The 576,716-nt window shown below is 38.2% G+C and overlaps 6 protein-coding genes and 1 long non-coding RNA gene across 15 annotated transcripts in view; 3 read left to right on the top strand and 4 right to left on the bottom strand.

The window, feature by feature from the left end:
- LOC129770624 (putative fatty acyl-CoA reductase CG5065) overlaps window positions 1–9,461 on the bottom strand; it is a 19,048-nt gene extending 9,587 nt beyond the window's left edge. Inside the window, exons 1-2 of one of the 2 annotated variants that reach the window (XM_055773577.1) lie at window positions 9,165–9,461; window positions 8,706–9,097 (exon numbers count right to left, since the gene is read on the bottom strand). In XM_055773577.1, coding sequence (XP_055629552.1) covers window positions 8,706–9,097; window positions 9,165–9,368 — 596 coding nt within the window. In that variant the 5' untranslated portion in view covers window positions 9,369–9,461. The remainder of the gene's footprint in view (window positions 1–8,705; window positions 9,098–9,164) is intronic. The other variant, XM_055773578.1, reaches the window with a different exon arrangement.
- A 24,726-nt stretch (window positions 9,462–34,187) lies between these two features.
- LOC129767853 (putative fatty acyl-CoA reductase CG5065) lies at window positions 34,188–49,847 on the top strand. The gene is made up of 6 exons (XM_055769092.1): window positions 34,188–34,658; window positions 34,722–35,027; window positions 48,629–48,714; window positions 48,780–49,334; window positions 49,407–49,532; window positions 49,592–49,847. Exons 1-6 carry the CDS (start codon window positions 34,437–34,439, stop codon window positions 49,839–49,841), a joined length of 1,545 nt encoding a protein of 514 aa, XP_055625067.1. The 5' UTR covers window positions 34,188–34,436; the 3' UTR covers window positions 49,842–49,847.
- A 24,055-nt stretch (window positions 49,848–73,902) lies between these two features.
- LOC129770291 (pyruvate dehydrogenase E1 component subunit alpha type II, mitochondrial-like) lies at window positions 73,903–75,967 on the bottom strand. 2 transcript variants are annotated; one of them, XM_055773027.1, is made up of 3 exons: window positions 75,794–75,967; window positions 75,327–75,389; window positions 73,903–75,257 (listed from the first exon to the last, which is right to left on the bottom strand). In XM_055773027.1, exons 1-3 carry the CDS (start codon window positions 75,845–75,847, stop codon window positions 74,178–74,180), a joined length of 1,197 nt encoding a protein of 398 aa, XP_055629002.1. In that variant the 5' UTR covers window positions 75,848–75,967; the 3' UTR covers window positions 73,903–74,177. The 2 variants fall into 2 exon arrangements, with proteins under 2 accessions (XP_055629002.1, XP_055629001.1); XM_055773026.1 differs by lacking the exon at window positions 75,794–75,967 and adding an exon at window positions 75,479–75,698.
- Window positions 75,968–91,610: 15,643 nt separating this feature from the next.
- Window positions 91,611–92,732, top strand: LOC129764209 (uncharacterized). The gene is made up of 3 exons (XR_008741081.1): window positions 91,611–91,744; window positions 91,808–92,122; window positions 92,203–92,732. It is a non-coding gene; the product is annotated as an uncharacterized LOC129764209 (long non-coding RNA).
- Window positions 92,733–107,263: 14,531 nt separating this feature from the next.
- LOC129765988 (uncharacterized) lies at window positions 107,264–112,154 on the bottom strand. The gene is made up of 4 exons (XM_055766450.1): window positions 112,081–112,154; window positions 108,388–108,539; window positions 107,621–108,342; window positions 107,264–107,338 (listed from the first exon to the last, which is right to left on the bottom strand). Exons 1-4 carry the CDS (start codon window positions 112,152–112,154, stop codon window positions 107,264–107,266), a joined length of 1,023 nt encoding a protein of 340 aa, XP_055622425.1.
- Window positions 112,155–120,418: 8,264 nt separating this feature from the next.
- Window positions 120,419–121,902, bottom strand: LOC129767991 (histone H3.3A-like). The gene has a single exon (XM_055769331.1). The coding sequence runs from the start codon at window positions 121,851–121,853 to the stop codon at window positions 121,443–121,445; it is 411 nt and encodes a 136-aa protein (XP_055625306.1). The 5' UTR covers window positions 121,854–121,902; the 3' UTR covers window positions 120,419–121,442.
- A 17,009-nt stretch (window positions 121,903–138,911) lies between these two features.
- Window positions 138,912–569,620, top strand: LOC129767479 (orexin/Hypocretin receptor type 1-like). Of its 7 annotated transcripts, XM_055768441.1 has the most exons (13): window positions 138,912–139,180; window positions 139,458–139,666; window positions 156,631–157,309; window positions 221,082–221,117; window positions 321,780–322,720; window positions 353,782–353,976; window positions 484,698–484,845; window positions 494,579–494,717; window positions 506,702–506,808; window positions 506,923–507,073; window positions 534,684–534,796; window positions 555,110–555,285; window positions 567,736–569,620. In XM_055768441.1, exons 5-13 carry the CDS (start codon window positions 321,824–321,826, stop codon window positions 567,910–567,912), a joined length of 2,103 nt encoding a protein of 700 aa, XP_055624416.1. In that variant the 5' UTR covers window positions 138,912–139,180; window positions 139,458–139,666; window positions 156,631–157,309; window positions 221,082–221,117; window positions 321,780–321,823; the 3' UTR covers window positions 567,913–569,620. The 7 variants fall into 7 exon arrangements, with proteins under 7 accessions (XP_055624416.1, XP_055624419.1, XP_055624417.1 ...); XM_055768444.1 differs by lacking the exon at window positions 139,458–139,666; XM_055768442.1 differs by having other exon boundaries at window positions 138,912–139,597.
- The last annotated feature ends 7,096 nt before the right edge of the window (window positions 569,621–576,716 follow it).

Below are 576,716 nucleotides of genomic sequence, written 5' to 3'. Positions count from 1 at the left end.
CTCCGGCAGGTGTTTTATCAGGATTAATGACAATAGTGTTATTGCCATTTTTTAACAGAGCAAGTGTGATTTGAAGTTTTTTTAATAATTGGTTGTGTTCATCCAAAGAATACTTCCAGCTCGCCGGCGATATACCTGGCTTCAGACGAAATGAGATTACCTGTGAATGTGTGGATGAAAGTTCGATGTAGGGGGTATAACACCAGCTGTCATTTAACAACATAAATAAATTCGCTCTGTTGGAAAAACGAACGACGGTTAACTTATTTGAATATTGTTTATACAAAAACATTTAAATCACGATAGAGTATGGGGGTTTAAATTTGTGGTTATATGAATTATTTAAAGTCAAATTTGAGGAAAAAAAATATTCAGATTTTTTCTCCGTGCATAGGGCCACTCTAATCGATATTAGAGCAGTGTTCTAGTATAGAAATTTGAAAAAAAATCAATTTTTTTCCTTCATATTTCTGTAGTTTAGGCATTCTTGAATATACCCTAGAAAGGGCTTATCGAAAATCCTATTATTTACCGAGTTAGAGCCGTTTTAGTGATGCGAAATCTAACCTGGTACGGTTAATACAATGAACTCTAAACGCGTTTTTCTCGTTCTTTCGCGTTCTGAGTCTCGAGGTTTTGGCGTATGCCTGCCACTAAAAGATCGCTTCAATTTACTATCTCTTCGGTTCCTCATCCGGTGTGAGGTGATCGGAAATTTTGAGCAGTTGATCCAGCTAAATTTTCATTCCGGCTTCATGAGCTCATATCATGAATTCATCTCCATGCAGGTTACTCCTTCTTCGTATATTCCCAGCCGTGTTTGTTTTCCTGACTACATCAATTCCTCTGGGCATTTTGATCTGTCCATGAAGCAAGATATCCATGGATTTTCAGATTATCAACGATCGAGGATCGCTCCAACGATCTTCGATGCAAAGTATGGGCGTATCAATTGTGATAATATGTACTTTACTGATGATCCTCTATAAACGAATCCACAGGATTTGGAGTGTTCAACGAATTTTTTAGCACCTCCCACAGTCTTCAGTATCCTTGCTCAGTGTATATTGCTGAATTGGCAGCAATACACTGGGCGCTGGACGACCCGTTGAACACTATTACATCGTAACGGATAGTCTTAGCTCTGTCGAAGCTATCCGTTCAGTGAGGCCGGAAAAGCACTCGCCGTACTTTCCTTGAGAGAATACGAGAAATTTTGAGCGCTTTAACCAGACGCTGTTATGTCATCACCTTTGTCTGGGTCCCTTCTCATTGCTCAATTCCGGGTAATGAGAGGGCTGACTCATTAGCAAAGGTGATTGCGATTGAAGGCGACATTTATCATCGTCAAATCGCCTTCAATGAATTTTATTCTTTAGTCCGTAAAAATACCATCGCTTACTGGCAACGCAAATGGAACGAAGATGAATTGTGCCGGTGGTTTCACTCAAATATCCCTAAGGTTAGCCTCAAACCGTGGTTCAAAAATCTGGACTTGAGTCGGGACTTTATTCGCACCTTCTCCCGACTCATGTCCAATCACTGTTCATTAGATGCGCTACTCTTTCGTTTCAATATGGCCAGCAACAATCGTTTGTGGTCAGGGTTATCATGACATCGAGCATGTTGTTTGGTTGTGCGAGGTGTATCTTGTTGCCAGAACGACTTTAGAAAACTTCCTTCGGGCCCGAGGAAGACAGTCCAATGTGCCGGTGAGAGATATAATGGCTCGGTTAGATCTTGATTACATGTCCCATATACACATGTTTTCCTTAAAGCTATCGATCTTCGTGTGTAATTGTGCTTATATATTATACCCCTCTTTTCTTCCCTTGCGAGTAATTCGTTCCGTTGCTATAAACAGTAGAATAAGTTGAAATGTAAATACACAATAGATATACGAATAGATTTGAGAATTGAGTGTTCGTCAACATTGTTACAATTTCCTTATATCCCATCCTTCTCCTAAAAAATATGTCACCCTTCTAAACTCGAGTACACCGCGAGTAACCGGTTTTCCTCCTTACTAACCACAGATGTAAGAAAATTGTTTATAGATATCTGGTTTAAAATTATATTTAAGAATTCGGCTCCCTTAAACTTATGTAAATGAGCCTGCAAAAATTAACGAATTATTAAAAAAACCCGCATTGTATTTTTCGAACGGCCGCCATTTTGTCAAAAAACATGTTTTTGACTTGTTCGAGGTCCATGCGATAGCGACATCTTTACTGGTTCAGAATCTGTTCGATTTTGTTTTGTTTCAGATAACCAACCATTGCCCGAACAGCGGGAACAAATTTTTAGGAATTTAAGGAAACATTCAAGAAGTTCTTAGATAAAATGTGCATTTCAATATTCAAACTCCCAACTGAAATTGTCAGAAATCAAGTAAGGGCTGAGAGACAAGTAGTGTAATTCGTGAGAAAAGACCATCAAGAACATAACGGCTCATTCGCTATCCAACTCTTGACGAGTAAAGTTCAGTGTCGGTATTGTGCGTTGCCACTTTTGCTATTGTGCTATTGGTACGAGTGAAGGTCATTGCTGTCCGCTTTCGACCTGACCTTTTGTGAAGTGGACGAAAGGAACAAAGGAAGCAGCGCTCTTGCAGCGAGCCGGATTGCGGCTGTTGAACTGATTCGGCATAACGGGATCGCCATCGCGTGACTGTCGCAAACGGGATTCATCATCACGTGGCTGCGTAAGCTATTCTTGCGCTATTGTGTTGTCTCCGTAGCGCGTAGCCTCTGTCTCTCCCTGATTAGGGCAGTAGAGCGCATTATTGGAACAACTTATATATTAAGGTACACATATTTATTATTAATATTATTATTCAATTCATTTGTTCATTGTTTGATATTATTATCATAATTTTTTTTTTGCTATTTTTTTTTAAGATTATTGTTAAAATCAATAATAATTTAGAAATAAGACAGAAATTTTTGTAAAATGGAGAATAGTGGAGGATCTCCAGAGATGGAGATCTCCGATAATGAATCTCATATAAGATCTGGGAAAAAACATAAACGAGTCCCTCATAAGGAAGATAATTCTTCTGGGGACGAATCCGCTCATCCTACCAAGCCCCCCTCTAAGAAAATTGCAAGCCTCCCTTCTCAACCCACTGTTACTTCCACTCCCCCTCTCCCATCATCGATTTCGCTTCCCCCTTCTGATGCTTCCGATCCAACCCAATCCTCGTCCTCGTCCTCATCCTCATCCTCGTCCTCGTCCTCGTCCTCGTCTTCCCCATCTGTTGTCTCCGCTCCACGTGTCAGAGTTTATCCAGAAGATGCACCTGGAACTGGCCCTTGGGTTGTTTTCCTCCGGCCAAAACCGAAAGGAAAAAACCTTAACGTGATTCAGATCATGAAAGATCTGGCCAGATACACTTCTGTATCTGAAATTCGCAGGGTTAGACCGAACAAATTGCGAGTTGTCGTGAATGAACGGAAACACGCAAACGAGATTGTTGCTGATCAACATTTCACTCTCGAATATCGAACATTTATACCCTCCCATAACGTAGAAATTGAGGGGGTGATAACTGAAACGGGTCTGACGAGCGAACAAATAAAAGCAGAAGGAAAAGGCAAGTTCAAGAAGCTCCCCTCAATGGAAGTGAAAATCTTGGACTGTCGCCAACTCGGGAAACTTTCCCATGATGGGGACCAAACTAAATTTACACCGTCCGACTCGTTTCGAGTCACCTTTGCTGGTGCCGCCCTCCCTGACTACGTTATGGTGGACAAATTGAGACTACCTGTGCGACTCTTCGTGCCAAAGCCCATGACTTGCAACAAATGCAAGTCAGTTGGTCACACTTCGGATTATTGTGCCAACAAGGAGCGCTGTGCCACTTGCGGAGAGCAACATGAGGGGAAATCCTGCAGTGCGACTGAGCATAAATGTCCATATTGCGGGGGATCCCCACACGAGCTCTCAGTTTGTGAAAATTACAAGAGTCGCTGGGAGTAACAGAAGCGCTCTTTGAAGGAACGCTCGAAACGCACTTTTGCGGATATTTTAAAGGGCGCTTCTCCACTGGCCCAACAACAACAACCAATCAACACACAAAATGTCTTCGCCACGTTGCCCGTTGACGAAATAGAAGCGGACACAGCTAACGGGGGCACACCGTTCATTTTCCAAGGGAATCCCCGGCGCAAAAATGTGACCACTCCCAAAGTTCAAGGACAAGCCCCTCCGGTGATACCCCCTGTTAGCATGCCTAAAAAATCGAGTGCAGCGGACAAGCAAAATCAGGTTCCTCCTGGTTTCCGTGGGAATAATTCACCTTCGAATGGCCCAGCACTCGAGGGGACATCAAAAACCCCAACTGTCCCTGTTATTCCGTCCAGTTCAACTTCCCAATCGGGATTTATAAAGTTGTCTGACCTTTTGGACCAAATCTTCAAGTGTTTTAATGTTTCTGACTCCATCAGAACCCTTGTCATCTCAATGCTTCCAGTATTAAAGACAATTTTGCAACAATTGATGCATACATGGCCCCTCCTTGCAATGATTATCTCTCTTGATGTCTAATTCAAATAGAGAGGTCGGAGATATCACTGTTTTACAGTGGAATTGTCGTAGTCTTACCCCTAAATTGGATACATTCAAAATTTTAATTCATAACTACAATTGTGATGTTTTTGCTCTGTCCGAAACTTGGCTTTCTTCGCGAGATGATATCTCTTTCTACGATTTTAATATTATACGCTTGGACCGTGATGATAGATACGGAGGGGTGCTTTTGGGGATCAATAAGTGCCACTCATTTTTTAGAATTGACCTTCCACCTATTGGAGGGATCGAAGCTGTTGCTTGTCATGCAAACATCAGAGGCAAAGACCTCTGTATTGTCAGCATGTATTGGCCTCCGAGAGCTGCGGTTAGCCGCAAACAACTTGATGACATGTGCTCACTCCTTCCTGAGCCACGATTGATCTTGGGAGACTTCAACTCTCACGGAACTGCCTGGGGGGAACAGTACGACGACAATCGTTCATTGTTGATATATGACCTTTGTAACAGCTTCAATATGACCGTTTTGAACACTGGGGAAACACGTGTACCTAAACCTCCTGCTAATCCAAGTGCTCTTGACCTCTCGCTTTGCTCGAATTCACTATCGTTAGATTGCAAGTGGAATGTAATCCAGAACCCCAACGGTAGTGATCACTTGCCAATCAAAATTTCCATCACCATTGGGTTGAATTCTTCTGAATCTATAAACATGGCATATGACCTCACAAGACACATTGACTGGAAAAAATATGCGGACGCGATTGCTCTAGCCATCAATTCCAGAGATGGTTTACCTCCATTGGAGGAGTATAACTTCCTTTCTCGTTTGATCTATGACAGCGCGGTTCGCGCTCAAACGAAACCCATCCCAGGTTCCATCATTTCCCGAAGGCCTCCCAATCTATGGTGGGATAGCCAATGTTCCAAGCTTTATGTAGAAAAATCGAATGCATTTAAAGCTTTTCGGAAACGTGGAACCCCTGAAAATTTTCAGACGTATTTGGACCTTGAAAATCAATTTAAAAACTTGATCAAAGGGAAAAAACGTGCTTATTGGCGAAATTTCGTGGGAGGTTTGTCACGAGAAACGTCAATGAAAAAATTATGGAAAGTGGCTCGAAACATGAGAAATCGCTCTTGAACGAATGAAAGCGAAGAATATTCACATCGATGGATTTTTAATTTTGCACGGAAGGTTTGTCCTGATTCCGCTCCTGTGCAAAACATTGTTCGAGATATACCACAAGGTAGGTGCGATCTTGATTCCGAGTTTTCGATGGTAGAATTCTCTCTTGCTCTGCTCTCATGTAACAATTCTGCTCCGGGATCGGATAGAATTAAGTTCAACTTGCTGAAAAACCTCCCTGATGTGGCGAAACATCGCTTGTTGAATTTATTCAATCGGTTTCTGGAGAATAATATTGTTCCAGATGATTGGAGACAAGTACGAGTTATAGCTATTCAAAAACCCGGAAAACCCGCGTCCGACTTCAATTCGTACCGCCCAATAGCAATGCTGTCTTGTATACGGAAATTGTTGGAGAAAATGATCTTGTTTCGCCTTGATCGATGGGTTGAAACGAATGGCCTACTCTCAGATACACAATATGGGTTCCGCAGGGGCAAGGGGACGAATGATTGTCTTGCGTTGCTTTCTTCAGAAATTCAAATGGCTTGCGCCGAAAAAAAACAAATGGCTTCAGTATTCTTGGACATAAAGGGGGCCTTCGATTCTGTTTCAATAGAGGTTTTGTCGGACAAATTACACTCTCGGGGTCTGCCGCCTCTATTGAATAATATGTTATATAACTTGCTTTGTGAGAAACATTTGAACTTTTCTCACGGAGATTCGGCAGTAAGTCGGGTCTCTTACATGGGCCTCCCCCAGGGCTCATGTTTAAGCCCCCTTTTGTACAACTTCTACGTAAGCGACATCGACAATTGCCTTACACAAAATTGCAGCCTAAGACAACTTGCAGATGATGGAGTGGTGTCTGTCGTAGGACCAAACGAATCCGACCTGCAAGGACCCTTACAAGATACTTTGAACAATTTTTCAACCTGGGCCATTGGGCTAGGGATCGAATTCTCCACGGAGAAAACAGAGATGGTGGTTTTTTCTAGGAAGCATAGACCAGCAAAACCAAAGCTTCAACTTTTGGGTAAACCGATCACTCATGCTATGTCATTCAAGTATCTTGGGGTCTGGTTCGACTCCAAATGTACTTGGGGGGCCCATATTAGGTATCTGAGTAAAAAATGCTAACAAAGAATAAACTTTCTCCGTACAATTACCGGCACCTGGTGGGGAGCCCACCCAGAAGATCTTATAATGTTGTATCGAACAACTATTCTCTCAGTGATGGAGTATGGCAGTTTCTGTTTTCAATCAGCTGCCAAAACACACCTCATTAAACTCGAGCGAATTCAGTATCTTTGTCTCCGTATCGCGTTGGGATGTATGCCCTCAACGCATACCATGAGTCTCGAGGTTTTGGCAGGCCTACTCCCACTAAAAGATCGCTTCAATTTATTATCTCTTCGGTTCTTCATCCGGTGTAAGGTCATGAACCCATTGGTGATCGGAAATTTTGAGCAGCTGATCGAGCTAAATTTTCACTCCGGGTTCATGAGTTCATATCATGAATTCATCTCCATGCAGGTTGATCCTTCTTCGTATATTCCCAACCGTGTTTGTTTCCCTGACTACATCAATTCCTCTGTGCATTTTGATCTGTCCATGAAGCAAGATATCCATGGATATTCAGATTACCAACGATCGAGGATCGCTCCAACGATCTTCGATGAAAAGTATGGGGGTATCAATTGCGATAATATGTACTTTACTGATGGGTCCACTATAAACGAGTCCACAGGATTTGGAGTGTTCAACGAATTTTTTAGCACCTCACACAGTCTTCAGAATCCTTGCTCAGTGTATATTGCTGAATTGGCAGCAATTCATTGGGCGCTGGACAGCGTCGCCTCACGACCTGTTGAACACTATTACATTGTAACGGATAGTCTTAGCTCTGTCGAAGCTATCCGTTCAGTGAGGCCGGAAAAGCACTCACCGTACTTCCTTGAGAGAATACGAGAAATTTTGAGTGCTTTATCCAGACGCTGTTATGTCATTACCTTTATCTGGGTCCCTTCACATTGCTCCATTCCGGGTAATGAGAGGGCTGACTCATTAGCAAAGGTAGGTGCAATTGAAGGCGATATTTATCAGCGTCAAATCGCCTCCAATGAATTTTATTCTTTAGTCCGCAAAAATACCATCGCTAACTGGCAACGCAAGTGGAATGAAGATGAATTGGGCCGGTGGTTTCACTCGATTATCCCTAAGGTTAGCCTCAAACCGTGGTTCAAAAGTCTAGACTTGAGTCGGGACTTTATTCGCACCTTCTCCCGACTCATGTCCAATCACTGTTCGTTAGATGCACTACTCTTCCGTTTCAATCTTGCCAGCAGCAATCTCTGCGTTTGTGGCCAAGGTTATCACGACATCGAGCACATTGTTTGGTCGTGCGAGGTGTATCTGGTCGCCAGATCGAATTTAAAAAACTCCCTTCGGGCCCGAGGAAGACAGCCCAATGTGCCGGTGAGAGATGTGTTGGCTCGGTTAGACCTTGATTACATGTCCCATATATATGTTTTCCTTAAAGCTATAGATCTTCGTGTGTGATTGTCCCTACATCCTAATACCCTCCTTTCCTTCCTTTGCGGGTAATTCGTCCCCTTGCTATAAATAGTAGAATAAGTTGAAATGTAAATAAACTATAGATATACGAATAGATTTAAGAATTGAGTGCTCATCAACATTGTTACAATTTCCTTATATCCCATCCTTCTCCTAAAAATATGTCACCCTCCTAAACTCGAGTACACCGCGAGTAATCGGTTTTCCACCTTACTAACCATAGATGTAAGAAAATTGTTTATATATATATAGTTTTAAAATTATATTTAAGAATTCGGCTCCTTTAAACTTAAGTAACTGAGCCTGTAAAAATAAACGAATTAAAAAAAAAAAACCATCAAGAACAGCAATCAGTGAATAAACCATTTGTAGAAAAAATATTCAGATAAAAAATCAAGTTTAACGAAATTCTACTAGACTATAAATATCAAAGATGGTTTCACATCTAATAACTAACCGTCACACTCACTTTTGCGACAATATCTCCAACGTTTCTGGGTCTACATTTTCAGCAATCTCAATCGCTTTTCGCCAATCCATTTTGGCCGGGTATATCCGTTCCTCGACATCGAATATTTCCGGATTACAGAAAGTCGTAGAAATATGTACGATGGCCTTCAGGTTTTTCAACGTCTCAGCCCACCGACAAACCTCTCGTGTTCCACGCGTATTCAGCAGGATGGCCTTCGCCAGGGGGTCATCAAATCTCACGCTGGCGGCAGCGTGGAAAACAAATTGTACATTCTCCAACCGTTTGAGACTCGTTTCGTCAAGATCCAGCTTCAGTACGGAACAGTCTCCACTGATTGGGATGATTTTCCGTAAATCCTCTGGACGCGTCTTTCGCAGCACATCGAATAGCTGGAAAATTCGAAGACGCATAGTACCGTAAAATACACTTTCTGATTGTTCGATGATAAGCTCTTACCGGAATTTGAACCAACTCATCAATTCGCTCCTCGGGAGTCTTCCCCTTTTTGGGGCGTATCAGCACAAACACTTGGTTGATTCCTGGGCATGATCTGAGCAGTTTCTCGATCAACACTTTACCCATGAAACCAGAACCACCGGTGATGAACACATCCGCACCGGCAAATGTTTCGGGTATGGTTTTCAGCGGAGCGGAACTCATCGCGTAGGGGTTTAAACTTGAATTAGAATATCGACCCAGACAGAAGCAAAACACAGATCAAACTCACTCCGCACTAAATCGTAGGAATCACTGTGAAACGGGAATCGCAAATAGGCTCATTTATAACCTTACGAGTGAATGAGTGCACTCTTTCTTGCATTGCGTCAATTTGTAATTCAATTTGTCGTCAATCGTACTCGCTCATTTCATTAAACATTCATGAGGACTGCTCGGTACCGCTGCCTGTGTGAAGTTGCTAGTCATGATCGGGATACTAGCTGCCTTATTTCCTTTAGGAAGTTCTATGAAGCGACCTCGTCAAAGCGATTATGAGCACCTTCTTTAACTTTTTTTTTAACGTTGGTTGGTTAAAAATACCGAAATTTATGGTTCTGAAATACATAATCGTGAGTGTGTTTTTGTGGTATTTTACACTCGTACACCATTCTACAGTTAAAAATTAGAAAAAAAATATGAGCAAATATGACAATATGTGCGAAGTAAAACTAGAATTACTAAAAACCCCAGCATATTCCTAGTAATTTTTGCAATGTGATGGAAAAAATTGAATAATTTCTTTATTGCCATTGAAGTTTGTACAGAGTTCATACAATTTACAAAAAAACTAATTATAACATACAATGGGAATGGGATGTTTGAAATAATGAATTTGTGAACGAGAGAAAAATGAGATAGTCATCGGTATCTCAAACTGCTGGAAGATTGAAGATTTGAAAATTAATTGAAGAAATAGGGAATATTATTTTCTTCGAATTTTTCCATATAACTACTCCACCACGCATAACGAATTGAATTGTTATCGTAGGTAACTATAACGATGTTTACCGGGAGAACTCAGATTTGCCAAAGTGCTGAAGGGTGCACTCAAATATAGATATTCCCACGAAATTGCCATCAGCTCCTCGGCACAGACAGCAATTCCTGGTAATCTAATAATACCGGCAAACATAACCATTCCATTTTCCAAGTACCACACATACCATTCGGTATCATCTGGGAATTATCATGACCAGTGTCGAATTATTGCCTTACTGCTGCTTTCATCCGAAAAAGTTTGCCCAATGCCTGGAAGGGATAGCAATTCGAGCAAAAAATGAGATTGTGCCGAAATAAGAAATTCAACTCTCGATTTTAGCATCATCAGCTAGAACAAGAAAAAGTGCAGTTCGAAAACTCCTTGAATGGCTGCCAAGATTCCGTGCGATGCTTTGAATTGAGACGCAAAATGTAAGATGGAACGTGACCATTTCACGTGTCACGACGGCTTCTCGTACTTTGGCAAACGCTCGAGGCATTGACCCAGTGAGAAATTTTTAATGCGATTTCCGTACCGATGACAGAGTCTCGGAAAAGCTTGGTAGTGTTTTAATGGTGGATTTAATGGTGCATTCACTGACATCACATACTGTATGGAATGAAGAACTTTTAATCTTAATGTTGAAAGTATTCTTCAGGCGAAAGTTTTCGCACAAATCAGATTGAGAAGGTTATATTTTCTCACAAGGGGTCAGCAATTATTTACTAACAATCCGTTGCCATTTTTTAGGTCAATTGATTGTGTTTCATGGGACACAGCTCAACCATTGGAGCTCTTATTTGGAGTGCGTTAATATACGCGGTCTGTTCAAAAAGTTTCAAAAAATTCTGAATTTCCACGGGGTAAATGTATTCGATTTTTAATTTCTTGTGGCGTTGTTTTGGTACTCATGTCTCTCACTTATGCCGGCAATTTCGGCCATTCTGTATAAACAGTTAATGTTTAACTGCGTGACATGTTGCTACCTTTCAGAAGCTGAAGTAGTATTGTCACACAGCTCTAAAGTGGATTAGGTGAGGGTTTCCGTCCCATCCTCTGTTTGCGGTTTCGATATCTTCTTTATATGCAATACATACCGCGAACAACTTTTTTGGATCGTGGTCCATATATTTTTTGGCGATGCAATAGGTAACAAAGCATCATAACAGAATAATCCAACAGAATGAGGTGCAGGCGGGGCTATTCGACTCCCGGAGACCGCTATTTTTTGAGTTTCCCCAATACGACGGGTTCGTTTTAGTTGATTCCTCCGCTTGTTTGTTTGATTTTAGGGTGGAACGTAAACGATTATTCTCTACACCCAAACTAGGGTTGGTAGAAAAAATATCATCTTCGGCAGAAAAAAATTATTTTTCGTGTGCTGAAGGGTGAAATGCAAATAAAAGGCAAAAATGCATCTCAAGCTGCCAATAAAATTTGTGCTGTTTATGGACCCGATACAGTTTCCATTTCCACCGCACAACGATGGTTTCAACGTTTTCGTTCTGGTGTAGAGGTCATCGAAGATGCGCCAGGCTCCGGAAGGCCTCGTCGAAAATTGCGACAAAACTGCTGAATTATCCGAGAAAGACCGGCATAGTAGCAGCCGTACCATCGGCCAAGAGCTGGGGATAAGTCATCAAACCGTTATTAACCATTTGAGGAAGCTTGGTTTCACAAAAAAGCTCGATGTATGGGTGCCACACACGTTGACGCAAAAAAACATCTTTGACCGTATCGACGCATGTGAATCGCTGCTGAATCGCAACAAAATCGACCCGTTTCTGAAGCGGATGGTGACTGGCGATGAAAAGTGGGTCACTTACGACAACGTGAAGCGCAAACGGTCGTGGTCGAAGCCCACTGAAGCGGCTCAGACGGTGGCCAAGCCCTCATTAACGGCCAGGAAGGTTCTGCTGTGTGTTTGGTGGGATTGTCAAGGAATAATCTATTGTGAGCTGCTTCCCTATGGCCAAACGCTCAATTCGGACGTTGTCGTAAGTGACCCACTTTTCATCGCCAGTCACCATCCGCTTCAGAAACGGGTCGATTTTGTTGCGATTCAGCAGCGATTCACATGCGTCGATACGGTCAAAGATGTTTTTTTGCGTCAACGTGTGTGGCACCCATACATCGAGCTTCTTTGTGAATCCAAGCTTCTTCAAATGGTTAATAACGGTTTGATGACTTATCCCCAGCTCTTGGCCGATGCTACGGCTGCTACTATGCCGGTCATTCTCGGCTAATTCAGCGATTTTGTCGCAATTTTCGACGACAGGCCTTCCGGAGCGTGGCGCATCTTCGACGACCTCTACACCAGAACGAAAACGTTGAAACCATCGTTGTGCGGTGGAAATGGAAACTGTATCGGGTCCATAAACAGCACAAATTTTATTGGCAGCTTGAGATGCATTTTTGCCTTTGTCATAGTAGTACTGTAAAATATGTCGGATTTTCTCTTTATTTTGCTCCATATTTGCGACACTATAACTCACGAACGACTTAACCAAACAAAACACTGTCAAGGACTATATTATAGCGTGCAAAAATACCTTTCCAACAAGCTATAGTATGACACGATACAATGAATACAACTAGAACTACGCGCTTACAACGACACCTCGCGGAAATACCGCAGGACTTTTTTGACAGCCTAATATATGCCATAACAAAATAAGAGCAATATGAGAGCCATGTGGTAAATGCGACCGACGAAAATTATGCAGCCATAGATAAGGACTCGGGTTGAGATAATAAAACGGCTACACGAAAGAAGGAACGAAAGGAAACAGAGATAGGCAAATAGGTTAGACTGTAAGCTAGCTTTGTACGTGAAAGATAAAATAAAATCAGTCTTGTCGTAACCTTAACAGGAGCAACATAGCTCACTAGCTCTTGTCGTAATTTTTTTCTAACCCGAAATCCTTTCGGTATTTAACTGGCGCAGGCGGTAGGATCGATTTTAGCTTAAAGTGTTCGCGAATCGAAAAGTGATAGTGCAACAGCGCGTTCGCGAGTCAATATCGTGAATTAGTTATCCTTATCGAGACCGGACACAGCCGAAGCCATCGTTCCAGATTAACGTATGTAACCTTAAAATTATTATTATAACATTATTTTTAACGGACGGATGCAAGTTTTTTGTAACTTCATCCCTCCACCAAACCATAAACCTTACTAATTAAGAGGGACAAGCCCGGACCAACCGTAAGCGACTCCTTGAATATTATAAAAGTGTAAAACTAACATAAAAAAAAAACGATAAACATCGAACTAAAACTCTAACTTAATTACTTAATTACCTAATTAATAAGTGCTGAGTGCTGATACATAATTTTTTAACGTTTATAAGTGCCTAATAAGAGTGTGAAAATGAACCCTGGAATGGCAGGTACAAATTTCACAAATCTTGTAGTGACTGCATTGCCCAAACGAACGAAATGTTCTGTAATGCAGTAAAAGTGCTGAAGGCAATGCAAACGCCTCGAGCCTACGGGTCAGTCCAAATCTCAACAGCAGACACGAGCTTGTGAGAAGACCGTATAAAAACACATAAGGAAAATGCGTTGCAAGTATTTCTAGCAGGGCTTAACGAACCAATAGGGGGCAATGTTAGAGTCCGTCAACCGTCAAAATTGAGAGAAGCATTTGACGCCTGCGTGGAAGAATGAAATTTTCAAAACAGGCCTGGATTAAACAAAACTGAATATTTTCGACCCGCTTTCCTCTGGCATCGCAACTTCCCCCGAAAACAAGATACGCAAATAATCATGTAAGGAATCCACGATTATTCACCACACGTTGCCACCAATCGCAATCAATTCAACATTTTCCACAGCAACAATATTACCCACAACAATTTCAACAATTTCCCCCCAGTTATTTCTCTCAAAATAACAATAATATCCCTCCGCAAAATGTCTTTGCACCTAAACCGATTCAAATGACGAATCCCATTCCCATGGAAGTTGATCCTTCTATAAGATCAAGCCAAGTTAATTCCATGAATAGGCCAAAACATCAATTTAATTATCCACAAGGACTCATAAATTACCACGAATCTATACCTAGCATATCTCGAGAACCAACACAAGTAATAATAAAAAATGACAAAGATGAAAATGACGAAATAAATTTTCATCTAATAGAGGAAAACGATAATGAAGGATTAGACAATTTCCTTCCATATATTTCAACGAGTAAAGGATCTTTGAAGTTTTTAATAGATACAGGTGCTAACAAAAACTACATTTGCCCAAAATATGTAAACCTAGACAAATGCCGCGTCACTCAAACAATAAATATTAAAAATATTCATGGTTCTCATTCCGAGAATAGATTTGCTAAATTTAATTTATTTCCAAACGAAAGAAATTCAATTAAACAAGTATAATGAAGTATAATAAAGATTTACAGAAAATATCCTGAAGACATAACCACACATATGAGTTCGAACAATACAAAATTTGTTCATCACACTATCGAGGAAAGCAAAGAAGACTTCTATTTAGGAAATTAAGTTCCAGTCTCAGCTTACGGCCTCCCCACTGTACATCAGCAAATAAATCATAACGACGCTGAAGGAAGTACTCCTCCTGAATCAAGCTATAAAATCCTCTCTTCTGACGATGCTACAATGCGCTCCGTTAACACTAACGATTCGGCATGTATTCCTCTCACGGAATCAGCGCTGAATAATTTCAGTAACCAAATAATTCTGAAAATAGGAACAGAAGAGAAGGAAACGCACGAGGAAATATTCCCACGTGTGTTCAGACGAACCATAACAAAATCAAATTTCGACGACCACTATCTCATCAAACTCTTCAATAAATTCTTAGATCTAAAACGATCAACCTGTATATTTTGCCCAGAGAACCTGATCCAAACAATCCGAACGTTATATAAGAACTACTTTAGTAGAGGCAAACCATTTAGAATCTTCATAATTCGAAAATGTTTGATAGATTTGAGAACAGCTGATGTTCAGAATGCAATAATAGAACAAACGCACGATAGTGAACACCGAGACGCATGGGAAACTTACACACAAATTTCAAATCGCTATTACTTTCCAAAAATGAAGCGTAAGATACAACAATTCATGAGGCTTTGTCGCATTTGCACTACAGACAATAGACATCCAGATTCTACATCAGATGCTACAAAGCCTCTAGACACTTAGATTAGTTTATCCACAACCCTAACATATTTTTATCTTTCTAGATATATTTTCGCGATATGCAACGATTATCCCAATTGATTCCATCAACAACGTGAGAAAGAGTTTAACTAAATGCTTTTGCACCTGCATTTAGGACCACTTATAACAGAACTCTCTTGGAAATTTTCAAAGTCGGGACCCATTCGACACCATAACTAACGATACAGAACTGCACAGCTCTAGGTGGAAGAATCGCATGCACCATGTTTAATAATAAAGTGCACTCTCCTCGCGAAATATTCTACAAATTGGAGATGGAGAGCAAAGGAAACTCGATATGAAAAAAATCTAGAGTACAGAACCAGATTCTATGTTATCCAGCATCCTTTCCGAAGATCCACAAAAATAAATTCGTCCGAAATCCCTCTCTCAATCTTTCCAGTATTACGTGAATACCAATCCAAACTTTCGTTTTCCTATCTTAATTCAGAAACGCATAAAACAATTTCTTATCAAATATCTTTACAAATTTGCGATCAGAGTAACAATAAAAACTTTGTAACATTGAGCTTGAAAAAAAATAAGAATAACGATAAAGTCAAACTAAATCTTCCATGCAATCAAATTAGATTCACTTATTACAAACTCCATATTTGATTTAGAAGAGGCTTAGATTTTATCAGTCTAAAAATACAATTCAAAACGCATATTATAAAAGCATTCTAAAAAGTTAAAAAATGTCCAATTTAACAAAGTTTATTCCTAGGAAGTATGAATAATAATAAGAAGAAAAGAGAAATTAAGAGAAAATCTTAATTATCTAGATCAATGATTTAGTCGAGATCAATAACTAGTTAGAAACATTATTAAAAACGAAGAAACAATTTTTAGAAAAAAACAACCAACAAACCAAAATTAATAATCAAATCGAAATCAAAACGAATAGGATAATATAAAAGTGAAGCTTAGGCTAACAAGAAATCATGAACCTAAACATTAGGTTTAGATTTATTAATAGGACAAGTACAAAATATTTCATAAAGCATCCAATTTGCGAAAACTAAAGTTATCCATTAAAATGTACTGACATCCGTAAACCTAATAGAAGCTACCAGAATTTAGGAAAACAGCAATATTATCAACTCATTCGACCGTGTACCTTGATGTATTAGTAATAAAATAAGACATGAAAATAACATTTGCGATTTCAACCCCGAATTTCAAATCATCAACACATATCCTCAAGGAAACGACCCCAAAGGAAGAACAATTCGGATACTACGAGTCAGCAGAGCACTCTCAAAGGAATTAGAAACATACCTCAGAATTAAACGATTGCTAAGAAATTTGAGAAGAAACCATATGCAGCAAAAACCAACTATAAGATGTTTCCCAGGACAACTGTTTCTCAAACATCCTCAGAGAAGTCCGTGGCAGGTGTAATTAATTATACAGTAGATAGAAGAAAATCAGCAACAGTCTACTACTCAGAAAAAATGCCACACTAAAGCAAACAGACAGGAAATACCTTCCAGATATATTTCCGGAACAATTATCATCTATTTTCACAACTGTACAGTCACTACGAACAGCACACAGTTTTTTTTTTCCAAAATATATATTTTATTAAGGCACAATATGTGGCATTAAGGCACAATATGTGGCGTTAGCCTGACGATGACGGGGAGTCCAATATTTTGACAATTTTTGTCTTACAACTATGTTAGTAATATGTAACCGATTACTCGCGGTTGGCTCGAGGTTAGAATTACAAGTGTTCTCATAATTGGTATGTTGCAACGCCACCTAGTCTGTACCCCATATCTAGCGTGGTGCGTCTTTCTCGACTCGAGGAATCCAGGATAGAATGGTCACTATCCGGCGCAATCATCAGCTCGTGTAGAGTTGTCATGAGCGGTACAACCTTTGGCTCTTGATGAATGATCAGTGGACTGCACAACCTTCGGCCCGTGCATCTGTAAAGAGTGTGTGTATGTATTGCCGCGACTAAGTAAAAGTTTATCGATCGGATAGGAGGGATATGAAACGGGGACACACCGAAGGAAATATCATTAAACGTTTTATTTAAGTCATTTATTTTTACAGGCTCAGTTACATAGGTTTAAAGGAGCCGAACTCTTAGCTATACTTTTAATAGTATATATAAACATGCTTCCTTAAATCTAGGGTTAATAAAGTAGGAAACCGATTACTCGCGGTCGACTCGAGATTAGAAGGGTGACATAGTTTCTCTTGGAAAAGGAGGGGATATAAGGATATTGTACAATGTTCACACTCGCATTCACACTCACGCTCATCATACTCAATTCTTAAATCTATTATTATATCTATTATGTATATACATTTCAGCTTATTCTATAGTTAGTCAGAAGGGAAACAGTCGCTCGCGAAGGAAAAAAAAGGAGAGGATAAGGGTGTACGGACAATCACACATGAAGATCGATAGTTTTAAGGAAAACATATATTAGGGACATGTAATCGAGGTCTAACCGAGCCAACACATCTCTCACCGGTACATTGGGCAGTCTACCTCGGGTCTGAAGGGAGTTTTCTAAATTCGATCTGGCAACAAGATACACCTCGCACGACCAAACAACGTGCTCGATGTCGTGGTAACCTTGGCCACAAACACAGAGATTGCTACTGGCAAGATTGAAACGAAAGAGTAGCGCATCTAACGAACAGTGATTGGACATGAGTCGGGAGAAGGTGCGAATAAAGTCCCGACTCAAGTCCAGACTTTTGAACCACGGTTTGAGGCTAACCTTAGGGGAAATTGAGTGAAACCACCGGCCCAATTCATCTTCATTCCATTTGCGTTGCCAGTTGGCGATGGTATTTTTGCGGACTAAAGAATAAAATTCATTGAAGGCGATTTGACGCTGATAAATATCGCCTTCAATTGCACCTACCTTTGCTAATGAGTCAGCCCTCTCATTACCCGGAATGGAGCAATGTGAAGGGACCCAGATAAAAGTAATGACATACTAGCGTCTGGATAAAGCACTCAAAATTTCTCGTATTCTCTCAAGGAAGTACGGCGAGTGCTTTTCCGGCCTCACTGAACGGATAGCTTCGACAGAGCTAAGACTATCCGTTACAATGTAATAGTGTTCAACAGGTCGTGAGGCGACGCTGTCCAGCGCCCAATGAATTGCTGCCAATTCAGCAATATACACTGAGCAAGGATTCTGAAGACTGTGTGAGGTGCTAAAAAATTCGTTGAACACTCCAAATCCTGTGGACTCGTTTATAGTGGACCCATCAGTAAAGTACATATTATCAAAATTGATACCCCCATACTTTTCATCGAAGATCGTTGGAGCGATCCTCGATCGTTGGTAATCTGAATATCCATGGATATCTTGCTTCATGGACAGATAAAAATGCACAGAGGAATTGATGTAGTCAGGGAAACAAACACGGTTGGGAATATACGAAGAAGGATCAACCTGCATGGAGATGAATTCATGATATGAACTCATGAATCCGGAGTGAAAATTTAGCTCGATCAGCTGCTCAAAATTTCCGATCACCAATGGGTTCATAACCTTACACCGGATGAAGAACCGAAGAGATAATAAATTGAAGCAATCTTTTAGTGGGAGTAGGCCTGCCAAAACCTCGAGACTCATGGTATGCGTTGAGGGCATACATCCCAACGCGATACGTAGACAAAGATACTGAATTCGTTCGAGTTTAATGAGGTGTGTTTTGGCAGCTGATTGAAAACAGAAACTGCCATACTCCATCACTGAGAGAATAGTTGTTCGATACAACATTATAAGATCTTCGGGATGGGCTCCCCACCAGGTGCCGGTAATTTTACGGAAAAAGTTTATTATTTGTTGGCATTTTTTACTCAGATACCTAATATGGGCCCCCAAGTACATTTGGAGTCGAACCAGACCCCAAGATACTTGAATGACATAGCATGAGTGATCGGTTTACCCAAAAGTTGAAGCTTTGGTTTTGCTGGTCTATGCTTCCTAGAAAAAACCACCATCTCTGTTTTCTCCGTGGAGAATTCGATCCCTAGCCCAATGGCCCAGTTTGAAAAATTGTTCAAAGTATCTTGTAAGGGTCCTTGCAGGTCGGATTCGTTAGATCCTACGACAGACACCACTCCATCATCTGCAAGTTGTCTTAGGCTGCAATTTTGTGTAAGGCAATTGTCGATGTCGCTTACATAGAAGTTGTACAAAAGGGGGCTTAAACATGAGCCCTGGGGGAGGCCCATGTAAGAGAACCGACTTACTGCCGAATCTCCGTGAGAAAAGTTCAAATGTTTCTCACAAAGCAAGTTATATAACATATTATTCAATAGAGGCGGCAGACCCCGAGAGTGTAATTTGTCTGACAAAACCTCTATTGAAACAGAATCAAAGGCCCCCTTTATGTCCAAGAATACTGAAGCCATTTGTTTTTTTTCGGCGTAAGCCAGTTGAATTTCTGAAGAAAGCAACGCAAGACAATCATTCGTCCCCTTGCCCCTGCGGAAAATGAACGGTGTGCCCTCTTCAGCTTCTACTCAGTGTCCGCTTCTACTTCGTCAACTGGCAACGTGGAGAAGACATTGTGTGTGGGGATTGGTTGTTCTTGTTGTTGTTCGGCCGGTGGAGAAGCGCCCTTTAAAATTTCCGCAAAAGTACGCTTCGAGCGTTCCTTTAAAGAGCGTTTCTGTTTCTCCCAGTGACTCTGTTTTTTTTCGGCGTAAGCCATTTGAATTTCTGAAGAAAGCAACGCAAGACAATCATTCGTCCCCTTGCCCCTGCGGAACCCATATTGTGTATCTGAGAGTAGGCCATTCGTTTCAACCCATCGATCAAGGCGAAACAAGATCATTTTCTCCAACAATTTCCGTATACAAGACAGCATTGCTATTGGGCGGTACGAATTGAAGTCGGACGCGGGTTTTCCGGGTTTTTGAATAGCTATAACTCGTACTTGTCTCCAATCATCTGGAACAATATTATGCTCCAGGAACCGATTGAATAAATTCAACAAGCGATGTTTCGCCACATCAGGGAGGTTTTTCAGCAAGTTGAACTTAATTCTATCCGATCCCGGAGCAGAATTGTTACATGAAAGGAGAGCAAGAGAGAATTCTACCATCGAAAACTCGGAATCAAGATCGCACCTATCTTGTGAAATATCTCGAACAATTTTTTGTACGGGAACGGAATCGGGACAAACCTTCCGTGCAAAATTCAAAATCCATCGATGTGAATATTCCTCGCTTTCATTCGTTGAAGAGCGATTACTCATGTTTCGAGCCACTTTCCATAATTTTTTCATTGACGTTTCTCGTGACAAACCTCCCACGAAATTTCGCCAATTAGCACGTTTTTTCCCTTTGATCAAATTTTTGAACTGATTCTCAAGGACTAAATACGTTTGAAAATTTTCAGGGGTTCCACGTTTTCGAAAACCTTTAAATGCATTTGATTTATCCTGATAAAGCTTGGAACATTTGCTATCCCACCATGGATTGGGAGGCCTTCGACGAATAGTGGAACCTGGGATGGGTTTCGTTTGAGCGCGAACCGCGCTGTCATATATCAAACGAGAAAGGAAGTTATACTCCTCCAATGGAGGTAAACCATCTCTGGAATTGATGGCTAGAGTAATCGCGTCCGCATATTTTTTCCAGTCAATGTGTCTTGTGAGGTCATATGCCATGTTTATAGATTCAGAAGAACTCGACCCAGTGGTGATGGAAATTTTGATTGGCAAATGATCACTACCGTTGGGGTCCTGGATTACATTCCACTTGCAATCTAACGATAGTGAATTCGAGCAAAGCGAGAGGTCAAGAGCACTTGGGTTAGCAGGAGGTTTAGGTACACGTGTTGTTTCCCCAGTATTCAAAACGGTCATATTGAAGCTGTTACAAAGGTCATAGATCAACGATGAACGATTGTCGTCGTACTGTTCCCCCCAGGCAGTTCCGTGAGAGTTGAAGTCTCCCAAGATCAAGCGTGGCTCAGGAAGGAGTGAGCACATGTCATCAAGTTGTTTGCGGCTAACCGCAGCTCTCGGAGGCCAATACAAGCTGACAATACAGAGGTCTTTGCCTTTAATGTTTACGTGACAAGCAACAGCTTCGATCCCTCCTATAGGTGGAAGGTCAATTCGAAAAAATGAGTGGCACTTACTGATCCCCAATAGCACCCCTCCGTATCTGTCATCACGGTCCAAGCGTATAATATTAAAATCGTGGAAAGAGAGATCATCTCGCAAAGAAAGCCAAGTTTCGGACGGAGCAAAAACATCACAATTGAACTTATGAATTAAAAATTTGAATGCATCCAATTTAGGGATAAGACTACGACAATTCCACTGTAAAACAGTGATATCTCCGACCTCTCTATTTGAATTAGACATCAAGAGAGATAATCATTGCAAGGAGGGGCCATGTTTGCATCAATTGCTGTAAAATTGTCTTTAATACTGGAAGCATTGAGATGACAAGGGTTCTGATGGAGTCGGAAACATAAAAACACGTGAAGATTTGATCCAACTTTATAAATCCCGATTGGGAAGTTGAGCTTGACGGCGAAACAGGGACAGTTGGGGTTTTTGATGTCCCCTCGAGTGCTGGGTCGTTCGAAGGTGAACTATTCCCACGGAAGCCAGGAGGAACCTGATTTTGCTTGTCCGCTGCACTCGATATTTTAGGCATGCTAACAGTGGGTATCACCGATGGAACTTGTCGTTGAAGTTTGGGGGTAGACACATTTTTGCGCCGGGGATTCCCTTGGAAAATGAACGGTGTGCCCTCTTCAGCTGTGTCCGCTTCTACTTCGTCAACTGGCAACGTGGAGAAGACATTGTGTGTGGGGATTGGTTGTTCTTGTTGTTGTTCGGCCGGTGGAGAAGCGCCCTTTAAAATTTCCGCAAAAGTACGCTTCGAGCGTTCCTTTAAAGAGCGTTTCTGTTTCTCCCAGTGACTCTTGTAAGTTTCACAAGCCGTGAGCACATGTGGAATTCCTCTGCAATATGGACACTTTTGCTCAGTCGCACTGCAAGATTTACCCACATGTTGCTCTTCGCAAGTGGCACAGCGCTCCTTGTTGGCACAATAAGCTGAAGTGTGACCAACTGACTTGCATTTTTGACAAGTCATGGGCTTTGGCACGAAGAGTCGCACTGGCAGCCTCAATTTGTCCACCATAACGTAGTCAGGGAGAGCGGAACCAGCAAAAGTTACTCGAAACGAGTCGGACGGCGTAAATTTAGAGTTTTCCCCTTCCTGTGAGACTTTGCCGAGTTGTCGGCATTCTAAGATTTTGATTTTCATCAAAGGTAGTTTTTTAAATCTACCATCTCCTTCTATAATTGATTCGCTCGTCAGACCCGTTTCGGTTATCACTCCCGAGATTTCTACGTCATGGGAAGGCACGTAGACACGATACTCTAGGGTAAATCTCTGGTCGACGACAATATCGTTTGCTTCTTTCCGATTATCCACGACAACACGCAGTTTGGTCGGTCTAACTTTTGAAATTTCTTTCACGGAGGAGTATCTTGTCGGATCTTTCATGATCTGAATAACATTAAGCGCTTTTCCGTTTGGCTTAGGCCTGAGGAAAACAACCCATGGACCAGTTCCAAGTGCATCTTCCGGATAGGCCTTGACACGTGGAGAGGTGATAACATGAGAAGGAGATGACGTGGATTGGGTGGGATCGGTGACAACAGGGAGGGGAGGTGGGATCGAAGGAAGGGCGGAAGTGCTAGGGGATGGAGAGGAGTGAGTGGCAGACTTTTTAGAGGGGGGCTTGGTGGAGTTAGCGTAAGAACACACTGGACGGCTTCCCCGCGCGGATTTTGCAATGACAGACCGCCGCGGGGCCTCGATAATGGAATGTGAATGAGATAAAACACACAAGGCGGAGCGGGTACGGCCGGTTCTAAAGTCACTGTTGTAAGGTTCCTCATTCTCTGCGGTGGCTCGATGGAGATGATGCGCCGCAACGGTTTTGTGATAGTATTAGTGTTTATGCGGTGCACATGAAGCAAGGTAATAGTTAATGTACTATCGGTGAGCCAATACGTGAAAATCACTCTGCGGTCATGTAGCTGCGGATTCTCGAATACTACCCAAATTATCGCGAAATGCAATATTTCAGACGTGTGCGATCAACTTCTTTCTCCCTCTCGCTCAGGTAAACATCCCTCTTCCGTTTTCCACCATTCTGTCTTTATATACCTCCCCTCTAATCCGCTTACTGTCCAAACAGTTGTACCTTGTACCATAGACTCGTCTTGCATCCGTCTATAAAAATATGATAATGGCCGCTAGTGAAGCCGTCGAAAGCCGCTGAATGTGTTTTTCATCGAGCTCCTGCTGCGACTTGTCATTGCGAGAATCGCGCGGGAGAGCCGTCTAGTGTGTTTCCACGCTTAGCTGACTCGTCCCCGGACGAAGCATCTCCTGTTAAAGTAACGCGTTTAAGTGTTTTCGCTGTTCCTTTTTTGTTATTTTTTACTAACATTGGGGAGTCATCGTCAGAGATCTCCATATTTGGAGACCCCCCTTCTGACATTCTACAATTTGTACTTATAATCTAATGTATTTAAAAATAATAATAAAAAAAATAAAATAGAAAAAAAGAATTAAATATATTAATTTTTATTCACCCAATTGTACACCAGTGCAGATAAACTGGCAACCGATGCTTGCTTCCCAATCGGTTGATCGCGCTCGGCACAATTGAATGTGTGTCGCACACTACCACACACAGTCGCCGGTCATTAAACGTTGACATCGGCGTTTCTGAGGAACAGGTATAGATGAAGCAGAAGATCAGGATCCCGGCTACCTAAGATATCCCGGACGATTGTCTGCCTTGCGCTCTCAGTGCTCTAGAGAGCTGAGAGCGAGCAGCATGGAATCGGATACACGACCAGACAACATGCTCGATGTCGTGGTAGCCATCGCCACAATCACAAAGATTGTTTGCTGCGAGCCCAATGCGATAGAGATGCGCGTTTAGGTTATAGTGATTGGACATTAGCCGAGATATCACGCGAATGAAATCACGACCTACATTCAACCCCTTGAACCATGCACTCGTCGAGACCTTAGGGATAATCGTGTGTAACCAACGACCGAACTCATCACCACTCCACATGCGCTGCCAACTTACGAGCGTATACTGACGAGGAATGTGGAAAAATTCATTATAAGCAATTTGCCTTTCAAAAAGTGTGCCTTCTAAAGCGCCCACCTTAGCTAGCGAGTCCGCTTCCTCATTCCCCGGAATCGAGCAATGAGAGGGAACCCATGCTAAGGTAATCTTGAATAATTTTTCATTTTGCACACAAGATTACAAATTACACAAAGCACACAGTTTGGTGATGTAGAGTATAATCATGAAGATCCCCCACTACTCATTCCGCTTTGAGGGATCCAAATATTCCCTAGAAGACTAGACGAAATCTAACTACAAACCAGGGAACATTTGCTACTATTAAACGACAACAAAAAGAAACAATTTGAGGAAAAACATTACAGATTCAAACTATTCTCTATCTTTACAGACTTATCATTAGTGCGTACATTGTACACTCCAAAATACACATACACGATCTAACTAACAACCCATTAGCCATCATTCCTTTGGGAAAAGCTAAAATAAAAATAGGACACATACGCATTATACATCCTACTGACTTAATTCAAATCTAATATTTATAATGACATCCAAAATAATCCTTCAAATTCCATCAAATTAATCCAGACCAAGAATTATAAATTATATGAAACTTTTATGAAAATAAAACCATTTGTAAGCAGAAGAAAAAGATGGGATACAATCGGAACAGTTTGGAAATGGATAGCCGGTAGCCCGGCTATCCATTTGGCCCAATCATTCCACGAAAGCACTAATAACCATGAACAACAAACAGTTACTCATCAACGAAGCCATCGACAGATGAATACAAGAAATAACGGACATAACCAATCAAGTCCTACACATCGAGAATGAAAGAACCAAAAACCATTCCCTCGAAATCAATTAATTGATAATTCTCTCCAACATAGGCTCATTACAGAATCAGGTAGAAACTTTAGAAGAAGCAATTCTTATGGCCAAACATGAAATCCCCAGTAACAAACCTTTCTACAAAATCACGATGTTCACATCACTTCTTTTGAAGAATTATTAACACAAGCTAACGCCCAGGTAATGCTGAATAATACCCACCTAATATATATGTTGAAAATTCCACAAGTATCAATTGAAACATTCGAATATGACTACATTGACTCAATAATCAAGTCAATGAAACGCATTTCACTGAACAAAAACTACATCATTAGAAATCAAACAAAAGTTTATGAATTAAACCAACCTTGCGAAGAGCAAGATGATTATTTCTCTTGTGACAATTCCCAACTGGAACATGCAAATTAATGCATACATAAACTTATTACGGGAAAACATTCAAATTGCACTTTCGAGAAAGTATACTCAAAAGGACTCGTGAAGCGAATCAACGAAGCAACAATTTTGATCAATGACGCTGTCGCAGAAGTCTCATCAAATTGTACCAATTCTACTCAACCCTTGTATGGATCATTTTTAATACAATTCAGCCAATGCAATATTCATATCAACGGCGAACAATACTACAATTTCGAAACAACTATTCCTGCGAAAACATATGACCCAACCACTGGACTCCGAGTCAACGAAATCCATATCATAGACGCACCACCTGTGGAATACCTTCAGAATTTAACCCCCGATCATCGTGAAAAATTAGAACTATTGAATTTGCAAAATCATTCCTTGAATTGGAAACTGGATATCTTCGGATCATTTGGACTATCAAAAATAATCTTAATAGCTAGTTCATTAGCAGTTCTTCGATTCCTTTCCAGACGTAAACAAAAGGCCAACATAACCGTCCACTTCGACAAAAATGCGGAGACCATCATAATAGATGAACCACCAAGAACAACGGAAAATAAACCTGACATCAACAATTCAGAGGAATTATCGGATGAGAGGAAAAAACAACTTCAAGCATTTCTCGATACACCAACACCATTTCGAACAATCCAACTTTAAGGACAAAGTCACTTAAGAGGGGAGGAGTTAGCGCAACAGCAGTCAGCCACTCGCAATAAACAAAATGCGGGGCATCAGAATATCAATCTGCGAAACATAAACATTCACACGTTGCATCAACGATCACGCCATCCGGATGGTTCCCGAGAATATAAACATAAACATCAGGCCACCCAGAGCGTTCCCACCAAATATGCTGAATTAGGATAAGTTCAAATATTGTAAACTATTTCATCCAATATGAAAGGCAGGGATAATCTTTGTGAAGAGTCAGTTCTAAGTTACAATTAAAATAGTGAATAAAAGAGCATCACTCCGAAATATTTTTTTTACAACTTAAGTCCGAAAAGTATTAACTGTAGTCCTACATCAAAACATTCCGTGGTTTTGAGGTTTTAGGTTGTGAAGGAGTATGTGTTTTTGTTGTTGTTTATGTACAATTTTTAGTTTCAATAAAGTGTTGTGCTAAAAATGGAATGTTTATTTAGCTTGATTTCTACCAGTCCTGGACGTAACAGGTGTACTCATCGAACAATTAGTTCAGTCACTCAAAACCCGATAATACTATTTAGAGAGTCTCATACTCCTTCGAGAAATTCACCTAATTTCCAATGCTTTGCATTGAAACACATATAGACCTAACCGTCGTTCATAATGGGTACTAATTTGTTTTCAATTAGTACCTGGCTGAAACAACTGGGCGTCCTTTACATTTAAAATGAGGCAGTTGGATGTTACGGCATATTTTCGATTTTAGTTCATGAGTGTTTATGAAACCGCGTGTATCTTAGGTTGCGATAATTTATTGGAGTACTTTTAAGCAAAAATGATACATATCATAACGAAACTGAGGGAGCGGTATTCTTTTAAGAGACCGACGAAGTCGATTCTTTGTTGAGTCTAAGTGACAGTGTGGCATGTGATTCGGCATATCTAAGACCTTCAATTTGCGTATCGATTTAAGTGGATCAAGTAACATACTTTGCATGCATTTGGTGTTACCTCATCGTTTGCTCGTGAAAATCCAATGTCGCATTATGAAGCGAAACGCTATCAAAGCATGAAGGATTTATGCATTTATTGTGTTGTACTATAGAGTGTTATAAATTATGAAGAAATCATTTGTTTGATTTTGTGGAATGTTTCTCGCGTTGTAATGTGTCCCGGAGTACACGATTACATCCATTCTGATTATCCAAAACAAAAAAAAACTAATGGATTCTTTATTAGTAAAGATGCTGCTATGGTATGAGCATCGGACAAGTAAGAAGAAATGTTTTCAGACAAAATGAAGGCCAATTGTGCTTTTGTGCTTTTTTAATGGTTAATGTGATAGAGAAATGTAGAAAATGTATTGATGTCAAATTTGAAATAAATCGGTTTAGTAGAACTTGATATATCGTGTCGATCAGCTTGAAAAAAAGTAGGTTCGAGAAAAAGCTTTTGAAGATAGCGAGCGTCATTAAAATGGCGATAACTCGGAAAATAATGGAAATCCCTTCCTTCGGAAAAATCCTTCCAAGGGCATGTTCTTGAATGTTTAAACTTCAGAAATATGATGAAAAAATCAATTTTTTTTCCAAATTTCTTTTTCAATTTTTTATTTTTTAAGAGAGAACCTGAACAAGTAGGGGAGGTGGAGGTAAAACGGACATGTTAGGAAGAACTTTAATCATATCTTTGGAAACTTATGTTTCCCAAAACTTTGATGCAGTTTCTTCTAATTCAATATGCTGTTTTTCTACCTAATTGACCAAATATTTTACAAAAAAAGTGTTTTTCAATGTTTTTACTGAAATTAAAACAGACCGTAAAATACAACAGTTTTTCGATGAGGGTAAGATGGGCATATAGATGGGGTAATATAGACAGATTTGTAATATATGAATCGTAGAGGTTTATCGATCGCGAGAGGAATAATTTTATTCAACCAAGGTCTGAACCCATCATGAATGTCAGTTGAATTATGAAAAAAATCGAGTTAATCCACCTAGAAGTGATATCGTGCTTTTCAGCAATATAAATGAACAGACCCTCAAACATGATTTTCGATTTTTGCTTCCCTTTTCCACTTTTGATTAGTATTCATTGCCATAGGGTGGCTTAAATATTGTAGAATAACATGTAGAAGATATTCTCATTAACAGAAATTTAAAATGCAAAATGTAACAAATCAACCACCTGTCCATATTACCCCCACTGTCCGTATTACCCGTGGTTCCCCTATAACTTTCTTCGGGTGAAGACCAGCTTTTCAGAAATCTAAATGGCTCATTCCGCTTACCCCAATATTTTTTTTAGCTTAACGTTGTTAACGCTTAAGGGGGTATTCTAGTGTAGAGACATGAATTTCGGACGATTTTTTGAACTTCGTAAAAATAAAACAAAGAATATTTTTACTATCCATTATATTATTATTTGTTCATCTACCTTTAACAATAAAACAAAAATTGAAAGGAGAAAAATATTCATAACTAGATTAGCTAAGAGCTGATGAAGTAAGGGAGTTCAAAAAAAAGTTGTGCCATTGCGTACACGATTATCTTTCAGGTTATCTGAAACCAAAAAATCGAACAGATTCTGAATCAGTAAAGATGCCGCTATCGCATGAACCCCGGACAAGTCAACAACATCTTTTTCGACAAAATGGCGACCGTTTTAAAAACAAAATGCGGCTTAAAAAGATTTGACGTAGAACTACGTTTTTCAGGAAGGGTGCCAAATCAGAAAACAGGTCACGTTTTTATGCAATAAAGTTAACGTTAATAACTATTTTCACAGCGAACAAATTCTGATACTTTGCACACCAATGGAATCGGAAATTCTCTAAGATTTGTTTGATTTACAGGGTTTTCCAACTTTAAATTCCGAAAGTAAATTAAAATAAAACACACTTAGAATTCGAATTTCGATGAAACTTTTATTTCAAATTAAAGTTTGATTTATGCCATTATGTGTGAAATACAACATCATTAAAATGTCCACCTAGGGCTTCCTCGCACACCTTGATCCGGAACAGGTAATTTTCGATGACTTTTCGGCACATATGGGGCGGTATCTCGGTCATGACTTCACGAATGTTGTCTTTCAAATGTTCAAGAGTTGACACGGTCTTTCGCATAACCCCACAAAAAAAAGTCTAGTGGATTCAAATCGCATGATCTGGACGGCCAATTGGCATCACCAAAACGCGAAATTATGCGTCCCTCATATTTCGTTCGCAATATGGCCATGTTCGGTCGTGTTGTGTGGCACGTGGCGCCGTCCTGCTGAAACCACATGTCATCCGTATCCATATCTTCAATTTGTGGCAAAAAAAATCGGTTAACATGCGGCCATAGCGCTCACCATTCACAGTTACCGTCTCGCCGTCCTCATTTTCAAAGAAATACGGCCCGATGACTCCACCAGACCATAATGCGCACCAAACAGTGACTTTTGGCGGATGCAATGACCTCTCAACAATCACGTGTGGATTTTCTGAGCCCCATATACGGAAATTTTGGGTGTTCACATAGCCACCGAGCTCGAAATGTGTCTCATCGCTGATGAAAATTTGATGCAAAAATTCAGCATTTTTCTGCTGTTGTTCGTTCACCCAATCGACCTATGCCGGACGTATTCCATGGTCACCACGCTCTAATTTTTGTACCAGTTGGACTTTATATGGATGTAGGTGCAAGTCCAAATGCAAAATTCGCCACAATGATGTGTTTGACAAGCCCAATTGTTGAGCACGCCGTGGAATCGAAACATTCGGGTCATCCTCCACACTGGCAGCAACAGCAGCAATATTTTCGGCCGAACGCACATTACGATGATGCACAGGTTTCACAATATCCGCTACGGATCCAGTTTGTTCGAATTTACGCACTACATTAGCGATTGTGTGCTCTGTAGGCCGTCCATGACGACCAAAATCCGTCCGTAATGCTCGAAAAACATTTGTCGGTTTTTCATCATTTTTATAGTATAATTTAACAAAATTAACACGTTGTGCGATGCTAAAACGATCCATATTGTAAAATGGCAAACATTCAACTAACGATATGACGCTTTGGTTGACAGCTATGTCAAACGGTTGTCAGCGCAGGGCTGTATACTTTCGGAAGCCCGAAATGGAAAACCCTGTACTATACGGTACAATCCACTAATGCCTAAATAGTTTAAATTAATGAAAACAGGAGGCATTCCCATTTTCCCATACATTTGTTCTGCCGATTTGTGTGCATTCCCGAACAGAGCTGTCAATAACGAGCAACTGATACATTCGTTTCTGCCCGTTTTCAACATATTTGGTTTAAATATGCCATCCGCGATTTGAAGCCATCGATTTGACAACATCGTTGCTGGACGAGCTGAACGGCGAGAGATCGAGTGCCTTTCTCAAGGCAATGAGGGTGGAGGTGTAGTGCAGTAGTAGAGTAGAGTTTTTCAAGGGTCTTTCTCAAGGCTAGAGACGAATCAACTGAAAAAGTCTGTATAATCAAAAACGGAACCGAACCTGAAGCCACACCACTTCTCGATTGGTGGTCATCCAAGCGACATGGTTGCCGGAGAGCGTCGAGCGGGAGAGGATTGTTTTCTTGTCGAGTGAAGGAGGAGTATGGAATAGAGTTTCTTTCCACAGGGCTAGAGGCGGAAACCAAAAATAGAATAGAATGAAAACACAGATGCGAGTGAGCTAGCATAACACAATGAGCGGATATCATTCATGCCTAATGCTGATTTCACACACATACACATACAGCTCAATACAAGGAGAGGAAACCCTCTGTACCGAGGTGTGCTACAACAAAGAAGAGCAGCATACGAGAATTTTCGTGCTAGTGCGGATATGGAAGAGTATCCAGAATTTTGGAATATAGATATACACTGCATTTATTATGATAAACGTATATTTCATGAAAATATGCTTTCAAATTCCAGCAGGGTAACCTTACTGTTGCATGTTGTGGGGTTCGATCACACCTCAAGCGGAATATGTGAGCATAGTTTGTGATCGATATCTGAGAGGGAAGGAGAAAGTCTGATGCGAGTTGAACCAAATGAACGAGAAGTGCTGATAGCTTTCGACTCTTTCGAGTCTACTGAAGTAATAAAAAATTAAATAGCTAAAAAGATATTACAAAAATTTCGATTCATTCTTAAATAATATACAAAGTAATAAAGTAAAGTAATAATATCCAAAGTAACAAGTGGATTGAATAATATAATTCCGTAGTTCTACGTCGAAAACTGCGGTCGTGTCCTAGATACAACCCATTAAATTTTTTCTCTTACGTTTCCTGATTTTTTCAAAATAGTAAAATTTAAAATATTTCATTTTTTAGAGGTTCATGTGATAGAGAGATGCATACAGATTGTATTCATATATATTCGACATGAATCGGTTCAGTAGAATTTGAGATATCGTGTACGCCAGTTTGAAAAAACTAGTTTCGAGAAAAACGCGTTTGAAGTTCATTGTTATGGCCGTACCAGGTTAGGTACCACATCACTAAAATGGCTCTAACTCGGTAAGTAATAGGATTTTTGATAAGTCCTTTCTAGGGTATATTCTTGAATGCCTAAACTACGGAAATACGAAGGAAAAAACTTTAGATTTTCTAAAATTTCTAGACTAGAATACTGCCTTAATCCCATTTTCATCACTCGTCATAATCCGCTTCAAAACTATTTTTCGGTCAAATTGTGCCCACCAAGTGGAGAATCTGCTATTTCATGTGTTCTGTATCAAAAATTATTCCTGACTAGCGTCTCGATTGAGTCATCATCAACGGAGCTACTAATTTTCTGGAATATCCAGTACATTCTGATAGCTTCGTTCAAAATTTTTCAAAAATACTGATTTCTCGAATTTTCTCTCATTGTTAATCCCTATTTCTTTAACCCAGTTGTGACTAGACTCAGAACACAACAGAAACATCGAGGAGCGATACGATTCTTTATGGGATAGAGATAAGCATCAATCATATTTGGGAAGGGTGTGATATATGATTTATGAATGAGCTTCTACTATGCAACACGAAAAAAATATGTAATATGTCTCGATATATTGTGCGAATCATTGGGAACAGAACAACTTTTAGGCTGACGCAAACGAAATGTCCCCCGCCTCGTGCCAAAGTTGCACACTTCACACATCCGATTATTGTCGCCGGAGCCACTTAAAACAGCATTTTCACTGCCGTTCCATTATGGGTTTCGCCTCGGGCATGACTAATATGACTGCAATTGCAGTTCTTTTGTCGATGGCCACATCAAGTCGGAGTATGTGACGATTATTATCACGCGTCTGTACATAAAGGGTGTGTCACATCAAATTGCATCACGGAAAAAACGCTGTAGAAATTTAATTTTTAGGAATTATATCTTCAGCTTTGGTTTTATAATCAAATAAGAGTGCATAGATCACGTTGGCCATGCTTCACTGTCATTTTTTCGTAAATTTGGAAAAATGTCGTCGAACGAAAAAGAGCGTCGTGAATTAATCCTGCGCACTCATTTCGAGAATCCGGAGTTGTCACATCGGGACATCGGTAAGATGCTGGGAATCGTCCAATCCACGGTCAGCAGAGTACTAAAACGATACTTCGGGAACCTAACCATCGACCGGAAGGTGAAGAACGGCAAAAATGGATGCTCAGTCAGTGAAAAAGATCACAAGCGCGTAGTTAAGCAGTTTAGACGTGATCCGAGTTGTTCGGTCCGGGATGTCGCCAATAAGCTGAATTTGTCAAGTTCATTCGTCCAGCGGACCAAGCAGCGGGAGGGCCTGCGTACATACAAGGTTCAGAAGGCTCCTAACCGCGACGAAAGGCAAAACATGGTGGGGAAGACGCGAGCCCGGAAGCTGTACACCGAAATGCTGACGAAGCCGCATTGCCTGGTAATGGACGACGAAACCTACGTCAAAGCGGACTTTCGTCAGCTGCCGGGCCTGTTGTTCTTCTCCGCAGAGGACAAATTCAGCGTTCCGGAGGAGATTCGCAAGCAGAAACTATCCAAGTTTGCCAAAAAGTACATGGTGTGGCAAGCCATCTGCTCTTGCGGAAAGCGGAGCGCTCCCTTCGTGATGACCGGCACGGTAAACGGGCAGGTTTACCTTAAGGAGTGCCTACAGAAGCGCTTACTACCACTATTGAAGCAGCACGAGGGCCCGACCATCTTCTGGCCGGATCTCGCTTCGTGCCACTATTCAAAGGACGTGTTGGAGTGGTACGAAGCCAACGGGGTCACCTTCGTGCCAAAGGAAATGAACCCGCCCAACGCGCCGGAGCTTCGCACAATAGAGAAATATTGGGCGATTATGAAGCAGGCCCTCCGGAAGAACCCAAAAGTTGTCAAATCGGAGGCGGACTTCAAGAGAAAATGGATTTCTGTTCATAAAAAACTACAACCTGACGTTGTACAGAACCTTATGGACGGGGTAAGGAGGAAGGTGCGAGCATACGGGCTTGGGCTCGAAGTATGATTAAAAAGAAAATGCCAAAAGTTGTTTAATAGTTTTTATTTTACTGTCTAAAATTTTCAAAGGGATCGGTCTACTGGGCGAATTTCTACAGCGTTTTTTCCGTGATGCAATTTGATGTGACACACCCTTTATTACATTACTCAACAGAACAAGTCGGCAACTTCGGCAGGCAAAAAAGTGAAAGTCCAAAGTGCTGAGAGGTGTACCTCTGGGTACGGTACCAGTTTGGACTGCAAGGTCTCGGTCGCATTGCACTGCAATTGTGAGTAGGACCAAAAAGTGCATTCGTGACCTTCCAAGATATGTACGTGGAATACCTTCCGAATGGTGCAAACAACAACAACAGTGGAGATGTGATGGAGCTGCTTCGGAATGGAAGACCTTAATCCAGTTGGGACTGGGCAGTGAAAGGAAATCTATAAATACGACAGGATCGGAATACTTCCGGGACTAGTTTGGAAGATACGGTGGTTGAAAGTGGAAGTGTTTTCAGAAAACCGTGATGTCCGACAGTGGGGACGTTAGTGAGGATGGATATGTGTCAGTGCCGAAGTTCTACACCGGAGCCGATGTGTTCATTACCGGTGGCACCGGGTTCATGGGCAAGGTGCTGATCGAGAAAATTCTCAGATCATGCCCGGAAGTGGGCCGAATTTTTGTGCTGCTACGTTGCAAGAGAGGCAAAACGACCGAAGAACGGGTGCACGAGCTGACCAACAATCCAGTGTGTGAATCTAGCTTTGGAATTAAGTGTTGAGTTGTGATAACTGATTCTGAAATATTACAGCTCTTCGAATCGCTGACCAAACGGAATCCAGCGTTTCTGGAGAAGATAGTGCCACTGAATGGCGACTGCATGCAGCTGCGGCTTGGAATGACCGAGGAAGATATTCAAAGGCTGCAAAGTGTGTCGGTGGTTTTCCATTTGGCGGCAAGCGTGAGATTCAATGATCCGCTCAAAGAGGCGATATTAATCAATGTACTGTCGACGAGGGAGATTTTCGAAATTTGCACGAAATTGCCCCAGCTGAGGGCGGTTGTTCATGTTTCGACTGCCTACAGCAATCCTGAGCAGAGACATGTGGAGGAGAAGGTGAGTAATACGATTATTCGGGTTTCTTGTGAATCATGAAAATGGCGAGAGTGTTGGATTTCCGGTGAATTTGGAGGATGTCAATTTGCGCATCTTTTGTCGAATGTTATGTTTTAATTACGAGTCAAGGTTAAAAATGTTAGGTTTATTAATTGGAGTATATTTTCACGAACATCGGTCGTGAAAATATTATGATAGAAAATTTCGTTGCAGGGCTCGCAAATTGTTAGTATAGAAAATAATACGTACATTGAAGAAATATATACGATGGTTTTCTAAACTTAAATTTACATCAATCGCTGTACGCCAGTATGAAAAAAATTAGTTTCGAGAAAAACGCTTTTGTAGTTAATATGTTATAGATATCGCATCTCTAAAATGGCTATAACTCGGTAAATAATGGGAATTTCGAAAAGTCCTTTTTCATAGATTTCAGCTCATCTTCGGCGGATAAAATGCTTTTTCGTGTACTGAAGGGTGAAAAGTACAAATAAAAGCACCTTTTTCAAGAGTTCTGAAATGTTTGTATTCTCTAAAACTGAATGTCAACTTGGAATTTTTCCCAAAATAAAAGTCTAAACGATGCCAAAAACAGTGAGCGATCCAAGGTCGGGCCGGCTGGAATGTAAGGCTGTTCTACACGACTACAACCTAAATTGATTTTTAGCTCATGTTTGGTCATCCCGATTTATTACAATAAAATAATAGAAAATGTCATGACTCTCAAATACTGGTAAACAGTATATTACTAGCTGACCGGGCAAGCTTCGTCCCGTCCAAAATTATTGTTTTGATATGAATTTTTCAGAACAGATTTCTAAACTTTTTCTCTCATAACATTGTTCTATGGGCAGAATACAGTATGTGCTATACAACAAAATTAAGACGGCTCAAAAGGGGCATTTCCTTCTTCGGATTTTGTGATTAGAAACACATTTGGCCTTTCTTTTTTATTTATATAGATAAGAATGTGTTATTCCGCTTGAAAATCCATTTCCACCTTCAAACAAAGATCCAATTCGTTAGCGCAAACATCGAATGGACTAACAACGCTTATCATGATGTAATTTTCGAACATATGGGTACTCTATTTAACGAATTTCCCGAGCTTCCTTCAGAGTATTCCGAAAATTTACCGATTTTTTTATCCGCTATATTGATCTATGGGCCAAGACAAATACAACAAAATTAAGACGACTCAAATAGGACCATTCTTCGGGGTTTGCGCTTAGCAACACATTTGGCCTTCCTTTTTTATTAATATGGATATAGAAGATAGAAGATATAGGAGTGCGTTATTTCACCTGAAAATCCATTTCCACTTTCAAACAACGATAAATTTCAATAACCTAACCTTTCAATAATTCCTTCCTTCAAAGTTTTCCGATTTTTCTCTCCATAATATTGAACTACGGGCAGAGACGAATACATCAAAATAAAGATGGCTCAAATCGAACGATTCCTTCTTGGGGTTTCGCACTTAGCAACACATTTGGCCTTACATTTTTATTTATACAGGGCTTTCCAACTTTAAATTCCGAAAGTAAATTGAAATAAAACACACTTAGAATTCGAATTTCGATGAAACTTTTATTTCAAATTAAAGTTTGGTTTATGCCATTATGTGTAATACAACATCATTCAAATGTCCACCTAGGGCTTCCTCGCACACCTTGATCCGGAATAGGTAATTTTCGATGACTTTTCAGCACATATGGGGCGGTATCTCGGTCATAACTTCACGAATGTTGTCTTTCAAATGTTCAAGAGTTTGCGGAGAGTTGGCATAGACACGGTCTTTCGTATAACCCCACAAATAAAGTCTAGCGAGTTCAAATCGCATGATCTGGACGGCCAATTGGCATCACCAAATCGCGAAATTATGCGTTCCTCAAATTTCGTTCGCAATATGGCCATGTTCGGTCGTGTTGTGTGGCACGTGGCGCCGTCCTGCTGAAACCACATGTCATCCGTATCCATATCTTCAATTTGTGGCAAAAAAAAATCGGTTAACATGCGGCCATAGCGCTCACCATTCACAGTTACCGTCTCGCCGTCCTCATTTTCAAAGAAATACGGCCCGATGACCCCACCAGACCATAATGCGCACCAAACAGTGACTTTTGGCGGATGAAATGGCCTCTCAACAATCACGTGTGGATTTTCTGAGCCCCATATACGGAAATTTTGGGTGTTCACATAGCCACCGAGCTCGAATTGTGCCTCATCGCTGAAGAAAATTTGATGCGAAAATTCAGCATTTTGCTGCTGTTGTTCGTTCACCCAATCGACCTATGCCGGACGCATTCCATGGTCACCACGCTCTAATTTTTGTACCAGTTGGACTTTATATGGATGTAGGTGCAAGTCCAAATGCAAAATTCGCCACAATGATGTGTTTGACAAGCCCAATTGCTGAGCACGCCGTGGAATCGAAACATTCGGGTCATCCTCCACACTGGCAGCAACAGCAGCAATATTTTCGGCCGAACGCACATTACGATGATGCACAGGTTTCACAATATCCGCTACGGATCCAGTTTGTTCGAATTTACGCACTACATTAGCGATTGTGTGCTCTGTAGGCCGTCCATGACGACCAAAATCCGTCCGTTATGCTTGAAAAACATTTGCCGGTTTTTCTTCATTTTTATAGTATAATTTAACAAAATTAACACGTTGTGCGATGCCAAAACGATTCATATTGTAAAATGGCAGACATTCAACTAACGATATGACGCTTTGGTTGACAGCTATGTCAAACGGTTGTCAGCGCAGGGCTGTATACTTTCGGAAGCCCGAAATGGAAAACCCTGTATAGCTATGGTACGGCAATATAAGATTAATACAAGCGAGCGAAACGAGAAACACGTTTCAAATAAGCACGCATTACTTTGCCACATATGTTCACGGCCCGACCGAGATGGATACAGATCTCCTTCGTCTCCTCCTTTTTACTCTTAGAAAACACTTTCCAACTTCATTTGGTAATGAGGTGTAATATTATCACGCATTTACGCAACAACATTATTAGCTATGTGGTCGTGTAAAACAGCCATGCTTTCCAGCCGGCCTTGGTTCGATCTCCGTTGACGTCGTTTGGACTTTTTTTTTGGATGCAATCCCAAAAAAGATGAAAAAATAAAAAAGAAAGAGATGTCTGCTTCCATACGTACAAACATTTTAAAGCGTTGGGGGACAGATGATTTTTTTGGATGTAGTCTTCTTCCGACAGATGAAGTCCTCCTGCTTCAGGGTTCTGTGAATGTAGGAATGAGAGTAGCGGAATTTTCGGCCGGCGTCACGCAAACTCGTACCGTTCTCGTTGTCGAACAGCTTTTTCAGGGACTCCTTCTTCCTCTCCGTCATGATCTTCGCCGGACAGCTACTATCGATCTTCCGTCGCCGCTTTTCCAAAATTTTTGTTTTTTCGTAGGCTAAGTACTTATCGAACTGCTCTTATACATAGGTTTTCTGAATCTAGATTGCATACTATCATTTCAGCCATTCCATGTGAAACCGATATAGTGATTCTCAGATTTTCGTCAAATGTGGTAATTTTGTTCTTTATCGCAAAACATTAGATCCGTATTTTTTAATTTTTTTATTAGGGTGCCCATTTCCATTTTAGGGTGGTCCGAAAATAAATTTTTTCCACTTTTTCCCAAAAATTTCATTTTGAAATTAATAACTTTTGAACCACTGAACCGATTCAGATGATAGACATATCAAATTGAAGCCAATAAGCTAGCCTTTTACTAAAAATATTGAACCTACAAGAACAATGGATTTTGTTTTCGTAATTATTGGTTGTAATAGTTTTTTATTGTTTTCATGGCTTTGGACTAGAGGGCACTATATTTTTTATACTTTTTCTGGAAAGCTGAGGATTTTTCACATAACATATCTCGATATCATCGATGCAATTTTTTTCGTTTTTCAGATATGATTCTCCAAAGTTAACCGGTAGTCCAAAAAATAATTTTTCCCCTTTTGTTCAAAAATTACTTTTTGCAAAAATTCTTAACATTTGGACTACTAAACCGATTTAGATGATCAGCATATTAAATTGAAGCCAATAAGCTAGCCTTCTTTGGAAAAATATCACACGTATGGGAAGACTGGATTCTAGTCGCATAGGTCTAGTCTAATCACATAGGAATATTGAACGAAGACTTAAAACATGTTAAATCTGAAAAATCATATCTCAAAAAACGAAAAAAATGGCATCTATTATATCAAGATATGTTATGCAAAAAGTCCTCAGCTATCAAATAAAAAATAAAAAAATAAAAAATATAGCGCTCTCTATCTTTAATCGAGAAAACTATGGAAAACTGACTTAATCAATCATTAAAAAACGAAAATCAAAATTTTTCCCAAAAGTAAGAAAACTAACTCATAAGCTTCAGTTTGATATGTTGATAATTTGAATCGGTCTAGCAAATCAGAAGTTATGATTTTTTTGTAATGGAAAAAAGGTGAAAAAAATGTTTTTTCGAACCATCGGTTAACTTTGGAGAATCATATCTTTAAAAAGAAATGAACAGCGTCTTGGATATCGAGATATGTTTCGTAACAAAGAAAAAATATTAAAAAATATAGCACCCTCTAGTCCCCAATTGCAAATATAAATATATTAGGCTGTCAGAAAAGTCCTGCGGTATTTCCGCGAGGTGTCGTTGTAAGCGCGTAGTTCTAGTTGTATTCATTGTATCGAGTCATACTATAGCTTGTTGGAAAGGTATTTTTGCGCGCTATAATATAGTCCTTGACAGTGTTTTGTTTGGTTAAGTCGTTCGTGAGTTATAATGTTGCAAATATGGAGCAAAATAAAAAGAAAATCCGACATATTTTACAGTACTACTATGACAAAGGCAAAAATGCATCTCAAGCTGCCAATAAAATTTGTGCAGTTTATGGACCCGATACAGTTTCAATTTCCACCGCACAACGATGGTTTCAACGTTTTCGTTCTGGTGTAGAGGTCGTCGAAGATGCGCCACGCTCCGGAAGGCCTGTCGTCGAAAATTGCGACAAAATCGCTGAATTAGCCGAGAAAGACCGGCATAGTAGCAGCCGTAGCATCGGCCAAGAGCTGGGGATAAGTCATCAAACCGTTATTAACCATTTGAAGAAGCTTGGATTAACAAAAAAGCTCGATGTATGGGTGCCACACACGTTGACGCAAAAAAACATCGTTGATCGTATCGACGCATGTGAATCGCTGCTGATTCGCAACAAAATCAACCCGTTTCTGAAGCGGATGGTGACTGGCGATGAAAAGTGGGTCACTTACGACAACGTGAAGCGCAAACGATCGTGGCCGAAGCCCGCTGAAGCGGCCTTTGATAAACAGAGGCCGCATTGTCTTCCATCAGGACAACGCCAGGCCACACACTTCTTTGGTGACGCGCCAGAAGCTCCGGGAGCTCGGATGGGAGATTCTTTTGCATCCGCCGTATAGTCCGGACCTTGCACCAAGTGACTACCACCTGTTTTTGTCCATGGCGAACGAGCTAGGTAGTCAGAAGCCACAAAAGAGGCCTGTGAAAATTGTCTATCCAAGTTTTTTGCCAATAAGGAAGCGAGCTTCTATAACAGGGGTATTATGAAGTTGGTATCTCGTTGGGAACAAGTCATCGAACAAAACGGCGCATATTTGACTTAAAACAGATGATTGTAACTAATTTTATGAACAAATGAAAATTCAAAAAAAATACCGCAGGACTTTTTTGACAGCCTAATATTAACACATCCAGTTGTTCAACCATAACTTATAATAAAGCAAAAGGTTATCACTAGAAAAAAATTCCAAAATGTTTTCTCCAGGCATATCATTTTCAAATGACCAATTGAAAAAACGCTAGAAACATCCTGCAGAGGATTTCGAAAATCAATAAAGACTATTTTTTGGAAAAAACTTCGCCTTTGAAGACTACGAATGCGAGTTTTAATAAAGTATTGTTTTTTTTTTTTTATTTTGAAACTATGATGAGTAATGCGAATTAATTGTGCAAATTTCTTTGAAGGAATATACTGACAATATTTCTTCAAAGAAATTTGCACAGAGTCATTAAAAATTTCTAAAACAAAGTATTGGGCCTAGTTATGTTATTCTAGTTGAACAGAATTTTGCTCGTTAGCTCTATTTTGCTGTTATAGATACAGTCGGGTGAAAACTTCGAGCTGTTTGGTTTGCTTGTTGCATTCCCGATGTTTTGCTTTGGGAGACATTTCTGCAACTTATCAAAATATCGAGAAGTTCGAGAAAGAACTCTATTCAACAGGTTCCATCGATTTCCAAAATACAAAAATTTGCTCGGTGTGACAGTTATAGGAATCGAATTGACCGTTCGATTCAATTTACCAATACGGCCAATAGGGGTGCTCCCGTGGCCGAGCGGTTAGCGTCAAACCCGACTTGATTAGGGGTGCTCCCGTGGCTGAGTGGGTGCTCCCGTGGCCGAGCGGTTAGGGTCAAACCTAACATGCCGGGGGTTCGGGTTCGATTCCCGTTCTGGTCGGGGAATTCCTCCGTCTTACACCTGTGGTAACGCGTATTCTAGAGCTTACGAGAATGCATTCAAGGCGTGTTATTTGGCATAGAAATCTCAACTAAGTAGGGGAAAGTCGGACATTGATAAATTACATCTTTATTTAAAATTTGAATGATGTACAAACTTACACAACAATACAGTGTATCAGTGTACCTTAGACACTTACTGTAAACACCTAGCTGATTTTCTGTTAAAATTGGTAATAAAAACAAAAAAGTAATCTACAAAGAACAGCGCGATGTGAATTTTCATCTGCAGGAAATAAGGTTCTCATTGTTATGGAGTAATTTTTGGGGGTGTTTTTCGTTACTTGAATGTTTTACCATCACTTCACTCTTCCAGTTTATCGAGTGGTGAGGTTTTCTCATTGTTACTCCAAAAATATTAACGAAAATAAACCACTAATCAAGTCGGGTAGGATGGACACTTCACCGAAATAAAAACAAATATTTGGTTTTAAAACAATTTGTTCATCTCCTCCTTTTATTAACAGATGCCCACTAACTACGTTTGCCAGTGCAACCACTTATCATGGACGAATCAGCAGAGCGGGTTTTAACACGTAATCCGAATTTGTCTTTCCGAATGCCGGAAGCTATTTTAGACATGAAAAAATGAGAAAAATTGTAAGCCCTTCTAGGTGATTTTAGTCCAGCTTTTTTGTTAGATTTTCTTTAGGTCACATTTGAAGAACTCCAAAACATATCGGGTACATAAACTTGAGTTTTCATCTTTCCCACCCCAAGTGTCCATCTTTCCCGTCAAGTGTCCGTCTTTCCCGACTGAATCCTATTTTTTTCAAAGATATAATTTAATCGTCGGTAGTTTTCCAAACAGAACAAATTTATTTGTGTTGTTGAATGATAGATGGCGCTAGATCGAACTTTTATCCACACATTCGCTAGTAACACTTCGTTTAATGCCAGGCGTATCTCCGGCGAGCAGGAATATTTTTGAATGAGCACAACGAATTATTGAAATACTTCAAATCACACTTGCTCGCTTTACAAAACGACAATCACGTTATTGTTACCAATTCTGGTAAAACATCTGCTGGAGAGCGCGTGTCTAGATTCAGTGCGCAAGCGTTACTAAAATCATAGAAGGTATCTGCACAATGACGCGAGAAATTGTGATTCGAAGAAAAAAGTTACAGGAGGGTTGTGCCCAGGACACGACCGCATAGTTGACGTAGGATTCCGTTAGGCTATCTGTTGATTTTGGATATGTTTGAAGAATCACATCGTTAAACTCTTTGATAATGATTTGGTGGCTCTGAAAAGGGCCTTTTTGTTTGGTTGTTGGGTATTGTTTATTCATTCCACCAATGTTTACCAAGTGATGATGACAGAAGGATGGTAAACAGTCGCAGATAGATGATACCGAAGTGGAACGAGATATGATGAAAACCGCCCTCTGTGATACTAGACGAGATGCCTCCTATGTTATGTATGGATGAATTAAAAAAAAACTCACCAATGTAATATAAGATAATTACCAATAGCGAACACAATTATCATTTTTTCTCATCAGTAAAAACATGTTACTTTAATATAGAGAAAACATATTTGAGATGAAATGGTAATTTTCATTTATAAATTTTACTTTCTGAGTGTTCATTCAACCCAATGAGAATTTTAATTGGACTAACAACAACTAATACTATATGTAGAGCATATGGTAAATCACTTTTTTTTATACCATTTATTTATTTATTTTAGGCTCATTAGCATTTTAGCTGTAACAGAGCCGAATTTAAATCGTGTACATGTCACATGGTTATCACATCTATAATTATAGCACATTACATTACACAGTTGCCATTCGCCAGTATTCCTTCTATACCATTGCATATGGTACATTTACACAGTAGCCATTTAGGCGTAAGAGTATTCTTTCTGTTCTTCCATTATCCAGTTAGATCACCGGACAGCGGAGACAGTTGATTGATCATTGTTGAGTTATTTATAGAACAGCAGCCCGATGTGTCTTGCAGAGCAGAGCAGTTGTATGGATGAATCGATCTAATTTCGACCGTGGATCGATCTCCATCGCTGATGATTGTTGCGTGGACGTAGCTATTCTGTAACAACACAAAGATGGTCAATGAGGGCCCTGAGTTTTGAACTCACGATCGATCGCTTACTAAGCGAACGCGCAACCAATGTGGCTACGGAGACCCCCTGGGTAATCACTTTGTCTAATATTTTTTCACTTTTCCAATTTTTCTCGCCGTAGAAACTTTCTTTGGGTGAAAATGAACACAACGAAACAAACAGCTTAAACCAAATGACCCGTTCTCGAGCGGGAACACACCTTGGTTCTTATTTATGAAAATTCAAATGAATCATTTCATATATCAAGTCATTTTTAACACAACTGTTACCATATACAATTTTACGCTTACACTCGTGCTAAATTTTTCACAATACACGATCAGTCATTGATATGAAATTTCACGAAGCAACCAACATTAAAGTTCCAAATTTAAATTTTATTTGCTAGAATTAATCGAATCACTTACCTTACCTGCAGTATAAAAATACCCCGTCTTGCAGATATTTGCAATGCCGATTTCCTCCGGGCACCTTGGTTTTGTTAGGGAATGCATTTCGGTAGGAACAAAAGCTCCCCCTAATTTTATTCTCCCGAGGCAGCTTGGTTTTGATGTCCCTTGGTTTTGATGTCTCTCGGTGTTGATGTCTCTGAACACATTTCGGTAGGAACAAAAGTTCCTCCTACTTTCATGTATTTGCAATGTCGATTTCCCCATGCAGCTTGGTTTTTATGTCTCTGCTAAGGAACACATTTCAGTGGCAGCAAAAGCTCCCCCTACTTTGTATTGGAAATGTCGAATCCCCCGAGTTAGCTTGGTTTTGATGTCTCTGTTAGGGACCCGCCGCATACGTCGTCAATTTCGACCAATCAGAAGTAGGTATTTCCGTTACGATAGGGGTTGAGATTTTTCAATTGTTCGATAGTTAGTTTCGTGACATATATTATTTTCTTTAGTATTAAAAATTGTTATGGAGTACCGAAATCGATTGACGCAACAATTTCATCAATCCATCATGGAATGACTGAGCAATAAGCGTTTGAAATTGGACAATTTTCACGATGTGCTCGATTTTCGATTTTCAATTTGTCCCCAATATGTTCCCGAAAGACGTAATCCTACGTCAAAACAATAATCTGGAATTCATCGTAAACGCACATCGTTCATACGACTCTCTTCATGTCCTTCTTCGATAGCACTAACGATCCCAACGTTCACCTTCTCATGGTAGTATTACTTGCATCATTTTTAGTAGTACTTAGTTGAGATTTCTATGCCAAACAACACGACTTGATTGTATTCTGAGTGGCAAGCTCTAGAATGTGTGTGACCACAATGCAAGTCAGAAGAAATATCTTTGACTAACAATGCCCGACCGTTCTGAAAGAATACGATGATTATTGCGCGAACATTAGACAACGTGATCCTGCCACAGACACTTCGTTCATTATGAACATCATCACTCCTTTTAAAATAATGTTTATGTTTATATCAGACTTAGGAAACGCTATCATGAGCAACACCGTAACAGTGTCAGAGTCAAAATTATCCGAACGGATTGTAATCTGGCATTCTGAAATCCGTTCGAATGAGGTCCAATCGAGTTGTGCAAATGTATCAACCTTGCAAAATGGATATTCGTGAGGAATAAATACCCATTCAAACCAAATTTTGCCAATGAAAGTAAATTCTACACATCGAAAATGTGTTCGATGTGAAAAAACAACACATTCTCTGCAATTGGGGGATAAATCTTGAACGAAAATTGTGTCGGACGATGATTCTATGATATGTATAAGGTTCTGATGGCAATGCAAGGAAATTTATAAACAAAAAGTTAAGCTAACGACATCGAGTGATTGTGAAATTCGATCCAGTTTCAAACCAATCGTATTCCGGTATATGAATAACTGTTCGAAACTGTTACCACAATTATAGTGTATGGTCCATGCGGTGATTCGAAACCTTCATCGCCTTACATGGTAGATGAAATATGTACAAAGCGTTTTCTTAGAGATTTCACCAATGACACGATCGCAATCGTAGGCGAATATCTAATATGTCAACGAATAAATACTGATAATGTCATTCACAAATATCAACAACGCAGACATTGGAATTGAAAATCGTTGAGTTGTACCATATTCGCCTCAGCTGAGCAAAGAGCAATCAATACATTTGTAAATTCGTGGAAAAAGGAAGTGGAAATATGGCTGTGATTCTAAATTAGAATACCGCTGTGAATACTCCTCGATTGATTGAAGAACGAAGTAATGCGGTTTCAAATAAGAACGATATATCAGCTCCATTATTGTCTGGCGTGTCGTTGGTATCCCAATTCATGAACGAGACCTAGCAGTTATAAATTTAGCCGTGCATATTGAAAAAGAGAAGCGCGTATTTTCCTCCAACAAGACAGCATTTGTACGATATGAATATTGATTTTCTTTATTTCATTTTTAAACTTTGCGAGAAAATCCTATTACTTTTTTTCTCTGTACATTTAACTTTTGAGAGATCAAACATATCAGTTACATTAATGAAATACATTGCATCATGAAACCTCATACCAACTTCCGTTGAAATCGTTTCAAAGTTTCAGCTCGATCGGACATGATTTAAGGGTGCCTCTAAGCGCTCGAAAATCTTCCATGGGGGGAGTAAAGAAAAATTGGAAAATCGAAATTTTTTTTTGATGCCAAATGACTTAAAAATGCATGAAACGTCGAGATCGAGGATGAAAAAATCAAAACTTTGAGTGCTTTGAGGCACCCCTAAATCATGTGCGATCGAGCTGAAACTTTGCACAGATCATTTTTTGGGTCAATAAACAACATGTACATGGTCGGTTTTTGAAATTTGACATGACCATTTTCGCATTTTCGCCACCCTAGCGTACAGTTTAAAAAATCTTGTAAATACAGAGCTGATCTCATTCAATTTTGACTAGATATATGAATGTTTTATTCAAAAAGACATTTAACGTGTCCACGTGGACATTATCTAAACCCCCTCTCTCCTCACCGTGGACAAGCGTGGACATTTTAGTAACCCCTACAGCCCCTAAAGTTGTTCACGTGATATGTGGACAGCCCCTAGATAAATGTGGGCAAAAACATCGATGAGACGGCCTTCAAGAACCTAAGAAGAGACATAGAGAAACAGGGTCGATCATTGGCTAAACTAACCGAAACCTAAATAATTTTTAATATTACTTGTTTGTTGTATTCCTAAAATTTTTTATCAGAAAAGAAAAATAAATATTATAGTTGAATAAAAGACTGTGTTTTAAGTGTGCTTATAATGAATAATACGGTCCTAAGATTTTTTCCACTCAACTATATAAACTAATTGAAAATATTATCTTTTATATGTTTGTTTTTTGGCTTCTGTATCCCGTTTTTCATCCTGAACTATTTTGTCATCCTAGTGAAGGCTAAATATCATATTAGTATAGCGAGTGGGATGGCACATTCTAGCCAATCTTAAGAAATATTGTCGGGTTGTCATAAAGACAGCAGGTTTAGTCCTAATGGAACAAGACGTCAATAATATTGACTGATCCTGAACGATCGCACTGGATGGCTGCCATCTGTTTTTTCAGTTGCGAGCCGTACTTGTTGGAATTTTTCGACAGGTTGATCACATCGCATCTATCACAATTAATAAAATGATATTTTACGTGAAATAAACAATTGAATAACTGTAAAATGTTAAGCGTTCTAAACGCCCCAACTGCCACGTTTTGATTGGCTCGATTTACGGTCTCCCCATCACAGGCTTCAAAGCCAAGCAGCCTGGAGGAATGTTTGTTCCCACAAGATGTGTTTCCTAACACAGATTTCAAAACCAAGCAGTCGGTGGAAATCGACATCGCAAACACATGCAAGTTATGCATATTTTTGGCATTTGCTCAAATTCTTCAAATTCATTTGAGATCGTCACTAATAAAAATTGATAACCAAGATTTGCATAGCCCATAGCGTACCGCAGCACGTGTTAGAAAATACATTTTAACAGTTCGGCTGAAAATTTCATAAGATTGACGTCTAGATGGCGCCTCTTGCAAAAATCTACTTGACTATCACAAAGCACCATCTTTCACTGGATACGCGTCAAAATTTGACAGCAATCGGTCGATTGGTTCGTGAGTTACAGCATTGAGAGTGAACCAACTTTTGTTATTGTGCTGTTTCATCAAGACAATGCACCGTGTCACAAATCAATGAAAACGATGGCAGAATTGCATGAATTGGGCTTCGAATTACTTCCGCATCCACTGTATTCTCCAGATCTGGCCCTAAGCGACTATTTTCTTTTCGCAGACCTGAAGAGAATGCTCGCTGGCAAGAAATCTAAGACTGGTGATGAAGTGATTACCAAAACTGAGGCCTATTTTAGGAAAAACCTAGAAAAATGGCATCGAAAAGTTGCAAGGTCGCTATAATTGCTGTATCGCCCTCGAAGCCAATTATGTTGAATAATAAAATTGAATTTAGCAAAAAAAAAAAAAGTTTTACTGTGTTACCTTATAAACTTTTCAGCCGAACTGTTAACATATTGTAGGTAAATTGGCCGTATAGTTCAAAAGATGAATGTTCCACCGGCTTTTAAAGGGCACATGCACTACTACCAACACCTTAATAAACAATATTTGAACCCCAAAATGTTTTAAATACACTTTCAATCATGCCCCAAACACGTCGCATGAGATTCAAACACTTCTCAAATCTTGAATGACAAGTGAAATCGTCAAAAATCTATGTTTGTTGGCCCTCCAGGTCGGGGTTTCTCGATTTCAAATCAACCTAGGTATCTAGAGAGTCTCCACTAGCCTAGTGAAAAATACGCACGAATGCGTGTGATTGTTGTATCCTTATGAGCTCGGAAATGTCTCATTTTCATTTGCCAAAACACCGACTGTGACTATGAAAAACAATTTATTTTAAACTATTAAAACTATTTATTTTATTAAACCATTCCAGATATACCCACCGAAGATGGACTGGAGAAAAATGCTGGATTGTGCCCTCCAATTTGACAACCATGTATTGGACATTCTAACAGAGAAGTTAGTATTAAAAATTATCTCTCAATTCGTTGGACACCCATTAAGTGAGTTGCCATTTTTTTCAGAATCACCAGTTTCGCACCCAACACGTACACATTTACCAAAGGACTAGCCGAGCAGATATGCCGGGACTATCGGAACCACCTACCGCTGGTCGTTTTCCGTCCCTCGGTTGTTGTGAACACAATCGATGAACCGCTCGTTGGCTGGATAGACAACCTGAACGGACCATCGGGAATGCTGGTTGGCGCTGGGACGGGTATCGTCCGCACCGATCTGATGCCGATGGAAAATCGTGTCAACACTATTCCTGCGGATATCTCAATCAAGGCACTGATACTGGCTGCCTGGCGGCGAGGAACTACGGAGAGCGATCTTCGGTTGGACTATCTTCCGGTGTATAACAGCGCAGTGGAGTACGAGCACTCGTGGCAGTATCAGAAGCTGCTGCAATGTGGTAAAGAAAACATGACCAAACTTTCCTTCAATCGTTTACTGTGGGTTCCGGGTGGTTCGGCGACCACCTGGAAGGTGAAGTATTACTTAATGGTGCTGTTGCTTCATATTCTGCCCGCCATTCTGGTGGACGGGCTCTGTGTGGCCACTCGCAAGCGACCCTTGTAAGGACTCCTTTGCATGTATGATGCGAACGTGCGAAAAATCTTTTTTTCTTCTTTCTTTCTTTTTTTTAGTTTAATGAAAATACAGCGGAAAGTGTTCCTGGCGCAAGCGGCATTGCGGTATTTTGTGTTCAACCAGTGGAATTTCGAGATCGAGCGATTCAACTCGCTGAGAGATAGTTTGCGTGGGGATGATGCGTGAGTATCGTTGTGTATTGTTGTTGGAAGCTTGAAAACATGACTCATTGTATTCGCAGCGTGTTCTTCAGTTGGCATATTTCGGAGGAACGGATTGAGCAGTTCTATTACGATTGCTGGCTTGGCGTTCGCCGATATCTGCTTAACGATCCGGACGAAACTCTGCCACAGGCTACCAAAAAAATGCGTCGTCTGATATTGATCGATCAAATACTGAAGATTTCACTGTTACTGCTAGTGCTGTACGCATTCTGGACGAGCACCATTTTTCGGAATTTGGAGACGAAATTAGTGAAATATAGTAGGTGAAAACAATTGTGTTGATTCTATTACTTATATCGAAAAATACAATATCGAGCATCCCTAATCGTGCCGCCGAACAGCTGTGTTTGTTTACGTGAGTGTCTATCGTTTAGAAGTATATAACAGTAATGGTCAAAACAGCTGTTCAATCTGCAGATCGTATGTCATTCTGCATTTCATAGAGCAATTCCACGCCGAATCAGCCGAAAAACAGCAAATTTTGACACGACCCACTTCGATTTTATTCTAATTTAATCCATATGATGGAAGCTGCCCAAAATCACAATTCTCATATCATATGACCAATTTAAATTACGATCAATTTTTTAAAAGGGCGTATTCAAAATCATTGATTTTTTTTTTCAAAAAGTCGTAACTCAAAGTCCAGATGTCTGATTAAAATATGATGTTTCATGAAATTGTTGGAAAATTGATGAACTATTCAGGAAAACAACATTTTGAATGCACTGTTAAAAAATCTCAATCAAAAATTGAATTTAATATTAGAAAACCTTTTATATTTCAAAACACCCCTCTTTCGATATTTTTTTTTGTATATTGTTATTGGTTTTTTAGCCTAACATATCCAAAAACGAAAAAAGTGTCTTCTTTCGTTTTTGAGTCACGAGTCCGCTCAGTCTGCTGCCGGTCCGTACTGAGAACCCCCTGTCTGACAATATAAAGATATCATGTATTTGTCGGCTCGTTGGCCGGTATGTGTATGATAAATAGTGTTATTGTTCTCTGTGTACAATATACTTCATAATAAGCCCATATTCCATTCAACAAATATCAATTTTTGCACAGAAGGTTTGCATTGCGCTGCGCGAGTAAAAATATTTCCTATTGATTGATGCAAATATCTCTGCCAACTATCAAGAAATCGCAGTAGTTCCTCTCTCCATTCCATTCATGTATCGAGCTGCATTAGGCATGAATAATGTCCGCTCGTTGTGTTGTGCTTTCTGGCTCGATCTCAACTGTGGTTTCATTCCATTCCATTTTTGTTTTTAACAGGCTTTAAACTTCTTCAGTTCATTCGCTTCTAGCCCTGAGAAGGGCCCTTGTGGAAAGAAACTCTACTCCATACTCCTTTTTCACCTGTCGACGCTCGCCGGCAACGATGTTGCTCCAATAACCACCAAACGAGGAGTGGTGTGGTTTCAAGGAAGGAAGGAAGGTATTGAATTAAAGAGACTTTAAACTCTGAGAGTTCATTCGTCTCTTGCCCTTGAGGGCGGGAAATTTAACTGAAAAGAAAACTACTGCAAAATTCATTATTCTCGCTCGACCTAGTAACCGCCATGGATGCAGCGTTGCCAATGTTCCAGTTTAAACTGGATTCTTCCAGTTTTTTTTCTCGATCCAGTCATCCAGTTGAACCCTAAAATCATCCAGTTTTTTGGAATATCGTCCAGTTTTATCCAGTTTTTTTTATATGTGTGGTTACCCATTTTATGTAAAATGAATTTACGATGATTAATATTATCTCTACCCCTACCTTCCTATTTTTGACATTTATCGTTCGATCAATTTCGTTCAATTCGTCGGTGTTTTGTTGAAAATGCCAAAACAAAGAGATTTTCCGAATGCTGGAAACTCAAAAAACTACTTCAAAAACAGGGTATTACTCAATTTTTGTCTTATTAAACAGCCTACCCAAGAATCAACGTGCAACACTGTGTTTCAATTTATAAAAATATCAGATTTCTAGGTCCTCCAAACCATTCTGAAGTTCAGACTATTTGATCTGCCATTTCATCCACGACTGGTACAATGCTCATAGCAAGAAAACTTACCCAAAATAGTTCATAGAGCCCGCGTGCTATGCTGGCTTTGAGTTTATATAAACATCAGATGATACAGATCTTTCAAATTATTCTAAAGTTCAGAAGGTCATAGAGTAAATGGTCTCAATTGACTTTAATTGATATGAGTATAAAATCCAATCTTTTACATTAAATGGATATTAGTTTCTCATGGTTACTCAAAGAAGTTTTAGTTCTAAATATCATTAATTTATTGCATAATTTAAACTCCGCTAAAGAGCTAATGCATACGTTGCATAAAATGCATATGAACCATAGTGTATATTTCGTAAAAAACATACTATGCGTATTTTTTCAAAAATACTTTCTCGAGCAAAAGGAAATATCTAAGGAAACCTCATCTTGATCTTGATACCGAAAATTGGTTTGGACACGCCTAATATAAGATGTAAATAAGCAATGAATAATACCAACAAAAATTGAGAGAAATAGCTTCTCAATTCCGAAATTTGATCATTTTTGGTATTTTGGTATTAGCAATACTTGAGCAGCGTTGTTTTGGCATTGTAGTATTGAAACAATAATGTGGAAAGTTGTTTATGGTATTTCCTCATGATTATATCTCATGCTAATCCGTACCGAGACTCCGAGACTCTTCAAGTTTTGCCCAAAGAAAACCATCCCTCAAATATTGTTTCACAGTAATTACAGTTACAGTTTTATGAGCTACATATAAATACTACGTGAAGCTTGAAAGAAAATTCTATTTCTCAAGCATTGGCATAGGAAAAAAAATCATTTTAGATAAATCACAGCCGATCATCTCAAGGGGGTAGTACACTATGGAAACTTGAATAAAATAAAAAAAAAGTTCTGGCTTAAAATGTTTTCTTAGATGTCTACTTTACTGTAGTTAAGTTACAAGCCAATTAGTGGACCTAAGTCTTTGCGTAAGGAGCGCGGATCCAAAATTTAGTGCCTATTTTTCTAGAAACTATGTTTTGCAAACTCCATCCGATTTTAATGAAATAGATTTTCCAAGATTCTCCACTAAATTTCCTGTCATCGTACGTAGGATTTTTTGATATTTTGAAAAATATAATTTTGGTGAATGTTTTTGTCTCGATTTTTGAGGCAAAAACGCAATTTTTTTTTAACAAAAAATGTTACCATTTCGTCAAAAATCAATATTTTGAAAAAATCCTACGTACGATAACAGAAAATATATTCAAGATTGCGTAAAAAAATCATTGGTTGAAATGGGTCCACTAGAAACATTTGTAGAACTCCCGCTATTTTACAAGGTTTTGGCCGGAAGGGTTCAACAAACCAGTTGCGGCTATTCAGGGGACAGTCCAATTGACACCATTTTATTTTTTGTTTGTTAAGTAATATATACCTATTAAAACTGTGAAAACTGTGATATCAAAAAATCGCGAAAATCACATACTTTTTATGATGTTCATAGTGTACTACCCCCTTAAAATAAAAAGGTTTTACAGGATCCAGGTTTCTTCCAGTTTTTTTAAGAGCAATCTTCCAGTTTTTTGAAAAGTATTATTGGCAACCCTGCATGGATGTATGTCGTACCGCCGCACCCTACACGGCCCTGGGGCCAAAAACACAACCAAACAATTGGAGCAGGGAAAAAGCCCCTTTTAGTGTGCTTGAGGAGCTCGCTTCTAAAAAGGGCGTAAAAATCTGCTCATCTTTTGCTGAAAGTAGAAGAGAAGACAAACAAAATTTTATCAGTATAGGTAAATATATATTTTTTTTATATAAATCGTTTATTTTTACAGGCTCAGTTACATTAGTTTAAAGGAGCCGAATTCTTAAGTATATGTTTTAAAACTATACATAAATAATTTTCCTAACACTATGGTTAGTAAGGTGGAAAACCGATTACTCGCGGTTTACTCGAGTTTAGAGGGTGACATATTCTTTCAGGAAAGGGATGGGATATAAGGGAATTGTTACAATGTTGATGATCACACTCGATTCTTAAATCTATTGTATATTTACATTTCAACTTATTTTACTGTTTATACCAAGGGGGCCAATCGCTCGCAATGGATGAAAAGGAGGGTATAAGGACATAGGTACAATCACACACGAAGATCGATAGCTTTAAGGAAAACATATATTTGGGTCATGTAATCAAGGTCTAACCGAGCCAACACATCTCTCACCGGCACATTGGGCTGTCTTCCTCGGGCCCGAAGGGAGTTTTCTAAATTCGATCTGGCGACAAGATACATCTCGCACGACCAAACAACATGCTCGATGTCGTGATAACCTTGACCACAGACGCAGAGATTGTTGCTGGAAAGATTGAAACGAAAGAGAAGCGCATCTAACGAACAGTGATTGGACATGAGTCGGGAGAAGGTGCGAATAAAGTCCCGACTCAAGTCCAGACTTTTGAACCACGGTTTGAGGCTAACCTTAGGGATAATCGAGTGAAACCACCGGCCCAATTCATCTTCGTTCCATTTGCGTTGCCAGTTAGCGATGGTATTTTTACGGACTAAAGAAAAAAATTCATTGAAGGCGATTTGACGCTGGTAAATGTCGCCTTCAATCGCACCTACCTTTGCTAATGAGTCAGCCCTCTCATTACCCGGAATTGAGCAATGTGAAGGGACCCAGACAAAGGTAATGACATAACAGCGTCTGGATAAAGCACTCAAAATTTCTCGTATTCTCTCAAGGAAGTACGGCGAGTACTTTTCCGGCCTCACTGAACGGATAGCTTCGACAGAGCTAAGACTATCCGTTACAATGTAATAGTGTTCAACAGGTCGTGAGGCGACGCTGTCCAGCGCCCAGTATATCGCTGCCAATTCAGCAATATACACTGAGCAAGGATTCTGAAGACTGTGGGAGGTGCTAAAAATTTCGTTGAACACTCCAAATCCTGTGGACTCATTCATAGAGGACCCATCAGTAAAGTACATATTATCACAATTGATACCCCCATACTTTGAATCGAAGATCGTTGGAGCGATCCTCGATCGTTGATAATCTGAATATCCATGGATATCCTGTTTCATGGACAGATCAAAATGCACAGAGGAATTGATGTAGTCAGGAAAACAAACACGGTTGGGAATATACGAAGAAGGATCAACCTGCATGGAGATGAATTCATGATATGAACTCATGAATCCGGAGTGAAAATTTAGCTCGATCAGCTGCTCAAAATTCCCGATCACCAATGGGTTCATAACCTTACACCGGATGAGGAACCGAAGAGATAATAAATTGAAGCGATCTTTTAGTGGGAGTAGGCCTGCCAAAACCTCGAGACTCATGGTATGCGTTGAGGGCATACATCCCAACGCAATACGTAGACAAAGATACTGAATTCGCTCGAGTTTAATGAGGTGTGTTTTGGCAGCTGATTGAAAACAGAAACTGCCATACTCCATCACTGAGAGAATAGTTGTTCGATACAACATTATAAGATCTTCGGGATGGGCTCCCCACCAGGTGCCGGTAATTTTACGGAGAAAGTTTATTCTTTGTTGACATTTTTTACTCAGATACCTAATATGGGCCCCCCAAGTACATTTGGAGTCGAACCAGACCCCAAGATACTTGAATGACATAGAATGAGTGATCGGTTTACCCAAAAGTTGAAGCTTTGGTTTTGCTGGTCTATGCTTCCTAGAAAAAACCACCATCTCTGTTTTCTCCGTGGAGAATTCGATCCCTAGCCCAATGGCCCAGGTTGAAAAATTGTTCAAAGTATCTTGTAAGGGTCCTTGCAGGTCGGATTCGTTTGGTCCTACGACAGACACCACTCCATCATCTGCAAGTTGTCTTAGGCTGCAATTTTGTGTAAGGCAATTGTCGATGTCGCTTACATAGAAGTTGTACAAAAGGGGGCTTAAACATGAGCCCTGGGGGAGGCCCATGTAAGAGAACCGACTTACTGCCGAATCTCCGTGAGAAAAGTTCAAATGTTTCTCACAAAGCAAGTTATATAACATATTATTCAATAGAGGCGGCAGACCCCGAGAGTGTAATTTGTCTGACAAAACCTCTATTGAAACAGAATCAAAGGCCCCCTTTATGTCCAAGAATACTGAAGCCATTTGTTTTTTTTCGGCGTAAGCCATTTGAATTTCTGAAGAAAGCAACGCAAGACAATCATTCGTCCCCTTGCCCCTGCGGAACCCATATTGTGTATCTGAGAGTAAGGCATTCGTTTCAACCCAACGATCAAGGCGAAACAAGATCATTTTCTCCAACAATTTCCGTATACAAGACAGCATTGCTATTGGGCGGTACGAATTGAAGTCGGACGCGGGTTTTCCGGGTTTTTGAATAGCTATAACTCGTACTTGTCTCCAATCATCCGGAACAACATTATGCTCCAGAAACTTATTGAATAAATTCAACAAGCGATGTTTGGCCACATCGGGGAGGTTTTTCAACAAGTTGAACTTAATTCTATCCGATCCTGGAGCCGAATTGTTACTTGAAAGGAGAGCAAGAGAGAATTCTACCATCGAAAACTCGGAATCAAGATCGCACCTATCTTGTGGTATATCTCGAACAATTCTTTGCACGGGAGCGAAATCGGGACAAACCTTTCGCGCAAAATTAAAAATCCATCGATGTGAATGTTCCTCGCTTTCATTCGATGAAGAGCGATTTCTCATGTTTCGAGCCACTTTCCATAATTTTTTCATTGACGTTTCTCGTGACAAACCTCCCACGAAATTTCGCCAATAAGCACGTTTTTTACCTTTGATCAAGTTTTTAAATTGATTTTCAAGGTCTAAATACGTTTGAAAATTGTCAATGGTTCCTCGTTTCCGAAAAGCTTTAAATGCATTCGATTTTTCTACATAAAGCTTTGAACATTGGCTATCCCACCATGGATTGGGAGGCCTTCGGTGAATGGTGGAACCTGGGATGGGTTTCGTTTGAGCGCGAACCGCGCTGTCATGGATCAAACGAGAAAGGAAGTTATACTCCTCCAATTGAGGTAAACCATCTCTGGAATTGATGGCTAGAGCAATCGCGTCCGCATATTTTTTCCAGTCAATGTGTCTTGTGAGGTCATATGCCATGTTTATAGATTCAGAAGAATTCGACCCAATGGTGATGGAAATTTTGATTGGCAAGTGATCACTACCGTTGGGATCCTGGATTACATTCCACTTGCAATCTAACGATAGTGAATTCGAGCAAAGCGAGAGGTCAAGAGCACTTGGGTTAGCAGGAGGTTTAGGCACACGTGTTGTTTCCCCAGTGTTCAAAACGGTCATATTGAAGCTGTTACAAAGGTCATATATCAACAATGAACGATTGTCGTCGTACTGTTCCCCCCAGGCAGTTCCGTGAGAGTTGAAGTCTCCCAAGATCAATCGTGGCTCAGGAAGGAGTGAGCACATGTCAACAAGTTGTTTGCGGCTAACCGCAGCTCTCGGAGGCCAATACAAGCTGACAATACAGAGGTCTTTGCCTTTAATGTTTGCATGACAAGCAACAGCTTCGATCCCTCCAATAGGTGGAAGGTCAATTCGGAAAAATGAGTGGCACTTATTGATCCCCAATAGCACCCCTCCGTATCTGTCATCACGGTCCAAGCGTATAATATTAAAATCGTGGAAAGAGAGATCATCTCGCGAAGAAAGCCAAGTTTCGGACAGAGCAAAAACATCACAATTGAACTTATGAATTAAAAATTTGAATGCATCCAATTTAGGGATAAGACTACGACAATTCCACTGTAAAACAGTGATATCTCCGACCTCTCTATTCAAATTAGACATCAAGAGAGATAATCATTGCAAGGAGGGGCCATGTTTGCATCAATTGTTGCAAAATTGTCTTTAGTACTGGAAGCATTGAGATGACAATGGTTCTGATGGAATCGGATACATTAAAACACGTGAAGATTTGATCCACAAGGTCAGTCAACTTTATAAATCCCGATTGGGAAGTTGAGCTGGACGCAAAAAAAGGGACAGTTAGGGTTTTTGATGTCCCCTCGAGTGCTGGGTCGTTCGAAGGTGAACTATTCCCACGGAAGCCAGGAGGAACCTGATTTTGCTTGTCCGCTGCACTCGATATTTTAGGCAAGCTAACATGGGGTACCACCGATGGGACTTGTCGTTGAACTTTGGGAGTGGACACATTTTTGCGCCGGGAATTCCCTTTGAAAATAAACGGTGTGCCCTCGTTAGCTGTATCCGCTTCCAATTCGTCAACTGGCAGTGAAGCAAAGACATTGTTTGTTGGTAATGGTTGTTGTTGAGCCAGTGGGCAAGCGCCCTTTAAGATATCCGCGAAAGTGCGTTTCGAGCGTTCCTTCAAAGAGCGCTTTTGTTTATCCCAGCGACTCTTGTAAGTTTCACAAGCTGAGAGCACGTGTGGGGATCCCCCGCAATATGGACACTTATGCTCAGTCGCACTGCAGGATTTCCCCTCATGTTGCTCTCCGCATGTGGCACAGCGCTCCTTGTTGGCGCAATAAGCTGCTGTATGACCAACTGACTTGCATTTGTTGCAAGTCATGGGCTTTGGCACGAAGAGTCGCACCGGCAGCCTCAATTTGTCCACCATAACGTAGTCAGGGAGGGCGGCACCAGCAAAAGTGACTCGAAACGAGTCGTACGGCGTAAATTTCTTTTCTACTCCTTCCTGGGTAACTTTTCCAAGTTGGCGACATTCCAAGATTTTGACTTCCATCGAAGGAAGCCTCTTGAACCTGCCAACTCCCATACTTTCTATAGTTTTGCACGTCAGACCCGTTTCAGATATAACGCCCCCAATTTCTACGTTATGGGAGGGAATAAAAACTCCATATTCGAGGATGAAATGCTTATCAGCAACAATATCGTTCGCGTCCTTTCGGTTAGTCACGACAACTCGCAGTTTGTTCGGTCTTACTTTGCAAATTTCCGAAACAGAGGTGTATCTTTTCAGATCTGTCATAATCTGTACGACCCTCAAGGCTTTACCATTAGGTTTGGGCCGGAAAAAAACAACCCAAGGACCAGCGTCAGGCGCATCGTCCGGATAAACCCTGACACGGGGAGCGGAAACAATAGGAGAGGAATTCGAGGACAAGGTTTGAGTGGGGACAGTAACATCAGAGGGGGGAAGGGATGTCGATGATTGGGTGGAAGTATTGGAGGAATCAGGGGAAAGGTTTGCAATCTTTTTTTTGGAGGGGGGCTTGGTAGTGTGAGTTGACTCGTCCCCAGAAGAAGAATCTTCGGGCATAGGAGTCCGTTTAAGGGACTTACTACACCCTGCTTGAGCAAGCGAGGGGGAGTCTGAAATGTCCATGTCTAGACCCCCACCCTCCTCCATTCTTAGAACGAACGATTATTATCTTTACAATTTTTTTATCTCACTTGTAAAAAAAAAAAAAACTTAAATAAAATAAAAATAATCACATAAATTTGTTGTTCCGATATGCGCTCTGTTACCCTATTAAGGGAGACACAAAAGTCACGCGCTACGGAGACAACACAATAGCAGAAGTTATTGTTGTACTCAACTGAGCGTCAACCACGTGTTGACGATGCCGTTATGGTTATTGATCCACTACAGACGCCGATCCAGACCACTGCAGAGGCGCTGCTTCCTCGGTTCTGGCTGCTTTGGGCACTTTGGGCACTAATTCACCACAGAACACACGAGAAAAAAAAACCAACTCGTTGGGGAGAAGAGAAAAAAAAACTTCGAGAACAATGCTTGAGGAGTGATGAATAGCACATCCAGCTCCATCAAGTTGTTAGCGAGGAATGATAGGTAAATATAGTAATTAAACATTAGATCTGGTCAAATAAACCTGTATCCTTTAGGAAATCGATGCTCCTTTTTTCCTCGACGGCGTCGTCCGATAGTGCTGTCCTTATGGTGTCTGCAACCTGAAACTTTATTCTTGAAGCATTAAGTTTAGGGCATGTGATTAATATGTGTTCCACCGTGAGTCTTACATTGCACGACTCACAAAGTGTTGGTTCCAATCTACGCATGATAAATTTGTGTGTTAAAAATGTATGCCCGATACGTAAACGTGTCAGACATACTTGAGTAGATCGGAGAATACTATCCTTCCAGGGAAGGGTAGTATTCTTGACCCTTCTTAAGAAGAGGTCGCGGGAAAAATACCAACTGTTCTCCCAGCTCAATCTGATGGATTGACTGACCCATCTGATGGTGTCTGTTGCTGGGGGGGAGGTGGTCCATAGTTCGGAGAGCCTACCTTCCTTGGCGAGACGATCAGCCTGTTCATTACCCTGGATTCCGCAGTGCCCTGGGACCCAGCAGAAAGTGATGTCATTCCCTGTAATTTTTTCCTCAATGCTTTGTATCCAAGGGTGTTTACTATCGTCACTTTGTAGCGCCCGTAATGCACTATAGGAATCTGAGAAGATCACCACTTTACTGTCGTTATCACAGAGTGATGTCGCGACAAGGAGAGCGGTAATTTCGGCGGAGTATATCGAACATATGGAAGGCGGTTGGAATTTTAGCTCCGTGTTATTAGCAAAAACTCCAAACCCTGGTAGGTTGCCATCAAAAGACCCATCTGTGAAGATTCTGTGGTGGTTGTGATACTTGTTATGGAGGTGGTTATTAAAACAGGCCGTAACAATGCTGCTGGCTTCCCCAGCCCTAACAGCATTTTTGATTGACCAGTCTATCTTTGGCGGATGTGCTTGCCATGGGCGTTGACCAACTCTGCTTAATGGGGCAATAGTCGGGAGGGTGACTTGGCTAATATCTTGCAGCCAAATGTTGGCTCTGGTGTAAATGGATAGAAGATCCGGGTATTTCTCGGACGTCCGGATGGCTTTAGTGGCTAGGATATTTGTGAGGAAGTGTTCGAAAGGAACTACGCCAGCCTCCACAAGCAGAGCGTTTATTGGGCTGGTCTGAAGAGCTCCTGATGAATGTCTAATCACACTATGGTAGACAGGCTTTATGTGATTCAAGTGAACCCAAGAGGCACGGCTGAAAAGTTGGATGCCGTACCGAATTCTAGAGAAGATAATGCTTTTGCCTATGTTGCACATGGTTTTACGAGAACTCAAGTGGCATCGGCCACCTAAAGCTTTCACCAGCCGCAGGCGGCACTTCATACTAGCTTTAGTATTTCTGAGGTGTTGTCCGAAAGATAGTTTACTGTCAACTAGCACTCCAACAATTCGGGTTGAGCTGACTCTTTTAATAGGCCTGCCATTGATTAGACATGTTCTAAGCCTTTTCTTATGAGATTTACATTTACAGCAGTGCATTATATTAGACTTCTCTGCCGAGAACTTAAACCCAATGGAATTTGCCCAGTTGCTAACAGCCGAGATTCCTTCCTGCAGTCTTCTGCGGGCCATTTCTGGGAAAGGATTTCTTGCCATCAGCAGTAGATCGTCTGCATAGGCCAGTACCTCGATGTTTTTAGGGATAACCTCTAGAACCGACTGCATAGCGACGAGGAAGAGGGAAACTGATAGAACCGAACCTTGTGTTACTCCGTTTTCTAGGCAACGGAGATCCGAAAGTGCTCCTCCGAAGTAGACATGAAAGCTTCGATTGGTGAGGAAACAGCGAAGAATGTTGAAGAAGAAGCCTTCAAAACCCCATTGGTGGAGTTGATCGATAATGTTATGGCGCCACTTGGTATCGTAGGCTTTGGCTAGGTCGAGTGAAGCAAGTTCGCTGTGGTGGCCCTTTTCGATAGTTTCTTGAAAGAAATGATCGAGTTGACTGAAGTAGGTGCCTGTACCTTTACCTCGGCGGAAACCATGCTGTCTGGGGTCTAATAGTTGGCATACTTCAAGGGCCGTTCTAAGTCTTCGATTGATCATTCTTTCGAAGACTTTCTCTAAGCAGTTGAGGAGGGTTATGGGACGGAAGTTATTCGCGGCCCGTTTACTCTTCTTTACTTTTGGGATAGGTATTACCAAGCCCGCTTTCCATGCATCTGGGAAATAGCTGTTAGCCCAACATTCGTTGTATATCTGAAGGAGTTGAGTTTTTGCATGAAGAGGTAGATGCTTGATCATCGGATATTCGATTCCATCTGGGCCAGCTGATTTGCTTTTGGATATTTTTATTGCCCATAACAACTCGTCCAAAGAGAACTTATCGTTGTATTTGTGGGACTGTTCCAAAGCAGGAGGAAAAACTTTAAGTTCCGCCTCCGCCTTAATAGCCTTGAATTCGTTAGTGTAGTTGGAGGTGGCTGAAATAGTGGCAAAGTGGTCGACTAAATAGATGGTCGGCTATGATGCCTGGATCTTCGGTGAAGATGCCATTAATCTCGAGGGAATAGCAGTTTGAAGCTTTCTTGCCACTAAGTGCGTTGACCATGTTCCAAAGTTCAGATGTAGAAGTATTAGGGTTGATGCCATCAAGAAATTCCATCCAACGGGTTTTCTTGGCTTCGGTTATTACCTTCCTGGCTAGAGCTCTAGCCGTTTGGAAGTTTGTTAGGGCAATCCTTTTGCAAGCGCTTTCATCAGGTAGGCGTCGTAGGATACGGAGGGATTTTCTTCTCCTTTCGATGGCCTGTGCAACTGCATTGTTCCATCATGGGACAGCCTTTCGGCCGGGTTTCCCACTGGTACGGTGGATATTTTGTTCAGCCGCTAAAAGAATGGCGTGGGTAAATTCTTCCACAGAGCAGCTTTCATGTTCAGAAAGTAAGCTGTTGATTGTGGATTCGAAGCCTTCCCAGTCAGCCGACTGGTATATCCATTTCCTGCGCAAACGAATGTTTGGATTTCTTGACAGGGTTCGGATGTGGATGGGGAAATGATCACTACCTCTGAGGTCACTATCAACGATCCAGCTCAACCTGGGGGCGAGGTCCCAGGAAGCAATCGTGATGTCAATGGCCGAAGATGATCCGCGATGGATATCTACCCTGCCCAGCAAACATTAAATCGTATAATTTTGGCACGTGCTAAGTCTTACAAGAAATCAGAATAAATCATAATCATTATCAATCAAAGTATGTATCGTGTATATTTGAAATCGCATAAAATGTAAAAACTCGATTTTATATATCATTATCAAATTAAGTCGCAATTCGGTATAATAAACATCAGTTTTATGATGTACATTGTCATAAAATAAATTTAGCATCATATGTGTATATTACGCTGATGCAGCTTGTGTGTCGTATAAGCGTATAATTTAAATCGATTCAGTACTGTAGTAAATTGTGTTGCATGCTGAAGAAAATCATGAAACAGTAAATCATATCAGATCCTAATAAAGAACATATTACATCATATTGAAATGTCAATGAAATGCTTCAACAATGACGAATAATTTACAAAAATGGACTTCTGTATATCAGCACTCGAAATTGCTGATGTTCGATGAAAATAACAACGGCAATCATCCCTTCTAATGAAACATCGAATTTGGCACATTGCATCTCATCGCTTTGCAAGATTGCCAGATTGATTCATTATATTCATTATAATAGTAATCACAATTTAGTTGGATATGATTGGGAAAACAAATTATATAGTGAAAATTGTAATAAAAATAATTGAAAATTGAGATAGTTTCATTGATATTCATTTATTTTTTATTATTCCAGTTCAATGATATTATATATTTGGTTTCTATAATAGGGAAATCAAAGATCCCTTTCTCAAATAATAAAATCGGCAATCAGGAATGACTGATCATACTGCATAGAATGTATTAGGTGATATATCATATATCATATCAAATCATATGTATGAGTTTTAACCGCTGTTGAATTAAATTTCAAATAGCCGTGCGAGATAGCTGATGGATGATAATCCAGACGACCGGAGTTCGAACCCACATCGGATCAGTTTTCACCAAACATCAATCTGTGCCATTTTAAACATTTATGTTCCACTCACAACACAAGTAAATTAAATAATTATTATTTCTACAAATATATATACTCATATATAAAAAAGGCGATTCGTGAGGCTATAATAAACATTTTACGAAAATATATCACGCCATTTGATTTTATTTCTATATCTGTAATAAATCGTATATGAGTATGGCAAAAGTCGTATTAGGTGCGTTGACAATTCATGAATATATTCATATTAGATCGCAATTCAATTCCAACATAATCGCTATTATAGCCGGTCAAAGTTGCATATTCATCCAAACTAATTCGGTAAACATTTGCCATGTATGTATATGGCCTCCACTTTTGCATGCATATGCCAGTTAGGCGCATTATATGCCAACCAAATTTTAGGGCATATGATGTTATATATACGCTTGTTATGCGATTTAATGTTTGCTGGGAAGTCACCCATCAGGACGAATGAGTGCGGTAACTGTTTGATGGCATCTGTAAGTTGCGTTTCAATGTCATTACTGTGCGATGGGGGAATATTAATGGGAGCAAGGGTTACCTGTAGAGGTCCCTTCAGTTGTATTATTTGTAATGATGATGCTATGGGGATGACGGTATGAGGAAGGTCACTCAGGACAGCGAGGCAGGCTCCACAAAGCCCCGAGGATAACCCTTCCTTGAAATGCCATGAAAATTTGCCGCTAAACGACCGCTCTAAGAGCGATACATTGATTTTTTTTAGCTTCTTGAAAAGCCAATGTCAGTGGGAGATGTTGTTCCTCAGCTAACATTAGATGGGATAAGGGTATGAGATTAGGAATGTGTAGATTTGCCGGATTTGTTCTTTAGTCTAGGGTCATTTTTGGAAACGTTGGCAATTGGTTTGTTGGCGAGTGGGGTGGGTTGTTTGAATGGTTGGATTGGTTGGAGGTTTTAGTTTGGGATGCGGTGGTTGGTTGGAATGAAGTGGATGGTTGGAGAGAAGTGGATGGTTTGGATGGTTGGGTTGAGTTGTATTTTTGGTTCTTAGATTTCTTCCTATTGGATTCTTTTCCTCGGAAAATTTCCTCTTCTGATAATTTGAATTCATCTGAGGTTGACCTTTTGTTAGTATTTTTCCTCTTGTTGGAGGGGGTTGTTTCAATTTCCATTGAAATGTCTGGATCGGATTCTGAATCTGAAGAGGAGGTGCTGAGTTCCGATTCCTGTGGATTACTGGACGGAGTTGGAACTGCTTTGACGGAAGAAGTTGGCTTAGCCTGAGTGCAGTTGCACTTGTATTGAGAACAGCCTGTATACTGAATTTTGTCTAGTCTTTCTTGCAGCTTACTAGCAAAGGAAGGACCATTTTTATTCTCAAAATTGGATTTAGCTTCCTTATATGAAACACCTTGGTCAATTCGGACTCTGGTGATGTTATCCTCTGCGATCCATGCTGGGCACTTCCTACTGGTAGAGGCGTGATTTCCCTTGCAGTTCACACAAGAGGCAGATGCATTGCACATAAAAAAATTTATTTTGTCTTAATCATTAGTATTTGTGTTAAGTTCAGGGTGGGCTACGCCGCAGATGCGACAAAGTTGCATTTTTTAGCGCACTTTTTGGAAGTGTGGCCAAAAGCGAAGCATCCGAAGCATTGCATCGGGTTCGGGTAGAAGTTTCTGGTTGGAGCACGGAGGAATCCGAAGGATAACTGTTTCGTTTATGGTAAGGATCATGGTTGAAGTAGGAACTCTTTCCTTCATGACTGGGTCAAATTTTTTAAACACCGATCACATTTTGGTCGGCTAGTTCAGTTAGGAGGACATCTTCGTTTAAAAACATTACGTCACGACAGGACACAACGCATTTGCGTTGGTTCAAGGTGGGATGGTATATAATTTCAATGGGTGTTTCGTCGATCAGCGACTTTGTACTCAGAAGCAATTGAACGAGTTTTTCATCTCGTAGATGTAGCGCATATTGAAGGCGATTTTTATCGTCGCGTTGGGGTTTAGCATCTTTGAATTTCTTACCTCCTTACCTCTTCACTCCTTGGATCGATTTGGAAACAGTAAAAGTATTAGATGGAAGAAGATTGCCTTCAGTGGCTCTCAGAAGTAAGATTTGTAAATTGCCACCAAAAAGGTCCGCCCATCTGGGCGAGGTACGAGTGGTGGGAACACCATTATAAATATTGGTTGGCCTTCCGGCGCCGGAGCTGCTGGAAGCCATGATCAGGGCCTGGCTATATCGAAGTACAGCCAGGTGCGGAAAAAATATTCAAATACCAAGGTAGAATATACGACGTGCGACGGGGGACGAAAACGGCGGAGGACAGTAACGGCGGGGGACAATGCCAACGCAGTTACAAAAACTAACATCGAAATCACTTGGCGGAAAAAGCACTTGCGGATAAATTCACTGGCTGAAAAACACTTGCTGAAAACCTTTTAAGTATCACTGAATAAATGTCACTTGAGAAATAAAAATCACTTATGGAAGTTTTGGGATAAGTTCTAGAAAGTGTCTAACCTATGCCCTCTGGGAGTCCTGTTCTTTCTAACTCCTGATATTGAAAGGATTTTTGTCACTCACCGATCGTATAGAAGAATTTTCTCCGAATTCACCACCTAATGGTAGTGGGGTAGCGGGGAAGGGACCGGATACCGCCGACGGCAGGGCAATCGCCGCAGCGGTTCGAAGCGACGAAGCGAAGAAGACCTTCTTTCACACCTCCTGAGTTGCTGATGGCTGAAGAGCAGAAATTGCGCCAAAATCGCGCGTCACTGGCAGGAAAACGATGTAGATGAGACGGGTGCAAACAGCGGGACACGCAAGGGGCAGTGAAAACTGCCGGTCAATGTGGCCAATCCGACCGGACCAACTTCCTAAATGGCCGTTGGGGGCTTCTCGGCTGCTTCCTCCTTTCCTGGTATCCGGACAACTGTTGCTGCAAAAAACGCTTTATTTAAGACCGAAATTAGCTTTGGAAAAAGTTTTGCATTCGGTAGTAGGAGAAAACCTTAATTCTTATTGTTCTCTTTTAGAATGGCGCTAAAAACATAACCGTTGCGGTCGAGTGTCAGTAGCACCTTGTGGTTTCAAATCGCAGATGACTTTTTTTATATGAAATATGTTGAAAACGGGCAGAAACGAATGTATTAGTTGCTCGTTATTGACGGTACGGGAAGGTAAGCATATAAATCGACGGAATAAATGTATGGAAAAATGGTAATGCTTCCACTTTACATTAATTCAAACTATTCAGGGATTAAGGAATTGCAATGTATATCATATTCAACAAATCTTAGAGAATTTCCGATTCAATTGGTATGCAAATCATCAGAATTCGTTCGTGTGAAAATAGTTATTAACATTAACTTTATTTCATAAAAACGTGGACTGTTTTCTGATTAGATACCCTTTATGAAAGACGTAGTTCTACGTCAGTTTGGTGTCAAAATACCAAACGAAACAAATTATCGGAGGTAATTTATTTGTAATTTCCAAATTATCCCGAATTTCCTTATTTTATTTTCTATTTGGGTGAATCTTCTCCACCGTGGAAAAAAATGAAATCTGATGGCTTCATTTGATTTCACCACACAACCAGCACGCTACACAACACTACGAATTAAGCAGTAACGACTACAGGATTCAAACCTTTCATCTGAACCCGCCGTCAATCAAACACCTTTCTGCATCTTCAAGTACGACAGGGCAAACGCAGTGAGCTATGTATGAAGCGATCACTACTATTAATGCGCCGCCTTGTGTAGAAATGACATTTGAGGTTTAACAGAACAGAACAACAACAACAACAACAGAACAACAGAACAAAGTTTTCAGCGGAACCTCTGGTGAAATTCAGAACTTTGATGCTGAAACTTGTTCTACAACCAGAGGTCTTCACGCATTCATGCTTAAGTTCAACACTGTCTTCTTGCTCAAACTATTTGTGAATACGGATGTTCTTTATCAAATTTTGTAAACAAAGGTATTATACGTAGTAGAACATGTGCGTAGCGTCAAGGCTTGTCTTGCTTCTATAGAGGAGCTCAAAGCAGATCATCATTTCGACAGTACGCTGAAAACAGGAAGTGGGTTATATCTATGGTATAACCGCAAGGGTGACGTAGGACTATCGTTGATTTAGAGATCATTTGTTTGAAGTTGAATCTGAATTCATTCTGAATGAATGAATATTTGGGGGACTTCGAAAACGAGAGCGTTACGTTGGAGGCACAAGGTTTTATGCATCCAATATTGGATACGGAAATATCCTACTGATGGGGAAGAATAATCTTCAGAAGCTATCCTGTTAATTGCGATTGATTGAAAAATCACAAAACCAAATGTATTTGGTCACAGTGTTACATGGATAGAAAACATTAAAATAAACTTTTTCACATGAATGTAATTTTAAATTCCCAGAGGAACTGGCAGATTATTTTCAGTAACGATTAGATGTTTCCACATTTTCCTCGATACTGGAAGCCCACCAGTGGTTAATGCTAACTCGATAACCATCTGTTAATAGCACCCAGAAGAACTGGCAGATTATTTTCCGGATCTTTCTCGATGCTGAATGGCATCCAAACGGAAAGAATTCCGCGCGTGTGTGTGTGTGTGTGTGTAGCGGCTGCTTCGAGATCTTCCCGGGGAACCGTTTGTGGCATCACTCTCCTCCTGATGGATTCCCTTCTGGCCTAAGGTGCACAAACAGGCTCTTGGTGACACCGTTCATTCGCGCTTTCATGATAAATGAAGAGCTTCATCACAATAGCGACAACATGCTCCAATCGCTGTTCAATTTGAACTGAGTGGATTTCCGAGCGGCGCTCGCTTATATACCGATTGGTGATTTCAATAGCCTGTTTTGAAAGCAATTTTAAGACTATTGATACAAGTTTTTGGATCAGAAAGTAACAAGTATAAAACGCGTAGACATTTTATCTTTCGAATGAAGTGTTTATCATACCATGTCGTTCAGTTGTTTAGGAGCTATTAACGCTTAAAATCTCGGTCTCCGGCGTAACGCTTTCGTTTTCGAAACTTTGATTTTACACCCCGGTATAGAAATGAAAGACGTAGTCCTACGTCAAAAATACAAACTATGAATGACAGTAACGTTATCAATTGGTGTCGTTAATATGACTCGTAGACTGACAAAATTAAAGCCGAAATGACAAAACGGTTGAAAGAACAAGATGCATACAAATTCATCGCTTTGTTGAATCACGAAAAAAATTGCCGATTTCAATACCGCATTCCGTACTGGGAATTTGAAAATGTTCATTTCGTACCATTCGAAATTCTACGAAGCGAAGCTTTGTGATGAGCTGACCATTCTTCACTCACGGGAATAGTTTAGGGGCAAAAGGATTAATTTCGATTATTGTTGGGCTACCCGAAATGGTTCTGCTGGCCAGAGTGATACAGACATTGCTTGAAACAACGGCATCCGTTGAAAGAACATTTTGTGTTCACCGACGGATCAAGAATTATTTGTGGTCGAAACCGGGCCAGAAACGGTTATTAGGAACTATGATGATGGCTGTGGAAAAAGATCTCCTTTATGAGATGATGTCGATTCCATTATTTAATGAGGAAATTATTGATAAGATTGTGCTCTTAGTTGACCGCAGGATTCCTTTGTTATATAGATAAATGTTAATAAAAATGTTCAAGCCTGTCATCACAATATTGCTGTTTTGATATTGCAAATGTTGTTTGAATAAGTAGCTCATTTGCCCACGCGTCGCCTCTGAGTTCAATCGGAAAGTTGTAGGAAATTCAACCGTGAATTTGAGGTGATTCTAACAGAAATATTGCAGTGAATTCAACCGGGAGGTGAGGTTGAAGAGAAGGTTGAATGTTGAATGACGAAAGACGTTGAAAGGTATTCAACCAAGAAGTTGAAGTGAATTCAATCAGGAGGTTGAAGAGAATGTTGAATGATCAATGACGAATGACGTTGAAAGGTCGAAGTGATCCGAACCGGGAAAATGGAATGAATCCAACCGGGGGCAGAAGTGAATTCAACTGGCGGATTGAATTAAATTCAATCGGGAGGATGGAGGTTGGAATGAATCCAGCCGAGAGATTGACATCAATCCCACCGGGAAATTAAAGTGAATCAAGCTGGGAGTTTGAAGTGACTTGGAAGGTAATCAGATAATGGAAAAAAAATCTATATCCGGGGGTTGGTAAATACAACCGAGAGTTTATCAAAACCCAATAAAAAGAATAAAAATGATATGGTAGATGAAAAATTTGATCGAATTATGAAAGTTAAGAAGTTAATATGTGTTTCTTTCAGAATATACATTTCAGGGAAGAAGTTCAGCCATTTGAAAAATATGGATGTTTGATCGAGCAGTATTCTCAGACAACTCAGTCTTTTTAATTAATGAATACAGAGTACACATGGTGGGCGTAGAGTTTAAGATCTCATTCAATTTGACTAGATATGAGAGTAGGCTGAACGTACCCCTCGTTAGATGAGTAGCTCAGTTAAGAAGTTGGCATCACATTACGAAATGAGCTATTATGAATACTGGAAACACATCATCGTGATTGTCAGAAACACCGTTGAATCGGCCTCTTTCTTTCAGCGACGGACCTTGAGGTAAGACGTCATCACTGAGCTCCCATCTCCATCAAGCTCCCATCTGCAAAGTGATTCCCATCCCTAGTACAGGCCTCACAAGATACATGAATGTTTTATTTAAAAGGACATTTTACGTGTCCACGTGGACATTTTAGTAACCCCTACATTTGAATAACTGTAAAATGTTAAGCGCTATCTAAAGTCCCTAACTGCCACGTTTTGATTGGCTCGATTTACGGTCTCCCTAACACAGACTTCAAAACCAAGCAGTCTGGGAAAATCGACATTGCAAACACATGAAGGTTAAGCGTATTTTCGGCATTTGTTTAAATGCTTCAAATTTATTTGAGATCGTCACTAATAAAAATTGAAAACAAAGATTCAAAAATTTGTAAAATAGTGGGTATTATTCTGCAAATTTTTGAATTTTGAAAACACGCTACGCTACGTGTTAGAAAATACATTTTAACGTATTGTAGGTGAATTGGCCGTACAGTTCTATTCCTAGCGCGAAGTGCGTAGCGTCCAACTTTTTGAAGTATGCAACTGCGTCACGAATTTCTTCAGTGTTATCGAATCGTTGACCGCCGAACGCCTGTTTCATCACCGTACTATTGTGAAGTTTTGCACCGATTAAGAACCGCGATTAATTTTTTATCTATTCATTTCGTCTTCGAATTTTTTCGCACAGACTACATCTTAACCGATATTCTTATGTCTAAGTTTAAAAACATCTTTATTTATATTGAATTCAAACACTGCACTAACATTATTAAAATCTCTCAAACATGCATAAAAAGGATTGTAGTATCCATACGTCGTTCTACTCGCAGGAAGCGAAAGAAAAAGCTGGTTACGTAGACGACGTTGAGGTACAATTATGTTGACATTTTGAAGAAGAGACGGGCAGTCTATGTTAACTGTCAAACACGTCAAAACGGTCAGGGTCAGGTCAAACACGAACAGTTGTCGCAGTTTAGTTCGTCTGGATGCAAGTGTTTCAAGGTCGATTAGTTTTCAGCGATCGGTATACTCCGGAAGTCTGGAACCGTCCCTCCACGGTAGCTGGTGTAGAGCGTAGCGCAGGAAACATTTTCGGACTTTTTCAATTTTCATACACATACACTGTACTGCATGGTACGGAGCCCACACCGGGACATCATATTCCAGTATGCTTCGCACAAGCGAACAGTACAAGGCCTTTAGAGCATACACATCGGTGAAGAACTGCGTACTACGTTTTAAAAATCCAAGAACTGTAAACGCTTTGGCCGTGGTCCGTGCTATGTGCTCGTTGTACTGCAGCTTGCTATCAATTATCACACCAAGATCACGAATAGAGTTTACACGCTCAAGGGAGACCGAGTTTGTACTATAGTCGAAGCGAATGAACGACTGTCTACGTGAGAAGGAGATTATTTTCGTCTTCGCAATATTTATCTCCATACCATTATTAGAACACCAGTGCAGCAGCTCATTGATATCGGCTTGGAGGGCGCAACAGTCGAGAGCTGAAGTGATGGTCCGGTATTTCTTCAGATCATCTGCAAACAGCAGCAATTTTGATCGCAATCGTAGACACAGGTCATTCACAAACAGAATAAAGAGAAGAGGTCCCTATATACTTCCCTGTGGCACACCGGAAGTAGTCGCAAATTCCTTAGAATGGGTCGAACCGAGCTTAACGTAAGCTCTACGATCAGTGAGATATGATCAGGTCCATTCAGTCACCCATTCGAGAAGTTAACATAAATGGAATCGACTTGGCCGCTTTTTTCTATGACTTTGTTCATATGTATAATTCATCAGGTTACATGTCGTGGAGCGCTTCTTGATAAATCCGTGCTGGTATTCGCTTATAAGAATCTGAGAATTTCTCAGCAGCACTCCATGGATAATCCTCTCCAAAATTTTCCCAATGCAGCACAAAATGGAAATACCGCGATAGTTCTCAACTTTGTTGATGCTCCCGGATTTGTGTATCGGAACTATAGCTGCAACTTTCCATGCATCAGGAAAAACGTTGCTCTGTAATGATCGGTTAAATAGCATGGCGATAGGGAAAGCTAAAATAGAGGCGAATGAACTGCAAAGTTTAAAGCCTCTTAAAAACAAAGAAAGAAGAAGAAAGCTAAAGAATCAGCACATTCTTTGAGGAAGGACGGCGGTAGACCGTCAGCACCAGCCCCTTTGCTAGCATCGAGATCTTTTAGCATGTCAAGTACGTCATGCCGAGTAACTGTCATTGGTGGCAAATGCATTTCAATGCATGGGATATCCCTGGTACTTTCAGGAGAGTTAACAGAATATTCCGAGGAATACACGTTTTGCAGAGACTCAGCTAATAGATCTGCTGCTTCGATAGCTGTATTTGCAGTGCAGTCGTTGTACTGAACATTTAACGGGATCGATCCCTCTTTCTTTCGATTTTTCATAAAAGACCAGAAACCCGACGGATTTTCTTTTAGGCTTGACTGAACACGATTTACGGAAGCATGAAATTTGACATTCTTCATAATGAGTTTCCATCTCAAGTAGGATGCTAGAGGCGAATGAACTGCAAAGTTTAAAGCCTCTTAAAAACAAAGAAGAAGAAGAAGAAGTAGGATGCTCTTGTTTTCGTCTGATTTGCAATTGAAGTATTTTTGCGAGCCTTTCGCAAACGGTTACGTAAATGGCGAAGCGGTAAACGTTACGGCGATTATGTAGAAAAATAGAAAATAAAACGTAGAATACGAAAATTACCTTGTTTTTTGTCCTAACTTTATTTTTCCGCGATTTCTGAGGCACTGAAACATATTTTTTGAACGACCCTCGTATATGCTATGCGTGGGTTTACGTGGGTATCATCAACTTCCTCTAATCAATAATAACCATGCCAATCAACTAATGCTAACATTATGCTTACAAATTGGACCTATGAACCTAATACAGATTTCAATACAGATTTTTTGAAAAAAAAGCTAAGACTTAAAACACAGATCCTGATTTCGTCATGGCTGTTAAACAAAAGCTTATTCCGTCTGTTATCGCAGAATGCTAGGGCACCTTGGTCATGCTGAAACATTTTAAAAAGATATCATTGCAGGCACTGTTCTTTGAACGCATTTTCTCATGGGCTCGTTTTCAAAAGGGTGAGTGAGCTGCCTGAATTCGAGATTATTCAGCTTCAAGAAATAATCAAGCCAGGTGTCAGTAATAATGTGGATGGAGAATCAGACGAGAACCTGTTTTACAAAGATATTTTCGATTTATCATTTTAATCAATTGAATCTTGATCCAATACCCGTTACTACAAACGCTTCAGGACGCAGTGCTTTCAATCGTTGAACGTCGGATAGCTCCTCTTCCCCGGGAGTTAATAGGTTCAATACTTCCTCATGATCATGAGGGATCTCAACTGGAAACGAAACATTTTAAGTATGCAGGGGAATCGTTAGCTGATATGTGGAATAATCTAGCGATCGACGCATATTCACTCAACGCAGAATATATTGAGTTCGCAAACTCCGAAATCGATGAAGCAGAATTAGTACCACATTAAGCCGAACGGTTTACTCGTCACGTAAGGACATCCCAGGGTCTTTTGCGAGTAGTGAAATCTACTTGGACAGGAACTGCTGCATTGAACTAAAGAGTAGTGTGAATCAACATCAATTTATATCAGTCCATGTTCCTCTCAGCTTAACGCCAGATGGTTTGAAAGCACCAACTCAACTGATGTGAGCATTAATTTTCCTTCTGTTTGTTTAAAATTCAATGAACTTGTCGAAAGTTCTCCGATGTCACTATTTGCATATAAGGAACTTCCGTAAGTGAACAACCTTACATTCGGCAGCTTCGGACTGTCGAAGACGAATGGAATTTTAGGTTCCATTTTGAATGAGATTTATTTGCATTATGGGGACAACAAATGAACGACAAAAAATTAAATGCCACAAATAACCCGTCTTGTGTTGCGTAAGAATGGTTTTTTTTGTCGATGTTGGCATGATTACATGTCCTGATGTCTTTCGTGTTTTTCGCTTTTAGTTAAATAAATGAAACAGTTCAGTTTTGCGTGAGATTTTAGGTATGACTTGTTTTTTCTTTATACTGTCCGATTGATTGGCAGTTGAGCTTCCTTAATGTCGCGGGTTTTACAGGTTGACAGCCTGACCGAGGCGCTTGTGGGTCAACTCGGCGTGAGGTATTGTGCTTCGGATGGCGCTCGTATTGTCCGGCTTAGCGTAAATGTCCGCGCACAGCTCATCGACCGAAATTTCCTTCTCCGCTTTGGCAGCTTTTGTGGCAGCATCAACCTCCGATCGGATCTTGGCTTCGATTGTTTTGAGTTCATCGATGTTAGCCAGTTCGGCAGTAATAATTTTCTCCCGGAATGAGGTAATCGGATCGCGAGTTTGACGAACCTCGGCAATTTCGTCTCGGGAGCGATAGCTTGTACCAGGATCGGACATGGAATGACCCGAGTAACGGTAGGTAGCAGTTTCCAGAACGATTGGGCCGTTTCCACTGTTGCAATGCTCAATGGCGAAACGGGTAGCTTCCCGGACTGCCAACACATCCATGCCATCGACCCAAATGCCAGGAACGGTGTCTCCTCTGGTGTAATAGTTTACATTGGCCGAAGCACGTTCCACACTGGTTCCCATGCCATAACCGTTATTCTCACACACGAATATACATGGCACCTTCCACAGCTTGGCCATGTTGTAAACTTCGAATATTTGACCCTGATTGGCAGCACCATCTCCATAGGCGGCAATGCAAACCCCGTTCGTTCCGTTGTACTTTGCAGCGAAAGCAATACCAACTCCCAGCGGGACCTGCGCACCGACTATGCCATTGCCCCCGTAGAAGTTCTTTGCGTACATATGCATACTGCCACCCTTTCCCCGAGCAGAGCCACTCTGCCTTCCGGTAAGTTCAGCGAGAACACCTTGGATGGAAACACCCATCAGATAGGTCCATCCGTGGCAGCGGTAGGCAGTGATGCAGGAATCCTCCGGACGCATAGCCGCACGCATACCAACGGCGCACGCCTCCTGGCCGGAATACAGATGACAGAATCCTCGGATGATTTTCTCCTTGTACAGATTGCCGGCGGCCGTTTCCATCCGACGGATTGTGTACATCTGGCCATAGTATTTCAACGCTTCATCGCGATTTACACAGACGGTGGTCGCCGGGCCGTTATCCAGGTGGTGCAACTTGTAGGCCTGTCATGGAGGGGAAAAACGAAATGGACTGAATATAGAGAAGAAAATAATGTTTTCGTGCGAACTCACCCTGGTCTCGAATGTTGCTTCGGTGGCATATCCACTGCTTTGCGGTTGAGCTGAAAGAACTCTCTGCAATAAAATAAATTTAGACAGACATTATATCAGAATTTATTATTCACAGCGCATCTTAACAAACAATAATTATAGACAATTTCCACCTTCACTGCCCCAGCGCCTTCAGCTGCTTTCGAAACAGGTTGAAAATTATTAGGTCGAAATAGCGCTTTGACCCACTTCATCAGTCCCATTGTGACACTATGAGAGCCTGGGAGCTCTCTATCTCTGACCTTTAGTGTACGACTACAAACAGCTGATAGTTTGCAACTAAACCGAGAACGAAAGTTTTGTTATGCAATCACTTTTGCATCGATTTTTTTTTTGTTCCGGACAGTGGAAACGTCACAGGAAAGTGCAAAAATGAATGATTGCACGAATGCTACTTGATAGTGGTGCAGGTGTTGACCTATACTTACCAGACACCCTAGCAATCCTCGCTGAGTGATGGATTTGACAGCGTTCGAGAGCATTTTCGATCGTTTCGGGAAGAAATTGGAAGATAGTGTTGAGCACTCCTCGATGGAAATTAGCTGCCGATTGGTAGTATCATAAGAAAAACAGTACTGCGAAGATGGGACCAAAGCGAACTGTCAAAGTTTGTTTTGATGTGCGTTGCACGATGTTCGATTTTCGAAAAGGAAGCGCCTAGAGTGGATGGACGGTGAGCACAGTAACTAACGTTTCACTTGCACCGTGTTATACACCCATACCTCGCTTTACGGCCTAGATTCGTTCCACGAAAGTTGGCCACAAAGCGAAAAGCCGTATAAGGGGAATCTATTATTCTAATACAAATTCATACAAATTCGTTCGGATCGGTACCAGATTATGGTAGCCATAATCGTTACGTAACAAAATTCAATTTTTATTCCCAAAAAATCTACGCATCCCTATATGCTTGAGCTGGGGGGTCTCCGTAACTACATTGGTTGCGCGTTCGCTTAAGGCTGATTTAGACGATGCCAGTCAGCGCTCTAGTTGAAGTATCCAGTGAATAGAGAACAGACACTCTGTTCAAGTTAGAGGCCAATTACTTGTTCGATACTGGTACAAGTAACTTGAACAGAGTGTCTGTTCTCTGTTCACTGGATACTTCAACTAGAGCGCTGACTGGCATCGTCTAAATCTGCCTTTAGTAAGCGATCGATCGTGAGTTCAAAACTCAGGGCCCTCATTGACCATCTTTGTGTTGTTACAGAATAACTACGTCCACGCAACAATCATCAGCGATGGAGATCGATCCACCGTCGAAATAAGATCGATTCATCCATACAACTGCTCTGCTCTGCAAGACACATCGGGCTGCTGTTCTATAAATAACTCAACAATGATCAATCAACTGTCTCCGCTGTCCGGTCTAACTGGATAATGGAAGAACGGAACGAAAACTCTTACGCCTATATGGCAACTGTGTAATGTGCTAATTATAGATATGATAAACATGTGACATGTACACGATTGAAATTCGGCTCTGTTACAGCTAAAATGCTAATGAGCCTAAAATAAACAAAAAGGGATAAAAAATATGCTTGAGCTGACTTCGATTCTGGGACCGAATAGGTGTGTTTTCTGGGCCAAGATATTGAAGCACGTTTTGTAATGGATTAAACAACAGCGAATGGGCAGGCTTATTAATGCATCTCGAATATCTCGTGAATATTCCGGATCATGATTTAATTGTGGCTGCTAAACATTTTCTTATTAAGGGCTGTCCACATACCACGTGGACAACTTCAGGGGTGAATAGTGGTTTCGAAAATGTCCACGCTTGTCCACGGTGAGGGGGGAGGGAGTTTTGATAATGTCCACGAGGACACGTTAAGTATTTTTTAAAGTAAAACATTCATGTTAATAGTCAAAATTGAATGAATGATCTGTTTTATATTACCCGCCCTGAGTACTCAGTATTCATCAATAAAAATATTGAACTGCCTGAGAGTGCTGCTCGGTCGAACATCCATATTTTTCCATATGACTGAACCTCTTTCTTGAAATGTATATTCTGAAGGTAACGCACATGAACTAGGATCCATCAATTTATTCCAATCGGTAATAGAGGGCCATAAATCCATCAGGATGAAAACATCCAATAACACAAAGAATGTTGGATTTTTTGTTGTTTTTTTGAGAACTCTCAAGGATTTCTGAACATTGAAACGAACAACAAATTCTTCCATGAGTGTACGGGCCGTATCTCTGGAGTTCTATTTCTTGCAATGATGTTGTTCTTCTTTGATATCTGGTAATTTTTGTAATACCCTTCTTTTGAGTTGTTAGGAAAGTCCATGCTGCTACTACTGATTGACACTCCTATACTCGCGCATTGGTCTGTCAAACTGAGAAATCAATAATTCGTTCATTTCTCAGAAAATATCAACACTACGACTTTGCGATTCTTTCTAGCTTTGTTATTCGTCGTTCGTCATCGTTTAGCGTATCGCATGTGATGGTACAAAGAGGACGTGTGCCACTTTTTTTAACACTTTCGGTCTGACACACCGACGCGTGTATAGGAGTAACTTTTTTGGACAAGTGCCTTTTTTCATATTCTAGAATATTGTTGAATGAAATGTATAAATTAATGTTAGTGGCGTGAAATATTTATTGCATATATCGCATAAGATCATTAACGGACTATTCTTATTTGATTTCAGTCCCTTTCGTAACTGGATTGAACGGATCCATATATTAACTATTCATACGTTCAAAAGCAAAATATAAATGTTTGACTTTCGCATAGTTATTCGCTAAATACAATGGTCATACATATACACACTTGTGAAAGAATTTCACTTGTGAAATAATTGTAAACAGTAAACTAAAAACTAATCGGTGGCTTATGGTAATTTTTAACAGTTACAGTTTCGGGGATATTTTTTTATAATGGACAATATCGACAAGAAAACAAGAAAAAGAAAAGCAAGTTCCTAGAAATCCTTTTATATCATCTTTTTATGTCCCATCTAAAAAAAGGCATTAATTTCTAGTTTACCAAGAATACAGAGACGAAGAATATCAGAAATATGCAAACTTTATATTCCAGAACCTTTATCATATGGTAATTATTTAGAAGGTCGTTATAATTCTTCTCTTTGATAAAAGACCCGAAAAATACGCAATAACTGCATGAAATGTAAAAAAATATGTCTGTTTCGAGCATGCAGTTATGCTATGTTCTGAATCTTACTCCAATGAAACCAAAATCGATTAATACGTTTTTATGTTGTTCTATAGCTCTTTATACTTCCATGAATTATATTCAGTTGCTTACTTTTAATTAATAACAATGAAAAATTCAAATTTCGTTTTTTGTGTTGGAGTATCAAAAATTACTCTTAAAAATTACTTTTGAGGAGGCTGAATTAGATGACTATTAAAACATAATAAAGATGAAAAAAATATACTTTTTGGAGTTTTTTCATTCAATCATACCCTCTTCTTCAAATAAATGCCAATAAAGCCTGAAAAATACACAATGGTAACATTACAGAGAAGTTCCATTTTCGGTCTGTGACACCGTGCGCGAGTATACGTGTTATGATTTTGCACGCGAGTACAGGAGGGTTAATTAAAAGAAAATATTAATCCTTGATGCACATGAATCAGTAGATTCGCTACAGATGTCGAACATCACCGTTCATGAGAAACGAAACATCACGAAAACATGCATGCAACATGCAAACATGCAACAACTGAACTTTTGCATTCTGCATTTCAAGGTTGCAACATTTGCACAATCCGATAGGATTAGACTCGATCAGATTAAGGGGGTAAGAGACATGAATTTCGTACGTTTCTTCGAGCTCCGAAAAAGTAATACAAAGAATATTTTTACCATTCATTATATCACTATTTGTTTATCTATCTTTCAACAAAAAAACAAAAATTGAACGGAAAAAAATATATCCATAATTAGAAGCTGATCAAGTGAGGGGGTTAAAAAAAAGCTGTGCCATGGCGTACACGATTCCAGCCCTTCTGGTTATCTGAAACAAACGAATCGAACAGATTCTGAATCAGTAAAGATGCCACTACCGCATGAACCTCAGACAAGTCAAAAACGTGTTTTTTGACAAAATGGCGGAAATTTGAAGAACAAAAATGCTGTTTAAACATTTTTTTCAAGGTTCTTGATTTTTTTTTAAATAGTAAAGTTACGAAATTATATTTTTTTATATGTTCATGCGATAGAGAGATGCATACAGATTGTATTCATAAAAACATAGATCGGATAAGTAGAACTTGAGATATCGTGTAAGTCAGTTTGAAAAACATGTTTCGAGAAAAACGCGTTTGAAGTTAATTGTTATGGTCGTACTAGATAAGATATCGCATCACTAAAATGGCTATAACTTGATAAATAATGAGATTTTCGAAAAGTCTCTTCTATGGTATATTCTTAAATGTCTGAATTAGAGAAATATGAAGAAAAAAATTTTTTTTTATAAATTTCTAGACTAGAATCCATCTTAAAGAACGCAACATTGTGCTAATTTCAAATCCGACCGGATTCCGGAATAAGGGTTTACTTTACCGAAAAACACTTAAAGGGACTTATCTCAATCTGCGATTCTTTCATAAACGTGACGAAAATACATATTTGTAACGAATTGTAAAGGGCAAATCATTCACAAGAATGTTGAGTTAAAAAAATCTTAGCAAGTGAATGGAACCCCAGAGCTGGTTTTCGCTCTAAGAAATTTATGGCTGGGTCTGATGGGACTGGAAAAAAATCTGTATCATGAGCTTCATTGTCCTGGAAAAAAGGTAATGAAGATGGTGGTTTTTTAAGCGACATAGCATGCGCTGCCATAACTATTTCTCAAATAGTGACGTCAGCCGTTGTGTTTATATTTGATTGCCTACCACATCCATGTGAAAATGCTATTTTCAAGAAGTATTTTATCTATTAAAAACGTACACTTTATTAGAGTTCCCGCTGAACATGAAGCTAATCTGACAGCGTGCAGTGAATATTTGTGAATTCACACCGAAAAAGACGGATAGAAGTGATATTTCCATGTGCCATATTCACTCCCCCACGTTCATAGAAACGAACGAAATTTCATTATTTTCACGTTACGAAGTTGATGTTTTGAAGGCTTTCAGTGTCGGTGTGTATGTTGTCAGAAAATAATCGGCAATTGATAAAAATTTCTCCGAATATGTTAATGCTTTCGAGAACTAAGCATACGACTGCTCTCTGGATGTTTTTACTACATGAATAATCGAAATAAGCCACGATATAATTGTCATCTGTTGAAAAACAACCAGTTGAATCATTTTATGAGAATTTCGGCTCAAATTATCATGCAACCGTGAGTACTTTGAACATTGTTTTGTTTTTTCCACATGCATTCCACATTGAATGCAAATAATTACGACACGATATTTTGCTTGCCAATACAGATATACTTCGCCTACTGCTCCAACTCAATATGTACCTCATTGCATGAGCTTCTACCAAGCAACTAGTTTCGATGAATTCCAACAAGTACTGCTAGCAGCTGAACGGCACGAATTTTTCAGGACAATATTTAGCATGATTTAACAATTAAGGGTTGTAGGTCAAAGGAATCATCGATCACGATGATACTGCAGATGTTTTGTTTTTACTAGGTTCATTATAGCCATCAGGCACTACCGAACCTGTAAAAGCGAAAGTCATTGATGTTTAGGCGATAAAATTCTATTTTCAAACAGAGTCATTGTCTGATTTTTTGAAAACTCAAACAGCCAGCCAGCTTTAATAAAAATACCCGAGAATATGCTCACAATCCATATTTTAAAATGGATATGGAGATAACGTAAATGGAATTCGGAAGAAAATAATGAGCTCCCGTACAATGTTGAAAAAAATCGAAGATTTCAAGACAAATCGTAACCATTGGTAAGGCTATAATTTTTTATCAATAAACATATGGAATAGAAAATAGAAAAACACTTGAAATGAAATTTAATTGAAAAAAATAGAATTTCTTCCTCAAACCCGGAGGAATGTCCACGTGGACAACAGGGGGAGGGATATAAGGAACCTCCACGCTTATTCACGGAGGGGGAGGGGGATGTCTAAAATCATGCTTTTTCTGTCCACGTGGTATGTGGACAGCCCCTTACATCTTTTATCGCAGGATGCAGACTAAAGCTAGGGCACATTGGTCATGCCGAAGCGATTGGATACAGTGGTCTACAGTCTTCAAACGCATTTTCTCATGGGCTCGATTTTAAAAGGGAGTGCGAGCTGCCTGTAATCGGTGAAATTATTCGGTAAAAGCAGACCCGGCAAACTACGTCCCGGTCACACTAGATGCTTTAATCCAAATTTTAGAAATTTAGAGAGAGGTGCTACTTTTCCGAGAATTTGATTGTACGGAATTTGTGTAGTAATTTCATAGGTTTAGGTTAGGGTTAGGTTAAGTAGGTAGTTTGTTTTAATAATTTAAAAAAATAATTTGAAATGTCCAACATTCAACATCGGAAAAAACACATCATAGAAAACATACATTTCATAATGCAATTTCTTTGTCTAGAATTAAGATGCAATGCATACGCTGTTCACTTAACACTTAACGCCCTGATTTAAAAGAGAGAATCAAAGCTAATTCCATCTCTAATTGAAATTTTTAAGGCAATTCTGATACTAGGGCACATTCCTTCCACATGGAGATTCGTTGTCTTCATTCCAAAAGCTGGGAAACGTGATACATCACTCCCAAAATTATTCAGACCAATTAGTTTATCATCAATACTATTTAAAATTATGAAGAATGTATTGATACACCCATACCTCGCTATACGGCCGCTCTTTATACGGCATTTTGCTATAACGACCCTCTTCAACTAAAGCACGTTTTTGATTTACGGCCCAAAATGTTTCGTTATAACTGCAAAAAAAAATTGAGGATTGGTTCAAATATCAATATAGTACAGAAGTGGAAAAACATTTGCGAGACTATAACTTAAGCAACAACAAAAAAATAGGTATGTATACATACACATATTTTATGTAACATGAATTTGTTTCATTTTTATTTATAGATAATTGTTGGTTTTTATGTATGTATGATGTATGTATTGTATGTTTTATATTCATGTTAAGGATGTATTTTTTTTAAATGAAATAATTTTAAATGAAAAGATAAAATGCATTTTAAATGATAAACCATGTTACATATTTGACAAATATGGAACCGAGCTGATTGAATTTGTATGAATTTGTATTAGAATAATTGATTCTTTATACGGTTTTCGCTTTGCGGCCCAAATTTCATGAAACCGATCTAGGCCGTAAACCGAGGTATGGGTTTAATATTATATAATAATATAATATGATTAATAATACATGAATACATGAAGTCTGTATTCCTGTCCGGTTAGTCCTTTATCTAAATATCAGTTTGCGTACCAATCAGGCAAATCCACAGTCACAGCCAGGGCTCGGCATAGTCATATTCAACTGAGTCAACTGGCTGTGAGGACCTTTATAGCATACCTAATAATTGTCTAAGTTCGTTGTGCCTGGGGGAATCCGCTTTGTCAAAACATGCAAGTCGGGGGTATTTTTTGGTGTTGAGTACTTTTGTATTCGCTTGTCGTTGTGCAGACCAGAATATGTTTCCCTAAAACGTACTTTTAAACTGAGAAAACTGCGAAAATCGCCATTTCAGATTGATCGTTTGACAATCCTTCCGTTCACATATTTTGGTAGTCCTAGGCATCATATCAAACGTAAATAGACGTTCATCAAATTTATTTGTAACGAAGGACATAATCTATTACAAAAATTTTGATGCATTCTAAAATATTATTCGAAGTGGTAAACAAGTGGATTGCATAATATAATTGCGTAGTTCTACGTCGAAAATATGCGATCGTATCCTAGATAAACTCTTTACAATTTTTTTTGCATCAGAAATCATGTTTTCGTTTCACTTTATATGGACGTAAAAATAGTATTGTGTACGCAGGTATGAAATTAGTGTCAGGGAGAACTGGAAGTGTGGATTGAAGTCAGTTGAATGAAGAGCAGATTTGTATTCATTAGTCGCGTCATTCAGAATAAGTATTGACTAGAATAATTCATCAGTCATCCTCGCTCTCAACGCTCGTCAATTCATTTTCTAGTCAATTCACTTTCTGTTAACGGCGACTGCCGAAGTAGTCCTAGTCGAAGCGAAGCTACTGATAGTAGAGTTAGTCTTCATTTTTCACCTTCGTAGATTTCGGGTCCTGGTCACAGCGTTACACACGCTTGTGTCAAAAATTGAAAAACCGTGCTTTCGCGTTTCGTGCTTTCGATTATACTTCTTATCTATCAATGGCATAGGCCATGAGAAGAAGATATTTCGATGCCTGAATAGTAGAATGGATCCAAAACATGCTCGCAAATAGGCAAATCACCTCGGAGCTGGGCGGGTTGTCGACATCTGTGATTGCAACGAAAGATTGCCCACAAGGAGGGGTTATATCACCTCTCCTTTGGTCACTACTGCTGGATCCCTCCTGGGAAGCTTAGAGGCAAAAGATTTCGAAATCGTGGGTTTTGCTGACGATCTAGTCATAATGGTACGTGACAAATTCGACGACGTGATATCGAACAGGATGCAGATGGCCTTAAACCTTACACACTCATGGTGTATCACAGAAGGTCTGGGTATGAATTCCTCAAAAGCAACGGTTGTTCCTTTCACCAAAAAGAAGAAACTGCACCTGCAGTCCTTTCATCTTGAAGGAGAGAAAATAAAATGCAGCGTTCCAGTGAAATATCTTGGCGTAATCCTAGATGCTAAATTGAACTGGAACGCACACTTAGATTCAATCTTTAGTAAGGCCAACATTGTCCTATGGACATGTTCTAAAATGATAGGAAGGACATGGGGCCTTAGACCAAAAATGATTGGGTCTACACTGTGATTGTGCGGCCTAGGATATCATATGCCTCATTAGTATGGTGACCAAAGACTAAGGAGATAATAGCTACTAAAAAGTTAGACAAACTCCAACGACTGGTATGCGTTGTTATAACTGGAGTAATGCGAAGCACACCCTCAAAGGAATTGGAAGCTATCCTTCTTCTGTTACCTTTGAACCAACATGTTCAGCTAGAGGCTGAGAAAAGCACTCTAAAGCTTAAAAGATTGGAAAAATACTAGACGTGGACAAAACTGGTCACTTGAGCATCCTGAATCTCTTATTCGTTAGATAATGAAGTTTGCGAACAAAACGGCGCATATTTGACTTAAATTGGATAATTTTAAGTATGTTAAATAAAGCGTCAAATTTCGAACAGAAATACGACATTTCTTTTTCCCCAACCCTATATAACGATATGAACTGCTGCGTTGAATCATGGAGTAGTTACTTTTGTGTAAATCGACGTCGATTTATACCTGAGACGATACATAAAAAGTGCCTTTACTTTTCTTTTTGATTTTTCTTCGACCAGGTGCGAAAACCCGGGATGCCGAACCACGTCAAGTTTCCAACTGAGATAAAGTTTCAGCAGATTATTTTTTTACGTCCGTACATATGTTTTTCGTATAATATATTCTGTAAATAGTTACTTTTGGATTATGTAAAGTAAAATTGTTGCATGTTTTCCAACAAATTGTAATTTTCTGTAATGCTTTATCATGAAAACTAGTTTGAGAGTATTTACCATGAGTACATTCTGTAGAAGGAATTTAAAATATTATTGGCAACCTTTTAGAATTGACCAATCAGCAGCTGGTCCGGAATCGACCTCTCTATTATCTAGTCTTGTCTCAGATTTACATCAGCTCCCAGCCAAATGATTCTTTATGATGATATTTTCAATACTTAACACGTTGAGCCTCGAATTGTTCTTGTTTCGTTTTCTATTCAGGGAGGGAGGGGTCCAAATCCCGCATTTTTAGCGTTAAGTAATTTGTGTACCACGCCTTTCGGAAATTGCACATAGAGAGATACAGTGATTCAAACACGAATTCGTACACCACCATGCAATTCTCTTTTCATAACTTTTGAAAGTCGGAAGCAAGCTGGAACGGATAAAGACGCCGGAACAACCAGAATGTGAGCGTTCATACCTCTTTGCCGGCTGTACGAAATGGTATGATAACCACTTCATTCGAAAGATAAAATGTCTACGCGTTATATGCTTGTTAATTGTCGACCCGAAAACTTCTTTCAATAGCTTCAAAATTTGCTATTGAAATCATAAAATCGCTCGAAAATTCATTTATTTGTGAATGCGAAGTGACGGGAAGATGGTCTCACTAGCTCGCCTAAACACTATGTTCTTCTCTCCCAATCCCATTTCATTTCTGCAGTCGGACCAAAAGGAATCTTTGGGGAAAAACGAATTTCACTGAAATCGCTTTTTACGCAGCTTTTTTCACGCGGTTTTTTACGCGGATTTCGGAATTCACGTGGTTTGGTTTTTTTGCGCGGATTTCGGAATCTACGCGTTTTTCATGCTGATTTTGGAATTTACGCGCCACGTATCCCCCGCGTAAAAAGCGATTCGAGTGTATCGATGACAATTCGAAGAAGGAAGAAGGAAGAAGGAAGAAGGAAGAAGGAAGAAGGAAGAAGGAAGAAGGAAGAAGGAAGAAGGAAGAAGGAAGAAGGAAGAAGGAAGAAGGAAGAAGGAAGAAGGAAGAAGGAAGAAGGAAGAAGGAAGAAGGAAGAAGGAAGAAGGAAGAAGGAAGAAGGAAGAAGGAAGAAGGAAGAAGGAAGAAGGAAGAAGGAAGAAGGAAGAAGGAAGAAGGAAGAAGGAAGAAGGAAGAAGGAAGAAGGAAGAAGGAAGAAGGAAGAAGGAAGAAGGAAGAAGGAAGAAGGAAGAAGGAAGAAGGAAGAAGGAAGAAGGAAGAAGGAAGAAGGAAGAAGGAAGAAGGAAGAAATCAGTTTTTCGGATAATTCGAGCATAAGCCGAATTGGTTCTTCTGCTCAATCCAGTACAGAGGGAATTCAATCATTGAGAATTATGAATATGAGTCATGAAGCTTATAAATATTTCATATCGTGATACGTCCTACTAAGGCCTCGCATGATAATCGCTGCTATCTTCCTAGTATTGATATTATTTTTCGCTGTATAATTTCCCATGTTGCCGCACCACAGAAATCATTCGTCACACAGTCATTCGCTAACTGATCTTATTCAACTGGACCTCTCTTTAACAGGGCGTGTGTTAACTGGGCCGCAAAGCAGTATGTATATCATCTTCAATTTGAAGTATTGCTTTTACTGTTTTGTAGCCCAATCGATGAGAAAAATTCGGTAATTGTGTTCATTTTTCGGCCCAATTAACGAACGATCACTTATCAAGCTTTCATCGTTGCTTTGATGACATAAATTTGATTGATGCATGAAATCTTGCATCTAATTACTTCAACATGTTTACGTCCGAAAAAGGTCTTGTTCGAACGGGTTCGTATATATTTCAGATAGTCGTGCGCGATAACTGCTACTTGATAATCTAAACAACCGAAGTTCAGTTTCCATCGGAGCAATTTTCTTAACCATGACCACCACTTATTTTAAGCATTTGTATTGCACTCCCACTACAAGCTAATTTAATCATTTTAATCAGCTAATTTAATCATATATATAATTGGCATTTAGTTTTTCTAACAAAAACTTTTTCGTGTTTTTTTCTCGAAAATTTTAATTTTTTTTAGAAATGGATATTTGGTGACCCTTGGATGCTAAAGTGCAGTTTTAGCTTTTTTGTTGTCAAATACAATATGTTTCAATTCAGAGAGCAACGACGGCTCTCAACCAATAGCCATCTGCCAAAAATCTCTTGATTGATCGATCGTTCGTATCGAACAGTTGTTGTAGATTTAGGTATCTATTAAGAGTCACTGTAGGTCACTGTAGATATGATAACAAAAAATGGATTGTATAGATACCTAAAGGATGAATAAAATGGCTCTGAAGTTGTTTGAAAATCACAAGTTGTGATCGGCAGCAAATGTAAAGTGATGGAGAATAAATAGCATTATTTTGTTTCTACGTAATCATCAGAATTCAACAAAGGAAAGGGTGACATAGTTTAGCAGCATGAGTCAAGCCGTGATCTCCAGGATTTGCAAGGATTACAAATGCAGTGCTGGTATTAACAACCCCAAGTGTAACCGAAATAAACTACGTCGGTTAACATCAACTGTATTCAAACTCAGGGCCCTCAATTGACCATCTTTGTGTTGTTATAGAATAACTACGTCCACGCAACCATCATCAGCGATGGAAATCGATCCACGGTCGAAATAAGATCGATTCATCCATACAACTGCTCTGCTTTGCGGCTGCTGTTCTATAAATGACTCAACAATGATCAATATCAACTGTCTCCGCTGTCCGGTCTGCTGAACAATGGATGAACAGTAAGAATACCCTTACGCTTAAATGGCTACTACTGTGTAATTTACCATAATGTAATGGAACAGAAAACTTAACGCCTAAATGGCTACTACTAACTACCGTGTAATTTACAATTTATAGAAACATAAACATATGTACATGTACACGATTAAAACCCGGCTCTGTTACAGCTAAAATGCTAATGAGCCTAATAAATAAATAAATGAGATAAAAAAAAATCAACTGTAATAGACAAAATACGTTTACTGGAATATACCCAAAGATGATACAATGCGAATTAGTGAATCTTGTTTGGCAGTGATTTGGCATGTTCCACAGAAAAAACGACGTATAGATGAGGATACCACTAAGCAAAATATTGAAGATTCACAGACCATTTTGAGGAAAAATAGAAAATTTTCGAGAAAAAACCTTAAAAAAGTTTTTTGTTAGAAAAACCTTATTTGCCTTAAATATGCACAAGTTACGATGTATGGAAGAGTTTTTGGGCAAATATTTACCTACCATTTATCTGTCATTTCATCAAAATCTTAGATGACCATTTTAAGGGGGTATTCTAGTGTAGAGACACGAATTTCGGACGTTTTTTCGAACTCCGTAAAAATAAAACAAAGAATATTTTTACTATCCATTATATCATTATTCGTTTATCTATCTTTCAACAATAAAACAAAAATAGGACGGAAAAAAAATATTCATAATTAGAATAGTTACATGCTGGTGAAGTGAGGGTGTTCAAAAAAAAGTTGTGCCATGGCGTACACGATTCCAGTCCTTCTGGTTATCTTAAACAAAAAAATCGAACAGATTCTGAATCAGTAAAGATGTCGCTATGGCATGAACCTCGCACAAGTCAAAAACATGGGTTTTAACAAAATGGCGGCCGTTTGAAAACAAAAATGCTGTTTAAAACGTTTTTTTTTGCGTTTACCGATTTTTTAAAAATAGTAAAATTAAAAAGTTATAATTTTTTATTGGTTCATGCGATAGAGAGATGTATGCAGATTATTTTCATATAAATTTGACATAAAATTTGAAATCGATTTTTTTTCAATGTAATTTTCAAAATTTTTTTCAGTTTTTTTTCTGAAAATTCAAAGATTTTCCTAAAATTCTTCCATAGAACACTTTTTTGTAGAACTTACCATTTCTAAGTAAAAAAAATATTTAAAAATTATTAAAAATATTTTTCCCTTCCCATATCTTAGTCTAGATCAATTTTCGGAAAACTAAGTGTGCCAAGTTGCTTAATTAATTAAAATCTTCACGCCCAGAAAGTTTAATTGAGTTCTGAGAGGGTCATTTCAACATCTGGTCCAGTTGGCGCGAAATCCGTCATTTACAACACACTTTACTAGGCTGCTCGTTTGAAAATTTTACCAACATGGGGACTGTTCATTTAATATATCGACGAATAAAAACACAACAACCGATTTACTTATACAACAAACTTGTTCCCCTGAGATCGCAAAAAGGGGAAAAAATGCTATTCAATGATGTAGAACATCACATTACTCGGATTCGATTATTGTAAGAGGTATTAGTTTTTGGAATGCATTACCACATGAGCTACAAACAATGACTTCAATTACGAGTTTTAAGAGAGGCTGTTCAGAGCATTTTTGTCAATGAATAAGGAGTGTCTGTTTGACGCATTTCATTTATTACCATATCGTTTCTTGAACATGAAAGAGAAAAGTCTTAAGTTTGTTTAATAATTCTTCGTCCTCGAACTTTTCCGGTTGAACCGGGTGCTTTTCGTCTTTAACACTAAAATTCCACTTTTCAAGCGTCCAAACCTAAATCTATTCGATGTTACAGAGTCACCATAAACTTCCACAAGCATCCAATGCGCATCAGCTGTACTTTTCCATAATTGGAAACAGAAAATCAAAACTTCCCGCAAATGGTGATTATTTGCAACGAAACCCGACATTTTCAAAATCAGCTGTCGTCTTCGAATATTTATAGCATTTTGAGACATGGATGGATGTTTTTCCCCAATAGAACTTCAAATATATGGACACTGTTCTATTATTTTTTTCTGACTATGAAGTTTTATGTCATACAGAATATGCGATTAATTTTGGAGATTCTCACGATAGACAAGTCCAAAAAACATCGCCAGTTTATCATGTACAACCGTTTAGATCAGGGATTCTCAAAGTGGTTCCTTGGTTTAGAGGCGAATGAACTGAAAAGTTTAAAGCCTCTTTAAAACAAAGAAAGAAAAAGAAAGGTTCCATGGGGTCGATATCTGTTTCCCAGGAATCGACATGAACGAAAACTGATTTTGATGGTCGACCTCTATTAATTAATAACACAAGTTCTTATTAGAAACTTTGAGGATACCATACGAGTTGTGTTACGTGAACCAACTTGAAAATATGTCAAGTTTACTCACTTAACCAACCGCAATGTTTTTGCATATTTTGCATGAATAAAAAAAAACAGATAAAATTTTTAAAGAATTTTGGCTATAGGGTGTCGATGGTACCACTTCATTCCGAGTATTGAGTATTTAGAATTGAGTATTCCTGGTTTAGATCAATAATAGGGATCTTATAGTTGATTTTAAGATTAAATCAAGTTCTTTATTTCGGAAATGACACAAGGAAGCAGAAAAAAAACGTGTCGCCTCGGTGATTGGGTCTCACCAAACGAACAAACTAATCAAAACACTCCCCCAATCCGTCGTGCATCTTTTCTTGGAAACTCTTCCCGTTTGGGATAGCAAATCAGTTCAATTCAGTTCAATTCGATTTACGGAGGGAAGCTTGCATCGGAAAGCAGAACAAGTTCTAACAAAACAACAAATTGCAACAGTTTTCCGATAAAACATTCATTTATTCCGGTTTTGTTTCACTCCCAAGCCCTCTCGAAAAGGCTACAAGGCCACGATCGAGACAAGAGGAACTTCAAAACCGAGGTGATACAAATTCCATTTCTATTGAGCAAGTCGAATCGAGAAGTTCATGTTTCTTCCCTGTTTTTTTTATCATAGCTTTGGATAAACGAACGGAAGTTTTTCCGAAGCTTGAGACAATGGATGAATATTGAATGATAAGTTTTCCCAGTTTTCTTGTTGTACGGTTTCCAAGTTTTTGCATAAATAATAGCAGAACCGATGTTGGTTGTGACAGAAGCCACAGTTAGGTCATGGCTTCGAAATTGATGGAAAATGTGGATTTGTTGTGATTTCACCCTGCTGCAATGTATAAATAAGATGCACTATTAGATTGGGGGAAAACAAGAAATCGATTTATGTAAACTTCGAGACTTTATTAGGACAATTAGAATCATGTGATTCGGAACAAATGTGCGCCTATTTTTTCGATAACTTGTAATTTTAAAGGTTGTTCCATAATGCCTTTCTCATTGAAATTCTGGTCCCTATCGGCATAAAACTTGAATGAGCGATTTTCAAAAACTTCTCTTTATCAGCACAATTATTTGCAGTAGACTGGAATTGGGGGAAATCACCTGGTGTCAAGTCTGGTGGCTCAATACCTGGATTACAATTCTACAAATATAGGCCGAAGCTGGTCGCTTTACTCTACCAAAAAAATAATGGATTTCTTATCGCCCGGCCTAGTGTATATTTCTGAAACGAGTTACCACTGAGTTACCATAAACAATAAAATATAATGAGTTATCATAAACAATGAATTATACTGAATAGCCTTGCTCTTTCGTGTGTTTCAAACAATGTGAACATAGGTTAGTTCAATTCGTTGTCTATAGTCGAACAGCTTAAAAAAAAGGTTGAATAATTATTACACACAACTGTTATTCAGACAGATACTGATATTATAATTTCAGTTCAGTTGTAAATTGACTACAGTGAATATATTTTTTTACTAAACTGTCATGCATAAACTCTCGCGTACCTATAATTATGTATCGGTACAGTTGTGTTCGAGAAATCGTGATCATTGAATCGAGAACTCAGATTAGAACAACATCAATTTTACTAATTTTAAGTTGTATATAAAATGGTAAATGATTGTAGATATTCTTATTGAATTTATTTATTAATTTGCCTTTCGTTTTACTTTGAGATTAAAAGTACAGTTCGTAACCAACAAATTTGGGAAATTGAATAATCTCTGATAACATTCTTCTTGTAAGCTGATGGAAAACAATCTGTCGCCTGAAATTCAACGCCCCGACAGTAATTTAACAAATTATCTGTAATTTATGATAGCCGAACCCGTCTGGATGAAGTTTCTATAGTTTAGCAGTCTAATTATCTTCAATTGTCTCGACCGAGGCAAACAATCGACCAGCGCCATCATTTTTACATTCACATTAGATGCAAATCAGTTATCGTCCTCGAAAAACGATACCTGCCGATAGGAAAGCTATGCCCGACGGTAAGTAGATAGCACCGTGATTCATACCGATAATCCATTCGCCAGCTAATTTGTCACCGAATTTTATGACTCATCCACAGCCTTGGGACTGAAATCCGAGAAAATTGTGACCCATCGTCGCCGGTCGCCAGTGCCATTGGCTGTGTGCGACCTTTGTGTGGAAGACCCCAATTCGGGTGGAAATATTTATGTTTGTCTGTTGCCTGCCGGGGCCATTGTTTTGTTTGGTGCGTTCCTGTTTTTTTTTTTGTTTTGCTCCTGTCTGCACAACAACACTACCTGGATGTTATGAAAACTGTGCACACGCGATCACGATCTCGGTTCTACCTGGGGGCCGCCGACTGACCCACATTCGGGTTCTGTTTAGCAGGACAGAAAATAATGGTCACGTATATAAAGTGCCCACCGGAAAGTGCTTAGCATGACAGTTCGCTGCTCGGATCGATCGGTGTGACAGCGCTTATGAGTTCATCGTTGCAAATTAAACAAGAAAAAAGTCCGAGAACTGAACTAGCAACAGTTCAACCTGGTGTCGTCGGCCCGGAAAGCACTGGAAGCAAAGTGCAGTTTAAGCAGAAAGTGCTGTCGGTTGTGTTGATAGGTTAGCAAATGCGTCCAAGTCCTGGGGCGATTGTCGGCTTAGTCGCTGTAGTTGACCACAGTTGTATTCTAGTGACTAGACCGAACACTCGTATCCAAGGACTCGCTGGGACACTATTCGTCATGACGGGGAAAAAAGTGAAGTGGAAACTGTGAAAAACTGTAGGATCGGTTCTCAACGTGGTTTCGAGATCAAGGGAGAGTCCCACTCTCAGGGATGGATGCTTGTGTTAAAGGAACTTCTACTGAGATATGAGTTGGAGTCATATCACAGTAGTTGTACTTTAATGTCGGTGTCCGGTTGGCAGCGCTCCGGGGGAAATCACTCTTGAGCTCGGAATCAGTTGAGTTTCGACCGGAGCCTGCGCGGATGTTATGCGACTAACCTCGTTCAGCTGGTGGTATCAGCTTGTCCTCATCACTGGGCGAAGTTTGTCGCATAAAGCAATTTAATTCAACATGATAACAACGTTCAGCGTGGGCTGTGAATGTGATAAAGAAAACTGAATATATTTGGAGCCATTTCTTGAATGATTTTAATTTGGACCATATATACAAATTAAGAACAAGTGTCAGTGAATAGTGAATACTTTAGTTACTAAAATTAATCCTCAAGTTGATAGGATTCACTCGTACTGAATGTGACAGGAAATTCGTCCTCTGGAAGGAATCGCCTCTCTCATTTGTTATTTACGGGAATTTCAGTGGACTTTGAAATTACTATCCATTCACACGGTTTCGCTCTGCTTATTCCTTCGAACCGTGGAAATTATTCCATGAACTTCATTCTATTATTATGACTCGCTTCATAAGCGTCTCTTTCATCTAAGAATATTGTTAAAAATTATAAAAAAACACTTCAACAGTTTTTTTGTCTGCGAAAACTGGCTGCATCTGTTTGAAATAAACGATCGGAAGCTCTGCATAACTTATAAACTTGATAAGTTTATGAACTTTAACTTGATGTTAGTAATTCATCTGTTTTCCCAGCCCATTTCCTATTAAATTCTTCCTGTGGTTCAAATATAGTCGCTTTTGCTGCCGAATTTGGTGTCTGTGCCTAATGTATGATGTATTAATTGCATTACCACAATTTTTATAAACAACATTTCTGATTGTGCATTGTGGTTCCAATTATTTCTCGGGTGAAACATCCAAATATCGTTTCATGAGTACAAATTTGAGGTTGAAAAGAGATATTTGTGTTCCAGAACGAACAGGATTCCTCACAAAATAGCATATTTCAGAGACATTATCTATTGAGATCTGTTTGAGATGCTTTTGACGCTGCGTCAGAATTGTATGAGTAATTGATGTCTTGCACACAGGACAGTTTGTCAAATTGAATGAACCAACTCTGTTTCGTTGGGGAAATGGTAAAAAATATTACACGATTTTTAGTTATCAATGCATTAATGATAAATAATAATTCTCACTCTGAGTTTATTCCACAGTATGTTTCATAATCGTTGTATTTGGTATTCGATATTCGATACCCTTTTACGTAGGCTGACCAAACGTACCATTTTATACAGATAAGTAAGTATACAGATAATTCTTACATTCCGTAATGTTCCACTATCATTTTTTTCAATCATTTTATTAGAATGAATATCTGATGAATGAATCAGGGTTTACATTGTTGTATTCGCAGAGATTTCACACGACTATCTTCAACATGCAATCGATTTTGGAAGCTCCGTTGCAAAAATTTATAAATATCATCATATTTACACGATTAGTGGAGAAAAATTGAATAATTTTTGTGATTTCGTTGGTAAACATGATGCTAAATTGTTTAAGCAGGGTAACACACGATTCCTTTCTCTTCGATCTTCTATAGAGAGGATTCTTATTACCGTTTTGTCTCATATTCCGAACAGTCTCAAATTCCGAACACTTAATTTTTAAATGTAAATTTACTAAACTTTTATGTTATAAATAATTGAATAATGAAACCACAGACATTCTTTAAGGTATAGGCTTAATTTTGACATCATTTACAGGTATCGATACAGCATAAAGTTTATAATATTAGACATTTTCAAGAAAGTGACAGTCAAAACCAATGATAAAATGTTTGCGTTAGCAAATTCGGTAAAAAACAAGCATCGTTAATTTTTCTGTTTTTGTTGTTTTTTCAACTATTTTGTTTGTTGTTTTCATGTTAAATGATAGAAATGGTAACAATCTACAATAAATTGATGAAATAAACTGATATTTCATGCAGAAATCTTCATTATTTGAATGTAAATGTACTGAACTTCAATATTATAAATAATTTAATATTGAAAACCCTGACATTCTTTGGGTTATAGACTTCATTTTAACATAATTTAGAGGTATCGATACCGATACCGAATTACAAAAGCACAATCCAATTTTTTGCGAGCATAACATTTTTCCAAAAAAGACTAGCTAATTGACTTTAATTTGATATATCGATCATATGAATCGGTCCAGTACTTTAAAAGTTATGATTTTTTTTTTAAATTGCATTTTTGCTGTTCGGAATTTGAGACAAAAGTACTTCATTTGGGACTTCATTCGCAACTTCTCCCGACGCCATTTCTCCAATCACTGTTAGCTAGACGCGCTGTTATTTCGTATCAATCTTGCCAGTAACAATCTGTGCGTTTGTGGTCAAGGGGTTATCACGACATTGAGCATGTTGTTTGGTCGCGCGAAGAGTATTTTGTAGTCAGATGAAATTTAGAAAACTCTATTCGGGCCCGAGGGAAACAAACCATTATGCCGGTGCGGGATGCGTTGGCTCGGTTAGACCAAATCTATCTTTTCCTCAAAACTAGCGATCTCCGTTCGCAATAATCAAAATTGTTCAAATCTTGTTATGTCCCCTCTTCTCTATATAAAAATATGTCACTCTGCTAATCTCGAGTCGTCCGCGTTCAATCGGCTCCCCATCCTATTAACTGTAGAATAAGAAAATTGTAAATATAGTTTAGAAATAAAAATGGATGTAGAATTTGGCTTCATCAAATTTATGTAACTGAGCCTGTATGAATAAACGATTTATGAGAAAATTGAATTCTTCAACATAAAAGGAAAGAAGTATTTTTGAGTAGCGAGGAGCAAAGTGGCCTTGAAAGTTTAGTTGATTCAAATGAAATATAATAAACGTAATCTATTTAAACTGTGGATCATTTTACGATACTGCGTTGGAGTATACACTGCGTTTCACAACTATAGAACCACTCATTTTTTCTGAGTTTCCAGAGATATGTAAGAAGTCGGAATTGAAGTATATAGTGTAGAATACAATAACTATCTTCATTTATGAGACTGGCCATTTCAACTTTATTGTTGTGTTCAGGCGCGAAATAAAATACAATAAGTTTCTATTTCGTAGGTCGTCTTTAGTTCTCAATCAGATCAAATATTCATTCAGGGTGGTTTTGACTAAGTTGCGCCATGTTGTAGTGTGTATCTCGTTCTATGCAGAAGATACTGATCGTTTAAACTCTTCAAATCACTCATACTTTTTGTAAACTGCATCTACTATTCGTCCGATCACTCCTCATATGTTCCTGACAGGGTTTTTATTTGGTAGACAAGCTGCCCAGTCCAGAATCTGAAGCCCTTATTCATTAAACCTTCCGGATTTTATGAATTGATGCCAAATTACCCAATTATCAAACTGTTTTTGATGCAAAAACAGCAGTAAATGATTCTGAAGTACTTCGTTGGTAGTGGGGTAAAATGAAAACTTAAACACAGAACAACACAGGAAAAAAATGAAAGACTTCAAATGCTTATAACTCGAACATTTCTTACTGAATCGGAATTATTTTTGCATCAATTGATAGAGAATATTTCTACGCTTCTATCGCAATTAATAAAATGTTATTTTTCATTAGATAAACAGTGGAAAAACTGTAAAATGTTAAGCGTTATTTAAACGCTCTAACTGCCTCGTTTTGATTGGCCCGATTTACGTTTTCCCTAACACAGCCATCTAAATCTAAAACGCTCTAACTGCCTCGTTTTGATTGGCCCGATTTACGTTTTCCCTAACACAGCCATCTAAATCAGCCTTGCCTTGGAGCCTTGGAGAAATCGGCATTGCAAATACATGAAAGTCGGGGGTATTTTTGTTCCAACTAAAATGTGTTTCCCTAACACAGACTTCATATCCATGGAGCTTAGGGAAATTGGCTTTGCAAATACATGCCGGTCGGGGGTATTTTTGTTTCGACCGAAATGTGTTTCCCCAACACAGACATCAGAACCAAGGTGTCTGAGGAAATTGGCATTGCAATTAAATGCAAACTGCGAGTACTTTTGTACTCGCTTGGCTTTGTGCAAACTAGAATATGTTTCCTTAACACGGTCTCCTAAACTTAGGAACGTGGAAAATCGTGCTGACACTAGAGGCGAATGAACTTTCAGGTTTACTATAGTATAAAAAGTAGAAGTTGAAGTTGTTGATTCATGCAAGCCGGAGGTACTTCTGCACCCGCATGTTTTTTTTTGCACTCCGAAAAGTGTTTTCCTAACACGGATTTCAAGAATGGGTACGAATATAACGCTTTGGCTCGGTTATTTAAGATTGCATTGAAGGATATGCCCTCATATCTTCTGCTCACTGAAATGATTGCTAAGCTAAGGTAGTCCCATGACAACCTTGCGGTTATATCATAGATATAACCCACACATTTTTTATCAGAGAAGTTCTTCTGAAATAGTGAAACCCGTAGGATTTGCTTCCACCTTAGGTTTTGGATTCGGAGGTCTGAAAATGGGATTTTTATGATTTGGGGAGAATTTTCTCAAAAAGGCCTGGTTTAGATAGCTTACCATAACACGAATGAATAGTCAGAATTGCAAAGAAGTACTTCAGAATTATTTGCTGCTGGTTTTGCATCAAAACCAATTTGATAATTAAGTAATTTGGCATCAATTCCTAAAATCCGGAAGGTCATGACATGGTTTAAAGAAAAGGGAATAAGGAATAGGGAAACCACCCCGAATGGATTATTTGAACTGATTGAGAACTAAATATGACCTACAAATTAGGAACTTGTCGTAATTCTTGTTAATTTGGCGTTAATTTTTTAAAGGAATGAGAGTTTTTCTATCTGGTTCTAAAGTAATGAAACACTGGAATATTAGGTGTTTGGAATTTTTCGCGCCTGAACACAACAATAAAGTTGAAATGGCCAGTCTTATAAATGAAGATGATTATTGTATTCTAGACTATATACTTCAAAACAACTGACTTCTTACATATCTCTGGAAACTCATAAAAAATTAGTGGTTCTATAGTTGTGAAACGCAGTGTATTAAAAAATGGCAAATGAAATGCGTTGGAATATTATTAAAAAAAGAAAAGTTAGTCTAGTAAACACACAACAGTATAAATTGATTTTATTAAAGTCTATTCCTAACTGACCATTCAAAGCGGCATTAGTGAAAATCTTCTGAATCACGTGTCCCGTTTTTAGTCCGGAACTATTTGGTCAGCCTACTTTTACGAGTAGTGGCCAATGGTTTTTTTTCCTGTTCGTTAACAATAAATTATCACTTCTAGCCTTATGTGGCAACTAGTTTTGATATCTAGCAACATGCTTGATTTTTTTGAGCGCGAAAAAATAAAAAAATGTTCATTATGAAGCCATTTTTGTGTAAACAACTATCAATTTAGAGAAGCAAGAGCAAATTTATCGAAGAGTCATTAGAAAACAGTCAATTTGTAGAAGTTTTCAATACATATGAACATAGGACCTGCTGAGTCTGATCATGAGTTTTTTTTAAGCTGTTTTTGACGTAGGACTACGTCTAACCGGAAGATATAGGGGGTGAAATGGAAATCTAGGCACTGAACAAGTAGGAAAAAATGCAAGATTTGGAACGCTTATAACTCGAGCATTTCTCAATAGATCGCAAAGGTTTTTGCATCAATTGATAGGAAATATATCTACGCATCTATCATAACGAATAACATTTCATTTTTCTTGAGATAAATAATTGAATAATTGTGAAATATCAAGCATTGTCCAAATACACTATGTGCCCATTTTTGATTGGTCCATTTTGTGCTCCTCAAATCGTACCGACCAAAACGGGCAACCAGAGCAGCAGCGAAATAGAATGAAGCACGATTGGAAAGGAAAAAGAAAAAAATGAGGGAAACATTGGTCGCAGTCTCACACATGCGTAATTCTCGAGCCAGCCAGTCAGCTTAAAAATCCCCTCTCCGCTGCCGTAACGATCATTCTCATCCGAACCGTACACCACATCGTTTCGCATCACCTCACATCAACAAACCAACACAAGCAGCCATGGTTGGATATGGCAAAGGAGGAAAAGTGAAGGGAAAGGCAAAATCCCGCTCGAACCTTGATCTGGAGTTCCCGCTCGTGTTGATCTGGAGTTCCCCGCAAGGGTAGCTAGGTAGCTAGGTGTACCAGTCCACCTAGCCGGCGTTATATAGCTTCGGCCGCCGAAGTGATCGAGTTAGCTGGCAAAGCTGCTCGCGACGATAAGAAAACCTGCATTCGGAACAGAACACATTCGGTTCGGCGGACATCAAGACAACAGGCAGTTGCAGCGAATGGCGAGTGGCAAACGCAATCGCAAAACGGCATCAGGTAGCAGAAGAAAAAAGTTTGTTCTTTATACAAACTGCTTTGGCGGCAAATCCAGAACAAGGCGGCATCGAGGGCGTTCGAAATGGTTTTTTTCAAAACCACGAGTACTAAGTTTTCTAAATTGGAACCATTCCATAAAACAAGGCGCTTTTCAGGGCCATTAAACCTTCCAAAAAAGAGTTTAGGAAATAAAGTTCAATGCTTTCTAAAACATTATCCAAAATAATAATAAAACACAAATTGATGTTTTCATAATTTGTTTGCCAGGATTTGATGAGTATGTGAATTTGGCAGTTGTTCTGAGCTTATTGATAGTTAGGGACTTTCCTGATTATTCAATTTTCACCAATTCTTAAATTGTTTCCAGATTTAAAGTACAGTAATCTATAATTAGTTCGACATTTAGCTAATTGGACGGACATGTAATGCGACTTATTTAGTTGGACATTTTTGTAAACATAGAGATCCAAATTATGACCCCACATTGAAAGTCGACACTGTACCACTGTCATCGCAAATGTTCAATTACAGGTTAAAATTACCTCCAATCCGGCACTGAGTGGTGGTAATGCGACGTGCCATTGAATGTAATTTACTGTAAAATATGTCACAAGCTGGATGGGAAAAAATTTTCCAACTGTGAAAGCTGTGGCGAGTGACAACAAATCGCTAAACAGGAAGGTTTAGCCGAACAAGATTGGGATATCGAGTGATAACAAAACAATAAACTCTTTAGACTTTTTGTGATCCTGAAAAGGACCCTTTTTAGTCTGTATGTTAATCCAACGAGCGAACAAATTGTAATGAATGTATTTTTTTGCCATCGCTCCCTTTTAACGCTCATTCGTTCGTCTCGTTGGACCCGCCCCTTTGGCTGAGTCTGCCGATTTGTCTCTATCCTGTGAGTGTGTACCGCTAGAGTATAAAACACGCGGAACCCAAAAAAATATCTTATTTTCTTTCAAACCGTAAACCCGTGTGGTTGTACGGCATCGGCATCGTGTACTCATCAAAGGAGGAAAAGAGAAGGGAAAGGCAAAATCCCGCTCGAACCGTGGTGGTCTGCAATTTCCCGTAGGTGTATCCGCCAATTGCACCGGAAAAGGTTGCTAGGTCGAGCGCGTTAGTACCTGTGTACCAGTCCACCTAGCCGGCGTTATATAGTTTCGGCCGCCGGAGTGATCGAGTTAGCTGGCTTAGGTGCTCGCGACGATAAGAAAACCTGCATTCGGAACAGAACACATTCGGTTCGGCGGACATCAAGACAACAGGCAGTTGCAGCGAATGGCGAGTGGCAAACGCAATCGCAAAACGGCATCAGGTAGCAGAAGAAAAAAGTTTGTTCTTTATACAAACTGCTTTGGCGGCAAATCCAGAACAAGGCGGCATCGAGGGCGTTCGAAATGGTTTTTTTCAAAACCACGAGTACTAAGTTTTCTAAATTGGAACCATTCCATAAAACAAGGCGCTTTTCAGGGCCATTAAACCTTCCAAAAAAGAGTTTAGGAAATAAAGTTCAATGCTTTCTAAAACATTATCCAAAATAATAATAAAACACAAATTGATGTTTTCATAATTTGTTTGCCAGGATTTGATGAGTATGTGAATTTGGCAGTTGTTCTGAGCTTATTGATAGTTAGGGACTTTCCTGATTATTCAATTTTCACCAATTCTTAAATTGTTTCCAGATTTAAAGTACAGTAATCTATAATTAGTTCGACATTTAGCTAATTGGACGGACATGTAATGCGACTTATTTAGTTGGACATTTTTGTAAACATAGAGATCCAAATTATGACCCCACATTGAAAGTCGACACTGTACCACTGTCATCGCAAATGTTCAATTACAGGTTAAAATTACCTCCAATCCGGCACTGAGTGGTGGTAATGCGACGTGCCATTGAATGTAATTTACTGTAAAATATGTCACAAGCTGGATGGGAAAAAATTTTCCAACTGTGAAAGCTGTGGCGAGTGACAACAAATCGCTAAACAGGAAGGTTTAGCCGAACAAGATTGGGATATCGAGTGATAACAAAACAATAAACTCTTTAGACTTTTTGTGATCCTGAAAAGGACCCTTTTTAGTCTGTATGTTAATCCAACGAGCGAACAAATTGTAATGAATGTATTTTTTTGCCATCGCTCCCTTTTAACGCTCATTCGTTCGTCTCGTTGGACCCGCCCCTTTGGCTGAGTCTGCCGATTTGTCTCTATCCTGTGAGTGTGTACCGCTAGAGTATAAAACACGCGGAACCCAAAAAAATATCTTATTTTCTTTCAAACCGTAAACCCGTGTGGTTGTACGGCATCGGCATCGTGTACTCATCAAAGGAGGAAAAGAGAAGGGAAAGGCAAAATCCCGCTCGAACCGTGGTGGTCTGCAATTTCCCGTAGGTGTATCCGCCAATTGCACCGGAAAAGGTTGCTAGGTCGAGCGCGTTAGTACCTGTGTACCAGTCCACCTAGCCGGCGTTATATAGTTTCGGCCGCCGGAGTGATCGAGTTAGCTGGCTTAGGTGCTCGCGACGATAAGAAAACCTGCATTCGGAACAGAACACATTCGGTTCGGCGGACATCAAGACAACAGGCAGTTGCAGCGAATGGCGAGTGGCAAACGCAATCGCAAAACGGCATCAGGTAGCAGAAGAAAAAAGTTTGTTCTTTATACAAACTGCTTTGGCGGCAAATCCAGAACAAGGCGGCATCGAGGGCGTTCGAAATGGTTTTTTTCAAAACCACGAGTACTAAGTTTTCTAAATTGGAACCATTCCATAAAACAAGGCGCTTTTCAGGGCCATTAAACCTTCCAAAAAAGAGTTTAGGAAATAAAGTTCAATGCTTTCTAAAACATTATCCAAAATAATAATAAAACACAAATTGATGTTTTCATAATTTGTTTGCCAGGATTTGATGAGTATGTGAATTTGGCAGTTGTTCTGAGCTTATTGATAGTTAGGGACTTTCCTGATTATTCAATTTTCACCAATTCTTAAATTGTTTCCAGATTTAAAGTACAGTAATCTATAATTAGTTCGACATTTAGCTAATTGGACGGACATGTAATGCGACTTATTTAGTTGGACATTTTTGTAAACATAGAGATCCAAATTATGACCCCACATTGAAAGTCGACACTGTACCACTGTCATCGCAAATGTTCAATTACAGGTTAAAATTACCTCCAATCCGGCACTGAGTGGTGGTAATGCGACGTGCCATTGAATGTAATTTACTGTAAAATATGTCACAAGCTGGATGGGAAAAAATTTTCCAACTGTGAAAGCTGTGGCGAGTGACAACAAATCGCTAAACAGGAAGGTTTAGCCGAACAAGATTGGGATATCGAGTGATAACAAAACAATAAACTCTTTAGACTTTTTGTGATCCTGAAAAGGACCCTTTTTAGTCTGTATGTTAATCCAACGAGCGAACAAATTGTAATGAATGTATTTTTCTTTCTTCTTTCTTTGTTTTTAAGAGGCTTTAAACTTTGCAGTTCATTCGCCTCTAGCCCAGTGAAGAGCCACAATAAGACCAGCCCAGAGGGGACTGGCGAAAGGGAAACCAAACAAAATCACTCATCAGATCCGTCCGCTCGACTCTCGGTTAAAGAAGAAGGTAGGAAGGGATCCTATGCTTCATAAGATATTTAATATATGCTGTAAAGAAAAGTAAAAATTTACTGATCCGAGGACCAAAGCAGCAACGAAGCACAAGTGACCTAGCGAAAGGCGTGTTCCAAAGCCAAAAAACAAAACGGCCCCTCTCAGGAGGATAGGAAGGAAAGGAGTGGAAAGGATTTGGGTGGGATTAGAGGAGTGGGAGGGGGTGGGAGTGGTATGGGAAGGAAAGAGGGGAGGAGTGGGTGTGGGGTGGGGTGAAATGAAATGAAATACAGTTTTAATGGATAATAAAATATAGTGGTTTTGAATTTAATGGTATATAGTAGAGCTGAAAAATGGAGAGGTTTATTTAATGAATTTATCCTCCTTGGTGAGTGTGGCTGTAGGAATAGGAAGTTGATTAAAGTATAATGTAATGGATAGAAGATAGATGTGGGTATGAAAGTATATATTATATTATTTGTTATTTAATATTATTGAATGCGTGTATATACATGTATGAATACCTTCCTTCCGACCCGTACATACATGTGTATACACACATAAACACGCATACATGACTGTGAAGTGGCGAACTTTAATAAGCAATTTCCAAGGTATTTAGTATTTCTGTTTAGATTTTACCAAAGAAGTCGGTTTCTTTCAGAAACGCAATTAAATTGGTTTCTTGGGTCTCGTCTCTACTGAGGATATCTCGGAGACTCTGACCTATGTTGTGTCGGGCTCGAGCATCTTTGGTATGTTGACATTCAAGTAAAAGATGGCTAACGGAAACCGGAGCTTCGTTGCAAGCACATTGGGGTTTTTCGGCTCTGCAGAACAAGTGTGAGTGGGTGAAGTTAGTGTGCCCAATTCGAAGACGGGTAAGGACTTGCCTTTCCCTACTATTGAGGCGGTCATCCCAAGGGAGAGTGGAATTTTTAATTTTATGAAGATGAGTGGGACGGCTGTTTATCCAGCCTATGTCCCAGCTTTCACGGACTTGCTGTTTTACCCAGCGGATAATGTCAGATGGAGGACAGGGCATGTCTGGGGGATCTATTTTGCTGCCCTTGCCGGCCAGTATGTCGGCGGCTGTGTTTCCCCGGATTCCTGAGTGACCAGGAACCCAGCAGAAGGAGATGTTTTTATTTGAAGCAGCCTCTTCTGTTTGCTTAATCCATGGGTGTTTGCTGTTTCCACTTAGAAGATCGTGGAGACAGCTAGCTGAGTCTGAGAATATTGTGGTAGGAAGAAACTCATGGGTACATTCTTGGGTAGCTATTAAAAGGGCGAAAGCTTCCGCACTGAAGATGGAGCATTGCGGTGGAAGAGAAAAGCTACCAGTGTATCTACTCTCAAAGACTCCACATCCAACTCCATCGGCACTGACTGAACCATCTGTGTATACCTGGTGGTTGATTTGAAAATTGGATGCAACGAGGTTATTGAAGCAGGCTTTGACTTTTGGAGAAGGGTCTCCCGCTCGAACTGTCTTGAGAAGTTCAAGGTTAATGTTCGGCGGTTTGACGTTCCAATTTCTTCCCGTCGCAGATGAACGTTCACATATATCGGGAAGATCTTTGTTCGTGAGATTTTTGAACCATGTTTTAGCTCTATGTATTAATGGGACATTGTGGTCGCTTTCGGGGAGTGACAAGTGACGGATGGCTTTATTGGTGATGGCTTTTGTTACCAGGTGGGTGAAGGGAAGTTGCCCACTTTCTGCCATTACAGCAAGAGTAGGACTGGTGGGAAAAGCGCCAATTGCGAGCCGAATTGCTTTATTGTAAATTGGTTGAATGGTGTTTAACACCCTGTCCCCTCCACGGCTGAAGGTGCCTATTCCGTAAAGGATTTGTGGGACCAACCAAACATTTACAACATTTAGCAACGTCTTTCTATGACCAGAGGCTAGGTTGCCTGCGATAGACTTGATGATGTTCAATTTCTTTCTGGTGGCTATTTTGGTCTTTTGGGAATGTGATAGGAAGTTGAGTTTCTTGTCGAAAGTAACCCCTAGTATTTTCAATGTCCTCATTGTAGGGATCGGGATTTTGTTGAGCTGAAGATAGGTTCTCCTTCTGAGAGCTTTTCCGATATGTATGTGTTTGGATTTCTCCGGGGAAATTTTAAAACCTGTTTTTAGAGCCCAGTTTTGGATGGAGTCTAAGGTTTTTTGAAGCCTCTTTCTCTGAATTAAGCCGAAGCAGCTCGTAGAGATAAGAGTGATGTCATCTGCATAGACTATGACCTTTATATGGTCCGGGATAATCTCGAATAGAGATTGCATGGCAATGTTGAAGAGGGTTGGTGAAAGTGCTGAGCCTTGTGGGAAGCCGTTTTCTGGGATTTTTAGAGAAGATTGGTGGTTGTTAATAACGGTTTTGAAAGACCGGTTTTCTAGAAAACTTTTAACGAAGAGACCTAATCTCCCACGAATCCCCGAGTCGAAAAGGCTTTTCAGCACTGGGTACCTCCATGCCCGATCGAAGGCCTTGGATAAATCCAGGGAAACAATATCAATGTGGTGTAATTTTTCAGTTGCGTCGTCTAGGATTTTTTCGATTGCTACAAGGCAATCTTCTGTACCTTTTCCCGCACGGAAGGCGAATTGTCTGGGATCAATCAGCTTATTTGACTCTAGAAAAGTCGTTAAGCGTCGATTGACCATTTTTTCCAAGACTTTCCCAACACAACTTAGGAGAGTGATGGGGCGGAAATTGTCAAGAAGATGGTTGTTCATGTCTGGTTTCGGGATACAGATCATTAAACCCTCTTTCCAGCAACTGGGGAGGGTTCCACTGTCCCAGACTTTGTTGAGGAGCTTCAGAAGTGCTTTTTTCCCGAGATGGGGTAGATTCTTAAGCATAGGGTAGCTGATGTCATCGGGTCCTGTGGATCCTTGTTTGACTTTGTTCAGTACCCAATCGAGCTCTTTGAGGGAGAGGTTTTTGTTGAAGTCAAATTCCACATCGGTATGAAAATCGATGGGAATTCTTTCGCATTCCGTTTTGTGGGTTAGAAAGGTTTGGTCGTAGTTTTGATTGGAGGAGGCGGAAGCAAAGAAATCTCCAAACGCCTCGGCGATGATTTTCCGGTCATTGGTGTATTGACCGTTAATTAGAAGATTATATTCTTTGCTTCTTTTCTTTCCATGAAGCCTGCCAATCTTACTCCATAAATCCTTTGTTGACGCGTTGGGATTAATTTCGCTGACGAATTTAACCCAACTGTTGTGCTTGGCTGTGTTGATAGCAGTCTTAGCTTCTTTGCGAGCCCTTTGGAACTCTGCAAGCAGAGTGGGTCTCAGTGGGCTGTCCGGATGGGCCTTTCTTAATTTGCGTAGGGCCTTACGTCGACCTTTGATCGCTGCCTTCAGCTCAGGTGACCACCATGGGACACATTTCCTGCCAGGGATGCCACTGGTTCTGGGGATGTGCACCATTGCAACTTCTAGGACAACTTTGGAGAATTCCTCGGCTGTCCAATCTCGTTTAGCGGAGAGGCGGTTTTCAATGTCAGACTGATAGCCAGCCCAGTCAGCGTATTCAAATTTCCATCTTGGCCTTGTTGAAAACTCTGGAGAAGTTTGGCCGAAGGAAGTGAAGATTGGAAAATGATCGCTTCCGCAAGTATCATCGTGGATGTTCCAAGAAAGTTTTGAAGATAGTTTGTCTGATACTATAGTGAGATCGATGGCTGAAGTAGTACCAGAATAATGGATTCTGGTGTGTTGGCCGTTGTTAAGAAGGAGAAGAGAATGGTCGGATATGAAATCCTCAATGATGGATCCTTTTCGATCGAGGTATGCACCTCCCCAGGCGTATGAGTGGGCGTTGAAATCACCCATAAGCATGATTGGGGCGGGAAGTTGGGCGAACAGATGGTCCAGTTGGCCGCGTAGAGTGTTCGGATCGGAATCATAAGTGATGTAGATGCTAACGACGGTGATTGGAAAGGGGTGTTTAATGCGCACTACCACTGCCTGAAGATCAGTGGTAATGGGAAGAAGATCATGTGGAGTGCCATCTTTGATTGCGATTGCAACTCCGTTTTTTGAGGGGTTGGGACCCTCTTTGAAGTATGTGATGAACTTTGGAATGAAATTTTTATCGAAGTTGTTTGGTGTCATAGTTTCCTGAAGGGCTATGACTGTAGGATTGGAGCTCGAAATAAGCATTTTCAATTCTAAAATATTTTGTCGGATACTTCTGATATTCCATTGTATCCCGAATTTCTGTATTGGAGTGAATGTGTTAGAGTGATTTAACTCTAATTCCTAAGTCTTAGTTGTGTTGTGTTTGGACTATCCAAAGAGGATTAGTTCGATTGTCCTTTACCCTTGGAAAGAGAAGCTTTCTTCGGGGTGTTGTTGTTCTTGTTTGGTGTGGAGGTCTTTGGGGTGTTTGTTGTGTGTGTGTTGTTGTTTTTTGATGTATGTACGTTGTTGTTGTTGTTTTTTGTTTGATGTGCGTTGTTGTTATTGTTGCTGTTTTTTGTTATGGTTGTGTTGTTGTTATTCGTTGGTGTTGTGGTTCTTGGTTCATTTTTTGTTCTTTTTCTTTCTTTATTGATTTGGGTTTCATCTTCAGATTTTTGTTCTGATTCTGAAGATGATTCTTTATTTATTTTCCTTTTGTTTTTTTTCGGGGCTTCGGATGTATCCATTGAAATTACCGATTCGCTATCTGATTCGGTTGTCGAACTTTCGGTAGACGATTCGGTCATGGTTGTGTCCATAACTGAGGGAGTGCTTTCGCGACTAGAAGTGGCCGAAGCGGCCGAGGCGCAGCTGCATTTGCACTTGCAGCCGGCCAATGGTGCCCGAATTTTGTTAATTCTATCTTGTAAAACGCTTGAAAAGGTTGGACCATTGTTTTGGGTGAGTAGATTCTTGGCTTCTCTGTAAGAGATTCCTCGATCTATTCTTGTCCTAGTTATTTCATTTTCTTCAAGCCATTTAGGACACTTCCTACTAGAAGAGGAGTGGTTTCCTTGGCAATTGATGCAAAGTGCTGGCGAGTTGCACATCTTAGAATCGAAGTCTTTGGGATGTTCTTTGCTGCAGTTTCTGCATAGCGGGTCCTCGCGCTTGCATCTTTTGCTGGTGTGCCCAAAATTAAAACATTTGAAGCACTGCATGGGGTTCGGATAGTAGTTCCGAGTCCCAGCGCGAATGAAGCCAAAATATATGAATTCGGGAACAACGGTTCCGCGAATTGTGAGGATTAGTGTTGGTGTAGGAATAATGGATTCTCCGTCTTTTCTGGTTATGCGCTTAACGTCGATCACTTTCTGATCGGAAAGCTCTTTCGCTAGTTCTTCGTTTTTAAAATCGATTACATCTCTACATGTTACAACGCATTTGCGTTGGTTCAAAGTTGGGTGGAAGATCACCTCTACAGGGGTGTTGTCTATTAGTTTAGTAATAGAAAGCAACTTACCGACAACATCCTCGTCCCTAGTTGTCAAGATGTATTGCAGTTTCTTCTTTTCATCGCGCTGTGGTTTTGCGCTGTTGAAATCTTTTGCAACTGCATTGATGGTTTTGCTCACGGTGAAGGGGTTCGTTGGAAGCACCTTATCTCCTGTCGCTCTGAGAAGCAGTATTTGAAGGTTGCCATTTGAGGGGTCCGCCCATAGTGGAGCGGTGGCTTCGGTAGGCCTGCCCTCGTAGAAGTTTGTAGCCCGGCCTCCCGGAGGCCCGGAGCTACTAGAAGCCATGCTTCTGCTTGACTATATCACTGATATAGTCAGCAGAAAAAAGTGTGATAATCACGAAAAAATTCCTTACTGAGGGATCTTCACTAGTGGGATATGTACCCGAAAGTTCACTTTGTTCCGGTAAAGCACTTTAAAACCACCAATTGACGCGAATCACTATAAAAATCACTTGTTGTGATAATTGTTTCAGCCACTTCACTGTTTGTATGCGTGTTTAAATTCTTTTTAAATATATTTTTTATTTTAGCAACACTACAGTTGAACTGCCAACACTGCCCGAAAAAGGGGCGTGGCGTCTATGACGCCGAAAAGCGCGCGCTTTTCCGGTTTGCCGGCAAGCGCCCGCTCTCCACAGTCGACGCGAGCTGTTGCTTTCTTCCACTCTTCTTCTGCTGCCACTTAAAAATAATTAAAATTAACTCCTTCGGAATCGCCAGGGGGAGACGTCCTAGTCCGCTGTCCAAAACGCCAAACTGCCGAGCTGAAAGAAAACGCGACCTTCTCGGTCGGAGGTTAAAATCAGTATGATGTATTTTTTTGCCATCGCTCCCTTTTAACGCTCATTCGTTCGTCTCGTTGGACCCGCCCCTTTGGCTGAGTCTGCCGATTTGTCTCTATCCTGTGAGTGTGTACCGCTAGAGTATAAAACACGCGGAACCCAAAAAAATATCTTATTTTCTTTCAAACCGTAAACCCGTGTGGTTGTACGGCATCGGCATCGTGTACTCATCAAAGGAGGAAAAGAGAAGGGAAAGGCAAAATCCCGCTCGAACCGTGGTGGTCTGCAATTTCCCGTAGGTGTATCCGCCAATTGCACCGGAAAAGGTTGCTAGGTCGAGCGCGTTAGTACCTGTGTACCAGTCCACCTAGCCGGCGTTATATAGTTTCGGCCGCCGGAGTGATCGAGTTAGCTGGCTTAGGTGCTCGCGACGATAAGAAAACCTGCATTCGGAACAGAACACATTCGGTTCGGCGGACATCAAGACAACAGGCAGTTGCAGCGAATGGCGAGTGGCAAACGCAATCGCAAAACGGCATCAGGTAGCAGAAGAAAAAAGTTTGTTCTTTATACAAACTGCTTTGGCGGCAAATCCAGAACAAGGCGGCATCGAGGGCGTTCGAAATGGTTTTTTTCAAAACCACGAGTACTAAGTTTTCTAAATTGGAACCATTCCATAAAACAAGGCGCTTTTCAGGGCCATTAAACCTTCCAAAAAAGAGTTTAGGAAATAAAGTTCAATGCTTTCTAAAACATTATCCAAAATAATAATAAAACACAAATTGATGTTTTCATAATTTGTTTGCCAGGATTTGATGAGTATGTGAATTTGGCAGTTGTTCTGAGCTTATTGATAGTTAGGGACTTTCCTGATTATTCAATTTTCACCAATTCCTAAATTGTTTCCAGATTTAAAGTACAGTAATCTATAATTAGTTCGACATTTAGCTAATTGGACGGACATGTAATGCGACTTATTTAGTTGGACATTTTTGTAAACATAGAGATCCAAATTATGACCCCACATTGAAAGTCGACACTGTACCACTGTCATCGCAAATGTTCAATTACAGGTTAAAATTACCTCCAATCCGGCACTGAGTGGTGGTAATGCGACGTGCCATTGAATGTAATTTACTGTAAAATATGTCACAAGCTGGATGGGAAGAAATTTTCCAACTGTGAAAGCTGTGGCGAGTGACAACAAATCGCTAAACAGGAAGTTTTAGCCGAACAAGATGGGGATATCGAGTGATAACAAAACAATAAACTCTTTAGACTTTTTGTGATCCTGAAAAGGACCCTTTTTAGTCTGTATGTGAATCCAACGAGCGAACAAATTGTAATGAATGTATTTTTTTGCCATCGCTCCCTTTTAACGCTCATTCGTTCGTCTCGTTGGACCCGCCCCTTTGGCTGAGTCTGCCGATTTGTCTCTATCCTGTGAGTGTGTACCGCTAGAGTATGAAAGCTGTCCCCTTTGTATAGTCCTACGTCACTCCGGTTATGTCCCCGACATTACCCACCCGTCTTTTTTTTTTTGTTGAAACTAACATCAAAAATTGAAATATAGAAAAATCATTTTTACTATCGAGTGTTTACTGTAGACGGGCACTATATTGCCACCATCATTTACACTAGCCCTTTTACGGGCAGGTAGCAGTTATATAGCCACCAAATTTCACGCTAGCCGGGCAGTGGTCACAATTTTTTCAATATTTTTTATTATTTTGCGTATTGAAAAAAAAAATGTTTTGTGCATTTTAGCATGTGAACATGTCGTTGTATTGTAATTATTATTATTTATTATCATATTATTGTAATAGGAGTATCGGTAAGTTTCTTCCTTTTTTTTCAAAAATTAATGCTATATTCTGCAAAAATGCTTACAAATTCAATATTCAAAGCATTGCCTAGCGCTAGTCATAACTTTATCCCATCTTTCAGGCAATTCAAATGTTGCATTGATCGAAAAGGGTTGTAATCGGAAGGAGCAATTTCTGGAGAATACGGCGGGTGGGATAGGACCTCCCATTTCAGCGTTTCAAAGTATCTTTTGAAAGGCTTCGTGACATGCGGCCGAGCATTGTCGTGCTGCAAAATAACTTTATCGTGTCTTTGTTCGTATTGTGGCCGTTTTTCCTTCGGTGCACGGCATCAATTGTCGTCGGTAGAGATCCCCCGTAATGGTTTCATTCGGTTTTAGCAGCTCATAGTACACCACACCCAGCTGGTCCCACCAAATAGACAGCATAACCTTTTGGCTGTGAATATTCCGTGCGGCCGTCGATGTTGATGCATGGCCGGGGTGGTTGTGTCCCAATCACCCGAATGTAACAAATACCCGAATGCAACATGTACCGGAATGGACATTTACCCGAATGCGACAAACACCCAAATGCAACGTTTACCAGAGTGTAACAAATACCTGAATGCAACATTTGCCCGAATGCAAAATTTACCCGAATGGAATGTTTACCCGAATGAAGAAGGAAAAATTCCGACAAATCAGATTATGAGTTTTGTCGAATCTGCTATTACGAAGTTACGAAGTACAATGAGAAATTGTAGTGAGGAAAGTCGAAAAAGATGTTGAAGACTTCGCTGTGTCATTTTTAGAAATTAATGTAGGCACAACTGGCATGCTCTCTTCTTTCCTTTCCGTATTGCTCTTCAAGGCCAAAAGAGCATTCAGGAATAAGCATGGGTTAGGGAATATTCCGAAAAATATGCAGGTAACATTAACATAAAAAATTTAAATGAAAATGTGAAAATAATAGATGAGAAATAAAATGGTACTTACGTATTTACCACCGCAGCAAAGTTTTTGTAATGAATTTATTATTTCGTGATGAAATTTATTCTAAGATCAAAGTAATGGGGGCGAAGTCCTCATTTAACGAGGATAAAGAACCGAGGCGACACCAAACCGTTCCACCGATTGCCCGTTTTGTTTGAAACGTTGGAAACATTGTACTTCAGTGCCATAATGCGTATGTACCAAAATTGGCGGTAAACGGGCTCCGTCATCCATATGAATGGATAAACTTTATAATACGTTATAAAACTGCATTCTTTCACTTTTCATTATTTTGAAAGGGATTTTATTCAACGTCACTATTTCTACCACGAAACTATCCACGAAAAATACTTTCTGAATGGAAATGAACGTACGAGACAAATATGATCTTTATATAACACTGATCAGAAATAAATATACAAATACTTCTTAATAATAAAATTTGCGTATTATTCGAATATATCCTTCTTTCGGGTAAGTGTTTCCATCAAAATGCGATGACTTTCCGCAGCTTTTTTCTTTATATTGAAGTAATGAAGTAACACTCCCCGCAAAAGCCCTCTCGTTGGTACGAAATTCGACATACTCGAAGTGACGAAAAAACTATGTTGTTTACGCTTCAATTTTTTGACACATACTGAAAAAGACGCGAAATGACAGTAGCTTTTCAACGAATGTCTGGAAATTTGATTCACTGGAATAATAATCAAGTTACGCCAACTGTTGCAAACCCGAATAAACTTTCCGATACACCTAATAATATTATATTATTATATTATTTTATTATTTTATTTCTTTTTGTTTACGTTCAGTCGTTCACTTTTTATTCCGTTGATGCTGCATCAGACGTTTTGAATTCAAGAAATATGTTTATCTTGTTTCGCCAGTAAGGGAAAATGCATGAAAAGCACCAATCGGGTGAAATTCGCTTTATGAATTTATTAGAAACCAACCAGATTATACACGCAAACTAATGAGCAATAATTACAAAGGGATCAAACTGTTTGACCAGAGGTCACACATTTGACAATTTTTGATGGATAAAATTTGGTGTAAATACTGCTTTGTTTGTTACTCCTTAACTAGTGGCAAACAATGTCAAACATTGAAAATGGAAGAAATTTTAAAAAAGCGTGCAAAATTTATTAACAGTCACTGAGAAAAATATCGCACTGTATTTGGGAACAATGATGATTTTATTCAATCAGAAGCGATAGCTGTTAGATGAACTCGTTGAATTGAGTGCTTAGTGTATTTCTTGGATGAATAATACGGCAAGAAAGGATGCATTTCGATTCAACCCAACTCCGGGGATTCGATATTCTCATGTGTGATCGGAATATCATTTTTTCTGCAGTGACGTTCTTCAAATTTTACATGAAGTTTAATGTACATTTCATGTAAAGCCTGGAAGAAACTTTGTGTTGTGCGAACAATCACATCAGTATGACGGTTTTATAAAAGTTTCTTAGCTTTATGCTCAATAATGCCTGAACTATTTGTCATCGAAATCTCTATATACAGCCATTCCATGTCGAACCGATATAGTAAATCTCAGATTTTTGTAACAACTGGTAGTTTTGCTCCTTATTACAAAATATTAGACCCGTATTTTTTTAGTTTTTCATTAGGGTGCCCATTTCTATTCTAGGGTGATCCTAAAAATATTTTTTTCCCCATTTTACCAGAAATGATTTTTTTTCTTTCAAAAAACCATAACTTTCTAACAACTAAACCGATTCAGATGATCGATATATCAAATTAAAGCCGATTAGTTAGGTTTAGCTTTTGATTTTGTGAAATTATTGCATTTGTGAAACATTTAGATTTTTTCGTAATTATTGATTGTATTTGTTTTTCATACTTTAAATGGTCTCGGGACCAAGGGCGCTATATATTTTTATACTTTTTCTTGAGAGCTAAGGATTTTTCTACACAACATATCCAAAAATCAGAGATGTGTTTTTTTATTTTGAGTTATAATGGTTCAAGTTAACCGATGGTCTGAAAATCATTGTCCCACCTTTTTTCAAATTGATTTTTTTCAAAAATTCAAAGCTTTCGAGCAACTGAATCGATACAGGTAATCGACATATTAAATTGAATTCAATGAGCTAGTTTTCTTTGAAAAAAAAAATCAATTGCGAAAAAAAATAGATTCTAGTTGCATAGATCTAGTCTAGTCCCACATGAATATTGAACGAAGACTGAAAACATGATAACTTTGGAAAGTCATAACTCAAAAACGAAAGAAAATACATTGTTGATTTTTTTGATATGTTATGTAAAAAAAACTTTTTTTCAGATTTCAGATTTTCAGATTTTCAGCAAAAATACAAAATTTACAGTTTTTTTAAAATTCAATTTAGAATATTCAATTTATTACAGCGCATATATATTAGGTGTACCGGTAAGTTTTTCGGTTTTACAACAGATGGCGTAACTTGATTATTATTCCAGTGAATCAAATTTCCAGACATTCGTTGGAAAGCTACTGTCATTTGACGTCTTTTTCAGTATATGTCAAAAAGTTGAATCGTAAACAACATAGTTTTCTGCCACTTTGAATATGTCGAATTTTGTACCAACGAGAGTGTTTTGGCGGGGAGTGTTATTTCATTACTTCAATAGAAAAAAGCTGCGGAAAGTAATCGCATTTTGACGAAAATTTATGGTGACCATGCTCCAACTGAGCGAACGTGTCAGACGGGGTTTGCACGGTTTAAAAGTGGTAATTTTGACTTGGAAGACGAAGAACGTTCCGGACCAATAAAAAAGTTTGAAGATGAAGAATTAGATGCTTTACTCGATCAAGATTCGTCACAAACGCAACAAGAACTTGCAGATACACTCGGAGTAGCTCAGCAAACCATATCCGATCGTTTAACACTCCTATACTCGCGCATTGGTCTGTCGGAATGAGAAATCAATAATTCGTTCATTTCTCAGAAAATATCAACACTATGACTTTGCGATTCTCTCTAGTTTCGTTATTCGTCGTTCGTCATCGTTTAGCGTATCGCATGTGTTGGTACAAAGGGAACGTGTGCCACTTTTTATCACTTTCGGTCTGACACACCGACGCGAGTATAGGAGTAACTTTTTTGGACAAGAGCCTTTTTCATATTCTAGAATATTGTTGAATGAAATTATAAATTAGTGTTAGTGGCGTGGAATATTTATTGAATATAATGCATAAGATCATTACCGGACTATTCTTATTTAATTTCAGTCCCTTTTGTAACTGGATAGAACGGATCAATATATTAACTATTCGTCGATATATTCGTTGTTAGATTCATACATTCAAAAGCAAAATATAAATGTTTGACTTTCGTATAGTTATTCGCTGAATATAATGGTCATACATATACAAACACTTGTGAAAGAATTTCACTTGTGGAGGAATTGTAAACAGTAAACTATAAACTAATCGGTAGCTTATGATAATTTTTAACAGTTACATTTTCGGGGATATTTTTCATAATGGACAATATCGACAAGAAAACAAGAAAAAGAAAAGGAAGTTCCTAGAAATCCTTTTATATCATTTTTTCATGCCCACTCTGAAAAAAGCAAAGCACTTAGATTATCAAGAAAACAGAGACAAAGAATATTAGAAATATGCAAACTTTGTATTCCAGAACCTTTATCATCTGGTAATTATCTAGAAGGTCGTTATACATTCTTCTCTTCGATAAAAGACCCGAAAAACATGCAACAACTGCATGAAATGTAAAAAATATGTTTGTTCCGAACATTCAGTTATGCTATGTTCTGATTCTTACTCCAATGAAACCACAATCGATTAATACGTTTTTATGTTATTTTATAGCTCTCAATACTTCCATGAATTATATTCAGTTGCATACTTTCAATTAATAACAGTGAAAAATTCGAATTTCGTTATTTGTGGTGGAGTATCAAAAAATACTCAAATTTAAAGGAGGCTGAATTAGATGACTATTAGAACATAATAAAGACGAGGAAAACATATTTTTTGGAGTTTTTTCATTCAATCGGTATGATTGAATGAAATCTGATCTTCTTCAAATAAATGCCAATAAAGCCTGAAAAATACACAATGGTAACATTACAGAGAAGTTCCATTTTGGTCTGTGACACCGTGCGCGAGTATACGTGTTATGATTTTGTACGCGAGTACAGGAGGGTTAAAAGCAATGGGAATGATCCGAAAGATAGGACATTGGGTGCCATAATGAATTGAAGCCACGAGACGTCGAACGCCGTTTTTTCACATGCGAACAACTGTTCCAACGGCATACGGTGCAACGATGTTTTGATATATAAAAGTTTTAAATATTCATTTTTGTAGTAAGGTTTTTTAACAGTGTATTTCAAACGTTATTTTTTCTATATAACTTAATTGATTTTTCTACAAATTTGCGAAGCATCATATTTTAATCAGACATCTGGATTTTCAGTTACGATTTTTTGAAAGAAAAATCAATTATTTTGAATACGCCTTTTTAAAAAATCAGTCGTAATATAAATTGGCCTTATTATAATGAAAATTGTGATTTTAGGTAGTTTTCATCATAAGTACAGGTCGGACTCGATTATACGGAGTATTGATTTTTTATCACTCCGAATAATCGAATCCTCCGGATAATTGAGTCATAAAAAAAACAATTTCCTCTCGGTAAGCGTATTATAATTATGATTTGCACTTATTTATTAAATGGTTTTATCTAGGTTGACCCGTTTGTATGTTTGTGACTTGTAACTTTGTATTTGTATTAATAGGAATTTAACCCCCTTCCTGCCGACCGATTGATCTGAAATTTGGAACACATCTTTATCTCTGGTGTCATTAAAAAACTGCGTATTCCATGGTCTTGAAAATCCAAGATGGCGGCCGCTACAAAATGGCGGATTACACATTTTTCTCAAAACCTCATCAATATGGGTATCAAATGAAAGGGCTTGACTAGTAGACTAGCAGTTATTTATGAAAAATGCAAATCCAATATAGCGGCCGCTACAAAATGGCGGATTACACATTTTCTCAGAACCCCATCAATATGTATATCAAATGAAAGGGATTGACTGTCTAGTAGAATACAGTAATTTATGAAAAATGCAAATCCAAAATGGCGCCATATTTTTTTTTCAAAACCTCTTCAATATGGGTATCAAAAGAAAGTTCTCGACTAGTAGAACATAGCAGATAATGAAAAATCCAATTCCAAGATGGCCGCAGTCCCCAAACAACTAATTACTTTTTAAATGGTTTCATTCAGCTTGACCTGTTTGTATGTATGTTTGAATGTTTGTAGGGTTGTCCCACATTAATAGAAAATTGAACCCGTTCCTGTTGACTGATTGATCTGAAATTTGGTAGAATCCTTTAATTCTACTGTCATTATCAAACTACGTATTCCATGATCTTGAAAAATTCAAAAAAAACGCTATAAAATGGCTGAATGACTTGACATGGAGAACACGAAACATAATAAACAACATAAATTCAAAAAGGTCGCTGCCACTAAATGGTCGACTATGTATTTTCGCAATTCCCTCAATTTCGGTATCAAGAATATTTCGATGATGTACTGTATTCTATTAGTCAAATCATTTCATTTGATACCAATATTGAGTGGATTGCAAAAAATACATAGTCGACCATTTTATGGCGGCGACCTTTTCGAATTTATGTTGTTCATAGTGTAGTGTATTCTCCAAGTCAACCCATTCAGCCATTTTGTAGCGGCGGCCAAATTTAATTTTTCTAGAACGTGGAATACGCAGTTTTATAATGACAGTAGAATTAAAAGTATGTTCCAAATTTTAGATCAATCAGTCAACAGGAACGGGGTCAATTTTCTATTAATGTGGGACAACCCTACAAACACTCAAACAAACATACAAACAGGGCAAGCTGAATGGATCCATTAAAAAGTAATTGTTTATTTGAGAACTGCGGTCATCTTGGATTGTGATTTCTCATGATCTACTGTGTTCTGCCAGTCGGGCACTTTCATTTGATACCCATATTGATGGGGCTTTGATAAAAATATGGCGTAGTTTTATGATGGCGGCCATCTTAGATTTGTATTTTTCATAAATAACTGTATTCTTCTAGTCAAGCCCTTTCATTTGATACCAATATTGATGGGGTGGTGAAAAAAATATATATCTTGTGGTGGCGGCCATTTTGGATTTGCATTTTTCATTAATAACTGTGTTCTACTAGTCAAGCTCTTTCATTTGATATCCATATTGATGAGTTTCTGAGAAAATATGAAATCCACCATTTTGTAGTGGCCGTCATTTTGAATTTGCATTAGTCATAAATAACTGTATTCTACTAGTCAAACCCTTTCATTTGACACCCATATTGATGGGGTTCTGAGAAAATATGAAATCCGCCATTTTGTATTGGCCGCCATCTTGGATTTTAATTTTTCATAAATAACTGTATTCTACTAGCCCTTTCATTTCACACACATATTGATGAGGTTCCGAGAAAATATGTTATCCGCCATTTTGTAGTGGCCGCCATCTTGGATTTGCATTTTTCATAATTAACTGAATTCTACTAGTGAATTCCTTTCATTTGGTACCCATACCAGCTATTCAATATGGAATTATTATACAAATTATTCAAAATTTCCGAAAATCAAAAACAAAATACTCCGGATAATCGAGTCCGACCTGTACCAAGTTTAAAAAAAAAAAATTGAAAGGGTCGGGTCAGCGACCGGACGATTTGGCGTGAAATTGCTCATTAATTATATGTCAATATCGTTCATCCCGGTTGACTGGATGCTGGACCTTAATCTATTATCGGCCCTGATTTTTAAAGAAAACCATTGGTGAAATTTTCAATCTTCAAACTTCTATTTGTTGGGAAATCACTGCTGAAAAAATCAAATAATGGCCGAAATCATTTTTCACTGTATGATGTTCGCTTGATCGGATTTTTTTACATGACATAAGGTGTATTCCTTTACCAAAGTAACGCTGTACAAAGATTCACATTTGACCTTTTGACATTTGAAAGCGGACTCGCTAGCTAAGGTGGGCGCTTCAGAAGGCACACTTTTCGAAAGGCAAATTGCTTATAATGAATTTTTTCACATTCCTCGTAAGCACACACTCGTAAGTTGGCAGCGCATGTGGAGTGAAGATGAGTTCGGTCGTTGGTTTCACACGATTATCCCTAAGGTCTCGGCGAGTGCATGGTTCAAGGGGTTGAATGTAGGTCGTGATTTCATTCGCGTGATATCTCGGCTTATGTGCAATCACTACAACCTAAACGCGCATCTCTATCGCATTGGGCTCGCAGAAAACAATCTTTGTGATTGTGGCGATGGCTACCACGACATCGAGCATGTTGTCTGTCCGTGTATCCGGTTCCATGCTGCCCGCTCTCAGCTCACCAGAGCATTGAGGGCACTAGGCAGACAATCGGTTATCCCCGTCCGGGATATCTTAGGTGGCCGCGATCCTGATCTTCTGCTTCATCTATACCTGTTCCTCAGAAACGCCGATGTCAACGTTTAATGATGTTTCCTCCGTTGTGTCCCCGTTTCATATCCCTCCTATCCGATCGATAAACTTTTACTTAGTCGCGGCAATACATACACATACTCTTTACAGATACACAGGTCGAAGGTTGTGCAGGCCACTGAACATTCAACAAGAACCAAAGGTTGTACCGCTCATGACAACTCTACACGAGCTGAAGATTGTACCGCCCAGTGACTATTCTACCCTGGATTCCTCGAGTCCAGAGATATGCACAACGATTGATATGAGGTACAGACTAGGGGGGCGTCGCTGATTAATGATCAGTTGTACCCCAATAGGAAGTATCCCATGTCGGCCACACATACATAGTACTGGAGACTGCAACATCCCAATTATGAGAATCTTTGTAATACTAACCTCGAGCCAACCGCGAGTAATCGGTTACATATTACTAACATAGTCGTAAGACAAAAATTGTCAAAATATTGAACTCCCGGCCCCGTCAAGCTAACGCCATATGTGCCTTAATAAAATATATATTTTGGAAAAAAAAAGATTCACATTTTTTATTTTATTTTATTAGGTTTTCTTACTGTAATTGCCCGAATTTACCGAATTTATTGTCCAATAAAGTTATACAAAATCAAAATTCATGATGATCAGTGGTAGCTAATAAATTAAACTATATTTTGGTGCAACAATTGTTTACGGAGAGAAACCTAATCATGAAGACGTTAAAACTTGAGTTCATTAAATAAAAAAAACTATAAAGAAATATCTATTTTTATGACATGACAACGTTTCACATTTGTTTTTGTGGTTAAACAAATGAGGAAACTGAATTTTATTTAATACTCCTTTTCTCTTTTTTTCAAAACTGGTTACATTCATCCATCAGAACTATTCCAAGACACATTTGTTTCCATTTCATCGGTGTCGAATTATCCCAAGGGAATCCGTCTTTTATCAAATGATTTCAAGATCGATAGGTAAAGCTTTTGAGATTAGTGTATTCACCAATTTTTCCCCCATCTCAGTTTTATCGTCATCAAGTTTTCGAATTTCATTTCCTTTTCAGGTGAAACGAGAATGATTCACTGCCTTCAGTTATGTTTCTAAACTAAACAACTTGTGAATAAACAGGTAAGAGTTTCGCCGATGTCGACTTCAATTGTTTTATTATCGATTTGCACTTAAAAACAATTCTGGAAGTGATTATACCCACTTTACATTTTCGCTCAGAGCTTCTCAGCATTTCCTACCCGAGGGTATAAGCACTCATATCAAATTTCTATTTCTATCCTATCCTAGCGAATCAGAGCAATATAGAATTTAAACTTATTTTAATGTTCAACTAACAAGCTCCTTTTTCTGCGGATAAATACTAGAATTTGAATAATTCCAAAATTCATTGCCATTAACACGCAGACCTAATTTAAGTCTAAAATATTCTTTATCTTACGACTAATATTTATCCCTTTCCTCTTTTTCAAACTCTGAAGTGTCTTTTTTTATGTAGCTATGTGAAACAGCGAATCAAAAGATGCATTCATCCATTTTAACGACCCTCGTCGGACTAAACTTCACATTATTACTCCCTTTCCATTAAAAGTTACCTATACATATGAAGACGCTACCCTATATATAACATGTCTTTGGTACATCGATATTAACTCGTTTTGGTTTGATTCAACATTCTGATTCTGATCCCTCAAAGCAATATATACTATACAAAAACGTTGAGAAGCATAAAGAATGGAATATTGGAAAATCGGTTGGTGTGCCTGAAACATTGCAGTATCTGAACTTTAACAAAAACACAAACGATGTTGTGATTAAATTGTTTGCACAAATTGTAGAAAGGGACAAACTCAGTGAAAAAGAACAGGAAAACTTCACAATAACTCTTTCGAAACACATCTGGTTGGTCCTGAAAAGGACCGTTTTTGTTTTTGGAACTCCACAAGCGAAACTCCCATTTAGGCTCGCTCTCCGCGAATACGGCGAGCCAGCTGGATATCCTTCGGCATGATGGTAACGCGCTTGGCGTGGATGGCGCACAGATTGGTGTCCTCGAACAATCCCACCAGGTACGCTTCACTGGCTTCCTGCAAAGCAGCGACAGCTGCACTCTGGAAGCGCAAATCGGTCTTGAAATCTTGAGCGATTTCACGCACCAGTCGCTGGAATGGCAGCTTGCGGATCAACAACTCCGTTGATTTCTGGTAGCGACGGATCTCACGCAGGGCAACGGTTCCAGGCCGATAACGATGGGGCTTCTTGACGCCTCCTGTCGAGGGGGCACTTTTACGAGCGGCTTTTGTGGCCAACTGTTTGCGGGGCGCCTTTCCTCCGGTGGATTTTCGAGCGGTCTGCTTGGTACGAGCCATTTTGTTTGACGATTTGTCCTTTTGGATGAATGTATGCTAACACGTTGAAATTCGAAACACAACTGATGCTAAACCAATTTCAGTATGAGTCTTTTATACCCTATTGAAATGGCGGGAAATGTCTCCCTCGGTATTTTTATGCTTCTTGTGCCCTCATCAAGGATACACCAATACACACATACCTATGTTTTTCTACCCTTCTTAATTATCTTATGTTGCGAAAGGACGCGTATGACTCGCCCTTCTTTTTTAAATAATTCAATTCTAGCGTTGGTTTGGAATATGAACATTTTCATTGCTTCATTCGTGATAACTGTACCATTTGACCTTGGGAAAATAGCTTGGGGTAGTCTGATGCTTGTAAGAAGTAACTGCACGGAAAAGTTTTCTGATACTGATACATAACGGCAAATAATAATAAATTATGGGTATCTGTTTCATAATTACTCCTTCAAAATTGTAGAAAAGTTGTATTCAGTAGCGCATCCGACCGAAAGGACATCCGGATGACTTGTTCAATTCGCGGAATCTTTTACGAAAGTGTGATTCCGGCAATAAACGGAGTCAAATATCAAAACTTAGGATAATTCAATATCATTAATAGTTTATCAATATATATCCATACTTTGGCGTAATACGATTCGTTATAATGATCGTAAATCAAACATGAATATCATGAGTTAATCTTGTAGAAACAAACGCGTACCGGATATGCGGTAACCTCATATATACATGGCTCTTTTAATGTTGCTTTTGAATACTAAATATACTTTTTGTCTTGAATATTGTCACTGCTGAATATTGTCACTGCTGAATATTGTCACTTACACGTTCTATTCGTTTGTATTTGGAAAAGAATAATATTGTTGAGTAACCAAAATTCGTATGTATAACATATTGCAAACATATACGATGGCAAATTTACGGGAATATTCTAATATCTATGAATTTGTTTGATTTTTACGGAAATGTGGATTCGTAGGGAACATCAACTGGATTTAGTACGGATTTTCATTCTAAATGTTAGCTGTTTCGCTGGGTTCCCCGCAATTTTTGTAAATTTTTGTCAATTGAGATAAATGTTTCTTCCAAACATAGAATAATCCGCCAAATAAGAACTTGAAATAAGAACAAAATTCAGGTAAATAAAACAGGTGATAATAAAGTCAGACGATTGTAGCAAGAAAAATATCGATATCATCAAAAGGATCAGCATGTTGAACAGCTGGTTGAATTTCAGCTTGTTATGGGAAATTATGCTAATTTTAGGTAACATTTCAATGAAACTTCAAGAGTCAACACGTTAAGTCCCATATCGTTATTTCTGCGCTTTCCATTTAGCCCGCATTGAAGGAAAGAGAGGGAACTTAACGGGGAACGCTCGTACAATATCAGGGTCATTATTTTTCCAAGTTTTTATCAGACTTTCGGCCAAATTAGATCAAATTTTCAATTAAGAGTTGCAAATTTTTCATGCAAGCTCTGCCAATTCACAACGCGTCCTGTAACAAATTTCAAACTAATAGTCCTAGAATAGAAACTATTATTGTGAATAGCAGCCATTTTAACCAAGCCGATTTGGTCGGTTTGATTATTTGCCCGAATACAGTGTTTTGATTTCAGTGGCAGTGATTTCTATTTTGTACAATGTATTGCGATGTCTACGGATTTGGACAGAAAACTCGACATCACATATACAATGGAATCGAAATGAAGTCTCAGAAAAGCTGCAGAAACATCCGTTATACATTTTTCTCCATTGAGAGCACAATTCATATCCAATATGAATAAGAGAACTGCTTCTAATTAGAATACGGCTCTTTAATAACCACATTGAAAATCTTCCTGCATGTGTACTGAAACAATTACAGTAGAACTCCGATTATCCGCGGAACGGTCTAGCAACATCACCTCGAGAGTGCTAAAACTGAAGTGCGAACGCGAAAAAAAAGTATTTCAGCATGTTCTATCAATACAGAAATCATTAAACTACCCATTTGCATGGTCGTGTATACCAGAGGACAGACAATGCGAAAGCCATGAACAAGACAAAAAAAAACAGCATACCACTCAGAGCAATTCCAAATATACAAAAACATTTATACAAAAACTATGAGTCGTACCGAAATAGTGTCTAATAAAGAGTTATAGAGTATTGATGTCCAAACGTGAAGTACTTTTTTCATTACAAAAAAAATAATTTTCAATATCTAAAATATATATTTTTATGTTTTTTAAAAATATTTTATATAAAATAGAAGTCATGTAAAAAATATGAAAAATGGGTACAAGATGGTAAAACTATTTTTGACGAACTTTGTTGAACATCGAATTTTTATGAATTTTCGAAACTTCGAATTTCTGTATATTAATAATCATTTTTAGCCACAAATTATGAATCTTGACGTGATTTAAAATAAAAAAAACTCTTCATCAATCTCCTGCTAAATGCAGTCATTCACGAGATATTTGAAAAAAAAAAACATTTCTAATTTGTTGTCTTTTTTTATAGTAGATATGCTCTTTTAATATGTTTGTCGTGTTATACCGCCATGTCCATGAAATTTTGAATGAATCTCTATATATATAAAAATCTCGTGTCACGATGTTCGTTGTCGAACTCCTCCGAAACGGCTCAACCGATTTTTATGAAATTATGCCCAAAAAACTTGCAAATAATATAAAGATCGTGTTAAACGAAGAAAAACTGCAAAAACAGGTACAGTGTTTTATGTTATAGAACAACGTAACTCCGAATTTAAATTGTGTTTTCAGCTTTGACTATTACCACTTCACGAGTAATAGAAACAGAATATAAGCTGCGAACACTGCGTATCCGAAAACATACACTTTGATACGAAACACGATAAAACTGAAAATTTTGAACTTTGCCCCCTTGCCCCTCCTTCTTTTGGTTTTTTGGTGGAGTTGAAAAATGAACTCAGCGTATCCGAAAACATACCACTTTGATACCAAACACGATAGCAACGGAAAATTTTAAACCTTACCCCCTGAAACTGAAAGAAAACCCCAGTCTACCAAAAATTGGACTTTTAGCTCAGAAATCTGAGTTTTGACCGCCTAAATTTTCTCAGGAACCACTGTATGTTGTTGAAAACATTGCTAGAGTCATGGTAAGCGACTGCACAGCGACGCGAGAAATTGAGATCCGAAGAAGAAACATTAATCTGGAGTTTATCGTTGATATACTCCGTTTAAACGATGCTCTCCATCCTCTTCTTCAATGGTACTAACGTTCCTAATGTTGTTAATGTTCACGTTCATCTCTACGTAGAATTAGTTGCGAACGATAGACAGGTAGAGAGCGAACGAGTGCGATTCTAGACAATCAGAAGCTGTGTGAGGAAAAATACACTCACTTACGAGACGCTATCATGAGCAACGCCGAAACAGCCTTCATTATTGCCAGGCCTAAACGCATGCAGTGCCATGGTATTACAGCACGTGTGTTTAAACAAAACAATGAATGAAATGAAGAATGAGCTCCATTACAACATTACACGTATTCGGTCCTACACCTTGCTGGATGTATTCGGTTGGATGGCAAAAGCGAGGATTAAAGGGCGAACACGAAATTATTGTGACACATTCAACAGGGCATAACTTTTTTTCCATTGGGTAAAAATCAACCAAATTTTGCACACTTTCTCATTGATGTGTATTGTCTACATGCTGTCAAACTCGAAGTCGTGTTTTTCGATTCAACGAAAATGGAGGTGAACCAACGCGGGTCGAGAGAACAAATTCTTTCCAAACACATGGATTTTCCTGACCTGTCGCACCGGCAGTTGGGAAAAATGTTGAACATTCACCATTCAACCGTCTCCAGAGTGTTGAAGCGGTTCCAGGAGCGGTTGACGTTGGACCACGGTAAAGGAGCTGGAAGAAAACCGGGACCGGAGAACAAAAAGACGGAGGGAAAGGTGAAGCGGATGATTAAAGCAAATCCCAACGTCTCAAGCCGTGATTTGGCTAAAAAGATCGGCATGTCGCAGAGCTACGTCCAGAATGCAAAGAAGAGAGCTGGACTACATACATGCAAGGTACAGAACTTCCCAAACCGCGATGAGCGGCAACAATCGTCGGCTAAAACCCGGGCACGGAAGCTCTACGAGAAGATGCTGACGAAATATGGCTGCTGTGTGATGGACGACGAAACGTATATAAAAGCCGATTTTAAGCAAATTCCGGGGTTGGAGTTTTTCACCGGCAAGAGCAAGTTCGATGAGGACGACAAATTTAAGAAGAAGAAAATGTCGAAGTTCGCCTCCAAATATCTCGTTTGGCAGGCCATCTGCTCTTGCGGACTGAGGAGTGAGCCTTTCGTGACAAAGAGCACAGTAAATGGCTAGATCTACAAATCTGAGTGTCTCGAGAAGCTCCTTTTGCCGATCTTGCAGCAGCACGACGAAGCTCCGCTATTTTGGCCAGATTTGGCATAATGCCACTATTCTAAAATTTTCCTGGAGTGGTATGAGGCCAATTCTGTCCATTTTGTTCCAAAGGACATGAATCCGCCAAACTGTCCGGAGCTGCGCCCTGTGGAGCAGTACTGGGAAATAATGAAGGGGGAACTTCGGAAGAGCAAGAAGACAGTCAAACACGAGAAGGACAAGTTAAGAAAATGTTAAAAAAACTGAGAAACTGGTACCGGATGACACTGTAAAGACTTTGATGGAGGGCATCAAGCGAAAATGCGTTCAATTTTACACTCAAAGCTCCATCGATTAACTTTTCTTTTGATTTTTGAAGTAAATATATGCATAAAACTACCCTAAAATTTTGGTTTGATTCTAAACATTTTAAGAAAATTGGCATGACATTTTCGGTGTCGCAATAATTTCGTGTTCGCCCTTTACCTCATATGCATATTTTTAATTTGGATAGTCGACAAAATACGCCCTGAGGAAATCGATAGTGTAATTTCCTCAAGAGTTCCAGATACGTCTATTGATCAACTACTCACAAAATTATTACAAAATTACCTGAATCGATTGCAATATCGCATTCTGTCATCCGTTCGAGGATTGTGCAAATGTGGCAACCTTGAAACGCAATGCGATATAGACGTCATTGAGCTTCGTGTTCCATTTATGTGAAGCGTAAATTGTTATGAATTTTCGAGTGAAATAAACACGCTTTTGAAACAAAAATTATAAATGAAATGTGGGTCTGTTATGTGTTCAAGAGAACATGTCAAATTCGTTAGTTCGTAAATTCGTTAAAGGAATGGTTTGTGTTTTTTTTTAAGTTTTGTCGGTAATAATCCCTCTATACCTCGGTATGTCAAACACAAGAGTAACGATCGTTTCACGTATGTGTAGATCGATAAAACATTTAAACACACTTACTATACATTAGTTATTTTTCAATCAACAACCAACATATTCACTACAAATAATGTTTATGGCAGAACAAAGTTTGCCGGATCAGCTAATTTGTTAATAATATTTAACAAATTTTCCAAATACATCATTATGGTTAAAAATATAAGTTTAGGAGCTACCCCGCTCTACGGGACAAATTGAAACAATGCATATGAAAGCTGAACATTTTAAAAATTGATATTTTTCGAAACAACCAGTGTTAATCTCTATTTTTTATCGAAAGTCATCTGTCATACCTTGTATATGCAGCAAATTTAGTGATTCAGTGATTTTTTAAGAAAACTTTCAAGTTGAACTTCGAGAAAACCGTTTCAAAATGCCCCGGTGTACCTTATATTAAAAAATTGATTGAAAAATATTTCGAAATTTTTCAGTGATAGTGAGCCAAATCTTATAAAGTGCTTCGTTGGTTCAGTCAGAGTGGACCATGTACGTATGGGAAGGCAAATAGCTGCCTGTTTTGAGCATGAGACTTGATGTTTTTTTGCAGTTATTGTACGAGGTCTGATTAAAAAGTATCGCGACTTTCGAATTTACGCGGGTTACGTATATTCGATGAATCAAAACACGTGTAAGAAAAACAGTTGTCAAAAATTAACTGAGCATTCAAAATTGCCCTACTTGTCAGCATAAGTAAGAGACATGAGTACCAACATAATGCCACAAAAAAAATCTTAAATCGTGAATTCGAATGTCGCGATACTTTTTGAACAGACCTCGTACGTCATAGTATTGCCAGAGAGTAGCTAACATTTAAATTAAATTTAATTTAAAAAAATTGAATTTAAAAATTAAAGCTTCCAAAATTGCAGAACACTGAACTTTGTGTTCGTTTTTCTCAAAATTATAAAAATGTGACATGGTGACATGGAAAAATAACAATGTCTGAAAATGTAAAATTGACTTCTAGCTAGAATTCTTCAGACTGTTCAACATTTGGAAAGTGTTCAATAATCAATGAAGTACCCTTGGGTTATACTAGTACTTAAATTGGTAAACAAAATATGGTATCACAATTGTTTGCAATCAATATTAAGTGTATATGGAAGAAATGTTGATTATACTCACAGTTTAATGATATTTTGAGCCAAAATGCTCATGTTATCATAAAACTGTTCGTTTTACAACAGATGATAATTGCATAGTGACTTAATTTTATTTTTTTTAATTTCTATTATTATTCTAAGCTCAGGTAGCAGTCGTAATGTTAGCCTTCGGAAGCAGTAGCTTTTTCTGTGAACTTTTAATTATTTGCTATTTTTGTACACCACACTGTGAGCTTTGAAAATATCATCTTGTTATCGCTAAAATTATAAAATTTCGTTTGTTTTTATGAAGACGAGGGAGTTAAAATTACACGCAAAATTGAAAAAAAAATTATGAGTCTGGACCTAGGGACACGAAGGGATCTTGACATAGGACTGTAATTGTGTGTAGTAATTGCATTTTAATTGAGGTTTTTTATTGTTCAAAATCTGTAATTTTTTCTCTTTCGTTACTTCAAATGGAAGCCCTGAAAAAAACCATTGCCTGTATTAGTTGTTGTTTACACAAGATATAAGCAGAGAAGACTCAGAATAAGATAGGTGCAATAATAGTATTGATACGTGGGGTATTAATAGGAAGTTAGCTAGGTTATTCAAGTTGGGTTAGACCTCGGCTATCATTGCGACGGCGATAGCTACGCCTGAATATCCCCGCCTGTGTATACCGTACCTGAACGTAAACGGAATGAGTGTAAATGAAAAATTGTAAAGCGCTATTTGAATCTCTCTCTTTACGCGCGCATTGATAAATAGGGCACGTGAGCGATGTTAGAGTTAGTAGTGCTAGAATTTCAGCCATTGGGAGCACTGGTCGGTCACCGAAAATCGGCCAACTTTAAATGTAATTTTTGTATAGTTTTAACAATAGTAGAATAGAAGAAAGCATTGCTTAAGTAAAATAAACCTTTTGTGTGTCTAATAAAATTGTGCTGTGGTATTGTCACTTTACGTGAACCGATAAAATAGGGCCTCAACTGACCCCTATTCAAATTGAAAAGAAAGTGCAGTTACTGCAGTTTGTGGAAAAGGGTACTGTCACAGATTCGGTAACCCTTCATCGGAAAACCTTTTGGAAAGGCGTGAATAGTGGTTACAATTCGCAACAGTTGTATCCTTCAAATGGGTTAGCTGAGATAAAGTGGTAGAATCCGGAACCACATTCTGTTTAAAAATGTACACAGAAATACCACTGAAGCAATTACTTCCCTTCTCTTCTGTTCATTCAATTATGTAGAAGAAGACAAGGAGTCATTATTTATCATTTTCGAACAAAGGTCTAAATAGTTGAGATCTACATAAATATAAGCCTAAGTCAAATAAATCTATGACTATAAAAATATATTATATACAAAAATAGCATTTTCTCCTTCGTTGCCACGTTGTCCGTAACATTGTCTGTAGAGGGTTGTAAGAAGCGATGTATATTGAGTATTCTATGACCATGAATTTTCTTTTGGGAGATTCTGGGTTGAATTTCGAATAATCCACCAAGTATCGCATAGATCGACGAGATATTGATACCGTATATTTACAACTTATTATTTCATTTTAACATGTGTAATCGGTCCGGCTGGCCGAGTAAGCCGATGACCGTCCTCATCGGGTGGAGAATTGGTGTGTGTGAAGATGCTGCGCCAGTGATAGATAACCAGCACGATTAAATGGTCGTGTCCGCCACCCTCTCTTGGGAAGTTCATGTAGTTGCTGTAGTGAACTGATTTCATTGGGCGCTAAGTTCCGCTTATGTATAGGAAAGGGAACGGAGAATGGGTAGTGCATTCGAGGAAGTGAAGTGGACTTCTAATTGGCGATCTAACGCAAAACGTAAACGATCGGTGAGACATTTGGATTTTGTTTTTGAACTAAGAAAATGATGATAAGGTAACCTAAAACTCAAAAACAAATCACGTGTATTTTACTTCCGGACATTCCAAGGTAGTTCTCACATGCATAAACCATGCATTTTTCAACTTGTTTTTGATTGTGCTTTCGAATTTCTTTTTTTGATTCAATCATTGTCAATATTTATACAGTTTTCACTGCTGAAAGAGGTAAGAAAAAAACATTTTATATATAAAATTGCGCAGAATTAAGTTTCTTCCAAACTCATCGCAATCAAATAATCTTTTATGATTATAACATTGTGATTTATGGAAAGAACTATAAACCTTCCATAAACTCACATGGCAAAATTTAAAACTTCACTTCACTCATCACTTTCATCGCAGCGCCGCCTAGGTGTAGATTTGTACGATAGATCGTCAATATTCCACTTCCGAGCTTCCCAAGGTAGTTCTCACCTAAGTGGTGCGAACTCAATCCACTTCATTTCCAAGCAAATTCATGCATGTTTTCAAGCGATTTCTTGCAATAAATTCTCAGACCACCAGAGATGCCAGATTTAACAATATGTTTGTAAATTTCTGTAAATATCTGTAAAACGAATTTTATTTTTGTTGTAGACTTTTTGGATATAACAATATTTCACAGGTTTTTGAAAAATAAGAAGTTCTATTCATCACATCAAAGATATTTGACTCACCATATGACATTTTCCATAGTTTTAATACAGAAAAGTTATTATATTTAGTTTACATCAATACACATGACGTTAGACCTGCGATACTCAACCTGCGTCCCGGCAGACTTTCTGATTGGCCCATCTGGTGTGTATGAAGTTTGGAACTCATACACATAAGTACTTTTGCCCTGACATCATTGCAAACGAAAGAGAGGATACGGTTATTCACAATTAATGAAAAATTGCATTCTCTGCAGGTAAGGAAAAACCTTGAACGAAAATTGTCTCTGATAATTATTTTCTGTTCTAGATAGGATTGTTTTGCTGAAATGCAAGGAGATTTATTGAAACATAGTTAAGTTAGGGTCAGGACTATGTCGTATTTAAACAACATCGAATAAAAATGTTAATTGTATTTTCAACAACTTACATTTGCTTTCGGGTCTGCTTATGATGAAATATGGGTTACTGTTCGATGTTGTTACCATAGACATGGTTCATGGCCGTGTGGTGATCTAAAACTTGTATAGCCTTGAATGGCGGATGGAAAATATGCACTGCATTTTCTTATAAGTTTCATCAACGACAAGACCGCCAACCTTGGTGGATGTCCAATATATCAACGAAGAAATACTGATTTTTATAAAAATTAACAACGCGTATGTATGTGTATGTATGAATGTGTAGATCGTTGAAACATTTAAACACACTTACAACACATAAGTTATTTAGTGGTCCGAAAAATATTTTTTTTTCACTTTTTCCCCCTTTGTCCAAAAATAACTTTCTGCAAAAAATCATAACATTCGAACTACTGTACCGATTTAGATGATCGATATATTAAAATGAAGCCAATAAGCAAAATTTGAAAAAAATATGACATTGCGGGAAGATTGGATTCTTGTAGCATAGGTCTAGTTTAGTCACATATAAATATTGATCGAAGACTTAAAACATGTTAAATTTACAAAATTATAACATAAAAACGACAATTATAGCATCTCTGATATCGATGTTAATCCTCAGCTTTCCATAAAAAAATATAAAAAAATATAGCGCTCCTATCTTTAACCGAGAAAACAATGAAAAACTAACTCAGTCAATAATTACAAAAACAAAAATTATTTTTTTTCGCAAAAGTCATATTTTTTCAAAGAAAAATAACTCGTAAGCTTCAATTTGATATGTCGATGATATGAATCGATCCACTAGTTCAAAAGTTATGACTTTTTGTAGTGGGAAAAATGGAGAAAAATTGTTTTTAGAACCATCGATTAGTTTTGAAAAATCATATTTCAAAAACGAAAAAAATAGCATCTCTGATATCGAGATATTTTATGTAAAAAATTCTCAGCTTTCAAGAAAAAATATAAAAAAATATTGCGCCCCCTAGTCCAAAGCCATGAAAACATTAAAAAACTACTACAATCAAATTACGAAAATAGGATCCATATTATCTGCAAGTTCAATATTTCTCAATTAAAGCTCATTGGCTTCAATTTGATATGTCGATCATCTATATCGGTTAAGTGGTTCGAAAGTTATAAATTTTTGAAAAAATGAAAAAATAAAAAAAATACGAGTCTAATGTTTTGCGATAAAGAACAAAATTACCACATTGACGAAGATCAGAGAACCACTATACTGGTTTGGCATGGAATGCCTGTATATATATACAAAATACAATCTTACGTGCATCGCGATGTACAAAGTATTAATAAATATGTGAAAATTAACGTTAAAAGACATTTCTATAGATCACAATTTTACAGACTTTTCCATATTTTTAACAGACATTCACATGTTTTTACAGACTTTTGTTAAAAATCATTTGGCATCTCTTCCTTCCACTTTTTATCGAATAATTTCAAATCGCAGGAGTAAAAATTTACGTGACTCTGACTTCGTTTGTTTTTATTTCGTTCGGAAAAACGTTATGTCGAAGAGAGGGGACATTAAGAATGCGTTGCTCAGTGGAAGGCTGAGATGCTCTTTTAGAGATGCAATGGTTAATTAAACAATTGACGGAAAAATGTAGTTCGTTCATTTTATAATTTTAATTAGTTTTGCCCTTGACAACAATACTTCTTTTATAGTGTTGATTATCATAAGAAAAATAACACTCCTGATCGTTGGATCTCTTTCGACATTTCAATTGGATCTTTTTTGACGGCCGTTTTGATTTAGTCCGCACTACCTAGGTTCTCACATGCAAGAACCATGCATTTTTCAACTTGTTTTTGATTGTGCTCTAGAATTTCCTTTGTTGATTCAACCATTGTCAATATTTAACAAAGTTTTCACTGCTGAAATAGGTAAGAAAATAACATGTTATGTATAAAATTGCGCAGAATGCAATTTCTTCCAAACTCATCGCAATCGAATAATCTTTTATGATTATGACATTGTAAATTATGGAATGAACTACAAACCTTCCATAAACTCACTTTACAAAATTTTAAACCATCATCGCTTTCACAACAGCGCCGCCTAGGTGTAGATTTGTACGTTAGATCGCCAATAAAGCCATATATGGGGTACATAATATTCAGATCGTGACTACTCAAACTATCATAATCTGATATGCGTGAATGTACCCTTTCGAGCTTCTAAATCAGCAGCCAGTTAAATTCATTATTTGCATTTCTAAATAACCAAACAACCTGCACGATATTATAACATCCTGGACCACAATTACACAAATTGTTAGTAGCAACACCTACACGATAAAAACGTGAATTGAGTCCAAATTGATTGAACTTCGGGGATAATAAAGTAAAACTATCTTCCAAGATCATTCCTCCACTTATAAATGCCTGTTTGTCCGAAAAATGGAGAATAACTCGTGATACGCATCAACTCACATTGTGAGTTAACGCCGATTGCTTGTTGTGTCGGGGCTTCTGGCAGGGAGTAAAACTGTTTAACTGAAAATGATTAATGAATATTAGTGTGACACATAACAGGCTGCAATGGTAGATTAAGTGTATGTAGATCGGTAAACAAAAAAAAAATTAATATGAAGGTGAATAAATTCACCGACAATATGAAAATATTCATTATATAAGTTCGCGCTAGTGTAAGCGATGGTGCGTTTTCTATAAATCTCATCATATTTCTTCATATGAATATATTACTAGTCTAAACCCACCGTAAGATGTTCGTCACTCCGTCATATACAGAAGTCATTTGCTAATTGGACTATCTTCAACCGGACTCATCTATAACAGAGCGTGCGTTAACTGGGCTGCAAAGGAGTTATGTATCAATAATAGATGTCATCTTCAATCTAATGTATTGCTTTTGCTGTTTTGCAGTCCAGTTAGCGAGTTAGATTCCATAATTGTATTGATTTTCCGGCTCAATAAACGAACGATCACTGTATGGGTGGCACTTTCCTCGTTGCTTTGATAAAATCTTGCATGAAAGGGCCTGGCCAGGTAAGGGAGTAAAAAGTGCCCAAACCAAATCTCCAGCAAGTTTTGTAAAGGATATTAAATAAGAAATTTTGGCGTTTTTTTGAACCCCTATGTGGTTTAACATAGGACCTATAGTGAAAAACGTACTTTTTCTTTTTTTTTCACGCTATCATCAAAAACTTCGAGATAAAAATTTGAATAAAAAAAAATACTGAATATGCATCTCACTACGGTGTATCAAGGAAAATTATCAAAAAAAAATTCATCAAAAATTGAGGTACTAAAAATATTGAAATTTTGTATTTTTTCCTTTGAGATATAGAGATTCACTACTACTCTGATTTATATTTAAATGTGTTCCTACGGCTTTTCTAGATACAGTCAAAGCTCTCTATAACGACAATCTTTATAGCAACAAGTCTCTCTATAACGACATGTTTAAAGGTCCCTTCAAAATCGCATAGAAATTCTTTTATATATTGCGACATTTCTCTATAACGACCTTCCCTATAACGACACATTATCGCTTCTATTTACTAAAACATAACATTCTCTATTGCGACAAATTTCAATTTCACTCCACTCACAGTGTGTGTGTCGAACGTAAATAGTCTATGTTGTGTATTATAAGGTTTAATCAACTGTGTTCACGCCCAACTGATTTAAATTTTCGGATACTCCCAAAGACAGAAATTCAAGCCATAAAAGATAGGGAAAGCTTATTGAAACAAATTAATCGATGAATTGTTGTACAAGAATCCCTTCCTAGAGCAAAAGAATAAATTGCATGTTGTTATAAATTTAAAAATGAATGTATTGTTTACGCAATTGTTCTATAGATAAAGCTTTTAATGTAGAAATCAAACAATAACTTAAAGTATCGTTTGAATCACTTCGAAAACATTCACTGCCCAAAATGAGTTGAAATACACGAAAATCTTCAAGAGAGGGTGGGTGGGTGAGAGTTTTCACTGTATGTGTATTTTTTTTCAGTGTTGCGCGGTACAAAAAATATATTTTTTTAGTTTCCAAAAGGTCTGGCTGGGTAAGGGAGTAAAAAGTGCCCCCAAACCAAATCACCAGCTGTATGGAAAATATTGTGTAAGGTACTAAATAAAAGATTTTGACAGTAGTACCATATAGTTGTGTCCTTATATGGTACACCATAGGATCTATGCTGAAAATGCACCTTTTCGTTTTTTATCACGCCATTCTCAATAGCTTTGAGACAAGAATATGAAAAAAAGTACTGAAAGTACATCTTACTAAGGTGTATCGATCAAAATTTTCATACAATTTTTCCATCAAAAAAAAAAAACAAATACTTTAAAGTTTTTAAAAATATTTTAATTTCCAATTAAATTTTATTTATTTTTTTGATTTTGAGATTCAGTACTACTCTAGTTTGTAATTAATTTTCTTCCCACGTCTGTGTTTTTTTAAAATTTTTAGATTGTGTTTTTCGGTACAAAAATATATATATACTAGTTGACCCGACAAACTTCGTCCCGCCCACAATTTGTTTTGGTTATCAATACCTTCAAACATTCACGTTTTCTTACTAAGCGCAAGTTCATGAGTCCAATCGCAGAACTGTTCATTGATTGATCTTCTAATCGACACCGTTGAATTTACCTTTTATCATTTATTGCACCCTAAAACCTCTACATGCCAAATTTCGTTTCATTTGCTTGATAGATTTTCGAGTAATGCAGAGATTTGTGTTTCATTTGTGTGGCAGCCCCCCCTTAGATTGGGGGGTGGAGTATCTAACCATCATAGAAATATTTATTGCATCCTAAAACCTCCACATGCCAAATTTCGTTTCATTTGCTTCATTAATTTTCGAGTAATGCAGAAATTTGTGTTACATTTGTATGGCAGAATTAGTTTATTTTGAATTTAGAGACCCAGTACTGCTCTAATATTTATTCAAATTTTGTTTTTTATATGTCTAAATTTTGACGGTATATTTAGAGCATTATGCTGCACAAAGATTTTATTCTCGTATCTTAATATATATGAGATTATCTTTACATTGGATTTAGATGGTTTACCAAATTCATAGGAGTTAGCAGTACGATAGACCTCTGTGAGAAAAAATAAAGTCTTTGTGGAAAGATCATTCGGATTAATGAGAAGAACACTTAAAAAAATTCAAATAATTATATTTTTTTATTTCAATTATTTTCTTACAATTGAAAACTACGAATACAATAAAATAATCGATTTCAATAAAATAAAAATAGTTATGCAGACGATGAAGAAAATTATTTTTGTGTCTCGCAATGCTCTTAAAAATCCAAGAAAAAATTACGCCACATGTAGAAAAAAAGACACATACGAACGCATTTAAATAAACAAACTTCAACATGTATACATACGAAAAAAGTCTTGCTAATTTGTTCGATAGAACGAATTATTGCACACAATTTTGTGTTGCATACAACATTCATGGGAACGAATACACCTTCGCATCCGCTCGCAAAACATACCTCTTCTATTTGTTAAATTGCTCCCTTGTTTTATTCTTTCCACTGTCCCAGGCGAAAAAGTTGCTGGATAAATTTGCTGTCTAATGGTATTTATTATAACATAAATCGTAAGAACGATTCTGCGTAATATGCATTTGAAAACTCTTGATAAACGTCAAAGTCAAAACTGTGTATCGTGCGCTCGTTCTGACGAACCGAATCAAATCAGCTTTTCTATTTCTCGGCATTTCAGGCTCCATTGATCGTTTGATCGGATTTGAGCGGCTCATGATGGATTAAAACCATTTTTATCCCACCAAATACCGAGCATTACTTTGGCACCGTGGACCTTCGACTTCGGCGTTGATGTTCCTGGTTGGCCGTGCTTTACATACGATCTTTTGCATTTAAGGTGGTCGTAGAGAATCCGTTTCACTTCCCCGGTAACGATTCGATGCAAAAAAGGCTTCTCTTTGTGCCGTTTCGGATGTATCCTGCGGTTGTTAACTTCCTGCAAATGGTACTGAAAAACTCGAGTAGTAAAAGTCGCAGTAAAAATTGAACTTGTTATGTAAAACTCAAAGACTTGTAAATAATATTTGGTTGACAGATGTCAACATATCACGGTTGTTCACGATTGTCGATTTATTGAGCCATCTTGTGGAAAAGGAAGGAATTACACCCAATATTAATGTAAACATCCGACGTGCGGTTGAATAACGATATGCCTACCAATAAAAAAATTGGGTTAGAAAACAAGTAACAGCTATTCGGATTGAAGGTGGAGTACATTCGTGGCCCCCAACGAGAGTAAAAATGCACTGATTACCCCTGAGGTGTCGACCAATAAGGTAACGATCACCACCGGTGCTCAACTTAACCAGCGATCAATGCATCAAGCTAGTAATTAGATCAACCAGTTCGAGAAATCTTGATTAGCTGTAACCTTAAGCTGACCTGTTATCCGATCTTCAAAAACACTGCTTTTAAAGTTCAATTCCTGTCTTATGTAGTGTTGATGGCGAGGACAGAATGCGATGTTATAGACTAGAGGGGTCTAATCATTGGAACACTTTGGGGGAAAAACGGTGGTATATCGACATAGAACGTGTTAAGTAATCATTGTAGAACGGTTTTCTAGTTTGAAATCGAAATATATGCTGCTAATAATTTATTAATATAAAGTTATTGTATCAGCAGAATAAACATATTTCTACTCGTAAATTGATTAGTTTATGAATAAGTTAATATAGTCTCAAAAGAGTTATTATCATTGTGGTCAATATCAGTGTGAAAAATTGTACATAACATTTTAATGTCGTTTAACAAGAAACATGACGTCGTATATATTCAAATCGTCAAATTATTTTGGTTGGATCGTCCGTCAGACCTCGAAATGGTAACAGAGCACAGATGCAACTACAAAATAAAATGTAGCTTTCATCAACCGGAATCACTTATCACTACACGAGTTCACAATCAAATGATGGTCTGGGTGGATTTGGATTTGGTAACAATTGGGAAAAAGAAGTCTGGCATGTGAATAATATGGAAAAAGTATTATTTACCAATTGCTATTGCAACCAGCATAAAACCACAAAACTATGCACCTCAACTATCCCCTAAAGCGTTTACATACCAAACCGTGAAATTGAATTACCTTCCTTCCTCAACTATGCCACGCAGTCACGAGGACACAAAAAATCACTTGCAATCGAATCATGCTGCTGCTATCAATTACTACTCCCAAGCGAAAACAAATTCTCATTCGAAACTGCACTTCAGTTCGCACTCCAATAGCATTCCATTACCGCAATCTAAATTATCGTCTAGTTTGATCCAGCTTCCATCGTGTGTCCGTTTTAATCCGATAAACCAGTGCATTTGTTGAGTTATGGAAGGTGGGAGGTTCAGAGAGGATCAACAAGTGTTCGTTCCTCTCGGGATGCTCGTTTTACGTTCCACGTGGTCCATTCATTCCATTCCATTCATAACCCGGCACCGGTCGAGCTCCACGAAACCGAGCACTTCCCCAACTGAGCAGCGGAGCGGGGATGGTAAGCATGCGCCCTTGATGCCGGCGACCGGCGGCTCCGGTGGCCGTGGTGTATGCCAAGTGTAGGAAATTCATACACTTTTGGGTTTTGGCGCGCTTCGAGCACGCGAGTCGCCAGTCGTTGCGTATGAAAGTCTCGGGACGGAAGCTTATTCCTGCCAGTCAGTCTTTCGGTCTGGATGCTGTTTCATTCGCGTGGCGTTGAACAATCTCCAGCAAATCGGCAAGAAATCTCCGACGGCTGAGATTCAGTCAGTCTTGGACGTGGCGCGACGCGGCTCAGACGTCGTTTCGTATCGATGGGTGCTAAATAGAGGCGTAGGTTACCGTCGAACCCCTATCTCAGCGAGTGGCGGCCGAGCGACTAATTGGATGATTGGTTGTGCTTTTGTGGTGATTTAAGGTTAATGTCAAGTTATGCGGAAGATGTGTGTGCCGTTGCGACAAGCCGAGATTGCACGATTCTCGAAAGGGAATTAGCCCTAATGTGATTTGTGTATAGGTTTTTCGGGCGTTTTATCAAAGTTACATCGTCCTAAGGGGCGTATGATAAGATGAATTTGTGCAAGTTTTGATATTAGACACAAATAATGAAGTGATCGTGACTTTGAGGTCAATGGCACCGCAAACAGAAAAAAAAATACAAATTATTCGAATTATCAGTATCGTTACATTTCCAGCCAGTTAAGTGGTCTGGAAACATATGAATTTGTTGTCAAAATAGAAACCAAAAATAATGTGAGGTTTAAAAAAATATCGATGGAAACATCCTACGTTGGCCACTTAGTGCACCACAGTGAATGGATGAATGAAAAATTATGTGAGTGATAGCCACCACAGAAGTGAATCTAGATGACATTTTATGAGCTGGCGCTTTGAAAATATCCTGGTAAATAGTAGTTCCCATTTTTATGTTGAATGCAATGGAAAAATAAAATTGGTGAAATCAATCCGTTTTTTGGGCAAATTTAAATTTCTTTGTTCGTTATATATATGCAATTTACAAGATTCATCGCATTCGCTTTTCGTAGTCAGTTCGAATACAAGAAAAATGTGATTTTTTATCCAAACATAGGGCATTCATAATAAGTGCGATAATATGAAGTGATAATCTGATGAATATGAAGATCGTTTCTAAGCATTCTGGAATCGAAACGTGATAAATAATATGTACAAATGCTTCAAGTCTATTTTATGATAATACTAGCTGACGCGGCAAACTTCGTTCCGCCCAAAATTTATTTTTTGTCATCAATACCTTCAAACTTTCACGTTTTCTTACTAGATGCACGATCATGGGTCCAATCGCAGAACTGTTCATTGATTGATCTTCTGATTTACCCTTTAAAATTGTCTTTTACTATAAAATTTCTGGTACTTCTACCAAAACTTGTCATTATAATATCAGATTATTTTAAGACACAATTCTCGTCCAAGATTTTTCCAATGTTTCTCCGTTACATGGAACAAATGTTTGATACAGAAAATATGATAGAATAAAGACAACGCTAAATCGAACAATTCATTCCTCGAGATTTGCTCTTATCCATTCCATTTTTATTTATATAGATAGAAGAAGATATAGGAGTGCGTTCAATAACATTCAAATCCATTTCCACTTTCGAACAAAGATCAATTTCGTTAGCGCAAACATCAAATGATGTAATTGTAGAACATATAAAAATCAAATTACCGAATTTTCCCATTTTCCTTCAGAGTTTTCCAAAAATTTTCAATGGTCGTGTTTGGTTGGAATATGTGTAATATTTTCATGGGACCCCCTCTCCATTCCAGAGGAGGGAGGGGTGTCATACTGTCACATAAACATTTCTAGTACCCAAAACCCTCACATCTCAAATTTGGCTCCAATTTACTTGATTAGTTCTCGAGTTATGGAGAAGTTATAGAAAGAAAACGTTAATTGATCCCTAAAACCCTTATATGCCAACTTTGATTCCATTTAGTTCATTATTTCTCGAGTTATTCAAACCCCCCCCCCCCTTCTTTAAGGGAAGGGGAGGAGTGTCAAACCACCATAGAAACAGTTATTGCTTTCTAAAACCTTCACATGTCAAATTTGGCTCTATTTGCTTGATTAGTTCTTGAGTTGTGCAGAAATATATGCTTCATTTGTATGGCACCCTTAGAGAGGGGGAGGGGTACCAAACCATCATAAGAACCTTCCCGGCCCAAAAAATCTCTACACACAAATTTTCACGTCGATTGGTTTAGTAATTCCCGAGTCCATAAGAATCACAAAGACAGACAGAAATCCATTTACAGCGCGGACTCGATTATATACAGTTTTTGATTTCTTTTCACTGTATATAATCGAATCCTGTATATAATCGAGTCAAAAAAAAATTGTTATTGGGTTTTTTTTGCATGTATTTTTCGTTTTTTTGAATATATAATAGGAATTTGACTTTTGATTCATCTCTTTAAAGCCAGAAAATACCTTTCTCACATGAAAAAAATAAGCTTATCCAGATTCTCTCAGAAGGTGATAGACAATCATATTTGATGAAAAAAATCCTCCTACGCATATGTTCGAATTTCAACAATGACAGAGTTATAGAACTTTTTGTTTTGTTTCGGATTCTGTTGCCCTAAACTGGCTATACATTACAAAGTACGCTACAGAAGATGATTATGTTGCTTTCATTTGAAAGATGAGAAAATTTAGTACAGGATATAGTAGTGGAATATCTAAATTAGTGGATTTTAATAACATTTTGGAAGTTAAAAACTTGAAAGTTACTAATTTTAAATGTGTTATTATCAATTTCATCCTGAAAATTCATATTCAACTAGATTGTTTCTATTAATTAAATTAAAGCTCTACAATTTGTTCTTTGACACCCAACTTTTATATTTTTTTAAATTGGCTGCACTATTCCTAGTGAAAATTTAAGCAAAATCTTCAAAAATAACGATTTTTCCCCCACTGTACATGTAATAGCCACTTAAAATAAACCTTAACGTTGAAAGGTTACATTTCTTCTTGATATAAGTCAAATTCGAAATATAAAAAAAAAATTCCAAACTGTATATAATCGAGTTCAAAATTGTATATAATCGAATCACATATAATCGAGTCCGACCTGTATTTATATACCCAGCCATTCCATGCCAAACCGATATAGTGGTTCTCAGATTTGTTCTTTATCGCAAATTATTAGACCCTTATTTTTTTATTGTATTGTTAGGGTGACCATTTCCATTTTAGGGTGGTCCGAAAAATCCATATTTTCGCATTTTTGCCAAAAATGACTTTTTTCAAAAATTGATAACTTTTGAACTACTGTACCGATTCAGATAATCGATATATCAAATTAAAGCCAATTAGCTGATCTTACTTGGAAAAATACCACAACTGCAGAAAATTTGGATCATGTTTTTTTTTTTTTTTTTTTTTTTTTTAATTCGTTTATTTTTACAGGCTCAGTTACTTAAGTTTAAAGGAGCCGAATTCTTAAATATAATTTTAAAACTATATATATAAACAATTTTCTTACATCTATGGTTAGTAAGGTGGAAAACCGATTACTCGCGGTGTACTCGAGTTTAGGAGGGTGACATATTTTTAGGAGAAGGATGGGATATAAGGAAATTGTAACAATGTTGATGAGCACTCAATTCTTAAATCTATTCGTATATCTATAGTTTATTTACATTTCAACTTATTCTACTATTTATAGCAAGGGGACGAATTACCCGCAAAGGAAGGAAAGGAGGGTATAAGGATGTAGGGACAATCACACACGAAGATCTATAGCTTTAAGGAAAACATATATATGGGACATGTAATCAAGGTCTAACCGAGCCAACACATCTCTCACCGGCACATTGGGCTGTCTTCCTCGGGCCCGAAGGGAGTTTTCTAAATTCGATCTGGCGACCAGATACACCTCGCACGACAAAACAACGTGCTCGATGTCGTGATAACCTTGGCCACAAACGCAGAGATTGCTGCTGGCAAGATTGAAACGGAAGAGTAGTGTATCTAACGAACAGTGATTGGACATGAGTCGGGAGAAGGTGCGAATAAAGTCCCGACTCAAGTCTAGACTTTTGAACCACGGTTTGAGGCTAACCTTAGGGATAAACGAGTGAAACCACCGGCCCAATTCATCTTCATTCCACTTGCGTTGCCAGTTAGCGATGGTATTTTTGCGGACTAAAGAATAAAATTCATTGAAGGCGATTTGACGCTGATAAATATCGCCTTCAATTGCACCTACCTTTGCTAATGAGTCAGCCCTCTCATTACCCGGAATGGAGCAATGTGAAGGGACCCAGATAAAGGTAATGACATAACAGCGTCTGGATAAAGCACTCAAAATTTCTCGTATTCTCTCAAGGAAGTACGGTGAGTGCTTTTCCGGCCTCACTGAACGGATAGCTTCGACAGAGCTAAGACTATCCGTTACAATGTAATAGTGTTCAACAGGTCGTGAGGCGACGCTGTCCAGCGCCCAATGAATTGCTGCCAATTCAGCAATATACACTGAGCAAGGATTCTGAAGACTGTGTGAGGTGCTAAAAAATTCGTTGAACACTCCAAATCCTGTGGACTCGTTTATAGTGGACCCATCAGTAAAGTACATATTATCACAATTGATACCCCCATACTTTTCATCGAAGATCGTTGGAGCGATCCTCGATCGTTGGTAATCTGAATATCCATGGATATCTTGCTTCATGGACAGATCAAAATGCACAGAGGAATTGATGTAGTCAGGGAAACAAACACGGTTGGGAATATACGAAGAAGGATCAACCTGCATGGAGATGAATTCATGATATGAACTCACGAATCCGGAGTGAAAATTTAGCTCGATCAGCTGCTCAAAATTTCCGATCACCAATGGGTTCATGACCTTACACCGGATGAAGATTCGAAGGGATAATAAATTGAAGCGATCTTTTAGTGGGAGTAGGCCTGCCAAAACCTCGAGACTCATGGTATGCGTTGAGGGCATACATCCCAACGCGATACGGAGACAAAGATACTGAATTCGCTCGAGTTTAATGAGGTGTGTTTTGGCAGCTGATTGAAAACAGAAACTGCCATACTCCATCACTGAGAGAATAGTTGTTCGATACAACATAATAAGATCTTCGGGATGGGCTCCCCACCAGGTGCCGGTAATTGTACGGAGAAAGTTTATTCTTTGTTGACATTTTTTACTCAGATACCTAATATGGGCCCCCCAAGTACATTTGGAGTCGAACCAGACCCCAAGATACTTGAATGACATAGAATGAGTGATCGGTTTACCCAAAAGTTGAAGCTTTGGTTTTGCTGGTCTATGCTTCCTAGAAAAAACCACCATCTCTGTTTTCTCCGTGGAGAATTCGATCCCTAGCCCAATGGCCCAGGTTGAAAAATTGTTCAAAGTATCTTGTAAGGGTCCTTGCAGGTCGGATTCGTTTGGTCCTACGACAGACACCACTCCATCATCTGCAAGTTGTCTTAGGCTGCAATTTTGTGTAAGGCAATTGTCGATGTCGCTTACATAGAAGTTGTACAAAAGGGGGCTTAAACATGAGCCCTGGGGGAGGCCCATGTAAGAGACCCGACTTACTGCCGAATCTCCGTGAGAAAAGTTCAAATGTTTCTCACAAAGCAAGTTATATAACATATTATTCAATAGAGGCGGCAGACCCCGAGAGTGTAATTTGTCCGACAAAACCTCTATTGAAACAGAATCAAAGGCCCTCTTTATGTCTAAGAATACTGAAGCCATTTGTTTTTTTTCGGCGTAATCCATTTGAATTTCTGAAGAAAGCAACGCAAGACAATCATTCGTCCCCTTGCCCCTGCGGAACCCATATTGTGTATCTGAGAGTAGGCCATTCGTTTCAACCCATCGATCAAGGCGAAACAAGATCATTTTCTCCAACAATTTCCGTATACAAGACAGCATTGCTATTGGGCGGTACGAATTGAAGTCGGACGCGGGTTTTCCGGGTTTTTGAATAGCTATAACTCGTACTTGTCTCCAATCATCTGGAACAATATTATTCTCCAGAAACCGATTGAATAAATTCAACAAGCGATGTTTCGCTACATCAGGGAGGTTTTTCAGCAAGTTGAACTTAATTCTATCCGATCCCGGAGCAGAATTGTTACATGAGAGCAGAGCAAGAGAGAATTCTACCATCGAAAACTCGGAATCAAGATCGCACCTACCTTGTGGTATATCTCGAACAATTTTTTGCACAGGAGCGGAATCAGGACAAACCTTCCGTGCAAAATTCAAAATCCATCGATGTGAATATTCTTCGCTTTCATTCGTTGAAGAGCGATTTCTCATGTTTCGAGCCACTTTCCATAATTTTTTCATTGACGTTTCTCGTGACAAACCTCCCACGAAATTTCGCCAATAAGCACGTTTTTTCCCTTTGATCAAATTTTTGAACTGATTCTCAAGGGCTAAATACATTTGAAAATTTTCAGGGGTTCCACGTTTCCGAAAAGCTTTAAATGCATTCGATTTTTCTACATAAAGCTTGGAACATTGGCTATCCCACCATAGATTGGGAGGCCTTCGGGAAATGGTGGAACCTGGGATGGGTTTCGTTTGAGCGCGAACCGCGCTGTCATAGATCAAACGAGAAAGGAAGTTATACTCCTCCAATGGAGGTAAACCATCTCTGGAATTGATGGCTAGAGCAATCGCGTCCGCATATTTTTTCCAGTCAATGTGTCTTGTGAGGTCATATGCCATGTTTATAGATTCAGAAGAATTCGACCCAATGGTGATGGAAATTTTGATTGGCAAGTGATCACTACCGTTGGGGTTCTGGATTACATTCCACTTGCAATCTAACGATAGTGAATTCGAGCAAAGCGAGAGGTCAAGAGCACTTGGGTTAGCAGGAGGTTTAGGTACACGTGTTGTTTCCCCAGTGTTCAAAACGGTCATATTGAAGCTGTTACAAAGGTCATATATAAACAATGAACGATTGTCGTCGTACTGTTCCCCCCAGGCAGTTCCGTGAGAGTTGAAGTCTCCCAAGATCAATCGTGGCTCAGGAAGGAGTGAGCACATGTCATCAAGTTGTTTGCGGCTAACCGTAGCTCTCGGAGGCCAATACAAGCTGACAATACAGAGGTCTTTGCCTCTGATGTTTGCATGACAAGCAACAGCTTCGATCCCTCCAATAGGTGGAAGGTCAATTCTAAAAAATGAGTGGCACTTATTGATCCCCAAAAGCACCTCTCCGTATCTATCATCACGGTCCAAGCGTATAATATTAAAATCGTGGAAAGAGATATCATCTCGCGAAGAAAGCCAAGTTTCGGACAGAGCAAAAACATCACAATTGTAGTTATGAATTAAAAATTTGAATGTATCCAATTTAGGGATAAGACTACGACAATTCCACTGTAAAACCGTGATATCTCCGACCTCTCTATTTGAATTAGACATCAAGAGAGATAATCATTGCAAGGAGGGGCCATGTTTGCATCAATTGTTGCAAAATTGTCTTTAATACTGGAAGCATTGAGATGACAAGGGTTCTGATGGAGTCGGAAACATTAAAACACTTGAAGATTTGGTCCAAAAGGTCAGACAACTTTATAAATCCCGATTGGGAAGTTGAACTGGACGGAATAACAGGGACAGTTGGGGTTTTTGATGTCCCCTCGAGTGCTGGGCCATTCGAAGGTGAATTATTCCCACGGAAACCAGGAGGAACCTGATTTTGCTTGTCCGCTGCACTCGATTTTTTAGGCATGCTAACAGGGGGTATCACCGGAGGGGCTTGTCCTTGAACTTTGGGAGTGGTCACATTTTTGCGCCGGGGATTCCCTTGGAAAATGAACGGTGTGCCCCCGTTAGCTGTGTCCGCTTCTATTTCGTCAACGGGCAACGTGGCGAAGACATTTTGTGTGTTGATTGGTTGTTGTTGTTGGGCCAGTGGCGAAGCGCCCTTTAAAATATCCGCAAAAGTGCGTTTCGAGCGTTCCTTCAAAGAGCGCTTCTGTTTCTCCCAGCGACTCTTGTAATTTTCACAAACTGAGAGCTCGTGTGGGGATCCCCCGCAATATGGACATTTATGCTCAGTCGCACTGCAGGATTTCCCCTCATGTTGCTCTCCGCAAGTGGCACAGCGCTCCTTGTTGGCACAATAATCCGAAGTGTGACCAACTGACTTGCATTTGTTGCAAGTCATGGGCTTTGGCACGAAGAGTCGCACAGGTAGTCTCAATTTGTCCACCATAACGTAGTCAGGGAGGGCGGCACCAGCAAAGGTGACTCGAAACGAGTCGGACGGCGTAAATTTCGTTTGGTCCCCATCATGGGAAAGTTTCCCGAGTTGGCGACAGTCCAAGATTTTCACTTCCATTGAGGGGAGCTTCTTGAACTTGCCTTTTCCTTCTGCTTTTATTTGCTCGCTCGTCAGACCCGTTTCAGTTATCACCCCCTCAATTTCTACGTTATGGGAGGGTATAAATGTTCGATATTCGAGAGTGAAATGTTGATCAGCAACAATCTCGTTTGCGTGTTTCCGTTCATTCACGACAACTCGCAATTTGTTCGGTCTAACCCTGCGAATTTCAGATACAGAAATGTATCTGGCCAGATCTTTCATGATCTGAATCACGTTAAGGTTTTTTCTTTTCGGTTTTGGCCGGAGGAAAACAACCCAAGGGCCAGTTCCAGGTGCATCTTCTGGATAAACTCTGACACGTGGAGCGGAGACAACAGAGGGGGAAGACGAGGACGAGGACGAGGACGAGGATGAGGATGAGGACGAGGACGAGGATTGGGTTGGATCGGAAGCATCAGAAGGGGGAAGCGAAATCGATGATGGGAGAGGGGGAGTGGAAGTAACAGTGGGTTGAGAAGGGAGGCTTGCAATTTTCTTAGAGGGGGGCTTGGTAGGATGAGCGGATTCGTCCCCAGAAGAATTATCTTCCTTATGAGGGACTCGTTTATGTTTTTTCCCAGATCTTGTATGAGATTCATTATCGCAGATCTCCATCTCTGGAGATCCTCCACTATTCTCCATTCAAAAAAATGTCTGTCTTATTTCTAAATTATTATTGATTTTAACAATAATCTTAAAAAAAATAGCAAAAAAAAAATTATGATAATAATATCAAACAATGAACAAATGAATTGAATAATAATATTAATAATAAATATGTGTACCTTAATATATAAGTTGTTCCAATAATGCGCTCTACTGCCCTAATCAGGGAGAGACAGAGGCTACGCGCTACGGAGACAACACAATAGCGCAAGAATAGCTTACGCAGCCACGTGATGATGAATCCCGTTTGCGACAGTCACGCGATGGCGATCCCGTTATGCCGAATCAGTTCAACAGCCGCAATCCGGCTCGCTGCAAGAGAGCTGCTTCCTTTGTTCCTTCGTTCCACTTCACAAATGGTCAGGTCGAAAGCGGACAGCAATGACCTTCACTCGTACCAATAGCACAATAGCAAAAGTGGCAACGCACAATACCGACACTGAACTTTACTCGTCAAGAGTTGGATAGCGAATGGATCATGTTTTTGTTATTATTCATTGTATTTTTTTATAGTTTTCATTGTTTCGGGACCAAAGGCGCAATCTTTTTTTATATTTTTTCTGGAAAGCTGAGAATTTTTCACATAACATATGTCGAAACCAGGGAGGCTTTTTTTTGTTTTTGAGTTATGATTTTTCAAAGTTAACCGATGGTCCGAAAAATATTTTTTTTCCCCATTTTCTCCACTACACAGTATTGTTTGAAAAACTATTACACTCTGAATTAAAATGGATTTTGTTTTCGTAATTATTGATTATGTTTGTTTTTTATAGCTTACATCGTTTCGGGACCAAGGGCGCCATATTTATTCACATTTTTTTCCTGAAAGCTGAGGTTTTTCAACATAATATATCCAAATACCAGAGAGGTGTTATTTTTCGTTTTTATGTTATGATTTTTCAAAGATGACATATTTCCAGTTTTCGTTCAATATTACTATGCGACTAGACTGGATGTATGTGACTATAATCCAATTAATTGGCAAGTGTGTTATTTTTTCAAAAAATTCTAGCTAGTAGGCTTTAATTTGATATATCGATCATTGAATTGGTCCTGTAGTTCAAAAGTAATAAATTTTTGAAAAAACTCATTTTTGGGAAAAAAGGAAAAAATGATTTTTTAGACCATCGGTTAACGTTGAAAAATCATAACTCAAAAACGAAAAAAATGCCTCCCTGGTTTCGACATATGTTATGTGAAAAATTCTCAGCTTTCAAAAAAAAAAAAAATATAAAAAAATATAGCACCTTTGGTCCCGAGACCCGAGACCATGAAAACTATAAAAAATAAATACAATCAATAATAACGAAAACATGATTTAAATTTTCTTCTTCTTCTTCTTCAATGGCACTAACGTTCCTAGAGGAACTTCGCCGTCTCAACGTAGTATTACTTGCGTCATTTTTATTAGTACTTAGTTGAGATTTCTATGCCAAATAACACGCCTTGAATGCATTCTAAGTGGCAAGCTCTAGAATACGCGTGATCACAGTGCAAGTCGGAGGAAATTTCTTTGACGAAAAATTCCCCCGACCAGAACGGGAATCGAACCCGAACACCCGGAATGTTAGTTATGACGCTAACCACTCGGCCACGGGAGCACAAATTTAAATTTTCTGCAACTGTAATATTTTTCCAAGGAAAACCAGCTAATTGGCTTTAATTTGATATGCCGAACATCTGAATTGGTCCAGTGGTTCAAATGTTATGAATTGAAGACATTTTAGGCAAAAATGCGAAAAAATGAATTTTTTATATATATATATATATATATATATATATATATATATAGATTTCCATGTGAGCAGCTGTTGTTACAAATCGGAAAAGATTTGTGCATATGGGATGTGCCGGTCCAAGAATATTTAAAAATTCAATTCAATTTCAAAACAATTCAGCTCGGATCTCGAATCATGAAATCAATTCCTGTTAGAATGTCAGAATGATTTTAGAATATGCGAAATTTCAATCGACCGTTTTTAATTACTTTTTAAAATTTATTTGACTTAGGAGACTAACTACTTTCCTCCAGTGGAAATCCTTTTTTGATCCAAGAGCAATTTTTTGAAAAAGTACATTCATATTAGAATGAACTTTTTACAAAAATGTAGCTTGGAAACTATTGATTGTATAAAAAACTGTCTAAGAATTACTTATTTTTACTTAAGTATCTCTTCGGTTAACCGATTCCATCCACCTGTAATTTGACTACGGGAGATGGAATGAAGAGAGAGAAGTAGGAAAGATGGCGATTTTTTTTTGTCTAAGAATTAGTTGTGAGTAACTCATACGGCTGTATAAAAAACACACATAGAAACACATTATTTTTAGGGAAATAATGAAGGTTACAATAAACTCTGGATTACTTAGAAGCATTCTTTTTCTTCTTCTTTTCTTCTTAGAGCGTTCTTTAGAGAGTGAAAACTCATTTCCGAAAACAAATTCTCTGGATGGAGACATTTTATGAAAAAAAATTGTATAAAGTCTATTTTGAATCTGTTTGTGTTTGAATCTCAACTATTTACTAGAAGAATGGGTAATATGATTCTAAAGGTTGTCTAAAATTGTGAAGATCATAATAATAAACACATTTTCGAGATATTTCAAATTTAAATTCAAATTAATTGAAAAAGTTACGAAAATACGCTTTTTTCATGAGTAATTCGTGTTTCTAATAAATTTTCACAACTCTCTTAGAAAAATATAGAATAAAATGATTTAGAAAACTCTTCTCATATTTTCATTTTTTGCTTTTTATGCTCTATATTTTTATATTATATACTTCTTTTCATGAGGATTAGTAAACAGAACTTTGTTTTTCCCTAACATATATGAAGAAGCAAAACTTCTATGCTGTTTCTGGAATCAGAACAAAAGAGTTACAGTTTTGTGTACCTGTATTTTTGTTAAATATTACCTAACGTGAATTTTTAGTATTTTCTACTCTCTCTTTTGTACACAACATGTAACAAATTATCATTTGCATAAAACTGTTAAGATTCATTTGGATTTATTTTTGAAACAGTTTTCATGAGGCATGCTCAGTTCCCTTATTGAAACATTTTATTGATCCCATTAGTGGCCGTTTTGAGTGGCTCTACATTGATAGGAAAGTGTCTGAAATAGTATTCTTGATTTGATTGTTTCGTATATTAATTACTAGTATGTAGTGTCCATTTTGCCCTTTTTCCAATAGTTTATGTATAGTTCCTTCAATTTATTTTTTTCATGAATCAGTCGTAGATAGTTTGAGAAGCAAAGACCGATCTTTAAACTCATGATAGATCAGCGTTTCGGAGTTTCGGAGCATCCAGTGTGAATCTAATTTTTTTAATTTAATCGTTTATTTTTACAAACTCAGTTACATAAGTTTAAAGGAGCCAAACTCCTAACTGTACTCTTACTAGTATATATCAATATTTTTCCTCGATTCTAATGTTAATAATCGTCGTGGAAACCGATAAAATCGTTGAAATCACCCAAGTAGACCGGCATGTGAGCACTCGTTCGATTGGCCAAGAACTGGGTATAGACCATAACACCGTTTGGAACCATTTGCAGAAGATTGGATTCCAAAAAAAGCTGGATGTATGGGTGCCACACGAGTTGGCGCAAAAAAATCTTTTAGACCGAATCAACCGCCTGCAATGCACTGCTGAAAAGGAACGACCTCGACCCATTTTTGAAGAAGATGGTGACTAGTGATGAAAAGTGGATCACGTACGACAACCTAAAGCGAAAAAAGTCGTGGTCGAAGCGCGGTGAGCCGGCCCAAACCATCGCCAAGCCCGAATTGACGGCCAGGAAGGTTTTGCTATGTGTTTGGTGGGATTGGAAGGGAATCATCCACTATGAGTTGCTCAACTATGGCCAGACCCTCAACTTGGTTCTCTACTGTGAGCAGCTTGACCGTTTGAAGCAGGCGATTGACCAGAAGCGGCCAGAAATGATCAATAGGAATGGTGTTGTTTTCCACCAGGACAACGCTCGGCCTCACATATCTTTGATGACCCGCCAGAAGTTACGGGAGCTCGGAGGGGATGTCCTGTTGCACCCATCGTATATCCCGGACCTGGCTCCAAGTGAATATCATCTCTTCCGGTCCATGCAAAACGTTCTTGGTGATACTAAGTTGGCCTCAAAAGAGGATTGCGAAAACTGGCTGTTTGAGTTTTTTGCAAATAAGGAGGGGGGTTTTATAAGGGGGGGATAATGAAGTTGCCTTCTAAATGCCAACATGTTTGCGAATAAAACGGCGCATATTTGACTTAAATTGGATAATTTTAATTATGTTAAATAAAGCGTCAAATTTCGATCAGAAAAACGACATTTCTTTTTCCCCAACCCATGCTCTATTGCTCTATAAAGGCGACAGCGATATCGTATTGCGTCGGTGTGCGAGATCAACAAAAATGTAATGGAAAACCCATTGGCGATCGTATTGTTTATTGCATGTTACTAGTTGCTAGTTGCTTATTACTCCGGTTTGCGAGCCCCTTTAGAAGGCAAATATTTTGGATAATGGGATTATATTGGAAATATAATATATATGTAATGAAGGTCTAGCCTAGCCTAGCCTACACATCTCTCACCGGCACATTGGGCTGCTTTCCTCTGGCCCGAAGACAGTTTTATAAATTCGAACTGGCGACAAGATTCACCTCGCATGACCAAATAATGTGTTCGATGTCGTGGTACCCTTGACATCAAACACAGATATTGTTGTCGGCAAGAATAATAGGAAAGCGTAGCGCATCTAACGAACAGTGATTCGACATGAGCCGAGAGAAAGTGCGAATAAAGTTCCGACTTTTGAACCACGGTTCGAGTGAAGCAACCGACCCAATTTATCTTCGTTCCACTTGCGTTGCCAGATTAGCTTCCTAGAAAAGACGACCATCTCTGTTTTATCCGTGGAGAACTCAACCCCTAGACCAATGGCTCAGGTTGAAAAATTGTTTAAAGTTTCTTGTAAGGGTCCTTGCAGGTCGGATTCGTTTGATCCTACAACAGACACCACTCCATCGTCTGCATGTTGTCTTAGGCAGCAATTTTGCGTAAGGCAATTGCCAATATTGCTTACGTAGAAGTTGTACCAAAGGTTAAGCCCCCTTGGGCCCTATTTTCTAAAAATCTTAACTCAAAAACTATAAGACCTACAAAATGTTGGTTAGACAATTAATTGTAGGAAATTATTAAGGTTTTTCATTGAAATATATCAAACAATTTAAAAAAAGGTAATTGAAAAAAAATATTTTGAAAATTAAAATACATTTTTCTCAAAAACATGTTTTTTTCAAATTCTGAATATATAAATATGAATAGCCCTTACACTTCCCAAAAAGTCACCCATACATCGGAGATGGGCACTTTTACAGGAAAAGAGTTTTTTCAACAACGACTTTTTCATGTTATTTTTGAAAAATTACTATTAATTTTTAACTTGTAACATTTTTATGCATAAATTATCGTGATTTACATGTTCTGCAATTTTTTTCTACTTAGAAACGTGTCAGTAACATGTCAAACGCGTAAATTTACACACAAAATGTTACTTTTTACTTTTTCAGGAGTCTCCATACTAAAATAAATGCAATGAAAACTTTAAAAGATACAAAGTTAATGTCTTAGACAACAGTTCATGTTTTGATAAGATCTAAAACTTTGTCCAGTTCACTATATCGCTATCTTGACTTTAAACTATATTAGGATTAGTAGTAATCTCTTGAAAGTAAACATGAAAAAGTTGTTAATAAAAAAAACTTCTTCCCTGTAAAAGTTCTCATCTTTCAATGTATGGGTGACTTGTTGGAAATCGTAAGGGCTATTCAAACTTTTTTGAGAGTTAAAATAAAATATCATACGTTCTTGTGTAAAATGAATTTCAAATTTTAAAATATTTTTTTCAATGTAATTTTTCATTAGAAAATGTTTGTTTTTTGAGTGATTTTTTTTTCTATATTTGCCTCCTTTGAGTAGAACTTTGTAGGAATTATAATTTTTGAGGCATGAATTTTTGTAAAAAATTTGGCCCTTTTTAAAAAGTAATCTTATTCTTTTTCGAAGATTTCAAGTATGCAAAATTATCTGAATGATGAATGTTTTACACCCACAACGTTTCACTGCTATCTGAGATGGTGCTGCCAACTCCTAAGACGAGTTGGTATGAAATCTGTCTATAGATGAATGTTAGGAAATAAAAAGGTTGAAATCTGTCATCATAACACTGTGTTTCACAGTTGTAAATGTTGATTGAACAGGTAGCTCACTTGGCCACGCATCGCCATGAAACTGTCTTCATGACAAAAACCTCAACATCAATGCAAGTCGCTTCCCGGAAGGAATCGCTTTTCGCATCATGTTTTAATCAACGGAGTAACCGAAAGGAAGTGATAATCGAAATCTTCAGACGCCATACGAACGAAGTTCTTAAATAACTTTGGAAATTCATTACGCAGCTGTCGCAGCAGATTCACGTAAAATTTCTCCGTTTCGCGCTTTATGACCCACTCACTGACCCAGATGCTACGGTTACGGGACCGTTTTTGTTTTTTTAGTCTATCCACAAATATTTTCTTCTTTTAAAATGACAACGGGCTCGAACAAAATAGTATCGGACTCGACAAACAGTTTACTGAGTGATAACCGTGTTTGTCATTCACTCTAAATAGCTGTATTTCACCGAACAGTGTTATGTTAAGCACCTTTGACAAAAACAAATAAGTGTAATTATGGCTGTAAAATATTTTTGTCAAACATGAAATTTGTACTAAATTTTAACCTAATTTTTTTTGGTCAAAAAGTGTGAAACAGTGTACAGCCACCTTGAGCAGCCCAACCACCCCAACTGGTAAGGTTTACTAGGATTTATCTCTCAGCTCCATGCAGTAGTGTTTAAAGCTGACGCTGGTCTCGTGTACAAATAAAAACATAATCGTTTGTCATCATCAACTGTTGAAAATTGATTATTTATAGATCATAATTTGCCAATGCAGGGTCCGAAATATTCGAAGATGAAAAATGAACAACACTTTACGCTATTTTATCTGTGTGAGTAATTTTCGTGTACGATACAAAAAAATCTAGCTCGCCTGTAGTAAACCACGATGAACTCAAAGAGAGAGAAATGAATTCATTTTGAGGGGAGTCACTTCAAAATGGTATGAAGTCCATGTAACGGGGAAGGATGGATTGAGATAGTAGAGTCGTAGAGCGAGATAGCAACTAAACGCTCCAATGACTGTTGAGTCATGTTGACGGAGAAACTGCAGGAAGAAGACAAAACTCATTTCCAATTGAATACGAAGGCGAATTTCTTCATACTGTCCTGATCATCCTCAGTTGAATATGCGAAACTTTGCGAAATTCTTGATGACACCATATCAGAACTTGTACCGAGGAAAAGAAGATGTAGTAATTTCATCTCCAAATGGTCGGGACTCTGCCAAAACGAACCAAGCGCCATTTATCCAAAATCGAGTTACTCACACTATTGGATGCAAAAAATTATAATCTATCGACTGTAAAATGAGCATGTTATTCGGATAATTGACAACAGTTCCAAAAAAAAAAAAAATTCTGTGTAGCAGACTGTAAAAAACGAAATTGCATTCAACCAAAGCGAGCCATATACCCACAATATGGCATCGGACGATAGTGATCATTTCTCCATGAAGGCAGATGCGAATCTTTAAGAGATTTTTCTGTTTCGGACAGCTCCTGGAATCAGATGTCGTCGGGATCTGGTAAGTAAGACAGTCTAAGGGCTGCCATGAAAAGTAGAAAGCTGATCTGCATATGTTTTGTGTTCAACCACAACAAACCAAGTGTAATGCCTCAATCAATCCTCAATCAATATATTTTCATTTATGAAAATATTATTTTATCAAAAACAGCAAAAGTGTATATATATATATATATATATATATATATATATATATAACATTCATGAAATTATTCTAGAGCCGCTACAAAATACTAATGTGTTGTGTAATGATATTATGTTAATAGCTAGCATGTACTTGGTTCGCTCTGGCTGCAAAGAGAACGAAGTTGTGCGTGTCTAGCAACAACATAATTTTGTTTTTTTCATATTTCTGTTACAGCGAAGTTATGTGCTTACAGCCTGAAAAGGGCTATTATGTTTGACATCCTGTTTGTAACACGTGAGCAGTAAAATGATAGATTTGATCCGACACAGTCAATTAGTGGGAGCTCAAACTTCAAAATGAAATATCTCAAAATAATGTTTTTGATGCTTGGTTCGTTTTGGCAGAACCCCGACCAAATATATCATTTGGCTCACCAAAAAAATAATTAAATTAATTAGCAAAGTGTTATTTTTTCTGAATTTATACCGAATAATTTTGGAAATAATGTGGGCTGATTGGTTCCAAGCTCTCCGAGATCCTGCGGAAGGTTATTCTTGATTAGCGTTTCGATTTTGTCATCGTCAATGGCGGCATGACTTTTCTGGGCAAGTCAATTGCAATGAATCGCTTTGTTAGCCTTTTGACATTCTCCGAGTTTTCGAAATGCTCTTCCAGGAGGAGTACAGAAGAGTGTTTCGGTGCAGAGTTAATTCATAGCCCAATTTATCCTATTTTGAAGTTTTTTTTAGGAATTTTTCAAATCCCAAATTTGTAAATATAATGAAATTTGTAACGTGAGATTTGAGAAACGTTCTCAACAATAAACTCCATACTATTCGTACTACATTATTTACGTATGAGTTCCAGGATTTTTCATTACCTGTAGTATTCTAATATACTAATAATATTTTTTTTCGTTTGATTTCAGCACCAAATGCACTTGTGAAAAAGCGTTGTAATAAACTGCTGATCGTTCAAGTGAAAAAAAATACTCCATACTGCGAATAGGTAGTAATTAGTGCAATTTGAAAAAGGTTATAGGAACATTCGTCGCTATAATTAAACGCACACGTAAATTATTGTTCAAATGAGACCCAACTGATTTTCGCATCATTTCCCCGCCTACGGAAAATGCATCAAACCAAACAATCGGTGTAAATTGATGGATTAAAAAAAAATCAGCGGTGAAAAAGGCAACAATCAATTGTACTTCCGTGATCGTAATTGCATATAAACGGATGAATGGTTTCTTTAAAAATGTATATCAATCCGGTGTTGTATGATAATAAATTGTAAGTGTTAATCGGCGCGATAAAACAATTTTACAAGGCTAACAGAAGTGAAATTGTGCAAGCGTGTCAGTGCCATAGTGTGAGTTTACCCACAAAAAAAAGAATAGCATTCTTTGTGAAATATAAAACGACTTTATCTCCAACGAAAACGCAGAGGACAGGAAGTGAGGCAAGCAAAAGGATACAAAGGAAGTGCGCTAGAAGAAAGTTTAAGTCGATTTTCCGAGGCGAACCAACGGAAAGCGTTTTTTCCCCCTTCTGTCGACAGTGCCAACGAAAAGAGGACATCCCATCCACGCAAGAAGTATTTCCCAAGTGAGTTAATTACGATTTCATTCCAAACTTTTTTTTTGTTACACAATGTATTGGAGTTTATTCGGACGGAACAAAAACTGATTGTATCACCTCTTGCAAATGGAAATATTCCCTTTTTTGTTCCATATTCCCAAATCGTTGAGCATAACAACTAAGTGCTTCACAGAAGTTTCTACGTTTCAAATGGGATCTAGCATACAAGAGCTTCGTCTCGAGACCATTGATAAGAGACAGTTTCGATTGCAATTTCGATGCTATTGGACTTGAGATGCATTTGAATGTTCTGTTCTTATTTCAACACAGAGCATATTGCATAAGGGATAATAAGAGATAGAGTAACCGATGAGACCATTGAGCCAATATGGTTTCAAGTTCCTCATCAATTCCCATTTTTACAACTGCATAGTGGATTGCAATATATGGTCTATTTTGTGGGCGCAAAAAAAGTGGTCTAAATTTAATGTTCTTCAGTCGTATTGGGCACTGGAAAAAAATGAATGGAACTAGTTTGCTGTCTTGTATGAATCGGTCGTCCTCACGTTCATTTTTTCTCCGTAAGCTGCGGTGGTCAATTCGATCATCTTTCTCAATCCGAAAGCTGAGCGGGATGGAAGCCACCATAATAGCCACTAGACTAAAATAAATTTTCTCTTTAACTTAACGGGAAATCTATATAAACTGACCCATTTCGACACATTTGATAGAAATCAATAACGCTTTTCAAGGGATTGCAGTGCAGCTACATTGAGTGAGGACCTTCTGGTTTAGAAAATCCAATAAAAATGAGTATTCCTAAAATAGGTTTATTATAGAGGAAACTCTATTAAGCATAACAGTGGACGTTTAGGTTTACATCGTGTTGAAGTCGACATCAGGCGGATGGTGTCCATAATTTTCGATTTATTACGTGTATTGATACAGTCACTTTAACATTATGTTACACCGAAGGCAATTCGATCGTGGTCTACCGCTTTCCTTTAGGGAAGATTCTGCGTATAAGGATACCCCTAAGATTTTCCACATGATTCAAGTCTGGAGAGCGAACCAGTCAGTCCAAAAAATTAAGTTTTTGGTTCTTAATCCATTGCTTAGTTTCCTTGCTGGTATGAACAGTAGCATTATTTTGCTGGAATGTGAATTTTTTGTGGCGATATTCACGCAAAAATGGTAGGAGTGATGATTCCAGAACTATGACAAAGGCAAAAATGCATCTCAAGCTGCCAATAAAATTTGTGCAGTTTATGGACCCGATACAGTTTCCATTTCCACCGCACAACGATGGTTTCAACGTTTTCGTTCTGGTGTAGAGGTCGTCGAAGATGCGCAAACGCTCCGGAAGGCCTGTCGTCGAAAATTGCGACAAAATCGCTGAATTGGCCGAGAAAGACCGGCATAGTAGCAGGGGATAAGTCATCAAACCGTTATTAACCATTTGAAGAAGCTTGGATTCACAAAGAAGCTCGATGTATGGGTGCCACACACGTTGACGCAAAAAAACATCTTTGACCGTATCGACGCATGTGAATCGCTGCTGAATCGCAACAAAATCGACCCGTTTCTGAAGCGGATGGTGACTGGCGATGAAAAGTGGGTCACTTACGACAACGTGAAGCGCAAACGGTCGTGGTCGAAGCCCGCTGAAGCGGCTCATACGGTGGCCAAGCCCTCATTAACGGCCAGGAAGGTTCTGCTGTGTGTTTGGTGGGATTGTCAAGGAATAATCTATTATGAGCTGCTTCCCTATGGCCAAACGCTCAATTCGGACCTGTACTGCCAACAACTGGACCGCTTGAAGGTAGCACTCATGAAGAAGAGGCCATCTTTGATAAACAGAGGCCGCATTGTCTTCCATCAGGACAACGCCAGGCCACACACTTCTTTGGTGACGCGCCAGAAGCTCCGGGAGCTCGGATGGGAGGTTCTTTTGCATCCGCCGTATAGTCCGGACCTTGCACCAAGTGACTACCACCTGTTTTTGTCCATGGCGAACGAGCTAGGTAGTCAGAAGTTAGTCACAAAAGAGGCCTGTGAAAATTGGCTGTACGAGTTTTTTGGCAATAAGGAAGCGAGCTTCTATAACAGGGGTATTATGAAGTTGGTATCTCGTTGGGAACAAGTCATCGAACAAAACGGCGCATATTTGACTTAAAACAGATGATTGTAACTAATTTTATGAACAAATGAAAATTCAAAAAAAATACCGCAGGACTTTTTTGACAGCCTAATGTATGCAATTTATATAAGTCGTACTTGTATGTTTGTGAATATACATCTCAAAATAAAATCATTACATTAAACCTTTTCCAAACAACTTATATAGTAACCAAATCACGCTATAAACATCAACAAATGGTGGGAATCTCTTATCAATCTTTGTTCAAATTTAAAGATATGTTTAACTCCAGTTTTGTTCATAACTTTTATGAATTCAATCAAATCGGACGATAACTCATATAGAAACATTAACATTCTCACCTTTCAAACGTCTCGTAGTAGAAATCTGTCAGTTATGCATACACTCCAGAGATGCCAGGTTTGAAGACATGTCTTCATTTTGAAGACATTTGATTTACTGTGAAGACATTTGATTTTGTGAAGACATTTTGACATGAAATATGTGAAGACAATTCAGTATTTTGTAGAGACTTTATTTCCATGAAATTACTATTGACCGAAAATATCGTCAAAAGAAGTAGGGCTTTTGTATCAGTGTCATTCGCTCGCTTTTCTCTTCAGTGTCACTCGTTTACTTTTGTTTTTAGTAATCAACGGAGACTTCTGTCTCGGTGTCATTCACTTGCTTTTTTCGAACTTTTCCAAGCCGAAAATCCACAAGCATATAGGATGAATTCAACAACAAAGCGATTTTTTTAAATTATGGCGAACTTCCAGCGGTCTGAATACATATTGTCATTCATAGATTGATATAGATCAGGGGTTCTCAAAGCGGTCGATATCGACCCCTTGGGGTCTGCCATACAAATTAAACACAAATTTCTGCATTACTCGGGAATTAATCAAGCAAATGGAACGGAATCTGGCATGTGGAGGTTTTAGGGCGTAATAAATGATTCTATGGTGGTTAGACTCTCCACCCCCTCTCTAAGGGGTGGCTGCCATACAAATGAAACACAAATTTCTGCATTACTCGAGAATTAATCAAGCAAATGAAACCACATTTGGCATGTGTAGGTTTTAGGGTGCAATAAACGTTTTTACGGTGGTTACATACTCCTCCTCCTTCTCTTAGGGGGGCTGCCATACAAATGAAACACAAATTTCTGCATTACACGAGAATTAATCAAGCAAGTGAAACCAAATTGGGCATATTGAGTTTTTAGGGTGCAATAAATGATTCTATGATGGTTAGAACCTCCACCCCCCTCTCTGAGGGGGGGCTGCCATACAAATGAAACACAAATTTCTGCATTACTCGAGAATTAATCAAACAAATGAAACCAAATTTGAAATGTGGAGGTTTTAGGGTGCAATAAATGTTTTTACCATCTCTTAGGTGGGGCTGCCATAAAAATGAAACACAAATTTCTGCATAGCTCGAGAATTAATCAAGCAAATGAAACCAAATTCGACATGTGGAGGTTTTGGTGCTCCCTTGGCCGAGTGGTTAGCGTCATAACTAACATGCCGGGTGTTCGGGTTCGATTCCCGTTCTGGTCGGGGGAATTTTTCGTCAAAGAAATTTCCTCCGACTTGCACTGTGATCACGCGTATTCTAGAGCTTGCCATTCAGAATGCATTCAAGGCGTGTTATTTGGCATAGAAATCTCAACTAAGTACTAATAAAAATGACGCAAGTAATACTACGTTGAGACGGCGAAGTTCCTCTAGGAACGTTAGTGCTATTGAAGAAGAAGAAGAAGGTTTTAGGGGGCAAGAAACATTTCTAAAGTGGTTCAACACTCCTCCAACTTTTCTGAGGGGGGGGGGGGGTCTGCCATAAAAATGAAAAACAAATTTCTGCATAGCTCGAGAACTAATCAAGCAAATGGAACTAAATATGGCATATTGAGGTTTTAGGGTACAATAAATGTTTCTATGGTGGTTAAACACTCCACCCTCCTCTCTGAGGGGGGGCTGCCATACAAATGAAACACAAATTACAGGGGGCTGCATAACTCGAGAACTAATCAAGCACAATTTGGGAAGCAAGGGTTTTTTGGTATGATAAATGTTTCTATGATGGTTTAGGGGTGTCATACCTCCTCTAGAATGGAGAGGGGGTCCCAGAAAAATATTACGCATATTTCAACCAAAATATTCCAACCAAACATGACAATTGAAAATTTTCGGAAAATTCTGAAGGAAAAAGGGAACATTCGGATAATTAAATTCCCATATGTTCTACAATTACATAGTGACAAGTGCTGTTAGTCCATTTGATGTTTGCGCTAGCGAAATTGATCTTTTTTCGAAACTGGAAATGGATTTCAATGTGATGAAACGCACTCCTATATCTTCTTCTATCTATACAAATAAAAGAGTATCGCCGAATGTGTTGACAGGAGGAACTCGAGGAAGAAATTGTCCGATTTAGGGCTGTCTTTATTCTATCATATTTTCTGTATAAAACATTTATTTCATGTAACGGAAAAACATGTTATTTGCAAGTGGTTGAAAACTCTTGAACGAGAATTGTGTCTGAAAATAATCTGATATTATAATGATGATTTTTGTTAAAAATACTAGGAATTTTATAGTAAAAGGTAAATTCAACGAGGTCGATTAGAAGATCAATCAATGATCAGTTCTGCGATTGGACCCATGAACTTGCTCATAGTAAGAAAACGTGAATGTTTGAAGGTATTGATAACAAAAACAAATGTTGGGCGGGACGAAGTTTGCCGGGTCAGCTAGTTCCTTATAAATATACTGGTTTCCATGCCAAAGTTTTCTGTCATGATAGTTCTCCGGTTCAAACTTGTATATATCTTACATTAAGTTAAATTATCTAGACGCATAACTTTTTTTATCTCTACCCTCAATTGTTTCGTGGTTTTCCAAAACAGTGCTAGAAAATTTTATGAAACCGGACTGTCTGACGAATTTATGGAATTACAACGAGATTAAGTTTGAGGAACAACATTGCTTTATTGAGGATAATTTGTATGTAGATGTATCCCAGAGTTATTAATGTAGGAATACGTTTCAGAGTGTAAAATTACTCAGGAGAAAATTTTTGAATCCACAGTCAATATAAAAACACTTTATATACAGTTTGTAGGTCTAGTTCAAAGTAGAATCAACTATAATGATGGGACTATGGTAAATATATCTATAACCGTACTAAATATAATAAAAATTAGGAAAAAATCAACATGTCTTCCACTATTGATATTTTTTCCATATTTGTTGATTAAAGATTCATTCCAAAGCATGGATGATGAATTCAGTGAAAATTTGAATATTGATTTCTCTGCATTGACTGTAGTGATGCTATAGATTTTTCGGAAAAAAAATATAAACGATCAAAAAGTCAGGCGAAACACTAGCATTTCCGCTTATGCGAGGATTTATACCATGCTTATTATTTGTTTTACTTATCCGGTCTTCGCCCGAAGGGAGATATACTCTTTTTCTGGTGGGATTTGGAAAGGATTCCGTATGATGAGCTACTACCAAGTAACCTGTTTCTCACATGTATGGCTCGCAGCAGTTTTCGAAAAGCAAAAAAAAAACATGTTCTGGGAGGATAGAATATTTAAGCTGTGTGAAAGATTGTGAAACAGAACTATGAATATGAAATTAAATTATAATGCTTTGATTGTGTTTTGTTGTCCCGAAAATCGACATTAACTTTTCGATCAACCAAAAATGAACTATCCTGATTTATTCTGATTTTTATTTTCATTTCTCCTGATTTTTTTTTTAAATTATAGTTGGCAACCCTGGCCGTGACCTAAAGTATAAGACGGCAGAACAATATCACTAATGTGTCGAAGTGGTTTTAACTTTTCAGGGTTTATTTCTTTTCGTCGGTGTCGTACAGTCAGATTTTCGGGAGAGCTCGGATCCACTGTTCGAGATATTTTGGATCGGGGAACATATGGTAATTTATTGTGCGATGACTGACGGAGGGAGATAGGCTATTTTATATACGTTTGATAAACAACGGGATATATTGCAGGTCCGATTATTTCTAGTAACCCCGGTCACCTTCTCACGTTTCCCAAAGTTAACTGAACTAACTTTGTTAATTAAGTCAACAAAATTAACTCGATAGATATTAGAATATGTAGTTGGTTCAAATAATTGTACAGGTTAACCTCCTAAGGTTACCTAAAGATAATCTCTCCCGTGTTTATTGACATATCAGATTTTCGGAATTTCGTTTCAACGAATGATCGATAGTTCGTGTTGACATAATCACATCTCTTATTTCAGTGAAACCTGACTCATACCTCTCCCCACTAACAATTATCCCCTCCATGAAATACGCTAGGGAACGATGCTATAGAGGCGATCCTTCTGGACTTGGGGCGGCGAATATCATACTAACATTCCTTCCCTTCCCTTGGTGACTGTAAGGACGTGGCCGGCGTCGTTATGGACTAATTGAAGTTCGAATCACCGAAACTTGCACCATCAGAATGGTTTGCTACTCCCAAGTACCATTCAGTGTGTTCTTTGTGCAATTTCGCTGGTTCAGGTCAATCACGGAGAGCAACTACGAAGTGTGGAGTCTACCCAAGCTCAAGCTCAAGCTCATATCACGTTTAACTTTTCAATAGGGTGTTTTGATCGATTCTGCTCATCGACATTCTCTTCCGTTGATAACATAGCTGTGAAAACATTTTCTGATGTGTTCGACGAGCTGGATTCTAGAAGAGAACCTCGTTTACCGTACTATCTGACAAAAATACCGCAAAATGGCACAAGGCAGTTGTTATCTTAAGAGGAAGTCAATAAAGAGATCGAAAGATCTTCGCGTTTTTCGAGCCGTTCAGGGTATGTCGAATACGATCACCACTCACTGCTGGATCCATCTATGGCAAACAGGGGGAACCTAATAGCGCACCCAATATCATACGCACCTCAATCACGCCTTCATTGTTCACATTAGCGAATCGAAGTACGATTTGTACCATCTAAAGTCATACGTTTTTTATTCTCGCTGTTTATTATCGCGGTAATCTGTATGATCACCAACTCTCGAACAATGAGATCAGATGCTCTTATTTGGAAGCAAGTTTTTTTTTGTCTAAACCGCCATATTGTTGTGGTAAATAATTATCCAGCACATTTCGAATCCTGCACCTTTTTAATTTTTTTTGGTGGATGGATATTTATTTTACTTCCATCATACTTTTCCACGAGGAAGAATATTACTAGCGCCAAAACAAGCTACCTTTTTGGGAAAATATTGGATGAAACAAACGAGATTATTTTCAGCAAAATGTAATTTACGTCCGCCCATCACATCTTTGATTAGTTTATCATAAACAAATCGTACAAAACCAATTTACGCAAATGAACTCTCTCTCTGGGGACATTCCGTCTTTCCGCTTCGACCCGGGGGCGCTGACGACTAAGTGCTATTTATAAACTACAGTTCAAAATTAATTGAGCAGATTGAGAGCCATTCACAAATGACGCTAATAGAGTGCCGCGAATGTTTACCCGAATTGAATTTCAATAACATAAACCGTGCGGGTATGCGGCTCCGGGTTTGGGGTAATTATTCTGGGGTAAATAAGTGTGGAAATGTTTCCGAATGCTTCCGCTTTTGCTGAGCTGCGACGTTGACGTCGCCATGGCGGGATTTATGACGGGAGAAGGGAGGGATTTGTAACCAACAACAGCCCGGAGAAAGTTTTCCCTCTGAGCACAAAAGTTCTGGGTGGATCGCGGTGAAATCTTTTCCTCGCATACACATGGGCATACCGGAACGGAAAATTTAAAATGTTCCGTCTAGTAGAGCAAAAGCAGGGGTGACTGGAGCTCGTTATTTCTGCGAAAAATTGGGCACTTTACTTTGGCAAAATATTCTTAATTCGATTCCGAAAGATGGGGAAGCTCGGTTATGACACCGTTGTTCAGCTGAAGTTTATAATTTCTTCATGGTACGAAACTTTCCCTTATTTGTTAATCTCGGGAATTATTAGCTTTTATGCTTTTGGTTTTTCACTCACCTGACTTTCCCAGTAATCTCAGTGATTTAAAATCTTTTCAACTGTGAGTGGGAACACCCGCGTCGGGTGGAGCGGCTCACCCACGTGAGAACAAGTTCAATAAATACTTGAGTATTAGCACCATTGTTCCTTGTTCTTCGTACTTGGCGCGGATCCAATATGTAGGCCACGGTTGACTCCACTTGCATGTTTACAACCGTATTCCAATTGTTCCGCAGGTGGAAGTGGAAGAATCGAGTACATAATCGAATGGCGTGTGCATTTTCATAAAAAGTCATAGTTTGTAGATAGGATCCAGTTCTTTTGTGCTCCTTCCAATGGAAAAGTGCTCCGGCAAGCTTCTAGTCCCGCCTAGTTGGGGGTTGATTTATAGTGCTGTGATTTTCACGCGCTTATGTATCCGTGGGCGGAAATTTCGTACATTTTCTTCTTCAATTCAGTCACTATGACGGGCCTGGCAGCGTAATATACTGTAGTCTATAGTCTAGCACTTTTGAACTGAGTGTAAGCTACACAAAAGCTTTATTGACCCTTTCGCTTCTACTTATTTGCAAAGTGCTTGTTTCATTGTGCAGAAACAGAAATTGACTTGCAATGCACCAGAATCCAAAAAACCGGCGACAATCGAGAAGGCATCTGGCTAAGCCCGCAGGCAAATAGCTCGCTTCGAAAGACAGTCAAAGCCAACGGATTATTTTATTTTCATCCGCCTCCCATCCCTTCGCTTTCGCTTCCGACGTTTATACCATAATCGAGCGTTACCGAGCGTTGATGGAGATTAACCTCGACGAGAAAGTATAACTCTCCCATATGGCCCATTTCACCTCACGCAGCGAGGTTGAGGTTATGCGGAATGCGGAATGCGGCCAGGATCAAGACACTCCCGCCTCTATTACTCGAGAACAATATCCACAGAATGGGAACCATCGTAACACTTTCGATGAAGGATGACCCGCAACGTTTATCTGTTCCGGCTGGCGCGTTGATTTTGATACTTTGGTGGGGATTCGCACACATACATATATCATGCGAACCCTCATGGGCGGAGGATAGGTTTTTTTCCGCCTCTCGGCAGGGAAGGTAGGCAGCATGCGGTGTTGTATCGCAATATTACAGACCCCAATCAGTTCAGGCTGCATGCGCTAAATTCACTGCAGCTAGGGTAAATGATCTTGGTTTGTCCAATTTGGGGTGTTTTTACGCAACTAGTAAATGCAAATCGATTTTTCTTCATGAAAATCACACATAATCGATACGAGTTTGGGTTTGTTGAAAAGCCCCAAGTCTCTAGTTGCTAATACTACCATAAGGTGTTGAAATTATTCAAATTTTTATGTTTTTTAACGATTTTCCTTAAAGAAGAATTATGATCATGGTTTGTCCACCTCTGATGATGGTTTGCCCAAAAAAATGATCATGATTTGTCCGGTTTTAGAAATCTCCATTTTTGAATGAAAACATTCGAATTCACAATTAGATGTTGCGTTTATCATTGCTTGAGTTTACTGTCATCATATTGATTCATTCATAATTTAGGCTTTCTTCAGAATATTGCCTTTTCTTGGGCATTTTAGAAGTGTTCACCTCAACACAATCAACACAGAAAAACCATACTTCTGCTATGCGCGAAGCACACATAAACAAACATAAACAAACTGCAGCGCGCCAAGCGGTTGCCAAAGACAAAACAACATTATTGAATTGGACAACTCATGATCAGAATTGAGTTCATCAAAATGCGTTAATTTAATGGTTTAGCTATGTAAATCCGATACAAATGGTGAGCAAGCATGATGTTTACAATATTTATAAGTATTGTAATCCAGAAAAGGTCTGAATACGTGCCAAATAATCATCTGGTGATCGATTAAAAGTTAGCTCGAATGAGGGGCGCATTGACACAAATAGAAGGTGTATTTTATAATCCTTTAAAACATGTGATTTCGTAAAAATATACTATCAAACTACTATAAATCATGTAAAAGGCAATTTCATTTATATGTTTCGAAACATTCGAAGGCCTTATTTGACACAGGAGCGCTGAATTAGAGCATTCAAAAAAGTGGGCAAACCATGATCATATTTTCGACTGGACAAACCAAGATCATTTACCCTACATCCAAACGAATCGGAAATTCCCTAAGATTTGTTTGATATGCTATACATTACAATCCCATAGTCTGTATATGGTTTAAATTATTGAAAATTGGAAGCATTCCTATTTTCTCATACATTTGTTCTGTCCATTTGTGTCCTTTCCCGAACGGAGCTGTCAATAACGAGCAACTTATCGACAAGCAACGAAGGGGAAATCGTTAGATGTAAAGTCTCCGTGTACAAAGGAAAAGAAGAAGAACGAAGGGGAATATTTGCCTAGAGTATAAACAGTGGGTCTCGCTGAGACAAACTTTCAATGTTTGTGAGGAAATCGACTGAACAACATAGGTGCTGGGCGAGCTGGACGGCGAGGGATCGAATGCCTTTCTCAAGGCAATGGGGGTGGAGGAGTAATATTATGGATAAAGTAAAGTTTTACAAGGGCATTTTTGAAGGGGACAGACGAATGAACTGAAGAAGTTTAAAGTATCAAGCAAGAAAGGAAAACAAACTTTCAGTATCGTTCTGTATCAAAGCAATGAATATCGTTTTTTCTTCCTTGTTCTGTGTCATCACATGTCTTCGTTCTGGATTGAGCTGTGGACGCGATCAAATTACTCACTCGCTGATGTCTCTGGCATTGCAATCATTGCATCAAACTGACGCCATTGCATTAAAGTTCTGAGCTGCACAGTTGTGTGGGTAATCATCAAGCTAGGCTATCGTCAGCTCACCAAGAATATAAATGTTCTGCAATTTTGTCAGTGATTTGGTTTCGCATGACGGTAGGAAAACTCTCTCCACAAAGGATAATAGCTAAGCTTATCTAGACTGGCAATATTAACAGAAAGGGCTTTCGTTGAGAAGGGCGCAAAACAGAGATAAGCGTGTGTATATTTAGTTGCTTCAAGTAATCGATATATGGATATTTGTATGCGTACGCACGTGGTTCATAACCCGTACGTAAAAATAGTGCATCTTCGCTACGCTGAAACCCGATTTGTATCTGCTCCCTTGTGCATTGGCCCTGTAACGATGCAACAATTTTTTTAAGACTTTTTTTTTGATTGATGATTGTTTGGTGTTGCAAATTATGCAGTCGTAATGATAAATATAAACAAGGAGGGTAGATAGCGGGAGATTAACAGATAGAGTTTATTTCGTTTATTTAGTCACCAAGAAAGTAAATGTTGTTCTGAAATAGTGTATGTGAGGGGCTTAGAATGCAAGGGGTGTAAGTGATTTGATCGATTTCTCTTCATCAACTTTTTCTTTCGTGAATAAGGCAAGGCGCAAATTGAGACGCATATAGCGCGAGTAACTTGGCGCGGTATAGCGCCTGTTTTTGTGGCTAATGAAAACAGATAGAACGGCGCAAATTGGCCAGATGACGCGAGATGGTGGAGCGCTCGTGAGACACGACTCGCGCGACGCTGTGGCTGAACCACAGTTTCTCGTGCTGGTCATGCCGGTTGTGGTAGTTGTGTTGGTGAACAATCATATAGCGCCGTGGGTTTGACACTGTATGGCTGTACTGGTCGGGTGATTGTGTTAGTAAATAAATAAATCGCGCAACTCTGTGTTAATCAGTGATTGTATGCGAGTGGCATGTTATTTACACCAAACTGCGACTCAATATGCGCTCCACCACGCTACTTTTGTGGCACGTATGAGTCGTGTTGGTAGTCTCGCGTTCGCTTACGAGCGCTATACGCTTCTCAATTTGCGCCTAGCCTAACTCAGCGCACAAAAACGTTCCAATTTGATTTTGCTATAGAAACCGATAATTGAGGTTCTGACCTATCGTCCACATTGTCAAATAAGCTGGGAATGTGTTTGCAGTTAAGTTATGATCAAAAGAGAAAGTCGATAAAGAGAAATCGATCAAGGCACCTACACTCCTTGCATTCTGAGCCCCTCACGTGATTTGGTTTCGCTTGCCAGTAGCAAAACTTTCTCCACTAAGGATGACAGCTGTGCTTATCTCGAGTATGTATTGTTCTGCGAGCACAAGAATGAATCATCAAACAATTATCGTCAAATGATGATAAAACACAATGAAAAAACATTTCAGGGCGACCAAACTGGTAGAATGGTTATTCCAAAATTTTCATAGCATTATAAAATAATATCCGCAGTTATAAACAAGCGACTTGAATTAAACTACAGCGTTGTTCTACGTCAACAATGCGGTCGTGTCTTGAACACAACCTCCTATAATATTTTTTTGCCATTATGTGTGAAATATAACATCATTCAAATGTCCACCTAGGGCTTCCTCGCACACCTTGATCCGGAACAGTTAATTTTCGATGACTTTTCGGCACATATGGGGCGGTATCTCGGTCATAACTTCACGAATGTTGTGTTTCAAATGTTCAAAAGTTTGCGGAGAGTTGGCATAGACACGGTCTTTCGCATAACCCCACAAAAAAAAGTCTAGCGGGTTCAAATCGCATGATCCCCAATTGGCATCACCAAAACGCGAAATTATGCGTCCCTCAAATTTCGTTCGCAATATGGCCATGTTCGGTTGTGTTGTGTGGCACGTGGCGCCGTCCTGCTGAAACCACATGTCATCCGTATCCATATCTTCAATTTGTGGCAAAAAAAAAATCGGTTAACATGCGGCCATAGCGCTCACCATTCACAGTTACCGTCTCGCCGTCCTCATTTTCAAAGAAATACGGCCCGATGACTCCACCAGACCATAATGCGCACCAAACAGTGACTTTTGGCGGATGCAATGACCTCTCAATCACGTGTGGATTTTCTGAGCCCCATATACGGAAATTTTGGGTGTTCACATAGCCACCTAGCTCGAAATGTGCCTCATCGCTGAAGAAAATTTGATGCAAAAATTCAGCATTTTGTACCTGTTGTTCATTCACCCAATCGACGTATGCCCAACGCATTCCATGGTCACCACGCTCTAATTTTTGTACCAGTTGGACTTTATATGGATATAGGTGCAAGTCCAAATGCAAAATTCGCCACAATGATGTGTTTGACAAGCCCAATTGCTGAGCACGCCGTGGAATCGAAACATTCGGGTCATCCTCCACACTGGCAGCAACAGCAGCAATATTTTCGGCCGAACGCACATTACGATGATGCACAGGTTTCACAATATCCGCTACGGATCCAGTTTGTTCGAATTTACGCACTACATTAGCGATTGTGTGCTCTGTAGGCCGTCCATGACGACCAAAATCCGTCCGTAATGCTCGAAAAACATTTGGTTTTTCAACATTTTTATAGTATAATTTAACAAAATTAACACGTTGTGCGATGCTAAAACGATCCATATTGTAAAATGACAGACATTCAACTAACGATATGACGCTTTGGTTGACAGCTACGTCAAACGGTTGTCAGCGCAGGGCTGTATACTTTCGGAAGCCCGAAATGGAAAACCCTGTAGTTGTAAGATCATTTATATATAGTGAAAATAGTAAAGGGCCTAGAAAGGAGCCCTGAGGCACACCAGATACTATATTCACAGAATTAGATTTTTCTTCATTTATCGGAACAATTTGAGATCTGTTAGATAAGTACGATTGTACAAGACGAACCGAATTACTTGAAAAACAGAACTGCTCGGACAATTTTATCAATAACTTGTTATGTGACACGCGGTCAAATGCTTTAGAAAAATCTACGAGTAAAAGAATTGCGACACCTTTATTATCAACTGTTCTACTGCTATCATCATGTACTTTGAGAAGAGCTGTAGTTGTACTATGGCCTGATCGGAAACCAGATTGAAATTCACTGAGTGAATTAGAAGAGTTTATGTACTCATGAATTTGATTTTTAAGAATTTTTTCCAATACCTTTGACAAACTACACAGAATGCTAATAGGACGCAAATTGTTCAGGTTTAGATTGTTTTGTTTCTTTTTTATCGGTATGATCTTAGCACATTTTCATGTTTGAGGAAACTTCGAAAATTTTACGCATAAATTCATTATGAAACAAATGTGTATGTTTGTGAATTTGTGTATGTTAACAATCATTTTAAGCAATAACTTATGAATCCTGATGTGATTTAAAAGCTCTTTATCAATCTCTTTCTAAATGCAGCCATTCTCGAGATATTTATAAAAAATATTTCTAATGTATTGTCTTTTTTATAGTAAACTAGCTGATCCGGCGAACGTTGTTCTGCCATATGAATTATTTCTAGAGAATAGTTGGGATGGTACAAAAATAACGAATATAGTTTAAGAGAGTTTGTATGTTATCGTTCAAATCTATAAAATTAATCTTTTTGATGATTTTAATTGCGAAACATATATGAGGGGCTTAGAATGAAAGGGGTGAAAGTGATTTGATCGATTTCTCTACATCGACTCTCTCTTTTGGTCATGACTTAGCTGCAAATACATTCCCAGCTGTATTTGACAATGTGGAAGATAGTTCAGAACCTCATCTACCGGATTATATAGCAAACTTAAATTGGATCTTTTTTGCAGTTGAGTTATTAAGTAAAGAAATAGTTGATGAAGAGAAATCGATCAAGTCACTTACACCCCTTGCATTCTAAGCCCCTCATATATTTGCAGTCAATTTCATCGATTTTTTAAAGTCATCTCAAATATTTTCTAAAGTATTCTATCATACTAATATGGGTGAAGACAAACTCAACGATATATAAATGACGCAAATCTGATTAGCCGCTCTCCTGTTATGATATTTTACACATACGTGGGAAAACCCTTTCTTTTATATATACATAATCTGACTAGACGTCGCGAATTTCAACAAAATGTCCCGCGTAAGATTACGTCCCGCATTTAGCAAAAGAAACGAAAATGTCCCGCGATATCAATATATTTCAATATTACAATTTGATCATGTTGATTTTATTAAATGGATGAACCACAAAAAAAAAACTATTATTTGACAGACTGTTCATGAGATCTTCCAATGCATTCAAAGATTAATACGTTGAGCTGGTTTCATCGCACCGACAGTGGACTTTTTGTTTAGAGAGTATCGAATGGTAACGACAGCAACAAAATTAGAAAATGTGTTTTCATAAAAGTCCCCTATTGATCCGCAGGGACCAACGTGAAGTTCATCTTTGGTCCCTCAGCTTGGTCAGGGCTTATCATGTTCAATAAGCCGGGATAACTAGTGTATACGGGACAGGAAGAGACGGGATTGTTTGAGGAAGTATCGTAAATGAAATGCTTGACGGCCTTACGGAAGTTGGCCGGAACCTCAACTATGGCCGATGTGAAGATGTATGTCAGCGTGTTCATGTTCGGAAGGTTGGCGGTTTATCTCCAGCCGATCCATCCTCCAGTGATCATTTAGCATAATAGGCTGATCCCAGATTCGACCACATCACCTTCGCAACTTCCGGCAAGCACTTCTTACTGTATATCTCCCAGTTTACCATATGACCCGAAAGAAGAGCGGCTTGGACATTTCCTTCTCGTTTGTCAGAGAATGACCTTCTTGGAGAACTTGATATGGGTGATATATTCGTCGTCATCACTTATCTGGGGAACGTAAAGTATCCGGTCCCTTGCGTTCGTTGAATTCTATCATCAAGTACGTTTTGTCTTTCATTATGAGTAGAAAAGAAGTTTTTCACTTCTTTAACCGGAATGAAGTTTTTCACCGCTACCTCAAGCTACTCTTTCTGGGTGATTGCCTGCTGCTCAGATACGGCCTGTCTCGTCTAACGCTTCCTTCATCATTCTCCTTCATCATTTGACCTTCATCATTTGACCGGTTCCTTCGATTTCCCGGCTTAAGGAGCGGCAGGAAGAGGATATTGTAAATACCAGATTGGCTATATCTGGCGGACACAAAGTGCCTCAGAATGTCCAACTCCTTCGCTGTGGGGTAGAACTGGCGGTATGAAAAACTCATCAAGTTGCTTGACAGTGCTGCTGCTGCTGCGAATCAACAGCCTTGAACCATTTTTGCTGTAGGTTTAATAAACCTAACATTTAAGGAAAAATTGTTCCATTGAATTATCTTTTGTAGTTTTTTTCATCGCCATCCGGAATCAGTCCATTTTTCAATGCATACGTTAACACCAAAATCGATGAGAAATGGATTGGAATTTTCGAGCATTCCATTCGATAATTGGAAGAAAATTGTAGAATTTCAATCATGCTTGCCAGACCTAAATGCTCTGACCGAAAGAGAGATTTTCAGGCGTAAACAAAATCTAAACCACCGGAAAAACACAACTGAGTGATTACAGGTCAGGTTTGATGGCTAGGACACATGTTAAGAGTTTCACGAAAAAATGAGACTCTCTAAACTATGGCTTATGTTCACATAACGTATATACATAACGTTTTGTTTTTTGTGTCCCGCGTTAGACCTCTGACCATCTGGTCACTTTATATATAAAGATATACCATTTTGATATGTTTGTCGTGTTATACCGTCATGTTCATGAACTTTTCCAAATTCATAATTATGGTAGAAATAGATGTTCAGGAGTTACCCTGGAAAACATTTGAAGACATGTGGATTAATACAAAACGTAGCGACGTTAAAAAGTCTTTTTTAATCTTAATACAAACTTTGAAAATATATTGTTCGTGTTGCACAATCAAAACACAAACAGTTTTTAAAGTAGAATTAGAAATAGAAATCCCAATAACACAAATACACCTCGTTGATTCAACCGAACGCTACAGGTACAAACATAATTAACTTGTTTACGTTATGCCTACCTATGTATCTGGAGTCAGGTATCTTTAAGGTACCTCTAGAATGTTTATATAGTTACTCAGATTCAAACATCGTTCATCAGTCGAACAATATTCCTTATAGAGTGAATAACAATATACCACAACGGAAGGCAGCAAAATTTTCTCGTGTTGTAGACCGTTTCCGGAAAACGGTAAGAAATGTTCATCTGAAGAACGTTTTTCAACCATGTCAAGAACACGAACCGTTGAACAAGAAATTGATTCATCACCGCCAGTAGACTGATACTAGATACATCTAGGAATGTGGTCGGCACTGAAACGTGTGAACTTCAATTAAATGCATCAATCAATTTGGAAATGAAAACCCATTAGCCTGTTATTGATTGATCATCAATATTAGTTTGTTTCATTTTTCTATCGCTGTTGTTCAAATATCAAACGCTTTGAGAAAAGCAGGATAATTCATCTGATAGTTAAAATATTATTACTTTGTAGCTGTTTTTTTCCATTGGTAGCCCATTTTACACCACTATTGAATTTCTTGGCACTTTTTTTTATTAGTCTTTCCTCATGTTTGCTTCATCTATTTACTTATAATTGATTTATCAATGTAGGTGCATGATAGTCTAGTCGCATAGAAATATTGAACGATGACAGAAAACATTTTGACTTTGAAAAATCATAACTCAAAAAGAAAAAGGAAACGCCTCTCTGAATTTTCGATATATTATGTAAGAAAATCTCAACTTTCGAAAAAAAAATATGAAAAAAATATAGTACCCTTTTTCCCATGAAACTATAAAAAACAAATCCAAACAATAATTTCGAAAACAAAATTCGTTTTTTTGCGAGTGTGATATTTTTTCAAAGAAGACTAGCTTGTCGCAAGTATTCGAGGATCTCATTTCATAACGCGGTGACGGGAATAAACCGAAGGAACCCTAGCTAGGGTGAGTGGGGGAGACTTCGACGTACGGCGTGATTTGGACGATTGTGTCACATTTACATTGTGAAACAAATACCCGAATGTAACATCAACCCGAATGCATAATTTGCCCGAAAGAAGGATATATTTGAATATTACGCAAATTTTATTATTAGGAAGTATTTGTATATTTAGTTCTGATTAGTGTTATATAAAGATCATATTTGTCTCGTACGTTCATTTCCATTCAAAAAGTATTTTTCGTGGGTAGCGCAATTTGAGAAATAGCGGCGTTGAATAAAATCCTTTTCAAAACAATGAAAAGTGAAAGAATGCAGTTTTATGTGGTATTATGAAGTTTATCCATTATTCTGTATGATGCAACCCGATGACTTAAAAGAAAGTTGACAATTTTGGCACATACGTATCATGGCACTGAAGTGCAATTTTGATTATGAATTTATTTTTCCACAATAAAATTTATTCTGAGATCCCTGTGATGGGGGCGAAAGCCCAATCTAGCGAGTATAAGGAACCGAGGCGGCCTAAAGGCGCCGAGGTAACGCAATTCTAGTCGCCTGCTGACCCGCCGTCGTAAGGGTTCCACCAATTGCCCGATTGGTTTGAAATACAGGAAACGATCCTCTAATTAGGTACGCGTCGGACGGCATACGTTTATCTGGTGCAGCACGTCTACAACCAGGCAATCAAAATTTCGTCAATAACGGATGCTTAAACGTCAATCTATTATTTTGTAAGTAATGGTTTGTGCTTTGATTCAGTTTCATTTATCATTTATACATTACACCTTTCTGATACCCAAGGGTAGTTGCATTGGAAGTTGCTGGGCAGAGATGTATGACCACATTGGAATCTTGAAATGCATATAACTAACGTTGTTCATGAATTATATTTTTTTGAATTCAAGCAGTCTTAAAAAGATGAAGTTACTAAAATAAAATATTTTGAAGAGTCTTCATTTTTAAACCACATATAAACCATAGCATCATTTAAATTTGTAGGTTTAGCAGCCAAATTCAAGTGTGAATATTTATACATACAGTTTACAGTTTCGTTTTTACTACGCCACATTTCATCAGAAACAATTCGACGCAACTCGTCATTCTTTGAGATAATCACACATTCGTTCCATAGTCATACGATACGAAAAGTGATCATCTTACAATGCCACCCATCTGCTGAGCACTCGATCTCTAATTACACTCTCATACCAACGCGAAATGGCTCAAAAATCTCTGCCAGCGACAGCAATTATCCACATGAGCGTATTCCACCCCCGTTGATGACCCTCCTTTACCAACCTCTTGTTTTTTGGTGAGCGGTACGCCACGCGTCTCATCGCACCCGGCAAATAATTAATGGGCGCGCGGTGGAATTGTTTACGACAGCTTGTAAACTAATTAAAAAGTTCTACTGCCGGTTAATTGCTCGTTTGCTGAACCCGAAATTTTTGGGCCAGCAATGGGACTCGGAAGCAAACTTGATTCCTTGAGTAATACTACCGAGTGAAATGCTGCTGATGGTGGTGGAGGTATGAAATGGATCCAGTTCCCCGGATACCTACAACCATTTGCTAATTATGCCGTGTAATCGTTTTGGTTACCACCTGGTTTCCTTATCACGCCAAAATGAGAACGTTTTTAGAAACACGTTACATTACTTTAAATAATATCATTAATTCCGCTTATTGACCGTAACGTCTCATTTGCCAAATTTCTAACAAGATTCAAATTTAAAGAATGTGATTGTGTTGGACAACTTGTCCAAACCTCATCAGGTTCTGTTTGTCACAACGCACAAACAAATTCATTAATCAACATCCAATCCACCACTGATTGTTACAGTACGGAAATTAAATCTTGCCGTGCCGTGGAGCCGATCTGGCGTGGAGGTAACATCCATACTTCTCACGCTCAAGATCACGAGTTCAATTCTCACTCCCGACATTCTTCCAAAATGGAAGGAAAAGTGACGAACCAGCCAGAAGCGTTGAAAGTCACTATAATACAGAAAAAAAAAAAAAAAAAAAAAAAATAAATAAATCTTGCCGTCTCAACATCCACATTAATTGCATCAAGTTTCGTGGAAAGCATTTATCAACTCTCCGGTACCACATTTCATTTCGCTTTATTTCCACCCATCGCAATACAAACTCTCATCCCGAACCGAGAACCCGTCATCCGTTCAATCAAATAAAATATCGTCGCGTTGACCCTATCTTTCCCCCCGGGCAAACGGAACTGCGGACAAAATGCCACATTACGCTTCCTGGGAAAGCGAAACTCATCACGCGGTCAACTGGGACCTTCCTTCCTTCCGTCTATCCGAGTTTTTTTCCCGCTCAATATCAAATCAAATACTCATGAAAACCGATTGAGAGGAGCGGTTCGGTCACATGCAAAAATTTGAATATTGTTGTCATCGTCATCGGATGGTCGACCAGGTATAATCTCCCTGAAGTAGGGCAGGAAGAAAAAAAAACATTTGGGTCACAACATAATGCCGAGTGTCTGCCCATGTTTACCGCATTTGTGACACGTGCTTAAGGAAGGTGTCGAATCACCAACGCAACCGCAACAACGAAACTGAACGAATACTTCGAGCCCCGAAATTGGCAATTCAATAAGAGTCAGTCCCTTTGCCGGGGTTATGAGTAAGCATAACCTTTAATGTGTTGAGAAAATTGTTGAATTATACCATTTGACTATACAAGTCGTTGTAATGTGGCCATCATAGAATGTGAAACAATGATGTCGATCGTCCAAATTTGTTATAAATATTTATTCTACAAACGACTCTTGAATTTTCTTTGTTGTATTTTATAATTTTTGGCAATATTAGTTTGAGAAATGAGAACAAATAGAATACAATAGAAGTGTTTATTAAAGGGTGTGTCACATCAAATTGCATCACGGAAAAAACGCTGTAGAAATTTAATTTTTAGGAATTATATCTTCAGCTTTCGCTTATAATCAGATAAGAGTGTATAGATCACGTTGGTTATGCTTCACTGTCAATTTTTCGTAAATTTGGAATAATGTCGTCGAACGAAAAAGAGCGTCGTGAATTAATCCTGTGCACTCATTTCGAGAATCCGGAGTTGTCACATCGGGACATCGGTAAGATGCTGGGAATCGTCCAATCCACGGTCAGCAGAGTACTAAAACGATATTTCGAGAACCTAACCATCGACCGGAAGGTGAAGAACGGCAAAAATGGATGCTCCGTCAGTGAAAAAGATCACAAGCGCGTAGTTAAGCAGTTTAGACGTGATCCGAGAAGTTCGGTCCGGGATGTCGCCAATAAGCTGAATTTGTCAAGTTCATTCGTCCAGCGGACCAAGCAGCGGGAGGGCCTGCGTACATACAAGGTTCAGAAGGCTCCTAACCGCGACGAAAGACAAAACATGGTGGGGAAGACGCGAGCCCGGAAGCTGTACACCGAAATGCTGACGAAGTCGCATTGCCTGGTAATGGACGACGAAACCTACGTCAAAGTGGACTTTCGTCAGCTGCCGGGCTTGTTGTTCTTCTCCGCAGAGGACAAATTCAGCGTTCCGGACGAGATTCGCAAGCAGAAACTATCCAAGTTTTCCAAAAAGTACATGGTGTGGCAAGCGATCTGCTCTTGCGGAAAGCGGAGCGCCCCCTTCGTGATGACCGGCACGGTAAACGGGAAGGTTTACCTTAAGGAGTGCCTACAGAAGCGCTTACTACCACTATTGAAGCAGCACGAGGGCCCGACCATCTTCTGGCCGGATCTCGCTTCGTGCCACTATTCAAAGGACGTGTTGGAGTGGTACGAAGCCAACGGGGTCACCTTCGTGCCAAAGGAAATGAACCCGCCCAACGCGCCGGAGCTTCGCCCAATAGAGAAATATTGGGCGATTATGAAGTAGGCCCTCCGGAAGAACCCAAAAGTTGCCAAATCGGCGGCGGACTTCAAGAGTAAATGGATTTCTGTTCAAAAAAAAACTACAACCTGACGTTGTACAGAACCTTATGGACGGGGTAAAGAGGAAGGTGCGAGCATACGGGCTTGAGCTCGAAGTATGAATAAAAAGAAAATGCCAAAAGTTGTTTAATAGTTTTTATTTTACTGTCTAAAATTTTCAAAAGAATCGGTCTACTGGGCGAATTTCTACAGCGTTTTTTCCGTGATGCAATTTGATGTGACACACCCTTTAAGTGTATAAGTTATTAATCGAACGAATACTGCACAACCAATAATCGAAACGAACGAATCATTTACGTCCAACCTAGAGAGAAAAAAAATATGGGAGGTTGTGTCCAAGACACGACCACTTTGTTGGCAGAGACTACGCTGTTATTTTGTTCAAGTCGCTTGTTAACCCTTTCCCGTACAACGTCGAGTCTCACTCGTGGTGTACTTGCATAACATAGGGCGCTAGAACGCTCAGCAGAGTAATTAAATCGCTTGATGAGTGACGTATTAAATGATACGGGAAGGGGTTAATAACTTCGGAAATTATTTCACACACACACTTATCTCCCCTTTGCGCTCTTCTCAACAGAAGCTCCTTCTATAAGTTTTCCGCTGTCATGTCTGGTGGAGATAGTTTTGTTACTGTCATGCGCAACCAACTCACACACAAAATTCCTGAACAATTATTTTCTTGGTGAGCCGATGATAGCCTAGTTTGATGATTCCCCACACAATTGTGTAGTTCAAAACCTTAATGGAAAGGCCAGATTGGTGCAATGATTGCAATGCCAGAGATATCAGCGAGTAAGTAATTTGGTCGCATCCACAGCTCAATCCGAAACGAAGACATGTGATAACGCAAAACAAGCAAGAACAAGCGATGTGCATTGCTTCGTATCTAGAACGATACTGAAAGTTTGCCTCAGCGAGATCCTATATTTATGCTTCAGACAAATATTCCTCTTCTTTCTTCTTCTTCTTATTTTCTTTTCAAAAAGTTCACGGTACCTTTTAAATCATTCCCCTTCGTTGATCGCTGATAAGTTGCTCGTTATTGACGACATAGGGAAGCTCACAAATGAGCAGAACAAATATATGGGAAAATGGAAATGCTTCTAGTTTTCATCAATTTAAACCGTTTACACATCAGGTGATTGTAATATATAGCATAAAAAATAAATCTTAGTGAATGTCCGATTCGTTTGGTATATAAATCGTCTAAATCCGTTCGCGACAAAAATAGTATTAACGTTAACTTTATTTCATACAAACGTGACCTGTTTTCTGATTTGGCACCCTTAATGAAAGACGTAGTTCTACGTCAAAAACGTTCGGCTGCTGCGATTTAATCCTGAAAATCAATCATTATCTTTGACGCTCCCCCAAGTTCGTATAAGAAGCTTAATGCCGCCAACACGAATTGAGCTTCATTTACGACTTTAGGGGAGCGTAAAAGATAATAATTGATTTTCGGCGGAATGAACACTTTTTTGATTCCAGATGGCTTTCTAGCAAATGAGAAATATTATTCTTTCTAATTATTTCTCTCGATGTGACGATTAATCGATTAATCGATTATTTGGGGCGATTAATCGTATCGAATAATAAACTGCTGAAAAGTATTCGATTAGCTGATGAACGATTAAGCTTGAGCTTGAGCTTGGGTAGACTGTACAATTCGTAGTTGCTCTCCGTGATTGACCTGAACCAACCAAATTGCACAAAGAACACACAGAATGACGCTTGGAACTAGCAAATCATTCTCGATGTGCAATTTTTGGTGACTCGAGCTTTAAATGGTCAACAACGACGCCGGCCACGTCCCTACAGTCACCAGGGGAAGGGAAGGAATGTTAGCATGATATTCGCCGCCCAAAGGCCAGAAGGGTCACCTCTATAGCGTGGTTCCCTAGCGTTTATCATGGAAGGTATAGTTGTTAGTGGGAATGGTTAAGAAAAATCAGGATTCACTGCGGTAAGTGATGTGATTATGTAAATGCGAACAATTGACCTCTCAACAAAACAAAAATCCGAAAATCTCATGTGTTACAACACGCGGCAGAGATTATCTCCAGGTATCCTAGAAGGAAAACCTGTAAAACTGATACATTCTATGTAATATATTATATTAATATATTCTAGTATTTAGCGCATGTACTTTTCATTCAATCGCGTTGGCGGAGATTCAATAGTGGGAAACCTGAGAAAACTCTTCCAAGGCCAACCGATCCGGCGATATGTTCCGTTTTTCATCACACCTACTCTGAGCCTGATCACGCACGCCAACTCACGGTGAAAACCAGATGAAGTGTACATAATCTTGCATACAAATCATCTCGCCTTCACCGCGAGGCGACACTCGTAATGAGGTCCTCTGTATTACACTTCAATCGCGACGACGGATAGTTATTTTGGGAAACCTGAGAAGGTCACCGAGAAAACCTCTCTAGTAACAATCGTCCCGGCGATATATTCTATTATTCACCGCCTGTACGCTTTTTCGCCGATCCTATTGGTTCCAGAGGAGCCCTCCCGCTCACTCCCCAGGCCTCCTGCAAAGACATCCCTCGCCGCCGTGGTTAGTAATCTAATTGCGACGTCGGAGAGCCTTCTGCGGGAAACCCGAGAATGCAACCGAGAGAAACTATCCAAACGATTTCAGGGATAATTTAGGAATCACACCTTCCGATTTTTTAAGTTTTTGATTTTTGAACTTATATTGTTGGATTTCAAATTCTTGAATGTTTAATTCATGGATTTTAAATGTTCGAATTTCACATGTTTTCCAATTTTAAATTTTTGGAATTTAGGTTGTAGTTTTTAGATTAAGTTTATATTGTTGATAGATAATGTGACTGGCACCTCACTTGCTTCGAGCTCTGTAGGTTGGTCGGCTCATTTGCAGTTTTCACCATGCGAGATAAAAATACGAAAAACTGAATCTAAAATCTTAGTTTCATGAAACCTTTGGATGAAATGTACAACTATCTCACAAAGTTTTTTTACAAATACAACAAATTACTAAGAAGAAGATAGAGCACTATTCAAGTTAGCTATAAAACATATAATAGAATCCATCGCTTGTAGATCCCTTATTAGACATCGATTAGCTGATGAACGATTAATTTTAAAAATCGGGGATCACTAGACACGCATATCAGAAAGGGTAGCCAAATTGAAGATCGATAGAGATCGGTCGAGTCTTGGAGTGCTGCATTCACTGAAAAAAGGAACTTCGTATGTTTTTTTTCCGAAACATTTAAAATGAATAAAGCAACAATTTTAGACACGTGCACGGAATGCAGTCGAATTTCATTCAGTTCAGAATTTAAAAACATCAACTTCAGCTTCAACGGCCCATTCATTAATTGAACCAATGAATGAAACCAAATTACGTGTGTTTGTCGCATACGTGATATATTTATTAGTTCGGCTATAAATCGAATTTTTTTTGCAAGTTTTTACAATCAATACATCAGCTAACATTTCATACATATACACTCACACAAACAGTACAAAATATTCGATGCAAATTAACGTAACTAAAAACCATTTCCTTATCCATCGTCTGGATGGAATTATTGTGTTAAATAGAATCACGTTTCCACAATTAGTCATGTAATGAATCACACACCCAACGCGACTTACACAATCCGTTGAGCCGGTGTATAGAATTTACCCCCCTTGATTTGCATTCGCAATAATGGGCATGGAGGGAACAGTTCTGTAGGGTGAAGTGGAACAGAACGCCTACTTACTAAAAAATCCATCTATATGAGGCATGTCATTTGACAAACAAAATGGTTTGTTCATTATTTCATCAAAATATATTTGAGGGGCTTAGAATGTAAGGGGTGTATGTGACTTGATTGATTTCTCTTAATCATTTTTTTCTTTCGTGAATAACGTGGATAACAAAAACGTTCCAATTTGATTTTGCTATACAGAAACCGATAATTGGTGTTCTGACCTATCGTCCAAATTGTCAAATACAGCTAAGAATTTGCTTGTAGAAGTTCTTCCAGTTTTCATGAATTTTAACCGTTCAGAGATCAGCGAATTGTAATGTATAGCATATCAAACAAATCATAGAGAAATTCCGATTTGATTAGTACGCAAATCATGAGAAAATTTCCACGTGGTATGTTTGACCATGAAACCCACTCATCTCCACCCATAAAACATCATACAGAACCCCCCCCCCCTCCCCCCTTCTCACCACTGGATGGTGCCTACACAATCTGGTAATGATACTTCTTCCACTGGTAACGATAAAGCATTTATTTCTGTTACAAGTCACCTCAGAAGTAAAATTCAATAAGTGCGCACTTTTGCCCCGTACGGTGCACACCTTTGTCCCCAATAAGTGGCAAAAGTACGCATTTGCCATTTTGTATTGAAATAGGTTTTTGTCAAACTAGAAACAAAATTCGAGAAAATCTTGTACTACGTTTCAGAGGTAATATATATGGTTACAATTTGGTAAGCAAATTGAATTTGATTTGCTTTTATTTCAAGAGTTATTGGACGACATCAGTTAGGTGCCCCGTACTACTCTATGGGTCTAATATTCTGCGATAAGGAACCAAACTACAAATTTTCACGAAAATCTGAAAATCGCTATATGGGTTTGGCATGGAATGGCTGAATTATGATGTCACGTCATATTGAAGAACATTAAGCACATCTGTAGTTAAAGAACTTGATATTTTTGTCGATTTCATGTCAGTCCAAACATATTTGCAAGATTTAGACTATTTATTTCCCTGCCAATTCGACTTCGCCGGGCCGTTTCGTACCGCTTCACCCTATTCGTAGAATGCTCTACATTGCAGTCGGGTAGTTCGCGGTTCAAGAAAACCGAGTTAATGAGCGGAGATCTAACGGAGCAAGTAATTCGAATTTGATTCCTGCTATGAGTCGCAGCTATGGCGGTTTTTTTTTCTGCTCTCTTCAATCCAGAGCAGAAAATATTTACATTGTTGCTTTTATTTCCATACACGCGTGTATTTACAAATACGGCAGTAAATTATGAGTACCGAGTTAATTTCCTGGAGTGTTTATTTTTCCGTTACAGACTGGAGTATAATGTTTTTCTTTTTTTGGCACAGAAATTTCCCTATTGTAGATAACCTGTTTCTGCAACAAGTAAAACAGATACGCTTTTAACGTACCTATGTCGATTTGAAGCAATTTCTGTTGACCTAAGTATTGGACTATTAAAGCTTTCAATTAAACTAGGTCGATCAATACGATCTAAATTAACCAGAAGAGTACCGATTCGACATTTAGAATTGTTACAAAAAAAAAATTAAAATGGTTTGGAATCTAAGCGCTTATTAGCGCTCATTTGGTAACTACCGTGAGAATCATTTGAGTCTTCAGTTCGTTGACTAAGAGCAACATGTGCAGTGCCAGGGCATTTTATTCAAAATGTTTGTATACAAAACAATCATATAGAGATACAGTTTACTTTACTTGGTTTTGTTCATGCGGGCATCGACGAACATAGTGAAACTTAGTTTTTTTGTTGTGTGTTTCGAATCGCTGACCTGCATGAATCAACGCCTCTCCGAGATTTTGACGAAGAATATTGCCGCCGAAATTCGCTATCATAATTCTATCGGTTTCCACAAGAGTCTCCACTGAAACCATCCTAACCATAACCTCGTTAAGATTTTATCGTGCCTTGAATAGATCGTTCTTTATTTTTGGTTTGGGCCACGGGCACGTATTTCAGCTAAACCTCTAGAACATGTGTTCTCAAACTGTTTTGAGCAAGAGAGCCCTTTTCCAGAATTAAGTCATACCTTAGACCCCCATAGTCAAATTTCTTTGAAAATCTCATCTTTAGTTTTTTTTTCTAATTGAATAATTATCAATTTGAAAACATTGCAGTTGGTTAAATGAATAAACATGACTTAATTTTTTCATGAAGGTGATCTGGCGTAGTGGTCATATCCGCAACTCTCACGCAAAAGGTCACAAGTTCAATTCACACTCCCGACATTCTTCCAAAAATGGGAGTAACGAGACAAACCAGCCAAAATTGTTGAAAGTTACTATAATACATAAAAAAAATATTTTCTCATCATATTCAACAACATAAATAGAGGTGAAATTTAGTAAATATCAAGCTTAATGAATAACTATTAATTCAAATTAACCACAAACATTCAAATCGCAAACCAATCTATCCACAAGTACCATAATATCAAAATACGGTTCTATATTGGTTAGTTAAAGCCTTAAATCTCTGCGTTCGTTGATTTTCAAATGGTTCCTTCGGTTTCGCGTTGTATGTAACAATAATGACAAATTATGATGATGGAAAAACGAGAAGATATTTTTCAGCAATGTCTCACATCGCAGGATACAGTTTTTCAATGTTTCGTTATAACGAGAACATATGACAACCTTGGATGTACTCCTGCCTCATCTGTACTGATGATAATCAACCCTACGTCATGGTGTTTTCTTTAGGCTCGATTTCCGGAATAGTTGGTATGGCCAACATGATCCGTTGGAATTTATGTCTACTCCATTCCATAGAATTTTTCACTTTTTTTACTTTTATCTTGCTAAAGCTGAAAATTTTATTATGCTAGATACTCTTGGAAATTTTTGTTACGCAATGCACATAGATTTACCGCATTTACAAGCATTTTGTAAATTCTTTTTCAATCACTTTATTCTAGTTCACTTTATTCAGCTATTAGGGATTGTTTGGTTTTACCGGTAATACCGGGTCATTTTTCATAACCGAATTACCGGTAATTTTACAATCAATAAACGGTAATTCCGGTAATTTTCATTTCTACACCATAAATAATAGATCGAAAAAACCAACTGGCAGTGTTATGCCGATTCTACGACCTCCGACCACAGATAGATCAGTCGTGCGAATAATCGACGAAAATTTTAGTAGACTCGATCATGATTTTAGATTGAAGAATACTAATATCGGAAACCGGAAATAGAGATAGAAAAAAAAAGAATTATTCTGGGAGATTCGAAAGGTTTCGCAATCGAAAAGAACTGAGAAATCGTTCTTTCCATTCTGAGCCGCCGAGCGAAACAGTTCAAAAAGTGAATTTTGTGAAGTGATTAGGAGTAGATTTTGCTAAAGTAAAAGAGATAATAATTTAAAGGTGTTCAGTATTTAAATTGTTTTTTTTTCAATACGTGATAGCACGAACCACCACCGCCGTTACACAGAATACCCAACCAATTAGTAGGGACACCACACTTTAACAGTAGGAAAACTACAGTTTAGATAACAGAGTGCCGTCACAATCGAAGAGTTGTTGAATATTAGGAGTTAGGTGTTTGACGAAAATCATAAACAAAACCGGAAGAGAATCTCTGGATGAAATTTGTTAAATTTTTTTTCCTCTTCTTCATTCATTAAAATTTTAACGGTTTAAATTTAAATTCGATTCAGTTAAATTATTTCGCTTGGATAGAAAAGATCGGTTTGTCGAAATTAAACTTCAGTTCAAAAATCGCTGCTCGATCTGAAAACGAGACACAGGATAACACGAGACAGGATCTTCAGAGATTGGTAGATGCTCTCAAACCATTTCTGGTTGCTGTTGAACTGCTATGCCGGAAGAACTGCTTCCTTTTTGAAGCTGGCGTATGAAAAGTCTCAACGTCCATAAGTAGATTGATGAAAACCATCAGACAAGAGTTTTCGCACAGATGGCACCAGGGGCAAATACATGGCAATGGTATTCGAAGCTCTTCGTACTATACACCTAACATCATTGGACTCTGAACATGCGTTTTCGTGTTCTGGAAATTTCGTTGATGAGATCTAGATTATTCATTCATAAACCTTGTAATCTCTTGAATTAAAGTAGAAATTGAGTACATCATCATTCAAGCTCCAACGTATTTCATGAACTTGCAACCTAAAGGCAAGCTTGTTATACAGTAAAATATCAGGAGCATGTTTGGACATGAATTTGATGATGACTTTCTTCGTGTTAAATCGCGTATGTTTAAAATACAGAAAAATGTTAAATATGCCTGAAGGTCTCGTATGCTCTAACACATTATCTTGCACGAACCTGTTCACGTTTTTTTATTTGCCTAATTTTTCATCTTGTATTTGTTGTACTTTTTTACTTTCATCTTGTGCACACTCATCGTCTTGTTGAGTTTCTAAAATGTACATCAATAATATTATGAGATATTAGTTAATCTCAGGGTTGCCACATATACAGAATATTCTGTTTTTTATAGATTTTTCGCCAAATTTCAGATACAGAAAATGTACACAGAATTACAGATTTTCTGCAAAGATACAGAATTTAAAGATATTTTTATTCAAATTTAAATGTCAAATTAATTACAGTTAGTTTTTTCTATCTACCTTCTTACTAATAAACTATGTCTTTTTTATCGTTGAGTCATGAAGATATGTACCTTGGTTTATAAAAATGTTGAACCATATGAAATGTCACCTCACCTCTCTACTCCGGCCAAGGTCGTTTGTGGGATGCTATTTGAAAATTCCACATTCATCAGCGTGTGTTGAGTGAATACTCTCGCTTCACAATGCCAACAAAACAAAGTTCTGAAATCGGTTGGCTTCCACAATGATGGACTCGATTTTGAAAGCAAAGAACTATGTGTTCGACCACACAGCGGAGGAGTGGGACAAAGTAACCGGGAATCGTGTACGGCCGGCCAACTTCAGTGTCCAAAAGTAGGCTCGCTTGATAGTCACTTGTTTTGTATGAAATTCTCTTTTTATTTCTAACTATACATTTATTTCTCTGAATTTAGTTTTATAATAAAGTACTACGGAGTAAACGAAAGACGCGTGTTGCTTTGTTCACGTTGTAAAATGGAGTGGAGAGTGAAAATTTTCCACCGAGCGATGAGACTAGCTGACAGATGACCGAACCAAATTTTCGATGATATGGTGTGGTGGTGTTTCCCTCTGAAGGTTGTCTCAACTTTGGATGGTTTCAAACTTCGACAGATAGGTGTCGCGAGGATAGAATTCGTATATACGAACACTATGTGTTGGCTCAAGAAGGAGCGTCAAGGATGAAATTGACGGAAAATTTAAGAAAAGCAAGGTTCAACAAAACCATGTATAAACATCATACAATTTATTATGAGAAGACTTTTTTATGATTTATTTTGTTGTATTGAGCAAACCATAAATAAGAACAATAAATTCAAAATGAAAATAAACCTTTATTTTAATTTTTTTCGTTATTTTTTTGATACAGATTTTTTTTTTTGCTAAAAATATAGATATAAAGATTTTTTTAGAAAATTTTACAGGATCAAATGTGGTAACCCTGGTCATTCTTATAGGGTGGTTCACGTAACACAACTTATGGAGCATCTTAAATATTTCAAATAAGAAATTGTGTTATTTTATAGGGGTCGATATTCATACCCCCTCGACCCCAAAATCAATTTTCGTTTCTGTCGACCCCCTGGGAAACCGAAATCGACCACAGGGGGTCGATATCGACCACTTTGAGAAACCCTGCCCTAGATTGATAAGAGAAATGGTGCCTATTTTTTAAAATAATTTTTAGTAAGTGCTTCTCATCATTATTATGTTTTCTTACAATAAAAATATTTCACGTAATTTTTAAGGAGAATGGTACCAATGGTCTATCTAAATGCTATCAAGTAAACTGAACATAATGACATCAAATTGACAAATTCTCAACGTTTTTGAGATTGCCACGTTCAATTCACCGCTTCTTCTCAGCCAACAGGAAGCTGCCAAATAATGTTAACGTGACAACGATAACGATTCCAATAATCATCATTAGCACGTGGAATAGCGTGATAACCACTAACCGCAATATGGTGAACCAGCGTGAATTGAGTGCTGGCGAATCTCTTACTCTTCCCTACCTTCTCTCAGGACGCCCAGAGCATCGGCGTCATTTATACAGTTCTGCGTCAGGGCTGGGCCGCCAGGGAGTGCAGACAGTGTATAATTTAATATAATAGCTTAATTATTAACACCATAGAGGGGGCACAATGACGCGCAAACGAGGGTCGTTCGTGTCGAGTAGGTGCGCTGAGCAGTCTTGGAAACGTGGGAATCTGTCAACGATTGCACATTTGCCGTGAAATATCCGAGGGTCTTTCGGGGAGGGGACAAGCATACGGAAATTGTCTGCAATAAACTCAGGTCATAATTATTATCAGAAATCACCGAAAGGCTTGAATTATTTTTTTCACTTAAAATTTTCACTTTCTGCGTTACGGATATAACTCATCAACTGGGACACTGAAAGCGGCGGTCATCGGGTAATTGATGAATCAGCGTTTTGCCCAGACCGGTCAGCACCCATTTCGTTTGATAAGCAAACATTTCAGCCCTAATAGGGGTTGATGGTTTTGAGAAATAATAAATGAAAACACCAGTAAGCCGCCCCAAAAGCGAAAGCACGAAACAGTAAAACAGCGTCTAATCTTAGCTTCGGCTTGTTTTTTTTGTCCAGCTGGACCTGATGATGCTTTCACGAAAAAAAAGAAGGTTTGGACTATCTTTTTTCTCCGAAGCGAGATTAAAATCCAACGCGTCTTCCATCCTTAGATGAGGGGAAAGCAGAATGCTTTGCGATCTATGGGCGAAGCAAACGTGATCTTCAAACGTTGTTTGTTGTTTTTCCGGGGGCTAGACTAATATTATTAAATTTAGTGCGAAAATCGCTTCTAATCTCGTCAAAGCCGAGGTGATTGCAGGTGTTGTGAAAAGATTTGTTTTTTTCTCTGTGCCATCTCGATGTGTCTTTGCTTTGAGCGTATTTACGATTTGTGTTTATCTGATTTTGTTGTTCAGTCGCGTAATGTATTAAGGGATGCGACAGAGAGTTCAGCATCTTGATTCATTAGACCAATATTATTGTTTTGGGCGAATCTAGGCTATTGTGAACTTTACTTCGATTTGCTCAAGAAGACCAGTAACTGCTGCCTGTCTCCGGTCTTCATAATGCCAAAGTCGAGGCAGAACTTGCGTAGTACTTATTTTTTGCGGTTTTCCTTTTTAAACGGTTTTATTATGTTAGCTTGCCCTGTGATCTGTTTGAATGTGTGTATGTTCGTATGTTTGTAACATGTTTGTCTGTAGCGCTGACCCACATTAATAGAAATTTGACTCCCTTTTTGTTGACCGATTGATCTAAAATTTGGAACACACCTTTATCTCTGTAGTCATTATAAAACTGTGTATTTCATGATCTTGAAAATCCAAGATGGCGGCCGCTACAAAATGGCGGATCACATATTTTCTCAAAACCCGATTAATATGGGTATTAAATGAAAGGGCTTGAGTAGCAGGTCATAGTAGATCATGCAAAAACCAAATCCAAGATGGCCGCAATCACAAAATGACTTTATTAAACGGTTTTATTTAGCTTGAACTGTTTGCATGTATGTTTGTATGTCTGTAGGGTTGTCCCATATTAATAGAAATTTGACAAATAGGAACTGACCGAATTTATAAAACACCTTTATTTCTGCTGTCATTTTAAAACTGCTTATCATGAAAAATCCAATTTGGCCGCCGCTACAAAATAGCTGATTCCATATCATCTCAAAAAAAGTTGATTGAGATATGTGTATCAAACGAACGAACTTGACTTGGAGAACATACTATGTATTTTTGGCAATCCACTCAATATCGGTATCAAATGAAATTATTTTACTGATAGAATACAGTACAATGATTTTATTGCAGAGAAATATTATAGATAATATAATAGATAATGTACTAGAAACTATAATATAAAATAAGTAAACAAATTTTTTAAGTTAAACGGTTTAATTGTGATTAAACATAATAATGTACTAAAAGCTAGAAAATAATTAGGCAAGTAGCAGTTAGCAGTTATCACACCTCTCCTTCATTAGTCTAGGGCATTGATAAGACTAAAATAAAATCGTGGGGCACGTTGGATTTCCATTATCCATAATTAGCGCCTTCATCATATGTCCCACGATTTTATTTTAGTCTTATCAATGCCCTAGACTAATGAAGGAGAGGTGTGATAACTGCTAACTGCTACTTGCCTAATTATTTTCTAGCTTTTAGTACATTATTATGTTTAATCACAATTAAACCATTTAACTTAAAAAGTTTTTTTTACTTATTTTATGAAAAACTCATATCTTCATTTTTAGGAGTTCGACACGGCACTACTATACCTCCAACTTCGTTAAATTGAAAGAATTTTTCAATGAATGTATTTTAAAAAAGGGTCGAAAGGGTCATGTTTTGTATTTAAAATTATATTTTTTTCTAAATATTTCATTGCTTTCTCAACAATTTTACTGTACATTATATTACAATCAGACTTCTGAATTTCGAATTTGCAAAAAAGGGTCGATGATTTTAGATGCGCCCTTAAAAAAAATTGTCATAATTAAAACTGATCATCTGATAATGAAAATTGTGATTTTAGGTAACTTCCACCATATGTTTAAAAAAAATCATAGAGGGTCGAGACAGGATTGCGAGGATTTATACCATGCTTATTTATTTTTTTTTACATATCCGGTCTTCGGCCGCAGGAAGATATACTATATTTCTGGTGGGATTTGGAATGGATTCTGTATTATGAACTACTACCAAGCAAACCTTTTTTTTTTGTCTTTATTTGAGAGACTTTGAGCCGTAGGCTGGTTCGTCTCTGTAAAACCAAGCAAACTGTTTCTCACATGTATGGCTCGCAGCAGTTTTCGACGAGGAAGCAAACGTGTTCTGGGAGGATAGAATATTTAAGCTGCGTGAAAGATGGTGAAAGATTGTGGAACAGAACTATAGATATAAAATTGAATTATAATGCTTTGATTGAAAATGATGTTTTTGTTTTCCCAAAAATCGACATTAACTTTTCGGACAGTCCAATATGAGCTATCCTGATTTATCCTGATTTTTATTTTCATTCTTCCTGATTTTTTTAAAATTATAGTTGGCAGCCCTGCCTGTGAGTAATTTTCGTGGGCGATTCAAAAAATCTAGCTCACCTGTAGTATATGTCATACCACGTTGAACTCAAACATCGATACTTTGTGGTGGATACCGACCTGAAACGCGAGATGTGCAGCCAGGGTACTTATATGGAAAGGTAGTCTGGACCAAGGCGCTTGTATAAATGTATAACAGGTGAAGCAACATCATCACTTCAATGAGAAGGGGATTACGGTTTGTGGAGCGGGGGTTGTTTGTTTTGTTATTGCTAGGATACGCCATTTTTTTACGAAATTCTACAAAATCACCCCGTCTTTTCCACATAAATTCGCGAAAACCGACGAATCGTTCGAATAAGCGTCGCAGCAGTTTGTAGAGAGCCGCCGGCAGCGTTCTGATGCTGTTTGTAAACAATACCGACAGCAATTCCAATATGGCTGAAAGTGCATTTCATATGATTGTTTCACCTGGTATATATAAAGGCGCCTTGGTCTGGACTGACTAGTGCATCAATAGTAGTGAGCCTGTGACGTGTTAGCTTTGCAAGTATCATGGAGCGATATAAAAAAATTGTCTAAATAAGTTTATATCTGTTGTATTTAGGCTTAATGTATATATTTATTCATTGCAGTGTAAAGATAATCTATTTGGATTCAAAACCTAATCAAAACATAGGGGAAACTGTGGTTCGGTAATTCGGATTTTAGCTTCCTGAAGCTCTCTGTAGCTCTTCTATACCTCCTGCCGCAGAACTTGAATCAAGCCATCAGAACCGGCCGAATCGCTAGGTTTATCATTCGAGATGTTGATGATGCTGCTCTCGATTTTCTTTGACGGAATATCCCTCTCGGGATAGTCTTGTTTAGTCCCATTAGAAAGCTGGGCCGATTCCGGGGATTTTACGAATGGTGTTACTGGATGTCAATCAAGACCTTTCAGCGAGCCGTCCGGTTTTGATTTCCCGAGGCATGAGAATCGTTGTCCTTTCTGACAGTAGGAACAGCTAAAAATAAACTGTTTTGTGTATTGATTGTATAATCTGGATTTGTTTAAATTTACTTGTTGATATCAGTTTTCGACGATATTGTTCTTCTGAGCCATCGGTATTCACGAACCAATCTTGACTGAAGTGAAGCGAGCAAATGTACATGTTTTTAGTATTGCTGTTTAGGTCCTGTCCGAAGAATCAAAACCATTTCATCCGAATGGTCACATCCCTCGGGAATGATAATTTGTGGGATAAGTTTTCATAAATTCGAGTTTGACTCGAGTCCGGGCGTCAATGACCGAACACTAACCCATCCGGGTGCCACACATCGATCCATAGAGTTGTCTGAAAATGGAAATATTTTATATATTAGGCTGTCAAAAAAGTCCTGCGGTATTTTTTTTGAATTTTCATTTGTTCATAAAATTAGTTACAATCATCTGTTTTAAGTCAAATATGCGCCGTTTTGTTCGATGACTTGTTCCCAACGAGATGCCAACTTCATAATACCCCTGTTATAGAAGCTCGCTTCCTTATTGGCAAAAAACTCGTACAGCCAATTTTCACAGGCCTCTTTTGTGGCTAACTTCTGACTACCTAGCTCGTTCGCCATGGACAAAAACATGTGGTAGTCACTTGGTGCAAGGTCCGAACTATATGGTGGATGCAAAAGAACCTCCCATCCGGACTCCCGGAGCTTCTGGCGCGTCACCAAAGTAGTGTGTGGCCTGGCGTTGTCCTGATGGAAGACAATGCGGCCTCTGTTTATCAAAGATGGCCTCTTCTTCATGAGTGCTACCTTCAAGCGGTCCAGTTGTTGGCAGTACAGGTCCGAATTGAGCGTTTGGCCATAGAGAAACAGCTCATAATAGATTATTCCTTGACAATCCCACCAAACACACAGCAGAATCTTCCTGGCCGTTAATGAGGGCTTGGCCACCGTCTGAGCCGCTTCAGCGGGCTTCGACCACGACCGTTTGCGCTTCACGTTATCGTAAGTGACCATCTTTTCATCGCCAGTCACCTTCCGCTTCAGAAACGGGTCGATTTTGTTGCGATTCAGCAGCGATTCACATGCGTCGATACGGTCAAAGATGTTTTTTTGCGTCAACGTGTGTGGCACCCATACATCGAGCTTCTTTGTGAATCTAAGCTTCTTCAAATGGTTAATAAAGGGTGTGTCACATCAAATTGCATCACGGAAAAAACGCTGTAGAAATTCGCCCAGTAGACCGATCCTTTTGAAAATTTTAGACAGTAAAATAAAAACTATTAAACAACTTTTGGCATTTTCTTTTTATTCATACTTCGAGCCCAAGCCCGTATGCTCGTACCTTCCTCTCTACCCCGTCCATAAGGTTCTGTACAACGTCAGGTTGTAGTTTTTTTTGAACAGAAATCCATTTTCTCTTGAAGTCCGCCTCCGATTTGACAACTTTTGGGTTCTTCCGGAGGGCCTGCTTCATAATCGCCCAATATTTCTCTATTGGGCGAAGCTCCGGCGCGTTGGGCGGGTTCATTTCCTTTGGCACGAAGGTGACCCCGTTGGCTTCGCACCACTCCAACACGTCCTTTGAATAGTGGCACGAAGCGAGATCCGGCCAGAAGATGGTCGGGCCCTCGTGCTGCTTCAATAGAGGTATTAAGCGCTTCTGTAGGCACTCCTTAAGGTAAACCTGCCCGTTTACCGTGCCGGTCATCACGAAGGGGGCGCTCCGCTTTCCGCAAGAGCAGATCGCTTGCCACACCATGTACTTTTTGGCAAACTTGGATAGTTTCTGCTTGCGAATCTCCTCCGGAACACTGAATTTGTCCTCTGCGGAGAAGAACAACAGGCCCGGCAGCTGACGAAAGTCCGCTTTGACGTAGGTTTCGTCGTCCATTACCAGGCAATGCGGCTTCGTCTGCATTTCGGTGTACAGCTTCCGGGCTCGCGTCTTCCCCACCATGTTTTGCCTTTCGTCGCGGTTAGGAGCCTTCTGAACCTTGCATGTACGCAGGCCCTCCCGCTGCTTGGTCCGCTGAACGAATGAACTTGACAAATTCAGCTTATTGGCGACATCCCGGACCGAACTTCTTGGATCACGTCTAAACTGCTTAACTACGCGCTTGTGATCTTTTTCACTGACGGAGCATCCATTTTTGCCGTTCTTCACCTTCCGGTCGATGGTTAGGTTCTCGAAGTATCGTTTTAGTACTCTGCTGACCGTGGATTGGACGATTCCCAGCATTTAACCGATGTCCCGATGTGACAACTCCGGATTCTCGAAATGAGTGTACAGGATTAATTCACGATGCTCTTTTTCGTTCGACGACATTTTTCCAAATTTACAAAAAATTTACAGTGAAGCATGGACAACGTGATCTATACACTCTTATCTGATTTTAAAGCGAAAGCTGAAGATATAATTCCTAAAAATTAAATTTCTACAGCGTATTTTCCGTGATGCAATTTGATGTGACACACCCTTTAACGTTTTGATGACTTATCCCCAGCTCTTGGCCGATGCTACGGCTGCTACTATGCCGGTCTTTCTCGGCTAATTCAGCGATTTTGTCGCAATTTTCGACGACAGCCCTTCCGGAGCGTGGCGCATCTTCGACGACCTCTACACCAGAACGAAAACGTTGAAACCATCGTTGTGCGGTGGAAATGGAAACTGTATCGGGTCCATAAACTGCACAAATTTTATTGGCAGCTTGAGATGCATTTTTGCCTTTGTCATAGTAGTTCTGTAAAATATGTCGGATTTTCTCTTTATTTTGCTCCATATTTGCGACACTATAACTCACGAACGACTTAACCAAACAAAACACTGTCAAAGGCTATATTATAGTGCGCAAAAATACCTTTCCAACAAGCTATAGTATGACTACAATGAATACAACTAGAACTACGCGCTTACAACGACACCTCGCGGAAATATCGCAGGACTTTTTTGACAGCCTAATATATTTCTTCGCAGTCGAGCCGCCGTATAAGACCGGTTTCTAAAAGCAGCAAAGAAACAACACATCCAGAGTACTAATTCCGGAAAGCCTTTAACGTTAATGGTTCACTAAATACTCTATCTCACGTATTGTTGAAGAATTTAAAAAAAAAAGTAGCAAAACACGTAAAATTCGCAACAACAAAAAAACACTTGTTATGAATTGCTTTTGCGGTCGCTATTTCTCGTCAAAGCTAAGATGTCATGATTGAGAGTGTATAAGTGAATCTTGTCCAACACACTTCGAGTCCAGGTTACCTTGTCATAAACGTACATAAAGTGCGATCGATAAATATAACAACCAAAGGAAAGCGCGATCAGTAAATGAACTAATCAAATCAGCATGAAGCGCGATAGCGACAGCAGCCTGGCGGGCGATAGCGATTATGCTAAGAACGAATGAAAATAAATAAACAGCATAAGACGCGGCCGTTAGATAACGAGTACGACTTATGCTGAAAATGAAATAAAATAAGTTAAAAAAACGGTTTAATTGTGATTAAACATAATAATGTAATAAAACCTAGAAAATAAAGGGTGTGTCACATCAAATTGCATCACGGAAAAAAACGCTGTAGAAATTTAATTTTTAGGAATTATATCTTCAGCTTTCGCTTATAATCAGATAAGAGTGTATAGATCACGTTGGCCATGCTTCACTGTAAATTTTTCGTAAATTTGGAAAAATGTAGTCGAACGAACAAGAGCGTCGTGAATTAATCCTGCGCACTCATTTCGAGAATCCGGAGTTGTCACATCGGGACATCGGTAAGATGCTGGGAATCGTTCATTCCACGGTCAGCAGAGTACTAAAACGATACTTCGAGAACCTAACCATCGACCGGAAGGTGAAGAACGGCAAAAATGGATGCTCCGTCAGTGAAAAAGATCACAAGCGCGTAGTTAAGCAGTTTAGACGTGATCCGAGATATTCGGTCCGGGATGTCGCCAATAAGCTGAATTTGTCAAGTTCATTCGTCCAGCGGACCAAGCAGCGGGAGGGCCTGCGTACTTACAAGGTTCAGAAGGCTCCTAACCGCGACGAAAGGCAAAACATGGTGGGGCAGACGCGAGCCCGGAAGCTGTACACCGAAATGCTGACGAAGCCGCATTGCCTGGTAATGGACGACGAAACCTACGTCAAAGCGGACTTTCGTCAGCTGCCGGGCCTGTTGTTCTTCTTCGCAGAGGACAAATTCAGCGTTCCGGAGGAGATTCGCAAGCAGAAACTATCCAAGTTTGCCAAAAAGTACATGGTGTGGCAAGCGATCTGCTCTTGCGGAAAGCGGAGCACCCCCTTCGTGATGACCGGCACGGTAAACGGGCAGGTTTACCTTAAGGAGTGCCTACAGAAGCGCTTACTACCACTATTGAAGCAGCACGAGGGCCCGACCATCTTCTGGCCGGATCTCGCTTCGTGCCACTATTCAAAGGACGTGTTGGAGTGGTACGAAGCCAACGGGGTCACCTTCGTGCCAAAGGAAATGAACCCGCCCAACGCGCCGGATGTTCGCCCAATAGAGAAATATTGGGTGATTATGAAGCAGGCCCTCCGGAAGAACCCAAAAGTTCAAATCGGAGGCGGACTTCAAGAGAAAATGGATTTCTGTTCAATAAAAACTACAACCTGACGTTGTACAGAAACTTATGGACGGGGTAAAGAGGAAGGTGCGAGCATACGGGCTTGGGCTCGAAGTATGAATAAAAAGAAAATGCCAAAAGTTGTTTAATAGTTTTTATTTTACTGTCTAAAATTTTCAAAAAGATCGGTCTACTGGGCGAATTTCTAAAGCGTTTTTTCCGTGATGCAATTTGATGTGACACACCCTTTAATTAGGCAAGTAGCAGTTAGCAGTTAGTCATACCTCTCCTTCATTAGTCTAGGGCATTGATAAGACTAAAATAAAATCGTGGGACATATGATGAGGTCACTAATTGTGGATAATGGAAATCCAACGTGCCCCACGATTTTATTTTAGTCTTATCAATGCACAATGGTCCAGAAGATGCATTTAAGTGGAAATTAACATATAGAGCTTGACAGTTATTCTCTAGACAAAAAATGTTTTAGACAAAGTTGTTACTCATGATAGAGCGCTCGTTCTTATGTTATCAAAAACAGGGTGACCAAAATTGTCGATGAAATGGAAAATCTAACTTTCTTATCTTTATAGATAGAGATAAACATAGTTCGACAATGTTGTAGCTCCAATTATTTGAGACATCTTTGTAGAACAAAGTTTTTTTTCTATCTCTTGAAATAACCGATATAGCGCCTTTTTTGAAAGTTACGTTAGGGTCACCATGAAAAAATACTGTTTTTTTATTTCATCGACAATTTTGGTCACCCTATTTTTGACAACATAAAAGCGCTCTATCATGAGTAACAACTTTGTCTAAGATAGTTTTTGTCTAGAGAATAACTGTCGAGCTCTAAATGCTAATTTCCACTTAAATGCATCTCCTGGACCATTGTGCAATGCCCTAGACTAATGAAGGAGAAATGTGATAACTGCTAACTGCTACTTGCCTAATTATTTTCTAGCTTTTAGTACATTATTATGTTTAATCACAATTAAACCGTTTAACTCATTTTTTTTTACTTATTTTATTTGTTCTGAGCTTGAGGATTGCACCATCACTTGACGAAAAATGTGGCATTAAAAATGTATGTACCACGAATTTTCAAATCGTTTCTGAGAGCACACTCATGAACGATTTAAACTGTACTTTTTTCGCTGTCCATCCAACTTTAACCATTTTCGTCAGTTTATGTGTACGAAAACGAAATAAGCTTTTCAAGGTTTATTGCGAAGCAGACAATAAATGAAAATTTGTTTCGCCTAACTGCAGATATTTCGTGCAGAGATGGCAAGCGCAACCCTGAGGAGATCTGCGGAGCGATATGAGAAAAAAAAACATAATTTTTATAATTGTATTTCACGAAAAACGTAGGCTTGGGACAAACTTCGCGCCTCTGCACATTGATACGGTATTAAAAGTCGAGCAGACGATTCCCCCAGAAGTCGTCGTCGTCGAGATTATAATCGTTTTACTGGAACAGAAGTCATCGACTCAAACAGTTGTTGAAAATTGGACTTTTTTCAATTTCCGTTCAACTGCGACTCGAAGGCTGAGAGACGATTCGAGGCCGGCCGGCCAGCCTTGATGGTCCCATTAGCTGGAACGATTGTAATTATTGTGTGATTGGAAGTTCGATACGGATTATTGCTCTATTGGGTGTGTTCCTCAATAGGTTCTGGCTGAACCAACGAACCATTTGTCTATTTTCTATACCCGACAATCAAATTTCGCCAAACCAACGGAAATAATGAACGCCCAGCCGTGAGAGCCGATAATCAATCAAACCTCCATTGACACCTGCTAACATTCCCTCTTGTGATTCTATTGCGACCAATTTGACCGAGCCCCGAATATGTATTTTCCCCAATAGCATTAATGATCCACTGTGTCTGTAGGTGTGTTTGTGTAGGGCCACTGCCCAGCCCCTTTGGAGACGTTAAATCTCTGTCACTGGCATCATATATTCAAGCTTTGGATCAATTGGATCATCCGTTTGATTTATCGGACGCAATCCCATGTGTTCGGTGTTATGATGGATAGAAGTGGACACTGACCGATCCCTTCATGTCAACATTCTGGAGTAGATACTAGACGAGATGACATTAAAGCATATCTGGCCTTGAGGCTCGTTTTGATTCGACGACGACGACGAGAAGGACGAAAACGTCGAGAGCCTCATTCAAATGGCTGCTTGAGCTTGAACTGTGTCTAAATATGATGATGCAAGCGAGCTTGTTGTGTGTTGATGCATTACGTCAAGAACATCTTCCGAGCGGGTGTAAAATGAACATGACGTGGGGAAACATGTACACACACAGTATCATGTGTGCATAAGTTGATTGGTGCAATGGCTAATGGGTACTGCTGATCAAGATAATTGTTACCGGGTTAGACATCGACACCAGTAGGGATAATTAGATTACTCTCACACAAGAGTCGTGGTATGTGAAATATGTATAAATTCCTAATAGAAGAAGTATAGAAAAGCTATTTTAAAATCGATGTTGTGTTGCTGAAATAAGAATAACAATTTGTTAACTCAAACGACTGGTGCTGTATCGCAAATGCTGTCCTAATCTGATCATCAATCCATTTATTCATTATACCATTCTTTAATGGAATTTGAATACAGGCAGTTCCGACTTATAAATTTCCTTGAATTCCAGCTAAAATTTCACCAGTAACTAGTTTCAGTGTCTTAGAATATCAACAAACATTCACGAGTAACGGATATGATTTTATTTCAGTGTAAATTACTTTTTTTCAGCTTGAAACACACTGCCCTCATTATATTGATGACAATAACAAACGAGTTTATTTTGTTCATATCGCTGATGCATGAACAAATTTGCTATAATGAGTGAATGCGGCATTGAGTGGGGTTTATAACTTCGCTGTTATTTATACTTTGAATACCAAAAGCAACAAATTGATATTCATCACATTCGAAACGATATTCGTTCGGGCATTGATTTTGAGTCAAAATTCAAAAATAAAAAAAATAGTCAGGCTGGACCATTTAGAGAACAAAAACGCCAGAGTTAGATGAAATGAACTTTGCAAGAAACGCGGAGGATTTTGTTTGGCAAGACGGTAAAAACGGCATAATTAAAAAATAAGTAAAAAAACTTTTTAAGTTAAACGGTTTAATTGTGATTAAACATAATGATGTACTAAAAGCTAGAAAATAATTAGGCAAGTAGCAGTTAGCAGTTATCACACCTCTTCTTCATTAGTCTAGGGCATTTATATGACTAAAATAAAATCGTGGTAAAATCTATTAATGTGGGACAACCCTACAGACATACAAACATACATACGAACAGTTCAAGCTAAATAAAACCGTTTGATAAAGAAATTTGCTATTTTGTGATTGCGGCCATCTTGAATTTGGATTTTTCATGATCTACTGTGAGGAAAAAAAAAGCGGGTTGGTAAGGCCTCCATGACCCGGGAGGCCTTCCCCGGGAGAGATATAGCGCTCTGACTCGCTTGCACCCCCTCACTTAGCCACTTTCGACACCCGTTCTCGGAGCCAAGATCAGGTGTGTGTTTCCAGTTCACGCCCGATCTAAAAATGTCATCATATGATCTTCGTGGAGGCGTGAGATAGGAACATTTGAGACCAACAGGCAGGCTCCTACCCTAGTGTTGATCCCCATTTGAGAACCAAAAAAAAATCTACTAGTCAAGCCCTTTCATTTGATACCCATAATAATAGGGTTTTGAGAAAATATGTAGTCCGCCATTTTGTAGTGGCAGCCATCTTGGATTTGTATTTTTCATCAATAACGGTGTTCTACTAGTCAAGCCCTTTCATTTGATACCCATATTAACGGGGTTTTGACATAATATGTAGTCCGCCATTTCGTAGTGGCAGCCATCTTGGATTTGCATTTTTCATAAATAACCGTGTTCTACTAGTCAAGCTCTTCCATTTGATACCCATATTAATAAAGTTTTGAGAAAATATGTAGTCGGCCATTTTGTAGTGGCAGCCGTCTTGGATTTGCATTTTTCATAAGTAATTGTGTTCTACTAGTCAAGCACATTCATTTGATACTTATATTAATGAGGTTTTGAGAATATATGTAGTTTACCATTTTGAAGTGGCAACCATCTTGGATTTGCATTTTTCATAAATAATTGTGTTTTACTTCCATTTGATACCCATTTTAATGAAGTTTTGAGAAAATATGTGGTCCGCCATTTTGTAGTGGCAGCCATCTTTATTTGTACTTTTCATAAATAACCGTGTTCTACTAGTCAAGCCATTTCATTTGATACCCATATTAATGAAGTTTTGAGAAAATATGTAGTCCGCCATTTTGTAGTGGCAGCCATCTTGGATTTGCATTTTTCATAAATAATTGTGTTCTACTAGTCAAGTCCTTTCAATTGATACTCATATTAATGAGGTTTTGAGAAAATATGTAGTCCGCCATTTTGTAGTGGCAGCCATCTTGATTTCACATTTATCATAAATAACCGTATTCTACTAGTCAAGTCCTTTCATTTGATACCCATATTAATGAAATTTTGAGAAAATATGTAGTCCGCCATTTTGTAGTGGCAGCCATGGATGCAACCTAGCGCGAAAATATATGCATTTAAGCGAAGCAAAGATGTTTTTTTCCAACACTGACTAGTATACAAATGAATAATTGCGTACTCCTATATCAATAATGCGGTTTTGTCTTGGACGCCACCCTCTATAATTTCCAATTATGTTTTGACGTAGAACAGTAAGGATTCTATCAAAAACCAGGACACGTTTTTATGGAAAAGATTCAACATTAACAATCAATTCATATTCAACTGAGGATAGCCAGGGTACTATAAAGAAATCCTCCTTCACATGTATTCATTTGTCTCGTCAATTAGAATAACCATTTTCTAGAATAGTTCATCAGTCATCCTCGTACTTAACGTTCGTCAATTCATTTTTACTCAATTCAAGTCATGTTGACGGCGAATGCCTAAGTAGTCCTAGTCGAAGCGACTGAGAGGAGAGTCCATTTTCATGTTTCATTTTCGAAAATGTTGGACCCTGTTAACAACTACTTTTGCTGCAAACGAATTTTACTGATTTACATAGCAATTGAATTGGAAATTTGCTAGAATACGTTTTTTTACGCTATATGTTTTAGTCTGAAAATAGTTAGAATTGATGAGAATCAAAAGCATTCTCTTTTTCCCATAAATTTGTTCTGCACGTTTGTGCACTTATCTACCCGTACCGTCGATAATGAGCAACTGCATCGGCGAAGGACTATTTTCCTTTTTTCACGATCCATCAGAGAAACCAGTTTTATGATCGGAGATTGTGGAGAGAGGAGACATTGCAATTGAAGCTCCGACCGATGGCATCTGTCAGGTAGGGGTTGGATAGTAAAAACAGAGCACTTGTGATTTCTATTACACCCATTTACTACTCAGCAGTCCTCCAGACTTTCTCTAAGCCGTACAGTATCCCGCTCCTGTCAGCGAGTTGCTAAGATAATATATTGTGTTGTGAATTAAATCGCGGGACGATTTTGTTCGTAACTTCAAATCTAAGGTGGAAAACAATAAAATGATACAAAGCGCCGACTGGTGGAGAGCGCTTGTGTATTTTTGCGTCGCACGCACACATTGTTGTTTTTTGCGTAGCCAAATGTAGATTGAAATGGATATATAATAATCTCTTGTGACCGTATGTCAATTGGAAAACCAAAAAGGAAAAGCTCTTTTTAGCACCACTAAAAAATTACTACTTTACTACTTTACTACTACTGCTATCTCCATCGCATGGCCCCGATGGTAAACTTTGGAGTGGCTTAATTTGGAAATTCAATTCACTGATGATTATTATTTGCGTGACCGGAATAAACCGCTGCAGTAAAAAACTGCAACAGAAACAACCGCTTAGAAAAAGCGTATTAGGCTAGAAATATTGTGGCACGTATGTGTATAAATGCCTGACATTTCTATTATAAAATAATTTTTTCGTTTTCGTTTTTCGAAAATTATTCAGAGGTCAATGTAATGGGAACGAAGTACCCACTTAACGAGGACAAGGATTCGAGGTGGCCCATGTCGCCAAGATGACGCGATCCGAGTCCACCGCCGACCCGCCGTTGGAAGCGGCGGTGTCTCGCACGCAAACCTGTGTTCGACTGATTGCCCGGTTAGTTTCAACCATAGGATACGATCCTTTACCAATGTCCGACCGAGCTCTAGCGAGCGTCGGACGGCATATATTTGCCTGGTGCATTACGTTTGGCCGGTTAATTTTTGTTTTGAAATACAATACCGCGCCACAATATTTTTAGCCTACTACATTTTTTTTGGGTGGTTGTTTCTGTTACAGTCGTTTTCTGTGACGATTTATTCCGGGAATCGTATTAGAGTAGTTAGATAGTTAACATTTTTTTAGATTAAAAACTAGAGTAAAATTCGCAGAATGTTTACATCGAAAAGCACACAAAAAATCTTTTAAATAAACAAAAACTGAAAAACTGTATGTTGATCAGCTACTTCTATAAAAACTGAAATATTACAAAAAATAATAGAAATTTATTGAAAGTGACATTCTAGACAGCGATCAACGAACCTCATATGTTGTTGTAGAGCTGATTTGGAAATTTTTCTGCATTGTGCAATAAATTATGCGTTTGTTGAATAGAATAAGGGTTAGTTATAAAGTATGCGTTTGTTTGAATTGCCAATTTGGAAAACTAAAACTAACTAAACCCTTAACTTGAGAGAAGCAATTTTCGAGGCGATGCCGCCTGGTCACTAGCTAGGTGATCGATGAATCGTGTCTGAATTTTGCGTTTCATCTTCTTATTTTTCTGTTCAAGGAGATTAATTTAGATTAACAACAGTTAACTTAAATTTTCTTTCAGGAACGCAATCAAGTTGGGTTCTTTTAATTCGTCTCTGCTGAGAAAGTCTCTTATGTTTGACCTATACTATACCGGAGTCGAGCATCTTTGATATGCAGAGAATCCAGCAAAAAACGACTTACGGATATGGGCTCATAAGGGTTATTCTGTTATGTAGATTACGAAAGAGTGAGTAAAGAAAATGTAAAAAAGTTGGAGACGGGTAAGAACCAGAACCAGTAAGGCTACCGAGGATGTCGTTTTTTCAGCAAGATTATGCATAGATCCACGTTTCCAAGCAATCGAAGACATGGTTTACCGAGAAGGATATTCCACTTCTTGAATGACGTGTTGGCAGTCGATTGCAATCTCATAGAGAACCTATGGAGAATCTTGGCCGAGATGGTCTATGCAAACGGATGACAATTTGACAACATTCCCAGTCTCAAGGCAGTAATTCAGGAATGTTGGGCTATAATCAATATGGCAACACTTTAAAATCTGTCTGACTCGTTGCCAAATCGAGTTTTCAAAGTGATCCGAAATGGAGGTGGACATACTAAATATAAGCTACCGATTGGACTCGAAATTTGCCGCACAAATTTTCGTTTATTGAAATTTTAGGATGCGGCTAAACGAATGTCCACCCTGATTCCACATATTTGAATTACTTAGAAAGCAAAAAATGTACAAAGAATTGACTTATTTTTAAAAATATTGAGAAAATATAGGGTGCGGATAAACGAATGTCTACCACTGTACCACCTTTTTCTCGTGTTGCAAAACTTCCTGAGTGATAAGAAATTGGGATCAAGAGAAGATTGTGAAAATCGATCACTATAGTTTTCTGCTAATAAGAACCAAGACTTCTATGAGAGAGACACTCAAAAATGATTCTCTTCAAGCCCCACCAAATACACAGTAAACCCTTCCTGACCGTTAGTCCTGGTTTGGCCACCGTTTGAGCTCCCTCACCATGCTTTGACCACGATCTTTTTCGCACAACATTGACGTATGTAACGGGTGTTAAATAAAAAATGGGATTTTTTTCAATCACATATAAAAAAAAATATTTTTTTTGACGTAGGATTACGTCTTTCGGGAACATATGGGGGTACAAATTGAAAAACTAAAATCGACCGCATCGTGAAAAATGTCCAATTTCAAATGCTTATTGTTCAGTCATTTCATGATGGATTGAGGAGATTTTTGCATCAAACGATTTCGGCACTCTATAACAATTTTTCATCTTGAATAAAATAATATACATCATGTAACTAACTATCGAATAATTGAAAAATCTCAACCCCTATCCTGACGGAAATACCTACTTCTGATTGGTCGAAACTGACGACACATGCGCGGGTCCCTAACAGAGACATCAAAACCAAGCTGCCAAGGGGAAATCGGCATTGAAAATACATAAAAGTAGGGGGAGCTTTTGCTCCTACCGAAATGTGTTCCCTAACAGAGACATCAAAATCAAGCTGTCTGGGGGAAATCGACATTGAAAATACATGAAAGTAGGGGGAACTTTTGTTCCTACCGAAATGTGTTCCCTAACAGAGACATTAAAACCAAGTTGCCTGGAGGAAATCGACATTGCAAATACATGAAAGTAGGGGGTGTTGCTCCCTTGGCCGAGTGGTTAGCGTCATAACTAACATGCCGGGTGTTCGGGTTCGATTCCCGTTCTGGTCGGGGGAATTTTTCGTCAAAGAAATTTCCTCCGACTTGCACTGTGATCACGCGTATTCTAGAGCTTGCCACTCAGAATGCATTCAAGGCGTGTTATTTGGCATAGAAATCTCAACTAAGTACAAATAAAAATGACGCAAGTAATACTACGTTGAGACGGCGAAGTTCCTCTAGGAACGTTAGTGCCATTGAAGAAGAAGAAGAAGAAGGGGGTGTTTTTGTTCTCGCCGAAAAGTGTTCCTTAAGGCGGCTCGCACACCGGAGCAACAAGCAACTAGCAAGCTGCAATACGAAATATGCAACAGGCAACATATTTTGTTGTTCTTCGCATACCAGAGCAATAATAACGCCTGACATTATGCAAACAATGTACTTAATGTATGAAACTTGTCAAATTATGAGCGATAAGTTGCTCATCAACCGACACGTCGTGTTGCTAGCGATATGTGTTGTTCTGTAAAGGCGATAGCGCTATCGTATTGCGTCGGTGTGCGAGATCACCAAAAATCAAAAGGAAAAATCCATTGGCGATAATATTGCTTATTGCATGTTTATAGTTGCTAGTTGCTTATTGCTCCGGTGTGCGAGCCGCCTAACAGAGACATGAAAACCAAGGTGCCCGAGGGAAATTGGCATTGCAAATATATGCAAGTCGGGGGCATTTTTATATTGCAAGTAAGGTAAGTGAAACGGTTAATTCTAGCAAATATTTTTTTTTTAAATTTGGAGCTTTAAAGTTGGTTACTTCGTGAAATTTCATATCAATGACCGATCGTGTATTGTGGAAAATTTAGCACAAGTATATGTGTAAAATTCTATATGGTAGCAGTTGTGAAATGACTTGATATGAAAAACGATTTATTTCAATTATCATAAATAAAAACCAAAGTGTGTTCCCGCTCGAGAACGGATCGTTCGGTTTAAGCAGTCTGTTTTGTTGTGTTCGTTTTCACACAAGAAAAGTTTATACGGCGAGAAAGATTGGAAAAGTGAAGAAATATTAGAGAAAGTGATTTCCCATATTCTCTACATATAGTATTAGGTGTTGTTAGTCCAATTAAAATTTGCATTTGGTTGAATAAACACTCAGAATGTAAAAATTATAAAAGAAAATTACCTTTACATTCCAAATATGTTTTCTCTACATTAACCCTTTCATTACGACAGTGTGCTCCGCCGAAGTGCTACCGCTGTACAGAGCACTGCGCCGAAAAGTATGCACATCTATGCACGCTGGTGTGATCGAAGAGCAGTATGAATTTCATGTCGCCTAAAGACGACGCTCGTCCACACAGCTCGTCGCGCGGATGTCATCTATAAACGACGCTCGTAACGAAAGGGTTAAAGTAACATGTTTTTACTGATGAGAAAAATTGATAATTGTGTTCGGTATCGGTAATTATCTTATATTACATTGGTGAGTTTTTTTTCTTTATTTCATCCATACATAACACAGGAGGCATCTCGTCTAGTATCACCTAGGGTGGTTTTAATCATATCTCGTTCCACTTCGGTATCTTTTATCTGATACGCACTATCCAACGACTGTTTACCATCCTTCTGTCATCATCACTCGGTAAACACTGGTGGAGTGAACAAACAATACCCAACAAACAAACAAAACGGCTCCTTTCAGGGCCACCGAATCATTATCAAAGAGTTTAACGATGCAATTCTTCAAACATATCCAACATCAACAGATAGCCTAACGGAATCCTACGTCAAACATGCGGTCGTGTCTCGGACACAACCCTCCTGTGACTTTTTCATTGATTTCAGTATTTTTTTTATTAATAACATAATGTATTTTCTTCAAAAAAATGTCAGTGAATGTTTGAGTAAGGGCCGTGGTCTGCTGTTCGACGCAACTTTGTCGCGATGCTCTCACAAGAACGTTGTACGGCACTTAAGTCCATTTTCCGGATACAATTCCGAATTCTTGTAGTCAGTTGCTTCGTGTCCTTGGCCCTCCAATTGTTTTTATACACTAGGGCACTGAGTGAGCCAAAGAAATTCTCTATTGGGCGGCACTGGGGCAAGCTTCGGCACGAACGGTATCTTTTTCTCCTCAAGATACGCCAGCGTCTTCTTGGCGTAATGGGAAGACGCCTTGTCCGGCCAGAAGACGAACTTCCCATCCGCGTGATGCTCGTTCAGGAACGGCAGCAGGATTTTATCGAGGCACTCTTCTCGATAGATTTGTTGGTTGATTGCCAGACCGCTTGGCTTAAACCAAGGCTTTGAAATGCCCCGGTCGGAAATGGCGATGTACAACATAACCTTTTTTTCAAACTTGTGCTTGAACTTGTACTTCACTTCAGGCGGTGTGGATGACTTGTCGCTGGAGTAGTAATTATCATTTCCTGGAATATGCGTTTTGGACAGCGGAAAATAGCGTTCGTCGTCCAGAACGAAAGACGTCCCGCGGTATTTTTTGGTCATCCACCGACACTGTGATTAACCGTCTCAATCGCTCCTCCGTGTACTCCGGCGACCTCGTCTTCTTCCTGCAGACAATTCCTTCCATCTTGAGGGTCCGATTGAAGCAGCCATATTTCCGACCGGCGTCATGCAGGCTGGTTGCGTTCTTGTTGTCAAACAGCTTTTTTAACGATGTCTTCCTCTGCTTCGTCATTATCGTCACCACTTCCGACCTTCCGCTCTACGTTCAGGGAACCCAGGATACGATATACCGTACTGACAGGTACATTTTCTTCCTTAAAATGTGCCTCCGTGAACTTTTTTCCCTGCTGGAAATGCGTTTCGTAGAACCGTACAATGCGTTCGCGGAGCACGTGCTGTTTCGACGCCATCTTTGCTTTGACTAAATTCAAACTAGCAAAACCAAACACGCCTACTGTTTCTAGGGAGCCCAAAGAGCAATTTTCTTGGAGAAAGAAAATTTTACGCTCTTTATTTGAGTTACTGAAAGGTATAGAAAAAATTCTCATTTTTTATTTTACACTCGTTAACTCATTTTTAATCCTCAGTCACTTTCCGTTTAAGAAATGGGTCGATTTCATTCCGTTTGGCCAAGGTTTCGCAGATGGAAATTCGATCTATCGTATTTTTTGGTATTAATTTGTGGGGCACCCAAACTTCTTTGCATCTTTGTGGATCCAGCTCTGCGCAAATGGTTTAAAACGGTTTTATGGTCGATATGTAGCTCCTGGGCGATGCTACGACTAATATCATGCCGGTCAACTTCTGTTTTTCTGTCGTTTCGTCGACAATTTCGATGCCAGGTCTGCCTGTGCAAAGTGCAAGGTGTGTGAACGTAATCGAAAAAACCAAAATTGCACGTAATTAGATGTTACAGTATCGGCACCATAAACACTATTCACAATATCAGTGGCTTGGCTTGCATTTACACCTTTATCAAAGAAAACCTGTAGAACGTATCGAATTTTCTCTTTGTTGACTTCCATTGCTAATACCCTACAACTCACAACTAAATGGAACAAACAATAAAACGGCAATAGATTTTTTTAGTGTGAAATGTCACCATGACAACGAGCATAGTCTTGAAATTGTTTGATCGATACTATGCGAGATATCGAACACTGCAGCCATCTACCGAGAAAATAACGGATTTATTTTTTCGCTAACTTCACTGTTAGGAGGCACTTTTCAAAAACTCAACAAGGCTCATCGACATTTGTTCATAAATTTATACAAGATTAGAAAACGGCAAGTATAAAAGCGTGAGCTAGTTCGTGCGAGAAAATGGTTTTGAGCGTACAAGTCCTTCAGGCACGTTTGGACTTGTGCTATATTTGATACATATACTCGATTTAATAGAAGGCAGTCATGATCAAATTCAAGTCCAAACATGCTCCTTAATTTTTACTGTACAACAAGCTTGCATTTAGGTCCCCAGTTCAGAAGAAAACATCACTTATAGACATTTTATCTTTCGAATGAAGTTATAATTATACCACTTTGTTCAGCCGGCACAGAGTTAGTAACGCTCAAAACCTTGCACCTCCGACGTAATCTACTGTTTTTGAAGCTGCGAAAGCAAGCTTAGTACTGTACAGTTTTCTTTGTGCATATTCTGAGAACGCTTTGTGAATCTTCATTGGAGCTTGAATGATAATACACTCATCTATTAATTTAATTCAAGAGATTAAAAAGTGGTTACATAGCTAAATTAAGGGAACTAATGTAAAGTGATTGAAAAAGAAATTTACAAAATGTTTAGTTACCTACGCGCGTAGTGTACCATACTTTTCTGCTGTTTATGAAAGAGTAACAGAGTAGATACCAAAACATGTTTTAATATCGTTCTATTTTTTTGGATAACTCCAGGAAACTTGTTACCGAAAAGTTATTCATGTTCGAGTTTTTTTGTTTTCTTTTTTCGCGACGTATTACACAAGGATTTTACTAAGATGATTGAGGATATCCTAAATTTACAAATTCCTCAATGACAATATCGACGATGCAAGAAGAGTTCATTACCTTCTGCACAGATGAGAAGCTTAAGCAGAAGCTCAACCAATGCTATCAGAAGTTCTGGTTTCAACGCAACATTTAACCCTTCTGTACTCGCGTGCAAAATCATAACACGTATACTCGCGCACGGTGTCACAGACCGAAAATTGAACTACTCTGCAATGTTGCCATTGTGTATTTTTCAGGCTTTATTGGCATTTATTTTAAGAAGAGGGTATGATTGAATGAAAAAACTCCAAAAACTATGTTTTCTTCGTCTTCATTATGTTCTAATAGTCATCTAATTCAGCCTCCTTTAAAGTCGAGTATTTTTTGATATTCCAACACAAATAACGAAATTCGAATTTTTCACTGTTATTAATTAAAAGTATGCAACTGAATATAATTCATGGAAGTATAAAGAACTATAAAATAACATTAAAACGTATTAATCGATTGTGGTTTTATTGGATTTAAGGGTTCAACTCACCAATAATTAACCGGATTTAGTTAGATTGGTAGAGAATCATCAGGTGCATACATCACACTGATTTTTTAGGTTTTATATCTTCACTTAGCGATTTTTAAAAAATTAATGCCTAATTAAGTATTTGCAAGCAATTTGTATTTTTTAGTAATTTGTATTAATGATTGTTGATTACACTTGATATTCAAAAATTCGGTCAAAATGTCTTCTATTTTGTTGAATTTCGTTGAGAAAACGATGTCAAGTCACTGAACCCTTTCTAAGGGAACTATATTGCCACCCACAAAACAATTTTTTTTTCGTCGCATTTGGTATATTATTTCGATATTTTGCTTAACCAAAGACTTCTAAAGATATCTGGCAATACTCCATTGTTTTAGGGCTGCTAAAAATTTACGATATTAATTTGCGAGTCATTTTTATGTAGAAAACATAAATTTTAGGGCGCCGGTAGCAAATTCTGTTTCAATTTATTCAAAATGCAGAAAGTTGATAAGTTTCTCTCTGTAACCGTTCTATTTAGGATCTACTGCTAACGGGCTAACGGGCAGTGGTAACTATATTGCCACCATTTTTTCAACTGTTTCAACAGTTATTTTTTATAAAAGGTTTATGTTCTCTGAAGTTTGATTCTATTCCTTGCCTAGTTTCCACGCCCTACTAAAACGGGCTAACGGGCAGTGGTAACTATATTGCCACCATTTTTTCAACTATTACAACAGTTATTTTTTATAATAGGTTTATGTTCTCTGAAGTTTGAGTCTATTCCTTGCCTAGTTTCCACGCCCGTTAATCAACAGCAAAGTTTTTGTTAGGTATTTCGTATGTTTGAAGAAGTTTGGCTATAGGGGTCTATGGTATCACTTCATTCTGGAAAAGGGGTCTTTTGCCCAAAATAGTTTGAGAATCCCTGCTCTAAATAAAGAGGAACCTTTAGATTCTAGAGGTTCGTCTTTACCTCCCTTGCCAGCCGGCTTGTGGGCAGCTGTGTTTCCGTGAATTACGGAATAACCAAGAACCCTATAGAAGATTTTTTTTCTGAAAAGAGAGGTAAAAATTATTTGACTCAGTGACTGTGATATTCCGTTTCACTTTAGACAGTGTTCAGCCAACGTCATATGCTGATGCTGATACTTCATATGAAAATTAGAATCTGTTTTCGAAGGCCACATTAAAGTTACAACAAAATCACTATCAGTGCCACCAAAGGTTCTAAAAAAGGGTTGATTATGAAATTTTTGAAACTTTTTATGTATCCTTCCTAGGTTAATACCGAATGTGATAATTGAATTGAAGGCGAAATGAATGCAATAAGATCGTAGTCCAACGTTAACAGAGCGATCATGTCTTGGACACCACCCTCTTATTTTTCTTCTACCAGATTTTATCTGTTACTTTGTCTTGGGGAAAGCTATAAATAATCCAATAGTAAACAAACGACGGTCGACGTATCATATGGCGTGATTTACAACTCTCCATTAATACAGTGTTGAAATCTCTTTATCTTTATGCGTTGTTCATTTTTTAGGTTTTCTAGTTTAATCTGATTTTTGTATACTGCAGTAAACAGTGGTGATCAATACCGGAACACAGAGGGGTTCACTCATTAAAACTTTGTTTTCGGCGTCTTTTTTATTTTTGAAATTTGGGCGGGAAAAGTAATAACATTCTCCCCAACTGGAAATGCAAATAGTTTGTAAACTGGGAAAATACCGAATCGACCTTGTCTATCACGACCCAAATGAAGAATGAAAATTGTTTATGTTTTCGTCATAATAAATATGCAAAAAAATATACTCTGTGGTGTTGATTACCGCGGTTTTTTCGATTTATTGGAGTTATTAATCCAGTACAATTTATTAGTGGGGTTAAAGATTATTCTACTGGTATTGTCTACTGTTGGGGAATCATGAAAACACGGAGTCTATAATAAATTATTTTTGTTGCTATTCTAAGTTAATTTTCTTTCTCTAAGATAAAAGAAAAAAAAATATTTTTACTTTAGAGCTATGCTCTACTTTTTACTTAAACTAAACTTAAACTTGAACTAACTAGAACTAGAACTAGAACTGACTCTACAATCATGGCCCTGCTCTATTTATATTGATTTGGTGATGCGTCGTTGTGAAATAGCATGATGAAATCATGCTATCGATTTCCTGGGAAAGTTCCGTTCTCGATAATCTGTCTGGTCAATGTTTATGTCTCGATCGCCCGCCTGTCCGCTGGGTGGCTAATTTATGATCTTCTGCACTTTGTCTGGGATGATGTTTATGGGTGGCTATGCTGACGCTGCGCGATAATGAAGTCATCTCGGTGTTAACTCTTCCCCTCTTGATCGCTTTGTCCTCAAAGTTGATTAACGGTCCGGAATGGTGATGGCATATTAATAAAATTCTCGATTTCTTTCTTCCGCTCGTCCGATAATTCGATCGTTGGTTCTGCTGACTTTAGCTCATTCAATGCGATGTTTTGTGTCGATTCTTCTGGAAGTTGAACTTGAATTTTCGTGGTTGATCTTCTGGAGAGAAAGAAAAATATCGCTATTGCGGTTATGATGAGGATTATTGTCGTAATTCCCAATGAACTGAATAAATTCAATGACCACTGTAATGACTCATTCTTTAATTTTAGAGTATCTAATGTATCTCTATGCTCGAGTGTTAAGTTTTGAAGATAATCATTTGAAGGTGAATCAATGATATGCGCTTCATGAACAATTAGACCTGTTATGGGATGATAAGGTCGTCCTGGAATGTTGACATCGAGATTGGCGTAAAGTTCTCCGTTGATATAGATGTTACAATCTTCAAATTGTAATAAAAAACTTCCTTCGAGTACTTGAGTTGAATTGCTGCAATTGGAGGTCACTTCAACCTTGGCGTCATTGATGAGAATAACTGCTTCGCTGATTCTTTTTACTAATCCTGTGGAGTAGACTTTTTCGAAAGTACAATTTGAATGTTCGCCTTGGATTAGTTTGTGAATACATTCTGATGTCGGTTTAAGAAAATAGCTTTCACAGAGATATAGATTTTCTGAATTTTCGCATGGTTTTTCTAATTCGTAAATATGAGTTCGATTTTGCAAAAGGTAATTTTGTTTTATCCAAATGCGTTTGCTATTTTTGATAGTGGAATCAATATAGTTGTACTCATACGTATTTGTTGATACTTGGGACACTTTCAACATGTATACTATATGTGTGTTGTTCAAGGTAACTTGAGGTGTTGACATTGAAAGTAATTCTTCATATGATGCGACATAAATATTGTGATTGTCCAGAAAAGTGGTAATTGTTTGAAAATCTCTCATCGATAATATTCTGCTGCTAGGAATGCCATGTTTTGCCATGAGTATGGCTTCTTCTAATGTTTCAACTTGATTTTGTAGTGAATCGAGGTTTGATAGGAGGACTAGCTGATTTATTTCCATGGAGTGGTTTTTGAGTCCTTCGCTTTCGACGGTTAATATTTGGTTAGCGACGTCTGTTATCTCTTGGATGCGTTTACTGATGGCTTCATTAATCATCACCTGCTTGTTGTTCTGGAGTATTAGGGCGTTCATCGAGCTGTTGATTATTCGTAGATCCTCTGCGTCGGGGCTTCCAGCTATCCATTTCCATACGGTTCCGATCGTGTTCCATCTTTTGGTCCTTCTTGTTTTGGGTCTTAATTTTAAATATGTTTCATACAATTTATAATTTTTTATCTGAATCAATTCATACAATGTGTTTGGATAAGGGTGATTCTGAATTTCTCTGTTCATGCCTGCTATTGTATTTTCTATTTCCAGTAAACTGATTGGGTGTATTATTCTGATGTAACCTATCTTGATTTTAGCTTCTCCTAACGGTATAATTGCTAGTGGGTTGTTTGTGAGGTCATGTACTTGCAGTATCGGTTTAACGATAGACACGCAGATGGCGAGTCTGAAAAGATGGAAAAGAATTTACAATTAGGGTTTTCTTAAATTTGCTTTGTGAATTTTCCTTCCATATATGTCTATTACATGTGTGTTATGATCTTCTTTGATTTTGATTATTTTGTACCTACTTTTTCGTTTAGATATATCATTTGATTTTTCATAAGCATATGTATCTGGTGTATAACTTGGATATGTGTTCTGTGGTAATTTTTCTTCTTTTTCTTTATAAAGTTTGATTATTCTTTCGTGTAATTTTTCTCTTTGTTTGTTAAATTCTTCTAATGGCAAATTATTTATATTTGTTCCCTGGTATATATTATGTGGAGTATCATTTGTGACTGAATGAACCGAATTGTTATATTTATGGGCTGCCTGTTGTATTAATTCGTTTATAGTTATTTCTGGATTTAGTGCTTTTATACACCTAGCTATTTCTCTTATTGTTGAATGGCATCTTTCTATTTGTCCATTTGTTTCAGATCTATGTACTGGTGTTTTAAATATTTCTATTCCTAATCTTTTAATCTGTTGTTCCATTACATTTGATACGAAAGCGCTTTCATTATCCATTACAATTTGTGCGGGTACATCCCAATCATATATTAATTGCATTAATACATCTTTGATATGTGCAATAGATTTTGATTTGATTGGTCTAATTTTTAGAAATTTGGAAAATTTGTCAATGGATGATATAAATAATGCATTTTGAATGTAAACGAAAATATCTATATGTATAATTTCTGCTGGATAATTTGGAATTGGAGTTTTAACTGGGATATACTTTTGTGGATTTCTATCATATTTTTCAGTTTTACAAATTTCACATGTTTTTACATAGTCTTGAGTTAATTTATTCATTTTTGGAAAATAGAAGTGCTTTATTAATTGTAGTACGTTTTCTTTTGCATTTCTGTGAGCGAAATGGACACTTTTTATTTCTTCTAATTGTTGTTCTTCTTCATTTATATCTGTAACCTGTGTTTGTGAATATCGTGCCTTTACAATTTGTGAATTGAAATTTACTTTGTATATTTCTTGTATTGTTGCCATTATCGGTTCATCTGTTAGAATTCCATTTATTATTCCTGGTATTAAAAATCTTTTTAATTTGTCTTTTAAAAATTCTACTGTAAAACGTGGTTCACAAAATATATGTCTCTTGAATTTTTCGAATGGAATATTCATTTCGTAACTAGATCTTGGATTGATTTTGAAAATTAATTGATTTCTGAATACGTTAATAGGTGTTTCTGTAGATGGGATATAGGAGCTGTCATCATTATCAGATGAATGCTGTGTAGCGGTTAATGAATTAATTTGGGTTCGAGATAATGCATCAGCTACAATGTTGGATTTTCCTGGTTTATAGTGTAACTCATAATCATGCTCTTCCAGATATGCTTTCCAACGTTTTAGCTTTGCATTACTATTTTTTGGGGATAACGTAAAAGTAAGTGGCATATGGTCAGTATAATTTGTCGAATTTGTCTGGTTGTATTTTGAAGTTTGCTTTTCGTAATGTTTCGAAGATTGTCTTAATGTTTTTTAGGTGTTCGCCAAAAGTCTTACCGAAGATTATTATGTCATCTATATAGACATAACAAATTTTACCAATGTGTTCACGTAAAACGTCATCCATTACTCTTTGGAATATTCTGGGAGCGTTTTTTAAACCAAATGGCATACGAACGAATTCGTATTTACCATTATTAACAGAAAAGGCTGTTTTTTCAATGTCTTTTTTTGCCATTCGGATTTGATGAAATCCGGATGCTAAATCCAAAGTTGTAAAATACTTGTTTGCACCTAAGTTTGCAAGAACTACAGATGTCTCTGGAATTGGGTAAGTGTCACTGATTGTTTTTGCGTTGAGTCGTCGATAGTCTATTACCATTCTATACTTTCTTTCTCCAGATGCGTCTATTTTTTTGGGTACTATCCATATTGGTGAGTTGTATGGGGACCGTGATTGCTTGATAATTCCATCCTTGAGAAGTTTGTCTATTTGTTTGCACACTTCGGATTTTAATGCCTGTGGATATGGATATGATTTGCTGTAGGTAGGATTCTCGTCTGTTGTTCTGATCTCAGCTTCAACTCTAGTGGTGAACGGTAGTTTTTCATCAGGTGGCTGAAATAAATCTTGAGATTGTCCTAAAAATATATCAAATTTTGATTTCTCTTCTGCTGTCAGGTGTTCATTCCTGATTTGAATTTTGTTTATTTCTTGACATTTATGCTGTAACAAAGGTATTTCATGATTTCCTGGAAGTATCAATTTCTCTTTGAAGGTATTGATTATAGCTTTGAGTTCCTTTAATGTATCATGTCCTATTACTGCATCAAATGTTTTTAACTCGTTCATATGGTAGAATTTAATCATTAGATTAGAATATGGTAAAAAGAACTTACCTTGTGAGTATTTGTTGATTAGAATGTCTCCTCCGACTGATGAAACTGTAAAGGGTTTTTTACGGTATGTGCAATTTGGGTAAAGCGATGGTGAATAAAGTTTTTATTTGATCCAGTATCGACTAAAATTTTCAAATGTTTGTTTGGATTACCATAATATAAGAAATATGGTAATGTTGACTTTAGCCTAAAAAATTGAATTCAACATTTTCTTCAATGAAATCTTCCGAATTTTCATTTTGTTCCCATTGTTGCATATAGCGTTCAAAAGTAGAATCATTAGACATCATTTCTTCGATTTGCTGTTCATGTTCCATTTCTTCGGGTATTTCTGTATTATGTTCTTCTATTATTTGTTCAAGTTCAGGTTGGTTCACAGAATTTATGTTATACATTCGGGGTCTTTTTAGTGGTGGTTTAAATTGGTTAGAAATTTGGGGTCTATTTTTGTAATTGACTTGTTTTGTTCTAATGGAAGGGTCTACTTCCATAGGTTCAGGTTTATTGACTTGATTGAAAGGATTTCTGGGGGGTTGAGGAGGTTGGTTGAAATTATTTCTTTGAGGTACCATTGGTTGATTATTAGGATATCGTTGAGGTCCTTGTGGATAATTGTTTTGGAAAGGTCTATTATATTGAAGCGGTCGCTGTGGAGGTATAAAGAGTAATCTGAAATTAGTAATTTCAGGTCTTCTTTTTGGAGGAATAGGAGGTGGTAATGGAATTTGGTTTCTTGGGACACTAGCGAATGTTGGAGTTCTATTTCTTGTTAATTGGTTTCTGAATTCTACATTTTGGAAAGATACACAGTAAGCATATGCGGCTGCTAATGAATCAGGTTTGTAATTTTTCAAGAATTTTCCTACATCTCCTTCTAGACCTCGTATGAAAGCATCGATAGCTTTATCATTATAATTCTCAATCATAGCACGAGAGGCTTCAGTATGTTGAAATCGAGGATCTGTTTTAATTTGGTTGGCCATAAGTGAGAGCAATCTATTGATCTTATCATAATATTGTTCAAGAGTTTGACCATGTTGAACTTATTAATTGATAATCGAGAGTACCGAGATCCCTCTTTTCTCCATAGTATGTTAAAAGTGTTTTCTTAATTAATAGCCAATTTATGTTAACGTTTGATGCTACTAAAGCATCATTCGCTTCACCTCGAATTTTCCTTCTTATGGCTTTACATACCATATGAAATTTATTTTTTTCATCAGTTGTACTTTGATGATGAGGCTTGTAAAGATTGATTAAACCTTCAGCGTCATTTATCCAGATGCTGACCTCATTTGGTTCGCCGTTAATTATCGGTAAATCTTTCACCAAATCAGATAGCTTCTCGATAGACTCTGGGTTAACGGGTGTTCCGTCTGCGTTTTGGAGAAAAAGTGGTGGATCACTGTAATCCAACTCTTGAAATGCGATTCCTGGTCTTGCATTTTCGAGTGCATTTACTCGATTGATCAGATCTTGAATTTGTTGTTGAGCCATATTAAGATGGAAATTTTGCAATAAGTCGGCAATGCTGTCAGGATCAATTTTGAAAGTTAAAAATTTTCCTTAAATATTAGTAAGTTTTTAAATAATCTTCTTCTTCAGTAAAAGAAGGTCGTTTTTTTTTTGTTTAAAATAATTCTTCCTCTTTATTTAAAGAGGGTCGTTATCTAATTCTATTTGTTTCGTATATTCGTATTCTTATTTAATTTTCTTATATTTTTTTATTTTAATTTTTGTGATGTTGTGTGGTATAATTTTATTTTGATAATTATTATTTTTCTTCGCTTTTTGCGGTATTTTTATATTTCACTTTGCTTTATGCGGTATTTTTATATTTCACTTCGCTTTATGCGGTATTTTTATAAAAAAAATAAAATTATTTGACTTACATGATTAGCCTGAACATCTCGAGGGTACTCCTTGAGACTGCGGGACAACGTACTTCTGGCCACCAATCCTTTATCAGTGGTGATCTCAGCAAGCTCCGGTACGCGTGTTCAGATGGTCCTTACCGATGTCCTATTACTACCTTTTATCTCAGCTTCGCCGGGTGCGAATGGAATCTGCTGAGCAGGAACCTGGAGTGTGTTGCTCACCTTCTCAGTACGTCGCGTTGGATCCCTTTCCTCAGGATAAACCAGCTACTCAGGAACGTTACGTACGGCTGCCTTGTTGCGATTGGGTTAAGCGGTTGATGATAGTCCGGATGTACAAATCCTTTAACAGTTGTACTATTCCGGTGCTTGTGATATGGACTACTTCACTTTAACGTTGTAATACTCATAACACTTGAATCCACACTATGACTATCACTGCACACTCTGGGTCCCTATTCGGGCGCCAGTTAATTTTCTTTCTCTAAGATAAAAGAAAAAAAAATATTTTTACTTTAGAGCTATGTTCTACTTTTTGCTTAAACTAAACTTAAACTTGAACTAACTAGAACTAGAACTAGAACTGACTCTACAATCATGGCCCTGCTCTATTTATATTGATTTGGTGATGCGTCGTTGTGAAATAGCATGATGAAATCATGCTATCGATTTCCTGGGAAAGTTCCGTTCTCGATAATCCGTCTGGTCAATGTTTATGTCTCGATCGCCCGCCTGTCCGCTGTCCGCTGGGTGGCTAATTTATGATCTTCTGCACTTTGTCTGGGATGATGTTTATGGGTGGCTATGCTGACGCTGCGCGATAATGAAGTCATCTCGGTGTTAACTTCTATCCGATCATTAGCATGATTGGTCGCCATCAGTTCTCCACAAATTAAAACACAATGAATTTGTATATTTCACAACCGCGCAGGACGATGATCCTGCCTAACATCGGTACAATTAATCCTAATCTCAATCCATCGTATCGCGAGTTTATCAAATCAAACATGACTAAACACAATTTTCTCCCCAACTGTTTCGCCACGTTTCATCATCGTGCCATAATATGGCTCCAGTATTTTGTCGCTCTGTGGCAACTGGTGTCAATTGAACGCTTATCGACAGGTTTTATTTCACCCGCCAATAAAAATGAACAGAGCAGAAAACACCAAATATGAATCAATTTATGACTTTCGCATATTCGAGCGAGGTTTGGATGCGTATGGCGCGAAAAGTCCGTTCGTTCTCGGTTAGGATCGGCATTGGTTCGAAATGTGTGATTTATGATCCATCCAGAGAGAGCGTTGGACGTGACGGGAGTTCCGTCGGACACACAGAAGGCTCGGTTTGGAGGAGCCCAAGTGCTGCGATGTGGTGGGATCGGAGGTTTCCACTTTGTTTGGTGGAATCGCACGTGCGAGTCTTTCGAGACGTCCTTTGAGGAGGTGGAGGCGGCGAAAATGTTTGGCGGGAACAGTTGGCGGGTGATAACGATTTTTACGACCATTGAATGCTGCTACAGTGACACGTAGCAGCGAATGCCGCCTCTTATTTAGTGTATTCAATTAAGTTCAATTTTCCTCGCTTGCCGCCGTTCACAGAGGGGTGCTAAATTTGATTGATTACGAGCTCGCGCTGAAGTTCGCGTTATTTAAAAGTGTAGAATTTTAGTCGTGTTTATTGAATTTTCATTTTATTTTATTTTTCAGATATGCCGAACTGGGAGACACATTGTAAATATTAGGGTGAGTATGATCAACCATCAATCAAGAGCAAATTGAAACCACGAGTTATCATGGTCGAATGATAATTCGTCGAATTGAAAATTCAAATATCATGGTCGAATGAAAATTCAAATTTTGAGCCATAAAAAAAATCAAACGTGGGAAGGGAAGACCGGTTAAAACGTTGCTCACGTGTATATTAACGGTAAGCAATGTTTACGCGACCGATGTTAGCTCAACTGGAAGCCGCCACGGAAAAAAGTGCGATGGTGTAATAGTTTCTCTTTGAAACTACGTTACTGCATGTCAAAATCAGTTTATGCAGAATAATTGTTTATGTCCGGCGGGACTTTCGCAGCGTATGTGAATCGGACGGTGTGTGTTTTTTATGTGTTTTTCATTTCAGCATTTAAACAATTCCACGCAGAACTGTTCATCCTCACCTTACTGAAATTATGTAGGAAATCAAAACGGAAATTCTTATGATAATTTCCATAATGTGCTGACGAATAGTTTTGCGTGAATTTTTATTTATTTATTTTTTATTCAAATCAATAATTATCCTTATTTTCAATATATATCCTTATTTTATTTTATTACTGGCTGACCCGGTAAACTTCGTTCCACCCAAAATGGATTTTATTTGTTATCAATACTTTCGACATTCACGTGGAGAATCACAATAAAAACATTTCTTGTCCCCTGAAACCTTCACATGTCAAATGTGGTTCTGTTTACTTACTTAGTTCTTGTGTTATGCAGAAATTTTTGTTTCATTTGTATGGCAGCCCTCATTCAAAGAGGGGGGGGGGGAAGGACTGTTTAATCACAATAAAGACATTCCTTGCCCCCTAAAATCTCCATATGCCTGGCTCCGTTTGCATGCTTAGTTCTCAAGTTATGCAGAAATTTATGTTTCATTTGTATGGCAGCCCTCTCCTCAGAGAGGGAGGGGAGGGAACCTTCCTCGGCCCCGAAAACACCTACATACAAATTTGTACAATGGAGTAAAAATCGTGGTTTTTGAAGATTCTAAATGAAGGCTCATCAGGAATTGTTTGAAATGATATTACAGCGGAATAAAAAAAATATAGGAGTTAGATGTCGAAGTTCAATTTAATTTAATATATTGAATTTAATTTATAGAAACAATCAAGTTTATTATGCACTTTTGGAATACAATCAATAAGACTTGAATAAGACTTGAAAACCCACTAACTTTTAGGTTTTGTACTCTGAAAAGAAAATCTACCGATTTTGATGTTTCATATGAAATATAAAATTAAATAAAAATTAAATTTCTCGGATCATCAGTTAATTTTTAAAAATCATAACTCAAAAACGATAAAAATCACGTTTTTGAATATATATCAAAAATATAGCGCCCTTGGACCATGTTAATTATAAAAAACAAATACAATCAATAATTACGAAAACAAAATACAATTTTTTTGCGAGTATAAAAAGCTAGCTAATTGGCTTTAATTTGATATATCGATCATCTGAATCAGTGTAGTAGTTCAACAGTTATGATTTTTTGAAATTGTATTTTTACTGTTCGAAATATGAGTCAGTGATAAAAATGGTGTTCGGAATTTCAGACAGTTGTAATTGAACATATTATTAGTTTTTCTCTATGAATATGTACAAGGGAACTTCGATATAACGTTCATTTCACTTTGAAACTTGTACGTTATATCGAAGCATGATAAAGAACATAGCTTATATTACTTCATTGTGTTGCTGTTTGAATGAGATTAGTAAATAATGATGAAATAGTTCAACTAGAAGATGAAGTCAACATTTTTTATGATAAAGTGTGTGTCACATCAAATTGCATCACGGAAAAAACGCTGTAGAAATTTAATTTTTAGGAATTATATCTTCAGCTTTCGCTTATAATCAGATAAGAGTGTAAAGATCACGTTGGCCATGCTTAACTGTCAATTTTTCGTAAATTTGGAAAAATGTCGTCGAACGAAAAAGAGCGTTGTGAATTAATCCTGTGCACTCATTTCGAGAATCCGGAGTTGTCACATCGGGACATCGGTAAGATGCTGGGAATCGTCCTATCCACGGTCAGCAGAGTACTAAAACGATACTTCGAGAACCTAACCATCGACCGGATGGTGAAGAACGGCAAAAATGGATGCTCCGTCAGTGAAAAAGATCACAAGCGCGTAGTTAAGCAGTTTAGACGTGATCCGAGAAGTTCGGTCCGGGATGTCGCCAATAAGCTGAATTTGTCAAGTTCATTCGTCCAGCGGACCAAGCAGCGGGAGGGCCTGCGTACATACAAGGTTCAGAAGGCTCCTAACCGCGACGAAAGGCAAAACATGGTGGGGAAGACGCGAGCCCGGAAGCTGTACACCGAAATGCTGACGAAGCCGCATTGCCTGGTAATGGACGACGAAACCTACGTCAAAGCGGACTTTCGTCAGCTGCCGGGCCTGTTGTTCTTCTCCGCAGAGGACAAATTCAGCGTTCCGGAGGAGATTCGCAAGCAGAAACTATCCAAGTTTGCCAAAAAGTACATGGTGTGGCAAGCGATCTGCTCTTGCGGAAAGCGGAGCGCCCCCTTCGTGATGACCGGCACGGTAAACGGGCAGGTTTACCTTAAGGAGTGCCTACAGAAGCGCTTACTACCACTATTGAAGCAGCACGAGGGCCCGACCATCTTCTGGCCGGATCTCGCTTCGTGCCACTATTCAAAGGACGTGTTGGAGTGGTACGAAGCCAACGGGGTCACCTTCGTGCCAAAGGAAATGAACCCGCCCAGCTTCGCACAATAGAGAAATATTGGGCGATTATGAAGCAGGCCCTCCGGAAGAACCCAAAAGTTGTCAAATCGGAGACGGACTTCAAGAGAAAATGGATTTCTGTTCATAAAGAACTACAACCTGACGTTGTACAGAACCTTATGGACGGGGTAAGGAGGAAGGTGCGAGCATACGGGCTTGGGCTCGAAGTATGAATAAAAAGAAAATGCCAAAAGTTGTTTAATAGTTTTTATTTTACTGTCTAAAATTTTCAAAAGGATCGGTCTACTGAGCGAATTTCTACAGCGTTTTTTCTGTGATGCAATTTGATGTGACACACCCTTTACTCGTACTTTGGGGCGAATGAAACAAACGTCGAAATAAATGCAAACAAGAAATCGGTTGTGCGTAGAGACGTCGGTTAATCGTTAGATTAAGTCAAATAATCGAATATCGGCAATTTTAACCTTCTTATACTCGCGCATAGGTCTAACAGACCGAGGAGGAATGATCAATTAAGGGGGACCCTGTTCTGGAAGATCGAAAAAGTCGAATTTTTGTTTATTGCATTTTTGGGAAGATTATGCCCTCAGAAATGTTGCCCTATAAAGATTTTTCGATATTTGATTTCGTTGGAAAATTACAGCCATATGACACAATGTAATGCTTTAGGTATTGTCCCAATCTATGAATCTATGTCCAGATTCAAAATATTCATTGGAATTCGTTCTGCAACACCCCATTGCTCAGAACCGATACCACCAGCAAGGTACCTATTGTTAGACAGCATCTACGCATCCAGCTGTCAACATAGTAATAATCATTATTCGTGTACTCGTTAAATACTCAGTGCAATGCGTGCATTGATATAAAGAAACAAATTGCTACATATGACCAATTTGTGTATTTTTCTCGCAAATGCAAGAAAGAATCGTTGCTTCTCGGAATGAGTCTACAAAACCACGCAAGCCATTAAACCTTTTCAGGGTCCCCTGAACTTTTTACTAAAGAGTTATTTATAAAATTTCGACGTATTCGTAAATAATATCCAAAATGATAAACCAACAAATTTAAAAAAAAAGATTGTGTAGTCCTGCGTCCTAAGCGGTCGTCTCTCGTATACAACCCCTCGAATTTTTTCTCAAGCTTTGGAATAAGTAAAAAAGGAAATTTTAACAAATCAACGCTGAACTTCTTAAAATAAAACGGTTTCACAAGATCCAGTTCTGTTCCAGTTTTTTGAGGAGCAATCCATCTTCCATTTTTTTTTAAATATTATTTGTAATTCTGCTCACAGGGGACTTCAACAGGGCGATGAAGTCTCCTGTCTGCTCTTCAACGTGGCGCTGGAAGGTGTTATGCAGAGAGCGGGCTTCAACATGCGGGGCATGATTTGCAACAAGTCTAATCACTTTGTCTGCTTCGCCGACGGCTTGGATATAATCGGAAGAACACATGCGGCGGTAGTGGATTTGTACACCCGGCTGAAACAGGGCTGATTGGGTTGGGGATCAATGCAAATAAGACTAAATATATGCTAGCAGGAGGGACTGACCATAACATAATTCTTCTTGACAGTAGTATTGTGATCGACGACGACGAACTCGAGGTGGTAGAGGAATTTGTCTACCCTGGCTTGTTGATAGAAACTGACAACAATGGGCACCGCAAATCCTTAAGGTCCAACAAACTTCGACCCCGTACGAAGTGTACCATGTACAAATACCTTAATCGACCAGTTGTTCTCTATGGGAAAGAAGCATGGACAATGTTCAAAGAGGACTCTCAAGCACTTGGTGTTTTCGAAGGCCGAGTGCTCAGAACAATATACGGTGCTGTACTGGAAAACGAAGCATGGAGAGAGAGAGAATGAACCACGAATAGGCGCAACTCTACGGCGAGCCCAGCATCCATAAAGTCGCCAAGGATGGACGAGTGCGATGGGTAGGGTATATTGAAAGATTGCCGGACAGCAGCCCTGCAAAGATGGTGTTCACATCGAATCCGGTAGGAACAAGAAGCAGAGGAGCCCAGCGAGCGAGATGGTTGGACCAGGTGGAGCAGGACTTGACAAAAATCAGTGTAGCCGGAAGTCTTCAATGGATGTAGTATCATTGTAAATAAAAATTTGTATCAAACTGTTATAAACTATTAAGATTGTTTTTAAATTTTGCATCTAAAATCTTGATGGTTTCCTAGGAATTCAATTTCAAATTCAATCTGGACAATAGATGGCTGAATACGAGGGATTGCTTTTAAATAAGATAGTTTTCCATTTCCCTACTCAGCTTTTTTTCGTCGCTATTAAATGTAGACAAAACAAGTGCTCTTGAAATCATTAATCGTCGAAGCGCTTCTTCGTGCGCTAGAGTTTGCGAAAATGATACGATACATAACCACAAAAATCCTAACATTGTTCCAAGCTGCTCATACAAAAAAAAAACCACCATCACCATCTTGCCCTGCCTGCCTTAGTTATATCAATAAGTGAACCCTCTTTTGCACGAACAGCTGGCTGTCCCGTACAACCTCATTAGAAAAGTTTTTCCCTCTGTGGTCTATCAACTCGGTCATTATGTAAGTTCTTTTCTCATCATTTCATTTCTTCCCCCTTGTGAGGAACGTCAGCACAGGAAACGGATATGCTACTATTATCAATGATGTTGGCCCTTCGGTATACGATAAAAAAAGAATACCATATTGTTTCCTTTCCCGTTCCAACTGTCATTTGAAATTGAAACAACAATGGATTACAAAAATAATGCAAAATGAAGAGCTGCTGAAAACTTAAATTGATTCTCGAAAAGCTCGCGGTTGACGTTCACAGAAGCAATTTGTGTAGAGCACAGAAATCCAATGAGGCAGAACGAACAACTTCAGTCTCAGAAGGAAACAAACAAGTAGGAAAAAAACCCAGTCCTAACGCACTCACAGTGGCCACCTAATTTATCATCCGATAGCGACTCCGTGTCGTTTCTTTGCTTACCCCGGGGCAAACGATAAAAAATGTTTGGAAATACTCTTGCTGATAGCAACCAATTCACTCGCTGTCTCATGGCGTTTTTTTCTCCTGTTTCCGCTGCCTGCCGCCAAATTGTTTGTTGAAAATTTTTCACGGGATCTGTAGCAATTTGTGGCGGAGGGAAAGAATCTTGAAAGTGATCCAACCTTCGTCGGGAAAGAATGGCAGACAGGGACTCGGTATTAATCCTGCTGATTAACCTCTATCAACATAGAGCTTTTTTTCTCCTTCACCGTTTCGTGATGGATGAGGCGTCTCCGCGGATGGAGTTTAAATTTGTAGCGTTTCTTGGAAAGTTTAAGGCAGTTTCTGACATTGACTTCTTCGGTCGGATGTGTGCTATATAAAATTAGTGCTGTTTCGGGCGTTTCCTGGACGGAATGGATTATTCCAATATGCTAAGAGTAACAAAATGTAATGTTTTTGGTTACGAAACTCAGCGAAACACCCATGAAGTAAGAAAATGGGGAGAATCATAGAAAAAACGATGAAATTTTGAGGAAAAAGATTGAAGAGCAACAACAAAAACCGAGCTCATTGGCTAGAAATGCACTCGGTTCGGATCAGAGGTTGTTGTTTAATATACGAATCTATCTAGTTTGAGTTTTAGGGTAATTCTGAAGATTTGGTTAGTTGTTCTGGAAGGTATATGTTCAGATTGAAAATAAAAACTCGTTGAGTAGAGGAGTAACATTCCCCAGTTATCTAACACCTGATGTTTTCTACAAGTATGCACGGTGGTATATTTTTATGCTCAAACGGAAACGTATCTAATAGTTGTTTCAAGTACCCATGTTGGTATATAAGACGCAACCAAGAGATAAACAAGTAACAAGCAAGCGTTCATCAAGTGAGAAGCAAGAGAGATAGAGAGAGAGAGAGAGAGAGAGAGAAGTACAAAATAAATACCTTTTACAAGGATTGTGTAAAGGTATTTTCGAATAAACCCACGCCAAATCGACCAAAAACAGCAATTTTAAACCCGACCCTCTCCGATCTTTTTAAAGCTTGGTACTCATGATAGAAGCTTGACCAATTGAAATTACACCTGATTTTTGAAATGGTGTGTCCAAAATCATTGATTTTTTTTTCATGAAATTGTAACCTGAAATCCAGATGTCTGATTAAAATATAATGTTCCAAAAACTTGATGGAAAATTAACGAACTATTAATAAAAAAAAATTACATTTCAAATGCACTGTCAAAAAATGTTACTCAAAAATTGAATTTAATATTCTAAGGTTTTATCAAAACTCAAAACATTCCCCCTTCAATTTTTTTGCATATTTTCGTTGGAAAACACTTCTAATTTAACACTCCTATACTCGCGCATTGGTCTGTCGGACCGAGAAATCAATAATTCGTTCATTTCTCAGAAAATATGGACAAGTGTTTTTTTTTCATATTCTAGAATATTGTTGAATGAAATGTATAAATTAATGTTAGTGGCGTGGAATATTTATTGAATATAATGCATAAGATCATTACCGGACTATTCTTATTTGATTCCAGTCCTTTATGTAACTGGATTGAACGGATCCATATATTAGGCTGTCAAAAAAGTCCTGTGGTATTTTTTTTTGAATTTTCATTTGTTCATAAAATTAGTTACAATCATCTGTTTTAAGTCAAATATGCGCCGTTTTGTTCGATGACTTGTTCCCAACGAGATGCCAACTTCATAATACCCCTGTTATAGAAGCTCGCTTCCTTATTGACAAAAAACTCGGATAGCCAATTTTCACAGGCCTCTTTTGTGGCTAACTTCTGACTACCTAGCTCGTTCGCCATGGACAAAAACAGGTGGTAGTCACTTGGTGCAAGGTACGGACTATACGGCGGATGCAAAAGAACCTCCCATCCGAGCTCCCGGAGCTTCCGGCGCGTCAGCTTGAGATGCATTTTTGCCTTTGTCATAGTAGTACTGTAAAATATGTCGGATTTTCTCTTTATTTTGCTCCATATTTGCGACACTATAACTCACGAACGACTTAACCAAACAAAACACTGTCAAGGACTATATTATAGCGCGCAAAAATACCTTTCCAACAAGCTATAGTATGACTCGATACAATGAACACAACTAGAACTACGCGCTTACAACGACCCCTCGCGGAAATACCGCAGGACTTTTGGACAGCCTAATATTAACTATTCGTCGATATATTCCTCATTAGATTCATACGTTCAAAAGCAAAATATAAATGTTTGACTTTCGTATAATTTCGTATAGAATGGTCATACATATACACACACACTTGTGAAACAATTCCACTTGTGGAAGGATTGTAAACAGTAAACTATAAACTAATCGGTGACTTATGGTAATTTGGGTAATTTTTAACAGTTACAGTTTCGGGGATATTTTTTACAACAAGAAAACAAGAGATAGAAAAGGAAGTTCCTACAAATCCTTTTATATCGTCTTTTTATGCCCTATCCATAAAAAGGCTTTAATTCTTAGTTTACAAAAAACACAGAGACAAAGAATATTAGAAATATGCAAATTTTATATTCCAGAACCTTTATCATCTGGTGATTATCTAGAAGGTCGGTATACATTCTTCTCTTCGATAAAAGATCTGAAAAACACGCAACAACTGCATTAAATGTAAAAAATATGTTTGTTTCGAGCATGCAGTTATGCTATGTTCTGATTCTTACTCCAATTAAACCACAATCGATTAATACGTTTTTATGTTATATTATTGCTCTTTATACTTCCATGAATTATATTCAGTTGCTTACTTTTAATTAATAAGAGTGAAAAATTCGAATTCCGTTATTTGTGTTGGAGTATCAAAAATTACTCTATTTTGAGGAGGCTGAATTAGATGACTATTAAAACATAATAAAGACGAAGAAAACGTATTTTTTTGAGTTTTTTCATTTAATCATACCCTCTTCTTAGAATAAATGCCAATAAAGCCTGAAAAATACACAATGGCAACATTACAGAGAAGTTCATTTTTCGGTCTGTGACACCGTGCGCGAGTATACGTGTTATGATTTTGCACGCGAGTACAGGAGGGTTAACAGAGTTTGACGTATAATGGAACCGTGTCGGACTCACCAAAATGGAGATGTGGTTTTTTGAAAATTTATGAAATTTTAATACAGGTCGGACTCTATTATCTGGAGACTCGAATCTCCGGGATTCGATTATCCGGAGTATTTTATTTTTAATTAGCGGAAATTTTGAATATTTTGTATAATAATTCTATATTGAATATCTAATATGGGTATCAAAAGAAAGGGATTGACTAGTAGAATCCATTTTTTTATGAAAAATGCAAATTCAAGATGGCGGCCACTACAAAATGGCGGATTACATATTTTCTCGGAACCCCATTGTTGCGTCCAACGTAATATGGGTGGAGTCAACAAGCCGAGATCAGCAGTATCACATCAAATCAGTTTGACAGTAGCAACCGCTACCCAACGAGTGATATAAATACGGGTACACTTGCCGCAAAATATTCATTTCCTTTCCAAACTCTGTATAAAACAGTCGAAATAAATAGTGAATTGTTATAGTGCCACGAGTCTTTCTCTGCAGTGTTGAGCCGACCCCGAACAAAAGCCTTTGTCAAGGCTCGAAGAGTTTCAGTAAAGTTTTCTACCGTTTCACCGCTTCACCGCTCACCGTTGCAGTCTGAGGTGCTGCCCCACCGTTCGGAATTCCCCGCCTCACACCAGCAAGTTGATACAGCATCAGTCGCTGTCCCACCACCGAGAATTCTCCCCCGATACCGTCGCTTCAAGACGAGGATCCGTGATCGGACAACGGAAGGTCCGTAACGGACACCCGTCAATATGGGTATCAAACGAAAAGGCTTGACTAGTAGAACACAGTTATTTATGAAAAATGCAAATCCAAGATGGCGGCCACTACAAAATGGCAGATTTTACATTTTCTCAGAACCCCATCAATATGGATATCAAATGAAAGGGCTTGGCTAGTAGAACACAGTTATTAATGCAAATCCAAAATGGCCGCCACCGCAAGATGGCGCCATATATATTTTTTTCACAGCCCCATCAATATGGGTATCAAATGAAAGGGCTTGACTATGTACAGGGTGCGGCAGCATAACTTCCCTTTTTCAGAACTCAATAAAAACTATTGTATGCATCGGAAAATATTTATTTTGAAGATCAAATTTGTTAGGTGACGTCCCCCATTGATTTGCGGCCTGGGACGGGAGCCAACGGGGCTAAATTAAAGCGATTCCGAAAAGCACGCTGTGTTGCAATAACCGAACATCCGCTTGAAAAGTAAACCTCAACGGCAAAGGCACGCTTCTCACTATTCCAACGCATGATGGCGACTGAACCGTATCGGGGCAAAACTTTACAGTATTCCCTCTTGAATGAGACCACTAGCGCTCCGCTATGACATCAACTAACTGAATGGCGCGCATTTTATAAAGGGAAGTTATGCTGCCGCACCCTGTATTTTTTGCAATCCCCTCAATATTGGTATCAAATGAAATAATTTGACTAATAGAATACAGTACAAGTCGGACTCGATTATATACAATTTTGGACTCGATTTATATTCATTTTGGATTTTTTTTTATATTTCAAATATGGCTTATTTCATGAAGAAATATAACCTTTCAACGTTAAGGCGAAGTTTAAGTGGCTATTACATGTACAGTGGAGTAAAAATCGTGATTTTTGAAGATTTTGCTTGAATTTTCACCAGGAATTGTTCATATCGATATTGCAGCCAAATTAAGAAAGATAGAAGTTGTGCGTCAAAGAACAAATTGTGGAGCGGTTAAAGGACTTCATTTTAATTGATAGAAACAATTTAGTTTAATATAAATTTTTAGGATAAAATTAATAATAACACATTAAAAATTATTAACTTTTAATTGTTTCACTTCCAAAATGTTATTAAAATTCACTAATTTAGTTGTTCCACTACCATATTCTGTACTAAATTTTCTCATCTTTCAAATGAAAGTATCAGAATCGTCTTCTGTAGCGTGCTTTTTAATGTAGAGGCAGTTTGATGCAACAGAGTCCGAAACAAAAAAAAGTTATGTAACTCTGTCATTGTTGAAATTCGATCATATGCGTAGGAGGATTTTTTCATTTAATATGATCGTCTATTACCTCCTGAGAGAATCTGGATAAATTATTTTTTTTCATGTGAGAAAGGTGTTTTCTGACTTTAAGGGGATGAATCAAAAATCAAATTCCTCTTTTATTTTCAAAAAACGAAATATACATGCAAAAAAAAAACAAATAAAGAAAAAAAATTGTTTTGACTCGATTATCCGGAGTGAAAAACAAATCAATACTCCGGATAATCGAATCCGACCTGTACTTTGTGAAATCGTAACCATTTTGGGAAAGCAATATGGAAAATAGAATCTATATGCGATTCAACATGAAAAACTATGTGTAAAGTTTTATCCTGGTATCAACCTCCAGTATATAATTGATAAATTTATTTGTAGAAGCTAAGCAAAGCTGCATTGGCTCATGCGACACAAAATTTATGATGTTTGTATTTCTACGCACTTAAAAGCGAGATTAGATCGTGATTATTAATATTAATTTCTATTTAAATTCATTTTAATCATTAAATGTCGTCAGTAAATAGTAAGAAAGTTAGATTTTTCTATATTTACAATGGTTTCAACACGCTATTTGACCAAATAATCTTCGAAATTTTTAAGTTTTATAATACATATAAGTTATCACAGAATCCCATCCAAACTATACAATTCTAACTATTGTGAACATTGGAAATAGTGGAACCAAAACGCTACACCACTGGTGGATACTGCCATCACCAATGTATATCAATAATGACGGCACTTCCAGTAGTTTCACTACAACCAAAGCGAAACATTTCCCTTTCCCAAACAAGAGCCAATCTATTTGCACAACCCGAGAATCAGCAGGTGTTGGTAGCCCAACGGGAAAATTAAATATGCACATCCACCATTCAGTCATTCTCCGCGGCTCTGACCGACAGCAGTTTGCAATATTCACGATCCAGCACGGTCACTTCCCAATCCCGAAATCGTAACGATGAAATTGGCGTTCGCTGTCGGACATCGATCTTGCTGGGAAATCAATCATCACTTCCGTTTCGGGTGGGCACTCACTCTGCTGGATAAACAATCATCGCTCTCACCGGGGCAGCTGGCCAAACGGACGACAGTTTAATTTGCACCAGACAAATCCGTTGTGGGTGTTATTTCGCCATTTCGTTTCCTGAATTCAATTATCGTTTGGTTTGGAAGCACGACTCATTGTTAATTGTTCTACCACAAGGATCTGCACGATTTGTTAGTAAAGAAAGGGCAAACAATGTCACTGTCCCCAGAGTACTATTTACCCGGAGTTCGTTTCAGTTTCAGTATCATTCACAGCGTTCTCAGGGTCTCCATCCGATTGGGAGGGAGATGACAACAAAGCTTACCCACCTACTTCAATGGATGTCTTGTTCCTCGAAACATGCGAACCAATAAGCCCTGATTGAAAGCACTTTCTGCGCTAATAGTCACGCACATTCGATATCATCATCTCACTTTATTGGGATTGATCGGAGATTTTTTTTATCGCATATTTAAGATTAGGTATAGTGGGAGCTGAAAGTCAATAATATATATGAATAGATGTTTTATTAGAGACGTGACGATAGCCAGATAGCCAGATACGAGATTTACTATTTATATTTTGAGCCTTGGCAACGAAAAATAAAATGTTCGCAAGAAAAATCATTAGGACATTCGATGCGACTTGCCATGGCAAAAGTATTGGGTTGGGGAATAAGTTCATAGCGTTTTCATATTTATTTTGTTTTACAACAATCTGTTTGCTGTTTTGCAAAGGGTAAGTGCTCGAAGTATTCGTGAGTTTGATAGAACTCTTTCTGCTCTACAAAATTATGTTAATACTATTTTTGAGTAACAAATAAAATACCCTGGAGGCCAAAACCAACATTTTCGACACCTGCTCTTCTTTGCTTTTCATCGAGGTCGAAAAGATGTCGAAGCAGCCCGAATACTTTCGACGTGTATGGAGAAGATCTAAGGTAAGGTAAGGTATTGTATTATAGAGACTTTAAACTTTTGCAGTTCATTCGTCTCTAGCCTTGAGAAAGGCCCTTTGAAAACTCTACTCTACTCAAGCGCTACCACCTCCACCCTCTTGCCTTGAGAAAGGCACTCGATTCCTCGCCGTCCAGCTCGTCCAGCAACGATGTTGTCCAGTCGGTGTCCACACAAAGAATGGCTGGAGAAGATCTACAGTATGGAAATGGTTTATAAAGTTAAAAAATGGCGACTTTGACGTCGATGACACGCCCATTCTGAATTCGATGAAGAACGTCTCAAATCACTTTTGAAAGAGAACGATCGCCAAACTAGTCGTGAAATGGCTAAAAAATGAACTGCCATCAGAAAACGATTCTCAATCACCTTCATTCAATGGGATTTACCGAAAAAATAGAGAGCCTGGGTGCCTCACGAGTTCAACGAAAACACAAAGGAAGTCGCCTTTAAATTGCTTGTCAGCACCTCGCCCGCCATCGAGCAACACGCAATCCAGAACAACCCTTATTGTACCGAATCGTAACGGGAGATGATAAATGAAACCTATACTTCAATATGAAGCAAAGAAATGAGTGGGTGACTCTAGGAGATACGCCAAAGTCGAGAGACAAGCCGGACATGATTAGAGACCTGTTCGTCATGATCAAACCATACTTCTCCACGACATCGCCAGGCCCCACGTTGCACAAGTCAAGCCGCACTCCAAGAGCTCGAATGGGAGGTCCATCCGCCGTATTCTCCGAACCTTGCACGAACCCCGCTTTCAAACCCTTTGCAGGGCATTACCTTCGATAACAAAGAGGTCATTAAAAACTGACTCAACAACTTCTTCAACCATCCACCTCATTTCCCCCATCTATCGCCATAGTTCCCACTCAACCCTCTAACTCGTCTTCCCCCTCAGTTGTCTCCTCTCCTCGTGTAAAGGTCTATCCAAACCCAACGGGAAATCGCTCAACGTCGTTCAGATCATGAAAGATCTGACAGAAAATTTTTCCTCCGTGGTCGAAATTAGCAAGGTTAGACCGAACAAACTGCGTGTTGTCGTGGCTGATCGGAAGCAAGCTAACGAGATTGTTGTCGACAAGCGGTTCATATTACAATATCGCGTGTACCTTCCCATAACGTAGAAATTTCGGGGGTGATTACAGACCCGCAGTGAATTAATAAAAAAGGGAGATGGCAGATTTAAATAGCTCCATTTGATGAAATTTTAAATTTTGTACTGCCATTAACTAGGAAAAGTGTCCCAGGAAGAGGGAACAACAAAATTCACGCCGTTCGACTCGTTTCGAGTCGAACTTAAGAGCCCATAAGATTTCTGAACAATTAAATCAATTACATTTAAAACAAACAACTGTTTTGAACAATCACAGTCCTACGTCAAACTTCCGTCCGTACCCTCTAGGCTCAGACCCTTCTACTTTTTTTTATATTTTCCAAGCATGAAAAAAGGTCCGAAATTCGTGCCCTTACACTAGAATACCTCCTTAAGTAACGTTCGTCTGACATTACATACGTGTATCATTTGTCCTCTAGAGAATGAAATACAATAGAAAACTTTCCTTGTTGAATATTTCATCCATGAGGTCGTCATTTGTTGGTTTACATTTCAGTTGAATTTTCCCCTAAAATTGTATAATCCGACAGACAAAGTGTCACTCAATTGATGTTCTAACTTCTTAACTGATTGTCATAATCCTACTGACTGTCCATCATCAACACCTAAATTGACCCCGTGTTAGCGTTAAAATTGTCTCAACTTTTCGCCCCCACAACAGCTTCTCATAAACGCACATCATAAACATAACACTCATTCAATGGGACATAAAACCGACAGAGGACACATCTGTTACCAGTGACAGAATAGAAACAAAAAACAAAACAGTAGCCACGATGAAAGATCATAAACAAGATAAATATCTCGCTCCAGGTCCCCGGTGGTTTTTTTTTCTCTTGCCACCAACAAACAAACAGAACGGAGTCGGGTTAAAAGCATCCCTGGTGGCTTTTGATGTCGTCCCGGTGCGCGATGCTGGAAAAACTTGACCGCGCACTGATGATGGCGGGCGACCACAATAAAGGCGAAAATGACGAGCAGCGAATTGGTTGCCTTCTGATCACAAGCCGGTTCGGCGGAAACTGGTTTCGCGTGTCTCTTTCGGTGTACTATACTCGTATATTGTTGAGGATCAGAAGAGATTTACCCGTGATTATTACTCCTGGTGCCGAGATGAGATGCAATGGCTAAAGCGAGAGCAAAACTTATCCATATCTAATGATGTTGGCTTGAAGATTTTTCACCAACTAGAATAGGGGAAACAGCGGTACCATTATGATGATACTTGATCGCTTTTATTCGCCCCACGGATGGCTGGGAAATGGGGAATGGCAGATAATAATGGAAAACTTTAGTAATAGCGAGTCTGGTTGGTTGGTAGTGCCGTCTGCAAGTGGGAGCAAACTTTTTTTTCCAATTTTCCCCCTCTTATCGATACTCGGGAGCATAATTATTTCACTGGGAATAATAAGACCGAACAGGCAGAGGCAAAGTTTGATGGATAGATGTTAGCTGTCTGCTTTTTTTATCAGACATTTGGCCACTCATGTCACGTTTGTTTGCTTCGAGGAAAGATTATTGGAAAGCATTCTGAAGTTTTTCAGCAGTGCTTAGGACGTTGTTTAATTAAGCCCACAGTTGAATTTAATTACGATCGAACGCAATAAGTACTAAAGTGGGGGAATTTGCCAGGAAATGGACCAAAAACTGCTTCCGGTCCTGAACATAAAAGTTCTATCTGCATCATCGAGCTACAGTTTAGGCATATCCTTGCTAAATTGCATTCGAGTGAGTATTTATTTAATCATGGTACTTTTTTACATTCGATTGCGTCCCGAAGCGAAGCAACTTTTTTTTTGCAGCTATTGAATATCCACAACTCGATGGCGAGCATATCCAGGTTAAGCCCAGTTGAACCCGATTTCATTGTAAAAACTTTTGCGAATAAATTTAGAATCAGACAGAAAAGAGTGTTTCCATCTCGTATATTTATTCTTCATTTTTCAAATATTCATCAAGCCACACACGTGCCCATTTTTATTGCGTTGGTAATAACTGAAAAATTATTAATTAAAAATTCCCCGGAACAACGCCAAGTGGCACGGGCATATTTGCTACCGTTGCCTTGTACATATACAGCCATTCCATGCCAAACCGATATAGTGGTTCTTGTGGCTTCGAACCATCGGTTAACTTTGAAAAATCATAACTCAAAAACGGAAAAAACGCCTCTCTGGGTTCGAGATATGTTATGTGAAAAATCATCAGCTTTCCAGAAAAAATATAAAAAAATATAGCGCCTTTGGTCCCGAGACTATGAAAACAATAAAAAAACGAATACAATCAATAATAACGAGAGCAGAAATCGAATTTTCTGCTGGTATAGCATTCGTTTTAAAAAAGACCAGGTGATTCACTTTAATTTAATATGTCGATCATCTGAATCGGGTTTGTAGTTCAAAAGTTCAAAAATTTTTAAAAAACGTCATTTTTGGAAAAAAGAGGAAAAAGTTGATTTTTCGGACAACCCTAAAATGGAAATGGTCACCCTAATAAATAAATAAAAAAATACGGGTCAAATGTTTTGCGATAAACAACAAAACTACCAATTTTTACGAAAATCTGATAACCACTATATCGGTTTGGCATGGAATGGCTGTATATGCATTTCGGAAACGGTATGAATCCGACTTCGAATATTTATTCTTCATTGTTCTGGGACCCGTGTGAAGCATTCACAAGTGATATAAGAGTAATTTATTGCATATTGAACACTTTGATTGCGGAGGTTCAGGAATTGAAATGTCATTAAGTCGATTATTGGATTGCATCCAGCGAAGCGATTGCGGAGGCACTTTACTCGAATATTACTTTTCCGTAATATTATAATCTGAACGCAACCGAAAAGTTGTAACTTTTGAAATGTTTCAGTCATGTACGAGATATTAAACAGAAACAAAGCTGATAGTCTGCGGTGAAAAAGACTCCAACGATTTTGAAATTATTTTAAAAACATCGAGGGGTTGTATCCGAGACACGATCGCTTAGGACGTAGGACTACGCAATCTTTTTTTGTTCAATTTGTTGGTTTATCATTTCGGATATTATTTGCGAATACGTCGAATTTCATAAATTTCATAAATAACTCTTTGGTAAAAAGTTCCGAGGAGCCTCAAAAGGTTTAATGGCTTGCGTGGTATTGTAGAATCATTTCGAGAAGCAACGATTCTTTCTTGCCTTTGCGAGAACAATACACTAATTGGTCATATGTCGCAATTTGTTTCTTCATATCAATGCACGCATTGCACTGAGTGTATAACGAGATCCATCTTACGTGCACCGCCATTCAACAAGCATCAAACATGCGTCTAACAGATGCACATAGTTGCAGCGATAAAAATGAAACATCGTGAGAATGACCGTTTATGGAAAATCGTTTCTTGACTTTCGGTCAAAGCAATCAACAAAGATTTGTTGCATCAGAACAGATCCGATGCACACGAAATATTCGCTAGCGTTCACAGCTCGAGGGGAAACATAAAACACAAAACGAGCAGACTAAGCGACCTTCGTTGTTTTGGGCACAGAAAGATTCTGAGAATTTTCCGTAGAGGAGATGTAATACTTATACACTAGCGACAGCTTACTTACTATGCAAGGGTGGAGTATTCTCTTTTCGCTATCCCCTTCGTTGTTTCTACTCTAGCGGCTGTATAAGTTGCCGTTATTGACAGCTCTGTTCGGGAAAGCACACAAATGGACAGAACAAATGTATGGAGAAATGGGAATACTTGCAATTTTCATCATTTTAAACCATATACAGACAGTGGGATTGTAATGTATAGCATATAAAGCAAATCTTAGAAAATTTACGATTCGATTGGTATGCAAATCATTAAAATCCGTTCGCATCAAAAATAGTTATTAACGTTAACTTTATATCATAAAAACGTGACCTGTTTCCTGATCTGGCACTCGTAATGTGAAACGTAGTTCTACGTCAAAATAACTTCTAAAATAAATGGCGTCGATCTAAGCGTGATGGATGATGGACAATGTATAGACGCAATGAGGTCGAGGTGAAGCAGTAGGCGAAGTATACATGTATTTGCATTCAAAATTTCGTGTCGTAATTATTTGCGTTCTCTAGGAAATGTATATGGAAGAAACAAAACAATGTTCAAAATACTCACAGTTTCATGCTGATTTGAGCCCAATTTCTCATGAAATCTTGCAACGGTTTGTTTTTTAGCAGATGACAATTGTATTGTTACTTATTTCCTTTATTTATATTCAGCGAGCAGTTGTATTCTTAGTCATCGGAAGCATTAACATTTTCGGTGAAATGCTGCTTAATTGAATACTATTTTTTCACATCACACAAACCGACACTGAGAGCCATAGTAATATATGTATATGGTACGGTAATACTAACCAAATCTCGTTCGTTTCTATGGCCGTGGGGGAGTGAAAATGTTGTACTGAAATATCACTTTTATTCGTCTTTTTTAACGTTATTTCACAAATATCCACTGCACGCTGTCACATTATATTCATAATCAGCGGGAACTTCAATCAAATGTTTGTTTTTCATTGATAAAACACATGCTGAAAATAGCATTTTCACATGGATGTGGTAGGCAATCGAATATAAACACAACAACTGACGTCACTATGTGAGAAATAGTTATGGCAGCGCATGCTATGTCGAAAAATCACCATCATCATTACCTTTTTTCCAGGACATTGCACAATGGTCCAAGAGATGCATTTAAGTGAGAATTAGCTTTTAGAGCTCGACAGTTATTCTCTAGACAAAAACTGTCTTACACAAAGTTGTTATTCATGATAGAGCGCTCGTTTTTATGTTGTCAAAAATAGGGTGACCAAAATTTTCGATGAAATAAAAAATCTATCTTTCTTATTTTCATAGATAGAGGTAAACATAGTTCGACAATGTTGTAGCTTTAATTATTTGAGACATCTTTGTAGAACAAAGGTTTTCTCTATCTCTTGAAATAACCGATATATCGCCATTTTTGTAAGTTACGATAGGGTAATCATGAAAAAACCGTTTTTTTTTGCACTAACTTTTATGTTTCGAATTTTACATGCAAACTGTCTTCGAAAGACTTTTAGAGTTTACTAATACAAACATTTTTCGATACAGAACTCGTCAATATCTCAACTTAACTCAATGTTATTGATATTTATTCCCAAAAAACATGCTCTTTTCATTTGTTTGTCATTCTCTCTGGGGCAAACATAAACAAAGTTTATTGGCGGCATTTGAAAGAGCATATTTTACTCTACATGATGTGTGATTTTCAAAACTATGTTATTTTTTGTGTTTGAGTAAATTAAAATTGAAATCATGAGTTTTTGGGTAAAGAACCATCAATAACTTTGAGTAGGATTAAGATTTAGACAAGTTCTGCATCGCAAAATATTGGTATCGATAAGCTCTAAAAGTCGTACGAAGACAGTTTTGATGTAGAAATTGAAATATAAAAGTCAAAGCAGAAAAAACACGTTTTTTCATGGTCACCCTAATGCAACTTAGAAAAAAGCATTAAATCGATTATTTTAAAAAAATTGAAAAAAGTTTTGTTCTACAAAGTTGTTTAAAATAACTGGGGCTACAACATTGTTGAGCTACGTTTATCTCTATCTATAAAGATAAGAAAGTTAGATTTTTTATTTCATCGACAATTTTGGTCACCCTATTTTTGATAACATAAAAATGAGTGCTCTATCATATGTAACAACTTTGTCTAAGAATGTTTTTGTCTAAACAATAAATATCTCACACAAAGTTGTTTTTAGCGCCTTCTATCTGAGTTGCATTACGGTAACTATGAAAAAACTGTTTTTTTACTCTAACTTTTACATTTAAAATTCTACATAAAAATGGTCCTCGTACGACTTTTAGAGCTTATCAATACCAACATTTTGCGATGCAGAACATGTCAATATCTTAATCCTGCTCAAAGTTATTGATGGGTTTTCTCAACCCATCAAACACAAAAAATAACATAGTTTTGAAAATCACATATTACATAGAGTGAAATCTGTTCTTTCAAATTCTGTCAACAAACATTTTTAATGTTTGCCCCAGAAAGAATGACACACAAATGAAAAAAGCATGTTTTTTGGGAAGAAATATCAATAACTTTGAGTAAAGTTGAGATATTGACATGTTCTGCATCGAAGAATGTTTGTTTTAGTAAGTTCTAAAAGTCTTACGAAGACAGTTTGCATGTAAAATTTGAAATATAAAAGTTAGATAAAAAAAAACAGTTTTTTTTCATAGTGACCCTAACGTAACTTAGAAAAAAGGCGCTATATCGGTTATTTCAAGAGATAGAGAAAAACTTTGTTCTACAAAGATGTCTCAAATAATTAAAGCTACAACATTGTCGAACTATGTTCACCTCTATCTATAAAGATAAGAAAGTTAGATTTTTTATTTCATCGAAAATTTTGGTCACCCTATTTTTGACAACATAAAAACGAGTGCTCTATCATGAATAACAACTTTGTCTAAGACAGTTTTTACCTAGAGAATAACTGTCAAGCTCTCAATGCTAATTTCCACTTAAGGTGAAGGTGGAAGCTAGCCACAAATGGCTGCCACAATGGCGCTCATTTCTTTCATCTCCCTCCCTCACCTCTCGAACGAAAATCAATAATTTTGCGAAACAGTGTGAAGAAAATGATCGTTTTCGCACACTTCCCATCAAGTAATATCAACCAAACTCTAATCACTCACAAGATATTAAATTTTCATCTGCTTTCGCACCGTATAGTGAAGAACGTCGGAAAACTCGAGCAAGTGCTCTGAAAGTTAAATTTTCGTTTTTCAATCTTCTGCAATGGTTTTGTTTGTATTGGTGGAAGCATCGTTATTTTTTCGACACTGATGCCAAACAACATCATCGAAACAGCTATAAAAACCACTCAATAAAATGTTATTCCGGAGTCATAGCGTCCCATGTCATGAAAATCAATAGAATAAAATTGTGTTGATATCAATACAATTATTATTTTTACGTTTAATGGGTCTATAATGTAAGTTTTAGCAACTTTAACATTGGGTAAGAAAATTGTATTGCAGAGCTCGGAACACTGCCACGGCTGCCTATGCTTTCAAAAACAGTAAACGGAAAAGTATTAAATTCAATCTAAATGCCTCGGCCAACGAAGAGAAGGGTTAAGGCTTTCCAACGTGAATATGTGAAAACAATACGATCAACGAAGGAAAATATTAAGAAATTATCAACATCGAGTTACTATGCGGAAGAACTTGTTAATACCAAAAGAGCCCCAATTCGCATATGTTATAAATTTGCTCATGTTACGCTCGCGTATAATCAGAATCATATGCAAATGCACCTTCTATATATATTTATATTTGCAATTGTTCATCGGAACATATCGTTCATACATTTTACTTTAGTATTGAATTGTTATTTGTTTTTTTTTCAAATGTATTCAAAGACTCGTGTCAATGAAGCGCCACACAGTCTGATAAGTGAATTGATCTATTTACGTGTGCTTTGCTCTTCTCTCACAAACACTATTACCCCATTTTTACATGAGGGTTTACCTATACTACTACAATGGCTAGCTTCCACCTTCACCTTAAATGTATCTCCTGGACCATTGTGCATTGGTATAGACGTAATGTATTTCTAGGTGAGACTAGGCAGTGTTGCTAGTCCTTACGATGAAAGGGATATCAAGCGATACGTTAGCTACCACTCCTTTATAACCACTGACAGAAAAGCTTGCTTTTTGGACCTAGGAATGGGTATGATGATCCCAACCTTCCACACCTAGAGGATGGTACCGACTATTCATACATGGTTGGAAGCCTGCAGAAGCATCAGTGAAATTTTAGCAGGATAATCGGCACAAATTTCACTATGAGAAGTACTTCCATTCAGCGAATTGATTCTTTTCCTTGCAATTTTGGCTGGGAGCTCCCAGTTGATCTTTCTTTATCTTCCAAACACAACTTCTAGATTATTGAACCGTAAGGGAAGAAGTTAAACCGAGCAACATTCTTTTCGATAGCATATATAGTATACACCAGGGATGGCCAAACGGTAGTCCGCGGTCTACCGGTCGCCCGCGTAGGTATTCCTAGGCGCCCGCCAGCTGGTCTAGGATAGCGTTATTTCCAAACGCAATGGATTAAATTTATAATCTCACATTTTGCCGTGAATATTTTATAAGGTGTTTATGTATAAAAACTAATTTTTTGGAGAAAAAATATCGCTTTTGAAAACTGCGAATGCGATCTTTAATGCAATATTGTTATTTTAATTTTAAAACTATGATAAGTGATGTGAATTAATTGTGCAGATTCCCTTCAAGAAGTATAGCCATGAATAAGTAAATGAGAAGTTCGAAATTTCTGAAATTAAATATTGGCTCCTATTATGTAATTCTAGGTGAACAGAACTTTGCTGTTTATCTTATTTTTGCTGTTATATAAACAGTTGGGTGAAAGTTGTCGGCAAAATTTTTCGAGATGTTTGGTTTGTTTGTTGGATTTCTGGTGTTTTGCTTTGGGAAATATTTCGGTAACGTTTCAAAATATGAAACTCGTCAACGATCAAGAAAGAACTCAATTCGATAAGATCCTATCGATTAACAAAACACGAAAATTTGTTCGGTCTTTATACCTCTAGGTAAATAAGGAATACAATAATCATCTTGAGTGAATTGTTATGGAAAATAAATGCTTTGTATGTTCATAAATCACAATTTCCTTAATAAAACCAACAATATTGATTGATGAGACCAGTCTTCCGACAAACACTTACACATGTCCACCCGATGTGAAAATTACATGTCTTTGTTTGAATTCAAACATGATTTTCGCTAGTGTTGAATGTCTATCCCAAACGCGAACAATGATACACAAACATAAACATTGTAAACAAACACGATGTTCATAATTCACGAACATCATGTACAAACATATCACCAGATGTCGCAGTATTCATTGCTTTCGTTTCGTTTCTTTTCACGCACGGAAAGAAATTATTCATCCTAAAATATTTCTTCGTAGAATACTTTTTTACAGAAACGAACTTGAAATTTAGTTCGCATTACAAAAATTACATGAACTAAGAGGCTATGAGTTCATGCACATTTTGCAAGTCTGATTATATAATCCTTGGTTTCGTGCAAAGAAAACATTCTCTGAATAGAAAGAAGTTTCTATGAGATTTTTTTGCGTGCATGTTGCCAATTGAAGTCTGGGGAAGCGACTGCACCATTGTCATGATAAATCCTTCCCTTCCCTTTTCATATCAACGCACCAACACACCGTGTGTTGAGTGGTGGTGGTGTGCTGTCTAATTCGCTTCTTTTACTCTACACACTGCTGTTGCTTGGGATGAAAATGCGAGAGAAACTGAACATCATGTTTGAACATCATGGGAAACAAACATGACACATTCTTAAACAACGGGTACAAAAAATAATGTTTGTCTGCAAACATAAAACTGCGTGAGTAGGGAGAACACTGTTCGTCTCGTACCCAGTGTTCAATGTGAAACACGGAAGACTGGATGAGACTTTACAGAAAATAAAGTATTACACTTCGATTATTTAGTAACCGATAATTATTTTTATTTTATTGAATTTTATTGAATATTTTTTAGTATGACCTAAGTTTTTTTCTAACGCGGGGTCGGTCCCTAGGGACCGACGTTGAGTCTTTTGTTAGGAAAACACTAACTGACTGGGATTGACAGTTACAACATAAGAAAATAAAAATACATACGGTTTGTTTTCGGATGTTTTACAAAATCTGACTACTCACTAGTCGAATTTCTGGCTATTTTCTAATCGTGCAATATGTATCTTTGAGAGCTGGGACTGCGACTTGGCTTCAATTTGATATGATATGTTTTATTACATTAACACTTTGACGGCCATGAGTACTGCACTCAAAAATGATTCCACTGGGGTCATGAGTGCATCACTGCACACGCGAAATTTTCCGAAGCTTCGAACGAATGCGCTACAGCACACGTTTTACGTTAAAACTTAAATCTAGTATAAAAATCAACCATTGGACGCTCCAGGTTTTTACGAACTTTTTGGCCAAAATACCATGGCCGTCAAGATGTTAAATTAATACAAGTAACGCCTAAAAATACATGATAGCAAAATTACAGAGACAAGCACAGTCTGTGATACCGTGCGCGAGTATACGGGTTATGATTTCACGCGCGAGTACAGGCGGGTTAAAACTTTGCATTTCATTTCATGTTTAAATTTGTTCGTTGATATAAGGAAAACATGTTTCAAGTTTAACTTGTTGTAAAAAGTTTTGATGCTGTACAATTTCCTTTTAAATGTCTTCTGTATTGTTTCGTCGTCTGTTCCATCATCATTCACTGACGAAGGTCTTTCAAACATTGCGAAGTTGTTCAATTGAACATCTCTAGTACTACATACATAGTACTACAAACGTAGTACTACATACATTTTTGATACAGTCAACGTTAGTAGACGCCGCCTAACATTTGAACAATTAGTCGCACGTAATGGTCAAAAGTTTGGCTACCGCTGGTATGTAGTATGAGCTTACAAGGTCGCTGTCTATATCGTCTTGATACTCAATCCAGTCAGCTCTATCAAACTTCGTTCTGATTACTAATCGATGGTTTATCAAGAGTGCTGAAGGCAGGGCTCGAAATCTTCGAAGATGAAAAATGAGAATCGACTCTTCTCTCAGTAGTTCAGCTTCAGTTAGTACTAATTCGACATTCACTGTCAGCATGACTTTTCTTTAGTTAATAACTCAACTGCAAAAACGTTCCAATTTGTGTTTGCTATATAATCTGATAGATGAGGTTCTGATCTATCTTCCCCATTGTCAAATACAGCTTGGAGTGTGTTGCAGCTAAGTTATGACCAAGAGAGAGAGAGAGTCGATGTAGATAAATCGATGATGTCACTTACATTTTGCGCCCCTCTTCTTCTTTTTCTTGGATGGCACATACGTTCCCAGTGAAACTTTGGCCTTCTGATCGTAGGTATTACTTGCTTCATTTTTATTAGAAGTACTTAGTTGAGATTTCTATGCCGGATAAAACGCCTGGAATGTATTCTGTAATGGCAAGTTCTAGAATACACGTGACCACAGTGCACAGTGCCGGAAGAAATTTATTTGACGAAAAATCCCCTGGCCAGAACGGGAATCGAACCCGAACCTCCGGCATGATAATGTGGGACGCTAACCACTCGACCACGGTAGCACTCTTGAGCCTCTGATATATAATTAAAAGAAAAAACTCCAAAAAATATTTTTTCTTCAACTTCATTCAGTTATAATAGTCATTCAATTAAGCCTCCTAAAAACAAGAACTCTACACAATTGATTCATTTATAAAGGTTTCAAAATAAAAATAACGATGCTTCATTAAAACTCGCTTCCGTTGTTTTAAAAGGCGAAGTCTTCTCCAAAACTTTAGTTTTCATTGATTTCCGAAACCTTATGACGGATGTTTCCAACATTTTCAATTACTCATTCAACAAATGATGTGCCTGGAGAAAACATTGCTGAAATTATTCCTAGTGATAATTTTTCGCTTTATTGCATGTTATGATCGAACAACTGGATGTGTAAAAATAAAATAACTAACAATCTGAAGGAAAATATTAAAACGGAAACTTCAATGAAGAATTATCTACAATGACAACTAATAAAGGGTCACCCATTAGCGAGTTGACAGTTTTGTGTCTCCATATGAATGAACCCTTAAAATATTTTAATGATCTGTCGATGTCAAAACAATGCCTCCCAAATCTTATTGTGGTACATCATTACAAGATCAAATTGACTCAAGAACTAAAGCCACTCGATCATATGAAGCGCCTGAAATTCTACGATTGGGCTTTGGCGAATCTTAATAAAAATTATGCTTTTCATCTCATTTCTGGCTAAATGACTTTGTCAACAAGCAAAATATGCGTTGTTGGTCAGATACAAACACATATGGGTGGTCACGTGCTTCAAGAAACACCATTGCATCCTAAAAAAAATAGTGTTTGGTGTGGTTTTCATGCCGGAGGAATTGGGTCGTATTTCTTTGTCGATGAGAGCGACCGTCATTTTATCATCAATGGAGAGCGCTATCACGACATGTTGGTAGACTATAACATCCAGAGATAACATCCAACGCGAAATTCACAATATTCCAGTCGAAAAGTGTGGCCAAGTAGTGGCAAAATTGGGTCCAACGGATCGATCGCTGTAAACGGTGGTCATATGACCGAAATTAAATTTTATTCTTAAAATATTAAGGTGAAATACAACCTGAATAAAATTGAACTCATTTTCTAAAAAAAAAAGTGTTTTATTGAAGTAATGACATGTCCTTCATAAAGGATCCGTGATGTTTTATTGAGTTTAGCGTAACACATTTTAAAATGATCACAGCAAAAGGTGAAATTGCGTTTGAAGGTGACACTATCCTAGTCCAGCTGGCAGGCGCCTAGGACCACCTACGCGGGCGACCGATAGATCGCGGATCTGGCCATCCATGATAGAGACTATCCAGCAATTCCAAATTAAATCGTCCTAAAAATGCAGATTTTAAAAACTTGTATTTTTGATTCCAATGAAAGTGTGTATTCCGTTTGGGTTGGAGGAAATATGAGTTTTTCACAGCAATTGGGAATTTTTTGACTCAAGCGTAACTTTTGAAAAAGGGCGTATCGATTTTAGTAAAAGAAATCTTTGATAATTTATATCTCAAAAACTATGAGTCGTACCGAAAAGGTGTCTTAGAAAGAGTTATAGAGTATTGATGGTTGAATATGAAAAAAATGTACACTGAGAAAAAAATAGTAATCTTTTTTTATTAACAAAATAAAAATTCAATTTGCAATATCATATAATGCATATTTTTTTATTATTTTTTTTTAAATTTTTTCATACATAATAGAAGAAGAAACTATTTTTGACGAACTTTGTGGAACATCGAATTTTTGTATGTTAACAATTATTTTTAGCCACAAATTATGAATCCTGATGTGATTTAAAACAAAAAAGGTTATTATCAATCTCCTTCTAAATGTAGCCATTCTCGAAATATTAAAAAAAAAATCTAATTTATTGTCTTTTTTATAGTAAATAATTCCTTTTAATATGTTTGTCGTGTTATACCATCATGTTCATGAAATTTTAAGAATTTGCTTATAATTTCCAATAACTTTTCCAAATACATCATCATGGTTCATTTTCTGACTCAAGCAAAACTTTTTAAAAGGGTGTATCGATTTGAGTAAGAGAAATCTTTGATAATTTATATCTCAAAAAATATGAGTCGTACCGAAATACTGTGTTAGAAAAAGTTATAGAGTATTGTTGGCTTAATTTGAAAAAGTATACACTGAGAAGAAAAATTAGTGCTCTTTTTTTTATTTACAAAATACAATTTTAATTTGCTATATCAAAAAATATGTATTTTTATATTTTTTTTTCAATTTTTTCATATAAAATAGAAGTCATGTAGAAAATTTAAAAAATGGGCCCATGATGGTAAAACTATTTTTGACGAACTTTGTGGAACATCGAATTTTTAGGAATTTTCGAAATTTCGAGTTTTTGTATGTTAGCAGTCATTTTTAATCACAAATTATGAATCCTGATGTGATTTACAACAAAAAAGGTAATTATCAATCTCCTTCTAAATGTAGCCATTCTCGAGATATTTAAAAAAATATTTGTAATTTATTGTGGATGGTTGCTAATGCTTACTATTATAAGAAATGCTCTCTGGGCTGGGTTAATAAAATTTTGGGTCGTCAAGAGAGCCGCCCTTTTGGTTGTTCGATATTTATTACAACTCAGTATGGTATAGGGTGCCAGTGAAAATGGTCATCTCGATTATTCATATGGAACTTCGTGCGAAATTTTAGCTCAATCGGACTTCAATTACTAGTGTTGCAGACGTTCAAATTTGAGTTTTTTGAAAGTCGAAGAATCACAATGCAGGAAATCGGGGTTTTAAAAAAAAATTTGATGCCAAATGTCACAAAATTGCACGAAACTTCGAGATTTACTGTTATCTCGATTTTTTTTTTTACTTTTTGGCACTTGGTTGTTTTGTCGTCTGAAAAGTCCCAGAGTGCCGATTTTTGACAAAAGAAGGAAACTTTTCAAATCATCATAGTTAAGTTTAATAAACAAACACATTTCAACGTTTTCAAAACGAATTCGGTTCTTAACGACCTTTACTGTAATTGAACAATGGCAAGATTCTGAATGAACACAAGTGCCACTGGTCACACAAAAAAAAGTACTCCAATATCCAACCTTCCAAGAAATCGCCCAAGAAGAGCCCACCAAAAATGTGTCCCGTAAATCAATTTCCTGCCAACATTAAACCATGTTTCCAAACAAATCATCCATCACCTCTCTCTCTGTTTTTGTTTCAAAAGCCGACCACCAGGACGCAAATCCTGTTGAAGAAAACACGACCCGGCAACAAACAAAAAAAAAGTCACTCAAAACATACATCCACCCACCCCAAGCGCACACGGATAATCTCATCTCAACGAAAGCTCATTTTAGCAACGACTCGTAAATCCATTTCTCAGCTTGGGCCGCAAAAAAAACCCGAAACGCTTCACTTCCCGTTCGAGCACCACCACGAGATTCTTTTTGACAATGTACACATTCCACCTCGTTTAGCAATTGGGCGTTTCGTCCAAATCCAAACTTTCAAAGCCCGGATAAGAGAGTGAGCAGCGACGAATACGACAACGGGGAAAAGGCTCCCACGGGGGGCGGAGATAGACAGTTCCCGACGATGATATGAATATAAATTATTAATGAAAAATATCACCGTTTCGGACGTTTTGGGAGTTGGTTTTTACAACGCGCTCCGTATTTAGCTGGGGCATTATAAGGATGACGATGATGCTGATGTTCCCTTCTGAAGTTGTTCTGGTGCTGCTTTGAATTTATGACCACCGCTGGCTGGCACTGCTGGGTTTGCCACTTGCCAGCGCTGCTGCACACATGTGTGCATAGAGAGCAGCTGGCGGATCTTCTAGCCAGCCGCCCAGACCAGTCGCTTGTAGTTGATATTCTGCGAGAACCACCAGCTCTAGTTTGTGGACTAATTTATGGCTGTGGCCGCAGATTGTTTTTGTCAGGCACAGAAAGCGAGAGAATTCTCCTAATATAAATTATGATATGTGTGTAAATGGGAAAGTTTTGTTTGATGTTTCGAATAATAGTCAGAGAAAGCGCAGAAGAAAAATTATTAAACGAAACTCGCTTCACCAATTCATATCGGTGAATAGATTTAAGCGCTTGGAAAAGTTTCATCCCTCTGATAGTCTACTAACTCCAAACACATACTGTTTGATTGGTGTTTTTCTCATGCAGCGGTATCGATCCTACAACGTGAACTATTGAAAACTAAAATTACGCAATTATTATTCGAGAATAGCACACTTCTTCATAAACCGTTATTCTATCTGACAATATGTACTAAGTCAAATATTCAGTTATTCATGAACTGGAAAGTCTGAATTTAATCATCAGATATAAAACAAAACAAACCAGAAGTTCTCTGACTGCATTGATCTCCTCGCCACACTTTAGTCGAGCGGAGCAGTAGCTTTGCTTTTTGTGCACAAACTTTTATTCCGATTCCGGCGTATTATTGCCAAAAATTCAAAGATGAAATCGAATGAAACAAAGCCATCCCCTGGAGCCAAATCCTTTTTGTTTGCTCAATGACCGAATGGAAGGGATTAGAAAGTTTCAATACGAATTGAAAATATTAAAATGCAAATAGGTCTGGGTAAGCCATTTACGACTCAACAAAAAAAAAGAAAAGATTACTGCCAAGTCAGGAACAATGTGCAAATGTTCTTTCGAATTTGTGAATAAAATTATTTGTTTATTGGGAGGATTGGGCATACCATTTCAAATGAATTTTTATGTAAATTCTTGGCACTAGGCTCTAGTACAAAACTCTCACTAACAAATGTGTTGGATAGTCTGGACTTGAGTCGGGACTTTATTCGCACCTTCTCCCGACTCATGTCCAATCACTGTTCGTTAGACGCGCTGCTTTTTCGTTTTAATCTTGCCGACAGCAATCTCTGCGGTTGTGGCCATGGTTACCACGACATCGAACACGTTGTTTGGTCGTGCGAGTTGTATCTTGTCGCCAGATCGAATTTAGAAAACTCCCTTCGGGCTGGAGGAAAGCAGTCCAATGTGCCGGTGAGAGATGTGTTGGCGCGGTTAGACCTTGATTACATGTCCCAAATATATGTTTTCCTTAAAGCTATCGATCTTCGAGTGTGATTGTTCATACATCCTTTTCCCCTCCTTTTCGTCCTTCGCGAGCTATCGGTTCCCTTCCTACTAACATTAGAATAAGTTAAATTGTAAACACATATTAAATGTAAGGATAGTTTTAAGAATTGAGTGTGAAGTGTCAGTGTGAATGACAATGTGAATGTGAATGTGAATGTGAGTGCGAGTGTAAACACACATCTCCTTACATCCCATCCTTTTCCTAATGAAAATGTGTCACCCTTCTAAACTCGAGTCGACCGCGAGTAATCGGTTTCCTATTTCATTAACCTTAGAATTAAGGAAACAACATGTTGATATATGCTAGTTGAAATATAATTAAGAGTTTGGCTCCATTAAAATTATGTAACTGAGCCTGTAAAAATAATCTGATTAATAAAAAAAAAGTGTTGTATAGATTTTTTGTTGTTAGATTTGTATAGGTAAAGACGGGAACCTTTTAAAGACGGAGACTGCTATTCGTATGCTTAGTTTATTTTGGATTATTTTCTCCGGATGTATACGAATTTGTATTCAATTTGTATTTAAAAGCCATGACCGAAACAAAAGATCCAAGCATACCGCTCACTTACAAATTTCGAAAAGCTCTTTAGAATTACTATAGATCTCGCTCCAGCGGATTATCCGGACCGCGGATAATCGGGGTTCTACTGTATACGAGTCGTGGAATTTTAACCACGCTTGAGAGAGGAATAACTCGATTCAACTAGGATATGAAATCATTTCGGATGATCGTTTAATGTTGAAAAGCTGAACTAAACCACCCAGTAATAATATCGTGCATTTCTTATACTGTAGAGCATGTTTATACCATGTATTCGAAACCTTACAAGTGATTTTTATATTTGGCGATTTGATTTTCGCTCATAATTTCGCAATATAATTTTTCACTTCAAAATCAATTTACCAGTTCGGTACATACAGTAAAACCTGTTTTTGTACGGTTTTTTTTGTGCGAATTTTTTTTGTGCGATTTTCTGTTCTTGTGCGGTGTATGAAGGGAAGCATATTTGACGAAGTTATTGTCCATTTATTTTTTTTTCGATAGTTTATACGCATTTCAGTGCGAAAAAAACATATTTGCGTTTCAATTATCCACTTCTGAAATCATTTCTCTTCTTTCATCAAATACTCTAAGTTTTTCTAAGTTTTTGCATGACATGATTTCTAACAGCAACACGTTTCGACATGCAACTAAAAGCACAAAACAGCCACGCGCAACCGAAAAGGCAAAGTGTCCCCTCGCAAAGCAGCGAAACAAAAGGAAATTGAACGGTAAATGGCGTGGATTTGAGTTATTTTCTTGGGGGAAACTTTTTTTATGCGGTCCCTATCTACCGCACAAAAAAGTTTTTTTCAAAATGTGTACCGAACACGATTTTTCAAAGCTACTGGTGAAGTTTCGCACGATTTTTTTTCATGCGACTTTTTTGTGCGGTCCCTATCCCCCGCACAAAAAAAAGGTTTGCCTGTACCTAACATCACCTCTTTGTTAACTCACATACTGAAATATAACAATCAGTGAATTTAATTTTGGAAATAAACCATTCAAAATGCTTAATATCGAGGTCGCAGAAATTACATCCGCACACAGAATCAATTATGATATCGAACGTGTTTACATTTTCTTATGCAATGGAAACAACATTTCATTCAGATTTATTGAGGTTTCTTTAATGTTTCTAGACTTTGTTGTGGTTGGTGGCATCTTATTCACGATTATTACAGTTTTCAAATCATCAAATCATGCAGCGTGCAGGCAAAAAATTCGTTGCATTTGAGATATTTCATTGATCGAAAAAACTTTTTGTACAACATAAAGAATAAATTTTTTTTCGAACAGACAACACGGCCATTTGATTATGTCAAATAGCATCCGTGATGACAGATGTACAGTGTTGACATCCGGAGACAACATTCGAGTTTGGAACCCAGATTATTTTTTGATGTAGAACTACGTCTTTCAGGGAGGGTGCCAAATCAGAAAACAGGCCACGTTTTTATGAAATAAAGTCAATGTTAATAACTATTTTCACTGTGAACGAATTCTCATGATTTGCACACCCATCGAATCGGAATTTCTCTAAGATTTGTTTGATATGCTATACATTACAATTCGCCAATCACTAAATGGTTTAAATTCACGAAAACTCCTGCCTCTGCTCTGCCGATTTGTGTGCTAACCCTACCCGTATTTCGATTGCTTATAACTCGAGCATTTCTTAACAAATCGGAAAGATGTTTGCATCAATTGGTAGGAAATATTTCTACGCGTCTATCACAATTGATAAAATATTTTTTTTCATAAGATGATCAATTGAATAATTGTAAAATATCAATGCGTTATTTAAAGCCCTAACTGCCAAGTTTTGATTGGCCCGATTTACGGTTTCCAGACTCCAAAATCGATGTACCTGTGAAAATCCGCTCTGCAAATATACATGCAAGTCGGAGGTATATTTGTTTTCATTGAACTGTGTTTCCCTAACACGAACTTCAAAAACAATGTGCCTGGGGGAATCCGCTTTGTCAAAACATGCAAGTCGACAGTATTTTTTTCCCACTGAGCCGTGTTTCCCCTAACATGGCCTTCAAAATTAATGTGCCTGGAGGAATCCGCTTTGCAAATACATGCAAGTCGGGGGTATTTTTTGGTGTTGAGTATTTTTGTACTCGCTTGTCGTTGTGCAGACCGGAATATGTTTCCCTGAAACGTACTTTTAAACTGAGAAATCTGGGAAAATCGTCATTTCAGATACTAGAGCTGAATGAACTTTCGCGATTCGAGAACTACGAAAACATGAAATGTGCAATATTTTCCAAGGGAAATGTAAAATACAATGATCGTTTGACAATTCTTCTGTTCACATATTTTGGTAGTCCTAGGCATCATATCAAACGTAAAAGGACGTTCACCAAATTTATTTGTAACGTAGAACATAATCTATTGCAAAAATCTCGGTGCATTCTAAAATAATATTCAAATTGGTGAACAAATGGATTGCATAATATAATTGCGTAGTTCTTCGTCGGAAATATGCGGTCGTGTCCTAGATACAACTCCTTACAATTTTTTAATAAATTGGATGACCCGGTAGTTTAAAAATGTGAAAATTTGCATGAAAAATTTTATATCATGTTATTTGGTTGCTCAAAACACTTTACTTCGACCCTCAATCAACCAATTTTCTATATATTTCCTTACATTTGTACAAAAACTCTCCAACTATGTATATAAAAATGGAAATCGGTCTATCTGTCTGTCTGTCTGATTCTAATGGATTTGGAAATTACTGAGCCGATCGGCGTGAAAATCGGCAAACGAAACAGAAATTTCTGCATAACTCGAGAACTAATCAAGCAAATGGAGCCAAACTTGGCATGTGAGGGTTTTTGGGTACGAGAAATGTTTCTCCGATGGTTTGACGTATCTCCCACCTCTGTATGGGGGTCCCATACATACAAAACACAACGTCTTGTATAACTCGAGAAATAATAGAGCAAATGGAACCAAAATTGGGATGTAAGGAGCGAAGAGTACAAGAAATGTTTCTATGATGGTTTGAACCCCCTTTCTCCTCTGGAAGGAGAAGGAGGAGAAAATATTTCACATATTTCAGCCAACTAAACCAACTAAACATGACAATTAAAAATTTTCAAAAACAAAGTGCAGCACTATCAAACCTTATAACAATGGAAACACATACAAAAAACTAGAAGTGGGTTATATCTGTGATACAAACGCAAGGTGGACGCAATCAATCAAGGCAATCAATAACTAACAAGCATATAATTTTTAGACATTCTATTTATCGTTACCATATTATTTAATAGGAAAAGAATTACTAACGCTCAAAGTAGAATCGATATACCCCTTCTCGACAATTAGAAACGACGATCGATTGCGGCACTCTTAAACATATGATATTGTAATTGCTGCTTTCATTAATGTGCGTTCATTGATATGTATAGAACGTCTCGTATTCTCTGCTATAAAATACAAAGTCTATGGCACCATTTGTAAGTAAACTATATCATCGATGACAATTATCATCGATACTTCGTTTCAACTGAATTCCCCGTTCAGTCCGGCTGCAGAAAAGAAATGCGATTAGGAGAGAAGAGCATAGTGTTCGGGAGAGCGATCAAGAACATTTCCGAGCGGGTATCGGCTTATATACAGATTAGTGTGGTTTCAATAAAGTGTTTCAAAAGCAACTGGATGAGTAATCAAAGTTTTCTTGCATATTTGTCTACCAGAAGCTTGAGGCATCTCAATTTAGCAATACACCGGTTTTCTATGGGACAGTAAACTATTGTCTAATGAAATGTGACAAGATACCTTCATTTGAATCAATCAAGCTTGATAACGGGCTTAAAATTCATGGTGGGGCAATTATGTCTAGAATATCAACATGAGACAATTGAACTTGATGTTGTTTTTTGAAATACTGGGGACAAACAATATTTTTTTTTGTGTTATCCGAAAGATTGCGCATATAAACATTGTTTTATGAAGAAGTTAGTGATCTGCAATACCTTTGCTGAATATAAATCTCATTGTTATTTGACATTCGCTAACAAGGTGTACACGTGTTCTGTTAAACTGTTTTTTATTTGTTTGAGAATTAGTTCGTTCTTCCAAACCAGAAAGGAGTGCAGGAGTGCAAAATGTAACGAAAAATTAAGAGTTTTTAAATGCATGTTACGCAGAATCGTTCTTACGATATATTTTAATATATATAGCATTAGACGGCGAATTTATCCAGCATTTTTTTCGCCTGAGACATGAAAACAGTGAAAATAGAAAATCAAGTGAGCAATTAGACGAATAAGAGAGGTATATTTTGCGAGTGAATGAAAAGGTAAATCATGTATTATGCATTCTTTCTTTCAACTTGGTTATCGTGAATGTTGTATGCATCACTAGATTTTGTGTAATAATTCGTTCTATCAAACAAACTGGATAGTCCATGTGCAGGAATAAGGGTGATGTAGATGGTGGAGTGGATTAGTAAGATGGCTGCAATTTCATACAAATTCATTGAGCCGTATTCCCGAATACACTTTACGGTGTATCCGCGACGACAACGGCACGGTGTCGACATCTGAATACGAAGTTATCAATATAATATAAAATTATCTTCAGATACAATTTTTGTAAGAAATTATTTTACCACATGGAAAAAACCAAGTTTTCCTTTCGCATTGTACAATAATTTGATACGGAGTTGTTGGTTTTCATTTATAATTTCTATTTGAAAGTTGTTCATTCTGCCTGATAACCCATTATAATCTTTGACGCTTCACTAACTCGTAATATAAACTGACCAGACGTCCCGCGTTACGCGGGACAGTCCCGCATTTCAACGAAATGTCCCGCGTAAGATTCCGTCCCGCGAAACGTCCCGCATTTGGCAAAAGGAACGAAAATGTCCCGCGATATCAATACATTTCAATATCACAATTTCACCATGTTGATTTTCTTAAATGGATGAAGCTCAAAAAAAACCTTTAATTGACAGACTTCGTCTCTAATGCATCCAAAAATCAATACTTAGAGCTGGTTCCATCGCACCGACATTGGGCTTTTTGTTTAGAGAGTGTCAACTGGAAGCGGCAGCAACAAAATTGGAAAATTATTTTTATAAAAGTCCCCTATTGATCCACAGGGACCAGACGTGAGTCAGACGAAAAGTTCATCTTTGGTCCCCTAACTCGGTCAGGGCTTAACGTTTTAAATAAGCCGGAAGAACTAGTGTATGCTCGAAATAAAGAGGTAAAATTGTTTTATGAAGTATCGCAAATGAAGCGCTGGGCGGTCTTACAGAAGTTGGCCGGAACCTGAAGCATGGCCGATGGAAAGATGTATATCAGCGTGTTATTTTACCTTTTCATGGCTTTGGTGGTCGTCTGTCTCTCTATTTTGGCCATTCGCCCAAAAGTTTTCTATCGGTGCAGCTGGGGAAGGTTGGTGGTCTTCGCGACAATATTTATCTTCACCCGATCCATCCTCCAGTGATCTTTTGGCATAATGGGTTTATCCCAGGGTCGGCATAAAGACCACGTCACCCTCCCAACTCCGGCAGCACTTCGTACTATATATCTCCCCGTTCATCATATGACTCGAAAGAAGAGCGGCTTGGACATTCCCTTCACGTCTGTCAGAGAAGGCCTTCTTCGAGAACTTGATGTGAATGATATATTTGACGTCATCGCTTACCTGGGGAACGTGAAGTACCCGGTCCCCTGCCATTCGTTGAGCATCAAGTACGTCAAGTACATCATTATGAGTACGAAAAGAATTTTTTCACTTCTTTCGCCGGAAAGAAGTTTTTCACCAGCACCTCAAGCTACTCCTTCTGGGTGATTGTCTGCTGCTCAGATACGGCCGGTCTCGTCTGACGCTTCCGCATAAAAATGTCCATTTTGGCCAGATTCTTCTCCACCGTTTGGCCGCTTGCTTCGATCTCCCGGCTTAAGGAGCGGCAAAGAGATGATATTGTAAATACCAGATCGGCTATATCTGGCGGACACAAAGTGCCTCAGGATGCCCAACTCCTTTGCTGTGGGGTGGAGCTTACAGTATGGAAAAATCATCAAGTTGCTTGACAGTGCTGCGAATCAACATCCTTGAATCATTTTTGTTGTACTTAATAAACTTAATAAAATTATCTTCCATCGCCATCCGAAATTAGTCCATTTTTTTAATGCATACGTTAACATTAAAATCGATGAAAAATGAACCGAAATTTTCGAGCATTCCATTCGGTAATTTGAAGAAAATTGTAGAATTTGAATCGTGCTTGCCAGGCTCTGATTGAACGAGTGATTTTCGGGCGTAAACAAAATCTAAACCACCGAAAAATCACAACTGAGTGCCGATACTCAGAAAAAAATAATACTGATCAGTTTAGATTCGCTAAACTATGGTTTATGTTCACATAACGTATATACATAACGTTTTGTTTTTTGTGTCCCGCGTTAGACCTCTGACCATCTGGTCACTTTATCGTAATACGTAGTTCAATGGCTTACCGTTCATTTCGTTTTCACCGTGAAGAAAGCGCATCAATTCAGAAAATCATTATTTCAGCGATACCAAGGTGGTATTGTCACGGCCAAAAGTGTCAGTGTTTGTGACGTGAAAAAATATGGTCTGCAAAAGAACATCATTTCACCGGAAAAGCTACACCTTCCGATGACTTACAATACCATAGCTGCCCGTTAAAAATGAATCAGCTGTATGATTTAATGTGTATTTTGCTTCAAAATTTCACAGTACGTATTTTCAACATTTCTTGTTTTTGCTTCATATTGAATGTGATCAATGACGATACAATTTTTTGTTTACCGATCCAAATATACTTCGTCCACCATTCCACCCTATTATGTGCCACACTGATATTCATTAATCATTTTCAGTTAGGAAGGGTAGGAAAGTTCATTTTTTTTGTTCGTGACAACTCGTTTGGCGCTTATGAGTACATATAATAAGCGGCCCTTTTCAGCCTTTTGGAGTTTCAAAAGAGTCAAAATAACAGATTTCTGAACAATGAAACGAATTACATAAAAAAACAATTATTCCGAGCAATCGCAGTCAAACTAATGTCAATGCCCCTAGGCTCTTCTACTTTTATTTCTCGAAGGTTTCAAAAATATCCGACTCAAAATGAATTTTTGGTGATCGTTTTTGTCTGTTGCACTTTACCACGTTTTGAGAACTCAAAACACCATTGACGAATTTACGTTGGATTTACAACCAGATGGCGCAGCGAGTGAAATGAGGATGTTTTGTTTTTTTGGTATGAAATTCGTTCAAATTTTCTAGACAAATCAGAATTTATCTTCAAATGTCCCGGTTTCATGTATTCTTTCCACGCTGAAAAGGTTAGAAAATCATCATTTTACAATGTGCTATGTGTATTACGAGGAATGGCTTGTTATAAGTATTGTAACTTTAATTTTTTTCAACTAAGTAAACGATGAATAGGGTGTTTTTAAGCAATTGACGAATTTACGCAAAGCTGAATCAGCTCATGCGACATCTACATTAGAGCTCAGAACCACAAAAGTGAGGGTGTTTGTTTATTTTACGCACTGAAAAGCAAGATTCGGTGGTGATTATTCATTTTATTTAAATTTAGATTCATTTCAGCCATTGAATGTCGTCAGTATTTGGTAAGAAAGTTGGAGTTTTGTATATTTACGATGGTTTCAACACGCGATTTGACCAAAGTCATAGATAATCTTCGAAAATTTTATGTTTGATGATGCATACCGGTTATTGATACTATGGATAACTGCGATGAAATCGATATCACATCAAATTGGCTGATATCATTGATCATGTAGGGGCCGATACGAGAAAGATTTGCAGTATTTTTAGCGCAAAACACGCTACTCTTGTTTACTTAGTTGAAAAATAATAAAGTTATGATACTTATACCAAGCCATTTTTCAAAATATACATATCACATTGTAAAATGGTGATTTTCTAACCTTTTTAGTGCAGAAAGAATACGTGAAACCGGGAAATTTGAAGATAAATTCTGATTTTTCTAGAAAATTTGAACGAATTTCATTTTACTCGCTGCGCCATCTGGTTGTAAATCCAACGTAAATTCGTCAATTAACGAAATGACAGTATCCCTGCCCTCTTCGCGTTGACGACATTGAGCTACGTACTTGGAATTTGGGAAGCGACAATGACAATTACGGATTTTCAGATAGACACTTTTCGAATGACAATTATGAATGAAAATTAACTTTTGCGAACCAAAAGAGTATTCTATGTAAACGGAAATCATATTTTTCAGCAAGTGGTGAAAAAACCCTATAAGGAAAATATGTTTGAACAATGGTAAGTTTTAGTGGGGATAACGAAAAATTTAGAGAAAATAGGTTAACTTAAGGTCAGGATCAGTGCTTCAAGATATTAAAGAATGTCAAGAAAAAGTTTTCATTCATGTGTTAGCAAATTGAAAATGCCTTCTGGCTCTAATCTGATAGACTCGAGTTCGGGTCCCAAACTTGAATGTCGTCACCAGACTGAACTGAACTGAACATTTGTCATCACGGATTCCATTAATGGTTTTCATGGTTTCATCATTCTAACTACACGATCTTTCTTAACGTGAACGATGTAAACTAGTGTCAACATGAATTTCTAGAGCCAATGCGAAAGTTCTGGCTCTACGGTTAAGAAACAGCGACATTTTGTTTTTTTAAATGTTCCGAGCAAAACAATAAAGTTCATTATGCAAGAATAATAACGAAGGTAGTAAATGCTTTCTACACTGTATACATTAAGGTGCCAATGAATGTCGAAAATCGACCTTGAAAAATCGATTTAATATCAGCTCAAACGGACTTAAGGGAGAGTGGCGCAAAGCGGTCAAAATTTGATTTTTTTTTAAAATCAAAAAAACACCAAAATTCGGGGTTTTCGAAAATGTGTTTGATGTCTTAAAAATGGCATCACACGCCGAGAATTACAGTTATCTAAAAAAACTTTTTTTTTGTCAAAAATAGACTTTTTAGACTGAAAAAGACCAAAAGTAAAAAAATTTTTTTTTCTCGAGATAAGAGTAAATCTCGACGTATCGTGCAATTTTAGGACATTTGGCATCAAACAAATTTTCGAAAACCCTGAATTTTGGTGATTTTTCGATTTAAAAAAAAACTTAAATTTTAACGTCTGCGATTCTTGTAAATGAAGTTCGAATGAGCTAATATTTTGCATTTTATATATAATCGTGCAAATCTACATTTCGCAGCAAGTTCCGGATGGAAAAAACAATAAAACTATTTTTATTTGCACCCAAAACCATATGTTTCGTCTCGTATTCTGAAATATTAAGTCCCAGAGTGTCGATTTTTGACAGTTTTTTGACGTGGGACTACGTCTAACCGGAGTATATGGGGGGTAAAATGAAAACCTATACACAGAACATGCAGGAAAAAATGCAAGATTTCGAATGCTTATAACTCAAACATTTCTCACTGGATCGGAAAGATGTTTGCATCAATCGATAGGGAATATTTCTACGCATCTATCGCAATTAATAAAATGCTATTATTCATTAGATAAACAATTGAATAATTGTAAAATGTTAAGCGTTATCTAAACGCCCTAACTGCCTCGTTTTGATTGGCCCGATTTACGGTTCCCCTAGCATAGCCATCAAAACCAAGCAGGCTTGGGGAAATCGGCATTGCAAATACATGGAAGTAGGGGGACTTTAGTTCTCACCGATATATATTCCCTAACACAGACTTCAAAACCAAGCAGCGTTGGAGAAATCGGCATTGCAAATACACGAAAGTAGGGGGTATTTTTGCTCCGACTGAAATGTGTTTCCCAAACACAGACTTCTATTCCATGGAGCGTGTGGAAATTGTCGTTGCAAATTCATGCAGGTCGGGGGTATTTTTGTTCCGTTTGAAATGTGTTTCCCTAACACAGACTTCAAATCCATGGAGCGTGTGGAAATTGGCAAGGTGTCTGAGGAAATCGGCTTTGCAAATAAATGCTAAATGCGAGCACTTTTATACTCGCTTGCCTTTGTACAGTCTAGAATATGTTTCCTTAACACGGTGTTAAGAACCTGGGAAAATCCTGCAGATACTAGAGGCGGATGAACATTCAAATTTGAAGCATATGTAATATAAAAAGTAGAAATTGAAGTTGTTGATTCATGCAAGCCGGGGATACTTCTGCACCCGCATGTTTTGTTTTGCACTCCAAAAAGCGTTCTCCTAACATGGATTACAAAAGCGGCTATGAACACAACGCTTTGGCTCGGTTATTCATTGCATTGGTTGCATTGAAGGATATGCCTTCATATCCTCTACTCACTGAATTTCTACGCACACCATTTGATGATTAGGCAAAATGTTGATAACCGTTTGCTGGGATAACGCCTATTGATTTAACAATATGCGTTCGACGTACATGTCAAAATCGAAACTGAGTGCCTGAAGCTCATCAAATCCAGCAAATTCGCGGTTCGAGAAGTACGTAAACTTGAGAGATGCAAACTTCAGAGGGAAATGTAAAATAAAATAATCGTTTGATAATTCTTCCGTTCATATTTTTTGTCCTAGGAATCATACCAAACGTAACAGGACTGTCATTAAATTTACTTGAAGCGGAGAACATAATCTATCACAATGTATGAATTGACCTTACATGGCATTTATTCAGTGTTTTTACTTACACAACAATTAAATTGAATTCAGTTGAATTCGGAAATTGTTTCATTCAATCAAAAACTCAATCAATACAAACAAATGATTGCTAAACTAAGGTAGTTCCACGTCAACCTTGCGGTTATATCATAGCTATAACCCACCCATTTTTTTTTTCGAGATGGCAGTAGAACTCGATGCAATGCAATTTTTAGACATTTGGCATGAACTTTTTTTTTTGATAACCCCGATTTTCTTTACTCCCTTGGGTGGTTTTTCGATTTTCAAATAACTCAAACTTTGACCGCTTTGCGCCACTCTCCTTTAAGTCCGATTAAGATGATATTTTGCATAGGATGTTTTATCGAGGTGGTGAACATTTTTCATGGAGTAATTTTTGGAAATTTGTGATAACCATTTTCATTGGCACTCCAGTATACATTTCAATCGAACTCTTACATGTCTCTGGAAATCCAAAAATGAATTTCTTCTATCGTCAACATAGTGTAGTGTATTGTTTGATTTGTCAAAAAGTTTCATTCAAATTTATTCAAATATGAGAGTGATTGAACCAAATGGAACCATCAATCGAAACTCGAACATCGAACTCTGTCTATCCCAAATCCATGTCATGCAGTTAATTACAAACGTCATTCACCGGCTTTCAATCCCAGCATCTATCGATTTCCGAAGTTTGTCTTTCGTCTCAACCCGATCCAAGGCCGCAGTCGTTAGACAGCAGAATGGACCGTTTTCCACCTCATCTAAACACTGTGATGAAAAATAATTGATTCAACCAAAAGCAAGCTCGAAACAGGAAGGCGTAAACAAATTCATGTTTTAATAAACGAGAGTGGTTATTTTTCTAAAATAAATATTGTTCTCGCTTTCTATGCGGCGCGTGTTCGCCATCGGCGAATATCCGAAATACGCACAGAGCACCTGGGGAATGTTTCCTCCTATCGTCGGATACTATCAGTGCGGAATCGATTTGATTTAAAACACCTCCTAATGAAAGTTGTGTCGAAAATCGTCTGCTGATCGACATTATGGATAAACATCTTCCTGGAGCGATAGACAGCCACTAGAGCACTTGAGTAGTGCTCAATTTGCTCTGGATTCGCTCGCACATGTTTGTTTTTCCAAGATATTTGTTTTGAAAAGTTAAATCAATGAATGTTACTTTTCGAGGCAATCCGTTGAAAGGGAAATGTAAATCGCACAGGTGCTGTGCGAAAATGCTTGTTCCCTAGGATTCGAAGCAGCGCTACTTTCGAACCGATTTATCCTTTTAGTTCGTCAAACGCAAACACAATTAGGGGAAGATGGAACATTCATTTCTCATCAATCCACTCTCATCTAGATTTTTGCGTGGGACATGATAGTGAGCTGATCGAATCAGAACAATGTTTACTCAAAGACTCACGATGGAATAATCTGTCTATTCGTTGTTTATAGAAAGCCTAATTGAGCTGTCAAAACACCACTGCGGAGGCGGTGGAGCAGGAGTTGTGTCTTCTACAGTTTTTGCAAATCCCCCACAAAAGTGATTGACGCAAAGTATCGCAAGAAAAAGGCAACTCATTATTTCCCAACAGCAGGTTCGATGCACAGCGCCTATTTTTAGCTCATTATTTTGAGAAAATCTTTCCCGCCGTCCAGAATTACGTTGGATGATTCATATCCCCGAAACATAACCGTGGCGCTGAAAATATGCAGTTAATAATGCTTACAAGGCGTGTTGGGTTGTGCTGTCTTGGTGGCTTGCTCGCTTTCGGCTTCATCAAATGTGGAAACGATTTCCTGAAAACAGTGATTTGTAGATTTTCCTGATGAACTAATCTCCTCTTTTGGTGGGTGGAATTGTTTCCGGAGGGCTTAGAAGCTTAGAAAGGGAACGCGAGTTACAGTGCGATGTAATTACGATCTGATAGAGTGACACTTCGAACGCGGCTCAGATCAGATTTTCCGGCGAATAATTACGGTAATGATAAACAACGCTGTAGACTGATTATGCGGTGATTCAGGCTCGAAATGTTCGGCAATTAACGTTCGGGGAAAAGTCCGAGCAAATCTGAATCTGTCTGAATTTTTCATACAGTGATACAAACGCCGTACGCCACCATGTGGATCTCTTTTCTCTTTTTTTGAATGTCGAAAACAATCTTTCTTTCTACTTAGATAAAGTCAATGAATCATATGAGAGTGAAAAGGTTTGCTATCTGTTTTCAGGATAATGGTTTTTATATCTTTAAGAATGGCAAATGTATGTGGAAATGTAATAAAATTGAATCAAACTCATATTCGCACGGTGGTTGCAATTTCGAATGCGAAAATCAATTCAGAATTCCATCTTAAGCACCCTATTGGAAGGAATCATTTATCAAATCTATATCTATAAAAATGGATTTCTGTCTGTCTGTCTGTCTGATTCTTATGAACTCGGAAATTGCTGAACCGATCGACATGAAAATTGGTATGTAGGGGTTTTTGGGGCCGGGGAAGGTTCTTATGATAGTTTGAGACCCCTCTCCCCTCTCTAAGGGGTGGCTGCCATACAAATGAAACACAAATTTCTGCATTACTCGAGAATTAATCAAGCAAATGAAACCAAATTAGGCATATGGAGGTTATAGGGTACCATAAATGTTTCTATGGTGGTGAGACACTCCACCCCCTTCTCTAACGAGGGGCTGCCATACAAACGAAACATAAATTTCTGCATTGCTCGAGAATTGATCAAGCAAATGAAACGAAATTTGGCATGTGGAGGTGTTAGGGTGCAATAAATGATTCTTGACCACCCCCTCCTCTCTAAGGGGGAACTGCCATACAAATGAAAGACCAATTTCTGCATAACTCGAGTACTAATCAAGCAAATGAAGCCAAATTTGGCATGCGAAGGTTTTAGGGAACACGAAACGTTTCTATGGTAAATAGACACTCCTCCCCTTTCTTTGAGGGGTTTGTACTCCTCCCCCTCTTTATGGAGGGCTACCATACAAATGAAGCATAAATGTGTGCATAACTCAAGAACTTATCAAGCAAACAGAACCAAATTTGCGTGTGGAGGTTTTAGGAGACAAGAAACATTTCTGGTTGGTCGAAACTCCTCCTCCTGATAACGAAAAATAAATTTTGGGCGGGACGAAGTTCGCCGGGTCAGCTAGTGGTTTATAAAATCGTTATTTTTTGGAATCTGATTGTTTTTAACTTTTCTACCTAGATTACTCTCATAGTTTTTTGCTGGAACTGTTTTTGGGAGTTTGTGGAGGAGTATCAATAATTTTTGAGCGATTGTAATGTAACCATGTGCGAGATTTATGTGCCTCGTGCTTTGTGTCGCTCTTTTACTTCCATTACCAAAAAGGTAGTTCCTCGAACCCACGTCAATCACAGTGCATTTCTGGGCCCTTGTCCCACTTCGTAAGCTGGTCTGCTACATTTAATCTCGCTGGATCATACTGTGCAGATACAACTGATCGGACCGAATCCACGACAGCCCCACGCTTGCGTCGATCCAGTATACCACTTTATTAACCTTAAGGCTATGACATTCTAGCGCCGTCTGTGACAACCAGGCTCCAAGGACAGTCGCAAGAAGCTTTAGACGCGGGATCAAAATTTTCTTCAGTGGAACCACCTTGGACCACTACCAGTGCGCACATCACCTCTCCACGAACAATAGCGCGAAAATATGCTACGCACCCGTCATTCGTGCGAAGCTCCAGTTGAATCATCTCGCCTGGCTTGGTATTCCCGAAATAACTCCAAGGCAGTCTGAACGATCCAATATTACGCATCTTCTGTATCCAGCATTGCCATCTCGCGAATGATATTTCATCGATTCTAGCATCCCAGCCACAATCTGTCCGCCAAAGATCTTTAACCAACATTTTTCCTCACACACATATTTCGATCATCTCAATCGGTTCAGTGGTTCAAATGTTATAATTTTCTTCACTCCATCTGTTTATTTTATAAGTCCCATTCACCAATTCAGCTGTAACAGAGCCGAATTTATTCGTGTACATTTTATCTTACGATAATTTCGTTGTATATTACACAGAAGCCACTTGGGCATAAAAGAATTCCTTTCTTATCGAAACACTTGTCGCCTTTTTTGGCGTAAATTCCTATATTCCTATAATTATTTCTATTGTTCGAATGTTCATAGTTGGACCATACACAGCGGGACTGTTGGTATAGGGCTTCCACTGTTGTATTATTAATAGTACCAATTACCGATGCAGCAGACCGTAATGTGAGCGGTAAGGGACTGGAATTACCGTCACAATGATGATTGTTCCGTGGTCGTAGTAGCTAGAATAACACACAAAGATGGTCAACTGAGGGCCCAGAGTTATGAGCTCATGACCGTTCGCTTAGTAGCGGACACGCAACCAATCATACTATGAAGATCACCTTTTGTAATGAAAATTTGTAATGAATTTTTGAAAAGTAATTTTTGAAAAAAGGGGAAACATGGATTTTTCGGACGGAAATGGACACCTAAATTGAAAATATTGAAAAGGGGTCCAATATTTAGCAATAAAGAACAAAACACCAACTTTCACGAAAATCTGAGAACCACTATATCGGTTTGGCATGACATGGCTGAGCAAGGGGACAGTTTATCGACCAACCCCTGCACAAGCATCGAGTTGTTGAGGTGTTCGTGAAGACGGGCTGTCTCGAGAACTACTTGACCGTAATCCCGAAATGGATTAAACTTGCCAACCGATCCTCCTTCGGAAATGGTGCGTTTCTCGCCTTTACCAAGCGTGTCTTAAGCAGCTTCTCTGGTTTATCAAAGAGATTACGAAGAGCTTCAATCACGTCCGGAACAAATCCAGCATCACTTCTTACCGCCTCTAGCGTGTCACCCATCAGGCAGTTCTGCAACCGTTTCCAGTTTTCCGAATTCGGAAAACTGCCTCTGTCGTGTACTCAAAACTACCAAATGATGAAACTCCAGCTCAAGCAGGCGAATTTCCCGTTCCTGTTTTACCTGATGCACGAAAAAAGCTTCCTTTCTAGCGAGTTGTATCTTAACTTGTATATCTTCGATTTTTGAACCGCACGCACTGTGAGCAGTACCAGTTAATTTAGTTTATAATCTGATAAACACCAGCACAGGAAAAACAGAGGCGAATGAACTGCAAAGTTTAAAGCCTCTTCAAAACAAAGAAGAAGAAGAACCACAGGAAAAATTAGTCCAGCGCTTGCACTCATGACACTAGACTCAATTGATATCAGCAGACTCATTCTCTGTTTTGCCGCAAAACATGCGTTTTTTTATCTTTCGCAGAGGGAGAATTCATTTTCTGCAGATTAGCCGAGGATAAAATTTTTGATTTTGTTCGGTTGAGTTATATGAAAAAGTTTTTTTGACGAGCAACAGACCAAAAACTTATTTGCCTTCCGAACAAGAATGTTTTCCTTTTGTTTCCCGAATATCAGTTGAGTGCTGTGGGTTCCATTAGTGATCTGACGTTCTAGCAGCCTTTCAAATTCAAATTTCATCTTAGCGAAATAGCAAACCTCTTCTTCCCAATCACACGGCCTTTCAAACTTTCCTCAAACTTCCTTCTAACATTCAGTACCTTAGACAACACTGTTCCTGTTACTTTTACTAGACTAAACTGTTTGAAAATAGCATCGCTCCGTCTTACCCCGTCATGGTCCTTTTTACCCCGCCAGCAAAATGAAAAGTATTTTTTTATCGTTTCAAAAATTAATGAAAAAACGCCAAAAAAGTTATATTAGGCTGTCAAAAAAGTCCTGTGGTATTTTTTTTGAATTTTCATTTGTTCATAAAATTAGTTACAATCATCTGTTTTAAGTCAAATATGCGCCGTTTTGTTCGATGACTTGTTCCCAACGAGATGCCAACTTCATAATACCCCTGTTATAGAAGCTCGCTTCCTTATTGACAAAAAACTCGGATAGCCAATTTTCACAGGCCTCTTTTGTGGCTAACTTCTGACTACCTAGCTCGTTCGCCATGGACAAAAACAGGTGGTAGTCACTTGGTGCAAGGTCCGGACTATACGGCGGATGCAAAAGAACCTCCCATCCGAGCTCCCGGAGCTTCTGGCGCGTCACCAAAGAAGTGTGTGGCCTGGCGTTGTCCTGATGGAAGACAATGCGGCCTCTGTTTATCAAAGATGGCTTCTTCTTCATGAGTGCTACCTTCAAGCGGTCCAGTTGTTGGCAGTACAGGTCCGAATTGAGCGTTTGGCCATAGGGAAGCAGCTCATAATAGATTATTCCTTGACAATCCCACCAAACACACAGCAGAACCTTCCTGGCCGTTAATGAGGTCTTGGCCACCGTCTGAGCCGCTTCAGCGGGCTTCGACCACGACCGTTTACGCTTTACGTTGTCGTAAGTGGCCCACTTTTCATCGCCAGTCACCATCCGCTTCAGAAACGGGTCGATTTTGTTGCGATTCAGCAGCGATTCACATGCGTCGATACGGTCAAAGATGTTTTTTTGCGTCAACGTGTGTGGCACCCATACATCGAGCTTCTTTGTGAATCCAAGCTTCTTCAAATGGTTAATAACGGTTTGATGACTTATCCCCAGCACTTGGCCGATGCTACGGCTGCTACTATGCCGGTCATTCTCGGCTAATTCAGCGATTTTGTCGCAATTTTCGACGACAGGCCATCCGGAGCGTGGCGCATCTTCGACGACCTCTACACCAGAACGAAAACGTTGAAACCATCGTTGTGCGGTGGAAATGGAAACTGTATCGGGTCCATAAACTGCACAAATTTTATTGGCAGCTTGAGATGCATTTTTGCCTTTGTCATAGTAGTACTGTAAAATATATCGGATTTTCTCTTTATTTTGCTCCATATTTGCGACACTATAACTCACGAACGACTCAACCAAAAAAAACACTGTCAAGGACTATATTATAGCGCGTTGGAAATACCTTTCCAACAAGCTATAGTATGACTCGATACAATGAATACAACTAGAACAACGCGCTTACAACGACACCTCGCGGAAATACCGCAGGACTTTTTTGACAGCCTAATACAATCATTAGTTACATTTTTTTAGTAGTAGATTATTATATACTCAATGATAAGCAGCACAATAAATAGGGGAAACCCCCCAACTGAAAATTGGTTCTAAGGGGGGCGGTCTTACCTCGTCTTCCCCGAGTGGATTCCGTTTGGCGGATACGAGAAGGATCTGCGCAACACATGCTACCCATTGTTTACTTAGTAAAAAAAATGTAAATTACAACACAAAAAAAAACTTCATATGTTATGAATGAAACAATGTAAAGTGATGATTTTCTAACCTTTTCAGCGTAGAAAAAATACTTCAAACCGGAAAGTTTGAAAAAAATCTTATTTTTCTCAGAAAAATTCAAACGAAATTCAAAATCATCATTTTACCCGCTGCGCCATATGGTTGTAAATCTAAACTAGATTCGTCAATTGACTAATTTACGCAAAGCTGAATCAGCTCATGCTACCGCTAAATTGAAGATCAGAACCACAAAAGTGATGATGTTTGTTTGTTCTACGCACATTAAAGCAATTCGGTCGTGATTATTAGGGTGCCAATGAAAATGGTCATCTCAAATTTCAAAAAGTTACCCCACAAAAAACGTTCACAACATCGAAAACACACTCTATGCAAAATAACTGCTCAATCGGACTTAAGGGAGAGTGGTGCAAAGCGGTCAAAGTTTGAGTTATTTGAAAATCGAAAAATCACGTATGATTAAGGGTGCCAATGAAAATGATCCTCTAGATTTTTCATATGATGCCAAAAGTCTTAAAATTGCACGAAACGTCGTCATTTACTGTTATCGCGAAATAAAAATTGTCAAAAAAATTTTTTTGTGGCACTGTGTTTTTTCATCTGAGAAGTCGATTTTTGACAATTTTTGACAAACAAAGATCTCGAAGTGTCATGCAATTTTAAAACAGTTGACATCAAAAAGAAATTTTGAATACCCTTTTTTTTATAAATTCGATTATTTTTACAGACTCAGTTACATAGGTTTAAAGGAGCCGATATCTTAAATATATTTTTAAAACTATATATATGAACAATTTTCTTAAATCTATGGTTAGTAATGTGGGAAACCGATTACTCGCGGTGGACTCGAGATTAGAAGGGTGACATATTTTTCTCCGGAAAAGGATGGGGTATAAGGAAATTAATACAATGTTGATAATCACACACACTCAATTCTTAAATTCCGATCAGCTGCCAGGATTCATATTCTCAAGCTGGAGAGAATACAATATCGTTGCTTGCGTATAGCCATGGGGTGTTTGCATTCGACACATACGATGAGTCTCGAAGTTTTGGCAGGAGTACCCCCGCTTACTCTTCGGTTCACAGAATTATCCTACAGATTTCTCATCCGTTGCAAGATCATGAATCCATTGGTGATTGATAACTTCGAAAATCTACTCCAACTGACTCCTCAGTCAAGTTTTATGTCTCTATACCATGAGTACCTTACCCATGAAGTGCACCCTTCACCGGGCATCTCCAACCAAGTTTGCTTTGCATACTTTTGCAATTCCTCTGTCTGTCAATTTTGATCTGTCCATGCGACAAAAGATCCATGGAATCCCAGATCATCTACGCTCCGATTACATTCCGGAGATATTTTCGGCAGAATATGGGAAAGTTAGATCTGATAAAATGTTCTTTACTGACGGTTCATGCATAAACGGGTCCACTGGCTTCGGCATCTTCAATGAAAATTCCAGTGCCTCTTTCAAACTCAAAGATCCTTGTTCCGTGTATGTCGCTGAACTGGGTGCGATATATTACGCATTAGGGATCATTGAAACATTGCCCATCGACCACTATTTTATTTTTTCAGACAGTCTCAGCTCAATAGAGGCAATCCGCTCAATGAAAGTTGATAAACGCTCATCTTATTTCCTAACAAGAATAAGACATCTATTGAGTGTTTTGGTCGAAAAATTATTCAAGATTACCTTAGCATGGGTTCCCTCTCATTGCTCGATTCCGGGGAATGAGAAAGCGGACTCGCTAGCTAAGGTGGGCGCTTCAGAAGGCACACTTTTTGAAAGGCAAATTACTTATAACGAATTTTTTCACATTCCTCGTCAGGACACACTCGTTAGTTGGCAGCGCATGTGGAGTGAAGATGAGTTCGGTCGTTGGTTACACACGATTATCCCTAAGGTTTCGACGAAAGCTTGGTTTAAGGGATTGAATGTCGGTCGTGATTTCATTCGCGTGATATCTCGGCTTATGTCCAATCACTACAACCTAAACGCGCATCTCTATCGAATTGGGCTCGCAGCAAACAATCTTTGTGATTGTGGCGATGGCTACCACGACATCGAGCATATTGTCTGGTCGTGTATCCGGTTCCATGCTGCTCGCTCTCAGCTCTCTAGAGCACTGAGAGCAAAAGGCAGACAATCGGATATCCCCGTCCGGGATATCTTAGGTAGCCGTGATCCTGATCTTCTGCTTCATCTATACCTGTTTCTCAGGAACGCCGATGTCAACGTTTAATGATTTTTCCTTCGTTGTGTCCCTGTTTCGTATCCCTCCTATTCGATCTATAAACTTTTACTTAGTCGCGGCAATACATACACACACTCTTTACAGATACACGGGCCAAAGGTTGTGCAGTCCACTGATGATTCAACAAAAGCCAAAGGTTGTACCGCTCATGACAACTCTACACGAGCTGATGATTGCGCCGGCTAGTGACCATTCTATCCTGGATTCCTCGTGAAGACGCACCACGCTAGATATGGGGTACAGACTAGGGGGGCGTTGCTGATTAATGGTCAGCTGCATCCCAATAGGAAGTATCCCGTGTCGGGCACAGGTACAGATCATTGAAGACAGCAACATCACAATTACGAAAACACTTGTAATACTAACCTCGAGCCAACCGCGAGTAATCGGTTACATATTACTAACATAGTTATAAGGCAAACATTGTCGAAATATTGAACTCCCGGCCCCGTCAGGTTGACGCCATATGAGCCTTAATAAAAATATATATTTTGGATAAAAAAAAAAAAAAAATTCTTAAATCTATTCGTACATCAGGACACAGTACATCAGGTACAGGACACACTCGTTAGTTGGCAGCGCATGTGGTGTGAAGATGAGTTCGGTCGTTGGTCACACACGATTATCCCTAAGGTCTCGACGAGTGCATGGTTCAAGGGATTGAATGTAGGTCGTGATTTCATTCGCGTGATATCTCGGCTTATGTCCAATGTCCAATTGTGGCATGGCTACCACGACATCGAGCATGTTGTCTGGTCGTGTATCCGGTTCCATGCTGCTCGCTCTCAGCTCTCTAGAGCACTGAGAGCAAAAGGCAGACAATCGGATATCCCCGTCCGGGATATCTTAGGTAGCCGGGATCCTGATCTTCTGCTTCATCTATACCTGTTCCTCAGAAACGCCGATGTCAACGTTTAATGATGTTTCCTTCGTTGTGTCCCCGTTTCATATCCCTCCTATCCGATCGATAAACTTTTACTTAAAGGGTGTGTCACATCAAATTGCATCACGGAAAAAACGCTGTAGAAATTTAATTTTTAGGAATTATATCTTCAGCTTTCGCTTTAAAATCAGATAAGAGTGTATAGATCACGTTGGCCATGCTTCACTATCAATTTTTCGTAAATTTGGAAAAATGTCGTCGAACGAAAAAGAGCGTCGTGAATTAATCCTGTGCACTCATTTCGAGAATCCGGAGTTGTCACATCGGGACATCGGTAAGATGCTGGGAATCGTCCAATCCACGGTCAGCAGAGTACTAAAACGATACTTCGAGAACCTAACCATCGAACGGAAGGTGAAGAACGGCAAAAATGGATGCTCCGTCAGTGAAAAAGATCACAAGCACGTAGTTAAGCAGTTTAGACGTGATCCGAGAAGTTCGGTCCGGGATGTCGCCAATAAGCTGAATTTGTCAAGTTCTTTCGTCCAGTGGACCAACAGCGGGAGGGCCTGCGTACATACAAGGTTCAGAAGGCTCCTAACCGCGACGAAAGGCAAAACATGGTGGGGAAGACGCGAGCCCGGAAGCTGTACACCGAAATGCTGACGAAGCCTCATTGCCTGGTAATGGACGACGAAACCTACGTCAAAGCGGACTTTCGTCAGCTGCCGGGCCTGTTGTTCTTCTCCGCAGAGGACAAATTCAGCGTTCCGGAGGAGATTCGCAAGCAGAAACTATCCAAGTTCGCCATAAAGTACATGGTGTGGCAAGCGATCTGCTCTTGCGGAAAGCGGAGCGCCCCCTTCGTGATGACCGGCACGGTAAACGGGCAGGTTTACCTTAAGGAGTGCCTACAGAAGCGCTTACTACCACTATTGAAGCAGCACGAGGGCCCGACCATCTTCTGGCCGGATCTCGCTTCGTGCCAATATTCAAAGGACGTGTTGGAGTGGTACGAAGCCAACGGGGTCACCTTCGTGCCAAAGGAAATGAACCCGCCCAACGCGCCGGAGCTTCGCCCAATAGAGAAATATTGGGCGATTATGAAGCAGGCCCTCCGGAAGAACCCAAAAGTTGTCAAATCGGAGGCGGACTTCAAGAGAAAATGGATTTCTGTTAAAAAGAAACTACAACCTGACGTTGTACAGAACCTTATGGACGGGGTAAAGAGGAAGGTGCGAGCATACGGGCTTGGGCTCGAAGTATGAATAAAAAGAAAATGCCAAAAGTTGTTTAATAGTTTTTATTTTACTGTCTAAAATTTTCAAAAGGATCGGTCTACTGGGCGAATTTCTACAGCGTTTTTTCCGTGATGCAATTTGATGTGACACACCCTTTAGTCGCGGCAATACATACACACACTCTTTACAGATGCACGGGCCAAAGGTTGTGCAGCCCACTGATCATTCAACAAGAGCCAAAGGTTGTACCGCTCATGACAACTCTACACGAACTGATAATTGCGCCGGCTAGTGACCATTCTATCCTGGATTCCTCGAGTCGAGAAAGACGCACCACGCTAGATATGGGGTACAGACTAGGGAGCGTTGCTGATTAATGGTCAGCTGCATCCCAATAGGAAGTAGCCCGTGTCGGTTACACGTATAGAGCATCGAAGACTGCAACATACCAATTATGAGAACACTTGTAATACTAACCTCGAGCCAACCGCGAGTAATCGGTTACATATTACTAACATAGTTGTAAGACAAAAATTGTCAAAATATTGGACTCTCAGCCCCGTCAGGCTAACGCCACATGTGCCTTAATAAAAAATATATTTTGGGAAAAAAAAAATCTATTGTGAATTTACATTTCATTCTCCTGTTTATAGCAAGCGGACCAATTACTCACAAAGGAAGAAATGGAGGGTATAAGGATATAAGGATAATCACACACGAACATCGATAGATTTAAGGAAAACATATATTTGGGACATGTAATCAAGGTCTAACCGAGCCAACACATCTCTCACCGGCACATTGGGATTTAAATACCCTTATTTCCAGTGATTTTTTTTTTGGAAACCCCGATTTCCTTCACTCCCCACCTGGATAATTTTTCGATTTTCAAAAAACTTAAACTTTGACCGCTTTGCGCCCCCCTCACTTATTACCGATTAAGCTGAAATTTAGTTAAGAAAGTTAGAGTTTTGGATATTTACGATGGTTTCAACACGCTGTTTGATCACAGTCATAGACAATATTCGAAAATTTTACGTTTGATAATGCATACAGGTTATGAATTTTGTGGATAATGGCAATGGCATCGATATAATATTAAGTTGGATGAGATAACGTGGTGGAATCCGGAACCACATTCTGTTCAAAAATGTACAGAAAGTACCATTAAAGCAATTACTAGCCTTTTCTAGCCTTCTGTTTATTCAATTATGCAGAAGAAGACAAATAGTCATCATGTATCATCTTTGAACACAAGTCTAATTAGTTAAGATCTATATAATAAGCCTAAGTCAGATAAATCTATGACAACAGAAACATATTATAGATAAAAATAGCCTTCTTTGCCACGTTGTCCGGAACATTGTAATAACTTTATAGCCCGTGGATGTATATGGGTCTTCGTGGCTCGTAAAATTTGATCGCTGACTATAATTTCAAAAAGTTTAGATGCTGCAGAGAGGCTGGTTATCACACGATAATTTTTAACCTTACGTCGACCACTACTTTTGTGCACAGGAGACATATAAGACGTTTTCCAACACACTGGAAACTCTCCTCTCTCGAATGAACGATTGAAAATATGAAAAATATGAAATTGCGCCGAATTAATTTTTTTCCAAACTCATTGCAATCAAATTTTGTTTTATGATTATAACATTGTAATTTGTGGAAAGGACTACAAACCTTCTATAAACTCACATTGCAAAATTTTAAGCCATCATCATTTTCACCGCAGTGCCACCTAAGTGTATATTTGTAGGTAGATCGCCAATAGGTTTCGTTTATTAAGCCTCGTTTTATTGTCTGACAAAGGTGAACATTTATTTTCCGGAAGCGACGGGAGTGGGATTTTATAGAAGAAGTGACATTTTTTGATCCCCAAAAGAACACTACCATATGAGTCTCGTCGTACCGGACGTGATTTCAATATCAATCAGGGAATTCATAGCTACATCTGGGGCAAGCCATGTCTCACGTTTCGTCACTATTCGGAAAACATAAATTTTAAACAAAATTCCATCAGAACTATTGGATACACTGAAACGCTATTAACAGTTGTTTCTCCCATTACTGTAACATGATGTGAACTGCAGACAGAAACCACGATTGACCTCAGACCGTTGTAGCACTTCAACATTCGTGATTGCGTCAGAACGGTGGAGTGCACTTTACTCTTTCTTCCTCAGCCCCGTTTAAGTTTCGGCGCCTAATTTGCTTCATCATGGCCGAATGAAAGCACTACTAAATTATTCCGCACCAGATGATGCAATATAAAAAACCACACCACGGAACAAATGAAACGGATGAATAAAAAGTTTCACTAGCGCGCGCGGAAGGAAATACGTGAGTGACGCGTAAAGTTGCCAGTCGCCCACATCATGAAAATATTTTTTCCACTTACCGCAAAATTTACGACTGAAAAACGATAAACAATGTTGGTGTGAAGCCGGGGAGAAAAAAATGTACGTGAAATGACATTCCGGCAAAGCTTGCGACGCCAAGTCAACGGGATTATACAGAGGTATGGTCGTTTGGGGAGTGGGTGGGGGTGTCCGGAGGCATGATTATAAAAACCGTATCGTAAAGTGATTTGTGTGAGTATGAAAATTGAAAAATTATATCACTCTCGCCTGTCGCATTTAACGGCACTCAGTGTCAACATTGCGGTGGGGGTGGAAAATGGTTCATTGGGGATAAAGTTAAAGCAAGACATTCATGACGGGATTATGAAGCAGTGTTTTTTTTTCAGAAAAGTTGGAAGAAAACGATTAAAAAATAAATGTATCCTAGATGACGGGAACAAAGGTTATCCATTTGAACTGATCCTGTGAACACGTGTTCCACCCGTGTGTTCACTTGCTTAGAAGAACAAACAGGAGTTACAACATAGCAAACAAATACAAACATGGAATGACCCTTTGTTCAGATGTCGAGGAAACTGTATTCCCTCGAATCGATCGATGGCTTTCTGAAGACTATCTCCACGTGTCCCTCAGGCAACTCGAGAGAAAAGAAACACAAACTGTGCATTGTTTTTGTACACTGTTGACAGTTCCTTTGTAGATGATTGCTAATATACAATTCTTTCGAACATAAAATAAGAGACATGTATGTTTCGCTCAAATATCTTCACAAGCAACAGCTTGTGGGGATGGTCGTTCAGTTGATAGATATATGATAAGAAATCAAAAGGATTGCAGGGAAAAGCAGAATGGCTCACGAGAAATCACAAGTCAATCGGAAAACATTCAAATGTATCCCAGTCAATCCCAATTTAGAAACAAAAGAAACTCATTCAGGAGAAAAATAAAATTTAATTTGCCAATACATGATTGAACATCCATTTCCACCATCCATTCGTAACAATGGAGTTACGAAACGATGAATGGTAACAATGTCGGGTCCAACCACGAGAAAAGTTGAAATAACAAGCAAACTTTCCATGAATGGATCGATTTTTTTTCATCCTGTCATTGCCTTCAATCGGATTGTGTTAATTGAAAGGGGGTTTCCTTCCTGCATATCCTTCTCTTGATAATTGTTTGCAGGTTCAGTAAACAATTTTGTTTTAAAATACAATTCGTTCCGCAGAGCAACGTTCGGTTAATAATTGTTAGATGGACCGAAATCCGCCGTTATCGTTCATCACAGGTTGTTCATGTTTATTTGATATATATGGGTTTGGCAATTGTTTAATCAAAACTGGGAATTTTGTACATATAATATAACAAACATGCGGATTCGCATTCAGTTAATAACTAATTAAAACATACATACAAGAAATGGACTAATTCCGGATGGAGATAAAATAAATAATTCAATGTCAATTAAATAATTAATGGAAAAAAGAACGTTTATTGAGACTTTTTCATCGTTTTTATCGAGACTAATGATTCGATTTTAGAAAAACGGTAATTCCTGAAACGTTTATTTTTTTTGCGTAGTACTATGTCTTTGATTTCTATATAGGGGGGTCACTTCACGAAAAATGTAACGATTTATTAAGTGTTTTCAAACGCATATTACTCAAAATCGTTATTGCGACCTATGTTGTGTTATATACCATTAGACAGGAAATTTATTCAGCTTTTTTTTTGCTTAAAACATGAACTGTAAATATAGTAGAAAAAGTTAACAATTTCACGATTAAAATGGGTATGTTTTCTTTCGATAGCACTAACCACTCGCTTTACCCCCCGACGTAACGAGCAATCTTTTTGCGTAAATTCGGGCGTTAGCTCACAATGTGAGTTGATACGTATAATGAATTATTCTCCGTTTACCGATAATATTCACTTGACTTTCTCGAATGCACATGCCCATTCTCCTTTCCCTTTTCTATACATAAGCAGAACGTAGCGTAGTATATTATCACCTATAATACATTTTTGTAGTCATAGATTTATTTGACTTAAGGTTATATTTATGAAGATCTGAATTCAGACTTGTGTTTAAAAATATACACTATCTTTGTCTTCTACTGCATAGTTGAATAAACAAAAGAAAATGGTAGTAATGGCTTTAATGGTATTTTTGTGCACATTTATGAACAGATTATGGTTCCGCATTCTATCACATTATCTCATCCAACCCGTTCAAAGGATACAAGGTCATACAAGAAACTGATTTTTCCAGGGCTTCCATTTGATGTATCTAACGAGAAAAAAATACAGATTTTGAACAATGAAAACACTCAATTGCAATTACTACACACAATCACAGTCCTATGTCAAGATCCCATCCATGCTCCTAGGCTCAGACCCATCAACTTTTCTAAATAGACTACACACCTGGCTACAAGTCGTCCACATATGACAACAAGTGAGCCCATGTAATGAAAATAAATCTTCTAACAATATCTTTTCACCTTCTTTACACTTGTCATCGATTAATAAGCAAGTGCTGAGAAGGTAAAAAGTAACTTCTAAACGGAAGTAAACAAAATATATAACTCATGAGTAACACAAAACACAAACACAAATGAGTTCCTAAACTAGAAAAATGTATTTTTAAATTTCTCAAAACGATCATTTCAGAAACAATTTCAATGGCTGAAAAATGAAACGCAATATACTTGGCCAAATATGCACCGTTTTGTTGTAAAATTTGTTGCTATTCTAAAGGTAGCTTCGTAATGTCTCTATGATAGAGGTCTTGGTCTTCATTGACGGATAGCTATAGCAATAGATTTTTACAATCTTCTCTCGATCGCAATTTCTTATCACTCTGGAAATTTTGCAACGCCAGAAAAAGGTGGTAATCGCTAGGTACCAGGTCCGGACTATATGTTGGATGCTTTGAAACACCTCAATCAAGCTCTCGGAATTGTGTAGCCTAGCGTTGTTCTGATTGCACAAAACTCCTCTTCTGTTAGTCATTTCTGGACGTTCGTGGTCAACCGCTAGCTTCGAATGGTCCATTTGTTGACAGAAGAGATCTTAATTTAGTGTATTGCACTAAAAGAAATTCAAAAATACAAAAAACAATTCAAAAATAAGAAAAAATTCAATTTTTTTTTAAAATAAATTCAAGTGCACGTATTTTACTGTTGCAGTATCGGCAAATACCATTTACAGTTTTAGCGGCCTAGCTTTCATTTTCGCATTTATAAAAAAAAAGTGTAAAATGTACTGAATTTTCTCTTTGTTGGCCTTCATTGTTAATACCCTGTAACTCCCAACTGAATGGCCCCAACCTAATATTTAAGGAAATAAAAAAAACTTAAAAAATAATTTTTCTTATTTGACATCGAAGAACAAGTTTTCAAATTACGATTTTTCGCAGGAAAATAATTATGGAGAACTAGCTGTACCCTGCCACGATTTGCTGTGGTACATTGTGATTGCATGATTGAGTTGCATTTTTCATTTTTTTAATGTTGTAACAACAATCCTAGATGTGTTTGGTTGTTTTGTATATTGTATCATAGTTTGAGCTCAGTCGGTTCCGTACTTTTCGAGTTTTTAACGCGCACACAAGCGAACAGAAAACTTTTATATATATAGAGATAGATGAGGGGAATCGATAAATTTTAAATCACTTCGAAACACAATTTCAGTTCATGATTTTGTCAAACACGTAGAAAAAAGATGTTTCCTTCACATAGAACACATATTTATTACTGAATAGTCGATTTTCATTAGAAGCTCAATTTCAGAAACGCACTCTGGTCATATATAAAATCATCTTTCTTCCAATTTTCCAATTTTTTATGCCGTAACAACACTCCTTGAAGTGGATTGTATATTGTGTACAACTTTGAGCTCAATTGGTTCCGTACATTTCGAGTTTTTGACGCGTACACAAACGAACAGAACATTTATATATATATATATATATATATATATATATATATATATATATATATATATATATATATATATATATATATATATATATATATATATATATATATATATATATATATATATAGAGATGGTGCCCAACACTCGAATGCTTAGTTGACGTAGAACTATGAAGTTATTATATTCAATATATAGGAATCTGCAAACGAATCTTCATACAAAAATGCCTTATATTCCAAAAACTATAAAAAATAGGAAGTTGACATCTTCGACAAAAGTTCATATTTTCATAAAATCTAAAACTTTGTCCAATACACTATATCGCTATCTTGAGTTTATACAACATTAGGATTAGTTGTAATATTTTCAAAGAAAACATGAAAAAGTTGTTATTAGAAAAAACTGTAAAAGTTTCCATCCTCCAATGTATGGACGACTTGTTGGAAATTGTAAAGGCTATTCATATTTTTCAAACAATTTAAAAAAACACGTATTCGGGAAAAAATAATTTTAATTTTAAATAATTTTTTTTCAGCGAAATTCGTTTTCAAAAAAAACTTTGGTGCTTTATTATCAAAATTGAAACAATTTCCTACATTTCATCCTTCGATCGGAATTTTAAGGTATCATAGTTTTTAAGTTACAAATGTTTGTAAAAAATAAGAAAAAATGTTTGGTTTTTTTTTCATAAATTAGTCTAATCCTTTTTCGAATATTTCAAGTAGCTTCCATACAAATGAAACACAAATTTCTACATTACTCGAGAATTATTCAAGCAAATGAAACGAATCTCTCTCTAAGGGAGGGCTGTTATACCAATGAAATACAAATTTCTGAATTACTCGAGAATTAATCAAGCTTCTTCTTCTTCTTCTTCTTTAATGGCACTAACGTTCCTAGAGGAACTTCGCCGTCTCAACGTAGTATTACTTGCGTCATTTTTATTAGTACTTAGTTGAGATTTCTATGCCAAATGACACGCCTTGCAATGCATTCTGAGTGGCAAGCTCTAGAATACGCGTGATCACAGTGCAAGTCGGAGGAAATTTCTTTGACGAAAAATTCCCCCAACCAGAACGGGAATCGAACCCGAACACCCGGCATGTTAGTTATGACGCTAACCACTCGGCCACGGGAGCACAATTAATCAAGCTAACGAAACCAAATTTGGCACGTGAAGATTTTAGGATTCAATAAATATTTCTATGGTGGTTAGACACTCCTCCCGCTCTCTAAGGGTGGGCTGTCAGGAAATGAAGAACAAATTTCTGCATAACTCGAAAACTAATCAAGCAAATGGAACCACATTTGGCATGTGAAGGTTTTACGGGGCACGAAACGTTTCTATGGTGAATACACTCCTCCCCTCTCTAAGGAGAGCTGCCATACAAACGAAACACAAACTTCTGCATAACTCGAGAATTAATCAAGCACAATTTGGGATGTGAGGGTTTTTGGATATGAGAAATGTTTCTTAATGGTATGACACCCCTCCCTCTTCTGGAATGGAGAGGTGGTCCCATAAAAATATTACACATATTTCAACCAAAAATATTCCAAAAAATTTCGGAAAACTCTGAAGGAAAAAGGGAAAATTCGGAAAATTAAATTCCCATATGTTCTACAATTACATAGTGACAAGTGCTGTTAGTCCATTTGATGTATGCGCTAGTGAAATTGATCTTTGTTCGAAACTGGAAATTTTATTTTTTTTATTGTGATGAAACGCACTCCTTCTATCTATACCAATAAAAGGAACGCCGGATGTGTTGATAAGAGCAGAACTCGAGGAAGGAATTATCCGATTTAGGGCTGTCTGTCTATTATATTTTCTGTATAAAACATTTATTCCATGTAACGAAGAAACAAGTTATTTGCAAGTGGTTGAAAAATCTTGAACGAGAATTGTGTCTGAAAATAATCTGATATTATAACGATGAGTTTTGTTAGAAATACTAGGAATTTTATAGTAAAAGGTAAATTCAACGGGGTCGAATAGAAGATCAATCAATGAACAGTTCTGCGATTGGACTCATGAACTTGCTCATAGTAAGAAAACGTGAATGACACACACATAACATAACAAAATAACAAATAACAAATTGTGGGCGGGACGAAGTTTGCCTGGTCAGCTAGTGATTAATATCGGAGCAGCAAAAATTACATTCACACGTGGAATCATGTTCGATTTTCGGAAATGTCCTGCGCGAATAATTTGAAATCCAATGACTCGAAAAATGGTTGCTTTTTATCAAAGATTGGTTGATGGCCTTTCGAACATTTATTGCCTTGTTGAAAAAGACGATGCGTTTGCCATTTTCTCTGCCATTTCTGGTGATTCCATTTGTGTTCTTAATAGTCTAGTTGATTCGAACTAAATACAGGAGGCTAAATTTATCAAAGCCTATGAAAAAGTTTTACGATACTGTGTTTGATTACATTGAAAAATGGATGGCTAACCTAGGAGAAACAGAATAGTATAAATGGGATGAATGAACAGAGATTGAAGGAGACATCCGTAAAAAAAACCTACAACTGAGATAGATAAAAACATGTTGTATGATCAGTGTGCTCCCGTGGCCGAGTGGTTAGCGTCATAACAAACATGCCGGGTGTTCGGGTTCGATTCCCGTTCTGGTCGGGGGAATTTTTCGTCAAAGAAATTTCCTCCGCTTGCACTGTGATCACGCGTATTCTAGAGCTTGCCACTCAGAATACATTCAATGCGTGTTATTTGGCATAGAAATCTCAACTAAGTACTAATAAAAATGACGCAAGTAATACTACGTTGAGACGGTGAAGTTCCTCTAGGAACGTTAGTGCCATTGAAAAAGAAGAAGAAGAAGAAGATGATTAGTGGACAATGATCAGAGGAATTATAATTAATTAGATAAAAAGTTGCAGCAAAGAATCTGTGCTAATTTGCAAATCGTGCAAATATTTACAGAAATGGAAAACAAATTCCTGGAGTGTAAGGAATTCGTGAAGCCGACAGCCATTCCATGCCAAACCGATATAGTGGTACCCAGATTTTCATCAAAAGTGGTAATTTTGTTCTTTACCGCAAAACATTAGATCCGCACTTTTCAATTTTTTCATTGGGGTGACCATTTCTATTCTAGGGTGGTTTTAAAAATTATTTTTTTCTACTTTTTCCCAAAAATAACTTTTTTCAAAAATTAATAACTTTTGAACCACTGAACCAACCTAGATGATCGACATATCAAATTAAAGCCAATCAGCTAGTATTTATTGAAAACAATCTAACTTTCATAGGATGTGAATTTTATTTCCGTAATGATTGATTGTAGTCGTTTTTTATTGTTTTCATGGCTTTGGACTAGAGGGCGCTATATTTTTTTATATTTTTTTATGAAAGCTGAGGAATTTTTACATAATATATCTCTGTATCAGAGATGTTATTTTCTCGTATTTTTTAATAAAAACTAGCTGATTGGCTTTAATTAGATACGTCGATCATCTAAATCGGTTCACTGGTTCAAAAGTTATGAATTTTTGAAAAAAGTAATAAAGATTTTTCGGACCACCCTAATATGGAAATGGGCACCCAAATAAAAAAAATGGATCTTATGTTTTGTGACAAACAACAAAATTATCACCTTTGACGAAAATCTGAGAACCATCATATCGGTTTTGCATGGAATGGCTGTATTATTAGGTTGGGGAAAAAGTAATCCATTATTTTCTCGGTCATACAATTTCAAGTTTAGGCTCGTTGTCAAGGTGACATTACACACTAAAAAAATCTTCCAGTGTTATTTGTTTGTTCCTTTCGGTTGTGAGTTACAGGATGTTAAAAATGGAAGTCAACAAAGAGAAAATTCGGTACATTTTACACTTTTTCTTTTATGAAGGCGAAAATGCAAGTCAGGCCGCTGAAATTGTGAATGGGGTTTATGGTGCTGATACTGCAACAGTAAAATATGTACAATTTAGTTTACTTTTTAAAAATTTTTTTTTTTGAATTTAAAAAATTTTTTTTTTTAGTGAAATGCACTAAATTCTGATCTTTACTGTCAATAAAAGGACCTTTTGAAGCTAGCGATTGACAAGAAACGTCCAGAATTGGCCAACAGAAGAGGTGTTGTGTTCCATCAGGATAACGCAAGGCCACACAATTCCGAGAGCTCGATAGGGATATTTTAATGCATCCACCATATAGTCCGGACCTGGCACCAAGCGACTCAATGTTGGATCCCTGATAGCTAAGATAATTGTGAAACATAACTTCGATATGGAATGTGACAATTTCTATGATAAAATTTCTAAAAATCCTGATCTGCTTCGTCTCTCCATCATCTGAATACGAACGAATAAAATTTGTTTTAGAGATCAAAGTAGGGTAAAAGATCTTAGTTTGTTCGATTTAGGGTGTTGTCACGCAACTAGTACATTTAAATCGATTTTTCTTCATGAAAATCACATGTAATCAATACGAGTTTGGGTTTATTGAAAAGCCGTTAAGGCGCTGACATTATAAAAATTTTTATGTTTTTTTTACGATTTTCCTCAAAGAGAAATTATGATCATGGTTTGTCCGGTTTTAGAAATCACCATTTTTAAATGAAAAAAAAATAATAGAATTTTCAAGTAGATGTTGAATTCCTCATTGCTTGAGTTTACTGTCATCATATTGATCCGTCCATAATTTAGGCTTCCTTCAGAATATTGCCTTTTCTAGGGCATTTTAGAAGTGCTCACCTCAACACACTCAATACAGAGAAACTTCATTTCTGCTATGCGCGAAGGATACCATAAACAAACTGCAGCGCGCCAAGTCATTTACACTGAAATAAAATCATATTCTTTACTCGTGAATATTTGTTGATATTCTAAGACACTGGCGGTTGCTGTAGAAATCATATGGACAAAACAACATTAGTGAATCGGACAACTCATGATCAGAATTGAGGTCATCGAAATGCGTTTATTGCATGGTTTAGCTATGTAAATCTGATACAAATGGTGTGCAAGCATGATGTTTACTAGTGATCCATCAGAAGTTGGCTCCAATGAATGGCTTGCATTGATACCAATAGAAGGTGGATTTTATAATCCTTGAAAACATGTGAGTCCGTAAAAATATACTATAAAACTACTGTAAATCATGAAAAAGACAATTTTATTTATATGTTTTGAAACATTTGAATACCTGATTTGACACAGGTACGCTGAATTAGAGCATTCAGAAAGGTGGACAAACTATGATCATGTTTTCGACTGGACAAACCAAAATTATTTACCTTAGGTGAATATAAGAATGTTTGGCTTTATTCCCGGTTTTATTTTTTTTTTGCTTGCGTGTCCCGTTTTATTCCCGGAGTATTCGGTCAGCCTACCGTTCATCATATTTTGATTGATGTTTTGAGCATGGTGAAGAAGGCATGCTTAAACGATCAAATTCTGTTTTCACGTTCATCCAACGCATCATTACTAGCGAAGGGACATGGGTTTGACATTTTCCTATTTCCGAAACCCAAATTACCGCTTCGGTGGCACCTGTTTTGATAACATTGAAGACATAAAAACGAATTCGTGGCGTGTTTTATTTACTTCAGCAGGGGTCTGTTTCGAAGATGATAAAATGCGCTCCGTATAGCCACTGTTCAGTATTTTTAAAACAATGGTAAAAGCTTATTCTCCGGTTTGTCGTTCAGATGATCAAATTTTGACTGCAAGTAAGAGAGTACGAACCAACGTTAAACAAGCCCACCTCTCTTCAACTTTCTTTGAGAGAATTTAGGCCATTATCATGTGTCATTAAATCACTCATACAAAAAGTCCAAGGCAACATTTATAAGTACTCCAACTTGTAATTATAAACTTGATACGAAAAGCCAGGATGGCAACAATTCGCTGAATGGGTTACAATGTTCATACAGACGAAGCACTCTCAACTGAAACAACAAGCAAGATTCATTTGTGTTTTTGTGCTGAGCTATGGTTTCACCACTCTGCATAACCCAACTTTCAATCCTCGGAACGTTTTATTTACACCGCATGCATTCAACCTAAGCGCCACCGACTTGTGGCTACGTGTGATACCGAGGAAATCTCTATTCATCTCTGCCACTCAACCAAACGATTATGTAGCGTCCCAAGAGGTGTGGGTGGTATCTTCCCACACCCACATATGAAGCAGTGATGTCTCTCGTGAAACTGATCTTCTCATCACACCACATCAAAGACATGGGTCACACAGACAAACGCGCGCTCGCTCATCCCCAACGAAAATAGGACGATGGAAATATGAGTCGCTCCATTCTCGCATCATGTATGGACGCGCCCCACTTCTTCGCATGATTTGATGGTCATTATAAAATAAGTGCTAACATGTGGGCGCAGCCGGAATACGAGCCCGCGTGTTCGGGAGAAGGCGGCGCATAGTTGATGTTAACTTAAACGGTCAATGATTCTACTGGGAAAGAGGGGGAGGGGAAAGCGGTTGCTGAAGATAATCTTAAAGCTAGATTTACACGTTAAGGGGTATTCAGTTTGGTAGCATTAGTAATTCTTGCTCTGGCCGGAATGGTTTTCTTTGCCGGAATTCGATGTAATACTTGCTTGGTATATTGTTGTAACGAAAATTGAAAGATTAAAACTTCCCTGTTGTTTGTTGCAGTTTACACAGGTAAAGTTTCTCTGGAATGTCTTTGTAGTAGAAAAGAAGATGTTGTTTACCTTGTATTTTATTTTGCTTTGTTATGTTGAAACATGAGTTCCTTGGAAAAGCTTGCATGAGCATACATTTCCTCTATTCTGCCTTCCCGATATAAAACGATTTGGTTATTTTTATAGGCCCATTTGCCCATTGTCCCAAAAAGAATTTACCCACAATTGACCACTTCTGCTCTCTCCGCAAGTGTAATAAACCCTGAAATAAATTCACGCCATATCATATCCCTTTAATCTATTGTTGCACGGAAACAATTCACAACCGGTTCCCTAGTTTATACATCCAAAATAAATCAGATTCCAATATGCCAATAAAATGCTAACATCGCAGACACAATATACCATTGCCTGGTTGCCTGATCCTTTTTTATGGTTATCAGAAGCGTGCGTCAATTGAGATTTTTCTCCGTTTCCGATGATATCAGCATCCCAAAGCGTGGAGGACCGTAACGACGGGAACCGGAACCATCCTTCTCCACCCGTTGTCTGGTAAATAAATTCAACCCCGTAGGATGTGAGTAAGGATTCACACCGACACACGCACCCAGACACTAGACAAAAATGATCACTTTGTGGCTGGCGGCGAGATAAGAGCGAATGTTGATGGCGCGTATCGGCAGAGAAGCTAATAAACGGCACACACATATTATGGGTAATCATAACTTGGCAGCGTCTGACACTTTATTAATGCAAAAATTGATGTGCAATTATTTTCCCCCTCTGGCGGGCGTGGCGCTGCTTCCAACCGGTTGTGCTGCTGGTCGGGAAAGGATCGATTTTTTCGCTGTCGAAGATTTACGAGTTTCGTGTGGTAAATGTGTTTAGAGCAAGAGTAGAACTGTCTTGAATTTTCGGAGTCTGCACAGCGAATATTTAAGATTTCTTTTTCTATTTATGTTTCTTTGATCTATTTTATGTTTCAACGTAGTTCATTGATATCCCTCAATTTCATGCATTTTCAAGCTTTTTGTTGATTTAATGTCACAAAGGGCCTGGCCGGGTAAGGGAGTAAAAAGCGTTCCCAACCAAATCACTAGCTGTATGGAAAATATTGTGGAGGATATCACCACTAGAACTACCGACGTTTGATATATACCTAGTTCTACCGCACCCGTCAAATTGACGGATTTCTGATTAGCGCTTTTGTTGTATTTTTGACTTAGTTTATGTTAATAAATAAATGTGATTTGACAAAAACAACATTTAATATAACGCTTAATATGTTTAAAAAAAATTAAACGAAAGCGGTTTATACTTACATTTCTATGTCTATGACTATGAGGTACATATATTACAAGAACATGTTATTCTGGATGAACACTTACCACAAACGTATTTGTTGTATGTCTCTCAAGTATACATCGCTCTGTTTTTGTTGCACAATTGTATTTGGCAAGATTTTCGTTCTTGAGATCATTTACTTGAGTTTCTGGATTGTACCATTGCTTTGTTTGGTTGTTTTTTGGAGGAAGATTGTTCTCTGCAGCACTTATATTCATTGGAAAGTTCTTCTGCCAATTGAAACAAGAATTGTTTCCTGGTTATGTTCTCATCACAAGTCTTTTTGTATAAAATCCCCGAGTTGATTGCTGCCAAGTCCAAAATATTGTAATTGTAATACTTGCAATGGCCATCTACGAGACCCTGCTTTTACGCTATATTTGCGTGCCATCTGGTCAACTACATCTACTCCAAACTTGGTTTCATTGTAACACGATACAATTTCAGTTATTTGGAATCTATTTTTACCGATCTATGAGCTAAGAAGCAGTACTTTTTTGTGAGGTTCACTCTTATAAATTGTCAGAATAATATTATCTGATTTGTAGAGTTTTTTAGAGTAAAGAGCCATGTTATCTTTCACCACTTCAACTGTTTTTGGCAATTCTCTTCTGTTTGATCGCACAGTTCCAACAAGACTTGTTTTGTTGGAACGTAGTTTTTTTGCGAGTTCCATATTCGAAAAAAAAAATCTATAGTGATATTTCATCCACAGTTAACATAATTGCTTGCTAGATTCAACACTACAAATTCGCTCAATGATACCCCTGATGGATTAAGTTTATCTTTACCTAAGTAGTGGGAGCCATTTATAAGACATTTACTCTTCACGTCTACAGCTAACCAAAATTTGATTCCGAACTAGTCCGGTTTTTTTAGCATATACTGCAGAAATCTGCATCTTGCCTTTGTAGGAAACAGATGCTCGTCTATTATTATATTTTGATCAGGTTTGTAACAAGCTTGGCTGTTCTCAATGAATGATTTCCACGTTTCAGAAACTAACCCAGATTTCTCACTTTGTAATCGAGCATTTCATTCGTTTTTTTTTGTCGAAACGAATGAATCTCATGATTTCTGAAAATAGATTTCTGCACATCTTCTCGTGAAAAAAAGAAAGTCCCCATTTTTTAGACCACAAATATATTAATTTAATGTTTTTCGCGGTTCCTTGAGCATACAAAATGGCTATGGAAGCGTATAGTTCGTCAATATCAATATTCCAGTCCTTCTGTAGAATTGTTCTGGCCTGTAGCTCAGTGCAAGCTTTTATGTGTTTCATCATTCGATTATCAATGATAAATCGAAACGCACTACTAACATTACCAAGCAAAATGTTTCGTTTCGCATAACCAGTTGAACCCGAAGTATCCTTGAATATAGTATGTGATGGCAATCTACCAACATAACCATTTCATAATTCTACCCATTCTGTACCGTCGATATCAATTTCCTTCTTAGGTTTATTTCCCGTATTTGCTTCGCCATCCGATTCAGTATTTGTATATACTCTCGCACGCTATCTGCGCTTTTGAGGAATTTTATCTTTACTCTCTGAATATTCACATTGATAATCTATCTTCTTCACTTTTTTCTATCCATTCTAATTCCATTTCATCTGAAGTATCTTCGGATTCTGAAAAAAATGGTTTATTCTCCGCATAAAATATGTACAAATCATTATTAAAGGGTGTGTCACATCAAATTGCATCACGGAAAAAACGCTGTAGAAATTCGCCCGGTAGACCAATCCTTTTGTGAATTTTAGACAGTAAAATAAAAACTATTAAACAACTTTTGTCATTTTCTTTTTATTCATACTTCGAGCCCAAGCCCGTATGCTCGCACCTTCCTCTTTACCCCGTCCATAAGGTTCTGTACAACGTCAGGTTGTAGTTTTTTTTTGAACAGAAATCCATTTTCTCTTGAAGTCCGCCTCCGATTTGACAACTTTTAGGTTCTTCCGGACGGCCTGCTTCATAATCGCCCAATATTTCTCTATTGGGCGAAGCTCCGGCGCGTTGGGCGGATTCATTTCCTTTGGCACGAAGGTGACCCCGTTGGCTTCGTACCACTCCAACACGTCCTTTGAATAGTTGCACGAAGCGAGATCCGGCCAGAAGATGGTCGGGCCCTCGTGCTTCTTCAATAGTGGTAGTTAGCGCTTCTGTAGGCACTCCTTAAGGTAAACCTGCCCGTTTACCGTGCCGGTCATCACGAAGGGGGCGCTCCGCTTTCCGCAAGAGCAGATCGCTTGCCACACCATGTACTTTTTGTCAAACTTGGATAGTTTCTGCTTGCGAATCTCCTCCGGAACGCTGAATTTGTCCTCTGCGGAGAAGAACAACAGGCCCGGCAGCTGACGAAAGTCCGCTTTGACGTAGGTTTCGTCGTCCATTACCAGGCAATGCGGTTTCGTCAGCATTTCGGTGTACAGCTTCCGGGCTCGCGTCTTCCCCACCATGTTTTGCCTTTCGTCGCGGTTAGGAGCCTTCTGAACCTTGTATGTACGCAGGCCCTCCCGCTGCTTGGTCCGCTGGACGAATGAACTTAACAAATTCAGCTTATTGGCGACATCCCGGACCGAACTTCTCGGACCACGTCTAAACTGCTTAACTACGAGCTTGTGATCTTTTTCACTGACGGAGCATCCATTTTTGCCGTTCTTCACCTTCCGGTCGATGGTTAGGTTCTCGAAGCATCGTTTTAGTACTCTGCTGACCGTGGATTGGACGATTCCCAGCATTCTCATTCTCGAAATGAGTGCGCAGGATTAATTCACGACGCTCTTTTTCGTTCGACGACATTTTTCCAAATTTACGAAAAATTGACAGTGAAGCATGGCCAACGTGATCTATACACTCTTATCTGATTGTAAGCGAAAGCTGAAGATATAATTCCTAAAAATTAAATTTCTACAGCGTTTTTTCCGTGATGCAATTTGATGTGACACACCCTTTACCTGAATTAGTGTCCGAACAGTCATCGTTTATATTTAAAGAATTCTTCGAATTCTTTGAATAATTTATTGTTTCCTCGAAATCTTTTCATTATTGTCTAGATATCGTAATCAGAATCTTCGAAGCACTAAAAACTCCACAGTCTAGAGAATGATCGACGATTTCAAGAATACACGAGAAGCCTTATTCACTCTCTTATAACAATTTTGTTAATATAGAGTGATCATACTTTCTCTATTGTTTACAGTCTAAACTGCCTAACTACACCAAACTCCAAACACATCGGACAACTATTGTGCGTATACTGCACGAAATTGCATGTCTGATTGAAAGAATACGTATTGATGTCCACCATTCCATGGATGATGCATAGATTGCTATAGACTTTGAAATTGCCAGATCCGTCAATTTGACGGGTCTCGGTAGAAATACGTATAGGTGGTACTGTTTATGGAAGTTGAAGCCGGTAAACAGAAATTGAATATGAATAATAAACTATCCATACATCTCATGAAGTCATCATAAAATTCTAGAACAATTCATAAAAATTATTTCAAATTTATGACCATGAAATTTGAAATCCGTCAAATTGACGGTTTCGGTAGTTCTAGTGTTAAATAAGAAATTTGGGCGGTTTTTTTTAATTCCTATGTGGATTGACATAGGATCTATAATAATAATCTAAAATATGGAAAAATACTGAAAGTACATCTTTCTAAGGTGTATTCATCAATATTTTCAAACAATTTTGTCAACAAAACATCAAATACTAAAAAAAAAAATTGAAATAAATTTTTATTTTTATTTTAAATTATTTTTTTTTTTATTTTGAGATTCAGTACTACTCTACTGGCCATGATTGCATAGGAGACGTAATCGACAACACCATTAGTGTTGGGAAAACGCATTTTTGTTGTTTTTTGGCCTACAAGCATAACCATGCAAATTTCCGATTCAATTATCTGTTTAGTTGAAGGATATTACCGGCAAAAAGCCTAGGTGATTTTTCGGATTCTAACATTTTTTTTCCATTTGGAAAACGCATGCGTCTATTTATGCGGACAATCAATCGTTTCAATGAACATTTGTCCGCATAGCTAGACGTAATCACCAGGTTGCTCTGTTTGTGGTGTTAATATTCACAATTCCGATAATAGTCAAAACGTCTCTGTCGGTATTTTCTGTTGTTATCGGATAAAAATTCATTTATTAGGAAACACTAAGTAATAAGACACTATTGTGACAGACAGGTTTGGACTCTACAAAAAATATGATTCAAATGTAGATTTAGCTAATAGCACAAACTGCCCATAACTGCATAGGAGACGTAATCACCAACACCATTAGTGTTGGGAAAACGCAATTTTGTTGTTTTATCGCCTACAAGCGTAACCATGCAAATTTCCAATGAAATAATCTGTCCAGTTGAAGGATATTTTCGGCAAAAAGATGGCCTAGGAGATTTTGCGGATTGAAATTTTTTTTTTCCATTTGGAAAAAGCTTACGTCTATTTATGCGGACAATCAATCGTTTCAATGAACATTTATTCATATAGCTAGACGTAATCACCAGGTTACTCTGTCTGTAGCGTAGCGTAGTTACGTTTCCGGTAGAAGTCAAAACGTCTCCGTCGGTAGTTTCAGTTGTTATCGGATAAAATCGAAAAGGTTTGGAAGAAATTTGGTGAAATTTCTGGTAGAGGTGCTCTGGATTTGTTGTGAGTCTAGAATAGTACTATTTTCCTCAATACTCTGGGATATGAGAAGAACAGCAGGTTCGTGTTTTTCAATTAATCCGAATCCGTAATGTTGGTAATTTGCAACATGATTTACCGATATCACGATGAGGAATTTGACACAATCGCCTAAAGGTGGTGGAGTGGCTTACACCAACGGTATGAGTAAATGCTGAGTATGTGGAATAATTCGATGTCGAATCCGAGGAGTTATAATGCTAAGAACCAATATTACTGATCTGATTGTTTCATTATCTACTTGAAGATTCATTGCTTCTTTTTGTTCATTGTTCAGTGCAGTGTACGAAAAATAGTAATTATATGAGCAGTGTTTCAATGTTTTTTTTTTACTCATCTATTAGGAAACACTAAGTAATGAAACACTATCGTGACAGGCATGTTTGAATTCTACAAAGAATGTGATTCAAATGTAGATTTAGCTTATAGCACAAAATACTCATAATTGTTGATTTTCGAACGATGTATGAAAGCTGTATGGAACTACGACTGTTATGCGGACAAACAGTGATTTTTCGGAAACGTTTTTTCAAAATTGTTCAAATGTTTTCGAACAAAAAATGTTTGTTTGCATGTTGAGCAAACGTATCACATTGTGTAGAAGGCGAAAAAAATTTCTTGAAGACCCACTTTTACTCTATTTTTTATTCAAATGCGTTCACATGTAGCGTAATTTTTTCTTGAATTTTTAAGAGAATTGCGCGAAAAAAATATTTCTTTGGCCTTTGCCATTTTTAATTTATTTTGATTTTAGAGACCCATTTATGTTTATTGAAATTTTGTTTTTCATATGTCTAAATTTTGTCGGTATATTTAGAGCATTGCGCTGAGCAAAGAAATTTTTTTTCTCATATCTTGAAATATATGAGATTATCTTCACATTGGTTTTAGATGGTTTACCAAATTCATAGGAGTCAGCAGTACGATAGAGCTCTGTGAGAAAAAATAAAGTCTTTGTGGAAAGATCATTCGGATCAATGAGAAGAATACTTTAAAAAAATCAATTCATTCTATTTTTTTTAATTTTAATCTTACAATTGAAAACCACGAATACCATATAATAATCGATTTCAAGAAAATAAAAAAAAGGCAGACGATGAAAAAAAATATGTTTGTGTCTCGCAATGCTCTTTAAAATTCAGTAAAAAAATACGCCACATGTAGAAAAAAGACACATACTGTACGCATTTAAATAAAATTAGAGCAGAAGTGGGTCTCAAAGTTATATTTTTTTTCAAAATTTCGAAATGCCAGATAACATATAATTTTTTTTTAATTGTTAGATTTTTTAATTTAAAAAAATGAATATATAATATTTATCGATACACCTTAGTGAGATGTACTTTTAGTATTTTTTTCTTATTTTTGTCTCAAAGCTACTGAGAATGGCGTGAAAAAAACGAAAAGTTGCATTTTTCACCATAGATCCTATGGTGTACCATATAAGGACTCAAATATATCATACTACTGCCAACATGTTTTATTTAGTACCCTATACAATATTTTCCATACAGCTGGTGATTTGGTTTGGGGCACTTTTTACTCCCTTACCCAGCCAGACTCTATGGAAATATAAAAAAAAATATTTTGTAGTACCGCGCACCACTGAAAAAAATCTGACAAAAATCACACAAATCTAAATAAGCCACATTTAAATATGAATTAGAGTAGTACTGAATCTCAAAATCCAAAAAAAAAATGTTTCAAAATTTCAATATATTTTTTAGTACTTAAATTTTTGATAATTTTTTTTATATAATTTTTCTTGATACACCGTAGTAAGATGCACATTCAGTATTTTTTTTTTTAATTTTTATCTCGAGGCTTTTGAGGATGGCGTGAAATATACGAAAAAGTACGTTTTTCACTATAGATCCTATGATAAATAACATAGGGGTTCAAAAAAAACCGATAAAATTTCTTATTTGATATCCTATACAATATTTGCCATACAGCTGGTGATTTGGTTTGGGGGCCCTTTTTTTTGGTTTGGGAGCCCGTATGAATATTGAACGAAGACTGAAAACATGTTAACTTAGCCAAATCAAATGTCACTGTGATTTTTGGATAGCTTAAGTAAAAAAAGCTTTCAAGAAAAAATATAAAAATATATAGCATCCTTTATCTTCAACCATGTAACTTATAAAAAACAAATACAATCAATAATTACGAAAACAAAATCCAATTTTGTCATATATTTTTATTGGGCTAGCTCATTGGCTGCAGTTTGATATGTAGTTCATCTGAATCGGTCCAGTAGTTCAAAAGGAATGAGTTTAAAAAAAAACAAAAGAGGACAAAGATTATTGTTCGGACCATCCTAAAGTGGTTAAGCTGGATTTCCCGGACCGTCTTTCACAAAAAGTGTCATATAAGGGCATGTCACCATTCCATGAGGTTATGCACCAAGGAACCAAATTTTAGGTCAAGTTTTAGGAGAAAATTTCTATCGGTGAATAAACACTAGTTATATCATTTTCATTTTGTTTCAAGCGAATTCAATTTTTATGCAACAACCTTTGAGAAGGGCGTGTTTGAAAAACTACATATTTATATTCAAAATAGTTTAAGTTTTCCATAAATTTACGTTTCTTGAGATATCTCTACATTTACTTAACCACACTTCAATGTATACACACAACTTCGCCTGCGGATGATGGATCTCTATAGTAGCATGTCCGAAAAAGTACCCGAAACTATTGAGATCCAGAGCAAAGGGTCCAAAGCCTCTAAAGAGGAAAGGATAAACTCCTAATCACATCACTCACCACAGTGGATACGGATTCTTACCTCCCCCCACTAACAACTATCCCTTCCTTGACAATCGCAAGGGAACCACGTTATAGAGGCGACCCTTCTGGCCTTCGGGTGGCATTTTAATAATCCTTCCCTTCCCCTGGTGACTGTAAGGACGTGGCCGACGTCGTTATTGACTATTCAAAGCTCGATTCACCAAAACTTGCACAATGAGAATGATTTGCTACTCCCAAATGTCATTCGGTGTGTTCTTTGTGCAATTCCGCTGGTTCAGGTCAATCACGGAGAACAACTACGAAGTGTACAGTATACCCAAGCTCAAGCTCAAGCTATTCGGATCACCCTAAAAAGGGAATGGGCACCTTAATGAAAAAAAATAAAAATGAACTAAACCACCATTTTCTGAGAACCGGTTTGGCATGGAATGGCTGTTTGTGGGTGTTAGGTCAATTTATTTTATAGTGGTAAGTTTTTTGATTTTCTAATGTTGATCCATACACGAGAACATCGAAACACTTGCTGGCGTTGTGCTAAGTCATGTAGAGGAATGCCACAAACGCGACGTTGCAGCAACGCGCAACGATCCACAACGTACAAGTAAAGTTTTAAACCATAGTTTATCATTTGTGGGGAGATTGAAAATACGCTTTTTCTCAGAATATCAAAAACGAAACTGATTGATTGAACACGTGGAAGTTGTGTCGCGGGATGATATTCTTAAAAGACTTATGGCGAGTTTACATTAGGGAGATCTATAGCTATAGATGGATTTATTCACGTGAAAATAGGTGTAAACGGGTGAGAATAAATATGATACACTTATTCGAGGTATATATAACTTGTAAACGCTTGTGAATTTCTCACTGGTGAGAAATCACTAAAGTTGGATACAGTTCTACTTCCGGTGAATAAATTCACCGAAAATATGAATATATTCAATACTATATATACTATATATAAACTATATATAAACGGTTGATGCGATTTCTATAAATCTCATAATATTTCTTCACATGAATATATCACTAGTTTAAACCCACCCTTAGCATGATTATTCGTCACAGACAATGTCTATTTTTAAATAGAAAAAGAAATGTCACAAAAATTCAAAGTATCAAAAGGGTATAATAGTTTCTCTGTTAAATAAGTAGGATGGAATGAAGAAAGACCAAGAGCATTTTCCATATTACAACTGACTGTGTTCAGTATTGTTAAATTTGTTCATGAACCAACAACCAGACAAAGGCGCCCAATTTACCTACATTCAGTTCATTTTCTTGGCAAATGACGAATAACACTGAGAACCCTGCATTACATATAGTCTCCCCAACGCTGTCTTCGTGCCAACCGAACACAAAACCTTTGTGTAATACTTTGGAAAGCTTAGACTTCTCCCCGGAAGTGTTCCACCGTAACAACCGGAACACAATGGAAGATAATCGCAGTTACTTTCTTTCTGGCCTGCCGTGTGTCACAATCTCCCAATCCGTTGGGTAAGCAATCTTAGTTACGTCTAATAACGCCGTGAGCAAAGGAGAAAAACGCAAACCATGATCCCCGGCACTGTCTTACATTTCTGGTTTTCCTCAGAAAAGAAAGGCAAGAAAAGACCATATCACCACAATGAACCGGATTCTAATTAACCGAGGTATAATTAAACGATTCTGTCTGCCGGCGGTTCCGCTGAAGAATGTTCGTCTCTCTCTGATGTGATCCACAATGATTTGTGTGTGGAGATAGTCTACTTCGAGCAGGATAAGTGTTGACAGCAGTTCACCCCACGCAATTGACGAAGAGTGATGAACATGGGTTTAGAAATTGACTCCTCGACTCGGCGAAGTCGAAAGCAGCCCCAACCGTGGGGGGGGGCTTGTTCAAGATAAATATCTATCGTTTGTTTTGACTTCCGTCGTCACGGGACATGGAATTGACATCGGTAGTCTGTTTCGGTATTAAGAGTTGAACTACTTTTGTGTGGGATAGTTACTTTCAATGAACTGCTTGCTGTGTTATAGCCATGTGCGGGTATGGAAAGCAGCCGGAGGGCTTTTAAAAGGTAAATTTTTCCTGTCAATGCTATCCCTTTCCGCGAAGGAAACACTATACAAGACTTTCACCATCTGCCTCATGCATATTCAAACGCGAACCATCCATTTCTTGTTGCTTCAACCGGGTCTAGGGTTATGTTGATTTTGAGTTTATCTGGGGGAAATTATTCAAAGACTCGACAAAGTGAATAAAACAAAGTGGCGAATCATTACTCGAAATATTAGCTATGATAGGGATTTTCTCCTTCCATTGGTACGTCACTAATTCAGTAGGGACATATTCATTTGCTCAATTCTTCTTGTTTATAGAGCTTTCTTAGACGATATGTAGCATCATTTGCCTGTATTGCTCTCAAACGATGCGAGGGAGCGCAACAGTGTTGCTTTATAAAATTCCGCAATGAGCATTGATAGAATATTTCAACGAAGCAATAAAACTGAAGAAGCACTATTTAGTGGAAATGGAACGCATCCACTTGTCTAGAAAAGGAACAAACCATTATATAAATTATGCTTCAGAGTGAGAGATGTGAGTACCAACATAACATCACAAAAAATCTAGAAACGATAAAGGTACCATGGGGCAAGTTGAAACGAATTTTTCCAAGTTCAACTTGAAAGTTATCTTAAAAAATCACTAAATCACCAAATTGAAATCTGTTTGCGATTGGTTAAGAATGATAGATCCCTGCTAAGAAAAAATTTTCAGTCTTTTTCTATAACCAGAGCAGCAAATATCGTTTGTTTTGCGACATCATAAGGTCTCCGTTGGTGCTTTTGACTCTACAAGAATTGAACTGACGCCATGGCATCAAACTTTGACGGTTGTGCGACAGTAGTAAGCAGGGATGTCAAAAAATCACATTCAACGATCAATGAATAAGTATATCCCCCTAGTCGGATGTTCTTAAATCACCCCCAGCAGGCGATGCTCTTTTATTATTCATATGTACACAGAGAGAATACTTGGAACGGTGAGTTTCCAAGCTCTCAAAAAAGCAATATGAAAGAGGAATCCCTACTGTATGCCCTCTCGAAGCATTACTTTTACTACTCAAGGTTTATCGTGAGTGCAAGCCACAAACGATTAATCCCATTCCATAGAGCGGATGATGAGTTTTTGATCGGAAAGTATACAAGATACGATCAATCTTACGACACTCGTCGAGGGATTTTTAATTCTCTATTGTACTGACCGCAGTGAGTGGCTGACTCAGTCTCGTGTTGATTTTATTTTGCTGTTGTTTCCCGTCCGACAGCCAGCAGATCGATGCAATTGATTAATTTTATTACCAGCAGATTTGGACGAATTTCATCCCGCCCAAAATCGTTTTTTAGATTCCAATAATTCTGAACATTCACATTTCTCTCCAGATAGTTTTTCCAATAGTAATTCAATTAGTGACTTTACGAAACACCTTTCGAACTCGATTGAATTTCAGACCCTTTCTTATTTTGTAGATAAAACGGATAACATATTTGATTAATTCAATTCTTCAAATTGGTCAAGGGGGGCAAAGTGGTCACCTGCTTGCTTGGTAGTATTACTATTGACTAATGACACCGTATTGATAGGCTTCTTATGTTTGAAGAATTTAATGAATTTGAGTCACCCTGTACTTCAGTAGAGCTGTCGCATGTCAAAATATAAATAAAAACAGAAATTTGCCTCTCGATAGACATTCGGCCATAGCTCTGTGCGCATGGTGTCTAAGGAATTTCTCGTGAAATATAGTTTATTCAATCTGATATATTGGACAAATCACCAGTTTGAACCACTGTTCAAATATTCTAGGAGAAGTGAACAGTTATTTTGTTTAATCTCAGCGATTAATTAGCATAGAAATAACTTTGATGTTTGGGGGCAAAGTGGTCATAGGCGAATAACGACTTACAATGTTCTGTTTACTAAAGCTGATATAGCGCATCACATTCTGCTCTTGAAGAAGATCCTTTTGTGGCTTTGGATGAATATGCCACGCCAACTAAACCAAGCCTCATTATGCTGAACGTTATATGTTTCTTACTACGTTTTTGTATGCATGAGAAAATTTAAATTGAGACTCTAGGTGAATAGGCCAAGCATATTTCATACATGTACCTATTATAACAAATATGATTTGAACAAATTTGGATGAAAAAACGCATAAATGTATCCCACTTAGCTTGATATTTGCGAGTGACCACTTTGCCCCTACTAGGTGACCACTTTACCTCCAAGCAAAAAAAAAGTTCGATTTTTCACCTTTTTTTCTAATGATGAAAAGTGTACTATTTTGAATTTTTATAATGAAAGCCGTTTGCTATCTTGAAGAACAATGAGTTGAACTATAATATTCTTCGGAAAACGGGATTTAAATCGGTATGTGGGAGCTGGAAATGGCCATATTCCTTAGGGTAACCACTATGCCCCCACTTCCCCTACTGCTTTGACCGCAGATTTGCTTGGTTGAATCTGAAATTTCAGGTATTCAGTCTTCATATTTTCGAATGCATTCTGTTGGAACAATCGGTATCGCAGCAAATGATTATCAACATCCTACCTAATCATCAAAAAGGTATGCGAAGAATTTCAGTGAACTGACGGTATTGGAATATATGCTTAGTGAGAAACACACAATTATTATTAGAACAGATAAACGTCCGACTGGAAGTCATGAACGTCAATTTAATGTCCCCAAGATAAATTTATCCATTGAAGATCATCAACCTTTCTGAAGATGATCAGATGGAATATAGTCGGGCTAGGTCACCGCGATTTTTCTTCATGAAAATCGCACATAATTGATACGAGTTTGTTGAAAAGTCCCAAGTCTCTAGTTGCTAATACTATCAAAAGGTGTTGAAATTATTGAAATTTTTATGTTTTTTAACGATTTTCCTTAAAGAGGAATTATGATCATGGTTTGACCACCTCTGATCATGGTTTGTCCAAAAAATGATCGTGGTTTGTCTGGTTCAAGAAATCACCATTTTTGAATGAAAACATTAGAATTCTCAAGTAGATGTTGCATTTATGATTGCTTGAGTTTACTGTCATTATATCGATCCATTCATAATTTAGGCTTTCTTCGAAATATTGCCTTTTCTTGGGCATTTTAAAGGTGTTTACCTCAACACACTCAACACAGAGAAACATTATTTCTGCTCTGCCAAAAAGACACCATGAACAAACTTCAGCGCGCCAAGCGGTTGCCATAGAAATCATGTGGACAAAACAACATTATTGAATTGGACAACTCATGATCAGAATTGAGGTCATCAAAATGCGTTAATTTAATGGTTAAGCTATGTAAATCTGATACAAATGGTGTGCAAGAATGATGTTTACAATATTTGTAAGTGTTGTAATCCAGAAAAGGTCTGAATACGTGCCAAATAGTCATCTGGTGATCGATTAAAAGTTATCTCGAATGAGGGGCGCATTGACACAAATAGAAAGTGTATTTTATAATCCTTTAAAACATGTGATTCCGTAGAAATATACTAAATAACTACTGTAAGTCATGAAAAAGACAATTTTATTTATATGTTTTGAAACATTCGAATGCCTGAATTGACAAAGGTGTGCTGAATTAGAGCATTCAAAAAAGTGGGCAAACCATGATCATATTTTCGACTGGACAAACCAAAATCATTTACCTTATAAACACGAAAAAAAATCTTTCAGCATGAAAACTATGTTTTATAAATACAGAAAGCATTGAACTATCCATCTGTGAGATACACCAATGTTCAGATAATGTAAAAGCCTTGACCAAAACAAAAGCGCAAGACTCTACCACTCAATGATAAATTTCGGAAAGGGCAATGGAATTACTAGGGAACTCGCTTTCGCGGATAATTGAGGTTCTACTGCATTCCAATGTCGTCTGGAATAACCAAACCAACACTTTATGATCGAGATGTTGTTTTTGCAACTTACTATTGTTTTGATGCTACATCACACTGCACCTTGTTTATTCACCGAAAATTAATAAAAAGATATCTTTGAATTTAGCGTACGGTTTAGTAGCAGTGCAATATGGGTGGGCCAGTCTCAGGATAAGAAAACATTTTAAAAACAAAGCATCTTGAACTTGAGCTTGAGCTTGGGTAGACTGTACAATTCGTAGTTGCTCTCCGTGATTGACCTGAACCAACCAAATTGCACAAAGAACACACAGAATGACGCTTGGGACTAGCAAATCATTCTCGTTGTGCAATTTTCGGTGATTCGAGCTTTAAATGGTCAATAACGACGCCGGCCACGTCCTTACAATCATCAGAGGAAGGGAAGGAATGTTAGTACGATATTCACCGCCCGAAGGCCAGAAGGGTCGCCTCTATAGCGTGGTTCCCTAGCGTTTATCATGGAAGGGATAGTTGTTAGTGGGGAGGACTAAGAATCAGGATTCACTGCGGTAAGTGATGTGATTTTTTTAAACGCGAATTTCGCGGGAAGGATAGTGGTTTATCGTGCTGCGAACAATTTCATTTTTACTTATTTGAATCTATAGACATCCTGAGAAGGATACCGGGAAAACATTTTATAATATAATATATCGTCAATGAATTGCGTGGGTTATCATGTCGCGAACTATTTTACTTTCAACATATTTGAGCACCTGACGGCGGAGAATATCCGTAGGCATCCTGAGAAGGACACCGAAAAAAAATCGGAAATATGACTACTCATCGATATACTTTGGAGTTTATTGTGTCGCGAACTATTTCATATTTGACATACATGGCCATGGATATTTATAGGCAACCTGAGAAGGATACCGGGAAAATTTCTTGATAGTATAATGAACTGTATTTTTGGCCTATCGCGTCGCGAGCTTTTTATTTTTATTTTAACATATACGCATACATAAACACACACCTAGCCAAATATTTACAGAAACATACAGTATTCACAAAAATATACACATGCAGAGCTACTAACGAATACAAAACACTTTTACATGTTTATTTTAATAAACACCAGACCTATTCAAAATTTTATAAATTTGAAAATTGGTCATGGTTGCTCAAAAAAAAAAAAAGATTGCAATTCTGAAATAAGAAACATTGTTGCTAAACCACGTACCTAGACATGACACAACTCACAACTGTTACTACAATATTTGGAACTTATATCGGAATTTATTGATTACGTCTATAATGGGGAAATGCGGAGCAGAATAACGGGCATCATAGATTAGACATGAATTCTAAGCGAGAAATAGACAATACATGGAGATACATTATATTTGTTCTACATACGTATGCACTTGTAACGAGGGAATAGAGAACAGAAATATATTCACCAACACTTATTTGCATAAGAAACTCATAACGTTCTATATTTCCACATTTGTACACAGCCGCAAAAATATGTTGTATATGCCGAGAGTACGTTGCCTTTTTTTTCAAATAACGACACATCAACAAAACAGTATTTGTAATGAGAGAAACAAAATATATGTTATATAGTACAGAAAAAAAATTAAGAAAAATAAACTTAGCGCATTAGTTTTATCGTGCCGCTCCTGTAGGCACTCATTTTAACGATCGGTAATATTCTAAGTACATACTCCCGCGCCTGAAATGAACAACAACATTGCACATACAGATGCATGTCTGAACATGGAGCTTCTTAACCTCACTTGTATACAGGGTTGCCAATAACATTAAAAAAAAAACTGGAAGATTGGTCTTAAAAAAACTGGATTCTGTAAAATCGTTTTATTTTAAAAAGATTGGCTTGGCTCATCAAAAATGCTTTCCAATGATTGGAAAATAGAATTTTTTGAAGTTTCGTGTAATATTTAAATGTAGTTCTTGAAAAGGCGAAATAAACCATTAATGATTCATACAATTCGAGCAGATCAAAATAACGTTTCCAACAACTCGAACATGACTCATTTTAAAAACAAAGCATCTTAAACTTTAAAAGCTTTGTGATAACAGATAATCATTATCCATTTGAGGCGTACGAGTATTCCCCCACAAATGGTGAATAGTCTATCTGCATACAAATTATGTGGAGTTCCACAATCCTACAATTTTATAAGTAAATACGAGTATTTACGTGCTCACGCGAAAACAACGCGATTGGTAGTGACATATTTGCGCTAATTTATGTTCTTGATTAATTTAAGCTAATCAAGGTCTTTTCTAGCCACCAGTTTTCTCGAGACCGAAAGGATCGATTTGAGTTGGCGGAAAAATATACTTCGCAAGACCACGTGCTCGATGTCGTAATAGTCTTGGCAATTAACGCGTTTAACTCATAAAATCAGTGATTTGAGGGGGATTATTGTCTGTAGTATGAAGACAATCACCAAAGATTCTCTTGTAGATGAATTTAAACACCATATGAGAAATCCTCTGTGGAAAATTAACCATTGAAGTCGTCCTTTCTGCTGTAGCGCATTTTTTTGATTCAGTTTCATCGAAGTAAGCGAGAGCGAGAATCGTAAAGCGTAGATAGAGATACTCCGAGATGAAAAATAGAAGGTGGGAAGATTCACGGGTTTTGCTTGTGTTAAACTCTGATTGTATTAGTAGCCAGGAAGATAAGAAATTCACATACCAGGCATAACAGTCAGTTACTCAAATGGTACAAAATTTAATGTGTCAACGAATAACGTTGAAAGAGGATATACAGAAAATAATTACATATTTCCAAAAAATATTTTTCGCGTTACATTCATCATTTGAAAAATAAACAGAACATGTCACGAACCAAAATGTTTCATTTTTGTTATTTCTTCTCATATCAGAATTAGTATTCTAATCTTTACTATGTTTGGATTTTAGAGCATCTTCATGGTAGTTTATCTCTTGTTAGCAATTGTAATTCCTTTTTCCACAATTAGGGTGCTGAACACTTCATTCGTCTAAAACTAGGACGGAAGCAGAAAACTTTTCGTCTCAATTTAAGTCATATGGAGTCTATTCAATTTATTTTTCAAGTGCATTTTACGCGAAAAAAAAACTTGCTACTTTTTTCTCATGCGCTGTAAAATGTTTTCCGCCAAAGGAAAAAACGATTTTGTAACTCTGACTTTGTTCATTTACGTTTTGGTCGATGTAACGAGAAGTAAAACAAGATTGAAATAAAGTTTAGAACACCTCAACAATACTGAAATTTCAGTTTCTGCTAAAATTTCAGTTGGGCCCCTATGATTTTGAACGCTAGCATTGATTTAAGAAAAAATACTAATGTGTTCATTTCATCTGCTTATTTTTACTTTTAATAACAACACTTTTCCTATGTTGTGGACTATTATAAGAAAAGTAACATACATAAACAAAATCTGTGACGTCACAGATTTAAAAATCTTCCCACCTTTCATTTTCCATCTCGGAGATACTCATTCCCATGGAGCAAATTCTTGTTACGAGATGTAAACAAAACGAGGAGGGAAAGTAACTCAATTATTCGAACAAGATTCAGTCTAGCAATGCTTTGGTCAACTTAGAGTTACCAAGAGAAAATCATTTTGTTATGATGGGAGAGGATTCATAGTTAGTCGTAGTTTGTACAGATCGCGATCTGTGGCAGCTTGCGATTAATCGTAAATCGCATCATGCTCCCTTGTTTTCCATCCTTGGTAGTAAGTGAAGTCAGAATAATCTAAAATTTTGCATAGGGTAGTTTTTCGTGGAAATCAACATTTTGAAGAAAGTCCCGTTCGGAAATATCACCATTTTCAGTTCGCGTTGTACGAACGATATCTAGAGGTGCGTATCCACTGAGGTAATACTAAATGACATGTAGCATTATATTTGATACTTACAAGTATTGGCACCCTCATGTCCAATCACTGTTCGTTATACGCGCTACTCTTTCGTTTAAATCTAACCAGCAACAATATCTGCGTTTGTGACCAAGGTTATCACGACATCGAGCACGTTGTTTGGTCGTGCGAGGTGTATCTGGTCGCCAGATCGAATTTTGAAAACCCCCTTCGGGTCCGAGGAAGACAATCCAATATGCCGGGGAGAGATGTGTTGGCTCGGTTAGACCTTGATTACATGTCCCACATATATGTTTTCCTTGAGACTATCGATCTTCGTGTGTGATTGTCCGCATATCCTTATACTCTTCTTTTCTTCCTTTGTGAGTAATTGGTCCCCTTGCTATGAACAGAAGAATAATTGAAATGTAAATACATACGAATAGATTTAAAAATTGAGTGTGATCATCAACATTGTAACAATTTCCTTTTATCCCATCCTTTCCCTGAAAAACAATGTGACACCCTTCTAAACCTGAGTCGACCGCGAGTACTCGGTTTTCCACCTTACTAACCTTACTTACTAATAGAGTTAAGAAAATTGTTGATAAACAGTTTTAATAATATATTTAAGAATTCGGCTGCTTAAAATTATGCAACTGAGCATGTAAAAATAAACGAATTTAAAAAAAAAGTATTATCATTGTTGTTGTTCCATGCTTCAATGATTTATCCTCTAATTGGACCATTACAATTTCCTTTCACTAGAAATTTTCTAGTAGGAAAAGACGGGGTAAGACGGCCACCCTAAGCATAGAGTACAATTGAACACTATGCATACAAAATTGAGGCATTTTATTATATCAGCATCGATCTTTAGGATGTTTTCCGCAATTACGTTGACTTCCAAAAGTTTTTCTTTTTAATAATTTTATGAAATGCTTTAAAAACACACCGTTTTCCATACAAACACACTTAACGGGCCTGTGTGTTCACTATTGTAACATTGGTTTTACAGGACAAATACACCACTAAAACACTAACACTTTCTTGCATGCAAAATAACAAATCGGTGCTCGTCGCCATCTGAAATGTTTATTTTTATTGTTTATTAAGACGTTTCACCTACACAAAAACACACACACACAAAAATGGGTATACATGATTGAGTGTAATGCAATACACAAAACTAATGTATTATAACTTTTTATTTTGATTTGTTGTGCAACGTAAGAACTTCACGACATTTGCTAATAATTTATTTATAAATTCATAAATTTATAAATAGTAAGAACAATAAGTGTTTGTCTTGTCTCGCGTCGCGTCTTAGTGAATGTAATGTATTATAATTGTCCAATAGTTGATTGGTTCAATAATCTAGAGAGTGGCCATCTTACCCCGGATAGCCGTCTTCCCCCGTCCTCCCCTACTTCTTCCAAAACTCGTCGTTATAATAAAAATTATGTTTCAGACATAGTTTTCGCTCAAGATTTTTAGATTCACTTGCAAACAACATGTTTCTCCGTTACATGGAATACATGTTTAATGCAGAAATGTATGTTTTCATTCATAATTTTTAATTTCGAAGCACGCTATTCCACCTGAGAATCCATTGCCATTTTCGCTTTACACCAACGGAATTCGAAACCCAATTTCGTAAACGCAAAATCCAATTGAACCAAGAATGATGTCATTCAAGAACATATAATTCCTTTCATTCAAACTTTACCTCAATGTTTAAAAAAAAAATCTACGGGCAGAGACAAATATAACAAAATAAAGCCGACTCAAATAGAACCATTCCATACTTGGGTTTTGCGCTTACCAACACATTTGGCTTTCTATTTTCATTTATATAGATAACTAGCTGACCCGGCATACTTCGTCCCGCCCAAAATTTGTTTTTTGTTATCAATACCTTCAAACATTCACGTTTTCTTACTATGAGCAAGTTCATGGGTTCAATCGCAGAAATGTTCATTGATTGATCTTTTAATCGACCCCGTTGAATTTACCTTTTAGTATAAAATTCCTAGTATTTCTAACAAAGCTCATCATTATAATATCAGATTATTTTCAGACACAATTCTCGTTCAGGATTTTTCAACCACTAGCAAATAACATGTTTCTCCATTACATGGAATAAATGTTTTATACAGAAAATATGATAGAATAAAGATAGCCCTAAATCGGACAATTCCTTCCTCGAGTTCTACTCTTATCAACACATCCGGCGATCCTTTTTTTGTATAGGTAGAAGAAGATATAGGTGTGCGTTTTATCATTAAAATCCATTTCCAGGTTCGAACAAAGATCAATTTCGCTAGCGCAAACATAAAATGGACATATGGGAATTTAATTTTCCGAATTTTCCCTTTTTCCTTCAGAGTTTTCCGAAAATGTTAAATTATCATGTTTGGAGGGGTCTCATACTATCATAGAAACATTTCTCATACCCATTCCAAATTGTGCTTGATTAGTTTTCGAGTTATGCAGAAATTTGTATTTCATTTGTATGACAGCCCAGCCTGAGAGAGCGGGGGTGGAGAGTCTAACCACCATAAAAACATTTATTGCACCCTAATACATCATTATGCCCAATTTGGTTCCATTTGCTTGAATAATTCTCGAGAAATACAGAAATTTGTGTTTCATTTGTATGGTAGCCCCTCCTTAGAGAGGAGGGTGGAGAGTCTAACCACCATAGAAACATTTATTGCATCCTAATACTTCAATATGCTCAATTTGGTTTCATTCGCTTGAATAATTCTCGAGTAATGCAGAAATTTGTGTTTCATTTGTATGGCAGCCCCCCCTTAGACAGGGGGGTGGAGATTCTAACCACCATAGAATCATTTATTGCACTCTAAAACCTTCATATGCCAAATTTCGTTTCATTTTCTTGAATAGTTCTCGAGTAATGTAGAAATTTGTGTTTAATTTGTATGGCAGCTCTCTCTTAGAGAGGGGGGAGGAGTCTCAAACTATCATGGAAACCTTCCCCGGCTCCAAAAACCCCTACATACCAATTTTCATGTTGATCGGTTCAGTAGTTTCCGAGTTCATAAGAATCAGACAGACAGAAATCCATTTTTATATATATAGATACTAACCTATAATGCAGACGTTGGCATAAGAATGTAGGACATCATGTTACATATAAATGTCGAAAACAGGTGATTCTCATTTCAACAGATTCGAAGGCTATATGAATAAAATGGGTGAGATGGGAAAAATTTCATAAACATCAAGCCCTAACTATTATTGGAAGTTATTTTGAAAAACCCGTATATCTTCTATACATATAAAAATGGATTTCTGTCTGTCTGTCTGACTGGCTGTCTGTATGATTTTATATGGACTCGGAAACTACTGAACCGATCGACATGAAAATTAGTATGTAGAGGTTTTTGGGGCCGGGGAAGGTTTTCATGATAGTTTGAGACCCCTCCCCCCTCTCTAAGGGGGGGTTGCCATACAAATGAAACACAAATTTCTATATTATTCGAGAATTAATCAAGCAAATGCAACCAAGTTAGGCATGAGGTGGTTTTAGGGTGCAATAAATGTTTTTACGGTGGTTAGATACTCCTCCCCCTCTCTTATGGGGGGGCTGCCATACAAATGAAACACAAATTTTTGCATTACTCGAGAACGAATCAAGCAAATGAAACCTAATTTGGCATGTGAAGATTTTAGAGTGCAATAAATGGTTTTACGGTGGTTAGACACTCCACCCCCTCTCTAAGGGGGGCTGCCATACAAATGAAACCCAAATTTCTGCATTACTCGAGAATTGATAAAGCAAACGAAACCAAATTTGGCATGTGAAGGTTTTAGAGTGCAATAAATGTTTTTACGGTGGTTAGATACTCCTCCCCCCCCCCCCTCTCTTAAACAAATGGAGCCGAATTGGGCATGTGGTGGTTTTAGGGGACAAGAAACATTTCTAAGGTGGTTCAACACTCCTCTCACCCCTCTAAGAGGGGGCTGCCATAGAAATGAAACATAAATTTCTGCATAACACGAGAACTAATCAAGCAAATGGAACCAAATTGGGCATATGGAGATTTTAGGGAGCAATAAATGTTTTATGGTGGTTTGAAACTCCTTTCTCCTCTCTAAAGAGGAGGAGGAGAGGGTGCTGAACAACTCGAGAACTAATCAAACAAATGGAATTTAACTTAGCATATAGAGGTTTTAGGGGTCGATAAACGTTTCTATGGTGGTTCGACACTTCTCCCTCCTCTTTAAGGGGGAGGCTACCATACAAATGAAATACAAGTTATTGCATAACTCGAAAACTAATCAATCAAATGGAACCAAATTTGGCATGTGATGGTTTTTGAATATGAGAAATGTTTCTATGATGGTATGACACCCCTCCCTCCTCTGAAATGAGAGGGGGTCCCGTAAAAATAGTATACATATTTCAACCAAACATTTTCCAACCAAACATGACAATTGAATTTTTTTTTATTTTTATATTTTATTCTATATAAATAAAAATGGATCACCGAATGTAATGATGAGAGCAAAACTCAGGAAAGGAATTGTCCGATTCAGGGCTGTTTTTAGTATATCATATTTTCTGTATCAAACATTTATTCCATGTAACGGAGAAACATGTTATTTGCAAGTGGTTGAAAAATCAATCAATGAACACTTCTGCGCTTGGACCTATGAACGTGCGCTTAGTAAAAAAACGTGAATGTGATAACAAAAAATAAATTTTGGGTGGGACGATGTTTGCCTGGTCAGCTAGTGCTGTATGAAACCCAAAAATTCCGTAATCTGTATCTACAGATTCTCGGTCTCAAAAAATGGAAAAAAATCTGTAGAAATACAGATTATTCTGTAGATATGGTAACCCTGCTCTGAATGCTTTTCCCGAACAGCTTCGAAAGGGCAGAGAGTAAGCAGATGGATCGATACCTCTCAGCGACAGAAGGATCTCTCTTCGGCTTCAGGGCTGAGATTATTTTAGCTAATTTCCACACTGAAGGGAAGCAGTTAGGCTCCTAGCTCCTAGCCTAGCTATTTAATATTTACGCTTTAAAAGCCATGGCTCAAGTGTTTGATCTCTGTTCTATAGGTGTTGTCAAAACCAGGGGTCTTCATGTTCTGGGAAGGCATGATAAGAGCCATCAGCTTTTCAGCTGTTCCTCCGGAATTAAGCTGTCCCATCATCCTCCGTGGGGGAATCCAAAGGCTGATCGAAGTTGATGCTGTTGATGATGGTGTCGAAAATCCTTTGGACGGCGAATCACAGCATCAGCTGCAGTACCTAATTTCAGCACCACTGGGTAATGGTCAGATAGCAGCTCCTCGTAAACCACTGGATCTTCTGATAGGGCACCGTTTGACCAAAAAATATCTAGGATCAGGTGGATTCCCTCACTGGAGATTCTGGTAGAACTGTCCGGTGCCAAAACGTTGTAGTGGTCGGCCTCGATGTCTTCTGCCTAGATGATGCCAAGATTCAGCCTGACAATTGCCAATATTTTTCGATTGGGCGGAACTGAGAGCAATTGGGAGGATTGAGGTCTATTTTATGTAATCGAATTTTCAAATTTAACATGCTTTAATTCTTTGTTCAATATTCCTATGTGACTAGACTAGACCTATGCGACCCGAATCCATTTTACCTGCAAGTGTGTTTTTTTTTTCAATGAAGTTTAGCTCATTGGCTTCAATTTTATATGTTGTTCATTTGAATCGGTTCAGTAGTTCAAAAGTTATGGATTTTCGAAAAACGTCATTTTTTGGATAAAAGGGGAAAAATTGTTTTTTTCGAATCATCGGTTAACTTCGAAAAAATATATCTTAAAAACGAAAAAAAACAGCACCTCGGATATCGAGATATGTTATATAAAAAATCCTCAGTTTTCATGAAAAAATATTTAAAAAATGTAGCGCCCTCTAGTCCAAAACCATGAAAACAATAAAAAACGGCTACAATCAATAATTACAAAAATAATATCCATTTTTTTCTGCTAATTCATTCTAAATTAGTTGATTTTTCGAGCCACCCTGGGCATTATAACAAAAAAAATAATAAGATACATGTCTAATGTTTTGCGGTAAAGAACAAAACTACCATTTTTAATGAAGATCTGAGAACCACTATATCGGTTTGGCATGGAATGGCTGTATATCAAATCGAAGCACTTTCTACAACCCTTTTTTACAAAATTTATACAAAAAATCTACAGGACGATTTCAGTTTACACAGTGATTAGAAAAACATTGTGCATTGAACAAATAAAGATATCACTCTTGTATCCATAGGATCTCTAGTTCGTTATAATACTTCCAAAGATGCTTTTTCACAAACGACGGAATATTTGTTCGGATGTCATCCCTTTACGGCACATCGAACTGCCAAAACGTAATACCAAAGTGACATTAATCATCGAGCATCAACAACCAGCTTCGAGGAAACCAGTTCGACAATTTACCGTACCTGATCCCTCGTGCAACAAAACTCGCCCACCGTAACAACAACGAACTTTCGCTGGGTTGTTGGAATTTGTTGAACGGCTTTGGTTCCATCATTATGGCGATGAGATTGGGACATAAAATGGTGAAAGTTGCTCCTGCCATCTCGCCTCAAAATTGGAAAACTTTGTAGTGCTTCCGTCGGCAACCACTTGGCGTTATTACTTGATGTTTTGAACGGTTCATTCCCGTTTTCCATCAATTACTTAGCAGCAGCCCTAACTAGGCTTTAGAGTTTGATTTTCGTTGTTATATTGTTTTCTGATTTCCACGTAAAACTCGTTCTAGTTTAATTGCACAGTTGTGGTTATACAATTGGTATACGAAAGTTTTGTGTTTCACAATTGCTCTCATGATTGTGAGCATCAATCTCATGGCTACGCGAGGCCACGTGTCGACACAAATATAACGCATGCTCTAACATTCCTTTCATCTTTTACCTTCCATCTCGATATCCCCGACGGAGTTTTCGTAATGCGAATTATTTACTTTTTACGTTCTCGCCGATTTGGGAGCGCCCTTCGCAACAAATATCAAACGAAATGGTGGAGAAAAAAGATTGTCAACCGATCTGCGGTTCATTTGTCACATAAAATAAGATTTTTCAGGTCCACAGTGCGTGACGCAAAAATGTATCAAAACAACCATCCATCTGGATTTCATTTTTCCTGGTTTTTCATCGTTCACCGGAATGGGAGCAGGGCACTCCCAGAAGAAAACTCAATTTCCATATTCATAGGTTGTTGTGGGTTTTTCTATGTGATAATAAATTCGGAATGATCCCCTCGGTATATCTCGGTTAGTGAGGCTAGCCAAAACACCTTGCGGAGCCTGTACCGAGTAACACAAAAAAAAAATCATACCAACAAGAATGTTGTTATCATCGAGTTACGGAGCGCTTCTGGCGAACGGCTTCCTTTTACACCCGCACTCGGGATACCGACAGTGGCGGTAGGCTTACTGACTCACCGCGTCCGCTCGCACCACAACTGGATCGCTTTTAATGAACCCCTTGTAAGAGGAAAAAAAAACGGACAACACAAACCGAAAAAAAATCATGTCTATTTCGAAACACTTTTTCATTTTGCGTTTCGAGCGGAATAACAATGGGTTGTGCTCCTTTTGGCCCTTGGTACCCAAGCGAGCGTTGATGATGGGTGCTATCTCGGGCTGAGGTCGTCTGCAAATGGCCTCTAATGCTGCCGGGCTGTCTAGGAACACAGTAAGTGATTCAAAGGAAATGGTGGAAACGTAATTGAGAATGAATTGGATTACAATCCGTGGCTCTGGGTTCATTCGGTGCAATCTCGCGACATATTTGATAGGCTATTACGTTGCTCACTCAACGTTCGGTTGATTTGGGTTGAGTTGAAAGTGGTCTTTAGTAGCCGTACCAGAAATCCTATTACTTGCATCAGTAATGTGTACCTTCTTTGCGAATTCGATATCTCATATCTTAGAAACAGTGGTTTGAACTAACAACCATCATCATAGCACTTTTAATATTATTTTTTAAGTGTAAGAATGTTTGTAATCTCTAATTTCTTCACCTGAGACCGTCTAAGATCAAAACTATTTTTCACGATTACCTTGCCTTTGGCACCATATATAACCTAAATATCCAGATATGTTCTTCAGTCTAATAACTTTCAATGATTGGAGATAAATTTCATTGAAATTATCCCTAATACACCTTAACTAGCGTTGGCAAAAAAAATCTTTTTCTTGTGCTGAAGGGTGAAATGCACAAATAAAAGCATATTTTTCAAGAGTGTCAAAAAGTTTGTTTGTATGAAGTAGACTTCTCATTCTCAGACGGAACGTCAGCTTGGAAATGTACCCAAAAAAAAGAGTCCAAACGACGCCAAGCAGGTATCGGACCAAGGCCGGCTATAATGTAAGGCTGTTTCAACACGACCTCGCTATCCACATATCCAGTGCTGCTGTTGCACAAATGTGTGAAAATATTACACCATATCATAAAACGAAGTTGGATCTTAAAAGTATACATGGAAAGCGTTTTCTAAGAGTTGAACGGAGAAATTAAACGTGAGCCTTTTCGCGACTAGGACCGTTTGAGTGACAAAGTATGCGTGAGGGGTTAATGCGTGCTTATTTGCAACGTGTCTCTTGCTTCATTCTCTCGTATTACTCTTACAATGCTACAATGCACATAGGGGAAGTGGGGGCATAGTGGTCACCCTAAGGAATATGCCCATTTCCAACGCCCACATACCGATTTAAATCTCGTTTTTCGAAGAATATTATAGTTCAACTCATTGTTCTTCAAGATAGCAAACGGCTTTTACTATAAAAATTCAAAATAGTACACTTTTCATCATTAGAAAAAAAGGTGAAAAATCGAACTTTTTTTTTTGTTTGGAGGTAAAGTGGTCATTTAGTGGGGGCAAACTGGTCACCCGCCCATATCAAAAGCGAAATGGGATAGATTTAGGCGTTTTTTTCGTCCAAATTTGTTCAAATCATATTTGTTCTAGTAGGTACATGCATGAAATAAGCTTGGCCTATTCACCTAGAGTCTCAATTTAAATTTTCTCTTGCATACAAAAGCGTAGTAAGAAATGCATAACGTTCCGCATAATGAGGGTTGGTTTAGTTGGAGTGTCATATTTATCCTGGGTCAAAGCCACAAAAGGATGTTCTTCAAGAGCAGAATGTGATGAGGTATATCAGCTTTAGTGAACAAAGCATTGTAAGTTGTTATTCACCTATGACCACTTTGCTCCCAAACATGTAAATAATTTCTATGCTAATTAATCACTGAGATTAACCAAAATATCTGTTCACCTCTCCTAGAATATGTGAACAGTCGTCCAAACTGATGATTTGTCCAACATATCAGATTGAATAATCTAAATTTCATGAGAAATTCCTTAGATACCATGTGCACAGAACTACGGCCGAATGGCTATCGACAGAGTAATTTCGGTTTTTTATTAATATTTTGACATGCGACAACTCTACTGAAGTACAGAGCGGCTCAAAAGTCGTTAAATTCTTCAAACATAAGGTGACTATCAATACGGCATCTTTAGTCAATAGTTATACTACCAAACAAGCAGGTGACCAATTTGCCCCCACTACCTCTATTCATACACAAACTCGCTTCTTGCTTGAGTAAATGTTGTACCAGTATGGAGGGTAGCAAATTTATTGTTATCTTTGATCTCATTTAATGTTATAAATAAGGATGTAAAAAGATGCGCAAGAAATAATTTTGAGTGTAGGAATACCCCGAATATAAGATCTATCCGATACCAGGATTTTCAAAGTTACGCATTAATTCGTTCGCTATTAATTGTAGCAATTCTTCCATATTTTATCCAAACCAAGAAAGAATCTGTTGCTACAGATTTCAGACTTTTTTGGTTTCACGGATTTGGCTTCGAAATCACAGTGCAATATTATTTTTGAATTAATGTTAATACCGTTTTGCCTCAAATTCCGAGCACTTAAGCTTTGATGGCCATTAAACAGTATCTCATTATTCAAAATGGTACTTTTTCGCGAAATTAATTTGATTTTTGGATACAATAGAGCCTTCTTTTCCATTTGACTTCAAAAAAATGTATTTACAAATATATTTTCATGGTGAAAAACTAAAAATTACATTAATCACATTTGTCTCAAATTCCGAACACCATTTATGTCACTGATTCATATTCCCAACATTTTTGTCTCAAATTCCGTACAGCAAAAATGCATTTGTTTAAAAAAATCATTACTTTTGAATTACTGGACCGATTCAGATGATCGATATATCAAATTAAAGCGAATTAGCTAGTCTTTTGTAGAAAAATATTTTACTCGCAAGAAAATGGGATTTGGTTTTCGTAATTATCGATTGTGTTCGTTTTTTCTAGTTTACATGGTTTCGGGGCCAAGGGCGCTATATATTTTTTATATTTTTTCTTGAAAGCTGTATCGTTTTTAAGTTATTATTTTTCAAAGTTAACATGATTTAGTCTTCGTCCGATATTCCTATGCGACTAGACAAGTTCTATTCGCAAATTCGGATTCCATTTTTTACTAATTCAATATTTTTTCAAAGAAGACTCATTTACTTTAATTTAATATGTCGATTATCCAAATCTGTTAGGTAGTTCAAAAGTTATGAATTTTTGAAAGACGTAATTTTTGAAAAAAAAAGGGAAAGATGATTTTTAAACCATCGATTAACTTTTAAAAATAAACACATTTCTGACTTTTGGAAATGTTATGTAAACAAAACCTCAGCTTTCAAGAAAAAATAGAAAAAGAATATAGCGCCCTTAGTCTCGAGACCATGAAAACTATGAAAAACAAATACGTATAATGAAAATAAAATAAAAATTTTTCAAATTTGCAGATGTATTATTTTCTTAAAACAGACCAGCTAACTGGTTTAATTTGATATGTTGATCATCTGAATTTTTGCACCACCCTAAAATGGAAATGATCACCCTAACATAGAAATAAAAAATAATGATATTTTACGATAAAGAACAAAACTACCACTTTTCACGGAAATCGGAGAACCACTATATCGAGTTGGCATGGAATGGCTGTATAATCGAATCAGTATATAAAGGGTGTGTCACATCAAATTGCATCACGGAAAAAACGCTGTAGAAATTCGCCCAGTAGACCGATCCTTTTGAAAATCTTAGACAGTAAAATAAAAACTATTAAACAACTTTTGGCATTTTCTTTTTGTTCATACTTCGAGCCCAAGCCCGTATGCTCGCACCTTCCTCTTTACCCCGTCCATAAGGTTCTGTACAACGTCAGGTTGTAGTTTTTTTTTAACAGAAATCCATTTTCTCTTGAAGTCCGCCTCCGATTTAACAACTTTTGGGTTCTTCCGGAGGGCCTGCTTCATAATCGCCCAATATTTCTCTATTGGGTGAAACTCCGGCGCGTTGGGCGGGTTCATTTCCTTTGGCACGAAGGTGACCCCGTTGGCTTCGTACCACTCCAACACGTCCTTTGAATAGTGGCACGAAGCGAGATCCGGCCAGAAGATGGTCGAGCCCTCGTGCTGCTTCAATAGTGGTAGTAAGCGCTTCTGTAGGCACTCCTTGTCTCCGATGTCCCGATGTGACAACTCCGGATTCTCGAAATGAGTGCACAGGATTAATTTACGACGCTCTTTTTCGTTCGACGACATTTTTCCAAATTTACGAAAAATTGACAGTGAAGCATGGCCAACGTGATCTATACACTTTTATCTGATAATAAGCGAAAGCTGAAGATATAATTCCTAAAAATTAAATTTCTACAGCGTTTTTTCCGTGATGCAATTTTATGTGACACACCCTTTAATCGAGTTCGACCTGTTACTTCAGGACCCCGGTTTCATTATTGTGGCTTTAGTTGAAAACCTGGCTAAGAAAATCAATGTTGCTCTCGTTGGTTTGCATCTGCGACCTGCGTTTTGCAAGGGAAGAGCTTGCAAACATTTGTTGAAAAATGTTTTTTTATATTGTTGCTCCAGAGTTGGATGTCCTTGTACCCTAATTTAATTCACAAATTCGCTGTATTTGCTGGAAAATAGTGTGTTCAAACATTTTCTTTCTGAATTCGGATCATGCGTCGTAACTTGATTCAAATTACGAACACTACTTTAACGCTAATTTTAATAAATATTTCTGTATAACTTTTTTTTAACAATTTATAGTAGATTCGTAACGAGATTCTTACCGAACGAACATATATGCAGCAATAAAATAGTTTTAACTACAAAAATTGAAAAATTCACGATGCCTGTTTTCTACGGAATTTGCTAATGAAAACATTTTATCACTGGTTTTCGATAGTCACTTTTTTTTGGAAATGTTTAGTATTATAAATTATAGGCAGCACGATACCTGTAAATGAATTTTAAAATGAAACCTATAAATCAAAGAATGTTAGGGTTTTCATTATGCAATTATTTATAACATTAAAGTTCGGTAATTTTTAATTCGAAAATAATGTGTTCGGGATTTGAATCACTTCCGAACTTTATTTCGATACTAATTTTAAAGAATATTTGTGCACAGAATAAATTTTTTTTTCATCCATTTATTATGGTCCCTTGCCTTTTCTAGCACCTAATATGATAAAAGTAAACAAAATAGTCGAGAAAACTACAAAAACTGAAAAATTAACGATGCTTGTCTTTTACGGAATTTGCTAACGCAAACATTTTATCATTGGTTTTGACTGTCACTTTCTTGCAAATGCCCAATATTATAAATTATAGGCTGTATCGATACCTGTAAATTATGTGAAAATGTAGCCCATAATCCAAAGAATGTCAAGGCTCTCATTATTTAACTATGTATAACATCAAAGTTCAGTAAATTTGCATTTGAAATTAAATGTTCGGAATTTGAATCCTACAAAGAACTTGATTCAAAATTCTGGCGTAGTGGTAACATCCATACCTCTCACGCAGAGATCACGAGTTCAATTCTCACTCCCGACATTCTTCCAAAAATGGAAGTAAAAGTGACGAACCAGCCGAAATGTGTTGAAAGTCACTATAATAAAGAAAAAAAAAATTGATTCAAATTCCGAACACTACTTCAATACTAATTTTAATGAATATTTCTGCATAGAATATAATTTTTCTCATTCATTTATTGTAGATTCTCACCTCTTTTAGCACTTAACATGAAAAAAAAGCAAACAAAAAAATTGAAAGAACTACAAAAACTGAAAAATTAACGATGCTTATTTTTTACGCAATTTGCTAACGCAAGCATTTTATGTTTGGTTTTGACTGTCACTTTTTTGCAAATGTTTAATATTTCAAATTATAGGCTATATCAATGCCTGTAAATGGTGTTAAAATGTAGCTTATACCTCAAAGAATGTCAGGGCTTTCATTGTTCAATTTTTTAATACATTAAAGTGTAGTAAATTTACATTTAAAAATGAAGTGTTCGGAATTTGAGACTGTTCGGAATATGAGACAAAACGGTACTACATTTCGTTTAATTTTTCCGCTGAGAGATGATGAGAGATGCATGCAGATGAGATGCAGAGCATTTACAATTTCTGCTACACTGTCTTACTCCTGCCAACTAGCAGTCAACATCAAATCGCGGAGTGATGTTGTTCGCGACTTCAATCCAAGGAAATGATACAAAACGTTGGAGACTTTTAATCGACCAATAGTTTGGTCAGATTGGCCTGCCAGGCCTGCATAAGACGACCCAACTGCATATCTCTCCGTACTGAACAAGTCGGCCGACCAAACTATCGGTCGCAAAGAAGTTTGCAGTGTACGGTGACTCTTAGGCAGTTTATTTTGTTTATTGGAATTGTGGAATTGTGGTGGGGACTGAACTAACATATAATCGCCTGTGACTGTGTTTATGTCAATTGGAAAAAATACTCACACCATAGCTGTTATACAATGTTGGACATAATGCATAATTCATTATCCCTAAAACACATTTAGGAATACGGTTACGTGGTTTCTAGATCACCAGCGTTGGTATACATGGAGAAAAAGTAGTGTTTTATGTTGGCCGAACAGTGTCCAAGACAAAATCTAAATAGGATTATCACAGTTAGTGTTGAGAATTCTGATACTCATCAAAGTGAAGATTGACGTTGACAAAATAAACAATACACTTTGATATTCATGCCTAGGAGTAATATTAGCTTTGTCAGTTTTAATATTTGGGGTAACTATTCTAGTTATGTATATTTTTTCTCCGTTCAATTTTTATTTTCTTGTTGAAAGCTAGCTGAACAAATAATGATATAATGGATCGTAAAAACACTCTTTGTTTTATTTTTAAGGAGCTCGAAAAAACGTCCGAAATTTGAGTCTCTACTAGAATACCCTCTTAAGCATAAATTATTAATTTTCTTCTTCTATTCTTATTATGGTTTCCAGGTGCGGATCCAGGGTTCGCTGATTGCGATGAGCATTTGAAATGTTCTTTAGTGTTGAGTGCATGATGTGTCTTAAAGATTCAGTGAATAAAGTTATTTTTGTGAGATGCTCAACGAATGTGTTTCTTTTTCCGATCCGACTTTCTTATCCGATTTTACGGGCCGGGCCGTAACACACCTCATCTTCGGATAATGAATCCTGAATTCTGGTTAGTGTTCAATTCATATTTAAAATTTTTAATTATCCATGAAAACAAGTCTTTGTGCTCAAAATTCGAAACGTTGCTTCTGATTCAGAAATGAGAATGCAAAGAAATGTATCTAACAGACTAAAGCAACCTTACTCGATTTTATTTTTAAACTGTTGCTAAATGTTCTACGAAACGATGATCGACACAATACGTTCATTCATATTTTATACCTTTGAACCTCGTCAAAATATGAAAAACGTTACACGCACATCCAGCCACACGACAAATAATCTAAGCCGGTATTTCCATGATAAGCGCACCCAGTGATTTCATCGAGCGGACACTATAAAGGATAGAAACGTCCTGCCTAACCAGCAACCTCCTACGCGACCAGGAAGCACAGGAAGCAAGACGGCAGAAATACCAAGAATAGCTTCACAAAACGTCTTCTTTTTTTTAGCTTCATTCCTACCCATAAAAAAAAAGCTAGCGCAATCACGCTTTCAACGTCAAACGCGCTGGCCCTCACCCATCATACGCGATTGGGTGCGTGTAGTGGGTTGGTGGGTGTCTTGCTGGTGAGTTGGTGAACCCTTGCGGAAGAATATGATATGCAGATAATCACCACTTTCGCGTGCTTCCGACTTGATACGCCAGAAGAAAATGGGAGCGTTCGGTGGCACAAATTACGTAACGCGTGAAGGTGAGAGAGGTGGTCAAGGTTACGTTACTTGTTACTTTTAAAGGATTTGTCCTGCGTTGATTTATCCGAAACAGTATTTTCGGCGTTACGTAATTTATGTATCGCGTCTATACTGAAGAATCCTAAAATGAAATTTAGTAACACAGTGCGGAGGAGTTAAACATTTGCCCGAAATTTATTATTAAACTCAACGCGAATGAATCTTCGAGTTAGGTAGCTTTTCAGCATCAGCAGCCAGGAAGTGGCGTTGAATGGCCTTCTCAAATACGACACACCTCAGTCACCCAAATTCGAGCGTGAAACGAGAGAATTATCTTCTCCACCGGAAGCCAATACGCAAATCGCTTTCGAACCCTGTTTTCGTGAAATTCGGCTCTTCAAACTTTCACAATACAATAGTCTTGTTCCTGATTTATAAGGATTCCACTTATCGTCGATATGGTATCTGATACAGCAGAGGTTGTCCGTGACGAGTAGAGGGAGCTACTTCCGGTAGCTTCCCTTAGCAGGTTCGATATTAATTGTAACCTATCGGAAGCGGTGCGAAGTGGGTATATCAATATGGTTCATCGAGGGGAGACAATAAAGAATCTAGATTCGAGCTACTGCGCCGTTATATAGAATGCTCGTTATTCAAAACAATTCACATCTCTTACAACGTAAATTAATAACATAAAACTAATCAAATATTATCTATTGTTTCAGATTCCCTCTCATCACGAACTTAAAAATACAGCAATAGTTTCAAAATGAAATTCCCCCCGTTTGTGCCAGCGCATTTACTATTCCTCACACTTTTAACGGTTCTCTGCCCTAATGGTGGGCAGGTTAGTGGCGCCGGTCCCCGCGGTGCCTGGAATGGATGGACCACACCCCACTCCCACCCCCAGCTGACTTCGTCCGGCGGCGGTGGCGATGACAATGGTTCAATAACGCGAGAAATTATTTATTCAAGAACAACAAACTCGGTCGTGAACAGGACGGTAAAAAACATATCAACTCCAGTGAAACGGGACGTAATTAAAGTGCAAGAATCTCCATTATCGTCCTCTGCGTCATTATCAGCGCCGTCAGCTTCGCGGATCATAGAGCCCGCGGATCCGCTCGTTACCGGTGCATCGGTGCTGTCGGCGCTGGATTCCGACGAGAGCAGCGCATCCTCCTCCTCTTCCTCCTCCTCCTCCTCCTCCTCCTCCTCTTCCTCCTCCTCCTCCTCCTCCTCCTCCTCCTCCTCCTCCTCCTCCTCCTCCTCCTCCTCCTCCTCCTCCTCCTCCTCCTCCTCCTCCTCCACGGGGCCAGCGTTGCATTTCAATGGTGCAATTTGTCGCCACGGAAGCAATCCGGCGGACCCGATGGCTACGGTTTGCACCAACGGCACCAAAGCCGGCGATAATCAAACGGCCACCCCGTACTACACCATCGTCAATCTGGACGACCATAATGACGTCGTGTGCGACGAGGAGTACGAAACGGAGGAGTACAACGAGAACTGCTTTATCAATCATAACGTGACCTGCGTTGGGGACCCTTTATTCTGCAATCTGACCTACGAGGAGTACCAGCAGCTGCTGATGGATTATATCTATCCTTCGACGGGCGAATGGATCCTCATCGCGTCGCACACGGTTGTGTTCATCATGGGGCTGGTGAGTGTATTGTGTGTGGGATAATTATTGTAATAACATTGAGAGAAGACGAACGAGAATCGATTCGAGTGCCGTCTAACTGAAAATAAATGACAATGCAAATCAGATGGAATTATATTGACCCATTGGCGACCTTTCTGCACGCAGTTGGAGTTGCACCGAGTGCACTCTTCGGTTTTTTTTATTTGGTCCTTGTGTCTTTATCAAGGACCGCATACATCCTTCAATTTTATACTACGCTTGAAGAAATATGAAATCTCGCACAATGCGGTTAAGGACTTTATGAGCATTATTTCTGTTTAGACCCAAATATATATTTTTCTCAGTTGCTGGTAAGAATGCTAAATAGATCGTGGAAATATGTACCCAAGGTCGCCAGTCGATGGAAATAATGTTCAGTAATCGTAGCAGAATCTTGATTTCATCATATTTCATCCTTCAGCAGTCTTGCTTCCTTGTTGGGAGGAACATATTCTACGAACGTGTTTATACAAGTGTTTATCTACAGAATAATCTGTATTTCTACAGATTTTTTCGACTTTTTGAGACCAATAATCTGTAGATACAGATTACAGATTTTTGGAGTTTCATACAGAATATACAGATTTTTTAAAGAACGTTTCAATAAAAGTTACGGCTTGATGTTAATAATACTTTCCCATCTCACCCATTCTATTCATATAGCCTTCGAATGTGTTCAAACGAGAACCATCTGTTTCCGAGATTCATATGTAGCATGATGTCCTACATTCTTATGCAAACGTCTGCGTTATTGGTTAGCGTTATCTATATAAATTCAAATGGAACGCCAAATGTGTGGATAAGCGCAAAACCCGAGTATGGAACAGGGTCACCATATCTACAGAATAATCTGTATTTATACAGATTTTTCAGACTTTTTGAAACCAAGAATCTGTAGATACAGATTACAGATTTTTTTGGTTTTCATACAGATTTACAGATTTTTCAAAATAACGATCCAATATTAGTTATGGGTTGATCTCTATAAAAATTTTCCCAACTCACAACTTTTATTCATATAGCATGTAAATTTTATTCATATATAGCGTGTGCTTTCTCAATTTCAATCTAAGGCAAAAGGGTGTAAAAGTCTGCGTCATCGGTTTGCTTTACAATAAATAAATAATACTATTTTCTTTTTTCTACTAAAGCACTGGTCGCAATTATTTTTGCATGAAAAAGTAGTGATGTATAACTTTGTGAGATAATGAAAGATGAATAAGATTCCTTTATTTTTTTGTAAACTTCTGATAATTAGTTACTAAACAATGTTTTAATGTTTATGTCTAAAATGTCTATGTCTAAAATATTTGCTACAATTCTTCTTCGTGTGATATATTTTGCAATATATCACAAAAATAATAAATGGAGTTTTCCATTAATTCTTTCTTCAAGCATGGATGACAGCTTTTGTTTATACAGATTACCGTTATCTATTATTCATAGTAGCACCGTTTTGGTTCGTGTATAAGTTCACAAGACATTAAAATTCGTTGGCTGTGGTGGCTGAAGGCGTACAAATGACCGCAAAGGGTTGATACAGATTTCAATACAGATTTTTTGAGAAAAAACTAAGATTTTTTCAGACAGATTTTATTATGGCAACCCTGCAACGTGATGGTAAAGGCTGATTTAGACGATGCCAGTCAGCGCTCTAGTTGAAGTATCCAGTGAACAGAGAACAGACACTCTGTTCAAGTTACTTGTACCAGTATCGAACATATAATTGGCCTCGAACTTGAACAGAGTGTCTGTTCTCTGTTCACTGGATACTTCAACTAGAGCGCTGACTGGCCTTAGCCTTAACACCCGTATCTCTCACGCCAATGGTCAAGCGTTTAATTCTCACTCCCGACATTCTTCCGAAAAGGAAGTAAGTTGACGAACCAGCCAAAAGTGTTGAAAGTCACCATAATACAGACAGATAAATAACTCTCAGACATTGAAAAAATTGTGCTTTTAAAGATGCATTCAAAGCGTTTTATACGCGGCCGTTATTCCAAGGGGTTGACACCTCAAACGAGAAATGATAACTGACGTCTTAGTCTACTTTTTGCGTTGAATTTGCAGTTCGTTCGCCTCTATCGAGAACAAAACAGCAGAACCACCCACGTTGTGGATCGCGTTTACAGCTGACCAAATAGTAGAGGATTAAAAACAGGTTACTTAAACCCAAAAAACCAAACAAATGTTTCTTTTGAAGAATTTTAGTGAGTCAAAGTTTGAGTTTTTTGAAAACCGAAAAATCCCCCAAGGGGGGGGGGGAGTAAAGGAAATCAGGGCTCTCGAAATCTTTTTTTTTCCGTGCCAAATGTTTTCAAATTACATGAAACGTGAAGATCTTCTGTCATCTCGAATTTTTTTGTCAAAAATTTTTCGGAATACGAGGCAAATCGTATGGTTTATACGTCATATCGTCATATCGATTATTTATACGGGATTCCCTGCGAAATGTTGATTTGCGCGATAACATACATAATATTAGCTTATTCGGACTTCATTTACTATTGTCGCAGATGTCAAAATTTAGGTTCACTGGAAACCAAAATATCGCCCAAGACAAAAAATGACCAAGTCTCAAAAAGTCAATTTTTGACCAAAAATTTTTTTTCGAGATAACAGTAAATCTCATGCAATTCTGACATTTGGCACCAAACTTTTTTTTTAAACCCCGATTTCCGGCGATTTCTCGGTTTTCAAAAAAAAAACTCAAATTTTAACGTCTGCGATACTAATAAATGAAGTTCGAATGAGCTAATGTTTTGCATAGAGTATATTTTCATGCAAATGAACATTTCGCAGCAAGTTTCGAATGAAAAACCGAGATAACTTTTTTTATTAGCACCCGAGATCATATGCTTCGTTTCGTAGTCCGAAAAAAACGAAAAAATAAGTTCCAGAGTGTCGATTTAAAAAAACAAATTCGAGATCACACTAGATCTCGACGTTTTATGCAATTTTAAGACATTTGGCATCAAACTTTTTTTTTCGAAAACAGCAATTCCAAATGAAATCGTCCTGAAAATTCAGATTTTAGAAACTTGTATTTTTGATTCCAATGAAAGTGTGTATTCCGTTTGGGTTGGAGGAAATATGAGTTTTTCACAGCAGTTGGGAATTTTTTGACTCAAGCGTAACTTTTGAAAAGGGCGTATCGATTTTAGTAAGAGAAATCTTTGATAATTTATATCTCAAAACCTATGAGTCGTATCGAAATAGTGTCTTAGAAAGAGTTATAGAGTATTGATGGTTGAATATGAAAAAAATGTACACTGAGAAAAAAATTAGTTCTCTTTTTTTTTATTTACAAAATAAATATTCAATTTGCAATATCCAAAATACATATTTTTTAATTTTCATACAAAATAGTAGTCATGCAGAAAATTTAAAAAATGGGCCCAAGATGGTAAAACTATTTTGGCGAACTTTGTGGAACATCGAATTTTTAGGAATTTTCGAAACTTCCAATTTTTGTATGTTAAAAATTATGTTTAGCCACAAATTATGAATCCTGATGTGATTTAAAACAAAATATAACCTAATAACCTTATCAATCTCCTTCTAAATGTAGCCATTCTGGAAATATTTAAAAAAATATTTCTAATTTATTGTCTTTTTTATAGTAAATAATTCCTTTTAATATGTTTGTCGTGTTATACCGTCATGTTCATGAAATTTTAAGAATTTGCTTATAATTTCCAACAACTTTTCCAAATACATCATCATGGTTCATTTTCTAACTCAAGCGTAACTTTTGAAAAGGGCGTATCGATTTGAGTAAGAGAAATCTTTGATAATTTTTATCTCAAAAAATATGAGTCGTACCGAAATAGTCTGTTAGAAAGAGTTATAGAGTATTGTTGGTTTAATTTGAAAAAAGAAGAAAAATTAGTACTCTTTTTTTATTTACAAAATAAAATTTTAATTTGTGTTATCAAAGAATATGTATTTTTTATATTTTTTTCATTTTTTTCATATAAAATAGAAGTCATGTAGAAAATTTAAAAAATGAGCCCAAGATGGTATAACTATTTTTGACAAACTTTGTGGAACATCGATTTTTTAGGAATTTTCAAAACTTCGAGTTTTATATTAGCAATCATTCTTAGCCACAAATTATGAATCCTGATGTGATTTAAAACAAAAAAGGTTATTATCAATCTCCTTCTGAATGTAGCCATTCTCGAGATATTCAAAAAAATATTTGTAATTTATTGTCTTTTTAATAGTAAATAGGCCCTTTAAATATGTTTGTCGTATTATGCCATGAAATTTTATGAATTCGCTTATAATTTCCAACAAATTTTCCAAATACATCGTTATGGTAAAGGCATATGTTTAGGAGTTACTTTACGAAACATTCGAAGACATGTGGGTTAATACAAAACGTAGCGAAACTAAAAAATCTTTTTTATCTTAATACAAACATCAATCAATCAAAAAAACTCTTGGAAATTATAAGAAAATTCAATAAATTTCATGAACATGACGGTATAACACGACAAACATATTAAAAGAGGTTATTTACTATAAAAAAGATTATAAATTAGAAATATTTTTTTAAATATCTCGAGAATGATTGCATTTATAAGGAGATTGATAGTAACCTTTTTTGTTTTAAATCACATCAGAATTCATAATTTGTGGCTAAGAATGATTTCTAACATACAAAAATTCGATGTTTCCAAAATTCCTAAAAATTCGATGTTCCACAAAGTCAAAAAATTCCCAATTGCTGTGGAAAACTCATATTTCCTCTAACCCAAACGGAATACACACTTCCATTCGATTAACTTCGATTGAGCTTAACTTCCTTAACTTCGATTGAGCTATTGTTTTGTATATGCTGTTTTTTCGAGGTGGTGAACGTTTTTTATTGGATAACTTTTTGAAATTCGAAATGACCATTTCCATTGGCACCCTAATGCCGCTATCGCTTATAGCCTCGGACAAGTGAAAAATCACTGGATGACTATAACTTGGTAAACGATGGAATTTACGAAAAATTCTTTCTGGGGTATACTATTGAATGTCTAAACTTCAGGAATATGAAGGAAAAAAAATAACTTTTTTTTTCAAATTTCTACACTACAACACATACTCCTTTGAATTTCGACAACGCTCCAAGCATGTCAGGAGAAATTCAGGTTTTGTAGGGAAAGCAAAACAAAAAAGCCGTATTGAAGGGTTTGTAAACCACTCTTCGAACTTATGAACACAACATGCTGGTAATTTTGCTTGTTGCAGAAAAGAGCATTGATCGTTTTCATTGAGCATTACAAGAACGATCAAAATCGCCAAATAAGTAGCCGTAATTCTAGCAAGATACATGTTAGCAGTATCTGACAACGAATTGAAAACGTTGTTTCCCAAATTTGCAAACTTTCACAACGATGTTTCGGAAAGCGGGTAGCTACTAGAGATTTCGGGATTCCGTGGACATTGGAAGGCCGCTGGAATTAACCTAGACGATGCCAATCATTAGTGTACATTGGAAGTGATACAGTTAATCATGAAATGGAACTTCCAAGAAACGCTTCCGAATCTTACAGTGAGTTTGAAGCCGCTACTAACGATTTGCGTTTTTATGGCAGAGGTGAAAGAGGCTTATCAAAGTTGAAATTATTTGAAAATTATTTGCGGTCAACGATGGGATCGGCATGCTGAAATGGATTGGCTTTGTTGTCAATCGAAAGTAAATTGACTAACTCTGTTGACTTTGACGATGTGTTCAGACAATTCGCTGCTGTTAAGTCGAGACGTGTAATGATTTTACGATTTGTTGTTCGTGTTTGTTTTCTGTTTAGTTTTTCAGCGCACTGATTTGGCAGATCACAAAAAGAATTCTAAAATATGCTTTATTTTCGTTTTTTTTAAATAAAAATCGGTTCGCTTTTGTTGAAGTTATTAAAATTTGTTGCGTGAGCGTTTAATCTGTACTGAAAATAAAATGAAGCAATCGGTTCGAAAAATCAAAATCTGCTTTAAATGAGCAAAACAGAAATGTACTTTTGTTTTTATTGGATTAAGCCTATCTCATGTAATCCAAACGGATTCTTCACGAAACATATTCCCTTCAATTAGCGTTGGTGGTTCTTCATTGAATGTAATCCCCTCATTTTAATTCATACCACACAAAAAAATCAAGCTAAAAAATAATCTCCGGTGGTTTATTTCTGCAAAGGAAATAGCTGAATCGCTTTGTTTTTTTCTTCTTCCTCAAAATACAAAAGGACTTCCGGAAGCTCGCTCATAATCGTCGGAAGGAAGAAGTTACATGCTGAATTGAGATAATTGCGAGCGCCAACCGGGGAAAGAACACTCCAAAAGTGGCGCCCACCATCTGCGCAACTTTTGGGATCTAATGATTTATGATGATTACGCTTTGCCGTGGACAATTTACGTTCGCTGGGAATTGTGCGCTACGCAGAGGTTATTATGCGCCGAAGGGCGTCGGGTCAGGAAAGTGATTAGCCATTCATGAATTGGACGTATAATTTGCAAAAGGTATCTTATTGGGAGAAAGCGAAAGTGCTGTTGCTAACATTCGGGGAATGGGTTAGAATTTATTATTCAAGGAGATACTGTTCATTTGTGCGTAGGTTTTCATTCAAAATAATCCACCGAATCGCGAAAAACTCAGAGCCTCATTCAATTCACTGCTAGTAGCTTCGTCAATCATCGAATCAGAAAGCAATTTCCTGCGAAATTGTGAAAGTACATCGGAAAACCTTCCTACTAATCCTTCCGGTTACGCGGTTGGTCATTTTCCGCCACGTGATGGTGTCACGCATAAGACCGCTTCATGGGTAGATAATCGACAGTGTCGGATGGCAAGAAGGGGTAGGGAAGACCAGGAATACTCATGTTTTATACCGTACCACATTATATGCCTGTTTGTGTCTGAGTTGTATGGTGGAGTGAACGACAAATTCAACCTTAATTGACTTTTTCACCAACCCCAAGTTAATTTTCGACGAAATGATCACTGCGAGAGCTATCGAAACTCATTAATGAGATTTCGATGTTTAATGCGAAAAGTTTGTTCGAACCCAGCGGCGTTAACATCCGCGGATTAGAAATAGAAATCAATTGCATCGACACTCTCTAACAGCAAAACAAACAGATGGCGGCGGCATCCTGTGGCGTTTGAGGGATTACGGATTTGTGCCCCGAGGGGGCACTCCAATAAATTAAAACTACGGAAGCTACTTGTAGTAGGGGAACCCAGGGCAAGAGTGCCCATCTGATTATTTTGCCTATTTCCATCTTTTACAAATGTTTAACTAGAGAACTTTGTTTTATACAGATACTGCATATATCTATCAGCCAGAACCTTAAATATTTTCTATTGGAAAACAGATAAATACTAACTGAGCTTCTTACAACTGCAATCTCTATAAGAACGCACAGGCGAAAATTAACGAAATACCCTCAGTATTCTATATATTTGCATGACTCGACCCATAAATACAAATAGGATAATCATTTTTCTTCAACTTACTGTATGAACTAATTTAAATTGTACGCATTTATTTCAATAAAAAATAAATTTGTTATCTCTCAACTTCCCGGGCAAAAGGAGCCATTATTACCGGGGTAAAAATGCCATAGTCGTAACCTCGAATTCGATCTGTCAAACGCAAATAGTGTAATCGTGGTTGTGTTTGTTGTGGTCATGGTTTGTAAATATGAACGGATTTCGTTCCGCAACCAGTGGCAGATGGAAACTATGGTTGTTGCCGTGCATTCTGTAAATCATGGAGACGAGCTGCGGAGGAATATAGTTTGCCCAGAAGAACATTGGCCAAATATGTGCAGAAGTTAGGCCGTTTTAAAACTGTGTTTTCTAAACAACAGTTTTAAAACGGCCTAACTCGTGAGTCACATCCTTAATATGCAGAAGTTATTTTATGGGCTGACAACACACGACATCCCGAACCTAGGGTATAAAATCGCAGAGTGAAACAATTTAGATCACTCTTTCGACAAAGCATCCAAATTGGCCGGAAAAGATTGGCTTGCCGGTTTTCGTGAACGCCACCAGAACTTGAGTTTGCGTTCTTTGGAACCACCGTGAATTTCACAGTGCTTCTTTCATCAAAAATTATATTTTTATAGATTGGCACTCTTGCCCCGTCGAGATAGCACTCTTGCCCCGTACTGGAAAAATACAAGCCAAAAACATCATTTTTGTAAATGAAACATTTTCATAGTAAACATAACTTTTGAACAATTTGATGCATAGCTACACTTAAATAGGAGTATAAATGAACAAACCAGCAAAAAAAAAATGGAAAAAGAGCATTCAAAAACGCGTTTTAGCTTAAGTTGGCACTATTGCCCCGGGTTCCCCTACACGTGATTCAATCGCTGTCAGCAGCATTTTTTGGTGATTGTTGTTTGCGACTGGTTCTTTGGGTGATGGACTGTATCCTCAATAATGTTTCTCCACAACCAAGGATTCCGGTGTTTGATTGAAAACATTCGTTTGATTGAACAACACTATATTTTTACAACACTACACTACGTTACAATATTTATTTCGCAATTTACAATAACATTTATTGGGCCCATACTTCACAATGTATAATTTTACAATACTGGCAAACTTTTGCCTTGGTGTTGGGAACATAACCATTATACAACAAGAAAGGGTTTTAGACTTCTGCAATACATATACATTCACATCATTCCACTTCGCTTTCGTGAGCCGATGCTTATCGTTAATTTTCCGGGTTGTTTACTCGAAGGTAGGCTCCTGCAGGATACCGAATTATCATCGAGGGGATCATCGATTCCTGATCACGACAATAACACATGCAAAGGTCACATTATGTGGGTTTCGCAAAAAACTGCAGTGCAAACCATCCGTACTATAAATTAATCAAAAGTATATTCTAAACATTATAATAATATGGTTATGATGTTATTATTTTTATTAGATGCCTATTCTTTAAAATTCGCTGCTGTTCACAGTATTGTGTTTGAGTACAAACATGATTTTTTCGTACCTATGTTAGAAAATGTGACATGTTTGTATTCGTGGTATGTTTGGACATACGATGTTTAATCCCAATGTTTCACATGATGATCACGACAATAACACATGCAAAGGTCACATTATGTGGGTTTCGCAAAAAACTGCAGTGCAAACCATCCGTACTATAAATTAATCAAAAGTATAGTCTAAACATTCTAATAATATGGTTATGATGTTATTATGCCTATTCTTTAAAATTCCTTTTGAAAATCCTATTCAATTTGAACGAGGAAAGTGTCACCCATATCTGGGTGACGGGACGACGAAAGTGTTAACACGTTCGGACCCCTATCGGTCTCAAGGAACTGACATTGAGCTTTTCGTTAGAAAAACGTTGATCACTTCGACTGACAGTTACAAAATAAAGAAATTAAATAGAACATGTTTTTTTCGGATGTTCTACAGGGAACGGTATAATTTTTACTTGTTGAATTTTGAGAATGGACCATTTTGTCATCTGAAGAAATGAAGTAACTATTTCGCCCTCGCCTTCAATTCTACGTCGGTCAAACGATTTTTCTTCATTACAATCGTTTTTCCTAAGAAAAATCTAAATTGGCAAGAATAAACTAATTGAAGAAAACAACTCGAGGGAATACCGTTCCAAAGTCAGGGATATCATCCCTGATATTTCATAAATTTGTTGCTGCTGTCAAGAATAAAATGAAAATTGGGTGAAAATGTTATTAACCTCCGCGCGATGTTCGTTCTACAATTTTCATCGTGGGCCAAAGAAATATAGTATAGCGAATCACTTTGTCTCGATGGGTTAGAGCTAGTCAAGCATTTATACGATCATTTCATTACTCGAACATGCTAAAACGATTCAGAGGAATGCTGATTCTAGTTGCCCACCTTAATCGAGCCTAAAACTGAGACAAAGAGTTGAATTAAAAGTGGCTTTATTATATGGATCCTTGGGTGAAGCGCTAGGAAAAACTGAAAAAACGGTGAAATATTACTTGAATCAAATGAGCAAACGAAAATCTGTTGTTAGAAAAAAAATTTCCCTGTAAAAGTGCCCATCTTCCAATGTATAGACGACTTGTTGAAAATTTTAAGGGTTATTCATAAATATATTTTTGGGAATTTTAAATAAATACGTTTTTGAGAAAAAATAATTTTAGTTTTTCAAATAACTTTTTTGTCCGTGAAATATCCTTCCAAAAATGTTTGGTATTTTTTGTGACACTTTAAACAATTTCCTACATTTCATCCTTTGACAAGAATTTTGTAAGTATCATAGTTTTTAAGTTATAAATTTTCGTAAAAAGTTAAGAAAAAAATTTGGCTTTTTCCAAAAGAAGTCTAATTCTTTTTCGAATATTTCAAGTATACAAAGTTATTTAAGCGACCCATGTCTTTACACTCACAACCAGTCTTCCATGTTTCACAAAAAAACACTGCGTCCGGAAAAAACATGTCCACGCTGCTATTCACAGTATTGTATTTGAGTACAAACATGATTTTTTCGTACCTATGTTAGAAAATGTGACATGTTTGTATTCGTGGTATGTTTGGACATACGATGTTTAATCCCAATGTTGCACATGATGTTCGAACATGGTGTACAGTTTCTCTTGCATTTTCACCCCAAGCACCGGCAGTGCGTAGAGTAGAAGAAGCGAATCGGACACCACACCACCACCATTCAACGCGTGGTGTGTTGGTATGTTGACATGGAAAAAAATGCTTTCCTATCATGACAATGGTTGATTCGTTTAAAATATTGGGCAAATAAAATAATCCTCTTTAGGGTAAATGATCTTGGTTTGTCCAATTTGGGGTGTTTTTACGCAACTAGTAAATGTAAATCGATTTTTCTTCATGAAAATCACACATAATCGATACGAGTTTGGGTTTGTTGAAAAGCCCCAAGTCTCTAGTTGCTAATACTACCATAAGGTGTTGAAATTATTCAAATTTTTATGTTTTTTAACGTTTTTCCTTAAAGAAGAATTATGATCATGGTTTGACCACCTCTGATCATGGTTTGTCCAAAAAAATGATCATGGTTTGTCCGGTTTTAGAAATCTCCATTTTTGAATGAAAACATTCGAATTCACAATTAGATGTTGCATTTATCATTGCTTGAGTTTACTGTCATCATATTGATTCATTCATAATTTAGGCTTTCTTCAGAATATTGCCTTTTCTTGGGCATTTTAGAATTATTCACCTCAACATAATCAACACAGAAAAACCATACTTCTGCTATGCGCGAAGCACACCATAAACAAACATAAACAAACTGCAGCGCGCCAAGCGGTTGCCATAGAAATCATGTGGACAAAACAACATTATTGAATTGGACAACTCATGATCAGAATTGAGTTCATCAAAATGCGTTAATTTAATGGTTTAGCTATATGCGTTATATCCGATACAAATGGTGAGCAAGCATGATGTTTACAATATTTATAAGTGTTGTAATCCAGAAAAGGTCTGAATACGTGCCAAATAATCATCTGGTGATCGATTAAAAGTTAGCTCGAATGAGGGGCGCATTGACACAAATAGAAGGTGTATTTTATAATCCTTTAAAACATGTGATTTCGTAAAAATATACTATCAAACTACTATAAATCATGTAAAAGGCAATTTCATTTATATGTTTCGAAACATTCGAAGGCCTTATTTGACACAGGAGCGCTGAATTAGAGCATTCAAAAAAGTGGGCAAACCATGATCATATTTTCGACTGGACAAACCAAGATCATTTACCCTATCTGTTCTGAACATAATAAACGTCGATTGATACAAGAGTTTTTTACAATTAATATCATTATTTAGTGCACGCATTTATTTTCATGTAACATTCGCTATTATTAGCTATTTGAACAAGTACTAAAATTGAATTATTCAGCAGTGACATGTTAGGCGTGACGCTAACCACTCGACCACGGGAGCAACAATTTTGGCTGGATCTTTGAATACAAATTGCCAATACTGCTTGTTCGCGACGATCGCGACCCGAACTATAAAACGAGCGGAGAAGAGGAGAAGAAAGGGTGATGCAATCGCATGCACACATAGCATATGTAGTGCAGTGTAAGAGTAGCTTTTAGTTTTTCCTTCATTCAATTTGTGATAACATCGAGAAATTAATGGTGTGTTTTAGCCGCTGAAATTTCTCTGCTGGTTCTGCTGTGTGCCGCTGTAGGTTGCATCTAAAACTAGTTTTTGGGTATTTATTTTTTTGGTCAGCATTTGTACGACGTCGCCCGCTATGCAGTCGGCTTCCCAGACTTTAATTGCCAACATGCACGCAAAAAAAAATAGAAAGCTTCTTTCTATTCAGAGAATGTTTTCTTTGAACGAAACCAAGGTTTATTTAATCAGACTTGCAAAATGTGCATGAACGATCTATAAACTTTTACTTAGTCGCGGCAATACATACACACACTCTTTACAGATACATGGGCCAAAGGTTGTGCAGTCCACTGATGATTCAACAAGAGCCAAAGGTTGTACCGCTCATGACAACTCTACACGAGCTGATGATTGCGCCGGCTAGTGACCATTCTATCCTGGATTCCTCGAGTCGAAAAAGACGCACCACGCTAGATATTGGGTGCAGACTAGGGGGGCGTTGCTGATTAACGGTCAGCTGCATCCCAATAGCAAGTATCCCATGTCGGGCACACGTACAGAGCACTGAAGACTGCAACATCCCAATTATGAGAACACTTGTAATACTAACCTCGAGCCAACCGCGAGTAATCGGTTACATATTACTAACATAGTTGAAAGCAAACATTGTCAAAATATTGAACACCCGGCCCCGTTAGGCTGACGCCATATGAGCCTTAAAAAAAATATATATTTTGGTGCATGAACTTATAGCCTCTTAGTTCGTGCAATTTTTGAAATGCGAACTAAATTTCAAGTTCGTTTCTGTGAAAAAGTATTCTACGAAGAAATGTTTTGGGATGAATAATTTCTTTCCGTGTATGAAAAGAAACGAAACGAAAGCAATGAATACTGCGACATCGGGTGATATTTTTGTACATGATGTTCTTGAATTATAAACATCGTGTTTGTTTTCACATGTCTATGTTTGTTCGTGTTCGTGTTGGGGATAGACACTCAACACTAGCGAGAATCATGTTCGAATTCAAACAAAATCATGGAATTTTCACATCGCGTGGACATGTGTAAGTGTTTTTCGGAAGACTGCCCACAACGTTTCAGTACTATCTGAGATGGTGCTGCCAACTCCTAAGCTAAGACGAGTTGACAAGAAATTCGTCGATTGTAGATTTTCGAACGATGTTATGCGTACAAACAGTGATTTTTCGAAAATTTCGATTTTTTTTTCAAAATTGCTCAAAGTTTTTCGAACAAAAAATGTTTGTTCGCATGTTGAGCATACGTATTGCATTGTGTAGAATGCGAAACAGCGAAAAAGTTGATTTTGTTCATTTGGTCGTTAACGTCTCCTATACAAACATGGGCAGTGTACTGAGGGATGTTGTAGAACTTTCACCGCTGTCAAGCAGAAATTGATTAATATTTTATAAACGTCAACAAATTACCACAGTTAAGTAGTGATAATATTTCCGTACGTTTTGTGATTCAACTTATGGTAAAGGCTTACGAGAATTGTAAGCCTTTACCATAAGTTGAATCACAAAACGTTTCTTGTAAAATTAGTCATTTTGAAACCAATGTTGAAAAGCCATTTACGCGTTGAAAACGAACCTGACGGGCTATAACCATGAAATCTAAATAGAAATTAAACCAAATGTTTCTTCATTAATGAGATACGACTTTTGTCCGTCTTTTCACAGTTTCCGTGTTTGCCTATTTTCCTCTGATACCTGAGCAGATTTCGTTTTGTTTCTTAATTGGTTGTTCGTAAAAAATGTTTTGCAACTCGCTGATCACAGCGGAATTGTCATCAATTCAGCAGTTCATTCGTTGTTTGAATGAAACATAAAAGGATTCAGTTGCCGAGGAGATGTATTTTCGAAAGCATAGCGTAAACACACCAGAGAAGCCAATTCTTAGTACAGGGAAACTTCGATATAACGTACCCTCGTTATAACGTATCCTCGATATAACGTTACTCGATATAACGTACAAAGTGTAAAGGAAATATGTTTTCAATATTTTTTTTCTGATAGAACAATGAATTATGTGTATTGTGATGCCAAAACAAGTTTTGTACCTTCAAACAATCCCGAAATACAGCTGGTTTTGGGATTCTGGATTCTAAATGAATCAAACTTTAATCAATAGTACGAAGGGAAACATCATGAGAAAGGCTGGCTTCGTCTTCTGATTGAAGTTATTCATTAACTGTACTAAAACAGCAACACAATAATGTATTATAGACTACGTTTGTGAGTACTTTATTATGCTTCGATACAACGTACAATTTTGAAAGTGAAATGTACGTTATATCGAAGTTTACCTGTATAACTTCGGTTAATTCGTATCGTTACTGCCGATCAGCACCCTTTTGTTGTGTGGTCACAACGAATCGAAATAATTAATCCCCGTACAGTTCACTCTTCACCCTCCATCAAACGCTCCTTGCAATAAATAAAACTGTGTCACGTCGTTGTCGTCGTCTTGGCAAATTCGAGTTTTCACTCGCTCCTCACCACCACAATCCTCTGTGCCACCCATTACCAATAAGGCAACACAAAATCCTGAACCACCCGAGTGATTGAGTTGGCCTTAATTCGATTTAACGATGGGAAATCGATCATTTCAACCAGTCCTTTTACCCACCGTTACTATCGTCACCAGTGCCCGAGGGGAGCGCGACGAACGAATGAAAGAAATGAATTACGTCACGGAGTGGTAACTACAACCTATCACACGTAACACCTAACACCACTTGTTACTAATGTGACTGGCGGCAGAAGTGCTGTTGAGCTCATTCGATAGTTGTTGAAGGGCTCTGAGGGCGCATCGTTGCATATTCATACACACATCCGCAACACAACCAACCAATGGATCTGGAAATCAACTAACAACGGTGGCATCCTGGCAAATAGTGACGACGACGATGTTGTGGCTGGAAATGGACATGTCACTGTTTAGCCACGGACATAAACAGCCACTTACTGCGGAGGGAAATGGATTTAATGTATACGTGTTTGTCATGTCAATAGCTCGGAGCGATTTATGGCACATGTTTAACCGGGTTGATGGAAGCGCAACAGAAAGTTTAATGTTTGTTGTACAGATTAATTCTATAGTGTGATATTACTTATCACAATATTAATTATTTCAACTATTTTATTTTTTTTTTATTTAAGTTGTTTGATTTATTCGAAGTTTTTTATTCATCAAGACCTTTCATTCAAATCAGCAAGCCAAATGAGACCGCAAATTAAAACGTTTTTTAAATCGTCGATGAATGTTCTTATGAGCGAACGAATACATCAAACAATATGTAGAGTCGTTTCAAATTTCTATGGTTGAAGTTCTATCTTGTTTACGAGAAGTGTTCTATCATATTTCTTAAGTATACTTATAACTTCGTTACCACTAGCTCATCCATACCTTTTTTTAATCTCGCTTTTCACTAAATTGAACCCCGTCCATAGTGCATCAAAACTATTCAAACGAACGGGAAGTTTCAGCATTCGCCTGATAATTGTTGGTGAATTCGTAGATGCATGCAAATGATGCTGATTTTCCGTACCGTATTTTGCTCCCACCGACACACACTGGACCCTGAGAAAATTTAGGCGGCCTAAATTTTTGAGCTAAAACCTCAATTTTTAGAAGACTGGGGTTTTTGGATACTCAACTCTGTTTCACCAAAAACCAAAAGGGGGAGGGAAGAAAGGGACAAAGGGACTACCGAAAATCAATACTAGAAATCAAAACATTATTTAAAATAGCGTAGTACAAATATTTGGCTTAGACACCTTGCAAACAGATCGGTCGAACTTATGTTTGATACGATATAGGTGTTCTTTTTAACATCCGTTTCTAGTGTGCATTTTTTTACGTAGAACTACGTCTTTCATTAAGGGTGCCAAATCAGAAAACAGGTCAAGTTGTTATGAAATAAAGTTAACGTTAATAACTATTTTTGCCGCGAACGGATTTTGGCGATTTACATACTAAACGAATCGGAAATTGCCTAAGATTTGTTTAATATGCTATAGATTAGAATCCCTTGGTTTGTAAATGGTTAAAATTCATGAAAACTTTAAGGTGAAGGTGGAAGCTAGCCATTGTAGTAGTATAGGTAAACCCTCGTGTAAAAATGGGGTAATAGTGTTTGTGAGAGAAGAGCAAAGCACACGAAAATAGATCAATTCACTTATCAGACTGTGTGGCGCTTCATTGACACGAGTCTTTGAATACATTTGAAAAAAAAAACAAATAACAATTCAATACTAAAGTAAAATGTATGAACGATATGTTCCGATGAACAATTGCAAATATAAATATATATAGAAGGTGGAGGCGATCTGGCGTAGTGGTAACATGCCTCTCACGCTAAAGGTCACGAGTTCAATTCTCACTCCCGACATTTTTCCAAAAATGGAAGTAAAAGTGACGAACCAGCCAAATGAGTTGAAAGTCACTATAATACAGATAAAAAAAATATATATATATAGAAGGTGCATTTGCATATGATTCTGATTATACGCGAGCGTAACATGAGCAAATTTATAACACATGCGAATTGGGGCACTTTTGGTATTAACAAGTTCTTCCGCATAGTAACTCGATGTTGATAATTCCTTAATATTTTCCTCCGTTGATCGTATTGTTTTCACATATTCACGTTGGAATGCCTTAACCCTTCTCTTCGTTGGCCGAGGCATTTAGATTGAATTTAATACTTTTCCGTTTACTGTTTTTGAAAGCATAGGCAGCCGTGGCAGTGTTCCGAGCTCTGCAATACAATTTTCTTACCCAATGTTAAAGTTGCTAAAACTTACATTATAGACCCATTAAACGTAAAAATAATTATTGTATTGATATCAACACAATTTTATTCTATTGATTTTCATGACATGGGACGCTATGACTCCGGAATAACATTTTATTGAGTGGTTTTTATAGCTGTTTCGATGATGTTGTTTGGCATCAGTGTCGAAAAAATAACGATGCTTCCACCAATACAAACAAAACCATTGCAGAAGATTGAAAAACGAAAATTTAACTTTCAGAGCACTTGCTCGAGTTTTCCGACGTTCTTCACTATACGGTGCGAAAGCAGATGAAAATTTAATCTTGTGCGTAATCGATTAGAGTTTGGTTGATATTACTTGATGGGAAGTGTGCGAAAACGATCATTTTCTTCACACTGTTTCGCAAAATTATTGATTTTCGGGCGAGAGGTGAGGGAGGGAGATGAAAGAAATGAGCGCCATTGTGGCAGCCATTTATGGCTAGCTTCCACCTTCACCTTAAGCGTTTCTATTTTCCCATACATTTGTTCAGTCCATTTGTGTGCTTTCCCGAACAGAGCTGTCAATAACGAGCAACTTATCGACGAGCAACGAAGGGGAAATCGTAGGATATAGTCACCGTGAACAAAGGAAAAGAAGAAGAATGAAGGGGAATACTTGCCTAGAGTATAAACAGTGAATCTCGCTGAGGCAAATATTAGAGGCGAATGAACTGCAAAGTTTAAAGCCTCTTAAAAACAAAGAAAGAAAGAAAGGCAAATTTTCATTCGGCATCGGGCTGTTGAGCAATCACAATCAGTTGAGAGTTCACTTTGCTTTCTCTGCGCTTCGATCTAAGATTGGACCCCACCAGTGGTAATTCAACTTGGATATCGTCGTGTGGTTTTTCCAGTTCGTTTTTCGCGTTATTCGTATCGTGTGTTTTTCTTTCCGCGTCATAAATTGGACGCTTCGCATAGTGTGTGATGAGCAAGAAGAAGGGGAAGGCTGGCTCGAGCCCTGCAAAAAACGAACGCATTGCCGGGGGCAATAAAATTTCGAGGCAAGCGTCATCTAATGATGCACGCGATGTTGGTGCAGTGAAAAGTGCTCACACTGAACCGAGCCTTCGCATCGAACAACAGCGAAGTAGGCGACTTCGGCGCGTCGGTCGAAAATGTAAACGCCGTTACCCAGGCAGCAACCAGCTCCCCCCGCTGGTGGTGAAGGCGATTGCTCTTGACAAACTCATCAGCGAATTCGCATCGATGGGTGTTACAGCAGAGTACAAGCTGTGTGGCATAATTCAGTCATTTTCCAAGCAGTGAACATTGTTTGTTTTCCGTCATAAGGGCTTCGATGGTGCTTTTGACATTGCATGAATGTATTAAATTGACGTAATGGCGAAGCAGGCGTTAAGTTTGTGCGCCAAAAAATCATTTGGGAAATACCAACCTCTTTAATGTCGTACTGGAATGTTATAAGTTATTTGGGTTCGCGTGCCAGTCGCAAAACTGTCTTCAACCAGGATTGCATTTGCACTAGTCTTGACCATGATGAAGCAATGCTACTGTTTTCGAGGTTGTTGATATTAAAAAAAGAGTATTTCGCTTGTTTAATCACCAAGAAAGTGAATGTCGTTCAGGAATTTTGCATGTGATTAGGTTTCGCTTGCCAGTAGCAAAACTTCCTCCACTAAGTATGAGAAAGTAATGCAACTTTTTTCGAGACCAGTAATATAAACAGAAGTGTTTCTTTTGAGAATAGCGCAAAATGATGAGAAGTGTTTATATTCCTAGTAGTTTCAAGCCACCAATGTATGGCTCTGTATGCATGCTATGGCGAACGCTTGTTTGGCGCTTGGCTTACGTTGTACGAACGATGTCTGGAGGTGCAATTCCACTGAGGAAATACTAAATAACATGTAGCATGATATTTGATGCTTGCAAGTGTTGTTATTGTTGTTGTTTCCTCGCGGTGCCAAAGATATATTGATATAATCGACTGTAACCGAGTCTATGTCAATTGCGAAAAAGGCCACCGGAATAGCGTTCGAGGTAAATTTTCAATGCATTGACATGAAATAAATTGCGACATACGATCAGCTAGTGTATTGTTCAGCGAAGGCAAGAATGAATCATCAGTCAATTATCGTGAACTGATTCTACAATGAAAAAAACAATTCAGAGATTGTTCTACTAAGCAGTTGTTTCTAAAATTTCACAGCATTATATAATAATATCCGAAGGTTTAAACAAGCGACTTTTATAATATAACAGCGTAGTTCTACGTCAACTTTGCGGTCGTATCTTGGACACAACCTCCTATAATTTTTCATCTGGTGCGCTACGAGCGAAGTAAAGCTCAAAAGTGGTGCGCAATCGAGACAATCCGGCAGCAAGTCACATCATCACACACGTTACACAGCAGTGGCAAGTAGAAGTTTATTATCCTCTTACTTCTTCCATCATTCTGTGTAGCTTCTGTTCAATAAATAAAAATAAAATAAAAAATTACTTTGTGTTTACCAAATCGGCAAGCGTTGGCATTAGGGGTGTTCATTTTTCTTACATCACCGTTGAACTTTTATTGGAACTTTTTTCATTTTCAAATTGCACATAGTAACAAAAATTGAAATAATTAAAAAAATCTGTTCATATCGAATAGTTGTCTACTTCTTCGTTTTTATTAATATGGCAGAGGGCGGGGGATCCAAGCTAAAGAATATATCTGATAACGAACCTCCTCCTGAAGAGCAGGAGGATGAAACAGAACTTGAGGAGGAAAATTTTGTATACGAAATAGAAAGCTCCGAAGATGAGGAAACTGACGAAAAGCAGGATTTTTGTCTAAAACAATACCCTGAGAGCGCCAAAGGCCTATTTATTGTACACTTTAGACGAAAATCCAAACCTCTTAACGTCATTCGCATCTCAAAAGAATTGACACAGAATTTTTCCGATGTTACCGAGATTACTCGGATGGGGCCAGACAAATTACGAGTTGTCGTCTCCAGCAGGACCCAAGCGAATAAAATAACGCGCTGTGATCTCTTTGCGATTGAGTATCGCTGTACGTACCCTGTTGTGACGTTGAAATAGACGGTGTTATACATGAAAAGGGTTTGACCCGAAAAGAGATACTCGATGGTGTTGGTCTCTTCAAGAACTCCTCACTCAAAACAGTGAAGATTCTTTCATGCGATCGACTGAAATCTGTGTCACATAAAAATGACAAAAGAGTTCTCAATCGGACAAACTCTTTCCGTGTGACATTTGAGGGTTCCGCCCTACAAAACTGCGTTGCAATAGGGGTACTTCGTTTAATGTAATAAATGTATGCAACTCGGTCACACGGTCGCGTATTGTTGCAATAAAAAACGTTGCGCAGATTGTGGAGAGAGCCATGATGAGAATCCTTGCGTGAAAGAGCATAAGTGTCTTCATTGCGGTGAATCTCCTCATGAACTTATTCAATGCCCGGTGTACATACAACGAGGGGAAAGAATCAAGCGTTCCTTAAAGGAATGTTCCAAGCGGACTTATGCAGAAATGCTTAAGAGTTCCGTTCCGATGATTCAGGACAATCCCTACTCCATTCTGCGGAACTACGAGCCTGTTGCTGACGCTCCCAATGCAGGAAGTTCCGGTACATCACAGGGTGCCACCAGGAAAAGAAAAATTAGGGGAAAAGGGGGGAATTTGGACCACCTAAGCAAATCGCCTAATATTTCCAAACCAACACGGTCTAAATCAAATTGCATCACGGAAAAAACGCTGTAGAAATTTAATTTTTAGGAATTATATCTTCAGCTTTCGCTTATAATCAGATAAGAGTGTATAGATCACGTTGGCCATGCTTCACTGTCAATTTTTCGTAAATTTGGAAAAATGTCGTCGAACGAAAAAGAGCGTCGTGAATTAATCCTGTGCACTCATTTCGAGAATCCGGAGTTGTCACATCGGGACATCGGTAGGATGCTGGGAATCGTCCAATCCACGATCAGCAGAGTACTAAAACTATACTTCGAGAACCTAACCATCGACCGGAAGGTGAAGAACGGCAAAAATGGATGCTCCGTCAGTGAAAAAGATCACAAGCGCGTAGTTGAGCAGTTTAGACGTGATCCGAGAAGTTCGGTCCGGGATGTCGCCAATAAGCTGAATTTGTCAAGTTCATTCGTCCAGCGGACCAAGCAGCGGGAGGGCCTGCGTACATACAAGGTTCAGAAGGCTCCTAACCGCGACGAAAGGCAAAACATGGTGGGGAAGACGCGAGCCCGGAAGCTGTACACCGAAATGCTGACGAAGCCGCATTGCCTGGTAATGAACGACGAAACCTACGTCAAAGCGGACTTTTGTCAGCTGCCGGGCCTGTTGTTCTTCTCCGCAGAGGACAAATTCAGCGTTCCGGAGGAGATTCGCAAGCAGAAACTATCCAAGTTTGCCAAAAAGTACATGGTGTGGCAAGCGATCTGCTCTTGCGGAAAGCGGAGCGCCCCCTTCGTGATGACCGGCACGGTAAACGGGCAGGTTTACCTTAAGGAGTGCCTACAGAAGCGCTTACTACCACTATTGAAGCAGCACGAGGGCCCGACCATCTTCTGGCCGGATCTCGCTTCGTGCCACTATTCAAAGGACGTGTTGGAGTGGTACGAAGCCAACGGGGTCACCTTCGTGCCAAAGGAAATGAACACGCCCAACGCGCCGGAGCTTCGCCCAATAGAGAAATATTGGGCGATTATGAAGCAGGCCCTCCGGAAGAACCCAAAAGTTGTCAAATCGGAGGCGGACTTCAAGAGAAAATGGATTTCTGTTAAAAAAAACTACAACCTGACGTTGTACAGAACCTTATGGACGGGGTAAAGAGGAAGGTGCGAGCATACGGGCTTGGGCTCGAAGTATGAATAAAAAGAAAATGCCAAAAGTTGTTTAATAGTTTTTATTTTACTGTCTAAAATTTTCAAAAGGATCGGTCAACTGGGCGAATTTCTACAGCGTTTTTTCCGTGATGCAATTTGATGTGACACACCCTTTAAAAAATATCACAATGTATACTGAGCTACACTTGTTTTCTCTCAATAAATAATGTTTAATCATTATATAAAGCTTAAATCTACCAAATATATCATAAAATAAAAGAGATGATTTTTGGACATTAAAATTTGATGTGGGGTGATTTGGTCCAGTATGTGTTTCGACAAAAAAAAACATACTTATGTTTATGTAAAGTATGTTGGGATAATGTTACAATCAGTAACAATGTTTTGGGGGTCTTCGTAGCCTAATTGGTTGCGTGTCCGCTACTAAGCGAACGATCATGAGCTAATAACTCAGGGCCCCTCAACTGACCATCTTTGTGTGTTATGCTAGTTACTACGTCCACGCAACAATCATCATGTGTCGGTAATCTCAGTCCCTTACCGCTCACATTACGATCTGCTGCATCGGTAATTGATGCTAATTCTAACACAGCAATGGAAGCCTCATATCAACAGTCCCGTTGTGAACAGTCCAACTGTGAACATTCGAACAATAGGAATATTCTAACGCTGAAAAAGGCGGCATGTGTTGTGTATCGATAGAATTGGAATACTCGGCATGTGTTGTGTATCGATAGAAATGGAATATTCTTAGGCCTAAACAGCTACTGTGTTATAGATAAAAAAAAAACAAATGTTTATCGATGGATAGGAGTCTTAAGCAAAAAAAAAAGGCTACTGTGTAATATACAACAATACTTATCTTAACATAAAAATGTATACGAATAAATTCGGCTCTGTGACAACTGAATTGCTAAATGAGCCTAATAAATGGATGGGATAAAAAAAACAATGTTTTGGGATCGATACCAGGTGTCTTGGCCAGATTCCAGACCAGAAAAGTTGGATGGAGACCATCTCGAATTCTGCATGAATCTTTTCACTGTTGGTCGAGCATTTTCAAACACTTTTGATGCTTGGTCAAAGAAAATCCGTTCTCGATGGCCTGCGTTGCTCTTTCAAGCCCCTCCTTCTTCCAACGTTGTCTGTGCATCCTCTTTTTGTAATTCAGCGGCATCTGGAATCAATTAGCCCAAAAAAGTCTCCAACCTGTAGGACCAATTCACCCCACAGAAACGTGTCCATGTCACCGCACACAACATGCAAAAAATAAAATGCAATTAATTTCATTTATTGTTATCAAACTTACAGTTTCGCTACATCAAATTGTTCCTCTTCTGTAGGCGAACAGAACTGTACTGCACAATACACGACAAGTTTGTTTAATTAGCAGGAAAAACCTTAAAACCACTATCAGAAAACTCACATTTTTGACGATCAAAGTGCTTGCTGTGTTTATGCTACCGTTTCCCTCTACTTGTGAAGTTTTACCAAAGTTATTTACTTTAGGTACATACGGTTCAACAATAGAAGGAAATGACATTATAAAAAATCCAAGTTGAGCCGTAATTTTTGAGATAAAGGGGTGGTCCAAATCACCCCGTGTTACCCTACTTCCTTTCCATCATTCCCCAGAAAGAAGACCGAAACAAGTTGGAATGAAAACTCGAATCGAACGTGCTGAGAATAATCCGAAGCAAGTACCTCCTGGTTTAAGCGGTTCTTCTACGCACCAGGGGTCCTCAGCGCTTCCCGGAGCAGCACCCAACACATCTGTTCCTTTTTCGCGGTCGAGGTAACAGCCACAACTTGCTTGCGCTTTCGAGCCTGGTGGACAACATTTTAAATGCTTTAAATATAAATGATAAAATCTTAAAAGCATAGTATTATGTTTGCTTTCGATTGTGAGAACATTTGTGATTTTTTTAGCAGCGTTCATTTACCTCAATGCCTGATTCAGTGCAAGAGGCCAAGGATTTGACCACTGTCATGCAGTGGAATTGCAGAAGCATCATCCCTAAACTAGATCAATTTAAATTTTTAGTTCATAGCTCTAACTGTGATGTATTTTCCCTCTGTGAAACATGGCTTTCTTCAGCCGACGAGCTGAATTTCCGCGATTTCAACATTATTCGCCTCGATCGAAATGACTCGTTTGGTGGCGTACTATTGGGGATTAAAAAATGTCACTACTACTATAGAGTCATTCTCCCGTCGATGACAGGCAATGAAGTTGTCGCTTGCCAGACACAAATCAATGGCAAAGATCTCTGCATTGCCTCGATATATATATATTCCTCCCAGAACGATATTAGGCCGCCATCAGTTTGTTGATATCATCGAGACATATGCCGGAGTCGCGGCTAATCTTAGGTGATTTCAACTCCCATGGAACAGCATGGGGTTCACTCTACGATGACAACCGTGCCACTTTGATTTATGATCTGTGCGACAACTTCAAATTGACAGTTTTGAATACTGGGGAAGTAACTAGAATAGCCAACCCTCTTGCACGGGCATGACATATCTCTGTGTTTTTCTTCCTGGATTGCATGTGGAAAGTAATCCAAGATCACCACGGTAGTGATCACCTACCAATAAGTTTATCAATCGCTAATGAATCAAGCTCTCGTGAGTCAGTCAATATTACGTATAACCTCACGAAGAATATTCACTGGAGAAAATTTGCGGAAATAATACCTGAAGCAATTATTTCAATGCATGAACTTCCTCCACTCGAAGAGTATAACTTTATATCAGGTTTGATCTACGAAAACGCACTTCAAGCTCAAAAGACACGTGTACCTGCCACCACTTTCCGACGTCGTCCTCCATCACTTTGGTGGGACAAGGAGTGTTCAAAGGTCTACATTGAAAAAACATCCGCTTTCAAAAAATTCAGGAAAACTGGATTAGTGGAATGGTTTCGAAAGTACCAAGCTCTAGAAGCCAAACTAAAAGGTTTGATTAAAGCAAAAAAGCTTGGATATTGGCGGAAGTTCGTCAATGGTTTGTCAAGGGAGACCGCTATGAGCACTCTTTGGAATACGGCTTGGGAAATGCGTGGCTGGAACCATACAAACGAAAGTGAGGAATACTCTGACCGTTGGATTTTTAACTTTGCAAGGAGGGTTTGCCCCGACTCCGTTCCTGTACAAAACGTCGTACGCGACATTCCACTTCAAAGCGATTATGAGAATTTTTCGATGGTGGAATTTTACAATTGCCCTTCTCTCATGTAACAATTCAGCTCCGGGGCCGGACAAGATAAAATTCAACTTGTTGAAGAATCTTCCCGACTTGGCAAAACAGCATTTGCTGAACTTGTTCAACAAGTTTCTGGAGCTGGATATTGTCCCGCATGACTGCCATACGAAAACCCAACAAGCCGGCTTGCGATCATAATTCGTATAAGCCGATTGCAATGTTGACCAGTATTCGTAAACTGTTAGAGAAAATGATTCTACTTCGTTTGGGCAAGTGGGTCGAAACGAACAACTTGCTGTCAAATACGCAGTTTGGCTTCCACCGAGATAAAGGGACAAACGATTGTATCGCGCTGCTATCTTCTGAAATCCAAATCGCATTTGCTCGCAAAGAACAAATGGCTTCCGTTTTCCTCGATATCAAAGGGGCATTTGATTCAGTTTCCATGGAAGTTCTCTCATAGAAACTTCATAATCGTGGACTTTCGCCAATTCTGAATAATTTCCTGTACAATTTACTGTCAGAAAAGCACATGTTTTTCAATCATGGCTGCTTGAAATCTACTCGATACATTTTTATGGGCCTACCACAAGGCTGCTGCCTAAGCCCCCTCTTGTATAGTTTTTACGTCCGTGATATGGATGATTGTCTAACTAGAGACTGCACACTGAGACAACTTGCATACGATGGAGTAATTTCCATCACGGGTACTAATCCTTGCGTATAGCCATTGGGTGTTTGCATTCGACACATACGATGAGTCTCGAAGTCTTGGCAGGAGTACCTTCGCTTACTCTTCGGTTCGCAGAATTATCATACAGATTTCTCATCCGTTGCAAGATCATGAATCCATTAGTGATTGATAACTTCGAAAATCTACTCCAACTTACTCCTCAGTCAAGTTTTATGGCTTTATACCATGAGTACCTTACCCATGAAGTGCACCCTTCACCGTGGCGATGGCTACCACGACATCGAGCATATTGTCTGGTCCCGTGATCCTAATCTTCTACTCCATCTATACCTGTTCCTCAGAAACGCCGATGTCAACGTTTAATGATGTTTCCTTCGTTGTATCCCTGTATTATATCCCTCCTATCCGATCGATAAACTTTTACTTAGTCGCGGCAATACATACACATACTCTTTACAGATACACGGGCCGAAGGTTGTGCATTCACCAAGAGCTGAGGATTGTTGCGCTCATGGTAACTCTACACGAGCTGATGATTCTGCCGGCTAGTGACCATTCTATCCTGGATTCCTCGAGTCGAGAAAGACGCACCACTTCGTCTTCGTCCTCAATCTGAATTTCTTCATCTTCTAACTGAACTTGGTCTTCAATCTGAACATCCTCTTCACCGGCATCATGAGAAGCTTGAATCTCTTCCTCGATGTTCAGTAAGTTCAGGACTTCTCCGCTTACAGCTGGCTTTCTCTTCGTTTGTTTCTTCCTCAATGTCGATATGTATGGGTTGATCAATAATCGATTCATTAGATCGGTATTGATCCTCAATCGGGATGTCTTTAACGTATAGCATTATTTTTATTTTAACGTATAACATTATTTGAAGCTTCGGCTGCTTCCACGGATAGTTGCCCTAGAACATTCAATTAATTGGCAAATGTGTTATTTTTTCAAAAAAGGCTAGCTAATTGGCTTTAATTTGATATATCGCTAATCTGAATCGTTCCAGTAGTTCAAAAGTAATAAACATTTGAAAAAAGTCATTTTTGGAAAGAAAGTGAAAAATGATTTTTTGGACCATCGGTTAAGTTTGAAAAATCATAACGCAAAAACGAAAAAAAACGCCTCTCTGGTTTCGACATATGGGGCCTGATTCAACAGAACAAGGGATATAAAATTAAATTATAATGCTTTGATTGAAAATGATGCATTTGATTTCCCAAAAATCGATATTAACATTTCGGACAACCCTGCTTGTAATTGTTGATTGTATTCGTTTTTTATTGTTTTCATAGTCTCGGAACCAAGGGCGCTATATTTTTTATATATTTTTTCTGAAAAACTGAGGATTTTTTACATAACATGGGTCTGATTCTCGAATACACTTAACGGTGGAAACGGAATGAAACGTATCCGCGATGACAACGGTACGGTGTCGACATCTGGATACGAGATTAGTTTCCCACTAAACTTATAATTATAATATCAAATTATCTTCAGATTAAATTTTTGTATGAGATTATTATATCACATGAAAAAAACAAAGTTTTCCACTCACATTGAATACCAGTTTGATACGAAGAAGTTTATTTTCATTAAAGATTTGTTATTTGAAAAGTGCTCATTCTGGATGAAAACTCAATATTATCTTCGACACTTTACTAACTCGTAAAACGTAGTTCAATGGCGTGCCGTTTATTCCGTTTCCACCGTGAAGTGTATTCGAGAATCAGACCCATGTTATGTTAAAAAATCCTCAGTTTTTCAGAAAAAATATATAAAAAATATAGCGCCCTTGGTTCCGAGACTATGAAAACAATAAAAAACGAATACAATCAACAATTACAAGCAGGGTTGTCCGAAATGTTAATATCGATTTTTGGGAAATCAAATGCATCATTTTCAATCAAAGCATTATAATTTAATTTTATATCCCTAGTTCTGTTTCACAATATTTCGCCATCTTTCACACAGCTTAAATATTATATCCTTGAGCACATGTTTGCTTCCTCGTCGAAAACTGCTACGAGCCTTCCTGCATGTGAAAAACAGATTTCTTGGTAGTAGCTCATGATACAGAATCCATTCCAAATCCCACCAGAAACAGAGTATTTATTTCTTCGGACGGAAACCGGATATGTAAAAGAATTAATGAGGTATAAATCCTCGCATGAACGGAAATGCTAGTATTTCGCCTGACCTTTTGATAGTTTATATTTTTTCCAAAAAATCTACAGCATCACTACAGTCAATTGCAGAGATATGAATATTCAACTTTTCGCTGAATCCATCGTCTATGCTTTGAAATGAATCTTTACTCGACAAATGTAAAAAGCATATCAGCTTGTTGATTTTTTCCTAATTTTTATGATATTTAGTACAGCTATAGATATATTTACCATAGTCCCATGTTTACAGTTGATTCTACTTTGAATCAGACGAACAAATTACATATAGAATCTTTTTATATTGACTGTAGATTCAATCATTTTCTCTTGAGTAATTTTACACTCTGAAATTCCTACATTAATAACTCTGGGGATACATCTACATACACATTATCCTCGATAAAGCAATGTTGTTCCTCAAACCTAATCTCGTTGTAATCTCATAAATTCGTCAGACAATCTGGTTTCATGAAATTTTCTAGCACTGTTTCCAAAAGCCACAAAACAACTGAGGGTAGAGGGTAGAGCTTTGCGTCTAGAGAATTTATCTTAATGTAAGATATATACAAGTGCGAACCGGAGAACTATAATGACAGAAAAATTTGGCATGGGAACCAGTATATTGATTACGAATAATGTAAAGAGTACAACAAGGAAAAATCAGGATCATTTTTTGAAAAATCAGGATAAATTGAGTGTTCGTCAGGATATCAGGGAGCGTGCTGAAAAGTCTGGGAAATCCTGAAAAATCAGGAAGGTTGGCATCTCTGATTACAAGAACAGATTTCAAATTTTCTGCAGGTGTAGTAAAAGACCAAGCGATTGGCTTTAATTTGATATGTCGATCATCTGAATCTAGTAGTTCAAAAGTTATGAATTTTTGAAAAAAATCATTTTTGGAAAAAAGAGAAAAAGGTTGTTTGAGGTTGAGAAACCCTAAAATAGAAATGGTCACCCTACTAAAAAAATTGAAAAACACGGATCTAATGTTTTGCGATAAAGAACAAAACTACCACTTTTCACGAAAATCTGAGAACCACCATATCGGTTTGGCATGGAATGGCAGATTTCGGGTAAATATTGAAAAAAAATCCAAAAGGGGGGATTCCGGATGAAAAACTCATGTGTTGAGTGATAAAAGACACTTTGAGGAACACTTTCATTGGAAAAATATGCGGGGAAATGCGAGGCAAGTTTTATAAGTCCATCTGAAGCAAAATTAAACTTCCGAAATAGTACTTACTTTGTGTGGAGTTAACACATACTAGAACCAAACAAATTTTGAAACTGACAACAAATAAAAATTCTCCGTTAAAAATGCGAGCCAAAAATTTTTTTTTCAAGAACTTCACCAAAACACATGTTATAAAAACAAACGCGAAATAGTGGCACCGGCGAGCATGCGCAACTGGCATCTTATCGCGTTGCTAGAGCAATGATTCGCGCTCTGAATGGGATGAAACATGTGATCCTAGATGACTTGAACATCCTAGAATAAGGGACTGTAGGAATTTTTTGTTTTTATGCAACTTCATTTTTTTGGATTTTGTCCGCCTAAATTTTCTCAGGGGCCACTGTGCGACATCGCGAAATGGGGGAAGACGAATCTTCAAGCATAGATGTGGGGCGAAACGAATAGGCGAGATACATGGAACGCTAAGTACCTTTTCAAGAAAGGGCTGTGAATATTTCATGTCAATATTTTCTTCTACGAATCTTGAAAATCATTGCATAGTTTGTTATGGTATAGTCCAAAATGCGATAATACTGATGTTTTATCACTATCCTATTTATAGTGATCTTGATGATAATCGATTGATTGTATTTCGCTGTGTATTCTAATAACTATTGATTACTGCGCCCAGAATTACTTTGATTGATTCAGACTAACAAACTATTTATAGAATTGTTAATCTCCTGGATTAAATTGTTCCGTACCATCTGCTGTTTGTAATTTATATAGTAATTCTTGAAAAGATATGAAAAGTACAGTAAAAAAGAGTGTCTGGCTGGTTCTCCGCTCGCTCGATAAATAAGAAAGATAAAGTGATACATTAATTTCTAGCACAGCACGAACAATCCTTTGTATCGCACTGACTCCCCGATACCACCTTAAACAAATTGATCGTAACTCTCGACTTTCGCTTCTTCATTTTCACAATTTACGAGGGTCGATTCACGAAAAATAATCCCACATTTCTTGCTTACCGATAAAATAACGTCCACCCGGACACGAGTCGATGCTTCGAAATAATTTGCTTCCTTCTGGTTTCGCTCTCACACCAAAATAACCCGGAAAAATAGTATCAAATTAATCACATCCTGCTGAAAATAATAACGTGCTAACTAAAATTGAGCTCCGAGCTGGGAGGGAACACAAGAAAACATCGAAAACCGGGCAAACAACTTGCAAAACACTAAAGATCCCATCCGCAGTGGGGTGGATAACAACTTACGGATTCAATTTCTTTTCTCACTCATCATAAATCTCACCCTGACCTATTTGTCTGCTGAGCCGGGTAGAATGAATAAGAAATCGAAACACGAGTGCGAAACACTTCCTGCGGACAGGATTCCCTTTGCGAAACCCAGAGGGAGCCTTTGGAGCAGATGAATATTCGGGTAGCGAGGCATACATTGTTGTTGATAAATGGGGATTTTGGCTGAAATTGGAATGCAAAAGACAGTGCGTCTCCACGGAATTCTACAGTGACGACGCAAACGCACTGTCTTTCAGGAAGCAAACAACCTTCGTGCTTCCGTTAGTACCAATGAATGCAATAAAACTGAAAGAACTATTCCTGATGAGAGGCATTCCCCAAACAAGCAAGGGTCCTCGAAACCAAATTAAATTAGTTTCAAGTGATGCGAAGCAAACCATTTATACCCGTTTTGTTTTGTGCATGTAGAAAAGATGAATTCACTAGAAACATAATACAGCACATTTCCCGTCCCGACTGGCCGGACGAAGCGTCGTTCCACACTGCAACGAAATTGAAATTCCTCATTGTCAGATAAAACGAAAATACATGAACCTAACCACCGCTCCTCGGTGTGTAATCACTCCGGCAAAAATGTATTCAACTCCTTGAATTTTTCCGCACAATTTAGACCACTCCAACGGTTCCCCATCTTATTTTCTTATTGTTGTTGTTTTTCGTATCTTCCCCTCCCGCAGGTTGGCAACGCCTTGGTTTGCATCGCTGTCTACACGAACCACACGATGCGCACCGTAACGAACATCTTCATCGTGAACCTCGCGGTGGCGGACTTTTTCGTGATTCTGTTCTGCCTGCCACCGACCGTGGTCTGGGACGTGACCGAGACGTGGTTCATGGGGAAAGTTCTCTGCAAAGTCGTCATCTACTTTCAGGTGAGTGCATTTAACTAGGTAAACGTTTTGCGGGGGGAGGAGACGCTGATTTGGGAGGAAGCCTCTGGTGATTTTCGGCAAAAGCATCTTCGAGAGCGGTTACCACAAAAAATATATTGAAATGAACCGAAATAACATTTAAATTTTATGTCCGTATACTTTTATTATATTTCGGGTTTTCACATTTTCTAATCAAGCAATAGCATCAAAATCACTAATAGTCAGAATCATTATTTTAAGAAATAATGATCGCATAGCAAAACGGCAGTTTTGAAAGCTTGTTCAAATTATGTAACGGATCTTTCCAGCCGTATGGCACCCGCCATGTTTTTGGTGCCAACATCTCACACGTCAGAAGTATTTGTTTTCTTCAAACAGCGATCCGCGTTGACGGCACTGAGCTTCGTTTACTAGTTTAGGGGAGCGTCAAAGAACAGCTGATTTTCAGTCGGAGTGGTCGTTTTCAAAATTAAAATTATGAATGAAAATTAGCTTTTCCATATTAAATTAGTAGGGTAAATGATCTTGGTTTGTCCAATTTGGGGTGTTTTTACGCAACTAGTAAATGCAAATCGATTTTTCTTCATGAAAATCACACATAATCGATACGAGTTTGGGTTTGTTGAAAAGCCCCAAGTCTCTAGTTGCTAATACTACCATAAGGTGTTGAAATTATTCAAATTTTTATGTTTTTTAACTATTTTCCTTAAAGAAGAATTATGATCATGGTTTGACCACCTCTGATCATGGTTTGCCCAAAAAAATGATCATGGTTTGTCCGGTTTTAGAAATCTCCATTTTTGAATGAAAACATTCGAATTCACAATTAGATGTTGCATTTATCATTGCTTGAGTTTACTGTCATCATATTGATTCATTCATAATTTAGGCTTTCTACAGAATATTGCCTTTTCTTGGGCATTTTAGAAGTGTTCACCTCAACACAATCAACACAGAAAAACCATACTTCTGCTATGCGCGAGGTGTGCTTCGCATAACATAAACAAACATAAACAAACTGCAGCGCGCCAAGCGGTTGCCATAGAAATCATGTGGACAAAACAACATTATTGAATTGGACAACTCATGATCGGAATTGAGTTCATCAAAATGCGTTAATTTAATGGTTTAGCTATGTAAATCCGATACTAATGGTGAGCAAGCATGATGTTTACAATATTTATAAGTGTTGTAATCCAGAAAAGGTCTGAATACGTGCCAAATAATCATCTGGTGATCGATTAAAAGTTAGCTCGAATGAGGGGCGCATTGTCACAAATAGAAGGTGTATTTTATAATCCTTTAAAACATGTGATTCCGTAAAAATATACTATCAAACTACTATTAATCATGTAAAAGGCAATTTCATTTATATGTTTCGAAACACTCGAAGGCCTTATTTGACACAGGAGCGCTGAATTAGAGCATTCAAAAAAGTGGGCAAACCATGATCATATTTTCGACTGGACAAACCAAGATCATTTACCCTATTCTGTTTAAAAAGAAAAACTTTTTTTTTTTGCCGGATCCGTGTCTTCTAATCTGGTAGAGATTACACTAACGATTTTGGGACCCAAATTATGGCTCTAACTTGAAGTCGCCACCAGACGTCGACGTCATCGCGAATTACCAATTTACCACCATCTGACATATCGTGATGTCGATGATGAACTTTTACAGCAGAGGGATAGTGAGATAGGCGGTGACGGTAGGTAGAGTGAGATAGCGATAATCGTGTCATACACCTGGATCTTTCATTTAGGACTTGTCAACCTTTCTTTTAATACAACGCAAATTTTTGAGATATTAAGTTCAAATTTATTCTGGTTATAGTTCAACTCTTACATTTTAAGAATGAAATTCGATTTCGGCCATATAACCCCCACTGGCCCGTGTATAGCGATCGATCCGTTGGACCCAATTTTCCATTACTCGGCCACACATTCCGACCAGAATGTTGTGAGTTTCGCGTTCGATGTTGTCTCTGAGCTCTTCTAAGGTTGCTGATTGTTGACATAGACTAGTGACCTGAGACAGCCCCATAAAAAGAAACCAAATGGCGTCAAATCGCATGAACGAGGTGGCCATTTGACATGTCCATTTCTCGAAATAACACGTTTACCAAACTCACTCGACGACCCTTTTGAAGAAGCGGTTTATTTAGATGTTTAAAGAATGGAAGATGTAAAGAATAAAGTTCCAAACAATGATTAGATTAATGCAGGGAATAGTAAAAACTTTACCTTACTGAAGGTTTTCTCTGATATATTTCCATCACAATAATCTTTATTGCATATTTTGATTTATAAATAATATCTTTTCAATGTTATCTGACGGAAGTCTACTACATCTTTCACTGCACACTTGTCTTGCTTTCGAAAAAAAAAGTTCACATGGTATTAAAGTCGCCGGGAAAACTTAATAGTTTCAGAACAAATTGTAAAGCCGCGGATAGATTTCATTTATTTCCACCAAAGGGACGCTTATTTTCAGCAATCTACCTCAGCTATTGTAGCAGCTTTTGGATCATGTGAGGCTTGAAGATTGCCATCCAATGCATCAAACTCCTCCCATACAAGTGAACGCGCTCCATCTCCGTTGGGTACCTAGCCACCTTCGAAAGCTCAGTTAATTTTCAGGGCCCAACATCACACGGAACTCTTTTCCCGTTCAACACAAATCCCGCCAGTAGAACTAATCAAAATCAACTGCGTTTACGCGGTGTCGACGGCAAGACAATTTACACAAATAACTCAACCAGCGGACAATTCCTCTTCGCGTTTATAATTGAAAACACAGGTGCTGGGACCACTACACATTTAATCTAATCACATTACATATACAGTAGGATGCCATTGAATGTATGGGAAAAAATCGAACCTTAAATTTCAAAATGTTACCGTATACAAAATGTTCGCCACCTCGAAAAACGCCCTATGTCAAATGGCCTGGCCGGGTAAGGGAGTGAAAAGTGCCCCCAAACCAAATCACCAGCTGTACGGCAAATATTGTAGAGGATATTAAATAAGAAATTTTGGCATTTTTTTTTAACCCCTTTGTGGTTGAACATAAGATCTACAGGGTTTTCCAACTTTAAATTCCGAAAGAAAATTGAAATAAAACACACTTAGAATTCGAATTTCGATGAAACTTTTATTTCAAATTAATGTTTGGTTTATGCCATTATGTGTGAAATACAACATCATTCAAATGTCCACCTAGGGCTTCCTCGCAAACGTTGATCCGGAACAGGTAATTTTCGATGACTTTTCGGCACATATGGGGCGGTATCTCGGTCATAACTTCACGAATGTTGTCTTTCAAATGTTCCAGAGTTTGCGGAGAGTTGGCATAGACACGGTCTATCGCATAACCCCACAAAAAAAAGTCTAGCGGGTTCAAATCGCATGATCTGGACGGCCAATTGGGATCACCAAAACGCGAAATTATGCGTCCCTCAAATTTCGTTCGCAATATGGCCATGTTCGGTCGTGTTGTGTGGCACGTGGCGCCGTCCTGCTGAAACCACATGTCATCCGTATCCATATCTTCAATTTGTGGCAAAAAAAAATCGGTTAACATGCGGCCATAGCGCTCACCATTCACAGTCTCGCCGCCCTCATTTTCAAAGAAATACGGCCCGATGACTCCACCAGACCATAATGCGCACCAAACAGTGACTTTTGGCGGATGCAATGGCCTCTCAACAATCACGTGTGGATTTTCTGAGCCCCATATACTTTGAAATTTTGGGTGTTCACATAGCCACCGAGCTCGAAATGTGCCTCATCGCTGAAGAAAATTTGATGCGAAAATTCAGCATTTTGCTGCTGTTGTTCGTTCACCCAATCGACGTCGTATGCCATGGTCACCACACTCTAATTTTTGTACCAGTTGGACTTTATATGAATTCGCCACAATGATGTGTTTGACAAGCCCAATTGCTGAGCACGCCGTGGAATCGAAACATTCGGGTCATCCTCCACACTGGCAGCAACAGCAGCAATATTTTCGGCCGAACGCACATTACGATGATGCACAGGTTTCACAATATCCGCTACGGATCCAGTTTGCTCGAATTTACGCACTACATTAGCGATTGTGTGCTCTGTAGGCCGTCCATGACGACCAAAATCCGTCCGTAATGCTCGAAAAACATTTGCCGGTTTTTCATCATTTTTATAGTATAATTTAACAAAATTAACACGTTGTGCGATGCTAAAACGATCCATATTGTAAAATGGCAGACATTCAACTAACGATATGGCGCATTGGTTGACAGCTATGTCAAACGGAAACGGTACTTTCGGAAGCCCGAAACGGAAAACCCTGTATAGTGAAAAACGTACTTTTTCGTTTCTTTCACGCCATCCTGAAAAGCTTCGAGATAAAAATTTGGAAAATAAAACAGAATGTGCATCTCACTACGGTGTATCAAGAAAAATTATCAAAAAAAATTTCATCAAAAATTGAAGTACTAAAAAAATCTTGAATTTTTTTTTTGGGATTTAGAGTTTCAGTATTACTTTAATTCATATTTAAATGTGTTCCTACGGCTTTTCTAGATATGTGTGATTTTTTTCAGATTTGTTTCATTGTTGCGCGGTACAAAAAAATATTTTTTTTATATATTTCCAAAGGGTGTGGCTGGGTAAGGGAGTAAAAAGTACCCCCAAACCAAATCATCAGCTGTATGAAAAATATTGTAGTGCACCCGTGGACGAGTGGTTAGCAAGACGAGTTATCTAAAAGATAATTTATTTATTTTTCTCAACATTGAAATCAGTTAAGCAAACATGAAAAACGAACTGATTTTATTTACAGATATAAGTTCAAAAAATTGCAATGTCCAAAAAAAAAACCAATACTCAGTCATGTCCGCCACAGAGCCGATACGGTCCCGACGAGGCCCTTGCAGCCAAGTGGTCCACCAGAGCACAAGTCCAACCGCCAGCCTTGTTTTAGATTGACTATGAATACCCTCATTCAGAGAAATCAAGAAAATTTCCTTTACGAAAAATTCCTAGACCGACACTTAAAAAACTTTCAATTTAATATATGATATGTGCCTCGCGCGACGCTCAAACTTTTGTAGACTACTTTTATTTTTTTTTAAACTAATACAACTATAAGAACGACAAAATAAAAATAAAAATAGTCCATCATCACCAAGATCATGACAGACATAATAGAGATCAATACAAATTTAAAAAAAGATAATTTAACAAAAATTAAATAATCTACATAATATAATCCGTTCAAAAAAAAAAAAACTTCGTCAGATTCATTAAAAATATTGGAAACAAACTGCAAAAAAATTGTCCACATTAAATTATCCGTTCGTATAAAACTTCGTCAGTAAAGATCTTCGTCATAAAAATAAACAAAAACTCGTTCAGCTGTTACGAAAACACAGCTTTTACATGTGAAATACAGTGCCTCTTTAATTCTTTTCTGTAAGTGTTGTTGGGCATTTAATATGTCTTGGCATCGAGTTGAACACATTTATTCCTTTGAAGTACAACGAATTTTGTGAAGCACATGACAAGAAATTAGGTGTTCTCAATTCATTCGCGTTTCTAGTGTTATAACTATGGAAGTCACTTCCTCTTTCAACTCGATCACACAAATACCGAGGCAGCAAACCATTAATTACTTTAAAAATGAACACCATAGTCAAATAAACAATTCTTTGCTTCACGGATAACCATTGCAGAGCATTCAACATTAAAGATGAGGAAGTGAATCTGTTACATTTTAGTATCAACCGCATTATTTTGTTTTGCAAGCGCTGTAATCTCGATATTTGTGTGTCATTGGCTAAAAATAAAATGGAAGAGCAAAAGTCTAAATGAGGAGAGATGATTGATTTGTATAGCTGTATTTTGCTGCAAATAGTTAAATCGTGTTTCAATCGACATAAGATTCCATACTTCTTGATGATATTGTCAATGTGAGTGTTGAACTTGAGTTTGTCATCAATAATCACGCCAAGATATTTAATGTCCCGAACTCGATCAATAGTCTCATTATCAATAACGATGGAGACGTTTTCATTTAAACGATTTCGCGAGATTACCATATATTTAGTTTTACTTATGTTCAATTTCAATAGTTTATACTTCAACCATCTACTTAAAGAATGTAAATCTCCATTCAAATGTAAAACGACCTGATCTAAATCATTAGCAGCAATGAATAACACAGTATCATCTGCAAAAAGATTGTATCACAAAATCGTAAAACTCTTCGCTTGTCATTAATATACATAATAAATAAAAGGGGCCCTAATATACTTCCCTGAGGTACTCCAAGATTATTCCCTAGCGGATTTGAAATTGTGTCATTAAAAATAGTCCGTTGAGTTCTGTCATTTAAATAGCTTTCAAAACATTTATATGCAGTACTCGTAAATCCAAAGCGCTTAATCGTGTACAACAACAAGGGCCTAGAAATTGTTTCGAAAGCGCGTTTTAGATCCAAAAAAACAGCAATGATATTCTCTTTGCACTCTAGTTTCTCTTTCCATTTTGCTAATACCAAGTTCAATGCGGTTTCACAGGAATGACCTTCCCGATATCCCGATTGTTCTGGTATGAGCAAAGCATTGCAATTTAAATATTCCAGCAGCTGGCCTTTAACGACTACTTCTAATATTTTCTCTAGCGTGTGCAACATATTGATGGAACGAAACTCTTCGGCTTTAATCGTTCCAGCAACCTTTTGAATTGGAACTATTAGAGATTCCTTCCACACCTTAGGCACATGCCCAGTTAGCAAAGATTTATTAATAAGGTCCAGCAAGATGTGATCGATGACATGAAAGCAATCTTGAATAATTCTAGCATTGACATTATGCACTCCAGCCGTTTTTTCCTAAAGAAAAGCAAATAGTTCTAAGTTCATTTAATGTAATTGGGTGAAAACTTTCAAATCAACAACTACTGTTAACCGGCTGTTTTATTTCATCAGTTTCATCAGCCATTTCAATGGACTGATTGATCAATGAAACACTATTGACAAAATAATCGTTAAACTTAGATGCTATAACCTATTCAGACGGTTCAAGTGTGCCATTAAGAGTTATGGATCGCGGTTTGCTAATACTAGGTTTTAATAAAGATTTCAAAATTTTCCCTAACTCCTTGCTGTTGCTTTGATGCAGATCAATCTTCCTCTGAATATATTCACAACGAGTTTTCTTAATCGATTGTGAATATCTATTGCTCATATTCCAATGATTTCCATCATTTGTTCTACAAAATTTTTTGTGCCATCTGTCTCTCTCATGTTTAAGGCGTAAAAGATCCAAATTGTACCAACTGTTCGAGTTTTTCATAGGAACAATTTTTTGCGTAACAAGCCGATTTGTACACTCTTTCAAGGTATTAGTTAGAACAGCTGATGATTCATCTAAATTACCGACCTCGAATGGAAAATCCAGGCTTCTCACTACGAGATTCGAAACAGCATGCTTCGAATATTTTCTCCAGCACTTTAGTTTCACAATATCTTCGTTTACCACGAGATTATCTACAATATTGATAATTAAAGTCTCATGATCGGTTATTTTCAAATTGGTATCCGTGACTGTGTAAATAGTATCAAAATTGGAATAAACATGATCAATTAAAGTTTTACTGTGCCTGGAAATGCGCGTAAATTCATGTACTGTTTGTTTCAAATTGAAGAAATGGATACACGCTTCAAATGGTTTGAATTGTAGTCATCACGCCAATTAATATTGAAATCACCAGCTAATATATTCAATTTGCTAGAGTCAAGGAACATTTCAAGCCAGTTTTCTATTATTTCAACAAAACGCAAGTCGCTTGAGCTGGGACTATGATACAAAACACCAAAATTACCCATCTTCATGCCATGTTCAACTGTAATGCCCATTATTATGCCGGGTGTTCGGGTTCGATTCCCGTTCTGGCCGGGGGAGTTTTCGTCAGAGAAATTTCCTTCGACTTGCACTGTGGTCACGCGTATTCTAGAGCTTGCCTCTCGGAATGAATGTATGCGTGTTATTTGTTAAGAAATCTCAACTAAGTATTAATAAATGACGCTAGTTGATGCATGCGTTGAGACGGCAAAAGTTCCACAGGGAACGTTACCGCCATTCAAGAAGTTCAAGATGGAAAATACTGTATAGGGTACTAAATAAAACATTTTGGCAATAGTACCATATATTTGAGACCATTTTTTTTTTTTATTAAATCGTTTATTTTTACAGGCTCAGTTACATAAGTTTAAAGGAGCCAAACTCCTATCTGTATAGTTACAAGTATACATAAACATTTTTTATTAATTCTAATGTTAATGAGGTAGAGAACCGATTACTCGCGGCTTGCTCGAGTTTAGAAGGGTGACATTTTGTTTCAGGAAAAGGATGGGATATAAGGATATGTTGACAATGTTCACACTCACATTCGCACTCACATTCATCATACTCAATTCTTAAGCCTATCTTATATCTAACATGTATTTACATTTCACCTTATTCTATTGTTAGTAAGAAGGGATTTGATTTCTCGCGAAGGAAAAGGAAAAGGAGAATATAAGGATATAAGGACAATCACACACGAAGATCGATAGCTTTTAGGAAGACATATATTTGGGACATGTAATCAAGGTCTAACCGAGCCAACACATCTCTCACCGGCACATTGGGCTGCCTTCCTCTAGCCCGAAGAAATTTTTCTAAATTCGATCTGGCAACAAGATACTCCTCGCACGACCAAACAACGTGTTCGATGTCGTGGTAACCTTGGCCACAAGCACAGATATTGCCATCGGCAAGATTAAAACGAAAGAGTAGCGCGTCTAACGAACAGTGATTGGACATGAGTCGAGAGAAGGTGCGAATAAAGTCCCGACTTAAGTCCAGACTTTTGAACCATGGTTTGAGGCTAACCTTAGGGATAATCGAGTGAAGCCACCGACCCAATTCATCTTCGTTCCACTTACGTTGCCAGTTAACGATGGTATTTTTACGGACTAAAGAATAAAATTCATTGAAGGCGATTTGACGCTGATAAATATCGCCTTCAATTGCACCTACCTTTGCCAATGAGTCAGCCCTCTCGTTACCCGGAATTGAGCAATGTGAAGGGACCCAGACAAAGGTAATGACATAACAGCGTCTGGTTAAAGCACTCAAATTTTCTCGTATTCTCTCAAGGAAGTACGGCGAGTGCTTTTCCGGCCTCACTGAACGGATAGCTTCGACAGAGCTAAGACTATCCGTTACAATGTAATAGTGTTCAACAGGTCGTGAGGCGACGCTGTCCAGCGCCCAATGTATTGCTGCCAATTCAGCAATATACACAGAGCAAGGATTCTGAAGACTGTGGGAGGTGCTAAAAATTTCGTTGAACACTCCAAATCCTGTGGACTCATTCATAGAGGACCCATCAGTAAAGTACATATTATCACAATTGACACGCCCATACTTTGCATTGAAGATCGTAGGAACGATCCCCGATCGATGATAATCTGGAATTCCATGGATTTTCTCCTTCATGAACAGATCAAAATGTACAGAGGAATTGATGTAGTCAGGAAAACAAACACGGTTGGGAGTATACGAAGAAGGATCAACCTGCATGGAGATGAATTCATGATATGAGCTCATGAATCCTGAATGAAAATTTAGCTCGATAAGCTGCTCAAAATTTCCGATCACCAATGGGTTCATAACCTTACACCGGATGAGGAACCGAAGCGATAATAAATTGAAGCGATCTTTGAGTGGGAGTAGGCCTGCCAAAACCTCGAGACTCATGGTATGCGTTGAGGGCATACATCCCAACGCAATACGGAGACAAAGATACTGAATTCGCTCGAGTTTAATGAGATGTGTTTTGGCAGCTGATTGAAAACAGAAACTGCCATACTCCATCACTGAGAGAATAGTTGTTCGATACAACATTATAAGATCTTCGGGATGGGCTCCCCACCAGGTGCCGGTAATTGTACGGAGAAAGTTTATTCTTTGTTGGCATTTTTTACTCAGATACCTAATATGGGCCCCCCAAGTACATTTGGAGTCGAACCAGACCCCAAGATACTTGAATGACATAGCATGAGTGATCGGTTTACCCAAAAGTTGAAGCTTTGGTTTTGCTGGTCTATGCTTCCTAGAAAAAACCACCATCTCTGTTTTCTCCGTGGAGAATTCGATCCCTAGCCCAATGGCCCAGGTTGAAAAATTGTTCAAAGTATCTTGTAAGGGTCCTTGCAGGTTGGATTCGTTTGATCCTACGACAGACACCACTCCGTCATCTGCAAGTTGTCTTAGGCTGCAATTTTGTGTAAGACAATTGTCGATGTCGCTTACATAGAAGTTGTACAAAAGGGGGCTTAAACATGAGCCCTGGGGGAGGCCCATGTAGGAGACCCGATTTACTGTCGAATCCCCGTGAGAAAAGTTCAACTTTTTCTCACAAAGCAAGTTATATAACATATTATTCAACAGAGGCGGCAGACCCCGAGAGTGTAATTTGTCTGACAAAACCTCTATTGAAACAGAATCAAAGGCCCCCTTTATGTCCAAGAATACTGAAGCCATTTGTTTTTTTTCGGCGTAAGCCATTTGAATTTCTGAAGAAAGCAACGCAAGACAATCATTCGTCCCCTTGCCCCTGCGGAACCCATATTGTGTATCTGAGAGTAGGCCATTCGTTTCGACCCATCGATCAAGGCGAAACAAGATCATTTTCTCCAACAATTTCCGTATACAAGACAGCATTGCTATTGGACGGTACGAATTGAAGTCGGATGCGGGTTTTCCGGGTTTTTGAATAGCTATAATTCGCACTTGTCTCCAATCATCTGGAACAATATTATGCTCCAGAAACCGATTGAATAAATTCAACAAGCGATGTTTCGCCACATCAGGGAGGTTTTTTAACAAGTTGAACTTAATTCTATCCGTTCCTGGAGCCGAATTGTTACAAGAAAGGAGAGCAAGAGAGAATTCTACCATCGAAAACTCGGAATCAAGATCGCACCTATCTTGTGGTATATCTCGAACAATTTTTTGCACAGGAACGGAATCGGGACAAACCTTCCGTGCAAAATTAAAAATCCATCGATGTGAATATTCTTCGCTTTCATTCGATGAAGAGCGATTTCTCATGTTTCGAGCCACTTTCCATAATTTTTTCATTGACGTTTCTCGTGACAAACCTCCCACGAAATTTCGCCAATAAGCACGTTTTTTCCCTTTGATCAAGTTTTTAAATTGATTTTCAAGGTCCAAATACGTTTGAAAATTCTCAATGGTTCCACGTTTCCGAAAAGCTTTAAATGCGTTCGATTTATCCTGATAAAGCTTGGAACATTGGCTATCCCACCATGGATTGGGAGGCCTTTGACGAAAAGTGGAGCCTGGGATGGGTTTCGTTTGAGCGCGAACCGCGCTGTCATATATCAAACGAGAAAGGAAGTTATACTCCTCCAATGGAGGCAAACCATCTCTGGAATTGATGGCTAGAGCAATCGCGTCCGCATATTTTTTCCAGTCAATGTGTCTTGTGAGGTCATATGCCATGTTTATAGATTCAGAAGAATTCGAACCAATGGTGATGGAAATTTTGATTGGCAAGTGATCACTACCGTTGGGGTCCTGGATTACATTCCACTTGCAATCTAACGATAGTGAATTCGAGCAAAGCGAGAGGTCAAGAGCACTTGGGTTAGCAGGAGGTTTAGGAACACGTGTTGTTTCCCCAGTATTCAAAACGGTCATATTGAAGCTGTTACAAAGGTCATATATCATCGATGAACGATTGTCGTCGTACTGTTCCCCCCAGGCAGTTCCGTGAGAGTTGAAGTCTCCCAAGATCAATCGTGGCTCAGGAAGGAGTGAGCACATGTCAACAAGTTGCTTGCGGCTAACCGCAGCTCTCGGAGGCCAATACAAGCTGACAATACAAAGGTCTTTGCCTCTGATGTTTGCATGACAAGCAACAGCTTCGATCCCCCCAATAGGTGGAAGGTCAATTCTAAAAAATGAGTGGCACTTATTGATCCCCAATAGCACCCCTCCGTATCTGTCAACACGGTCCAAGCGTATAATATTAAAATCGTGGAAAGAGATATCATCTCGCGAAGAAAGCCAAGTTTCGGACAGAGCAAAAACGTCACAATTGAAGTTATGAATTAAAAATTTGAATGTATCCAATTTAGGGATAAGACTACGACAATTCCACTGTAAAACAGTGATATCTCCGACCTCTCTATTTGAATTAGACATCAAGAGAGATAATCATTGCAAGGAGGGGCCATGTTTGCATCAATTGTTGCAAAATTGTCTTTAATACTGGAAGCATTGAAATGACAATGGTTCTGATGGAGTCGGAAACATTAAAACACTTGAAGATTTGGTCCAAAAGGTCAGACAACTTTATAAATCCCGATTGGGGAGTTGAGCTGGACGGAAAAATAGGGACATTTGGGGTTTTTGATGTCCCCTCGAGTGCTGGGTCGTTCGAAGGTGAACTATTCCCACGGAAGCCAGGAGGAACCTGATTTTGCTTGTCCGCTGCACTCGATTTTTTAGGCATGCTAACAGGAGGTATAACCGGAGGGGCTTGTCCTTGAACTTTGGGAGTGGTCACATTTTTGCGCCGGGGATTCCCTTGGAAAATGAACGGTGTGCCCCCGTTAGCTGTGTCCGCTTCCATTTCGTCAACGGGTAACGTGGCGAAGACATTTTGTGTGATGATTGGTTGTTGTTGTTGGGCCAGTGGAGAAGCGCCCTTTAAAATATCCGCAAAAGTGCGTTTCGAGCGTTCCTTCAAAGAGCGCTTCTGTTTCTCCCAGCGACTCTTGTAAGTTTCACAAACTGAGAGCTCGTGTGGGGATCCCCCGCAATATGGACATTTATGCTCAGTCGCACTGCAGGATTTCCCCTCATGTTGCTCTCCGCAAGTGGCACAGCGCTCCTTGTTGGCACAATAATCTGAAGTGTGACCAACTGACTTGCATTTTTGGCAAGTCATGGGCTTTGGCACGAAGAGTCGCACAGGCAGTCTTAATTTGCCCACCATGACGTAGTCAGGGAGAGCGGAACCAGCAAAAGTTACTCGAAACGAGTCTGACGGCGTGAATTTAGTTTTTCCCTTTTCTTGGGATACTTTCCCTAGTTGGCGGCTGTCCAAAATTTTAACGCCCACCAACGGGAGTCTTTTAAATTTACCAACTCCTTCCTTTATCATTTCACACGTCAGACCCGTTTCAGTTATCACCCCCGAGATTTCTACGTCATGGGAAGGCACGTAGACACGATACTCTAGGGAGAATCTCTCGTCGATCACAACTGCATTTGCGTGTTTCCGATCACTCACGACAACACGCAGTTTGTTCGGTCTAACCTTAGAGATTTCGACCACGGAGGAATAATATCTTGCCAGATCTTTCGAAACCTGAATGACATTGATGGATTTTCCGTTCGGTTTGGGCCGGAAAAAAACAACCCATGGGCCAGCTCCAGGTGAATCTTCTGGATAGACCTTGACACGAGGAGAGGAAGCAACTGAGGGGGAGGTCGAGGTCGATTGTTGAGCGGGGGCGGGATCAGTAGGGCTGGGAGGCAAGTTCGGGAGTTGAGCGGAAACGGGAGCGGGAGAATGAGGGGGTGAAGAGGAAAGGTTTGCAAATTTTCTTGAGGGAGGCTTGTTGAGGTGAGTTAACTCTTCCTGTAAAGAGACATCTTCTGAGGGGGGAACGCGTTTAAGCGACTTCCCAGCACCCGTAGCTGGGGAGGGGGAGACAGTGGATTCGATATCCATGTCAACGCTTTCTTCCCCTTCTGCCATTTAAAATGGCAGATGTACACTTTCTTATAATTTTTGCAATTTTTTTTTATAATTCCTTAACCTAATAACCTTAACCTATTAATTTGAGTATACTTATTATGCACACCAGTGCGGATTATTTATAACGGTGCTGCGTGTTGATCGTTCGGTACAGCTGAACCCGTGTATCGCACCACGCGGTGATGATGTCGAAGACGGTGCTACGGCGATAACACACCAGCACTCAGCGCTCGCGTGCAGCGTTTCTTCCTCTCGCTTGTTGTGTCTGCTCCAATGAATTCACAGGGAATCCCGTTAGTGTCCAACACTCACTTCACCAGCCACGAAAATAACGGTATCACTTCAACGATGGACGATAACGATATAAAACCGTCCGGCGGCTTCGAGCTTAGGAAGACGAATGATTGAGACCATTTGAGGCTGATGATTTGGTTTGGGGGCACTTTTTACTCCCTTATCCAGGCAGACCCTTTGGAAATATAAAAAAAAATTGTTTGTACCGCGCAACACTGAAAAAAATCGCACATATCTAGAAAAGCCGTAGGAACACATTTAAATATGAATTAGAGTAGTACTGAATTTCTAAATCTCAAAAAAAAAATTTCTAAATTTCAATATTTTTAGTACTTCAATTTTTGATGAAATTTTTTTTTGATAATTTTTCTGGATACACCGTAGAGAGATGCACATTCAGTATTTTTTTTTCAAATTTTTATCTCGAAGCTTTTCAGGATGGCGTGAAATAAACGAAAAAGTACGTTTTTCACTATAGGTGTTAAACCACAAAGGGGTTCAAAAAAACCGCCAAAATTTCTTATTTAATATCCTCTACAATATTTGCCATACGGCTGGTGATGTGGTTTGGGGGCACTTTTTACTCCCTTACCCGGCCAGGCCCTTTCAGCTCAATCGGACTTAAGGGAGAGTGACGCAAAGCGGTCAAAGTTTGAGTTTTTTTGGAAATCTAAAAATCACCCAAGGGGGGAGCAAAGGAAATCGGGGTTTGCGAAAAAAAATTGATGCCAAATGTCTTAAAATCTCATTAAAAATCGAGATTTAATGTAATTTTTGACAAAAAAAAATTACATTAAAAATTTTTGTCAAAAATCGGCACTCTACGAAACGAAAAGTACGGCTTGGATGCCAATAGAAATAGTTATCTCGATTTTTCATTCGGAGCTTGCTACGAAATGTTGATTTGCACGATAATGTACCCTATGCAAAATATTAGCTGGTGTCACTGGTGTTACTGGTGTCACAGACGTTAAAAGTTGAGTTTTTTTTGAAAACGGAAAAATCACCGGGATTCGGGGTTTTAAAAAAAATTTATGCCAAACGTCTTAAAATTGCATGACATCTCAAAAAACAACATCTCAAAAAAAAATTTTTTTTTGTCAAAAATCGATTTTTCAGGCAGAGAAACAAGCAAATGCCAAAAAAACGTTTTTTTTTTGACATAAAATTGTAAGGGGTTGTATCTAGGACACGACCGCATATTTTTGACGTAGAACTACGCAATTATATTCCACTTGTTAACCACTTCGAATATTATTTTAGAATGCATCGAAGTTTTTGTAAAAGATTATGTTCTTCGTTACAAATAAATTTGATACAAATGATGAAATTTGAATCAAGAAAATTTCCTTTACGAAAAATTCCTAGACCGACACTTAAAAAACTTTCAATTTAATATATGATATGTGCCTCGCGCGACGCTCAAACTTTTGTAGACTACTTTTATTTTTTTTTAAACTAATACAACTATAAGAACGACAAAATAAAAATAAAAATAGTCCATCATCACCAAGATCATGACAGAAATAATAGAGATCAATACAAATTTAAAAAAAGATAATTTAACAAAAATTAAATAATCTACATAATATAATCATAATATAATATAACCTTTTACGTTCGATATGATGCCTAGGACTACCAAAATATGTGAACGGAAGAATTGTCAAACGATCATTGTGTTTTACATTTCCCTCTGAAATTATTGCACATCTCCTGTTAACCCTTCCAATACGGCAGTGTGCTCCGCCGGAGTGCTACCGCTGTACGGAGCACTGCACCGAAAAGTATACACATCGCGCTGGTCTGATAGATGTGCAGTATCACTTTCGTGTTGTCTAAAGACGACGCTCGTACACACGGCTCATCGCGCGGATGTCGTCTAAAGACGACGCTCGTGGCGAAAGGGTTAACGTAGTTCTCGAACCGCGAAAGTTCATTCACCTCTAGTATCTGAAATGACGATTTTCCCAGGCTTCTCAGTTTAAAAGTACGTTTTAGGGAAACATATTCTGGTCTGCAAAACGACAAGCGAGTACAAAAGTACTCAACACCAAAAAATACCCCCGACTTGCATGTATTTGCAAAGCGGATTTTTGAAGTCCGTGTTAGGGAAATTTAATTTTGAAGTCCGTGTTAGGGAAACACAGCTCAGTGGGCAAAAATACCACCGACTTGTATGTTTTGACATAGCGGATTCCTCCAGGCACATTGATTTTGAAGTCCGTGTTAGGGAAACACCGCTCGGTAGGAACAAAAACACCCTAAACTTGCATGTATATTTGCAGAGCGGATTTCCACAGGTACATTTTGAAGTCTGTGTTGGGGAAGCCGTAAATCGGGCCAATCAAAACTTGCGTTTAGATAATGCTTGACATCTTACAGTTATTCAATTGTTCATCTCATGAAAAATAATATTTTATGAATTGTGATAAACGCGTAGAAATATTCCCTATCAACTGATGCAAGCATCTATCCGATTTGTTAATAAATGTTGGAGTTATAAGCATTCGAGATACGGGTAGGGTTGGCACACAAATCAGCAGGTGGAGCCGATCTGGCGTAGTTGTAACATCCATGCCTCTCACGCTAAAGGTCACGAGTTCAATTCTCACTCCCGACATTCTTCCAAAAATGGAAGTAAAAGTGACGAACCAGCCAAATGAGTTGAAAGTCATTATAATACAGATAAAAAAAAAAAAAAAAAAAAACAAATCAGCAGAACAAATGTATGGGTAAAAAGGAAGTTCTTCCAGTTTTCATGAATTTAAACCGTTCAGAGATGAGCGAATTGTGATGTATAGCATATCAAACAAATCTTATAGAATTTCCGATTCGAATGGTATGCAAATCATGAGAATTCGTTCACAGTGAAAATAGTAATTAACATTAATTTTATTTCACAAAAACGTGACCTTTTTCTGATTTGGCACCCTTCCTGAAAGACGTAGTTCTACGTCAAAAAAATTTTGTGGAGCATAAACGTTTCGCTTACCATGCAGATATTTTAGAGCATCTAACGTTACTAAACTATATTCTATAGATCAAACAAATTGATCTGATTCAATCGCAGATAATTTTCATACATTTACGGCACAAATCAAAACCTGGACAAAACATTATTTCTGATTTTTTTTCCGCATGACTCTGCGAGGTTACTGACCAAAAGCGAACTAGCTTAATTCGGATTTTGGAACAGAAGTTATTGTCAATTTCAGTTATATTCCGTGAACTACACCAAAAATGCTGCTTTATTCCAAAATTCGATTGTGGCTTGTTTCCCCTATGAAATAGAAAAAGTTTTGAATCAGTTTTCGTGCACAATGCCTTACCACCGAAATCGCCTTGCAAGATCCTTATACCAATCGTTCCTAGATGTCCCCGCGGGAGCTGAATTTCAACGCAAGTATCCACAAGCACTTAAGAAAGAAGAATATTTTTTTCACCTAAAGGTAATTCATACATGATATCTTTCCCGAGGCCATATTGACAAATTATCCTTTCTCATTAAGAATAATACTTTCCATAATATTCGAAGGGGGACCAAGCTTAAAAAGGTACCGTTCGTGACCACCAGCATCATCCTGACATCCCATTCAATTGAAACTGGTCACTGCAAAGTCGTTACCGGCTTCGTTAGTGACCATTCAAAGTTCGAATCTCCGAAACTTTTTTTTCCAGGCAAATCCCGGTGGAAACTAAAAACGCTACAGCGTGTTCAAGCTCTAGCTGGTGAGAATAATCTCAGAGGCTCATTATTTCTCATTTTACGCCAAGTTGATTATTCATGAAGTGGCAATAATTGTTCTCCTCTTTTTCATTTCCCTTGAATAACAATAAAGATAATGATTAAATATGAGCAACGCGAGATTCATGTTCACTCGAAATATGAAATTAAGTGGCCACTTAATATTGTGGATTGTTTTTATTGGATATCCACAGATTTTTCATTACGATGAGGAACAATATTATGAATATCTCCTTGGAGTGTGATGTCGTTTGTAATATAAACATATTTTCCCCCCAATAAGAGGCATTCCGTTCAAATGAACGGAATCTGAATTGCAATCATAATTACACATTCCCAGGAATGCTCGGATTGAATGGTTCTAAATCGAAATAATTGCTCAGAGGTGTGCATCAAATTATAGACAATGAACAGCAATTATTGTTAACAACTGAACTGGGAGAATGCTATTCATTAAGGTTGATGCGAATGATTCGTTTGTCCTTTCATAATGATAATCTATTATAAACAAACACATGAAGCAATCCATTACAAACACCTGCGGATAGCTGCTCCAACCACTGTTGTGTCATACTGCTAATAAAAATGTAAATGCTCCCATTACTATAATCGATTTCATTTTCAATTGATTACCAATAAATCCCACGTAACACCCGTAAATAATTCACGGTCTAATTTTCCCCGTATTGATACTCCCGTATGCGTACCGTAAACGTACGATGTGAATTATTCAAATAAGTCTCCCCTGCCTCTTTACTTTGACACATTAATTGACTCCCACACACTCGGTTTTCTCGGAACAGTTTGTCACACGCAAACACACACTTCAGGTGACAAATATCAAACAAGCAGTCGGAAGCAGATGGTTCTCCAGGGGGAGGTGGAAACATAATCAAATGAACTGTACTCCGTTAAACTTTGTTACGGAGGAAGTATATTTACACCACTCTTATGTGTGCCCCAGGATTGGCAGAATAGGAAACTAGAATTAATCCAGTAATTGAAACGCGCTCATTCGATTTCCTGACGCGGAGGATACATTACCAAGCGATATTTAAGTTATAGCACGGCGCTTAAGTTCTATAAAGGGAGGGAACAGACATTTCATGAAATGATATCCCATTTAGCAAGGCAGGAGGTGTCTCCTGCAACACCAAACTTGATTGTGTACACAATTTGATTCCATGAGCCTGAATATGTTATTACACTCAGTGAACTTCGGGCAAATTGATGAATAATTAAACCACTCCTAAGTGGAGACACAATCGTAGAGAGGTTAGGGAAAATACTGTATCCGACAACATGTGTCCCGATGTTTCGTATCACATGGGCAGAAATAGATCGACGAAATGAAGAGTTTAACGAAAACAAACTTCTAATTAAGACACTCTCCCAGAAAAGTAGAACACACACACACACATCACCGAATAAACAGAACCAACCAAAAATCCTGCAGGTCTCATTTGCGCGTGGGCAGGTGCCGAAGCGAGATAAGAAGAAAAACACGCAATTTCCGCCCTTTAGCGCTCTCGTGTTTACTGATCAAATATAGATTCTTTGATCTCAACGTTTTCCAGTACGCGTGTCGATGAAAAGCAGACAATCTCACCCCCGCAATAGTTCAATTCATGTCCCACTTCGGTTAGATGTAACCACCGTTCAATGGAATTTCGCACGCTCTCAGCTGTTGTTATTTTTTTTGCCAGATAACAACCGCAGCAGCAAGATGTTTGTTTGTGATTTCTCGGAACGTTTTTATTCATCTGTCTCTAAGCTTTTCTTATCTGCAATGAGGATAGAAAATCTTTCTCAGCTTCAGCGTCAAACATTGAACGACGACATAATTCCATTCTACGGCTGCTATCGCTTCATTAATTTCCGTTAAATTGAGAACGGCGACTGTTTTAATTCCGCTGAATTTTGAACACATCGACGCCAATATAATATTTATTTTATCGATCGGAGAAAGTGAAATCCATCGTAGACGAATGTCTGCCGGCGTAAATATTTGGAGAACAATTTGCCTTTCCCGCGTATCGAAATGATTCTTAGAATGGAACAGATGAAAAAATCGACCGGGGATTCAGACACATTGAGTGGATTTTCGGAAAACTTTTGGGGCAGAACTAATAGTTACCATCACATACACTCCCTCCGAATACGTTCTGCGCGAATCGTCACGAAGTCTACGCGAATTTGATAGGTCTTCAATGAACATAATCCGCTATAGCATCGAGGTTTTTCGTTAGTTTGTTAGTATCAATCGAAACTAATGCGATGGGGTTTGAATAATCGCAAAACTTTTCGAAACACTTTTCTTCTGAACAGCGACGATGTTTGACGATGTTTCATTCGAGCTAAGATTATCGAATATAAAAGTTATTCCGTTCCGATCAATGAATAGGTATATTTCTCTTATCAGATTTATTGACATCCCGACAAACGATTAATTGCAGAGTATAAAGCCTGCGATGAGAATTGGCTCCGACAATGACCTTTTGCATTACTTCTACATTGACCGGGTTAAGTGTCGTTGTATTGCTCGTCTCCCGCCCCGAAGGCAGTTTATCCGTGCAATTAAATTATTAAAAAATCAATCACAAATTGATAAAACAAACATTCAATCCGCCAAATTTTCATCGTATCTGTTATCCGGCCTATCCGACCAATATGTGTTATCCGACCGGTTACCGGATAGTGACTCACTATCCGGCCGGATAACGGAAGTTAGAAAAAATCAATAATATCTAACATAAGATAAATTATAACAAAATAGCTCATAAACATCATAGAACTATGGTGTAACATATCCGAAATGTTATTATAATTAAAGTATTATCAACTCATAACAGTGTTAGTATATTAACAGTATTCAAAATTAACCAGTGGTAAATTATGAGGATGAGTAATAATTTTACAGCAGTTCATGGTTATAATCGATTTCGCGATAAACGAGTAACTCGTTTCGAGAAAATTCAATCTCAAACCGAATTGGTTTTAGAGTAATTCCAAATGAAATCGACATATGACAAAACATGAGTATTTTTGATTCGAATGAAAGTGGATATTCCGTTTGGGTTAGAGAAAATATGAGTTTTCCACAGCAATTGGGAATTTTTTGACTCAAGCGTAACTTTTGAAAAGGGCGTATCGATTTGAGTAAGAGAAATCTTTGATAATTGATATCTCAAAAACTATGAGTCGTACCGAAATAGTGTCTTAGAAAGAGTTATAGAGTATTGATGGTTGAACATGAAAAAAAATGTACACTGAGAAAAAAAATTAGTGCTCTTTTTTTATTTACAAAATAAAAATTCAATTTGCAATATCCAAAATACATATTTTTTTAATTTTTTTTTAAATTTTTTCATACAAAATAGAAGTCATGCAGACAATTTAAAAAAGGGATCAAGATGGTAAAACTATTTTTGACAAACTTTGTGGAACATCGAAATTTTAGGAACTTTCGAAACTTCGAATTTTTGTATGTTAACAATCATCTTTAGCCACAAATTATGAATTCTGCTGTGATTTAAAACGAAAAAAGGTTATTATCAATCTCCTTCTAAATGTAGCCATTCTCGAAATATTAAAACAAATATTTCTAATTTATTGTCTTTTTTTATAGTATAATCCCTTTTAATATGTTTGTCGTGTTATACCGTCATGTTCATGAAATTTTATTAATTTGCTTATAATTTCCAACAACTTTTCCAAATACATCATCATGGTTCATTTTTTGACTCAAGCGTTACTTTTGAAAAGGACGTATCGATTTGAGTAAGAGAAATCTTTGATAATTTATATCTCAAAAAATATGAGTCGTACCGAAATAGTGTCTTAGAAAGAGTTATAGAGTATTGTTGGCTTAATTTGAAAAAAATATACACTAAGAAGAAAAATTAGTACTCTTTTTTTATTTACAAAATAATATTTTAATTTGCGATATCAAAAAATATGTATTTTTTAATATTTTTTTCAATTTTTTCATATAAAATAGAAGTCATGTAGAAAATTTAAAAAATGGGCCCAAGATGGTAAAACTATTTTTGACGAAATTTGTGGAACATCGAATTTTTAAGAATTTTCGAAACTTCGAATATTTGTATGTTAGCAATCATTCTTAGCCACAAATTATGAATTCTGATGTGATTTAAAACAAAAAAGGTTATTATTGATCTCCTTCTAAATGCAATCATTCTCGAGATATTTAAAAAAATATTTCTAATTTATAATCTTAGTAAATAATCTCTTTGAATATGTTTGAAATTTTATGAATTTTCGTATAATTTCCAACAATTTTTTGATTGGTTGAAGTTTGTATTTAGATAAAAAAGATTTTTGAGTTTCGCTACGTTTTGTATTAACCCACATGTCTTCGAATAACGTAACTCCTAAACATATGACTTTACCATAACGATGTATTTGGAAAAGTTGTTGGAAATTATAAGCGAATTCATAAAATCTCATGAAAATTATGGTATAACACGACAAACATATTTAAAGGGCCTATTTACTATTAAAAAGACAATAAATTACATAAATTAAAAAGACAATTAAATATCTCGAGAATGGCTTTCTAAATAGAAAGAGATTGATAATAACATTTTTTGTTTTAAATCACATCAGAATTCATAATTTGTGGCGTAAAATGATTGTTAACATTCAAAATTCGAAGTTTCAAAATATTCCTAAAAATTCGATGTTCCACAAAGTTCGTCAAAAATAGATTTACCATCTTGGTCCCTTTTTTTAAATTGTCTACATGACTTCTATTTTGTATGAAAAAATTAAAAAAAAAATTCAAAAATATGTATTTTGGATATTGCAAATTGAATTTTTATTTTGTAAATAAAACAAGAGTACTAATTTTTTTTCTCAGTGTACATTTTTTTTCATATTCAACCATCAATACTCTATAACTCTTTCTAAGACACTATTTCGGTACGACTCATATTTTTTGAGATATAAATTATCAAAGATTTCTCTTACTCAAATCGATACGCCCTTTTCAAAAGTTACGCTTGAGTCAAAAAATTCCCAATTGCTGTGGAAAACTCATATTTTCTCTAACCCAAACGGAATACATACTTTCATTCGAATAAAAAATACAAGTTTTTAAAATCTGCATTTTTAGGACGATTTCATTTGGAACTGCTGCATGGCAAGCAAACCATTTGTCATGACAATTGTCATGCGTAAATGCGAAAGCAATGTTACCCCAGGTCAGCGATGAGCTGAAGTATGTTCTGCTTAGACCAGGGGCTCGCAAAGTCTCAATGTCGGTTTCCCAGGGGTCGACATAAATGGAAAACTGATTTCCGGAGTCAATAATAAACATAAGTTCTGATCTGAATCTACTGTCTAAGTTGTATAAGTTGTGTTACGTGAACTAACAACTTATTATAAGAATGACTAATATTTTAGTAGAAAGTATTATTGTTGTAATTTGTATTAATAACTGTTAATACCACTTAACATCAACTGAATTTTATGTCTACTTATTGATGAGAAAATGATGCCTTGTTTATTCACAACCGCACAGTTTTTGAATTGGTAAGAGTATTTTGTATGAATAAGATAAAGAATAAAATTTGGCTGTGGGGGACGGTGGTTTCACTTCATTCTGGAAGAGCTGCCTCTAGGCCAAAATAGTTTGAGAATCCCTGGCTTATAGTAACCGCCAACTCTAAGGATCGTGATGGCGATCGATCAGGAATATTTTCACACAACAAAAAAAGCATAATACAGTGTTTCATCAAGCCTCACTTCTGTTGAGTCGTCAAATTAGTCAAATTAGTACCCTTACCCGTAATGGTTTCTATTTGTAGTGAAGAAAGTGTAGGAGGTACACTCAGATGTCTTAGACCATCCCTGATAGTATGAAAAATCGATCGTTCGCAGACGTATCGTAGGATTTTAGTAGGATGACATATTTTCGACATGAACAGGAGGGGATATAGCAATATTGGGACAATATTAACGATTAATCAATAGCATTGAAGGAAACAAATATTTTAAATATATTAACAAGATTATACCTAGCCAATATATCCCGCACTGGAATATTGGATTGTTCCCTCTGGCCCTAAGGGAGTTTTTAAAATTCGACTTCGACATCATTCGACATCAACTTTGCCGAAGAGTTCATCGTAAATAAATCCAAATATAGTATGAGAAATCACAAGTGGAAAATTGAACATTAATTCGCTTAACCCTATTCAAATCTTTATTACATTTGCAAATAAATATCTGCCGAAGTGTATATTGTTTTTATTCTTTCTGGTCAAAGTAAACGCACTCGGGGTTGAATATAAAATGTCTGGGCGAAAGAGCGAGAGTGCTCAAGTCGTAAAACATAGAGATACTCATTCTCGTGGAGTAAATCCCTGCTACGAGCAGGGTTGCCAATAATATTTTTAAAAAAACTGGAACATTGATCTTAAAAAAACTGGAAGAAAACTGAATCCTGTGAAATTATTTTATTTTAAGAATTCGAATAAAATAACGTTTACGGCCACTCGAACATTACTGTAAAACAATATTAGAGGATCTTTTCTTCTAAAACTTCTAGAAAAAAAATTTGGAAAGTCTCGTATTTGTTGCTCAACAATGTGATTAATTAATTGGGGGTCTCCGTAGCCACATTGGTTGCGCGTTCGCTTAGTAAGCGATCGATCGAGAGTTCAAAACTTATGGCCCTCATTGACCATCTTTGTGTTGTTACAGAATAGCTACGTCCACGCAACAATCATCAGCGATGGAGATCGATCCACGGTCGAAATAAGATCGATTCATCCATACAACTGCGCTGCTCAGCAAGACACATCGGGCTGCTGTTCTATAAATAACTCAACAATGATCAATCAACTGTCTCCGCTGTCCGGTGGTCCAACTGGATAATGGAAGAACAGAAAGAATACTCTTACGCCTAAATGGCTACTGTGTGAATGTACCATATGAAATGGTAAAGAAGGAATACTGGCGAACGGCAACTGTGTAATGTGCTAATTATAGATATGATAACCATGTGACATGTACACGATTAAAATTCGGCCCTGTTACAGCTGAAATGCTAACGAGCCTTAAATAAATAAATGGGATAAGATTTTTCCCAAAATATATTTTTTATTAAGGCACATGTGGCGTTAGCCTGACGGGGCCGGGATCCCAATATTTTGACAATTTTTGTCTTACAACTATGTTAGTAATATGTAACCGATTACTCGCGGTTGGCTCGAGGTTAGTATTACAAGTGTTCTCATAATTGGTATGTTGCAGTCTTCGATGCTCTGTACGTGTGCCCGACACAGGATACTTCCTATTAGGATGCAGCTGACCATTAATCAGCAACGCCCCCCTAGTCTGTACCCCATATCTAGCGTGGTGCGTCTTTCTCGACTCGGGGAATCCAGGATAGAATTGTCACTAGCCGGCGCAATCATCAGCTCGTGTAGAGTTGTCATGAGCGGTACAACCTTTGGCTCTTGTTGAACGATCAGTGGACTGCACAAACTTCGGCCCGTGCATCTGTAAAGAGTGTGTGTATGTATTGCCGCGACTAAGTAAAAGTTTATCGATCGGATAGGAGGGATATGAAACGGGGACACAACGAAGGAAACATCATTAAACGTTGACATCGGCGTTTCTGAGGAACAGGTATAGATGAAGCAGAAGATCAGGATCCCGGCTACCTAAGATATCCCGGACGGGGATATCCGATTGTCTGCCTTGTGCTCTCAGTGCTCTAGAGAGCTGAGAGCGAGCAGTATGGAACCGGATACACGACCAGACAATATGCTCGATGTCGTGGTAGCCATCGCCACAATCACAAAGATTGTTTGCTGCGAGCCCAATGCGATAGAGATGCGCGTTTAGGTTGTAGTGATTGGACATAAGCCGAGATATCACGCGAATGAAATCACGACCTACATTCAATCCCTTGAACCATGCACTCGTCGAGACCTTAGGGATAATCGTGTGTAACCAACGACCGAACTCATCACCACTCCACATGCGCTGCCAACTTACGAGCGTATACTGACGAGGAATGTGGAAAAATTCATTATAAGCAATTTGCCTTTCAAAAAGTGTGCCTTCTAAAGCGCCCACCTTAGCTAGCGAGTCCGCTTTCTCATTCCCCGGAATCGAGCAATGAGAGGGAACCCATGCTAAGGTAATCTTGAATAATTTTTCGACCAAAACACTCAATAGTTGTCTTATTCTTGTTAGGAAATAAGATGAGCGTTTATCAACTTTCATTGAGCGGATTGCCTCTATTGAGCTGAGACTGTCTGAAAAAATAAAATAATGGTCGATGGGCAGTGTTTCAATGATCCCTAGAGCATAGTATATCGCACCCATTTCTGCGACATACACGGAACAAGGATCTTTGAGTTTGAAAGAGGCACTGGAATTTTCATTGAAGATGCCGAAGCCAGTGGACCCGTTTATGCATGAACCGTCAGTAAAGAACATTTTATCAGATCCAACTTTCCCATATTTTTCCGAAAATATCGACGGAATAACATTGGAGCGTAGGTGATCTGGTATTCCATGGATTTTTTGTCGCATGGACAGATCAAAAATGGCAGAGGAATTGCAAAAGTATGGGAAGCAAACTTGGTTGGAGATGCCTGGTGAAGGGTGCACGTCGTGGGTAAGGTACTCATGGTATAATGACATAAAACTTGACTGAGGAATCAGTTGGAGTAGATTTTCGAAGTTATCAATCACCAATGGATTCATGATCTTGCAACGGATGAGAAATCTGTTGGATAATTCTGTGAACCGAAGAGTAAGCGGGGGTACTCCTGCCAAAACTTCGAGACTCATCGTATGTGTCGAATGCAAACACCCCATTGCTATACGCAAGCAACGATATTGTATTCTCTCCAGCTTGAGAATATGAATCCTGGCAGCTGATCGGAAGCAAAAACTGCCATATTCTAACACTGACAATATCGTTGTTTTGTACAACTGAATGAGGTCTCCTGGATGGGCACCCCACCATGTTCCGGTTATTGTTTGGAGAAAATTTATTCTTTGCTGGCATTTCTGTTTCAAATACGCAATGTGTCTCCCCCAGGTACACTTAGAATCAAAATATACACCCAGGTATTTGAAAAACATAGAGTGTTGGATCGTTTTGCCGGATAGGTGAAGCTGGAATTGGGCGGGTTCGTGCTTCCTAGAAAAAACGACCATTTCAGTTTTCTCCGTAGAGAATTCGATACCCAGCTTGAGGGCCCACGTGAACAGATTGTTCAGGGTATCTTGCAACGACTTTTGCAGAACGACGGGATTAGTACCCGTGATGGAAATAACTCCATCGTCTGCAAGTTGTCTCAACGTGCAGTCTCTAGTTAGACAATCATCCATATCATTGACGTAAAAACTGTACAAGAGGGGACTTAGGCAGGAGCCTTGCGGTAGGCCCATAAAACTGTAACGAGAAGATTTTGAGTTGCCATGAGAGAAATTCATGTGCTTTTCTGACAGTAAATTGTACAAGAAATTATTCAGAATTGGTGAAAGTCCACGATTATGAAGCTTCTCTGAGAGAATTTCCATGGAAACTGAATCAAATGCCCCTTTGATATCGAGAAAAACGGAAGCCATTTGTTCTTTGCGAGAAAATGCGATTTGGATTTCAGAAAATTGTTAACAAACAAAATTTGTCAAGGAAGAGGAAGAGTGAGAGAGGGATAATTTTCATGCTTCGCCTATTTATTTTACAAAAACTTGGCAAAATGAAGCAGCCATATAAAAAACTGGATCAAACTGGACAATATTTTTAGAAACTGGATTTAACTGTTTGACTGGATCGAAGAAAATAAACTGGAAGAATCCAGATTAAACAGGACTCTCACTTAAACTCTCTGGACTTAAACTCAATTATCCGATCTAGATTCAGTCTAGCAATGCATTGGTCAACTCAGAGTTACCTACAGAACTTAATTTTTTTTTGTCACGATGAGAGAGGATTCATAGTTAGTTGCAGTTTGTACAGACCGCGATCGGTGCAGTTCGCCATTAATCGTTAATCACATCATGCTCCCTTGTTTTCCATCCTTGGGTATCAAACTTCTACTAGGGCATAAAGGGTGTGTCACATCAAATTGCATCACGGAAAAAACGCTGTAGAAATTCGCCCAGTAGACCGATCCTTTTGAAAATTTTAGACAGTAAAATAAAAACTATTAAACAACTTTTGGCATTTTCTTTTTATTCATACTTCGAGCCCAAGCCCGTATGCTCGCACCTTCCTCTTTACTTCGTCCATAAGGTTCTGTACAACGTCAGGTTGTAGTTTTTTTGAACAGAAATCCATTTTCTCTTGAAGTCCGCCTCCGATTTGACAACTTTTGGGTTCTTCCGGAGGGCCTGCTTCATAATCGCCCAATATTTCTCTATTGGGCGAAGCTCCGGCGCGTTGGGCGGGTTCATTTCCTATGGCACGAAGGTGACCCCGTTGGCTTCGTACCACTCCAACACGTTCTTTGAATAGTGGCACGGAGCGAGATCCGGCCAGAAGATGATCGGGCCCTCGTGCTGCTTCAAAAGTGGTAGTAAGCGCTTCTGTAGGCACTCCTTAAGGTAAACCTGCCCGTTTACCGTGCCGGTCATCACGAAGGGGGCGCTCCGCTTTCCGCAAGAGCAGATCGCTTGCCACACCATGTACTTTTTGGCAAACTTAGAAAGTTTCTGCTTGCGAATCTCCTACGGAACGCTGAATTTGTCCTCTGCGGAGAAGAACAACAGGCCCGGCAGCTGACGAAAGTCCGCTTTGACGTAGGTTTCGTCGTCCATTACCAGGCAATGCGGCTTCGTCAGCATTTCGGTGTACAGCTTCCGGGTTCGCGTCTTCCCCACCATGTTTTGCCTTTCGTCGCGGTTAGGATCTTTCTGAACCTTGTATGTACGCAGGCCCTCCCGCTGCTTGGTCCGCTGGACGAATGAACTTGACAAATTCAGCTTATTGGCGACATCCCGGACCGAACTTCTCGGATCACGTCTAAACTGCTTAACTACGCGCTTGTGATCGTTTTCACTGACGGAGCATCCATTTTTGCCGTTCTTCACCTTCCGGTCGATGGTTAGGTTCTCGAAGTATCGTTTTAGTACTCTGCTGACCGTGGATTGGACAATTCCCAGCATCTTACCGATGTCCCGATGTGACAACTCCGGATTCTCGAAATGAGTGCACAGGATTAATTCACGACGCTCTTTTTCGTTCGACGACATTTTTCCAAATTTACGAAAAATTGACAGTGAAGCATGGCCAACGTGATCTATACACTCTTATCTGATTATAAGCGAAAGCTGAAGATATAATTCCTAAAAATTAAATTTCTACAGCGTTTTTTCCGTGATGCAATTTGATGTGACACACCCTTTATGATGTTGGTTTGTTCGATTTTGGATGTGTTCAAGCGACTAGTAAATGCAAATCGATTTTTTTCATGAAAATCACATGTAATCAAGCCCACTTTGGGTTTGTTGAAAAGCCTCAGTCTCTAATTCCAAATCATACCATAAAACCCTGAAATCTTGTTTTTGTTTTTGTTTTGTTTTTCAATAGATGATAATTGTATCGTGACTTACTTCCATCGTTTAAGGAACAAAGACGTCCAGAGAACAGTCGTATTCTTAGTCCTCTAAAAAACAGAATTTTCAATGAAATGTTGCTTGATTGTAAACTATTTTTCTCAAATCACAAACACCACTGGGAGCCTTCAAAATATCATCATATCATCGCGAAAATAACGAAAATTTGTTCGTTTCTATGAAGATGAGGGACTGAAAATGACACACAAAAAAAACCACCTTTATTCATCTTTTCCGACATTATTTCACAGATATCCACTGCACACTGTCACATTATACGCAAATTCAGTGGGAACTCCACGAAAAGACAATGTTCTGGAGAAAACCTAAATTATGAATGGATCAATATGATGACAGTAAATTCAAACAATGATAAATGCAACTTCTACTTGAAAATTCCTATTTTTTCATTCATAAATGGTGATTTCTGAAACCGGACAAACCATGATCATTTTTTTTTGGACAAACCATGATCATAGTTTCTCTTTGAGGAAAATCGTTGAAAAACATGAAAATATGAATAATTTCAACGCCTTATGGTAGTATTAGCAAATTGATTATATGTTATTTTCATGAAGAAAAATCCATTTGCATTTACTAGTTGTGTGAGAACACCCTAAATTGGACATACTAGGACCATTCACCCTACATGATTTAGATATATACGAGGGCAGTCTGATAAGTACTTAGCTATAAAAAAACTAAATTTTGAAAAAGTGGCGATTTATTTCTCAACATAGTCTCCAACTTCCAACTTCTTCAATCCATCGGAAAAATACGTTTTCTCGAGGACCTACTAATTCGACTCAAATTTCAGCCCTGCGAGTGACTTTTTCATGTTTGGAAACAAAAAAAAGTCGCACGGGGCCAAATCTGGAGAATACGGTGGATGGAGCAGCAATTCGTAGTGCAATATGATCAATTTGGCCGTGGCGACGGCGAAATTGCCATTTTTTCCATTTTTCTAAATTCGGGGAAAAGCCCAAAACTACGAGTCCGATTTGGCTGAAATTTTACCAGTAGTCGTTTACGAGAATGCACTACACGATAAGTAATCTCTCTTGCGATACTGACACCATCGGGCGATGAGGCTGACGGCTCATCTCCAAATTTCAATTTGGTTAGTAATCAGAATAATCAAAGAAAATGCAATTGCTATCACCAACTGCAGTGAAACTCTTGCAAAGCAAAATAACTCAAATTTCAGCTCTAATAGCAATTTTGAAACAGAAATTGATTTGTAGGATAATATTAGGTTGAGGAAAAAGTAATCCATTATTTTTGGGTGAAATTCAAAACCTTTTTAAAATTTGTTGCAATATTTATTGCCAATCTGAAGGTTACTTCATCATGCCTCTCTCATAAAAGTCTTGGTTCTTAATGAAGAAAAACTCTAACAAAAATCTATTGCAATCTTTTCTTGACCCCAATTTCTTATCACTTAGGAATTTTTACAACGCGAGAAAAAGGCGGTAATCGTCCGGTTCCAGGTTTGGACTATATGGTGGATGCACCAAAACATCCCAATCAAGCTCCCGGTGTGTGGCTTTGCGTTGTCCTGGTGGAACACAAAACCTCTTCTGTTGGTCAATTCTGGACGTTTCTGGTCAATCGCTAACTTCAAACGGTTCATTTGTTGACAGTAGAGATCTGAATTTAGTGTATTGCACTAAAATAAATTACAAAAGTGTAAAATGTATCGAATTTTCTGTTTGTTGGCTTCCATTGTTAACACCCTGTAACTCACATCTGAATGGAACAAACAAAAAACAGCAAAAGATTTTTTTTAGTGTGAAACGTCCCCTTTACAACGAATTGGGACTTGGAATTGTATGATCGATATTAGGCGAGATGTTGATCATTAAAGCCAACTGCCGAGAGCATTATGGATTACTTTTTCTCAAACCTGATATATTGTAAATATGCATCCAAAGTAGGTGAAGTATGAAGGAAACAGAGTAAAATATTAAGGGAAAATACCTGCAAAAATCAGCCTAAAAATGATGTTACCGAACATCCAGACTCAGAAAGTTTGTGTGTGCATACTCCGAACCATGACGAAATAAATGACGTTGAGTATTGGTTCCAAACATTCGTTTTTTTTTAATAATTTAGTTGATTAAAGAGATATATTTTTGTTTTGTTATCGCTGTAAATCGCAATGGTGTCATTAAAAACTGTTAGTGTCTTCAGCGAAGTTATGTATTTTAATATCACCTATACCTTTGTGGAAGATATTGAGTTGAAATTACATTATGTTTGGGTAGAACTTAAGGGGGTAGTACACTATGAACATCATACAAATTATCTGATTTGAGCGATTTTTTTCAACGAGATATAAATATATTACTATGATTAATCTGATATCACAGTTTTATTAGGTATATATTACATAACAAACACTTTGTAAAATGGTGGGAGTTCTACAAGTTTTTCTAGTGAACCGATTTCAACCGATGAATTTTTTTACGTAATCTTGGATACATTTCCTGGCATCGTACGTAGGATTTTCTCAAAATATTGATTTTTGACGAAATGGCGACATGTTTTGTAAAAAAAAGTGTTTTTGCCTCAAAAATCGAGACAAAAACATTGACCAAAATTTTATGTTTCTAAATATCAAAAAAATCCTACCTATGATGACAGGAAATTTGGTGGAGAATCTGGGATAAACTATTTCATCAAAATTGGATGGACCGTTCCGGAGGTAGAACTCCCACCAGTTTGCAAAACTTAGTTTCGAGAAAAACGCGTTTTAAATTTTGGATCCGCGCTTCTTATGCAAAGACTTAGGTCCACTAATTGGCTTGTTACTTTGGAACGGAGCATCGGACAAACCTAGGAAAAAAAACTACAGTAAACATCCCAGATACGTAGTATTACTTCCGTTATTTTTACTACTACTTAGTTGAGATTTCTATGCCAAATAACACGCCTTGAAGGCATTCTGAGTGGCAAGCTCCAGAAAACTCACACGTACCCCAATGTAAATCGGAGGAAATTTCATTGACGAAAAATCATCCCGACCAGAACGGGAATCGAGCCCGAACCCCAAAATGCACTTAATAACGTTTATAATGAAAAAGGATGCTCAGCAGGAGAGAGATGTTCCTGAAAGTTGCTAAAAGAGGTCAATTTGATACAACACATTTAGGCCGTCCGCACACGGGACAACTGAAAACCGACTTCAACTTGACGAAGGTTGAAAGCATGTGAAATCAAGTGGGAGTCTGCACACGGGGCAACCTGTTAACAAGGTTGACTCAACCTGTTTGAAGCAACCTAGCATGTCGAGTTTGCCGCTGTTTGAGGTTGACAACATTTTCGTTCAATTTTTGTTCGGATCATTTTTAGTGGTTCGTTAAAAGGATGCCAGATCATTTTTTGTAAATCTGTGTAAATTTGTTTTGTCAAATGAATGATGTGTTTACAAAAAATTAAATATGTTTCAAGGATTCATTATATGTAAAAGCAAATAGGAATTTGTGCTCGTTATGCATTTGACTTTTACTATATTTTTGTATTGATAACAATATGGGTATCAAATGAAAAGGCAGGGCTAGCGTTTATTTATGAAAGCTGAATGATGTTTGTTGATCTCTCTCGGGTATTGAGGTATAACTGAATTTTACTATAAATTAAGTGATAAATTAAGATGGAATTACTTTGAATTGTACTAAACCACACACATACACACATCCAAACCCAAAAATCAGAAATTTATAAATTAGTCCTGAATTGCAATCAACTGTTGTATGCATATCTCTTTGCGACGGGAAAGTAATATCAAGAATTAACGGTCAAGTGCGACTAAACATAGCAGGTATTAAATCTTCGAATATTATAGTATTAATAGTATTATACACATATTATTGAGTTCATGGTGAACAGTAGATCTTGTGGTATACTAAATGTAGGTAAATGCATTTGAAAAAAACTGCATATTCCATGATCTCCCAAAATGGCGGTCGCTACAAAATGGAGAACTCACTTTTTCTTCTAAAAACCCCAACACTATGGGTATCAAATGAAATGGCTTGACTTGCAGTTATTCATTTTAATCTAAATCTAATCTAAATCTTAAATGACCGTCACCGCAAAATGGCGATATATATATTTTTTAAATGGGCAATATGGGTATCAAATGGAAGGGCTTGAATAATAGAAAAAATCCAAATCGAAAATAGAGATATATATTTTTTTCATAACCCCATCATTATGTGTATCAAATGAAAGTGCTTGACTAGTAGAACACAATTATTATGAAAAATCTAAATTCAAGATGGCTACAGTCAAAATTGCTGATATCATAATTCCTAAAAAAATGTTGATTGGGAGATGTGTATCAAATGAATAGACTTTTGACTTGGAGAACACACTACATTACATTATGAACAACATAAATCCAAAAAGCTCGCTGCTACAAAATGGTAAGCCTGTATTATTATTACGTTTAACCACAAAGAACCGTTTAATTCAAATAGCTTTTGTTACATATTTTATTTGCCAACACATATTAGGGGGGTCTCCGTAGCCACATTGGTTGCGCGTTCGCTTAGTAAGCGATCGATCGTGAGTTCAAAACTCAGGACCCTCATTGACCATCTTTGTGTTCCTACAGAATAGCTACGTCCACGCAACAATCATCAGCGATGGAGATCGATCCACGGTCGAAATAAGATCGATTCATCCATACAACTGCGCTGCTCAGCAAGACACATCGGGCTGCTGTTCTATAAATAACTCAACAATGATCAATCAACTGTCTCCGCTGTCCGGTGGTCCAACTGGATAATGGAAGAACAGAAAGAATACTCTTACGCCTAAATGGCTACTGTGTGAATGTACCATATGTAATGGTATAGAAGGAATACTGGCGAACGGCAACTGTGTAATGTGCTAATTATAGATATGATAACCATGTGACATGTACACGATTAAAATTCGGCTCTGTTACAGCTAAAATGCTAATGAGCCTTAAATAAATAAATGGGATAAAAAAACACATATTAACCCTTTGCTGTCATAATAAATGTTCTAATGGGTGATGCAGTGAAGTATAACATGTAAGATTATGAAATATAAAGAAAATTATTTTTTTGTATACTTTAGATAAGTATTTAGGGAACAATCGGATGTTATAATAGTATAATTCACGAATGAGAATCCCAGCATCGTTACTATTATCTTATGTTTCCAGGTTTATAATCTTTATTTTGTACCTAATGCCGTTATCTTCTATTCATAAGAGCTCCGTATTGATTCGTGAACAGGTTCACGAGACATCAAGATTTGTTCAGAAAAAATGTAATAATATATGGTTGCATAAAATATAATGAGAGCCTACATACGACCGCAAATGGTTAATCGACTACTCATAGAACATATTTTATCTATTGTAAACACAACTTTTAATTGTTATAAAATTTTACACATTTTCATTATGAACAATTTACTTTGATGAATTTTTGGTCTGGTTCGGCTCCAATGATCAATTACCTAAAAACCTTTAGTAACCTATACAAGTGTTTTATAATTAAAATACTTTTAGTTTGGACTAAAGTTGAACACGTTAAGTCCCATTTTTTTCTTGCTGCCCTTTCCATTCAGCGCGCATCAAGAACGTTTGCACAATATCAGTGTCGATCTTCGCTTCCAAAGACACTTATTGTATAGATAGAAAATAATCACATTTTGTAAAACATCCGAAACAAACCGTATATATTTTTATTTTCTTATTTTGTAACTGTCAGTCCCAGTCAGTCAGCGCTTTCCTTCCAAAAAGCTCAACGTCGGCCCCTAGGAATCGACGCTGGGCTCAACGTTTTAATAACAGTTGAATAAATTCTATGAATATGAATTTCGACATAAATTCATATATTCAACCACATGAACATAATCATAATGTATAATGTATCATAATGTAACATGAACATGAAACAGACTCTGTTGCTGGGCAATACTATTTGTTTTAGGTAAAAGAAAACTGCGTAAATTCCAAAATCCGCGTAAAAAAAACCGCGTAAATTCCAAAATCCGCGTAAAATAAAACCGCGTAAGTTCCAAAATTCGCGTAAAATTAAACTGGGTGAATTTTAAATTCCGTACAAAAATATAACAAACAGTGAATTAGTTATTGAAAATGCAACTCATATTTTAACAATTGATTAAATGATTTTTTTTGTATGCTGCAATAATGATATCTGTATCTCTTATTATTTCTCAGCTACTTATCAGTGATACAATACAAACTTATTTCGTTAAAAGTCACATCAATTAGCACAATGAATTTGTACGCGGTTGATACGTGTTGCGTAAAAAACCGCGTGAATTCCGAAATCCGCGTAAAAAAAACCGCATAAATTCCGAAATCCGCGTAAATTCAAAAAACCGCATAAAAAGCTGCTCAAAAAGCAACTTCAGTGTACTTCTACCAAAACTCGACATTATAATATCAGATTATTTTCAGACACAATTCTCGTTCAAGATTTTTCAACCACTTCCAAATAACATGTTTCTCTGTTACGTTACATGCCAAATTTGGTTTTATTTGCTTGATTCATTCTCGAGTAATGCAAAAAATTGTGTTTCATTTGTATGGCAGTCCCCCCTAAGAGAGGAGCGGAGGGGTATCTAACCACCATAGAATCATTTATTGCACCCTAAAACCTCCACACGGCAAATTTCGTTTCATTACCTTGATTAATTCTTGAGAAATTTAGAAATTTCTGTTTCATTTGTATGATTAAAGATTACAGAAAATACTCAACGATACCTGTCAGTTTCGAGTTGCTTCGTGTGCGGATCGAAGTTGAGCTCAAGTTTGACAGCTGAGATGAAGACAAGTTGAGATCGAGCATCAGTTGACCCGCGTGCGGACGGCCTTAGTAGTATAATCATTTTTAAGGATTCTATTCTGCTGCGTGAAAAGATGCGTCTTCCAACCTACAATAATTACCTACAAGTAACGTAACACATACAAATCAAAATTGTACATTGTATCGAATTGTACGTTATGTCGAAGCAGAATAAAGAACTCACAAACGTAGCTTATAATACATTATAATGTTGCTGTTTTCGTGAAGCTAATGAATAAATTCAATTAGAGGACAAAGCCAGCCTATCTCATGATGTTTCCCTTCGTACTGTTAATTAAGGCTTGATTCATTTAGAATCAGGAATCACAAAACCAGCTGTATTTCTGGATTGATTAAAGGTACAAAACATGTTTTGGCATCACAATACAGATAATTCGTTGCTTTTTCAGAAAAAAATTCAAATGCGCGAGAAATTCCTAATGATCCTTCTTTTCCTTTACACTTTGGAAATGTGTACGTTATATCGAGGGTACGTTATATCGAAGTTCCCCTGTAGTAAGAAAGCGAAATATGCCTAAAGAGACGAATAACCTTACTATAGTTCAATGTCTCTATAATCCAAACCAACCAACCAACAATTTCACCGATAGTATTAAACAGTTGCACATTTGTGGAAAAATCTTTTCAGCTCAACTCGTATCACTCTCAGAAACCACTTAAGTACCTGCCACCCACACTGTATCATAACAGTTTCTGCACAATTTTCAATCACAGTACATGTATTTCCCAGCCTTTTATGAGCTCAACCCGTCGAAGGAACGCAGGTGGCGAAACGAATGACGTACAAAACCATTCTATGCGCTAAGATTGATACTGATGTTTATTCTATGAACCATTGAACGGAGAGAACCTTAGAGGAAGAGAACCATCCTTTTTCCAAACACACATTCACGAACACACACACACACACACATCACCTCCCCAATAGCTTAACGTGCTTTTTCCGTGATTCTGCATTGTTTGCTTCATCCTCCGTTGCGCTAGGTTTGCTCACCGAGGGAAACACGTTCAGATACGGTCACGTCGGTCGCACCATGTTAGAAGGATCGCAATTTACACGTTTTCCGCGAGCCAATCTCTATTACCAAAGACTAACAGGTGTTTCCTTCTTCGGGGATGGCGAAACAGGAAAAATGGATCGGGCCGCTGTAGTCACTGGCTTCGACGTAATGCTGTTCCATAACATGCCGACAGCATGATTACATTACTGTCTACCCGTGCTACGGATCGTCGTTAAGCCAACAGGTCTGGGAAGTCACGGAAGTCTGGGATGCATCTCGAGTATTCTATCGAAACCCTTCATCGTCGGGTGATGCGAGGTTGGGTAAATTATTGCTTCGCACAGCTTGAATCAGAAAAAAAGACAAAAAAAAGTGAATTCGCGGATACATCCTTGCGTAATCTGTAGAAGCTGATCGGTGCGGAGCGTATAGAAAGGAAAATGATTTGCATTCTGACTGCGAATTATTGCAAATTAGTTTCATCAGATTTCGAGATGAAACGAACAGTTTGCGAGAATCAAAGAGAAGAAAAATACGAACCAAGACCAAGGCCAAGATGCGCGAGAAAATCCTAATGATCCTTCTCGAAATTTGAAACAGAATTTATGTATTGCTGGCTTATTAGACTAATATTCATGCATGTTTAAATTTGCAACACACAGAAAAAGATAAATTTTATGATGATGGTATTCCGGGAAATATTTTGAGGCCCTGAATATTCAGTTGTTTACATCATCTGAGTTTGTTTTCTGGCTTTTGCGCGTCGAAATTAAATTTCTCCGCCGCCGTATTCGATTATTTGTATGTCGTGTAGCTGTAATCTGGATTGAATTTCTATTTTTCACCGATTCGTTACAACGATTGATTCGTGAAAAAAAATACTGTTACTATCGCATGCGCACCAACATTCGGCAAACGCCATCCATTCAGTGATGAAATCCATTCCTAGAAACAGAAAGCGGAGAGTAGAAATTGGTAATTACAAAATTCTACGACAAGGTTGCGGAAATGAAACAGACATTCCGTCGGTCAGAATTGTATTCTTCACAGGAAATGGCAATGAATTTTCTCGCTGCAGGGGAAAAATACTTCAGAACTTATACAGAACAAATCGAGCGAATCATTTCTGGTAATCTTTAACTTGAGTTTTCTTCGTATCCGTAATGAAGTGTATTAAATCTGGAATTATGCTTCATACTTCAGTGTCCTATTTCTCAGTTCTGTGAATTTGATTCCGCTGTTGCCATCAACAATATATTGATATTGAATGATATTTATGCACCGGAAGATGTATACAATTTTTTTATTGAGTTAAAGCTCGAAACAAATATATGGAGAAATTCACGGCATTGAAGCCGCCACTCAATATTTGCAGAAGATTATTATCTCAGTTTTAGAAGAACTTAGTGAGCGACTGCAAGCACAGATGATCCAGAAAAATGAGCTACTAGTGATGATCCAATAATCAAGTTATACGTTTTATTAGGACAAAAATTCATAACATTCATTAAGGAATGATAATATCGCACAAATGTATACCAATGATAGTTAAATTAGTCGATGGCGGCGGAGGATATCGGAGTGTAACGTGAGAAGTCAGCAGAGAGAACTCTTCTAGAATAAACCGCTCTAAAATTATGTACATCCCATCTCCATGCATTGATTTTCCACCTACTTCTTCTTCTTCTTCTTCAATGGCACTAACGTTCCTAGAGGAACTTCGCCGTCCAAACGTAGTATTACTTGCGTCATTTTTATTAGTACTTAGTTAAGATTTCTATGCCAAATAACACGCCTTGAATGCATTCTGAGTGACAAGCTCTAGAATACGCGTGATCACAGTGCAAGTCGGAGGAAATTTCTTTGACGAAAAATTCCCCCGACCAGAACGGGAATCGAACCCGAACACCCGGCATGTTAGTTATGACGCTAACCACTCGGCCACGGGTGCACACGGGTCCACCTACTTACAGCATTTCAAAAATCATCTAAAAATTTCGACTTCGCACTTCGCGACTTCTGTTCCTCTAATTGTTTTGTCGACAGTACTTTACATTTTTTTTCTAGATTTTGCTTCATTTAAACATTAATATGTTCTCATCCAAGTCGGAAAGAAGCCTCTTAAGTTCGTTCTTGAGCATATTCATTTCTTTTCTTTGGGCGTTCCATCGAGAGAATTCTTAGTATTTCTGATGAAATGAGCTCCTATTTGCTTTCCTAAAATTGTTTTGTTGTACTACGTGATTTTTTCATTCATTTATTAAAACTATGGCTGCTTCCTACCAGAGATCGTTTATTGACCATTCAAGCATGTATTGATTTTGTCAACTCTGTATAAGGCCGTGACAACTACACTCTGTCCAACTTCTATAATACCACCCTGATTCTAGTTCGTTGCAACTCAAACAGTTAGGATTTCAACAAGATACATTGATACATTGTTGAATGCTTAGAATAAAGTATATTTACCGTTTATTTCGTTCATACGAGTTGTTTGTTTATTTATTGTGATTAAATATTCATGAGTATTATCAATGAAAAACTCAAAACGATCGGCTGATTTACATGTCAATAATTGGAAACCTTGCCATTTCGGCTAATAACTTGGAAAATTCGTGTTGGAATACTATTTACCAAATGCTGCTGAACGAATTTCTCGATATTTTTCCATGTTTCCCAAATTGCGACCTTGAGCTCTTCAATCGTGGTGTACCGTTTTCCCTTGCTGTAGATTATGCGTACAAGGATTCACCTAAGATTTTCAACATGATTCAAATCTGAAGAGCGAGCCGACCAGTCCAAACAATTAAGTTTTTAGTCCTTAATCCATTGCTTAGTTTCCTTGCAGGTATGAATAGTAGCATTGTTTTGCTGGAATGTGAATTTTTTGTGACGAAATCCACGCAAAAACGGTAGGAGAGATGATTCCAGAACATGTATGTAATCCTTGAATGATGTGAAAGCTATCTTGAGCTTTCCGGTTGCACAGAATCCCGCCCAAACCATGCACGAGCCTCCACCGAAATTCCTGGCCTGTTCCTTCTTCCGTAAATCCTAATTGAACTGTTTTTCGTCAGTGAAGATAACCTATACATTGAAGAACTTTTCGTTATGGTATGTAGCAAAATATATTCTTTTGGAAACATTCTTTGTCACAATATACCATGTCCCACTGTCGGTTCATGTGAGCTTTGGCCATACTCAGACATCTTCCGATGTGAGATGGTGTAAGATGAGGAGCTTTAACCTTTTAAACCCTCTCTATGTGAGGACTTTTTACCAAAACTTGACGAATTATCACCTGAGTAACATTTAAATTAAAATATATTTTTATTCGTATAAGCGATTCTGAGGTATTCGACCTGTTCTAGTTATTTCCCGCTTATTCCGGTTAGAGAGCTTCGACTTACGTGGAGCTCTCTTCTTCTCATCGTATCCTTGAGGATTCGTCAAATAATTGAGCACTACTTGATGGGATCATTCCAGCAATCGTCAATCCGACGAGAAATTTCTCTGATACCAACATTTCCTCGGTGAAATGCATCGATTTCTCTTTCTTTTCTCTCCGTGAGCACTTTCCCCTTTGGCATTTTCCAGATTGTTTGATCAAAACAACTAAATCAACGGAAAAATGTAATTGGTCTTATAGAAACTTGACACTTGAAAAATACAAAACCTTCGATTTACACTCAGCGCTCGCACGCACACATATGAAAATCATGCAGTGTACGGTAGTCACCAACACCAATACACTAGAATATAAGTGCGAGCAATGGCACAAAGCAGCCAGATCATTACCTGGTCTTATAGAAGTTGGACAGAGTGTAGTACACCCTATAAATTATAATACCGAAAAAGTGACTGTCACAACCAGTGATAAAATTTTCACGTTAGCAAATTCCGTAAAAACAAGCATCGTTAATTTTTAAGTTTTTTTAGTTGTTTGAATTGTTTTGTTTGCTGTTTTCATGTTAAGTGCTAGAATTGGTGAGAGTGTGCTATGAATGAATGAACAAATGATCTTTTATGCCGAAATCTTCGTTCAAATTGGTATTGAAATAATGTTCGGAATTTGAGTCAGTGACAAAAAAGGTGTTCGGAACTTCGAACAAACGTAAGTGAACATGTTTTTTGTATGTTTTTACCATGAATATGTTTTTGTGAATCAATTTTATTGTAGTCAAGTGAAAAAAAGGATTGGTGAACGGAAATTTTGAGCAGCTTATCGAGCTAAATATTCATTCTGGATTCATGAGCTCATATCATGTATTCATCTCCATGCAGGTTGATCCCTCTTCGTATACTCCCAACCGTGTTCGTTTTCCTGACTACATCAATTCCTCTGTACATTTTGATCTGTTCATGAAGGTGGCAATCCATGGAATCCCAGATTATCATCGTTCGGGGATCGGGATCCTACGATCTTCAATGCAAAGTATGGGCGTGTCAATTGTGATAATATGTACACTACTGATGGGTCCTCTATGAATGAGTTCAACGAAAGGTGCTAAAACTCCCACAGTCTTCAGAATCCTTGCTCAGTGTATATTGCTTAATTGGCAGCAATACACTGGGCGCTGGACAGCGTCGCCTCACGACCTGTTGAACACGATTACATTGTAACGGATAGTCTTAGCTCTGTCGAAGCTATCCGTTCAGTGAGGCCGGAAAAGCACTCGCCGTACTTCCTTGAGCGAATATGAGAAATTTTGAGTGCTTTAACCAGACGCTGTTATGTCATTACCTTTGTCTGGGTCCCTTCACATTGCTCAATTCCGGGTAATGGGAGGGCTGACTCATTGGCAAAGGTAGGTGCAATTGGAGGCGATATTTATCAGCGTCAAATCGCCTTCAATGAATTTTATTCTTTGGTCCGTAAAATACCATCGCTAACTGGCAACGTAAGTGGAACGAAGATGAATTGGGTCGGTGGCTTCACTCGATTATCCCTAAGGTTAGCCTCAAACCATAGTTCAAAAGTCTGGACTTGAGTCGGGACTTTATTCGCTCCTTCTCTCGACTCATGTCCAATCACTATTCGTTAGACGCGCTACTCTTTCGTTTTAATCTTGCCGATGGCAATATCTGTGCTTGTGGCCAAGGTTACCACGACATCGAACACGTTGTTTGGTCGTGCGAGGAGTATCTTATTGCCAGATCGAATTTAGAAAACTCTCTTCGGGCTAGAGGAAGCAATATACCGGTGAGAGATGTGTGGGCTCGGTTAGACCTTGATTACATGTCCCAAATATATGTCTTCCTAAAGGCTATCGATCTTCGTGTGTGATTGTCCTTATATCCTTATATTCTCCTTTTCCTTTTCCTTCGCGAGAAATCAAATCCCTTCTTACTTACAATAGAATAAGGTGAAATGTAAATACATATTAGATATAAGATAGGCTTAAGAATTGAGTATGATGAATGTGAGTGCGAATGTGAGTGTGAACATTGTCAACATATCCTTATATCCCTTCCTTTTCCTGAACAAAAATGTTACTCTTCTAAACTCGAGCAAACCGCGAGTAATCGGTTCTCTACTTCATTAACATTAGAATTAATGAAAAATGTGTATATTACTTGTAACTATACAGATAGGAGTTTGGCTCCTTTAAACTTATGTAACTGAGCCTGTAAATAAACGAATTAATAAAAAAAAAAGTGAAAAAAAGGCTCTATTGTATCCAAAAATCAAATAAATTTCGCGAAACAGTGCCATATTGAGGAATAAGACACTGTTTAGTGACCAACAAAGCTGAAGGGTTTGGAATTTGAGGCAAAACGGTATCACAATTCAAAATATAGTAGTATAGTTGTGAAAAAGCTTTAAAGTGGAAAAGCACCAGTTGAAAGCGGAAGTTTGCTCAAATACACTGCGTTTCACAACTATAGATCCTGTCGATTTTTCTGAGTTTCCAGATATATGTAAGAAGTCGGTTGAATGGAAGTATACACTGTGTTTCACAACTATAGAACCACTCAATTTTCCTGAGTTCCCAGAGATATGTAAGAAGTCGGTTGAATTGGAGTATATAGAGTAGGATATAATAACTATTTTCATTCATGCTATTTGAACTTTATTGTCGTGTTCAGGCGCGAAAACATTCAAAAAACTAAAATTACAGTGTTTCATAACTATAGAACCAGATGGAAAAACTCTCATTTCTTCACAAAATTTATGTCAATTTCACATGAATTACAATAAGTTTCTAATTCGTAGGTAATCTTTAATTCTCAATCAGTTCAAATAACCCATTTTGGGTGGTTTTTACCAAGTTGCGCTATGTTGTAGTGTGTATCTCATTCTACGCAGAGGAAACTGCTCGTTTAAGCTCTTCAAATCACTCATACTGCTTGTAAGCTGCATCTACTATTCATATGATCACTCCTCATTAGTTCTTAATAGGGTTTTGATCTGGTAAACAAGTTGACCTCTTCAGAATCTGAAGCACTTATTCACAAACCATGTCATGACCTTCCGGATTTCATGAATTGATGCCAATTTACCCAATTGTCACATTGTTTTTTATGTAAAAACAGCAGTAAATGATTCTGAAGTACTTCGTTGCACTTCATACTGTTCATTCGTGTGGATGAAAAGCTATCTGAACCAGGCCCTTTTGAAAATATTTCCCTCAATAAAGTTCAATAAAGTTCAAATGGTCGGTCTTTTAAATTAAGATAGTTATTATATCCTACACTATATACTTCAATTCAACCAACTTCTTACATTTTTCTGGAAACTCAGAAAAAATGAGTTGTGAAACGCATAAAAACGTATATAAAAGTAATAAAATATTGTTGTCTTACTTAAATTAGAAATAGTCTGGGAATGGAAACAATGAAAAAAATATTAGCCAATAAGGATTGTGTAGAACTAAAGCAGGGTTTCTCAAAGTGGCCGATATATTTTCATTTTGAGTTTATTGTTCTTATTTATGGTTTGTTTGTGTAGTATCAATACAACAAAATAAATCACAAAAAAAGTTTTCTCATTAAAAATTTTATGATGTTCATACATGGTTTTGTTGAACATTGCTTTTCCTAAATTTTCCTTCAATTTCATTCTTGACGCTCCTCCTTGAGTCGATACAAAGTTCTTTGCTTTCAAAATAGAGTCCATTATTGTGTAAGCCAACCGATTTCAGAACTTTGTTTTGTTGGCATCTGAAGCGAAAATATTCACTCAACACACGGTGATGAATGTGGAATTATCAAGAAGTGCCCCAAAAACATCTTTAGCAGGAATGAGAAGTGAAGAAGAAGTGAGGTGACATTTCATATGGATCAACATTTTTATAAATCAAGGTACATATATTCATGACTCAACGACAAGAAAAAGGTTATTAGTAAGAAGGTAGACAGAGAAAATGAACTGTAATTAATTTAACATTTCAATTTGAATTTGAAAAAATATCATTAAATTCTGTATCTTTGCAGAAAATCTGTAATTCTGTATATACAGAAAAAAAATGCAAAATATTTTGTAGATGTGTCAACCCTGAGAATGACTAATATCTTAGTAGAAAATATTTTAAAAACTCAACAAGACGATGAGTGTGCACACGATGAATATAAAAAAGTACAAAAAGTACAAGATGAAAAATTCGGCAGGTAAAAAAGCGTGAACAGGTTCGTGCAAGATAATGTGTTTGAGCGTACGAATTATTCTGGCATGTTCAACTTTTCTCTGTATTTTAAACATATACGTGATTTAACACGAAGTGTGATCATCAAATTCATGTCCAAACATGCTGATATTCTATTGTATAACAAGCTTGCCCTTAGGTCGCAAGTTCATAAGCGTTCTGAAATACGTTGGATCTTGAATGATAATGTATTCAAATTTCAATTTAATTTTAGAGATTTCAAGGTAATTACATAGCTAAATGAAGTGAACTAGAATGAAGTGACTGAAGAAAGAATTTACAAAATGTTTGGTCATTTATGTGTATGGCGAAACAATTTTTTTTCGAAATTATTTCAGGAAACTAGAGATGGGTTGCGAAGAGGAAAAAATGTTATGTATTATAGACCAACAGATTTAACCTCCAGCTGAACGAGTCTGCAGAACCCAGCAATGAAGCTCAAAGATGAAAATATGTGCCAATAAATGATTTTTGCTATATATATGAAGACTGATACCAGAGGAGAATCGATCGGTGTTTTTAACGAAAAAGCTATTCCATGGAAGAACATTGAGGCTGATGGTGAACCATCTATGGTTGTTCGTTATCGTGGTTTTACAGCTCACTCAAAGGTGCAGCTGCGTGAGGTACTGGCCATTCACTGCGTGGTTCCCAGACAGCATTTAGTAGCAAAAAATATGAGCCCTAGATTGCAACAGTCTTTACTATATATTATGAGTGCTTTTAGAAAACCTTCGAAGCAAGCGAAGCAAAAATTTTAACCCTCGATTATTTGCTCAGCTATATGAGAACAATGACGAAATCTTTACTCCGTTACTTCTACACGCTGGAATTCGCTAACTACCAAGAGACCCTTGTATAGCAAGATTTTCAGCTTTTTGAATTTGTGTTTCAGTTGCAGGGTGACGATTTCAACTTGATTGAAACAATACCAATAATATTGGCCCTTCTGACAAAACTATCAAAACAAAATTCAAGCAGAAGAGAATATTCATAGTTTTTCGCATTTGTCAAAATTATCACAAAAGCTCCAATACCATGTTAGATTATCATATGTCACTCACTTAGACGCTTTACACAAGGATTTTAGTAAAATGTTTTTAAATCTTAAAAATTTTCAAATTCCTCAATGGATAATAAATCAGTACCACATACATGGAATGAGCCAAGGTGATAATGCAAGAAAAGTTGATTATCATCAGCACAGATAAGGCAGAAGTACAACCAAGATTGTCATATGTTCTAGTTATAACGAAACATTGAGAAACAGTATCCTGCGATGTGAGACATTGCTGAAAATTATCTTCTCGTTTTTCCATCATCATATTTTGACGAAAAAGGCTTCATTATGGTTACAAACAACGCGAAACCGAAGGAATTAACGGAATTAACGAACGCGGAGATTCAAGGCTTTAACTAACCAATATTTCACCGTATTATGATATTTTGGTAGTTGTGGATAGATTGGTTTGCGATTTGGATGTTTTTATAGTTTGCGAATAATTTGTATTAATAATTATTCATCACACTTAATATTTAATAAATTTTATTTCAATTTATTTTGTTGAATATGATTGAGAATTTTTTTTACTGTATCATAGTGACTTTCAGCACTTTTGGTTGTTTTTTTGACATTACTTCCATTTTTTGGAAGAATGTCGAGAGTGTGAATTGAACTCGTGATCTTCTGCGTGAGAAGTGCGGATGTTATTACTACGCCAGATTGCCTCCGTGAGAAAATAATGTCAAGTTTATTTTTTAACCAACTGCAATGTTTTCAAACTGATAATAATTCAGTATGAAAAAAAAACTAAAGATTTGATTTTCAAAGAAATTTTGGCTATGGGGGTCTAAGGTATGACTTAATTCTGGATTAATTTGGGTCTATTGCCCAAAACAGTTTGAGAACCCCTGAAAAATCGTAGCAGATGATGAAAATTGATCATTTTGAGTAGCAAAAAAAATTGTTCACGAGAAATAAACCACCATTGACGAATTTACGTTGGATTTACAACCAGATGGCGCAGCGAGTAAAATGAGGATGTTTTGTTTTTTTTTTGGTATGAAATTCGTTCAAATTTTCTAGAAAAATCAGAATTTATCTTCAAATTTCCCGGTTTCATGTATTCTTTCCACGCTGAAAAGGTTAGAAAATCATCATTTTACAATGTGCTATGTACATTTCGAGGAATGGCTTGTTATAAGTATTGTAACTTTAATTTTTTTCAACTAAGTAAACGATGAATGCGGCGTTTTGCGCTAAAAATACTGCAAATTCTTCTCGTATCGGCCCCTACATAATCAATGATATCAGCCAATTTGATGTGATATCGATTTCATCGCAGTTATCCATAGTATCAATAACCGGTATGCATCATCAAACATAAAATTTTCGAAGATTATCTATGACTTTGGTCAAATCGCGTGTTGAAACCATCGTAAATATACAAAACTCCAACTTTCTTACCATATACTGACGACATTCAATGACTGAAATGAATCTAAATTGAAATAAAATGAATAATCACTACCGAAACTTGCTTTTCGGTGCGTAAAATGAACAAACACCCTCATTTTTGTGGTTCTGAGTTCTAATGTAGATGTCGCATGAGCTGATTCAGCTTTTCGTAAATTCGTCAATTAGCTAACCCCAACACCGACATTCGCCCGATGAAAGTCAGAGGGCCTGATTCTCGAATACACTTCACGGTGGAAACGAAATGAAACGTATCCGCGATGACAACGGTACGGTGTCGACATCTGGATACGAGATTAGTTTCCCACTAAACTAATCATTATAATATCAAATTATCTTCAGATAAAATTCTTGTATGAGATTATTCTATCACATGAAGGAATCAAAGTTTTCCACTCACATTGAATACCAGTTTGATACGAAGAAGTTAATTTTCATTAATGATTTTTTAATTGAAAAGTGCTCATTCTGCCTGAAAACTCATTATTATCTTCGACACTTCACTAACTCGTAAAACGTAGTTCAATGGCGTGCCGTTTATTTCGTTTCCATCGTGAAGTGTATTCGAGAATCAGGCCCAGAGTGTCTGGTACGTTTGGAAAGTATTATTTTGTGTTATGAACTTCTACCAAATAAGCAGCCTATAAATTTCCACAAACACTGCTCGCATCTGGAAAATTAAAGTAGGCGATCCAGGATGAACTCGCTGTATAAGTCAATATGATAAGCACCACGTTTCATCAGGGCAACGCCAATGTTTTCGTGATTATTGATTGTATTTGTCTTTTAAAATTCACATGGTCTTGGGACCAAAGTAGTTCAAAAATTATGAATTTAAAAAAATGCCAGTTTTGGAAAAATTAGAGAAAAAGCACCATATAAAAAATATAGCACCATGAGAACTATAAAAAACCAATATAATCAATGAACATTAAAACCAAATCCATTTTTTTAGAAAGTGTACTATTTTTTTAAAATTGTAGCTAATTGGCTTTAATTTGATATGTCGATTATCCGAATCGGTTCAATAGTTGAAAAGTTATGAAATTTTTAAGAAAATCATTTTTGGAAAAAAAAGGACAATAAAGATTTTTCGGACCACCCTAAAATGGAAATGGTCACCCTTCTGAAAAAATAAGAAAAATACGGGCCTAATTTTTTGGGTTAAAGAACAAATTTACCACTTTTCACGAAAATCTGAAAACCACTCTATCGGTTTAACATGGAATGGCTGTTATAACGTAGCAAACTCCTTCGTCATTCAAGAATTGGTTGGAATTGGAACAAAAAAGCTTCTGTTCGAACTAATTTGGTTGCCAAACTCGCTGCACATTTGTGGCCAATTTCCAAAACACCACAACCTCCAAAGAGTGTATAGAGAATATCTACAAATGTCTCGCCTCGGGTCTTTATGGATCAGAAACTGTATAGCTGAAATATTTTCTCATACTCGAATCAAATTAAACCACGAATTACGTAGACTCGTTATTATCTCTTATTAGATCTAACGCCATGACTTTCTCGGTGAAAATTAGTTTAATGAGGTGTCACAGCAAAGTTATTTATCGTTCACACGAAAGCCGTAACTGAAAGGAAAATTGGTGTTGTATGAGGCCCGAAAGATGGGTCCCACGTATGAAGATTGGAAAGATTTTGATTAATTCGATTGGGATTGATTGAAACGCTTCGTTAAAGTTGGTTACACAAAGAGATAGATCTTGTGTCTAAAAAGAGATTGCCTTAACTTATTAAAACCATCGTTCCAACATTTTCATTTTTGAAATATTCCTTCCAGCATGCATACAAGGGAATATGTGCCAAGGAAGTGCACATTTTTACCACACCAAAAATTTCCAACGAAGCTTTTGTGAAAGTTCGCAGTACTGTTCCCCGAAGCGTTGACACGCGTTCCTCGTGGGGCGAGAGTCACGCTTTATCATTATGGTATAATGTGTTGGAAAATCTAATACAAAACCGAGTGAACTTATTTTCTCGGATCTACCACCAGTCCTCCGCTTTCCTCGAACCGACTGTTCTCCTTTACCCATGGGGCTGACTGTCGTCAAAGGCGAAGTTCGCACGTAGCACGTCGTCATCTTCTTCCGGAGAGGCATCCAGGGTGCGAGAGGGCGCTGAAGTACCGCCAACCGACAAACGAGATTAGCTTTGAACCGACAGCTACAGCAACAGCAGTCACATCTTTTTTCCCTCAAGTACCCTCCGGCGGGAAACGCACTAGTGGAATGGAAAATGGGAAAGCCACTGTTGCTTCCACCGACGAAAACTGATTCCATTCTGGTGGGTATGGCGCGTTCGAGATGTTCCACTTATTTCTTTTTGTTTTCGATTTGTTCATATGTTTCGGAATTTTTGCTGCTTGAACATACGTTACCGGAGGGTGAGGTCAGAGCAAAGCGTTAACAACCGTAGTTTCAACGAATTGAACTAAATACAGAAGAAGTATGATTTTGGGAAGGAATAACAAATTGAGGCGGACAGAACAAGAGTGGGCTGACAGAAATAAATCATAAATAGTAGAAAAAATGTTAATTGCAAAAATAAATAATGAGGGTTTTGCTACCTTGGCTCAATCTGCCCCATTTGTGCCCGTAGCTATGGTAAATTCAGCGAATTTACATTCGTACATGCTGGTGAGCATATATTACATACAAAGCACGCAAAATATGTTCTACTTCCTTGACATTATGTTTTGGAGCAGAGATTGGTCATAATTTTTGATAATTCCTTGCTTTGCTTAAGCTTTATGAAGCTCCTGAATTAAAGGAAAACACGGGAAGAAATATTTGTTCATATCCTAGGTAAACATGTTTCCATGTAAATATCGGAGATTATCAGAGATCAAATATTAGGCATCGTTTACAAATAATACAAACAGAAAGAAGTTAACATTTGTTTCTTGCTTCTGGAATTACGTGTCATTATCTACAAGTGAAAGCTATAGTTTCTAGTCCACCGCGGAAATGTTCACTCAGCGGTACACTGTAATGGCTCTGCAGCTCCGGTTATGTGACACTCTTCCTGCATTGTCCCCAGCCGACAGCCCAGCGGAAGCACGACCAAGAGCTTGTCATGTAATTCAGCTTCGCACATGTTGCAGGAAGTGAAGCTTTCCAGTCCGCAGTGGTGGATGTCACGATAGAGCAATTCCAAATGAAATCGACAAATGACAAATCATGATTATTTTTTGATTCGAATGAAAGTTTGTATTCCGTTTGGGTTGGAAGAAATATGAGTTTTCCACAGCATTTGGGAATTTTTTTACTCAAGTGTATTTTTGGAAAAGGGCGTATCGATTTTAGTAACAGAAATATTTGATAATTTATATCTCAAAAACTATGAGTCCTACCGAAATAGTGTCTAAGAAAGAGTTATAGAGCATTGAAGTCCAAACGTGAAAAAATATACACTGAGAAAAAAAATAGTACATTTTTTTATTTACAGAAAAAGCTTAAATTTGCAAAATCTGAAATACATATTTTTTATTTTATTTATTTTTTCATATGAAATAGAAGTCATGTAGAAAATTTAAAAAATGAGTCCAAGATGGTAAAACTGTTCCTGACAAACTTTGTGGAACATCGAATTTTTATGAATTTTCGAAACTTCGAATCTTTGTATGTTAACAATCTTTTTTAGCCACAAATCATGAATCCTGATGTGATTTAAAATAAAAAAGCTCTTTATCAATCTCCTTCTGAATGCAGCCATTCTCGAGATATTTGGTCCGGGTTCTTCCAATACGAACTAAGCGCCTAGAACATTATTTTGAGAGATTTAATTTGAAGTTTGGGCTCCCACTAATTTACCGTGGCTGGTCAAATATATTTTATACAAATATATTTTATCGCTCTGGTGTTACAAACAGGATGTTTCCAAAGCATTGAGGCTATGAATATCTATAAAATAACACATGGATATTGAAAAAAAAAACTTTCAGTTTTGATATGCATGTACTCAGTTCACTTTGGCAGAATGAATGTTAAAGAATATGGTTTTCAGTTCAGTGTGGTTGGATGTATTTTTAGTATCAATCATTATTACAATAATACTACAGGGTGGGCCATTTAAAGTGGAAGGATTTGTTTTTGCAATAGCAAAGTAAAGAAGTGGAATTTAAAAAAAAAAATTTGAAATTCATTTATTTTGGTCCAAGGAGATTTGTTCTAACTACTTTTTGATTATGATATCTCGTAAATGACCGCCTCTGGCCTTGACTGCAAAATGTGCCCTTTTTTCGACATTTTCCATTACTTTGCCCAATGTTTCGGCCGATATGGCAGCAATTTCTTGTCGGATATTGTCTTTCAGCGCAGCCAGGGTCCTTGGTTTACCAGTGTATACCTTGGATTTTAAATATCCCCATAAAAAAAGTCAGGAGGCGTCAAATCAGGTGATCTCGGTGGCCAGTCATAATCGCCGTTTTTCGATATTAATTTTCCGGGGAACATTTCGCGCAATAATTTGGTCGTGGCAGCCGCTGTATGGCATGTAGCGCCGTCCTGTTGGAACCAGTAATTGTCCAATTCATTTTCACGAACAAATGGCAATAAAAAATCGGTTATCATTGTCCGATGATGTCGATGGAGTCTCTGCAACACTGGCTCGAACGGCATCAATATTCTCGTCGAAACGTCTTGGTCGTTGTCTGGACAGATGACTGGCATTACCAACACTACCAGACGATATAAATTTGGCATATAATCGACGTCTAGTGTTGTCTCCAGGCTATGTTTTAACTTTATTTTTATTTTTCCACGCACGTTTAGTTAACACAATTGAGAAGTTATTTTGAATGTACAGCTGAACAATTTCAGCGCGTTGTTTAGGTGTGTATTGTTCCATGGTTAAAATTGAACTGAAATGACGCTTCCAACGCGGTATGACATTTGTTAATCTGACATCTCTGTCAAAAGTTATGGGGTTGCCAGATGCTTCCACTTTAAATGGCCCACCCTGTATTAAAATTGTAGAGAAAAAAGTATGATTCTTCGTCACTGATCAGGTCGTAATTGTTTCATTACGTTCTTGATCTAAAATGAGCAAGATAAATTGAATATGTTCTACCAAAGTGAACCAAGTCAAAATATGTCACCCAGAGTATTATTGCCTTTTAAATATCTGTTCTCCATAACCAAGTCTTTCTCAATATCACCCTCCCTTTCATGCTGTGAGCCCACATCTTCATTTATTTCGGATTCAACATCTTTGAAAAAACGGAAAACAAAATAATGTAGCTGCAAGACACGCAAAATTTTATTATTTATGCAGCCAGAGCGAACCAAGTACATGCAGAGTTTTTTGTAAAGGCTCTTGACTAGATTGATAAATAATATATATATCAACTCACTTTTTCTGTTTTTGACGAAATAATATCTCAATAAATGAAAATAAATTAATTTAAAAAAGCATTAAACTTGGTTCGTTATGGCTGAACTCAATTTTGAAAAATGCAGATCAGCACTCTTAAAACGGTATTAAAGGGTGTGTCACATCAAATTGCATCACGGAAAAAACGCTGTAGAAATTTAATTTTTAGGAATTATATCTTCAGCTTTCGCTTATAATCAGATAAGAGTGTATAGATCACGTTGGCCATGCTTCACTGTCAATTTTTTGTAAATTTGGAAAAATGTCGTCGAACGAAAAAGAGCGTCGTGAATTAATCCTGCGCACTCATTTCGAGAATCCGGAGTTGTCACATCGGGACATCGGTAAGATGCTGGGAATCGTCCAATCCACGGTCAGCAGAGTACTAAAACGATACTTCGAGAACCTAACCCTCGACCGGAAGGTGAAGAACGGCAAAAATGGATGCTCCGTCAGTGAAAAAGATCACAAGCGCGTAGTTAAGCAGTTTAGACGTGATCCGAGAAGTTCGGTCCGGGATGTCGCCAATAAGCTGAATTTGTCAAGTTCATTCATCCAGCGGACCAAGCAGCGGGAGGGCCTGCGTACATACAAGGTTCAGAAGGCTCCTAACCGCGACGAAATGCAAAACATGTTGGGGAAGACGCGAGCCCGGGAGCTGTACACCGAAATGCTGACGAAGCCGCATTGCCTGGTAATGGACGACGAAACCTACGTCAAAGCGGACTTTCGTCAGCTGCCGGGCCTGTTGTTCTTCTCCGCAGAGGACAAATTCAGCGTTCCGGAGGAGATTCGCAAGCAGAAACTATCCAAGTTTGCCAAAAAGTACATGGTGTGGCAAGCGATCTGCTCTTGCGGAAAGCGGAGCGCCCCCTTCGTGATGACCGGCACGGTAAACGGGCAGGTTTACCTTAAGGAGTGCCTATAGAAGCGCTTACTACCACTATTGAAGCAGCACGAGGGCCCGACCATCTTCTGGCCGGATCTCGCTTTGTGCCACTATTCAAAGGACGTGTTGGAGTGATACGAAGCCAACGGAGTCACCTTCGTGCCAAAGGAAATGAACCCGCCCAACGCGCCGGAGCTTCGCCTAATAGAGAAATATTGGGCGATTATGAAGCAGGCCCTCCGGAAGAACCCAAAAGTTGTCAAATCGGAGGCGGACTTCAAGAGAAAATGGATTTCTGTTAAAAAAAAACTACAACCTGACGTTGTACAGAACCTTATGGACGGGGTAAAGAGGAAGGTGCGAGCATACGGGCTTGGGCTCGAAGTATGAATAAAAAGAAAATGCCAAAAGTTGTTTAATAGTTTTTATTTTACTGTCTAAAATTTTCAAAAGGATCCGTCTACTGGGCGAATTTCTACAGCGTTTTTTCCGTGATGCAATTTGATGTGACACACCCTTTACACTTCAGGGCAACCCTTTGGCTGTCTTACTTATCAGATCCCGACGACAACGGTCAGCTGTCAGAAACAGAAAAATCTGGTAAAGATTCGGAAAAATAGGAAAAAATCTTCTGATGACATGTTGTTGGCTCATGGTTCGCTCTGGTTGAATGCAATTTTGTTTTTTTCGCAGTCTGCTACACAGAATTTATGTTTTGGAGTCGTTGTCAATTGGCCAAATGACACGATGATTTTTCAGTCGATGGGTTATCAAATTCTGCATCCAGTGGTGTATGTAACTCAATTTTGAAAAAATGGCACTTGATTCGTTTCGGCAGAACCCCGACTATTTAAAAAACTATTTCTATTGTCTTTTTTTATATTAAATAGGTTCTTCTAATATGTTTGTCGTGTTATACCGCCAACTAATGAAATTTTATGAATTTGCTTATAATTTTAAACAACTTTTCCAAATACATAATTATTTGAAAAACGTTGAAAAACGTTTGAAGACATGTGGGTTAATACAAAACGTAACGATAAGGATTTTCAACGTAACTCCTAAACATATAATTTTACCATAATGATGTATTTGACGAATTTCATGCCAACTCGACTGGCCGTTGGCAGCACCATCTCAGATAGCAGTGGAACGTTGTGGGTTAACTTAACTTAACTTAAAAACTATGATACCTACAAAATTCATGTCAAAGGATGAAATGTAGGAAATTATTTAAGTTTTTACTAAAAAATACCAAATTTTTTTTGGAAAAAAATTTCACTGACAAAACAGTTATATTAAAAATAAAAATTCATTTTTCTCAAAAACGTTTTTTGTTTGAATTCCCAAAAATATATATACAGGTAAACTTCGATATAACGTACATTTCACTTTCAAAATTGTACGTTGTATCGAATTGTACGTTATATCGAAGCATAATAAAGTACTCACAAACGTAGTCTATAATACATTATTGTGTTGCTGTTTTAGTAAAGTGAATGAATAAATTCAATCAGAAGACGAAGCCAGCCATTCTCATGATGTTTCCCTTCGTACTGTTGATTAAAGCATGATTCATTCAGAATCCGGAATTACAAAACCAGCTGTATTTCGGGATTGATTGAAGCATCACAATACAGATAATTCATTGTTCTATCAGAAAAAAAATATTGTAATTTTTTTTCCTCTACACTTTGGAAATGTGTACGTTATATCGAGTGACGTTATATCGAGGGTACGTTATAACGAGGGTACGTTATAACGAGGGTACGTTATATCGAAGTTTCCCTGTATATATGAATAGCCCTTACAATTTCCAACAAGTCGTCAATACATCGAAAGATGGGTACTTTCACAGGGAAGTAGTATTTCTAACAACAACTTTTTTATATTTTCTACAACTAATCCTAATTTAGTTTAAAGTCAAGATAGCGATATAGTGTATTCGACAAAGTTTTTGATCTTATTAAAATGTGAACTTTTGTCGAAGACGTCAACTTTCTATCTGTTATAGTTTTTGGACTAGAAGTCTTTTGTATGAAGACTCCTGAAAAAAATTATGTTTTGCTCGTAACATTTTTGTGCGTAAATTTTCACGTTTGACATGTTCTTGACATGTTTCCAAATAGAGTAAAGTCAGCAGGGCATGTAAATTGCGATAATTTATACATAAAAATGTTACAAATTAAACATTAATAGTATTTTTTTTCAAAGAAAATAATGAAAAAGTTGTTGTTCGAAAAACTTTTTCCATGTAAATGTGCCCATCGTCCAATGTACGGAAAACTTGTTGGAAATTCTAAGGGCTATTCATATCTGTTTTTTTTTAGAATTTTTAAAGGATATGTTTTCGAGAAAAATGAATTTTAATTTTAAAAAAATTTTTTTTCAGTGATTTTTTTTTCCAAAAATTTCTTTGATAATTTTTAATGAAAACCTAAGTAATTTCCAACATTTTATTCTATGACCATCTTTTTGTAGATGTTTTAGTATTTAAATTAAGATTTTCGGAAAAAAGTTGAAAAACTCAATATTTGAAAAAAACCTACAAAATAAAAAAAAACAATAAATTAGAAATATTTTTCTAAATATCTCGAGAATGGCTACATTTAGAAGGAGATTGATAAAGGCATTTTTTTTGTTTTAAATCACATCAGAGTTCATAATTTGTAGCTAAAAGTGATTGTTAACATACAAAATTTCGAATTTTCGAAAATTAATAGAAATTCGATGTTCCACAAAGTTCGTCAAAAATAGTTTTACCATCTTGTACTTTTTTTTTATTTTCTACATTACTTCTATTTTGAAAAATGTGTATTTTAATATTGCAAATTAATAAAAAAAAGAGTACTAAATTTTCTCAGTGTATATTTTTTCACGTTTTAACATCAATACTCTATAACTCTTTATTAGACACTATTTCGGTATGACTCATAGTTTTTGAGATATAAATTATCAAAATTTCTCTTATCAAAATCGTTACGCCCTTTTTAAAAGTTACACTTGAGTAAAAAAATTCTTAAATGCTATGGAAAACTCATATTTCTTCCAAGCCATACGAAATACAAACTTCCGTTCGAATCAAAAATACAAGTTTTCAAAATCTGCATGTTTAGTTCGAATACCTTGGGAATTGCACGATGGTAGAATCGAAATAGTGTCTTTGTTTGATAATATTATCAACGCACAAGGGACACAGAGTATCACACGGCCCATGAGATTTGGATAGTATTATAACAAGTTAATTTCTAGAATCATAAAATGATTTTCATTCCTCGCTAACAACTTGAAGGAGTTGGATGTGCTATTCATCACTCCTCAAGCATTGTTCTCGAAGTTTTTTTTTATCTTCTCCCCAACGAGTTGGTTTTTTTTCTCGTGTGTTCTGTGGTGAATTAGTGCCCAAAGTGCCCAAAGCGGCCGGAACCGAGGAAGCAGTGCCTCTGCAGTAGTCTGGATCGGCGTCTGTAGTGGATAACCATAACGGCATCGTCACGTGGTTGACGCTCAGTTGAGTACAACAATAATGTTATTCTTCTGCTATTGTGTTGTCTCCGTAGCGCGTGGCTTTTGTGTCTCCCTTAATAGGGTAACAGAGCGCATATCGGAACAACAAATTTATGTAATTATTTTTATTTTATTTAAGTTTTTTTAAATTTTTTTTTTAACAAGTGAGATAAATAAAAAAAAATATAAAGGTAATAATCGTTCGTTCTAAGAATGGAGGAGGGTGGGGGTCTAGACATGGACATTTCGGACTCCCCCTCGCTTGCTCAAGCAGGGTGTAGTAAGTCCCTTAAACGGACTCCTATGCCCGAAGATTCTTCTTCTAGGGACGAGTCTACTCACACTACCAAGCCCCCCTCCAAAAAAAAAGATTGCAAACCTTTCCCCTGATTCCTCTAATACTTCCACCCAATCATCGACATCACTTCCCCCCTCTGATATTACTGTCCCCACTCAAACCTTGTCCTCGAATTCCTCTCCTATTGTATCCGCTCCCCGTGTCAGGGTTTATCCGGACGATGCACCTGGCGCTGGTCCTTGGGTTGTTTTTTTTCGGCCCAAACCTAATGGTAAAGCATTGAGGGTCGTACAGATTATGACAGATCTGAAAAGATACACCTCTGTTTCCGAAATTTGCAAAGTAAGACCGAACAAACTGCGAGTTGTCGTGTCAAACCGAAAGGACGTGAACGATATTGTTGCTGATAAGCATTTCATCCTCGAATATCGAGTTTTTATTCCCTCCCATAACGTAGAAATTGAGGGCGTTATATCTGAAACGGGTCTGACGTGCAAAACTATAGAAAGTATGGGAGTTGGCAGGTTCAAGAGGCTTCCTTCGATGGAAGTCAAAATCTTGGAATGTCGCCAACTTGGAAAAGTTACCCAGGTTACGTTTATTTTCAAAGGGAATTCCCGGCGCAAAAATGTGTCCACTCCCAAAGTTCAACGACAAGTCCCATCGGTGGTACCCCATGTTAGCTTGCCTAAAATATCGAGTGCAGCGGACAAGCAAAATTAGGTTCCTCCTGGCTTCCGTGGGAATAGTTCACCTTCGAACGACCCAGCACTCGAGGGGACATAAAAAACCCCAACTGTCCCTTTTTCTGCGTCCAGCTCAATTTCCCAATCGGGATTTATAAAGTTGACTGACCTTGTGGATCAAATCTTCACGTGTTTCAATGTTTCCGATTCCATCAGAACCATTGTCATCTCAATGCTTCCAGTACTGAAGACAATTTTGCAACAATTGATGCAAACATGGCCCCTCCTTGCAATGATTATCTCTCTTGATGTCTAATTCAAATAGAGAGGTCGGAGATATCTCTGTTTTACAGTGGAATTGTCGTAGTCTTATCCCTAAATTGGATACATTCAAATTTTTAATTCATAACTTCAATTGTGATGTTTTTGCTCTGTCCGAAACTTGGCTTTCTTCGCGAGATGATCTCTTTTTCCACGATTTTAATATTATACGCTTGGACCGTGATGACAGATACGGAGGGGTGCTATTGGGGATAAATAAGTGCCACTCATTTTTTAGAATTGACCTTCCACCTATTGGAGGGATCGAAGCTGTTGCTTGTCATGCAAACATCAGAGGCAAAGACCTCATTTGTCAGATTGTCAGCTTGTATTGGCCTTCGAGAGCTACAGTTAGCCGCAAGCAACTTATTGACATGTGCTCACTCCTTCCTGAGCCACGATTGATCTTGGGAGACTTCAACTCTCATGGAACTGCCTGGGGGGAACCGTACGATGACAATCGTTCATTGTTGATATATGACCTTTGTAACAGCTTCAATATGACCGTTTTGAACACTGGGGAAACAACACGTGTTCCTAAACCTCCTGCTAATCCAAGTGCTCTTGACCTCTTGCTTTGCTCGAATTCACTATCGTTAGATTGCAAGTGGAATGTAATCCAGGACCCCAACGGTAGTGATCACTTGCCAATCAAATATTCCATCACCATTGGGTCGAATTCTTCTGAATCTATAAACATGGCATATGACCTCACAAGACACATTGACTGGAAAAAATATGCGGACGCGATTGCTCTAGCCATCAATTCCAGAGATGGTTTCCCTCCATTGGAGGAGTATAACATCCTTTCTCGTTTGATCTATGACAGCGCAGTTCGCGCTCAAACGAAACCCATTCCAGGTTCCACCATTTCCCGAAGGCCTCCCAATCTATGGTGGGATAGCCAATGTTCCAAGCTTTATGTAGAAAAATCGAATGTATTTAAAGCTTTTCGGAAACGTGGTACTCCTGAAAATTTTCAAACGTATTTAGACCTTGAGAATCAGTTCAAAAATTTGATCAAAGGGAAAAAACGTGCTTATTGGCGAAATTTCATGGGAGGTTTGTCACAAGAAACGTTAATGAAAAAATTATGGAAAGTGACTCGAAACATGAGAAATCGCTCTTCATCGAATGAAAGCGAGGAACATTCACATCGATGGATTTTTAATTTTGCACGAAAGGTTTGTCCCGATTTCACTCCCGTGCAAAGAATTGTTCGAGATATACCACAAGATAGGTGCGATCTTGATTCCGAGTTTTCGATGGTAGCATTCTCTCTTGCTCACCTTTCTTGTAACAATTCGGCTCTAGGATCGGATAGAATTAAGTTCAACTTGTTGAAAAACCTCCCCAATGTGGCCAAACATCGCTTGTTGAATTTATTCAATAAGTTTCTGGAGCATAATGTTGTTCCGGATGATTGGAGACAAGTACGAGTTATAGCTATTCAAAAACCCGGAAAACCCGCGTCCGACTTCAATTCGTACCGCCCAATAGCAATGCTGTCTTGTATACGGAAATTGTTGGAGAAAATGATCTTGTTTCGCCTTGATCGTTGGGTTGAAACGAATGGCTTACTCTCAGATACACAATATGGGTTCCGCAGGGGCAAGGGGACGAATGATTGTCTTGCGTTGCTTTCTTCAGAAATTCAAATGGCTTACGCCGAAAAAAAACAAATGGCTTCAGTATTCTTGGACATAAAAGGGGCCTTCGATTCTGTTTCAATAGAGGTTTTGTCGGACAAATTACACTCTCGGGGTCTGCCGCCTCTATTGAATAATATGTTATATAACTTGCTTTGTAAGAAACATTTGAACTTTTCTCACGGAGATTCGGCAGTAAGTCGGGTCTCTTACATGGGCCTCCCCCAGGGCTCATGTTTAAGCCCCCTTTTGTACAACTTCTATGTAAGCGACATCGACAATTGCCTTACACAAAATTGCAGCCTAAGACAACTTGCAGATGATGGAGTGGTGTCTGTCGTAGGATCAAACGAATCCGACCTGCAAGGACCCTTACAAGATACTTTGAACAATTTTGTAACCTGGGCCATTGGGCTAGGGATCGAATTCTCCACGGAGAAAACAGAGATGGTGATTTTTTCTAGGAAGCATAGACCAGCAAAACCAAAGCTTCAACTTTTGGGTAAACCGATCACTCATGCTATGTCATTCAAGTATCTTGGGGTCTGGTTCGACTCCAAATGTACTTGGGGGGCCCATATTAGGTATCTGAGTAAAAAATACCAACAAAGAATAAACTTTCTCCGTACAATTACCGGCACCTGGTGGGGAGCCCACCCAGAAGATCTTATAATGTTGTATCGAACAACTATTCTCTCAGTGATGGAGTATGGCAGTTTCTGTTTTCAATCAGCTGCCAAAACACACCTCATTAAACTCGAGCGAATTCAGTATCTTTGTCTCCGTATCGCGTTGGGATGTATGCCCTCAACGCATACCATGAGTCTCGAGGTTTTGGCAGGCGTACTCCCACTAAAAGATCGCTTCAATTTATTATCTCTTCGGTTCCTCATCCGGTGTAAGGTTATGAATCCATTGGTGATCGGAAACTTTGAGCAATTGATCGAGCTAAATTTTCATTCCGGATTCATGAGTTCATATCTTGAATTCACCTCCATGCAGGTTGTTCCTTCTTCGTATATTCCCAACCGTGTTTGTTTTCCTGACTACATCAATTCCTCTGTACATTTTGATCTGTTCATGAAGTAGAAAATCCATGAAAATCCAGATTTTCTTAGATCGGGGATCGTTCCTACGATCTTCAATGCAAAGTATGGGCGTATCAATTGTGATAATATGTATTTTACTGATGGGTCCTCTATGAATGAGTCCACAGGATTTGCAGTGTTCAACGAAATTTTCAGCACCTCCCACAGTCTTCAGTATCCTTGCTCAGTGTATATTGCTGAATTGGCAGCGATTCACTGGGCGCTGGACAGCGTCGCCTCACGACCAGTTAAACACTATTACATTGTAACGGATAGCCTTAGCTCTGTCGAAGCTATCCGTTCAGTGAGGCCGGAAAAGCACTCGCCGTACTTCCTTGAGAGAATACGAGAAATTTTGAGTGCTTTATCCAGACGCTGTTATGTCATTACCTTTATCCGGGTCCCTTCACATTGCTCCATTCCGGGTAATGAGAGGGCTGACTCATTAGCAAAGGTAGGTGCAATTGAAGGCGATATTTATCAGCGTCATATCGCCTTCAATGAATTTTATTCTTTAGTCCGCAAAAATACCATCGCTAACTGGCAACGCAAGTGGAATGAAGATGAATTGGGCCGGTGGTTTCACTCGATTATCCCTAAGGTTAGCCTCAATCCGTGGTTCAAAAGTCTGGACTTGAGTCGGGACTTTATTCGCACCTTCTCCCGACTCATGTCCAATCACTGTTCTTTAGATGCGCTACTCTTTCGTTTCAATCTTGCCAGCAACAATCTCTGCGTCTGTGGTCAAGGTTATCACGACATCGAGCATGTTGTTTGGTCGTGCGAGGTGTATCTTTTTTTTTTAGAAATCTCCCTTCGGGCCCGAGGAAGACAGCCCAATGTGCCGGTGGTGGCTCGGTTAGACCTTGATTACATGACCCAAATATATGTTTTCCTTAAAACTATCGATCTTCGTGTGTGATTGTCCCTATGTCTTCATACCCTCCTTTTCAACCATTGCGAGCGATTGCCCCCCTTGGTATAAACAATAAAATAAGTTGAAATGTAAATATACAATAGATATACGAATAGATTTAAGAATTGAGTGTGATCATCAACATTGTAACAATTCCCTTATATCCCATCCCTTTCCTGAAAGAATATGTCACCCTTCTAAACTCGAGTAAACCGCTAGTAATCGGTTTTCCACCTTACTGACCATAGTGTTAGGAAAATTGTATATGTATAGTTTGAAAAAATACATTTAAGAATTCGGTTCCTTTAAACTTATGTAACTGAGCCTGTAAAAATAAACGATTTATAAAAAAAATAAAATAAAATGATTTTATTCCAATATGCCATATGGTGTACATAAATACACGAAGTTTTCTTTCCGAAATCGAAGTTAATCTATACCGAGGATTATTTTTGATCAGCGACTTGAATCAGCGGTTAAGGTAACGAAAGTCTCTGCAAACCCTTATTATCATAAACCATCAGCAATTTCTCATATTGACTGCACCAAATTTGGAAGTGCCCAGAACGACCAAACGACTATGTTGGTCAGTACATTTGAACTCAAGAAAAAAAAACACCATCAGTTGTGATTTATGTTTTCTCGTCGCAAGGCAATCTTCTCCCCGGCGCAGACAGCACAGATCTCGAGATCTCTATTTGATGATTCGAGGATGTAAAACAAAAATATTGCTTCCAAAATTACGTTTGGATAGCGTCGCCCCACGGGGAAGACCCACGGACAAATACACACCAAAACGGTGGCCAAATGGAAAAAAATATTTCATTCGTCCTTGCCAGCAGCATCAGCAGCACCAGCAGCTGGAAGATTTACTTTGTTTCTGTCTTTCCAGTGAACGACGCAAGTGAGAGCATTCATAAAAATGGCAACAGCAAAAACAAAATCTTTCCCTTCAGCTTTCCACGAATGACTCTCATTACTGTGGATACGTAACATTTATTGAGATTGCGATGTCTTGCTTTCGTCGCTTGAAGCGAAACGTTGCCCGATGTGTTGCGGTAGATTCGATTACAAGTTGTTTCAGTTATCAACTGTACCCATAATTGATCGCACTCAAACTTTGTCCGGACTTGCTGTGAATTACGAGTCATACGTCACACTTGGAATCACCGTGTACAAGTGGTGGATGGCGATATGGCCAATCATATAAACCCTGATGAGAGATTCAAATTCCTCAAGAATGTTAGTACCATTGGAGGAGAAGGAAACGTTTTTCTCAAGAATGAATTATTTTGACGCATTGTGTTTCGCTTTTCAAATGGATGGTACCAACAATTTGTTCAAATGATGTTGCAGTAACAATCCATTGTAGTAGAACTGGGAATAAGGCGGATAGGTCAAAAAATAACAACGATTGTATCTTTGAAAACACATGTTCTCCGAAACTTAAATGCAGTTCTGACAGTGCAGATGACAGTTCGACATGCAAGAACGAATCGTAGAACAATTTGAGAATATGATTTTGGTTATCAAGACAATAATATTGGTTCATAATTTTTAGAGGAAAAAAATCGCAAAATCACTAACTTGAAAAACTTTAAAATCAGAAATAATAGTACATTTTAAAGACTGGGTGAAGTTTAGACACCACTTAGTGGAAAATTCTGTTAGTTTTTGAATGAATGTTTTATATTTGTGCTAAGTATTGTAGTTGAGAACGAATTCTTAGTAAGCATAGCTCAAAACGAAACACAAACGATAACTCTTGATGTTGAACTTTCATCGTATGCATACTGTTGGGAACACTGCAGATCTACTACCGCACGTTATTTGAAATGCCATAAGAGTAGATATGTTAGTAAACAAACAAGTTGACAGAGATAGAAGAGTGGTTGAGAATGAGAGATGGAGTCGCCAGGAGGAGACAATAAAGAAATACTACACAAGTGAAAAATTATTTTCGGTAGAAAGTCTATGAAATGAAAATTTTGTTTACAGCTGAATTAGATTAAAAACAATAGAATTGAGGAAATTACGCATTAAATTTTGTAAGCATAAATCTTAATCAAATTTACATGCTTTCAAATCAAAGGTATAACAGGTATAACAAATAGAAATTTCACATTCGCACGGAAAAATATTCGGAGAAAACATAGGTTTGTAGGTTTGTAGGGTTTGTAGGTGTTGCACCTACAAAGTAAATAAGAGAAGGAAGAACGAAAGAAACACTAATTGTAAGGCAAACAAATCACTACTGAAATGTGAATCTTATCAACGATATTAAAATAAATTACAGCTTTGATCGCCTGAAAATTTAGGTCGATTAAAAAGGAAGTTCCGTTGTTCGATCCAAACACATGCAAATACTTTTTTTCATCAAATTTTATTCTCGTTTAGCTCTAACATATTCCTTATAAGTATCCTTATAACCCTGTACAGGGTCTTTCAGACAACAAATTTTAATAACTTCTAGAAAAAGGGAACCGATTTTTATTTTTAAAACCCAAAATAAAGCTTATTTTAGGACATTTTCGATGTGACCACCCCTTTTTTTTCGAAAACGCGTTTTAAACGGTGAACAAAATTCTTCATACACAACTCTAACATTACGACTTCCATGCTGTTAAAAATCCGAGTTATTTCTTCTTTAAGTTCCTCCAAATTATTTGGCTTATTAACATAGCAAAGGTCCTTCACGTACCCCCAGAGGAAATAATCGACGACGAGAAATGTTGAAATGCTTACCATAAGAGGACAAAGTTGCTCGAGTAATACGATTTCACTGAAAATAAACGTTCTAGTAAATTGTACATCTTGGCACTAAAAACCATCCGATGAGACTGAACGAGCAGCCGAATATTATCGTGTCGAAGTGGAGAAAGCAGTGTTACCATCGACGGAGCGAAAAAAAATGTATAAAGAGCTGTTCGATTCTTTTGCGTGAATTAATCTGAAAGAGTCTGTATATAGTAGTAAAGTAATTGATGGCTTTGTAACAGAATAGTATTGTAAAAGGTTGACTTACGCACATGCATGTAAAACAAAATAGATAAGTTTGACAATTTTGGCGAATTAAAGGCAATGAATTGCTTGAAGGAATATTACACTTGCAATAAATGTGGATTTTGTTTTCATAATTATTGATTGTATTGTTTTTTATAGTTTACATGGTCTCAGGACCAACGACGCCATATTTTTTCTTGAAAGCTGAGTTTTTTTCTACCTAACGTATCGAAAATTCAGAGAAGTGTTCTTTTTCGTTTTTAAGTTATGATTGAAATGAAGACTAGTTCATTGCCATCAATTTGATATGTCGATCATTTCAATCGGCCCTGTAGTTCGAAAGATATGAATATGATTTTTCGGACCACCATAAAATGGAAATGGTTACCCTAATGAAAAAAATAAATTACCTCTTTTCACGAAAAAATGGCTGATTAATATATGCATGGCTAGCGCACACGTAGAATGCGATTCAAAACCAACCTTCTCTCTATATATTTTTATACTTTTCCTTAAAATTTAATTTTTTTTTACACAACATATCCAAAAATCAAATAGGCGTTTCTTTTTTTCCTCTTTTAAGTTATGATTTTTATGTTTCAAGAAATCATTTTTTTACTTTTTTTACTTTTTTTATTTTTTTCAAAAAATTATAACTTTAGTTCTACTGGACCGATTCAGATGATCAACATACCAAATATAAACCAATGAACTAGTCGTCTTTGAAAAAATATCACACTTGCAAAAAAATGGATTTCAGTAGCATAGATCTAGTCGCATAGGGATTTTGAACGAAAACTGAAAATATGTTAACTGTAAAATATGTAAAATCATAATTCAAAAACGAAATTTGGATTTATTATGTAATGTTAAAAAAACTCAACTTTCAAGAAAAAACATTTAAAAAATGTAGCGCCATCGCACCATGGTCCCGAAGATGCATTTAAGTGGAAATTAGCATTTGAAGCTTGACAGTTATTCTCTAGACAAAGTTGTCACTCATGATAGAGCGCTCATTTTTATGTTATCAAAAATAGGGTGACCAAAATTGTCGATGAAATAAAAAAAATCTAACTTTCTTATCCTTAAAGATAGAGGTAAACATAGTTCAGCAATATAGTAGCTCCAATTATTTGAGACATCTTTGTAGAACAAAGTTTTTCTCTATCTTTTGAAATAACCGATATAGCGCCTTTTTTCTAAGTAACGTTAGGGTCAACATGAAAAAAACTGTTTTTTTGCTCTTACTTTTATGTTTCAAATTTTACATGCAAACTGTCTCCAAAGATTTTTAGAAACATTTTTCGATGCAGAACTTGTCAATATTTCAACTTTACTCAAAGTTATTGATATTTCTTCCCAAAAAACACGCTCTTTTCATTTGTTCGTCATTCTTCCTGGGGCAAACATAAAAAATGTTTGTTGACGGAATTTGAAAGAATAGATTTCACTCTATGTAATATGTGATTTTCAAAACTTTGTTATTTTCTGTGTTTGAGTAAATTAAAATTAAAATCATGAGTTTTTGGATGGAAACCCATCAATAACTTTGAGCAGGATTAAGATATTGAAATGTTCCGCATCGCAAAATATTGGTATTGATAAGTTCCAAAAATCGTACGAAGACCATTTTGATGTAGAATTTTAAATATAAAAGTTAGAGTAAAAAACCCGTTTTTTCATAGTTACCCTAATGCAACTCAGATAGAAAGCGCTAAAAACAACTTTGTGGGAGATATTTATTGTTTAGACAAAAACTGTCTTAGACAAAGTTGTTACATATGATAGAGCGCTCATTTTTATGTTATCAAAAATAGGGTGACCAAAATTGTCGATGATATGAAAAATCTAACTTTCTTATCCTTGTAGATAGAGATAAACATAGTTTAACAATGTTGTAGCCCCAGTTATTTTAAACAACTTTGTAGAACAAAGCGCTTTTCTATCTTTTAAAATAATCGTTTCAGTGCTTTTTTCTAAGTTGCATTAGGGTGACCATGAATAAACGTGTTTTTTTCTGCTTTAACTTTTATATTTCAAATTCTACATCAAAACTGTCTTCGTACGACTTTCAGAGTTTATCGATACCAATTTTTTGCAATGCAAAACTTGTCAATATCTTAATCTTACTCAAAGTTATTGAAATAACATAGTTTTGAAAATCACACATCATGTAGAGTGAAATATGCTCTCTCAAATGCCGCCAATAAAATTTGTATACGTTTGCCCCAAAAAGAATGACAAACAATTGAAGAGAGCGTATTTTTTTGGTCATCCTATTTTTGATAACATAAAAATGAGCGCTCTATCATATGTAACAACTTTGTCTAAGACAGTTGTTGTCTAGAAAATAATTGTCGGGCTCTAAATGCTACTTTCCACTTAAATGCATCTCCTGGACCATTGTGCATTGGTCCCGAAATCATGTAAACTATAAAAAACAAATACAATCAATAATTACGAAAATGAAATCCTTTTTTTCCAAGAGTAATTTTTGACGTAGGACTACGTCTTTCATTTCTGTAACGGGGTGTAAGTTCAAAGTTTCGAAAACAAAAGCGTGACGCTTGGAGGTTTTGAGCGTTAATACTTCTTTGCCAGCTGAACGGAGTGGTATGATAATCATTTCATTCAAAAGATAAAAGGTCCAAGATGATATTGTCACGGCCCACTGTGTCAGTGATAGTGACGCGAAATATAGTCTGCAAACCAACACATTATTTCACTGAAAAAGCTACTTCTCCCGATGACTTACAATACCATAGCTATCCATTTAAAATAAGGCAGAAAATATTCACGAAATCGTAAGTATTTTCAACATTTATTGTTTCTTCTTCTTATCAATGTAATCAATGACGACATTTTTTTGTCCACGTATACTTCGTCTACCATTCTATTAAAAAGTTTCAAAAGAGTTCAAATAACGGATTTCTGAACAATGAAATAAATTACATTAAAAAAAAAACAATTGTTCCGAACAATCACAGTCCTACGTCAAACTACGTCTGTGCCCCTAGGCTCCAACCCTACTTTTTTCAAAAAAGATTAGATAATTGTATGTAATTTGATATGTCAATTATTAGAATCAGTCCAGTAGTTCAAAAGTGATGAACTAAGAAAAAGAATCATTTTTGGAAAGACAGTCATATTAGGTTGGAGAAAAAGTAATCCATTATTTTCTCGGTATCTGGCTTTAGCGATAAATATCTCGCGTAATATTGATCATGCAATTTCATGTACAGGTTCGTTGTAAAGGTGGCTTTACACACTAACAAAAATTCTATTGCTGTTTTTTGTTTGTTCCATTCAGTTGTGAGTTACAGGGTGGTAACAGTGGAAGTCACCAAAGAGAAAATTCGATACATTTTACAATTTTTTTCTTTTATGAAGGCGAAAATGCAAGCCAAGCCACTAAAAATTGTGAATGGTTTTTATGGTGCCGATACTGGAACAGTAAATACGTGCAAATGCGTTTTTCTTATTTTTTTTTCAAATGTATTTTTTAAATTTTTTTCTTAATGCAATACCACTAAATTCAGATCTCTATTGTCAAACAAATGTACCGTTTGAAGCTAACGATTGACCAGAAGCGTCCAGAATTGACCAGCAGAAGATGTGTTGTGTTCCATGAGGACAACGCAAGGCCACACAACTCCGGGAGCCTGATTTGGATGTTTTAATTCATCCACCATATAATCCGGAACTGGCTCCAAGCGATTACCACTTTTTTTTCGCATTGCGAAACTTCCTGAGTTATAAGAAATTTGGATCAAGACAGGATTGTAAAAATCTATTACCAGAGTTTTTTGTCAATAAAAACCAAGACTTCTATGAGGGAGGCATTATGAAGCCACAATTAGAATGGCAACTAATTTGACAGCAAGACGGCGCATATTTGACCCAAATCGGGCAATCCTGAGCATATTAAAAAAAGTAGAAATTCTTCTGTTCAGAACAATGGGGAAATGTAAAATGAAACAGTAATATATTAATCATTGCTGTTCCAACACTTCGAAATTCATTCCAAATCTTTGTTTGTTAAATATAGATGCTGTTGCACTAAAACCGTTAAAAAATTTCGACACATATCTTTCGGGTTTTAGTGCTGGAATGATTTTTTGTGTGTGTCGTGATATACCCCGATTCTCTTATGAATAAACTGAATATTCTAAATGTTGTTCTCAGAACACTAAATCATTGTTGCAGTAAACACAAAACCAAATTCTTATCCCAGGGATTTCAGAAACAAAAAATCTTATAAACCCCGAAAAAAATCCTCTTCGGGTTTGAGAGTAACTATCTAATGTGTCAGCGAGAGATATGTTGACTAGATTGGCTAGACCTTGATAACGTAGACTAGGTATACGTTGATCTTAAAATACACAAAATGCACAAGCTGGTGCAAAAACTTAAGAATAAAGGGAGCAGAAAAAATCACTATGTAACCAAATTGTCAGCTTTGTGACACTTTTGAAGATTCGATAGGCCATTCTTCAGATCCATGGAAGTCACCTCAGGACAGCCATTTTCGAATATGTCAAAAAAGATATTTCTGATTTGGCCTCTGTATTTCCCTTCTTTTTTTTCTTAACATATTAAGGACCGAACGTTTTGGGGCAAATTTGAACGCTTCATTTGTTCGGATTCCACGAATGAGATCGTTTCCTTCGGTGTGGATGAGACGAAGGCGAGCCATCCGTAGGTCTTGTTAGATTCTTGGCAAACCAAGAAGTACAGTTGTTTAAATTTTACTATTTTTAAAAAATCGTGAAACTTTAAAAAAAGCCTTTAAACCAGCATTTTTCTCTTTAAACGGCCGTCTTTTTTTTTTCAAAAAAACATGTTTTTGGTTTGTTCGAGGTTTATGCGATAGCGGCATCTTCACTGATTCAGGATCTGTTCGTTTTTTTGTTACAGATAACCAGAAGGGGTGGAATCGTGTACGCCATGGCACAACTTTTTTTTTAACCCTCTCACTTTATCAGCTCGTAACTATTGTAATTACGAATATTTATTTCCGTTTTATTGTTAACAGATAGACAAACAACTAATGATATATTCGATGATAAAAATATCCTTTGCTTTATTTTCTTCGGAGCTCGAAAAAACGTCCGAAATTCGTGCCTCTACACTAGAATACACCCTTAATGACAATGATTGCCCCACCACATTTCGTATAAAGGATTGAGCTGAGTTGAGATATGAGTTTTTTTATGATATATAAATCAAACCAGTGAACAAGTTGAAAGCAAAAAAACGGACAATTTGTACCACTAGAATAGATTTTCATTTGAAAGAACAAATAAAGGCATTATCTAAATGCTAGGTATTCCATAGCATGTCAAGAGAATGTCCAACCCGACAAAATCCTTGACCGATCGGAAATAGAACTCAATACCAATATCTGTAGCAATCGAGAATTTACAATGATTATCCCGGATAACGATTTGATGGTGCGATCGGTTTTTTGACGTAGGACTACGTCTAACCGGAAGATATAGGGGGTGAAATGGAAATCTAGGCACTGAACAAGTAGGAAAAAATGCAAGATTTGGAACGCTTATAACTCGAGCATTTCTCAATAGATCGCGAAGGTTTTTGCATCAATTGATAGGAAATATATCTACGCATCTATCATAACGAATAACATTTCATTTTTCTTGAGATAAATAATTGAATAATTGTGAAATATCAAGCATTGTCAAAATGCACTATGTGCCCATTTTTGATTGGTCCATTTTGTGCTCCTCAAATCGTACCGACCAAAACGGGCAACCAGAGCAGCAGCGAAATAGAATGAAGCACGATTGGAAAGGAAAAAGAAAAAAATGAACGAAACATTGGTCGCAGTCTCACACATGCGTAATTCTCGAGCGAGCCAGTCAGCTTAAAAATCCCCGCTCCGCGGCCGTAACGATCCTTATTCTTTGTGTGGACACCGACTGGACAACATCGTTGCTGGACGGGCTGGACGGCGAGGGATCGAGTGCCTTTCTCAAGGCAAGAGGGCGGAGGTGGTAGCGCTGGAGTAGAATAGAGTAGAGTTTTCAAAGGGCCTTTCTCAAGGCTAGAGACGAATGAACTGCAAAAGTTTAAAGTCTCTATAATACAATACCTACCTACCTACCGTAACGATCATTCTCATTCAAACCGTACACCACATCGGTTCGCATCACAACACATCAACAAACCAACCCAAGCAGCCATGTCTGGACATGGTAAAGGAGGAAAAGTGAAGGGGAAGGCAAAATCCCGCTCGAACCGTGTTGATCTGGAGTTCCCCGCAAGGGTAGCTAGGCCGAGCGCGTTAGTACCAGTGCAGCAGTCCACCTAGCCGGCGTTATATAGTTTCGGCCGCCGAAGTGATCGAGTTAGCTGGCAAAGCTGCTCGCGACGAAAAGAAAACCCGCATTCGGAACAGAACACATTCGGTTCGGCGGACATCAAGACAACAGGCAGTTGCAGCGAGTGGCAAACGCAGTCGCAAAACGGCGGCAGCAGGTAGCAGATGAAAAAAGTTTGTTCTTTATACAAACTGCTTTGGTGGCAAATCCAGAACAAGGCGGCATCGAAGGCGTTCGAAATGGTTTTTTTCACAACCACGACTACTAAGGTTTTTTAAATTGGAACTATTCCATAAAACAAGGCGCTTTTCAGGGGCATTAAACCTTCCAAAAAAGAGTTTAGGAAATACAGTTCAATGCTTTCTAAAACAATATCCAAAATAATATTAAACACAAATTGATTTTTTCATAATTTGTTTGCCAGGATATGATGAGTATGTGAATTTGGCAGTTGTTCTGAGCTTATTGATTTTCACCAATTCTTAAATTGCATCTAGATTGAAAGTACAGTAATTTACACTTATCTCGACATTTAGCTAATTAGACGGACCTGTAATGCGACATATTTAGTGGGACATTTTTGTAAACATAGAGTTCGGGGTCCAAATTATGACCCCACATTGAAAGTTGACACTGTACCACTGTCATCGCAAATGTTCAATTACAGGTTAAAATTACCTCCAATCCGATACTGAGTGGTGGTAATGCGACATGCCATTGAATGTAATTTACTGTAAAATATGTCACAAGCTGGATGGGAACAAAATTTCCAACTGTGAAAGCTGTGGCGAGTGGCAAATGCAATCGCTAAACAGAAAGGTTTAGCCGAACAAGATGGGGATATCGAGTGATAACAAAACAATAAACGAGTTGGCTTGCAAAGCTGCTCACGACAATCAGAAAACCCGCATCAAGAACAGAGCAGCTTCGGTTCGGCGCTCATCAAGGCAACAATTAGTTTCAGTGAGTGGCAAAGTGTTTCTCCGGCACGTCGCATTAAATGTAATTTACTGAACAACATGTCACAAGCTGGATGGGAAGAAATTTTCCAACTGTGAAAGCTGTGGCGAGTGGCAAACGCAATAGCTAAACAGGAAGGTTTAACCGAACAAGATGGGAATATCGAGTGATAACATAAACACAACACCAAAGGTTCTTTTCAGAACCATCAACATATTCATAAAGAGTAAACAGTAAACTAATCCATTTTTCAGGTAGATAGGTAGGTATTCACGTAGGAGAAGAAAAAATAAAACAATATATTTAAATTATATATTTAACAAAAGCTGTCCCCTTTGTATAGTCCTACGTCACTCCGGTTATTTCCCCGACATTACCCACCCGTCTTTTTTATTTATTTATTTATTTATTTCATCTTTATTTCATTTGACTATATATCGTCATATTGAAAAATTGGCGGGGAAAAGCCAAAATGGCGTAAAAACTCCACATCTTTACATCATACATTGAAAGGAGCACATAAAAACATATCATGGTCCAAATATAAACATTAATATAAACATAATCATTTAGCACAACTCATCGTTGGAAGCGTCTTCGTCCAGCATTCATTCTTGATTCAGTGGTCCATGTTGAATCCGGCAACGGAAAGCTTCGGCAGATTGGTTGAAGTCGAAGAATTCATAAAACACATTGAATCGTGCTGACATAAAGCGAATAGGGTCGTGTGAGCCGTAGTTCGCCAAACGTGGTCCAAGATGAAGGAAGCTTCTTGTGCGAAGGACTCTCTCAGGTGCATAGATGTATATCTCCGCAAGAATACCAGGACTATCAATTTCTCCCAAAAGCACTTTGGCTGCAAACAATGCCTGGTTTACCTTCCTTCTATTCTAGAGTGTCTCAAGTCCCAGTAATTGGCAGCGAGCCTCGTAGGGTGGGAGATTAGTTGGATCATTCCATGGAAGAGTACGTAGAGCATAACGGACGAATTTTCTTTGAATTGATTCGATTCTTTCCACCCACAATGTTTGATAGGGGCACCAGACCACCACACCGAATTCCAGAACCGATCGAACAAGCGTACAGAATAATGCTTTCAGGCAAGTGGGATCGCGAAATTGATCCAAAATTTTGAAGATGAATCCGAGAAGCTTATTGACCTTGGATATTATGTCCGAGTAGTGCGGCTTGAATTTAAAAGCTGAGTCAAGCGTAATTCCGAGACCACGTATTTTTTCTACACGTAGCAAAGGATGATGATCGATCATGTATGTAAACGTTATTGGCTTGAGTTTTCGATGAAATGTAATGACGTTGCATTTTTGAACATTTAGTGAAAGGAAGTTTTTTAAGCACCACTCATCGAAAGTGTTTAGCAGGTGCTGCAGTCGCAAGCAGTCAGCCGTTTCCCGAACTGTCATAAAAATTTTGACGTCATCCGTATAGATCGACTACCTATTGGGAGGATCAACCCAATCTCGTTCAAAAATATAGAAAACAGCATCGGTCCGAGGTTGCTGCCTTGAGGTACTCCTGAGCAATTGGTGAACTTTTCCGAGAGATCCGTACCAATTTTCACACACAGTTTTCGGTTCGTAAGATACGACTTGAACCAACGAGTGAGCCTTGGAGATACTCCAACCTTCTCAAGTTTGGCAAGCAGCAGCCTTGAGGTCGGTGTACACAACATCCACCTGCGCTCCAACTTCCATATTCCTGAGGCAAAGCGAAACGAAAGGAACAAGATTCGTTAAGACGGACCACTTAGGGTAGAAACCGTGTTGATCAGCAGAAATATAATTTTTGCAGCAAGAAAATAATGCGTCTCTGATTATGATTTCGAATATCTTAGAACAGGCGTTAAGCGATGTGATTCCTCGATAGTTTACGACGTTCTGCTTGTCTCCTTTCTTGTAAACCGGGAACATAAATGAATATTTCCAACGTGTTAGAAACACACCCTGCTGTATCGAGATATTGAACAGTTTCGACAGCGGTATTATAAATTCAGAAGAGCAATTCTTCAGTACGCAGGAAGGAATTCCGTCGGGACCAGCAGTGTTGGAGAATTACAGTTTTTTAATAGCAGATTCAACACAGGCTGATGAAATCGTAGCGATATCAAAATCAAAAATGTCTCTGGGAGTATCTCTTATCGCATCTCCAATCTGGATCGATGAAGCGGAGCGATCGTTAAAAACACTTCTGAAGTGCTCAGCCAGGAGCTTGCATTTTTCAAATGAGCTGCAGGCAATTCTGTTGCCCAAGTGAATTTCCAATGGTAGCCCATCCTCCTTCCGTTTTGTTTTCACAAACGACTAGAACTGTCTTGGATTACGCCGTAGATTGTCCTGAATGCGCCGTGTATACCTTTTGTAAAGGAAACGACTGTACGTTCGGTATTCCTTGCTGGCTACTGACAGCAAATATTTGGCAATAGAATTACTGGTGTTACAATACTTGCGAAGCGCTCTTGATCTCAATCGCTTCAAATGACGTAGTCGAGCATTGGACCAGGCAGGCTTCGGAGCAGGTCTGCTCAACGGTACACAGTCAGAAATTACTCGGCTCACGACTTCCTCAAAGTAGTTAACGGCTTCATCTATCGATGGACAGGAATCCAGGAACTGCCAATCTGCCTGGGCGAGTGAAAGCCTTAATGCAACAAAGTCGGTTCTTCGGAAGTCGAGCTCGCACACTTCAGTGGTATTGTCGAAGCGGACGGGTATCGACAGATTAAAATGAATTTCCAAAGCAAGATGGTAGTTGTCAAGACCGATTAAGGGTTCGAGAGCTTCTATAACAGAACATTCCGTGACTGCCGCTTCATTCACCAGCACAAAATCGAGGATCCGTGAGTTAATATTAGTAACTTTGTTGATTTGCATTAAATTATGCAGGCTGAAACCATCCAGGAGTGTACAGCAGGAAGCTGGGATGTTCGACCGAATAACATCAATGGTAGGATGATCATTAGCAGAAACGTTCCAAATCAGCCCAGATTGATTGTAATCACCAAGTACCAGAGCTAAGTAATTCTGTTCTAGTCGAGATAGTACATCACCAATCGAACTGATGTGATTGTTGATACTGTTAGAATCTGATTTCCGGTCTGGAGGAAGGTACTTCACACCGACACTTAATGATCTATGTGGTGTCGTAATTTTCACCCACAACTGCTCGAGAGATGTACAGACAGGAGTAGGATCGCGACAGCAACTAAGACGTTTTGAAACTGCTATCAAGACGCCACCTCCGCGCGATTTAGAACTGTTCAGATGATTACGGTCGTTGCGAAATACTGTATACATACTTCCAAACAACTGTAAGGAATTAATTCGTTCATCAAGCCAGGTTTCGGTGAGAACTATAACGTCATAGTTGGAATCAACTGCGGTCAGAAACAAGTCATCTATCTTTGTCCTAAGCCCGCGGACGTTCTGGTAGTACATCAAGAGACCGTCGATTGTTGTTCGCTCTGGTGAAACAATACGTGTCGATCGTGGGCAGCATGGTGTTACGCTGGATCTTTCCATGCAAGCAGTGAGTTCAATTTCAGGATAAATGCTGCAGTTTTGCTGAGCAACACTGAAAGTCGAAGAACTATCAGGCGATGGAAAACTATCAGAATGAACGTACTTGCCTGTATGAGAGACTCGAAAGACCCCGACACCTTCCTCGACCACAGGACCAGAACGACTAAGAAGGCATGTACGAGCTGCAGGCGCGACTGGGTCGGGAGGACTAGGGGCTTCCTTAGTGCTACAGGCATTGCGTTCTGGGACGATAACTGATGCACGAAGTAACTGGTTTTGGCGCTATTGGCCCCCACCTCCGGAAGGAGTTTGATCCGTAGGAATCCTAATGACTCGTTGGTTTTGCGGGTAGTTTATGAATTCGCGAAAGGACACGTTTTCCGGCCAAGTATCTTTCGACAAAGCAGCGTTTCTAATAGATTTGTTCACACCGACTTTGAAGGTAACAAAACTTAAGGTGACAGGATCTTTGTCTTTAGGGACCAACCTGATCACTTTTGGTTCTACATCGGCGCTCAAGTTCAAACAATCTTTAGTTAGTTTAACGATGTCATTCTCGGAAGTACTCGGTTCAAATGCGGATAAATAAATCCACAGCAATTCCGCCGGCGGAGGAACAGTTTTGACAACTTCGGTTTTTGAGTCCAGAGATGCCTAAGCCTAATTACAGTCGATACTTCAGGCTCTTCATTCAACCTAGGGTATAATTGTGTCGACGTGAATCTGAAATGAGATCCACAGCACAGAAAAATATCGTCGTACTCATCTGTTAAAAAGATAAATTCACAAGTATTCCGGTTGATCGATCCTTTCTGTTTTTTTTCCAGATTCCACTTGAAAACCTTTGAAATAACTTTATATTATTCATTTATATATTTATTATTTATTTATTTAAATCTTTATTTCATCTGACTATTTGTCATATTGAAAAATTGGTGGGGAAAAGCCAAAGTGGCGTAAAAACCTCACGTATTCACGTCATACATTGATAGAAACACATAAAAACACATTGTGGTCAAAATATAAAACAATATACAAAAATATAAACATTTATCACAACTCATAGTAGGAAGCGTCTTCGTCCAGTAATCATCCTTGATCCGGCGGTCCACGTTGAATCCGACCACGGAAAGCTTCAGCAGATAGATTGAAGTCGAACAATTCGTAATACATATTGAATCGGATTGGGTCGTGTGCCCCGTAGTTCGCCAAACGTGGTCCAAGATGAAGAAAGCTTCTAGACCGAGGGACTCTCTCAGGTGCATAGACGTTCATTTCAGCAAGAATACCAGCGCTATCTATTCCTCCCAAAAGCACTTTGGCTGCAAACATTGCCAGGCTTACCATTCTTCTTTTCTGAAGTGTCTCGAGACCCAGTAACTGGCAGCGGGGATCGTAGGGTGAAAGATTGATTGGATCATTGCATGGGAGATGACGTAAGGCATAACGGACGAATTTTCACTGAGTTGATTGTATCCTATCCACCCACAATGCTTGATAGGGGCACCAAATCACCACGCCGAATTCCAGAGCCGACCGAACAAGCGCGCAGAATAATGCTTTCAGGCAAATTCATCAGAAATTTTGAAGATGAATCCGAGAAGCTTATTAGCCTTGGAAATTATGTCCGAGTAATGCGGCTTGAATCTTAAAGCTGAGTCAAGCGTAATTCCGAGATCACGTATTTTCTCTACGCGTAGCAAAGGATAAAGATCGATCAAGTATGTAAATGTTATCGGCTTGAGTTTTCGGTGGAATGTAATGACGCTGCATTTTTGTACACTCAGTAATAGGAAATTTCTTGGGCACCACTCACTAAAACTGTTTAGCAGGTGCTGTAGTCGCAGGCAATCAGCCATTTCTCGAACAATCATAAAAAATTTAACGTCATCCGCATAGAACGATCGACTACCAATTGGGAGGATCAGCCCAATCTCGTTCAAGAATATAGAAAAAAGCAACGGTCCAAGGTTGCTGCCTTGAGGTACTCCGGAGCTGTTAGTGAAGTTTTCCGAGATATCCGTTCCAATTCTCGCACACAGTTTTCGATTGGTAAGGTACGACCTGAACCAACGAGTGAACCTTGGAGATACACCAAGTTTCTCGATTTGGCAAGCAGTATGTTGTGATCAACCCTATCGAAAGCAGCCTTGAGGTCGGTGTACACAGCATCCACCTGAGCCCCAATTTCCATATTCCTGAGGCAAATCGAAACGAAAGGAACAAGATTCGTTGAAACAGATCTCTTTGGATAGATATTCGCAAGAAAAACTTTTGGCATTACTCAATTTCTAATTTCCAAGCGCGCGATGGAAAACCCCTGAATATAAATCAATTAAAAAAATTACAAAAAATATTTAAAGAAATGTGTAAAAACAAATGAAATACCCATCATAGTCTGTATAAAAAAGCACAAAATAACGCTGTGTCCGTTATAATTTCGTCATCTTATATACTAATATTGATTATATTCTGGATCAAAAATCTAAATCGTGCTTTAAAGACTCTTCGCAAAACATACAGAACAGTTTAAGGCATGTTGCTTTAGTGATTTGTTTTAGTGATTACCTTTAATAAAAGACCTTCAAATCAAATTGAGTTTTGAGTAAACGATTTTCGGAAGTTCATGGTTTCAAGGTTACTTGCTTGTCTTGTATTATATCGACAACTCTTTCATGCGTTATGGTTACTCCTTGGATAATTTCTCTTCTATTACATCAAATGGTGAAAAACATGGTGAAAAAAAGTCTTACTATGCAATTCACCAAAAACCTATTATTTATGTCACCAAAATATTATCCTGGAATTTGTTCGAAAACGGCATAGCGTTACGTTTCATCATCCATAATGAAATCGTTTTTCATTAGCAAATTCCTGTTGTGGAACTTCTCTGAGCTTTTCTTCGCCTGAAGATTTTACTTCGCGCGTTCCCGAAATCGTATCAGGAAATCACAAAACGTAGATTTAAAATTATTCATCAGTTCATCAACCAACTCACGAGTCAATAGTACAGGATTTTCATTGCGAGCATGCAGGATCTATTTGGTTTTTATATGGTTTCAGGCCAAGACTGTTGATATTATTTTTAAAGATTCGAATTCTTCACGACATATGACGTAACATTTTCAACATTTCGAAACATTTTTCGTTCGCTAGGTATTTTTTCAAAAAAATATTAACAAAATTACCACGCATCTCTATCAGGTTAATGTAACTAAACGGAACCTATGGAGGCGCATCTTTGTTTTGAACAAAGGATTTAATAATTTGAAAAATAAAAAAAAAATATCAATATACCATGCACCCACTTAAGTTAATTGAAACAGGACTTGGTAGTTTGAGACAAGATATAAGAACAGACTTTTTCTTTCAATATTATATCTCGCAAGAAACCTATCAAAAATTTTAATATGGTCAATCGAGAAATCGGATCTTCAAAAATAATTGAGGGGCCCAAAATGAAAGGGGTGTAAGTGACAGCATCGATATATCTACATCGATTCTCTCTTTTGGTCAAAACTTAGCTGCAAACATATTTTCAGCTGTATTTGACAATCAAACTCAAATTGGAACATTTTAGCAGTTGAGTTATCAACTAAAGAAAAAATTGATGAAGAGAAATCGATCAAGTCACTTAAACCCTTTTCCTTATAAACCCCTCAATCAACTTCTTTATGGACATCTGGATATCATCATCATCATTAAAAATGGAAATTTTCAGAATTTTCGTCACCATACATGTTTTTTTTATTAAAGGTACTCTCAGCCATTAGCTGGTTCAACTCTAGCCTAGAAGTAGATTTTTGAGTGGCAGTTTGATATTATCCCTAGAAATTTCATCTAAATACTTTTCATTTGCTGTAAAAAAGATCGAAATTCGGTCGAGCGGTTCATGAGTTACAAATTATTGAAAACGAGTTTTTTTCGGGAAAATCGGTAAAAGAATCTTCTTAGGATGACGATACTCCATAAGAGCGAAATAAGGGAAAAAATTAATAATCTCCGATGTATATATATATATATAAATATACAAAGTTTCAGCACAATCGGAACGATAGATTGTTCACAGAATTTTCGTCGTGAAATTGTTCGTTAATAAGCAGATACTTTCATAAACTGCAATCTTGAAACGAGAAATATAAATGCTAAAAAAAATATTGCGACAGGCTGTTGAGCAAATAAGTACCGAAGAAAATTTTCATCTGAAAGAAGATAAATTCCGCATAATCTATAGTCATAAATATGGAACATAGAAGACTTTCTGTATGAGCTCCACACGAAGTAAAAAGCTTGGTTCTCGCACAACGAAACTTGAGATATAATGGATAATTTGTGATCCAAAAGTAGCGCATTAACCACTCGACTTCAGGGATGGCCTTTCTTCTATCATGGCACAGCATCCCGAGCACATCAGACGTATTAATGCGAAAAATAAATATTACTGAATCATTATGTCACTTCCGTCATACCATACGATACAGATTCAGAGTATTCCCCTATCTTGTGATTGTTACTAAGCGACACCCAAGTCTGGGCGCACCAAAAAAAAAACGAATCGTTGAGCACTAATGTGAATGTGCTTCACCAACCGAATGGCAACAGTTTGTTCACATTTATATATATCTGCCCGTATTTTCGGTCCCGAGCCCCCCACGACATTGTGGAAATTCGGCTGGAAAATTGGTAATTTCGTGTTGATTGACTAATCGAAAGTGTCCTTCGGAACGGATATAAATCATCATGACACTCTGTCTCAACTTTCGCTCGCTCGAAAGAGTCCATAGAAATTGGTGACAATAAATCGGCGGCCTGATAAGGCGCTAGTCTCCATGTGCGTGTGTGTGAGTGTGGATGTGGCGAATTAATGAAGTCAAGCTGAGATACGCTGTTGCGTATATCCTTCAGTCAAAACAGTTTGACGCAGCCCGGCCCCGATTGTGTATGATAATGACGCACTGAATTATTCATGCGAATGGTGAAATGCTAGAAGGGTAATCTTTTATCCACCCTCGTGGCTGGTTTTGGCTATATTACCATCCGTTTACTTTATAACAATGCGGATTCCAGCTGTGCTCTCCGACGACTGACTTCTGAAGTTTGTTTTTCCAGCCGTTATTATGTATCAACATTATCAGAAATTCCACGAACTTTTTTTTTCATGACGGAGCTCTCTTCGTTTCCACATAAGTTGCATCATTTCTATTCGCTAATCCAAAACGGAGCCCATCCTTCTATAATAAGCCACCATCGGAAATGAAACGTTATCATTGAACCTCATGAAATATTCCCACTTTATCGTCGCTCCCGTAAGCGGAAAACTTCTTTCCTCCTTCGGATCACCATCCATCCTTCATGGGAGCAAAAATCCAATCAACCTTCGCTGGCTTTACATCCCGGCAGTGAGTGAGTGAGTGCATCATCGTCATCATCGTTCGCTTGACTGAACTTTCAAATATATTGACGTAATGAAATCATTCCCGAAGTGTTTGCAAGTTTATACACACATTTTGACTGATCGACTTGAACGGAGTGGGAAGGCACCGGTGTTCTTCCATAAAGAAACGCTTGCAGGCAGACGAATACGGTCAAGGTGGGGAAAGGATTTAGGGTGCAGGATGAATGTTAGTGTGTAGAAACCTTCCCCACATCCATAAAAATATGATTCCTGTGTGTTGTAAAATACGTAAATATAAATCTATATAAATAAAAATGGAAGGCCAAATGTCCGATTTGAGCTGTCTTTATTTTGTTGTATTCGTCTTCGTCCACAGATCAATGTTATGTTATGGTCAAAATTTTGAAATAAAAAACAGCTGTATAAAAAAGGTTTGATAAAAGACAGGTGGATAATGTCGGGGACATAATTGGAGAGACGTAGAGCTACACCAAGGGCTGCCAATTGAAATAACTTTTCAAAAATCCGAGTAGTTTTTCGACACCTATTAGCAAAATTATATCTTCAACGATGCCACTTCTAACCATTGTTTCTGACACAAATTCGGAGAAATTCCATGATTGACCGGAATCGAATCACCAACCACCAATAAGCCCAAAAACTCTCCCAAACGCACACAAGCTTTCCCCAAGCTAACAAAAATAAGTTTTCTTTTTCTTTATTACTAGCTGACCCGGCAAACTTCGTCCCGCCCAAAATTTGATTTTCAAACAAACATTCAAACATTCAAGTTTTCTTACTAAGCGCAAGTTCAGTCCAAGTCCAATCGCAGAACTGTTCATTGATTGATCTTCCAATCGACCCCGTTGAATTTACCTTTTGCTAAAAAAATCCTAGTACTTCTACCAAAACTCATCATTATAATATGAGATTATTTTCAGACACAATTCTCGATCAAGATTTTTCAACCACTTGCAAATAACTTGTTTCTTCGTTACATGGAATAAATGTTTGATACATAAAATATGATAAAATAAAGACCGACCCCTCCCCTCTTCTTCCCTTAGAGAAGGGTGGGAGTGTCTATTCACCACAGAATCGTTTCGTGCCCCCTAAGATCTTCACATGCCAAATTTGGTTCCATTTTCTTGATTAATTTTCGAGTAATGCAGAAATTTGTGTTACATTTGGATGACAGCCCACCCTAAGAGAGGGGGGAGGAGTGTCTAACCACCATAGAATTATTTATTGCACCCTAAAATCTCCACATGCCAAATTTGGTTTCGTTTGCTTGATTAATTCTTGAATAATGCAGAAATTTGTGTTTCATTCGTATGGCAGCTCCCCCTCAGAGAGGAGGGGGTAGAGTTTCTAACCACCATAGAATCATTTATTGCATCCTAAACCTCCACATGCTTAATTTGGTTTCATTTGCTTGATTAATTCTCGAGTAATGCAGAAATTTGTGTTTCATTTGTATGGCAGCCCCCCCTTAGAGAGGGGGGTGGAGTGTCTAACCACCATAGAAACATTTATTGCCCTCTGAAACCTCCATATGCCTAACTTGGTTTAATTTGCTTGATTAATTCTCGTGTAAGGCAAAGATTTGTGTTTCATTTGCATGGCAGCCCCTCTTTGGAAAGGGGGAGGAGTGTCTAACTACCGTAGAAACATTTATTGCACCCTAAAACCTCCAGATGTCTAATTTGGTTGCATTTACTTGATTAGTTCTCGAGCAATGTAGAAATTTGTGTTTCATTTGTCTGGCAACCACCTCCCCCCCCCCCCTTAGAGAGGGGGATTAGTTTCAAACTATCATGAAAACCTTACCCGGCCCCAAAAACCGCTACATGCCAATTTTCATGTCGAACGGTTCAGTAGTTTCGGAGTCCATAACTTTGACATACTTTGAAATTTGTGTCCTTATTTCATCAATGCACTCTTCCAGACAAACTGATTGCAGCCACAGGCAATTTTGCATCAGTATCATCACTTACTCGAAATCGATGGGTGACGATTGTCCGTTGAATGGCAACGAAATTAGAACTTGTTAGCCGCTGCTACAGCCACCCGCTACTGTTAATGGTATTCGTGGTTATGTTGGAGCCTTCGCGTATGAGCTCTGTTCCTCGGATAGAGAATGAATGATGTTTTCGGAAAGCAACTGCCAAATTTATTTGATTAGACTGGCGATAGAATCGCAAGGGAAGGGGATTGCTATCCAATGCTTCACTTGTATTCAAATTATATTCTACTATTACTCTGGTTACTCCATTTGGTCGGAACCATTTGAGGAGTACAAATTAGACAAATCAAAACGTGGCACATAGTGCATTTGGTCAATACTTGGTAGCTAGATTTTCATTTTACCCCTCATATACTGCCGTTCTACGCATAGTTGTCCCATGTTACTTTTTGACAATTTTCACTTTTCTTCATAAATCGATGTTTTTATGCCTAATATTAAGAAAAAAACTCAAAAAAAAGTTTTTGTTTGTTCCCAGAGTTTGAAAAAAAACAACATCAAGCTCCACTGTCTCATGTTGATATGCCAAGCATAACTGTCCCACCGGTTGTGTCCTATTCACCCGAAACACATTTACCCGAAGCACATTTACCCAAATGTAACACATACCCGAATGACATTCACCCGAATGTAACAAATACCCGAATGCAACATACACTCGAAAGGACATATACCCGAAAGCGACAAATACCCGAATGAGCATTTACCCGAATGCGAAATTTACCCGAATGCAACATTTACCCGAATGAACATATACCCGAATGACCCCGAGGTAACTGAAATCAATGTATTGGGGCAAAGTCCCCATTCAATGAGGATAAGGTAACTGAGGCTGCACCAAGCAGCCGAGGCGATGCAATCCGAGTAGGCCGCCGACCCGCCGTCGGAAGCAGCGTAATTGTTGCATTCGGGTAAATGTCGCATGCGGGTAAGTGTCAGTTCGGGTAGTTGTTACATTCGGGTAACTGTCGTATTCGGGTATTTGTGAGTGTGATTCGGGTGAATGTCTTTCGGGCAACTGTCTTTCGGGCAACTGTCTTTCGGGTGAGTTGGTTTCGGAAATGTGACACAATCGTCCCACCATGTATTTATTTTTGTAGATCCATAATAAATGAATCGGTTCAAGTACAAGAATTTTATGTCACTCTTCCAGTAGGGCTAATATACTAATTTGCAAGAACGAAGTACTCCTCAAACAAATAAAAACAGTTTAACAGAACAAGCGTACACCTTGTTCGCGAATGCCTAATAACAATGAGATTTATATTCTTCAATGGTGTTGCAGATCACTCCCTTCTTCATAAAACGATGTTTTTTTATGTATGATCTTCCGAAAAAACACAAAAAAACTTGTTTGTTCCCAGTATTCTAAAAAAATAACATCAAGTTCAATTGTACCATGTTGATATTCTAGGCATCTCTAATCAAGCATGATTGATTCAGTGAGGGAAACTTTTCACATTTCATCAAACATTAACTTACAGCGTATAAAAAACCCGGTGTATTGCTAAATTAAAACGCTTAAAGCATCTGGTAGTCAATTGTGCTAGAAAACTTTGGCTGCGTTTTTCAGTTGCTGATTTTGATTTAGAAGGAGATTGATAATAACCTTTTTTGTTTCAAATAACATCAGGATTCATAATTTGTGATTAAAAATGACTGTTGACATACAAAAACTCGAAATTTCGAAAATTTTCTACATGACTTCTATTTTATATGAAAAAATTGAAAAAAATATGAAAAAATACATATTTTTTATATCGCAAATTAAAAATTTATTTTGTAAATAAAAAATAGTACTAATTTTTCTTCTCAGTGTATATTTTTTTCAAATTAAGCCAACAATACTCTATAACTCTTTCTAACACACTATTTCGGTACGACTCATATTGTTTAAGATATAAATTATCAAAGATTTCTCTTACTCAAATCGATACGCCCTTTTAAAAAGTTACGCTTGAGTCAAAAAATGAACCATGATGATGTATTTGGAAAAGTTGTTGGAAATTATAAGCAAATTCATAAAATTTCATGAACATGAAGGTATAACTCGACAAACAAATTAAAATGGATTATTCACTATGAAAAAGACAATAAATTAGAAATATTTTTTTAAATATTTCGAGAATGGCTACATTTAGAAGAGGATTGATTTGTGGCTTAAAATGATTGTTAACATACAAAAATTCGAAGTTTCGAAAATTCCTAAAAATTCGATGTTCCACAAAGTTCGTCAAAAATAGTTTCACCATCTTGGGCCCATTTTTTAAATTTTCTGCATGACTTCTATTTTGTATGAAAAATTTAAAAAAAAATTTAAAAATATGTATTTTGGATATTGCAAATTGAATTTTTATTTTGTAAATAATAAAAAGAGTACTAATTATTTTTCTCAGTGTACATTTTTTTCATATTCAACCATCAATACTCTATAACTCCTTCTAAGACACTATTTCGGTACGACTCATAGTGTTTTACTCAAATCGATACGCCCTATTCAAAAGTTACGCTTGAGTCAAAAAATTCCCAATTGCTGTGGAAAACTCATATTTCCTCTAACCCAAACGGAATACACACTTTCATTCGATTCAAAAAAAATTATGTTTTGTCATTTGTCGATTTCATTTGGAATTACTCTATTCATAAAGTTCCTCATTAACCGTCACCATCCCTAAGTCTCGACGTATGACACTTTTGCGGATGTACCATGGGGCGCCAGTAATTTGTCTTAGCAGTTTATTTTGTACTCTTTCGATGATTTCGATGTTACTTGCTGAAGCTGTTTGCCATAGTTGACAGCCGTAATGCCAAAGAGGTTTCAGCGTGGATTTGTATAGAAGTAGTTTAAACTCTAGTTTCATTTCGACTTCCTCTCGATTAGCCAATGTATTGGATTTGCACGCATCTTCAATGGCGTTTTCTTTGCTTCTGTGGGTTTCTTCCAGGTTAGACGGCGATCTAGGTGTACACCGATATATTTAATTTCATTCGATTGAGGTACTGCAGAACCAGAACCAGATTTGTGGGCATATGTTCCTATTAAGTGAGAACGTAACGTGGACACATTTTGTTTCGTTTACTTTGATTCTTCATTTTTGAAGCCACTTTTTCACTTACATGTTTCTGGAGATCTCGTCAAGCAATCGTTCTGTTTTTGTGACTGCTGAGAATAGCTGTGTCATCTGCGAATGTTGTGGTCATTAAGGCTGATGTCACATTAGGCGGATTCGCCGCAGCGGATTCCGCGAGTAAAACCGCAGCGGATGATCTACAGTGTATTGTGAATGAGCCATGCCACACAGAACGGGGCGGTTTTGAAAGCGAATTTATATCGAGAAAAAAACTGTCGCGGAATACGCGGCGGCGAATCCGCCTAATGTGACATCAGCCTAAGTTTCGCGCGGTCAGGAGATCAGCTGTGTAGATAAGATAGAGAATCGGCTTAAGAACACTGCCCTCTGGAACGCCAGAATAAATTTCTCGCTCTGGTGATAGAGCTTGGTTATTATACCGAACATGAAACTTTCTTCCCAGTAGGTAAGAACGCATAATTTCATATACTTGTGGTAGAATATTTTCAATATTATAGAGCAGTCCTTCGTGCCAGACTTTATCGAATCCTTGAGCTACATCAAGAAAAAGCGCTGAGCAATATCCGAGGTCTTCATATACTTTACGAATTTCTTCTACCAATCGGTGAACTTGTTCAATAGAGCCATGTTTCGCTCGGAATCCGAATTGATGATTCGGGATCAATCTTTCAATCTCGGGCGTTGATTTTATTAGGATAATTTTTTCGATCACTTTTGAGAAGATTAGAAGGATGCTGATAGTACTATAAGACTCCTCTTTCTGGACGTCTTTTCTTGGCTTAGGAATCATAATTTGTTTTCGTAATTATTAATTGTATTTGTTTTTATAGTTTACATGATTTCGGGACCAAGAACGCTATATTTTTCTAATTTTTTCTTGATAGCTGAGGTTTTTTATACAACACTAGCTGACCCGGCAAACTTCGTCTCGCCCAAAATTTGTTATTTGTTATGAATACATTCAAACATTCACGTTTTCTTACTAAGCGCAAGTTGATGAGTCCAATCGCAGAATTTTTCATTGATTGAGCTTCTAATCGACCCCGTTGAATTTACCTTTTACTATAAAATTTCTGGTACTTCTACCAAAACTCATCATTATAATATCAGATTATTTTCAGACACAATTCTCATTCAAGATTTTTCAACCACTTGCAAATAACATGTTTCTCCGTTACATGGAATAAATGTTTGATACCGAAAATATGATGAATAAAGACATACCCTTCCCCTCTTCTTCCCTTAGAGGAGTGTCTATTCACCATAGAAACGTTTCGTGCCCCCTAGAATCTTCACATGCCAAATTTGGCTCCATTTGCTTGAATATTTTTCGAGTTATGCAGAAATCTGTGTTTCATTTGTATGACAGCCCACCCTAAGAGAGAGGGAAGGAGTGTCAAACCACCATAGAAATAATTATTGCATCCTAAAACCTACATATACCTAATTTGGTTTCGTATACTTGATTAATTCTCGAGTAATGCAGAAATTTCTGTTTCATTTGTATGGAAGGCCAACCATACACACCCCACCCCCTAAGAGAGGGGGAGGAGTATCTAACCACCATAGAAACATTTATTGCACTCTAAACCCTCCACATGGCAAATTTGGTTTCGTATACTTGATTAATTCTCGAGTAATGCAGAGCTTTATGTTTCGTTTGTATGGCAGCCCCTCCTTAGAGAAGGGGGTGGAGTGTCTAACCACCATAGAAAAAATGAAAGACGTAGTCCTACGTCAACATCTATTGCACTCTAAAACCTCCATATGCCTAATTTGGTTCCATTTTCTTGGTTAATTATCGAGTAATGTTGAAATTTGTGTTTCATTTGTATGGCAAGAATATTCTGGACTAACACCATTTTTTTGCCAACCAACTCAACAGCAAATCCAATTAACTTTATCAACCAGCTTTTATTTGGTTTCAATAACGTTCCTATAGGACAATCCCACACAGAGATATTTCAGTTTGAATGAAAAAATACCCTCTCGTCTTTGATGATGAATAATTCAATAAACAACCATCGCACCGCAAATCGAATACTGTTTTTTGCACTTTTTTGAAGTCGATGCAAAAAATTGAAATAATTTTTTTTTTCGTCAAAGCAACAAATTATCCTTGTGCAGAATTTATTGGAATTTTTAAAACTGTCTCTCGATTTGCGGTGCGGTGATTGTTTGTTGAATTATTCATCATCAAAGACGAAAGGGTAATTTTTCATTCAAATTGAAATATCTCTGTGTGGGATGGTCCTATAGGAACGTTCTTGAAACCAAATAAAAGCTGGTTCACTTAGGTGAACGGTTAGCGACTGAGCCGTCCATCATAGTGAACTTCTTTGCCCATTTCTATTCATTGGTTTGGTTTCCTTATTCGCTCTTAAAATTTTTTTCATGACTGACGAGGTGAATCGATGCATACGAGGGTCACTATTTATATGTCGGGAATTGGCAACACTGATGTCATGTGAGTCCATCTGACGGTTCCATCGTAAAGTTTGACATTTTTGACGATATACGTACTCAGAACATTTTGTCATACGGACGCTATTTGTTTATTTTATATCTAGTTGAAAGTTTGGTCTCGGCAAAAAAATGGAACTGAATTGTGAACATTTTCGTGCGATGATTTTTTACGACTTTCGACGTGGATTATCACAACAAGAGTGCGTCAATCAACTTAATTTGACTTTTGGCGATGAAGCTCCATCAAAAACCTCTGTGTATCGCTGGTATAGTGAATTCAATCGTGGTCGTAGTTCGCTGTCCGACGAGTTTCTTGAAGGTCGTCCAAAATCGACTGTAGTGCCAGAAAACATCGATGCTGTGCACGAAATGATTAAGCAAGATCGTCATGTAACCTATTGTGAGATTGAGGCATCCCTAAGCATTAGTTCCACCAGCATATATGCGATTTTACATGAACACTTAGTTTTGCGAAAATTATGTTCACGTTGGATCCCACATAATTTGACAATCGCTCAAAAAAAAGGCTCGTGTCGATTGGAATAAATGCTTTGAAAATTGGTTTGAGCGCATGCGCATAAAGCAATATTTCAATTTAAATGTTACTCTGGTGACAATTTGTCACGTTTTGGTAAAAGATCCTCACATAAAGAGGGTTTAAAAGGTTAAAGCTCCTTATCTTACACCATCTCACATCGGAAGACATCTGTGTTTTGCCAAAGCTCACATGAACTGACAGCGGGACATGGTATGTTGTGACAAAGAATGTTTCCAACAGAATATATTTTGCTACATACCATAACGAAAAGTTCTTCAATGTATAGGTTATCTTCACTGACGAAAAACAGTTCAATTAGGATGGTCTTGATGGTTTCAACGGGTACTGGCGTGATTTACGGAAGAGGGAACAGGCCAGGAATTTCGGTGGAGGCTCGTGCATGGTTTGGGCGGGATTCTGTGCAACCGGAAGGCTCACATCACATCATTCAAGGATTACATACATGTTCTGGAATCCTCTCTCATACCGTTTTTGCGTGGATATCGACACGAAAAATTCACACTCCAGCAAAACAATGCTACTCTTCATACCAGCAAGGAAACTAAGCAATGGATTAAGGATGCGCAAAAGTGTATCGATTATCGTGGCGAGTACTTTGAAAAACAATAAAAATATATTCGCAGCTTAACTATTTGTTTTTGTTCCTATTCCCGAATTATAAATAGTGACCCTCGTATTAAGAATTATTCTACATTTGCCGACAGAAAGTACTTATTAGTCCCAGAGTTTCGACGAGAGTCTGGTTCAAAGGGTTGAACGTTGATGAAAGTTTTTAATAAAAAGGTTGTCTTCTAATCATATCGTGCTCAATGCACGTTTCTATCATGTGGGCTACGATGTTGTGAACGTTGGTAATATTAAAAATTTTGCAATGAAAGAACTAAACTGGCTGCCCATTAAGAGGTTTGGGTACACTAATGCATATCAGTTAGCCATACCTTACCAAGAGGTTTTAATGGTTTCATTTAGCCAGCAACACTTCCTTAAATCCATATGGCTATTTCCTGTTCCCTCCGCTATAAATAACCAGATGAGTTGGGATTAGTTACTACAGAATCCTCCCAAACTTCACAAGGGAGCACTACCATAAAATATCTAATCTGCCACACCTGGCGATATAATTATTACGACCCAATAGAAGGCAAACAAATAAACTCTAAAAAGGTGACAGAACGATTAAGATTTCTATCGGGATGGTGTTATTAATCAGGATTTTGATGTTCATCTATGAACATCCATACAAGAAGGGGGTCTCCGTAGCCACATTGGTTGCGCGTTCGCTTAGTAAGCGATCGATCGTGAGTTCAAAACTCAGGGCCCTCATTGACCATCTTTGTGTTGTTACAGAATAGCTACGTCCACGCAACAATCATCAGCGATTTAGATCGATCCACGGTCGAAATAAGATCGATTCATCCATACAACTGTTCTGCTCTGCCAGACACATCGGGCTACTGTTCTATAAATAACTCAACAATGATCAATTAAACTGTCTCCGCTGTCCGCTGGTCCAACTGGATAATGGAAGAACAGAAAGAATAACTCTTACGCCTAAATGGCTACTGTGTGAATGTACCATGTGTAATGGTATAGAAGGAATACTGGCGAATGGCAACTGTGTAATGTGCTAATTATAGATATGATAACCATGTGACATGTACACGATTAAAATTCGGCTCTGTTACAGCTAAAATGCTAATGAGCCTTAAATCAATAAATGGGATAAAAAAAAATCCATACAAGAAAACCAGAGAATGTGGAGTTTTTCGTGTTAACGTTAGAATATCTACCTTTTTTTTCAACAGTTTACTATAGAACATAAAACGTATTAATGATGAACAGTTTCGGAGGCTTTTTATCAGTACACTCTGTACAACTTCTATAAGACCACCCTGATCCTATTTCGTTGCAACACAAACAGTTAGAGTTTCAACAAGATACATTCATACATTGGAAAATGCTGAGAATGAAGTATATTTAACGTCAATTTCGTACAAAAGAGTTGTTTGTTTATTCATTGTACTTACATATGATAATTTCAGCTGTCCGGTTGTATAAGACCATTTCAAAATTGATAAGAATAATCAATGAAAAATTCAAAACTATCGGCTGATTTACATGTCAATAATTGGCAACCTTGCCAATTCGGCTAATAACTTGGAAAATTCGTATTGGAATACTATTTACCAAATGCTGCTGCACGAATTTCTCGATATTTTTCCATGTTTCCGAAATTGCGACCTTGAGCTCTTCAATCGTGGTGTACCGTTTTCCCTCAGTGTAGATTCTGCGTACAAGGATCCCCCTAAGATGTTAAACAGGATGCATTTCTGGAGAGTGAGCCGACCAGTTCAACAGATTAAGTTATTGGTCCTTAATCCATTGCTTAGTTTCCTTGCTGGTATGAAGAGTAGCATTGTTTTGCTGGAGTGTGAATTTTTCGTGTCGATGTCCACGCAAAAACGGTATGAGAGAGGATTCCAGAACATGTATGTAATCCTTGAATGATGTGATGTGAGCCTTCCGGTTGCACAGAATCCCGCCCAAACCATGCACGAGCCTCCACCGAAATTCCTGGCCTGTTCCTTCTTCCGTAAATCACGCCAGTACCCGTTGAAACCATCAAGACCATCCTAATTGAACTGTTTTTCGTCAGTGAAGATAACCTATACATTGAAGAACTTTTCGTTATGGTATGTAGCAAAATATATGCTGTTGGAAACATTCTTTGTCACAACATACCATGTCCCGCTGTCAGTTCATGTGAGCTTTGGCAAAACACAGATGTCTTCCGATGTGAGATGGTGTAAGATAAGGAGCTTTAACCTTTTAAACCCTCTTTATGTGAGGATCTTTTACCAAAACGTGACGAATTGTCACCAGAGTAACATTTAAATTGAAATATTGCTTTATTTGCATAAGCGATTTTGAGTTATTCGAAGCTGTTCTAGCTATTTCCCGCTTGTCCCGGTTAGAGAGCTTCGATTTACGTTGAACTCTCTCTTTCTTACAGTACCCTTGAGGACGCGTCAAATAATTGAGCACTACTTGATGGGATCGTCCAATCCGATGAGAAATTTCTCTGATACCAACATTTTCTTGGTGAAATGAATCGATTTGTCTTTCTTTTCTCACCGTGAGCACTTTTCCCTTCGGCATTTTCCAGATTTACTGATCAAAATAACTAAAACAACGGAAAAATATAATTGGTCTTATAGAAACTTGACACTTGTAAAATACAAAACCTTTGCACACACACATATGAAAATCATGCAGTGTATGGTAGTCGCCAATACCAACACACTAGAATATAAGTTGAAGCATTGTTTGTTTATAATGGCACAAAGCAGCAAGATCATAACCTGGTCTTATAGAAGTTGGACAGATTGTATAACTCTTACAACCTGTTTGAAGTTCAGTTCAGTTCATATAACAAACAGTATTTATAAAGCCACCATTTGGAGTATTGATCAAGTTAAATTCACGGATTTCGGTACAGTTACAAAAATTCAATTCAAAATTCCTTCGTCAAGTTTCCGTTCGTGCACATACCCTTCTAATTTTATCCAAAACATGAAGTCATCCCTCTGATTGGAATGGTTTCTGATTGTCTGTGTGCTTATCTGGCTCTAAGCATTCGTAGCAGTGATTTCCGAGTAAAAATCTAAATTCCTAAATGATGCCAGTCGGTACGGTTCGAATGATATTATTATCTTCCAGAACTTGTTTAACATTTCCTAAAGGATTTGGTGTACAAAAATCCATTTGGTGACAGCTTTATCAAGATTGTGTAGCGTTGTAGTGATGTTTTGATCTGTCTTGAGTTATTCATATTCCTGAGAATCTCTAGTTCATTCTGTTTTTCCCGAAATGACACATAAAACCCAGTTGACAAATGACTACCACTCAAGATCATCATTTCTGAGGTTGCAACAGTCCATAGCACACAAAATTACCTTTCCAAAAGAAGCGGCCGCGTCAAAGCGAGCATAACGCCGAAGCAAATATGCGCTTACACCACTGCATACCGACGCTGGCGCTTGCATGCATCACCGGAGAAAGCATCTTCAAGGAAAATTTCCCGGACCGATTTATCATCGTTGTTCACACCTGTATGCGTTTTCACTGCTTCACGCGCGGCATGACTCGTCTCTTCTCATCTCTCTTCATCCATGCTCATTTACGATTCGAGTGCGATGAGATGGGACGAATTCCGCAGCTTCCCCCCCCCCCCCCCCTTCGCGGAAGTCAACTGCGGGAGGGTCGGGACGTGATAAGTTGTTGCAGCTTCAGCCGTTGCTTCGAGCACGGAATATACCCGACGGGTAAAGTTTTGGTAAGCTCGAGAGCTGTGTTTGCGATGTTGGAAGTAATTTAATTAAATTCCACTTGCTTCCGCCGCTGCGACCAGAGAAGTGTAAAAATAGAGCCGCGGCTTTGGGGGAAATATTCCCAGTGAGTTTCACTGCATTCGCTTCCCGGGAAAAGTATTTGTTTCACTCAGTGTTTGTTCAAAGAAAACTCCGGTTAAAGTTAAATATTGTTCATTACACAAATTTGGTGGCAATAACACCAAGTTTAATATGTAGGTATTCATCCAACTGCGCGCCAGTGTCAATTTACAATATTTTTTTCCTTGTATGCGACACATAATCCGGCCATCCGGAGCACGTGTCCCTGATTTCACGGAAAAGAACCGGATTCCGGCTATGTCGGGCGCAGCGCCCAGAAAACATGTTTTCGTAGTTTTTCATGCTTACGTTTCAAAATCACGACACAGCAGATACACCTCAATCGGTGTGCACACGATGCTCTGGCATTCATCGTTTATCATCGTCAGCAGTCCTCATTAATTTTTATAGCACGTGATAGGTCTCATCATACCTTTTTTTTTTCGTGTATCTGTTGTGTTGCGATCCCTCCGAGTTCACGATTTTACACGGATTTTCACATGCTCCGTAGAATTTGCTCCTTTTAAGTCAGCTGTAATCTGTCATCCGAAGCGAATCCCTCCATCTCAGGAGGTTTATGGTTTCGGCTCATCTTGGAATATTTCATGCAAAGGCGTCCGCTCCCTTTTTCGGTCGTCTTGAATGATGCTCGTATTAAGCATTAAACATTTTCACTTGTTGTCAGCTATCACTTTGCTCCAGAAGAAGCCCCTTTTGGGAGTTCAACGAATCATGAATGGAATTCTGATTTAATTGTGCAACGAAGAAATGACACAAATCTTCGTTCAACTGAACAGCATTATCGTATGCATAGCACATGTCATTCCGATGCAGATATGCTATGCATACAATGATAGTATTCCGTTGAACACGAATTTCAATCGCATTAGGGGCTGTCCACATACCACGTGGACAGAAAAAGCATGATTTTAGACACCCCCCTCCCCCTCCGTGGACAAGAGTGGACATTCCATATACCCCTTCCCCTGTTGTCCACGTGGACATTCCTCCTGTTTGAGAAAGAAATCAACACCATTCTATTTTGTTCGCTTAAATTTCATTCCAAGTTTGTTTCTGTTTTCTTTTTCTATGTTTATGTTTTAAGTCTTTTTCTATGTTTTCATTGATAAAAATGATACCCTTATTAATGATTACGATTTGATTTTAATTTATTTTCAAAATTTTCTGGGAAGCTCATTATTTTCTTCCAAATTCCATTTACGTTATCTACATATCCATATCAAAATATCTCTTGTGGATCTACTCTCGAGTATTTTTATTGAACCAGGCTGGTTGTTCGAGATTTCAAAAAATCAGACAATGAAAACAAGCACTTTGTATGAAAACAGTTATTGGCATTCATCAAAGAAAAATTAATCCTGAAACGATACAATAAACAATAAAAAAACGATATTTATATCATCGCGCTGTTCAAATTGTAAAAATGTTGTAATGTATTGCTAGATTTGGATCGATCATTCCATGTCTAAAGTTTGTGGTAGCCAGACGTGATTGTTGCGACTCCGGATATTCGATTGGTCTCGTTAGCTACAAAACCGGACAAGTGTTTTTTTCTCCTTCTTTCGTTTGGGATTTTTTTCTCACGTCGCGCGTGGTTGTCACCGCGGAACATTGGACAGTGTACAAACCGGGAAATCTTTTCAGCAGAACTGGAAAAGTGATTGGTTTCTGCTGTATCCTCGCCATTGCTGGCATTATATCGCGCGTGTACACACCAATACCAGTGTGATTGCGCATACCGTGGATAGTGTGGTGAAGTGCCGTTGCCCGACTCATAACCGCAGCTATTCTTTGCGCGTGATCATCCGATTGAGGAGGAGCCGCCATCCTCGTCGCACTTACAACTCATTCGCATACAGTGCGATTCAACGACCACCGGTGACTGTGTGTGGTAGTGTGCGACACACATTCAATTGTGCCGAGCGCGATCAACCGATTGGGAAGCAAGCATCGGTTGCCAGTTCATCTGAACTGGTGTACATTTAGGTGAATAAAAATTAATATATTTAATTCTTTTTTTCTACTTAATTTTTTTTATTATTATTTTTAAATACATTAGATTATAAGTACAAATTGTAGAATGTCAGAAGGGGGGTCTCCAAATATGGAGATCTCTGACGATGACTGTTAGTTAGTAAATGTTAGTAAAAAATAACAAAAAAGGAACAGCGAAAACACTTAAACGTGTTACTTTAACAGGAGAACAGGAGATGCTTCGTCCGGGGACGAGTCAGCTAACTCCACAAAGCCCCCCTCTAAAAAGTCTGCTACTCACTCCTCTCCATCCCCTAGCACTTCCGCCCTTCCTTCGATCCCACCTCCCCTCCCTGTTGTCACCGATCCCACCCAATCCACGTTATCTCCTTCTCATGTTATCACCGATCCCCCTCAATCCACGTCATCTCGTTCTCATGTTATCACCTCTCCACGTGTCAAGGTCTATCCGGAAGATGCACTTGGAACTGGTCCATGGGTTGTTTTCCTCAGGCCTAAGCCAAACGGAAAAGCGCTTAATGTTATTCAGATCATGAAAGATCTGACAAGATACTCCTCCGTGAAAGAAATTTCAATAGTTAGACCGACCAAAGTGCGTGTTGTCGTGGATAATCGAAAAGAAGCAAACGATATTGTCGTCGACCAGAGATTTACCCTAGAGTATCGTGTCTACGTGCCTTCCCATGACGTAGAAATCTCGGGAGTGATAACCGAAACGGGTCTGACGAGCGAATCAATTATAAAAGGAGAAGGTAGATTTAAAAAACTACCTTTGATGAAAATCAAAATCTTAGAATGCCGACAACTCGGCAAAGTCTCAGACCCAAAGGAAAGGGAAAACTCTAAATTTACGCCGTCCGACTCGTTTCGAGTAATTTTTGCTGGTTCCGCTCTTCCTGACTACGTTATGGTGGACAAATTGAGGCTGCCAGTGCGACTCTTCGTGCCAAAGCCCATGACTTGTCAAAAATGCAAGTCAGTTGGTCACACTTCAGCTTATTGTGCCAACAAGGAGCGCTGTGCCACTTGCGAAGAGCAACATGTGGGTAAATCTTGCAGTGCGACTGAGCAAAAGTGTCCATATTGCAGAGGAATTCCACATGTGCTCTCGGCTTGTGAAACTTACAAGAGTCACTGGGAGAAACAGAAACGCTCTTTAAAGGAACGCTCGAAGCGTACTTTTGCGGAAATTTTAAAGGGCGCTTCTCCACCGGCCGAACAACAACAAGAACAACCAATCCCCACACACAATGTCTTCTCCACGTTGCCAGTTGACGAAGTAGAAGCGGACACAGCTGACGAGGGCACACCGTTCATTTTCCAAGGGAATCCCCGGCGCAAAAATGTGTCCACTCCCAAACTTCAACGACAAGTTCCATCGGTGATACCCCCTGTTAGCATGCCTAAAATATCGAGTGCAGCGGACAAGCAAAATCAGGTTCCTCCTGGCATCCGTGGGAATAGTTCACCTTCGAACGACCCAGCACTCGAGGGGACATCAAAAACCCCAACTGTCCCTGTTTCGCCGTCAAGCTTAACTTCCCAATCGGGATTTATAAAGTTGACTGACATTTTGGATCAAATCTTCACGTGTTTTAATGTTTCCGACTCCATCAGAACCCTTGTCATCTCAATGCTTCCAGTATTAAAGACAATTTTACAGCAATTGATGCAAACATGGCCCCTCCTTGCAATGATTATCTCTCTTGATGTCTAATTTAAATGGAGAGGTCGGAGATATCTCTGTTTTACAGTGGAATTGTCGTAGTCTTATCCCTAAATTGGATACATTCAAATTTTTAATTCATAACTTCAATTGTGATGTTTTTGCTCTGTCCGAAACTTGGATTTCTTCGCGAGATGATCTCTCTTTCCACGATTTTAATATTATACGCTTGGACCGTGATGACAGATACGGAGGGGTGCTATTGGGGATCAATAAGTGCCACTCATTTTTTCGAATTGACCTTCCACCTATTGGAGGGATCAAAGCTGTTGCTTGTCATGCAAACATTAAAGGCAAAGACCTCTGTATTGTCAGCTTGTATTGGCCTCCGAGAGCTGCGGTTTGCCGCAAACAACTTGATGACATGTGCTCACTCCTTCCTGAGCCACGATTGATCGTGGGAGACTTCAACTCTCACGGAACTGCCTGGGGGGAACAGTACGACGACAATCGTTCATTGTTGATATATGACCTTCGTAACAGCTTCAATATGACCGCTTGAAGCTGTTACAAACATGCTTTATCAGGATAAATCAAATGCATTTAAAGCTTTTCGGGAACGTGGAACCCCTGAAAATTTTCAAACGTATTTAGCCCTTGAGAATCAGTTCAAAATTTTGATCAAAGGGAAAAAACGTGCTAATTGGCGAAATTTCGTGGGAGGTTTGTCACGAGAAACGTCAATGAAAAAATTATGGAAAGTGGCTCGAAACATGAGAAATCGCTCTTCAACGAATGAAAGGAAGGAATATTGAATATTGAGGAATATTGAATGAATGAAAGGAAGGAATAGGCGAGGAATATTCACATCGATGGATTTTGAATTTTGCACGGAAGGTTTGTCCCGATTCCGTTCCCGTACAAAAAATTGTTCGAGATATTTCACAAGATAGGTGCGATCTTGATTCCGAGTTTTCGATGGTAGAATTCTCTCTTGCTCTCCTTTCATGTTACAATTCTGCTCCTGGATCGGATAGAATTAAGTTCAACTTGCTGAAAAACCTCTCTGATGTGGCGAAACATCGCTTGTTGAATTTATTCAATCGGTTCCTGGAGCATAATATTGTTCCAGATGATTGGTGAAGTACGAGTTATAGCTATTCAAAAACCCGGAAAACCCGCGTCCGACTTCAATTCGTACCGCCCAATAGCAATGCTGTCTTGTATACGGAAATTGTTGGAGAAAATGATCTTGTTTCGCCTTGATCGATGGGTTGAAACGAATGGCCTCCTCTCAGATACACAATATGGGTTCCGCAGGGGCAAGGGGACGAATGATTGTCTTGCGTTGCTTTCTTCAGAAATTCAAATGGCTTACGCCGAAAAAAAACAAATGGCTTCAGTATTCTTGGACATAAAGGGGGCCTTTGATTATGTTTCAATAGAGGTTTTGTCAGACAAATTACACTCTCGGGGTCTGCCGCCTCTATTGAATAATATGTTATATAACTTGCTTCGTGAGAAACATTTGAACTTTTCTCACGGAGATTCGGCAGTAAGTCGGTTCTCTTACATGGGCCTCCGCCAGGGCTCATGTTTAAGCCCCCTTTTGTACAACTTCTATGTAAGCGACATCGACAATTGCCTTACACAAAATTGCAGCCTAAGACAACTTGCAGATGATGGAGTGGTGTCTGTCGTAGGATCCAACGAATCCGACCTGCAAGGACCCTTACAAGATACTTTGAACAATTTTTCAACCTGGGCCATTGGGCTAGGGATCGAATTCTCCACGGAGAAAACAGAGATGGTGGTTTTTTCTAGGAAGCATAGACCAGCAAAACCAAAGCTTCAACTTTTGGGTAAACCGATCACTCATGCTATGTCATTCAAGTATCTTGGGGTCTGGTTCGACTCCAAATGTACTTGGGGGCCCATATTAGGTATCTGAGTAAAAAATGTCAACAAAGAATAAACTTTCTCCGTACAATTACCGGCACCTGGTGGGGAGCCCATCCCGAAGATCTTATAATGTTGTATCGAACAACTATTCTCTCAGTGATGGAGTATGGCAGTTTCTGTTTTCAATCAGCTGCCAAAACACACCTCATTAAACTCGAGCGAATTCAGTATCTTTTTCTCCGTATTGCGTTGGGATGTATGCCCTCAACGCATACCATGAGTCTCGAGGTTTTGGCAGGCGTACTCCCACTAAAAGATCGCTCCAATTTATTATCTCTTCGGTTCCTCATCCGGTGTAAGGTTATGAATCCATTGGTGATCGGAAACTTTGAGCAATTGATCGAGCTAAATTTTCATTCCGGATTCATGAGTTCATATCTTGAATTCACCTCCATGCAGGTTGTTCCTTCTTCGTATATTCCCAACCTTGTTTGTTTTCCTGACTACATCAATTCCTCTGTACATTTTGATCTGTTCATGAAGGAGAAAATCCATGAAAATCCAGATTTTCTTAGATCGGGGATCGTTCCTACGATCTTCAATGCAAAGTATGGGCGTATCAATTGTGATAATATGTATTTTACTGATGGGTCCTCTATGAATGAGTCCACAGGATTTGGAGTGTTCAACGAAATTTTCAGCACCTCCCACAGTCTTCAGTATCCTTGCTCAGTGTATATTGCTGAATTGGCAGCGATTCACTGGGCGCTGGACAGCGTCGCCTCACGACCAGTTGAACACTATTACATTGTAACGGATAGCCTTAGCTCTGTCGAAGCTATCCGTTCAGTGAGGCCGGAAAAGCACTCGCCGTACTTCCTTGAGAGAATACGAGAAATTTTGAGTGCTTTATCCAGACGCTGTTATGTCATTACCTTTGTCTGGCTCCCTTCACATTGCTCAATTCCGGGTAATGAGAGGGCTGACTCATTAGCAAAGGTAGGTGCGATTGAAGGCGATATTTATCAGTGTCAAATCGCCTTCAATGAATTTTATTCTTTAGTCCATAAAAATACCATCGCTAATTGGCAACGCAAATGGAATGAAGATGAATTGGACCGGTGGTTTCACTCAATTTCCCCTAAGGTTAGCCTCAAACCGTGGTTCAAAAGTCTGGACTTGAGTCGGGACTTTATTCGCACTTTCTCCCGACTCATGTCCAATCACTGTTCGTTAGATACACTACTCTTCCGTTTCAATCTTGCCAGCAGCAATCTCTGCGTTTGTGGCCAAGGTTATCACGACTTCGAGCACGTTGTTTGGTCGTGCGAGGTGTATCTTGTTGCCAGATCGAATTTAGAAAACTCCCTTCAGACCCGAGGTAGACAGCCCAATGTACCGGTGAGAGATGTGTTGGCTCGGTTAGACCTCGATTACATGTCCCTAATATATGTTTTCCTTAAAACTATCGATCTTCGTGTGTGATTGTCCGTACACCCTTATCCCCTCCTTTTTTTTTCCTTCGCGAGCGACTGTTTCCCTTCTGACAAACTATAGAATAAGCTGAAATGTAAATACATAATCGATTTAATAATAGATTTAAGAATTGAGTGTGATGAGCGTGAGTGTGAATGTGAGTGTGAACATTGTATAATATCCTTCTAACCCCTCCTTTTCCAAAAGAAACTATGTCACCCTTCTAATCTCGAGTCGACCGCGAGTAATCGGTTTCCTACTTTATTAATCCTAGATTTAAGGAAACATGTTGATATATACTAATAAAAGTATAGCTAAGAATTCGGCTCCTTTAAACCTATGTAACTGAGCCTGTAAAAATAAATGACTTAAATAAAAAAAAATAGATTTGGATCGTTCAACACACCCGAATTACCGCTCGAACGCATATACGTTAGACAGTCCAATTTCTGATGCTATTCATTTAACTGATCCGCAGATTCATAAATAACATTGGTACACTATTCGCGTTGACTGCATTAAGCTTTATGCTTTGGTTGTGGAAATAGATAATAACAATGGATTGGTGGATTGAACACACTTCGAAAATAAAAATTATTTATTAAATTTTACTTTTCCGTATCAATCAACACCAAGTTAAAATCTCATTTTTTTTGACGTAGGACTACGTCTAACCGGAAGATATAGGGGGGTAAAATGAAAATCTAGGCACTGAACAAGTAGGAAAATATACAAGATTTGGAACGCTTATAATTCGAGCATTTCTCAATAGATCGCAAAGGTTTTTGCATCAATTGATAGGAAATATATCTACGCATCTATCATAAAGAATAACATTTCATTTTTCTTGAGATTAATAATTGAATAATTGTGAAATATCAAGCATTGTCCAAATGCACTATGTGCCCATTTTTGATTGGTTCATTTTGTGCTTCTCAAATCGTACCGACCAAAACGGGCAACCAGAACAGCAGCGAAATACAATGAAGCACGATTGGAAAAGAAAAAGAAAAAAAATGAACGAAACATTGGTCGCAGTCTCACATATGTGTAATTCTAGAGCCAGCCAGTCAGCTTTAAAATCCCCGCTCCGCTGCCGTAACGATCATTCTCATCCAAACCGTACACCACATCGTTTCGCATCACAACACATCAACAAACCAACACAAGCAGGAAAAGGAGGAAAAGTGAAGGGAAAGGCAAAATCCCGTTCGAACCGTGTTGGTCTGCAGTTTTCCGTAGGTGTATCCTTCAATTGCTCCGCAAGGGTAGCTAGGCCGAACGCGTTAGTATCAGTGCACCAGTCCACCTAGCCGGCGTTATATAGTTTCGGTCGCCGAAGTGATCGAGTTGGCTGGCAAAGCTGCTTGCGACGATGAGAAAACCCGCATTCAGAACAGAACACATTCGGTTCGGTGGACATCAAGACAACAACAGGCAGTTGCAGCGAGTGGCGAGTGGCAAACGCAATCGCAAAACGGCAGCAGGTAGCAGAAGAAAAAAGTTTGTTCTTTATACAAACTGCTTTGGTGGCAAAGCCAGAACAAGGCGGCATCGAGGGCGTTCGAAATGTTTTTTTTTCAAAACCACGAGTACTAAGTTTTCTACATTGGAACCATTCCATAAAACACGGCGCTTATCAGGGCAATTAAACCTTCCAAAAAAGAGTTTACGAAATACAGTTTGCTTTCTAAAACAATATCCCAAATAATAATAAAACACAAATTGATTTTTTCATAATTTGTTTGCCAGGATATGATGAGTATGAGAATTTGGCAGTTGTTCTGAGCTTATTGATGGTTGGGGGCTTTCCCGATTATTCAATTTTCATCAATTCTTAAATTGCTTCTAGATTGAAAGTACAGTAATTTACATTTAGCTAATTGGACGGACCTGCAATGCGACATATTTAGTTGTAAACATAGAGTTCGGGGTCCAAATTATGACCCAACATGTCCCAAGCTGGATGGGAAGAAATTTTCAACTGTGAAAGCTGTACCACTGTCATCGCAAATGTTCAATTACAGGTTAAAATCGCCTCCAATGCGACACTGAGTGGTGATTCGGCATGTCGCACTAAATGTAATTTACAGTACAACATGTCCCAAGCTGGATGGGAAGAAATTTTCCAACTGTGGAAGCTGTGGCGAGTGGCAAACGCAATCGCTAAACAGGAAGGTTTAGCCTAACAAGATGGGGATATCGGGTGATAACAAAACAATAAACTCTTTAGATTAAAGATGATTTTGTGGTCCTGAAAAGTACCCTTTTTATGGTTTGCTTCCGAATCAGCAGTCGGAAAACGCTCTTTATTTGGAGTTTTTTTTTTTTTTTTTATCTGTATTATAGTGATTTTCAACTCATTTGGCTGGTTCGTCACTTTTACTTCTTTTTTTTAGAAGAATATCGGGAGTGAGAATTGAACTCGTGTCCTTCAGCGTGAGAGGCATGGATGTTACCACTACGCCAGATCGCCTCCATTTATTTGGAGTTGGTATACATCTTCACCGCTTTGGTACCTTCGGAAACCGCATGTAAGTTCACCGGGCAGCAACAGACTGATTGCGATCTGAATTTCCCACGCCTTAATGGTTGACCGCTTATTGTAGTGGATCAGAAGCGGGGCTTCCGCTATGATACGCTCAAAGATGCATTGACGAAGCTAATGACGCTCATCGCCTTCGATGAGAAACCGGTGTCGGAATGATCCTGATTCAGCACCTTATGATGTAGATAGCATATGATTCCTTCTCCTTCTTCTTGTCGGTTTCGAGATATTCTTCTGCGCCGTGCCGAACTTTTTGGCGGCTTTTCCACTAGTCTTCGGTGCCTTCGTTGTTTGTTAGAAACAACTGTATGTGGATCCAACGAGCGAACAAATCGTAATAAATGTATTTTTGTTTGTTTCTTTGTTTTTAAGAGGCTTTAAACTTTGCAGTTCATTCGCCTCCAGCCCAGTGAAGAGCCACAATAAAACCAGTCCAGAGGGGACTGGCGAAAGGGAAACCAACAAAATCACTCATCAGACCTGTCCGCTCGACTCTCGGTTAAAGAAGAAGGCAGGAAGGGATCCTATGCTTCATAAGATATTTAATATATGCTGTAAAGAAAAGTAAAAATTTACTGATCCGAGGACCAAAGCAGTAACGAAGCACAAGTAACCTAGCGAAAGGCGTGTTCCAAAGCCAAAAAACAAAACGGCCCCTCTCAGGAGGATAGGAAGGAAAGGAGTGGAAAGGATTTGGGTGGGATTAGTGGATTGGGAGGGGGTGGGAGTGGTATGGGAAGGAAAGAGGGGAGGAGTAGGTATGGGGTGGGGTGAAATGAAATGAAATACAGTTTGAATAGATAATAAAATATAGTGGTTTTGAATTTAATGGTATATAGTATAGCTGAAAAATGGAGAGGTTTATTTAATGAATTTATTCTCCTTGGTGAGTGTGGCTGTAGGAATAGGAAGTTGATTAAAGTATAATGTAATGGATAGAAGATAGATGTGGGTATGAAAGTATATATTATATTATTTGTTATTTAATATTATTGAATGCGTGTATATACATGTATGAATACCTTCCTTCCGACCCGTACATACATGTGTATACACACATAAACACGCATACATGACTGTGAAGTGGCGAACTTTAATAAGCACTTTCCAAGGTATTTAGTATTTCGGTTTAGATTTTACCAAAGAAGTCGGTTTCTTTCAGAAACGCAATTAAATTAGTTTCTTGGGTCTCGTCTCTACTGAGGATATCTCGGAGACTCTGACCTATGTTGTGTCGGACTCGAGCATCTTTGGTATGTTGACATTCAAGTAAAAGATGGCTAACGGAAACCGGAGCTTCGTTGCAAGCACATTGGGGTTTTTCGGCTCTGCAGAACAAGTGTGAGTGGGTGAAGTTAGTGTGCCCAATTCGAAGACGGGTAAGGACTTGCCTTTCCCTACTATTGAGGCGGTCATCCCAAGGGAGAGTGGAATTTTTAATTTTATGAAGATGAGTGGGACGGCTGTTTATCCAGCCTATGTCCCAGCTTTCACGGACTTGCTGTTTTACCCAGCGGACAATGTCAGATGGAGGACAGGGCATGTCTGGGGGATCTATTTTGCTGCCCTTGCCGGCCAGTATGTCGGCGGCTGTGTTTCCACGGATTCCTGAGTGACCAGGAACCCAGCAGAAGGAGATGTTTTTATTTGAAGCAGCCTCTTCTGTTTGCTTAATCCATGGGTGTTTGCTGTTTCCACTCAGAAGATCGTGGAGACAGCTAGCTGAGTCTGAGAATATTGTGGTAGGAAGAAACTCATGGGTGCATTCTTGGGTAGCTATTAAAAGGGCGAAAGCTTCCGCACTGAAGATGGAGCATTGCGGTGGAAGAGAAAAGCTACCAGTGTATCTACTCTCAAAGATTCCACATCCAACTCCATCGGCACTGACTGAACCATCTGTGTATACCTGGTGGTTGATTTGAAAATTGGATGCAACGAGGTTATTGAAGCAGACTTTGACTTTTGGAGAAGGGTCTCCCGCCCGAACTGTCTTGAGAAGTTCAAGGTTAATGTTCGGCGGTTTGACGTTCCAATTTCTTCCCGTCGCAGATGAACGTTCACATATATCGGGAAGATCTTTGTTCGTGAGATTTTTGAACCATGTTTTAGCTCTATGTATTAATGGGACATTGTGGTCGCTTTCGGGGAGTGACAAGTGACGGATGGCTTTATTGGTGATGGCTTTTGTTACCAGGTGGGTGAAGGGAAGTTGCCCACTTTCTGCCATTACAGCAAGAGTGGGACTGGTGGGAAAAGCGCCAATTGCGAGCCTAATTGCTTTATTGTAAATTGGTTGAATGGTGTTTAACACCCTGTCCCCTCCACGGCTGAAGGTGCCTATTCCGTAAAGGATTTGTGGGACCAACCAAACATTTACAACATTTAGCAACGTCTTTCTATGACCAGAGGCTAGGTTGCCTGCGATTTGGCTATTTTGGTCTTTTGGGAATGTGATAGGAAGTTGAGTTTCTTGTCGAAAGTAACCCCTAGTATTTTCAATGTCCTCATTGTAGGGATCGGGATTTTGTTGAGCTGAAGATAGGTTCTCCTTCTGAGAGCTTTTCCGATATGTATGTGTTTGGATTTCTCCGGGGAAATTTTAAAACCTGTTTTTAGAGCCCAGTTTTGGATGGAGTCTAAGGTTTTTTGAAGCCTCTTTCTCTGAATTAAGCCGAAGCAGCTCGTAGAGATAAGAGTGATGTCATCTGCATAGACTATGACCTTTATATGGTCCGGGATAATCTCGAATAGAGATTGCATGGCAATGTTGAAGAGGGTTGGTGAAAGTGCTGAGCCTTGTGGGAAGCCGTTTTCTGGGATTTTTAGAGAAGATTGGTGGTTGTTAATAACGGTTTTGAAAGACCGGTTTTCTAGAAAACTTTTAACGAAGAGACCTAATCTCCCACGAATCCCCCAGTCGAAAAGGCTTTTCAGCACTGGGTACCTCCATGCCCGATCGAAGGCCTTGGATAAATCCAGGGAAACAATATCAATGTGGTGTAATTTTTCAGTTGCGTCGTCTAGGATTTTTTCGATTGCTACAAGGCAATCTTCTGTACCTTTTCCCGCACGGAAGGCGAATTGTCTGGGATCAATCAGCTTATTTGACTCTAGAAAAGTCGTTAAGCGTCGATTGACCATTTTTTCCAAGACTTTCCCAACACAACTTAGGAGAGTGATGGGGCGGAAATTGTCAAGAAGATGGTTGTTCATGTCTGGTTTCGGGATACAGATCATTAAACCCTCTTTCCAGCAACTGGGGAGGGTTCCACTGTCCCAGACTTTGTTGAGGAGCTTCAGAAGTGCTTTTTTCCCGAGATGGGGTAGATTCTTAAGCATAGGGTAGCTAATGTCATCAGGTCCTGTGGATCCTTGTTTGACTTTGTTCAGTACCCAATCGAGCTCTTTGAGGGAGAGGTTTTTGTTGAAGTCAAATTCCACATCGGTATGAAAATCGATGGGAATTCTTTCGCATTCCGTTTTGTGGGTTAGAAAGGTTTGGTCGTAGTTTTGATTGGAGGAGGCGGAAGCAAAGAAATCTCCAAACGCCTCGGCGATGATTTTCCGGTCATTGGTGTATTGACCGTTAATTAGAAGATTATATTCTTTGCTTCTTTTCTTTCCATGAAGCCTGCCAATCTTACTCCATAAATCCTTTGTTGACGCGTTGGGATTAATTTCGCTGACGAATTTAACCCAACTGTTGTGCTTGGCTGTGTTGATAGCAGTCTTAGCTTCTTTGCGAGCCCTTTGGAACTCTGCAAGCAGAGTGGGTCTCAGTGGGCTGTCCGGATGGGCCTTTCTTAATTTGCGTAGGGCCTTACGTCGACCTTTGATCGCTGCCTTCAGCTCAGGCGACCACCATGGGACACATTTCCTGCCAGGGATGCCACTGGTTCTGGGGATGTGCACCATTGCAACTTCTAGGACAACTTTGGAGAATTCCTTGGCTGTCCAATCTCGTTTAGCGGAGAGGCGGTTTTCAATGTCAAACTGATAGCCAGCCCAGTCAGCGTATTCAAATTTCCATCTTGGCCTTGTTGAAAACTCTGGAGAAGTTTGGCCGAAGGAAGTGAAGATTGGAAAATGATCGCTTCCGCAAGTATCATCGTGGATGTTCCAAGAAAGTTTTGAAGATAGTTTGTCTGATACTATAGTGAGATCGATGGCTGAAGTAGTACCAAAATAATGGATTCTGGTGTGTTGGCCGTTGTTAAGAAGGAGAAGAGAATGGTCGGCTATGAAATCCTCCATGATGGATCCTTTTCGATCGAGGTATGCACCTCCCCAGGCGTATGAGTGGGCGTTGAAATCACCCATAAGCATGATTGGGGCGGGAAGTTGGGCGAACAGACGGTCCAGTTGGCCGCGTAGAGTGTTCGGATCGGAATCATTAGTGATGTAGATGCTAACGACGGTGATTGGAAAGGGGTGTTTAATGCGCACTACCACTGCCTGAAGATCAGTGGTAATGGGAAGAAGATCATGTGGAGTGCCATCTTTGATTGCGATTGCAACTCCGTTTTTTGAGGGGTTGGGACCCTCTTTGAAATATGTGATATATTTTGAGATGAAGTGTTTATCGAAGTTGTTTGGAGTCATAGTTTCTTGAAGGGCTATGACTGTGGGATTAGAGTTTGAAATAAGCATTTTCAGTTCTAGAATATTTCGTCGGATACTTCTGATGTTCCATTGTATCCCGAATTTCTGTGTTGGAGTGAATGTGTTGGTGTTTTTAACTCTAATTCCTAAGTCTTAATTGTGTGTATGTTTGAACTATTCAAAGAGAATTAGTTCGATGGTCCTTTACCCTTGGAAAGAGAAGCTTTCTTTGAGGTATTGGTGTTGTTTTTGTTTGGTGTAGAAGTCTTTGGAGTGTTTGTTGTGTTTGTGTTGTTTTTTGTTGAGTGTGCGTTGCTGTTGTTGTTATTGTTGTTTTTTGTTTGATGTGTGTTGTTGTTGTTTTTTGTTGGTGTTGTGTTGTTATTTGTTGGTGGTGTAGTTCTTTGTTCGTTTTTTGTTCTTTTCTTGTCCTTGTTATTTTGGATTTCATCTTCAGATTTTTGATCTGAATCAGAAGATGATCCTTTCGCCATTTTCCGTTTATTTTTATTTTTGTTTGGAACATCAGAAGTGTCCATTGAAATGACTGATTCGTTTTCGGATTCAGTTGTTGAGCTATCAGTTGTCGACTCTGTCATTGAGGTATCGATTGTAGTGTCAATTGGGGGTGTGCTTTCGCGGCTAGAAGAGGCCGAAGCGGCCGAGGCGCAGTTACATTTGCAATTGCAGCTGGGTGTTGGCTTTTGCAAGTTGGAGAGTCTGTCTTGCAGAACACTTGCAAAAGTTGGTCCATTATTTTGACCGTTGTATCTTTCTTTCGCCTCTTTGTAGGAGATACCGTAGTCGATTCTTATTTTTGTGATGTTGTTCTCAGTTTGCCATACGGGGCATTTCCTATTCGAAGAGGAATGGTCCCCTTGGCAATTCAAGCAAAATGCTGAAGCATTGCAGGTTTTAATTCCATCCTTTTGTTCTGGATGTTCCTGTCCACAATTTCGGCAAAGCGGGTTCTCGCGTTTGCATCGCTTGCTCGTATGTCCAAATTTATAGCATTTGAAACATTGCATTGGGTTGGGATAGAAATTTCTAGTCCCAGCCCGAATAAATCCGAAGTTAATAAAATCGGGAACAACAGTTCCACGAATTGTCAAAATGAGAGTAGCGGTTGGGATAACAATGTTATTCTCCTTCCTGGTGATTCGCTTGACATCGATCACACCTTGATCGGAAAGCTCTGTCACCAGTTCGGATTCCTTGATGTCAATTACATCACGGCAAGTAACAACGCATTTACGTTGATTTAGAGTAGGGTGGTAAATTACTTCGATAGGGGTTTCATCGATCAATTTGTTGATTAAAAGGAGCTTACCGATTATATCCTCGTCCTTGGCCGTAAGGATATACTGCGTCCTCTTTTTGTCGTCCCGTTGCGGTCGCGCTGTGTAGTATTTCGTTCCTACAGCGTTGGCGATCGTCTTACTCACGACGAACGGGTTAGTCGGGATCGCGTTCTCTCCTGTGGCACGAAGTAACAGGATCTGAAGGTTGCCGTTCAGTGGGTCGGCCCACCTTGGAGCAGTACGTTGGGTAGGTTTACCCTCGTACAAATTTGTAGCCCGGCCTCCCGGAGGCCCGGAGCTACTGGAAGCCATGCTGTTGTCGGCTACCCCCTAGGTATAGCCGACAGATCGATTTATTATTTAAAGGAGAGAACACTTATGAGGGCTTTTCACTTTGGGATATTATCTAGAAAAACACTGTCACTTTTTTTTATAGAGCTCTTACAAAAACCACCAATAATCGCGAACAATTTAGGGGAATAAACTTTTGAATTTGTTTTCCTTCAGTCACTTCACCGTCCGTAATGCGTGTTTTCTTTTTGGTTTTTTGTTTATGTTAAAAATCACTACGATACTAGAAGAGAAACTGGCACCACTGCCCAAAGGAAAAAAGGGGGCGTGGCGTCGGTGACGCCGCAAAAGCGCGCGCTTTTCCGGTTTGCCGGCAAGCGCCCGCTCCCAACGGTCGAAACTAGCCGTTGCTATCTGCTTCTCCTTCTGCTGCCACTTAAAAATAATTAAAGTTAACTCCTTCGGAATCGCCAGGGGGAGACGTCCTAGTCCGCTGTCCAAAACGCCAAACTGCCGAGCTGAAAAAAACGTGACCTACTCGGTCGGAGGTTAAAATCAGTATGATGTATTTTTTTGCCATCGCTGCCTTTTAACGCTCATTCGTTCGTCTCGTTGAACTCGCCCCTTTGGCTGAGTCTGCCGATTTGTCTCTATCCTGTGAGCGTGTACCGCTAAAGTACAAAACGCGCGGACCCGCTGAAAAATATCTCATTCTCATTCAAACTGTAAATCAATGTGGTTGTATGGCATCGTTTCACATCGCATCGCATCACATCAACAAAGCAACACAAGCAGCAACGTGGACGTGTGGACGTGACAAAGGAGGACAAGTTAAGGGAAAGGCAAAGTCCCACTCGAACCGTGCAGGTTTGCAGTTCTCTGTTGGTCGCATTCACTGATTGCTCCGCAAGGGTAACTAGGCCGAATGGATTGGTACCGGAGCACCAGTATACCTAACAGCGGTTATAGAGTTTCGGCCGCCGGAGTGCTCGAGTTGGCTTGCAAAGCTGTTCACGACAATAAGAAAACCCGCCTACAGAACATACCACATTCGGTCCTACGTCACTCCGGTTATGTCCCCGACATTACCCACCCGTCTTTTTAAATTTAAAATTGGCTTCGAGCCAGCTAATTTAATAGAATGTATTTTGTCTCAAACCCCGTATGTCGCAACTACATGTGGATATTGACATTCGTGATCATGGATTGCGAAATATTTTCTCGTCTAAGCATCAATATGACTCTCGCTTTTACAGGTTCGGTAGTGCCTGGCGGCTACAATGAACCTAGTCGAAACAAAACACCTGCACTATCTTCGTGATCGATGATTACGTTGGCGTTAACTCTTAATTTTTAAATCATGGTAAATATTGTCCGGCCGATTCTAAGGAAGAAATCAAAAGCATAATTTTTATAGACATATATTTATTCGATTATAGATGCTCTGTTTTGTTTCTCAATATTTCAGCATCCTCCACGCAACTTGAGAATTCCATTCTCTCAGAACTTCTTTATTTTCTCGTCAAAAAACTGGGCAAGGCGCTTTTTATGCGAAACGGTGAGTTGAAGTTCTTACAGGAATCTTAACAGTTGATAATCTGAAGAAAGATGCAATATCTGGTGAGTACGGCGGTGGAGTCTTAGAAGCGCTCTAAAAGCGTTATGGGTCGTTGATTTTGATCCATTCAGCTGCGAGCAGTCTTGTTGGAATTCATCGAGACTAGTTGCTTACAGATTTTCCTCCAGTTTCACCTGACCCAGACCATGACTTCAGACGAAAACCTGCTTCGGGAGCTCTATTCACTTGCCCAAGATTTTTTGTAACTCAACATCATTGTGAATGATATGCCTGCCCTTCACAATGCGTTCCGTCGAAAGATTTCGTTCGGATTGAGATATGTCAAATCCGGGCGGGTTCCGGAATATGATTGAATATGTAGTCCATACATTGTAGCGTGCTCATGAACGGTGGTTTTAGACATCTGTACCGAATCTACTAATTCATATGACGTGTACCGAAGATTAATCTTGATAAGTATCTCGATTTGATTGTCATCAGTAGCAGCATGAATTTTTCAGACAACTGTAGAAGCGTAGAAGCGTATTTCAATAATTACCAGATATCAATAAAGACATACATCATTGCAAAAAACATTCTAACATTCTTTGTGTCTTTGGGTGTCTTTATCCTGACAGAACTCATGGTCCTCTAATACCGATTGGAATAAATTGATCGACCCCAGCTCATGTGCGTTCCTTTCAGAATATACATTTCAGAGAAGAAGTTCAGCCATATGAAAAATATGAACTCAGTCTTTTTTATTGATGAATACAGAGTACTCAAGGTGGCCATAAAGTTTCTTGCAAAAATCTTGTAAATACAGAGCAAATCTCATTCAATTTAAAGTGTCCACATGGACATTGCTTGAACACCCCCCCACCGTGGCCAAGCGTGGACATTTTAGTAACCCTTACACCTCCCCCCCCTCTTAAGTCGAACAAATTTCGATAAGGACTACTTTTCATTCCTATCAGAATATTTAGATAACAAATTGATGATTTTTCCCAACAAAAAATCAACCAAGCTTTAAAAATATAGACTTGTCTAAAGGACTTGATGGAATAGCATATGTGTGCACGAATAATACATTGCATCTTCAACATATCATTCAAATCTAGAAAGTTCTCTATGATAACTATATTTAAATCAGGCACAAATTTGATTTTTCGGACCACCCTTAAATGAAAATGAGCAGCCTCCTAAAAACTTTTAAAAAAATTCGCTTCTAATATTTTGTGGTAAGGAACAAAAGAAAGATTCACGAAAATCTGAGAAGCACTATATATGTTTGGCGTGGAATGGCTGTATAACAATCTCAATCAGTCAAGTACGTGACGGAATTCTCTAAACGCTCTATAATTTGTTCTTCGGCATCTAACTCATATATTTTCGAATCACGCTACAATATCATCTCAAACAATTTCTAGTGAGACTTCAATTAGAATCTACAAAAATAACGATTTATGTTTATAGTTATAATAGCCAATTAACTTTCAATTTTTTTCTTAAAATAAGTCATATTTGAAATATAGAACTTTTTAAACTGTGTAGACTCTATTATAAACAACAACAACAACGAACAACGATACGACTCACAACATCAATGGGACTGATGAACTTGCATTATTTCGTCGTTTTCATTCAATTGTGTATTCACATCGGTATTCTGATTTTGAAATACAGCCATATTGCATTCATATTCATGGACTCGCAAACGTATTTAATGTTTTACATCGAATTGCGGGAGTCAACATTAATATGAAAATTGAATGTTGATTTCTGTGGATGATTGTCTATCATTGTCAGTATTTCTTTGTTGATATATTGGACATCGGAGTACGCTTGTGATCGTGTAGTTGGTGAGATCTTTAGGTAAACGCCTTGTAGGGTAACACGGGGTGAGTTGGACATACGGGGTGATTTGGACCACCCCTTTATCTCAAAAGGTACGGCTCAACTTGGATTTTTTATAATGTAATTTTCTTTTATTATTGAACCGTGTGTAACTAACGTAAAAAACATTGGTCAAATTCGACGGGTGGAAGGAAACGGTAGCATGAACACAACAAGCACTTTGATTGTCAAAAAATGTGAGTTTTCCGATCATGGTTTTAAGGTTTTTCCCGCTGATCAAACAAACTTTTCGTGTATTGTGCAGTAAAGTTCTGTTCGCCTACAGAAGAGGAACAATTTGATGTAGCGAAACTGTAAGTTTGATAACAATAAATGATATTAATTGCACTTTAATTTTTGCATGTTGTGTGGGGTGACATGGACTTTTTCTGTGGGGTGAATTGGTCCTACAGGTTTGAGGCTTTTCTTTTATCTAACTGGTTCCAGATGTCACGGAATTACAAAAAGAGAATGGGCAGACAACGATGGAAGAAGGAGGAGCTTGAAAGAGCAACTCAGGCCATCAAGAACGGATTTTCTTTGACCAACAACGAAAGTGTTTGAAAATGCACGACAACAGTGAACAGATTCATGCAGAATTGGAGATGGTGTCGATCCAATTTTTCTGGTCTGGAATCTGGCCAAGACACCTGGTATCGGTCCCAAAACACTGGGATAATGTTGCTAATTGTAACATTATCCCAAAATACTTTTATTCGATGTTTTTTTTCGATGAAACACACACTGGACCAAATTACCCCACAGAGGTCCAAATAACCCCGCATCAAATTTTAATGTCCAAACATCATCTCTTTTATTTTTTTATATATTTGGTAGTTTGAAGCTTGACATAATGATTAAACATTATTGATTGAGAGAAAACAAGTGTAGCTCAGTATACAATGTGACATTTTTGATTAAGACCGTATACAATGTGACATTTTTGATTTTGCTTAAATGGTCCAAATTCCCTCATTTTCCCCTACTTATTACATCCGCCATGCAAGACGATAACAGTTTCAGATCCACGCATGGACCGATCCGATTGAAATCCGTTCGTCTCAAATTCAATCGTTCTATGTAAATGTGGCAACCTTGCTTGGCGCAAAATAAACTTCAAAATGATTCATCCGTATTTGTGTAGCAATTCAATCGCTATCAGATTGGCAGACCCGGAAACAAATTCAATTTGATTTTGACAATTATTAAATGAAAATGATCCTTATACCCTCCTTTCCTTCCTTTGCGGGTAATTCGTCCCCTTGCTATAAATAGTAGAATAAGTTGAAATGTAAATACACTATAGATATACGAATAGATTTATAAATTGAGTGTTCATCAACATTGTTACAATTTCCTTATATCCCATCCTTCTCCTAAAAATATGTCACCCTCCTAAACTCGAGTACACCGCGAGTAATCGGTTTTCTACCTTACTAACCATAGATGTAAGAAAATTGTTTATATATATAGTTTTAAAATTATATTTAAGAATTCGGCTCCTTTAAACTTAAGTAACTGAGCCTGTAAAAATAAACGAATTATAAAAAAAAAAATGAAAATGATTACTCGATGTCGTTTGAATACATACACAGTCCTGACCCCCTTTTCTCTATAAATTTCCATGCATTTCCACCAAAACTATATCTATAATATAAAATCATCACCAGACATAATTTTCGTTCAAGATTTTTCCCCGTCTTTATTCCATTCGAAAATCCATAACCATTTTTGGTTCACATAAATGGAACACGGAATTCAATGTCGGCTATGTCGAATTGTATGGCAAGGTTGCCACATTTGCACAACCCTATTGGACTTGAATCGAACGGATTAAAGAGACTTGCATTATAGTCACACATGTTCCTGAGCTAGTCACATAGAGTACATTCAAAATGTATAGCTTGACATAGAAATCTTACTACTAAAAATGATACAATACGATGATAAGGCGAACGTTGGGAACGTTAGTGCTTTTGATGAAGAACATGGGGAGAGTCGTATGACCGATGGGAGTCAACGATGGATTCCAGATTATTGTTTTTTCTTCGAATCACAATTTTCCGCGTTACTGTGCTTTTTATGATTCTAGCAACGCTTGCGCATCGAATTTACACACGTGCTCTACAGCAGGTGTTTCATCAGGATTGATGGCAATAGCGTTATTGCCATTTTGTAAGCAGAGCAAGTGTGATTTGAAGTATTTCAATAATTCGTTGTGTTTATCCAAAAAAATACTTCCAGCTCGCCGGCGATATGCCTGGCTTCAGACGAAATGAGATCACCTGTGAATGTGTGGATGAAAGTTCGACGTAGCGGGTGTAACAAGAACTCCCAGAGTGTCAATTTTTGACATAACCAAATTTTTGAGATGACAGTAGATCTCGACGTTTCATGCAATTTTAAGACGTTTGGCTCCAAAAAAAAATCATAGGAGGTTGTGTCTAAGATACGACCGCATTGTTGACGTAGAACTACACTGTTATTTTATATAAGTCGCCATACATTGGTGGCTTGAAACTACTAGGAATATAAACACTTCTCATCATTTTGCGCTCGAAAAAAGTTGCATTACTTTCTCATGCTCGATTTAGATTTACAGTTTCCCCAACACAGACTTCAAAATCGATGTACCTGTGGAAATCCGCTTTACAAGTATACATGCAAGTCGGGGGTATTTTTGTTCCCACTGAGCTGTGTTTCCCTAACACGGACTTCAAAATCAATGTGTCTGGGGGAATCCGCTTGTCAAAACATGCAAGTCGGGGGTATTTTTTTGTGTTCAGTACTGTTGTACTCGCTTGTCGTTGTGCAGACCGGAATATGTTTCCCTAAAACGTACTTTTAAACTGAGAAGACTGTGAAAATCGCCATTACAAATACTAGAGGTGAACGAACTTTCGCGGTTCGAGAACCACGTAAACATGAGATGCGCAATAATTTCAGAGGGAAATGTAAAATGCAATGATCGTTTGTCAATTTTTCCGTTCAAATATTTTGGTAGTCCTAGGCATCATATCAAACATAAAAGGACGTTCATCAAATTTATTTGTAACGAAGAACATAATCTATTACAAACAAATCGATGCATTCCAAGATAATATTCGAAGTGGTAAACAAGTGGATTGCATAATATAATTGCGTAGTTCTACGTCAAAAATATGCGGTCGTGTCCTAGATACAACCCCTAACAATTTTTCTTCACTTCACATTCTTTTTATTTCTTAATTTGGTTTACATTATAATATAATACTACATTTCAAGTGATCAACCTAGGGTTCTACATCTTTAAGTTGCAATGTCAAGTTTTGTAATGATTTGTATCATACACTTTATCCGATTGTTTCATATTCCTATTGTAAAATCATGCCTAAACTTTTCTAGTTTTTTGTTACCTTTTCTTTTTTCTTATACCTAAATCTAACTTATAAGATACCCTCCCCAAAATATTTCATTGTCCCAACTTACACTACTTATCTAACTGGAAATAAATATATCTACCCAAATCCAAAGCCGTTACCTTGATAGGAAACGACTATAAAGTCATAATCATACAGATTTTGTATTATTCCGTGTATGAAAGTTTGCCTCAGCGAGATCCACTATTTATACTCTAGGCAAGTATTTCCCTTCATTCTTCTACTTTTTCTTTGTTCACTGAGACTTTAAATCCTACGATTAGCCCTCCGTTGGTCGTCGATAAGTTGCTCGTTATTGACAGCTCTGTTCGGAAAAGCACACAAATGGACAAAACAAATGTATGGGAAAATGGAAACGCTTAAAGTTTTCATGAATTTTAACCATTTACAAACCAGGGGATTCTTATGTATAGCATATTAAACAAATCTTACGGAATTTCCGATTCGTTTAGTATGTAAATCGCCAAAATCCGTTCGCGACAAAAATAGTTATTAACGTTAACTTTATTTCATAAAAACGTGACCTGTTTTCTGATTTGACACCCTTAATGAAAGACGTAGTTCTACGTCAAAAAAATTATCGAAAACAACATTTTCATGTAACGCACCTCAAAACCACAATAAAATCTTCGAAAGCTATCAGCGCATTTCGTTTATTTGGTTCTGTCCTCACTTTACGATTGAGCTGCGCTGCCAACTCGCACCACAATTTCTAATGCTCACTAGGAGCACTACTACTCCTATATTCCGCCTGAGGTGAGATCGAACCCCAGAGTTGCGTGTGGATATGTGTGTGAAAACAGCATAAGTAATGAATAATGTTCGTTCGTTGTTATCGTTATTCTCAGCTCAGCGCTAGCTCACTCGCGACTGTGATTCCATTCCATTCTTTGTTTTTGAGAGGCTTTAAACTTTAAACTTCATTCGCCTCTAAGGACTGTGATTCCAAATTGCGGATGGCCTTTATATAAAAGAAAAAGTTTAAAAAGTACCGAATTTTCTCTTTGTTGACTTTCATTGTTAACACCCTGTAACTAACGACTGAATGGAACAAACAAAAAACAACAACAGTTTTTTTTTCAATGTGAAATGCTAGAGAAGTCCGTAAGTTCAATTAGGTTCAAAATTTGAAACACGTTTTTCTCGAAACCATGTTTTGAAAACTGGTGGGAAACTACTTCAGGCATTAAATTTCTTGTCATACTACGTAGATTTTTTTTATTTGATATTTTGAAAAATACATTTTTGATGAATGCTTTTTTATCCCATCTGTTTATTTTATTGGGTTCATTTAGCAAGACAGAGCCGAATTTATCATGATCGTTCGCTTAGTAGCGAACACGCAACCAATTAGGCTACGCAGACCCCCATGTGAATGGTTTTGTTCCAATTTTTAAAACACAAAAATTGTCGCCATTTCGTCAAGAGTCAATATTTCGAAAAATTCCTAAGTACGATGACAGGAAATATATCCAAGATTACGTAAAAAAAAGATCGGTTGTAATCGGTCCACTAGAAAAATTTGTAGAACTCCCACCAGTTTACTGCAAGTTGGCTGCAAGGATTCAACAAACCGGTTGCAGCTATTTAGGGGACAATTCAATTGACAACAGTTTTTGTTTGTTTGTTAAGTAATATATACCTAATAAAACTGTGATATAAGATTAATCATAATAAATTGTTTTCTCTTTGACAAAAAAAATCGTGAAAAATCCCATACTATTCATGGTGTTCATAGTGTACTACCCCCTTAATGAAAAGCTCGAGAACTACAAAATGTTTGTTAAAGAATGAAATGTAGGACAATTTTTATGTTTTTACTTTAAAATATCAAATTAAAAAAATAAATTGGAAAAAAAAATATGAAAATTAAAATCCATTTTTCTCAAAAATATTTTTATTTTTAATTCTGAATAAAATATAGGGTAAATGATCTTGGTTTGTCCGATTTAGGGCGTTTTCGCGCAACTAGTAAATGCAAAACGATTTTTCCTCAAGAAAATCATGAATTTGTTGAGAAGCCCCAAGTTTCTAATTGCTAATACTACCATAAGGCGTTGAAATTATACAAGTTTTTATGTTTTTTGAAATTTTCCCCAAAGAGAAATTTTGATTATGGTTTGTCCACCTCTGATCATGGTTTGTCAAAAAAATTATCATAGTTTGTCCGGTTTTAGGCATCACCATTTTTGAATGAAAAAAAAATCGAATTTTTAAGTAGGTGTTGTATTTCTCATTGCTCGAGTTTACTGTCATCATATTGATCCATTCATAATGTAGGCTTTCTTCAAAATATTGCCTTTTCTTGGGCATTTTAAAAGTGTTCACCTCAACACAGAGAAACTTTATTTCTGATATTGGCGAAGGACACCATAAACAGACTGCAGCGCGCCAAGCGTTTGCCATAGAAATCATATGGACAAAACAACATTAGTGAATCGGACAACTCATGATCAGAATTGAGGTCATCGAAATGCGTTAATTGTATGGTTTAGCTATGCAAATATGATACAAATGGTGTGCAAGCATGATGTTTACAATATTTCTACGAGGGCGGTCCGATAAGTACACCAAAACTAGCGTTGGTTGAAAACGTTTCATCTTTGGCAGAAATGATGCCATTTCATGTGCTGGAGGGTCAAATGCGCAAATAATAAGCTGTTCTGAAAATCTCTTTCTGTTTTCTTTTCTCATTTCATTTGGGATTGTGCCCATATATAAAGTCCATACGACGACAATGGGGATCGAACTAAGGCCGGATGAAATGCAAAGCTATTTCACACGACCACGCTATCCATATAGCTACCAGTGCTGCTATATAGAAGCGTGATAATATTACACCTCATCATAAAATGAAGTTGAAAAGTGTTTTCTAAGAGAATAAAAAAACATGAACGAGAATATATCTTTCTCTGTCTGGGTCGTGTATTTGGCAAACTATACGAAAAGCTTGCATATGCTTTCATTTAAATGTGTCTCCTGTTTCGCTCGCTCATAGTGGCTCTAGCATATATATTATACAAATGATATACATGTATTGGGGAGTAGAACATTCTCTGTTATTTTTCAGCTCATTTAATGTAATAAATTGGGATGCCATAACATGTACTAAAAATTAACTTTGGGATTAATTGAATGGTTACTCCCAAAGTTAAATACAGTGCTATTTTGCGTGTCAAAAATTGTAATTTCATAATTTTGCTAATAATTGCTATCCTAAAATGTCGAAATGTACAGGAGGAATATGGTATGCCACGTTTCTCAACAAAACTATAAAATCGAGTCATTGTTCACTAACTATTCATAAAGGGTCACTTGACCCGCTTTGGTAGGTTTAGTGTTAAAGCAACTGTGTGCGGAAATTACGTAACCTCACATAACCTAACAAACAACAAAACCTTATAAATTGCAAAAATATGTAAACTTTTTTACAGTATTACTTTCAAAAAAGAACACACATTGTGATGTAGTATAAAATCATTGGATTGAGCCTCCTACAGGATGAAAAATGTAGGTTTTGGCCAATGTTTGGCGATTTTTCGTTTTTTTGTCATTTTCCGGAAAACGTAAGAACGAAAATAAAATTCTTGAAAATTGGGGTTTCTGAAACGCCAATAATCAAAATTACACCAATGGTTTTCGTGAAAAAAAAATTACATTTTGGTCATTATTGGGTTAAGCAAATTGTCATGGAGGAAAACACACGTAGATCCTCGGTTTCTTCCCATAAGAATAAGAATTTCATTAACACACCTAACATAACCATGTAAGAAAGGTCTATTTCAGAAGAGTTCAAATTTCGATTATTGAATATTCCTCTATTGTAATGGTAAATGACACAAAGTATGATCTCACTAGTAAACTTATTGCTTAAACCTTTATTACCCTAATTTAAAATGCAGAAAACGCAACAAAAAATCCACTTGAACGAACAAGTCCGACAATCTTTTCATAATCCCGATAAACATACATAAGTGAGTGAGCGCTCACGCGGGTCTTTTTTCTTCTTTCGTCGGCTACAATCCCTTGTCCATGTTTGAACTTTATCAAACCAACAGACAGCAGGCTGTCAGTTCTTCCGTTTCCGTCCGTTTCGTTTGCGTTTGAGCTTCCGGGTTGACTGGCGGATAGGAACGGTTGTCCTACATAGTATCCGACATGTTTGACTGGTGGAAAGATAACTTTATAATCTCTTGATCGCATTGGCAGCAGGCGGGTCGGGCGGAAACAGAAAGTGAATACCCGTGAGGTGAAATTCGATGTGTGCAGAATGAATGATTGGCTCTAACTTTCTCGTATGAAAAAGGAAAGGAATGGTGTACTTGTGAATGTTTGATTAGAGTACATGAACGGAAATAACGCGGTTCAAGCTTTCCACATACCGTTCATATAAAGTCTCACCATTAAAAAATGGTAAGAGAGCATAGTTGGGAAGTAATAAATTGCAACCGATTATTAGAGCGAGAACAGTAATCAAGTATTCAAGAGACTGATTCTATTAATGGGTATAAATTAATTGTTCAACAACTTGATTCAAAGGAGCACATCTAAGGCTATTATTAAAGCAGTCGCTGATACCTTCAACCTGACAGTATTCATCAAACGAGAAATGCAATTCCATTTCATTCCAACATCACATCGCACTACGCGGATACATCGTGGAATTCGGAATACGTGCAGATGCTGAGATTGCTACCGTTCACACCATTCGGTAACACTAACAGGTTCTGGTTGCAACGTCAGATCCGCTCGCCAGCTATCTTGCCCCAAACTGTGGCACATATTTTGCAACAGAGTTGAAAGCTATACAACCGTGGATAATCACCGAACAAATAGAACTCTGCGTCTGAAAGCTCACGACGAGGGTCGTATTTATCCTTATTCCGCTAATCAAACAAGCGAATTGTCCCGGGGGAAAAACACAAGCTTCGCGCCAGAAATAATCCCGTTCTGCGAATCGGAGTCAATTATTTGCCCCATTCTGTCTTCAATTTGCGAAAGCACTCCGCTGGAATGACGTTCACCGGGGACGGAGCGCAATTTCCTAGCCGATCGTTCACACCCAACCACCCACACGACTTTCGCCATATCCAATTCCTTTCACTTTGCTGAAATCACGTTCCATTTTTTGGTCATCATTGGATTTGTTTTCGATCAACTGCGATGATCCAGGATTCGGCCGGCCGAAACGGCTTCATTTGTACAGAAATTGCTTTGTCTTTGAACTGGTGGTGTCCTTGCGATGAACACGTTTTCGAAACGTGATTGGCTTCAGGATGATCGCTCGTGGGCGAGCTCGTGGGCGTGTAGCCGTGTTTAGTGTGAAATAAATCTCTGGTTCGCAACAGTGGGCGAATGCCCCGAACCAAAATTTCGATTACCAATGCCATTCTAATCGGGTAGCTGGTTTCGTTATCTACCTCAATTGAGTTTCACCTTTTTTGGTGGAATACTATTCGCAAAAAAGAAGCAATCACTGCGGGGAGCTACACTGATGGGTGCAAAAAAAAGTACTCCCCGATTTAAAATCAAAGTGCTCCAATATTAAGAGATTTCTCGAAATTTTCGGTATCACAGTCAATACTACGTAAAAGTAGGTAATTAGTAGACCATTTTGCCATTTCAGTATTATTTTTTATTAAAACAAAAATAGACTCTTGTTCCTAACTGTGTACTTTTAGGGTATGACATAAAAAATCCACTTAATGGTTTATTTAAAAAAAAACAAAATAAAACAAATGCAGGGTAACTTCGATATAACGTACATTTTACTTTCAAAATTGTACGTTATATCAAAGCATAATAAAGAACTCAGGAACGTAGCTTACATTACGTTATTGTGTTCCTGCTTGTGTAAGGTTAGTAAATAATGATGAATGAATTCAACTAGAAGACGAAACCAACCTTTCTCATAATGTTTCCCTTCGTACTGTTGATTAAAGATTGATTCATTTAGAATTTTTTCATTTAGAATCACAAAACCAGTTGTATTTTGGGATTGGTTGAAGGTACAGAACATGTCTCTATATCAAAATACAGATAAATAATATTTTTCCTTCAGAAAAAAATATAAAAAATTAAAAAATATTCTTTTACACTTGGAAAAGATGTACATTGTAACGAGAGTACGTTATATAGAAGTTCTCTGTAAATAATTGTGAAAATTACCCGTTTTGGCCTCGGTAACCAATTGACAACGCTCTGGAATACTCTCTAGGATTGGGCGATCTTTATAAAAAGATCGATCTTGACGAATCGATTTTCCAAATGACGTAGAGATCAATCCAAAGATTAAAACGGTACCAAAGAATCGATCTCCGCCGAATCGATCTTTGAAAAATTAAAGTCTTCTTTCGATTTATCTGCTTATTCTATATGAATGTCGTCTTTTTAAACGGTTTTATTTAGCCTGCCCTGTAATGTAATAGCTTGCCCTGTAATTTGTATGTTTGTATGTTTGTATGTTTGTAACATGTTTGTCTGTAGCGCTTTACCACATTAATAGAAATTTGAATTTCCTGTTGTCCGATTGATCTGAAATTTTGAACACACATTTGTCTCTGCAGTCATTTTAAAACTGCGTATTTCATTATTTTAAAAATCCAACATAATAACTACAAAATTGCAGATTACATATTTTCTCAAAACCCAATCAATTTTTCCCAAACCCCATCAGTATGGGAATCAAATGAAAGGGCTTGACTAGTAGAACACAGATATTCCTGAGGTATTCAAATCCAAAATGGCCGCCACCACAAAATGGCGGATTATACATTTTCTCAAAAACCCATCAATATGAGTATCAAATGAAAGGGATTGACTCATAGAACACAGTTATTTATGAAAAAAAATAAAAATATAAAATGGCCGCCACTATAAAATGGTGGATTACATATTTTCTCAAAAATGGCTTGAAAAAATGAAAGGGACTAGTAGAACACAGTTATTTATAAAAAATGTTAATCCAAAATGGCAACCACTACAAAATGACGAATTACATACTTTCTCAAAACAAACCTCATCAAAATGAGTAGCAAGTGAAGGGGCTTGACCAGTAGATCACAGCTATTTATGAAAAATTCAAATCCAAGATAGCCGCTGTAACAAAATAGCCAATTACTTTTTCAAACGGTTTCATTCAACTTGACCTGTTTGTATGTATGTTTGTGTGTTTGTAGGGTTGTCCCACATTGATAAAAATAAGAAATTCAATTTGGCCGCCGCCAAAAAATGGCTGAATGGCTTGACTTGGAGAACACACTACATTATAAACAACATAAATTCAAAAAGGTGTATGTTTTTTTTTGTTATCTTCTCAATATCGGTATCGAATGAAATGATTTGACTAATAGAATACAGTACATCACCAAAATATTCCGAAGAAAATTAGGTAAGAAATGAAAAAAAATGAATTGTTTTATTGTAATCATACAGATAATGTACTAAAAACTAGAAAATAAAAAAGTAAAAAAAAAATTTAAGTTAAACGGTTTAATGTACTAAAAGCTAGAAAATAATTAGGCAAGTAGCAGTTACTGGTTATCACATCCCTTCCTTCATTAATCTAGGGCAATGACGAGACTAAAATAAAATCGTGGGCACGTCGGATTTCCATTATCCACAGTTAGTTGTTTCATCATATGCCCACGATTTTATTTTAGCCCTAGATTAATGAAGGAAGGGATGTGATAACCAGTAACTGCTACTTGCCTAATTATTTTCTAGCTTTGAGTACATTAAACCGTTTAACTTAATTTTTTTTTTACTTTATTATTTTACACAGGGAATACAAATTTCATATTTCTATACAAACATCAGAAGTATTTTGTTTTGTTCCTCAGCATGAAGGCTGACAGGGCATTCAACTTGTGCCGCCAGTCAGTAGTTTTATTAATTAAATAAATTGAAAAAAAACATTATTAGAAATTCAACAACTAGTATCTGTCCGGAACATAGTTGACAATGATCCTATAAAAGCCAATCGTGCCATACATCTGTCGTTTAGTCGAAGATCCTTGATTTTGGACCAGTTCTAAAACACAACCTTTTGTAATTGGTGTCAACATCAGGTTCAGTGATCCTATGCGCAACTGGATACAGTACATCCCCTCGCTAGTTCTGTCTCTGTCAGCGTTTGTACAGAAGTAAATCGTAGGAGAAGCGATTTACATTATGTTTAAAAAAATGTTAGGTTGACTTTGGTGAGATAAAAAATCGGTGTATACAGAAAAACAAATCTACAAAGGGATCCAGCTCGTTTCAAGCCTCCTTCAACACAGCAAAATAGTTTTGCCTATTCGTAATGTCAATTTTGTCCATCTTGTTGTCCAACAATGCCCATAATTTCTCAATACAATTCAAGTCGGGGCTACACCATTGCATAATGCACAATGATCCAGGAGATGCATTTAAGTGGAAATTAGCATTTAGAGCTCGACTGTTATTCTCAAGACAAAAACTGTCTTCGACAAAGTTGGTATATATTATAGAGCGCTCATTTTTATGTTATCAAAAATAAGGTGACCAAAACTGTTTATAGATAGAGGTAAACATTGTTCGACAATATTGTAGCCCCAGTTATTTGAGACATCTTTGTAGAACAAACTTTTTTTATATCTCTTGAAATAAACGATATAGCACTTTTTTCTAGGTTACGTTAAGGTCACCATAAAAAAAACTGTGTTATGCTCATACTTTCATATTTCAAATTCTACATACAAACTGTCCTCGAAAGACTTTTATAGCTTACTAATACAAACATTTTGCGATGCAGAACTTGTCAATATCTTATCTTCACTCAAAGTACGCTCTAAAAGTCGTATGAAGACAATTTTGATGTAGAATTTGAAATATAAAAGTTAGAGAAAAAACCCTAATGCAATTTAGTTAAAAAACAACTTTGTGGGAGATATTTACAAAAACTGGCTTCGACAAAGTTGTTACATATAACAGAGCACTCATTTTTATGTTATCGAAAATAGGGTGATCAAAATTGTCGATGAAATAAAAAATCAAACTGTCTTATCGTTATAGATAGAGAAACATAGTTCGACAATATTGTACCCCCAATTATTTGAAACAACTTTGTAGAACAAAGCTTTTTTCTATCTTTTAATATAATCTATTTAGCGCTTTTTTTCTAAGTTGCATTAGGGTGACCATGAAAAAGCGGGTTTTTTTGCCTTAACTTTCATACTTCAAGTTCTACATCAAAACTGTCTTCGAACGACTTTTGGATCATATCAAGACCAACATTTTGCTATGCAGAACTTGTCAATATCTAAATCCAACTCAAAGTTATTGATGGATTTTCACCCAAAAACTCATGTATTAAATTTCATTTCACTCAAACACGAAAAATAACATAGTTTTGAAAATCACACATCATGTAGAGGGAACTATGCTCTTTCAAATGCCGCCAATAAACTTTGTTTATGTTTGCCCCAAAATCATGCCAAACAATTGCAGAGAGCGTATTGTTTGGGAAGAAATATCAATAACTTTGAGTGAAGTTGAGATATTGGCAAGTTCGGCATCGCAAAATGTTTGTATTAGTATGTTCTAAAAGTCTTTAGAAGAGAAGTTTATGTGTAAAATCTGAAATATAAAAGTTATAGTAAAAACAGTTTTTTTCATGGTCACCCTAATGCAACTTAGGAAAAAAGCGCTAAATCGATTATATTAAAAGATAGAAAAAAGCTTTGTTCTACAAAGATGTCTCAAATAACTTGGACAACAACATTGTCGAACTATATTTACCTCTATCTATAAAAAAAAAGATAGAGGTAAATATAAATAAAAAAAGAAAGTTAGATTTTTTATTTTATCGACAATTTTGTTCACCCTATTTTTGAACATAGAAATGAGCGCTCTATTATGTGTAACAACTTTGTCGATGACAGTTTTTGTCTAGAGAATAACTGTCGAGCTCTTAATGCTAATTTCCACTTAAATGCATCTTCTGGACCATTGCAAATTTCATCGACAATTTTGGTCACCCTATTTTTGATAACATAAAAATGAGCGCTCTGTTATATGTAACAAGTTTGTCGAAGACAGTTTCTGTCTAGAGCATTTTGGAAAACCTGATTTGGAAAATGATGGAATTTTTTTCTTTTTTCTCAGAAAACTGCGTAAAACAACTTTACGAGTAATTCTTGTTAACCATGTGTATCCAGGCTGATCACTGTCTGTTTTCTTTCCATTTTTTTCTATGTCAATTCAACCTTCTAACAGTTGTTCCTGTTAGTACTCAATTAATTTTTTCACGCTTTTGGTGCTGTCCTCTCACTCACATTAATTCCCTGCAGCAACAGCTGCCAATGTTGTTACTTACGTATTAAAGCAACCGGAGCGAAATGTTCATTATGTATTTATTTTTCATAATAAAAGCGAAGTCCCCATTTAACGAGGAAAAGGAACCGAGTCGGCCGCCGACCTGCCGTCTGAAGCAGCGGCCTCTCAACCAAGCCTGTGTTTCACCGATTGGCCAGTTAGTTTGAAACAAATCTCTGTAGTTAGTTCATACCTTTGCCTGGTGGTTTTTTGCTACAAACATCATTCTTATATTTTGCCCGGGCCGACTCGGATTGTGTCACCTTGGTGGCTTAGGGGCCGCCTCATTTCCTTATTGGCGTTAGATGGAGACTTCGCTCTCATTGCATTAATCTCATAATATTTCTTTCAACGAAAAAAAAACATTTATAGTGAAAAGTCACAGGGGGGTTGTGTTTGAGACACGACCGCATAATTAACGTAGGATTCCGTTAGCCGCCCTCTGTGACCCTAGACGAGATGCCTCCTGTGTTATGTATGGATGAAATAAAGAAAAAAAAAATCACAAATGTAATATAAGATAATTATCGATACCGAACACAATTATCAATTTTTCTCATCAGTAAAAACATGTTACTTTAATATAGAGAAACATGTTTGAAATGGAAAAGGTGATTTTCTTTTATAATTTTTACTTTCAGAATGTTTATTCAACCCAATGCGAATTTTAATTGGACTAACAACACCTAATACTATATGTAGAGCATATGGTAAATCACTTTTTCGAATGTTTCTTCACTTTCCCAATTTTTTCTCGCCGCATGTACTTTCCTTGGGTGAAAATGAACACAACAACCGCTTAAACCGAACGTCCCGTTCTCGAGCGGGAACACACCTTGATTTTCATTTATGAAAATTGAAATAAATCGTTTCATATATCGAGTCATTTTTAACACAACTGCTACCATATACGAGGGTCACTATTTATATTTCGGGAATAGAAACAAAAACTAATAGTTAAGCTGCGAATATATTTTTATTGTTTTTCAAAGTACTCGCCACGATGATCGATACAATTTTGCATGCGCTTAAACCAATTTTCAAAGCATTTATTCCAATCGACACGAGCCTTTTTTTTTGAGCGATTATCAAATTATGTGGGATCCAACGTGAACATAATTTTCGCACAACTAAGTGTTCATGTAGAATCGCATATATGCTGGTGGAACTAATGCTTAGGGATGCCTCAATCTCACTATAGATTACATGACGATCTTGCTTAATCATTTCGTGCACAGCATCGATGTTTTCTGGCACTACAGCCGATTTTGGACGACCTTCACGAAACTCGTCGGACAGCGAACTACGACCACGATTGAATTCACTATACCAGCGATACACAGTGGTTTTTTATGGAGCTTCATCGCCAAAAGTCAAATTAAGTTGATTGACGCACTCTTGTTGTGATAATCCACGTCGAAAGTCGTAAAAAATCATCGCACGAAAATGTTCACATATTATATATGTATATAAAGTCGAAAATAACCATATAGGATGCTTGTCGTACTGGTATGTGAGCTGACAATGTTTTTTTTTCCAGAATATATATTTTATTAAGACACATATGGCGTTAGCCTGACGGGACCGGGAGTTAAATATTTTGACAATTTTTGTCTTACGACTATGTTAGTAATATGTAACCGATTACTCGCGATTGGCTCGAGGTTAGTATTACAAAGATTCTTATAATTGGGATGTTGCAGTCTCCAGTACTCTGTATGTGTGGCCGACACGGGATACTTCCTATTGGGGTGCAACTGACCATTAATCAGCGACGCCCCCCTAGTATGTACCTCATATCAATCGTGGTGCATCTCTCTTGACTCGAAGAATCCAGGGTAGAATGGTCACTGGGCGGTACAATCTTCAGCTCGTGTAGAGTTGTCATGAGCGGTACAACCTTTGGCTCTTGTTGAATGGTCAGTGCCCTGCACAATCTTCGACCTGTGTATCTGTAAAGAGTATGTGTATGTATTGCCGCGACTAAGTAAAAGTTTATAGATCGGATAGGAGGGATATGAAACAGGGACACAACGAAAGAAACATTATTAAACGTTGACATCGGCGTTTCTGAGGAACAGGTATAGATGAAGCAGAAGATCAGGGTCACGGCTACCTAAGATATCTCGGACGGGGATATCCGAGCTGACAATGTTATATGAAATAAATAGAATGAACGTATATAACACTGCACATCACGATATTAGGTTGATTGCCATACCGATATACGACTTAATCCATCAATGATATTGAAAATTGCGTTTTTTTTTTTGCATTTTATACGATTTCAGATACACATTGCATCCGTTGACTGATATTTTATACGATTGTAATTTGATACGAATTTATATGCGACCTAGCCTGTGTAATAGTTATACGTTCTAATGTTTGCTGGGTGGTATCTAAGAAACTATTTTAATTTTTTAATTTTTGCATTTACATCTATCAACAGGTTCAATTACAACCCAAATGGCATATTATATATCACGTAGAGCGAAGCGTACAATTTTGCGTTGGACGTACTCAATTCTTCGGATGCTGTTGTCGTAATAAGGAGCCCAAACTACGGATGAGTACTCCAAAATCGAGCGAACCAGCGACAGTATAAAGCTTTGAAGCATTGTATGTGGGAGAAATGTTTGGTGATACGAAACGTAAAACCAAGAGCTTTTAATGCCTTGGAAGCAACGTATGAAGTATGTTCTTAGAGCGTTAGTTTCGAATCTAAAATGATTCTTAGGTCCTTAATGTTTGTAGTTCTATTTAACATCGATCCATGAAGCTCATAATCGAATCGTATCGTTGGTCGTTTCCGGGAGAAAGAGATGACAGAGCACTTGGAAGCGTTCAGCGACATACGATTGGCTTCACACCAACCGGCAAAAAATAATTGTCCTTGTAAAAACAATGCATCTTCTTAGTTCTCCACGCGCATAAAAAGATTAAACTAAGCTATCATTTGAAGCCAAAACCTTACCATATGATTGCTTTCCAAAGCCATGAAAAATTATCAAAGTTGCTGCTTTATTTTTGGGTTAAGGGCTGCTTTATTGCTTTATTTTTGGACGAGCAGCTTGACGAACTTCAGCTCCTCTAACGCTTCATTAGCACTTGTAGCACCTCATAAACAAAATCTTAAAATTACTTACTCTTTGCTGTGTATATATTTATCGAACAATATATAAAAAACGAACGTAATCAAACTTTAACAGTTTATTAACACTGAATTTTCCGTCTATCCGTTCTGATCGCATCGGACTGGACTAGTGGATAGTGGACTATTAGTTTGGAGAGCTTTGATACTGGGAACGACAGTGACTAAGGTACAAAATGATATTTAGTACTGTCCATAACGACCCGGAGGGACCGACATGGGCCGGACGAAAAGTTCATTGTCGGTCCCCTAGTTCTGCCGGTGTTCAACATGTTAGAGAAGGTCACCCTAAATAAATGAATCACCCGCAGGTAGACGACGGTTCCATCTGCTGAAAAAGCTCTTTTTTTTTAAACAAACAGTATATGCTTAGGACAGAAAATGAAGTTTTCTCTTAATAATCCGATAATTTTTTCCTCGTAAATCCGGAATATAATTTCCCTCTCCACCCGACTTTGAAACCATTCTTCTCAATTTCAATATCTTTTTCCCCTCCCCCAGACGGTCTCGGTGACGGTATCGGTCCTGACGCTCACGTTCATCTCCATCGATCGGTGGTACGCCATCTGCTTCCCCCTGCGCTACAAACCACGGCCGGAACGAGCCTGGCGTTTCATCGCACTCATCTGGCTGATTGGCTTCCTCTCAGGTAAGTACCACCGTCGAGCGTGACTCAATGCCCCTTTCATGCCCGAGGAATATGGATGGGTTCGAAGGATAATACGCACGTCACGTGTGCGCCATGTTTAACATCCGTCAAGTAAATAACTTAGAATGTAATATCGTTCCTCGGTGTCGCGTTGATAGCAGATATCTGGCGGGAAGTGGTTCTTCACCCACAGAAACTCGACACGAATCTCGACATTTTAATCATTTTTGATTAATTATTCTGACTTCAATCGGTGGGTGTCTGTTCAAATCTACCAGTGGTCGTTGTCGGTCATCGGAGTCACTGATCAAAGCTATGTTTCGAAGCTGAGGAAACGACAACCGAACAAACACTTTACAAATGGTCACCGTGGTGCATTATCTTCGTAAACCAGTAAAACAATTCCATTATCCTCGTGTGTCGTATACTATAATTCTTTCGACATTATATATCGACCATGCGCTTTAAACTTGCCACATAAATCAGCCCCTGTAGAAGCTCCATTCTTTGCCACATTTTCCCGCAATAGCGTTCATTGCAAATCGCTTCGAATGCAGCCTGCATTTCGCGTTGTGAATAGCATAATTTATAGTGGCGCTACTGTTTCATCCAATTGCCATCTGGTTTCGATAATTTGAGCTCAGAGAAAAACTGCGCTACGGGTGGTACAACGATAAACGCTGGACGGTTAGAACTAGAACTGCACTTCAACACCCGATGTCTTGCTCATAATTTTATTCAAATCACAACACGACCATCCTTTCTGCTTTAGCCCAAGGCAAACGGTTCAGATACAAATCGAATGAAAATACTGTCCAGACGCAGTGGGTGGTGCTGAGCTTGAGCTGAATGCCTGAACCCCAAATTGGTTCCATTCCCGAGCTATGTCGTTCGATCTGCGGCGAATATTTGTTTAGTATGCAAAGGATCGAATTTCGGACCGAAAATCTGAACAGCTTTCATTCACAGTTTGCGTCTATTCAACGTTCAATTTCTCCGACATCTGCACACTGTGGTCAGTTTGATCTTTCCATCTTAATGCTTTGGAAGCTTCGAACACACCATTTTGCCGCCGACTGTAGGCGGTGGTCTTCGAGTGCACATTTTGTAATAAGACTTTACAAAATCAACATTCCATCAGATGCATTCCTCATTTATATTGGCATTCCGAACGCGCCGTCTACATCAAAGCCCAGGAATCGTGTGGCTATTCTCAGAAGCTTGATTCATCGGCACGCAGAAATAAACAGTGAATGAACCTGCGTTATTCAATTAAAATTTGGAAATTATTTATTCATTCATCTATTTCATGATTGATGTTTTAATGTTTTGCGTAGAATTGCAATCGTTAGCCATTACATGTTTCTTCAAACGAATGAATGAATGAATCATAAAATAAATTGTAGGGGATTATGTCTAGGACACGACCGATTTTTTTATGTAGAACTACAAAATTATTTTATTCAGTCAGACAAAGTGATAAACAATCACTTCGGACATTTTTTTTCAAATTACGCTTTAGTAAAAAGTTTTAGTGATGTGAAATGAGCCGTGGTATTATACAACCAGCCAAAGATAGTTGATTCATGAAGCCACGTGAGAATAATACACTAGATGGCGATGTATTATGCATACACCAAGCATGCATCACAAGCTTTATTTGGTTTCTTGGTGTTATAGCGATAACAGCTTACGCGGAGGTCTTTTTCCAGTTGACATAAACCCGATCACAGGCTATTCTATGTTTGTTTCATCACCACTATTATTCCACATTTCTAAAAAACTACTAAAATCGCCATTAATCATTCCAATCTACATTTGGCAAACCAACAACAATGTATGCGTGTGATGCAAAAATACACAAGCGATTCGATTCTCAATACGAAACGCTATCGACACTACAAAGTGATGCGGACCGCTCGCTACAATACTGGTTGATACTTTTTCTTTGTTTATTTTATACAGGTTTTGACTGGTTAATATGAACTGCAGATGTTCTTCTTTTACGCTCTGGCCATTACGTTGCCAACGGGTGGAGCTTAAATTGCAAAATTTACTTTTTCCCTTTCTCTGTTCGTTTACATGTGGTAGTGTATGTCCTCTGCATTGGAATTTCGAGTGAACGATTTACGTGCGACTGGATCGCGGTTGTGTTTGAATACAAATGAGCAGTCTCGTTCGCAACCAAAACAGTTATTGTTTCCAAATTTTGGAAAATTTGCGCTCAAATTTGTTCAAATAAGCGATTGAAAATCATACTCAATGGGTAAGCTAAAAAGGAGCAATTCCATGCCAAATCAACCGAAGAACGGCCGATTTTGACGCGACCCTGTCCGATTTTTTAAACCTTGTACATATGCTGTGAGCTACCCAAAATCACAGTTTTCATTTTCATATAACCAATTTTAATTATATGCTGGAAAATGGATATTTAAAAAAAATCGTAAAATAAAGACTAAAATATGACGTAAGGAAAAATTCATGGAAAATCATTGAACTATTTAGGAAAAATAGTAGTTTGAATACACTGTTTAAAATAATACTCAAAACTGAATTAAATTTAATTTCAAGAATTACTCAGAGGCAGCAAACTGGCGAAACACAACGGCGGGAATACCATCGGGTCCAGGCGAAAAAGTGTTCTTTAGTTTGCTAGTAGCGAAATGTAGTGAGTGATTTTTAACCCTTTGCGGTCGGAATCAATTTCCATTGACAGAGATCCTCGTATATTTACACACTAATAATATTTTTTTATCCGTTGTCCGGCAATTGAAGTGCTACATTGAAACAAACAGATAAATTGATCGAAGCAAACAAAATTTATTTCGAATTTATTCAAAACAAATCACTTTTTAAAAATTCACTGGTACAGTTCAACCTGTTCGCCCTTGAGTTTAACCACTCGCCGCATCTCGACATCTCGACTCGACGATCGAGGAACGCATCGTAAGAGGCCCGCAGATGCTCCTGTGGTATTTTATCCCAGGCTGCTGTCAGATGTCGCTTCAGGGCTTCCAAACTTTCATGTTTATTAGAGCAGACTTCGGCCTTCACCATACTTCAGACAGCGAAGTCCATAGGGTTCAGGTCCGGCGAACTCGTCAGCCACTCCGAACTCGCAATGAACCCTGGAAAATGCTCTGCAATCCAAAGTTGGGTTTTCTTCGCTTTGTGCGCCGGTTCCGAGTCTTGCTGGGAAACCCAACCTCTGGAACCAAAATGACGACGTGCCCACGGTTCGACGACATTCTATAGAACTAGTTCCCGATACGTATTTTGGTTGATCTTCACTCCTTCAGGGACAAAACCCAGCGGAGTCCGGTCATCACGGGTGATTCCGGCCCAAACCATCACCGATGCAGGTTTCTGTCGCGTGGTCGCCGTCAGTACGTCAGCATGGGTTCGCGATCTTTCTGGCAACCAAACTCTGTCGTTCTGCTTATTCACGAACTGCGCTACGGTGAAGAGTTTCTCGTCTGTGAACACGATATTCTCCAACCTTCCTTCCGCGGCCCTCTTCAGCAGCGCTTTCGCTCTTTTTACCCGTTCTTGTTTTTGCCTCATCGAAAGGTCTTGAACCTTTTGGATCTTGTAAGGTTTGGTCTGTAGTATATCTTTCAGGATCCGACGGACACTTCGATCCGATATTTTGAGATCCTTCGCCAATTTAGTGGCACTACGTCGAGGATTTCTCTTAAGGCGCTTCTTGACGATCTTCACCATGATAGGTGTCACCACAGTAGCTTGACGTCCCCCACCATATCATTTTTTGGTCTTCCGGTCTCCAGGTATCTTTTAACTGTACGGTGTACAAAACTTCTGCACACAGGTATAGCGGACAGCTCACGAACTGTCTTTCTGACATTTCCCAGCTAGGAATAAGGCAATTACAGCACTACCTTTCTGTTCGATATCCATATTTGCGGATAACACTCGATCTCAAAAGTAACACATACATCCACTTGCAGCTAAGCCACAATGTAAACAAACTGACGAGGGGTCGTCAAATACAATTTTATGTGCAACGTAATAATTACTATTGAAGTAATGTAGCAGTTCAATTGCCGGACCCTGTAGAATAGTTATTATTATCCATAGAAATTTCGTATACATTCGTGAAAAACTTCATTAGACATTAAAATTCATTTAGAAAAAAAAGTAAACTATTACATCGTTGAATAAATTATCTTGTGTGATTACTTGCTTTGGTGACTGAGAGCAGACGAACAACCGCAAAGGGTTAACATATCTAAATCCACTATATCGGCATGCACATCCCCGATTGCTCGCTCTACTTCATGATCGGAAGCAACCGATACTGAAAATACAGATGCAAACAAGTCAGCAAACTGCTTGCAGTTTTCAGATTCAGAAGCAGATTGTTCGTTGTGAAGAAATGTATGCTCCGGTGTTGACGGATCTAACTTAGATTTACAACCAGATGGCACAGCGAGTGAAATGATGATATTTTGTTTCTCCGGTATGAAATTCGTTTAAATTTGTTAGAAAAATTCAAATTTTCCTCCAATTCCGCGATACGGGATCAAGTATTCTTTCCACGCTGAAAAGGATAAAAAATCACCATTTTACAATGGGGTATGTATATTATGAAGAACGGCTTGGTATACGTGTGGTAACTTTAATTTTTTTTCAACTAGGTAAACGATGATGAACGTGTGTTGCGCTAAAAATACTGCAAATTATTCTCCTAACTCAATATGATATCGATTTTATCGCCATAATCCACAGTATTAACCCTTTGCGGTCATATTAAATTTAAATTTTCGTACTGGTCGTAATAATTTTCATTCGAAAAAGCAGTGAAGTATAACTCTATTAGATTATATGCAGTATATTCATAACTTGTGAGATTGTGGGAGATGAACATGATTAATTTTTTTGTAAACTTCAGATAAGTAAATACTAAACATGTTTTTCAATTTGTTACTTTCATATAAAGAATATATGTAAAAAAATTTCTTCGCGTGATATCTTTAGAAACAGTCCCTAAAATGTAGCTCTGTTTTTTTTTGCAAATATCACAAAAATAATAAGTTTTTGTTTGAACATACAGAACAATGCTCTTTACATCTACACATTGCCGCAATGCATGAAATTTTACATTAAGCCTTTCCTCAAGCATGGGTAACAACTTTTTTTATACTGAGTACTGTTATTTATTATTCATAGCACAGAAGCACTGTTTTGATTTGTGAACAAGTTCACTAGACATTAAAATTCGTTTATGAAAAGTATGAACAGATAAATTGTTACGTGAAGAATAAGATTAGTATAGTTCCTTGCTGTGGTGGCTGAGAACAGACAAACGATCCCAAAGGGTTAATAAACTGTATGCATTATCAAACACAACAATTTTAGAATATTTTCTAGGACTTTGGTCCAATAATGTGTTGCAACCATCGTAAATATACAAAACTCTAACTTTCTTACTAGAAACTGATGACATTTATTTCATTTATGTATTTATTAGTCTAACATACCTGGCGTAAGACATAGTCTTTCAATTTCAAATATTTACGTAAATTATTTCGCAGTATAACTAAAAACTAACAACACAACTGTATTTATTATTTTACTTAAACGATCTATTGTTGAATGATTGAATTGAAATATAATAAGCAGCTCCTCTTCCGAGTTTTGCAGTTTTAATTCAGGTGGTAGCATGTTCCAATATGGTGTAATATTTATTAATATTTATTATATAATATAATATTTATAATATAATAATAATTAATAAATAGAATAATAAATAATAAAAAATAATAAATACAATTTCATTAAAATGAATTTAAGACAGTATTTTCTTCTAGAAAATTGAAAAAAAATCAACTTTTTTTTTCTTCGTATTTCCGTTGTTTAGGCATTCAAAAATATACCCTAGAAAGGACTTATCGACAATCATATTATTTACCGAGTAAGAGCCATTTTAGTGATGCGGTATCTAACCTGGCACGGTCATAACAATGAACTTCAAACGCAAACGCTTGTCGAATTTATATAAATACAATCTGCATGCATCCCTTTATCGCATGAATCACTAAAAAATGATGTTTTTTAAATTTTACTACACTGAAGTCGCTTTTAACGCGGTTTTTTTATATCCGGTTTTTTTTTACGCGGTATATTTTTACGCGGATTTCGGAAATTACGCGGTTTTTTTCACGCGGATTTCGAAATTTATGCGGTTTTTTACGCGACACGTATCAACCGCGTAAAAATTCAATATATAGTTATGATTTGAACTTTCCATAAATAACTGTGTTCTACTAGTCAAGCCCTTTCGTTTGAGACCCATATTGATTGGGATTAGAGAAAATGTGAAATCCGCCATTTTGTAGCGGCGGCCGTTTTGGAGTTCCAAGATCATGAAGTACGCACTTTTATAGCACTTTCATAGTGACTGCAGAGATAAATGTGTGTTCCAAATTTCAGATCAATCGGTCAAAAGAAAGGGGGATAAATTTCTATTGATGTGGGACAGCGCTACAGACAAAGTTACAAAGTTACCCACGTACATACAAACGGGTTATATAATCGACCCCGTCCTGTATACCGAAGGGTTTTGCGGTTCCCCGGATCGAAAATCTTTCCTCTACACTCCATACTCCATACTAAGGCTTCTAACTTCTCTGCATCAGTTACAAGATTTCATGAGCCTTTTTTCTCATGACATCATCAAATTGTGAATTATTTAAATATTGTTTCGTCTCTTCCATACACATTCCATATTGAATGGAAATAATGACAATACCATATTTTGTTTACCAATACAAATATACTCTGCCTACTGCTCCACCTAAATATATGGTATTAAATATATTAAATATATACAGGTCGGACTCGATTATATACAATTTGGAATTTTTTTTATATTTCAAAAATGGCTTATTTCAAGAACAAATGTAGCCTTTCATCGTTAAGGTGAAGTTTAAGTGGCTATTACCTGTACAGTGGGGTAAAAATCGCGATTTTTGAAGATTTTGCTTGATTTTTCACCAGGAATTGTTTATATCGATATTGCAGCCAAATTAAGAAAGATAGAATTTGGGCGTCAAAGAACAAATTGTGGAGCGGTTAAAGAACTTTGATTTAATTGATAGAAACAATCTAGATTAATATAAATTTTTAGGATAAAATTAATAATAACACATTTTTAACTAAATTTTCTCATCTTTCAAATGAAGGCATCCGAATCTTCTTCCGTGACGTACTTTTTAATGTAGAGCCAGTTTGAGGCAAGAGAGTCCGAAACAAAAAAAAAATCTATAACTTTGTCATTATTGAAATTCGAACATATGTCTTCTTCTTCTTAAATGGCACTTACGTTTCTAGAGGAACTTCGCCGTCTCAACGTAGTATTACATGCTACATTTTTATTAGTACTTAGTTGAGATTTCTATGCCAAATAACAAGCCTTGAATGCATTCTGAGTGGCAAGCTCTAGGATACGCGTAACCACAGTGCAAGTCGGACGAAATTTATTTGACGAAAAATTCCCAAGACCAGAACGGGAATCGCACCCGAACCCCCGACATGTGAGATGTGACGCTAACCACTCGGTCACGGGAGCACATCGAACATATGTGTAGGAGGATTTTTTTCCCAAAATATGATCGTCTATCACCTCTTGAGAGAATCTGGATAAATTTATTTTTTTTTCATGTGAGAAAGGTGTTTTCTGATTTTAAGGGGGTGAATCAAACATCAAATTCCTCTTTTATTTTCAAAAAACGAAAAATACGTGCAAAAAAAAACAAATTAAAAAAAAATTTTTTTGGACTCAATTATATACAGGATACGATTATATACAGTGAAAAGAAATCAAAATCTGTATAACTGCATATGTTTGAATGAAATAATGTAAAATGGTGTTTTTCTAATCTTTTCAGCGTAGAAGGAATGTTTACCCGGGAAATTTGAAGAAAAATTCTGATTTTTCTAAAAAATTCAAACGAGTTCTAAACCAAATCATCATTTTACTCGCTGCGGCATCTGGCTAAAATCTAACGAAGATTCGTCAATAAAGCGTGTTTCAGTCAGAATTTGGTCGCTTATTTTCACTCCAGCGCCCCTAGTAGTGAAAATTTCATCAAAATCGTTGTTGAAAAGTTGGAGCGCGAAAGGCGGGGAGAAAACCTGCACACTCACATTGAGAACCTGACGTGGTCAGGAGGAAAGATCGAAAAATTCCTGAAATTTCCGAAATTGACCCAACAACAATCCTGAGAAGTCTTCAGAAAACAAACGCAGCGCTGCGCTTGAGTTTAATTTTCATCAGTGCGCGTTCAAAGAAAACTCGTATTCTTTCTCTCACAAAATTCATAAGCCCGACAGCCCAAAATGTACCCGGCACAGAACTCAGATGTAAGGAAGCTGTTCGAGCAGGTGTTGACTAAATACAAAATATACACATTGATGGACGATAAAAATGGATTTTGGACAAAAAACAAGTAACAAATTGTATCTTGCCTTGGATGTTGCGGGTAGGTTCAAATTTGTTTACGCAGATAAATTTACCCGTGAGTTGATGATTTAGCAAGGGATCTGTAGTTGTGAAGCCAAGACAAAGGATTTCATCACTGGGGCAACAATAAATGGAAAAAAATCACGAGAAGACGCTCCAGAACAGGATTTGAAGCAGGATAGTGATATTGAGCAATTATCAAAGGCAAACTGAAGAAATGTTGCAGAGCCAACAAGAAACCAGCTCAAATGGAAAAGTGGTGGAAAAAGATAGCAAATACTGCTAACAGCAGTACTATGCAAAAAAATGATGGGGTGTATCACGTTCAAAAATTCTTTCGAAAAGCTGACGAATAATTGTCATGCATTTTCCCTTTATTAAAAAACCTTCAAAATTATATTCTACCCTTTTAAGTATGTTATTTCTATACTGAGAAATGTGCTACTTTATGCGACCAAACTCGAACTGAAAAAGGCTTCAGCTTTCAAAAACACAATTTCACGAGCAAACCCCAAAAAATCACCCATATATTTTCAAATAAGCATATACAAGTAAAAGTAGTCAAATTTTTAGAGTTACTACATTAACTTCAACTTCAACTTCAATTCAGTTGTGTTGAAAATAGACTAGATAACCGTGTGTCTTCAATTATATTCTTATGCCAAATCATCCTTCCTTGTACAATTTTGTAACAATTTGCAATCCGCAATAGTCCCAAAACCGTGCAGGACCGGGGAGATTATGTTAATACATGCAAATTAACCTTCGCTTTTCCAACAAGAAACCAAAAGGAGAGAAAGGAAACCAAAAACTACGTTTGCAAAGCAAAATCCACTTTTTGCTCGCGCTTCTACCTCGCAGGTATTGTTCCGTTTATCTTCTGTTTGAGAGACTTTTCAGCAAATACCACTGAAGCTTCCACTTACCATCTATAACATGTTCTTGCTGAAGGCTTACTGGTACAGAGTGTTTGATTTTTTGCGAAGGCGGCTTCTGAAAGCTGTAATCGCACCGAATAACCTGATAACCAATCGATTTTTATTCGTGTATAGAACTAACTTCAATGCACCTCAATTTGCAATGATGTTCTTCTCGTTTCGTCGAAGCATTCGGTGCAACCTTCAATCGCTGCTAGAAGCCATCGAAAAGCCAAAGTGAAATACACATTCAAACCCGACGTTTATTTTCAATCACCGCATTGACTGGAAACATTTTTCTCATGCTCTCTCTCTCTCGTCCTTTCAACAGATTTTCCCGAGCTCCTAGTGCTGACGACAAAGCGAAGAAAGTTACGCTTCGACATCAAGCTGTTCACCCAATGTGAGGCTACCTGGACCAAGGAGCAGGAGAAGATGTTTTACATCGTCAGATTTGTGTTGCTCTACTCGTAAGTACACAACGCTCGTCGTTTCCACGTCTTTCCATGGCATTCACAGGCTATATTTTTCGGCATCTAAATTCGTTCCGGTTCCTCGGTCGATCCTTGCGCTCAACCCCTTCCGACAGGTCCATTCTCGGTTCGAACTATTGATGCCGTTGTTGTATTACCAGCGAGCGGAAAGAATGGATGGCAGTCAATATTTCTTCTATTCTGATGATTTTCATTGAATCTAAAATGGATTACTTTGTAGCTGAAATGAGTTTAGCGTTTTTCAACAGGGGAACGAAAAAAAACTATCACGAAGCGAAACAATTTTGTTAAGCATTCTCGTAATAATAGAAATAGCAAAACTTCTCTCCGGGAATCGTAGCACGAATGAGAATGGCAAAAGCATTCGATGCTTTAAATTTTACATCGAATGTTTTTTTTGCATCCCAGATAGAAGCACAAAAATTTAATTCCTAGCATCAAAAGCAGCTCAAGTTTTTCAAGCAGCCACCATCCCTGATCCCTGACTGAACTAAATTAATAAAATTACGTACACCCCATTGCCAGCAGCACTCGTATCACACACTTTGGCCCAGAAGAAGCAATATTGGGAAAGCGCAATAGCGGATCTCGACGTTTTCTTCTCCCAGGCACTCTTTATGGCAAGAAATAAGTATCCGAAGCTCGGAGCTCCTTTGCGGTGACCTTCGCTTTAAAACAGACAACAACAGACCAGAGGAGGTTACACATCGGAAAAGGTCGCCAGTTTTCACCCGGAGTGTATAATAAATTCGGTCCCTTTTTTTTAATTTGCTGGTTTACGACCTCGCTCCGATGGCTCCTCCGATGGCCAGCTCAAGGTTGCGAATAAACATCCAATAATCTCGGGCAACTAGCTTACGTACTGCGGTTGAGTGAAAAGAAGGTTCAATAGTTAAATTTGATAGGGCGAAGTTTAATGGTATTATTTATAGTTTCAAGATAATTTGAATTTGAGGAAATTTATTCTGTTGGCACTGTTTGATATGTGGGAATTTTAAGTAGCTTTCCCCACACATAATTTTGAAGCTGAAAATTATCTCGCAGCACATTTGTGGTCATTAATGATATTTCCTAAGGCTAAACTGTTACAACGTTCAATTACTATTATACAATAACAAGAAACTTTTCCAATGTTTGACAGGTCTTCATTCTTCGCAGTACGACGTTAAAAAATTCCTGTGAAAACAATTTTTCATAAATATATTAAAACTACAGATATACAAACTTTACTCACGTTTATTGTTTCTAAATTTTTTCTATGACTTTTAAACATTCAATAATTCCTGTCTCTATAAATTCTATACAATTCACCAATTATTTTTCCGATTTTAATTTAACTATCTTACTTTCGCTACTCTATTATACTTTTATTTATTTTCTATCAATTGTATTCTGTATTACACCAAGACGCCTAGAAGTTCATCCTAAGGTGTGCCAACTTGCTAAAACCACTCTTCAGCCATCTTGGAAGTCTACTATGTTTTGTTTGTAAACATCCTTTGTTTGTAAACAAAACACAGTAGACTAGTGCCGAAGCTCGCTCGTGATCAGTCTGTCTCTTGCACGCTACAAGCAAATAATTCCCTTTCTGCTTTCTTCCGTACTGTTTTCATATACCGCTCCCCTAACCAACTTAGTGACGAAACGGCCTCACCTTAGGATATACTTCTAGGCGCCTTGTATTACACTTTCCACTGGTATAACGAGGAACAATTGGAATCATCTTCTAACCATTAGAAATGGAGGTTCGCCGCTAAAGATGCGACAGTTTCAAAAAAAATGACTATATACGAGGGTCGTTCAAAAAATAAGTTTCAGTGCCTCAGAAATCGCGGAAAAATTAAGTTAGGACAAAAAACAATGTGATTTCCGTAATCTACGTTTCATTTTCTATTTTTCTACATAATCGCCGTAACGTTCGAGGCATTTTTCATAGCGTGGCACGAGTTCTTCTATTCCGAGCGCAAAGTGCGTAGCGTCCAACTTTTTGAAGTACGATGTAACTGTGTCACGAATTTCTTCAGTGTTATCGAATCGTTGACCGCCGAACGTATCCGGTATCCGGCCGGATAGCAAATACAGGCAAACCTGTTATTGTGCGGTCACTTTTCGCGTGATGCCTCGTTTGTGCGACTCTTTTTGTAAGATTTTATTGTGGCATCGGGTCTTGAATCACACAAACTAATCGCACAAATAATGAAATTGCACCTAAACAGTCAAACAAATGAGAAATCGCACAAAAAACAACCGCACACAAACAGGTTTTCCTGTATTGGCCGGATAGGCCGGATACCGGATAGTTACAGGATATCCGTTTCATCTTTAATATGTCACCCGTGGCCGAGTGGTTAGCGTCATAACTAACATGCCGGGTGTTCGGGTTCAATTCCCGTTCTGGTCGAGGGAATTTTTCGTCAAAAAAATTTCCTCCGACTTGCACTGTGATCACGCGTATTCTAGAGCTTGCCATTCAGAATGCATTCAAGGCGTGTTATTTGGCATAGAAATCTCAACTAAGTACTAATAAAAAATGACGCAAGTAATACTACGCTGAGACGGCGAAGTTCCTCTAGGAACGTTAGTGCCATTGAAGAAGAAGAAGAAGATGTCACCCGTGACGCCGGGGAAGCGCGCGAGTTCGTCGCTACCGGAGGGTTTACGCAGGTAAGCGGTTGGCTTAAGCGCCATTCCAACAACAGAGGGACACTTCGGCCCATCCAATGAGTAACGATTACGCTGAAAGGTTCTCCTCACTGGACCTACTCTGAGTGGTGGCCGTCCCACCCACCTTGAACCTAGTTTCGTAGAACAGGAGCTACCACAACAAGGCTACACCGCCAACCAGTAAATGTAGAATTCTTCTACTCTATCTCAACATTTATTAATATCTACATAAACATCATCTCAATCACATTACTCTATTCTTAATAACAAAAACTAATTTAATTTACACTCTACCAGAAAAACATTTTATGAACCATAATTAATCTAAACTTCACAACATCTCTAAGTATCGGTTTCAAAACCCCATAGGACATAGGACCCATAGCGTTCAATACTCAAGAACTGTGCGTTTGCTATCAAGTCTATTCGCTCATATCTAATCCACTTGCTAAACCACTACACCAGTATACCGATGGGCATTTGCTGTGTTGTGTGGCTTTTGTTAATTGTGTGTCTATTTAAATCTTCTATCCTACATGCGCATGTGTTATGGATAAAGAAGTTTTCTACTCACGACCATGGATTAACGGTGAGGATCTACCTTATCGCCGTTCCCAGCGATGAATGGCCGTGCTGTTGTTGAGTTTTGCATACGGTGTGGATTGGCTGCGTGATGGGCTTTCCTTGTGCGCGAGTGCTTGGCATTAACGTACTCTGCGCGGCCACCGAAGTTGACGTAGATGGTGGCACTATCCAGACCTTAACCGTGGGGTCAGAAAGCGGCTCTTCCTACATTAGGGGAACGAACACCACACAAAAACCACAATTCAGATCAAAAGCCACAATTTCAATTAAGCCACGTGCTATAGAGCTCACCTCGGATTTGGTTTGATTGGGGTAATTCTCGAGGCCTTCTAGCCCAGGAGAACATTTACTACAACTAGTTTCCTAACACGTACAAAAAGAAAAGGAAAAAAACTTAAACACACTCACTATGCGATGTAATCCTTTATCGACTATTACCTTTCCGTAATTTAATTCGCGATCCACCAGAACTAAACCGCTTCTGCAATTTCCACGGTCAAAGCAGGAATGGACGAGCATAGCTTGGATCCTCAGATCAGCGAGATACTAATTGGAACCGGAACTACGTAATAGTTAACAATGTTAACTATTCAGTAATTATACCGAAGTTCCTCTGTGTTTTTATTGGTCCGGCATTCAAACATTCGCGGGCGATACCCTTTAACCACAGTTCAAGTCGAGGCGCTCGCCGGGTTTTGGAAGTTCAAGAATAAGAAAAACCCGCCGAAAGACTCTGCTATTTGGAGGAAATATCCAAATGAAAAAATACCAGAAAAGGAAAGCATAAGTCTTCTAGATGTGTCTTGGTTAAATACAGCCGCCAAGTCACATTCAGCACCCATTATGGCAAGTCGCTCAAATATAAAAAGAGGAGAGGCGCTCGCTCAGCCATTCATCCAAAACAAATACAGAAGGGAGAGGTTCAGATTCACACAGGCAAGATTGTATTGGATCTGAACTTCAAAATAACTAAACGAGGGGCTTCCAAATGCTGAAATCGGTACCGTGCTACAATATAATCTCGTGCACATGCACGAGTTGCAGGTTATTGACAGCACATGCACAAGGAGCACCCCAGCTTTACATAATCACATCGCTTACCTCAGTGAATCCTGATTTTTACCTCTCCCCACTAACAACTATTACTTCCATGATAATCGCCAGAGAACAACGATATAGAGGCAACCCTTCTGGCCTCCGGGCGGCGAATATCATACTAACATTCCCTTCCTTCCCCTGATGACTGTAAGGATCTAACTAAGTGATAACTAATTGAAGGATCGTATGTTTCGAATTAATCAGGCAATTGGTGGAACACAAGTTTACTTGCGAGAGGTCGTCGCTTCCGGCGTTATTATGCCAAATGTCTTGAAATTGCATGAAACATAATGATATGCTGCTATCTCGAAAAATGCTTTTGTCTCACCTAATTAAAAAATGAAGTTGGAAAGTGTTTTCTAAGAGTAAAAAGGAAAGTATAAACGTGAATCTTTATCCTTTTCGGTCTGGGGCGTGTATGTGGCAAATTATGCGAAAAGTTTTAATGCGTGCTTACTTGCAATGTGTCTCTTGTTTCGCTCGCTCATATTAATCTCATATTGACATTGCTATACCATATACCATATTACACAACTACTGTACCAGTATTTGAGAGTAACACATTTTCTGTAATTTTTAGGCTCATTTAATGTAACGAATAGAGGTGCCAAAACATGTGCTAAAAATTAATTTTGTCTGTTGACAAAAAATAGCACAAATCATAACAAATATCTGTGTTTCGCAAACCCATGTCCGGAATAAAAAGCACATTCAAAAGATGATTTTTAATCCGGAAGGCGGATCAAAGTAACCGTTAAAATTTCTTATTGAAGGAGTTGGACAAGAGTGTCCGGAATTAATAGCAAAATTGTCCGGAATTCAAATCAAGAATAAAAAACTATGGATGGGTTTTATCTATGACGTAGGACTGGCGTTGGCTTAGTAAACAATTGCATTTCTTCAATTAGCAATAATCCCACCTCGGATGTTTCTCATTGGGTACGATATCGCCGCTGCACAGAGCTATCTTTTATGTGTATTGAATAAATTATTGATTAAACTAGTGAATGAATGAAACTATTTACGAATTCAATTGCAAAAAAAAATCCCAATTTAGGAAAAATCATGCATTATGGTAGTAGTTATCGCAACAAATAGTTATCAACATTTTGCCTAATCATCGAGCGGTATGCGTAGAAGTTCAGTGAATTGACAACATGAAGCGATATCTTCCAATGCAGTCTTGAATAATCGAGCCAAAGCGTTACATTTGTACCTACTTTTGTAGACCGTGATAGCAAAAAGAATTCTGGAGTGTGAAAATGCTTGGGGGTATAAAAGTATTGCCGACTTGAATGTATCTGCAATGCTGATTTTCCCAACTTCTTGGTTTCTGAATCTGTTTTGGGAAAACACATTCCGGTTTGCAAAAATGCAAGCGAGTACAAAAGTACCCGTAGTTTGCATCTATTTTGCAATGCCGATTTCCACTGGCTCCATGGTTTTGAAGTCTGTGTTAGGGAAACATCCATCAATTCCAGCGATCGTACCTCAATCGTTGCGCAATCATAACTGAGTGGATATCCGAGTGGCACTCGCTTATATACCGATTGGTGTCATTTCAATGACCTGTTTTGAAAGCAATTTTAGGGCTATTGAAACAAGTTCTTGGATCAAAAAATAACAAGCATAACGCGTAGACATTTTATCTTTCGAATGAAGTGTTTATCATACCATTTTGTTCAGTTGTTTAGGAGCTAACGGGTGTTAAATAAAAAATGAGAATTTTTTCAATCATATATAAAAAAAATTTTTTTTTCATCGATTTCAGTATTTTTTATTAATAACATAATGTATTTTCTTAAAAAAAATGTCAGTGAATGTTTGAGTAAGGGCCGTGGTCTGCTGTTCGACGCAACTTTGTCGCGATGCTCTCACAAGAACATTATACGGCACTTACGTCCATTTTCCGGATACAATTCCGGATTCTTGTAGTCGGTTGCTTCGTGTCCTTGGCCCTCCAATTGTTTTTATATACTAGGGCACTGAGTGAGCCAAAAAAATCCTCTATTGGGCGGCACTGGGGCAAGTTTGTCGGGTTACGATCTTTCGGCACGAACGGTATCTTTTTCTCCTCAAGATACGCCAGCGTCTTCTTGGCGTAATGGGAAGACGCCTTGTCCGGCCAGAAGACGTACTTCCCATCCGCGTGATGCTCGTTTAGGAAAAGCAGCAGGATTTTATCGAGGCACTCTTCTCGATAGATTTGTTGGTTGATTGCCAGATCGCTCGGCTTAAACCAAGGCTTTGAAATGCCCCGGTCGGAAATGGCGATGTACAATATAACCTTTTTTTTTCAAACTTGTGCTTGAACTTGTATTTCACTTCAGGCGGTGTGGATGACTTGTCACTGGAGTAGTAATTATCATTTCCTGGAATATGCGTTTTGGACGGCGGAAAATAGCTTTCGTTGTCCAGAACGAAAGACGTCTCGCGGTATTTTTTGGTCATCCACCGACACTGTGATTTAACCGTCTCAATCTGCTCCTCCTTGTACTCGTGTACGGCGACCTCGTCTTCTTCCTGCAGACGATTCCTTCCATCTTGAGGGTCCGATGGATCAATACGTGGGAGCAGCCATATTTCCGACCGGCGTCACGCAGGCTGGTTGCGTCCTTGTTGTCAAACAGCTTCTTTAACGATGTCTTTCTCTGCTTCGTCATTATCGTCACCGGACGACCACTTCCGAGCTTCCGCTCTACGTTCAGGGAACCCAGGATACGATATACCGTACTAACAGGTACATTTTCTTCCTTAAAATGTGCCATCGTGAACTTTTTTCCTTGCTGGAAATGCGTTTCGTAAAACCGTACAATGCGTTCGCGGAGCACGTGCTGTTTCCACGCCATCTTTGCTTTGACTAAATTCAAACTAGCAAAACCAAACACGCCTACTGTTTCTAGGGAGCCCAAAGAGCAATTTTCTTGGAGAAAGAAAATTTTACGCTCTTTATTTGAGTTACTGAAAGGTATTGAAAAAATTCTCATTTTTTATTTAACACCCGTTATTAACGCTCAAAATCTCGTTCTTCGGCGTAACGCTTTAGTTTTCGAAACTTTGAACTCACACCCCAGTATAGAAATGAAAGACGTAGTCCTACGTCAAAAGTGTTCAGATTTAAATCACGACACAATGAAGAAATTTACAAATTTTAAACAAATATAACATGATTTTGTGGAATTCTGTAATCTGTCATTACTTACATGAAAGCCTCCTTGTTCTATACACCCAAGCTAGCGTTGGCAGAAAACATTTCATCTTCGGTAGGAAAAATGATTTTTCGTGTGCTGAAGGATGAAGTTTGTATGTTTGTATGTATGGGAGCAGACGTCTTTTTCTCTCAGACTGAACGTCTGCTTGGGATTGTACCCAAAAAAAAGACCAAACGATATCAAAGGGGATCGAACCAAAGCCGGCTGGAATGCAAGGCTATTTTACGCGATCCACATAGCTACTGGTACTTCTACGAGTAAAAAGGAGAGCAAACACGTGAATCTATATCCTTTTCGGTCATGTATGTGGCAAAGTATACGAAAAGCTTTAATACGTGCTTATTTGCAATGTGTCTCTTGTTCCGCACGCTCCCATTGGTCCTATATTGCTACAGCCAGAGATGCCAACCTTCCTGATTTTTCAGGATTTCCCAGACTTTTTAGCTTTTTAGCATCATGTTTCACATGATGATCGAACATAGTGTACAGTTTCTCTCGCATTTTCACCCCAAGCACCGGCAGTGCGTAGAATGGAAGAAGCGAATCGGACACCACACCACCACCACTCAACACGTGGTGTGTTGGTATGTTGACATGGAAAAAATGCTTTCCTATCATGACAATGGGTGCTTCGTCTAAAATATTGTGCAAATAAAATAAACCTCTTTATATGTTCTGAACAAAATAAACGTCGATTTTTTTTTATCCCATCCGTTTATTAGGCTCATTTAGCAATTCAGCTGTCACAGAGCCGAATTTATTCGTATACATTTTTATGTTAAGATAACTATTGTTGTATATTATTTAGGCTTAAGATTCCTATCCATCGATAAACATTTGTTTTTTTTTATGTATAACACAGTAGCTGTTTAGGCCTAAGAATATTCCAATTCTATCGATACACAACACATGCCGAGTATTCCATTTCTATCGATACACAACACATGCCGCCTTTTTCGGCGTTAGAATATTCCTATTGTTCGAATGTTCACAGTTGGACTGTTCACAACGGGACTGCTGATATGAGGCTTCCATTGCTGTGTTAGAATTAGCACCAATTACCGATGCAGCAGATCGTAATGTGAGCGGTAAGGGACTGGGATTACCGACACATGATGATTGTTGCGTGGACGTAGTAGCTAGAATAACACACAAAGATGGTCAGTTGAGGGGCCCTGAGTTATTAGCTCATGATCGTTCGCTTAGTAGCGGACACGCAACCAATTAGGCTACGAAGACCCCCTGATATAAACGTCGATTGATATCAGAGTTCTGCACAATTGATATCATTATTTAGTGCACGCATCAATTTATATACAAGGATATGTCAAGGATTACAGAGTTATAGATATTAAGTAATTTTTTTTTTGTAAAGTACATAATTATAAATTGTTCAAAAACCGTAAAAAATGTATGACATTTATCGTCGTAGTCATAATATCACGAACCACAATACTAATAACGCATAGTTGTGGAAATGCCTAAAAAAGTACAAGTAGAAGTTTGGTCAAGTAAGGTTCAGGTGTTTACAAAATTCCTTCAAGGGCAAGAGCTTTGAAAAAAAATACCTTGAACAGTTTTCGACGAACAAGCGAACATGTTCTGGTAGTATAGAATTTTAAGGCTGGATGAAACAAGGCGGAAGATTGTGGAACAAAACTGTGCACATAAACTTGGATAAATGTATGTCTGCCTATAAATTGTTGTATATATTGTTCTCCTAAAAATCGACACAAACTTTACGGACATCCCAAAATAAGCTATCCTGATTTATCCTGATCTTTATTTTCATGTTCCCTGATTTTTGAAAATTATAGTTGGCAACCCTGGCTACAGCACAAATCCACTCGACAAAAATATGAAAGAAACAGAGTGCGAAGACGGAAATTATAAGTGATTTTTGACTTCGTTGTAGCTCAACACATATCGATGGAATATACAGTTACGAAAAAACGTCTAAATTGATACGTTCACAGATATTTAGGGAATACACCTGGCTAAAAACTTGCTTGCAAACATAAGAACATACTGCGATATTTGCAGAATGACAGAAGATCATGTGAAGCACTATAAAAATCCTGTTTTTGGCATTTTTTTGAAATCGATGCAAAAAAATCAAATAATTTTTCTTCGTCAAGGTCAAAAATTTTCCCCTCTGCAGTTTTTTTTAGTTTCAAAACTGCTTTTCGATTTGTGGTGCGATGATCATTTATTGAATAAATCATCATCAAAGACGGAAGGGAAATTTTTCATTCAAACTGTATGGAAAGGTCATACAGGAACGATCTAACAATCAAATGAAATCTGATTGATAAGACTGATTGGATTTAATATTGTGTTGGTTAGCAAAAAATTTTGTTAATTATTTTTTTATTTCTTCCCAGTATTGTTGTCCACTACACCTGCACATACCAAAATAAAAATATGTACGTAAAATATTATAATATCTGAAAATTGTAGCCTTAAAATGATCTATATTTCATCGATATGCGTTGACGAAGTTACATCACGTCAAAAATCCCTTAAAATTTCCGACCTCGCACCTTTAATTTTATTGTCAAATGCATTATACAAATGTTATACCAGTATGGAAAAGTGGACCATATTCTTTTTTTATTAAGCTCATTTAATGTAATAAATCGGGATGCCAAAACGTGTGCTAAAAATTAATTTTGGGTGTAGGAATGGCAATTTTTCATGCTATAATTTGTCAATATTTTTAGTAGTTGAAATTATCGTCGGATCCAGATTAAGTGTCTGGATTTCGATGCATTACGATAGCTTCATGCTGGAGGGACTTTTCGACTCGCAATATTGGAGGCGGAGATGCTCGAATGTTTAGGGAGACTTTTCTACCAACACGAATGAACAGTCAAGAATTGAAAGAAGATTGAACCACCGTGATTATTCGGTTATTCCAACAAGATCACGCATCAGTTTATAAAAATCGAAAGTATTTTCCATAGTTTATTGAACTGAGGTTCCAAATTCTGGACCATCCTGCTTATTTAATAGTTCAAAACCCAATCGAAAACCTATGGAGAGTGATCGTACGAAGAATAGATGCAGTTGATAAGCAGTATAAGAGTTTAATTTTCATAAAGAAAAGTGAAATTGCATTCAAATGATGAAACAGTTAACAGATAACATAAAACAGTTGTTTTCAATGCAAGTGTAACAAGGCCATATGATTTGTTTATCCATATTGTTTCAGAATATTCATATGCATTGATTCACTTGTAATGCATCAATTAGTTCGGTTATCCGACGATTCAAATAGAAGTTTGGCTCCCCATGGAATCATTCACATAACTAATGGATACTTAACAACAACAAAATTAAAAGTTCCATTTATTGTGGAGTGTGTATATACCCAAAAAAAACTGTTCAGACATCTTATGCTACTCCTCCAAATTATTAATTTGGAGGCACTCTTCGTGGAAAGATATTCTTTACCAAGAACATTTCCCATTTTTCTGCCCTTTAAAATAAAAGTTTACTCGAACATAAATCATTGTGCTGCATCTTTATCAAAACGAAAGAAAATCTCACAAACAGATGCTGTTGAAATAGGACCAAGTGTAATCTAGACCTATCAGATGCACATGCCTAACCGAATCCCACACCCACATTTTGAAAGTGTTAAAAGATGGTTGAGTAAGAAATTTATCTCTCGGTGAGGTAAGACTTATTCAATCTTCCGACATGGGAAAGGCGCCCACGATTTGGAAGAAATATGAGTGTAGGTTGTGCTCCCTTGGCCGAGTGGTTAGCGTCATAACTAACATGCCGGGTGTTCGGGTTCGATTCCCGTTCTGGTCGGGGGAATTTTTCGTCAAAGAAATTTCCTCCGACTTGCACTGTGATCACGCGTATTCTAGAGCTTGCCACTCAGAATGCATTCAAGGCGTGTTATTTGGCATAGAAATCTTAACTAAGTACTAATAAAAATGACGCAAGTAATACTACGTTGAGACGGCGAAGTTCCTCTAGGAACGTTAGTGCCATTAAAGAAGAAGAAGAAGATGAGTGTAGGTTGGGACTATTAGATAGTTATATGTTGGAATTGTATCCAAAATGTTTCGTAAGCTCACTAATGATGCTTCCCACCTGATATACTACATTCTCTAACACTACTGTCCTAATTTTTTCGACGAAACTACCGCAATCTATCCACCAAGAGGAACGACTCACTCATCAGCGTGTTAATAATAAAAATGAAACGTCCCAGATAATAATCTCGAGAAAAGTGGCGCCGATTTCTCACTCTTCAGTAGTATGTTTTTTTTTATTTCGTTTATGTTTATGAATACACAAGAGTGTTCCTCTTCACAACCTGTATACTCGCTAAAATTTTGTAAATATCTGTTCATTTATCTTGGTGTATATCCTTTCCCTCAGGCTGCCACTTCTATTCATGACGATAGCGTACTTCCAAATTGTACGAGTACTGTGGCGATCGGATACCATCCCGGGCCACAGGGAATCACGATCGCAGCCCTGCGGAAGTAAGTAAACGGCTCAAAGTGCTACATAAACAGATTCATATTTTGGTACTACTATTCCACTGTGTTGACTCACTTGAAATTGTATAAATAATTCCCGCTTTTTATCATCCTTAGTTCACAGTACCCGTACCACGTTGAACTGCGTCGGCAACACGAGTACAATGGGCCAGCTGAGGGCTCGCCGGAAAGCGGCGAAGATGCTGGTCGCGGTTGTCATTATGTTCGCCGGATGCTACTTCCCGGTGCATATGCTGAACGTGGCAAGGTAAGCTTCCGTGGCAATTGAAATTGATTGCAAAAAAAACAATGATGACCTGCTGTTCATAGGTTCAAATAATAAAATGTCGAGTGTTCAGGAAAAAAACAGAGCTAACGATGTTTACGGTCCGGGAAAATTTTAAGCCGATTGAGTGACATTTTGCCCTCGTTAATTTTAAAATTGAATTTCGTTATCAGAACGGAAACATTGAGGTGAAAACAGGAAGTTATTCCAGCGGGCGCAATTATAATTGCTGTGATACGCGACCTCTCTCTCTCTTGTTTCTGGTGCTATTTATGCTCCATGACAATCCATGCGGAACAGTTCATCATTGATTTGTCGAAAGCCAACGAACATACACACCGATTTTATACTTTTAAATTGATTTTCGCCCATTCCCAACACCTGTCAAATAAACCAATTGAGTAATGGGCAATTTTATAACAACGAAACACCGATTTTTCAGAAAGGCCTAATGTTGTTAAAAATTTCCAAGATTTCCACTTGGCGGATGTCTCTTTGCATTTTGCGAGCGATTTTCATCGAATTTATTTTTCAAATTTTGGCTGCTTAGCAAAACTTATTGCTCACGACGTGTGAATTCGTGATGCTGCTCCTTTGTGGCTCGCATGATCTATCTTTACAAAATTACAGGTGAAAATCTGTTTAAACTACGAATTGAACCAAACTCCGCAAATAAAAGACCGCAACTCGAGCACTGAAAATCTGAACAAATACCTAACAATCAAGAAGTAGTGTGTCTTAGGAATAGAGTCGAATAGACCCATTCCAGCGTTACGTGACAATGTTCCGACTCACTAAAAACAGATTTTTTCTCGTTTTCATGTATTAATCACATGATTTCCAAAATGTTAACGATGTCAGCGTAAAATTGAGAAAATTTCCTACAAGAATCATCAGTTGGAGAATATTTTACAGTTGAATTCGCTTGATGCCAGCCCAATACTTTTGTGACGTGACAACACCTATCTTTTTGCGGTTTCCGACTTTTGAACATTAATGTTATATTTCCAGTTCCGTTTCAAAACATACAGGGTTTTCCAACTTTAAATTCCGAAAGTAAATTGAAATAAAACACACTTAGAATTCGAATTTCGATGAAACTTTTATTTCAATTTAAAGTTTGGTTTATGCCATTATGTGTGAAATACAACATCATTCAAATGTCCACCTAGGGCTTCCTCGCACACCTTGATCCGGAACAGGTAATTTTCGATGACGATGGTATCTCGGTCATAACTTCACGAATGTTGTCTTTCAAATGTTCAAGAGTTTGCGGAGAGTTGGCATAGACACGGTCTTTCGCATAACCCCACAAAAAAAAAAGTCTAGCGGGTTCAAATCGCATGATCTGGACGGCCAATTGGCATCACCAAAACGCGAAATTATGCGTCCCTCAAATTTGGTTCGCAATATCGCCATGTTCGGTCGTGTTGTGTGGCACGTGGCGCCGTCCTGCGACCACATGTCATCCGTATCCATATGTTCAATTTGTGGCAAAAAAAAAATCGGTTAACATGCGGCCATAGCGCAGTTACCGTCTCGCCGTCCTCATTTTCAAAGAAATACGGCCCGATGACTCCACCAGACCATAATGCGCGCCAAACAGTGACTTTTGGCGGATGCAATGGCCTCTCAACAATCACGTGTGGATTTTCTGAGCCCCATATACGGAAATTTTGGGTGTTCACATAGCCACCGAGCTCGAAATGTGCCTCATCGCTGAAGAAAATTTGATGCGAAAATTCAGCATTTTGCTGCTGTTGTTCGTTCACCCAATCGACGTATGCTCGACGCATTCCATGGTCACCACGCTCTAATTTTTGTACCAGTTGGACTTTATATGGATCTAGGTGCAAGTCCAAATGCAAAATTTGCCACAATGATGTGTTTGACAAGCCCAATTGCTGAGCACGCCGTGGAATCGAAACATTCGGGTCATCCTCCACACTGGCAGCAACAGCAGCAATATTTTCGGCCGAACGCACATTACGATTATGCACAGGTTTCACAATATCCGCTACGGATCCAGTTTGTTCGAATTTACGCACTACATTAGCGATTGTGTGCTCTGTAGGCCGTCCATGACGACCAAAATCCGTCCGTAATGCTCGCAAAACATTTGCCGGTTTTTCATCATTTTTATAATATAATTTAACAAAATTAATACGTTGTGCGATGCTAAAACGATCCATATTGTAAAATGGTAAACATTCAACTAACGATATTGTGGAGCTTCCGATATTCACTGCAAGGGTTCCTCAATGCCGGTAGTATAAGCCCACAGTGAAATCACCCGATACAGAGAGGAAATATTAAGTGTGGCTTACCTATTCGACCGTTGTCTGCTGAAGGAGGAAATGATGTCACATGTGTGCTACTACTGCTGCTATGATATAACACCAACATCACTGTTATACTGTCAGCTGCGAGGGGTAGGGCATTGTGCATTTAATCTCTCTTCTACGCACCTCACAGATATGACGCTTTGGTTGACAGCTATGTCAAAAAAAATGGAAAACCCTGTGCATATAAACTTTGTTCTATGATTTGTCAACAAAAGACGAACGTGGATCCCTGTGTCTCCAGTTTTTAAAAAATACTCGCAAGGACTTTTCAAAAATCGGCTTGCGTTTTGTGACGTAACAACACGCTCTGTGTGAAAAAACAGTCTCCACAAAGCGTTGTCACGTCACACAAGCAATAAATTGTATTAAATGAAAATTCACCGTACTGTAGCAAGCTATGTAATTTTTTCGTGTTTTTTTTTACTCTGAATATTTCTCACCTTCCTCTGTGATCTCCCCTTTCCCTTCCAAAAGTCCATCCCAAATGGGGAAGGTAGTCCTAATGCAAACTAATGTGGTCCTGAACCTACCCCCTTTCCCCCATTCTAGCGTTTTAGCGCCATTTTGCGTTTTCGTTGCTTCAGAAACAGAATCAAAATATTTGAACCCTTGTGCAAAATGAGTTCAATGTTCTTTTAGATTGCGAAACAAACAAGGCAATTTTGATTGCTTATGGTATGTTCATCAAAATAAGCTACGAGAGCGATAAGTATTCAGCCTCATCGCCCGATGGTCAATTTTGCAAGAGAGATTAGTAATCGTGTAAAACATTCTCATAAACGGCTACTGTCAAAATTTCAGCCGAATCGGACTCGAAGTTCTGTTTTGACCGTGTGTGGAAGCGTGCGTGTCTGCGGTTTTTGAAAAATGGAAAAAAATGGAAATTCTGCCGTCGCCAGGGCCAAATTGGTCTAATTGCACTACGAACTGCTGCCCCATTCACCGTATTCTCCAGATTTGGCCCCTAGAGATTTTTTTTTGTTTCCAAAAGAAAAAGTCACTCGCCGGGCAGAAATTTGAGTCGGATGAGGAGGTCATCGCCGCCACGGAGGCCTACTTTGCAGACCTTGAGAAAACGTATTTTTCAGATGGATTGCAGAAGTTGGAGCATCGCTGGGTCAAGTGTATCGAGCTAAAAGGGGACTATGTTGAGAAATAAATCGCCACTTTTCGAAAAAAAATTTTTTTGTAGGCTAAGTACTTATCGGACTGCCCTCGTATATTATTTTATATAAATATATATATATATATATATATATATATACATATATATATATATATATATATCTATATATATATATATATATATATATATATATATATATATATATATATATATATATATATATATATATATATATATATATATACTAGCTGACCAGGCAAACGTTGTTCTGCCAAATAAATTATTTTTAGTGAATATTTTGGGTGTTGAATAAAACACACTAATGTATTGTAAGTGTGTTTGAATATTTTAACGATCTTTAAAATAAATCGAATGTGACCGATAAAAAAACGAATTAAATGATTTGAATGAAAGGTTATATGATTTTTCTTGGTGTATTTCATTAACGTAACTGACATGCTTGATCTCTTAAAAATGAAACGTCGACTGAAAAAAGTAATATAAGTTTGTCGTAAAGTAGAAAATGAAATATAGAAAATCAATATTTATTGCTGTCTCCTTGTTAGAAAATACGTGCATGTGATTTTAAACATGGCTTAGTTTAAAACAGCTTGGTCTCGTTGGTTCGTTCGTAAATTGAAAAACAGCAATACGCCAGCTAACTTCAACGAATCTGATTAATCGGCCTGTTTGGAATCGTGTTATTTTATCGTTGTCATTCAATCGAGGAGTATTCACATCGGTAATCTAAGTTTGAAACACAGCCATATTGCTTCCTTTATTCATGGATATTTTTATTACTCTTCACCGATTTGTAGAACTCAATATTCATATATGCATATGAGTGATCGGATTTTACAAATCGATGGAAATCGACTTTTACACTCTTAAATTCGTTCGCCTTGTCGCGAAACAATTGTCAAAATAAGTCATCCGTATTTGTGGTTCAATTTACTCTCTATCTGATCGGCATAATTCCGGAAATAATTCTAAATTGGTGAAATTTGAATGAAAATTATTATTCGATTTCGTTTGGATGCTAAATTTGTTTTGAATGTGTTTGAATGCTAAATTTTGCGTGTTTATTCCACCCGAAAAACCATTACTATTTTTGCTTCATAGAAATGGAACATGGAGACCAATGTTGTTTACGTCGAATTGCGTGGCAAGGTTGTTACATTTGCTCAACTCGATTGGACTTGAGCTTGAACAAAATGCAAAATTGCGCTTTTTCCATTCAACAGAATACAACCAACAATATGTGGGGACGAATACGATCGAACTTCATTTTGTGTTTGAACACACGCGCAATGTCATGACAATGCATTGCGCTTTGGCCTGGCTATAACTAAAGCTGTGTCGGCGTTGCTCATGATAGTGTCTCGCAAGTGAATGTATTATTCCTCGCACCGCTTTTGTTGATTGTGTAGTAAGAATTGCAGTCGTTCAATCTCTACCTTCGCGTATATGTCGACCATAAATTGTTGGCACAGCTTACGATATCTTGAATTGGCGTTTCTTAACCATGTCAAATCACCATATGATAAACATAAAAATCCTTCGAGCGCGCCCTCTTTTTGTTTCGTCGCATGTTCATAAATATTAAATCAAAATGAGAAATGATGTTCATAATGAATGAAGTATCTGTGACGGGGTCTCGTTGGTCTAATGTTTATGCAAGAGATTTTTCGTTAAAGAAACCCTTCTGACTTGCACTGTAGTCACGCGTATTCTTGAGCTTGCCACTCCAGAATACATTCAAGGCGTATTTTTCGTCATCGAAATCTCAACTATTTACTAATAAAAATGACGCAAGTAGTACTACGTTGAGAAGGCAAACCTTGGGAACGTTAGTGCCATTGAAGAAGAACATAGCGAGGGTCGTATGAACGGTTACCATAAGCAACCGATTAGTTTATAGTTTACTGTTTACAATTCTTCCACAAGTGAACTTCTTTCACAATTGTGTATATGTATGAACATTATATTTAGCAAATAACTATACGAAAGTCAAACATTTATATTTTGCTTTTGAATGTATGAATCTAACTGCGAATAGTTAATATTACAAAAGTTACAAAAGGGACTGAAATCAAATAAGAATAGTCCGGAAATGATCTTATGCATTATATTCAATAAATATTCCACGCAACTAACATTAATTTATATATTTCATTCAACAATATTCTAGAATATGAAAAAAGGCACATATCCAAAAAAGTTACTCCTATTCTCGCGTCGGTGTGTCAGACCGAAAGAGTGAAAAAAGTGGCACACGTCCCCTTTGTAGCAACACATGCGATAAGCTAAACGATGACGAACGACGAATAACGAAGCTAGAGAGAATCGCAAAGTCGTAGTGTTGATATTTTCTGAGAAATGAACGAATTGTTGATTTCTCGGTCTGACAGACCAATGTGCGAGTATAGGAGTGTCAAAAAAGCGAGGTAAGATGCCCATATGCGTGTCCAAAATGCACCACAACAAAGAGTCAAAATGTCAAACGATATCGAAGCGTTTATTTTGGATAACTCTTGATTCGCTGCTTATACTCTCCGCTTCCGATACGTTTCTACCAGTTTCTACCATTTTCGAGGCATTTTTGTTATCAAACTCCGAAAATGCTAAAGAATTTTGAATCCAATATTTTTGTTTACAAGCGTATCAATATGTGCCGCTGTTCATAAATATATTGCTACGTGCCGCTGTTCACAAATGTGCTGCCAGACTTTTGACCTTTGTATTTATGAGCTTTTATTTTGATTCTAAGGTTTGCATTATTCTTAATCATGGATGGATTTTAATAGTCAGAAACATTGAAATGATCTTGTTCGTTCTGGTTCTTATCACAAAATACAAGAAAAGATATTTAATGCTTTTCAGAAACTATCTGAGTATAAAAAAAATTGCAGAAAATATCTGAGTGAATTGGTAACACTGGAACTGACTAACTCTATTAATTTCCATACTGGAGCGATGTGCCTCATTATGAGATGGGTTATAAAATTGCATTCTGATATAAGAAATGTTTTTTTAACTTTTTTTTATTCAAACTCAATTGATAGCTCTGGTAACATTTGAGAATGTATTGGAGTTGAAATTTGAAATAATTGAAATAAGTTTCCCCTTAAAGGTTGATTTTCACGAATAAATTTACACCTTACTGACATAATTGTGATTGATCCACAAAATTAAAGTATAATACGTCAAAAGGACGACAAGTGAAGTGCTGTCATTCGGTGTCACTATTGTTTCGCAAAGTGTATGGATGGTGGACTGCAGATGATAGAAGTTCGATGTGTTTCATTCTAGTCTGATCGATTTCTCTTTTTATCCACAGGCAATCCTGTTTTTGTGCAATTCCTCATTTGTGCGATTTTATTTTAGAATCGGAACTTGAATAGCACAAATCATAAAAATGGAAAAAAAGAGTCGCACAAAAGAGAAATCGCACGAAAACGATTGCACAAAAACAGGTATGCCTGTATTTGCTAAATATATCTTATTCTGTGATGTTAATTTGTAGTCCTTCATTATTACAAATTAGGTCATGCAGAGTTAATTAGATTTATTTTCCAAGATAATTTGCTTGAAAATGAATTTCTTGAAACTTTTTTCCCTCTCCACTGCCTGTCAATTTTTTCCCCGATCAAAAAATCAAACGTTTTCGTGACTCGAGCTGTGTTCATTTTCGTTTGTTTTCGAATCATAATTTGAAGTATAATAGAATTGTAAATAGGTTTAGAACATCTCAATAATACTGAAATTTACAGCCAAATGTCAATTGGACCCTTATGATTTTTAGTGCTAGCATTAATTGATGAAAAAATGAAGTTCGTTTATTTTTAACCATCCGATTATTATTGCAGGTAATAACAATACTTTATGTATGTAGTGAATTATTATATGAAATGTAACACTTTTTTTTTCTTCTCCTGGTGATTGGTGTCCCACATCAAATTGCATCAAAGGAAAAACCCCTGTAGAAAATGACCTAGTTGACCGATCCTTTTTCAAACAGACAATAAATATAACCCCTTAGTAAGCTTTTGGCATATTCATTTCATTCTACTTCAATATTATAACCGTATGCTCGCACCATATGTTGAACCCCACTCATAAGGTTCGGTACATCTGGCTACAGCTTCTTCCGTACGAAAACCCACTTTTTCTTCATCCCTTCCTCAGAGCTGACCTGTTCGAAATGCTTCTGTAGTGCCTTCTTTAATCATAGTCCAGCATTTTTCGATGGACCTTAGTCTAGAGTACGAAAGGGACCCCGTTGTCTCCGTACCACTCCAGGGCATCTTTTGAATAGCAGCACGAAGCTAGATCCGCCCAGAAGATCGTAAGGCAGAGGAAGCAGATGCTTATGTAGACACTCCTTGAGGTAGATTAGCCCGTTTACAGTCCCAGTAGTCATGAAAGGCGCAATCCGTTTGCCACAAGAGCAGATCGCTTGCCAAATCAGGTATTTCTTGGCAAACTTTGAAAGTTTCTGCTTCCTTACTTCCTCCGGAACATCAAACTTTTGCTGGGCGCTGAAGAACAGTAGCCCCGGAAGCTGCCGGAAGTTCCCCTCGACATAAGTCACATAAGTCCGCATTTGGGTGTACAGTTTCCGGGCCCGTGACTTACCCACCCTATTTCGCCGTTCATCACGATTCGGAGCATTCTGCACTTTGTACGTATGCCGTCCTTCCCGGTCCTTGGCTCTCTGGACGAAAGACTTGGACAGATTCAGCTTTTCAGCCACATCCGGGGAAGCATTGGGATTCGGCTCAAACGCTTTCACGACACGCTTGTGATCCTGATGTAATCCATGCCAAATCGATGTAGTGATTCTCAGATTTTCGTGAAAAGTGGTAGTTTCCATTAACGCAAAACATAAGAACCGATATTTTATTTTTTTTTATTAGGGTGCTCATTTCTATTTTAGTACCGTGGTCTGAAAAATTATTAGAGGGCAGAATACCTCGACCGTTGTTCACAAGGTTCCATCCTAGGTCCAACGCATGGAAGACAACGTGCTAATGCTGGAACTACCCAAAGGTGAATCTTTGAATTCTTAGAAAAAAACGGCTAAAACCATAAAAAACAGGAGTATCTCCTGAAATCATCATGAGACAGAACAGCACAAAACGGACATTGTAGCAGCACTGAGTGGTCAAAACACGTGCTTGGAAGTTGCCCAGCAAGTTTATAACGACGCTACAATGTTCCTCACCTATGTTCGACGAAACATAACTACGTGAAGATAGATTAGGGGCTGCTCGAAAAGCAGTCCACGTGAAGTTGTGGTTAGTATATAAATTCGCCCGAAAACCTCTGATCTGGAAATCTACAACGGGAAGTGCCTAATAAAAAATACTCTCAATGAAGATATGTGAAGTTTTCTGCTGAAGCTTGCTTCAATTAGAATTTAGCAACAAATCATCTCTACCCAGAATAACTTTGAAAAATTGCTTTTTTGTGGTCTCAATATAAAGGTTTCTTACAGCACCTTCAGAGAAAATATCAAATCCAAATCCGAATTGATCATAGTGAAATCACGAAATTTTCACGCTTCCAAAATAAAGCAAAAATATATTAGTAAGGCTTTTTCAAATTTCAAATTTCAAATTCAAATTTTTTTCAAAAGCTTTAAAACGTTTGTGTGCATGGGAGTAGACATCTCTTTCTGCTGTTGCGTGATAAAATCACACCTCATTATAAAATGAAGTGGGAAAGTGTTTTCTAAAAGTGAAAAGAAGAGCATAAATGTGAATCTATATCCTTCTTGATCTTATCCGTGTATGTGGCAAAGTATGCGAAAAACTTTAACGCGTGCTTATTTGCAATGTGTCTCTTGTTTCGGTTGCTCATATCGATCTTGTATTGCTATACCATATATATTATACAAATACTATCCAGTATTTGAAAGTAGCACATTTTCTATTATTTTTAGGTCCATTTAATGTAATAGATCGAGATGCCAAAACATCTGCTAAAGATTAATTTTGGGTGTAGCAAAAGATGCGAAAATTTCCCATCAAGCCTTGTCTATTACCTGCCTCAACGAGTTGATTAAATTGGCGCATCAAATCATTAGTGTTTGGTAGCTTGACGAAAGTGTGAGGGTTTATCAAGGCAGCAGTTTTGATAAACGGATCGCTGAAATCAAATCGCTCGGAAATCTAGTTCACGAGTTCTATATAGAAGTCCCGACAAATCGATTTGAAGGTCAACTTCCTAGCTGCATTCTTCTTTTTTAGAAAAAATCAGGACAACATTTTTTAACGTTTTTATTATTAAAGTTAGCTTCAAGATCCAACGGAAAAAAATAAGTTCATTAGTAAGAAGGTAGATAGAAACAATGCACTGTGATTAATTTCTGTATCATTGCTGAATATCTGTTATTCTGTATATACAGATTCTGCATCTGAAATTTGGTAAAAAATCTGTAAAATACGTGACAACCTTGGTAAGTCAGGATCTGATGTATAATTGAATATGAATCATTTGCTTTGCGTAGTCCGTATGACGCTGCTGCTTCATGATACATGGAGAGATTCGACATGTAATGAGTTAGAGGCGAAGAAGAATATAACATATACAGAATATTCTGTATTTTACAGATTTTTTACCAAATTTCAGATGCAGAATCTGTGTATACAGAATAACAGATAATCAGCAATGAAACAGAATGAATTTTCCGAACCTATAAAGAGGAATTTAAGGCAAAAGCGTTTCCTTAGCGACAGCTTTGCAGAAGCCACATTTTCCAGGATTGCTGAAACCACTAATTGAAAACCCTAAGACCATCAAAAAAGCAACTTGATTTCCAGATTCAAGAAATGTGGCATTTATTCGATTACTGTGAAGCCGCTACTCAAGAGCATCTCACATGTTCTAAGTTCACCAGAAAGAATTAAGAACAGAGGAATCAAGGAGTTCCTCAATCCGAAACGAGAGTTAGTTGATGAGGGCGGCACTCGAAAACGACGAAATAAGTTTGATATCCCTACAAGAACCAGCATCACAGCAGAAGACATCTCGACGGCGGAATTAAGTTTTCGTAACTCAAATAATCATTTGAGACACTTACATGTTGTCAAATTATCTTGAACTTATTGATAAATTTATTTCTAAACATAATTCTTAAAAGAAAATAATATTCATCACATTGAACCATTGTCAGATTGGGTCAACGTTTATTTAATCAATTTATCGTTATTAATAATTCGTTACTAACTGAGCATGTGCCTCTAGCGTGGAAAGAGTTCCCAAAAGTTCCTATCCGAAAGGTTGCTGGAACGATTAAAGCCCAAGAGTTTCGTCCCATCAACATGTTGCACACATTAGAGGAAATACTGGAATTAGTTGCTGAAGGCCAGCTGTTGGAATATTTAAATCGTAACGCTTTGCTAGTACCAGAACTATCGGGATAGCGGGAAGGTCATTCCAGTGAAACCGCATTGAAATTGGTGTTAGCAAAATGGAAAGAGAAGTTAGAATGTAAAGATTCCATCATTGCTGTTTTCTTGGATCTGAAACGTGCTTTCGAGACAATTTCTAGGCCCTTGTTGTTGAACACGATTAGGCGCTTTGGAATTACGAGTGCTGCATATAAATGGTTTGAAAGCTATTTGTATGACAGAACTCAACGAACTGCTTTGACCGATTTCATTTCCAGTGCTGTAGGGAATAATCTCGGAGTACCTCACGGTAGTGTATCAGGGCCCCTTTTATCCATTATGTATATAAATCACATGCGAACAGTTTTACAATTTTGCGATATTAACCTTTTCACAGATGACACTGTATTATTCATTGCAGCTAAAGGCCGTTTTGCACTTGAATGAAGATTTGCGTTTTCTAAATAGATGGTTGAAGCAATCGAAATTGAACATAAGTAAAACTGAATATATAATAATCTCGTGAAATCGAATAAATGAGAACGTCTCTATTGTTATTGATTATGAGACTATTGACCGCGTTCGGGAGATTAAATATCTTGGCGTGATTATTGATGACAAACTTAAGTTCAACGATCACATACACAATGTCATTAAGAAAATTTCCAAGAAGTATGAAATCTTATGCCGATTGAGAAACAATTTAACTATTTGCAGCAGAATACAGCTATACAAATCAATCATCTCTCCTCATCTAGACTTTTGTTCTTCCATTCTATTTCTAGCCTACAGAACACAAATATCGAGATTACAGCGCTTGCAGAATAAAATAATGCGATTAATACTAAAATTTAATAGCTTCACTTCCTTATCTTTGATGCTGGGCAATGCAATGGTTATATGTGAAGCAAAGAATTGTTTACTTAATTATGGTGTTCATTTTTTAAGGTAATTAACGGATTGCTACCTCGATATTTGTGTGATCGAATTGAAAGAGGAAGTGACTTTCATAGTTATAACACTAGAAACGCGAATGAATTAAGAACACTTAATTTTTTGACATGTGCTTCTCAAAAATCGTTCGTTTTAAAGGAATAAATGTTTTAGGAATAAATGTATTAAACGTGCAACAACATTAGCAGAATTTAAGAGAAGCTGTATTTCACATGTGAATGATTTTTTTGTTGCCGTATGACGAAAATTTTAACTGATGAAATCTCATACGAACGGATGATTTATGTGAACAGTTTTATGCTGTCTTCTTTGTTCATTTTTTTCATTGAATATAGTACCTTACGAAGTTTTTATTGAACGGATCATAGTGTGTAGACAACCAAACCTCTATAAGGGAAAGAGGCGGGTCCATCATCATCATCATATCAGTCGGGGAACCGTTTTTCGGTTTTGCGTAGGCTGATACGAAAAATACGAAAAGCTTAATTTTCCACCGTTTTCTTTATCTGAGGCATTCACCGAACACTAAACTCAATAAAACCAATGTATATAATTCAAAAACAAAATAATTACAATAGCACAAGTTGCATACTATATCGGGAAGAGCAAAGTTTCTCTACGAAAGTAAGCACCTATTGAGAAGCAGAAGGAAAAGTAATGTGTGTATCTCGGCAGACATCACAACTGATATCATTTCATAAAGTAATAATGACATTCAAGAGGAATCCATTGTAATGAATACTTAAAAAAGCTTCTACAGTAAACCATCTTCTTTCGCAAAACATACATTTCTCCATTCGCTCCTTCCCAGATGCAGGACTAACAAACCCTGGCGTCACAAAGCCTTTCAATGAAACACGAAAAGTTATTGTTTCCGTCTACAGATGCTGCCGCTGCCTGTGTCTTTCCGGCAAGACGATGCAAATTTACTTTAGTTACTGCGACAACTTTTGCCGATGACATACTATCGTCTTTTCATACTATATAGTCGGGGAAGTTTCATTGCTCGAGGATGCTATTTTCTTTAGCTTCAACATCTTTTGCACACCTGCCGCTAAAAGTGTTGGAATAAATAAACTGCCTTAAGTCTGACTCAAGAATAGGATGTTTGGAAAAACCCGTGTCAGCATCTGCCAAGATGGTGTAACGAACAGTTCTTGTACTTTATCTTTATCTTTTCATATCGGAATTTATTGAGCACAGCTGCGAAGGCGTGCTCTCATGTGAATGTATGAGATTAAAATGACCATAATGGTGGATTTTATGACCTTGCCGAAAAAAACTCATTTGGATCACATATGAAATGAGTAATAGTGACGGAACAAATTTTGCTGGTTTGTTAATGCACCATCCGATCATCTCAACTACCGTTTATTTGTTTAAATTATTTTACATCCCAATGAAATGGAACTTCATGTTGAGATGCAAATCCTAATTTCATATTGATAATAATTTCAGGGAATTCATACATACATATTCACATATTGATCCAGTTTTATTAGAGGTACAAAATTTAAATTAACCTGTCAAACCTTTGTGATGTTCAACCTTTTGAAACAACATTCACTCTAGGCTAACAATCTGCCCGAGAAAAAAAAACACTTTGCTGACTCTTCCCACACAATGTACCAAAACCTAAATTTAGTTGAGTGAACCATTTCCGTTATTTCCAGAGCCATCATCGGGATTGCTTCGGGAAAAGTTCCTCTTCAACGAAGAAGTATCCCTAATCCCCCCGGCGTGCCAGTCAGTACTCTACCGCAATCGAGCGGCTCCCATTTCGTTTCGCCTTCACATAAAAAATTATTCTCTATCCTGCAAATGAATTCTTTTCTCCTTGCCGGTCTAAGGATTCCTAACGGGGACTATTATCCCGTCGATGTTCTGGTCCTTTATCATCCCGATACGCATCGTGCTAACAATTTGCTAAACTACTGATAAGGTGCACAGGAGGAATAATCCGTTTGAATTGGAACCATTTGACCTTTTGTCGAGAAATTTGACACGTGCGAGTTGTTAAATAAACTGTTGGACGTGGGACAGCCCGGAACGGTCCGCAAAGATAATTGTCATCTGTTTTCGTTAGCCGGAGATAGCGTTCAATTTCAACCTCTACTTGTTTCTCGGATTCTCGTGTCACTAGCACCATCGTGCCAATGTTCGGGAGAGCTTTTGAGAGCGTAGAACACCTGTTTGGGTACACGGTAATCACACTTGTTTACCCTCGTTCTGTTCAGTTCAGTTTTGGTATGAATTCGAATAGCATTCGTCCTCTTTCTCAACAGGTGAGGCAAAATTAATCATACTGCCGCTGGAACAGTGCTTAACTAATTTTGAAATCACATTAGTTTTTTCTCTTGGAATGCCAGGCTCTAAATTTTATATTTACTGATAATACAAGGATGTCAATTTATTAGATGCGACTTACATTCAAACACTGGAAGTTGGTGGTTCGGTCTGTTACGATCCTTTCTTCAAACATTGGCTCCGAATGAACTCTTGCTCTTCACGGAAACAATGCGATTGTGGTTGGAATTTTAAGTGGACGTTTCAGATATTTTAAGTGGCGTTCAATAAGGAAAAAAACGTGTGAAAGAAAGAGGCACAATCAATTCTAAAATGTAACTGTGTCTATCGTGTGGGCTGGTATCGCACACGTTCCATGTTTCTGTTCATAATTAAAAAACAGGATAGATAGCAACTAAGCTTAACTATTCATCATCAAGAGAAAGTATGCAAACTCCAATAAGTGAGTCGAAAGCAGAGTTTTACTTAGACTGCAATTATTTCTTAACCCACATGTTTCGTTTGTTTTATCATATAATTTTACCGTACCTTACTCCTAACTACAATCATAAGGTTCTGTACAACATCTGGCTGTAGCTTCTTCTATACGAAAACTCACTTTTTCTTCATGTCTTTCCCAGATTTGACCTTCTTGGGATGCTTCCGTTCTGCCTGCTTCATTAACAGCCCAGTATTTTCCGATGGGTTTTAGTTTCGGTGCGTTTGGGGGGTTCATGTCATTAGGTACGAAATAGACCCCGTTGGTGTCGTACAACTCCAGAAGATCCTTTGAATAATGGCACGCAGCTAGATCCGGTCAGAAGAACCCTAGGGCCCTCGTGTTGCTCCAACAGAGGAAGCAGACGCTGCTGTAGATACTCGTCGAGATAGATCTGCCTGTTTATAGTTCCGGTAGTTATGAATAACAAACTTCGTTTGCCATATGAGCATATCGCACGCTAAATCACGTAATTCCTGGCAAACTTTGAATGTTTCTGTTTTCTCACTTCCTCCGAAACTTCTAACTTGTGCTGGGCGTTGAAGAACAGTAGCCCTGGAAACTGCCGGAAGTTCGCCTTGACGTAAGTCTCATCATCCATGATGAGACAATGAGGCTTCATCAAAATCTGGGTGTACAGTAGGGTGGCAATGGATGTATGGAAAAAAACGTGGATGTATGGAAAAAAAATGTATGAATAAAAAATCCGATTTTCCAAATTTCCTTTACTCTCCCCGTTGGAAGATTTTCGAGGATCAAAAAAATCGACGCTTTGAGGCACCCCTAAATCATGTCCGATTGAGCTGAAACTTTGCACAGGTCATTTTTTTGGGCCAATAAACAAAATGTTTATGATCGGTTTTTGAAATTTAACATGATATACACAGTTTACACAGTACCCATTTTTGGCGTAAGAGTATTCCTATTCTATCGATACACAAGTCACCTTTTTCCGACGTTAGAATATTCCTATTTTTCGAATGTTCAAAGTTACCAAACACAGCGAGACTGTTGATATGAGACTTCCATTGTTGTGTTATTAATAGTACCAATTACCGATGCAGCAGACCGAAAATGTGAACGGTAAGGGACTGGAAGTGCCGTCACATAAAGTTTGTTGCGTGAACGTTGTAGCTAGAATAACATACAAAGATGGTCAATTCAGGGCCCTGAGTTATGAGCTGATGATCTTTCGCTTAGTAGTGGACACGCAACCTATTAGGCTACGAAGACCTCCCTTGATGACATTGTCAATGGGAGTGTTGAGCTTGAGTTTGTCATCAATAATCACGCCAAGATATTCAATCTCCCGAACGCGATCAATGGTTTCATCATCAATTACTAAGAGATTACAATGACGCCTCTCGTAAACACTAGGTTTACGAGAGGCGTCATATTGACGCAATTAGAATGACGATTACAAAAATCGTTTGCATTTTAGTTTCACACTTGTAATGGCTTTTATCCATTGATCGAGGAAAATATACATATAATTAACACGATCAATGGACAAAAGTAAAATAAAAATGCTAACGATTTTTGTAATTTTCCTAATAAAATTCGAAATACGTCAAAATGACGCGTCTCGTAAACCTAGTGTTAAATGGTGTCCCATATCAAATTAAATAACGTGGAAAACACTATAGAAAAATATCCATTGGGTATTTTCTCTTGAAAATTTGGGTAGAATTAGTTTAGAGTACAGGTCGGACTCGATTATATATAGTCGACCTTTTTTTTCAACAATTATTTTCAAATCCTATACATAATCGAATCTCAAGAAAACAATTTTTTCATTAACGTATGAATGTCAAACATTAATAGAAAAATAGCTTTTTTGTGATTCGATTATGTATTGAATTCAAAAATTAACGTTGAAAGTGAAATTGCGATTATATATATAATCGAGTCTGACCTGTATATTGTTTACAATGTGTTTTATCGCTATCAGTTTTTCGAAAATTGGAAAAAATGGCGTCACCTGAAAAGCAACGTCGCGAATTGATTCTGCACCTGGAAAATTCTCAACTCTCTCATCGGTACATCGGAAAACAACTCGAAATCGTGCAGTCAACGGTTAGTCGCGTCATTAAACTTTACTACGAAACTCTGAGCATCGAACGGAAGGAGAAATGCAGTCAGAATGGATGTCCTATTAGCGATCAGGATCACAAGCGTGATCTGCGTGAAAGCGTTTCAGCGGAATCACAATGCTTCAATCGGAGATGTGGCCAAAAAGTTGAATCGGTCCAAGTCTTTCGTTCAGAGAATCAAGGACCGAGAAGGACGGCATACATACAAAGTGCAGAAAGCCCCAAATCGTGACGAACGGCAAAATAAGGTGGGACAGTCACGGGCCCGGAAACTGTACACTAGGGTGGCAGCAAAAATGGTCATGTCAAATTTCAAAAACCGACCATGTCCATTTTGTTTATTGGCCTAAAAAATGGCCAGTGCGAAATTTCAATTCAATCGGACATGATTTAGGGGTGCATCAAGGCGCAGAATGGTTTTTTGATCCTCCAAAATATCCAAGGAGAAAAAAAAATAAGGGAAATTTGGAAAATCGATTTTTTTTCGATGCCAAATGACCTAAAAATGCATAAGACGTCGAGATCTGGTGTTATCTAGAAAAAAAAATTTGGCCGAAAATCGACTTTTCGGGACTTAAAAAAACTTAAAATATCAAAACTTTGAGTGCATGGTCGGTTCTATAAATTCGATAATTATTTTTGTTTTCCATTCCTCCTCCAGGTCGATTCGGCCAAAAATTTGTTTTCGGGAGGACACCAGATCTCGGGGTTTCATGCATTTTCAAGTCATTTGGCATCGAAAAAAAAAGTTTTCGATTTTCCAAATTTCCTTTACTCTCCCCTTGGAAGATTTTCGATGATCAAAAAATCAAAACTTTGAGCGCTTGAGGTACCCCTAAATCATGTCCGATTGAACTGAAACTTTACACAGTTAATTTTTTTGGGTTAATAAACAAAATGTACATGGTTTTGAAATTCGATGATGAAATGGAATGATGTATGGAAAAAAATCATTGCCACTCTACTGTCCATATTCCCCCACAACATTTCCATCATACCCGCATCGATAAAAATGTTCTACTTTTTGGCTTGTTTTAATTTCAGTAAGAAAACATAGAAAACACATCTTTGTAAAACATTTAGCCAATTATTTCGAAAACCACTGCAAGCTCTAAGAAACTGCTTTTAAGTTTTGGGAAACATCAGATTCCAAAGATACAATTGAAGTTCTTCTTAACATGTCCGTTTTACCCCCATTTCCCCTAAGTGGCGAAAAATTTTCGGTTGATTTTCTGGCAATGAATAGTATCAAGATGTGAAAAACCAGAGTTGACTGTTGATCGAATATATAATTGCGACGAATTTGGTTTATTTGTTCAAACGTTACATTAGCACCTCTGGAATAGAGAAGCTTTGCAGAAATCAAAACTGACAAAACCGGGTAATTTTCATACAATGTTTGTATATTTCTGATACTCATAATTTCCCATTGATGATAATTGGGAAAACGAAGAACATTCAATGTACCAGAGATACGACACAGCCTGGATGAATCGGTAACTATTTTGTGGAAGCTTTCCTACCTCTTCCGGTTCATGAACCGAGTAACAAATGTGGAAAACTAATCATCAAATCTTGAAAACAAATAGGTGTGGCACAGAACAACTATTTAGTTTAGGAATACAAAACTTCTCTGTCATCCTTGTTTACGATTTCTGATCTTTGGACTCAGTTAATGGTACCGGAGCTCTAAGCGGAAATAATATGTCCGTTGACTTTGCCACCAAATTCCGCGGATAATAGGGGCTCTACTATATTTTCATACATGGTGAAAATTTTGAAAAATAAACTATGTTTTCTTGCATTTCATATAGAAAAGACTGATTTTCCCAGAATAACAGCTAAGATTTTTTCTCCCAAAACTGTTGTGTCATTGAAATGAAAGAAGACGAAGAAGCATTCGTTCGCAATTGTCGTATTTTTCCATTTTTTGTTCCATTTGATTTTCTCTATAAATTTTCTATAACCAATTAAGACACGTTTAAAAGTTTTGGATTCAGTTTCGTTTTATGCCCCAGACAATTTATTGGTCAGCATTTAACTTTCCAGTATCTTTGACACTTGTCACTTCTTCAACTTTCACTTGCTGATAGCGCAATGTTTCTCGGTTGAGCAATTTCATTTGACGAAATCCATTCCGTTGCCACGGTTCAGAGGTTCGCAAATTTTTGCGTGTCTTCATGTACATGTTCAAGTCCTTTGTCCAATTTGCAACTGCAAATATTTTACCAGATTAAAATTTAACAGTACGTTCAACAGCGAGAACGAACGAACTTCTTTTAAATTTAAATAGTCTGATGCCTGTCATAAGCACATCTTCACGTATGGTTCGTCGTCCATGAGTGAACATTATCAGTGTATGCTTGCTAGTAATAAAAGAACGTAACTATTCCGCAGATAATTTTCGCTGCTTTATATTTTTAACTAGCTGACCCGGAAAACTTCGTCTCGCCTAAAATTTATTTTTCCTTATCACATCCACGTTTTCTTATTAAGCGCACGTTAATGGGTCCAATCGCAAAACTGTTCATTGATTGATCTACCCTTCAAAATTACCTTTTACTATAAAATTCCTAGTACTTCTACCAAAACTCGTCATTATAAAATCAGATTATTTTCAGACACAATTCTCGTTCAAGATTTTTCAACCACTTGCAAATAATATGTTTCTCCGTTACATGGAATAAATGTTTGATACAGAAAATATGATAGAATAAAGGCAGCGATCCATTTTTATTTATATACTAGCTGACCCGGCAAACTTCGTCCCGCCCAAAATTAGTTTTTTGTTACTGACTGTTATTAGTCCTGCACTGTTATTAGTCCTGCATAGTTAGTGCTCATCTTCCGAGCCGTGCAGACGGATTTTCTTTAGCGCATGTTTTCGGAAGTCGTTCACGGGCTATTCTAGTTTTTTTTCCTCGTATTTGAGTTTGGATATCGCGATAAACAGTCGTTCGCGTCTTGCTTGCGGTGGATGAGAAGCAAAGTGCGATGTTTCGTCGTAAAAATACATTTCGCATTGATTATGCGGCCATCCCAAAGAAACCATCTTTCGTCGACGTACACGGATTCATCAAGAACAAATTGGGCTTAAAGCCTGAAGAATTGGAAAGGGTCCATTGTAGCAAACACAACGGATGTGTTTTTGTCACGACTATCGACCTTTCAATAGCACTGAAAGTTGTAGAAGAACATGATAATAAGCACGTGATATCTGTAGATGATCAGCAATATAGTCTACGAATCACGATGGTCGATGGTACAGTGGAGGTAAAGTTGTTCGACCTTTCAATAGACGTCACTGATAAACACATAATCGATTTCTTAAACGACTTTGGTGAGGTCGTTTCTATCCATGAAGAACTGTGGGACAGTCGTTATCCGTTAGCTGGATTACCGTCAGGAGTGCGAGTCGCGAAAATGATAATTAAAAAAAATATCCCATCTCTCATCTCCATTGATGGAGAAGCGACGATAGTAGCATACCATGGACAGAAGCAAACCTGTCGACACTGTGGGGAATATATACACAATGGTATTACGTGCATAGGGAATAAGAAGTTGTTAGTACAAAAATTGTCGGCGGATCAACATTCGTACGCGAGTGTAGCTCGAAGCGCAGCAAAACAGAACGTTTCACGGCCGAAAATAATGACTCACAAAGCATCTGTGAGCTCAAAACAAGCGGCAACAAAACAAACAAATATCTCCACATCAAAACCAGCGGAACAGCAGAACAGCAGAATAATAGCTGACGTACATAGGGTACAAAGTCCACCAATACCGCCACCACCTTCAGCAGACGCTTCAAAACGAGATGAAGGGGTGAATGCCCCGAGACAACTCTCTAGTGTTGACAAGTCTCGTAAAATAGCAACAACAACAGAGAGTGCTGAAGAACACGATACCGATGGGTCGTCGACCTCTTTGAGAAGCGGAAAAATGAGAGAACGCCAGCAGAGCAAAAAAATGCGTCAAGACGATAGCGATGACTCGCATCTTGGAGAAAGTAAATCATGACTCAGTACACGAACTATAACCTCGCCACAATAAACATTAACACCATCACGAACGCGACGAAGTTGGATGCTCTCAAAAACTTCGTTCGAATGCTCGATTTAGATATCGTTTTTCTGCAAGAGGTAGAAAACGAGAATCTAAGTCTACCCGGCTACAATATCATATGCAATGTAGATCAAACCAGAAGAGGTACAGCGATTGCTCTCAAGGACCATATCGTTTTCTCTCACGTAGAGAAGAGCCTTGATGGACGAATAATCACATTGAGAGTTCATAATACTACTCTCTGTAACATATATGCCCCATCAGGCACCGCCCTGCGCTCGGACAGAGAGTATTTCTACAATAATGCCGTCGCATACCATCTTCGTCATCACACCGAACACATCATACTGGCCGGTGATTTCAATTGTGTCTTACGACCATGTGATACTACTGGTCAAAATGCGAGTCCGGCTCTCCGAGCAACGGTACAACAACTACAACTACATGATGCATGGGAGAACCTGCATCCGAACACTCCCGGGTATACATATCTTACTCACAATTCGTCATCTAGATTAGATCGTGTATACGTTAGCCGGGTACTACGAGAAATGCTAAGATCCGCAGAAACACATGTTTGTTCCTTCAGTGACCATAAAGCTCTATTGGTGCGGTTATGCTTGCCTCATCTTGGCGAAGAACATGGTCGAGGATACTGGTATCTTCGTCCGCATTTACTTACAGACGAGAACATTGCTGAATTTAGCATAAAATGGCAGTATTGGACTTTTCAAAGAAGACACTACACCTCATGGATGCAGTGGTGGCTTTCATATGCTAAAACGAAGATCGCAACATTTTTTCGGTGGAAGTCCAAACAGGCATACGACTGTTTTCATCAAGAACAGCAACGTTACTACAACTTGCTACGACAAGCCTACGATGGCTACTGGCAAAACCCTGACATGCTAATGACTATCAACCGAATTAAAAAAGAGATGCTTGCACACCAACGTAGATTTACACAAATGTTTTTGCGAATAAACGAGACTCACATCGCCGGAGAGCCGATAACCACATTCCAATTAGGAGAAAGAAGAAGAAGAAAAACTGCGATCACCAAGCTACGTGACGAGAGAAACGAACTCATACATAATTCCGAAGAAATACGGACCCATCTGATTCGATACTTTGAGCATTTGTATGCCGAGAGCGATGTCATGGAGAACGATACGTTTGAATGCGAGCGAATCATTCCAGAATATGACGAAGTGAATGGGATCGTCATGGATGAAATTAACACAACCGAAATATTTACGGCAATCAGAACAAGCGCGTCGAAAAAATCTCCTGGTCCGGACGGATTACCAAAGGAGTTTTACCTTCGCACTTTCGATGTGATCCATAAAGAGATGAATCTGATTCTGAACGAGGCGCTCGCTGGAAATTTCCCCTCCGAATTCGTCGACGGTGTAATTGTGCTGGTTAAGAAAAAACATGCAGACGAGTCAGTTCGATCATACAGACCGATTTCGCTGCTGAATTACGACTACAAAATTCTTTCTCGTATTCTAAAAGCTCGGATAGAAAGAGTGATGAGTGACAACGGAGTTCTCAGTGAGAGCCAAAAATGTGCAAACGCAAATCGGAATATCTTCCAAGCGGTGCTTGCGTTGAAAGACCGTATAGCTCGAATGAAAGTAAACAAACAGCAAGGTAAACTCATTTCCTTCGATCTCGACCACGCATTCGATCGTGTGGATCGACAATTTCTCTATCACACCATGTGCTCGCTCGGCTTCAACCCGAGGCTGGTCAACTTGCTCTCTCGTATTGGTTGTTTGGCATCATCGCGTTTGTTGATAAACGGACACCTATCTGAAGCTTTTCCTATCCAGCGATCGGTTCGGCAAGGAGACCCGCTATCCATGCACCTATTCGTACTCTATTTACACCCGTTGGTGACTAAACTAGAACGGGTGTGCGAGAATGACATCGTTGTCGCTTATGCTGATGATATCAGTCTCATCGCAACATCAGTGAGCAAAATCGAACGTATAAGAGAACTGTTCATGCAATATGAACAAGTCTCCGGCGCAAGACTGAATTGGGCGAAAACAAAAGCCATTGATATAGGTGTCATGGTACGAAATGCAATGACAATCCCATGGCTGCAAACGGTAGATACATTAAAGATTTTAGGTATTACCTATGCGAATTCTATTCGTCGCATGATAACAGTCAACTGGGATGAAGTAGTGAGCAAATTTTCACAACAAATATGGCTCCATTCAATGCGCTCACTAACCTTGCATCAGAAAGCAACACTTCTCAACACATTCATCACTTCCAAAATCTGGTATCTTTCGTCCATTTTATCGCCAAATGGAGTACATATAGCAAGAATCACATCAAAAATGGGTACGTTCATATGGAATAGAATTCCAGAGCGTATTCCCATGCAGCAACTTGCCCGTAATCGTGAGAATGGAGGATTAAGATTGCAACTACCGGCGTTAATGTGTAAAGCGTTATTGATTAGTCGTCATCTCAAGGAGATCGAAGTCATTCCCTTCTACAAATCATATCTTTTTCCGAACATACAAATTCCACCAACAGAGCTTCCTTGCCTGAGGAGTACTAGTATACGTAAAGGAATCGATCAAGTATAAAATTCTTAAGGTATCTCAAAATGATACAGGGGAGCACAACACTGAGTTCATACTGATCGAAATCGACATAAACGAGGAAAAGATTCTTTTCGGTTTTTTCTACAATCCACCGGACTGCGATTGTTCACAACAGATGACCGATATTCTGAGCGATTTAAGATATCAGTACTCCAGAATAATATTAATGGGTGATTTCAATACCAACCTTTTGAACAGATTATCTAATAAAACTAAACGTTTTGAAAATGCCATGGCTAATTTTGCGCTAGAATCGGTAGGTATTGAACCAACTCATTTCTTCAACACTGGATCTTCACAAATTGATTTGTTTTTGACCAATACTCCAGAAGATTTCATTAAGTTTAACCAGGTTAGTGTACCTTTCATGTCAAACCATGATCTACTATTTGCCTCTGTTGATGTAAACACAGTTGTGAGGGAACAACAAATTTATTTCCGTGATTACAATCGCATTGATCCTGGTTCAATTATTGCACTGTTTAACCAGATTGACTGGGATTTATTATACAACTATGATAATCCTAACGATATAGTCAGAACCCTTAATTCATATTTGAAAAACATGCTGGAAAATTGTGTGCCGATGAGAACAATGAAAATGAAAAAGAGAATAAACCCGTGGTTTACTTCTGCCATCTCAAAAGCTATCATCGATAGGGAGCTTGCCTACCGTGAATGGAGAGTAACTAGATCTGAAAATCATCATAATACTTTTAAAGTATTACGAAATAGAGTCACTAGTATGATAAACTCAGCAAAGAGGGATTATCATAACGATATTTTTTCACAACATCAAGCGCCCAAGGAAATGTGGATGCGCCTAAAGTCTCTGGGGGTTTGCAAAGCCACCACCGACACAGTGAATACATTCTCTCCAGATGAAATAAACGACTTTTTCATTGACAATTTTTCAATGATTTCTGACAGCTTTACTTGCAACAGATCAACTGTCATAGAAAATTCATTCGGCTTTCGCTTAATCGAAGAGTACAGTGTGGTGAATGCAATTCATTCCATTGATTCTAATGCAGTAGGTCTAGATGAAATACCCATCAAGTTTATTAAATCAATTCTTCCTCTAATCCTCAAACCCATTACTTTTTTGTACAACCAAATTATAAAAACAAAGACCTACCCGGATATTTGGAAAACCTCGAAGGTTATTCCATTCAAAAAGAAACCTCAAGGAGCTAGTCTCAATAATTTAAGGCCAATAAGCATTTTAAGTTCAATATCGAAGGCTTTTGAATCAATTGTCAAAGCGCAAATTAATTCATTTGTGACTGAGAACGATCTTATCTATAAATTACAATCCGGTTACCGCAGTGGGCACAGTACTAAAACGGCCATGATGAAAATCTGTGACGACATAGGCTTAATTTTGGATGGTTCTGGTACTGTTGTGCTCATTATGCTGGATTTTTCGAAAGCATTTGATAGAGTGTCGCATAAGAATTTGCTTCAAAAACTGAGTTTGCAATTTGGCTTCGATCGTAATGCTGTTCAGCTAATTAACTCATACTTGTCGAATCGTTTCCAAACCGTTCTAAGTAACAGCATTTTTTCACAGCTATTACCAGTAACATCCGGAGTGCCACAGGGGTCTGTGCTAGGACCCTTGCTTTTCTCACTCTACATCAATGATCTTCCGAACAATCTAAATAATTGCAGAGTTCACCTTTTCGCAGATGATGTTCAAATTTATTTTGATTGTTCCGGCTTATCGAACCAAGATGCTTCGTTATTAATAAATAGGAACTTATCACTGATCGCAAAGTGGGCAGAAACTAATAAACTTCTGTTGAATGCAGATAAATCACAGGCTATATACATTTCACGACCCCAAAATCAAATTTCCAGTAAACCCCCGGTTTACTTGAATGGAAATCTCTTGCCATATCACGATACAGTCACTAGCCTTGGAGTCATAATTCAACAGGATTTAGAATGGGACACCTATATATTGAAGCAGTGTGGTAAGATCTATGCTTCTTTACGATCGTTGAAAATGAAGACCTTTTTTCTCAGACCTGCTACTAAATTGCTACTGTTCAAAAGCCTAATATACCCTCACTTTATCTCATGTGATTTCGTTATTCCACAGGCCTCTGCATATGCCTTAGGTAGGCTGAAGGTGGCATTGAACTGTTGCGTTCGTTATATTTATAACATCAATCGTTATTCCCACGTTTCACATTTACAACATACATTATTGGGATGCCCATTAATAAATTTTGGAAAATTGAGAGCTGTTAATTTGATATTTAATCTACTCAAAAAACAGAGTCCGTCATATCTACTCGAAATCATGAAACCATTAAGAACACAGCGAGGTAGGAAGTTTTCCATCTACAGATGTAGGACATCTCATTATTCAAATTCGTTTTTTATCAGGGGAATTGCCTACTGGAATCAATTACCTCACAATATACAGACCGTCACTTCTGCCATTAAATTCAAGAGAAACTGCAATGAGCACTTTAGATAATTAGAAAGAATCGTATTTTAAACAATCAATACCAAGAAACAAATATTATACGACGCACTTTGTTTTTACCAATTGAAACCTAGAACATAAAAGGCAGCAGCCTTAAGTTTATGAGCTATATGAAATAAATAAATAAATAAATAAATATTTCGCAAATGATTCCTACACTTCCCGCTCATTTAGTTCGAAACCCATCATCCGATCAAATTCATCGGCTTGCTATCGAGGCAACAGATCCACCAAAAGTGGCGGCGAATTCGCCATCTGCGAACTGGCGAAAAATATGGAGAAATATATCCTCGTGTGCACTAACGTCAACACAGCGCGGAGAGTTATTCATGTTCGTGAATGAGAAAACACCACATCGACGACTTTCATATATTATAAGACGGGCGGACGATGGAATCTGTACACATTGCAACGGAACAACAGAAACACTGCAGCACAAGTTCAGCGAATGTCAACGAGTAGCAGCGGCGTGAACACTGATGCAGCAAAAAACATGTGAAATATCCAATGGTTGGCGAACGCTGGAGTTTAATGAATTCTTGAGACCTGTTCTTAATCACATGCAAACAACACAGAGAATCAATGTTTTGAAATTACTGGTTACTTATATTAGAATTATAAACGACACTGAGGGCGCAATAGATTTATCAGCTCTCCAAAATGAATTAAATGGTGAAAATTAAAAAAATCGAATACTTGTAAATAAATTGACAATAAATTGACATTACAAAAAAAAAAAATCAATACCTTCAAACATTCACGTTTTCTTACTATGAGCAAGTTCATGGGTCCAATCGCAGAACTGTTCATTGCTCCCCCTTAGAGAGGGGGAGGAGTGTCTAACTACCATAGAAACATTTATTGCCCCCAAAAACCTCTACATGCCAAATCTGGTTTCCTTTGTTTCATTAATTTCCGAGTAATGCAGTGATATCTATTTAGCTATTTAATTTTTTATTACTTCAGTAGACTTACCCTGCTGGAATTTGAAAGCATACTTCCATGAAATATATTTTGTACTCCTCCTTCACCCGACAAGAAAACAATCCTCTCCCGCTCGACGCTCTGCGGCAACCATTTTGCTTCGATGACTTCATGATGATGATGTTGAATTAGAGAGGCTTTAAACTTTTCAGTTCATTCGCCTCTAAACGGTGTGGCTTCAAATCGCGGATGGCTTACTATTAACGTTAACTTTATTTCACAAAAACGTGACCTGTTTTTTGATTTGACACCCTTCCTGAAAGACGTAGTTTTACGTCAAAGCATTCATTTTCTTTACATTTGATTTTGTTTGCGTATCTTTTCAACTTGTCAACAACCCTTTTTGAAGCACCCATATCAATCGTACGCAACGCACCAAACAATCATTTTGTTGAATACCATGATGCAGTTTATTACGCTTTCTAAACAATTCATTGATTTTTTTTTCTTAGATTGAAATTCAACAACGCGTCTAAAAATTATGTTAACTTTAGTTAACAACTCAAATTTCCTTTTCTGTGTACACATACATAGAGCTGAGTGGAAAAAACAATCCCTTGGCTTCATTTATTCTGAATTTCCATCCGAAAATGTTGTGGTTGAACGACATTTGTTCATTTTATTGACTCAATATAAAAATAGCATACCAAAACATCAATTTGCTTGTAATCAACGTAATGAATTGTCAATCTTTTTATTTTCCATTGTAGATACACGTTCGATATCGGTCAGAGTGACGTCGTGGCTGTGATGTCGCTGTTTTCGCATTGGCTCTGCTATGCCAACAGCGCTGTCAATCCTGTGATTTATAACTTTATGAGTGGTGAGTATCTTCACATCGTTGGACGTTTTTTCCCGTGTTTGTTCATTTTTCATAACATCATGCATGCAAAATCAAATATGCAACGACTTGTGATTGCAAAACATCCCTCTTTCCACCGTGTTTGTCTGCGGGGGAATAAAATTTCCATCGGTCGCAAAACATTCGATATCAGAAATGCAGAAAAAAACAGATATGTATAAATAAACCGCAATCACCATCAATAACTGTGCGTCTCCATCAATCACAATGGCGCGAATCGACAAATTTAGATTTCTACGTTCGCCCCGATGCAACTATTGAGTTTGATTATGAGAAGAAAAAAAACCTGTCCATAAACGATGCACAGTGATTTCAATCTTCCAACGGGAGACCAACTAGAGAGACACGCTCGGATCGTTAAAAGTGTGAACAAATACGTTCTTGAATAAATCAAGATATCAATAGAACGGAAATTAAACATCCCCCCTCGCTTTTCCACCCAACATCCGCGGATCGGGGGATGGGATGAGCTCGAATCGTTGAAACACCGGGTTTTCTCAGAGGTTATTATTTATTCGCTTGTTTGCTTGCGCTTTCAATTTGTCTAAGATTCGTTGCGATGCGTTGGTTTAAACGCCCGTAAGCAAATCGATATTGCCGTTACGCGCCGACTTTGCCACAGTCGATGGATTTCGATTACATCTGGAAGAGGTTTGTTGGTTTGTTGACAGATAAAACAGGATGTTTTTTCTCGACTGAATTGATACGATTTCCCGGAGCGCTCCATTAGCATAAAAAGATGAAGAACGCCCCGCAGCCGATCGAACGGATGACATTATTGGCTTGTATTGATACCGCCAATAAGCAGTTAAAAACAACAGCTGTTATCTGTGGCCAATTTCGTTATGTATTTCCTGGTACAGATCGCTGGAGGTCCTGACAATTTGGTTGTGCGTGCAAACGATAGCATGGATCGTTGAGTTTTCGTGTTATCTAGGTCATAACAGCATCATGATTTTCGGAAGAATTCATAAGCTGTTTATGGTGACATAATATTTTTCTTATAAAGTTTGTATTTCGTTGGATTTTTTTCTTTGCATGAAAAATGTATGAAATGATTAGCAGGGGCCAGTCTGAAGTTCCAATTATCGACTAAACTGTCGGATACTTCGAATAGTATCCGAATAATGACTCAATTGATAGCGTCCTCAATTATAGCCAGCTTACCCAGGCAGACTTCGAAATTTATGTAGGCCAAAAAAAATAAAGCTTAAAATGTGGTGCCATTCAACATCCCACATCAGATTGCATCACGGAAAAAACGCTATAAAAAATTACCCATTAGGAACCTGCTCTTTAAAATTTAGATAGAAGTAGTTTGGAGTGTATTGTTTGCATTTTATTTTAATCGCTGTCAAACTTTCAAAGTTTGTCTAGAAATACATTATTTGGCAAGCGATCTGCTCATGTGGCAGGAGTGCGCCGTTCGTAACTACTGGGACTGTAAACGGGCAGATCTACTTCAAGGAGTGTGTACAGAAGCGTCTGCTTCCTCTATTAGAACAACACGAGGGCCCGACGATCTTCTGACCGGATCTAGCTTCGTGCCACTACACAAAGGATGTCCTGGAGTGATACGAAAACAACAGGGTCACTTTCGTATCCAGAAGCTGCTGCGCGATCATCCCGACCACTATCGATAAAATCTTGCGCGGTCATCCCGATCTGCTATCGACAAAATCTTACGCGGTCATCCCGATCCGCCATCGACAAAATCTTGAGCGGTCATCCCGAACGACATCGACAAAATTCTACGCGGTGATCTCGAGCCGCCGTAAAGAAAACCATGCATGGTCGATTCGATCCGCTGTGAATTTTGAAAAAAAGCAGCCACTTGCGTCATCCAGTCTCGGCCCGCTACCAAATGAGAACAGCAAATACGTCCTAAGAAGATCCACTGATGGTAGCATGTTTTTCGTATGTTTAATATTGGGTTGGGGAAAAAGAAATGACGTATATTTTCAATATATGGCAACATTTAAACATATATTGTGTTGTACTTATCGCATCGGGTCATACTATACGGCTATTTAAAGACGACAATCTGTGCTACAAGTGTAGTTTTGACAGTGTTTTGATTGTCCTTTTCAGTCTCAAATTATAGCGCGTCAAAGATGGAGTCCACCAAGCAAGAAATATTTTACTTTTTCGCTACCTGCGAGGTAAAACTGCAACGAAGGCGGTCGAAAAAATCGAGTAGTTTATGGACCCGACACTGTAACGATTCGCACAGCACTGCGTTGGTTTGATCAATTTCGTGCTGGTGTAGTGGCTGTCGAAGATACAACCCGTACTGGTAGGCCAATCGTCGTTGAAACCGATAAAATCGATAATTGAAATCATCCAAGTAGACCGGCATGTGAGCACTCGCTCTATTGGCCAGGAACTGGGTATAGACCATAAAACCATTTGGAACCATTTGCAGAAGATTGGATTCCAAAAATGCTGGATGTACGGGCGCCACGCGAGTTGACGCAAAAAAATCTTTTAGACCGAATCAACGCCTGCGATGCACTGCTGAAACGGAACGAACTCGACCCATTTTTAAAGAAGATGGTTACTGGTGATGAAAAGTGGATCACGTACGACAACCTAAAGCGAAAAAAGTGGTAGAAGCGCGGTGACCATCGCCAAGCCCGGATTGAAGGCCAGGAAGGTTTTGCTGCGTGTTTGGTGGGATTGGGAGGGAATCATCCATTATGAGCTGCTCAACTATGGCCAGACCCTCAACTCGGTTCTCTACTGTGAGCAGCTTGACCGTTTGAAGCAGGCGATTGACCAGAAGCGGCCAGAAATGATCAATAGGAATGGTGTTGTTTTCCACCAGGACAACGCTCGGCCTCACACATCTTTGATGACCCGCCAGAAGCTACGGGAGCTCGGATGGGATGTCATATTGCACCCACCGTATAGTCCGGACCTAGCCCCGAGTGATTATCATCTCTTCCGGTCCATGCAAAACGCTCTTGGTGATACTAAGGTGGTCTCAAAAGAGGCTTGCGAAAACTGGCTGTCTGAGTTTTTTTGCAAATAAGGAGGGGGTTTTACAAGGGGGGGATAATGAAGTTGCCTTCTAAATGGCAACAAGTTTGCGAACAAAACGGCGCATATTTGACTTAAATTGGATAATTTTAAGTATGTTAAATAAAGCGTCAAATTTCGATCAGAAATACGACATTTCTTTTTCCCCAACCCAATATGTAAAAAAATACGTTGATACGTTGATACGTTGATTTTTATCATTAGGATGATCATTTCCATTTTAGGGTGGTCCGAAAGATCTCATTTTTTCCAAAAATTACCTTTTTTAAAAACTCATAACTTTTGAGCTACTGCACCGATTCAGATGATCGACATATCAAATTAAAGCCAATTAGCTAGTCTCTTTTCGAAAAAATATTATACTTGCAGAAATTTTGGATTTTGGAGTTGTAATTATTGATTGTATTTTTTTTAATAGTTTACATTGTCTCGGGACCAAGGGCGCTATTTTTTTTTCTTGAAGGCTAAGATTATTTTATATAACATATCCAAAATTCAGAGCTGCGCTATTTTGTGTTATTGAGTTAAGATTTTTCATAATTAACCGCTGGTCCGAAAAATATTTTTTCTCTTTTTTTCCAAAAATGACTGTTACGGCGAGCGAACGGAAAATTCGGTCCAAGAAGTGGAATTCGTATTTCACCGGTTTCTCAGCAGCACACAAAATCAATTTTATAGTTTTGCGCAGCTTTAGCTGCAAATATATTGATATTAATAAAATTGTGGTTATGTTACAATATCTATTACTCACACTTTCGGTGTACAAATATGATCTCCGCGTGAGATCTATTTAGTGGACCTAACCACCCTTCTATTTCTATTTAGCGATGAAAATAGGGTAAATAGAATGCATTAGTTGATGCTAAATTCACCGTACCTTGTAGCAAACAAATTCCTCCAGCAACAATATAATTCTAGAAATATTTCAATTAATAAACATCTATCAAATTCACTTTTCACTAAACGTCTTAATGTCTTGCTGGATAATGGAATTTTTATTCTTTCTTCACCGCTGTCAGATTTCCGTTCGTCGGCCGTTGACAGTAGACGCGATTCAATTGCGGGTACACCGTGAAACGCTTGAGAAAGCAGGGCGCCCAACGGGAACAATGACCTTTTTTATATTCATAACTTAAACTACCGGACCGATCCAGATGATCGATATACCAATTTGAAGCCACATGAAATACCACATATGCATACAAATTGCAATCGCATAGGGATATTGAACGAAAACTGAAAATATGTTAGCTTTGAAAAATCACTCGAAAAAGAAAAAAACACCTCTCTGATGTTTGGATATGTTATGTGAAAAAACCTCAGCTTTCAAGAAAAAATATAAAAAAAATGGTGACCTTAGTTCCGAAACCATGTAAGCTGTGAATAACAATTACAATCAATAATTACGAAAACAAAATCTGTTTTTTTTTCAAGTGTAATATTTTTCAAACAAAACTAGCTCATTGGTTTTAATTTGGTATATCGATCATCTAAATCGGTCCAGTAGTTCAAAAGTTTTGAATTATTGAAAAAGGTCATTTTTGAAAAAAAGGAGGAAAAGTTGATTTTTCGGATCACCATAAAATGGAAATGGCCACCCTGATGAAAAAAATACGGATCTAATATTTTACGATGAGGAATAAAACTACCAATTTTCATGAAAATCTGACAATCACTATATCGATTTGGCATGGAATTCAATTTTGTGCTTGACCCATTCTCATCCCTACTCAGTGTAAATAAGAGATTATTTCCAGTATATTGAATTTCGAATGGGAAAAAAATGATGTTCAAAATCAGTAATGACTCATCTAGCAAGACTTTAAAGAATAATTCTATCCAATATTCACAATTTTAGTAATTCTGTAAAATGCTGAGCATGAGATTTTTTCTGAGGCGTTATTTTATGACTATTTACACATCAAACTTTGATGAATTATTAAATAATAACTATTTTTACTACAGTTAAGTATTAGGCATTGGAAGTTGTGGAAGTTGTCTCCTATTAAAAGGCTCACAGTTTTCAAAAATATTCGCAATATTTGTCAAGATATTACTAATAGTAACTTTCTCCATTTTGACATAGGACTGTGTCTTTGATTTCTATATAGGGGACGGGGGTCACTCTACGAAAAATGTAACGATTCATGAGGAGTTTTCAAACGCATATTACACAAAATCGTTATTGTGGCATCTGTTGTGTTAAAAACCTTTAGACAGCAATTTTCTTGCTTAAGACATGAAGAGTGAATATAATAAAAAAAAAGTAATTTGACGCTTAAAATGGGAATGTTTTGTTTCGATTGCACTAACCACTCGCTTTCCTCCCCGACGCAACGAGCAATCTTTATGCCTAAATTCGGGCGTTAGCTCAAAATGTGAGTGGATGCTATAATGAGTTATTTTTCATTTACCGATAATAGTCATTTATCAGCTACTGTATTGTATGTTTCCCAATCAATTCGTGCTCAATTCACGTTTTTATCGTGTAGGTCTTGCTACTAACAATTCATATAATAGTGGTCCAGGTTGTCATAATGCCGAGAATGTTGTTTGGTTATGTAAAAAATACAATTAATGAATGTGGTTGAGGCCTTTAATGTGTTGCGCTGTTTCAAATGTGGAGAATTCGGGCATAAGAGTACAGATTGCGAGAAAGAACAAGTATGTTCAAGATGTAATGAAAAACATAAAACATTTGAGTGCTCATCAAATGAATTGAAATGCATAAATTGTATCAAGTTTAATAAGGAACGGAAGCTGAATTTGGATATAAATCATCCAGCTTATAGCACACAGTGTCCTGTCTATCGGAGACTGTTGGATAAGAAAAAAAGTAACTTTTTCCAAACCAAATAGCAATTTAAAAAAATGGATGGGTTATATCTATGATATTACCGCAAGGTTGACGTGGGACTACCTTAGCTTAGTAATCATTTGTTTGTATTGATTAAATTTTTGATTGAATAAAACAATTTCCGAATTCAATTGAATTCAATATATTTGTGTTGTGAGAAAAAATTTGAACAAATGCAATGTCTCTAGTGTCTGCACGATCTTACCAGGTACCTAAGTTTAGAAGACCGTATTAGGGAAACGCATTCTTGTCTGTACAAAGGTAAGCGAGTACAAAAGTACTCGCAGTTTGCATGTATTTTCAATGCCGATTTCCCCAGACACCTTGGTTTAGAAGTCTTTATAGGTAATCAGATTTCAGTCGGAACAAAAATACTCTCGACCTGCATGAATTTGCAATCCCAATTTTCCTAGACACCTTGGTTTTGAAGCCTGTGTTGAGGAAACATATTTTAGCCGGAACAAAAATGCCCTCGACTTGCATGTATTTGCAATGCCAATTTCCCCTCGCTCCATGGATTTGAAGTCTGTGTTAGGGAAACACATTTCATTCGGAACGACAGTCCCAATCTCCTTGGATTTGAAGTCTGTGTTAAGGAAACACATTTCAGTTGGAACTAGAGATGGGCAAACCGTTCACGAACTGTTCAAAAGAACTAGTTCACCAAAAAGAGTGAACAAACGGTCGTTCTTTTTTACTGGGCAACAGTTCACATGAACTGCTTACCCAGTTCAGAACGAACTGTGTACGATTTATCAAATAAAGTTTCAATTTCATATTTTTAAGTTGAGGGTAAATAATTTAGTAAGATATGCAAATCTACCCCATAAAAAAATACAGTTGAAAGCGAAACGATTCAAACAGTATTTTTCAGTAGTAAATAAAAATTTATGTCGCTGATATGAAATGTTTTTATATTATACCATATTATGCTCGATAATTTCGAGAAAGTCTTTCGCGTTTTTGGTACAGTTTTGCTATAGCAGTTATTGCAAAACATTGAAAAAAGCAGCGCAACGCTAATTTGTGCTGACAAGAATGAATCACGACTCAAACTAAATCGAAATTTCAAAATCAGCTTGATTTTCTATTCTGTTAAGATATTTTTAACAAAATTCCGACATCTAATTATTGCTAACAAACAGCATTTTATGAATGAAAAGAACAGTCCTACATAACATCTCACACTTTTTTATACATGCTCTGGCATATTCCTCTAATGTACGAAAAAGTGAGTGAACTGCTCAAAAGAACTAGTTCACTCAAGTGAACGGTTGGTAACTGAACGGTTCATTGAAGTGAACCGTTTTGCCCTTCTCTAGTTGAAACAAAAATACCCCCGACTTGCATGTATTTGCAATGCCAACTTCCCCACGCTCCTTGGATTTGAAGTCTGTGTTAGGGAAACACATTTCGGTGGGAACAAAAGCTCCCCCTACTTTCATGTATTTGCAATGTCGGTTTCGCCAATGCTGTTTGGTTTTGAAGTATGTGTTAGGGAACACATTTCGGAGAGAACAAAAGTCCCCCTACTTTCATGTATTTGCAATTCCGATTTCCCCAAGGCTGTTTGGTTTTTAAGTCTGTGTTGGGGAAACCGTAAAGCAGGCCAATCAAAACGAGGCAGTAAGGGCGTTTAGTCCCACGTCAAAAAATATATGTGAGAAGAAGTTAGCAATAATTTATCTGAATATTGCTGGGCTTTCTACAAACTACGCAGAAATGCGATATCTTGTAGAAAACATACGTTCTCAGATTGTTTTTCTTTCTGAAACTCACATAATTGATGATACAATACAATACAATACAATATTCCTGGTTATAAAGTTGCTTTTTGCTTGTCGCACTCCAAACACACTGGAGGTGTTGCAATTCATGCAAAAGAATAAACTAAGTTTAACATTTGGTTAAACGAAGCTGTTGAAAATAATTGGTTCTTGACTATTTCAGTTGAAAGAGGCATGCAGATGTCAAATTATGGAATTTTATATCATTCCCCCAGTTCTAGTGACCAGCGCTTTCGAGAAATTTTAGAAAACTGGTGGGGAAGCTTTGATGATTGCGGTAAGTTAAATATAATTGCTGGTGACTTTAACATTGACTGGCTTAATGTGCGAAATTCGAATCAATTGAAACAATTATCACATTACTTTAATTTAAAACAATCTGTTAACGAAGCTACTAGAATATCTAAATGTAGTAGAACTCTGATAGATCGCCAAATTCAAAGTAACTGATCATGAGACAATTTTTGTTTACATTGAGAATGGACAGGATGACCGTGATGGAAATAGAATAAAAATTAAAAACTGGAATAGATATTCCAAAGGAGCCATGTCTCAGCTTGTTTAGACAAGCCTGGATTTTGCAGCAATGACGGGACATCTGAATGATAAAGCAGCTGTTCTGACTGATATTCTGAGAGAGTGTACCAATAAATTAGTGGTTGAAAAATATATTGAATTAAAAAATTCGAACAGCTGGTACTCTTTTGATCTGCTGCGTCTCAAACGCAAAAGAGATAAAAAGTACAGAAAGTTTATAAGGACTAATTTAGAAAATGATTGGAATATTTACACTTTGGCGCGAAACATATATTCACAGCCCTTGAAAAAGACTAGATGTGAACATATACAGAGGAAAATCGATGAACATCAAAATAATAGCAAAGGACTATGGAAAACATTAAAAATATTATTAAATTCTAAAAATAGTATACCGCGTTCCATAATTTTCGGAGGGTCAGAAGAACAGTCAGACCAAATTATTGCAGATAAATTTAACAGTTATTTCGTTAATAGTGTTCTACTGATCAACCAAAGTAATGAGTTGGTTAGTGAACCTGTCGAAATAATACAGCCGGTTATTATCAATTGCTGACTAGATTGTTTTCACCTATCACTTTTGCTGATTTGAAAGGCATTTGTTTTTCATTGAAAAAATCGGCTAGTACCGATAATGTCAACGCAAAAGTGATTCAAGATTGTTTTCATGTCATTGGACACGATCTGCTCGACCTGATAAATGAATCTCTACGATATGGGCACGTGCCAAAGGTTTGGAAGGAATCCCTTGTGATTCCAATCCCCAAAGTTAATAGGATGGATAAAGCCGAAGAGTACCGCACTATTAACATATTGCACATATTAGAAAGACTGTTAGAACTTGTTGTGAAAGGTCAGCTGATTTTGTAGATAACAACAATTTGCTAATACCGGAACAGTCGGGATATCGAGAGGGACACTCTTGTGAAACCGCTCTGAATCTGGTGTTAGCAAAATGGAAAGAGAATATCGATGCGAAAGAGGCTATATTTGCGGTATTTCTGGTACTTAATCCGATTTTGAAACAATTTCTAGGCCCTTATCGTTACAAACATTGGAGCGCAATGGAATTGTAGGAATGTCGTACAAATGATTCGAAAGCTATTTGTGCAACAGGACTCAAAAGACTCGTTTTTATGATTCTTTTTCCCTCTCTAAGGGGGGGCTGCCATACAAATGAAACACAAATTTCTGCATTACTCGGAAATTAACCAAGCAAACGAAACCAAAGTTGGCATCTGAAAGTTTTAGGGTGCAATAAATGTTTCTATGATGGTTAGACAGTCCTTCCCCCACTCAAAGGGAGGGCTGCCATACAAATGAAACACAAATTTCTGCATTACTCGAGAATTAATCAAGCAAATGAAACCAAATTTGGCATGTGGAGGTTTTAGGATGCAATAAATGTTTCTATGGTGATAAGATACTCCTTCCCCCTCTCTTAGAGGGGGCTGCCGTACAAATGAAACACAAATTTTTGCATTACTCGAGAATTAATCAAGCAAATTAAACCAAATTAGGCATATGGAAACTTTAGGGTGCAATGAATGTTTCTATGGTGGTTGGATACCCCTCCCCCCTCTCTTAGGGGTGGCTGCCATACAAATAAAACACAATTTTCTGCATTACTCGAGAATTAATCAAGTAAATGGGCGGGACGAAGTTTGCCGGGTTAGCTAGTTTTATATATGAATGATCTGCGACGGGTTTTACGATATTGTGACATTAATTTGTTCGCGGATGATACTGTCCTGTTCATCGCAGCTAAGAATATAAAAGAAACCGAGGAACACATGAACGAAGATTTGCATTCTCTGGCTCAGTGGCCTTAATTCAAACAATTGAAATTGAATGTTGGCAAAACAAAATACACGCTAATTTCTTCAGCAAACTCCAGTATTGACGTAAATTTTGAAATGGATGGTGAGACATTGGAACGCGTGAATGAAATCAAATACCTAGGAGTTATCATTGATAACAATTTAACTTTCAAGTCTCACATTAATAATGTCATCAAGAAGTTTGCCAAGAAGTACGGCGTTTTGTGTCGTTTGAAAAAAGAACTGACGGTGAACAGTAAAATTAAATTGTATAAATCATTGATCTCACCGCACATAGACTTTTGCTCGTCGAACCTATTCCTTGCAAACAATACACAATTAACGAGATTGCAGCGTTTACAAAATAAAATTATGCATTTGATTTTGAGATGTAGTAAATACACTTCCTCTAATTTGATGTTGGACGCGCTACAGTGGCTATCTGTGAAGCAAAGAATTTCCTATTTGACAATGGTGGTCATCTTTAAAATTTTATACAGTATGCTGCCTCGATATTTGTGTGATCGAATTGAAAGAGGAAGTGATGTTACAATACAATACTAGAAACGCGGATGATGCAAGAACACCTAACTTTATATTCAGTAGGTCGCAGAACTCGTTGCTATACAAAGGAATACATTTTTTTCAATTCGATGCCCAGGGAAATAAAACGAGCGGCAACAATGGCAGAGTTTAAGCGAATGTGTATTTCCCACGTTAAATCTGTTTTGTAAACAGGGTTTCGAAAAATTTTTGTAAATTAATTTATTTATGTTTAATAATTATTGAAATTTAAAAAATTTTACAAACTGCTATCATCTTCGTACTGATGATGATGATGTTTTTTTATTGTATTGTAGATTATTAAAAAAAAGAAACGAAAGTTTGAGCCTCGCGCGCGTTTGGTTGGCCTGGACTAATGTTAATAATGAACACTGGTAGAAAACTGACACACAATGAAATTTTTTGTAGGGTCTGAAGTGGAAACTGGAATTGGGATAGCTCTTTCAGAATTGTCGTAAACTATCTTTCATCAGATGGTTGTATCGATTATTTCTGATTGTAGCAGATCTTTCTTATGTTCTAAGTTGAAACTTTTGGATATTGTGTTCAATTCCCAATCAGTCAAGGATCTTCCCGGGTTGGAAATTTTGTTGACATACCTTGGAAAAAACTTTGGGCCTGAAGTTGAGACTATGGCTATGTCAATGTCAATATGGACAGGAACATTGTTTGTTTTTTCGCAATTTATGCCTATTTTTAATGTTCTATTGATAGATATTTATGCCTGCGATTTTGTTTTTATAATACTGGCTTCTTAATATGTTTGAAAATAAATATTATCTATAAGATAAATCGTCCTGCTCAAACCTTTGTAGGGGTATGAGGTGGGCCATCATCATCATCATATCTACATCGTGTTCCACAGACGTGTGGTTATGATGAAATACAGCACCAATAGTTCTTCTACAACAACACACTGCAAATCAACACACAATGACAACACGATAATTCATAATTCATTCTCGCTAATCACAACGGATACATCAATCAAACAACCTCCTCCCACCGCCCAGCCGTCGATATGCGCTGTCTATGCCAATTTCCGAATCAACATATTCCACATCAAATCGTCTAATAATTTTCCTGACAGCACCCGACTCACTCGTTGGATGTGTGGTCCAAATCACTGGACAAGTGGCATTCCGTATCCCGTACGTATTAATAAGCGCAATGTGACGTGATTTACCATAATCAAGTTCAATTATTCGTTTCCGATGAACCGTTTCCTTCGTCGGGACTGACGGGAGCTGTTCTGTCTGTCGCATGCTGGCATGTGCACAGATGTTGTATTATGAGAATTTTTCATCAAGATTTTCATCTCGGGTTATTACATCACCACAGGAGATAAGGACGTTAATCCTTTAAAAAAATATACCAAAAGCAGAATCTCATCCAATAACCACAACAAAATGACAGCCAACGGTTTGACTTACACAATAGACAACGTCAGATATTTTTATTTCCCACTGGAAATTTTCGGGTTTTGTCCTTCCTGCGGTTACTTTGTAGGCTTAAATCGATTCTGGGTGTGACTAGATTTGTGCGTCGTCCCCTCTCAGTCAACGAGCACTGAAAACAAACAAGCAAACAGTCAAACGAACAAACAACCATGCGGTGAGCCCCATATTCATTTGTCAGTTAATATTTCATGTCTGCGTCATTTTTGGTGGTTTTTCTGTTTCGTTTTTTGTGGAACGTGGTTTCATTTATCATCTAAACAGAGTGCGGTAGCGAGATTGTCTTCCACTTCAGGGGTTCGCTTCAACGAGACTCGGAGTCAAATTTGGAAGGTTTCCGTCCAACCTATTATGACATGTTCATTCCAAGTTTCAGGGAAAAAAAAGTTAACGGTGACAACTGCAATGCGACAACGGTTGGTGACAGCAGGCGGATTATGTTTTTGGTTTCGGGGAGATTGGCCAATCAATCATCCAGTGTCGCTTGTGTGGATCTATAAAACGAACTCACTCTGGACACGACGTAAACACAATGTTTATTCATGACCGCAAAGAGTGGGATTTTATTTGTATCTGTGGTCGATGCAAAAATTGTTCTAAGGGTCAGTCAAGGGTTCGACCAAATCTTTACATAAAAAACTTACGAATTTCGGGGCTCCATGTCGCAATCGTAAATTGAATCACACCCGAGGCGTCTGAGCGACCCTCCGAAAGCTCTGCTAATAATCAAAACGAGAGACGTGAAATCATCAATTTTGCATCTGGATGTGCTTGCAATCCGTGGAGTGCTTTCTCTATCTCATTTAATGGAAAAATCTTGTTACGTTCAGAGTCTACATTTTCAGCGTTTCATATGTTAGCTGCAGGCATTTCTCGCCATAGCATCGTTTACTTAATGTCGATCCGAGGGATATTCCTGGGAATTGTTACACGTGTCATTTGTGACTCTTGGTCTTTGTCTACAACACGAGAAAAGATGCCTCAATGCCAAAGGGCATACCCTCGATCGGGGAAATTTGCTCGCTATCGGCCGGATAACATTCTCACAAGAGAAATATCTTGTGAGGGATGTCAGATGATTTTTTCAAATATTTCTGCACGAAACGAATAAAGGTCTTCAAATGTAATCATAATCAACAAAAACGAGCAAACCATTACGATATTTCGAAATCATGTTCGATAAATCACACAAACAATTGTTTTCACATACTTTGAAATGACCTCAGTATGTTTTCACAAAATTAAATGTCTTCTAAACGAAAACATGTCTTCACATCTGGCATCTATATTATGTGCTCAGAGAATGTAGGAGAAAAAGAGCGCGGACCGGAGAAAAAATACACGAATAATGGGAGAACGCGCTCACCGGAGAAACGGTTTATTCGCTTCGCTGGTAGGCATAAAGTGAATAGATTGATGGAATCTCTCATTCATTCAAGCTGTTTCTCTTTGCTTATTAGTTTCTGAGAGAAATAGCTTATGAGCATATTTTACTTCTGCTGGGCCATTTAACACCTATTGGAATTGGAAAATATAGAATTTTGGCGCCTTACAAAATAAAATTCGTAGCACTTTTGCTATTCAATATCTAAAATACTGAACGATTACAGATGACTGGTGGTTAACTAATCTACGTACTAACGTAGTTGTTACTTTAATTTTTGAGAGCACGGTCAAGATAAATCCATTCTCGCTTAGGGGATGGGTATTACACACTTCTCCAATACATGTCACGGTGTTTGTTACCGAACTCCTCCGAAAGGGCTCGACCGATTTTGATGAAATTATGCACAAAACACTTGGTAAGCATGGGAATAGGTTGTAAACTATATACGATACCGCTAGGAAACCGATTACTAAATATTTAATACCGATTAGAGTGCTTCTATGCAGAAAAAAATCTGAATAATTTTCTGACGTAGGACTATGTCTTTGATTTCTATATAGGAGGGTCACTCTACGAAAAATGTAATGTTTCATTAAGAGTTTTCAAACGCATATTACTCAAAATCGATTATGATAGCTTGAGTAATCACGATCTTAATATATGAATGTCTTCTTTAGAAGCGCGTTTCACTCCCTCGAATGCACTTGCCCATTCTTCTCTCCATTTCCTATACATAAGCAGAACTTAGCACCCAATGAGATCAGTTCACTACAGCAGCTACACGAGCTTCCCAATAGAGCACTAACGGCCATAGGATGCTTAATATACATCACCTGGCTAAAAAGTTATTACAACCCCCTACAAACAATGCTCCGGACAACGTGGCAACGAAGGAGAAATGCTATTTTTATCTATCTATATATATAAAAATGGAGTGATGTCTGTCTGTCTGTCTGATTCTTATAGACTCGGAAACTACTGAACCGATCGACATGAAAATTCGTATGTAGGGGTTTTTGGGGCCGGGGAAGGTTTTCGTGATATTTTGAGACCCCTCGCCCCTCTCTGAAAGTGAAAGTTTTAGGGTGCAATAAATGTTTCTATGATGGTTAGACAGTCCTTCCCCCACTCAAAGGGGGGGCTGCCATACAAATGAAACACAAATTTCTGCATTACTCGAGAATTAATCAAGCAAATGAAACCAAATTTGGCATGTGGAGGTTTTAGGATGCAATAAATGTTTCTATGGTGTTAAGATACTCCTTCCCCCTCTCTTAGAGGGGGCTGCCGTACAAATGAAACACAAATTTTTGCATTATCCGATAATTAATCAAGCAAATTAAACCAAATTAGGCATATGGAAACTTTAGGGTGCAATGAATGTTTCTATGGTGGTTAGATACCCCTTCCCCCTCTCTTAGGGGTGGCTGTCATACAAATAAAACACAAATTTCTGCATTACTCGAGAATTAATCAAGTAAATGGGCGGGACGAAGTTTGCCGGGTTAGCTAGTATACATATAAAAATGGAGTGATGTCTTTCTGCCTTTCTGTCTTTCTGTCTTTCTATCTTTCTGTCTTTCTGTCTTTCTGTCTTTCTGTCTTTCTGTCTTTCTGTCTTTCTGTCTTTCTGTCTTTCTGTCTTTCTGTCTTTCTGTCTTTCTGTCTTTATGTCTTTCTGTCTTTCTGTCTTTCTGTCTTTCTGTCTTTCTGTCTTTCTGTCTTTCTGTCTTTCTGTCTTTCTGTCTTTCTGTCTTTCTGTCTTTCTGTCTTTCTGTCTTTCTGTCTTTCTGTCTTTCTGTCTTTCTGTCTTTCTGTCTTTCTGTTTTTCTGTCTTTCTGTCTTTCTGTCTTTCTGTCTTTCTGTCTTTCTGTCTTTCTGTCTTTCTGTCTTTCTGTCTTTCTGTCTTTCTGTCTTTCTGTCTTTCTGTCTTTCTGTCTTTCTGTCTTTCTGTCTTTCTGTCTTTCTGTCTTTCTGTCTTTCTGTCTTTCTGTCTTTCTGTCTTTCTGTCTTTCTGTCTTTCTGTCTTTCTGTCTTTCTGTCTTTCTGTCTTTCTGTCTTTCTGTCTTTCTGTCTTTCTGTCTTTCTGTCTTTCTGTCTTTCTGTCTTTCTGTCTTTCTGTCTTTCTGTCTTTCTGTCTTTCTGTCTTTCTGTCTTTCTGTCTTTCTGTCTTTCTGTCTTTCTGTCTTTCTGTCTTTCTGTCTTTCTGTCTTTCTGTCTTTCTGTCTTTCTGTCTTTCTGTCTTTCTGTCTTTCTGTCTTTCTGTCTTTCTGTCTTTGTCTTTCTGTCTTTCTGTCTTTCTGTCTTTCTGCCTTTCTGTCTTTCTGTCTTTCTGTCTTTCTGACTTTCTGTCTTTCTATCTTTCTGTCTTTCTGTCTTTCTGTCTGTCTGATTCTTATGAACTCGGAAACTACTGAACCGATCGACATGAAAATTGGTATGTAGGGGTTTTGGGGGTCGGGGAAGGTTTTCGTGACAGTTTGAGACCCCTCCCCCCTCTATAAGGGGGGCTGCCATACCAATCAAACACAAATTTCTAAATTTCTCGAGAATTAATCAAGCAAATGAAACGAAATTCGAAGTCGTTTGGAGGTTTTAGGGTGCAATAAATGATTCTATGGTGGTTAGATTACCCTCCCTCCTCTCTATGGGTGGGGTCGGCCATAATTTTGCATTTCTCGAGAATTAATCAAGAAAATTATACCAAATTAGGCGAAAGGAAACTTTAGGGTGCAATAAATGTTTCTATGGAGGTTGGATACCCCTCCCCCCTCTCATAGGGGGTGCTGCCATACAAATGAAGCACAAATTTCTGCATTATTCGAGAATTAATCAAGCAAATGAAACCAAATTAGGCACATGGAGGTGTAAGGGAGCAATAAATAATTCTATGGTGGTTAGACAATCCACCCCCCTCTCTAAGGGAGGGCTGCCATATAAATGAAACACAAATTTCAGCATTACTCGAGAATTAATCAAGCAAATAAAACAAAAAATTTGACATGTAGAGGTTATAGGGCGCAATAAATGTTTTTACAAAATTAAATGAAAATTGGCATGTAACGTAACGGAGAAACATGTTATTTGCTAGTAGTTGAAAAATCTTGAACGAGAATTGTGTCTGAAAATAATCTGATATTATAATGTCGAGTTTTGGTAGAAGTACTAGGAATTTTATAGAAAAAGGTAATTTTAAAGGGTAGATTAGAAAATCAATCAATGAGTAATTCTGCGATTTTACCCATGAACAGCGCTTAGTAAGAAAACGTGGATGTGATATCGAAAAATAAATTTTGGGCGGGACGAAGTTTACCGGGTCAGCTAGTCTATAATATATTTCTATAGTCATAGATTTATTTGACTTAGGCTTATATTTATGTATATCGTAACTATATAGACTTGTGTTTAAAAATGATAAATGAAGACTCCTTGTCTTCTTCTGCATAATTGAATGAACAGAAGAAAATTGTAGCAATGGCTTCAATGGTATTTTTGTGTACATTTTTGAATGGAATGTGGTCCCGAATTCCACCACGTTATCTCATCTAACCCGTTTAAAGGATACAAGTTCATACAAAAAACAGTTCTTTTTAGAATTTCCAGGGTTTCAAAATAGAAAAAATACAGATTTTGTTCAATGAAAAAACTCAATTAAAATGCAATTACTTCACCTAATCAAGTCCTATGTCAAGATCCCGTCCGTGCCCCTAGGTTCAGACCCATCAACTTTTTTTTTCTTAAATTTAGCTTCAAACAATACATATAACCACAAATTTTAACCCTACACCCTATTTTTAATCGCGATTTTAGTAGTTTAGTACAAACAATATTCAGATAATTTTACCGTCGGTCGTTTTTCAAACAGAACGAATTTATTTATGTTGTTAAATGACATATGGCGCTAGATCGAACTTTCATCCCCACATTCGCAAGTAACCTCACTTCTCTAAAGCCAGGCGTATCGCCGGCGATATTTCTGAATGAGCCCAACGAATTATTGAAATACTTCAAATCACACTTGCTCGGTTTACAAAATGACAATCACGTTATTGTCATCAATTCTGATAAAACATCTGCTGGAGAGCACGTGTCTAGATTCAGTGCGCAAGCGTTACTAAAATCATAGAAGGTGCCTTCACAATGACACGAGAAATTGTGAGTCGAAGAAAAAACAATAATCTGGAATTCATCATTAACGCACATCGTTCTACGACTCTCTACATGTTCTTCTTCAATAGCACTAACGTTCCCAACGTTCGCTTTCTCATCGTAGTATTACTTGCATAATTTTTAGTAGTACTTAGTTGAGATTTCTATACCAAACAACACGCCTTGAATGTATTCTGAGTGGCAAGCTCTAGAATGGGTGTGACCACAATGCAAGTCAGAACAAATATCTGCCCGACCGTTCTGAAAGAACAAGATGAATATTGCACAAACATTAGACAACGTGATCCTGCCACAGGTACTCCATTCATTATAAACATCATTACCCATTTCGCAATAATATTTTTGAAAAGTTATATCAGACGAATAAAATAAAACAGAGCGCTCGATGGATTTTATGTGTATCGTATGATGTCATTATACGATACCGTCAGCTGTGCCAACAATTCATGGTCGACATGTACGCAAAGGTCTGCGATTCCTACGACCTAATCAACACAAGTGGTTTGAGGAGGAATACATTCACTTGGGAAACACTATCATGAGCAACGCCATAACAGCGTCAGAGCCAAAATTATCCGAACGGATTGCAATTTTGAATTCTGAAATTCAACGTTCAACTCAAGTCCGATCGAGTTCTGCAAATCGACATTTTTGCGACGCAATTCGACATAGACAACATTGAGCTCCGTGTTCCATTTCTGTGAAGCAAAAGTGCAAAATGGATATTCGGGAGGAATACATGCTTTTAAACCATTTTTTTTTAAATGAAAGTTTAAGAAAATGTGTTCGATGTGAAAAAGCAACAAATTCTCTGCAGTTGGAGGATAAATCTTGAACGAAAATTGTGTCTTATGATGATTTTATGTTATGTATAGATTTTTGGTGGAAATGCAAGGAAATTTATAGACAAAAAAGTTAAGTTAGGGTTAACACTATGTCTTCTATGTATTCGAACGACATCGAGTGATCGTGAAATTCGATCGAGTTTTAAACCAATCGGATCCCGGAATATGAAGAACTGTTTGATACTGTTACCACAATAATGGTGTATGGTCCATGCGGTGATTCGAAACCTTCATCGCCTTGCATGGTAAATGGAATATGTATAAGGCGCTTTCCTAGAAATTTCACCAACGACACGATCACAAGCGTAGGCGAATATCTAATATATATATAAATACTGGTAATGTCAATGTCAACGCAGACATTGAAATTGAAAATCGTTGAGTAGTATCATATTCGCCTCAGTTGAGCAAAGAGCAATTATCACTTTTGCAAGTCCGTGGATAAAGGAAGTGGCAATATGGCTGTGATTCTAAATTAGATTAACGCTTTGAATACTCATCGATTGAATGACAACAACGAAGTAATGCGATTCCAAATAAGAACGATACATCAGCTCAATTGTTGTCTGGCGTATTGGTTTCCCAATTCATAAAAGAGTCCCAGCAGTTATAAATTTAGCCGTGCATATTGCAAAAGAGAAGCCCGTATTTTCCTCCAACGAGACAACATTTGAACGATATGAATATTGATTTTCTTTATTTCATTTTTCAACTTTACGACGAAAATCTATTACTTTTTTTCACTTTACATTTAACTTTTATGAGATCACACATATCAGTTACATTAACGAAATACATTGCATCATGAAACATCATACAAACTTCCATTGAAATCGTTTCATTCGTTCTTTCTATCGATCACATTCGAATAATGGTTTAGATCGTTAAAACATTCAAACACGCTTAAAATACATTAGTTATGTTTTATTTAGCACCCAAAATATTCTCTAGAATTAATTTAAACGGTAGAACAACGTTTGCCGGGTCAGCTAATAACTAACAATATAAGCCACCCTCCGAAACAGAAAAAATGTCGATTCTGTTCCAGTATCAATGTATTATTAATCATGGCTTTTGAATCCAATCATTTGATTACCTGAATCCTCAGCCTCACAGACAGACGAAAAATCATCTCCCGAGACACTGAATATTCTAATGGAGTCGGTCACTGATGATTATACCAAGCTGACGGATGCATGTTGGCAACGGGCAACGAAAGAGAAGAAACAGCATTTTAAATGAACCTCTTGTGGTGAATCTAATTCAATAAATTAAGTTTAGCCTCGGCGTAGCTATCTGATCCATCCCATCAAAAGCACGTGACGCAGTTTTCAGGATTTCATGAGACTCACTCAACACGTGGCAGATTATCTTCTGATGGGAGGGTTCACTTCCGAGTATCCCAAATAATTTGATTGACTTACCACCCAGTCATACATAGCTGAGCTTACACTCTCGAGAGTTGATTTTCGATGGAAATTATTGTTTAATTGAATTAGTTTTAAGGAATCTTCAAAAGACTGCGTTCGCTCCCTCATATTCCGTGATTGATCTGAGACAGTTTTTGTATTTCACTTTTCACCCTTTCAGAATTTTTCAAGTGAGCAAATATTTTTTTTAGGAAAGATGGAATTTTCTGAAAACATTTTGATTTCAAATTCACATGCAAACTAATTTGCCACAGAACCTTTTGTAAATTTTAATTACTGAAACATTCTTCACCTCTCCCATCCTTTCGATTGAAACCCTCTAGCTACCGTTGCCATTCCCAAATTAATTTTCCCATTTTATTTCGGGCTCTTCCGCAGGTAAATTCCGGCGAGAGTTCAAGCACGCTCTCGAGAAGGGCCACTGTCTGCGGAACCCTCGCGGGCTGGGCGGCCGGGTAAGGGGCTACGATGACCGGTCGATGTACCACACGGCAACCCGGATGAACGCGAGCCCGAGCACCAGGAGCAACTATCACCTGACGAGTGTAAGAAATGTTCGTAACGATTTCTACCGCATCTTAAGAGTATTGATTTTATTTTATGGAAAACATTCAGATTGAGATGTCACATGACATTTTCGTGCAGATTCTGTCCAAAATTTTACGATTGAGTTTGGCATTCTCTAATTCAATTTCAATTTAAAAAAAAATTAAAAACAACTTTTTATGTTCTAATTTACAGTATATTATTTGTATGATTAGTATACTTTTCTACAATAAAACCATTCAACTTTTTTTATATTCATTTCTTACCTAATTTTTTTCGGAATATTTTGGAGATGTACAGTATTCTATAAGTCAAAAAATTTCATTCGATACCGATGTTGAGGGGATTACAAAAAATACATTCACCTTTTTGAATTTATGTTGTTCATAATGTAGTGTGTTCTCCTAGTGAAGCCATTCAGCCATTTTTACCGGCGGCCAAATTGGATTTTTCAAAATAATGGAATATACAGTATTATAATGACAGCAGAGATGAAAGTTTGTTCCAAATATCAAATCAATAATTCAAAAGGAACGGGATGAAATTTTTATTAATTTGGGACAACCCTACAGACATACAAACAGGTCAAGTTGGGTGAAACCATTTAAAAAGTAATTGGCTATTTTGTTACAGCGGCCATCTTGGATTCGAATTTTCCAAAAATATGCTGTGATTTACTGGTCAAGCCCTTTCACTTGATACCCAATTTGATGGGGTTTGTTTTGAGAAAATATGTAATCCGTCATTTTGTGGTGGCGGCCATTTTGGATTTGCACTTTTTTATAAATAACTGTGTTCTACTAGTTAATCCCTTTCATTCAATACCCATATTGATGGGGTTTTGAGATAATATGTAATCCGCCATTTTGTGGTGGCGGCCATTTTGGATTTCCATTTTTTCTAAATAACTGTGTTCTACTAGTCGAACCATTTCATTAAATACCTTAAATGATTGGGTTTTGGAAAAAATATATATCGCCATTTTGTTGTGACGGCCATTTTGGATTTGCATTTCTCATGTATAACTGTGTTCTGCTAGTTAAGTGCTCTACTAATCATTCCCTTTCATTTGATACCAATATTGATGGGGTTTGGGAAAAATCCATATTGAAGAGGTTTTGAGAAAATATGTAACCCGCCGTTTTGTAGCGGCCGCCATCTTGGATTTTTAAAATCAGTAAACACGCAATTTTCTAATAACTGCAGAGATAAAGGTGTGTTTCAAGTTTCAAATTTCAGATCAATTGATCAACAAGAAGGGGTTCAAATTTCTATTAATGTGATAAAGCGCTACAGACAAACGTGTTACAAAAATACAAATTACAGGGCAAGCTAAATAAATCCGTTTAAAAATGTAAAAACTGCACCACGTAATATTATTATTATTATTTATTTATATGTGACACTTTACCACTAAAAAAACACGTAATATGACCCATTCTAGCGAGTTGCGACAACGTTTTGAATCACGAAAAACGCGTTTAATCACGTTTTCATGTCTAAATCACACGATTTCCAAAAAGCAAATGTAAAAATAGAATTGTAAAGCAAATCATTATTCAAGTGAAGAAAAAATTCCTACAGGAATCATCAGTTGGGGAATATTATAGTGTTAAATTCACGTATTGCCAGTCTTTAAATACTTTAAATACTTTTTCAACGTCACAACATTTGACTTTTCTGCGGTTTCCGACTTTTGACCATTAGCGACCAACCTGTAAAACATAATTTTTGTTGGTGGTGGAAAAATTTCAATGTTCAATAATTATTTCTTTCCCATTGCACAATGGCCCAGGAGATGTATTTAAGTAGAAACTAGCATTTAGAGCTCAACAGTTATTCTCTAGACAAAAACCGTCTTCGACAAAGTTGTTACATATGATAGAGCGCTCATTTTTATGTTATCAAAAATAGGGTGACCAAAATTGTGGATGAAATAAAAAATCTAACTTTCTTATCTTTATAGATAGAGGTAATCATGATTCGATAATATTGTAGTCCCAGTTATTTGAGACTTCTTTGTAGAACAAAGTTTTTTTTCTATCTCTTGAAATAACTGATATAGCGCCTTTTTTTCTAAATTACGTTAGGGTCACCATGAAAAAAAACTGTTTTTTTTTTGCTCTAACTTTTATATTTCAAATTCTACATACAAACTGTCTTCGGAAGACTTTTAGAACTCACTAGTACAAACATTTTACGATGCAGAACTTGTAAATGTCTCAACTTCACCCAAAGTCATTGATATTTTCCCCCAAAAACACGCTTTTTTCATTTGTTTGTCATTCCTTCTGGTGCAATCATAAAAAATGTTTGTTGACAGAATCTCAAAGAACAAATTTCACTCTATATAATATGTGATTTTCAAAACTATGTTGTTTTGTGTGTTAGAGCAAAATAAAATTGAAACCATGAGTTTTTAGGTAAAAAAAACATCGATAGCTTTGAGTAGGTTTAAGATGTTGATAAGTTCTGCATCGCAAAATGTTGGTATTGATAAGCTCTAAAAGTCGTACTAAGACAGTTTTGATGTAGAATATGAAATATAAAAGTTCTATATCAAAACTGTCTTCATACGACTTTTAGAGCTTATCAATACCAATATTTTACGATGCAGAACTTGTCGATATCTTAGTCCTACTTAAAATTATTGATGTTTTTCTACCCAAAAATTCATGATTTCAATTTGAATTTACTCAAACATAAAAAATAACATAGTATTGAAAATCACACATCATGTAGAGTGAAATATGCTCTTTCAAATGCCATTGTTTATGTTTTCCCCAGAAAGAATGACAAACAGTTGAAGAGAGCGTATTATTTGGGAAGAAATATCAATAACTTTGAGTTAAGTTGAGATATTGGCAAGTTCTGCATCGCAAAATGTTTGTGTTAGCAAGCCCTAAAAGTCTTCCGAAGACAGTTTGTATGTAGAATTTGAAATATAAAAGTTATAGAAAAAAACAGTTTTTTTCATAGTGACCCTAACATAACTTAGAAAAAAGGCGCTAGATCAGTTATTTCAAGAGATAGAAAAAAACTTTGTTCTACAAAGATGTTTTAAATAACTGGGACAACAACATTGTTGAACTATGCTAATCTCCATCTATGAAGATAAAAAAGATAGATTTTTTTATTTCATCAACAATTTTGGTCACCCTATTTTTGATAACATAAAAATGAGCGCTCTATCATATGTAACAACTTTGTCTAAGATAGTTTTTGTCTAGAGAATAACTAAATGCTAATTTCCACATAAATACATCTCCTGGACCATTTTGCATTGTACATTTACCCAAAAATCGAACATTTTCTAAAGCCTGCAAAGTACAAACACGCTGCGAAAAAACAATGGCATTCCTCAAAGGGAGGTTGTCATAAAGTGAAGTATAATCGTCATTAAGGTTTTCTTCACCGGTGAAATATCTCACCGGAACCGGCAATCTCATCAAAATCGTCGTTCTCGATGATTTGCTTCAGCTTCTTCACTCTCGAGTTTGGACCGAACGCCTTAGGCGGTTGCGAACAAAAACGTATCTTATCCTTAAGATTTGCTAGATTATTCGATACATTCAAAATTGTATTCTTGCATTTCCATTTTGCACATGGAATTCGAAATAAACAATCTTGAATGGATGGTGGAGGACATATGTGTTGGATATTATACAACAAAAAAAAGGTGCGTTATGGCCAATGTTCGATTGTACGAACATTTCATTTCCCCATTATTTTTTTCCTATAGATGGTTCAATATAGAGTTTTACATCTTTTATCAAAGTTATACTGTAAGAAAATTCAATTGTTTATTTTATTAGTTTGTTTTATTGAAATTTAAAACACCATTCGCTTTTCATTACTTTAAACCGGATAAACTCGCCCAATAAATTTCAACAAAATCAAATGAAACTGATGGTGTGTAAACATTAAAAATTCTCAAAATTGCTGTTCGATTTTTCGAACAGCTGGTAATTAACGGGTATATGTTGTATTTTCAGCTCCGTTTCAGAATATACGAATGAACTGTGTTCCATGTAATATACGCATACACATTTGAAATACACGCAATAATATTTGTCTTGCATGAAACGTGCCGTGCCGGTTACGCTACGTGCCTGATAATATAATATTACCTTAAAATTTCCGTGCATCGTTCACGTGGTACCGGTGTTCCATCGCTTCGCGATCGCTGTGTTCCTGCTGGCGTTTTTTCGTGCGGAAGATCGAATTTTGCCTGTTCCTCGCCTGTCTGTATCCACGTCTGTGTTCCACGTTAGCTCTCGTACAGCGCAGCAGCCTTTTTCGCTCTCGCTGCATTCTTCTCCGCAACCAACTGCTTGCATTCGCCGTCAAACCAGTCATTCCTCCGGTTCGGGACCGTCGTACTTCGCTCCGTCATAGCGGTCCAACCTATGGATGTACGAAAATCCCTCCAGTCATCTTCAGGAGTAGCTGAACCTAGCTGCTCTTCCGTTGATAGCGCTGGCTCCAGTGCGTGCGAGTATTCCATGTAGGGATTGCATTACCGTGCCAAAATTTCAGAACCGGTTATTCTTTAATGAAAATTCCATTACCGGTGAAACCGGTAAATTACCGGTAAAAAAACATTCTTTAAAATCAACCCATTTTCTTGAAGAAACGGCTTTTATTTATAATGACTAGCGGCCCAATTCTATGTTTTAATAAGTTTACCGCAAAGTCATTGGAATAGCTTTGCTGTTGCACTCAAACAGACTCTCGCAACAACGCAGACGCACACACTCTCTCACACAAAAAACGCATCGCAGCTGCTCACTGCTCACTCTCTCACTATGTTTGTGTTTACGTCAAGAATACGAACATTTACGACCGTTTACGACTGTTCACGACGACCGCGCTTTATTTTTTAGCGATTTTATTTATAGTAAGATTAGTTTACAAAAAAACATTTTGCATGTTTTTGATGGTTAAAGTAATACTTAAGGACACAGAGAATGTCAATTTTATCGTCTAATCTAGGTCGGATCTCATTCAGCGATGATGAATTGGCAGCGATAAAGGAATTGGTTGATGCCTTCGAACATGGTCTGGTAGTTGTTCAACTGCTATTGCGGAAGAAATGCACCCTTTATGAAACTGAAGTCAGATTTCAATTTATGCTAGAACAGCTATCGTGACACAATTAGTGATGACTTTGGCGTCTTCTATTCTATATCGGATCTCATTAACAAACTTTACAGAAGAGAGAGAAAAACGCCTTTTCAGAGTCCAATTATGTTGAACGTACAGTACGAAGAGTATCGAATACCATTGTCATGATTTGTCTCTGATGCCCTCTGTACGAACACTCTTGTCCGAGGGTTTTCATCAATCGTTGGTAGACGTTGAGCTTGGGCTGGACGTTGATACCTTTGATTTTTTCAATCTTCGTTCACGTTTTTCCTTGGTGCTCAATTTTTCTGCAGGTTTCGCATCATCCAGTGGATTTTTTCCTCCTGTTGTCCAGCTACTGAATCAATATCATCATCGTCAAATTTGATCAAGTCAGGAACAATTTCAAATGCCTGCTTGACCAATGCAGTGCGTGACGTGACATAATTGGACTCTGAACGGGCGTTTCCCTCTTCTCGAAACTTTGTTAATGAGATCCGATATAGATTAGAAGACGCCAAAGTCATCACCAATTGTGTCACAATAGCTGTTCTAGCATAAATTGAAATCTGACGCCAGTTTCATAAAGGGTACATTTCTTCCGCAATAGCAGTTGAACACCTACCAGAACATGTTCGAGGGCATCAATCAATTCCTTTATCGCTGCCAATTCATCATCGCTGAAGCTTATCTTGTGTTTCGTTTTCCGATCGAGCAGCGATCTTTGAACTGAAGTTCGGAGGTCGTAGAATCGGCGCAACACTGCCAGTTATGTTTTTTCGATCTTCTTTAATTTTCGAGCAATATTTCAAAGCAGCATAAAGACAAATATTATTTATGGTGTAACAACAAAAAATACCGAAATTATCGGTTATTGATTGTAAAATTGCCAGTAATTCGGAAATAGAAAATGACCCGGTATTACCGGTAAAATCGGTTAACAATCCCTAATTCCATGGCAACAGCGGTGTTACGTAGTTGCTCAGTGTTGGGTCGTGGCGTTCGACTTCGTCTCGTGATCTACCGTTCTGAATCATATTTCGGACAACATCATATTTCGGACAACATCATATTTCGGACACTATCAAATTAATATAACAATTGATTTAGAGTAATCCCTTGGTTTCACTATCATTTCACATGAGAACTACATTTAAATTATAACATAATCGGCAGAAATCTTACAACACTACTCATGTTCGTTTGTGTTTGACGTTTCCTTAGCGTGAGCACGTAGAATTTACCCGTTCATAAATATTTAAATTCCTCCCGTGTTTCATCAGTTCTCATCATCGTTAACAGTTTACTGTGATTGCTAAGTAAGTGCTGTGGGACACTGGGACACCACAAAATATAATCAAGTGTAATGTAATTTTCGTCCAAAAAATTACAAAATAAAGTGTCCGAAATTTGAATTCAATCTGTCCGAAATTTGATTCTTATTCGCTTCATTTGAAAAGCATTTTATTCGATGATTTTTTTATGTTTCCAATCAAATAGGTACCAAAGTAGAAAGCTTAGAAGCATGTTGAACTAATTTATTAAAAATATCAATCAAATAATACCTGTACATAAAGTATAGATCTGTTTTCTGCATCATATACCTTAAGCGTCCGAAATATGATTCAGAACGGTACACTGTTGAGAGTTTTGAGCGCACGCATACTGCCACTAGGTAGTGGTCCGAATCTATATTCGCACTGCGATTCGTACGAACATTGATGAAGTCTTGGAAGAATTTTCCGTCGATTAGTACTTGGTCGGTTTGATTTTCTGTGTGCTGGTCAGGTGATCTCCAAGTAGCTTTTTGGATATGCGGGGGAAGCAATTACTTCGGACTACCAAACCACGAGAGGCTGCAAAGTTTACACATCGTTGGCCGTTATCATTTGAAACGTACGCAAACTATTCGGCCCCATCACCGGTCCAAGATGCTGAACTATAGGTGTTTCGTTCTTGACACTTTCAGGACATGACGTGAGACGAGTAGTGAGACGTAACTTTCAGAATTATTTACTTTTTGTTTGGGTGTGTGGTTATGATTTCAATGTCAACTCGCTAAGGAAAATAACTGAAGGAAAAAATAAGCAATATATATTCGTGAAATATAGAGTCTCCCTTCGTGTAGGCAATTAACGTTGATGGTACTGTAGTTGAAGAAACGGCCCTTGATCCTCAGTCTACTTATCCTTGCGTTGATCAGCAACCAGCCGATTACGCGTTGGCACATTCTACCCAGCACTACAAAACCAGTCTCAAGCTCGTTGGTAGTAACACAACTCTGATAGAGGGTAGCCGCACTATGCTCGCTTTTCCGTCCCCTTTTCCTGTCCAGCAAAGTTCCTACAGCTGGACAGTAGGGCATTGTACATGTAAATTTTCTTCCACGCACCTCACATCTTCCTTCTCCCTTCTCCTTTTTGTGTTGTTTTTCTTTTTTTGTCTTTTGTCTGCCATTCCAATTTATATTTTTTTCAATCTACGATACGAAATACTCAAAAAATAAAAAGAATAATGTTATAAAAAATATTCGGCTGCGTGAATTTTCTCTGATTACAGTCCTCACGGCCAATTTTGACCTGGATACTCTATCTATCACTAATACAGTTTGCCACATGTCCAAATTTTTAAGGTTGGGAAATAAGAAAGTGACGACAATCTGTCTGGGTGACATCTGTGTACTCAACACGCAGTGATAAAAACAAGTAGGGTAACACGGGGTGATTTTGTCATATGGTCATATTGGTCCTACAGGTTTGAGACTTTTCTTTGGTCTAATTGATTCCAGATGCCGCTGAAGTACAAGAAGAGGAGGGACAGACAACGTTGGAAGAAGGAGGAGCTTGAAAAAGCAACGCAGGCCATCGAGAACGGATTTTCTTTGATCAAGCATCAAAAGTGTTTGAAAATGCTCGACCAACAGTGAAAAGATTCATGCAGAATTCGAGATGGTGTCAATCCAACTTTTCTGGTCTGGAATCTGGCCAGACACCTGCTATCGATCCCAAAACATTGTTACTGATTATAACATTATCCCAATATACTTTACATAAACATAAGTATGTTTTTTCAATACCTTTCAGTAACTCAAATAAAGAGCGTGAAATTTTCTTTCTCCAAGAAAATTGCTCTTTGGGCCCCCTAGAAACAGTAGGCGTGTTTGGTTTTGCTAGTTTGAATTTAGTCAAAGCAAAGATGGCGTCGAAACAGCACGTGCTCCGCGAACGCATTGTACGGTTCTACGAAACGCATTTCCAACAAGGAAAAAAGTTCACGGTGGCACATTTTAAGGAAGAAAATGTACCTGTCAGTACGGTATATCGTATCCTGGGTTCCCTGAACGTAGAGCGGAAGGTCGGAAGTGGTCGTCCGGTGACGATAATGACGAAGCAGAGTAAGACATCGTTAAAGAAGCTGTTTGACAACAAGGACGCAACCAGCCTGCGTGACTCCGGTCGGAAATATGGCTGCTCCCACGTATTGATCCATCGGACCCTCAAGATGGAAGGAATCGTCTGCAGGAAGAAGACGAGGTCGCCCGAGTACACGGAGGAGCAGATTGAGACGGTCAAATCATGGTGGATGACCAAAAAATACCGCGGCATGTCTTTCGTTCTGGACGACGATAGCTATTTTCAGCTGTCCAAAACGCATATTCCAAGAAATGATAATTACTACTCCAGCGACAAGTCATCCACACCGCCTGAAGTGAAATACAAGTTCAAGCACAAGTTTGAAAAAAAGGTTATGTTGTACATCGCCATTTCCGACCGGAGCATTTCAATGCCTTGGTTTAAGCCGAGCGGTCTGGCAATCAACCAACAAATCTTTCGAGAAGAGTGCCTCGATAAAATCCTGCTGCCGTTCCTGTACGAGCATCACGCGGATGGGAAGTACGTCTTCTGGCCGGACAAGGCGTCTTCCCATTACGCCAAGAAGACGCTGGCGTATCTTGAGGAGAAAAAGATACCGTTCGTGCCGAAAGATCGTAACCCAACAAACTTGCCCAAATGCCGCCCAATAGAGGATTCCTTTGGCTCACTCAGTGCCCTAGTGTATAAAAACAATTGGAGGGCCAAGGACACGAAGCAACTGACTACAATAATTCGGAATTGTAACTGGAAAATGGACGTAAGTGCCGTACATCGTTCTTGTGAGAGCATCGCGACAAAGTTGCGTCGAACAACAGACCACGGCCCTTACTCAAACATTCACTGACATTTTTTTGAAGAAAATACATTATGTTATTAATAAAAAGACGGGTGGGTAATGTCGGGGACATAACCGGAGTGACGTAGGACTATACAAAGGGGACAGCTTTTGTTAAATATATATTTTAAATATATTATTTTATTTTCTTCTCCTACGTGAATACCTACCTATCTACCTGAAAAATGGATTAGTTTACTGTTTACTCTTTATGAATATGTTGATGGTTCTGAAAAGAACCTTTGGTGTTGTGTTTTTGTTATCACTCGATATTCCCATCTTGTTCGGTTAAACCTTCCTGTTTAGCTATTGCGTTTGCCACTCGCCACAGCTTTCACAGTTGGAAAATTTCTTCCCATCCAGCTTGTGACATATTGTTCAGTAAATTACATTTAATGCGACGTGCCGGAGAAACACTTTGCCACTCACTGAAACTAATTGTTGCCTTGATGAGCGCCGAACCGAAGCTGCTTTGTTCTTGATGCGGGTTTTCTGATCGTCGTGAGCAGCTTTGCAAGCCAACTCGAGCACTTCGACGGCCGAAACTCTATAATCGCTGTTAGGTATACTGGTGCTCCGGCACCAATCCGTTCGGCCTTGTTACCCTTGCGGAGCAATCAGTAAATGCGACCAACAGGGAACTGGAGACCTGCACGGTTCGAGTGAGACTTTGCTTTTCCCTTAACTTGTACTCCTTTGTTACGATGCCGATGCCGTACAACCACACGGGTTTACGGTTTGAAAGAAAATAAGATATTTTTTTGGGGTCCGCGTGTATTATACTCTAGCAGTACACACTCACAGGATAGAGACAAATCGGCAGATTCAGCCAAAGGGGCGAGTCCAACGAGACGAATGAATGAGCGTTAAAAGGGAGCGATGGCAAAAAAATACATTCATTACGATTTGTTCACTCGTTGGATTCACATGCAGGCTAAAAAGGGTCCTTTTCAGGATCACAAAATTATCTTCAATCTAAAGAGTTTATTGTTTTGTTATCACTCGATATCCCCATCTTGTTCGGCTAAACCTTTCTGTTTAGCGATTGCATTTGCCACTCGCCACAGCTTTCACAGTTGGAAATTTTCTTCCCATCCAGCTTGTGACATATTTTACAGTAAATTACATTCAATGGCACGTCGCATTACCACCACTCAGTATCCGATTGGAGGTAATTTTAACCTGTAATTGAACATTTGCGATGACAGTGGTACAGTGTCGACTTTCAATGTGGGGTCATAATTTGGACCCCGAACTCTATGTTTACAAAAATGTCCAACTAAATATGTCGAATTACATGTCCGTCCAATTAGCTAAATGTCGAGATAAGTGTAAATTACTGTACTTTCAATCTAGAAGCAATTCTGCCAAATTCACATACTCATCATATCCTGGCAAACAAATTATGAAAAAATCAATTTGTGTTTTGTTATTATTTTGGATATTGTTTTAGAAAGCATTGAACTGTATTTCCTAAACTCTTTTTTGGAAGGTTTAATGGCCCTGAAAAGCGCCTTGTTTTATGGAATGGTTCCAATTTAGAAAACTTTGTACTCGTGGTTTTGAAAAAAACCATTTCGAACGCCCTCGATGCCGCCTTGTTCTGGATTTGCCACCAAAGCAGTTTGTATAAACAACAAACTTTTTTCTTCTGCTACCTGATGCCGTTTTGCGATTGCGTTTGCCACTCGCCACACGCTGCAACTGCCTGTTGTCGTCTTGATGTGTTCTGTTCTGAATGCGGTTTTTCTTATCGTCGCGAGCAGCTTTATCAGCCAACTTGATCACTTCGGCGGCCGAAACTATATAACGCCGGCTAGGTGGACTGGTGCACTGGTACTAACGCGCTCGGCCTAGCTACCCTTGCGAGGAACTCCAGATCAACACGGTTCGAGCGGGATTTTGCCTTTCCCTTCACTTTTCCTCCTTTACCATGTCCAGACATGGCTGCTTGGGTTGGTTTGTTGATGTGTTGTGATGCGAACCGATGTGGTGTACGGTTTGAATGAGAATGATCGTTACGGCAGCGGAGCGGGGATTTTTAAGCTGACTGGCTGGCTCGAGAATTACGCATGTGTGAGACTGCGACCAATGTTTCGTTCATATTTTTTCTTTTTCCTTTCCAATCGTGCTTCATTCTATTTCGCTGCTGCTCTGGTTGCCCGTTTTGGTCGGTACGATTTGAGGAGCACAAAATGGACCAATCAAAAATGGGCACATAGTGCATTTTGACAATGCTTGATATTTCACAATTATTCAATTATTTATCTCAAGAAAAATGAAATGTTATTCGTTATGATAGATGCGTAGATATATTTCCTATCAATTGATGCCAAAACCTTTGCGATCTATTGAGAAATGCTCGAGTTATAAGCGTTCCAAATCTTGCATTTTTTCCTACTTGTTCAGTGCCTAGATTTCCATTTCACCCCCTATATCTTCCGGTTAGACGTAGTCCTACGTCAAAAATACTGAAATCGGTGAAAAAAAATAATTTTTTTTATATGTGATTGAAAAAATTCTCATTTTTTATTTAACACCCGTTATTTGGGAAAAAAGAAGGTTTTAGTGTGGCATTTCTTGAATATTGTCTAGCTTTAGTACCTTGTCGATATTCCGATCAGATGACTCGTGAATGTCAACTGCGTTTAATTTATCGTAGAACTGAGTAATGTGTCTTTGCATGCATCTCTATGATGTTGGACTCAATAAAAGATAGCTGCCACTCATTATACTTCGATATCCAACAGACGGATTTGACATTAAAGAATAAGTCGGAACATCAATTTCGATTCCCGTATCTTGAAATTAATTTGAACTTGTAATAAAACACGATGAACCAATTTAAAAATCAACACCGTTTAGGACTCCTTACACCTTACGGACTTTTCTAAATGTCTTCCCCCACCACATAAATTCATGACTTTTTTAAAGTTCATAATCTACACTCGAACACACCAGTTCGCTTCCATTGGAGGTTGCTTTTTATTACCAGCAACTAATGCCCGTGAAGCTGTATCATAATCCAATTAATTTTGAAATTGACACTAAACAGACGGTTGCTGTTTTCCGCCCGCTTTGAATAATTTCTCATCCCGGCTGCACTTTCTCTCTCATTCCAGCACACCCAGCAGACATCGTTCAACGGAAGCCGCCATCACCATGCCCGGAACAGTATCAATCATCCGGGCAGTTTAACCGCACAGCAGATCTCGCCGGTTTCGCTCGAGGAGCGACTCGCACTAACTAAAAACGTGGATGGTTGCGAGCGGAATGGCCACCAGCGGCGTCAGCAATAATAGCCCACCCTGGTCATCGCTACACTAGTCTTTCCGGAAGTCAAAATAAGTCAACCGTAACGAACAATAGCTGTAATCACTATCCTGGGTGAAGGGGTGGTGTAATGGAAATCGAAGGAAGAAAGAAGGGTGGCCACCCTGCTAATGACCAAGAATCAATCGAGCCGTTGTGAGATTAATGACAAAGCCAATGTGCAACGTTGCACTAGCTGCGATCTATTTTCTGCAATCAAGCTAATGAGATAGGGAAAAAGTGACAACAAATAAGTCCATGAAGGGTATTGACATTTAGACTCTGGAACTAATTTTTCAGATCTCTTTATTTGTACAATCTCAATATCACAACATAAAAAATTATTTTTCAAGTGTTTAGCTGAATTCCAATGTGATGTTGGGGAACATCACAATTCATGCCAACCTGCATTGAAAGATAAGAAGTTCGAAATTCAAATCCATTCGATTAAAAGCTCGTATTGCATTCAAATAAACATCATCGTCATTTCACGAAATGTTTTCAATCCGTGTCACGACAGCTGAGGATAAAACGATGAGCTGAAACGATTCGAAGATGAAACATAACCCCTACTGTACAAAGTGATGTAGATTCGATTAAGCTAGAGTTAGTTCAAAAGGATGCTCGATGAAATCAGAACATCACATCGTGTAGAATCCGGAACAAGAAACTATCATCTGTTAGGAATAAACTTGAAATAACAAAAATAGGTAGTGAGCATATGTCGCCTAGAATTGTTCATTCGAAGCTAAATACAAGTCTGCTTATCTGTGAATGCACATTGTAAACTAGATAAGGACGACAGAGAGTGCAAGACCATGTTTCCAGGGCTGGATGGGACGAAAAATCACGACGAGGACGAAGACGACACACAGATTTAGCGGATTCAGAAAAACAAAAGATCCTCGGTTCGAAACGGAACGCTCCTGCTTATGCTGTTGAATAATACATAAATACCCCCACACGTGCTGTGTGTGTATGTATGCGTTGGCAACAGCAACAAAGCGGAAATGAAAATCCTTTCGTTGTCCAAATCCTTGACTGTACGGAACAAAATGGGCAATCTTGAAACTAACGAGCGACAGTTTTTGCACAACGTACAGGATTTTCGTGTCCGTTTCGCTGATCCGAGGTGAAAGTAAAAAGGTTGAATCACTAGACTATGGCGGAGCAAGCGCGCCGAACAAATTTAAAACGAGTTTTGAAAGCACACACACACACAAATTAAATGAAATCCACTGTAAATATTATTTGTTACGGAAAAAAGATACTAATAGACTAAGAAATGAGTAAAGAAAACAGACTTGTTGGTCGTAAAGAGATTCCTTCTTCCACATTTCTCCCTCCAACATGTGCAAAGTTTCTAGCTTTGAAATAAAAAAAACAGTTGTAACACCTTCTGTATAGTTAAGATACACTGAAAAAATATGTGATGCCGTTTAGTTTGCTCTTTTTCATGAAATGTACTTATACAATAGAAAAAAATTAAAATGAGTGCATGAGCATTCGAGGCAACTAGAGAAAAGCCAATTTCATATACATGTACATACCCACAGAGATCTGTTGGTCGTAATCAAAATTATCACTATAGATATAAAATTATAACGATTGCATCGTCAACTATGGGAATACAACCATAGCTGCGGAACCTGTAACTGTAAGTCAGGACAAAGTGAACCAAATTCATATGAAAGTATAGTCTGTTATTCATACTACAAGTTCTTATTTGAATGAGTTGAAATATTTTGGATCATTAAAAATTGTCTATATTCGTAACTTTGTGTTTTAGTCATTTTGAAAGAAAACAAACTTTCTTAGATGATTGGCGGGATAAAGGGTGTTACGATCAAATTTTGGTTAAACTAGAATGCGTGTAGGGTAGGTGTACCGTCATCCGCGGGCAAATTGATCCGGGTGAAATTGTTCAAATGTACTAATGAAGGCAAACTGAAATTTTTGAAAGTATTATTTTTTTTTGCATATGACGCGTTTGATAATCATCTGTAGATTCTTCCGTCAGTGGTTCTCCTCGAATCGCTCCTTTCAACACATAAATAATTATATTTTTCTGAACAACATTCTCGTTTCCATTTGTAATGGTAAAGAAGTATATTTTCACCACGTCAAAACGAGATTAATAGACGATAAACATTTCAATTCACACCCAGCTGATTCTTAATGAGTTGAAAAAGCTACACAGCTACTACATAAACAAGTGAGAAAAATTAATTTTACAAAAAAGCACCATAAAAGACCACATTTTTTCTTAACCAGAAACCAATGTTGCGGTTCAGATTTCTCGGAAACGGCTGAAACGAATAGGATGCGAAAAGCTTCATTTGAGAGTCAATATTGTTTCGTTGGAGAAACCTTTGAAGTTTTATCGGAATTAGGTTCAGGAGATATGATGTGAAAAAGTTTAGGGGCTGAAGATTTCAGAGCACAAAACGACACTAAACTAAGGATGCCTTTTGGTTGGAGTTGAAAGTCAGGACACCTGTCGCAGCTATGAGTGTGACCAAACCATTATCATTCTTTTGAGATATCTATATATCTATATATAAATGGGTTTCTGTCTGTCTGTTTGTCTGATTCTTATGGAATCGAAAATTACTGAACCGATCAACATGAAAATTAGTATGTAAGGGTTTTTGGGGCCGGAGAAGGTTTTTATGATAGTTTGTTACCCTCTCTAAGGGGAGATACCATACAAATAGAGCATAGATTTCCGCATAACTCAAGAACTAATCAAGCAAACGGAACCAAATTTGCGGATGTTTTAGGAGGCAAGAAACGTTTCTAAGGTGGTTCAACACTCCTACCACCTCTCTTAGGGGGGCTGCAATACAATGAAACATGAATTTCTGCATAACTCAAGAAATAAACAAGCAAATGGAACCAAATCTATGGAAGCATATGGAAGTTTTAGGAGGCAAGAAACCTTTCTATGGTGGCTCGACACTCCTCTCCCTCTCTAAGGGGAGGCTGCCATACAAATCAAACACAAGTTTCTGCATAATTCAAGATCTAATCAAGCAAATCGAGCCAAATTGGGCATGTCGAGATTTTAGGGTGCAATAAATGTTTCTACCATGGTTAAATACCCCCTTCCTTCTCTCTAAGTGGGGGGCTGCCAAACAAATGAAAAAAAAAATCTGTACAACTCATGAACTAATCAAGCAAACGGAAACAAATTTGGCATCTGGAGGATTTAGGGGGCAATAATTGTTTCTATGGTGGTTTGACAATCCTTCCCAATCTCTAAAGGAGAGAGGGCTGAATAACTCGAGAATTGTTCAAGCAAATGGAATCAGACTTGACCTTATAGAGGTTTCAAGGGATCGATAAACGTTTCTATTACCAAAATTTGCATTTGGGGGCTTTAGGGAGCAATATTTTCTTCTATGGTGGTTCAACACACCTAATCCCTCTCTAAGGGCAAGGGGGCCACCTACAAATGTAACACAAACTTCTGCATAACTCGAGACCTAATCAAGCAAATTCAATTCGCATATGCTCTACAATTACAATCACATAGCAAGCGTTGTTAGCCCATTTTATGTTTACGCTAACGAAATTGACCTTTTCCGAAAGTGGAAATGGATTTTAATGTGATAAAACGCACTCCTATATTTTCTTCTATCTATATAAGTAAAAATGGATCGCCAAATGTGTTGATAAGTGCAAAACTCGAGAAAGGAACTGTCCGATTCAGGGCTGTCTTTATTCTATAATACACTCGAAAAAAAAAATTAGAGGAACAGAGTGCGAAGTCGAAAATTTTAAGTGTCTTTTGACATGCTGTAACTTCGTGAAAAATCAACGCATATCGATGGGATGCACATCATTTTGAAGCTATAGGTACTTTCAGGTATTAGAATATTTCACGAAGCTATTTTTATCTTGGTGTGTGCAGGTGTAGTCGGCAACAATATCGGGAAGAAATGAAAAATGGATTTTCCTTTGTTTTTTCAAGAATATTCTGGACTAACACATTTTTTTGCTAACCAACTCAACAGCAAATTCAATTAACCTTATCAACCAGCTTTTATTTGGTTCCAAGAACGTACCTATAGGACCTTCCCACACAGAGATATTTCAGTTTGAATGAAAAATTACCCCTTCATCTTTGATAATGAATAATTCAATAAATAAACATCGCATCGCAAATCGGAAAGCAGTTTTGAAAACTCCAATAAATTCTGCATAGAGATGATTTGCTACTTTGACGAAAAGAAAATTATTTAATTTTTTTGCATCGATTTCAAACAAGTGCCAAAAACAGGATTTTTCTAGTGCTTTACAAAATCTACTGTAGTTCTGCAAATATCGCAGTAAGTTTCAATGTTTGCAGGCAAATTTTTAGCCTAGTGTATTCCCTAAACATCCGTGAACGTTTCATATTGATACGTTCAGCCGTTTTTTCTAGCCGATTGTTCAAAGTTTGGAATAAATTAGAGGAGCATTTGATCGCAAATCGTATCAGAAGTACAAAATCCTACGCGACTCTCAGAATGAACGATTCGTAACATTCGTCTTTATGAGTTTGTTATTTGCAAGTGCAAATTCAATTGCAACTTGAACTCTTGAACGAGAATTGTGCCTGAAAATAATCTGATATTATAATGACGAGTTTTGGTAGAAGTACTAGGAATTTTATAGTAACAGGTAATTTCAAAGGGTAGGTTATAAGATCAAAAAGTTCTGCGCGGTTTCCGACTCATCGAACAGCGCGATACAGCGCAATAGTGCCTGAGACAATCCATGGACTTGAAGCTTTTATGATGCATAAAACGCAAGAGTTGATTTTTACACCACATAACTGCCGTTCTACGCGTAGTTGTCCCATGTTCCAAAATCAGCAACTGAGAAAAACGCAATCAAAGTTTTTCTTTAGCATATTTGTCTACCAGAAGCTTAAGGCATTTCAGTTTGGCAATACACTGGGTTTTTATAAGCAGTAAACTATCGTTTAATGAAATGTGAAAAGTTCCCCTCACATGAATCAATCAGGTTTGATTGCGGTTTGAAAATATATGGTGGGATAGTTGTGTCTAGAATAACAACGTGGGACAATTGAACTTGATATTGTTTTTTTTAAATACTGGGAGCAAACAATAAGTTTTTTTGTACTCTCTGAAATATTATACATAATAACATCGTTTTATGAACAAGGGAGCGATCTGTAACAACTTTGCAGAATATAAACTTCGTTGTTATTAGGCATTCGCTAACAAGGTGTACATGTGTTCTGTTAAACTTTTTTTTTATTTGTTTGAGAATAAGTTGGTTCTTTCCAAGCAAAAATTAGTGCATTAGCCCTGCTGAAAGCGTGACATATAATTCTGGTAGGGGAAATGGGGGGAATTTGGACCCCGTAAGCAAATCGACTGTGCATCCGTGGCCGAGTGGTTAGCGTATCACATTATCATGCCAAGTCATTATCATAACTTGCACTGTGGTCACGCGTATTCAAGAGCTTGCCCCTCGGAATACATTCAGGGCGTGTAGTTTGGCTTAAAAAATCTCAACTAAGTATTAATAACGCTAGTTAATGCATACGTTGAGACGGCAAACGCTCCACATGGAACGTTAACGCCATTCAAGAAGAAGAGAAGCAAATCGCCTAATATTTCCAAACCAATATGGTCTAAATAAAAAATGTCACATTGTACACTGAACTACACTTGTTTTCTCTCAATCAATAATGTTCAATAATTATAGCAAGCTTATATATAGCAAATTACCAAATATATCATAAAATGAAAGAGATAATTTTTGGACATTAACATTTGATGTGGGGTGATTTGGCCCAGTGTGTGTTTCATCGAAAAAAACATACCTATGTTTATGTAAAGTATTTTGGGATAATGTTAAAATCAGTAACAGTGCCTTGGAATGGATACCAGGGGTCTTGGCCAGATTTCAGACCAGAAAAATTGCATTGAGACCATTTCGAATTCTACATGAATCTTTTCACTGTTGTTCGAGCATTTTCAAACACTTTCGATGCTTGGTCAAAGAAAATCCGTCCTTGATGGCCTGTGTTGCTTTTTCAAGCTCCTCATTCTTCCAACGTTGTCTGTCCATCCTTTTTTGTAATTCCGCGTCATCTGGAATCAATTAGACCCAGTAGGACCAATTCACCCCACAGAAACGTGTCCATGTCACCACACACAACATGCAAAAATTAAAATGCAATGAATTTCATTCATTGTTATCAAACTAACAGTTTTGCTGCTTCAAATCGTTCCTCCTCTGTAGGTGAACAGAATTTTACTGCACAATACACGAAAAGTTTGTTTAATCAGCGAAAAAACCTTAAAACCACGATCGAAAAATTCACATTTTCTGATAATCAAAGTGCTTACTGTGTTCATGCTACCGTTTCACTCTACTTGTGAAATTTTACCAAAGTTTTTTTACGGTTCGGATACATACGGTTCAACGGTAGAATGAGATAACATTATAAAATATCCAAGTTGAGCCGTACTTTTTGAGATATATAAATCAAACCGTATGACTAATAATAATATTTTTTTTTCGTAGTTTTCTGGAAGACTAGGCATAAGAACATCGTTTTATGAAGAAAAGAGAAAATTATCAAAAGGTAATATAGGACAACTATGCGTAGAACGGCAGATAATTCAGCATGAATTTGGAGGTGGATTCCAATTGAATGTTCTTGCAATGTTTCGGTGTTTGGATATACTTTTCCAAATCAGATTTAATTGTAACGGTTCATTGTTCATTGGTGCATTGATTGACAATATGTACCGCTATTGGCTACCTTCCGGCGCAATTCGTCGGCAAAGTTACACTTCCGTTTAGACATTTGAAAATCAACTTGGAATATCGAGACAAAACACAAAACCAAACCGGTGGAATGAAAACAGATGAAAACCGGGCGAAAATGGCGGCGTGTCGAAATGACAGAACACAGCTTAGATTGCAAGAGAGAGTCTGCGAAAAGTTGCATAAAATGGACGCTGTGCCACGAAAAATGCAATGAGAAGGCTCGAGGCACGGGGCCATTGGGGATTCAGGCGGTGTGTGTGACGGACGTTTGTCTAGGAATTCGGTCGAAAAGCTTGAACGCTGTTCCGTCGACGAACTCCCGGTTGAACGGCACACCTTTCGGTCTAATGCATCACCACTACGCCTAACTGTAAAGGTCCAGCGAGCACCCTCTGGTCAGGTTGACCATAAGCACAATGGCAGTGCCGCTCCGGTATCGCCCTGGGCATTGCCGTTCAAATAGGGAAGACGCCGAGTAACGGTCAACTGTCCACGCGCCTACTAGCCGTGGACTCCAACGCTTTTGGACAGCAAGAATGAATTATGATTCGTCAATTGAATTTGTTCTAAAAATCAGGACAAATGCTAGAATATGAAGAATAAATCAGGACACCCCAAAAACATCTCAAAACCAAGAGATGTCCTGCTAAATCAGGACAGATGGTATCTCTACATATTTGTAATATACGAAGCATAGAAGTTTGTCGCTCATGAGGGCAATAATTTTATTCAACCAAGGTTAGTACTTGTTAGTACGTGTCCGAATGTCCGTTAAATTATGAAAAAATCGAATTAATCCACCTAGAAGTGATATTGTGCTTTTCAGCAGTGGAAACGGACAGACCCTCAACTATTTTGCTTTAGGTTCAAGTCAGCTCCTAGACAGTCCACACACTTTTCACAGTCCATCTCACTCCCACTGGAAACTGTCCGTTTCACCTCACCAGTACTATTATTTCAATAATTTAAATTTTTCCTCTCAAAATTTACTTTACTTACATACTTCACGTACATACCTAATATCGCTTCCCGTATAAGCTATCAATAGCAAAGAAGGCCTGGAAATCCGAATTGCACCAAAACCGAGTTCGAATACACGCGTTTTAGATAAGCGCATGCTGATATGAATACGAATACGACACACTGTCGTATTCGTATTCATTTCACTGTTTCCTATTTGTAAATTTTCACTGCGTCACTGTTTCCTATTTGTCAATTCTGAACATTCCGATGTTTCGCAGATGCTGCTGTGTGGTACAACTATAAGCGCAACAAATTCTAGTCGATTGCAAAATAATCGCTGAAGCACACACCACTAGTGGCATCAACCGGGATCAACAGATTGCTAGCTGAGATCCTGACGTACAACCCACCAAAAAAATACGATTGTTGATTCATCAAAAACAGCATATATGATATGAAATTTAACAAAGAAAATTAACTATGAATTATTTGTTATTAATCAGTTGCGGTACGTAAATCTATTCCTAATGGAATGACAAACACAAATAAAGGGTGTGTCACATCAAATTGCATCACGGAAAAAACGCTGTAGAAATTCGCCCATAGTGGCACGAAGCGAGATCCGGCCAGAAGATGGTCGGGCCCTCGTGCTGCTTCAATAGTGGTAGTAACCGCTTCTGTAGGCACTCCTTAAGGTAAACCTGCCCGTTTACCGTGCCCGTCATCACGAAGGGGCGCTCCGCTTTCCGCAAGAGCAGATCGCTTACCACACCATGTACTTTTTGGCAAACTTGGATAGTTTCTGCTTGCGAATCTCCTCCGGAACGCTGAATTTGTCCTCTGCGGGGAAGAACAACAGGCCCGGCAGCTGACGAAAGTCCGCTTTGACGTAGGTTTCGTCGTCCATTACCAGGCAATGCGGCTTCGTCAGCATTTCGGTGTACAGCTTCCGGGCTCGCGTCTTCCCCACCATGTTTTGCCTTTCGTCGCGGTTAGGAGCCTTCTGAACCTTGTATGTACGCAGGCCCTC

This window comes from Toxorhynchites rutilus, chromosome 2, assembly GCF_029784135.1.
Source record: "Toxorhynchites rutilus septentrionalis strain SRP chromosome 2, ASM2978413v1, whole genome shotgun sequence".
In the NCBI taxonomy this organism is placed as follows: domain Eukaryota; kingdom Metazoa; phylum Arthropoda; class Insecta; order Diptera; family Culicidae; genus Toxorhynchites; species Toxorhynchites rutilus.
Note: the sequence above shows the minus strand (reverse complement) of the source record. Positions and strands in the feature narration are given on the sequence as shown.

Coding starts and splice junctions, on each gene's coding strand:
- LOC129767991 (XM_055769331.1), bottom strand. CDS start 121,853: ATGGCTCGTACCAAGCAGACCGCTCGAAAATCCACCGGAGGAAAGGCG.
- LOC129765988 (XM_055766450.1), bottom strand. CDS start 112,154: ATGGCACTGAAGTACAATGTTTCCAACGTTTCAAACAAAACGGGCAAT. Junction 108,540..112,080: donor AACGGTTTGGTGTCGCCTCG/GTTCTTTATCCT, acceptor ACTGCTTCTCAG/AGCGACAGGAGATAAGGTGC. Junction 108,343..108,387: donor TAGGGACGAGGATGTTGTCG/GTAAGTTGCTTT, acceptor ACACCCCTGTAG/AGGTGATCTTCCACCCAACT.
- LOC129767853 (XM_055769092.1), top strand. CDS start 34,437: ATGTCCGACAGTGGGGACGTTAGTGAGGATGGATATGTGTCAGTGCCG. Junction 34,659..34,721: donor ACGAGCTGACCAACAATCCA/GTGTGTGAATCT, acceptor GAAATATTACAG/CTCTTCGAATCGCTGACCAA. Junction 49,335..49,406: donor GCCACTCGCAAGCGACCCTT/GTAAGGACTCCT, acceptor TCTTTTTTTTAG/TTTAATGAAAATACAGCGGA.
- LOC129767479 (XM_055768444.1), top strand. CDS start 321,824: ATGAAATTCCCCCCGTTTGTGCCAGCGCATTTACTATTCCTCACACTT. Junction 494,718..506,701: donor AGATTTGTGTTGCTCTACTC/GTAAGTACACAA, acceptor CCTTTCCCTCAG/GCTGCCACTTCTATTCATGA. Junction 506,809..506,922: donor ACGATCGCAGCCCTGCGGAA/GTAAGTAAACGG, acceptor TATCATCCTTAG/TTCACAGTACCCGTACCACG.
- LOC129770291 (XM_055773026.1), bottom strand. CDS start 75,568: ATGGGACTGATGAAGTGGGTCAAAGCGCTATTTCGACCTAATAATTTT. Junction 75,390..75,478: donor AAGGCGCTGGGGCAGTGAAG/GTGGAAATTGTC, acceptor ATTTTATTGCAG/AGAGTTCTTTCAGCTCAACC. Junction 75,258..75,326: donor AAGCAACATTCGAGACCAGG/GTGAGTTCGCAC, acceptor CCTCCATGACAG/GCCTACAAGTTGCACCACCT.